We start from the raw sequence: 506,161 nt of genomic DNA, 5'->3' as shown, positions 1-506,161 counted from the left end.
AGATATTGAATCAGAGGGGAAGAGATTACAAATCTCTCATTTGGTCACTGTCAACTCTTTCCTTTGAGGTTAGGAAACAAAAATTAAACCCAACCATTAAGGCCAAAGTTCTTTACCTTCTGTAGCACGGAGAGAAAGTGGGAAACCATTAGTCCCCTTGGTGAGCGGCTTTCCACACACCAAGAGTGCACCTTTGGGTACTAGCTTGTCACACATCCTTCTCTTCTTGCCCATGCATTTACTACATATTCTGATGGAAATTTTTGTTTATTTCAAAATTTCCCACAGGAAAAAAATTGTTTCCAGTTGACACTTCAAAACAAAACGGACTTAGACTGTTGTTTCATTGTTTTTTGAAACCATTAAACCAAAAAACCTGTTAAGTGAAAAGGAAATGAACATTTTCAGTTTGAAATTTCCTCCTGGAAAAGCAAATTTTTTTGCCTGAAAATTTTCAATTCAAGATTTTTCATTCAACATTTCTTGTGGGGAAAATGGTTTTCTTATCAGTTGTATGACAGGGAAAATACATAATGGGGCTTGAAATTGGGGCTTGCACTGATTCTGGAAACCTAAGTAGATGGAAGTCATAAGTGGACTGTCTAGGTTGTACCAAGAAGTCACTGCTCATTGTAATGAATTGGAGTGTTATAGCTCTCCCCTCTCTCTAAAACTCCAGTGTTGGGGATCTTAACACCTGCCATAGAACACCAAAGGGCACTTACTTTTTAACAAAGTATTTTTGATTTAGTCCCTCATCACAATATGGCTTAGGTATAGACATTCTGATTGGCCTGGTCAGCTCTGTTGGATGTTAGAACCAACCTAGCAGTTGGAATTCAAGGAGTGAGAGAGAGAGAAAGTGTACTTGTCCTGCCTGTTTTATGATTCTATTCATCCTTGTTTTAACCTCTCAGCTTTGCCAAGAGTCACTTGAGCAGGCAGAAATTGAGGTTCCAATGAACTAGAATTCCTGACTGTAGCTGATGATCTGGCACCCATTTCTCTGTGCAGCTAGAGGTACTGCTAGGTCTCAGTGAAATTGCTGACCTGACCACATATGTTATGTGTCAGCCATACCACATCTTCAGTGTTGTTTTAAATTATGCAGAACCTATTGACTTTTACTGGCTCTGTTCTCCAGTCATTTATGCCCTTATGCATCTTGACTTTCACAGTCTCTTAAAAGCCAGAGATTGCAATTATGCAAAATGGGTGTTTCTGCCATTACAAAAATTCTGTGCTTTATGGGGGGTTCTTTTAATTTACATTAGGGAAAATCCACACAACAACAATAAAAATCATAACTGTGCTAGAAGGCAGTTATTTGGATTTCCCCTATTCTTGTGGAAACTTTGAGTTTGTCAAAGATCAATGGGTCATATTCTGTTATACTTGAGCAGCCTCTTCTCATCAGTTTTGGAGCTGTCCCTAGATATCACTAATAAGTGTATTCATCCAAGTTTGAACTCATTCCTGAGGTTTGACATAAGTATAAAAGACGACAAAATTGTTCTACAGGATTGGAACTGAAGAACAGGGTATCAATGCTTGAAAAACACAAAACCTGGTCTATTCAATTCCCATCACATATTGCAACAAGAAGCAGGCACTTCTGATTTCTGACTTCATATATTATTAAAGCCAAGAAGGCACAGCACTCTGTAAACAATCCAAATAATCCTTTCAAAGTCAGAAAAAAATTCTTCTCTAAGTTTCAAGGGTGCAAATTACTGCAGGAGTCATGTGTTACTAATCTCCTCAAAACTACACGAAGTCATTAACAAGTTAATACACACGCTTTCTCAAAAAAACATTTGTAGGCCAAAAAAAAATCTCTAAAGTTTTTTTAAATTTGAAATGAAAAGCTTTCTTTACTTTGTTTCAAATTAACATCTCATTGGAGCCATATAGTGACAGCGTAAATAGTGAATTTTTCAGCCTTCTGGCTTCCTTCAGCACCAGAATAGCAATGATGCAAATACTCTTATTCAGATGCTTAGACCCATTAGGTTCAAGCAAAGCCTCTCCCCCATACTGGGTTTGGCAGCGTAATATAAAGGACATTGTCCCACTTACAATATTGCATGAAGAAGCATGTTCTGAGTGTGATAGGGCTCAGTTCTAAAAGCTAGTATAAATGCTCTGAAATTTCCCAAGCTCACAATGGTAAGTCAGTGGCCAGTCAGAAAGAGACAATTACAAACTGGGAAGCCATTGCCCCCTCTTCCCAGTTAGAAGTTTAAACAAAGATCAAGTTTTCAGGAGTGTTTTTTGTGGATTCTCAGTGCCTTGATTCCAGCTGACACTCAGAATTGTATTTCACTGAGATACCCCCTTTACCTAATTACCAACCACATAAAAGAAGAGCTAGGCTTTAACCTGTCCCGAAACAATGGTTAGCACTGAACCATTTCAGAACATTACAAGGCAGGTGCTGTCATCTCTTATGTTTCTGGGAGATGAAAGACAATTTGTGACTCTGGACATCAGTTGCAAACTATGGACCATATTGTAAATTAGTGCCCGCTTTGATCACATGTCGGTGGCATCTTAGACTTGCAGCAAATCACTTCCAAAGCTACTCCCTGGCTCACTTATCTGGCCTTGGTTATTTGGATGTTGCTAATCACTTCTCTTGCCTTGCAAAAGAAGACCGTCTTCACCAACTCCCCTAAATGTGCTTCAGGCCTCCCCTGCAGAACTCTGGAAGCTCCAACTCAAAATTCTCCCAGCAAGTAAGCATTGGGGTAGAGGAGGCGGCACCTGTTGCCTTCCCTCTCAAGACATCCAAGGTTTAGAAGGCCAATATGCCTCCCCTCCAAGATGTCAGTGCTGTGTACATAGAGATGGAGGAATGGGATTTTTGTGGGAGCTGTTGAAGAGAGAGGGGAGAATGAAGCAGGGGCCATAAGGCTACTGAGGTCCTTCATGTAGGTTCAACATGACATCACTAGGTTTTGTCTGTGTATTTACAATCGTGATTTTGCAATACCGGGGGTGAGATTTGAGGGATTTTGTGTATGGTTTGTTTTGCTACAATGATGCTGGTTTGCTGCATACCCTTATATAATTTTGCTCCTTAAGATGGGGTTTGTATTTCTTAAATTGTATTCCCCTTGTTCTAGAAGCAAAAATTATTTTAAAGGAGAGAATAACAATTCTGGTTTTGAGTCACAAATAAACAGTTGAAAAATGGGAAGTGTAAAATGCTCCATGCTCCTGTAGGCTGTGAATCCAAACCCCCCATCAAAACCAGCGGTGGTTTTAATTCTGCACTTGAGAAAACAAAACCCAACAACAGCGCTTCTGCGAAGGCAAAGGGAAAACTACCTCTGGCTCATCCTGGCTCTCGTTCATTGTGATGCTACTATGGTAACTTCAGGAAAAAAAGAAAATAGCCTTCATAACCTTGAAATGAGAGCATTGTTGTGTTGTGGCAGCTGAGTAGCTTTCTTTATTAACCCAAGCAACAGTGTACATCTGGCTATTTTCACTTAATACTAGTCCTTTTAATCTTTCCAGCCATGATGACTAATTTGTTTCTTACTGAAACATTTCAAACCCTTCCTTCCTAATGAGAATGTTCTCCATCTGTTTTGTCAAGATACTTGTTCACTTGCTCTATAAACATTTCTTAGAGATTAATTATTTCCCTTGATATGGGCAGTCAGAATGGAGCAGCTAATTCAAAAGACAATTATAATATAAGTAGAGCTGGTTGGAAAATTTTTCTTGCTAAATGTCTGTTAAAAATTTTCAGGTAAAATATTTGTTTCCCACCAGAGATTTCCAAACAAATATTTTCATTTTGTTCTGAAATGTCATAAAATAAAATGAAAATTTTTGGTTTTGACCTACAATATAATTTTAATTGTTTTTTGAGACTGAAAAATATTCGTGATTTTTTTATTTTTGGACTTCTCTGGATTTTTTCCCTCCACTTTCTTTCTTGCTCTTTCTCAACTTTTTTATGTTTGGAAAACAGAAAAAAAAAGTGTGAAAAGTGGATCCAGTGGGAGCAAGGAGGAGGGGAGAGAGGTGGAAGTCAAAAAGGGAAATGAAAGGGGGAGGAGACAAATCTGAAAATGAAAAAAATGAAAGGTTCAGTTTCAAAAAATTAAACTTAAATAACTTCTTCATTTCATAATTTCCAATCATAAGAAACTATTTTTAATTTTCTCATTAAAAAGTAAAAAAAAAAGTATAAATTAACCTTTTCCTGTTCCTTTTCCTATTTTGATGAAACCACATTTTCTGATGGGGAGAAGATTTTGGTTGAAAAAATGTGACCCACTCTAATTATAACAGCACTGGAAGAAGCATGTCCTCTTAGGGTAGGTCTACACAGTCAGGGGCAAGGAGCTCCAGTTGACAGACTAGGGCTGGGGGCTCATGTAGCTAGCACTCTGAAAATAGCTGTGTAGACAGCACTTTGAAGTTGCACCTCGGGCTGTTGCTGAAGCTCTGAAGCCTAGAAAGGGAGGTCTCTGAGCCTCCCAGCTGGAGCCACAACTTCAAAGCGCTGTCTGTATGGCTATTTTTAGAGCACTAGTGCGAGCCCCACTAGCTGAAGTCTGTTGAGCCAGGCTGAGAGACTTGCTGACGCGAGCTGTATAGATATACCCTTAATTTTCATTCATCACCTCTTCTCTGGTCTTTCAGAAACCAGAGCGTTTCTAAACTCTGGAGAACTCTTATGGTGCTAAGAGCAGAGCAGGAGTGCAATTGAAACTTGGGTACAGACTAGCCCATCTGTGGTCCTGGGCCTGAACTATATTCCCTATCCTCCAGTTACAGGAAGGAGCTGGCCCTGTAAGATTATGTCTACACTAAACCTTGGAGCTATGATTCCCAGTACAGACAGACGTGTTGTAGCACACTAAAAATAGCAATCTGGATGCTGCAGCACAGCCAGCAGCAGGGCCGGCTCCAGGCACCAGCTTTCCAAGCAGGTGCTTGGGGCGCCATTTAAAATGCGGCGGCAGTCCATGCCTCACGGCGGCAATTCAGCCACAGCCCTGCCGCTCTTCCCTCTTTGGCGGCTTTTGGGTGGCAGCTCCGCTGCTCTTCCAGGTGCAGCAGCAATTCGGCGGCAATGCTTGGGGTGGCAAAATTAGTAGAGCTGCCCTTGGCCAGCGGTTCAAGCCAGCTACCTGAACTTGCACCCAGGAGGTTGGACGGGCTTGGACTCGGGCAGCTTGCCTGAGCTATAGCTATGCCACAGTGTCCACAAAGCTATTTTTAGTGTGCTACAACTGCTACTACTGCGAGTCTATCTAAACTGGGAATCTCACCTCTCAGTTGCAGTGTAGACATAACCTAAGAGGTTCAGCGCTCTCCTGTGACATGGTCTCTGCCAAACACAAAGAGACTCTGAGCCTTGTAGTCCAGCAACTCTGCGAACTGTAGGCAGCTAACAAAGTATGCTGGATATAAAAAATAGCTTGATTTCCACAGTCTAGGAAAGATCAGAAAGAAGGGTAGAATCTGCTATGGGGCTCTCTCTACCAAGAGGGACATCAGGCAAGATCTGCACTTTGGAAGGGAAAGGTGTTAAGGAAGAAACCTGGCAAAGAAGCTTGAAAGGAAGTCTTGAAAGGCCGTATGCAAAGAACCATTTGGGCACTGTCAAAGAAAGGAAATTAACCCCTGGAGAAAGGGCAGAAGGTCTCCTGATGACCCGCTTGTAGCCCCAAGAATCTATGGGTTGGGGGGTTTTTTTTGTTTGTTTTTCTTTCTCTGTTTTGTTTTCTGTTTAATCTGGAAGAGGAGTTTATGATTTATCTGGAGCACTAAAACTCACCCAGCCAATGGGATACAGAATCAGCCGAATCTGATGCTGGGAAGTTCAGTGGCATCCTCCCAACATAGAAATGCTACCATGTATGTTATACCCACACAGTTACAGACATGGGCATTTTGCTCTTCCAGTAATGGAACCAAGATGGCGTCCAATTGTTCCTGTGCTGAGAAGAGGTTGGTTGGAATAGTAGCCTTGGCCTAGAATGAGCAATGAGGTTCTTGAATTACCTGGGATCTTTCTCTTTAAAACCTGTTTTATAACGTTGGTAAAATGGGAGAATTTTACCACTTTATGTGTTGTTACTAAATTCTTTTCAAGCATGTTTTGTCAGATTTAGTAATAAAAACACATACAAAATAAATGCAACTATCTGTCGAACATGCTTGCTTTTGTGTTGATAATATTGGAGAGATCATTACACAACACCTGGAAAGTTCCCTTTGTTACACTGATACAGAGTAAAAACCTATATCAAATCAACATTAGACCCTATTATGTAATTGTAGCTCTTCTTGACTTCCTATATCTGCTGAGCTACAGTAGTCTAGAAACTCTGATGTCGATGTGTCTGGTACTGTTCTGAAAGATAGATCCCTACTTTGTCAAAGGAGTTAATGATGTGAACGAGTCTTGCTGGTGAGGGGAAAGAAACTCAAGGATAAAAGGAGTTTTTCCTCCACCCGTACCAAGGAATTGACTGAGACATTGTGGGACATTTGCCAGGGATAATAAGAGCTTTAATTGCAGCAAGTGCTAACGTTAAGGTAACATAAAATTGGAGCTTCATTATAACCCTCTCTTTTGACATGTACATCAATATCTTAAAAAGGATTCTTCTCAACTTAAATGTTCCATCCCAGCTCTTGGCTTAGAACTGAACATTTTAAAATTTGAGCAAAGTCTTGTCTGCCCTTCTCAAATTGTGTAAAAGTGGAAAAGCATATACATTTCCAAAGGCTGGGATGGTCTCATTCAGACAAATCAAGATGGGTGAACTTTACAATATGACATTTTCAGGTTGGCTCGTCCTCACTGAACACAAGGGTGAGAGTCTATGATAATCCCTAGACGGCACAGCCAGGGGAAAGGGGGGACTATGGTGATTTAAAGCCATTTTTGTGCTCTCCACATCCTGGGCTGGAAGAGGGCCCCTGGCATAATCTAGACCTGCACTGAGGGCTGTTGATTACAGCAACCTCCTCAGGCTGCCCTATGTAGCAGTGGTTTGCAGAATCTCCACAATCCTGCATGCTGCAGCCCTGCCTTCCAGGGCAAGTTTTAAGGGGTGCGCAAGCAGGGCAGTTGCCCCGGGTGTCAATTTCCAGGGGGTGCCACATCACAGTGCCACTCTGTGTTTTGTTTTTTGCTCCACTGATCTGATTGGCTAGACAAGGAGGGTGGGGGGCACTGAAAATGCCTGGAGCTGACCCTCCTGCCCTAGCCCTACCACTAAATTGTCCTCTGCTCCAAGACTTGTCAAGGAGTCCTGAGAAGGCAACCTTATGACTGTCTCCCACAGTTCCTGTGCTGGAGGAATTCTCCCCTGGCCAGAACCAGGGCTTCTTTACATGTCTATTTCTGTGGTGCTTTTTAAATGTATATTATTAAAATAACATTCATGAGCCTGGTCCTGCAAAGCCTTGCCCCTGTGAGTAATCCTCTCCTGTGTGTGTAGGATGACTGAGCTTAATAGATAGCAAGGAACTTAATTACTAAAAATAATACTAGGGGAAATTATTTTAAAGAAAACTTGACATATTTTTAATATTTCTTGTTTTCAAGTTTTAATTAAGCATTTGCTGTATACTAAAATAGTATATTTATTCTTAATGTCATGGTTTGTGTTAAATTTGTGAGTATTACATACATCCCATTCAACTGTAATACATATGTATTGTAAGTTGTATTTTTAAAAATATGTATTTTTACAACAGCAGAATACAATTAATTCACAGGAACAACAGCTAAAAGAACTCATGTTGACAGAAAAAGGAAAATAGGGTAAACATAACCTTTGTCTAGGGAACAATCATAAGATTCATGGAGTGACCTTGAAACACAGTTCATACTGGTTAAGAGTTTGTACCAGCTGTTCACTATGCGGGTGGGGAGGTGTTTCTGCAAGGAATGAAATCTACATTCACTACTAAAATACAAACAGTTACATTCAGGGTCTGATTCAGGTCCATTGAAGTTCATGTGAGTCAATGGGAGCCTTTCTATGCAATTCCCATTCAGTAGGCTCTGGATCAGGCTCAAACAAAAAAGCAAGGTTATGAATGTGAATGAGTTGCCTAAATACTTTTGAGGATCTGGGTCTTTGCCACTAACATGTACTGATTCTATTATAAATAGAATCTAAGTAAAATTTAGATTTAACCACCATCACCATAGTATCTGAGTGCCTCACAGTCTATAACGTATTTATCTTTCCCTGGTGAGAAAATGAAATGCTATTATCTCCATTTTACAGATGAGTAATTGAGGCACAAGGTCACACAGGAAGTCTGGTCAAGCGGAGAAACTGAACCTTGGTGTCTTAGGGTATATCTACCCTGAAATAAAACATCCATGGCTGGCTCATGTCAGCTGACTCATGCTTGTGGGGCTCGGGCTGCGGGGCCATAAAATTGCAGTGTAGACATTTGGGCTTGGCCTGGAGTCCAGGATCTGGGATGCGGGAGGGCAAGGAGTGTCCCAGAGCCTGGGCTCTGCCCAAGCTCAAATGTCTACACTGCAATTTTTCAGCCCCACAGCCTGAGCCCCACAAGCATGAGTCCCCTGACATGGTCCAGCAGCAAGTGTTTAATTGCAGTGGAGAAAGACCCTTAAGTCCAAGACTAGTACCAGAACCACTGAGCCATTTTTCTCTTTATTTATTAGTAGTAGATGAACCTTAAATCATCTGATTCTCTTTTATAGTTTTGTATGAGGATCTGTACAAAGATTTGTCTGCTTTAAAAAATAAATAAATAAAAATAAAACCATGTGCTGTGAAACACTAGCTCCACTGAAGTCAATGGCAAAACTCCCATTAACTCCACTGGAGTCAGGATTTCACCGTACAGTCTAAATTCAAAGACATCTTAAGGGTATCCAACAAACAAGCAAATACTATTCAAAAGGAAATGTGAAATACAAGGACACTAATTTCAGTGTACTAAGCATAATGGGGAACGGTGATTGCCGGTGTCTGTCAGACATAGGCACCTCCTGCAAGTAGTTGAGCACCCTCAGCTCTCATTGAAATGAAGAGATGCTAAATGTCCTCCATTTTGGAGAAGATGTGGTTCATTTTTGTGTAACTGTACACAGCCTGTGGTTTTGGGTCTTCCTTGAAAAACATTTTCTATCTCTTTTGTATTTTAGTTTTCTGCTATATTTTCTTATGCCCATTCATACCCCATGGATTTCATTGAGCAGACATGCTCCTAAAGTTCTTATGTAGTTTTTGAGTATAGGTTTTGTTTTGTTTGATTTCAGTTTTACAGAGTTTTGGATAAAATGTAAATATCTGAAGCTTTGGTTATATCAGTAGTGTCAAGCTCTTTGGGCATGGCATATCTCTGCTATAAGCTTGTACAATAGAGTTGATCAAAAATATTTCATCAAAACTTTTCCCCCTCCTGATGGAAAATGGTATTTTGAATAAATGGAAGTGTTCATAAGAATTTCTATGTTCATCAAAAATGTTCAGGGTTTTTAAAAATATTTTAAATTATTTTTTTGAAGAAAATAAAATGTGTTACCTATTTTCCCCTAGCACGGTTATGTACAGCCCTTGGTGAAAGTGGCCAGGTGCTTCCTGGTGCTATTATAATATAAATAATAAATAACTGTTTCCCCTTTTATTATTTATTATGTCAATCAATGAAAATGGGGTCAAATCCTGATCCCATTAAATTCAATTTTGACACTGACTTCAGTGGGTCCAGAAATTGGCATAAAGTATGGCCTATTAATTGACATTTTAAAAAACATACATGTTAATCTATCACAAAAGCTCCCCATAAAGCAGGTCTACTGTTCATTTAGAAACTGATGCCTGCCCACCCAAACCTTAGTGGCAGGAAAAAACCTACAATGTTTACTTTTGATCATTGACACTTCTTGGGTTATCCAGCAGTGCTTTATGGTTTCACTTGTACATTTTATAAGCTAAGTATTTTTTGCAGTGTAGCAAATCAAAAGATTCACATCTGTAAACTACTATGCAATTTTTGCTATACATGCTGAGAGACACCCCTCCTACCACTGAATCTCAAGAATTAACCTTGGCTAATGTATATGTGAACTTAGCCATTATGAACACTCCCAGAACTGAAAGAAATTGGCAGGCACCCATTGTAAATATTTGTATGAAACTATTCAATTTTAAAATCAAGACCTTAAAAACTAAAATAGTTACTGACCTTTTAGCTCATGTATAATTAAAACAGGTTCTAATGTTGTGCATATAAATAATAGATAGCTATTTTCTCAGATCAATGCCTTCTCCTGTTTTATAAGAAACATTTTTAAGTAAAATTATTCTGCCTTTAAGTTTAATAGGAAAATTTGATGTGCTAGCAACTACTGGTTGATCTTTGTACATTTTTCAATTGTAAATTGCACTTTAAAAATGCAAACAATTATTAATATTGATTTGGACTAAAACAATATTGAATTTCAATATATTTCTGGCTCTTTTATGAATTACCCTGCACAGCCAGAGTGATTATGATGAAAGAGTATTTGCACGCTCAATTTCTTTTCTGCAAGAAACCTTGAAGAGTGCTAGTTGTGTTCATGGTGATAATGATAAACCCATACATTCAAGAAAATAAGACTATTTTAAAAGTTCTCAGCTGAAGCATAATAAATTAACATTTCATTCAATATATATAGCCCCATATCATATGAGCTGAACTTTTGCTGCTGGTTTTCTAATAAATGTTTGATCATTTAGTTACATTATAAACCTCTGCGACAGAACCTCTTAGATTCTGGGACTTGCTCCCTCAGTTCAGAGAACTTTCAGTAGTATATTTGGTAATTTTCTGGCCACACTATGTTTGATATGGTCTCTGCAGCAGGGCTCAAGTCGTGCCATAACACTGTTCTGGCACTTTTGGGGGTAGCATTCTGGCACTTCTTTGAAGTGGGTTGGGGCACTTCTTTTAGGACTGGAGCACTGTTCTGGAGAAGGCTGAGGGCGTGTTTCCTAAATGATGAAGGACCAAGCTCCTGTGATTTTAGTGCTGCTGAGGTTTAATTTAGTTGTATTTATTATATTATTAATTATGTTGGGGCACAACGAGCCTTGAATAGATGTCTTTATTTATTTAGATTAAAATTTATAATGGTGAAAGTAATTTACATTGAAACAATTTGCAAAGGGTTTTGGTGGATTCTCCATCACTGACAATTTTTAAAATTGAATGTTTTTCTGAAAGATATGCTCTGGCAATTATTTTAGGGGAGTTCTATGCCCTACGTTATACAGGAGGTCTGACTAGATGATCACAGTGGTCCCTTGTGGGTTTGGAATCTATGAAAATAAAAGGCAGAAGGAAATTATGACATTTAATAAATAAAATAATTATTTTAAAAAAGGTTGTGGATTTTAAAGTCAATCTCATGATGTTGCTGGTATCTGACTCATGATTTTTGAATGCTTGAGGGTGTATACATTTTACATAGTTGGTAAACTAACAGAATGAAATGAAACACGATTTTCCTATTAAATGTTTGTGACATTGGTATTCACATAGCTTCATCCTTCTGTGGGTTCCGTAGTAACTGCATAGAGGATTCTGGGTTTGCTAGTGGATAGAACACTGTACTGGGACTCAGGAGACTTAGATTCTATTCTTGGCTCTGCCACTGGCCAGGTAGGTAAACCTGGTCCAGTCACTTCACTGCACAGTGCCTCAGTTTCCCCATATATAAAATGTGTATAATGATATTACTCCCCTTTTTAAAGCGCTTTGAGATCTACTGATGAAAAGCATGGTATAAGAGCTAGATGTTATTCTATACCCATGTCTTCCTTCAGTTGGTTGGGAATTTTGTTTCTCAGTAATGTGCTCAAGTTCTCATAAAACCAGTCCCATTTCTCTCAATTCTTTATCTTGATTTTTGAGTAAAGCTGATCAAACAATTTTGTCGACTTGTTGATGAAAAATGGCTTTTTACAAAATGGGTTTTTTTACAAAACATATTTTGTTTTGGTCAAATTTTCACAGTAGAAAACTCATTTTCTGACTAGGCTTAATTTTATATGTTTAACTGAGAGCAACAATAATAAATGTCATACTCAATAACCATGTGGGGTAATGGATACAGTATATTCATAGGGTCCAAATCCTCAGCTAGTGTAAATCAGCACAGATCCACTGAGTTCCATGGAGATATTCCAGTTTTCACCAGCTAATGACCCGGCACAATACTTTTTACTGAATAAGAAATGAAAGTCCAGTTCTTGTTTAAGGAGAAAGTGGATTGTTCTTGCACATTTTTCTTCAGATTGATCCAGATCATGTGAAGGATACATAGTAACTTGCTTGTTAAATAAATGCTCTTAACAAGATTAATCCTGAATAAGCAACTGCAACTTTGTTTGTATCTGACAGTCCATCCTGTCAGAATGCAAAATTTTGGCTGTGATTTTTTTAAAGGATGATATGCTGAGAATATGGGCATTGGGTGCGAGTGCAGTGACTGTTTTTCTCCTTTTTCTCTCTGAGGGCTCACTCTTGGGTTCTGTCAAGATTCCTTCCCCACTCTGAACTCTAGGGTACAAATGTGGGGACCTGCATGAAAACCCCCTAAGCTTATTTTTACCAGCTTAGGTTAAAACTTCCCCAAGGTACAAACAATTTTACCTTTTGCCCTTGGACTTTATTGCTGCCAAAACTTCCCCAAGGTACAAATAATTTTACCTTTTGCCCTGGGACTTTATTGCTGCCACCACCAAGTGTCTAACAAATATATAACTGGGAAAGAGTCTGCTTGGAAACGTCTTTCCCCCCAAAATCCTCCCAAACTCTACACCCCCTTTCCTGCAGAAGACTTGATAAAAATCCTCACCAATTTGCGTCGGTGAACACAGACCCAAACCCTTGGATCTTAAGAACAATGAAAAAGCAATCAGGTTTTTAAAAGAAAAATTTTAATTGAAGAAAAAAAGTAAAAGAATCACCTCTGTAAAATCAGGATGGTAAATACCTTACAGGGTAATCAGGTTCAAAACATAGAGAATCCCTCTAGGCAAAACCTTAAGTTACAAAAAGACACAAAAACAGGAATACACATTCCATTCAGCACAGCTTATTTTATCAGCCATTTAAACAAAACGGAATCTAACGCATATCTAGCTAGAATACTTACTAAGTTCTAAGACTCCATTCCTTTTCTGTTCCCGGCAAAAGCATCACACAGACAGAGAGACTCTTTGTTTTTCCCCCACCCTCTGCTTTGAAAGTATCTTGTTTCCTCATTGGTCATTGTGGTCAGATGCCAGCGAGGTTATCCTAGCTTCTTAACACTTTACAGGTGAAAGGGTTTTTCCTCTGGCCAGGAGGTATTTTAAAGGTGCTCACCCTTCCCTTTATATTTATGACAGGTTCCTACACCAAACAGCATCCATCATAATAAAGAAATCAGAACAGTTATCAGGTCAGTGGCTTTATTTCACTACCTTACCAGGGATCCACAGAGCTAGATACTGCCATGTGTCACACCCTTTTTGATTGCTTTCTATTTCTCAGTGAAGTCCCATTACTCTCCTAGTCCTAGTGGCCAGGGCCGGCTCTACCATTTTTGCCGCCCCAAGCAGGATGTCTGAAGACAGAAGCTGCCGCCGAATTGCCGCTGCCGCGGAAAGACGAGACACCACCCTGACGGCACACGGACTGCCGCCCCTTTCACAGTGCCGCCCCAAGCACCTGCTTGGAATGCTGGTGCCTGGAGTTGGCCCTGCTAGTGGTGATAGGCTTGGAACAAACCTCAGGCTCACTCGCTAAGGAAATAGCCAACCAGCAAGAATAACAACTCTGATCTTAAAGGCCATACTTTTGCTGACATTACCTGTATTGCTGATGTTGCGCTATTCAATTCCACTGGAGTAGTGTGAAACAAATCCTCATAAAGAACAAGTTTATGAGTCCCAGTATGTTCCAAATCCATTCTTTGCTTAGTGCCAGTCCCAAGACTCTTGCTGCTACCGCCAAAATGCTCATTTGAACTTCATTGAGAGCAGTTTCTCTTCAGACTGTATGCATCTCTTATTTGAGCATGAGTGAACTCTCTATAGGCACTAAATCTGGCCCTCACTGATGGCTTTGTATGCATGCAGTCTTGCTCCAGATGACAGATTGTGGCCTGGTTTTCAGTATGAATCCAATAGATCAAAAGAAGAGCTAACATTTTAGAATAATATTTTTTAAAAGCCAAATCATTCTGCAGATGATTTCTGACCCACATGCTGTGAGTAATATGTGGGTTGCCCATTAGTAATATGCAATGGAGGGACTGGAACTTAGCTGTACTGTGCTGGGTGTCACATGTTGCTGTAAAAGTTTAATGTACCAAACTGTGGAAGCCATTAAGGCAACCCCTGTGGTTCTAAATAGTAATGTTTCATCTCTGCAGCCTTTGTGACAGGGAGTAACAATGACTGGAGTTCACACACATTAACCACCATGAAAAGTACTGCTTTGTCTTTAAGCTAACCTGTTGGCAGGACCACTGTGGGGAGACCCCAAACTAGCGAGTTATAACACTGGAATTAAGTGCATCATTTCAGACTTCGCTCTGAACTTCCCAGCTTTGAACCGGACTGTCCCATTATCTGACTATTTAGGTGGATGAATTTTTAATGGTTTTTGCAGTAATAGTTTCAATGTGTTAGTAAATGTCATATTAACATGCAGTGGAATCTGAGGCCCCTACAAACTGTAATGTGTAGTTTAGATGCATTCACAGCTCACAGTATGTGAGAAGAGGATTGAAGAGATCCATTACTGTGACTGCTGTCACATCTGTACCACATAACTAATGCATATGCAAATCATGCACCTGATGGTTAACAATAAGATGCATTTGTATATTGGGGTCTACTGGCTGGTACCCATGAAAAATTATTGTTAGGGCTGTGACATCAGGGGTAACTCCCCTGCCTCTCCCATCTACCTTCCTCTTCTTCCCTTTGCCTCCTCTTCTTCCCCCACCCCCTCCACTGCTGTGTGACGAGTAGTTCATTGTTGTGGTATTTTAATGTCGTAAGTAGGTGGTAGCATGGGAGGCTGGGGAAGATGCAGAGGTACTGGTGATGCTGTTACAGAGAGAGAATGATGACTGTGTAGGGAAAGCCTTTCTGAAGTGCTGATACTGCACATTAGCAATGTCATCAAAACATCCATGTCTCAACTGTTCTTAACTGAGCTGCAGCACAGGAGACAGCTCTCCCTTTTGGTGATGTCAGGTGAACAAGTTCCTCAGCGCCCAAGTGCTGGCCTGCCCCATTTGCTTGGTAAGCTCTTCACCATCTGACTGAAGGAACAAGATTTATCTTGAAAAACACCTCCCACGAAACACCAGACCTATTAAAATCCTCATCATCGCAATGCAGGAGAAATTCACAGCTTTGCAAATGAGCTACTGAAACATAAGGTGACACTGAGTATGAGTTACTAAAGAATGTTCTTCATCCAAACTGGATTGTTGTATGTGAGATGTGCCTTAGGGTAACCGGTAAAAGCTCCTCATGGAATGAGAGAGGAAAAGAATTAGCAACTGCTTTTATACTATTCTGGGCAGCTGACTGTGGAGTTGCTGCCCTTCAGAATGATCTGACTGCGATGTAATGGCTTCCTTCTCTCCAGACATTCAACTTTTCAATAGCTTGAGACCAAAAAAAAAAAAGCCTCATGAATCTGTCTCTGGATCTGGGTCTCTAGGCATGTAACCTTTACAGTATATGCTATGCTAGCATTAGTTGTCTAGTCCGCATAGCATTTATCAGTCCTCATTTGCTGTGTGTATTTCAGTATCGTAACTTGAAAACATAAACACAAAACTAAATGGGAACAGAATATCTTTGGGAAAAAGCTTAAGAAGGCTTGGTGATACTTTGTACTGCATTTATTTTCTTTGCCCTTTTTCTATCATTAGTGTATTTTTCAAGAGACCTCTGGGGATCAGAAACTAATTTCCCACCATCATTAGTGAGAATCTTACCTTTGTGCTTCCTTTCATTAAAACCTAACACAGGAATTAGAAGAAATGCTGTATATTCACTCTCTTTTTAACTTGCTGTAACCATATGCAAATAATTAAACAAGCCATGGAAGCAATAGTTAAAAATTCTGCAAAACTTCCTCATTAAACTAAGCAATTATCTCCAAGAAGAGAGATCTGAGTTCTCTCTCTCCACATATACGATAACTCCCCCCCACACACACACTTCTTGCAGATGTTTAATTGTTGCCCATGAGGAAAAAAGCACATTTAATTACCATGGAGGCCTAAGAAAGCAAAGTGGAGAACATAGTAAGTGATATTCAGTTTGTACCAGTCACAGAGGAGAGTGTGACTTTGCAGGTGGCTTGTTTGGATGCTGTATGCAGAGTCACATATGTAGGCAAAAGGTGCATGAATATTAACTTACAGACTTTCAGCTGTGTCATGTGATATTGTTCAGGAGACTGACTCATGAAACTCTACCCTGAGAGCCAAAAACAGTAAAATTCAGTTCGATATCTAACATATTTTCAAAAGAACTAAATTTTTAAAGAACTCTTTGTTTTCTAATCACGTGATATGCATTATCTGTCTATCTTAGGTACTGATGTGACCACTATCACCTTAGGATCTGAGCTTCTCACAGTCTTTAATAATTGGTGTAGGGAAGTGCTATTAGCCTCATTTTACAGATGGGGAACTGAGGTACAGAGACTAAAGGTACATCTATATTGGAACTGGAAGTGTAATTTCCAGCTCAAGCAGACATACCCTCATTAGCTCTGATCAAGTCAGCACACTGAAAATAGCAGTGCAGTGGTATGAGTAACGGGATAAGCTACTTGCCCTGAATTCATCCTCTCTGAGATGCTAGGCACATTCTCAGGATAGCTAGCTGCTCCCACCACTCATGCTGCCACAGCTATGTTTATATTTTTAATGTGTTAGCTCCATCAAGATCACACAGGAAGTCTATGGCAGAGAAGAAATTGAAATTAGGTCTTCCTCAGCACAGGATTGTTCTCTAACCACTGGACTATCCTTCCTCTCCCAATCTTAGTTATGTGTCAGAGTCCATCTAATACAAGAGTGTAACAAAATGTTTATTAACAAAATTGGATGCACAGGTCAGAAATAGGGAGCAGAATTTTTTAAAAAACATACAAACAGCAGACCTGTAAATCTGCCATTGAGAACCTTATCTACGCAACTGTTTCTCACTAGATAAATGTACATTAGTGACTTTCAGCATATAAATGGATAATTAACAGAACCTCTTCTCTTTTTGCTGACAAAGTAAAACCACAGGAAAGGAGAGAAAGGAATCATATGGGACTTGTACAACATCCTTCAGGACTGCTGGTGTAATATACATAGATCTAAATTGCGTGAGGTACTTCAGTGCTAATGAAAAGGTGCTGGATTGACAGCCCTGAAGTCTTATATTTATCCATTGAAAAGGGATAGCATGGGAAGTGACAGTTTACAAGTTTTTTCTCCCAGGCCTCTCATCCCTATAGGAAACAACCAGTTTTGGGGTGAGGGGCAAGTTCACTCTCCATGCTTATTCAGTCTTTCTCTCTGCTAAGATTGCCTATAACAGTGTCAGTTCTGATGGTGGGTTTGGTGATACAGACTAATGAGGAACTGAACAGAAACTGCCAGTTTTCACAGAGGCCACTGACTAGCCATTTGTGTGCCGATGAGGGGGGCAGTCACAGAAGTGCACTAAGTCATGTCTGTGCAGTATGTTGCATTATTACTGTATATGAGGGGGTGGTGGTGTGATTTTCACACACAAGCACATATGCAGCATCTAGCTTGAAAAATCTATACTTTAAAGATTCAGTGAGAACTGTACATGAGGGGTGTAACCAGAGGTGAAAGTAAGCCAGTACGCCCTGGTACGGTGTACCGGTAAGAGCCAGTGCACCATACCAGGACCTGCTTTCCCAGAGGGCAATTTAAAGTCTGGGGTAGCGGTGGTGAGGCTGCGGTGGGGATTTAAAGGGACCCGGAGCTCCAGCCACTGCTACCCCCTGGGGCCTTTTAAATCCTGGCCTGAGCCCTGCTGCCCGAACCCTGAGGTAGGGGCGGCGGGGCTCTGGCGTGGATTTAAAGGGCCCTGGAGCTCCAGCCACTGCTACTGCCCTGGGGCCCTTTAAATCTCTGCCTGAGCCCTGCTGCCCGAGCCCTGGGGTAGCGGTGGTGGAGCTCCGGCAGGCATTTAAAGGGCCGGGGTGGTAGCGGCGGATGGAGCCCTGGGGCCCTTTAAATCCTATCCTAGGGCTCGGGCAGCAGGGCTCAGGCGGGGATTTAAAGGGCTTGGGGCACTGGCAGCTGCTACCACAGCGGAGCCCCAGGCCCTTTAAAGCTCTGCCAGAGCCCTGGGGTAGCGGTGGTAGCCGGGAGCCCCCAGGGCTCCTCAGTGATTTAAAGGGCCCCTGAGCCCCGAGGCTCCCAGCCGCCTCTGCAGCTGGTAGCTCAGGGGTGATTTAAAGGGCCCCGGGCTCTCAGCCGCCACTACCGCAGCTGGAGCCCTGGCCCTTTAAATCAAGATTTAAAGGGCCCGGGGATTTAAGGCCCTACCTCTTACAGTTGAGGCCACGCCCCCTGCTCAGGTCTCTGGCGTACCAGTAAATCCTCTAACTTACTTTCACCCCGGGTGTAACACAGGGAGTAAAGAGGAGATTGCCCTGCAAGTTCCTCCTCTTTCCCTCTTCAGCAACAGCTGCAAATAAAAATCACTAGGTTTATGTGTTCATTTCCTTTAATGGCCTGATCCCATTGCAATCAATGTGATATGAAGGCAAATGACACCTTCCATGAGGTGCTCAACACCTCCCAGGATCAGGACCTTGCTGGTTATTTTGTGAGGAGCAATGTCATATCTTCAGGATTCAGGCAATTTTAAAGTATTTGGTATGTGTTTGGATGTGGGGTGTAAAGTGTGTGAAAAAAGATTTGCTGAAGTTTCCGTTGCTGAAGCTTTTATTGCCAAATAAGTTATCCGTAAACTCTGCCATCATTAACATTTTCAACAACGACACCTTCTCTAGAACATTTTATTGAAGCTTGCAAATGAAATTATCTGCTGTGACTACTCTTTGAGCAGTGTAAATTTTCAATAACAGTCCAAAATAAACCTATGATGTACTGTGCCCGGAACACCTATTTTTATAAATCTCTCTGGAGAAAAATGCTAGAGGTAAGAAGAATAAATTACAAATGCAAAAATGTGATTTTAAAATGTACTTTAACCCTGGCCTTTCTCCCATTCTCTTTTTGCACGGTACATTAACTTAGTTTCACACCACTGTTGGAGTTGGAAAGGCAATGGCCATAGCTTTATTTACAAAGCACAAAACTTTTATAAATGGAAAGCATTAAACAAGTAAACCTTTGCAAAAGAGTTGCATTAACAAGAAATAATAATGCTGACCTCACAGGCACAAAGATCTCACCACTGGGAATAATATGCCAGTCTAACTGAGACGTACAAATAATACCACCTGAACGTGGTAGAAAGACTGGTCCTCCCATTGGGGAAATAACATCCTATTGCAACTGAGGGACACCAAATTTCTCTCACTCAGTTATATTTGTGTCTTAATTAGACTATGACTCTGAGTCTCAAAAAGGCTAGTGCACTAATCTGGTCCACTTCTCCACGTTTGGCTCTTCTTCCCTAGCTAATGCTTTCATCTGCATGCCCCATCTAGCTGCCGCTTTTGTACTATGGAATGGACTAGATTGTCTCAAATACCATTACCGCCTCTAACGGCTCTGATTCTGAGAGTGGGCAGTGTGTTTGAGCAGACAGTTCAGTTGGCATGTGAGAACCTAGCATTTCTGTCCTCTTTCTCTCCAACCCAGATCATCATCATCTCCCTCTACTTATCTTTTCATTACTTTTTGGATAATAGTGAAGATGGAAGCAGCTACAAAACCTGTCTATATGCAGTTTTTAAATTCTAGGACTCTATTAGAAAATTGATAAGTATAATGGTCTTATTCACAAGAAACAGTTGCATATAAACTGTCCATAAGAGATATGTAGCAATAAACCAAGCATGTTGATAAATGAGCAACATATACTGATCTTATCAGTAAAACATATAATGATGCATGCTATTCTACAGAAACCAGAAATAATGGAGACCAGGTATGATATACTCAACTATGTGGTGGTATGCTTGCATAATTTTCTGTTTGTCTGGAAGACTACCTTTATCGCCACTGCAAAATAACATCTATGATTGCTACACTAGCTATTGTCGGGGAAATACACAGCTTTTTAGCTACTGAGCATGGTGAAGGATTATTGGGAAGAAATATAGAATTCATTTGCAGGATCACCTTCTACTCCCACCAAATGAGAAGTACATATGGATGTTTTCATTTTTCATACTATACTGGTGTCCCATGTGGATCAGGTTTTGTAACTAGTGTCAGGTTTCAGAGTAGCAGCCGTATTAGTCTGTATTCTCAAAAAGAAAAGGAGTACTTGTGGCACCTTAGAGACTAACAAATTTATGTGAGCATAAGCTTTCGTGAGCTACAGCTCATGCATCCGATGAAGTGAGCTGTAGCTCACGAAAGCTTATGCTCAAATAAATTTGTTAGTCTCTAAGGTGCCACAAGTACTCCTTTTCTTAACTAGTGTCATTTCAACAATCAGTTGGTATTCATTACACCAGAAACAGAACAAGAAATTTCTAAAGACCTGTAGGAAAGCATTTTTCATTTTTCATGCTTGAGAGAAACTTTGGAAGAATCCCAAGTGTGGAAGGAAAATGGGATACGAAACTTTGTTTTTCAATGAGGCATATCTGCACATACACATTTCCTGTTACCTTATTTTAAAAAGACTTCTGAAACTGGTTAGACATAACAACCTCCACCCCCCCCAAAAAAATTTCTCAGAGAGAGATTGTAGCTGTAATTCTCTCTATATTGCCATTACCTCACATTATATATTATGTTTTGTTATGCAAGTTGCATGCCACACAATAGGGTTCACTTAAACGATCTACCCCAGAAGCAATATTCCAGCCTGGTCCTATGGTGATTATGGTGTTGAAGATGCCATCTTTGGTGTTCTATGGAAAACAGAAATCCTGACCTCTGATGGTCATTAAAGATCCCATGAAGACTTCTGTAAGAGTTGGGGGTATTAATTAATCTTGGCATGCTGCAGGCCCTTCACTGCAGGATGCAGTTGGGTGCACCCTCTTTCCACTCACTCTTCACAGCCCTTGGTCCCCCAGGCTTGGCTCAGTCCCCATCAGTGAACATTCAAAATCCTTGCATATCTGTAAGGGCCATTGCTCTTTCACTGTGACATGCTGCAGCAGGCTCCTCTCTCTCATTTTCCTTCTGCTGGTGTCTGCCTGACTTGATATTGGAAGTACCTAGGCTGGAGACAGAGTAGAATGGAGCAGTGAAAGAGACCCCATCTAGCTGGGTGAGGAGCACCACAGAAGGGCCCTCTCCAAATTAGGGTGTTTGGGAGGCAGGACGGAGGTGGCTGTAGGTACATAGGTGAAAGACAGGAGTCCTGGATCCAGTTTCCTACTAGGGGGAGGGGAGGCATCAGCTGGGAAAGTCTGCTGGAGACCAAAGGTGCAGTAATGATGGGACATGGAATGAAAAGGTTGAGATTGCAAAGAGAAGATGAGGAGAGACATCCCAATGTGAGGTGGAAAGGGGAGATTCATGGGGAAAGAAACCCTAAGTGGGGGCATGGAGGTGAGAGCATAGAGACCCTGGAGGAAAGAAACCAGGACAAAAGAGACAAGCAAGGGTTAACTACTCACCCCAGAATGGAAAAAAGAGATTTCAGGGGTAGACAGAGAGAGTGGGAGAGACTGCAGCAGGAGGTGTAAGGGAGTGAAAGCTATAGGTTTGGTATGTTGGCCAGGTTCCAGCTGGTAAAGCACATTCCATGTTCTAATTCTACCCCACATTCCCCTTACATTGACTGGATATTATATTTTTTACATCCTGTCCTAGACAGTTCTGTAGTGTTGTATGCTGTCAGACAGTTGCCATATTTCTCCTCAAATGTGACTGCATTCCAGTGATGGATGAAATGCTTTCTAATAGTTTGTATACCAGTCTCTTCAGTTTGGAAAGCACTTTGGGATCCTTTGGGATGTAAGGTGCTACCCAAATGGCTGATATATTATTATCTGTTAAAAGGATAGTCCTCTGAAAGAATCAATACTATGTGCCAAGCTCTTTAGGGTAGAGGAAAGTATTAGCAATGGACCCACTGTATCAATCCTTACTCATGTAAAATCCATAGGATCATGCTCCATGTTTGTAAAGCATGTGTAAATTAATGAGTGTATTCATTATTAATAATTATACAGAAATAAGGTAAAGCCTTTAAATAAATACCTGATAAACCTTATAGCAGAATAAGCTCCAACTGTAGCAAATGGCAAAATGCAGAAGTAAAACTGTGGCTTATAGAAACACGTTTTAAACACATATTTTCAGTGCACTGAACTAAAATATAATTCATACTCTGACAGATTTCCAACAGCACAGCCCCTAAAATACCTGTACAAGCAAACATGTTTTGGTTCAGATAGGCTTCTTCTATGTATTAAAATCAATATGCATAAGTACACGGATCATTTTACTTATCAAGCTTTTCAAAGGAATATCCCAAGTATTTCTAATCACACCCATCAGATTTCCATTATTTTCACCTCCTTCTACCTTGGCTAGATCAATGATTCCTAATATCATAATTTATCAACCTACAGTGAGAAGGTTATTGATTTTACTTGTGCATGCTTGCTGGAAAAACATTATATGGTGAATTCAACTTATAGCCTTTCCAAATTTAAATTAAGCTGCATTCTGTACTTGTCTGAGGGATAGCTGCACTATATGTAAAGCAAATAATTGTAGCTGAAATGACTGAAATGGACATTTTATTTGTCCCATCTATCCAGGTATTTTTAAAATGCTGTCTCTATAGTATCTATTCTTCATACTCTAATTGCTTTGTGAAATCTCTCCCTCTATGTCTGCCTATTCCCATCTCCCATTCTGGTGCATGCAGAGTACAGCAATGCAATTTGACACTTTTCATTTTGCCTCTTGGGGAGGCTGAACTTGAGGCCAACTGGAGATTTTATTAAGTTGAGAGATGTACTGTATACATGGAAAGCTTTCAAATAAATCCTGTATGTTCAGAGAGTGATCAAAAGCTTTAATGTTTGATATGTCATGGGGTGGGATAAAATTTGGACTTTACATTTTTTAGGTGTGGGGATTAGGGAAAGTAATATATAGAGAGGCTATGAAAAAAAGTAGAACTTTCGTATTTTCTATTTTGCTGTTAGCACAGTGCCCAAGAACTGTCAACCCCAATCCCTTTGCAATAATCAGACACATGGAAATTGGGCTAACTTTATTCTTCAACAGCTCCATAGTAATAATATCTTGGGGGGGAGAAAATCAAAACACTAGAAAAATGCTGAGTCATGAAGATGAATGAAACACAGAATCATTCTTTCCTCCAGCAGCTATAATCAAAAACCTACCATCAAATTACGTATCTAATGTATATGTTGTAATAGCCCATTGTAGTTTCTTTTTTCATACTCTATTGTTTTAGGATGAGATGAAGGGACTTAAAAAATTGCAAATGTTTCTCCCCCTAGATGCAAGAGCATAAATCACTGGTAATACTGAGCTCTCTGCCGCATATTGATTCTTTCGTGAACTAAGCCAGATGGGTTCAGATATGAGCATGATCTAATATTCCCCTTAGCTTGATTTATAGATTTCTTTGTGCATTACCTGACCATAAATGAGTCTTGCATTACTTCTTGTGTGCCTGTCAAATTAAAGAAAAATATTCTTGTTGACCTTTAAACTTGGGAGAAAAAAAATGAGCTGGAGACATTTGACTGCATGAATTACAGTGATCAGCACTCTTACATGCCAATTAAGAGTGTGTGATTATGAAAGAGGTCTAGTAATTTGTGTTGTGTGTAATGATTTCATTTTCCTGTAAAGCACGCAATAGATATAGGGAGAGCAGCATAAACCGCACTGCAAATAATCCTGAAAGAGAGAACAATTTGGCACAATTTATTCCTTAATTTACAAAAATGAGCACTGATTGCAAGAACTGAATGTTTTTCTAGAAGGAAATAATGTTCTTTAAAATGCAGGCACAGCAAGGAAAAAAATATAGAAATGACTGCAGTTTTTGACGGTGTTAATAATGTTAACTAAAGTATTGTGAAGCACATGCTGACCCCAGAGACCTCTTCTGTGAATAAAACAAGTTTAGTGTGTATGAAAAAAAAATAAGGAATGTGTTATGAAACTGATCATTAAGGCCCAATCCTGCACTCATGACTCATGGCCAAACTCCAGCTGAAGACTGCATTTTGCCTGAGCATAAAGCACAGGATCAGACCACAGAGACTGATTTAAAAACAGAGACCCAGTTTATCTTATTTCAGTTTTAATCTATAGACTACAGAGTCTATTCTCCCCTCTCTCTTTGTGTGTATGTAATTAACAGTTATGGGTCTAGTGTGCCTGCTTCAGAAGAGAGAATACCTCCATTATATACATTCCACAGGTCTCTGACTAGGCTAAATATATTGAATACACTCCCAAATACCTCAACAAACCCAGCATCCATCATGGTATCTGTTCTGTTAGAAGATTACGTTTTCAGCAAGATGATGTTGATGTCTGTCTACTACAGAGTACACACACACACGGACATGCGTGCGCACAGAAGCACTGCATGTATATACTCAAAGACACTCCTATAGAGTATGTATATGTATTTATGAAAGAGGTACATAAATGATGTTGTTCTAATAATGATCATTGATAATACTTTGTGCTTTTTATTATTATGTATTTACATTACAATCATAGGCGCTGTCTTCATGAGTTGTCATGGCGTGCTCGACCCCCGCTCTGCCCCAGGCCCCACTCCCCTCCACCCCTTCCCCCAAGCCCTTACCTCTGCCCTGCCTCTTCCTGTCCCTGCTCTGACCCTGCCCTGCCCCATTCCACCCCTCCACAACCACACCCCACCCTCACTCCTCTCCATTCCCACCAGCGCCTCCTGCATGCCGCTGAACAGCTGATCCGCAGTGGGCAGTAGGCTCTTGGAGGGAGGGAGACGAGCTGATTGGGGGGACTGCCAGTGCATGCTGAGCACCTGCTATTTTTTTGCTGTGAGTGCTCCAGCCCACGGAGTCGGCACCTATGATTACAATAATGTTTTCAGTCCCTAATTGAGAATGAGACTCCATTGTGCTTAGTACATATTCCTTATAAGAGAAAGTCCCTGCCCTGAAGAGTTTACAATCTTTCACTTATTTTCTTTCCTAAGATCTGTAATTCTCCTTAGGGTTCCAGCATTCCTCAAGTTTACAGTGACCATAAATAATGTAGTTCTATAGATTTCCTCAAAACATCTCTCCTCACTCTATCCTTTAGTGCTGGCAATGGTTGCACTCACACAATTGTAGGCAGAAAGAACTCAATGTCAGGATTAATTATCTCCGCCGAAGGTTGCAGATAAATAAAAAGCCTGGAATGCTTCCTCAGAACTCCAAACACAGTCCTCCTTTACAGTTCATGTAGAGATTTGAAACCCTACCCTTCGGCTATACAATACCAGGACCTTGCACTCTAGGATGATGTTCTTCAAGGGCAATACTTTATGCTCTACAGGTCATCTGTACACAGGCCATAAAGAAAGCCCTTTTACCAGACATAACATACTGTCCATCGTAATGCACTGAAGTATAAGTCTGTGTAACTTAGATGTTTCTGGGGCAGTCATCACTTCAGTAATAAGCATTAGATCCTTCTTCTTGTTATAAGGTTTTTTCTTAATAGAAACATAGATACTAGTGATGGAAAAAATCACATGGGTCATTGGGCTTAACCTTCTCCTTTAGAATGGTTATTCTTTGCATTTGGTGACTTTACAGACAATATCTTATCCAAAATTACTAGTCCTGTTCCACGGTTTGACTGCGGGACCTTGTGTTATTAAGATACACCCTGATCAGCTTGTTTACTTGCCAGTTGTGTTAAAGAATGAAGACTGGAAGAGGGGACAGCCTGAAGATGACAATGAGAGAGGCAATGCTATGTACCTCTCTCCTTCTGCCCTAGCAGAATACTACTGCAGGTGAGAAGAAGGATTTGTGTTGGGGGAAGACAAAGCCTGTTGAGGGGGCGGCTGCCTAAAGGGGTGCTATTTGGGAGAAGTGCTGAGATGTTGTAATACTTGCTACTCTGATCATTACAATATGCACCCCTCACCACTCTAAGATGAAGGGAGTGCCAGTGGGTCTCTAAGTGGAATTGGGGAGTCTTCTTCTCTTCCCTATTCCCAAAGGAGTCAGTGGAAGAGAATTAGGAGTCCTTTTCTTCTCCTTCCCCTTCTCTATGCGGCCCAACAGAGAAGATGCACTGGGTCTTGGTGGATTTGTCTCTCTCCCACCTTTCCTCAGCTGTAAGGAAGGGTGGAGGGAGAGAGAAAGAGGCAGGAATATGATCTTCACCCCCAAACAAAGGAGGGACACAATAAACCCTTGTGAGACCAAGTGAGAGAGGAGCACCCACTTGCATCATCCTTCAAAGATTTCATTTTACAGTGTTGATGCTGGTTTTGCACATGATTTCATATGTGAATTTGCAACGTGGGCTTTGTGTACATTTCACTGTGCATTTATTTTTATAATAATGAGGCTGGTGTTAGATCAAAACCTGGGGCAATTAACACAGGCAAGTCCTCTCCATGCTTCCACCATGCAGGGGCCAGGCAGTGGTTGATAGGTAAAATACTCTGCCCTCTCCACCCTATGATTAGGGCCCTACCAAATTCAAAGTCCATTATGATCAATTTCATGGTCATTGGATTTTAAAATTGTAAATTTCATGATTTCAGCTATTTAGATCTGAAATTTCACAGTGTTGTAATTGTCGGGATCCTGACCGAAACAGGGGTTGTGAGGGTGTCACAAGGTTATTATGGGGGGGTTGCAGTACTGCTACCCTTACTTCTGTGCTGCTGCTGGTGGCGGAGCTGCCTTCAGAGCTGGGAAGCTGGAAGGCAGAGCCACCGCCAGCAGCAGAGCAGAAGTAAGGATGGCATGGTACAGTATTGCCACCCTTACTTCTGTGCTGCTGCCTGCAGCGCTGGGCCCTCAGTCAGCAGCCCCCGCTCTCTGACCTCCCCGCTCTGAAGGCAGCAGAGAAGTAAGAGTGGCAATAGTGCGACCCTGCTGCAACTCCCTTTTGGGTCAGGACCCCCAGTTTGAGAAACTCTGGTCTTCCCTTATGAAATCTGGTCTTTTGTGTGCTTTTACCCTACACTATACAGATGGTCCGTGACATGTTTTTCATGGCTTTGAATTTGGTAGGGCCCTACCTATGATAGTGTAGAGAGCTCTGCAGCACCACTTTGTTAGGGAGACTGTAGCCAAGCTACAGCATGGCCTGTGGAAATTTTGGATTCTCTGGACAAAAATCCTGCATGGGTCAGAGGGAACAGCAGGTTGCAACAGCCACTGCCATTATGCGCTCTACTAGCAACTTCAGATGAGCTGCACAGACGTCTCAGCTGGTTAGGGCTTAGGATTCTGTAACAAAGCTGCATGATGCTTTTATACTGAGCAAAGTCCTGTTACTTTGACTTTCCGTTGGTTTACCGGGATTTGGCACAACATGTGATTATACACAGTCTTGCATTGCTGATGTTAGTTTTGCATGGGTTTCTAAATTTTTATTCCCCAGTTTGGACACGAGAGGCCTCCATTCAGATAGGTTTTCTTATTTGCAAATCCCCCAAATTCTTCCCAGTTCTCCCAGCCTGTTTTTCTGTCTGTCTCCTATTCTGTTTCTTGGATTACATTTCATCCTGTAGTTCTTGTGTACATTTGTCCTTTGCATACACTTTCTGTGTTCAATTCCTTCCTTTCTTTCCCTAGATTCTTCTCTAAGAAGCATTTCACTGATGGGCATCTTTTTCTTCTCTACTTTTGCACTTCCTAATGACACAGACATACAGTGCTCCTGGTATCACCCAGCATGGTTCCTTTCACTACACTGTTCAACTCTTCCTCTGAAATTTGCACTTCCCCCTCTCTTGTCTCACTCAGGCCTCTCTTCCCCTTTGCCTAATATGGTGGATCTGTTACCTTATCCAATCCTCTTTTTTCAGTATAGCACTAATGTCTCCTCTTTTTCCTCAAAGTAGTTGTGGATTGTGACATCCTCTTCTGAGTGTCTGTTTTGTGATTTTTTTAAAGTGAGTTTAGTGCTGGTGAAAGATATTGAATTGAAAACCTTGGGATCTGATGGCTTCTATTTAATCACCAGTAAAGCACAACAACTTGGTAAAGCATCTTTCCCTGCTCCACATTCTTGCTATGCATTACCCCTTTTCTGGAGAGACCACCTGTGGAACAGCTCATCCCCCCATTCCTTCTGTCCTTCACTGATTTTGCCAAAGAGGGTGCCAATGTTTGTTTATATTCATGCTTGTCTGGTAGAAGCCCAATCTAAAACTATCAATCATTCCACACAGGCTGACAAATAGCCTTTTAGATTCAAACCAATGAGAGGGTCATTAACCCAAATGAGCTACTTGAACATGAGCTACAAACCAATAATTAATTATTCACTGAAAATCTTTGGCAAATAATTTTAAATAACAATTATAATGAGGAAATAATGATCAATTCAAGGACAGAAAAATAAGTGAAAATAAAGTGTTAATTAGGGATTATTTTCCCAGCTTTCTTTACATCTCTCCCTTTCTCATCTAGGCTTCTATTTTGCCTATACACTTCCCCCTCTCTCTTTTCTGTATGTTATCCATACTGTATATTGTGACAAAAGTTGCTGTTGTTTGAAATATCTTTGTATTTAGAAACAGAAGAAAAATAGAATTCAGGTAATACACAGAATGTAGTAAACATTATGGGAAAAAAAACACAGAGAGAGGGGAATACTTTTTGCCCTATTAAACCCTGGGCAGAGGTCCCTCAAGCAATGCGAGCGATGACCTGCTATTTAGAAACTGACAAATTTGTAAGTATCCTTGATGATTAAAAAGAAAATGTCATTAATGAGGGTAGTGCAGTTCAATATGCATCCAGTAGCTGTTGGTGTCTCTGCTGAGGAAATTAAAGGAAAGTCATTTTTGAAGCATATATTAAATATTTTGAGTTTAATTATTAACTAAATACAGAGGCATTAGTAATCTATTTCCATGGTAAGGTTTAGGCATTAAAAACCATCAATTGTTTGAGAGACAGGGCATTATAAAAATTTGGAATTGTTCAGCTTGCAGTGATGTGCATGGGAAATGTTTGTATTCTGTTTCACATTGTCTTGCTACGCCTGCCATGTATGTGTTTGAAGCGTAGTGAGGTGAAGCAGTGGTAAGGTAGACCATGTTGCTAAGTATGAATATTTTGTTTCATATTGACTAGGTATGACACTGATTGTTGTTGTTACTGTTGTTATTATTATGGATACTTTTGGTTCAAGAAGATCCAAGGTGGATTGAGAATTATACAAAATGATTCTGGGTGCAGAATTAAAAAGAAATGAAATTATTAATTATTATTATTTGTATTGTGGTAGCACCTAAAAACCCTAGTCATGGACCTGGACCACACTTTGCTAGGTGTTGTACATACACAGAAGAAAAAGACAGTCCTTGACCGAAAGAGTTTACAATCTAACTAGAAGACAAGAGAGAACAAATGGATACAGACAGACAGATGAGGGAGGACAAGGAGACAGTGAGACAGGGATTGGTCACATGATAGGCAGTGGTCTCAACACACCAGTGACCTGACAGTTGTCAGGTTTTTTGCAGGGGTCATGGCAAAAGAGAGTTTTATTGCATTGTGACCCTGGTTAATATCTCAGAAGAGTATTTGGAGTTCTAGGGTTTGTTTTTCTATTTTCCAGAATAAAAAAATAACAGTTTGGTACCTAGGAACAGTTTATCAGAGCTGGTCTAAAGATTTTTAATAAAAAGAATCTTCCTGTCAGAAATGGGATTTTCATGAAAATCAACACTGTCCACAAGGGAAAAAAAACTATTTTTGGTAGAACTGCGAAAATCTAATTGAAGCATTGTTTTTTGGTTAGAAATATTGATCTGACACAAATCAATAGATTTAGTCTCAGAATCTCTCTCCTCTCCTGAGCCACCATGGCACTTCATGGGAGTTGTAGGTCCATGTGTCTCCTGCCCCCATCTTCCCTACAGGCCATGCTCCTTGGATGGATTCCAGCTACTATGATGAACTGTGGTATATCCCGGACTTGGCTATGCTTCCATGATGCCTCATCGGAGTTGTACAGTCTGAAAAATAAATTAAGACGGGACAGGAAGTCTCATGAGGCACTGCAGCAGCTCAGCCACATGGACTCCACAGTACAGCAAAGGAGATGGAGTCTGTCTGGGCAGAAGGATGAGAGGAACTATAACTCCCTTGAGGTGCCATGGTGGTTCAGGTAATGGGAGAGAGTCCAAGACAAAATGTGTCCATTTGGGAAAGTGGTAATGTTTTGTTTGTCAACCATGTCAAAGTGGAACATTTCAACATTCCCAAACTGAAATTTTTCAGAATTTTGTGTTCCACAAAAGAAGTTTAAATAATTTAACTTTTCATCTTGAATTGGAATGAAAACAAATATTGGAATTTCCCCTGGGATGGAAATTTTATTTTTCCGTCAGCTCTAGTAATACTAATAGAACTTCACCAATGCATACTAAAAGAGGTGTCAACAGGGGTGTTAGTTACGTATTCCCAAGTGCCAGTGCAAGTGGTGTTATGCAAGTCCCTTGCCTGTATTCCTGGTGCAAGGTAATGCCCAGGAATAGGGTAGTAGGACTGATGATGATTCCTTCTCCGGAAGGGGAAGCTGAGAAATGAAAGGAGTCTCAGACAAGTGGCTGAAAACAGAACCCAAGAGTCTTTGCATCCAGTTCCATGGGCTAGCCTCACTTCCTTCTATTTGTACATGGGAAGCAAAGTGGAGCGTATCCTAATATATTTTCATTTGCAATGTTTAGTTGAGAGAAGAGAGAGGTGTCACAAAGTAACCAGTCACAAACAAAAATAGTGTCTTATGATAAGAAAATGCAGATAAGAGGGGGAACTGCATATACATCTAGGGAAGTAACTCTGCCATACACAGTCCTGGTGCAAACATACTTGGAAATACTGTAGGTACAAAGAGGCTGAGGAAACTAAATTCATAGAGTTTGGCAAAAGAGAAGAGGTAACATGGTCACAGTCTATAAATATCTTCAAGGTAACAACAGAAATGAAGGAAGGGAATTATTCACATTCTCAGAAAATTGTAAGACAGGGAGCAATGGCCTAAAGCTAAGAAAGAAAAAGTTTTGCTAGATATTAGAACAAAGTTCTGAACAAAAAAAGAGCAACTGAGTAGTTTAATAGGCTGTCAGAGGAATTGGTCAATGCACCGTACATGCCACTCTTATACAACCAGCTAGATACAATATTCCTGAGAAAGACACATTGAGTAGTATAGTAAAATACAAAAGGCTCAGGTTGGATTAATCAAGCAACCTTTTTGGGCCCTACAGTCTATGATTCAAAAGGTGTCACACAGATGTTATTAACTGGGATCAGGAAGCAGATCCACTTTTCAAAACTAGACCAGCTCCTTTCTTGTATTCCTCTCTTTTATGTTTTTTATCCATCAGTTACACCCTCAGTCTCCAAATGTGGATAAATACTAAATTGTCCCTCTTCACGCTGATTTGCTTTCCTATTCACTTGAAAGAGATGTCAGGAGAATCAGAGGAGCTAGTATGAGAATGGTTGTTACTTCACAATTAGTTGAGCCAAGAGAATAGCTGATGCAGAGGATTGTAGGAATCAATCTCAAAATCACAACAAGTGAGTAAATGGGCATTTACATGAGTATATAAAGAAAATGTTTAAATACTGAAGAAGTTAAAGGAACCTACTTTTCTTATAACACTTTAGAAGCCAACTCCTCCTATATACCCTAATTCAAGGGACAGGGACCATTCTAAAACAGAAATTTCGTTTGGAGAAGCTTCCTACTTAGAGAAAGTGAACAGCATGTTTCAAACTCAAATCCAGAGTCTTCATTTTACAAACAGTCCTTAGAAATGAGGTGGAATCTGTTCAGCCAGATCTATTGCACAGCTAGATTGACTCTCAGATAGGTGGGCTAGCAAACGTGTAAAACATTGCCTAGTACACTGTGAGTTATGCAGATAATTCATATTCCACAAGGTACCCAACAGGCAGTATTCAGTTGCTTAAGCTACTGAGGGAGGCAAGCGTTGTTACAAGTGGGAGTATCCAACTCCCTATGCACAATATACTCAGATAACCAATCAAAGATGCCTCTCTCGTTGGCATCTAGCCAAATTCTTGTGTAAACAGCAGTCAATAATCAGATGGTTTACAGCACAATTACAGAGCAAATGCCAAAGCAAATGCCTAATGTACAGCACACAGACATACCCTTCACCACTACGCAGGAACAGCAGTCAGTAGAATGGCTGCACATCTGACCCAAGGGTGATGTGCACTCCAGCTATCTGACTGATAGCACATCTTGTAGAACAGTGCTTTTTTTCCTATTTCACGTTGGGGGAGAAGAGACCTGTGACTGGTTTCTCATTGACACTCCTTTACTGGCTTGTCCCTGAAAAAGGTTTCTACAAAGAGATGAGGATTTCATTATTCCTGCCCTAAAACTAGAGTGACTTGTTAGCTCGTTGAACAACTCTTGAGATCTGAAACCTAGCTCACTGGCCTAGAAGGCAGAACATGCCCACTTTTCCCTTCTAGCCCATACACTCTTGTGCCTGCATGCACTAGTGTGCTTTCAGATATGTTGGAGCTGCATGAGAGGAGCATAGCCGTGTAATAACAGTTAGTCCCCTCAGGAAACATGCATGGAAGTATTATGCTTCCAACTGCCTCTAGGGATGTGCAGAAACTTTGCTTGCACATCTCAGTAGTGAACTGAGGTCTAGATGGCCTACTAGGTCTTCCCATTGCTACATCATATCATTTTATGAATTCCACCAGTTTTTTTCTTTACCATATGTTTTAAAATGGGAAATATATGAGATTTTAAATGTGATCCCACTGTATCTTTAAAATTATTAAGGAAAATTCTTTGAAGTACCATTCTTGTGTGTCTAAACCCGGGGTCTCAAACACATGGCCCACGGGATTATTTCCTACAGCCTGCCAAGCTCCCTGTGCCCCTGGAGTTATTTCCTGTGGCCTGCCAGGCTCCCCTCCCCCTACTCCTCCTCCCTGCAGCGCGCAGCGTCCCTGCTCCTCTGCCTACCGGCAGGTGTTTCCCACCACCAAACAGCTGTTTGGTGGCGCTTAGCCCTTTCCAGGAGAGAGGGAGGAGGAGCAGGGAGCTGCGCACTCAGGGGAGGAGGCGGAGAAAAGGTGGGGCAAGGGCGGGGATTTGGGGAAGGGGTTGGAATGGGGGGGGGAAGGAGTGGGGCAGGGGCGTGGCCTCATGGAAGGGATGAAGTGGGGGCAGGGCCAGGGGCAGTGCAGGGGGAGGGGGTTAGTGATGTGGTCCTTGGGCCAATGTACTAGTCCTCATGTGGCCCTAGTGGTGATTTGAGTTTGAGATCCCTGGTCTAAACCATGATATTCATTTTTATTGCCCTTAGACAAGTTAGGTTGATAATCAAATTAAAAAGTTAGTAATAACATGAAAAGAGCCCAGTGGAGCGATGCTGATTTGCACCAGCTGAGGATTGGGCCTATTGTGTCTCATCTTGAGAGGTGCTGAGCACCCTTTGAGCAGTACTTAAATTAATACTTGCACAATCAGATTTTAAGCATCTAATTTCTTGATAAAGATTGTGTTAACCTAGCAAAGCTCTAATATCCTCAGTACACAATGCAGGTGGGATTTTCAAAAGCGCTTCAATTGAATCATGGAAAAACTCCTATAGAGTTTAGTGGACAAAGGGCTAGATAATGCTGAGTATTTTGAAAAACCTACTCTATTTTTTTAAAGGCTGAAGAAATGGCAAGTGTTGACTTCTTGTGGTCTTAAAACTTATCTTTGTAATGTCTGGTGCTGAAAATCATTGAAGATCATTGATCTTGGCCAAGAAACAAAGCATGAAAGTTGGTTTTTAAAAAATGCATCACTCTTTTCTGCCTAGTTCGTTTAAAAATATTCTCAGTCCGGAGGAATCAAGATAAATACTTCCAGAATTTATATTCCTGAAAATCTGGAATGAATTAAAAGAACAGAAAAGCACCATGGATCTACTCCACCTTTGTAGAAGTTGTTACTTGCATTCAGGAACTTTGTTAAAACAATCTACAGTTATATGCAACAGCTTAAATCATCGTATTTCAGAACAGCTGATATAACTGATGTAATCATAGTTATTTTAAATACGTATCTATTAGCACTTATAATGAATGTAATCTTCAAGGGGAAATAACTTCTCAGATACATGATTTTTCTGTTCAGAAATGTCATATGTTGCTGTCTTGGTTGTAAGTTCCTCTGGAATGGACTCACTCATTTCTTTGTAAAGCATCTTGTACACGCTATAAAATAATAACTATAATAACAATTTTACAATATAATTTAACCATTTTTTTAAAATTACATTATCTTTCTTTCAAGTGATTTCTCAGTATAGTACATCAGTAAGAGCAGCTGATTGGAGATCTGCAATGATAGCTGTTTTATAGATATCTCGGCAGAAAATGCCTTTGACTAGTAAATTTTAAATCCCTTTATAAATGCATTCCATCTTTTGAAATTAGCTAATCATTTTTGGTCATTTAACAGCAATGTTATTTACTGGCTAACAGTTGCTTTAGTGAAAAAGTCAGAGAAAATGAATCATCTTCTAGCAACCTGCTATCCACCTGTCCGTATGGTGGTAGCTGTATTAATCTGATTTGGTTTGTTTATTGGGAAATGTCCTTTTATTATTATTTGCAAGCCAGAGAATCAGGAGAGGATTCCGTGATGGCAGTTTTACAAAGAATAAGCCCAGTGCATGAACTTAAGAAATCTACCCAGAGTTAAGGTTCCAAGGTCACATCCAGAATCAGGAAGGAGAACTATAAATTACAAAGCATTGGACTGCAGCCAAGCCCATGGGAAGCTACATTTAGCATATCATTCTCTAAGCAGCAGGATGAAACCTTAACCCCCTTTCAGACAGAATTTGAATGGAATTTGTTTCAAGAACATTTTGATTGAAATATCATCAATTGACTTTCGAAGACAACTCTGAAACGGATTGCAATCACACGTAGGGGGAGAGGACAGCCTTGTCAACAAGCCTAAAATGATGATGAGGATGATGATACAGCCCCATAAAATATTTATGAAAACCAGACGAATCTCTGTGCTAGCAACATGCTGATATTATAACAGAGACTTCAAATAAACTCTTGGCATTAGCCTAAGCTCAGATTTCTCCCAACATAAACCAAAGGTTGAACAACATTGTGACATCTATTTCTAAGTAAAATCGCTGCACAGGTTATTATTACTAAGATAATTAAAACAGTGTGAATAATGTGATTATTATGTTTTATTTGTATGACAATAGTGCATAGAGGCCACAGTCAGGATTGTTCTAGGTGCTGTACTTCCATACAATAGGATGTAATTGGAATGTAAGCTCTTTGAGACAAGGGCTGTAATTTTGTGTTGGTGTTCAGAGCCTACTATAATGGGACTCTGATCCTTGATTGGGGCCCATAAGAGCAACCACAATGTAAATAATAACAATAAAGACAAAATATAAAATAAAACTTGTGAAATTTTAATCCGTTTTTATGGGAGAAATAATGGTTACTTTAATGGATAGGAAAATTATATTATACTTAAGGATGCCTGCCCTTTTCTTAATTCTTTCTTAACCAAATAAATAACTAAAACAATCCACACCAATCCATGTTTCTTTTTTTGTAAAAGCTCTGCCTGCAGGCAGGACCTGACAAACTCTTCCATTAATTCACAGACCCATATTTAAAGACATGAGAAAATATTGTCAGTCTCTGTGGGAAAAGAAAGTCCTTACCCCCTGCCTGCAAAAGAACAGTATTGGCATCAAGTGCTGAGACAGCTGCCATTTTGGCAAGAAAAAAAAAGGTGAGGGAAAGCAACTGATAAATGCAAGTGAATTTGGGGAGGGTAGAAAGTAGACAGAAGAGATGAATAGTTTATTGGACAATAGTTAAATCATATTGCGCTTACATCTGTAACTAATAAGTAAGGTGTGGTGTGGACCACTTTTCTAGTAAATAAGGTGTGGACCACTTTTCTAGTAAATTATAACTGATCGTTTAAAATATTGTCCACATGCATTTTGTGAATATGGAAATTAATATTATCAGACAATCTTAATTCTGTGGTGGTGTATATCAGAATCACTGTTGTTAACAAAGACAATTAAATGGTTGGGGTTGGAGATCAGCTGCTGTTGTAGGAGATTTTTTCCTATAAGTGTGATTTAAGTATTGCTTTTTGACAAATCTGGAAAAGAACATTCCCATGGCACAGGAATGAATTTGTGCCTAGTTCTGTTGGATGTTGAAACCTGTGTTGGATGGGATGAGCACCTGCAGTCTGGAGTGACAGACATAAGTGCTTTATGTGGAGTAATCTAAATATACTTGTGGTCACTTGATAACCTGCTGAAGTAAGTAAGTTTCAATAACTGCAGACTGGAATGGAATCGTCAAGCAATCTAATTTGAAAAATCGTAAATACATTTTCATTACCTAACAATTTAAAGTTCTGTTATATGGTCTTTTTTTGGGGGTGAGGGGGACTAAATGAAAGAAATAATTACACTCTAAATTGCAACACAAAGATCGGATTCATGGTGTCCTAACCTTTATGTACCTAGAGTCTCATATGTTTTATTAGCCCAGACTCTACCTTGCAATTTCATCCATTGTTTATGGATTATTATTGTTTCCTAAATGAATTTTGTGACTCCTGAGAAATAAGTTACCCAAAGTTTCAGAGACCAAAGCTCTTTATTTTCTTGCCAAATGAAATAAATGCAAGTGTCACTTTGACTTCATGGACAGCTCCATTTTATGCACTGGTTTAATTTTCTTTTACTGGTATATTTTGGGTTTCTAAAATTATTATTTTGCTAATGCAGTTCACATATTGCAGATAGGTCTAAGGCTGGCTGTGTGAAAAATTATAATTAAATAATATAGTAAAAGATGGTGATTTGCATTTGTATACATCTTCCATCAGAAGATCTAAACAGTAAAAAAAATTACTGAATTTAGTTTAACCAAGTTTAGTGAATAATATTATCACCATTTTAAAGATACCAAAACTAAGACACATTAGCTCAAATTTTCAAATTTGGATGCCTAACATTAGGCCCCTAACTATGACCCTGATCCTGCAAACTCATATGTGGGTAACTGTATGTGCGTGAACAGTCACACTGAACAAAATGAAACTACTAGCATACATAAAGATCTTCACGTGTAAGTATCAACAGGATCAAAAGTAGTCTGATTTTGATGGATCTGGCCCATCCACACCTCACACTGAAGTTAATGAATGCTGAAAAACAGGCATTTTTATTTAGGTACTTAAATGCAGATTTAGGTGTCTAACCATAGGCAGCCAAGTTTGAAAATTGTGCTCAGAAAGCTTAAGTACCTGATCCTGCAACCCCTACTCATATGAATCATTACTACTATCTCAAGTAGTCTCATTTACTTAGTCTTAATTTACTTCCATGAGGTTGGTTGTTGTGTGAACAAGAATTAAAAGATTGAGCCCTAACAGACTTTACCAAGATCATGGAGGTCTTTTGCCATCATTGGAAACTGAAAGCATGTCTCCTGGCTAACAGTCTTGTGTCTTAATCCCAAGAGTATCCTCTATCCCTTTCTCTCAGAACCAAGGATTTGGACCTTATAGTAAGCACGGTTCTTGTGATTAAGAGTGATAGGCCATTTTCTGGAGGTTTTGAAATACATTTTAAATGAAGTATTTTAAGGGATGGGTGTAATTGTCGAGTTTGCATATTAATAGACATTTGCTATAAACATTCTAAGAAAAGTGCCTAGTTAATATCAGTTTGACAGTACATTGGCACAATGCTGAGCTCCTATGCATCAAATTAGCATTGGATCTGCAAAATGTTTCTGAAGGTTTCTTAAGTCTGCCAACTTTTTCAAATCAATTTTGGAGAAAGGGTTTGGGCTGGTTTTGAAGTTTGATAAACATTTCAAATTGTCTATCATGAGACTGCAGACCTTTCCAATCTTTGTTTTTGAAATGCTAATTCTTTTCAATGTTGTTGTTTTTCCCCATCCTCATTCAATAATAATCAATTCTGTTTTAATTTATTCTTCTCTGTATGTACAGTTCTAAAGCTCTCTCTCTCTGAGTTCACAGAGCCCGACATTACAAGTGAGCAAGTCCCTGCATAGATAGGTACTCATTCAGCGAGGCGTTGTGTAGAGAGCACATACTGAACATGCTGGAATGCTGGTGCTTGGTAGTCTACTCTGGGTGCATAATAGCTTCCAGGTGGAATGTAAGGAACTGGCTTTGAGCCATAACATTGTAAATGGTTTTGATTCTGGCTGCCTAAGAGATTGCGCCTCTTTCTGTGTGATATTAATACAGCTCTGATTAACAGAGGCAATAAAGCTCAAACTCCCTCAATTAATACAAGAAGGCTGGCAGCAGAGAATGCTCTGTGAAGGGTTCATGGCTATGGAATTTAATTTTGTTCCGGGTGGTCTGCCAGAGACTGGCTTTGTTAACCCCCGCCCGGCATACTGTAAAGTCAACATTTCTCTGTGGGCTTTCTATTCAGGGGTCGGTTCACCAAATTACTGACCTTTTGCCTAAAATGAGCTATAACAGCTACCCAAGTGCCTGCCAGTGGCATTCTGTACGAGCACAGAATACAGAGGTTCAGAACTAGAGGCCCTCTCCCCTCGAGCAGTGGAAATTGCATGTGTTTGGGGAGAAACTTATCTGAATGGGCTGTTTAATGGTTGCTAGAAATTATGGGGTGGATTGATTGGAGCAGCTTTGTGAGCTCCTCCACCAATACAAAATGGCTCTACAAACCAATATAGCTAGCCCCAGAAGTCTCACCCCAGGGTAAGGGGATCTCCTGGTGAATAGTGTCAGTGGGTCACCTCCGATACCATCCCCTCCAAGCTGTCTTATTCTCCCTTGTGCTTTGGTGGATTTATGCTGGGGACCAGACTGATGTACAATCAGCCCATGATAGAGGAAGTGGAAATGTGGCTTTGATGACACTTTGCGCCACTTTCCTTGTTGTGCTACATGCTGCTCAGCTGAAGCTGTGGATCTGGGTTACAATAGTACTAATACATATATTGCAGTTGCACTGAGGCCCAGGCCTCCTCAGTTTATTCCTGCAAAATGAGTTTTGGTTGAAAATCAGACTGCCTGTTTTTCTACCTTCTCTCAAAACTTCCAGTGATGTCTGTGTGGATGCTGCATGTTCAAGGAATGCACTTGTGACCAACCTCACCAAAGGCCCTGTGAGAATTAAGGAAAAAAGTAGGGAGAGACAATGTTGTTTCTTTGGCTCATTTGAATTGAGAGAGAAATATCAGCTCCTGTCTGATGATGTAGGTTCACATGTTTATGATTTCTATCAGTTAGAACTCTGTTAATCACTTTGTGCTCTTTCATCCTTTAACATGAATTCACTTGGAGCTGTGAAATTCACCATTTTTGCCATGACTAATTTGTGAAATCTGTCACCTTCCTTTGTGGTTTGAATTGTGCCCTAGTTAAACATCATTATGTTAATTAGAAAAATCTGTGGTTTGTTTCCTACAGTTAAACTTTATTTCTCTTCTGTCCTTAATGTTCACTTGAATGGTGTGATTCCATAGTCACTTATCTTTTGTGACTAATGAAAAATGACTTGCAAGCCAGTTTTGGCTGGATTTGCATACACTGTGCTTTAGCTTTTGCTCTTTTACTTTAGCTCAGTGTGCACATTGGGCTCACTCCTGCTCCAGTGGAAGCTTTGACGTGAGCTTCAGTTAAAGCACATTTGGTCACTATTTAGGCTGGATAAAATATAATTTTTATAATTGACAGATGATATCAATGTTTATTTTTAAGGATTTCCCCACCAATTTTTATCAATTTAAAGGTTCACAGTTGTGGGAAATCATGGAGGGGTCAGACAATAATTATTTAATGATAGTAGATGTTGAGAATCAAAAAGTTAAAGCATTAAACCATTAGAACACAAGTTGTCACTGTCACATGTCAAAATATACCATGTTCTTAAATCAAACTCTAATAAATAACCAGCAACATTTTTCTTACTTTGCCTATCTATAAATTTTGACTATTTGTAATGGAATTAGTTTTCATCTTTGTGTGTGTATGGTGAAATCAATGTTTACCAACATTTACTGATAAATATCTAATGCTTCCAAAACTAATTACTTTGCATTTACCATCTGAATATATTTCTTCCAGCACTTGCCACAATGGTGTGAAAAATAGAAAAGCATATTTCGCAATGTATGTACCCTCTACTGATTATATTTTAAACTGGTGGTAAAACTAAATACAAAATAATCATGATAATAAATATTGTATACTCTATATATACACTAAATATTCTGGCAGTATTGATCTCATCTATAAACAGTAGTATTAATCTTTTGTTTTTCACATATTATAAACAATATCCTTTGTGCACTCCACAAGAGGAACTCCTGCTTAGGATTGGGCCCTAAATTCCAATAGGTTCAGTGGTTTGGTTAAAGTGCCACAGATGTTTACAGCTTCTTAATATGTTAATTGCTCATTGAAGAGATGTCTTGTTCATCCATACTGTTATCCATATTGTTCATCCACCCTGTGTAATTCAACAAATCTAGTAGACCATTATTTCATTATTTCTGTCACCAAACAACAATGATAAATGGTCTTATTTTTAAGATCAGTAAGAATAGTGTAATGGAGTATAGTAGAGTTTATTGGCTGCACATGCCAAAGTGGAATTAGGCTATTAATATTACTGGGATTAGAATTTGGCCTTAACACTCTTGACCCTTAGCACAGTACCTTTACAGGGTAAATCCAATGATTTTAATGATGTAATTTTAATTTCATGATATTAGGAGGGGAGTTAAATTTAACATAGTTTGAGCATCTCTCTCTCTACCCATTTTTACTTTAACTTTCCTTCTCACTCTCTCCTCCTATGGTGTTCTGTTTTCTTGCTAATTTTAGATTTTTCCTCATTTAGGTTCATCATGTCCTGTTTGAAGTACAATCAACTAAATAGATAAGATCAGAAGCATTTCTACTGACAGGAGGGTGAGCAACTCTGAGTTTCATGCTGTAATTTAACTGGGGTGAAAGTAAATTAAAGGATTTACCAGTATGCCAGAGTCCTGAGCAGGGGGTGTGGCATCAACCACAAGAGGCGGGCCTTTAAATCACCCCCCGGAGCTACCAGCTGCAGAGGCGGCTGGGAGCTCAGGGGCGATTTAAAAGGCCCAGGGCTCTGGCCACTGCTACCCAGGGCTCCAGTGGCGCTTTAAAGGGCCCAGGGCTCTGGCCACTGCAGGGATCCCAGGCCCTTTAAATTGCTAGTCTGGGGAAGCCAGTCCGGTCTGGCACGATGTACTGTCTCTTGCCGGTACGCCATACCGGACCGTACTGGCATACTTTCACCTCTGAATTTAACCCATCATCATAAACCAGAAAGAAAATATTCAGGATTATCTAAGGTGGATCTTCAGTACTACTTTCCTTCCAGTCATCTAACCCATTCCTGCTCCCATTGAAGGAACTGGTAAAATTCCTTTGGATGTCTGTGGGAGTAGGATTGGGTCCTTATACTGTTGTAAGGCAACCCATGCCCCTTACTATATACAGTGCATCAAACTCTGAAGTATTGAAGCCATCTTATTATAAACTATTTACTTACCACTACTTTATACTAATCACCAGATAGCAATAAAAGCTTTTACACTCCCATTTTGTCTGTGATCAGCAGAAACATAAAAAGCATATTAGCCAATTGATTTTTGGCATTAATTGTGAGCCAGGAGCAGTGCATTGAGTACGTAGAAATTTTTCAAGCAGGAAAATTCAATTTTAGTTTTTTAAAAGTGATTTTGGAAGATACTCAAACATGTCTAATAGACATACTTTTCAAACAGCATAAAGCAAAAGGTAGTTCTTAGCTTACATAAACATAAAGATTTGAATAAATGTTAAAAAGCCAAATTCTCCTGATATTCCATAATCTGTAAATGTTCATCAAAAATGCAGCAAATATGCATGAAATTTCCCAACAGACATTTTGGTTACAAGATTTAAAAGGCATATCAAAATCTTCAACCATATGTAACCCCTATAAAACTTTCACAGATTCCAAAGATCAGTCAATTGCAACTTCCACCTTTCATATCCCTTTTCAGTAAGTAGCAAAAGAAAATCAGAATTCACTGTTTTATTTTACAGCTCTGGTGATATATAAATAAATCATCAACACATGCTCATTGATGTCTCCATACAAATAATTAAGTCTTGACCTTCTGTTATGACACTTTCTAAATTTTTTTGGTGCTTGAAACTAGTGCTCAGAAAATATACTTCACACCATATAAACAAGGATGTTTCAAGAGTGGGTGGGAGGGATCCAGTTCACTTTCCCACTTATTTTTTTCTACATTTGATTCTGCCAGGTATATTGAGTTATTATTGATTATCAATCTTTGTAGCAGTCTACAATATGGGTTGAATTGTTACATGTAATTGCTGTTGTAATTGCTTCATTAGAAGCAAACTTGGATTAGGTCTCCAGAAGCTACATTTTCACAGTGCTCCTCCATATGGTGGTGTAATCTAGCCTGGGTACTTAATATTTTTTTATATTATTTACTTTGCTCAGAACTCCAGTAACCCTGGTCACTGCTGTGTTCAACTGGGCTAGGTAGCAGGTGTCGGCAAAAGTTTAATTTGGAAGCTCATGAATTCTAAAGAGGAGCTTAACTCTTATCCCCAACACTGGGAGCTTCTGTGGGCTACTCCTGGAAAAAAGCAAATCCCGTGAACATGAAAGGAATTTATGAGATGCCAGTCATCTGACAAAATGAAATCTTTTCAGGATAAACAAGGGATGGCTTTTTTATCTGGAGATAATAAATAAATCAGACTACATTTCTAATTTGTGAGAATTCCTTATATAAGACCATTAATGTTTACTATTCAACTTTCTAACTGGCAATGTCTGTAACCAGAATTCTTCAAAGCTGTAAAAACAGCGAGGTGTACTTGTGGCACGTTAGAGACTAACAAATTCATTTGGGCATAAGCTTTCATGGGCTAAAACCCACTTCATCAGACGCTTTGTGGGTTTTGGCCCACGAAAGCTTATGCCCAAATACATTTGTTAGTCTCTAACATGCCACAAGTACTCCTCGTTTGTTTTTTTGCTGGTACAGACTAACACTGCTACCACTCTGAAGCCTTTAAAGCTGTAACGTTTAAATCTTGAAACAAAATACATCATGGTACTCTTCTGACACAAATAATGTGCATCTCTGTTTTTTATAAACAGATTAAAGTTAAACTGTACACATTTCCATCTGAAGACAGACTAGTTATAGGAAGAAAGCTACATTAAACTGACTTCATGGGCTTCCTAAACCCCCCAGAAGCCTAAAAATTGGACCTGAGGCTACAACCTTGCTTTTTTACGCCTAGTTATTTCACTACTGATATCAAAGGATCCTAGACATTAGAGATGGAAAATGGCTGATAGACATTTAGCTCCTTCATCTGCCAATGCAACATTGCCCACTATACTGTATTTTCCACTGCTTTGTTTAATCAAGTTTTAAATGGCTCAAGTGGCATGGTACAGTACTGTACAGTCTGAGTGGTCCAATCTGAATTAGAGAAAAATCAAGATTAATATAGATTATGCTCTAGAAGAAAATAATTTTGCTGATTAAATGAATGTAATTCTATTTATAAAATGAGAACATTAGAGAGTAAATTAGCTCCCCTTAGTATGTTTATAGTTTGAGCCCTGAATACAAAGGGTGAGTTAAAAGAAGGAATAGAATTGCAACCTATTGTGATTTTTTTTTACCAAGGTATAATCAAAGGATTTTGTATCGAAATATTTTTAAAGAAGAAAAATATATTTTGTGAAAGACTCAGTTCATTTATTTGAAACGTAGTTTAAAACATGTATTAACCCCTTGCATTTCTGGTGTATAGTATAAGGATTTATGAGCATCTTTTGAAATGTGCATTATCCTGCAAAGACAGAGGGAAGGCACTAGTGGAATTGTGTATTATCCCATCAGTATGTATTCGGGAATTGTCCCAGGCTACTCTTTTGCCCGGCTAGACCGGTTAAAGCAGCTCATTCGGAGTTGTTATGGTCTGTCATGTCAATGAGGATTTAGGGATTCCCAAGCCCCCAAATCTCCCAGCTGCAGAGCAATGTGAACTAGATTTGCCTGCTAAAAATCCTTACACTGTTCTCCCGGGGAAAAAAAATTGATGCACCTATGCAAGAAGCTGCCTTACTAAAATACAACTGCAGTGAGAACAGAAATCAAACAGCGCCAAACCACTGGGTCACCCGATGGACTAATCAAGGAACCATTTCCACTGGAGTTGGGGGTCGGGGGAAATTTGGGGCCAAAGTCTTGCAGTTACTCAGTCAAAACTCTCAGTAACTTCAGGCTCAGGTCCTGAGCACACGGGGCAGGAGCAGACAACAGGGTTGGTGGTTTGTTTTTTTTCCAATAGTCTGGTAGTTTGAGGAGCAGGTGTCAGCCCGAGTCTCCTGCTTTTCCAAGCCGCTCTCCCCGTGGGGGGGTGGGGGTGCTGTTAAAACTCCTGCCCAGAGCGGCTCCCAAGTTGGTTGGTTTGTTTCCAAATTGCCCCCGTCCCGCCGCGAGACCCTGGGGCCCAGGCCAGCGCCAGGCGCCGCCCCGAAGTCCTGGGAAAGTTTCTCCGCGCCGCTCGCGAGCGCGACTTTCCCAAAGTCCGGGCGTGGCCCGCCCCCGGGGGCTGCTCCGCGCGCGCGCCCCGCGCCCAGCGGTGACCCCGCCCCGGGCCGCACCGGCGCCCACTGACCTGGCCACGCGGGAGCAGCGCCCCCTCCTCTGCGGGCGGCTCAGCGCATCCTCCGGCCGGGGGGCTCCGCGCCGCCCGCTGGGCTCCCGCGGCTCCCCGCCGGCAGGACGCAGGGAGCTGGGCTGGGGGGGGGGGGGAGAAAAGCGGGACAATCAGCCCGGAGCTCGCAGGCGGCTGCCTCTCCCCGCCGCCGCGCCGGGCGCCCAGCACTGGCCGGGCGGCTCCCAGGGAAGCGAGGCTCCTGCCTCCCGGCACGGCTGGGCTCTGAAGGGCCGCGCTGAGAGCCGGCTCCCTTTCCCCTCGCCTCGCCTCGCCGCCGCCTCCGCCATGGCAACAGGGGAGGCAGCCTGCCAGCCCCTTGCCCGGCTCGGAGCCGGCGTCCCCGGCCCCGGGAGCTGGGGAACAGACCCCTCCTTTGTCACTTGCCTCTTGGCCGGCGGCGGGGGGGAGGCTGTCACGGCGCCTCCGCTGGGCTCAGCGCTGTGCGATTTGTCTGAGCAAGGGGGCTTGCTCGCGCTTATTAATGCAAATCTAATGAAGTAAAGTCAGAGCTCCCTGGGGTAAGGGGAAGCAGGTGCTGGTTTGTTTCAGGCTGGGAAATGAATGTGGAGGCAGGGTTATTTATTTTTTTCTAAGTACCTAATCACTCTCAATTTCCGAAGGATGAAAGTACATGCGGAGACATTTCAGTGCCTTCACATTTCCACGGTGGTATTTCCCTTTAAAGTTTTACATGCATCCCCCCCCCCCTCCCCCGCCACACACACCACAACGCTGCTGAATTATGCATTGTCTGCAGGGGAAATTAATTTTGATCAAAACAGGGGAGTTTGTTTTAAAAACATATATACACCTATTGTTTGCCACTGAGCTGCGTAATAACCCTGATCGTTCTGAATATTTGACTAAGACATTTCAAATCCTAAAGGGAAAGTTGCAGAAAAAGGAAATCCAAACCAGCTACAAGATTCCTTAGATGACCAGGAGAGAGAAATTCCTTTTTGGGGGGCAGGAGAGAATCTTTTATATATATATATATTTGTACTGTAGTCCAGAAATAAATGTATATGTTTGTACTTTATTCCAGAAATTCAATCTTGCGCTGTTAAGAAGAGGCATGGCCCAAGTTTGCCCTCCAAAAGGTTCTGATTGTGAGTAATAATCCAAAGGGGGTAAGTGCTAGAAGAAACTGGAAGAAAACTGAAGTGATGTAGATCTTGAACAGTACTACAGAACTAGATGTCTTATGACCTGTGCATGTGAACCAAGGAGCTTTGTCTGGAAACTAGAATGTTAGGTATATAATGCATAGAAGATAGCTCTTGCACTCTCTACTGGCAGTGCTACTTTTCTGAGCCTTTCTTGCACAACTGCTCTGCAGAATAAACAATCAGAAATTCTGTGCGGAAATACTACACAGGAATGCTCTCTGTGGCATACATTCCAGTTGTTTGGCCTAATAAAGTATGGCCTCCTGGATAAAATCATAATCAGGAACAGTCAGACGAAACAATACCTCTGGATCAGCTAGATGGCATTCTGCTCTCCTGGCCCTCTCCTCTCAGCATGTAGAAAACCCAGGGCAAACCTTTATATTAGGTTGGCCTTGCAGTAGAGTGGCTCTACAGATATGTGCTCCAGAGCTGTGGAGAGAGTGGCAATATCCAAGGGGACATGATTGTGACCACTGGAACTTTTGCAAATAGGACCTTCAGGCATGATAAATGAGCAAAGGAAAAGAAGGTTAGTTAAAGAAACCTCTGGAAAATAAGGACTGTAGAGAGTTTCATTAATGCCACTTATATAAATATATTGTATCTTTCTTAATTTACACTTTAATCCTGGAGAAAACAAAAATGCCAACTAACCACTCTTGTCTAGTATCAGATGCTCATAGGAATACATTATAGTGAGATATTGTCGGTGTTGTTTCCTGAATTGCTTTAAGAAATAAGCATAGTACAAAATAAACATTTTCTTAAAGCTACATTGAACTGTCTGTCTCATGTAGCATCTTTATTAAAGTGCTACACAATGAAAAATGTATACCAAGACCAATTCACACCTGTTGGCTAGGAATAAACTTCTCATTAGTTTCAGGTATGTCTAATAAAAGAACTAGGTATGCTATTTATCCATTGTTTAGAATTACTGAAATACATTGCACCAGATCTGTTTCCTGGCAATCAATTATTTGCATTAGACAGGTGTGATTTATTAAAATATTGAGTAAGAATCCAATCCTGCCATCTTTTTCAGGCAATATTCTCAACGAAAAATGGGAGATTTGGCTGAGTAAGGACTGTAGGATCATACTTCATTAGATAAATAAAGCACATATATTCAAGTTTTCTAGTGTGGGGGGTTGGTGGGCAGAGTTTATATGGTGTTAAGAAAACCAACAACAAGTATATGTCTCCCGAGAGATGAGAAATCTATCAATTCAGTGTTTTACCTCGGCTATTCCATCCCATTTCTTGTGCAGCAGGAGACACAGATTTTAACAGCAAGAATAAATAAGTCTAACTGGAGAAAGCGTATGGATTATATACAACATATAAAATATTCTTTGATGTCTGTTACTATTGTGGATGACCTTGGAGAGTATGATACTCTGGAGGATTCAATCCTGTTTACTTCATTTATGAAAGCTATCCCATTGAAACCAAGGAGTATCCATGTGAGTAAGATGAGCAGGTTTTGGCCTTGTGTCATTTACTTATATTTAGTCTAAAAATCCTTTTAACAGAAGATTTCAGTGAAAGGCTAAAAAACAATCCTACTGCTAGCTACTGATTGACATCAGCTGAGTGCCCTATTGTTGGTTACATTTACAAGGGCTGTCAACTACTTTTTCTTAGTGAGGAATTCAGTTTAATCTCCATTGTTTTCAGTATGTTCTTAGAAGCTTGAAAATAAAATATCTTTCACCACTGGTTTTGTGGGGCTTATTTTCCAGTTGGAAAAATTGATTTCCTCCCCCTCCCATGTCTTTAATTAAACACAAGGCAACATGTACCCCCTTAGTTTTCTTCCCTGTTTCTTCACCTGAATGCTTAATGTTGTTAGCAGACGTGTGCCTGGCTCTGGGACCAATGTTTTTGGTTAATTGCTACTGCAAAGCTAGTGGAAGCAACGCAAGAACACAAAACATTTTTCTGAGATGACAGAACAAAAGAAATAGCAAAAATAATCAAAACTGGTTAGACTGTTTTACTTAGCAAGGGAAAAAATGGTTGATAGATAGGCAGCTATAAGAACAACAACAAAAAGTTTTATCCAGCTCTTTCTATAAAATGAGCACAGTCTTTGTTAGTATGAGGAGGAAACATTTTGAAACGATTGCAATGTTTATTTAATGTTTACTTTTTCAGTGATCTTTTGTATGCTTCAGAATTTGATTATATATTATAATGTGTGCTCTTGCTCACTCTGTATCTATAAATACAGTAGTATATAATAATATTAGTATACATACTGTAATGTGTGAAAATGGGTTGAGGATTCTTGGCTGTTTCATATCAAAATTGTCACCTAGAATCCTATTTTAATCCTGTTTTCATTGAAACTAGTCAAAATTATTAACTGGTTCATTTATAAGGCAAATAAAATGTATATATTTTTAAACTTTAAATTTTTTGTTGTGGAGAAATAAAAGTTCCTTCTAGTTATTAAAAATATATATATATATATATTCAGGAAATTAATTGTGAAGGTCCTTTGAAATCCTTAAAACATTTCAATTGGAAACATGTAGAAGTTATTTTTTCTAAGGCTTTGGAGGCTAACCTTTTCCATAATAATAATATCTATTGTGCTGAGTGCATCTGTAAATTATGGGTTCCCCTCTTGTGGTTTACATGAATCCAAAGTCTGTTTTTCTGTGAATGACGTGGAGGTTCATTTTATAGTGTATCTTTATTCATTTCTCAGAAAACAGCACAGAGAAAAATGAACAGAACATATGGTGCCTTCTATCAGTCATCATTACTATTTCTTCAGCTATGTCAACACCCCACAAATAGCAAATGAGTGTGAATTTCTTCCTGCTGAAAGAGTAAAGAAGAAATGGTTAGTGTATCAGAGTAAAAATCAATAAATATTAAAATAACCATCAAGTGGAAATGCAATAAATTATTAAAGCATTCACGAGAATGCAGAGAAAAGGCCTTAACTGTCAAACAATAATATCAAACCAGAAAACATAGGGCTGGAGCAAGAACTCATGAATTTCTCTTGATTTGATAACTAAGCCTGAAATATTGATGGGACACAGTCTCTTTTGCCTATTCTTTATGAATGATTCTGTACTATTTGAGGTGCTCATACAGACAATACTCAAATAAGAATTATGAGGAATGGATTGTAATAGTTTGTCTCAGTGGCAATCATAAAATCCTGAATTTCCTTTTAAGCAGACATCTAGAAAAAAGATAATTTTATTTAATTCGCTGTTGCTCCTATTACATTGCTAGTGGAAAGGTTGCAATCCAAACCTTATCTGCAAAGCTTCTGCCATTCTTAAAGTCTCTTGCTAAGAAATATGTGAGAAAGCAGCCTTGGAGATAGCTACCACAGGAACTTAATAAAACCCAATACTGGTAATGTGTATCCCAGCTTTGGAAGGGGATATTTCAAAACTAACCTACTACAGAAGCAGCAGAGGCAGTTGAGGTTTATGAAAGAAATTAATACGTGAAACTTGCTCGGTTTCCTGAGATCAAGAGTTCTCTGAAGGTAAATCCTTAGGCATCTGAAAAAGCTGAAATCCAGTTTTTTCTCTCTTAAATCCATTAATGGCACAAAGGTAGAACCTGTGAAATTGTACTGCTTGTGGTATACCCACAATAAAACAAAATATTAAAGACCTGTATGCAGAAGTCAAAAGCAAACCAAGGCCAGTTATCTCCCAGGTCTTTAATGGTCTGACAAAGTCTTATTCTTTGCTCAAAATCAAGACAAAACAAAACAGGATGCTTATGTATTTGGAATTGTGCCCTGTGAATACTCTTGGAAGCAATAGCCTATTCATTGCAAGGCCACTTTATTTAGCTATCCGTCTGAAATAGACGCATGAAAGGTGATTAATAAAACTGTATTTGAATGCTATCGTTTGAACAACCATCTGGAATCATAGTGATGCTTGAATTGGAGTCAAATATCTTCTTCTACCAGTCTCAATATCCCAAGTAACCTTCCTGATTTTTTGATTTTTTTTTTTTTTGGTACCCACAGCTGACTAAACAAACAGTCCTACAAAGAATATTCTCTCAAAAATAAATGTACAGTAAACTGCAAACGAAGGAGAACATGGCAGATTAGCTGGATAGACGAATGGGTAAAATCCATGAAAGAAGGAATAATACCTGGATTTTGAAATATGAAATATTAGGAACATGAGTACCAGGAGTATTATCACTCAGTGAAAGAGAAAATCCTTGGGGAGCTAGGCAAAAGTGAGAAATGCTGAGCATCTCTATGGATTCTGGCTCTGGAAAAATGCTTTTCTAAGTGTAGTGTCTGGATTAATCATAGAAATCTTAGATGAGAGAATTGGAAAAGGACTATAAGATCATCAGGTTCATCCTTCTGAAGAGGCAGAATATAGTCCCGTAGAGAGAAGACACTAGTTATTGAACAGATCATAGCCAAAAGGCAAACAAGAAACTTTGTCTTATAGATGGAAGGCTGCAGAAGCTTTTAATTCAGTGTCACAGGGTTGTCTAGGCCCAGAGGTCCCTGGCTGGAAGCCTCAGTGTCCTGCCACACCGTGCACAGGAAAAGCGCAGTAGAGGAGTCCTCCAATGAGGCCTAGCATGGCTGCAGGGGAAGAAGCTAACGAGAGAGGCTGCAGGGAGCAGCCAATCAGGGCTCAGGAGGACCATATAAAAAGAGCTACAAGACGGACACTTCCTTGCTGGAGCAAGAGGAGTACAGCGGAGCTCCTGCCTGGCTAAAGGGAATTGCAGCACTATGGACAGCTCAATGGTGGCAGGGATCAGAGAGCGAGAAAGAGCTCCTGGCTGGCTGCTGAGCCTGAAGTTAGATGAGCCTTGAGGTAAGGGTAAAGCTTTGGCAAAGGCTAGGGCCATGGAGAAGTGGCCGAGGGAACTGAAAGCAGTGTAGTTAAAGGGACATGGTGGCACCTGGCTGCTATTCTTAGGCTCCCTAGGCTGGGATCCGGAGTAGTAGGTGGGCCTGGGGTTCCTTCCCCACCCCCCTTAGGTCACTGTGGAGCTGACCTACAGTCAGACAGTGATAAACCCCCAGAAGGGGAACTGAACTACTTAGTGGCCCAGCTAGAGAGTTGGGACAAGACTAGACCTAGAGGGCAGAACCATTGCCTCCAGGGAGGAAGCCCTGGAGATGTGGCCCGGTACCAGGGCTGGAATTATTTAAAGACTGCAGACACACCCAGCCAGAGAGGGTGCTTGCGAGAGGTCGGTACCACGCTATTACATTAAAACTAAATAGAAAGGAAGCTAGATCTGCCACACCTGGTAATGGACCCTGCTGCTTTAGTCGTATGGGGTTTTATTAAACAAACAATAATTAAACAAATTATGTAAGTATAATTACAAATTAAAGTATATAGAGCAATACCATTACACCCCTGAGATGACTCAAAATATATTTGTTTGTTAGTTGTTTTAAAGGACAATATTAAACAAAATATGGGGCCTTAGGGGACACCATAATTAAAAATAAGCAAAATTAATCACTATTGTTAACTATGCCTATTTTATTGTTAACAAAAATAATCAGAACACAAACAATAAAGAACGGTTATTTCATATACAATCTCTTCTGTAAGTCACTCTATGGAGAGCTTTCACCAGAGATTGTATCTTTGAGGCTTGTATCTTCTTCCCCAAATTAGTAGTGATTTCTGTCTTAGTGTATCTGTCACAGAGTAGCTGTTCCCAGTGCCCCTGGATCAGATCGGGGGAGTCCAATCCAGCCAAGTAAAGGGGCCTGGACTACACCTTGTCCGAGAAAGGTCTACTGGTGGGCAGGAAGATGGTGTTTGATTGGGACAGACTGTGCCTGGGGAGGGAAAGCCACAGTGGAGTGGAGATAACTCTGGTGTTAGGTCCCCTGGAGCAAGGGGCCAAGGCTCTGGGAGACAGCCCTGAGACTGCTGTCCCAGAGCACGGGTAGCACTGACAAGAACTGGAAAGCTGCCAGAGGTTTTTGAGGGTACATCTGCAGAGGGATAAAAGATCTGTGGCATGGCCATGGCTGGTCCAGATCAGCTGACTCAGGCTCAGACTGCAGGTCTAAAAATTGCTATGTAGACGGTTAGGCTCAGGCTGGTGCCCGAGCTTGGGTACCCTCCACCGTCTCAGGGTCCCAGAGCTCAGGCTCCAGCCGGAGCCCGAATGTCTAGACAGCAGTGCTTCAGCCAGAACCTGAGCCCCACGAGCCCAAGTCAGCTGTTTGTTTACTTGCTTCTATTCAGAAAATAAACCTGCTTTAAAAAAATTGGGTGTGGCAGTGCATATCTTGGAGCTGGGGAGAAACTCTGCTCAAGTGACAATTTGGAGGAATTTATAATTGCCTCTTCCATATCATGGAAGGAAGAAACACACTTCTTCAGGCTTGGCTGGATTCAAAATTAGCTGTTGTCATCCTTTCGTTGGCTTAGCACCTTTGTGGGTTTGTCTTGTGAGTAGTTTCAGGTCATGAATAGATTATCGGCTTCTACACATACAGTAGGGTTTTAAATTTTGTTCAATTTGATGATTATACTGCCTGCAGCTTTGTATGGGGAAATTCTCAGAACACCTTTAAAAATTAGAGTTTTAACTTTTCCTTTTATTCAGTTAATTTTCTGAAATATCCCTCTAATTTCATCAGGTGTTATAAGAGTTGAAATTCTGTTTCAAATGACTCCAAACACATTTACATTTTACAGAAAAAGATTTTCAGTTCTCAAAATAGACTTTTTAAACTTATTTCTTAAAGCGTGTCTAAATTTAAGTAATAATTAGAGAAGGTAATGTCTCTTCTTCTTAATCTTTGGAGAGGTGGCTCTTGTTTTTCTGAGTTGGATAAGGAATTTCTTGAGCGTTGCCAGATAACTAATTAATCCCCCAATTAACAGTAATATTTGTATACTCAGATGGCTTCTTATATTAGTAACTAGTCTAACAAGGTCATTGGATTCCATGTTGCTACACGAAGCATTTTATCATTTGCATAGCAATGATAATAGGAAGTTCTTACATTAGCAGCTTTGCATTTTGATAATATAGTTCCAAATATACATCTCATGAGAAGCTGATATCGTCTTCAAGCATTTAAGGAATAAAGAGGAAACATGAGTTAGATAGAAGTAATCAACATCATCTATAAAACATTTTCCAGCCCTCCATGTTTTTCTTGAAGTGTGAAGCTTTAGAGTACTTGTAGAGGATAATACTTTAAATAAGAAATTTGTAGGAGTATAAATGAGGTTTTTCTCTATGAAAAGGAGGCGATGGGGAGGAGAAAAGCCTACGTTTAGTACTTAGTTTTATAACTCTGATAACACATCCCTAAATTCTTCTTTGCTCCTAAACAGTATGTCCTTTTAACATCAGGACTCTTTCTAGAGTATAAATATCTGACAAAGTCCCCCACCCACGAGGTAAGATCATATCAATACCAGCTGGGTATCTTATATAAAATGTGTGTCCTGTTCCTTGATAAAACCTCCTTGTGATTTGTTTGCTATTTGACCAAAATGGTCCTTGGATTTATGATCTGCCATTTGCAGTACATTTACAACTTGCAACTAAAGACTTCTATTAAATATTTTATGAGACATGATAATCAATGCTTATATACATTTTCAAAACATAGCATAAAAGAAAATAGTATAAAAAGTTCAATCAAGATAGAAGTTATAAAAGCTTAAATTTAGAGTCTGTATAAACACACTTGGGTGTTTTCTCCTTTGACATGAGACTTGTCCCTGACTGACAGAAAGCAGAAACATGGAATTTCTGTAATTAGCTTGCATATCTCAGTTAATAAAATAAACAACCAAAACATAAGCATATGCTATATTCTCCAGGCATTGTGGGTATAAAATAGAGTATCTCTTAAATTCAGTAAAGGTGGAGGCAAGCTTGTAATGACCTAACATTATAAGACTAAATTACAATACTCTTATTAATAAAACAATTTTTGCATAAATATTGATGTTTCCTCCCTACAGCTGTATTGTCCATAGTAAAAGAATGCCAATCCAGATCTGGTTATTTCAAAAATTCTTTCTGATAAAAGACTCTTTGAAAGTTGAATCTAGTTTTATGATAGAATGCCTCTTTAAAAGATTATCTTGTTGCAAGTGTCACCAAATCTATTCTCCAGACCTCAACTGGATATTTGCAAACTATTATTATTTGTATTAGCCTAGTCCAGTGGTTCCCAAACTTGTTCTGTCGCTTGTGCAGGGAAAGCCCCTGGCGGGCTGGGCTGGTTTGTTTACCTGCCGCATCCGCAGGTTCGGCTGAAGGCAGCTTCCAGTGGTTGCGGTTTGCTGCTCCAGGCCAATGGGAGCTTCTGGAAGTGACAGCCAGTACGTCCCTCAGCCCGCGCCGCTTCCAGCAGCTCCCATTGGCCTGGAGCAGTGAACCGCGGCCACTGGGAGCCGCGATCGGCCGAACCTGCGGACGCGACAGGTAAACAAACTGGCCTGGCCCGCCAGGGATTTTCCAGGCACAAGTGGCGGAACAAGTTTGGATACCACTGGTCTAGTCCCTAGCAGCCTCAGTTATAGACAAGGCCCCATTTCCTGGCCACTAGAGATAGTCATATGATTCCTAAATAGGTCTATCCTGAGTTATCCTACTTTGTCTTTTTGGAAAGTCTAGTCATGCTAAAGCTTTCAGAAAACCACTTGTATGAGCCTTGCTGTCTTTGTGTGTTTGGACAGGGAAGTGAATCCAGATGCTCTGCGCTGAAGTATACAGAGCAATACCATTACACCCCTGAGATGACTCAAAATATATTTGTTTGTTAGTTGTTTTAAAGGACTTGTGGCATACTACCTTATCACAAGGAGAAATAAATTGGATAAAAATATTCATAATGTTAGTCAAAAAATGTGATCTGCTATGGAAGGATCACTATCATTAAAGAAATGGGTCACAACTATGCTGCCATTCAGATACAAATTCTCTGAGGTACGAGGGAACATGGATAGATAGCTTGACATTTGGAATCCTTTCCTTGATTTTATGAATATTTGAAACTCATTGTAAGCTGGCAGGATGACTGAGCAGAAAGCAAATACAAGTTAGGCAGTAAAGCTGCTCATCAAACAAGGCAACACGAGCAAAGAGTCACAATAAAACTTCCTCTGCCTTGGCTGGATCAGGCACAATCTCACCCTTCCCCTGGTATACTCCTAACTTCAGCCCTTTTCCCTCTTTGTGCAGATGTTCAGGGGAAGAGAAAGGGAAGCTGGAATTAACACCTTACATACTGGGGACCCGGCCGTGCCCCTACATACTATCTCATACAACTGTTTGTTTTGTGGAATGCATGCTCCATTGAGCAGTATCGTATCAGCAAACCTCCGCTCCATCACCTCTCCCCATTTTTAATTGACCCCTTCTTTCTTTTCCCTCTTATGTGAGCATTACTAGTCCAACTTTTATTTTGCATAGAATGTGAATAATGTAGATGACTTACAGAGGGAGGGACTGAATCTGTAAAAGGGGCAAATATTCCTTGTTTTATTCTATCTGTGTTTCCCATGTTTTCAATAAACAAAATAAATACAAGTATTGTGGCTAATTGGGTTTTTACTTACTCCATATACTTGAATATCTATTGTAAGGAATGGGAATGACCTACTGTATCACTACATGTGGTACAAAAGTTGGGTGACTTTTGGTTTCTTATTTTGCACCAATACCCTTCCCTTACGTAAAATACTGTGATGAGAAGAATCAAGATTTACTTCTTGTCTTGTGAAGTCTTGTTCATTGGGTTTTGGTTTTGCAAATACAAAGATTTAGGACCCATTTATCTGAATCCCCCTATAGAGGTAGGGTATGTGTGTGCTTGTGCAACAAAGAGAGAAATGGTTCAGATGATGATCCATCTCTATTTCAAATAGTAATGGGAAAAATTTTGTGCATTTGCTATTGCAAAAATTTGTTGATTTAATTTTTGTTTTGCAAAACCAGGTGTAGTTTCAGTCTGGGTGCCATGTATCCAAGCACCCAGAAGTTGAGCGGAGTTCAGATGTACAATTTCAATTTGGCCTGCCTCTACAAGAAAGGCAATCAAGTCAATGAATTTTAAAGAGGAAAATTATACATGGCCTTTAGTATTTTTTCCCTAACCTTTCCTAGATGTGGATGCGTTTCCATGCCCAAACTGGAATGCATTACTAGTAGATGCAATCCCTGACCCTGAAACCTGATTGTATGTACCTACTTTGGAAGAGGTTTGCTCTCCCATAAAGAAACTGGGAGTGCTGCTGGAGCCAACGGCATAATGCCAAAACTGCTCATAGCATTACACCAACTTTTTGTCCAGACTTGGACTACTTGGAATGTACCAACAGAGTTGACGTAAGGGATCATCATCCCATTATAAGAGGAAAGGCCAACACACTAAGTGCCACATCTACAGGCCAATAACTCTTTCTGTTCCAGGAAAAGCTTTTACATGTACCCTACTCACCCAGCTTCAGTCTCTGCTTATGAAACACTGTCATCTAGAGCATTTGGGCTTCACTGCTGGGTGATCTACAATAGAAGCTACACTGGATCTTTGCCTTTTATCTACAATCCATTGCAAATTCAGTTCTCCTTTGACAGCAGCTTACATAGATCTAAAGGCAGCTTTAGCAACCAAATTAAAAGGTGCCCTGTGGGAGGTGCTACAAGGAACTGCAGTTCCTGTCATCCTCTTGAGGTTAATTCAAAGTCAACATAATGACTCAGGGATACAGGTGCAATGGGGGATCCATAGGTCCTATAGGTTTTACACTAGATCTGGGGTGATGCAAGGATGTGTCTTGGCCCCAGCCCTGTTATGCCACGCTATGGATTGGCTCCTCAAACATAACTTTGTAAATACTGGTATAACTGTGGTTTTGACTTCTTTTACCAACCTGCATTACGTGGATGATGTCATTTTCTTCAGATAGGATTCAAATGGCTTAAAAGACATATTAGAGAGCTTCCAGCACATGGCACCTGCCCCGGGGCTAAAGGTTTCTTGGGTAAAAACAAAAATCCAAAAAACAAAAGTTGCGCTACAAGACATTTGTGCTGTTGGACAAGCCTTGGAAGTAGTGGATGATTTCATCTATTTAGGCAGTGAAGTGTCATCAGATGGGTACAGACAGCCTAAAGAGAATCGGTTTAGCAGCCTCAGCCATGAAGGACCTGCCTAGGGTATGGAGCCCAAAAGAAGGTGAAATTACATAAAAAATATAGATTTATCAAACACATGTATTTCCGATCCTCTCATATGGATCTGAAACATAATATCATAGAACTGGAAGGGACCTCAAGAGGTCATTTAATCCAGCCCCCTGTGCTCAAGGCAGGACTAAGTATTATCTAGACCATCCCTGACAGTTGTTTTTCCAACCAGTTCTTAAAAATCCCCAGTGATGGAGATTCCACAATCTCCCTAGGCAGTTTATTTCTGTACTTAACCACTCTGACAGGAAGTTTTTCCTAATGTCCAACCTAAACCGCCCTTGATTCAATTTAAGCCCATTACTTGTCCTATCCTCAAAGGTTAAGAAGAACAATTTTTCTCCCTTCTCCTTGTAACAACCTTTTAAACTGTTATGTCCCCTCTCAGTCTTCTCTTCTCCAGACTAAACAAACTCAATTTTTTCAATCTTTCCTCATAGGTCATATTTTCTAGACCTTAAATCATTTTTGTTGCTCTTCTCTGGACTTTCTCCAATTTGTCCACATCTTTCCTGAAATGTGGCACGATACTCCAGTTGCGGCCTAATCAATGCGGAGTAGAGTGGAAGAATTACTTCTCGTGTCTTGCTTACAATACTCCTGCTAATACATCTCAGAATGACGTTTGATTTTTTTGCAACAGCGTTACACTGTTGACTCATATTTAGCTTGTGATCCACTATGACCACCAGCATCCCTTGGATGCTACTTAAACAAGACATCAGGAGGCTGGAGGTATTCCATATGCATTGCCTGTGGTGACTAGTGGGCATAAGAGAGTTTTATTTTTATCAATAATGGGGAGAACTGGCCTTGAGAGGATTGCAGTCTTCATTGGTCACTGCCAATTAGCACTTCTTGGTCCTATAGCCTGCCTCGGAGATAAAGTCCTCACCCTTCAATCACTGAAGATCAGACTTAAGGTTAGGAGGGGACATTGCCTGGTGATAGCCGCACAGCATCCACGATTAACCTGGATGAACCAGATCAGTAATAATCCTGTAGAGCTCTTAGGTGTCTGGAATAAAGCCATACAGTGTGGCCATGGACATTCAGCTGTATGGCTCCTAAGCTTACAGACCCTCACAGTCTAAATGTGGTGTTTGTGTCCTCACAGTTTTCAATTCTAATCAGTCATCACCATCTAGCAGCATTGTATATAATAAAATATGAAGAACAGAAAGGCAAAAATAATAGCTATAGACATATGCAGTGCAAACTAGCTCTTTTTGGGGGGTTATATTAGGAATTGAGGAAATCTGTAGCAGGTGTTTTGTCAACTGGGAAAGAATGTGCTCTTGTCCTTTTAAAAACCAAATGCTGCCTAAGTGCATTGTTTTCCTTAGTGCTAAAGCAGTGATGCTTTCAGAATCATACTTATGTTCTGTCCTCAACTCCAAGGTCACTTCCTGGAATACCTTTTGGATTTTCATCACTTTTGACCATCTGGACTAGATGAGCAAGGTGATATCAGTAAAGTCCTTTGTGAACAACTATCCATATGACAAAGGAATGAATGCCTTTAACAATGTTGAAAAGGAAAAGCAAAAGCTCAGTACTGAAGCCTGATTTTAGCTTGATTTTTGAACAAAGTAGGGCAACCTTTCAGATTGAGACTGACCTTGTTCTGTGATAGTCCCTAGTTTGTTTTATTATTTTGGGTGGTTTTTTTTTTTACTTGTGTGGGGTAAAATAGATTCTTAGATCTCTTAGGGACCAACCTTTCCAAGCCTTACTCATGTGAGTAATACATGAATAAGGGCTATTTTTGGGAACAAAGATTTATTAGATCATTCCTTAGAAAGCAGAGAGAGATTATATCTATGTATTTTAATCCTAACAGTTTATTCATTCTGAAAATGAGAGAGAGAGAGAAAACACACAGGTTAATTAGTGTGATTACTCTAAAATAGCAACTTGTGTTTGCATTTTGACTTTCCACTGTGGGTATTTCTATCCTGCAGCTGGGAGTGTGGTTCCTGGGACAAGTAGACAGACATGCACTAGCTCTGCTCAAGCCAGCATGCTCAAAGTAGCAGTGTACCCAGAGATAGCACAGGCGGTGGCTCAGGTTAGCTGCCTGCATATATGCACAGGGGTCTGGGTGGGTTTGTCTCAGGCCGCAAGTTGCCATCAGTGCTACCTCAGCTACACTGCTATTTTTAGTGGACTAGCTTGAGCTGAGCTTACGCATGTCTGTCTACCTGTGCTGGGACGCATGGTCCCAGCTTCTGTGTAGACATACCCTATGTGGATGCTGGCTGTGCAGGCATAACATAGTATCAAAACACAGTGAGAATCTGATTTATTGTGAGCCCAGAACCTGTGTCCTAGGGATTCAAAAAGTAAACACAAGCTTCTCTACTAGTGTGGTTGCCAGCTTTGGGGCATCAGCCTGTGGCATGGGGAGTTTATCTTGCTCTGACAATTTCAGAAGAGGAGTATGTTCAGGAATAAGAAAGGCAAATAACTTCTTTTTCTGATGTTTCAATATATTTCTCCTTCATAAAGTTAAAATGATCAGTGGCCCTTTCAATGTTAAAGTGCACTAATACACTGCATGGAAACTCATCATACAGAGCCTGATTTGCCCCCTTTGCTCACGTTGGGTAGTATCTCCCCATGCAATCAGACCTGTTAACCCCAGAGTAAGCCTAGTAAGGTACTACTCAATTTGAGTTAGGGAGGCAGAATTGAGCCCTTTACAAACTCATAATGGGTTTCTACCATGTAATCTCACACTTCTCTCTAGTTAATTTACCCTGATCCCTGGTAACTCTGCTTCAGTGTTGAGCTGAGGGGTGAAGACACTACTTTTAATTAGTCATTTCCACTATGGATTCTACTGCACAACTTCATCACCTAGTGTCAATCAGGAAAACAGTAGTTCATTGGGCATGTTAACAACAAGACTTCTCTTTACAACACTATGTATCTTACTGATGGACCTAAAGTGGTGCAGTGGATCAAAACCACAGTGGATTCTGAGGAGTTCAGATTAGGAGCTGAATGTAGATCAGAACTTCAAAACTCAGGCCCTCTTTAATAAGTAGTATACTGAATTATCTGACCTTTTACACAGAAGAAAGCATAGAGTGTCGATACCTGTATAATAATAATAATAATAATTTTTTTTTTGATAAAGAATGGATAACTTGTCACACTGCCTCTTCTGGTGCTGACAGAATAGATTAAATTTCTTGTTTAATCCCCTGGGATCCTTGAACTTTATTTCATTACAGAATATAAAATATATTATAATGGAAAACAGGTAATGGTATACTAATAGCAAGGAAGCAGATATTTATTATGAAAAGAAAATTCAATTTTAATTAATCTTTCCAAAGTAATTCAATTGAGTCTTCACAGGGATATATTTCTGCTTTTCCCCACAGTTTTCTACACTGTTTCTGCATATTTAAAATCTATAATTCAGTAGTCAGAGAGTACATGTAAACACAAAGCAAGATATGCAAATTAGACCACATCTTGGGAGATTTGCTTCTGTGTTAGGGCAGTATTTTTTTCCCCCATGCACTGAATTGCTGTTGTTTGAGGGCATTAAGGGAGTCCTGGTGTTTTTTCCCCAATGTATGTAAATATTGATTTGATTTGCCATTTAGTTATTTTGGGGTGGGAGTAGAGCTTTCCTCCTCTGATTTTAGTTTAAATGCAACATGAGAGTCACATCTTACTTTGTTATCTCTTCTGCCTCCGTTTAGCAGTGCAAAAAAGAATTGTGTCAGCTTTGTGTGTGTCTATGGCATATGTGTGTGTAGTCCCTGTCTATTTCTACAACCTATCGAGCTTGATGTAGTAATTCATGGATGGGTGACAGCCAGTTTAGAAATGATCCACTATAAAACAGAAAATATACAGAATATATAAAACTGTAGTACTATCTCCTTTTAGCTAGCTTTTTTGGTCATTACTATTTTCAACATTTATATTTTTGATCAACCTTATGGTTGCAAAAATGTATCTCTGTGCATTGGTCTGATTTTCCAAACATGTTGCTTTTAATTAAAATGTTTCATTTACAGCTGACTTTCTGTTGATTTATGATAGAGGAAAGTGCTGCACTGACATACACCCCGTGGAACCATCTGGACTTCACTGAAGATACTTGGTGAAAGTTAGGGCAGAATTGAGCTCACTGTAGGTGTGAAATGCATGAAAAATCATAAAATCAGAGAAGCTCATGCTTATTGACACCACTTTATGTTTAAGTAACTATTGGATTATTACCAAATTGAGGGTTGAGCAGCTAAGTGTATGAAGAAAGGCGGAGTCCGTTCCACAGAGTAAAGTGTGGAACTCAACAGGAAGCAGAGAACATTGCTCTTTAACTCTAGTGTGGCTTACAATACACAATTAATTAATATTTGTTTTAATCTCCAACAAGATCAATGCATATTGCCTAGCTTGCATTACAGGTGGTCCATATTACCTCTGAAAGAATGGGGAAATGCAGATGCAATATAGAGACCCCTTTGCGGAATAAAGGTCTGATGCTAAAAGGCTGTAAATGGAGGATTTTAATAAAAGCAACATAGCTGAAAAAATCAGACTGATACAAAAAAACAACTTTCCACAGCCCTGAGGAGGGTCAAAATCTAAATATTGAAATGAGAGGAAGCTGTGTGTGCCTGTGGAATCAGGTATTAAGTGCATGGATTTCTTTTCAGTTTAATTCTCTTTTGTTTTATTTTTAATGTGTTTTGATTACGCAAGACTTCTTGGATTCTGGGAAAATAAAGGACTGTTGGGCAGAGGGAGGAGAGAGAACCAAGATTTTGTATTTCTTATATGTATATAGTGCTTCTGGTAGGGAGTACAGCTTGTATTCAGATGTGGGCTTACCCTCACTGCAGTGAGTAGTACATAAAGATGATGAGCTTCCATGGGACAGGGACAGGCGATAGAAGAGAAGAGTTGGAGGAGGGGGGGGGAAGGCATAGAGAGAAAATAGACGAGAGCAGAAAAGAAGTGAAACTGACAAAGGGGAGAAAATAAAGGGAAGGATGGAGTAACTCAGAAGAGTGGGATGAAGACTTAAAGAAACCCCATTCTTCCAAGAAACTCGTATCAGTTACAGCAAGGGCGGGCACCGCCTCACAAAGGGTTGGCTCAGTCATCAATAAATAGGAGTAATAGGGAAGCCTGAATAATAAAAGGAGAAGGAAAAATCCTTTGTAAGGAAGTAGTGTTGGTAACGCACAAGGTGGTGCCACTATATTCAGGTGTTGAAACAAAAAGGAGAGTTAATTAGCTGAGGGCTGTGACAGATAGAAATGTAATGCTGTACCACTAGAACTCCCACTTCAAGGAACACGTGAAAAAAACGTGACCATCTAGTATGTATAGGCTATTCTTCTGACGTGCTATAAAACTTACTCTTCATTAAGTGAAGGAAGAAAGTGAATCTGAAATTAAAAATTCTTCTCCACAGCATCTGTAATGAAGAAGTCATGCTAAAGCAGAGAAAGCAGAAGAGCGCATGTATCAGAAACAATAGTTGCCATTGTATCAGTGGGTAATTCTAGGCCTTGATGGCATAGCAGATGGGCAACACCACAAAAATAAATGACTTCAGTCTGATAAAAACATAACTATCGTGACTTCTGTTAGACACTATATTTTCAAGAAATAAGAGGGCTTTTAAGCCCTTATCCCACATATTTTTCTAATGCTACTGACTAGTTCAGAGTTGGGTTCGGATGAGTATCTAGAGTTTCAAGATTTATGTGAATTATTTGAACTGCTAGAGCAGACATTATCTGAGCTTTTCTGAACTTCAGAAGAAGACTGGTTAGAGCTTCAAACGATACATAAACTCTGGCAGCCATTCTAGAGTCCTCAATCAGAGATCAAGGCCCATTATGCAAGGTACTATACAGACATGGAGGACGGATGCTCCCAGATTTTAGTCATGCTTATGAGAAGATGTACCAGATGGATGAAACAAACAGATGGTTGTGGGTGGGGGAAGGATGAGGGAACAGCAATTATAGAGTATGGTCAGAAATTGGCTTGCTTAGCCTATTTTTTTATTTCAGGTAACTTTTTATTCACTCTCACTATCAGGCAGCACGAGGCACTGTAGTACAAAGAGACATCTCCAGACACTCACCCTTCACCAGTAGCAGGAATAAAAGGAGCAACAGCTGAGGATGAGCAGTTGAAAAGAAAGGCGAGCAGCACCTGAAGAAATGCAGCATCGTTCTGTAATAAAAATAGACATCAATTATTGACACTGAAAATATGCTGAATACTAGTGAGGACATAGACAGTAGCAGAGTATTAAAGAATAATGCTTTAAAGTACAAAACCCTGTACAACCATTAATTTTCCCATGGTGAAGTGGGGAAGGCTTGTCTCCCATTTTATTATGGGGAAACGGAGGAATAGGGGAACTGTGACTTCACCACAGTCACAGAGAGTCAGCGGCAATTTCAAATTCAGGAGCTCCTCTCATCCAGCCCCTTGTGTTCAATCATCTAGACAGGCTGCCTCTCATAGGGTCCCATCCAGTAAGGTGCTGCATTCCTCCTGCAAGATGATGAGGCCTTCAATTCCCACTGGCAGTCAGTAGGACTGACAGTGCTCAGCATCTCATAGGATCAGGCCCCTAATCTCTCTAAATATTGGCTTGTAGTTCTTTAAATGCCAGGGGATTTGGAAAGACTTTCTTTATCTGAAAAAGCATTGAGTAAAGTATTAACTTTACTGCTCCAGGGGAGACACCCAATTCACTCAGCTGTAACCTGGTTTATTAAAAGAGGTGAATAAATGTGTTCCTAGGAATGAACATGCTCCGTCATATCTGTGAAGTGCTGGACTTCTCTTAGAATGGGCAATGTAAAAGCCAGATTGATTTGCCTCTGCTGTTCCCTAGGATACCTGCAGGATGTATCTATTTGTCCTGATGACACTCCTACACGCTAACTAATACCTGACTCCGCTGCATGCAAACAACGTTCTGTTCATGCATTCTGGACTCACACAGTGTCAGCACTAGGATATCTAAATTAGCAGCTGTCCTTGGAATTGTTCTGAATTCAGAATGCTAGCGAAGGGCCTCGTATAGATTTTAGCCACTCCTCCTCTGCTGCACAGAATGTGACCAAGTCATATTAGCCATTCTGTTTCCCAGGCAGTGCTTCCTACCTGTGGTTTGTAGACCTCAGCTCACACGTGCATAGAAAGGGGAGCAAAGCAAAGTTGCCCATATAGAGCTTGTCTACATTAGCGAAAAAGTGAATTACTATGTAAAAACAAACACACTGAAAAACCCCAGTGTACTATTAATAATACCTCTTATATAGCGCTTATCTGTTGATCTCAAAGTGCTTTAGTTCAACTTTGACTTAACTGAGAGTTTGTTTCCTCTCCGAGGGTTCACCTTAACCAGCTAATTCAAGAAAATACTTCAGTTTGCCCTGTCTGTCTACTCTAGTATTTGATGGCATGTTAGTTATCGCATAAATAGCACTGCTTTTTTCCTGATGTACGGGTACCCATCCATTACTGTATCCATAGGGTAAGTTATGGTGCTGTGGAAAGAGACAATGTTGCTATAGGTAGAGTACTGCAAAAGTTATGGTGCAACCAGTGTCAGCACAGTGCAAATATCTTCAGCATTTTCTGGATGAAGAGTCCCATTTCTAGCAAAACAAATTAGTTCAGTTGTGGATGGTGCATTCAGTTGCCTTAATTCATTTGGGAATGCTGGAATCTATAAAAACCGAGGATTAAATAAACCCAGGGGAAAGATTTTAAATCTCACAAAACATACTTAAGCCTGTACATGAATAATAAAGAAATCAAAGGAAAATCCAACAAAACTGATGAAAATTAAGACCGTCTCTAGCATTAGGTATTAACAGCAATACCTTAAAGGAACCCATCCTTGTTTCTTGAAGGGGAAGTGTTAGCAGTAATTTTTTTAGACTTTATACCATGATAAAAGAAAGAGAAATGAAAACATCTGAGCATTTCTGTTGTAGCCCTGACCTTCTGCTTGTTAAGAAACATTGTCCAGCTATAACATGTCTTAAATAGTTCAACTATTTTCTCGGATGCGATTTGAATTCAGTTAGAGAATAGAAGGAGTGAAACAAACTGCATAAGGCACAAATGGCCTTTGTATCAAAATGTGGGCCCAAAATTTCCTTTATAATTAACTGTGCATGGAAACCTCACATTGGTACATTACCTTGAGATCCCTAGTTATGAAAATGTGGCCATGAAAGTGAAGGGTCTCAAATTATCCCACTGAAGTGAATGCAGCAAATTCATTCCAGGGGAGCTCAGTGGCAATGGATTTGCACCAGGGATGAATTTGACTCAGTGGGTGTGGGCCAAAATCTAGTGCCACTGAAGTCACTGGAGTTTTGCAATTCATTTTGATAGGAGCAGACTTGGATCCAGAGATATCTACTTCACTGCACATTAGCTTTGTAAAGTGGGTCTGAAATGGTGAAATAGTGTCTGGTCTTTCATTGCTGCATAATAGTGAGTTGGTTATTTGTTCCATCTGGCAAATACTTGGCTTAAAATTGAACGTGACTTATTTGCTGTTGTGAGTGCTGGTCAGCAGCTGAAGCTTTTGCTGGAAAGGATTTTTGCTTTAGAATCACTCTGTGAGCCTGTGCAGCCTGCTTTGGGGCTGAGATAGCAGTTTGCTGGCTGCTTCGGGAGCTCCTCTCTCCCTTCCAAAGACTTTGCCTGGGTTGTGATAACTATTTTGTTTCCCTGTGTTTCTTGGAGGAGTATGAACCACCAGGCTTGTGCCTTGTCAGCCCAGGTTGTGAACTGTGACAATTAAACCAAATTCCCTATTTGTGTAACTGCCTCAGTCCCTCCATCTACTTGGGGTTCACTGACATGTGAACATCCCATGCAGACTCTGAGAGGATGAGCAATCTCGTAATGCACTTCCCATTAACAGTCCTACTTCAAGAATGTGCTGGGTGGATAGATGAGAGGTGTCTAAATGTCACAGGTAGAGTAAGCACATCAGGTGCAATCATCCACACTGCCATGAGCAGATGCAATGATGGGATCAAAGGTCTCAATCTCAAGTAAATGGAAAAGAACAACAGATAGTGACTAAAATAAAATGTCTTAGCCCCAAGCTAGTGTCTTTGTTCCTCTTTTTACTTTCCCCTGTTTTGGTTTGGGTTTTCACTTCTTCCATTTCCTTCTTTCACTCTCTCCTGGCTCAAAGGATATTTAATATTCTTATTTAATCTTAGGGGTTTTAAAAATAAGCCATTTAAATTCAAAGCTTTGTGTTGAATAAAGCCTGACCAATTTCCCTGCTGAAGTCATTGCCTTCTCCTCTGCATTGACACAGGTTGCAGATATGGTGTTCTTTGCTGGGAACTCAAAGCTTTGCAGTCTGGGAGCTCAAAGCTTTGAATTAACTCTGTTGAAAATTTTATTCTGCCCTCTTTTGAATCCTTTAGGATTGCAGTCTCTCCCAAAAAAACTGTTAGCAGGCCCAGGGATGTCATTACACCATGGCATGGTTTCAAGATTTAAACTCTATAGGGCATAGACTCTGTAGTCCTATACTTTCGTAAAGTATCTAGCTTGAGTATATCTGAAAGCTATTCCCATGCCAACTGGTTCTACCCTTCAGCCATTTTGCTGTAAATCTGTTTCAAAAATGAGAGCAAGGAATGGGGAAAGTATCATTTTCTACTCTCTTCACAGCAGAATGATTTTTTTTCTCAAAATGTCAAAAAATAAACATTAAAAAATTGTCATCTTGAGGCGGAAACTACGCCTTGAACATTTCAGAAGTATGGGGACCATTTCAGCTGAAATGCAGCTGAAAAGATTCAGAATGGAGGCAGTTGATTGTAACACTGGTTCCTGCTCCAGCTATATTGTTTGTGACTCTGCTGAAGCTGGTACCTGAACGGAACAAAAATAGTTGGGATAAGTGGACATCATTGGGCAGCAGGAAAGGAGAAACTGCCTGAAGTTGTGTATCACAGCTGTCCAGAGTAGAACCAAGCCTGTGGAGTCTACAGGCTTCATGCAGAATGGAGTCTTCCAGTGCTGGTTGTACTGAATGCTCTTCAGAGAACAGGTTTCTCTCTCTCAAATGTGAGAGAAATGCAAATGTGGCAAAAGTACAATTGGTGTTTCTACACAAGGGTAGAACTGCCGAGGCTGCTGCAATTGCAGGAGCCAAACCTTTTTGATGAAACAACAATTGCTTGCACAATCCCAGGGAAGGTGGTGATCTGGAAACAAACCTGCATAATACTGCATTTCAAAATGACAAAAGGCTTTTGAAGCTGTCAAGAATAAGGTTTTGTCCATCTCTCATCTTTCAACAGTGCAGGCAGGCAAAATGAGTGATGGCCAATGAGACAGGCACTTCAAATGGAGAGAGTGGAAAAGACATTGCAAATATTTTGTAATTGTTGTATTTAGTGCACCAATGTGCTGCATTTAGTTTACAGAACTCATTTTTTAAAAAAAACTATTTATTTAGGAGCTATTAAGAGATTTACAATTCCTTGCCATGTAAACATCAGAAACAAAACAGTCATTACAACACTGAGCTTTTGTTTAAGGAGACATTATACAGTAAAATAGTCATCTGATCTCCCTATTTATCATACTATAAAGTGAGCTCCATTACAACACCCATGATACGGTGTGTCTAGTGATTTTATTAGAATGAGTGAATTCTCCGATTATACATAGACAAACCTGGTCTGTTAACTATCAAAAAAAATTAATATTCAAAAATATTGGACAGGTGTGCTTGGTTTTTTGCAGTTGAATGTACTTTGAGTATTGAGTAAAAGGTAACCAAGTAATCTAAGTAGCTATTTGTCCCCTGTCCATTTGCAGGGTATGTATTTCATCTCTTAATTTTTTCAGATGAACTCTCATATACTTTGAAACATTCATCAATCGTTGGACTATTTTTTTTTCCCCCAATAGGAGACTGTCAGACACCAAGTAGCTACTAGCAGATGAGGGATTAATTCTTCATTTTCTTTTGTATGACCATTTCATCTAAGAAGTCCTAGGAGGATGGCCAAACAATTGTTTGGTAATAAATATCAAGCAGGCTGTGGTATTTCATTATGGGTTAATGACATCGCAATACTTTCTAATGACTGGACATGTCCACCATATATGCATAAAATCTCTTGCACAACAGTTTCTCCATTTATCCCCATTCAGTCTCTCTCTATTTTTTAACCTGACTGGTGTGAGGTATCAATGAAACAGTAACTAAAAGAAATTTGCTTCTTCGTGCTAAAAGATTGAGGTGCCAATCACCTTTCTAGAATCAAAACCCATTCCCTGGGGTAATTGGGTGTACTCGAGGTCTTTGTCCCCATCATGTCATATATGGACACTTGTTATGAAAGTTGTCTGTAATGTTTGATATAAATGAGTTTATATATATAGTGTGTGTGTGTGTATATATGTATCCTAATTGACCAGATGCCAGTGCTTCTATTAAAGTTAGCTTTCTAGTAAGTTGAGATACAGAATACCTAACTTGAAACTACTGGGAGAGTGGGCCAGGTAAAGTTAGTTTTGATCCCGAAACAAGTTAGACAAGTTTCTTACTGAATAGATGGCAAACCATATGTATTCCATGGCTCTCCCAAATTTTAAAAAGAAAAGGAGTACTTGTGGCACCTTAGAGACTAACAAATTTATTAGAGCATAAGCTTTCGTGAGCTACAGCTCACTTCATCGGATGCATCTCTCTGGTTCATAATTTGGGTTGCGGTCTGGATTATTTGCAATGGGTGTCACTGCTAAGGGAAACTTTTATAAAAAGAACTTTGAAAATTGAATACAAACATAAATCAGTGCAACTTCAAGTAATCTCCCTATTTTACAGATGGAGAAACTGAGGCACAGAAAACACAAGTGACTTGGAGTGTCATTGTCAGAGCTGGGAAGAAATTCCAGGAGCAGAGGTTCACAGTCCCCTGCAGTATCCACTGGACATCTCCCTTGTGCAAGTCTGCATGTCCGATACCTTTTGGAATCAAGTGGTGTTTTCAGTGTTGCATGTCAAGGAATTGTGTTGAGTATATCTGGAATGCTAAACATTTACTTTGAGTTGTAAGTAAAATTACAGCCTTTTGACCCATTGCCAATAATTACATGTTATTGGGATGCAGGTTTAGAGAGAAAATTAATGATAATTGTTAACAATTGAGATTTGTCTGAATTTTAAAGCTGTCATTAAATTGTTTTGCCTTTTCTTTACTGGTATCTAATTTTTGCTCACTATATTTCCAATACATTTTACTTATAGTACATTTGGATGTCAAAAACAACAATTTCCCTTGCGTTCCATGTCTGCTTAGAAACACTGACTTAAAATACAACTGCTCAAGTTTTGGCATGTTTAAATCTACCTTCTTCAATGAAGAAAAACTGCACTGCCAATGAAAAAAGGTAAATGCAATTGAGAAATAATCCCTGCAGCAGATCATATCGTTTGGTAACCTTTTGCAAAAGTCTCGTGATATTATATTACATTAACAAGGCGTACAAGCAAATATACAGTATTAATATTTATTACTGTATTCAAGAAAGTTATGGCTATAGTTACTGAGGTTGGTTGTGTTTACCCTGAATGACAGTTATCAAAATTCCCCAGTAAGAAACATTTCAGCCTAAACTAATTGCAAGTCATTCAGATAATGATTTCTCTCGCTTGCTCGCTCTCAACTTTTGTGTACCTCCTATCTTAGCAAAAGTGAAATGGTTCCTTGGGAAGTAGAATTCCAGCCCCCACCCACTCTTAAAGTACATAGTGGAGAGTAGCAGCTCTATGGAATAACAGATAAGTTGTGAGCCTGATCAGAATGGATCAATATACCAGAAGGGTCAGCAATACCAAAGACTTCCCATGAAACTGAATGACTCTTAAATAAAAGTTACACCAGTGTTAGTCAGGAATGACTTCACTGAAGTCAATCGAGTCATGCCAGGTTTGCGTCAGTGTAACTTAGAGCAGAATTTGGCCCCTAGGTTTTCTTACATGTTTGAACTGAAGGTGTATGTCTGTAATAGCTGATTGATTTAAGTCTGATCCTTTTCAGGAGATCAAGGCTGGGGAAGAGGGTGGGCAGGTGACTCTTCATCTTTGTTTAGTTTTTAATAACTCTGGATTTTAGAACCTACACTTATTATTGAAGCAGGTGACAAAGGGCCTACTGCAAAATCCCACTTTTATTGAAGCTGAAAAGGTCAGTTTTGTTGGGCATTTCCATGGTGAAAATAATAAATTGAACATATTCAGACTTCTCATATTATTCAGATCTGCCAGTTGGGCTGACCAATGGAAAGATTTTTCTGGTAGTTATTTTAGTAGTATCTTGTTGTAGAGCTTTCTCCTGGATTTTTTGTTATCAAAGTCCAATTGTCCTGTTCATTAAGCAGGGTTATTTAGTCCTGTTATTGCCACTGTATTGCCCAATGATGAGATGTTATCACTAGCACTGAGGAGCATTTCAGCTGGGTTGTGGAGAGGCAAAATCCAAATAGATATATTCCTATCCTAAAATCCAAATAGATATATATATGCCAAGGGCCTGCTCCCAGTGAACTCAGTGGAAAGACTCCTAGTCAGGTTCACTACACAGATGAGCAAAGGATTCACAGTTTGCCCCTACATTATTATTACCTGGGTTTGTTTAAGACCTGAGCCATCTCCCACTGAAGTCAATGGGAGCTTTACATTAAGTTCAATGGGAGTTGGATGAGGCACTTAGTGGGATAAATTTCAGTGGGATTCTTCAGGCGAGTAATTGCTTACCCATGTGTATAAGAGCTTTATAATCTGCCCCGTAGTCTTTTACCATTTGAGTACTATTTGTGAATACCAGTAAGTAAACAGGCAGAGATCTTAGCATTTTATTATCTGTGTACTACACCTTTAAATGTGAGGAGTCTCTCTCCTTGCCTGCTGGCAGAAAATTACTGCCTGTGTCCCAACAAGGAGAGAGCAGGGAGAAATGGTGACTTGGAGGGCTGCCTTCAGGAACCACTTGTAAGAATGTTTCAGGACCACCAATCCAGCCCACAGATTACTTTATGAACCTAGCAAAGCAGACAACCATTACTTGCTGTAGCAGACAAACCACTGCTAACCCTGAGTTCAAATCCAGGGAAGAGGTTTATACCCAGTGATCACCTGGCATGGAACAGGCCCAGGGCTGTATGTACACACACCAAAAGCTGTATGTAAACAAAGGCAAAGTTTAAGTTTCAGTACAATCTTTTTATACCCAAGATAACACCCTACTTTTATCAAACACCCTCCTCTCATTCCTTGTATAATAATTAACAACCTGTATGGCCAAATACAATATTTTGCATTACACACTAGATTAATTTATATTGCATGTTTATTTATGTATTCACAACAACAATTGACAGGGACTTTGGGGACTCCTTGTTTATCCTGATTATATCTGGCAGATTACAGTAACCTCGTCCTTGAGCTGTACCCAGATCAGGGTACTGAATAACAGAATATCTAGTAAGCCAAAAAGGCTATATTTACACTCTTTCCAAGAAAGGAAATTTAAAAATCTTATTAACCACGTTAAGCACTAGGCCAAAGATTATATTGCTTATGCATTTGCTTATATATTACTCACTAATATGCAATATATATAAATCCGTTAAATATATGAAGACCCTTACCATTCTAAATGAGGCAAGTTCACCTAATCACAGTTTCTTTTCCTTACACCAGTTCTTGGGTGGAGCAGCTTACCAACCATGCCTTGTCCAGGACTGTCACATCTAAAGGCACAATCTACCTCTATTGTGTTTTTAAAAAAGAGGTTTTATATTTCACATATTTTCTCTATTTCTTTTCCTCTCATTACTACATGCCAGAGACATGAAAATAGGGTCTTCCTTTCTTAAGAGTCTGTCTGCTTCTGCCACTCATTTCATTTTTAATTGCTCTTCCTTTGCATATTCTTGATATCCTCCTACAGCTCTCTCTTGATTACAATGTACTGTGGTGTCTAATACAGGGTTTCTTGGTGTCCTTAATATAAAGCACTATGATTGCAAAAATCTTTACAAGCTCATCAAGGGTGCCTGTTATAAACTTCCCTTTGCTAACTTGTACACTTAGAAGGGCTGTGTCTATATTTAAATTATTCAATATATACAGAAAAAATCTCATTGCCCGTAATGGGGAGAAAGCTCTGTTTCACAGTCAGAATATAATCTGGCACTATATTTGATGGCAGTGAGGCCAAAGTGATGATATCAGTGAAATATTATCAAAACCCGAACAGCTTTTACAGAATTTTAACTAATAGGATTGAAGTATGCAAATTAATCACATGGTTAGCTATTATATCATCTCACAATCCCACCTCACATCTCAGCTCCATAAATTATGTTTAATACATATCAACAGTGTTTTTCCCTACATTTCACTACCAGGATCTTGCAAACAGGAGACACACAAGAGAGTGTTAGTGAAGTCAATGGGAGTTTCCCTGAATAGTGAGGGAAGATCAGATTCTAAATTATTTGATTTTAAAACAGGTGTGTGTGTTCACATTTTGGAATAATCTTTGAATATATAAACTAATGCATAGAAAATAGTCTAAGCCCGTTTGCCCACACACTGCAGGATTTTGGTGACATAATGAACACTTCATTCTTCTGGCTAATATGCTGTCATCAAAGCTGCTGTCCATACTGTGCCTGTAGACTACACAACAAGCAATTGTGAATTATAGACCTATGCTGTAATTCCATCAAGAGGTGGTAACACCATAAGCAGGAGGCTCAACCTTTCAGCATTTTGTATAGTCATCAGGACCCTGAGGCTGAAATTCTGTCATATTAATTCAAAATCTGCCTGTTTTTAAATTTATATTCTTGGATCTGTGCCCTTTATGGCATGCTACCCTCTCTGTTCTCACTATTGCTGCCTCCTCTCCAGCACTCATTGCTGCTCACCCCTGAGTGACCTTCCCTACCTCTCTAGAGGCTTTTCTGTAACCATTACAAGAGCACAAGTGGTGGATGCAGGGAATTGCTGAATCTCACATTTCACCTGCAAGATGCAACCACATGTGAACTAAGGGTATTGGGGTTTTTTTTATGCACAGTAGGTTGTACTGCGTTTAACATTGTAATCCTTATGGCTTTTATATCTTCCAGTTCTCCTATATCCTTATACCTGACAATTTCCCTGTGTGTGAAGGATGTGGCAGAGTATAGTTAAAAAGCAATAATATAATACTCCTCCCCCGTCTACCTCCCCTCCACAACCCAATCTTGCAGTTCATTCCGAGTCCTTCCTCAGTCAAGTTTTGCTGGCATTTTATGTGCATCTTTAAAAAAATCAAATCAAATAGCTTTTAGCTGCTATTGCTGACTTCAGAGGTGTTTTTTCAGTCTACATAGCTGAAAGTGGTTTCATTTTGCATCCAATGAAATGTGAATTGACAACTGAAGAACTACGACAACTAGATTTCAAATTACTCACCACAAGTTTGAGTTTATACAAATATGAAAACACACACACACCTCAAGCACAGCTGTGTATTACTCTGTGCGGAATAGTTTTGTTAAAAGCAAAGATTTTCATTTTTTTTAAATAGAAAAGAATCCACAAGTTGGAAAACGCATTATTTTGCCATTTTCCAATGACATAAGAACCAAGCCAATGTAAATGCAACCAGTTTAAACGGACAGGTAAACTAATTTGAAAAGATCAAATGCAGTTCTAGATCAAGTTAAGATAAAGTCCCAGTAAGTAGAGGGTTTAGACATGATTCCTAAAGATTATGGAGACCTGTACACAACATAAATTATATAAAATTAGATTCCCGCTCCCTTCTCCTGCAACATAAGCCCAAACTAAACTGCCAGAATATTACTGTGCTGTACGTTACCATGTGAACAGGAAAGGACATGATCTATAGGGAGCAACTATATAGAGAGAAAAATCTAAATGTATTGATTATTTACATTATGGTGGCACCTGGAAGTCCTGTTGTGCTAAGTACTACACAATCACATAGGAAGAGATAGTTTCTGCCCTGATGAGCTTACAATCAAAATAGACAACACAGAGAAAGGGTAGGAGAAAGTATTACCAGCCCCATTCAGTGGATCTGGAATTGCAAAAGAGAGATTAAGTGACTTGTTCAAGGTTGTACAGGAAGTCTTTGGCAGAGCTGGGAATTGACTGCATTTTCTCTGAATCCTAGTGCAGTGCCTTACCTGGAAATTCATCCTTCCTCTTACTAATATAATATTTCAAATGAGATAGTGTGTGTGTTTGGATTATTTAACAGCATCATCTGCATGAAGGACCCAATCCTGCCAGCTACTGAGCACCTCCAGTAATGACAATGAGAGCTGATGATGCTCAGTTCCTACCAGGATTAGGTCCTTGGTGCAGCTGATGCTATTGATAGATTACCATTTATAGCTTTGTATTTCTTTCTGTGGGTTTTTTGTAACCTCTTCCCCCTCCTGACCCAGTGCTCCTCTCTGAGCAAACATAATGTACAGCTCCATGTAAATATCAAACATTAAGTAATTACTGGGTTATTTCAGCTGCAGTGCTAATAAATGCATCATATCTGAGAACCACAGCTTCAAATGTCAGTATGCTGTATTAGCCATTCTGACTGAAAATGGAACTCGCCCCATTACAGCTATATCACTGAATTTGCTCACTCACCCCAGGAAACAGAGGGGTGTCCCTGAGGTTAACATGGTTAGTAAAGCAATTTGAGGAAGCTGGACTTATATCTGTTTACAGTGCACCGATGATATTTGAACAGTGGATTTCAATCTCCTGGTCTATTCTGTAGACTCTTACATCCCTGTCTTTCTTCTCTAATCATCGCAAATGTTCTTTTGAAAAAAGAAATGGTAGTTCTGAGAATTTGGTACATACCAAATTCCTAAGGCAAACCATGTAGGAGGACAGATGTCAGTGTGGTGCTTTTGAGCAGGGAAGATGTGTGCAGATCCATAGATGGACGACATTACTGCCATTGTTTGGAGTGGTAAAAAACTGTTATAATTATTACAGAGTGAGTCAGTAAAATTAAGACCCCTGAATTTGTTTGGTTCCCCCTCTCCCCTTGCAGAAGGCTAAAGGCCTGATGAGGCTAGTGTGCATAGCCCTGAGGAAGGGGCGGGGAACCACCCATCATTCTTGGGAGTGGGGAAGATCTAGGAGGAATTGTGCCTTTCAGGTCCCTGGCATAAGGTGGGTGCACAAACTGCCCCCCTCCTTTGTCAGTGTGGGATGGTCCCACAGGTCAACTCCATGGACCAGAAAGGAAGGAGAGGGAGGCCGTTGTCCCGTCACTTCTATATCCCCTTCGGGGTGCTTGGTGCCTTGGGGAAATAGGAGGGGACAAGCACAGGCACTGTTTTTGTTCCTGGCCCTAGCCCAGGGGCTGTCACGAGGAGGACAAGAGCTGGAAAACCCTTATGCTTTCCTCCCTAGCTTGCTACAAGACCACACACAACCTGGCTTTATGGCTAGCAATGACCTGCAGTGAAAACCTTGGATCCGAATGCCCCGAGTTGCCCCACTCCTGAACGTCAGCTTTACAGTTCAGGCCCTTAGTAACATAGCAACAATAGCCAGTAATAATAGCCATAATAATCAGGCAGCCCTACAATATCTCATGAACACTTGTCATTGACTGAGATGAAAACGGTGGGGTTTTTTTGGGGCACATAATCTATCCATATGCATGTGATTAACACTGACATAAAATGTGTTTGTCACCAGCTGAGACGTTAGTACATTGGCCTGGTTCCACTCATGATGCGTACAGTATATTTGAAGGTGTTAAATTTTTTAATAAGTGCCATAGGCAGATTGGCAGGCGAGAGTGGGGGAAGACTGTGTTGCCTGTGTTATACCTGTTCAGTGGATAACCAGAAAGTCTTTCTCCAGAACTGTCAATCCTGCTCCTTCAACCAGTATTAAAGTCACTGAAAAAATCATCAAAAGACACAAACTAAAGGTACAAATAGGTTTTCCCTTGTCAGAATAGGGAATTCAAGATGGCATCATGTACTGGGAAAGACCATTTCTACAATTTATACGCTGTTCCACATACCCACGAAGAAATAATCTTCTTCATTTCTGCAGCTTATTTGGTAAAATATTAAAATCAACAAGATGTGGTTACTATTTAGGTAGTTTCACAGTGTCTCCTAGGCAATATGTCAGTCTTTGGTCTTTGCAAAATTACTATGCTCTATACTAATTTTTTCTTCTTTAATAGAGTTAGTTTTGAATAGAAACATCATTTTCAATCAGAAATGGCTCCTTTATAATTCTTACAGGCATGCTCAGCATTGTGGAGCCAGTGCTCTAAACTGTTGAAAAAAGTTAAGACTGGCATAATGGATACAGGTTTGGATGTCAGCTCTAGAATTTTTTTTTCTTGCAGTGATAAATGAGTCTATACTGATGGATTTTTTTGCTGGCCTTTTTCTGGCATTTGGCTCACAGCTGAGCTAGTTGTCATAGCAGTAATGGGACTGCATGCGATCCTGATAAGGGGTCAGTTTACTGACAGATATCGTGCCCTTTCCTTTTTTCCCATTGAATGTGAAAATGTGCTACTTATCTTTCAGAGAGAGACTCAATCCTCAAAATTCAGATTCAGATTTCAGTCCCGTCAACATTTGGGTGTTTAGATGTGGGGTTTACATATCGCTCATGATAGAAAGAGCGGTGTATCATTAAATGGATCTGGGTTTAAACTGAGCCTCTTTTAAAATTTGGCATTTTGGTTCAAGCTCATATTTCATTTCTATAGATCCAAGAGTAAAACCCTCTAGTAATTCATCTTAAGGTCTGTGGGTTTAAAAAAAACGCAATGAAGACGACTCTCATTTTCAGGTTTGTTAAACAGCATTAGAAACTAAGATCACTGACTTCTCTCTCCCAATATGCTCCCATTTCAGAAACAATATTTGTATTTAATATACATATATTACTAAACCGGACTGAATTTAGATGTAATTTAGAGGGCTTTTTCTTTTGAGTTTTGTCCAGAGTGGAATGGAAGGCCCAGAGGATTGGGAGATCAGTAGTGGGATATGGCTGCTTATCTCTGTTACTAGGATGAATTTATCCCAGGTTGCTAGTGACCAAGCGTCATTCCCATTTGACTTATGTGAATTAATTTGGTGGACATAGTCTGGTTCTTTGTGGACAAGTCAAGATTAACACTACTTAGCAGCCTATAGAGAGGCCCACAGAGTGTAAGCTACTTTCTTCCCCTAGGGGTACATCTACATTTGAGCTGGGAAGTGTGATTCCCAGTTCTTTTAGACGTATCCACGCTACCTTTGCCTGAGGTAGTGCACTATAATTAATAGTGTAACCACGGTAGCACAGGGAGCAGCTCTATATGTACCTGCCCAGACTCCTAGATACCTATGCAGGCGCTAGCCCGAACTGTTGCTTGGGCTACTCTGGTTACACTGCTTTTTTTACCATGCTAGCGTGAGCAGAGATAGCACAGACACATCTATGCAAGCTGGAAACACCTCCCAGGTCAAATGTAGACATACCTTAAGGTTGGGTAAGGCACATTGGCAGTGTGAGGCATAGAAGGGATTGGGGCAGCCACTGCCTGTGAGCTGCTTGTTTTGCAAATACACAGAAGATTCCAGAACCTGACAGTCATCAAGCCTATGCTTTTGAGCTTTACAATTCAATACATTTTAAAAAGCAGTGATCAGGATTTTCTCACACTACTCTCTCTCTCTCTCACTGATAGATATAAAAAATATCCTGAGCATGCTTAGTAGAGTAGTAGCATGCTTACAGTTGAAAGTCTCCATTCTTGAGGAGCTCATAAGTAACTAGTATATTGGCTTGGAAAATGCAAGTTTTCCCCACTGAAAATTTTGACTCTTCATCGAAAGATCAAGAACTCCACACCTGAAAATATTGAGATGACAACTGCTGAAAACCAAAACGTTTTCTGGTGAAAAATCAAAACTTTTCAAGGCAAGCAGATACTTTCACACACTTTTCATTTGTCAAAAACACAATTAACCAACAGCAAAGATTAGATGGAAAATTCTGGAGCCGTCCTCATAAATACTAGTAGAATGTTCACCAGCACTCACGTTCCCACTCACGTTCCAGTAGAATAAAACCCCATTCCTCCAGGAGAGGGTGACCCAGCCATGGCTCTTTTAATTAATTGTAACCAGGAGCATCAATTTGTGATCCATTGGCTAAACTCTATATCAAATTAGATATCAGTAGTACTGTGAAGGAGACCTCAAACAAATAGACCCATCCTTGTCTTTTGTAGAAAGAATTAAATCCTTATTTATTAGATTACCCTAAAATATCCTGTCAGGGCCCAATCCTATCATCTTTATTTAGACTTTACTGGGAGTTTTAACTAAAGACCTTAAGAATATAAGAACGGCCATATTGGGTCAGACCAAAGGTCTGTTTAGCCCAGTATCCTGTATTCCGACAGTGGCCAATGCCAATGGCCCCAGAGGGAATGAACAGAAAAGGTAATAATCAAGTAATCAATCCCCTATCACCCATTCCCAGCTTCTGGCAAACAAAGGCTAGGGACAAAATCCCAGCCCATCCCAGCTAATAGCCTTGGAACTGAGCAATTCATTGGTGCAACAATAGTAGGCTGTGAACATTAAAGTGTATTATGGTGCTATAGCTGGTTTGTATGTTGCAGGTTTATAAACCCTATGGAGATCAGATGGTGTATTTTTACTACTGAGAGCAATTTCATAAAAATCTATTTAGTATTCTGGCACTTTGCTAGATAAAAACCCAAAAATGCTTAGGGGCAAATTTTCAGCTTGGTGCATAGGGACTTATAACACATAATAACTAGAGTTGGGTGTGTGTAACTCACTGCATTGGAAATTTACTCCTTAATATCTTGAGATAATGAAAAGATAATTTTCTACATAAGCTTCTGGTTCTCTGCTTCTTTAGATCTCACCTTTAGAAATAAGAGAGTGATAACAAAGTTTGTAATGCAGAAGGAAGGGAAACAAATACATTATTGAATTAATCAAGGGCTGTTGAAATAGTATGCTCAAGTAAGACTTTTCCTGGCTGCCAGTATGACCATATTTAGGAAATAAAATGATAATTGAATCTAATGTTTGTGCTGAAAGCTGAATGCATTTCAGATGAGTGAGTTAAAACTATGTAATGTAGCGCATTGGTAGCTGCTCCATAATTAAGGTCGACTTTAGCTTCCTATTATAACTCTAGCTTTCAACACACCCACGACCATCTCCCTCGCCCCCCACCACGAAAAAAAAAATCCAGATCACCTGTAATGTCACAGGCAGCATCTCATCACAAAGTATAATTTTTCTGGGAAATCTGAAATTGAATCCAGAAAGGAGGTTTAAAATGACAGGACCAGATTTTCCAGTCTGACTAAGCTGTGCTCAGCAGACCAATGATATGGGGAGCAAAAGGTGACTTTTGACCACCTTTGTGGTCAATTTGTTCTCACCTGTTTCAGCACTGGGCCGGTCTCTTGGCATAGACTAAAACAATCTGAAGACTGCTATAAACTGCACCAATTAATAGTGGTCCACAGCTTAGCTAGCACAAAGAAGCAGTGGGACACCAGTGAATTGGGCCCCAGAGTCTGATGGATAAAAATAAAGATACAGAAAAGGTGTGACAAAGCAATGGTGAGAGAAAGACAATTCTGCGATATCAAGGTTGAGAGAAATTCAATTCTGGATCTGTGTCCAAAATTGTGTTAATTAGAGCTGACTGGAAATTCAAATATACTTTATGGATTTGGACATTGACTGAGACATGGATAATTTAAGATGATAGTTGTCCCTGTGTAGTAGCTTTCTTTGTTAATTTTTACTTTCTAACTGCTCCTTGTAGTGCAGATAAAGGTGTTGGTGAGCTGCAGTTATTTACTATACATTGAAATAACTCATGGAAATCTGAGACTCATATTTTTTTTAACTTTTTCTCCTGGTCCTTAAACATTACTAATTATGTTTATAGCTGTAATTATACAGAAGCTTCCTAAACACTTAAGATATTTCTGGAGCTATCCTAACCTGCCCAAATACCTACATAAATATACAAAATATTCACCACCATCACACTAAAATATAAAGAAAACAGAAGCAAAAACTACCTTTATTTGATCACCATAAAGGCAACAGAGGAAGAATGAGGAGCACATTCAAAAAGATCTAGTTTTAAAACTAAACTCCATGTAAGAGTGCTTGGATAATATAGTGCCAACATCAGAATCCTTACCATGCATATGATGGAATGGAAGGTTTAGAAAGAATGGGACAACCCTAGGTCTAGAAGATTCAGGGGGGTAGAGCAAGATGTTACAAGTAGAACAGTGTAAAGTGCATGTTTCACTTCACAGGGGCCAGTGCTAACATTTTCTATGGTGGGCTTACACATCACTGGGCTAAGAGTTTCAGGTTTGAACAAACATAAAAACTAAAAAGGAAACGGTCATTTGATTTTGAGACAGAACTGAATTCCATGTGACTTTAACACACCATTATAGATTGGGTCAGGTTCACTTAGGGTGACCAGATGTCCCAATTTTATTGGGACAGTCCTGATATTTGGGGCTTTGTCTTATATAGGTGCCTATTGCCCCAACCCCGTCACGATTTTTCACACTTGCTGCCTGGTCACCCTAGGTTCACTCAACTGGTTCATGGTAGAGAATCAGTTGAAAACATTTGTCTGAGTTTAGAGTTTGTAACAAAACCTGCAACCAGGCAAGTTTCATGTGGTTGTGTGTTCATTGGGAACCTTCCTCAAAGTGAGACAATTTCTCTTGATACAAATTCCTCACTTTACAGGAATCAAATCACTGTTGGGAATGAGAAGAGCATGGGAGTTTTTAAAGGGTTAATATTGGCAGCATGGCTGTAACCAACAATGAGCCAGAGTGGTGCTGCAGCTGGCTTCCCTGTACTTACACTCAGGGATGAAGCTGGCTTATTATGTTTGCAATATGTTTAGTACATATCAGTAATTTTGATTGTTTAGAAGAATGAGGGGATCTGTGATGTTATTAAAGGTCTCTTGCTTCTTAAGACCCTGATCCAAAGCTGATTTAAATTAAGACTCCTATTGACTTCAGTGGACTATGGAATATAGACCTTGTGTGCTTAATGCAAAAGTTTAAAGTGGGCTGGGCTTCCCAGGACTGCAAACCCAAACAAGCAAAGCCAGACAGTTGAGGGGAGTTTGAACTAGATAGGTCACTGGCATGAGGGAATTTTAAGTGCATTTAAACAAGCTGTCTGATCCTAAAATTTGATTAGGAATTAATAAAATTCTACTGCTGGGCAATGAAAAACTTATCTGAGACCACTTTAAGCCCTGCCTAAGGCACTCAGTGAATATTCAATGTGATGCTCTCTCTAATAATATTGCAATCACTTAAATTTACCAGGCATGTAATGTTCATTTTCTTCAGTCTGCAGACAGGACATAGTCTTGTTTGTTTGTTTGTTTGATTGTCACCCCTTGAAGTTGACTACTCAGTTGTTAACACTTACTGATCATTGCATGCTGATCTCCATCTTGCTGTTCTCATCATTGGATTGATGATTTCTAGTCTTGGATAGCCATAAGCACCTGATCACTGCTTTTAGATTATATCTCAGAATTGCTTCTTTGCCCCCGTTCATGTTGTCTAAATTAACTGACCCTGATTTGTCTCAATCTGTAAAGCAAGGAATGGTGGAATTCCTGAAGAGAGAGATGTTTCAGTGTCCCCAAAAGGATGTTAGGGTAGGGGGAATATCTATCTCCTCAGCAGTCCAGCAGATGTAGGGTTTTCATGAATACATTCCAACCTGTGACAAGCAGATCTGAAAGCTGTCTGTTGTGGATTGGTTGCTGTGGCATGATTGGGTTGGGGCATAAAGGAAGGATGATCTTGTGGCTAGAACACTGGGCTAGATCATTTGTGATGTTACATGTTCTGAGGCAGAATTCCCTTCACTTTAACACACAGTTTTAGATTGGCTCAGGTTCATTCAACCAGTTCATGGTAGATGATCACTTGAGAACGTTTGTCTGACTTTAGAGTTTGTAGAAAAATCTACAACCAGGCAAGTTTCATGTGGCTTTGTTTTTCATTGGGAACACTCTTCAAAGCAGCACACAGATATTGCATCTGAATTCCATTCTCAGCATTGCCATGGATGCCCTTTGAGACCCCTGGCAAATCACCAAGGGCTTGAATTTTCAGAGATTCTGGACCCCCAGAATTCTATCTGATGTCATTAAGAGCTGCAAGCACTCAGTGCTTCTGAAAAATCAGGCCTTTAACTTCTGTGCCTCCTCTGTAAAATGGGGATACTAATCCTTCCTGCCTCACATAAATGTTGTGAGGCTCAATTCATGGAAGTTTGTTCCTTTAGTCACACATGTTAGACAAGGGTAAATCACTTTGATAGAAGGGGCAAGGGGAAGGTGCACACGCTCTCCCCTACTAGCAGCGGATCTTCCTGCCTTCCCTAATGTGCATCTCTGGGCAGGCTACAGAGTTGGTAGTTAATTTGTTTCATTGTAGACACCTTGGCATACCCTGTGTTTGACAGAGTAACAAGGAGAGGGAATTTCTATACCATGGTAAACAGGTCAGTCCACTGGGGCCCTTTTCCTTCTTCTCCATTGTCAGCTGGGGGTTGCTAAGTGACATGCAGTATGTTTACCACAAGGGCTGTGTATTTTTGCTGGTTTTATGGGAGTGGCTTGTTGGCAACAACATTTTTGACGCTGGTGTATTTTTGTCAAGATGCAGTTGGTGATGTCCCTGAGGGTGTTGGTAAAGCTGGTCACAAAGTTGCAGCCAGTGGCCTTAAACCAGAGACAGGTGGAATGTGTGGGGCAGATCATGCATGCTGATCCGGAAGAGCAAAGAAATCATAAAAGTCACAGATCTGGCACCCTGAGGATTCTCCCTTTCGTGACATAATCCTTGAGTGGCACAGAGCAGCCATACAGCTCCTCTGCCTGCCACCCACCCTGCCTGCCTGCCCAGAACATAGCAGAAATCCACTAAATGGTAGCTTGGAACAGCTCCAGGATCAGGGTGAGAACAAAATTGACTGGAAGCCTCTTTTCCCCCATCCCAATCCTGTGCTGCGCCGCACCCAGCTTGGATTTAGTAGATGATCAAGATGTTTACTTCAACCATATAGGAGGAGGCACATGGCAACTGGTAAATATCAAATGATCTATCCCCGATACATACTCATTCTATTGAATTTGATCTTATGCTGATGCACAAAGGAGTCTAGGGACAGCAGCTGAGAGGAAATTGCAGACAATGAAAGACCTCTGGCCTAACCATTCATTTTGATATATGGAAGAATCATGTTAATTTATATAAAGTGGCTTTGGCTAAGGCTGCTTCTACTTAAATTTGATTTTGAAAAGGAGAAATTATTCTGCCTCCTTACTCCAAACTTAATAATGCTCTTTTGTATCCTTCTGTTGGGTCACTCACTGTGTCTGAAGCATCCTGTGCTGTTATATTGCAGATAAAATGGAAGATATTACTGCCTGGTATTTCTCCAGATTGGCTTCTTATTCAGCACTGACTCCTCCTCTTACACCTGTCAACCCATGTCACTCTGGTAATTCAGTTTCCATGGGTTCAGGCAGCTTGCAGTGTGCTTTCTCATGAGGATTTAAATGAGACAATCTCGAAGGTTTTGTCATCCACTCCTAATTTCGATCCTTGGCCTTCCACAATTGTGGCAGGCCATTTCCTTTAGTATCCACGTCATTCTGATTAATCTTTCTGTCAGCAAATCTGCGAGGCTCACCTCCCACCATCCTGTTATTGAAATTAAGTTCACCAGAGGGCATCTTTGCTAATTACTGCCCTATCTCCAGCCTCCTGCAGTTACCTAAATGGTTAAGAAAGTACTGTAGGGAGAGTCCAATCAAAGGTATGTTTGAAACATCATCAGATTTATAATAAAGTTCTATCAGGATTCCTTTTATACCACCAAGACTGCAATGATCACTTGGTCCTTAATGAGTCTGCCTGGCGGGGGGTGGGGGGGACATTCTCATTTACTCTAATTTTTGAGATCTTAGCTTGGTCTGCGCTCTGGTTCTCTGGAATTGCTTTGACTTGGTTTGTTTCCTATTTTAGGCAGCATACTCAATTTGCATTCATCATAGAGCTCCAATGATATTCATTATACAGCAATGCCTTTCTTTATGGGATAACCCAGGGCTCAATACTAGGCCAGATTCTGGTTTTGATTTATATGTTGCCATGAGCAGGCAGTAGGTAGACAGGATTTGCCCCACACAATGTGTTCTTCTCCAGGAGAAGGTTTGCCTAAAGCAGCCACATACTTCTTAGTAGGACCCAAAGGCTTTCTTGCAGCCTGATGGAGTTCTCCATGGAATCCACTATAAACTCCCTGCCTTAGGAACTGTATTCCCTTCCTCTGCAAACCCTTTGGAACAGCAAAGATCCAACTCCTAAACCTTGTACATGAGAAGAAGAGGCAGTCCCTAAATTCTGTAACACATTAGTGGGTGGGTGGGTCCTTAATTATGCATGTTTGTGTCAGTATTACAAAGTGTTGCAAGGGAGGGGATGAGTCCTGAAAAATCACCAAACTGTATGTTACATAATTCATGGACAGCCCCAGAGGAGAATCCACTGAGCAAGAGAACACTGATGGTTCTCAGGCACAGGTAAAGGATCAAGAAGGAAATCCTTTCTACAGTTAATAGTCTCTAAAAGCAGATTTATGTAGCACATGTTAGTGCTTGAATTGGGAGGATGCTATATTCCCCTCCCTTTGGGTAAAAGATGGGGAGGACTTGAGGATCAGGGAGAAATTGCATATGGGCACTGTGTTGTCCTCCAAGTTGAACACTAGTGACTGTTATCATAAAGGATCCATCCTAAAGCCTTTGACAAATTGCAATATACACTTTATGTAAGCACACAACACCACTATGTACTGTCTTCCACAAAGTAAATCAAGACACAAACACACAGAGTCAGGTCTAACATGTCTGTTCTAATGGCAGATCTCCACAAGCCTTCACTTTCTTAATAGCTTGTGCACTACTATTTGATTCTACCATGGTACTGGGGTCCCCAGGTTACTGGTGTATGGTATGTGGCAAATAGCCACCCTCTACTCCAGGTCCCAGCCCAGGGGCCCTAGGGATAGCAGTAAACCTCTTGAACTAGTGCTTCCTTCTCCTGGCTACTTCCCTCTCCTGCTCTTCAGCTTGTGGGGATTCTTGCCTGCCTGCCTGCCTGCCCCCCCTGCACAAGCCAGGTGTCTCTTTACCTAAGGTCTTGGTCTTGGTCTTGGTCTTGGTCTTGGTCTTCCAGCCACAGCACTTCTCCAAACTCTCCTCTACTCCTACTCCTTCCCCTGGTTGATTGAAGCAAGGGGTTTTTATCAGGTGACTAACTTCAGGTGCTCTAATTGGCTTCAGGTGTTTTTAATTAATCTATAGAAATATTTCTTCCCTCTACAGGGAATAAGGCTTCTCCTCATCCTGGGACTTACCTATCTCTCCTATATCACTCTCCTGCTGCCTTCTGGCCATGCTGTATCACAGGTAGCATGAAAAAAACACTATTATACTACACGAGATACACACTGTAATACACTACTAGGGTGTGATTCTCACTTACACTAAGGCCCCTTTATATTGTCTGGTGATAAAAAGGGGCCTTAAAGAGAGAATAAATGTAATTTACGTCTTCTTTAAGGTAGCTTAGAAAGGAGACTTAAGAGAGACTGATGAATAGGATAGAAAAGGTAAATTGAATGTGCTCCTACTTACCCTGTTTCATCAAACAAGAACATGGGAATGTTAAATGAAATTGAAAAGCAACAATTTTCAGCCTATAAAAGGAAATAGTTATTTACACAATGTATAATTAGCTTGTGGAACTCACAGTCTCAAGATATCATGTCCAAAAGTTGAGTGGGATTAGAAAGAAAAAGAACAATATTTATTTATGTGGATAATGAGAATATCTGCCATTAAATTCATAGAATTATATATTATAAATATCTTATATATAAGAGAGAGAAAATCCCTGGCTTCAGGTAACCAATCGCTGATGGTGGAGGACAAGGAAGAAACTTCCCCTATGGGTAAGTTATTTTATATCTGTCCACCACATGGTTTCTTGCATCTTCCTCTGAGGCACCTGGTACCAGGTACTGGAGACAGAAAACTAGGCTAGATGGACCACTGGTCTGATTTGGTATGGCAGATCCTGACACAAGAGTTTTAGAGAGAGAGAGAGAGTTGAAACTGCAAAGGGCATTTAACCAGTCTGATTATATTTATCTGTGTTCACTTTTACCCAGCACAGTAGGACTAACATGTCTGCATTTCAAAAACGCTATGTGATCTGTTAACGAGAACAAGTGGTCAGATGGATGTTGATTTTATAAAGCTTCTTTTTATAATAAAATGTAACATAGGCCTGAGCAGTGCATTTCAGCTTCTCTTCACCCTGTGCACCATTGAATTATTCTGCTTCACATATTTAAAGCCTGAAAGAACATCCACTCTGAAGGTTTTTCTCCCAAAAATATTTGGGAGACACATTTTTTTCCTAGGGGGCTTTTTGTTTTAATTTTTTAATCCAACATTAGTCAACAATATTTTTCGCACCATTCTGCAGTTGATTACCGCTCTAGAATTGACATTAACAAGCAAAAGAGCTCCACAAGCTACAATGCAAAGCTTGTAATTGACTAGTATAGAGTGATATGACATATATATATATATAGGAAAATAATCAGAACATAGAAACTGGCAACAGTGATAATAGTAAGCACTTATCTTCAAAGTGCTTCATAGGCATGAATGAAACAACTGCCTTGTGAGGCAGCAAAGTACAAATATCCCCATTTTACAGATGGGGAAAGCAAAGGGGAGAGATCACAGACACAGAGGAAGTCAATGTCAAAGCAACAAGTGGAACTTACGAGTTCTAGTCTGTAAGGGACTGCAGAAGACTTTGTTAAGGCCTAGCCAGGGAACTTCCACTTTCTTGAGCCGAGAGGCTACTGTGGGACATAGATAGCTGCTTCGTTACTGTGGGATAGAGATAGTTTTTGAAGGACCCAGCTGCTTTGTTATTGTAGGAGATAGTTCTTGAAGGACACAGCTGCTTTGCATGGCCCTTCGCCAGGTAGTAGAAAGCCCCCCTTTAAGAAGCACCTAACTTTATATTCATGAGCTGTTTTTGTGTAATGCTTATTAATGCTTACTGTCTGCCCCTCCGTCGGACTCCATTCCAGGCAAAGCTCCGGTGTGCTGGGTTCCCCGCCTCCGTGACTGCAACGCTTGGAGTCCCCGTTGCAGGTGGGTCACTAACCTTCAATAAACCCAATAACTCACAGCTGTGTGTAAGCCTCGTTTTTCTCAGAGTTCTCCTGCCGGACCTGTGGTGCTTCGAGCACCGTGGCCCAGAACATTGTCGCTCAGGTCGCCGTTTCCCATCACTAGGCCAATCTCTGTCTCACTATCATTATATGGCTCTGTCTCAGGCAATGCGAGACAGACGCAAACAGGGTGTTAGTGACATTCTTACTGTTGGATTTTAACTGGAAATTCTGGCTTACAGCAATAAAATATAAGGATGACATGATCCATATGCAACTTTTAGAGGAAATTGGGGAACCAAAGTGAACTGGTGGCACTTGTGGAAAAGAGGAAGGATTATGTTATTTATTTATTGTTTGTGTTACCATAGCACCCAGGAGCCCCAGTGCTAGACCAGGACTCCATTGAAGAAGGTGCTATAAAAACACAGAACAAAAAGATGGTCTCAGTCTCAAAGAAATTACTATCTAAGGATAAGACAAGAGACAACAGATAGACATTCAGATTGATGGGAAGTACAATGAAACAATATTGGTCCTATGATAGGTTGTAGTATCGGCACACCAGTTGCTCAGCCATTGTTGAGTTTTTTTAGACATCATGGTGTTAAAGGGTCAGTGTGTAATAAAGTAATGTATTTTGTTATATACGGATATAGCTAGCATGACACAGTACATGTCAGGAATATGAGAGAGATATTGTAACCATTTGATAAATAGCTACAGTAAATAAGAGATAAGAGATTGTGATACAGAGGCAGATAGGTGAGGTATGTTAGGAAGAAAGCAAGTTAGATAGCTTATAAATCACTCAAGGAGTTATTCAATACAATGCTTAACACTAAACTAGACAGGCTAATGAAGAGAGATGGCAACACCAAAAGTCAGGATAAGCAGGGCGATATGATAGGGAGGATAAGAGTTAAGTATGGAAAGGTACTGTAGAATGATAAAGTAAGAAGGCCTTACTATAAATACATCATTTTGATCTAACAGGTTTAGCCAGATCTGGAGTCCAGCTATTCTCTCCAGCTTTTCCATCTTTAAGAAAAGGAGCTAGTTGGAAAACAAGAAGAAAAATAGCAAAAATGGTCAGTAAGGACCTACCCAAAGCTAATTACAGTCAATGCAAAAAGAAAAGGAGTACTTGTGGCACCTTAGAGACTAACAAATTTGTTAGTCTCTAAGGTGCCACAAGTACTCCTTTTCTTTTTGCGAATACAGACTAACACGGCTGCTACTCTGAAACCAGTCAATGCAAAGGCTCCATTGACTTCAGTGGCTTTGGAGAAAGTCCCTCATTCTGATTACCATTTTTTCTTGAAAATGTTTGTGTCTGGACAGCTTTTTATCAGCTTCATCTGGAATCATCCTCCCTGTTCTCCTGAATTGGGGAAGTTCCAATGTGTGATTTCATCAATTGCAAGGCACAACAGAGCTTTTTGTAGTGGGGGCAGCAAAATAGAAACTAGAATAGAATCCTCTTTGGGGGAGATAAAAAAAATCATCCATTTTTGGGTGTTGTCAGGGTGTCTGACACTCTTAGATCCATGTGTTTCTGTCTACTTTATAGTCATCTTGAACTAAATGACACATTGATAAACTGTCTAGGATGAATTGTGTTTTCCAGACATTAGTAGACAGGGAGGAGTTTTTTCAAAGATTCTTTGTCACCATTTAAAACCAAAAAAGTTTGTTACCAGTGAAATGGGAGGAAAAAAGGCTTTCTTGATATTGCAGAGAGTATTTAAATATCCCATTGTTTAGTTAACATGTTTTGACCAATGTAGTTTCAAGATGCATAAAAGTCATAGATAGATAGATAGATAGATAGATAGATATAAACCTGATCAGCTGAGGATTGGAATTTAGATTTACTTCTTACTGAACAGAGCTATTGTGTTGTACCATGAAGCTAGTGAAAATGCATAGCCATAACACTGTTTGGATTTAAAACACTATATACCAGGTGGACTTGCCTGCAGTGATCAGAATACTAAATGTCACTGGTGGTTTACAAAGAGACTGAGAGATTATTTGTTTTAGGAAGAAAGATGGGTAGGCATAGTGTAAGAGTGTAAAGAATCTATGATTGGATGACACATGATGTACAGATCTAACATTTCATTATGATTAAGTGACATCAAGCACTGAAAGTTAGTTTGCTTATTACAGTTATGCTATTTCTCCCTTTGTGTCTTTTAGAGTTAATTTGTGCTTCCAGCTCAGGAGTATTTGGGTGAGGAATTTTGGCATTTGGAATATGCTTTATTGTTTATTCCCCTTCTCTGATTTCTTTATTTTAAATTACCTATCTGTGACAGAACTCAGTCAATCCGTTACATCGATTTAGGGTCAAATCCTGAGAAGTGGCTCAAATGGAAGTAAAAAAAGACCTTTGCTCTGAGAACAACACTGTGCTGGAGCTAAGGAGAGGAATCTGCATTCCCAACATGAATCCAGGCATGCACAACTGCCATCCTCTGGACTCATGCCTGTAGGCAGCAACTGCAGGATATAGACTAAGTAGCAGCTGCAGCCTGTAACTCCCACTCTAGTGCCAGCTCTCCTTTCTCTGTCATGCAGTGCAGAAAGCTGCCTCAAAAGCCTTCTCTATGAAATATGTGGATTCTTCCCTATCTGAACTTCCCGTGCAGCACCAAGTTTGGGCCTGAGTTTTCATTGTCTTGCACAATGTGCAGACATTTACCTTAGGCAAAGGTGTAAAATGCCACCATTCTGATATGGTAGCCTATTGCCCTTACTTTGCAGCAATGTAAATGCCTACACAAGTGCCATGCAGCATAGAATCAGGCCAATTGTATTCGCAACAGGCCAGGTGATACAAATATTTAGGGTCAAACACTGAAGTTCTTTCTCAATCCTCAGTCAGGTAAAGCTACCATTGGCTTCAATGAATGGTGGATTTGTCCCCATCGTTTCATGGGCATGGAACATGGCAATTCCTTGACCACGTGATGGGATAGCCAGTGTGACTGATGTGATTCTGCAGCTGGGGCAAGAAGCAAGATGCAGGGAACCTCTGCAGGGTGTGCTCACCTCTGGCACACAGTGCAGTGGGTCCCTATAGCTCAGTTCATGGAGGAAAGGATATTGAGGGTATCTGGGTGAGAGGCTGTGGCAGAGTTTGTTCCACAATGCAGTACAGTTATGGACATCTGAGTTGTTTCCAGGTACCTTTTTTTTTTTTGCCTCTTGTTTCTCGTTGGGTTGGGACCTCTATCAGGAGGGCATTTCACAAAAAATGAATATCCTTTGTTATATCAACTGGGGGTAGAGGACTTTCTTCTGCTGTAATTTCTTCAGATCAGACTCATTTTTGCAAGGACATACAGTTTTAGCAGGCTTTGATAGGTTAGCTACTACCGTCTGATTTGTACTGTCCTGAAAGATTGTGTTAAGTCTTTCTAAGTAATTCCTTTGGGACCTTTCTCATCACTAACATTCCAGCTTCTGCTCTGACTCTTAACTTTGTTGCCTGCTGAGGAAAGAGTACTGTGCATGTTGCCTGACTTGGAGTCTATCATTTCCAGTTTGTCACAAACGGTATGAGATGAACTTCCCAGCATGCAAAGAAAAGAGGTAATGATGCTGATGCTTAGTCACAGGATGACATGGGCTGCCCGTAATGTAGGCAAGAGATTTCTTGAGAAAACAAGCTTACTAGCACAGCTCCTACTGCTTGGCCAGGAGGGGCTTCGTGCTGGCACATCTGGAAGAACTGATACCCTTGAACTACAAGGGTCCTGACTGTGGGTTCGAGCTGCAGCCGCAAGCAGGCGGTACACTCTGTTAGCAGACTACAGCCCTAGTACAAGCAGGTCTGACTACTGACTTTGATGGAATTGCACTTGCTTACATCCGGGCCCTGTAAGTCCAGCTAATGGATTTTGGCCTCTGCTAATCATTTGTGTCTGCACTATTTTCAGGCCACCAGCAGGCAGAGACAATATTGCAGCCATTTGGGGCCTACAGAAATCTTGTTGTTCTCTTTCTTCAGCTACCTATGAACAGCTAGTGTCATGACCTGAATGGACTGAATGGACACCAAAAGAACTGAGCAAAACAAAGACAGGAAAGAACAGAGCAGCAATGCTGGAGCTCAGAAAACAGGCAACCTCTGACCCTGAAAAATGCATTTTAAAAATAACCCTACTTGTTTTGATTTAAAACAAAGCAACAATAAAATAAAGAAACAGTTTTAGCTACTTATAGGCTTCAAAGCCTGGCACTTAGTAGATTATGCATCTGTACATATCAATAATGTATTGATCTGGCTGGGGTATATGTGGGGGGGAAGGGCAGATGTTGGCAATGTCCAGCAATGGATGGAAGCAGAACTGCTCAATTCTGTCATAGACAGTTTCTGCTAATGGACATTCTTCATCAGTTCAAGGGGCAGGGTCCTGTATTTTTTGGAATAGGTGGATCTGAGTCTACCTCCTAGTTCTGTGAAATGGCAGTGGAGTAGTGTGGTGTGAAGCAGAGCTGGGAGAATAACCAAAAAAAAATGTTAAATGTGGTGTTTGACCGATTTCTCAAAAGTATTTCTAATAAAATATTCAATGAATATATTCAGTAATTATTTACGCAGTTCTATAAAATAATATAAAATAATGATTTGGAGGGGAGGAGAAGGGGAATCATTAAATGCCTTATTCACAGTTAATCACAATATTCATCAGATCAATTATTCGACAAATCTGATTCAACCAGAAGCCACAGATTTATTAGTGTTAAATTCTTGATCATGGACATGTGTTATTTGAGCTTTGTAAATGCATGAAGCAAGTTATTAAATTGCTTAGATTCTTTAGGTATTTGTTTGCATTAAATGCTATACTTGGCTTTGTTTTGCCAGACAACAAAACAGACATATGTCATTGTTGTTTTTATTCCTGAAGTGTTTGATTTACTTTATGCCCTTGGCAGATCCTTCATAACAGAAGTTGACTAAAGAATAATTTCTATGAAAACCTTCCCATTTGCTTCCATTTACTGTAGCTGATCCTTGAACAGTGTCTGTTCCTTCATTTCCTTATTTAGTCAATTCAGTTTAGTTATTAGCCTGTGAAATTTCCTGAGAACTTAAAAATCTTTTCGTGGTGGAGTGATGGCTCATTATTAATAGAAATAGCTTTTCAGAACTCATTTGTATGTTTTGTTGGTACATTCAGCCTATTCTGTAGAATTCATGTCCTCTCTAATTTGAGAGAAGACTTTGATTCTTAATTTTTTATCCAAATGCTGCAATCCAAACTGACAGCATCTCCTTACTTTCCTTTCCATTTCAATATACACAGCATTTAGAGCCAAATCAGGCAAAATCACTCATTGACTCATTAACTATTAACTTCAATGGGAGTTCTGCTTGACTAAGGACTGAAGGAATTAGCTAATTATATGTTTGATGCAGCAGGAATTCCTTAAATAGATTATTCTATTTTAGACCTGTGAATAAGGAAAACACGTACATCACCCACAAACACTAGTGTAAATGACAATGCTTTGAAATATCATTAGAGACTAACAAATTTATTTGAGCATAAGCTTTCGTGAGCCACAGCTCATGAAAGCTTATGCACAAATAAATTTGTTAGTCTCTAAGGTGCCACAAGTACTCCTTTTCTTTTTGCGGATACAGACTAACACAGCTGCTACTCTGAAACCTGAAATATCATTGACATCTAACAAATAAACCTATGCTAAAAGAACACTAAGGTTGCAAAGATGTTGAATGTCAAGGATGGGGGGTGGATAGGAGCAGACGGGGGTGGGGGACAGGAGCCAGGGGGTAGCAGTGGTGGGGAAGGTTACAGAAGTGAGTTGTGGGAGGCTATGGAAACGAGCAGAGGAGGCTGGGGGTACACAGGTGTAGAGAGGGAGATAGGCAGTTTCTGGGGTGGGTCATTTGGATAGGAGCAGAGGGAAGGAGGCAGTATGGTGGGGGACAGGAGCTAGGCTGGGACAAATAGGAGCTGAAGGGGATAGAGACAGGCTAGTGGCACAGAGGAAGAAGGATCTATAATCACTAGACACACTCTCCTCTAAAACATGGACTTGAACCCAGGAGTTCTCAGTCTCTACATTATTTGTTAAACAGCAAATAACTGTGAGACCCACTGGCAAAGTGTTTGTGTGTGTCTCATTCCCCGCTAGTGACTAGTCCACATAGAGATAACAGCCTACTACTGCTACTAGTTACTCCGTTAAGTCGAGTGGTAGAGGTCTATGCTATGGCTCTAACGATGCAAACCCTGCTGAGAGAACCCAAATTGGGGGTCAGCTTGGACCTGAGAGCATGTTTCCACATGATGGCATTTCTGTTTTCTCTGTTTGTTTTTTAAGATCTTGGTTGTTTTGTTTAACCAACTAAAAGTTGAAGTAATCTTGCACTGGTGATAAAAAAGCAGAGAGAATGTGCTAAATTCAACTATTATCATTCTCGCTGTTACAGCAGCATACACTGTGGAAATGTCAAACAAGTTTTGCTGAATTCAGCTGCAGGTTGCATAGTACTGACCATGCCTTAACTCAGTGTAATCATCTCCATAATTGTGTACAGAAGAACAAAATTATTGCACAATATCACCTTCAGGAAAAGCTTCTTTTTTCATGTGACTTTCAAATAATTTAGAGCCACATATATGCAATATTTGATGATTTAGGCAGAAAAAAAGAACTAATCTTGCATTACATATTGAATCCATTATGGATTTTTCTGCTTTAATGAGCAGCCTGGGTGAATGACTGAAAAAAGAAGAAATAGAAATTATATCATAAAAAGGACTGAGTCTGCTGCCTGAAAATGACTGATCCTGAATACATTGCTGTAAATACTGTATCAGTTGAATAAACAGTGATAATCAATGGGACTACTCACAGAGTAAGATACTACTCAATGTGAGAAAGGGTGGCATAATCTGAGCCTATGTTTCCTGGCCCCTATGTGTGTGTTTCCAGAGTAGAGGGCAATATTGCCATAGAATTTAAAAATGCTTCCAGTTTCCATAAACTAAAGTGGTGTTTGTAACACAGGAGAAATGTATGACTTTAAACCTGATTTTCCTTTAAGGGAGAACACTAAGAACAATAACGTTCAGAGGCATATCCTGAAAATGAACTTAGATCGAGGATTTACAGCCAATAAGTAAGAGGTCATTTTTGAGGGAGCTGAAACATGAGAAGGCGTCTTTCATGAGTGGATTATAAAGCTATTGCATTGTACTGTGGTATGTTTCAGGGTATCATAACCTCAGGATGGACCATCTGAGTGACACCTCACAAGGTTCTTGTGTAAGTGATGTTCTAGGTATAGGAAAGGAAGAGAGTAATCTATTAATCTTGTACCAATGCATGTCCATTGTACCAAGTTGTTATTCTTTTCAGATAACAACCCTGTGCTGTGCAGCTCTGCACTGTCCACAACAGAAGAGGTGGCTGTCAATGAAGGACTGAATTAATTGTGTCTGGATAACGGTTACTTTGCAGGTTTGCATTGGCAGTCATGCTCCGATTTTATTTACTCTTAATAATGCCTGCATGTCATATTGGTGAATGGATGGAACTTGGATAGTGGAAGATGTGGCCTTGGAGGACTGTACCACATGTATCATGTCTTCATTTTTTTGTTTCCTTTCCTAAAATCTATTGGATCATAAAAATGTTGTCTTGTTGTCCATTACCACCACCAATTTTTTTTTTCTGCTCACTACGAAAATTGGTCCTTTTTCCTTAACAGCAAGAATAGTGTGAACTAAGTGAGACTACAGTTTGTTTATAGGGTAAGTGGACAGGTACTTTAGCGGAGGAGATTGAGTATATAGAGTGCAATGGCCAGGTTTTTCTTTATATCACAAAGACAGACTTAGGTGGTTCATTATCATCTTGCATTTGGAAGGTTTCATTTTCATTGTAAATGTTCTACACTATTTACCTCCTTAAAAATATATTCCATCCAACCCTGTACGTAGCATGTTGTCCTGGGTATCTATGCTTATTCATGAACTCCATAAAAACAGAGCTTAAACAAATCAGATATACATGGACAAAACTCTCTTTGCCAGCACAAGGGCTTCGTTTGTGCTCAGCATCCCCTCTGCACTGTATGCAGCTGCTTATTTAACTAAATGCAGTAAAATGAAGCCATAGCCCCCTCCTTTGCAAAAACCCACAGGAGGGGGAAAACTACATCAATACAGCTGCAGCTTTCAAGCTCTGGATAAGCTGGGCCATTCTCTCCTCAGAGGACAAGAAGTTTGTGGCCCCTTGAATTCCATGGGGAATCCTGGCCCCAGTCCTGCAGATCTTGGGACATCTGCTCATTCAGTGCTAACTCATCTGAACAGCCCCTCCACTACCCATACGTGCATACTCATGGCATCATGACTGACTTTTTGCCATTGGCTACTGGGTATCCGCCTCTTAACTACTCCCCACACCACATCCCCTCAGGGAAATAGAAGCAGCAGATTGGAAGTAAACGTGCCAAGGTGCAGAATTAACATCGTATGGATTCCTGCTGGGCAAGCCACTAGGGATATAGACTGTCTAGAGCAGCTGCCCCAACTCCATACACTCTCTGATCACACAACCCAACCCATAATCTGCACAACCCCGTGTTGAGGAGATACTGAGGAAGGGCTCTGGACCCTCAAATTGGGGTGGGGTGGACTCACAGGAGTGCACTAATAGTGGCTCTGCTCTGTGTCTTCTTCAGCTTTTAGGACATTTTTTCATGACTTAGCATGTGTTTGCTCCCCTGAATGGCATGGAATGCAGCATAGTGTTATTAGCTTTATCTTTTTAATAGAAATAACAAATTGTGTTGCACCCTTGGGGAGTGACAAAGAGCTTGTCTTTGAGTTTTTGAATTCCATCTATACACACATGTATAGAGAGAGTGAGAATGAGAAAGGGAATGGAGAAAAAAGAAGCTTGTGTGGAATATAATAACACAAAGAATAATGGATCCTGACTACACACCATAAATAGACTTGGCAGAATTAGATGTTAATTTTTTTATAATTTTGATAATAGCAATGTTTATAATTAAGCATTTTTTCAATTTTTAGCAATTTAAGTTTTCACAGTTGTGGGAAATTGAGGGTCAGAAAATAATTATTTTATTCAAAAAGTTAAAGCTTTATAACCATTACAGCACAAATTGTCAACATCACATGTCAAAATAGCCTTAATTCAAATTCTACTAAGTTCTCAAGCAACATTTTCCTTACTTTGCCTGTCTGTAAATTTCAGTTGTTATCAATGAAAATATTTTTTCATCAGTTTCTATCTGTAAGGTGAAATCAACCTATACCAGTAACAATCTAATCCTTCCAAGCCTAACAATAAAACTCTAATTGCTTTGAGAGAGTATCTAGTGAGATCATAAACAAGAGAGCCCAGCACAAACTCTTTGTTCTTGCCATTGGAACCTAAGGTGGAATTATCATCTGAATTTATATGCATTTTGAGGAACATTATTTAATATATTTGGGGTATATCAACTCCACACTGAGCCAGTCAGGGCTAACAAGCTGCTGTGAGCCCACTCACCCCTGTCCCACTACACTGGGCTTCTCGCTGTCAGGTAATAAAGGGGCAGCTAAAAAAGACAGTTCAGTAGCTGTGTGATGAGGGAAGAAAACAGAGCTTCTATGCTTTGCTTCCTGAGGAAAGAACCAGGCGAGAACCTCTGAACAGACTGCTGGCTGCCGGAGCCCTTCCATGGGAGGGTAGGTCTGGCAAAGGACTAGAGTTTGTTTTCTTAATGGGATTATTTCTTTGCTTTACTCCAAAAAGACTATTAGGCTGTGTGTTGCCTGGGACGGGCCTAGGGGTCGGCAAGACTGTTGCAGGGAACCCCTGTCTGTGGGGCGGGGAGTGGGGAACTGCCTCGATAAACTCTGGACTTTTGCACCCTCCTCAAGTTTGACTCTGAGGAGCAGTCACAATAATACATGGTTGTAAAGCACCTTCTCCCCTAATTTGCCTTACTTCTCCTCCTTCTGTATCTCAGCCTTCACCTTCTTCCTCATCTTTCTTGTCCTCCTCCATACTCACATTGTGCCTGACATCATCTCCCCATCCTGACAGTTTAAACTGCAGTTACTATTTACATTCTATGACATAAGTGAGAATTTGATTGTCTACTTTTCTGGCTGTGCTGCCTTATGGGGTTTTTTTCTGTCACTTTCTTATTATATCAATGTCTGAACAATAATAAGGTTGTAAAAACCATTGTATAACCCTAATACAAGCTCCCAAGTTTTATGGAAACATTAACATTATTTCATTACTGTAATAAAAACTCCACAAATTTGGTATGTATAGTGGAATGCAGGTTAGAAACTTACAATGTACAGTTCATATTTTTACTAAGTTCAATGAGTAAGTAAGCACATAAAACACCATACAGTATGTATACTGTGTGTTATGTCACGTCTGTAATTTATAAACTCTGGTCCAATGTTCTACCAACCTCTCTAATTACACCCCCAAAAGCTGAAGTGGTATTTGAATAACTACAAGCTCAAATTAGCATCTGCACATATATTTACCTATCTGTCATGGGTGTGTTGTTATGCTATTAAATAGCATAGGCACAGTTAAGGGACCTCCTATTAAAATTTAGCCCCCCAAAGTTTGGGGGCCATTTTGAATGACAAAACATTGCATTACAGCTAGAGATATACGGTCAGTTCAGGAATAACTCCACTGAAATCTCTAGGTCATATCATCATATCAGTTATTATGTGGCTCTCCCCACAATGGAATTGCTTTCACAGTTTGATGTTGAAGTAGAATTGGTCACTAAGCCTTTTAATCATCTTTGTCACCCTGCACTGTACCTTTCCTATTTTTTCAGTCTCTCTGCATCAGTATAGCATCTAACTAAGGGTTATATTTCAAGTAAGACTTGCTAAAATTTTTGTACATTTCCAAAAAATCCTCAGCTGATTTATCCTCAGTTCCCCTATTTACAAACTTTTCTTTATTAAAACTATTTGTTAAGGCTCATGCACAAAGCTAATGCATACAACACATTATTATTACAGTCAAATAATAAGACATATACATAAAGATACAAATACAGATTTTTACCTATACATAAGGTGCTAACATATCAGTTGAACAGAACTGATATGTAATACATAAAAACATTAAATTCAAGTAATAAAGTAAAATAAGTGTTAGGAGTTTCTTCACTGCTGCTGATTGTTGCCAATTCTGTTCTAACTGAAGTCCATGGCAAAATTTCCATTGACTTTACTGGGAGTAAGAGCAGGTCCATTGTGTTAAATGTTTCATTTTTCTGTTAGGCTATGTCTACACTTGAGAGTGTGTTCTACTAGCTGTATGTGCTGGGCACAGGTACACACTGGGTACACATGTATACCTGTGTCCACATTGCCCTTTTGGTGGCATGTTGGTTGGTGACATGAAAGCTTCCATTTCAGGGGTGGTATCCCGGAGTTCTCTGCATCACAGGAGACACTCTCAGAACCACCTTGCTGCATGTTGCTGAAACTGTCCTCTGCCTTCATACATTTGGCAATAGCAGTTCCCACTTACCTCTCCCTTCTGCTAGAAGATGTGGACCAAGTCCTGGATGATGTGGTTCCATTCCTGCTTACTTGTCACAGGAAAAATATTCCAGAGATGCAGTGTTTGATTCATTAGATACTTGATGGAATCAGGCCACAACTTTTTGATACACTAAAGATGGTTGACTGAGAGGCTGAGTGACAATCCACCGTGGTCCCATGCAATAAATATTGTGACCGTCAGTATTGCCATGGTGGACATTTGCTTCTGGTCTAGGAGAACCAGCGTGGTGTGGTGGAATCACCTTGTTTTGATGACCCATGGTTTCAGAACTTCTGAATGAGGAAGTAGACCTTCATGGAGCTGTGGAAGGTGTTTACACCAACACTCCAGTGCCAGACTACTGATTGTTTGGCACCCATACTGGCACAGAAGCAGTTGGCTATTGCCATTTGGAAGATGGCAACATCTGATAGCTGCTGGTCAGTTGCAAACCATTTCAGGATTGGGAAGTCCACTGTTGGGGTGGTGGCTGTACAAGTTTGCCAGACAGTTAGTACTGTCATCTACTCACAGGTGGGTGCCATAATCCAAGTATCTGAAATTATAGCTGGATTTCAGTGGATGGGGTTTCTGAACTGTGCAGGGGCCATCAATGACACCCTCATCCCCATACTTTGCCCACCTAAACTTTGAACTGAAAAGTTACTATTCACTTGTTCTCCAAGGCTTGATGGACCGCAAGGGTCTGTTCATGAATACCAGCATTGGACACAAAGGAAAGGTTCATGACACCAGGGAGCTCAGGAGATCAGAATTGTACTTGAGTGGGGAAGAAGATATTAACTAAACTGGATCTCCAGGGAGCTTACAGTCTTGTCCATATCAGAGAGCGGGACAAATGGAAGACTTCCTTTTAGACCTGCTATGTCCACTTTAATTATTCCATTTAGACTGACTAATGTCCCAGTGATGTTCCAGCACTTCATTAGTGATGTGGCACAAGACCTAATGAACCAGTTCATGGTGGTGTATTTAGATGATATATTGATCATCTCAGATAATCTGAACCAAAACACCACTCACATCCACACAGTCCTGGACAGACTATGACAACATGGTTTCTACACTAAACTTGAGAAGTGTGCATTTGATCAGACCTCAACTGAGTTCCTGGCTTTCATTTTATCCCAGGAAGGAATCAAGATGAATCCATGCAAGATCCAGGCTGTTTGCAACTAGGCAGACCTCCACAATGTGCATGACCTACAATGTTTTTAGGCTTCACAAACTTCTACCAGAGATTCATTTTGAATTTTTAGAACCATGCTGAGCCCCTCACTCCCCTACTTGTTAAAAATATCCAGCTCCATTGGTCATCTGGGGTCCAGTGCTCATTCAAGCAATTGAAGCTTGCCTTCACCACCACTCCAGTACTGGCCTGCCCAGACATGACACAAGTTTTCATTGTGTAAGACTGTCTTTAAGAAGGTGATCAGGGAAATGCTCTCCCAAATGCACGGACCCAAGCAAATATTGCGCACCATTGCCTGCTACTCAGAAAAGCACACCCCTGCTGAGTGAAACTAAAAGACCTTGGACAAGGAACTCCTGGTAATTGAGACCACTTTTGAAGAATGATGACAGTAGTTGGAAGGGGCCCACCGTTTGGTGTAAGTGTTTGCTGACCATAGGAACCTGGAGTACCTGCACAGAGCGAAAATCCTATTCATCTCCTGGTTCAACTTTAATTTGACTTACCCTGGAACCAGAATTGACAAGGCCAACACCTTTTCATGAATCTATGTCTCTGACCCATGAGGTCACAGTCTAGAACCAGCCCACATTTTCAAATCCCATAATTTACTTCATCCGCTCTGCTTCTGTCTCTTGAATTCTGTCCAACAAGATAGCCACTCTCCACCAAGAACTGCGTGACACCTGGGAGGGGACCAAGTTCGTAAGGGACTATGTCTATGTTCCCCCGGGACCAGTGAAAGTGGCAATTCTTGAATTGTGCCATGACTCCAAAGAATCCAGACGCTTAGGGCAATATAAAACCTGACAATTAATGTCCCATTTCTTTTGATGGTTCCAAATGTGCCCCATGATGGAGAGCTTTGTAGCATCCTGCAAGGTGTTTGCTCACACCAAGATCTCATGCCAGAGATCCTGCAGTCTTCTCCAACCTGTACACTCCAATTCAGCACTGGAAGGCCATTTCCTTGGACTTTGTGGTTGAACTACCAGACTCCAGTGGTTTCATAACCATCCTGATGGTAGTAGATCACTTTTCTAAGATGGCTTACTTCATTCCCTACATGAGTTTATCCTCTGCACAGGACACTGCCCAGCTGTGGATAAACAATGTAGTCCATCTTCATGGCCTCCCAGATCATCTCTCTTTTGACTAGGGACCACATTTTACTGCCCACTTCTGTCGCAAAGCCCTACATTTATTAGGAGTCTATGCACACCTGTCCTTTGCCTACCATCCTCAGCTGAATGACCAAACAGACTAGAATCAACCAGATCCTTGAACAAGTCTTACGATGCTACATCAAGCATCCCCAGGATGACTGGCCTTCACTGTTACCATATGCAGAATTCTCGTATAATTAATGCTGACCATGCATTCACATGTCACAGCCCCTTCTTTATCAATGATGGGCACTGCCCCCGATTTCATCCACAGCTACCCACATCCTCCCCAACCTATCTGCCTCAGAACTAGTACAACTCATTCATCACATCCAAGAGGAGATGAAGGGACACTTTGAAAGGCAAAGGAGAACTACAAAAGGCATGTGGACTAATGTAGACAACAGGATCCTGCCTACTCCCTGAAAAAAAAGGTTTGGCTTTCAACCGCACATCTCCCCATGGACAGACCCTCATGGAAACTAGAGTATCAGTTCCTTGGAACATACCAGATTTGGCGGTGGACTGGACAGTTGCTCCAGGAACATGATTCATGTTCACCTGCGCTGACCAGAGTGTAGCAGACAACTGTTCTGAAGTGGTCAGCATATTTTGCTACTACTGCTGATAATGGGAGGCCAGATCTTTATACATTGGGTGCGGGTTAGGCAGGAAAGGATTCATTGCATTGTGGGAATGGACCTGGAGGACTACTGAAACTCAGGCCCTTGCCCCCATTCTTACTGCACTGTAGAACGGATTCGGCACCATGCTTCAGTGGAGGCATGCACATACCAACACTTTTCATGCGTGCTAGCTTTCTCGCTGTGCAATCTCCTTCACTCATGTGCTTTAGGGTTTTCAGATGTGGACAATAGGGGGATTACACAACAATGTCCATAGATGCACATACAGTTTCTAGTGTAAATGTACCTTTAGTTACTAAATAGTGGCCTCCAAAATTGTCTCTTAAATCTGTTTTTGTGGCATATAACCACACTGAAGGTATAATCCCTATGTCAAATCTTCAGTCCCTTACATTTTTCCATTTTGAACTGAATTAGCCACTTGCCTTCCCATGTCACTAGTCTGTTCTGATCCTTTGCTTCCGATTGCTATCTTCAGTACTGTCTGTCAAATCATCTGCTAAATTTGATATCACTCTGCTACGTATGATATGATCTGTCTAGAATGTACTTACCTTATTACCAACAATTCTGTAAATCTAAGGCTCTTACAATTATTTTCTATATGAGAGAGCACATGTTATTACAGCTCCTCTTATTGTCACAGTTTCTGTATATACACCCAAGGTGGTGATGGGATAACTGTAATCTAAACCATATGAACTAAGATGCTTTGTGGAGTCTTCCTGGCAAACTCAAAGAAGTCCTTGATGTGACAATTGCATTTTCTGAATCTGTTCATCTTCAGGGTATGATAAGACCCATTGTTTTTCTCATTTTTTTGCCTGTCTGAGGTAGGAAGTTTATTCTGAAACACAGAGCCTTTGTGTGGACAGTTGTTTGAACAATTAAGTGTGTTTTAATATTTTGTATCTGACCTAGATGCATCTTATTATTCAGTTTGTAAATATCCTCAGGTTTTACATTCTTGGATTGACCCAGCGCATTGATATAATAAATATATTTTTAAATGGAAGGAATTCTTGGGAGCCATATTATTATAGCTTCCTAATGAGAAGATTGATGTACAACCTGCCTTACACTGAGCAATAAATGCATATATAATTAAATGCCTTTCTATTGTTTCAGACAGGGATTTCTTTCAAAATGGCAAGGTTTGGAGGAAGCAGCACTTATTGTAATTTTTCAGTAAGATTAATTTTTTATCCAGAAATGTATCTAATACTATGCTTTTGCAAACAATTGAAAAGAAAGCTTTTATTTGGTGTGTTTGTTTGGTTTAGATAATTTAAAGTATTTAACATGTATCTGGGTTAAAATAATGATTTCCTTTGTATCTGTCTGCATTTAAAATTCTTTCAATACTTTGGAAGTGGCCACAAGGAAGTGGCCAAAAAGAGTGATTTTTTTTAACTACAGACCATATCTAAATGGGATAAAGATGAGATATAATTGCATGTATTGTGCTGCATGTGTGAGCTAAGGTCAGAATAATAGCTTTAATATAAGAATGCATTTTCAACAACTCATGCTGTATTTTTGATAGCTCTGACCGGAAGCCCAGGTATTGAGAACAAATCCTTTTTCCTATCCAAGAAGACTATTAAAATGAAAATTTTAATTTAAAAGCAAAGACCATGATTTGAAATAATTTGTACAAGTTGTAACAGAAGAATGTGTTCTAAATAAAACATTGATTTTGCATTCTTTGTCAATGTTAACATGGTTTTCATTGGCAAAGCAAAAGCCATCTCCAGGTCGAGCAATAAAACTGGATGAGGAGGTTCACAATCTTCCAGAGTTTCACTAGGTTTGGGAAAAAGAAAAGGAGGACTTGTGGCATCTTAGAGACTAACAAATTTATTTGAGCATAAGCTTTACTGAGCTACAGCTCACTTCATCAGATGCATGCAGTGGAAAAGACAGTGGAGAGATTTTATATACACAGAGGTTTTGGGGTACACACACGATCTGGCCTAAATGTAAAGGGAAACTAAGCAGGGAGATAGCATTGAGATGTGATTTTTATTATGAATCAGTTATTGATTTAGAATTTTGATGATTATGTTATGAGACTTGATGGAGAATCTGTTTGAGCCAAGAACTCCCATATTCAATATGAGCAATCTTGTATCTTTTTCATGCTCAGTTAGTTCCACATCCAAAGTATTTTCATTCCCTTCAGAGAGCTGGAGACAGGTTTAAATTAACTAGGAAGTCCTTTGATTGCTATTTTTATACTTCTGAACTATAACGCATGACACAATAATCATCAAAGATAGGATTAATCTTGGGCAGATCATGAGTTATGGAAGAGTTTGTGATGTTAATTGTGTGTATCAGATGGCTAACAACTTTCTGGCTAGAATGTCTCTTCCTCTTGGTTGCTGCACACAGCCATAGCTATGCTAGCATGCTGAATAAACACACACACACATACACACACTCGCTCTCTCACTCTCCCTCCCTCCCTCTGCACACACTCAATTAAGTGGAAGGTTTTCCTGACTAAAGTCTGCAGAATGAATCCTTAATACAGAATATATTTATATTATCTCGCTATTTGGCTAATGCCCTGAAAACTGTATATAAATACTGTAACTAAAAACAGCACTGGCACTAAATATTTTTTTGCATGATCAGAGTTGCTTCAGGATTTGCATTAGTGATGGGCCCATGCTGCAAAATTCAGATCTGGATTTCAAACTTAGACATGTTCAATTAATATCTGTGAAGTACTTTGAGAGCTTCAGATGAAAAGTGCCATATAAGTGCAAAGTGTTAGAAGATGAAAGGTTCCTGTCCATATGAAGAAGATTTATTTTCTGTGGGATTTAGGATTATATATTGGGTCAAATTATGAAGTCTTTACACATTTTTTGATCAGGCAAACTCCCAACAAAATCAAGTGTTAAACAGTTCTGCCACCCTTACCCATTGTTAGCAATACCCCTCTGTGTGAATAGTGCCATTGCAATCAACATGAGTAAAGGGGCATAATTGGTAAATAAGGGCCTCATGATTTGGCCCCATAAGGTTACTGTTCACATAAGACAATTTGGGCTGTATCTTATCTCTTCTATAACATCCACGTCCATGACTATGACTCCTAGGTACTATGGTAATACAAATAAATCCCGCCCCCATTAATAAGGGCATCTGCTCTCAGTTCACGTGCTCTGCAGTTGTGAGGTCTTCTGACTCCCCAGCGCTATTAGATGCCCAAATAATCACAGCAGCAAAAATACTTCTATCAGTGACTGGTCAGAGGATTGCATTCTATTCTATAAGACACGACTGACAGTGATCCATGCATATTTGTCCTCTGGGCTGGATTGCAGACAATCATGTCTAGGTATGAAACCACACGTACTGGAAAAGCACCAGCTGGTAAAAAATGCAGAGCTGGTGCTCCCATAGGTTACTATGAACCAACATATGACCCTGTACTCTGCTCTCTGCACTGGATCCCTATTGATTGGAGTCTATTTCTAGATCTCTGTCCAGATATCAAAAGCCCTCCATGGGCATGGCCCTAGCTACCAGACTATCATTGGGAGTTTGCCTGGCGTCATCTCTCTCTCTCAACTATTATGTCCTTTTACAACAGCTGCAGTGGAACCCGGAAACTGACCAATATGGCAAGGTTCAAGACGGCAGGAGACAAAACTTTCACAGGGGCTGGATTGGGGAACTCACTACTGCAAAAGGTAAGAATGACTACAGATCTTGCCCTAAACTAAATGCAAAACTCATCTCTACAGCTTAGCTTTTCCTCAGTAAGTTCTTTACACATGCACATACACCAGATTTTGAACTAATCAAGCGATTTCTTCTACAATCTTAGAAATGACAGAGCGTGCTATTGTTTTTTCCATATATAAATGCTTGGGAGGCAGTCACATAATACTGTGACAGGGAGCTAGGTAGATGTATCATGCCTCCAATTTTTGAAAAGAATTCCATTTCAGCTGGGACTTCTGTTTAACAGTTGTGACAAAGTTCCTCCTCTACCTTGGTGGGTCTTGCGCTTATTGGTGGATTTACTCGCCTTGGAGCTTCACAGCAGCCCTCAGTTTGGCCATTTTCATGAACCCACAGTCCAGGACAACTCCTCCTGTGACTGACCAGGAGTTGGGAGGTTTGGGGGGAACCTGGGCCCGCCCTCTACTCCGGGTTTCAGCCCAGGGCCTTATGGTATGCAGCTGTCTAGAGTGCTTCCTGGAACACCTGCATGACAGCTACAACTCCCTGGGCTACTTCCCCATGGCCTCCTCCCAACACCTTCTTTATCCTCACCATAGAACCTTCCTCCTGGTGTCTGATGATGCTTGTACTCCTCAGTCCTCCAACAGTCAAAGACATGATATAGTCCCTTGTTTGCATATGTTGAAGAATAGATAGAGTTCTAGAAAGTGCACACATTTCTGTGGAAAATGGATCACAATGAAACACCTTTTTAATAATTTCAGTGAGTAAACAAAATGGCAATATCCTGTAGGTAAGAAAATGTAGACATTAACTGATGTTTCCTTATCAGTTGTGAAAGTTAGTTTAACATTACCTTTCATTAAGCATTCAAATAGTAATTCTGGCATAGTTACACTGAATTATATTATGACCAGTACCCAGTTGTTATGTGATGATGCAGTGTGACATTGTTGAGACATTCTTTGATAACTTCTGTTCTCCAAAATGTAGAGGCCAATACTGGTTATACATTAGGAATTTAAAAATAAGCATTTTAGTCTAAGAAACAGAAATGAGTAAATATACAGACAGAGTCACAAACATCTAACCAGGGACTCATATGGTAAAATTACCAGACCTGTTATCTCTGCAGTGTTCCTTTAGCAATTTGATCTCACATTTTTAATTTTATATGTATGTTGGCTGAAAACCTTAACAATATTGCATTCTAAGTCTTATCTATCTTACTGAAGTAGAATGCTACAGTGCCTTTCCTTATAATAACTGTTTCTTCTTTAGGTTCTTTTGCTCCAACTTAAGTCTTCATTTATCTGCTATTTTCATCTATTAGTCCAAAAGCATAATCAGTCTAACACATTTACTTTATAATAAATGGATTTGATGTCTTCTGCAATTTAATCTCATCTGCAAACTTTGAAATATAGCTCCATGTCATATATAGAAAATACAGCAACAGAAAGATAGAGTTCAAAGGTTCATACACGTAGCCTACTGGTAACCTCTCTTTGAGTTACCAACAATTTCTGTTTTCTACTCTAACTCCCTTTTTAAGTACCAGTTTTATGTTCGCTCCATTCCCATGTTCAGGAATTCTATTTTGTTGGATTGTCAGCTTGTGAAAATGTTTTCTAAAAATATAATCAGCTTTTTTCCCTTTTTTTTTCAGCATTCTGATATTTATAGTCTGAAACTAGCTCTTGTCAAATTAAACAGTCCTAAATTTTTTTTGTATATTTAATTTCTGGAGTCACAATATCTGCTTCCTCCCCAGGTCCTTACAAGCACCCAGAACTCACAAAAGGTATGCTGTATACATAAATAAATAGCACAAAACTTCCATTCCCAGAAGTCTAATCTCTGGTTAGGAATATATCACCCTCTCAAATCCTGCCCTGCCTGCATGGCATATCTGCCAACTTTAAAGATCATTACTAAGCATGGTTTACATTTGATTGTGTCCAAATGGAGCTTTAACATGATTTGGCCAGCCATTGCAGAAAAGGCCAAACCATCTGAGACTAAAAAATGTTCAAAAACTGTGCTCTCAAATGGATCGCTAACTATGGCATGCTATAGCATGATTATTCTAATATAGCTTGATGGGCTACATCGTGTGGAACTCTGTTTATCCACAATCACGTGTAAAGCACCCTTAAGCACATTTGTTGAACCAGTGGAAATGGGCCTCTAAATAAAAGATGTTTTATTTAGTTGTTTTCAAAGTCTGAGATATCCAGCAATATTTGTAGATACCTAGCAATATTTGTAGTTTAGAGATAAATTAAATATCTGTTTATCAAACATATTTTTCATAGACATCCTGCTTAGAAGTGAGCCTCCTAAACAAGGCCCTGATCCAAAGCCAATTTCAGTCTTGAGAGTCTTTCCATAAACTTCAATGGGCTTTAGATCAGGCCTGAAAGAGGAGAAGTGAAAGTAGTTAAACAGGGTGTGATGCATCCTGGGGGTACCCAGATTTGTGAGGCATCTGCCTCAGAAAGAGGAAGTCTTGTCTGTACCTGCTATGGATCAGCTCCCCAACTCCTCTAGCCATGGGGAACATAAGCACTTTCCTGTAGGCCTCGCAGGCCATGCTGTCATTCTACAGGTTAGCAATTGGCACACCCCAACTCTTGAGCCCTCTTTCTCTCTGGAGTGTCTGTTATGCTATACAAAATACACGGGATCTTTTCTAAGAGAGAAGGCAAATACACCATATTTATTGAAAATACGACAGTTAGCATATGCTTTTCAGTCACACACACATACACATCATGCACACAGTCCTGCCAGTTGATGTTTTTATAGTTACCAGTCTGGAGCAATCTAGTGGCCAGCCAGATTGGTTGCAGAGGGGAGCTGGGCTTTGTCGGTCGCGATCCGATGCTCCTGGAGTAGTGGCAAGACGAACAAAATCCTATGGCAAAGCACGCTATTCTTATAGTTCCTTTTCTCTGTTGAAGTCTATGGATTTTGGATTTTGTCAGTTTCTGACAGGTCACTCCTTAATTGGTGTTATCTTCTGATGTAAACATTCCAAAACACCTCTGAGAGGGTTATCCTGTCCTGGTTCCGATTTAATCAATTGTCCTGTCTTTAGGGGTCCCAGCCTTCACCTCAGGGTCATCAATTTGCCCTTCCTTCATTATGGATGCGCGTTGATGACTTTCTGGTGTTAAGTCTCTTTACTCTACTTTACTTGACCATCTGGCTATAACAATGGCCTTCACACCTTATCTTTTCCTGATGCATACATTCCTCATTCACACAAACAGTCTTTTTACAGGTTTCAGAGTAGCAGCCCTGTTAGTCTGTATTCGCAAAAAGAAAAGGAGTACTTGTGCCACCTTAGAGACTAACAAATGTATTTGAGCATAAGTTTTCGTGAGCTACAGCTCACTTCATCAGATGCATTTTTTTTACAGAGACTTTTGAGAATACAAACAGTGTCAGTTTATTTTGAATCTCCTTAACACAGACACAATACAAGACCCTGTCTTTTACTTACTCAAGGCATGGCCTACACTCAAAACTTCAAAGCGCTTCAGAGCTCTCCCAGCACTCCTGGTACTCCACCTCCATGAGGGGATTAGCTTAGAGTGCTGGGAGCACAGCCCTTGGGGCACTGTTTACACTGGCGCTTTACAGTGCTGTAACTTGCTGCACTCAGGGGTTTTTTTTTTCACACACCTGAACGAGAAAGTTACAGCGCTGTAAAGCGCCAGTGTAGCCATAGCCTAAACCTTAAAACAAAAAAATGTATATTTAACTAGAGTGTCTAATTTGTAATACCTATAGGAAACCATAGTAGACATTATAACTTATCCTAAAACAAAAGGGTGACAATAATCAGTCATAAGGATTGTTCTGGTCTGTCCCTGCCTTAACATCAGTACAGACACTGGCAGTCTGTCAGATGCATTCCTACCAATGTCCCAGAGGGTCATTCCTTTCTGCTATTCAAAAAGGGTGGCAGGTAAAATGAAATCAAGACATACATTAGTACCTCTGTTCTTATAGTACAATTATAAAATCCTGCTCCTACATGTCCATCCCCTTATCTGTTGGACACTTGCAGTATTCACAGATTCACTGCTTCTGCAGAAACAGTGCTCCCCACCCTACCAGTTCCACCTCACTTTACCACTCTGCTTAACACACAGTACTTAGTGTGACATAAATGTTTATAGTGCCATAAATAAGTTTCTTTAACAAAGCATAGAGATTCAAGTAGAAGTATTGGAAACAAAGGGTTACATATAAAATAAAATCATAACATGCGTTCTAGAGCCAAGGCCTAATTAACAAGACACTCTCATGTCTTGTAGAATATTGTGCACCCAAAATCTGTGCAGTGCTTTACAAATAGGCTGTGAGACTTGTTGCTATGTGCTGACACTTGCTGAGTAGATGTACCCTAACAGTCTTCTAGCAGCTGTTCCACAATGCCTCTGTTCCTCTGACAGTGGTCTGGTCACAACTTTGAAGTCCAGTGCCTGGAGTCACAGACGCCAGAAGTTGCTTCAGTCTTTAAAATTCCCCCTGTGTTTTTGAAATACCTTTTCTTGATTGCCCATCTTGGTGAGCACACCCACTAGCCCATGTTTGTTGTGTGCATCTGACCACACCAGCTCCTCACACACACAGGGTTTGTCTACACTGCAAATAAAACCCTGCAATAGCAAGTCTCAGAGCCCAAGCTGTATAGCAGGGGTGGGCAAAGGGTGCAGCGGGGGCTCAGGGCAGGGGGTTGGGGTGCAGAGTGCAGCAGGGGGGCTCAGGGTTGGGGTGTGGGGTGTAGCAGGGGGTTTGGGTACAGGATGCAGCAGGGGATTAGGGTGCAGGAGGAGTGCAGGTGCGGGCTCTAGCCCTCTAGCTCTAGCACTGCTCCTGGAAGCGACCGGCACCACATCCCTGCGACCTGGGGGGGACAGAGGGCTCTGCGTCAATCCTGTGGGCCGGATCCAAAGCCCTGAATGGCTGGATCTGGGCCGTAATTTGTCCACCTCTGCTCTATAGACTTGGGCTCATGCTATGACACAAAAAAGAGCTGTGCGTAGATATCCCTGCTTGGTTTGGGTTCTGAGACACCCCTGCCACACCAGATTTCAGAGTTCAAACTGCAAGAATGTCTATAGCTTTAGTGCCATAGTGTGAACCCGAGTTTGTATATCGGGGCTCTGAAAGACTCACTCTCATGGGTGGGGTTTTTTCCGTGCATAGATATAATCCCCAGAGAGCTATTAGATGTACTCCTTGCTGGAGTAGGAATGAAGTCATAGATCTCAGCATGTGGGGAAAAGAGGCTGTGTAAGCCCAGCTAAGGAGTCTCTGAAGAAATACAGACATCTACGTGCAGATTGCACAAGGGATGCTAAATCTGCGGCTCAACAGGGATGAGCTGAAATGCTGCGTGAAAGCAAAGGAACTTTGGAAGATGAACAAGGGCAACAACAAATCTGGTTTTGCCCCACAGACCTGCTGGTTCTACAACATATTGCATGCCATACTTGGTGGGGATCCCATGTGTATCCTAAAAGTGACTGGACATTTTGTGAGAGCCTTGCACAGAGAACCCTGCTGTGCATGAGACGGTGGGGGAGGGGCATGGAAGGAGAAACAAACCATGTGGTGAACCAGGAGCTGTTTGAAACTCAGCCGGAGTCGAACTGGTCTCATGAGTTGAGCACAGAGAAACCTGGTAATAAAGGGGAGGGGAGTTTGGGTAAATGTATACATGCATTATTCCTCACAAGCATTTTTTTTGTTTTTGTTCCCTATAACGTACCTTTCCTCCCGCATCCTTCATCTCTATTTAAAAATGACTCCCCTCCCATCCACTTCATAAAGAACAAAGGCATTGACTTTTGATTGCACATGGAGCTTCTAAAACTATAGAAAATAAAGGTTAAAGAATGAGTTTGACTGTTCAGATAAACCAGTCCACAAAAGCCAGTGTCCTCTACTTGGCTAGAGGTAGAAGGAACAGCCAAGGCAGCATACACTTTTCCTTTCTTTGGCTTGTTGGGCTAGGCAGAGTAAACAGGCTAGCAACATGTGGGGCTGGGCAGCCCTGGGATACCCAGTAGCAGCTGTGTTCTCTGGGCCTTTGTCAGCCTCAGAAGTGAGAGATGAGCCAAAATCACCATTCCGTGTGAAAAAATTGGCACTATTTACTGCTCTTTCCCTATCCTCAGAGCCAGGGTCACCCAGCATTTAAAGCTTCCATGCCACAGTCCTCAGCCCCGGCTAGTCCATACTCAGAATGGCTTGAGCTGCAAAGCGGTGCTGTAATAAGGTGCTCCAAAACAAAAGTGATCATTAGCATTTCTTGTTAAAGGTAGTTATGGCAATAATGTAAAGAAGTTTTGAGACTTATCTTTCCCTCTCCATTGTGACTATAAAGCTAATGCTGTATCTGTCTGTTTGAATGATCAACCTGGTGAGGTGGCCTCAAGAGGTGCCCCCTCCATGCCCGCTGAAAATCTCACCTGGATCAGGAGGAAAAAGAAGTGGATCAAGGAGGATATGCTAAGCAAGATCCTCCAGCTCTCTAGAGCTGCTGATGTGAACACAGGAATTGAAAGGGCCGAATGTCCAACACCAAGGTGAAGGGCTAAGAATAGAGAGCAGTTGCTGCAGGAGAGGCAAATGACAGGGAGGTGCAGCAGCAAGTGCATGAAGACATTATGGCTTTGCTCAGGCAAACACAATTGTTGCACTATTGAGGTACATGCCCAAAGCCTCTGGTCATAGTGGCCTTTCCAGTCCATGAAAAACTCCATGTTTCTCTCTATATTCCCCAGTATGACACATGACAGCATGGCATGAATACTTACCCCATCACTCCAAACTATGGAAAAACCAGGAGAACCATGACTACACCCACGCTAACCCCGTGATGAACCTCCAGATAAGCCGCCAAGCACAGTGTATTACATTCAAATATGTTTTTCTCCTGGGGGGAATTCCGCATGTGCATGTGCATAATTAATGAGCTGTGAATATTTTAAATTTTTTGCACAGAAAAAAGCTGCTGCTGAAAATTTGCTGCAGTTTTGCCTTTTGCCCGCCAGAGGGTGCTGAGGTGCTAGGACACAGCAGCCACTCCCAGCCAGGTAGGGAAGAGAAAGACCTTGCAGAGCCTTCTTCATAGTACCTGTCTGGCCATGTCAGGGTACAGGAGCTATGGGGAGATACACAGTGTGGGGTTGCTGGGGGCTCAGAGAGGGGCTCATAAGGGCTAATGTGGGAGGACAGACTGGGGCAGGGGCTGAATGGGCATGGAGGCACAGGGCCACAGGGGGAAGGGAGGCGCAGGACCACATGGGTATGGGGAGGAGTCCAGGGCCATATAGGGATGGGGGGTGGCTGAGTGGGGGCACAGAGACACATTGCAACAGGTGGAGGGGGTGCAGGGCAAGATGGGGATGGGGGGAGTGGGTGTCTGAGTGAAGGTTGAGGGACATATGTGGACAGGGGTTGCAAGGACACATGGGGATGGGAGAGTGGGTATCTGAGTGGGGGTGGAGGGATACATCTGACTGACTGACTGAATGGGAGAGGCTAGGTGTCAGCCAGGGTCTGAGTGGGAAAGCTCCCGAAGAGCCCCTGTCCACCCCAAAAAATACCTGTTCCATATTTTTCCCTCCCATACCCAACAACCCAGCAAGTTTATACCACGGCTCCTTCCCAGCAATTATTTCCCTCTCCCTCTGCTCTTCCATTGCCCCTGACTCCTCCCAGCCTTTGTACTACTTATGGAGGGTGCCAGAAATATGATTCTGTATTGTAGTTCAAATGAATTATTACTCAGAGTTCTGTATTAATATGCCTGGTAAGGAATCTGTCAAAAAACATTTTTTGAATCTTTTTCGTTGTCTGTATTGTTACAGACATACTTGCTGGCAGGTATTTTGAAATAAATGACCAAAAATAATTGTAAAAAGAAAATGAGTATCTGTGGCACCTTAGAGACTAACAAATTTATTAGTTAATAAATTAACTAATAAATTTGTTAGTCTCTAAGATGCCACAAGTACTCCTTTTCTTTTTGTGAATACAGACTATCATGGCTGCTACTCTGAAAAATAATTGTGTTATTTTGACAAATAAAATATGCAGAATTTTGCAGAATTTGAAAATGTGTGCAGAATTTTAATTGTTTTTGTTGCAGAATTCCCCTAGGAGTAATGTTTTTAATATGTAAACTTTACTCAATACACTTTTATAGTACAATAATAGAGTATGAAATCAGTTAGTTCAACTGTTCATTTTCAGGGTTTAAACCTTCCGTTCTCCCTTTGGGGTGTCTGGACCCTGATTGGCAAACTACTTACTGAAAAAAGGACAGGACATATGTCAAAGGTGATTATATATTAATAATGTTAGCAAGCTGGTATTTTTCCATTTCTTAGCAAAGCTTCAAAGCGTTATGTTAGTTTTGCTCATAGATGAGCTATAACGCTTTACAAGGATATGGCCTATAGGTCAACACCCACCAGAATGACTGAAAGGTTCTGATTCTGCACTTGATTGCATATGGATGGAATGCTGGGTCTCCACAGAGCCCCAAAGATTTTGTGAAGTCAGTGGAACTATTCATGGGCATGCCAGTCTGCTCATGCACTATCACTGGTAAGATTGGGGCTAATTCATTACAGTTGAAGTTGTTTTTAAAATTCTTAATTTTAATTGTCTGATACATGGTTCAAAAAGACCATTTTAAATTTTTATATAACTAACTCACTCAGTCAAGACTCACTGTCAGACAAGAGAAGGAAACATATCAATTGTTATAGTTAATAAATGCCTGTATTTTGTCTTCCTATGATGTGTTGTCATTCATCATCTAACCTTTGGGAAATCACAGGTACTCCGATGATATAAGAGGCCAATAAAAAAGAAAATTATTTCAGTAAAATTGTAACTAGAGATATGCAAAACAGAAATGCCCAAGGGTGATAAAAATTACCCAAGCATAATGGTTGTGAATGTATTGAGAAGACTATATACAGCATGCCATATCAATTACTATACTGTATATCTTCTCAGAAGGCTATGGTTTAAAATGACTGTGGAAGAGGAAATAGTCACACTAGGAGGTCAAGCCCAAAGGCAAAGGGCTGAAACAGAGTTATTGCTAACTGTTGATACACTTTTTGCAAGCTGGCCCTAATGCTTTTGCCTTTCTCACTACTGCTGTCTTTTGTAGAACTCAGGCACAATATACCTATTCCATGGCCCAATCCTGCTCCCATTGAAATCAATAGCAAATCCTTTCCAATCTTCAGCCTCTTCTCTTTTTCATTAGACTCTAGCACACTTCCAGTGTATAGGTACTCTCTCTCTCTCTCTCTTCAGTTTTCCATAGTATCTGTACAGCTCTCCTTTGGAAACATTTTTTGTTACCTATTGAGTTGGTTCCTAAAGCTTTATGCAACTTCCTAATGTATAGATATTCAGTCTCTGCAGTTTGTTCTATTTTTAAAGCATATTTTTTTTTCTTCTTCCTTGTCTTCTTAATGAACCATGATTCTAAATATTCTGAATAGTAAGACAGGGTCCCTTAGAAAAAACCACACACCTGATAGAACGCTGTCTTTATTTGTGGTGAGGCTGGTTACAGTTTATTGCTCATTTTCATTTTATTTGTTTGTATTTTACTTGTATTTTTAGCTTGTTGGCTATCAAGCTAAGGATAAGGCTGACTCTAGGGTTATTGCTGCCCTAAGCAAATGGTAAAAGGTCCACCCTCATAGCCAGCAGTTACTCACATAATAAACATTTCACTGTCTTGGACAATTGCCTGTTCGAACTAAGACCAATCCTGGTAAGTGAGAGAGACATGCAAAAACCGTATGAACATAAGATTAGCCATCTAGCCCAGTATCCTGTCTTCTGACAGTGGATGGTGCCAGATGCTTCAGAAGGAATGAAGAGAACAGGGCAATTATCGAGTGATCCATCTCATCCAGTTCCTGTTTCTTGCAGTGAGAGGCTTAGGGATATTCAGACTATCGGGTTGCATCCCTGACCATCCTGGCTAATAGCCATTAATGGACCGATCCTCCATAAACTTATCTAGTTCTTTTTTGAACCCAGTTATTCTTTTGGGCATCACAACATCCCATGACAATGAGTTCCACAAGTTGACTGAGCATGTCGTGAGAAGTATTTCCTTATGTGTGTATTAAACCTGCTGCCTATTAACTTCCTTGGGTGGCACCTAAGCTCAACAGTCCCAGTCTTTTTAATCTCTCATATGGAAGCTGTTCCGTATCCCTAATCAGTTTCATTGCCCCTTTCTGAACCTGTTTCAATTCTAATATATCTTTTTTTGAGATGGAATGACCAGAACTGCATGCAGTATTCAAGATGTGGGCATACCATGCATTTATATAATGGCATTATGATATTTTCTGTCATATTATCTATCCCTTTTCTAATATTCCGTAGCATTCTGTTAGCTTTTTTTGACTGCTGCTGCACATTGAGCAGATGTTTTCAGCGAACTATCCACAATGACTCCAAGATCTCTTTCTTGAGTGGTAATAGCTAATTTGGACACAATCGTTTTATATGTACAGTTGGGATTGTTTTCCAGCATCTTTACTTTGCACTTCTCAGCATTTCATCTGCCATTTTCTTGTGCCATCACCCAGTTTAGTAAGATCCCTTTGTGACTCTTTGCAGTCTGCTTTGAACCTAAATATTTTGAGTAATTTTTTATTGTCTGCAGACTTTGCCACCTCACTGTTCATCCCCCTTTCCAGATGTTTATGAATATATTGAACAGCACAGATCCTTTGGGGACCCCACTATTTACCTCTCTCCATTGTGAAAACTGACCATTGATTCCTACCTTTTGTTTCTTATCTTTTAACCAGTTACTGATCCATGGACTTTCCCTCTTATCCACTGACTGCTTACTCCAAGTCTCTCCAATAAGGAATTATTACAAATGAGGGACTTTCTGCCAACCAGCTGTTCTGTTGCAAATGGAACTGGGTCCCTGTCACCAGGACCATTGCTTCTGTCTGGCTCCAAAACATGTGCTGCCATGCCCAGTCTCAGTCAAGGAGGTTTATTTTCATAACAAAGATTAACAAATAGAACACAGTCTGAACTCAATCCTTCAGGCACCCCTCCCAAGGGTCTCTGGCACTCCAGGGGGCTGCTTCCCTGAGCCCCTGGCTCCAGAGACCCACCACAGGAGTTAGCTCCATTCTAGTGCTCCTTGGGGTTCATCTCATCTCATTTTTCCTCTCCCCAGCTGCCTACTAGCTGCCCCTTATTGGCCCAGGTGTAGCCCAGCCCTCTCTAATTAGTTGGATTGGGCTCACCAGTTCCAGTCCAGTGAAGCTGATCTTAGTCTGTCCATAGAGACTAGTTCCCCTGTAACAGTCCCTGATCTTTGACACCAAAGTTAGTTTTTCCAGAGGGCCTTTTTAGGCCAGAACTCCTCTAGCAGATACAATTTTGATCCCCAGAAGAACCAGTGACTCTTTAGAGGAGCTTTCCTCTTTTCTGTATGACATTTTCTATTTGAGGTAAGTAAAAAAGAAATTCACAGTAAAGGCCTGATCACTCCCACTAAAGACACCAGAATTACTGACCCTCTTGTCCACCACACCAAATTTAAGCTTCTTGTCTTCAGCTATGTAGCTCCCGCTCTGGGCAACTGAGTCTTCCCTGGGATACTGCTACAGAATCAAGTCCCTCAAATGCATCTATTATGATTTTAAAAGGTTTAGATAATCCTGTTGGTGCAAATAGTCAAACAGAGTCTCAATTAGTTACAAAATACTTTCTTTTTCTGGCTGATTTTATTCCAGCTGCAGCAGCTGTTTATATATAAAAATTAATAAAAAAACCCCCACCTACTAGGTTGTTAATTCTGTATTGGTTATTGTAAAATCTGCCTTAAATCAGCCTATCCTCAGTCCTGCTTCATGGTTGTAACTCAGAGACATACACTTGTATGGTCATTGTAGAAAAGAGAAACTTTTCAAAGAACTTTTACAAGTGTGGAAGTGCTTGGAGCCAACTGTGGGATTTAGCCACAGCCTCAACTGGCTGTATTACCTTAAGCATTCTAAGAAGGAGTTTTCTAAGTATATTAGGGGAAAAAAGAATCCTAACAGTGGTATTGGTCCAGTCCTAGGTGGAAATGATAGAATTATGAATAATAATGCAGAAAGGGCAGAAGTGTTCAATAAATATTTCTGTTCTGTACTTGGGGGAAAAAACAGATGATGTATCTGTATCATCTGATAACATTCTTTCCCATTCAGTGGTTCTCAAACTTCATTGCACCACGACCCCCTTCTGATAACAATAATTACTACATGACCCCAGGAGTGGGGACCGAAGCCTGAGCCTGCCTGAGCCCCGCCTCCCCAGGCTGGGGGCCAAAACTGAAGCCCAAGGGCTTCAACCCCAGGCAGGGGGCCTGTAACCTGAACCCTACCATGCTGAAACCTGAGCCCTGCCACCCAGGGCTGAAGCCCTCAGGCTTTGGCTTCAGTCCTAGGTGGTGGGGCTCAGGCTTTGGTTTCAGCCCCAGGGCCCAGCAAGTCTAATGCCACCCCTGGCCACCCCCATTAAAACAAGGTGGAATCCCACTCTGGGGTCCTGACCAACAGTTTGAGAACCGCTGTATATCTCAGAAGGATGTTAAAAGGCAGCTACTAATGTTAGACATTTTAAAGTCAGCAGGTCTGGATAACTTGCACCCAAGAGTTTTAAAAGGGCTGGCTGAAGAGCTCACTGGATCATTGTTTATTTTCAGTTAGTCTTTCAGAAGACTGAAAGGAAGCTATTTAAAAAGGGTAAAGAGGATGACACAAGTAATTATAGCCCTGTCTGTCTGACATCTATCCAAGCAAAATAATGAAGTGACTGATACAGGACTCAATTAATAATAAATTCAAGGAGGGTGCAGCAGGTTGTACCAACTCCACACAGGGCCAACAGGGACAGACCAATCACTGTGGGCCCACGAGGCCACACCCCCTTCACCCCTACTGTGCATGCTCCAGATGAAAGGGACAGATAAAAGGAGGCAGCCCAGCTCAGTCTGGGCTGGCTGAGGAGGAGGAATGACATGTGTCACAAGGTCCTGTAGAGATGCTGGAGACTCCCCGAGCGGTGGGAACCGTAGACCTGGAACATGCTGCGAATGACCAGATGAATGCAGAGATAGACAGGGATGCTGAAGTGCTGCCAGCTGAGGAGATTCATTAGATGCAGCTTGCGGTCGGAAGTGACTCAGGGAATGTAGTAGAACCTGATGCTTAATCCCAGAATGGGGAATTTCCTGGCTTTAGAGGGCCCTGGGTCAGAACCTGCTGGAGCAGGGTGGGCCCAGGTTCCCCTACCCCCTGACTTGCCAGTAGGGGCGCTTACTATTTGTTTGCTCTGCCCTGCCTGGGGGGCTATGAACTGACTGTTTGTTCTGCCTTACCCAAAGGGTTAGAATCCCAGATGCTCTTCGCCTGCCCTGGCCAGGGGACCTGTGACCATATTCTGGCAAATATTTGATCCCTCAAGGAGTCCAGGTGATTGTGTGATGGGCCAATGGGGCGGCCCTGCTTGACAAACAGGACCCCCTCATCACAGAGGGTAATATAATTAATGTCAATCAACATGGGTTTATGGAAAATAGATCATGTCAAACTAACTTGACATCTTTTTGTGATGAGATTACAAGTTGGGTTGATAAAGGTAATAGTGTTGACATAATATATGTAGACTTCTGTAAGGAGTTTAATTTGGTACTGCATGAATTTTGAATAAAAAACTAGAATGATATAAAATTAACATGGCACACATTAAATGGATTAAAAACTGCCTAGCTGATCATTCTAAAGCTGTAATTGTAAATGGGAAATCATAATTGAATGGGTATTTTTCTAGGGGGGTCCTCCAGGACTCAATTCTTGGACCAACATGATTTAACATGACCTGGAAAAAAATATGATTTTATTAATGCCCTGGAAGAAAACAAATCACTGACAAAGTTTGCAGATGACACACAAATTGCAGGCGTGGTAAATAATGAAGAGGACAAGTGACTTGGTAAGCTGGGCGTAAGCAAACAATATGCGTTTTAATAGGGCTAGGTATAAATGTATACCTCTGGAAACAACAGATGTAGGCCATACTTAGACAATGGGAGACTCTATTCTGGGAAGCAGTGACTCTGAAAAAGTTTTGAGGGTTGTAGTGGATAATCAGCTGAACATGAGCTCCCAGTATGATGCTGTGACCAAAAGGGTTAATGCAAACCTTGCATGCATAAATGGAAATATCAAGTAGGAGAAGAGAAGTTATTTTACCTTTGCATTTGGCATTGATGTGTCCACAGTTCAAAAGGATATTGATAAATTGGAGAGGGTTCAGAGAAGAGCCACAAGAATGATTAAAATATTAGAAAATATGCCTTACAGTGATAGACTCAAGGAGCTCAATCTACTAGAGAAAAATACAACATGATCCAATGTCTAGAAGTTGAAGCAAGATAAATTCAGACAGGAAATAAAGTGTACATCTTTAACAGTGAGAGTAATTAACCATTAGAACAACTTACCAAGGGTCATGGTGGATTCAAGATGGGATGTTTTCCTAAAATATATGCTCTAGATATTTTGGGGAAGTTCTGTGGCCTGATTATACAAGAGGCCAGACTAGATGATCACAGTGATCCCTTTTGGCCTTGGAATCTATGGAAATATGGGAGCTTCAGGAAGGACTGTGCCTCAAAGAGGCCCCCTATTGCTCTCTGTGCCCTTTGAAATTATTCTTGTCCCTAAACATGGAAGAAGCACCCTACCCCCTGTAGTCCCTTGAAAGCAGCAGCTGCAATTGTTCCTGCCCTTTTTGTTCCTGCAATTGTTCAAGGCGGGAAATGGCTGTACAGTGATGGGGGACTGCACGTTCAAGACATAATGATAAAGAATAATTATTATTAACATCTCAGAAAACGCACAGGGTCAGATCCTAAATTGGCACAGGTCCATTGACTTTATGCCAGCTGAACATCTGATCCACAAGGTAAAGCAACCAAACTACAACTTCATTTAAAAAGAAAAAAAGTGTGTGCGTGCAAAGAGATTGGAGGTCTTGCACAGGGATTGAGAATAAATCTGCTACCTGCTATATGCATGTAGGCTACATATAACAGGGGGACACAGCCCTTTGCTCCCATTTAACATGTTCCCAATTTTGGAATTGTCACAGAAAATCTACATTTTTTTCCTGAAGCTGAATTCTTTATCTCTGTCTGTCATATGACACCACCTCTGAGTAGAAGAATTGTGGCTGTCTGCAATAATAGCAACAAAAAAGTTACATCTTCTGCAACAAACAAAATCACCTCTCCTAGCAGGATAAAAAGCAAGGACAGCAGGCAACAGTTCAAACAGCCTACAAACAAAGAAAGCTGTCTGTCAGGGCTGATGCGGGAGCCGGGAGAAAGAGAATGGCACAGCTGTAGCATCACATTAGTGAAATTGCATGTACTTTTTTATTTTTAAAGATGGAAACAGATGCCACCTGAAATAGATGATGCTCAGAAATACCACACCTGCAAAACATGAAAAGCCACAAATATTCTCCAACTTTCTCTTCCAAACCTCCTCAGCTCTAATTAAATTAATGCTGATGCCAATGGAAATCCCTTAACTGCCAAGTGAAGCTGTTCTCACAATACTTTAAGCTGGTATAGATCAGGAGGGTAACCTAAGAAAAATGAAGAGTGGGGTCAGACTGTTAAATAACTGTCTCTTAGAAATTCCTTCCAGATTTTTAACCAGGATTTAGGAATAACTGAAGAAAAGACCAAAGACTTTCCCATGTTTCCAGTGTATCTCAGCTCAGACTGGAAGCTTTGGCAGCAGTGGATACTGATTTTAGATATCAGATTTTGGGTGCCCAACTATACAGTCCCATTCAGCCTAATTTTCAAGCATGCTCGCAAGATGGATTTGTATGGAGATGTGTTCAGAACTCATTGGCTTGTGCATGTGCGTAGAATTTTGCATGTTGTCACAGATCCAAAGGATCCCTTGGAGGAACCTCTTCAGTGTGCCAGACCCACAAGGGGTCCCACTCTTCCTTAAAGGTAGGCCTCTTAGCCACAATGCTTCAGAGACTGAGTGTCTGGGCTCACAGTGAGCTCTGCCCAGCAAGTTGAACCGGCACAAACTCCTGTTCAGAGATTTTTGCTCTCTTCAGGGATCAGTGCGCCTCCACAAGTATCTGCAGTGACACCATGCCGCCTTTTCAAAACAACGTAGGATTTATTAGTTAAGTGGAGCACAGCATCAGAGAATCCTTCCCTTGGCATAGAGAAGCGGAAGCTAAGACATAGACCATACTGTCCGACTCAGGGCTCCCTTAAGCCATGCTGCTGAGTGTAGCCTATCTGATGGATTTGTGTATTGATTATTGATTAATTTCTTAACCACTGTGGTTGATAGGGGGTTGTTTTCCTATGTGGCTACAGCGTCAGGAAGATTATTACAGTATTATTAGAATGGGGGACTTGAGAAGCGCATGGGAAACAACTGCAATTTATCACTAGTATAGAGGGTCAGTCATTATCTTCCTCATCATCATCTTCACTCTTGGCATTATCAACTGTTGTTATTGTCCTGGCATCTCCCAAGGCATGCGGGCCAGGATACAGCTTTTATAATGTGAAATGCTGACACACCCTGTATCTTATGCATGCTTCTGATAGTTTCCGCTCCTTTTCCTTATTTGAACCTACTTCAAGTTGGGGTTCTTAATCTCTGTAGCAAGGTGGCCAAACTTACAGATCCTCTGAGCCGCATGTGACAATCTTCAGAAGTTAACATAAGAATAGTCCTACTGGGTCAGACCAAAGGTCCATCTAGCCCAGTATCCTTTCTTCTGACAGTGGCCAATGCCAGATGCCCCAGAGGGAACAAACAGGTAATCATCAAGTGATCCATCCCCTGTCTCTCATTCCCGGCTTCTGGCAAAGAGAGGCTAGCGACATCATTCCTGCCCATCCTGGCTAATAGCCATTGATGGACCTATCCTCCATGAATTTATTTAGTTCTTTTTTGAACCCTGTTAGGGTTCAAAAAAGTTTGAGAACCAGGGTGCTCCTGCTGGGACTTGAGCCTTGTGGGGTGCACCTGCCGGGGCTCAGGACTTCAGCCCTCCAAGAGGTGCCTGCTGCGGGTTTGGGGCTTCAGCCCTGGGGGGGAAGCACTTGGGGCTTCAAACCCTCTCCTGTTGAAGCCCTGAGCCCTGGCAGGAAAGCCCTGTGGGGCTGAAGCCCGCAGTCCCCTTCCCCAGTGGGCAGAAGCTAGAGGTGATGCATGGCATAACATGCCTTCCCCTCTTCCCGATCTTTTGCCTGGGTTTGCTGGCCCTGCTCTGTCACATGATGCTGCAGGGCCCCCACACTGCATGGGAGCTGCAGCCATGGGGAGAGGCTGAGGCAAACACCTGGGAGCTGCAGGGAGAATCATTGCTTTTTCTGCTGCTTCTCCCCACTGAGCTAACTTCTGGGAGCTGCTAGGAGGGGCTGTTGAGAGTAAGAAGGGGTCCATGCCTGGGGAGGGCATGACTCAAGCTGTTGGGGTGGGGGGAGGCTGAACCTTTAAATTGTGTCCTCCCCCACTCTCAGCAGGCACTGGTCGTCTCTGGCAGAAGCCCCTAGCCCAGACCTATCCAACCCCCTGTTTCCCGTCCCCTGACCACCCCACCCCCCATAACCTCTGTCTCTAACTGCACCCCGGGACCCCACCCCATCCAACTCCCCCTGCTCATGGTCCCCTGACTGCCTCCCCCCCAGAACCTCCACCCCATCCAACCTCTCTCTGCTCCCTGTCCCGACTGCCTCTTGGGACCCCCTGTCCCCTTACCATGCCGGAGCCTGCCACGCTGCCCGACAGGAGCGGTGGGCCAGAGCACTGCCCGTGCGGTGTGGCTGCGAGGGAGGGGGGATAGCCGGGGAGGGGCCGGGTAGCTTCCCCGGCTGGGAGCTTAAGGGCTGGGCAAGATGGTCCCATGGGCTGGATGTGGCCTGCGGGCCATAGTTTGCCCACCTCTGTCCTAGCCCCACACTCTGCCATAAGGATGAAGTCCCAAGCTCCCCACCCCAATCTGTTAGATGGAGAAGGGGATGGGGGGCACAAGGGGCTCTGCAAGCCACACTTAACTGTAAACATGTTGCATGCAGCTCAAGAGCTATGGTTTGGCCACCCCTGCTCTATAGGTGACTTTAACCACATACATCATACTCATTAGCATTTATGACAGTTGATTGCTATAGCATTACTGTGGTCACATCTTTAAACTTTCAGTTACACATATTCCTTAAAATATCAGTAACTCATGTTTGTGGCTTCTCACTTCACAACTATCAGCACTTAGCACATCTTATTGTGCAAGCGTCTTGTGACTTAAGGTCATTTATTGGTTACTTACGTGTGTCAACATAAATGTTTAGGCCTCAATCAGTTTGGCTAACTATCTTACAGTCTTGGTCTCTCTACCTGTGTTACAAGCTTCAATCAATACTGATACTTACCTATAAATGTATACAGCTGGCTAGAGGTGGAACCATCTTGGTTGCCTCTTTGTCCCTTTGTCTTGCGATCCCAGATGAACTCCTGTGTCTCTCCAAAGGCCACCTATTATCCTAGCATCCTTTGCCTTCCTCCTGCAGACCCATACTGAGTTCATATGTCTGCCTGCTGGAGTTTCCCATGCATAAGTGCCAATTTTTCAATAACTGGGGTTCCCATTGTCTTTCTGGATCCTTCATTGATAGAGGTCCGTTTCTTTAAGGATCCATTCATACCATTCCAGACAGCTACTTGACATAAACATCTCATGTCTCCTGCTCTGCCCCAGGAGCAGCTTGTTAACCCTTTTGCCCCCATGGGTAGCAATCCCTAGTCAAGTAAGTCACTGCCAGGCATATCATTATAAAAGTATTACAGAAAATTCCTGCTTTGTCACATGTGTGCAAGACAGGTGAATACAGAATTGCATATGCACAGACATTTCTGAAAATTTGGGCAGAATGTCATTGTAAATAACCAAAAAATGCTGTTTGCACATTCTCTCTATAACTGGGTCTTGCCAAATAGGAAGTCTTTGGACAAATATGTTTGTATGTCTAATCTTTTGTACAAACAGGAGCTTTTCTAAAAGACCAGAAAATCTGGAGCATTTTATCCCTTTGTTTGGGATGGAAGCCTGCTTTGTACACTTTGCCACAATTTATATTGTCTAGATGAAATATTTTGCGTTTGTTAAGGGTACTAGGGTAAAACAGACATTTTTTACAGGGCAAAAAATAATTGAATCTCTTGAGCCATAAGGATTTCTTTTAGCATCACTACTATATAGCAGATTTTTACACTAACTCCTTCACTGCCTTTTGGGCTACCACGTTACAGCTTTTTCAAGGGAATGATCTTTGGATACCTGGTAGCATAATTGCTTCGGACCAAGATGGAATGGTTTCTCTAGTCACAAAATATAAAATATGATGAGATGGTATTATGAACCAATTGCTTGTCACTTTGTTTTTAAACTGAAGCCAGGAGACAGCTGAGTTAAATTTTCAGTCAGATGAAGACGGGATTAGATGTGTGATTTACATTAATAGGAAGTTATATATCTAATCTGCTGCCGTAAGCACTAAAAACTAACTCTTGTTTTCACTTTGGGGCTGGAATACTCATGACTTTTGGCCAGGAACTGATACACTAAGGGGTTTACATGATATAGCAACCATATGAATCCATGGCAACCACAGTGTCATTCTGGAGTCTTAGACCTACTGTAGCCACACGCTGGAATAATGCAAGAAAACAAAAGCAGAAGAATTGTTTGTATCAATCATCAGAGGGCAGTATTTTAAAAAGTAGATTTTTTTGCCATGAAGGAGATTATTTGTATTTCATATATAAACAGTGGAAATGGTAACTTCACAAAGATTGCCTAAATGTTTTAAATTAAAATTGTGTATCTGTATAAATTAACTAAGAATTAAATTTAAAGATTAGCAGTTTGTAAAAAGCATGCTGCAGCAAATGAAATATTCAGTATATTTTCAAATTATCAAATTTTCTTCTAAAATACCATAATATGTATATGCACAATTTTTTCCTCATCAACAAATAAGAGAGCTTTATAAACTAGTGGCTTAAAATTTTAATGTAAGTGCTGGAAGTGGAAAATACTTTCCATATAAACAGTAAATAATTAAAGAGGATTTTCTCACCAGAAAAGTGGAAAATCTGACTTTAAATCAGTGTGAAAATATGAATCATGATCTGCATGAACCTGCGAGCATTACTCTTTTGAGAAAATATTTACATTAGCATATTTATGAGCCTGTTTTGGGATTTGTTATGCATTAGCTTGAGAGTATACTATACAGCAAGTAGTATAAGAAAATTAATACATGTAAACATGTTTTGCACTATAAACTATTCTATATATTGGTGAGATTGAGGTGAGGTTGCAGTTGCTTGGGGGAACTGGCATGGGGAAATACCATATACCCACTATACGAATATGACCACATATTCATAAATGCAGGTTACACAAACTCATCTGTAACATAGCACGGTAATTTCAATAGCCTATCTTCACATTTCCACTGCACATCCAACCACCATTTGCATTATGCAATCTTCTCTATTCAAAATGTAGTCAATCTGTCTTTTCTCTTTTTTGGCCATACATTTTAAAATGGAAAATGCCAAGAAAATATGTTGTGTAACATAAAATAATTTTGTTTCAAAATAACCTACAATACCTAAAGACATAGGGGAATAATCTACTTGCTAAAATCGTTTTTTAAAAGACCCCGTAAAATTTCAGTACAGAAATTCATGTAATACATTATCTTAATTTACTTTTGATTTAGAATAAATAAAAAGTACTTATATGCCCTACCAGCTTTTTAAAATTACAACCCCCCCCCAAAACCCCAATACAATCAGTTCACCCCTTTTACCAAGCAGCAGGCCAGAATCAAATAATAGCCACATTATAATCAGCATTTTTTTTAGATGTGTAAGGTTACAAAACAGGTAACACACAAACACTGCATGACTTGGAAGTCCTAATACCGTGCACTGTATGAAGGACACACAGCCAGATGTAAACTATGCTCTCACTTCTATTGTTCACAAAAGAAGCCACTGTAACTTATGTGAACAAACACATTGAAAGGTCTCCTTTCACTACAGTAACATAGTATGTTGCAATACCCAGTGCACTGATTTCCTGCAAGTTACCCAAAGGTATTAGGGAAATGTAACAATGATCTCCATCACAGACAAAACTCCTTAAAAAATAAAAGTAGTCTGAGTAGCTTTGATAGCACTATTATGAAACACCCTTCATATGAGATAATACTACTTCTTTCCAAGCAGTAACTTATAAATATGGAGGGAAGAATCCTCAGCTGGCATAAACTGACACACCTCCATTGACTCAAATGGCGCTATGATCATTTACACCATCTGAAGATTTGCCCCAAAGAGTCTCAATAAGAACAAAAATAACCATAGAAAACAAACAAGAATCTACTTCAGGCTCTCAAATCCTTGATGGGCACATTTTGATTATACTAGAATTTCTGAATCTGAAACAAAAGTCAACAAGGAGAATAATAAGACATTCAGAGTAAAGCTTTCCTTGTTCTTCATAATAATTTAGTTCAAACAGGCTTTGGGAAAAAAAATCACATTTTTTATTTCAAGATCCAAAAGATCAATACAGCAATATAAATTTAGGACTGGAGGGATGAAAATGCCAAAGGCAGATACTTTTGCTCAATCAGTTTCTTTGAAGGGGAATTCTAATCTTAATTCTGAGTTAAAGACTTTACTTGAAGCATGTGTGTCAACCAGAAATAGATCATGTATGCCTCTTTCAATGATCAAATGCTACAGCTGTGTAGAAGTAATATTCGGGGGAAACCCACCTTGATGAAAGAAGTTGTACAAATGTTCAAGTTTTAGACTTTGTTTCTTGATTAACAAATGTGTTCTTTTTTTCCAGTGAAGACTGACATAAACACTTGAATCCCTCTGCCAGGAAACTAGCAGCACAAAAAGTTTCTGGAAATGTCAGTGGAAAAGCCCCTCAGGAACAATGGATCCTACTGAATTTTGATAAGAATTCCTGCACTGATAAATCAGCATTTTCTGTTATCTCTGTTTTTCTGCATTTACAAGCAGCAGATGATGATAAAAAATTTTGAGATTCAGGAAATGGATTAAAACTGTTCATGAACCTATAAACCACTGGATGTCACCACACAGTTACCCTCAATTAGGGTGACCAGATGTCCCGATTTTAAAGGGACTCTACTGGTTTTTGGGACTTTTTCTTATATAGGCTCCTATTACCCCCTACCCGTGTTCCGATTTTTCACAGTTGCTGTCTGGTCACTCTACCTTCAATAAGCCTACTGAATACCATCATCATCTTTCTCTAAAACATGGAAAATAAAATCTAGCCCTGTATTCTCAAAGGCTGAGTAGTTTTCAAATTGTGACAGGTAGTGTCACAAACATAACATTTTTTTGTTGCAGTTGCTTTTGAATAGGATAACAGGAGCTGTATATATACTTACTATGGATTCTTAGATAAAAAGGTGAATACTAAGATATAATGTAGATAGCAGTATAAAACCCTAAGATAGTATAGAGACACATGTAGGAAGAGGAGAGGAAAAACAAACACACCAATGGCCATTTATCGGGGCAGGATTCTTATCTAAGTGCAGGTATGACTCATTGTTGGGAGATCTCCTGTTAACATTCCCAGAGCCTTTTCTGTCAAAAGAGTGTCCTTGACAGAAGAATTTAATTTATTTTACAGATATGTAATGAGAAAAAGACAGGTTTCAGAGTAGCAGCCATGTTAGTCTGTATTCGCAAAAAGAAAAGGAGTACTTGTGGCACTTAGAGACTAACAAATTTATTTGAGCATAAGCTTTCGTGAGCTACAGCTCACTTCATCAGATATATCGGATGAAAAAAAAAAAGCACTAGCGAAGTAAATAAAATTTCATACAGACAATTGCTTGTTTATACTGTTCTATATACTATAATCAGTGGTTCTCAAACTGTGGGTCACAACCCCAAAATGGGTCGTGAATTCATTTTAAGGGGGTTTCCAGGGATGGTGTTAGACCCACCAGGGTCCGGGGCAGAAAACTGAAGCCCAAGTCCCACCATGCAGGGCTGAAGCTGAAGCCCGAGCAACTTAGCTTCATGGGGTCCCCTGTGGTGCAGGGGCCTAGGCAATTGCGGCTTGCCACTATCTAACACCAGCCCTGAGTATAGAAAGAGTACACTGACCTTGGGAACCATGTTTTGAATGGTCTGTTACCTTTTGGGTCAACATATCTTTGTGAAGTCTCATTTTCTGCTATGATTGCCATCAAGACAAAGAGTAGCAATAAACTCAAGGTGGAGAAACTTAATTGTTGCTTAATTGTTTACTACCTCTCAGAATGACAAGATTCACAAGTGAAAAACAGGCTCACATATCACACTGAAATGCAATTACAATATTTTTATTCCAATAGATTTACTTTATAATTATATGGTAAAAATGAGAAACTAAGCAATTTTTCAGTAATAGTGTGATGTGACATTTTTGTATTTTTATATCTGAGTTTCTAAGCAAGTAATTTTTAAGTGAGGTGAAACTTGGAGTATGCAAGACAAATCAGATTCCTGAAAGAGGTACAGTAGTCTGGAAAGGTTCAGAACTACTGAACTAGATTGTAGAATGAGGAGAGAATGGGCCTCCTGAAATGAAGAGACCACCAAACAATCCTTAATAGAGATGTCTGAAGTGCCATTTCAGAAACATGGCTGCACTGGCCTGTAATCAGAATTGTAGTGGTTGATTTTCCTTCTTGGGTTTGAATATTTAAAAACTTTTCTTAAAGCTAATGTTTAAAATCAAATTTACACAAGTTAAGAAAGAATGTACTGTACATCTGGGGTCAGGCTTAAGTTATGAGAGATTACAAGTATCAGTTACAAGGTTCACAAGATACTATTACATTCCTTGTGTATCCAAACTGCTACTGCAGTCAGTGGGAATTCTTCTGAGTATGCAAAAAATGCAAAAGAAGGCCTTTAACATGAAAGTTTTTTTTTAAAAAAAGGAGGTAATAGAACTGGTGTGACAAAAACCTGCCAGTTGCATCCAGTTTTAGAAATGATGTAATGTGGTCTGTCAGATATTAGATCTGCCTTTGAATTTACTTCAGTTGCAGATTCAAATGCAATGCAAAGAAAGAATTAAAATAATCCATCTGTGCAATAAAACTGTTCTTGCTTCTAGTCTGGCTGCTGGTATCATTCATGAGGCTGACGTTTCATTCTCCTGCCAGTTCAGCCACCCCACAAATGAGTTTCATTTGTACACAGTGTAAAGATTTCATTTGCTTAGCTCCCAAGGCTAGAAAATCAGGAAGTTTAAGGTAACTGACAAACCAACCAGCCATCCAACCACCAAACCATACAAGTAGTAGGTCTGAAATTAATAGGAATTTTGCATGAGTAAGGTCTTGAGGAACAGGCCTACATTTTCTAGAGATTTAAAAGTTCATACAAACTGTATCCCATAACATTCTATGGAGTTAATTTATCTGACCCTCTGTTATTTGTTATTCATGAAAGATAGGCAAAGGAAAAAAAATGAGAGAATTGAACCCAGCAAGAGATTCGAGGCAAAGAAATACAGGAAGGCTGGTTCAGAGGGAAGATGCTGCAGAAGAGAACGTTCTTGCTTTAAGAATGGTGAGACTGTGTGGATGGGCAGAGAGTAGATGGATTGGATGGAGACGAAGAAATTATTAATACTAGCATTTGACAAAACTGCCAGATTAATAACCCTGAAAACTGTAGTCCTTTCTTTACCCACAGAAGAAGTACAGCACAGACAGAAGCTGTGTGAGCTTCCTCCTCTCATCCCATTAATGAGCAACAAGCCTAATCCAAAAGGATTGCAACTAGGGGATGAGAAGGAGTAAAATATTTTACTACTGGTTAATTTTAAGATTTCTCAGTTTCTTTGCAAACTGGAAAAAATTCCTTTGAAATTCAATGACTTATCAGTAAGAATGTATAAAACTGTGTTTTATCCAATTTATATCTAGCCTTATTTTGGAGAAAGAAATGCATTAGTTCCTTGTCAGATGGATGATTCACAAAATAAACGTTAGACTCCTAATTTGTTTACATTTCCTACTAAGGGTCTGAGACACTTGAACATAAAAGCATATGACTACTTGACTTTTCTAGTTTTCCTGATTTACACACTCCTGCCCAGACTTTCAAAAAATCAATATTTCCGGGTGATTGCCTCACAGCTCTCACATAGTATTTCAGTGCTGGAACTGCATCAGTAACTGTAACTTATCACAGCATCTACTGGACAACTTCTCCAGCAACACCTCCAACACAAGATTTTAATTATGCATATTTCCTAGCAACAGTGGACTATTTTGTTGTAACAAACTGATTTAAAGCTTTCTATCAATTATTTGGAAAATGTTCTCTGTAAAAAGCTGCCATGTTATTTCCTTCCTGAGTAGTGAAATATAAACAATGTCTGGTAAATGACCAGATGGAGACACATGTGGCACTCTTGAATCCCTTTATGTAACTTGATTCATTTACTTGATTTATATTGGCCATTAGGCCAATTATTTTCATATATCTATTTTAATATTAATGAATAAGTAGAGTTTCCAGTTTCTTTATTTTTTACATGTTTGTCAGAAGAGGTGGGAAGAAATTAAATTGGGGCAGTGAATTTACCTCCTTCTAAAAGGAGCATTAAATCCAGTTTTGTGCAGATTTTTTTTTTAATTTAAAGCTGAGCAGAGTCAAGCCACTGTAGCTTTAAGGTGAATAGAGAGAAATTTAACTTTCCCCTGAAATACTAGGCTATAACAAATCCACTTACAGTAAGTCATTGTGAATGATACTTTGTTGCAAACCATGACCACTCAAATTTTCTGGGGACACTGATGATAGAACTCCTTGTTTTAAAAGCACAGGTAGTTACCACCCCATTTAGCAGTGTATCAGTATAAAGCCTATGACTCACAATTGAGCAGTTCTGTTTCCATCCAGTAGAGGACAGTGGTATACATAAACAACTGCCTGCTCCTGACAGTATATGTCACTATATCACAGAGGCATCTAATCTAAAGAATTTATTCAAGTCATTCAAGAGGTCTGTGTTGCTTTAAACTGTAGTTCATGCCTCTGGGTCTTTTCTATTGCTGCTGTATTACAGATAGTTATCTGACCTCTAGCACAATAATACATAGTTTCTACAGGTAGCTTACTATTTGTGCGCAAGGAAAAGTCAATTCAAGTTCTGAAGTAGTCTGAGGGGTGTCTATCTCATCAAAAGGACCAGATTTAGGGCTTGGATCCATTTCCCACTGAAGTCAGTGGAAGCATTGACATTGATGGACATTGGTTCAAGCCCTTAAAGATTATAGGTAAACAAGTTCTCAGTTTCACAAGATACAGAGTAAAAGGATCTCTTAATGTTAAAGGGATTATACCTCTATAGTGCACTCTAATGGAATTTTTGAATAGCCATTTATTTCAGTGACCTCTATGCTATAAATGAAAGCAATTCATGTAAAAGGTAGATTTCTAGTCTGTTGCTCTTGGCACGGAGAAAACTAATTGTTTCAACTGGCCTATTTCTTATACAATGAAACCTACACAAGAGGCCACACTTACTAGGCAGGTTTCAGAGTAGCAGCCGTGTTAGTCCATATTCGCAAAAAGAAAAGGAGTACTTGTGGCACCTTAGAGACTAACAAATTTATCTGAGCATAAGCTTTTGTGAGCTACAGCTCACTTCATCGGATGCATTCAGTAGAAGCATCCGATGAAGTGAGCTGTAGCTCACAAAAGCTTATGCTCAAATAAATTTGTTAGTCTCTAAGGTGCCACAAGTACTCCTTTTCTTATTAGGCAATCTCTTGACCAGGGAAGTATTCACAAATGTATACTCATTTGCACAAATGAATTCTGTTCCTCCTATCTTAGAGTGAGCGGGGCCTTTAAGAGGTTTAAGTCCCATCATTTTACTTGGGATTTTTTCTGAAATCATGCGAGCCAGGCCTCTGGGATTTGTAAGAGCCAAGCAGGGTGGTCTCAGGTGGGCTGTACGGGGTAGCAGGCTCGGGCTGGGGAAGGGCTAGTCAGTGGCTGGGCCCCAGAGCCAGGCGCTGTAGGAAGCAGCCCCAGGAACCAGAGGAGTCAGACAATCCGGGGCTTAGGGCAAAGGGTTGCCCCGTGATTTCTGGAACGACGGCTCCGCGTTGCTCTTAGGGCGAGGTGCAGTGCACAGCCACCGACCGCAGGGCTCACGGCATGGCTTGCAAAGGAGCATCCATCTCCCACCCCCTTAATCATAGAGTACTTAATCATAGAATATCAGGGTTGGAAGGGACCTCAGGAGATCATCTAGTCCAACCCCCTGCTCAAAGCAGGCACAATCCCCAATTTTTGCCCCAGATCCCTAAATGGCCCCCTCAAGGATTGAACTCACAACCCTAGGTTTTGCAGGCCAATGCTCAAACCACTGAGCTATCCCCCTGCTTTTGTGGGTCCCCGCTCGCGCGCAGCAGGCAGGGTTCCGCGGGGACGCTGCCCTTTTCCAGCGGCGGCGGCCCGGCGCTCGCGCCCCACCAGCTCCCAGTCACGCGAGCAGGGCAGCGCGGCGGCAACGGTCCCGCCGGAGTGACCCCGCCGGCGGCTCCTCCCTCGCGAGCTCAGCCCCCAGCAATCCGCTCGCCGCCGCCCCATCAGCTGACGAGGCAGCGGATCACATGACGGGCGAAGACCAGCGAGGCAACATGGCTGTGGCTGAGGGGTAAGCGGCGCTTCTCCGGCGGCTGGTGCACGGCCCCTGGCCGCTGCCCGGTCGGGACCCCCTGAGCCAGCTTTGGCCCCGGCGGGGAGGCGCGGCTCCCTCTCCGTGGGGATGCGGGTCTGCCCCTCCCGGGAAGACAAGGCGAGGTCCCCTGCTAGTCCCTTTGCAGACTGACCCACCCATCTGAGTTACCGCCTCCCGCTAGTCCGAGCCGGGGTTTCAGGAGAGCCCCTGTGATACTGGCCGTGGACAGACACGACAAGTGCCTGTGGCATAGCTTGTAAGAGCAGGGGTTGGCTCCTGGGTCGCGGGTCAAAACTCCCCTCTCTCCCCTGTTGTATGGGGGGTGGTCTTCTGCCCTGGTGGCGTCACTCCAGTGGAGCTGTGGGCAGCTAGTGTATATAGCATCGCTTTTTCTGAGAGATTGAAAGCTGCTCAGCTGTGTGTCATAGGCCCTGTACTGCTGTCAGATAAAGGAGTTTCTCCTGTAACTCAATTGTTAGAGTCTTGTGCTTGGAGCAGCGTGGATCTGAGCTCTTCTATTGCCGTCACAATGAAATTCTGGTATGTGGCATAGTAATAGCATTGGATTTTCTAAGTGACCCCTAGGTTTATGCATCTATAGTTATACTTAAGGCCCTACCAAATTCATGGCCATAAAAAACGTGTCATAGACTGGTGAAATCTGGTCTTTTTTGTGCTTTTACCCTGTACTATATAGACTTCACATGGAAGACCAGTGTTTCTCAAATTAGGGGTCCTTACCCAAAAGGGAGTTGCAGAGGGGTTGCAAGTTACTATGGGGGGGGGTTCACTATTGCTACCCTTGTTTCTTCTCTGCTTCAGAGCTGGGCAGCCAGAGAGCGGCGGCTATTGGCTGAGTGCCCAGCTCTGAAGGCAGTGCCCCACCAGCAACTGTGCAGAAGTAAGGGTGGCAATACCAACCATGCCACCCTTAATTCTGTGCTACTGCCTTCAGATCTTGGTGGCCAGGGAGTGGTGGCTGCTGAGGGCTTAGCTCTGAAGGCAGCAGCACAGATGGATGGCAATACCATACCATACCGTACCATCCTTATCTCTGCACTGCTGCTAGTGACGGCTCTGCCTTCAGAGCTGGGCTCCCAGCCAGCAGCCGCTGCTCTCTGAGCCCCCAGCTCTGAAGGCAAGCGCCACTGACAGCGGCAGCACAGAAGTAAGGGAAGTAGTACTGCAGCCCCCCCCATAATAATCTTGAGACTCCCCCACAACTCATTTTTGGGTCAGGACCCCTACAATTACAACACCTTGAAATTTTAGATTTAAATATCTGAAATCATGAAATTTACAATTTTTAAAATCCTATGACTGTGAAATTGACCAAAATAGACTGTGAATTTGGTAGGACCCTAATTATATGTAAATTGAACTATAGCAGAGCTCTTGCTGTGCCGTAATAAATGTGCGTAGATTTGAAATCCTGAAAGCTCAAAGGGTCTCTCTAAATTACTTATACACAGAAGTCTATGTGAGATGGACATTAAGGCCATTTTGAACATGCTTGCCTTGACATCAAGCAGTTTTAAATATCTTTGTAGTGCCCATCTCAGTTATGCTGAGGATCAGATGAAATACAGGGGCAAAGTCTCAAATTGGAAAACGAGAGAATTAAAGTTAATTAGATATTAAATGTCTCATTGAAATACTGAAGCAAAAAAATTCATTACAAGAGGGGGAAACTGTAAAATGGGTTAATCATTTCTTCAGACATCATGTGATTTCTTTCGGCTTGAGTGGATTAGTACCAATTATATTTAACATTAACTTGCCTATGGAAATGAGAGCTCCATTAGGCTGCAGAAAGTGTGGTGAACTGTGTTTAGAAATAGATTTGTGCTGAGTAGGCAATTTGATTATAGTTCAATTTTTATAACAAAATTAAACCATTTTGCAGTTCTTCTTTTAAAAAAGCCATTAAATATATCAAAATGATGGAGCCTCCTTTGAATAACAAGAAAAGGTAGCTCTGGAAATGCATTAATAAATCTTGTATGTTTACATGAAAATCAGCATCTTGTGAAGTTTTTCTCTCCCCACGCTCTCACAGTTAAGATAAATAGTTCCTTTTTTAAAGACTTTCACATGCTCCTATTGAAGTCAGTGGCAGACTCCCAACTTGCACGAAAGAGAGTACGTTGCAGGCAGGAATATAAAAAGGACATCAATTGAAAATTGATGAAGTTTTTGATTACTATAATTACAAGCAACATTTAGGATTACAGAAATTAAAAGATTAGTGGTGAGGAAAATATTCTTTCAATTGTTTGGTTTACTCTGTGTTCATTCATACACATTGTGCATGAATGAAGTTGCTTTTATGGTTTCCTCTGGATAGTCACAAAATATAGTACACAGAGAATTAACCATTAAAAATATTTACTAGAATACAAGAAAATAGTGTTCCTTTAAATATAGCTTTTTAAAAAGGTGCTCTTTATTAGTGAATGTCATAAATACAAAGGGAAGGGTAAACACCTTTAAAATCCCTCCTGGCCAGAGGAAAAACCCTTGCACCTGTAAAAGGTTAAGAAGCTAGGATAATCTCGCTGGCACCTGACCACAATGACCAATGAGGAGACAAGATACTTTCAAAGCTGGAGGGAGGGAGAAACAAAGGGTCTGTCTGTCTGTGTAATGCTTTTGCCAGGGACAGAACAGGAATGGAGTCTTAGAACTTAGTAAGTAATCTAGCTAGATATGCGTTAGATTATGATTTCTTTAAATGGCTGAGCAAAATTAAGCTGTGCTGAATAGAATGGATATTCCTGTCTTTGTGTCTTTCTTGTAACTTAAGGTTTTGCCTAGAGGGATACTCTGTTTTGAATCTAATTACCCTGTAAGGTATTTACCATCCTGATTTTACAGAGGTGATTCTTTTTACCTTTTCTTATATTACAATTCTTCTTGTAAGAAATTGAATGCTTTTTCATTGTTCTTAAGATCCAAGGGTTTGGGTCTGTGGTCACCTATGCAAATTGGTGAGAATTTTTATCAAGCCTTCCCCAGGCAGTGAAAGAAAAGGGTAATCCTTTCAAAGCTTTCAACATAGTTGCAGCTTGCTGGCAAGGTTAATGAAGCCTCAGTCTACACTACCACAGGGGATATTACAGATGGGCAAACTGAGGCACAGGGAAGTTAATGGTCTCAGTGGGAGATAGTAGAACAGCCAGAAATATACAGGAGTCCAGGCTCTGAATGTGTGTTAATCACTATAATATAGTTCCCTACAAAGTCCCTCTGCCCCCCCCCAACCCTCTGATGTAACTCATGGTACCGTACAGTAATAAAATAATACCTGTCTGAAATACATAAACTTCTCACATAAGCTTTGAATGCCTGAGATGAAAGAAAGTGACATTTTAAAAGATGATGTGGTTTACTGTTTCTAGCTATGTTTCACTTTGTTTAATAGAAATACAGAGTAAAGTAAACAGCTATTGTTCTAATCCCCTTTTGATGTTTGCGTGTCATGAACTGGGTGGAACAGTAATCTCTCTTGCAGGGTTAAATTAATTTTAGCAGATCTCTCTAGAAAGATATTATTACTGTGTATGTTTTCTAGTAGTATTGTTAGGTAGCAAATATGGCCGTAGTTCTACACACACCCACATGTCCCTTTGACTTCAGTGAAATACTGACAAGGGTAAATTTGCAGGATTGGGGCCTAATTTTATCCATATAACTATCCTTCCACATTCTGCATCTTATATTTGCTTAAATTACAAGTATAAGAAACACACAAAAAATAATTATAACATACCTGACATTTTGTAGTCACAATAACAGCTTTTAAACAAAACATCTTTAGTTTCTGAGCCGCTCTGTAGATATGCAAAGTCAGTAGTTTGGCATCTTGTCATGCACCTTTTAGTTGGCAATGCAGCTGGTAGTCGTTGAACTTTCATATTCTGCGTTTGAACAAGGGGTTGGTTAGTGTTGCATTCCTAAATACTATACAAGTCACATTTCCAGTGTCACAACGTGCAAAAAGAAACTGACGAAAGGATAATGCATGCTACCTTCTTAATAGTGTTGTAACAACTGAATTTCTGTGCAGTTACTAGCCTAAGAAAGAAATGATTAAAATGAAGGATGGAAAGAAGTTAATAGGAGATGTGCATGCACAGAGGCTGATCCTCTTTCTGTTGGGAAAACTCTCATGGATTTTGCTCCCTTTGTAGTCAGTCAGTCTAGCTTCTATAAGATTGCCATCCTTGTAGTAAGAAAAGCTCAGAAAAGGAAAAACGGGATTTGGGAGAGAAGAGTAAGTAAACAAAGATAGCAGAGAAGGTAAGATGGTTTTTGTTTTATTTTAAATAATGCACTCAAACCCCTAACTTTGTCTCCATATAATTTTCAGTCTGGACATTTGATATCTTCCCTAGCAAGGTTGTATGAATTCATGCTGTGGGCTCTATAAAGTGTTCAGCAAAGAATCTGGGGAGCTAAATAGAACTTCGCAAAAACATTGAACCAAACCCTGCTGTGTCCTACAAACCTTGCTGTAGGGGTCCAGCACTCTCCGCTAATCTCATTCTATTTAGAAGCCACAAAGTAAAGTCCAACATGTTGATAATTTTTTTTTGAAACCACAGTTTTGTATTGGTGCCAAATTATGCTGCCAGTTATATCCATGCAGTCACATTGACTTCAATGGAGTGTAATTATGGCATCTCTTAGATGCAACTGAGGATAGAACTTTGCCTGTATGTCTGTAAAAATGCTCTCAGGGGAATTCATTTTCATCCCGTATTTTAATGAACGTTTCAGTCAATATGTTCAATTGCTAGTAAAAGATCCTTTGTAAAATGGCTCGGAATGAAGTCAGCAATTGTAGTTGTATGTAGATTGATAGTTTAATCCTGAGGGCATTCTGTGCCAAAAAATTAAAAATTATGCACTAAAAATATAAAATTCCACACACAATATTTTAAAATTCTGTAAATTTTATCTGTCAAATAAATGTGGAGTCTTCAGCATGGCATTGGGGAGCAGAGGCTACTGGCTGCACAGAGGTGGAAAATCACTATGCAGCTCCCCCTCCCCTGGGACACAGACTTAGCGGTGAGGCTGTACCCAACCCTGACACAGCTCAAGGACTGGGCCCAGATGTGAAAGTAAGCTGGTACGCACCCGTATGGCGTACCGGCGTGGATCAGTTTCCCCAGGCGCAATTTAAAGGACCTGCAGCTCCCAGCAGTGGCTGAAGCCCCCATCCCTTTAAACTGCTGCCAGAGCCTGGGATAGCAGTGGCGGGGCTGGGGCGGCGATTTAAAGGGCCCAGGGCAGTAACGGTGGCTGAGCACTGGGCCCTTTGAATTGTCCCCGGAGCCCCACCATGGCTCAGTGCTCTGGCAGGCTCCGGGGACGATTTAAAGGGCCCAGGATGATAGTGGCAGCCGGAGCCCCGTCCCTGGAGCCCTGGGGAAGTGGAGGCGGGGCTCCGGGGATGATTTAAAGGGCCCAGAGCTCCGGCTGCCGCTACTGCCCAGGGCCCTTTAAACCGCTGCCAGAGCCTCTGGCTGCTGCTGTTACCCTGGGGAGGGAGAAGGAGGCACTTGCCGGTACAGAATGGGCTGGGGCTGGCTCTGACCCCTCCAGCCCTGCCCCTTCCGCCCGAGGCCCCGCCCCTTCCGGGGGCCAGAGCCGGCCCCAGCCCAGCCTTGTACCGGTAAGTCCCTAGACTTACTTTCATCCCTGACTGGGCCTGCCCCTCCATGCCAGGTGCACCAGGTGTGGGCAGGCAGGCTCAGCAAGGTAGGATCTAAGTGTGGGGGTATCCAGGTGTGGGTTGAAAGGGTTCTGTGTGGGGCAATCTGGCTGTGGGAAGCTCGGGGGGATCTGGGTGTGTTGGGGGGAGGGATCTGGATGCTCAGGGGCTTGTTGAAGGGTTCTGGGTGCAACAGTAATGGGACTCTGCAGGGGGGTGAAGGTGGTTGGACCTCAGCGGGGGGGTCTGAGTGTGTGGGGGAGATAGAGCTCAGAAGGGGGGTCTGAGTGCGGGGCGTTCAGTTTGGGGGTCCAGATGCTGGGAGAATGGGGCTCAGTGGGGTGGGGATCCAGGTGCAGCTGGCTGGGGCTCGATGGAGTGCGGGGTGGTGATGGTGAGGCTTGGTGGAAGGGTCTGGGTATGAGGTGGTCTGGATGCATGGGGGTTGGGTGGATGGGGGAGCAACTCCCTGTACAGTGATACCTTCCCCTGCAGCTGAGGAGTGATGGGTGCAGGAAGTGCAGGGGGTGGGGTTGTGAGTTTGCAGAGCTTCCTACAGCCAGGGAAGAAATCTGGGGGTGGGTCTGAAATGGCCCCGGATGCCATGCAGGGGAAGAGGAAGTCCTGTCCTCCCGACCCCAGCTGGGACTAGCAGCTGAGCCCGGCTCAGGGTAAGAGCCACCAGCCAGATCTTCCCCAGTCCCATCCCCTGCCCCACAGTGATTTTACCTCTCTGCCAGCTTCCCTGGATACCTGAAACATATTGCTGGGGAGAGTCGCATGACCGCTCTTGTGGCTTTCCTTTGTATCCCCATAAGAAAGTCATTTTTCTGCGGGGAAGCAAAGAGATCTGCAGGGGACATAAATTCTATGCATGTGAAGTGGCACAGAATTCCGCCAGGAGTAATAGTTATCACTCCTTGAGTTTGTTCTAGTATTCACAGGTTTTGTATGCAATAAAAGAGAGTTTATAATAAACTTAATGGAGATTAAAATCTGATCATAGCAGCCTCATATCGGGAATACTCCAGGTTGTGTAGATGAGGGAGATCAGTTTGTTGTTTTTTTTAAAATCGGATGCACCGTACAACCTTATAACTTTTCTCAATTTACAGTGAAGATGGCTGTTCTTCACTTGTAAGTGTAGGCTGAGTTGTGCCAAAACATCTGCCTTTCTTCTTGCTCTGTGTTGTAGAGGCTGTCCTCACATCAGTCCATAATAGCCAGGAGAATCTGAAAATAGTGTGACATCTGACTGTCCCCTTTGTGCTCATCGCACCACCTTATTCATATAGTGCTGGCAATAGGGAGAGCATGTGACTTAAGAGACCGTGCATTGGCTTTATGTCTCCCAGGATCACTACTGTAGGGCTAGTTTACACTAGAAGAAGTACATCAACACAGCTGCACTGATGCAGCTGCACCACTGCAGCACGTCTGGTGAAGATGCGCTATGCCTCCGAGAAGAGAGCTCTCCCATTGGCATAATAAATCCACCTCCGTGAGAGGCTATAGCTATGTTGGCGGGAGAAGCTCTCCTACCGACATAATGCTGTTCACACCGGTGCTTGGGTCGGTGTAACTTTATGCTGCTCAGGGTGGCTTATTCACACCCCTGAGTGACATAAGTTATGCCTAAATAAGTGGTAGTGTAGACCTGGCCTCAGTCTTTTGCTCAATGATCCTACCTGGGCTGTGTAAACGGGTTTTATAGCCCCCTTATAAAACAACACAGTGCAATGCACGCAGCCACACCACACCTGAGAAACCGGCCTTAGTTTCTAATTAAGTTTTACTGCATTATTTGAAGATTTAGAATATTTATTGCTAGGGTTGAATGAATTTGCTTTATTATTCCTACAGCTGGAGTTAGCCTCCAATGAAAGCTTATTCTGTGCTTCTGTGCTAATGTGCTGCACAGCTAGTGACTCACTGGTCCTTGTAATTATCACGTAGCATGTTGCTGGGATTGTGGGAGAAGGTAATAAAAATAATCAGATTTGAGCTTTATGCATCATCAGCTAAATTCCTATACCTGTATTCTATCTTTCACCTTTTTAAAATGTACACTGTTATATCAGTGTAATAAAATATAAAACATTTTATTAGCTTCTTTATGCTGTATCTGCAGTTAGAAATTGTTAGTTAGATTTCTGATTATAAAGTTTGCTCTACACAGCTATAAATCAAAGGTTACCTTTCGGACGTGTAATTTTCCAAGAAAGCCATATAATAATTAATACATGAAGGTTAATGTGGTTAATAATTTTTTTCATTTTAGCAACAGTGTAGCATAGTAACAATGTGGCTGAATTCAGCACTATCATCTCTCTCAGAAATATTGTAAATGTAGAAAATGATCCTCCAGCTGCTGAGAAGAGTATGTGCAATGAGGTGTCTGGAAAGAGGTTGAACTATATAGAACTAGTTGAACTTTAATCCTGGGTTTTTATTAATACTGCAGTTTTGAAGCTCCAGATCATTTTTTCCCTGTTGTAAATATAAAATAGAGGAATTCTGTTTTAGACTTTTTCCTTTCAGCTAGTTATGAATCAGCAACATATATATTTATGGAATTTTAAACACCTGAGTTATTTAACTAGTGTCCCTCAATTCTCCTTTCACTCAGCCATAGACAATAGCAGCTCCTTTAAGATTCAGGGCAAAATAGTGAATGATAATATAAAAACAAACTCATTAGTCTTTACATGGGCCAAAGGTGTAGCTAAAAGAACTTAACTTATCTAAACATGGATAAATCCATTTTATGTAAAGCTACCCTTTGGCTAGGATATTTTTTGTTGTTGTTTTTAAAGAAGTTAAATTTTACTCAAACAAATTGAACCATTGAAGAAAGTTTCTAAAAGACTGTCCAGGCTTTGCTTTTGCGCAGCAATTTGCTATATGATCTGACCCAGTTATGAAGAAACACACAGTCATGTGTAACAGTAGGCTACTGATATTTAGGTTATGTTCCTCTTGGCCATCTATACAAAAACTATAGCCTTTCTTTGAAATCCCATATATACATACAAATAGTAAGGGAGTATCAAAAATGTTGTTCTGTGTGCCATTTCAACTGCCATCTTTTCTAGGCGGTCTTTCATTCAGCTTCTGTAAGTTTTCACAGATGCTGTGTAATATTTGTTAAAGAAACTGTCCCATTCTACATATAATCTTCAGTTCTATTCTCAACAACTCATATTTTTCTCTCTCCCATGTTTGCTCTTATTTCAAATATCTCGGCAGACTAACACTGTTGTAATTTATTGCATGTCTCCCCTCACTCCAAATAAAATCACTTCTGTATTCTTTAAAGGAGGCTAACTTCTGAGTCACGTTACGGACTATAACTGTAGTCAACAATATTCATTTTTAGTACCTATTTATCATTTACTACTTGTACGACTGAAGTTTTGATATTTCATTTTCCCTCTCAGCAATACCATGTACTGTAACTACGTGATTTTCTCTCTCTCTACAGTCCTAAAACCTAGTCCACTTTTGTGATTGACAAATGACTTTTTTCAGATTTGACTTCCTTCTCTGTTAGTCTTCAAATAAACCCTGTGCCTCTCAATGATATTAACCAGTATATTATTTTACAATACAGTTATCTTTTTTTAAAATCCTTTCTAGACCATCTTTTTGGTTGGGGAATGAGACGCTGAAAGTGCCAGCAGCACTCTTTGCTTTGAATAGAAAACGGCTGTGTGATCGACTAAGGGGGAACAAAGATGTCCAGAAGAATGCAATTGTTTTGATGCAGGGTGGTGAGGAAGCCCAAAGATACTGCACTGATACTGGCATTGTCTTTCGCCAGGTAAGATTTAGGTTCATAACCCAGAAACAAACTCTTGAATTACTTCTTTTCTAAGCTTGTCTCTCTCTTGCACTCTTTTTTTTTTTTTTAGTTTTTCCCTCCCTTTATTTTAGACTAGGGGGGTTTAAATGTATTTGTGTTGCTGCCCTCAGGATTGCAATGCCTAACTGATTTAGGAGCCTAAATCTCATTTTCAAAAGGAACGTAGGCACCTAGGAGCCAAAATCTCATTGACAGTTGATGGGATTAGACTAAGTGCCTAAATCACTTTTGAAAATGAGATTTCATGGAATCTCATAAATGTGGGGCTGGAAGGGACCTTGAGAAGCCCTCAAGTCCAGACCCTTGTTCTGAGGCAGACCTAGTGAACCTAGACCTCCCTGACAGGTGTTGTCCAACGTTCCTAAAAACCTCCAATGATGGGGATTCCACAGCCTCTGTAGGAAGCCTATTCCAGTGCTTAATTGTAGTAGTAGTAGTGTCGTACTTTTGTATTTTTGCACTTATTTTATAACCATGTTATCCTGTAGGTGCATACACATTGATTTAGGCTAAGCACAGAAATGCCGAAATACCTTTATTAAAAATCAGGGCCTAGTACATTCCACCCTGTTTAAAAAGCATTGCTTTTACTGTTACTGACTACTTCAAACCCTAGATTAACCATTGTAATAACAATACATCTTTCTGATGTATTGCTTCTTTGGCTTGGGGTTGCTCTTCTTTTTAATTACTTATTTATGGTATGTTTTCACGTTGCCTAGGTCAATGGGGCTCCAACCTGGTTGAGACCTCAAGGCACCAGTGCATTATAAATATTTGTTGATAACAGTACATGTAGAAAGTGAGCCTTTATCCTTAGACTTGCTTAGTTTTTGTCTGGCTTGGATCACAGAAGCCGTAATCTTCTACTTCACTGTGTAGTACAGCATTTTGCTAAATATGAGTGGTCTAACACAGGTTAAAAATCTTTCACTAATTTATTGATTTTCCCCATTTCCCCCAAAAATATGAACCTGGGTTTAAATGCCAGTTCTGAACCCAACCAAGCTGTGCAAGAGCATGGATATGTATTTTAACTTGCATGTTGGACCTAAACTTAATAAATTATAACTTGACTAATACATAAGTACCTGTGTGTTTCTTTGTTGGCCCAAGAAGGATTGTGTTTCTTGTTAATTTCACGTTGAACACATCATTGATTTGTCATTAGATGATTGATTATTAGCTAGAGTCAAGCTTAGTTGGGTCTTTTTGTTATAGCAGACTGTTTTCTGCTTTGCCAGTTATAAAATGAAATCTAGAGTACTGCTTCAGTTCTGTGAACTGAACTTTCACATTTTGAAGAAAGGGGCGGGAAAGTAGATTTTTATCTTCTATGACAGCAGGCTGCTTAATACATTCTGTCTGGCATCTAGGGGAGAAATGTATACAATCTATGGTCACTTTTTGAAGAGGGTAAAAGGAGGCTTATTCCCCAATCTCTCTTGCCTCTGCCTCACCAACCCACCCTTGTCAAATTTTGATGTTCTATGTCTGCCTCATCTTTGAGTTTTGTCCATTCCTTTCTGTTCCCAATGCAAAATATCCCTTGATTTTAGGTCTTGATAATCTTGTGCCATTTTTTTATTGCAGCTTCTTCCTCACTCTTCTCCCCTTTAATTTGTCCAAAATTCTGCTGCAATTTAGGGTTGTGACTCAGAGGCACACTGTGCCCATAGGCTCTGCTCTTGTCTTACCCTCTTCTTTCTTTGACTGGCTGTTTCTTCTTGCTATCCTTTTATCTTGCTTGACATAGATCCTTCCTTAAGGCTTACAATCTTATACAATAACATGCTATATAAGAAATATTTGTTAGGTCCAAAGTAAGATTTGTATCACCGTGAAATGAAATCAGGTCTAAATTATCACACAATCTACAAAAATTGTGATGCACAAAACAAAAATGTTCTTATTCAAGTCCACATAAATAGGTATTAATATTAATGAACTGTTAGTATGTTGGTGTATTGTATTAGTATTTTGGGGGCAGGGTGATTTGAAGAATAAAGTAATGACACTTGATTTATTTATCTAGGAATCTTATTTTCATTGGATTTTTGGAGTAACTGAACCAGACTGCTATGGAGCGATTGATGTTGATACTGGAAAATCCATTCTCTTTGTCCCCAAACTCCCTGAAAGCTATGCAGTTTGGATGGGAAAGTAAGACATCTTTTTCAGTGTAGCCACTTATTTTACAATTCTGATGTATCTGGCTGTTAACTATGTGCATAATGTAATCAGTTGATATTTCAGTTCTTAAAGTGGCTTTAATGGTAGTGAAAGGTGCTGGATTAACCACATTGGAGATTTGAAATCTTTTGTTTAACCACAGAACAAGGAAAACTGTACAGCTTAGGCTGCCCTGCCAATTTACCTCAACCCAGACTTGGGAGGGCCACTTCTCATGGTGAAAAGAAAGTTCAGTCTTCGTTACCCCACTCAGTTCTTGGATTCCCTGCTGAGACTGCTAGCAACTGACATTTTTGTTATGGGATAGTCTATGAAGCATTTACTAGATTTGACAATAATTGAACAAAGCTAAATTCAGCTCATTTCATGTATGTTCTAAACATATATTTAATCAAAAGATCACTTAGGATTTTATATTGATTGTACATCAGTTTAAACTCTTATTGTCCCAATCTTTGGCAATCCTGGTTGAGCCACTGACATGCCATGTGACCTTTGGTAAATCACTTAACCTGCTTGTGCTTCAATCAATTAATGAAAGAACAAAATAAAACCAAATGAAAATATCATGATGCTGCTTGTATAAATAAAGTACCCAAGAAAGTGATCCAAAGTGAAGCACTGAGTACTTTCTGCCTGTTACAGCATTGAGGCTTGGACCCTCAAGTATTATTAGGGCAGATTAAATTTGTGTCTTATTAAAGGCCTCATCTTGAATTTATTGAATATCCATATCTCCCATTAAACTTAAGAAATTCAGGATTGTGTTTTAAATTGATAGTTGGTGGTGGTGTAGTTTTCAAGTTGGATTTAAAATGATTCTTCCAAAACTCTGTTAGGTAACAAGTTCTTTAGTTATAAGGGTTATGGTGCAGCTCTCCTCTTCCCTTCCCCCATGCCCTGACATTTAAGAGACTATAACAAAATATATCAACAGCAAGGCATTTTACCAAAATATAGAACTAACTAGATGGTTTGTGTGTGTACACATGCTGCTTAATGTATGCATATATGCACTTTCTGATGGGTGAATTCTGGTAACAATTCCCATCTGTTGTGAAGCAGGAGATTGATGAATGAATCTGCATCCTTGCAATGGTTTTTTTTTCTATTCTCCTGAGGGTATCTCAATGTTCTCATTGGGAACAAAGGATTTGTCAGACCCAAGGTCTATCTAATCCAGTATTCTGTCTCTGACAATGGCTGGTACCAGATGCCTCAAAGGAAAATGTAAGAACCCCTCACTGGGCAGTTGTGGGTTAATCTACTCCTCAAATTAAGTCTTATCCCAATATCTAATAATTAGAGCTTGGTTTAAGACCTGAAACATCAGGGTTGATATCCCTTCCAAAATTGTTGTGATCAGTTATGACAATTCTGGATATCTGTATAAATGTCCAGTTACTTTTTGAATCTTGCTAAGTCAGGAGGCAGGAGAGGTTTTTTTTTTTAAGAGCCTCCTTTCCCCTCTTTTAAGCCTGATTCTCAACTTAAGCCCTCAAGACCTTCCATTAGCTCTGCATTATTGAATAAATCACATCAAGCCAGAAAGCTTGTGCTCTGGCATATTACTATGCAGTACTTTTTTTTGGTAAACCTTTTGCAAACTTTACTAAAGTGACTTGGGTGTAATAAAACCCCTAGGCTTATGAACAGAGCACTGGAAGAGTGTGGGTGCTGAAATTGCTAATGCCCAGATTTGCAAACAAGCCCTTCTCCTTGGATCAAATCCTAAACTGATGCTTCATCAGCTCGCAAATTCATCTAGGCACTTTTGATTCTTAATGAGGACTTTTGCATATTAAAGAATCAAGAGCTCTTGTCTATTGTTTACTTCTTAATCAGTTTTCCCTCTTCAGATCCTGTTTGTCTTCTGAATCTTTGTTTCCCAAAATGTGCTTGTTATGGTTCAGGGATGACTTGTGATCTCTCTCTCTCCCTCCCCTTTAACCCCCCACCATGGGCACTTCTTCCAAGTGACAGGCCTACACCTGCACTATTGAGTGCAACCCCCAGTTCACCTGACTTTAGACTGTATCCTAAGGCGCCAACACCCCCATTTACCATGGTATCTACCTCAACTTGGCCAGCTGGGTTTGGGTCACAAGCTCCCAGGGTAAACTTTTTGCAGTGCTTCAGGACAGCTTCTTCAAAAACAAATATGATTGATTGGTTCACAGAAACTTAAACAGAGTTATAGCAATTAAACTCTATATGTGTATTTCTTACCTAAACCCAGCATTTCCTTGCCAGTTTAGCTAGGTTCTCTTTAACCCAGGCTTCCCCAAGCTTTGAGGTTGGGTGAGACAGGATGCCCTCTGCAACTCCTGCCACCTTGATAGTCTGACTTCCCCAGTTCAGTGAGTGTCTCTCCTCAGCTCACAAGCTGACTTTTATCTATTCCAAAGACCTGACCTGGGACCATATGCCTGGCCAAAACAGTCTATATATTTCTTCAGAAGGGGTAGGCTGTGGTATCCCAAGAGTAGGTTCAAAGTATTGTCCATTTGGGCACTAATCAAATAAGGTTATCTGCAGTCATTCATTTGGTTTCTGCAACCCAAAAGCTTTGATTTTAAACCATTAACTAGCAACCTAATCCATCAAACCCACAGATATATAGAAATCTGTATATAGCATGCATAATAGTTAATACAGCTACTTCCCACATTTTTCACAATGCTTAGTTGCAAGTAGGTGTTCATCTGTAGTATAGAGCTCATAGGTGTATATAGTGCTTTATTTAAAAAGCAAAAAGCAGACAAACAAAAAAAAACCTTCAGTTTTTAATGCTTTGAGATTCTGGCCTGGAAACTATCACCATACATCTGATTAGCTCAAACATTAATGATATTATCCTCACAACATCCTTGTGAGGTAGGGAAATATTTAAACTCATTTTACAGATGGGTAACTAAGGCACAGAAATGACAGGTTTCAGAGTAGCAGCCGTGTTAGTCTGTATTCGCAAAAAGAAAAGGAGTACTTGTGGCACCTTAGAGACTAACAAATTTATTAGAGCATAAGCTTTCGTGAACATCGGATACATCCAATGAAGTGAGCTGTAGCTCCTTTTCTTAAGGCACAGAAAGAGAACATGCTTAATTTTACTTGCGTGTTTGATCCTGTGCTAGTCCATGGAGTTACAGATGTCCATGACTTTAAGCCTATGAGTAAGTTTTTTGCAAGGTCAAAGTCAGAAAAGGAGGTCTCTAGCAGAGCTGAACCTCAGTCTTCTATGTCCCAGACCAATGTCTTAACTACCAAACCGTTAGATGATTAAGTTTAAGTTTGTAGCTCTTTCTTGTATGAAGGATATAAGCAATTCTCTTTCCAGATCCTGTTTCAGTTAACTTTTATCATAAAAATTGCTTAATACCATAGCCCTTGAGAAATTGGCCCTTTTTTATATGCATTTACTTTTTCAGAATCTTAATTATATTTATCCTGTGTCTAATAAGTTATAAAATTTTTGGCCCCTACAACATTTCAGAACTTGACTTTCTAATTTTGTTGTGATCTCAAATTGGATTGTTTCTAACTGAAGCTATTATCTTTATTTTAATGAGGAATACGGTTGGAGCCAATCCCATGTGCTGAACTGTGTTAGATAGACCATATGGCAGGGCATGTCTGCTGTCTTCTGAGAGAGATTGTGACTATTATTGTCTTAAAGCTACCTTGGAACTGAAATTGTTTATGATCACTTTAGAGTGGAATATTGCTATCTGAAATGTTCTAGTAGAAAAGGTGCACCTGTCTGACAAAGTGTAGATGCTACTTAACTCCCACATGTATACCATAAACTCTATTCCCAGTATAGGCTATTTGCCTGTTTGTAGATAAAACTTTACTACCACCTCCTTGGTTCTTTTATGCTAGTTGAGATATGCTGTTTGCTGCCCACACTGATATGAATGTCTGATCTGAAAGAAAAGCCTTCTAAATATATCCAATATCCACCTTGTCATGTTGTATTTCCCCACCAAGTGTTATTCCTTTGTAATGTACATATTCTAGCCTTCTCAGTCTAATGTTGTGAAGCACTCATGATCAATTTGTTTAGTAAATTATAGGTTTCTTACAGCAACAATTTTGGTAAAACTGAGTTTTGTTGTAATTCTTTTCTTGCAATGTATATTAGAATAATTTTATCATCACTGGTATCTTTGTGTTCTCCAGACTCCTTTCCCTATCCTTACTGAATCCCTTTGTTTGATTCTTGTTTTGTTTTGTCAGCCACTGTCATGTACCTTTACTACTTGTCAGAAAGATGGATGAATAACTCCTTTGTGAGTCAGAAGTCCTTCTTCATAAGCTAGTTGGCTCATAAGCTAGGAGGTACTGCACTGTGCTGAGGTTTAGTTCCTACCCTGAAGAACCAATTTTAAGTCAAAATTAGTACTGCAAGAAAAACAGCAAATTAGTTTGCCTTCCATCCCATTTTTATTTATCTAACATGGTTAGCCTTGGAAGTTCTCTTGTATGCAGATGCAAAAGGTACTATCAACCCACAGAGGAAACTGTTATTTAACATCAGAGCAAAACAAATTGCTTTTATCCTTGTTGTACAGTATTCTGCAGTCTGAGATGCATCTGTAGCATCTAGTCTCACAGTTCATAGTGCAAAAGGCTTTTAATTTATTTGTTGCATTGTTTTTTATTTTTATATAAGATAGATGTGGGAAGCTTTCTCTATCCATTTTTGTCTTGATACAAACAGGTGAGTTTTAAGAGTTCTCTTTATAAATGTTAGAGTTGTTATTAATTGTTTGTAAGATCCTCTTTAACTGTGGATTTTGTGTAGCTCTATCTCATATCTCATTTTTGAGGCAATTTAAATTTCTTTTTTGCTGCACATCTAAGGAAACACACACAATTACATGTATAGAGAGCTGCTAAGTAAATTCTGCAGATTGGCCAGTGGAGAAGTTAACCTTTTTCTTGTGCGTCTTTCAAAAATGGGTCTACTGAACTTCTTTATTTTATGATCTTGTTTTGGCCAAAGACAATTGAGTGCCACAGAGAGAATTTGCTTACAGATGGACGCAGTGTTGGATTGCAAATATGCTCATGACTATTGCAATCTTGATCTCGCCAGCTGCAGGTTTTTTTTCATTGACTGTTTTGGTTAACTGTTGAAGTGATGATAGAAAGCTCTAATGGATGCTGAACCCCCTATGAGGCAGAGTTAAAATACAGCAAATAGTATCTAATAAAGGCAGGAGGCAATGATTGGCAGAGTTCAGTTTAATGATCTTGAAGACTTGAGAAGACCAAACACAATGCTCAAGTATCAACTGAATGGTGGAGATAAAGTTCTCCAGTGAGAGTAGTCAAGCTTAACGTGAAAGGGAATTAGAAGAGATTCTATAAATAAATTAGGACCCAGGTTCTTAAACTTCATTGCACCGCAACTGCGTTCTGACAAAAAAAAATTACTATATGACCCGAGGAGTGGGGACCGAAACCTGAGCCTGCCTGAATTCTGCCACTCTAGAGGGGTGTGTGTGTGTGTGTGTGTGTGTGTGTGTGTGTGTATGTATGTGTCGGGGACAAAGCCAAAGCCCAAGGGCTTGAACCCCAGGAAGGGGGCCTGTAATCTGAGCCCCGCTACCACTTCAGCCTCTGGTGGTGGGGCTCAGGCTTCAGCTTTGGCCTCAGGCCCCAGCAAGTCTATAACATCAGCCCTGGTGACCCCATTGAAACAGGGTCCTGACCAACTTTGGGGTCCTGACCCACAATTTGAGAACCGCCGCATTAGGAGTAAAGATGAAGGAAAGCGTATATTCTCTATTTAGCGGGAAAGGAGAGCTAATAAGGGATGACATCAAGAAGGCTTATCTTGCTTCAGTCTTCATTAAAAAGGTTGATTGTAACCAGATACTTAACACAATTAATATTAACGGTGAGGAGGAAGGAACGTAGCCAAATAGAGGAAGAATTGGTTAAAGAATATTTAGATAAGTTAGATGTATTTAAATCTGCAGGGCCTGATGAAATTCCTTAGGGTACTTAAGGAACAAGCTGAAACCATCTCAGAACCATTCGCTATTATCTTTGAGAATTTATGGAGGATGGATGAGGTCCCGGAGGACTGCAGAAGAGCAAACATAGTACCTGTCTTTAAAAGTGGGGAGAAGAAAGAGAACCTGGGGAATTATAGACCAATCAGCCTAGTTTGAATACCTGGAAGGATACTAGAACAAATTATTAGCCAATCATTTTGTACGCACTTGGAGGATATTAGGATTATAAGGATTAGCCATCATGTATTTGCCAAGAACAAATCATGCCAAACCAATTTGAATTTCCTTCTTTGACAGGTTACTGGCTAGGCAGATGTGGGGGAGGGAGATTTAGATATAATATATTTTGATTTTATTAAGGCTTTTGACACACTCCAACATGACATTCTCATAAGCAAACTAGGAAAATGCGGTCTAGATTAAAATAATACAAGGTAAGTGCACAACTGGTTGAAAGACTATACCCAAAGAGTCATTATCAATGGTTTGCTGCCAAATTGGGAGGGTGTAAATACTGGGGTCCCACAGGGATCAGTCCTGGGTCTGATACTATTTGATATTTTCATTAATTACTTGCATAATGGTGAGGAGTGTATATGGGAGGTATTGCAAGCACTTTGGAGGGGAAGATTAGAATTCAGAATGACCTTGACAAATTGGAGAATTGGTCTGAATTCAACAAGATGAAATTCAATAAAGATAAGTGCTGAGTACTTCACTTAGGAAGGAAAAAATCAAATGCACAGTTACAAAATGGGAAATAACTGTCTAGGTGGTTGTACTGCTGAAAAGGAGCTGAGGGTTGTAATAAAAGGTTTAAAAAACACAACCTATGAGGAAAGGTTTTAGAGAAACAAAACCCTGAGCACGTTTAGTCGTGAGAAAAGATGAGAGAGAGAGAGGATCTGATAACAATCTTCAAATATGTTAAGGGCTGTTATAAAGAGGACAGTGATCAATTTATTTTGCATGTCTGCTGAAGGTAGGACAAGAACTAAGACAAAAGTAAGAGACTTAATCTGCAGCAAGGGAGATTTAGGTTACATATTAGGAAAAGCTTTCTAACTATAAGTGTAGTTAAGCTCTGGCTTCCAAAGGAAGTTGTGGAATTGCCATTACTGCAGGTTGGTGGATTTTTTTGTTTTGTTTTTGTTTGTTTTTTTAAAAAAGAATGGGTTGGATAAACACCTGTCAGGGACTGTCTAAGTTTACTTGATCCTGCTTCAGCATAGGGGGCTGGACTTGATGATTTCCCCAGGTCCCTTCCAGCCCTATATTTATATGATTCTGTGATTACATGAACTGAAGAAATACTTTGATTTTTGATATGTTCAAATATCTCATGACTGCAAAAGTGAGCCGGGAACATTTTTCATAAGGAATAATTCCCAGATGATAGCCATAGGATAATCTTGTGTTTTGAGGGTGCCTATAGGAATTATGGGTCCACTGCAAATCTTAACGTGATAGTACTATGTATATGGCAAAAAGAAAAGGAGTACTTGTGGCACCTTAGAGACTAACAAATTTATTAGAGCATAAGCTTTCGTGAGCTACAGCTCACTTCCTCGGATGCATTTGGTGGAAAAAACAGAGGAGAGATTTATACACACACACACACACACACACACACACACACACACACACACACAGAGAACATGAAACAATGAGTTTATCATACACACTGTAAGGAGAGTGATCACTTAAGATAAGCCATCACCAGCAGCAGGGAGGGAAAGGAGGAAAACCTTTCATGGTGACAAGCAAGGTAGGCTAATTCCAGCAGTTAACAAGAATATCAGAGGAACAGTGGGGGGTGGGGTGGGAGGGAGAAATACCATGGGGAAATAGTTTTACTTTGTGTAATGACTCATCCATTCCCAGTCTCTATTCAAGCCTAAGTTAATTGTATCCAGTTTGCAAATTAATTCCAATTCAGCAGTCTCTCGTTGGAGTCTGTTTTTGAAGTTTTTTTGTTGAAGAATAGCCACTCTTAGGTCTGTGATCAAGTGACCAGAGAGATTGAGGTGTTCTCCAACTGGTTTTTGAATGTTATAATTCTTGACGTCTGATTTGTGTCCATTCATTCTTTTACGTAGAGACTGTGCAGTTTGGCCAATGTACATGGCAGAGGGGCATTGCTGGCACATGATGGCATATATCACATTGGTAGATGCGCAGGTGAAGGAGCCTCTGATAGTGTGGCTGATGTGATTAGGCCTATGATGGTATCCCCTGAATAGATATGTGGACAGAGTTGGCAATGGGCTTTGTTGCAAGGATAGGTTCCTGGGTTAGTGGTTCTGTTGTGTGGTTGCTGGTGAGTATTTGCTTCAGATTGGGGGGCTGTCTGTAAGCAAGGACTGGTCTGTCTCCCAAGATCTGTGAGAGTGATGGGTCATCCTTCAGGATAGGTTGTAGATCCTTGATGATGCGTTGGAGAGGTTTTAGTTGGGGGCTGAAGGTGATGGCTAGTGGCGTTCTGTTGTTTTCTTTGTTGGGCCTGTCCTGTAGTAGGTGACTTCTGGGTACTCTTCTGGCTCTGTCAATCTGTTTCTTCACTTCAGCAGGTGGGTATTGTAGTTGTAGGAATGCATGATAGAGATCTTGTAGGTGTTTGTCTCTGTCTGAGGGGTTGGAGCAAATGCTGTTATATCGTAGCGCTTGGCTGTAGACAGTGGATCGAGTGGTATGATCTGGATGAAAGCTAGAGGCATGTAGGTAGGAATAGCGGTCAGTAGGTTTCCGATATAGGGTGGTGTTTATGTGACCATCGCTTATTAGCACCGTAGTGTCCAGGAAGTGGATCTCTTGTGTGGACTGGTCCAGGCTGAGGTTGATGGTGGGATGGAAATTGTTGAAATCATGGTGGAATTCCTCAAGAGCTTCTTTTCCATGGGTCCAGATGATGAAGATGTCATCAATGTAGCAAAAGTAGAGTAGGGGCATTAGGGGACGAGAGCTGAGGAAGCGTTGTTCTAAGTCAGCCATAAAAATGTTGGCATACTGTGGGGCCATGCGGGTACCCATTGCAGTGACGCTGATTTGAAGGTATACATGGTCCCCAAATGTGAAATAGTTATGGGTGAGGACAAAGTCACAAAGTTCAGCCACCAGGTTAGCCGTGACAGTATCGGGGATACTGTTCCTGACGGCTTGTAGTCCATCTTTGTGTGGAATGTTGGTGTAGAGGGCTTCTACATCCATAGTGGCTAGGATGGTGTTTTTAGGAAGATCACCAATGGACTGTAGTTTCCTCAGGAAGTCAGTGGTGTCTCGAAGATAGCTGGGAGTGCTGGTAACGAAGGGCCTGAGGAGGGAGTCTACATAGCCAGACAATCCTGCTGTCAGGGTGCCAATGCCTGAGATGATGGGGCGTCCAGGATTTCCAGGTTTATGGATCTTGGGTAGCAGATAGAATACCCCAGGTCGGGGCTCCAGGGGTGTGTCTGTGCGGATTTGTTCTTGTGCTTTTTCAGGGAGTTTCTCGAGCAAATGCTGTAGTTTCTTTTGGTAACTCTCAGTGGGATCAGAGGGTAATGGCTTGTAGAAAGTGGTGTTGGAGAGCTGCCTAGTAGCCTCTTGTTCATACTCCGACCTATTCATGATGACGACGGCACCTCCTTTGTCAGCCTTTTTGATTATGATGTCAGAGTTGTTTCTGAGGCTGTGGATGGCACTGTGTTCTGCATGGCTGAGGTTATGGGGTAAGCGATGCTGCTTTTCCACAATTTCAGCTCGTGCACGTCGGCGGAAGCAGTCTATGTAGAAATCCAGGCTGCTGTTTCGACCTTCAGGAGGAGTCCAGCCAGAATCCTTCTTTTTGTAGTGTTGGCAGGAAGGTCTCTGTGGGTTAATATGTTGGTCAGAGGTGTGTTGGAAATATTCCTTGAGTCTGAGACGTCGAAAATAGGATTCTAGGTCACCACAGAACTGTATCATGTTCGTGGGGGTGGAGGGGCAAAAGGAGAGGCCCCGAGATAGGACAGATTCTTCTGCTGGGCTAAGAGTATAGTTGGATAGATTAACAATATTGCTGTGTGGGTTACGGGAACCATTGTTGTGGCCCCTTGTGGCATATAGTAGTTTAGATAGCTTAGTGTCCTTTTTCTTTTGTAGAGAAGCAAAGTGTGTTTTGTAAATGGCTTGTCTAGTTTTTGTAAAGTCCAGCCACGAGGAAGTTTGTGTGGAAGGTTGGACAGGCCCAACAAAGAAAACAACAGAACGCCACTAGCCATCACCTTCAGCCCCCAACTAAAACCTCTCCAACGCATCATCAAGGATCTACAACCTATCCTGAAGGACGACCCATCACTCTCACAGATCTTGGGAGACAGGCCAGTCCTTGCTTACAGACAGCCCCCCAATCTGAAGCAAATACTCACCAGCAACCACACAACAGAACCACTAACCCAGGAACCTATCCTTGCAACAAAGCCCGTTGCCAACTCTGTCCACAATCTATTCAGGGGATACCATCATAGGCCTAATCACATCAGCCACACTATCAGAGGCTCGTTCACCTGCGCATCTACCAATGTGATATATGCCATCATGTGCCAGCAATGCCCCTCTGCCATGTACATTGGCCAAACTGCACAGTCTCTACGTAAAAGAATGAATGGACACAAATCAGACGTCAAGAATTATAACATTCAAAAACCAGTTGGAGAACACTTCAATCTCTCTGGTCACTCGATCACAGACCTAAGAGTGGCTATACTTCAACAAAAAAGCTTCAAAAACAGACTCCAACGAGAGACTGCTGAATTGGAATTAACTTGCAAACTGGATACAATTAACTTAGGCTTGAATAGAGACTGGGAATGGATGAGTCATTACACAAAGTAAAACTATTTTCCCATGGTATTTCTCCCTCCCATCCCACCCCCCACTGTTCCTCTGATATTCTTGTTAACTGCTGGAATTAGCCTACCTTGCTTGTCACCATGAAAGGTTTTCCTCCTTTCCCTCCCTGCTGCTGGTGATGGCTTATCTTAAGTGATCACTCTCCTTACAGTGTGTATGATAAACCCATTGTTTCATGTTCTCTGTGTGTGTGTATATAAATCTCTCCTCTGTTTTTTCCACCAAATGCATCCGATGAAGTGAGCTGTAGCTCACGAAAGCTTATGCTCTAATAAATTTGTTAGTCTCTAAGGTGCCACAAGTACTCCTTTTCTTTTTGCGAATACAGACTAACACGGCTGCTACTCTGAAACCTATGTATATGGCAGTTAGGCTTTTAATAATATCGGAACTGAGTTTTCCTAGTGTTTAGATGGGCTCTTCCTCAGCTGAAGGATCTATTCTGGGCATCAACTGAGGAGAACCATTTTATATAATACTTTTGAATCAACCTCCTTCTTGGTGTTTGGATAGCAGAGACAAATTCTCCTAGGTTGTTTTAGAGAAATGTCTTGCCTTTGAAAAGTATCTGTTCATCCTCTTCTCATTTTCTGAGCAAGATATTTCATAAAGTCAAGAAAAATATATGGGTGTATAAGTTACAAAAATGGAAATACATTATTAAAAAATGCTAGCGTATTTCCAAGACTTTGTGATGCAAAGCCATTAGTATGTTTTGTTTTTACACTTAGAAAGGATTAAGTTAGTATGACTGTATATCTTGCAGAGACTTCAATTTTACTAATTAATGCTGCACCTGCCATTTTCCTTGCCTTAATTATAAATGACAGAACTAGTCACTGCGCTGATTAAAGATATTTTGTAAAGTGAAACATACTGTACAACAGCTGCTTTATGTGCAGCACATGCCAAAATAACTTAATTGCCTTGCCATATAAAGAACAATTTTTAGTAAAAAATAAAAATACTTTAACTCTTTAATGCTTTATTTTAATTGAAGAAATGTATATTAAATGGGGACTGAGAAAATATTTATACACGGTTTCATATGTTTTTAGAAACTGAAATATCATTGGGTTGCTTAGTCATGGAGATGATGATCTAACTTTGCATTCCATTTTAAGTAAAATTTTAAGCTACCCTTGACTGGTAGCTACCTTCATTCACAAATAATATTTGTGCTGTAACACTTGTATAAAAGTTTTATCTTCATAGCATGGTACAAATGTTAATCCAACACCCTAATGAGCACATCACTTTCACCAAACTAAGCTGTCTCCCCCAGCTCTTTCAACAGATAGGTGTTCAGTGGCTTTAAAGATGACCATTGTTCCTCTTCTTTGTGTGGGTTTTTCAAATTGAATACACTTTTTTTCAGGTATGGTCATACCAATCCTTTATGCAAACTGTGGCCTCCTCTGTAATATAATACTCTCTCCGTGTGGCCCAAAATTGCACTTTCTGTGTATTTTGGTATTGCATTCCAAACTAATTTGCTGTCTCACCCCGAATCTCTTTCAGCATTAGTGCTTTCTGAGTTTCTCCCTAAAATAGAATGTGTTTGGGACTATCCAAAAAAGCAATCCCATTTGTCTGGCAAGATTTGTTCTGTGTAAATCCTCATGCTGCTTATTCTTCTCCCTAAGTGTAGTAATTTCCACACCTGTCTTCCATACCTTTGTTCCAGTAGTTCACTTGACTTACATTATGATAATTGTCAGGATTGCTCTTGCCACATTTGATGATAATTGCCTTTCTCTAATCTGCAAGTACCTTCCTAGTTCTCTGACTTTTTAAAAATTGTCAGTGATACAGGAACTTCATTGGCTGACTCTCTTAATGTGCCAGCTATGTACAAGTCTGCCAGTCCACATTACATGCTCACATTTTCTAAGTATCTCTTTACCAGTTTTTTTTTTAATCAATTGTGATCTGTACAGGACTTTCCTTCTCTACTAATTGTTTAAACTTCTTTGCTATATATTTCTAATTGAAAAAGGTTGGTAACTGCAACTTTTGTTATTATTTTTCCATCACTGACTTTGGTGAAACTACTTGCATGAGCAAGACTTGCCAGATATTCGCTGAATTTACAAGTTCTAAGAGCATGCAGTAATACCTGAATATGCGATTTAGCAATTTTAGTAAATGTTAAAGCTCTCTTCTTCAGATTCCGATGTGGAGGAGAATGAATTTAACTCTAAAATAACTAAATCTATTGAATGGTGTTTGCACTGAAGGTTTTTAATATCTTGCTATGATTTAATCCACCACAACAGAAAGTTGAAATACTTGCATATGTATTATTCAGGCCTCTGGTGCTAAGAGAATGTTCTTAAACCCAGCAAGCGTTTATTTTATATATTAACTTTAAAAACACTACAAGAAATATATAGTACAGTGCAATAAGCTCCTAATCACATCTTGGCAGTATCACCAAGTCCTAATTTTTCTTTTGAGCAGGCATGCCATCTGTTTTTGTCCAAAGATTCAAAAGCTGTTATCTGGAAGGTCAGTTGCAGTCAAAGAAATGCCCATAGGGGATTTTACATGACTGCTCCAGAAAGATTCTGCACCACCTCCAGAGACCAAAAGATCCAAAAAAAGCCTTTTGGATAAAAGCCTGGGTTTTAAACTGACACGGGGCCTTCTTCCTGATCCAGCAAACAGACAGACAGCATCCTTGGTCCATGGAGTCAGCCTACTGAGGCCTCATAAGACTGTGCGCTTGTTGTGAGCGGAAGCTCTGATGAATTTGTAACCCACAAAGAAACCCCTAGAGTGGGGTGATATCTGGTAAGCTTATTAGTATGCATGTAGGCTATTTTATTGTTGTTGTTTTTTTAATGTGGTTTCTTAATAGTGATTTTTTACATTAAGAATAAAGTAGGCTTGAGTAGAAAGTCTGTGTAGCAACTTATATCTGTAGCAATCACTCTATTATCAGTCTCTGAAGAGAAAGCAAGCAGACCTATTTCAGTGGATTGTTTTTGCTGGGAAATACACAGTGAAGGGAGGGAGCTGTGCATCCTGGATGTACCCTGGTGAGAATCGAATGACTCGTGTCCACCCAAGGGAGGCAATAGCTGGGGAGCTGTATTCTTTGCTAGGCCACTGAAGGGAAATGCAGGTACAGTTGCCTCAAGCTGTGACAACCGTAACTTTTACAAAGTGAACATTGCAAGGTGAGAGAAGACATTACAAGTTGAATGAAGACATTACAAGGTGAATGAACAGGGAAAAATCTGCCTGGTTGGTAGGTTGTGGAGGCATAGAACAGAGGCAAACCTAGAATGGAAAAGAAGATGAGATTCAATGTGTGTAATAGTGCAGTAGAATTCTTTTAGGACACTACATTCCATGGTGTCCCCACTTTTGCTCTTGTAATTTTAGAGTTTTGAACATCTGAACTCCCCTTCCCCCCGATCCTGGTGCTTGTATATCAGAAGTTCTCAAATCTCTTCTGTTTGTCAGAGGGAGAGCGTGGGCCAGTAGATAAGGCATTGGGTTGGGAGATCTAAATTCTGTTCTTATTCTCTACTCAGTGACTCACTGTGTGGCCTTGGGCAAGTTATTTTAACTTCTTTGTGCCTTAGTTTTCTTATTGTATGAATGGGGAAAATGAGACACATTCCTTTTAAAGGTCTTTGAAAACCTCTGAAAATCACTATAAAAGTACAGAATGTGATTTCTTTGTATACTAGGACAACTGAAGATAACAGATGTGTGTTCTGACTATACTTGAGACTGCTGCAATGCACTCTGGAGACGACACATCCAAACAGTGGTTTTGGTTTTGTGATTGATTTTTTTTTCTAAATAAAATTCAGAAAATATCTTCAATGTATAGCTATTTTTTAAAGTACATCAAGTACAGGGCTCAAGCAAGTCAACAGTCTCTTAATACATGCTTGTAGCACATGTAGTCAACAGTCTCTTAATACATGCTTGTTCAGTAGACGCACATATTCATTTTACTAGAATCCAGTGGGTTAAATTTGTTGCTGTGAACTTGAAAGTTAATTTGGAATGGAGGAAATGATATTGTTGTATTTATGCTTTAAGGAAAAAATATTTATATACTCTTGACTGTATAGCCTGCTGGCTTTAGCTCTGCTCCCTCAAAGCTTTCAAAATTCCCTTGTTCTCATTAAAGGGAAAAGAGCTTCAATAACTTCTCATGGAATCGAAAACGTAATAGGTGCAGGATCTTTTAAGGAACTGTTCTTGGATTTCTTTAAGCCAAGAAGCATCTTGCATAGCCCAATCCCTTTAGATTTTGTTTTACTATGTAGCCTCTTTCATATTCATCTACTTTGGAGGTTTTTTCCAGCTATGTTAAATCTTATTTATATTGTATATGTTATCTAGATATGTTATTACAAGGGGCTTGGAGCCCAAGGCTAACACGCAGTAAGTAAATGGGCAAGGCATATGGGTCTGCATTTTAATCATATTAAACACTCTTTAGTATGGCATGTCTTGTCTCCTTTCAGAACTTATTGTCTTTCTCCCTGACATGCTAATAGAATTCAAAATGGTTGCTGACTTTCATTTAGAAGATATTACTGATCCTTTTAAAAGTAAATTGAATTAATCACAATGGTATTTTTAACTGAAGGCAGACTTCAGCTATTGGAAACTGCAGGTGAGACTTATTCGACCCTTTGATATATGAATTAATAGCATAGCCTGGAATACTTCATTGTAGTCTATGCTGCATTATATTAATGTAGTGTCTTCCTTTCACAGGAGACCTATTATCTAATATTTTGAGTTTGCTTTAATACATAGTGTTTATAATTCTTGCTTTCTTTTGAGATGTAGCAGTGAGGTAAGGCCTTTCCACGTAATTGCAATGTACAAACAAGCCATGGTGTAAAAGACACCATAGGTTTCTGCGTAACCATCAAACAGTTTAATGATTGGTTATAGTACATGTTAGTCATATATAATTTAGATGTAAATTTACTTTCTCATATCAAGTCTCTTTGATCTTTAAATTATACTTTCCAAAAATGTTGGATTGATTCTTCCTATACTGGAAAAATAAACATAAAAACTAAAGTGTTTGTTAGGATTCAGATGTTTCTCATCCATCTGCATAATTAAACAAGCTGAATAAAAGAGAACATAACTAGGAGGAAGTGTTGAATGCAGCTGAATGGCTTTGGGGGTTAGCTTAAATCAAAAGATAGCATACCATGAAGGTGAAAGTAAACTGTCAGTGTTATCATTCCATAGAAATCCTATTGCAAGTCTAATTATGTGAAAATAACATAGGACAAACTGACAAAAGCAAGAAAGTCCACATTGAGTCTGTTGCACCACTTTGTAACTGAATGGCATTTTACTTAGACATTGCAGAATCTATGGGCTTCAGCAGACTAATACAATATTGTGTAATGATGCAAACGGTAGATGGCTGTTACATTTTAATAAGAGTGCAGAAGGTTAACATTATGTTTAACCCCTCTTTAGGAAAATATATTCTCTCTCTTAATATGCAATAACAAAATAAAATAAATGCTTTTTGCAGAGTTAGCTTTTCAGTATTAATTCATCTCCTTGTTCTCTGTGTGAACTGTCTGTCTAGGTTCAAAGGTGGCCTTGGTTCTTATGCCATACTCTATTGGCTGTATTTGCTGGAGCATTTCCTACAGTTGTCAGTGGGAGTTGTGCATGTTTTACAGCCAACAATGACTACAGAGCCACCATTGGAATAAATATTCCAACTATATGAGGAAAACTTGTGGATAATCACACTAACTCTTTTTGTTTGCCAGATATACTATATTATAGCTGCCATCCTGTCCAGGATATGCTGTTGTACCCAGTTCCCTCAGTTGCTGCTGTTTATGTGGAATGAGGAAAAATAATGGCCATGATTCTGTATTGAAGATGCATGTACAGATGAATCTTGATTTGAGTTACAAAAGAGAGTCCCAATATTACTAAAATAATATTTAGACAATAACAAGTGAGTGTTCATGCATTGCTAAATGATGTCCATGATGATGTTAGTCTTAACATATTAAGAAAAGAAAATGTGGGTAATTACAAATTCTCTTCTCTGTCTGTAATATCAGATTTAAGATTTCTTTAATTTGGCCTGCTGCTGAGCTACTATTATAGCTGACTTTTATTGTAGGGTTCCTGGGCATACTTTGCTGACAAGGTGACATTTAAATGGCTTTTCAGTAATTAGCATTAAAAAACCTTGAAAAATTAACTACTATCCCAACTTTTTTTTATCTCTGCCCTTTTTTTAAAAATAAAATTTTAAATGTCACAAAAAGAATTTGACTTTCCATTTTTTTAAATTAAGCCTTTGTTTAGGCAGAAAGGATTTGAAATTGACTCCAGATTGTTTCTTCAACTTTCGATAACTGAAAGATATCTTAATAGATGTAAACAATTTTTTCAACCAGAAAAGTGATTGTTTTTCATATTTTTGAACATGCATTTCATTCAGCAATAGTTGTCATCTCATAACTTCTGCTCACAACTTTAATTTAGCATTCATCACTTGTAATTTGGATGCATTTTATTATATCTAGCTCTCTTGACTGGAGTTCTGAAAACTAAAACACTATTTCATCATGTTTGCCATAAAGTACTTTAAAGTAAAATGAAAAGTTTAATGGAGTTCTTATGGTAATATCAAATCTTTATAGAATCATAGGACTGGAACAGATCTCCCGAGGTCTTCTTGTCCAGTCCCCTTCACTCATGGCAGGACTAAGTATTATCTAGACCATCCCTGACAGGTGTTTGGCTAACCTGCTCTTAAAAATCTCCAATGATGGAGATTCCACAACCTTCCTAGGCAATTTATTTCTGTGCTTAACTACCCTGACAGGATGTTTTTCCTAATATCCAACCTAAACCTCCCTTGCTGCTATTTAAGCCCATTGCTTCTTGTCCTATCTTCAAATGTTAAGGAGAATAGTTTTTCTCCCTATTCCTTGTAACAACCTTTTATATACTTGAAAACTGTTATCATGTTCCCCCTCTCCCATCCCCCCAAAGCCTTCTCTTCTCCAGATTAAACAAACTCATTTTTTCCAATATTTCCTCATAGGTCAAGTTTTCTAGACCTTTAATCATTTTTGTTGCTCTCCTCTGGAATTTCTCCAATTTGTTCACATCTTTCCCAAAATGTGGCTCCCTGAACTGGACACAGTACTTGGGCTGAGACCTTATCAGGATGGAACAGAGCAGAAGAATTCCTTCTTGTCTTGCTTTACAACACTCCTGCTAATACATCCCAGAATATTTGCTTTTTTTGCAACAATGTTATACTCTTGACTCATATTAGCTTGTGATTCACTATGACTAGGGCCCTACCAAATTTACCATCCATTTTGGTCAATTTCAAGGTCATAGGATTTTAAAAAATCTTAAATTTAATTATGTCAGCTATTTAAATCTGAAATTTCACGGTGTTGTACTTTTAGGGGTCCTGACTCATAAAGGAATTCGTTTGCGGTGGGGAGTGTGCGTCGCGGTACTGCTAACCATACTTCTGCACTGCTGCTGGCAATGGCGCTGCCTTCAGAGCTGGGCAGCTGGAGAGCAGTGACTGCAGGCCAGGAGCCCAGTCCTGAAGGCAGCGCTGCTGCCAGCAGCAGCACAGAATGGATGGCATGGTATGGTATTGCTACCCTTATTGCTGCGCTGCGCTGCTGCTGGCAGGGTTTGTCTTCAGAGCTGGGTGCCTGGCTCTCCAGCCACCCAGATCTGAAAGCAATGTAGAAGTAAGAGTGACAATACCACAACCCCCCTAAAATAACCTTGGTTTCCCCCCACCCCACAACTCCCTTTTGGGTCAGGAACCCTAGTTTGAGAAAGGCTGGTCTCCTCTGTGAAATCTGTATAGTATACATAAAAGCACACAAAAGATCAGATTTCATGGGGGAGAGCAGATTTCACAGTCCGTGATGGGTTTTTCTTGGCCATAAGTTTGGTCGGGCCCTAACTATGACCCCCAGATCCCTTTCTGCAGTACACCTTCCTGGCCATTCATTTGCATTTTTCTATGTGTGAAACTGATTGTTTCTTCCTAAGTGAAGTACTTTGCATTTGTCCTTATTGAATTTCATCCTGTTTACTTCAAATCATTTCTCCAGTTTGTCTAGATCATTTTGAATTTTAATCCTATCCTCCAAAGCACTTGCTTATATCGGAGGCGCCTCCCAGCTTGGTATCATCCTCAAACTTAAGTGTACTCTCTATGCCATTATTTAAATAATTGATGACGATAATAAACAGAACTGGACCCCCCTTGATATGCCCTTCCAGCTTGACTGTGAACTACTGATAACTACTCTTTGGGAACTGTTTTCCAGCCAGTTATGCACCCACCTTATAGGAACTCCATCTGGGTTGTATTTCCCTACTTTGTTTATGAGAAGGTCATGCAAGATAGTATCAAAATCTTAAATCTCTTAAAATTTGAAATTGTTTTGAATTATTGTGTAATGTAGTCAAGTGTAGCTTTAAAATAGTTTTAATCAATGAAATCAAGGTTTTATTGGGTTTCAAGATAGAAAACACAGCATGGTTAGTAAAGCTGCGAAGATAAATTTGTGATATTTGGATATGGCCAACATACAACTATTTAAAATAACTGAAACAATAAACAAAATCTAGTGATATATTTGTAGATATACTGTTAGATCTATTCAACTGATGGAAAAATGGAGAGAGGTTATGTCTACTTCAAGGGATCACGGGATGGACTCTCTCACCCCATTGAAGGCAGTGCCAAAAGTCCCATTGACTTCAGTGAGGCCAGGCTTTAGCTCTGGGTTACTGATTCCTATTCCACTGATTTAAATGCTACACCACATACAATTATGAATTTAGTTGGGTTGAATGAGAAGTATAGAAGCGAGTAAAACTTGAAATTTAATGAATGTCTGGTCATTCCGTATACTATCTGCTAGAATTCTAGCAAGTTTCTAATGCTGGCTCTCTATGCTCACTCTTCTGATGGTAGCTCTTGTGAATGAGCTGGGAGTGTGAGTCTGGGATGGAAATTGGGTGAGACTTTTTTTTTTTAAAGTACTTTCTTGTAATTTAGGATCTGATATGACTTGTATCCAGTTCCCTTACCATAAAAACCCTGCTTCTCATCACCTTTCTTCCCGTTAGGCCATGTCTACCCTGCAAAGTTATGTCAACTTCAAGTAAGTTGACATCGAACCTCCAATTTAAGCAAGTCAATTTTGTGTGTCCACGCTACGTTCATTGTGTTGGCAGAGTGCATACTCACTAGCTGGGCTTGCATTGACGCACAGAGCACTGCACTATGGGTAGTGGTCTCACAGTGCACATAGCTGAGTGAAAATTTGGGTTGGGCTTGCAATGCCTTATGGGACCAAAACGTTGGCATGGGTAATTATGGGACCATGGCATTTGCCTCTCATGATGCACTTGCCTCCCTCTCTCCGTCCCTGAAGTCAACGGCAAACAAACCAAGCCTTTTTCATGCCTTTTTTCGTAAGCCTGGGTTACCTGCACGGACCCATAGCACGATAAGCATGCACCCCGCTCAGCTGTATACTGTTGCTATGAGCATTACAAACACCTTGTGCCTTATCCTGCAGTATTTACACAGCCGATACACAAGCCTCCGCATGGAACAATGTGGTTTTTTTTTTTGTTTGTTTGTTTTTTGGGTGAAACTCGTGATATTTGTTGTGTTTTAAAATCCCAGCTGCTGAAATAAAGAGATTGAATGAGAATCTGAGCTTTCATTAAAAAATATAAGTTCTTCTTTGAGTGCTTGCTCATGTCCATTTCATGTTAGGTGTGTGTGCACTGCGTGCACCATTGCTGGAGATTTTTCCCTTAGTAGTATCTGTTGGGCTGACTTTAGCATCCTCTGGTGCCATGTGCTTATGCGCCGGTATGGTGGCACCCTGTCAATTTCTTCGTCCTGCCCATGATGGCTGCTGGAACAGCTCCTCTTGCTTTAGCAAAGCTTCTTTTCAGAGATTTTTGTATTCTGTTTCATAGTTTGCTAGTTTCAAATATAGTTTAGTGTGTGTATATATTGTAAATAGAATGCCTTCTCATCCCAGGGCTCTCTTTGCTCTTTGGGCGGGACATGCCCTGATCCCCAAGGTTCAAACCCTGCATTGTGTGTGGCAAATCTATGCCTGTGAGTGACCCACGCTCCAGTTGTCTGAAATGTTCAGGAGAAACTTACATGAGAGACTGGTGTCAGATTTGTTGGGATTTTAAAGCCTGCACAAAAAAGAATAGAGAGATAAGAGTGAAAGCTATCATAATTGAAGCTGCTCTCGGACTAGCCTCAGAGCCAAACTGATCTGATTCTGCACCAAGCACTTTGGGCTTGGTATGAGGCGCTCCTCCAACACTGCACACTTCTCAGCACCATTGCCTATCTTCAGTGCCAAGGAAGAAGCACAAAAAGCAGTGTGCCGACAGAGGGCTCTCACCCATGCAGGAGGAGGACAGACCTGGTGAAGGCAGTCTTCCACCCATCGACTCCACCCAGAGCATTGAGTCTGGCGTGGGACCCTCCGCCGAAGCCCTGAAGCCACTGCAGCACCATCAGATTGAGGGTACAGTTAACTTCAGAGGCCTTTACAGTGGCAGGGACTTACTGACACTCCTGGTTCCACCAACTCCGATGGGACAGCTGCTGGCACCAACAGTTGTGAGTAGGAGGGAGCATGGGGCTCTGAGGTCCTTCCTGGCACCAGATCCTCCAGGACCAAGCTGTCCCTGATATTCTCTTCATGACCATCTCCGGCTACTGGTCTCTGGACCCCCGGCACTGAATGGAGACAGAGAGGAGTACCACTCCACCGTGGTCACCTTGTGGGTAGTCTTCATTTGAGTCCAAGGTGGAACCCTACATCCAGCATAAGGGCCACCACCAGTACCCATCCTATGCACCGCCAGACCTTGGTATGGGTCCTCCCACCCTTGCCTGACCAAGTGGACAATGGCCTATGGAGTGGTCATACTGGAACCCATGGTGGTTTCCCCGTTGTAGTCCCCCCCTTTCCACTGATCGTACTTGGCGACTTCCAAGAGGCAGGCTACCACTCCTCCACGCTTGATACCAGACCCTAACTTCAGTACTGACCCGGTACTGGTGTTCAGGATGTGGCTTCCATGGATGTTATTGAGGCTGAGGAAGAAGCCCTTCCTCCCCCCAAAATGAGGCCGTCTCTGGGCTGAGTAAATCACTTCTGCAGGATGACATCAGGGCCCATCAGGATCTTCTGAAGCGGATAGCAGCTAATCTGGGGCTAGAGCTAGAGGAGCTTAAGGAATCATCCCACAGCCTTATCAACATCTTGGCTTCAGCTGCTCCTTCCAAAGTGGCCTTACTCATTAATGAGGCAGTGATGGGTCTGGTCAAGGCCCTGTGGCAAACTCCTTCTCTGTCCCCCCCCATCTCAAAGAGGGTTGAAAAGAAATATTATGTGCCAACCTGTGGGTATAAGTACCTATACTCCCACCCCCTTCCAGGGTCCCTTGTTGTGTTGTCAGCCAATGACCAGGGCCAGACAAGTGTTTCCCCTCCAGCCCCCTAAACAAAAAGATCCAAAAAATGGATCCCTTGAGAGGAAAGTTTATTCAACAAGTAGTCTACAGACTCGTATCTCAAACTAGCAAGACTACAATTTGTTAGATTCCTTGTCTAAGTTCAAAGACTGTCTGTCTCAGGACTCAAGGCTGGAATTCTCTGCCTTCTTAGAGGAGGGTAAGAATGTTGCCAGGCCCTCACTCAAGGTGGCACTAGATGCTGCCAATGCATCTATACAAAATAGCATATATAAACAAAATAACAAAGACCAAGACAAAATTGTGTGATACCAACTGAAGAAACGAAACAGATCTAGACTGACAGTTTCCCAAAGCTCCTCTGTCACAATGAGGTGATGCTCTTGGTTTCAGTCATCAGGTCTCTCTCATGAGGTCCAGCAATCAATCCAGAACCTCCCTTTCGAAGACTCTTTCCTATTTTCAGACAGACGGACACGAGACTGCACAGCCTGAAGCACTCAAGGTCCACCTTCAGATTTCTGGGCCTCTGTGCTCAGTCTACTTAGAAAAACCATTTCAGGTCCCAACAGCCACCACTCTTCTCGGCTCCACCTCTGAGAAAAGGGAGAGGTTACAAGTGATGTCAACCGCTTCCATCCAGCTCAGCACCCCCGCTGGAGTCGCATAGGTACTCTGGTGGACCCAAGCAGGCCTGTGGAAGGTGTCAGTTCCCTCCTCAGATCCTCCCACCCCTTTATTTTTGGACTGACTGTCCCACTTCAGCCTGGCATGGTTGTACATAACATTGGACCACTGGGTGCTAAATAAAGTGGTGGTCAGCTATATTCTCCAGTTTTCATGCACCCCTCCCTATCACCCCCAGCACTGTCCTGCCTCAGGGATGCTTCCCACGAGCAACTCCTCACCCAAGAGCTGCAAACCCTCCTACAGATAGGGACCGTGGGGGAGATTCCTCAAGACTCAGGGGAAAGGATTTTACTCCCAATATTTCCCAATCCGAAAAGCCATCCTGAACCTTTGTCATTACCTCCTTGGATTCAGGGGACTGGTATGCTGCCCTCTACTTGAAGGATGCTTACTTTCACATTTCTATCTTCTGTGGCCACAGGAGATTTCTCAGGTTTATTGTAAACCAAACTCACTACCAACAAGCTCTTCTTTTCAGCCTGTCCACAGCCCCCACCGGTGTTCATGAAGGGCATGGTGGTGGTAGCTGCCTTCCTCAGATGGTGAGGCATTCAGGTCTGCCTGTACCTAGTTGACTGGCTAGTTGACCAGGCGTGCCCTCGTCCTCTAGATCGAGAGGACTAAATTCTTTCACAAATCCACGCAATTCTTTGTAACGAAGCTGAAAGGACTTCCAGTGTCAGCCCAGAGGATCTTATCCTGGAAACTTCCTGCATTTGGGCATGTTATGAGCAGGCAAATGTCCTACCTCTGGCCATCGTAACTGTTCACTCCACAAGAACAGGAGAATTCCTCACATGTAATCTGTTTGGAGCCTTGATTTTGGGACGAGGGGAGGATATTTCACTCTTCAGTGTGGGAGTTTAGAATAGCTAGAAGGGAGGAGTAAGGCAGAGAAAGGAGAAGTAAGTAAGGTAGACCCTTAAACATTCCAGAGAAGAGCCAAGTCCTCACACCAAACAGAGTCTAAATGCAGTGAAGTAGGAGACAGTGCAGCTGTGGCATATAATTCTGAAAATTCTGAAATAATTAAATCCAACCAGTGAGTGTGGCGGCATTTTAAATATGACCCATTTCAGTGAGTTCATTTTACTACAATAAATCGAACAGAAAAAAGTGAACTAAGTATTGATGAATATTGATGATTTTAAAAAAGATTAGAGAGAGGAAAGAGAAGCTCACTCTTCAAAAGAAAGTTTGTCAGTAAATGAGCAAATACCTTGGGATTGAATTATCAGCAATTTTCCATAGATCACCAATAGTGAAGGACAATTGACTGATCAAAGGACAAAAAAAAGTTAGCAAAAATAGAAGAGCTAGTATACTAGACTGAGGATCTGCACATCATCAGGAACAATTCTCAGCTTTGCTTTGAACAATGCACCAGGACATGAATGATGATTTGGAGGCACTGCAGTGGAGCATTAAACAACAGTGACCATAAGTTAACTGGGTTCAGAGTTAGGGTTTAACTGTTAAATAGAGCCAAAATTATGAGAGTTAAATTTATTCCCAACTTTGTTGGAATACTTAAATATTTGAGAAATTAGAGGAAAAGAAACCTTGCTAATGAATGGAGAATATGCAAAGACCTCAGAGGTAAAAGAACTATAAAATGTTAGGTATAGAAAGGGACTAGAAATCGAGTTATGTTTAAATAAAATGTGTAAAAATAGAGAATTTCTGCAAAAGAAGGCAAGATAACTAATATATTTTTCTATACCTCACAAACATTAATGAGAAGAGATCATAGGGGAGGATCACTTAAAGGAGTATCATGATTTAAAAAGTTTTTCTTCTGTTATCAGTAATTCCTCTATTTATTAGACTGGCAAAAAACCCTCCCACAAATTTTACAAATGATTTGTGGTGATTACTTTCTGCATGAGAATAGTCTAGTTTTTCCTTTTGCAGGTGAGGGTGGGAAGGGACGTGATTTAGAACTTGTTGATTCATCACCAGGACTCATCAGTTAGTAGAAAAACTCACTTGCACCAAGTTGTTTCCACACCTTTTGAAAATTTAGACACAAATGAGTGTGGCAAAATTCACAACTTTAACAAGGAGGATTACTCTGGGAATACAGGACATTTTAGGACTGGAGGAGACGATGAAGTGAGCAGTAGCTCACGAAAGCTTATGCTCAAATAAATTTGTTAGTCTCTAAGGTGCCACCAGTATTCCTTTTCTTTTTGCGAATACAGACTAACACGGCTGCTACTCTGAAACCTAAGAAGTCTAAGTTTCAGACATGGACTAGGTCGAAACCTTAAAGTAATGTAACCGTAGTAAATTTTGTTGTAGCTATTGTATTGAGACGTTAATGTTTATTAACATTATTATTCTTGATTTCTTTATCTATGATGGTAGTCTTATGCGAATAGCCTGGGCACTGTGTCATCTTTTTCATAACCTAAACTAGTTAATTTTATAACATGGCTAACACCAAGTATTGTATTTTCCTTGTATTCTAAAGGATTCATCCTCCTGAATATTTCAGGAAGAAATATGCTGTGGATGAAGTACACTATAAAAATGAGGTGAGTGTCTGCTTTTCCTAATATTTTCCCTATGAATAAAAAATTAATGATTGTTCTGAAAGTATGGCAGTAATTTCCTACAAAAAATCTTGTTCCATTAAATGTTGTTGTCATTTCCTAATTAATTAGTCCTACCTCCAGTTCCTGAATAATGACATTTGTTTTATAAACTTTTCTAAAACTCTTAAAAATATTATGCTGTCATTTTGTTGGATTGTACATTGAGACCAATTCAGAGACGCTTTTTAATATGCTCTGTATTTAATAAAAAGATTCATTGGGCATGATTCTGAAGGGTTCTGGGGACTTGTGAGGAAAAGACAGACAAATTGCCTGACAATGGGTTAGCAATGCCAATGCTTAACCAGGAAACATAAACTTTCCTCTCTATCCCTATTTCATAAAATATATTAAATTTTCATGAGCTGCTTTAATGTAAAATATTTTAATTTTTCATTTAATTATTTATTCAAATATTACTTTGTCTCTTGTATTCATGTATTTTTAAATATGGGTATTAATTGCACACAAGTTTCTCTTTGTATAGTTGTTTTTGAGTAGATGTTATGTTTTTGTTCAGCTGGCTAGTTTATTTTTTTTTTCAGTAGGAAAGCTCAGCAGGATTATGGCAGCATGTTTGCCATACTCTGTGGTGAGTTTTACGGAGAGCAGCTTAAAAAGGAAGATCTTGCTATTTCTGTCCCCTGCAGGATGCTAATCTGTTTTGCCAGACCCAAAATCTTATTTTTACCAGCTGTGGAGATCGTTTCATTTCATCTTCATATTGAAATTATCTCTAAACTGTGGTTGTGTTAGTGTATCTCCTTAACTGTGGGTTGAGGAAGCTGTGAAGAGATTGCTGCTTGACACATTTGAATTGGAATCCTAGTTTCTTATCAGATTTGATGTGTAGAATACAGAAGTACAGAATACAGAAGCCAAGGCAAGCAAGTGCAAGTAGGAACACATGCTTCTTTATAAAGAATCACATTTATTGACATTTTGTGTGCAGTCTCCTATCAACAAATGCCATTATCATGCATCTTTATATTCTGTCTCAGTGCTTAAAATTTTATCCAGGAAGGAATGTGGATCTCTTTAATTTGGGACAATTTGTAAGCCCATATATCGACATTTTTCTCTTTGGAGTATCCCAGCTTAAGTCATACAATACTGAAAAAATTCATTGGTTTATTTCTCTGCAATATGAACCTGTCTGTATTTGACAAAAGCATATTGCCGGGTAATAAGGTAGCAAAGTCAGAATGACCTGTAGGAACTCCGTGACAATACATTGTATATACATTAAATAAACACCATTCAAGAACACTTTAGCTTTTTAACTTCTATGCTTAGAAAGGAAAAGGGGCTTGTATGAAAATTGTCCAGTGCTTTCAAAGGTGAGCTCTCCCATTATTCATTTATTTAGTCAGTCAGTATGTAGACATTTTGAGACATTCCTGGATTATGCAAACAGTCTTTCATTTTTCAAAGGCTTTGGATACAATGCTTGCCCATTCTATTAGAAACATACACTTTCCCAATGTCAAGGCACTAGGGGCCTGATTTGCAAAGGTATTTAGGCATCAAAAGATGCAGATAAGCACCTAATAACCTGCTTAGGCATTTCTGTAAATCCCACTAGATGCCTTACTCTCATTGAGTGCCTCTCTAAATTCCAATAGACCTGTAAATACCTTTGTAAAATGACTCTAGACAGTGGCATTGGAATAATTTTTACAGTGGGGACGCTGAAAGCCAATGAACAAAACTGTAAACTCTGTATATATGATGGAAACCACCTCAAGCCAGGGGTTGCTGCTCCACACCCAGCACCCTTAGTTTCAGTACCCCTGACCCTAGAAGTCTAAAACCTTGGTTATCCATTGTACTAGCATCTTTGACTTGAATTCATCGGGCAAGCATGTGTACCAGATTCTTCAATGATGGATACTGCTGGAAAGTGTGTAATAGTCACAGTATCTCATGAAGGTTAGAAAATACAAAAGATCTATAAAAGACCTTGCAGTATTGATATGTAATGTACTTGTGACTATGTATTTAGCTCTTTACTTCATGTGGTGTGTGTTATTGGCGCAAACTGGTAACAAGTTGATGCTAATTTGGTGAAATATCTTTGTTCTAGTTATGTGGTTCATTTATTGGATCAATAAATCCATATCTCAGCACCCACATCTGTGCAGCCATATTAAAAGTATACCTGTCTGTGACCCCAGTGTTTTCTTCTCAAAGAGATGGTAGGGTGAGAATTTGACTTTAATATAAAATATCTACTCCTCTCCATTTATTTATTTGTAATATAGTTACAACCAAAAGACAAAGCATTTTAAATACCAATAGTAGTATGAGAGTGGGAAACCCAGAATCTTTCAGATCTATCCCTTGTAACTTAAGTTGAATTCATACTGATTTTAAACAGAAGTACAAATAGTGACTAAAAATGTCTCTAGTGTGGTTTAATGGGACTGCTAGACTAATTCAAATCTGTGGTGATACCATTGTAGTGAGATGACATAGTTATACTTTTTCTTCTCCCAAAAGACCAGGCAGACTAGTGAGACGGCTGATAAATTTTGTGTTTTTCATTCCCTCTTAAACAGTCAGGAAACCAGGCTTACTGAGAAATGTTATCCACAGTGTGAAACAAACCAAGGGCATTTAACTGTGATTGTTCTTATAAAACCAGTAGAACCCCAGTGATGTCTAGTCTTGGGAAATGTGGCTGTTGAGCTGACGTAAGCTATTCTGCAATAGAAGGCAATCCTATGGAAATAACAATACTGTGTTTTACTTCATTTTTCTTGTGCATACAAATGGAACAAGTTGAAGAGTGTAAGCTTTTAATCACACCCAGTTGAAATAAAAGACCTACTGTAGCCTCAATTTATAAATGTGTCAAAGATGCTGAAGGAAGTTGGGATATTGTAGAGAAGTTTTTAATCAAGAAAAGATGACCCAGTGAGAATAACTGTAAATATTCAGCACACGATAGTGTAATAACATTAATGCATACTGTGGTTTTTATATGTAGTAGCACAAATCTTCTCCTGCTATAATTCCTGATTTCCATGTCCTATTATGTGGATCTTCATGGAAAAAAACCTTCTCAGCTCTCGCACATTTCCTCTCCAAATAATGGTTGTAGATTTAATCTTGCAATGCACTTGTTGCATGTGTCTTAAAAGGACACCAACTTAAAAACCACCCTTCTGTCTGAACATTTTTTTTTAATGACTCTTGTAACAAGTGACATAAGATTACTGAATCTGAAAGAGATCAAAGAAACGTTTTTCTCTTTTCCGTTTGTTTACTTTGTGCACTTGACAGCACTTCGTATATAGTGAGTATCACTGTTTCCTCCGCTACTTAGTCCATTTTCCCTGCCTGCAAGGGTCTTTCACACAGCAACATGGATGGCGGATGGAAGAAAAACTTCTTTTAAATCACAAAAAGTGACACATCCACTAAATTTGTCAGCCTTCGGGGAGGTGTAGGGCCTGAAACTACTTTATCATTTTTGTTGACTAGATTTTTAATTCATGTTTGTTTATTTGTTTTTTAATTTATATAAAATCAATTTTGGATGTGACATAAGTCAGATGAGATTAATCATGCTACTTTGGCTGTGTTCTGGTGTTTAACCTTTTTATTGTATTTCTTTTACAGCAAAAGGTTTTATTGATTTATACTTTTCTCCAGTTGTATTGCTGCCTTTGCCTAACAAGCAGAACGTATGAAGTGACTTCTTTTAGCATGCTTGAAATGTTAATACGTTTCTAAGATTGCCACATATAACATTGACAAGAAGCAAATTGTCCATAATAAAATAGTGATATATGACTTGGATAGGAAAAAAAATGTACTATAACTGCAATCCTGTTCTTTTAGATATCCAGTGTCTTGGCTCAAAAGAAACCCTCAGTACTTCTTACCTTGGTAAGTCATATTCGTTGTTCCTGGAGAATACTTATCCTGTTACTCTTCAGTAAACAGATGAATTAATCAGAGATGTCTGCTCATTATGCATCCTCTTTGTCCCTTCTCCAACCCAGAGAATAATGTCACCATCCTCCAGTTTGAGGTCAGCCGTCTTCGTACAGTTGACTAGCCTTTCTCCTCTCTCCTCACATTCAGTCAGTGAGTTGCTAAATCCTGTCCCTTCTTTCCTGTGTCCTACTACCAAAACTCTTATCCGTGTTCTGGTAGTTTCACATTTAATTTACAGGAAGCTCACTTGACACCCACATCGTTTCCCTCCAGTCCATTCAAAATGCTGCGAAATCACATCCTGCTTTCCCATTGTTCTGACCATGTCACCTGCATATTTGAGTCCTCCCACTGGCACTTAGAGGAATTAGAGTACTGCCCTTCTGTATGATGAGGTAGGGGCTCAGGGCAGTTTTTCTTCAATAGTATGAGAGTGGGATCAAGTTACTATCTAGATTGCACTTTAGATTACAACATAACATTCACATGACTCCGGGGTGGGAGGGTAAAGTTACAATGCTCTTCACCCCTCAGCCACTTCTTCCCAGGGTGAAGTGTGATGGTGATTAGAGTTGTCCTTTCCCCTTCTTCAAATTTCCATTATCCTGTGCATGTGTCTGGTGCATGTGTCTGTTATTATTTGTCTATTTTTATGGAGATTGAGCAACTCCCTGTCTACTGGGTCTGTTTCACTCAAAACTTCCTACTTCTCTGAGCTGCTTTCCCTCCCTGAGCTCTGGAGGAATGCTGATCCAAAGAACATTCTTTGCTTAGTTCAGCAGAATTCCTGCACTTTTGCCTCTCCTCCATTGGTTTTGTTCCAAGCACAGAAAGGCAGTGCTGCTCCACATGATTCGTCACAAACCGAGAGACGTCAGCAGTGCTATGTAGCAGCCAGAATGGTGTCTTTCATGCTTCTTGTGTGAATGGCAAGCTGTAAGAGAGAGGCACTCCAAGTTATGGAACAAGAGTTGCCAAGGCAGTATGGAATTACTTCTTTTCAAGGAAGTGTGTTTTAAAAATTCCTAATACAGTTCTTATTCTACTCCCACCCATTACAGTCTTGTTTATGGGACACACCTTTTTTGCCCTCTGCTCCCCAGCAAGAAAATTGTCACCAAGCTATTTTAGAAAAGAGAAGGTTAGGCCTGCTAAGATCCTAGGCAGCACGTGTCAACTTGAGTTCCATCTGTCTCTTCAGTAATGAATAACTGTGTGTCTAAATGTGACTATGTAACCTTGTTTTTACCTCTTACTGATTTTATGCAATCGTTCAAATTATATTTACAAGTAAGCTTTCTAAAAGACCTTATGTAATGGGTTCCGTCAATGAATTTATTTTAAAATTCTTGTCTTTAGCGCACAATGATAGTTTTTTTTCATCTTCCCCTCCAGCGTGGTGTTAATACTGATAGTGGAAACATTTCAAGGGAAGCTTCATTTGAAGGAATCAGCCAGTAAGTGACTATTGAAGTGGTTTTTATACATTAATTAAATTATTGGATAATTATTAATAATGTTATGCTGGTTTTATATTTCAAATTAGATCACCATGTTTTTTGCTCGTGACAAATTATAAAATGTTAATACATAAACAAGAGATTCTATCAGCTACCCTTCATTGAAATCCAGAGATTTGATTTACATTTCTAATGACTTAAGGGTATGTCAACCCAGGAATTAGCCATCCATGGCTGCCCTTTGCCAGCTGACTCAGGCCCTTGGGCTATGGGGCTGTTTCATTGCTAGGTTGATTTCCGGGCTCAGGCTGGAGCCTGAGCTTTGGATCCGTGGGCTCCAGCCCAAGCCCAGAAGTCTACCCAGCAATGAAACAGCCCCGCAGCCCAAGCCTTGTGAGCCTGAGTTCGCTGGCACAGGTGAGCCATGGGTGTCTAGTTCCTGTGTAGACAAATATTTAGTTTTTCATTTATTTGGTTGTTTGGAAATCTCTTTCAATCTGTGTTAGCAACAGCAGAGATATGTACATATGTTTCTTTTTATATTACTTGTACATTAAAGAAAAAACACTTAAATTCCTTGGCAGTGAATATTTGAATTTTACAATATGTGAAAAACAAACTTAAAATAACTTCTACTGTATGGCTACCATACGTTATCCTCTTATGTACAATACTTTGTCTGCTAAGGATTCTGGAATGTCCACTCTTCTAAAAAGACACTGTGTAATATTTCTGCATAGAAGTGACCTTTTGAGGGCAATCCATACACTTTCAGATTTAATTCCTTTGAAAAAAGTTTGCTGCCAATGAAAAAGTGCTCCTGGATACAATTGTGTGAAATGGTAGTAAGCAAGGATAACAATTGCTTATTTCCTAGAGCAATCCAACATGATATATCATAGACTTATGCTATAATATGAAGATGGTCAGAATTTTTAATCAAATGCAATAGTCTGCTATAAATTGTGATATCCTAAAATTTGATCATCATCCATTAGGCTGAAAAATGGGGAGGGGTGACACTGCCTGGAAGCCTATTAAAATTAATGCTGTCTCAGAGATAATGAGTGGGTGGCCTTTTTATGATCCCTAACTCTAAGTCAGCCTGTTGTATTTTCCTCCATTCACCTTTCTGTTCACAGCAGATAACACTGTTACAGGGATGATAATACTGCATAGAATTTGTGGCTGTTGCCTGTAATTCTAGACACTCATTTTGCCAGGTCACATGGGATAGCCTCTCCTCTGTGTCAAATAATGAGATTTGGAATCTGATTGCTTTATTACTTTTGTTCTCTTCTATAACCTGACTGGAAACTTAACCAGTCTGTCACAATTAAGGACACTGGAAAAATGGGCACCAAAAATTAAAGATTCTGTAGCTTTCAGGATCTTTCTGTGGAAAATAAATGTAGAATATGACACTATTTTTGAGACTTTCTGCTCTTTCAGTTGTTACACCAGTGTTCTATTCTGATGTGTCTGTCTCCTATTGCTTTCTTAGGCATCTTTGCCCCCAAATTATCACAGTACAACTGAAAAAAAAGGTGCTGCTCTTCTTCTGTCCATTTCCTTGAAATTTTAATCTGAAAACCTATGTGGAGATCATGTTTATTTTAAATAACTTCTAGGTCTTTTGTGTGGAAAACTTTAAAAAACTATAAAATGTAATATAATACAAATATTTCTTTTATGTGACCTGTATTTCTCTATAGATTAATTCAAATAAATGTTATAGTAGCTGTGACTTAACATGGTGGTCCAAATTGGGTTGTGACAGCTAAAGTTGGGAGAGTGATTTTTTTTTTTTCCTCCTTCCAAAACTCTTGAAGCTTACACTAAAATAGACAGGAGGTGTAGAATGACATCTCTACTAAATGTTCCATACATCATTTACATTGGAAGCATTCAGCATGTAAAGATGCATCTATCTCCCTTTTTTTTTTTTTTTAAGAAATATGTCACGTTTAAGATACTGGACGGGAAAAAAAAAATACCAACAGTACTTGTGTCTTAAACTGTGAAACAGCCAGGTAAAAGAGCCATGTCTCTTCTCTTACATGCCTATAAATCTATAAAGTAGCTGCACAATTTCTTAACCTCTAGGAGTATGGCTCTTTTATTGTTGAAGTACTCTAGACCTGAACTTCAGTATGTTACTTTTTATAACTGTTTCTTCAGTCTGCTCACAAATTTCTGAAGAAAGCCATTACAGTAGTAATTTTGGCCTTCTCTCTTGTTTTAATCCTATACAAGTTCCTTCCTGTTAGAACTGTTGGAAATTTTCTGATAGAATGCTTTTCCATCAGAAAAGGCCAGTTAGTTGAAAGTGAACAATTCATGGAAATTTTCGCTTTTGTTGAATCTTCAGATGAAAGCCACCCACACCTGCCTGGTTTCCTGCCAGTTCACTTGCCTGGCTCCTAGGCAGCCTGCCATGGTTCTGGGGCAGCTCCACCATGCAGACTGCCCCAGAACTTTGAACCCCAGAGCTTGCAGATTCCTGAACCAGCTGGCACCTTGGGCTGCCTGATTTCCTGCAGCCTGCGGAACCAGCTAGTCTGGGAGCCTGGCAGATTTGGGGGTTCTCAGTTTCTAGTTACCCAGCTCCTCAGAAGGAAGCCCGGAAATCCTGGGGACAATCATTGTTTCTAGGCTCCCTGCTGCAGACCTGGAAGTCCTAGGACAGGCAACTAGGGTCTGTAGCTGCAGGGCAGTCCATGTGGACTGCTAGAGGGTCAAGGGATCCCAGGGTTTCCAGATTTCTGGGGCAGCTGGTGCTCCAAACTGCCTGATTCCTGCAGCCTACCAAGCCACCTCCCCTGAGACTCAGGAAGCCCAGAGAATCCACTGCCCTGGGAGCCTGGCAGCTCTGTGTCTAGTCTCCCAGTTCCACAGCAGGGATCCTGGAAGGCCAGAGAGCACCAATTCAGAGGGGTTCCAGGAGTGCAGGGCAGCTGGCCCTGGAATTTGGAAGTCTTGGGTTTTCTGGGCCCAGGGGATTTTCATGAGAGGGCTGCCCTAGAGCTGTAGACCCACGCATCTGCTGACTGAAATTGATATGATTCTTATCAATATTACAGAGGCCTACCACAGAATAGCGACTGTGAGTGAAACTGACAAGAATCATACCCATTTCAGCCTGCAGCTGCTGGAGTCCTAGGGACTCAATTTCATTTTGGAAAATACTGTATGTAGATGTTTTAGAAACACCCATTTTATAGATTTCCATTTTGTTGGAAAATTTGAAATACAATATATTTTAATTGCAAATTGGAACAGAACCAAACATTAAAATGCTGAAATTTCCCACAATAAGGAAATTCTGAGTTTTGACCAACTCTACTTCCTGGGCATTAGGCCTGTAATAGTATAAGCTGAGTGCTATAAATTATCATAACTCTCTTCCAAATTCGGTGATTTAGCAGAATATGTTCTTTAGCTTACCACTGCAGTTCTGTGTTAAATAGCTTTACAGGTATCTTCTGTAAACTTAGTAAATCTGCATGATGGTAGACCCAAATTAAGTGTTTTCAGCTCATTTGTTAACTACATAAAAGGTAAAACAGCATGGAGGGTTCCTTTAAGAAAACGTGCAGATATGACCTCCCCTAATAAAATAAAGTGAGGGTTTGCTCATGCAGATAGTATACACGCAATCTTGTGAGCACAAAATTAAGCTCTTTCCAATTTTTCCCCCTCAAAACAGAATACATACTTGGGGTACTGCCTTCTAGAATTAATAGTATTATGAAGAAGTGTTACCAGATTTGCCCGTTACTTTGGGGTATGCTCATTTATTAGGGTTACTCTTCTGTGGAGGGGGTTTCTGTAATTCTATCAATGTACTGCTTGTGTCACTTGTGTTTTCATATGGAGCTCTCCCTCTCCCTTCTGCAAGTTGGAGCTATCCTGCAGGACCTAGGTGCTACCGGGTTGGGATCCTCCAGCCCCAGAATCAGATGAACATACAACACATATTAACAGAGCACGTCTGAGCGGACCGGGTCAATCAGCACTCCCAAGCTGATCCCTTATATGTCCCTGGACTCAGCAGGCTGGGTCAAGCTGCCACCCTCATATGCCATGGGCACCGCATCAGAATAGAGTACACCTGAGCAGGCTGGGTTGAGCAGTACTTCAAGCTGCCACCCTCCTATGCCACAGGTTCAGCACATCCCTAGCCCCACTTTCATGGTACAATTGTTCTGGTAGTAACACACTTGATGAACAAACCCCACAGGATTTTTGAGTGCTACTGGGATCTTTAGCTTAGGTAAGAGGAGCATTGCTCCAGAGCAAACGGGGAAACCAAAACATAAAAGAGAGAGAGAGAGAGAGAGAGAAGCAACCAGCTTAACCACAAAAGTTATTTATTGCCAGGTAATAACCATACAAGGAGAGCCAAACAAACAAAACAGTTACAATATTAAATCTAGCTTAAATTTGATTACAAGTCAGGTTTAGAAAACTACACCTGATCACACAAGTCAGGGTTGGAAAGCTATACCTAGAGTGAAAGAAAAACAGAGAGAGAGAGTTGGGTTCTCACCACACTGTGAAGCTTGAACCGGTTGGGGTTTCCAGGTGGTGGTGGTAGCTGAGGGTCTGGAGTGCTGTAGACAGCAGGGCCCCCAGCACGATCAGTCAGGAGAAGTAGTAGTCCCAGTGGAACTGATACAGATTTTGGAACCAGGCATCAGAACACTTACTTGAGCGTGGGTCGGGTTTTTTTGTAGAGAAACAACAGTGGTTCAAGGGAGAACACTAGATTTGTTTATGGGTAAACTGATGGCTCAAGGGAGTATACCAGATTTGTTTTGTTCAGGCTAGACAATAGGAACTGATCATTCCTGGCTATGGGCAGTGTTCCTTCGTGGGAGCTCACAATGCAATTTTGGATACCAATAAAGGATTTATGATGAGAATTGGTCTGATAACTACTGAGCTGGGTGTGTGCAGGCATGGGTTCATTAATATCTGGAGCAGAGATCCCCCATCATGCAATGCTTCCCTGCTTTTCTGGTCCCAGAGTTCAGTGCAGTTCTTGCCTTGGAATCTCTGTTCTCCATTCTGTATGCTAATAGCGATGACTCCCTGTCCCATCTCGGATGCAAATGAGGCTAGGGGAGTTGCCTTAATCCTGTCATCCTTGTCCGGAGGGGTTTAGGTGCGTCTCCCACAGCCTTTTCATTGCTTTTTGTAAGTCTTTCTTCTGATTGGTTTTGGTCCAAGCAGAGGCTGGGGAGGGTCTTTGTGAGTCAGACAGGCTTGATACTGTACCCTGGTTCCCCGAGAACACTGGGCTGACAGGTCACAGAAGGTCTCTTATGAATACTTTGTTTCTGTGTATAATGAAAATCTTGTTGCTATGCTAAGTTACTTTAGGTCTGCTCTAATCCAGAGGCCAAAATAAGCAAATTTTCTACTAGAGCTGATCTTGTATTGTATATTCTCCAAGAGTATGTGGAACTAGAGACCTCTCTCTATATGTATAATTAATTTAAAAAGTCTTAAACCTCAAGGCAATTCTTCCCAGGAATAGCATACACAGGCTGTTTTGAAGCAATAGGATTCCTTATCTGTCTGAGGTAATGAAAGGTTGCTTTTTGTTGCAGTGTGTATAACTGTGTGGAGTTGCTACTACTGAGTAGTGCTCCAGACACATTCCATTACTAGTCTATACTGAAGTAGGAATCTACCCCATTTGGCATATGGCTTGTATCCTTTTACTCTTTGCATAGTGTGTGTCTTGGGGCCTAAATAATTGTTTATCACTGCCTTCCCTGCTTATGGTAATTACATCCCCTGTTTACTTCAATAGGACAACATCTGTACATTTTCAGGAGAGACTTCTAGCTATTTAGTAGGCAGGTCTCTCTGTTTTGAGAGCTCGATTAAGCTCCTTCTTCTACAACCATAGGCACAAAGATACTTTTTTTTATTGCTTCTGACAGATGTGAGTACTGCTTTTCAGACTCTCCCTCATTCCTCCCATATAAAAGATTATTCACTGATTTTTGTTGAATATGCTGGAGATTTACTGCATCTCGCCTCTTTTGACAGATTTCATGCCCTCAGCTCTTAAACCACTTGGCATTGTACTTTTTTTCCTTTAATCTCCTTAATCTGTAGTTGTATCTTCTCAAGAGACTGTCAGTTCTGTCAATATAAGTTGCTTAATTTCTTTGACCACAATAGACAGTCTTGCTATTAAGTGCTGATAACTAATTAAACTGTGGGGAAAATGAGCTTCCAAATGAAATCTGCTCTATTTGTAATTTCTTGTAACTGTAATTACTTTGCATTACTTTGTGCATTACTTTGATTTCTTTTGTAATAAACCTGAAACACCTTTAATTTTTTACCCGAGTTCTTATTTCTCCATCTCTTTGCTTTATTAAAATGCTTGCCTATATGTTTACATGAATTGTGATGTCTTTTAAATATGACTCGAGCTGGACTGTTTGACAGAACCTATACTCTCCCTCACATAAATAGCATGCAGTGTTTTTAGCCCTTGCTATTCATAGGTTATCTAGACTTTCTGGACTATTTATGAAGATGTATGTTGTTCCCATATTCTTGATTGTCTCAATATTTTAGAGACCTGGTAAAGATGAATTTGCTTTTCAGGACCCTTGTTTTACTTAGTTCCATTTGTCTGTTGTCTTCTATGTTTGCTGTGCTCCAGTGTTTTTTTGCTATGGATAATAGTAGAAATAATATCACTTCGTAAAGGAATTAAATCTTGCTCTCTATTTTCAGGATATTCATCTGCTCCTGACAGAAGCTGCCTCTTTCTTGTCCTAATAATGTTGCTTCCTTGCCTCACTTTTTCAACCTTTTGGAATGTCTCCTTGAACATTAATTATCTTAGCTGTTTTATTAATTTCCCACTTCAGAGCAATTACCTTGTCTCCATTATGATCCCTGGGTTATTTCTATCTTGGCCGAAAGGCCAACCTTAGATTGCCTTTGTCCTACCAGTGATGAGCAAGTTCACTTTTATGTATCTGCAGAAATGAATCTCTAATAATGATTCACATTACCATTTCCTATAGTATAGCCATCACTTGTTCTCCTGTTTAACTTCTTACTGTACATTTTGAAGAACTAAAAAGCAGCTAGTATGTTATCTGCAACTTGTAAAAGTACAGAATTGTTTGTCTTTGTAAATGTTTCTGTTCGCTAATGAATACTCATGTGCAGTATCATAGTCCTCCATAGGGAAAAAAGTGTTTTTTAAATTGTTTACAGTAGGAAACCTGGTTCCTGTTCATGCTTCGAAACTTTCTTGATTTTTTTATCTTGGACAGGTAACATAGCCTCTACCTGTTTTCCCATCTGTAAAATAGGCACAGTGATTTACCTGCCTCACATGACGTAATGAAACATAATGCTTGTAAAATGCTTTCTTGAGTAAAAGCACTATAAAATAATATAGCTCAAACATCAGATTATGTTTATACAAACTACAGTACTGTGGTTTAATTTAAAAAGACATTGAATTAATCTTTTTTACTTACAAGGCGTATTGAAGTGTGATTTTTTTTTTTCAAAATTGTTTGATATAAGAGATTCAGACATCTTAAAAATAGTTGGAATGTTTGGTGCTTTCAGAATGTCGCCTGTTGGTCTGAGAGAGCAAGACTGACCTTTAGATTACTCTGCAAGGTTCCTCTCTCTGATGCAGGCCTAGTATATTTTCAGGAAGGGTTTGACATTTCATAATAGAGGGAGGGAGATTTGGTCTTGTGTCTTTAATTGACACACTGACAAGTGTAAGATTTCTATAGTTTTTTTTTTATCATACATGCATGAAGAGTTTCTGATCAGCGTATTTTGTAAGCAGGAAAAGCATTTACAGTGGCTGCTTATTCAGGATATGTAGACTGACTTTTTGGAAATACATGAAATTGCCATGTTTATTAAAGAACAATTGGGCACAAAATTAATTCTGTTTGGGCATGCAGTTAAATATAATATATCTTAGCTGTGTTGATTGATTGGGGATATTAACACATGTTACAGATTGTATAGCCATAGCAAAATGTCAGTTTTCCTTCTTCCTCCAGTCCATGTGTCAGATTTTCTAAGTGTTGTCAATTTGCAAATTGCATGAGATTTAAAATTGGATTGGTTTATATGATCCTCTTAGCAGAAGGACAGCCGGGGGTTCATTTTTTTTAGAGTATAATTGTTTGCTATCAAGCATAATCTAAACTTTTTAGAAGAATAAACTGAATATTTATATAATACTTTATATAAAATTTTGCTTCTCTGCTATTTGTGCATCCATATTAATGACTACATGTTCTTCCCCTTAGAGAAGTACCTTTACAGTGTAGTTTGTTCAGTTTCCTTATTTCTAATTAAAGTGAAGCATAATTTGAGTAATTAGTACAGGCACCCTTGCAGTCATAAGTAGGGATAGCCTGCAGCCATATTGCTTGTGTTGTGAGCTTGTCAGCATTAACAAAGGATTGAGCCAGGTCAGTTCTTAGCTGATAGATTTCCAAGGATGAACTGGTGCTGTTCCCTATGATTGAGCCAATTCCCCACCATTGTGTTCTAAGTTGCTATCCTGTACCTATCATTGTGCTATCTGCAGCGCTATCTTTCAGGTCATGTCTACACTTAAAATGCTGCATCAATCTTGTAGCACTTTAATGAAGAGGCTCTATGCCAATGGGAGAGAGCTCTCTCATTGGCATAGTTAATCTGCCTCCTCAAGAGGCGATAGCTATGTTGGTGGGATAAGCTCTCTTGCCACCATAGCACTGTCTACACGGGGATGGGAGAAACAAGGGGGGACGGTTTGGTTGTTATAACTACGATTGCTCAGGAGTGTTGATTTTTCACACCCCTGAGTGACATAGTTATACCAATATAGGTCTGTAGTGTAGACCAGACCTCAGATGAGAGATAAAACTGAAGTCCTGACTGTGATCTCTGGTCCCTTATTCATGCCATTCCTCTGTTTTCTGGCTTTTCCCACATGCCTGCTGACCGCAGCTGGTATTTAGGTGCCATATCTTAGACGGTTGCCTCAACGTAGTGCTCTGGAATAGGTACTCTTCTCTACAAAGGTAGTGACTTCTACAAATCTATTCAGTGACTCATCTGCCTCTGGCTTTTTTTTTTTTTTTCAGTTTAAAGTAGATCTTCTGAAAGAGGCTTATAGTTCTTTTTGTTTCATTCAGTCCTTTGCACTTGGCTGCCTTTTTTGAGTTTGATCTCTTGTTTGGTTGGTTTGAGTAATTTTACATCATTGTATCTTTTGTTATGGTTATAAATTTAATAAGACAATCTCCAATTCACAGGAGAGCCAGTATGTTGACTGACTAGATGTGTATTTTCATCTTTCCTAGGTACTTGCCTTCCCTGTCCTTTATGGTCTCTTAACCTTTTCCCTCAGAAATTGGGGGGGGTTCTACTCATGTCATTGGCTGTTTTGTACTTGTCTATTAGAGAGACAAAGGTGGGTGAGGTAATATCTTTTATTGGACCAACTTCTGTTGGTGAGAGAGACAAGCTGGGGCCAAACGTGAAGAAGATCTCTGTGTAGCTCAAAAGTTTGTCTCTTTCATGAACAGAAATTGATCCAAAAAAAATATTACTTCACCCACCTTGTCTCTCTAATATCCTAGGACCAACATGGCTACAACGCTGTATTTGTCTATGAAAGTTTAAATAGAGCTGCTAGTGCAACTCTGCCTTGTTACAATATCTCCTTGTGCTATTTTTCTTCATCAATCTGCTCTGAGTTTGCATTTCATTTGTTGTATTGATGTCACTTATGTCATATGCAGCTTATATCCTTTCCTATCTTGTTTCCTTTAATCTCTCTTTAGGGGCATGGTGGAATACTCTTCAGCCAGAGATGGAATTCAATCTTTTGTTCATTGAACCTCTATAAATTAACTTTATTATCTTGTTCATCGTTTTTTCTCTATGTACATTTGTGTTTAACTGGCTCTTGCATCCCATGATTACTTCTGTATAGAACTACTTTAACAGCAGTTACTGGGATAATGTTCAGATGTTAATCTCGAAGAAAATAAAACTAGACTCTCATGTTTCCAAGTGACCAGTTGTTTTCCATAATGATGCAGAACGCTGAATTGTGGTTTTCATGTTGTGGGGGTGATCCACTGGTGTCTAAATGAAGACCCTTAATATTGAATATGGTGCAACATGTACTTGTATTTGTTGAAGTCTGAGATAAGTTGGCATTTTCTGTCTCGTGCTCTTGAAGTAGGAATACAAAGTCCCTAACTCTCACATTTTTAGATTGTATAGGTTCATGAGCACATGTAGAAATACTTTTGTTTGTTGTATTCTTAGATTGATAGGTTACTGCACTGCCATCTGAACCCCCAGACATTTAAATGAACTAATCCCTTAAAAATTGGGTGTGTGCTTTTTTGGTGCCTTATGATGTATATAAAGAAGGCCTGAAAGGCGCGCATGCACTTTTTTTTTTTTTAACTACTTTGGAAATGGTGAGAGGAACTCCAGTCTGTTTTCCCTAGCTTCCCTGAAAGATCTATTGGGGTGGGACATCCAGGGGCATTTTCATTGTGAGCTCTCAAACTCTAATTGAAGAGCTCATGGCACAAGATTGTCCTTTTATTCAAAATGTTTAGTAGTCATTGAAATGAAGTGTTAACAACAAAAACAAAATCCCTTCTCCCTGCTTAATGTCTCAACCTTCACTCTACTGGCTCTTGTAATATGAAATGACAACAACTGCTCCAGTTATCAGTCTTTGACAAGATGTAAATGTTTAATGTAGGAAACAAAGAGAGCCCCTCCTTCCACAGTGTCTTGAGAGGTGGTTGTGGGGAGTTGGAACCTTCACATTCCCTTTATACATCCCAGAGAAGCACAAACAAGACGCATCCTTTTTTATTTTTTCTCTGTGCAGTTCACCTTTGACAAGTTTGTTTAAATATTATTTGATTTCCCCAAGATTTGGAACTGCTAAAGAACTTTAGGGATGAACATGAAACGTTCACCATTTTAATTTTATTCAAGTGTATTTGAGGGATAAAAATGGAAAATTATATTTTACCTAAAAAACCTCACTCCTAGATAGGGACAACTAGCATGTATGCCCTCTGAGCCTGATCTTGAAAATGCTTTAACATGGGTTTAAATGTATACATATAATTAATCCCATTGACTTCAATGGGGCTACAGATAGGGGTAAAGATAAGCACATGCTTTTGCAGGATTGGGAGCCTAAATATGTTTTTAAAAATTATGATGCGGTACGTTATTTGATAACTAAAACTGTACTAGTTATCATGTGCTCAGATGACACTATATAAAATGCATTTTGGTATTGTGTTTAAAAAATTCTGGCATCCACAATTCATACTATTGCTAGTTTTTAATTCTGGTTTGTTGTTGGGATTTTTTTGTTAGATTTAATGTGAACAATAAAATTCTTCATCCTGAAATTGCGGAATGGTAAGTAGTTTATAACCTTTCTTTTCCTAAGCCTTTTTTTGTAACTTGTTTATTTTATTACTTCTCCCAGCAGAATCTGGTAAATTCCTTATTGCATGTTTTACAGTAGACATTCCAACAGAAGCCTCTCCCTTTACTGTTTGACATTTTTTTATTCTTATGTTTCATGCTGGGAATGAAAATAGCATGGAAAGATTTAGTTTTTACTTTCTTTTAAAAATCAACATTCTGTAACACCATAAGAGAAGTTAAGTAACATTTAAAAGGTCTAGGCATTACTACAATGAATAACAAAGGAACTATTAATTTAAAACTTGATATAAGGGGTGCCATTTTATAAACATTGTTTTTACTTCCTGTAGGGTTTATTTTAATAGCATTAATTCTGATGAATTATTTTATTGTTCATATATATGTCCTATGTAATTCTAGAGGAACTCATAGCAATCTATTTATATGTTAACACCAACCTAAGATAAACCAAATTATAAGGTGCCACAGAACATTAATGTTAATATTTCTTAATTTGTTACAATATTAGTTACAACACTTCGTAATATACGTAAGTTATAGTAATATACTATTTTTTCTTAGAAAGCTTTTGCATTTTGGTAGCCACGATTCCTCCATTTTAACAGTATCATTAGTGTTGTCTTAACAACCGTTTTATAACTAAGGCTTTCTATTTTTTCATTTAGCAAATTAACTGAAGAGACAGCAGAGTGGATTTTTGCTAATTAAATTGGTTTTTAACTAAGCATTTTAAATGTATTAGTCTGGAGCTGAGAAAACAAAACCTTACTTATGACAGATAAGCTACTTGTTTTTCAGAACCTTTAAAAAATAAACAGGAAAAATACATACTGCATTCTACTATTGCAGCTTAATATATTACAGGCTACTATACATTACTCTTATTAGTAACTTGTGTTAATAATAAACATTACTCTAGTATGAATAATCTTCTGTACAGTAGTCCATGTACTGAAAAGAAGTGTGAAGTTGAAATTTGTCTTGAAGGCACCCGATCATTAACATATCAGAGTAATGGAAGCTTAATAAGCCAGATTCTTTGTTCTGTTGCATATCCGTTTCACTACTTTTGGTAGTGTAATAATGTTTTAAAAGAAAAAAAAGGAACACTTTTTAAATAAAATAAAGCTATATTAGAGTCATCGGTATGAGATGGAGATGTGTAATAGCTGAGTTCCTCTTCTGCAGTTCCCGCACAATTTAGGAGAGGGGAGGTCTCTTAGTGCAGAAACCTATGCAGCTGGCACAGGTTTCTGCACTAAGAACAAGGAAGTTCCCACGCAGAAGCTTGAATAATTTAGAGTCAAGGTTTCTGAATTAGGTGCTTGATCTTGCAAGGTGCTAAACTCTCTATGAAGTGATTAGAACACATTGGTAGTCGCACTGAAATCAATAGAGCTACTCAAATACTCAAAATTAAGCACAAACTTAAGCGCCTTGTCATGATATAGACCAGTTCAGTGTGTATATCGCTAATAGTTATGGCCCAAGATATATGGATTAATGAAGTTTAGGTTGAAATAATTTGTTATACATTTCAAGAAACTTTTTATAAGTTGTTGCTTTTAATTTTCCCACTCATTTTTCTGGTATTAAAAAAAGCTACAATCCATCCCCTGTTCCCTTTATCAAAGTAATATCTTGTTTAAAAAAAAATTAAAAAGTTAAGTGTTGCCCGAGAGTGGGGCTGAACCCATGAGTTCTATATGAACTAGCATTGTCCTAACCCTGGTTTCACACTGGTATATTGATCTGGGGTTGAACTTGGAGATTCAGGTAGTCACTGTTATACCTAGATTAGAGCAAACTAACTGGCTCCCATGATGCTCGTGTGACAGATATTGCAATCCCTTGTAATATTGTTGGGGACCATATTTTATTAAGTTTATGTATCATGGTGGTCCAAGGATTATATGCAGTGGGGGGGGGATTACCACAACTCTTCCAGGAACCCAAAATAGTAGGGGGTGATTAAGGTGAATCACTTATGTTGCGAACATCTCCATAGAGATACCACCCCCTGAAGAGGCTTGCATATACTGGTTCAGACTCAGTTTTCCAGAGACCAACAGACCAAAAGAGGGCTTTTAATATAAAAAGGCTGAGTTTAAATTTTCTCCTCCAGCAAATGGACAGGACCTTCAGTCAAAGGGGGGGCCCCAACTCTTGTGGAAGGGTTGGAAAGACTTTTTCCCACTAGGACCCCATAAGACAGATGTGTGACTCCTGGTATATTTTAAAGATTATGTGTTTAAATCTGTTCATTGTTTTTATTATGTTTCATCTATAATTTTTTTCCTTAAGAATAAATGTGCTTGTTTGTATGGTAATTTGTAACTACTGGCAATACGCTGTTCATAGCCCTCTCAGAGAAAGCCTTTAGCTAGACTGACTTAATGGGCGTATCACAATATAAACTGTGCAGACTTAAAACCCCCAGTCAGAAGGACTATGAGCAGGTGATTTCAGGAGACATAAGACCTGACTGGGCATTCCTGGAGTGGGCAACAGAGGAGGGGATACAGGTGCAGTTACTCTGAAACTATGACAGCTAGCACTTCAGAACAAATGTTACAGACTGTTTGCATGTGAGGCAGTCAGGGTTGGTATCATAGTACTGCAGTATTTCTTATATGAAGCAAGATTACTTCAAGCATTTTGAATGGGTACTTAGATAAGTCTGCTATTAAACTCCTTCTCCATTTTCTTATCCATACAAATCTTGAGATTCAAAGAGAATTTATGGGGTGAGAGAATTTATTTAGAAGTTCAGATAACCTTGACAGGTACTCTGTTAGCATGGCTGGAAGTTTAGAATAGAGTTGCTGAATATGTTTAGATAATTGTTTTTTTTTATATGTGGTCACTTTCTATTGCATAAATTTTCTGATCCAGATGTCCTTTTTAATATTGCTCCACCAGTGATTTGTTCATCTTAATGCATGCAAAATTATGGAGGTGCTCTTGTAGCTCCTTAGTTAAAGTTGCATTGTGATTTCCACTTCAAGCAGAGGCTAAATCCTTCAAAAATATATATTAGTCTCTCAGAAGCATTCAAAGTATCCCTGTTGCAACAAGATCAAGATCCTTGGATTTGGGGCATTGCTCATGGGAGAGGAGGGAATCACTTAAAGGAGCCTTCTAAAAATGGCCACCTTTAGAAATTTACAGGAAGGAGTCTCATGATTCTGTGAGTCACTAAAGAATGTCAACAGGTGGCTGTCTGAAAATTGGTACCCCCCTTCTGAGACCCCAACTCAACAGCATCAGATTGAGGGTATAGTATGTGCAGGAGGGAGAGTAAAGGTAGATGAGGTGGAAGTGTAGGGGAGGAAATCAGAAGAAAAGTCTGAATTGAACTTGAAGAGATTGGTGGAGCTAGCAGTAGAGCAGAAAGAATCTCCTTTGTACTATATTGTACTTGAATGCTAGAGAAGAACTTTGGACCTCATTCTTTCCCAATATAAAAAATAGCACTTGGTATGCTTTCTCAGGGCACATAGCTCTTCAGAAAATTCTACTGTAGCTGTCAGAGTTCAGGTGTAATTGAAAAGGTGGTGTGTTCTTCATAACTTGGAAGCAGGTGTTTTTTGGGGAGTAAGGAGTCTAGATGTTTGGGTGATATGGCATATGCACCAAGACTGCCTTAATTAATAGTTTCCTTGGCTTTTTCAGTTTGTACCTAAGCAACATTAGCTGGAAAGTAATAAATTTTTGGAATGAAGAATATATATTTTTTTTTTAGAATATTGAATAATTCAGATCATTTGTATACTACATTTCATGACAGGGATGCACAAAAAGTCTTCTCCTTAAAGTTGAATTGATTAATTTTGAGTTGTATTTTTCCATTGACACATTTATCCTTTCACATTTTAGCAAAAGCTGTAGCATTTTGTTTTCCATTATATTTGTTGGGGAAATCCCATTTTGTCAAAATTGACAACTAAAGGTCAAATGGCTGAGCCTTCTGAACCAACAATAAATGTGAACTAGAATCTCCCACTGTCCTCTAACACCCTACTGGGACAAGGGTTCAGTGCTGACGAGAGAGTATGATAAATTATGGATCGGATGTCCCCGATACTCTTTAAGCCTTTGTTTTCAGAGTTTTCTAATTAAACTGATTTATCACGCAATTTAAAAGATGAAACACGTAAAAAGAACTTGACCTGAAAACTGAATGTATTTTAAATTTTTTTTGCAGTTATTGCAGAAGTTTTGTTTTAGATTATTTACATATCCAATACAATTTAAAACGTACATTTAAGTGCTTTATTTAAAACGCCAGTTTAAAAATATAAAACATATATGCTGGATATGTAGTATACTCCAAATATTGAATCCCCTTTTCTCCCCCTGAAAAACACATCCCAGACACTAAACCCGTTTGACCTCGTATGTCAGTCAGAATGAAGTTTTCCTACAATTGCACAATGGGCTATTGTCAGTCTATAGTCCCAGTGTCTGTCTACCTTTATGCTGATCTCCACATCAATCATTTTATTGAAATAGAAATAAAGTAATTGCAATGAAACATTGTCACTGGATAAATGTGTCCCAGTTGGAACATGACTAAAAGCCATCCCTTTGCCTTGGCATTTATCTGACAGAAGCAGCTCATCACTCATAGTCACTGTTCTATTTCATTGCTTTTGCTTCTTTAATTGAATAGAATCAAGCACTAAAAATACCAATTGTTATATAATGTTTGCAATAATTTTGATATTTTAATAACTTGTAGTATATCCTAGAGGGGTTATCTGAACAGTGGGGGAGAAGCATTTAGCAATATATGAACATTTTGTTTATATATGCTGTATTTCACTAGCCACTTTAGGAATGATGAACTTGAGTGTTTATGTACGGTCAGTTTCACGTCTTCTGTGCTTTTTGCATATTTTGAGGGACAGCTGCAACTTTTTTTCTTTTGTTTGAGTGGATCCTCCTACAAATGAGAAAATTGCTATGTAGCTAACTTTTCCACATGTTTTAAAACTGGGCATGAGTTTTGTGAGTGCATTTATATGTATATTTCATATTTTCATGTTTCTGTAGAAAACTTGTAATACTTTGATCAGTCAGTGCTTGGTCTTTAGAGATATGTTTAAGATCTCAAGGATAATTTTGTGTTCATTATACAGCTTTCTCTTTCAAGCAGGTATAGCTTGCCCATTTAAAATCTTTGGGAAACTAACAATTCTATTGTTGGATAATTTACCAATAAAGTAAATGAGCATAGGAAATCCTGTAATTTTAGCACTTTTACACTTTAGGCACATAGTTTAAGGGTAGCTTCAGGATGTGCAGAAGTGAATTAGCAATCAGGGAATGAATATGAATCGTAGGATTTTGGAACTACAGGATGTAGGCAGTACAGAGCCTGTGTTGAAGGAAAGAAAGTGACTACGAAAATGCAGAAGAATGTTTAATAATAATCAGTTACTGTTTTTGTGAAAATAGTAAAAGAATTACTTTATTTGATGGTTTAAAACAGATAGTAGATCAGATTCTTCTTCTTAGGGTGCTTTCTCATGTTGATTCCATTCAAGGTGTGTGTGCGCCTATGTGCACAGTCATCAGAGATTTTTGCCTGATGGTATCCACAGGGTCGGCTGTGGCACCCCCTTGAGTGCCGTGCTCATGCTCTGGTATATTAAGCACCACCAGCCCTACGTCCTCTCAGTTTCTTCTTACCGCCCATGACAGTTGGTCGGAGCACCTTGTCTTGCTTTGCAAAAGTGTTCGTGGTTCTTTAAAACCCATTGTCTATCTTCTTTGTATATCATTCATAGGTATTTAGCCATTGAATAAAGTGTTAGGTTTGTCTGGTAGTTAGAGTCCCGGCTGGGACTTCACCCTGGAGCAGGGCATGCCCTGTTCCCCCAGCTTCAAACCATGCTTGTCATGCAACAGGCCGATGCCTATTAGTGATCCCCACGACAGCTGTTTGAAGTGCTTTAAAGGACAAGTGCAGAATCTGTTAAGAACTTTTGAGCGGGGTATCCACTTGAGGGCCCTCCTCATGGAGGCTGTGCTTCATCCTGCATCCCTCCCACTCGGACCCCACTCCTAGCATCTTGGCATTGGTGCAGAGTGCACTGCCGGCACCAGGCCCCACCGGGCACTGTTCCCCCTTCCTGGTGCCCAAGAAGTGGCAAAAGAAGAAGAGCCCCTCGGCACTGGAAGGGAGAGGGACTTCGGGCAAAGGACCTATGTCAGGCCACATGCCCTCTCTGGAGCTTCACGAGGCTACTGTTGCAGTCAGACCTCCAAGCCCAGCCATGGATCTGTTTCCAACTCCCAGGAGTGGCAGGGGACCCTGGCTTCTCCTAGGGCCTTCATTGCCCTAAGCGGCCCTGGCGGTTAAAGAACAAGTAGGCCGGCCACAGATGCCATGCCAGGTGCCAGACTCAGCTAAGACCTCAACATCCAAGGGCAAGCTGGTCATGGGGCCACCCCATTAAGGCAGGGAAGCATCCTCGGCCCCCGATTGCAGGCGTGGCTCCCCATCGCCACAGTCTAGGAAACTGCCTTCTCATCCTCAGAAGGCCCGCATCCCTGACGCTGTGCTTTCCCCCTACGAGGCATGGGACACTGGACTCAAAGCACCAGTCCCCATACCCTCGGTACAAATGAACTTCCCACTAGATGTCACCATGGTGCAGGTCACCATCACCTAGATGGTCTCCCAGACATCGGTCCCCACCGGCGTAGGATTGCTCCCAGTCACAGCACCGGTCTCCATGTCCCTGGTACTGCTCGTTGGGCAAGCACTGATCCTCGCCCTCTTCTCACCAGTTGCTGATGAGGGTCAGTCAGCAGCCTAAGGACTCCATGGCTCCACCCAGGTCACCTGAGGGGCAACAGTCCGAGTTGGACTAGGAGTTCGCTCCCTCTCCAAGAAAGGGTGAATCACCGCCAACCCGCGAGACCAGTATGGCATCCACAGTGGTGGCATGGCAGCAGGGACAGTGGTCTGACCAATGGCCATACTGGAATCTGTGGGGTGTGCCTGTAATGCCAGTCCCGTATTCCCACCTTTGCTCCCTGGCCGCCTCGGACAAACTGCCACTGGCACCGAAGTCAGAACACAGTGCCGAATCCAATTCAGGGACAGCACAGCAGGCTCCAACGCCTAAGGAGCCATCCCTAGAGAAGGAAGGGGAACCCGCCACTTCCTCTGCAGTGTCTCCGGACGAAGCGGTAATGGTCCCCTCCCAAACTGGCAGTCCCCCTGACGATTTCAAGGAGCACAAGGCCCTCCTTAAAAGGGTGGCTACCAATTTAAACTTGGAGATTGAGGAGTCAGTAAAGGAGTCCGATGACCTATTTAATGATATATATCATCCTCCACCCCGGCCCGGGTTGCACTGCCCGTCCACCCAGGGGTCTTTAAGATTGCGAAATTGCTGTGGCAGACCCCTCTTCCATTCTGCCTACTTCTAAAAAGGTGGAAAATAAGTACTACGTCCCTGCAAAGGGATCTGAATATCTGTACACGCACCCTCCAGCAGGGTCATTGGTCATGTCCACTGTTAATGAAAGGGACAGGCAGGGACAGGTGAGTGACATGCCAAAAAGCAAAGATGCCAAGAGATTGGATTTATTTGGCAGGGGGATTTATTCAATGGCAAGCCTTCTATTTTGGGTGTCTAACCACCAGCCCTGGTAGGCAGGTACAGTTTTAATCTGTGGGACTCCCTTAGCAAATTCAAGGAGGCCCTCCCACAGGACTGAGCCCAGGTATTTGCCACTTTAGTAGAGGAAGGTGAAGTGGTAGGAAAAGGTGCCCTCCAGATGGCCTGGGATGCTACGGACTCAGCGGCCAGGGTTTTCGCCTCTGCAGTGGTAATGAGGTGCAGCTCTTGGGTACAGTCCTCCGGGTTATCCCAGGAGATGCAGACCACCATTCAGGATCTCCTGTTTGAGGGAGCAGGGCTCTTCTCCGTGCTCACAGACGCAAGGCTCCATAGCCTTAAAGACTCCCTTGTCACCCTCCACTCCTTGGGCCTTCATACCCCTGAGCTATTCTGTCCTCTGCCTCCCCAGTCTAGGTCCTGAGTACCTACAGGAAAAAGGACAGAGACAAGGGGTTTAAGCGGTGACACCGGTCTTCTTCCCATTCATCTCCTCAGCCTGGCACTTCCAGTAACCAAGGAAGCCAGAAACAGGCATTTTGACGTTGCGCCCAGTCACATCCCAGGATCCACCCTCCTACTTTTTCCTCAACCACCTGCTCCCCTTCCAGTCGGCCTGGTCACGGCTGACCTTGGACCATGGCGTGCTTGACATAATATCTTCAGGTTACACCCTGCGGTTCATGGCTGACCATCCCTCCCATCTTCCTTCCACGTCACTCTTGAAGGACCCTTCTTACAAGCAACTCGTCCTTCAAGAGGTCAAGAATCTTCTGCACCTGGGGGCAGTGGAGGAGGTCCCTCAAGACATGAAAAGGAAAGCTTTCTACTCCCAAAAGCAAAAGGGGGCCTCAGACCCATTCTGGACTTGTCACCTCAACAAGTCTCTCAAGAAGTTGAAGTTTCACATGGTCTCCCTGGCCTCTATCATCCCCTCCCTGGACCTGGGAGACTGGTATGCCACCCTTGACTTAAAGGACGCATATTTCCGTTTTCTTAGGACACAGGTGCTTCCTCCATTTCGTGTTGGGCCAGTGCCATTTCCAATTTACTGTGCTGCCCTTCTGTCCCTTCAGCCTGAGAGTGTTCACAAAGTGCATAGAACCAGTGGCTGCTTACCTGAGGCGTTGAGGTGTTCAAATTTATCCATATCTTGACGACTGGCTAATAAACAACCGGTCCTGGGATTCGGTGCAGCTGCATCTCTATCTCCATCCCCATCAGTGACCCACATCTTTGATGCCTTGGACCTGGGGTGGAGAGCCTACCTTGTCGATCTCAGTACGCAAGGTCATTGGTCTAGTCACGATCGCTCCCTACACATCAACATCAGGGAGCTCAGAGCCATTAACTTGGCCTGCCAAGCCTTCCTACCTCACATAAAAAGCAGGGTGGTTCAGGTCCTGACGGACCATACAGAGGCTATGTTCTATATTTACAAGCAAGGTGGAGCCAGATCATCTTCCCTTTTGCCAAGAAGCCCTCAGGCTTTGGGACTTCTGTGTACAACACAACATACATCTCGTAGCCACACACCTCAGGGGCCAATTGCCTCAGCAGGACCTTCTCATCTCACCATGAGTTGTCCCTCCATCCACAAGTTGTCAGCCTTGTCTTCCAGAGGTGGGGAACGCCCCGGGAGGACCTGTTCACATTCAGACAAAACAGGAAGTGCCATGTTTTCTGCTTGATTCAGGGGATTGACAGAGACTCGCTGTCGGATGCTTTTCTGCTCCCAAAACAATGGTAGTTTTCTGCATCTGAACCTGACGGCGCTACACCTGGCGGCTTGGCTGCTGCATGGTTAAATGTGGAGGAGCAGGAGTGCTCGGCCGGTGTCCAACAGGTCCTGTTGGGCAGCAGAAAGCCCTCCACCAGAGCAACTTACCTGACCAAATGGAAGCGGTTTGCTTGTTGGTCCTGAGATAAAGGCATTCAGCCCAAACTGGCCTCGCCACAATTAATCCTGGACTACCTTCTGCATCTCAAGCTCCATGGCCTGTCCCTTTCATCTATTAAGGTAATCTATTAAGGTCCTCTGGCTTCCTGTTCTCTCCTTCTCCTTTCCTGGAAGGTCACATTCTTGGTTGCAATAACATCTCTGAGATTAGGGTGCTTACCTCAGAACCACTCTTTACGGTCTTTTACAAAGATAATATCCAGCTGTAACCATACCTGGCTTTCTTGCCCCAGTTTCATTTGGGCCAGGACATTTACTTACCTGTCTTTTTTCCATAGCCACATAATTGAAGAAGGAGAATAGATTGCATTTCCTAGATGTCAGGAGAGCACTAGCCTTCTAGTTTGAAAGAACCAAGCCATTCCACAAGTCGATGCAATTGTTCGTCATGGTGGCCAACAGGATAAAAGGTTGGCCAGTGTCTGCTCCAAGAATTTCTTCTTGGATCACTGCCTGCATTCGCTGCTGCTATGATCAGGCAAAGGTGCCCCCTCCTGCATTCGTAACTGCCCATTCAACCAGAGCGCAAGCCTCTGAGGCAGCTTTCCTACCCCAAGAGCCTATCCAGGACATCTGTAGGGCAGCTACCTGGTTACCCGTCCACACATTCATGTCCCATTAGACACTTACCCAGCAGGCCTTGGATGATGCTGGCTTTGGTAGAGCAGTGCTGCAAGCCGCAAGACCATGAATTCTGAGCCCACCTCTGAGGATACTGCTTGTGAGTCACCTAGAATGGAATAAACATGAGCAAGCACTCGAAGAAGAAAAAATGGTTACCTATCTTTTTGTAACTGTTGTTCTTCGCGATGTGTTCTCATGTCTATTCCATTACCTGCCCTCTTGCTCCTTCTGTCGGAGTTGCTGGCAAGAAGGAACTGAAAGGGTGTGGGATCAGAGGTGCCTAATATACCAGCACGAGTGCGGCACTCAAGGGGGCACCACAGCTGACTCTAGGAATACTGCTAAGGCAAAAATTTCTGATGACTGTGGATGTCAGCGCACACACCAAAATGGAATGGACATGAGCAACACATCTCGAAGAACAACAGTTATGAAAAGGTAGGTAACAATTTTTACTCTTACTCAGCTTTAATTTTTTTCATTGCTTTAATGAAAGTATTTTCATAGCATAATAGTTTGTATTGATTCATTCTTCTAACTGAGTAATTATTATTATAAAATAAATTGTAACCTTAAACTCATAAAACCCAGTGAATTTAGATTTAGGGTTATCCAAGATCTTTAATGCTGCTCCTTAGCATACTACTGGATATGGGAATTTTTATTGCAAGATTACATACTCCCTTATAATTATGGACTAATTTTTGAAGATACAATAAACAGTGTATGAAATATTTATATCAGATAATGCATGAAAATAGCTTTGAAGAGTTAGTTTTAAATTCTTTCTTTGAAGTTCTTAACACTTATTTGAACTGAATCCTAGAGAGAGAACTTAACTGACATAAATATAACTATTGTGGAAAAAGTGGCTTTTGAAAATTAAACGTAGAACATAACAGCAGAACTCTGAAAGGATCAAGGCAACTCAGTTCTGTGTGATTTTGTTGCTTATCTAGAGCCTCCATATATAGACCAGTTGTAAATTGCTAGCACTTGCCTAAAATGCAAGACTTAAGATGAAGTGACCAAAGAGTGAGTTGCGCACACAGTTCAAAAAGATATAGTTCTGCCATGGAAAGCAGCTAAGAGATTGACAAATGGATTTACATTAAATATAAATAGGACTGATATATTGCTTTCATTTTTTTACCCATATAGTTACTTTCCAAGGGACCCAGATCATTCGTACATTTTTGCACATACACAGAAAAGCAAATAAATTAGAAAACAGGATGTTTATATGTCTCTGGAGACCAGAATACAGCATCTAAGGAATTCACAATTAAGTTATACCGTAGCCATGCTAATGACTTGTTTGGATCACTTCATTAATAGAGAGTAGGTTCTTGGTATGTTGGGCATGACAGTTTTGAAATTTAGCCAATTAAAAAGTTAAAATTAGTTTCAGGCACCAGGCATGTTTCTATTTTAAAGTTTTTCTCTCCCCTGTTGCTGTGTGAAAGACCCACAAAGAGGAGAAACTGCCTATGCAGGAAGTGCATATAAAAGCATGAAATATATGTATGAGTGAATAGGGGCGATAGGGAAAAAATCTTTCTCTATTCTAGTTTTAGTAATCATAGGTTACATCTAACAGTAGCTTTTTTAAAAAAAAAATCATACAAGTGTGTGGAATTTTTTTAAATTGACTGCGTTCAGTAATTTAGCTGTTAGTCTGAGGCTCAGTTTACATAGCAACTATGTATATTCTTCAGTTGCATTAGCTTGAGCCAGTAAGTGATTTTTTTCACCATTCAAATATCAATGAAAGTATGCATATTTGGCCACAAGCTGTTTTTAATAGAATGCTTAAGTGCATATTAGTACACAAATACAATATTTTCTTCTCCTTACTAAGGAGAATTATCTTAAAAAGTATAAATATTAATCATTGAGAATAATAGGACTTTCACCATTTGGCTTTTCTTGCAATGTGAAACTCACTGCTCTTTACAGAAAGCCAGAGAAACTGGACTTTGTGCAGGGAAATGACTACGGGATTAGAGGAAGAGAGAGGGATATCCTGAACCCAAAGCCCACAAAGCAGGCTGAAGCCCCTCCATGGTTGCTACCCTAATCTTCTGGTTGGAATATAGTCAGCTGTCCTCCTGCAATCCATACCTGGAGATTTTGAGCCATGTAATCATAAATTCGGTAGCCCAACAACCCCATCTGAGGAAGTCTTTTGCGGTCTTGTATAGATCACCACTACCACCACCACTGTGGCTTGAGGTGCAGAGGCTCTGGGAAGTTGCACTGCCTGTAGCCTCCCCTCTTGGCAATCAAAAGCAGCACTTGTGTAGTGCAGAGGGTCTTGTGATGGCCCTCCAAGTGAGTGGATATTTCCTTAGAGTTGCAGTGTTTAAATACCTAGAAACAAGGGTGGCAAATGCCACAGAAATTACTATAAATAAAACTAATGCTAAATATGATCTCCTTTATGCAAAAGACAACATAAAAGTTATCATATAAAGCAGAACACAAAGTTTTAAATAAATGTCTTGACAATAAAGCTTTGTGATCTATTCAGGTAGAGTGGGCTTTAGTCCATACTGTTTGCATATGCAGTTGAGCAGTTAGTAATTTGTCAGGAGCTGATCTCAGTAGAGATTAGACATTAAACTATGAAATAAACTATTTGTGAGGCACCTACAGATTACAGATGTATACTTATATTGAAAGCAATAAAAAGGCAGATCAAACAGGTCTTAAATTGTCTGACTAGCACCTTTGGTACTCCAAAGAACACTATCAAAAATCTATAAACTGTTACTCCCTCAATCTAACAAGAACATAGTTAAACTGCTATTCCATGTCTCTTCTCCAAAATAGAGCAATTAATCTCCTCATCTGTACTTGGAATGGGAATATCTTATAACATTCTAGAATTATTCTTCTGGTTTTTCATCCATTCTAAAACACTATTTTTGAACGTATCAGAGGGGTAGCCATATTGATCTGGATCTGTAAAAGCTGCAAAGAGTGCTGTGGCACCTTATAGACTAACAGACGTATTGGAGCGTAAGATTATGCTCCAATACATCTGTTAGTCTATAAGGTGCCACAGCACTCTTTGCTGCTATTTTTGAATGGTTTATTCAGATTGTAAAATTCTCATTGTGCTTTAATAATTATTTTGTTATTTCCTAAGCTGTCAAGAAAAATCTAACCTATTCCCCTTTACCGTGTTTCTGTTTATAATAAAATTTCAATCTGTATCAGCAGTTTTATGAAGGTGCCTTGATTGTCACCAATAAATATTATTTGTGAATGAAATACACTATGTCTGACGATCTCAAATAATTCTTGATTTGCAGTCAAATCTATGGAGAACTTCTCTTATCACACACACGTTATTGGATGAATCAACAATTTCTGAGTTTCATTAAAGCAAGCTTTGGGAACACAAATATTTAGGCTTGGCAGAATTCAATATTTTTAAAAATAATTTTGACAGATAAGGCTGATTATTTTTAAACATTTTTTAAGATTTGTATTGACTTAAATTTTCACAGTTTTAGATAATTATTGGGGGGCAGGCAAGTATTTAATGACAGCAGACACAGATTTAAAAATTGAAAGCTTTATAACTCTTAAAACAGATATTTTCAACATATAAAATACACAAATTAAATATTCTTAAATCAATAAATTTTCATTGGTGTGTGTGTGTATATGGTAAAACTGAATTTACCAACATTTATTGATTTAAAAATCTAATCCTTCCAAGCCTACAAATGTAGATACTGTTATTCCAAAATAGCATAAACACAGCAAGGTTAAAATAAAAAGGGTAAATGTGACAATTTCAGTACATTGCTGAATTATGATAATTTACAATCAATGCTCGCTTAAGTTAAATTTGAAAACAAAACTTAAAGATCTCCACAAAACTCAATAGATATAGTTCTAATATGGGCAGTGCTCTCTGCTTTGACAGTATAAAAAATGCACTTTTGGGTTGCCTTTGAGATGAACATATGAATGGTGTGAAAACATAAAATCCTTAATGTGTTTAAAAAAATGCAATTTTAATGGAAGAATATGCAGTTACCTGCACAGTGTAGATCATATCAAAGTTACTTTTTTTTACTTGAAACATGCAATAAAAAGCACCATAGCCTGTAATTAACTTTAATTAACGTTAAAAATTAATTTTTAACTAATCTCAAGAATTTTGAGTCTTGAGACTCATAAGTGTATACACATACAATATTCTATACCAGAGTATTGTTTGGAAACAAGAACTCTGTCAGGAAACAAATACATGAAGAGAATGGGTAGTGTGGCCTTAATTACTTTTTCCTTTTGTTTTTGGGATCTCATTTACTCTTCTATATCAAATGACCATCTTGTTTGTTTGTTCTTCGATGCACTGAAAATAAAAAGGAGTTTGGGTTGTGCTGCATACAAGCACTTGGAGCCATGGGAAATTCCATTTTGTAAAACAGTTTTGTATTGTGTTAAAAATAAATCAGGTGTAGAAATGTTCTGTTTGAAATAGTGTTTGAGACATAACTAAGAGAAAAGCAATTCATTTTTGTAGTTAATGTACACTGTTAGAAAAGTTGATTGGGCAAAATTTATGGTCGATATTATTAAAATAATCCATGTCTGTTAAAATGCATGTGACTTCCTTTGCAAGCTTGCTGTGTTAATGACAAATTAATGCCAACAAAACATTTTCATCTAAAAATGTTCCTTATGTCCTGTTACTTATAATATCGTTTTACTTTAGAAGCATATTTGGTCTAATTCTACCATAGGTTTACATATTCTTTCACTTGATTTTTTTGTTTGTTTGTTTTATTCTGTTAAATTAGTCCGCTGATTTGCATGAAAAATGACTAACCTAATCTCATTCCTTGTATTCTTTTCTTTTCTTTGAAGTCGGGTGATTAAGACAGACATGGAGTTGGAAGTTCTGCGGTATACCAATAAAATATCCAGTGAAGCTCATAAAGAGGTAATAGATCCTTTACTATTACTAATTTTTGCTCTTAGTGTAGCTGTAGTATTCAGAAAATGTTCCCAGAAACCTGAATTGCTTAGTAATGAAATAATGGAAGAGCTGGATAGAAAGAGGAGGATAATAGCCCTCCTATTATAGCCCTATAATACACCTTACATTGTCCTTGAGCTCACTGGCTCACTTCTGATGTGGAGGAAATGAATTTTTTGGGGGCAGGAGGCTGGAGTGTCAGTGGACGGTGACTGTTTGCAATCTATGTAGTTACTATGTTCAGGTATACTCCCATGCACTTGTGGAGGAGGCCAACAGGTTTCTAGCCTGATCCATTGTGAGGTCAGAATTTTGGAGGCTGTACACAGTCTGCATAGTCCAGATTGCTTGTAGCCTGTGACAGTCAGCAGTTGCTCTCTGTGAGAGTTTTTCATTGCCTTTGGTTGAGAATATTGATCAGCTCAGCAGAGGATGAGCCCTTCACTGTTGAGATTGTGAGATTGGGATAGGGCAAATGCCCGCCCATGCTCGGTTGAATGTCAGGAGGAATTTTAGCTCAGACCCACTGTTTCAGTTGAGGTCTTTGGGAGTGAGTCTGTCTCAGTTGCTAACTTCACACAATACTGGGCCAGCAGTAAGACTTTCAGTCAAAGACCATAAGTTGTTGACATTTTTAAACTATTATAGCATGTGAATTTCTTCTCCGAGGAAGAAGTCAATGAGAGACTCCAGTGAAGTCTGCCACTCCATGGTTGCCTGGTCTTAATTCCCCTCTGAGTTCTTAATTTAATTCACTTGCAGCCAGGAGTTTTAGCGTAATGTTCCCCCTCTTGGAGCCTAATTTATTAAGTCCACACAAAATATACAATTCTTTTGGCCCTTACAGTCTGAAACCCTTCTTTTGACCCCATTTCCCTTACTTCTGAATTTCAAACTCCTCCTGTCTGCTGCCCGGTTCCCTCTGATTATCCCTGCTTTGGCCTCATAGCCTCTCTGAAGAGACTTTCTCATAGCTCTTTTCCTAGCCCCACTCCCTGGGCCCAAATGTCTTTTTTGCCCTTGAGACAGGGTCTCCAAAGTGCTCCTTTCTGGAGTGTTCTTGACTCCTGAGAGACTTCCCTAGACCAGGGGTTCTCAACCTTTTTTTTTTTTTTTCCCCTGAGGCATGCCCCCCCGCCCAACCCCCCAACATTCTATAAAAACTCCACAGCCCATGTGTGCCACCAGAACTGGTTTTCTGCATAAAAGCCAGGTTTAGCATTAGGGGGTAGCAAGCAGGGCAATTGCCTGGGGCTCCAGACCACAGGGGACCCTGCAAATCTAAGTTGCTCAGACTTCCACTTCAGCCTCAGGTGGCAGGGTTCAGGGCCCTGGGCTTCAACCCTACACAGCAGGGCTTCAGCTTTCTGCCTTGGGACCCAGTGAGTCTAACACTGTCCCTGCTTGGTGGACCCTCTGAAACCTGCTTGTGGCCCCCTAGGGGGCTCTGAACCCCTTTAAAAACCACTGCCCTAGACCACTAATATCCTGGCTGGCCACAGGAGAGCCTCCTTTCAGCTTTCTCCTTACTCTAGGATCCCTCTTTGAGCTAAGAGCACTTATTTTTAATTCTCAGCAGGTGATTACTTGATTCAAGCACCTGATTATCATCCTTCTTTTAACAATTCTGTCCTTTCTGAGATTTTCATCTCTAGCAGCTGCCTAAAACCTTCATAATAAAGGCAACTGTCAATGAAAGAAAACTGCTAAAATAAAATATCTCAATGAACATCTTTAGTTTCAGATAACAAAATCCAGATGTGGAATCTCTTGCGGGGAGAAGAACCACATGTCAACTTCAGTAACTTTTTTCAGTGACTATAGTATTGTAATTAATTTTTTTTTTAAAGCTGTTCCATATTTTACTTCCCTCTGTGTTTTACAAAAGTGAACCCAAATCCAACAGAGCTTTCAGAATTAAGTTATGACTTGGTAGTATTTTGATTATGCATGTCACTTTATTCAGGTACATTTAAAACTACTGAGCTTATTTTATTGCATGAAATTGAAACTATTCATAACTATTATAATAATAATAGTTTGATTTCTAACTTGATTTTTATATATTTCTAATTATATTTTAATATAGATGAATAGGTAAATGATGTATATAATATATTTTTAAAATACAGGTTCTCTGAAAATCAGTCATAAGTAATATTATCTTAATATACCTACTTACTAAGAATGTCCCATGTTAATATGTATCCCATAGGTAATGAAGGCAGTAAAAGTGGGTATGAAAGAATATGAGATGGAGAGGTAAGAGCTCCTCTTTCTGCATTTTTGGTAAAAACAGAAAAAAGTATTTCTGTTAACAGTAAAAGCAACAGTTGAGGAAAAGCAATAACATTGACTGAAGGGAGATTGAGAGCTCATTGCTGTTTCAAGATTGTGTTTGAAGCATTATTTTTATTATTTACCAGAGGCATTTCATCAGTTTCAGCCATGTCTTTGGTGGTGGTTGATTATCTTTGGATATGATTTAGTGCAGTATAATTCTGTTGTTAGACTTTCTGTAATTTACAGAAACTTTACAAAATAGCCAGTATTATTGCTTGAATGTATCCAATAAAAGTTTTAGGGGTAAACATTGCCATTATGCCTGTTATGCTTACAGGGCTACATATGAGTATTTGAGGTGCTCATAAAATGTTCCGAAGTGCTCAGTTACATTTCAGCTACAATTTGAGGCAGCACTGCTTACCCTATGAGTTTCACTATGCTTGACCTGTGATGGAAGGATGAGGGGCTCACCCTCTTACTCTCACATTAGCTAGTGGGTATTATCATATTTCTTGAGACAAATCATTTGGAGTACTGTGCATGTACCTATGTATTCAGTAATAACATGCACTATGTGGTACATTATTTCTGTCTTTTGACCTTGCCTGAAACCAGAGTGAAACTTGTCATACAGTATACTAGGATTAATGCAACAAATCAAATCTGAAGCTAGAAGGCAACAGTGTTTACCAAACCACTGAAAGAAAAGGTGAATTTGAAATGGGAGCATTTTGGGATGATACCAGATTTAGAGTACTGGACAGCCATTTAAACAAGGGATTGACTTCTGTTAATAGAATAGACTAGGGGCATGTCTAGATATGAAGGTGATAAATTTTCAACTTCATCACAAGTTTCATCCATTAGCTCATCAGCAATGTAATTGTCCTCAAAATTGCTTTATAAAAATGTCCATTGTAGCAATGATATTTACACAGCGCTTTCCATCTTCAAAGTACTTATACATTGTGAGATATTTTTCAGACATCTGTCTTTCTTGACAGTTGTCTGCAGATTCCAGAATGACTTGTATTTTGCTATACTACAGAGGTCAATTGCAGGTCAAAATAAGGAAGATCAAGGGAACCTGATATTTGATATCTTTAAGAATTGGGGCATAAGGCCTCTAATTCTACTGAAGAGTAAACAATATGGGCAAGCATATTATTTAGAAAGTTATTTCTAAATAATACAATATTTTAATAAAATGTAACTGCTTTATCGAATATGCTTTAAACTGTTTTGCTGAGTACAATTACATATCCTGCAAAACCTAATGGGGAACAGCTCATAATGTGTGTGCCTCAGCCTCTCAAATTCTGTTGACCCATTCCCAACTGTAAACACCTACAGTAAAATTCTGCCTCCACTGAAGTCAGTGGCAGATCTATCAATGCCTCAGTAGTGCCAGATTTCACCCCTAGCGCCTTTGAACATTATGATTCTGGTAATCCAGTATTAAAACTGCATGAGGGATTCAAATACACGCTCTATATTGCAGGGCAGAGCTTCTCATTTCTCACTTTTCTCTGTAGCTAGCTTCTCCCATACATTGCCATTTTCAACAGATTACCTGCTGCTGATGATAAAAAGGCACCTGCCTATTAAACCCTTTTAAAATTGCCTTCTGTTCTTCCATTTTGATACATAAGACTTTTTGAAAGAGGTTGAGGTCATTCTATGATGAAAGAGGTCTCAGTGGGCTACCTGTATGATGTCGGCCTTTGTTATCACACTGGATGTTTCTACAACTACAGTTAGAACTTGAGCTTCCACTATTATGCAGAATATCTTGCATGCTTCAGCTTTCATCAGCTGATCACTATTCCAAAAGAAGGTGAATAATTTTAAAAATTTCTGAACCCTTTTGGGTAAGAGGCATGTCAATAAAGTATAAGGAAATACAATTTTAGAAAGAGCCCATGAGATTACTCAGACTGCATGAAATACACCAGTTAATATAGTCTGATATATGAAATGTCAAAAAATTTAAAAAATGTGTATAGAAAGATATCAAGAACATACACAGTGGCCTTTAAGCTGTTAATTCTGTTATTCAGCAACAAGCAGCTTGCACCCTGCAACTTAATCTATCAAAAATATATACCATAGATAGTAGCATAGATTTATTGCTATGTAAATTATCAGAATTATCATCAAAGCAGATCAAACTTTCTTTAAGAGAATAAAGAAGTTTAAGTCTGCTTGAAGAAGTTATTTTTTCACTCTCCCACACCCTCATCCCAGGAATTTAGTTGTCACTCTGATGGCTTTCTGAACTATTTTTGCCAAATTCCACCTTTGTGTACACGTGCACAAATCTGATCAATGGCTGTAGGTTTTGTGCAAAGATGTTTGAAAACACTCTGACCCGTACATATATATGTCTTGGAAAACTGCTTTATAAAACACTTTTTTATATTGCTTTACTGTGTGTGTACCTGTGTGAACACACATGATCTACACCTGCCTTCTGGCAGGAGGAGTGTGGTAGCCGTGCCAGCTCTTTTCCCCTCCTTTCAGGTCCTGAGGGGTTGTCTTTCCCTTGGTATTTTGATCAAATATCCCTCCCACTGAGATGTGGGGGATAGCAGAAAGTTTTATAATAGTCTAGAAAACTTCTTATATAATAAGCAATATAAAGAGAGTATATTTCCATTTCTGTGATTTTTGGATCATTCTCTGAGAATTAATTGGAAGGAAGTATAGTAAATCGTGGTAAACTCTCTAGATAATCATCCTTTTTTATTATTAGGGTGGAAAGCTAACTTCGGAAATATGCTGAAAATATTCTGTATGATAAAGGCTTAGTGAATGATGTTAAGCCAGTAACACGTTAGTACAGAGGTATATCAAAATATCAGCATATTTAACTTCAGGCATAGTCAACCCCCTTTTTTTAACTTGTTGTTCTTTAAGTTTAATAACTGATCAGTTAACTTTAGAGAGACAGTCATGCCAATTATCTACAAATAGTGATTCAAAGCATGCTCAGTTGAACATAAAACTGTTTCTGTAGATCATGCTTTGGATTTGCTCTGGCATTGTTAATTAATAATTGTGATTATCTAGTATTTTAATTGAAATAGCTCTTTATGATCTAGTTGTAGTACAGCCAATACATTATGTTGAACTACAACAAAAGGTATCAGAGGTCTGTTTAGCATGGGAGGAAACGTGAGGAAGTAATAAAAGCCCAGCAGTTCAGTCAAGCTGTTCTACATTAATGTACTGTATCTATAAAACTATTTCAGCTGAAAGTGCTAATTAGGAAGCTATGATTATCTATTTTATCATCTTTTGAAATTATGCCAGTATCTGACCTTTCCTGTGCACCCATCCATGTTCACTAGCCTCCAGGTTACTGCTTTTCATCTGTTGTTTTTGTTTGGTTCATAATTTAACTTTGTAAATATTAAACTTTGTCCCTCTTATAGTTTCTATTTCTTATGGGAAGAGGACAATTTGATATTTCTTTTTACTTTATATTCTGTCAGTTTGATTTGATCATAAAACAGTACAAAAATGCGTTGCTGTAATAGAGGAAGCGTGTAGAGAAGAACCAGCCTACTTTATCATAAGTGCAATCCTATTGGCTGTTTTGTGTATTGATTTTTTTCCCCTTTTCCTTTCCGCATGTTGTCCATTTTGCTTGTAAGCTCCTCAGACCAAGGACTTATCGGGTCTATATCTGTAAAGTCCCTAGCAAACACCCTTCTGTGCAATTAAATTATAGTGTGCTCAGTGTTGCTTCTGATAACAGGAGAGAGTTAAAGACATAAACTGAAGGTAGGACTTGGATAGTTGGATGCCAATTTATGTAGCCACCTCTGAATCCTTTGTAGCTGTGGAGACCAGGAGGATTGCAAAGCTGTTGTGCAGACAGCTTTAGCTAGATTGTACTCTAGGGTCCTAATCCTGTCCTGAAGTTTGTGTGGGCACAGTTGCCAATGAAATACGGGGAGACAAATTGTGAGGAATGAAAGAAATTTGATTGATCCTACCATTTTGATCTACCACTGTTAATTCAATTCTTAGTGGCACAAGAGCTGAGTGCTGTCGTATGCTTTGTATGAGGTCATTCACGTTTTAGCAGGGAACTGCCATCACCATGAGTCTTCTGTGGAAGTTATTGGATGTGGATATATTCAAGGATGAGTAGACCCTGAATTGTATTCCACATTCCCTTCCAGAATCAGCATAATAAAAAAAGGCTGCCAAACCTTTCAAGAGACAGCTTTGTCCAGTGGATAGAGCACTGGACTCATACTCTGGAAACTTCAGTTCTATCAGCCTCTCCCCCTTCTCCCTTAGAAATTTTTCCCATGGTACACACCATCAGTCACTGTGGAGCCATCCCTGTTGTGGTTGCTGTTCCTGGTGTTGCGCCTGCAGATTCTCCACCACACTCATCATCTGCTTGTTCAGGTGCAGTCTCACTCCCTGTCCCTGAGAGAGGACACAGGCTGAAAGTGGGGCAAGGCTGGGCAGAGCCCTGGTGTAGGAGCTGGCCGCAAGACAGCTGATAGGAGGAGCAGCGCTGGTCACCCCACTGCCTGGTGCTTTGGCCTTTTGGCCCCTCTGTCATGACGGGGGGTCGGCAGAGCCAAACCTGATGGGGGGGTCAGAGCTGCTCCTCATCACCTCTATGAATGATGTGTAGCATGCATAACGTGTGATATGGCTGCCGGTGCCAGTGGATTCTACCACCAATTCTGCTACTGATCTGGTGTGTAAACTTGGATGAGTCACTTCATCCATCTGTCTCTCTCTCTTCCTCTATTTTCCCTCCTGCAAATTTTGTCTGCCTTGTCTACTTAGACTTTGAACTCTTTTGAGGTCAGGGCCTGTCTCTAAATCAGTAGTTCTCAAATTTTTTTTTTTCTGCAGATCATTTGAAAATTGCTTAGGGTCTTGGTGGACTACTTAATAATCTTTCCAAACGTTGTTTGTACCCTTAGCTAACCATTGTAAAGCACTTTGGATAAAAGCGCTATATAAAAAAACCTTAATAATAATAAACATTTTTTGGTTCTACAAATAAAAGCACACAACTCATATTTTAATATCAGTAGTCTTAGCTTTCTAATACGATGGATGTGCCCTCTCTCCCCCACCACGGCAGCCCCCTAGCTGGGGCTGGGAAGCAGGGGGGTCTCCCCCTACTGCAGCAGCCACCACGCTGGGCTGGGAATGGGGGGGTTTCTCCCTCTCTCCCCCACTACAGCAGCCACAAAGCTGAGGCTGGGAAGGAGGGCCGTCTCTCCCTGGCAGCTGCAGCCCTGGAGCTGGGGAAGGTCACCTCTTTCTCTGGCCCCTGGAGACCTGCGAGTCCCAAATTCCCCCCCAGCCCCTCTTTTCACCCCACTGCCCCCTCCCACTTACCTCCTATTCCCCCCAAGGCCACCACCTAACCGTACATATGTCTCTTCTCCAGGGTCCAGGCACCTAATTAGTGGAGCCAGGCCTGTGCAGCTCCACTAATTAGGTGGGTGGCCCTTCATTCTCTCGTGTGCGACCTCCCAGGGAACTATCCGCGGACCACCTGAATGGAGTTCATGGACCACTGGTGGTCCACGGACCATAGTTTGAGAACCTCTGCTCTAAATGCTTGTACAGTGCCTAGCACAATGGGGCTCCGGTCTCATTTGGAGCCTCTAAGTGCTACTATAATAAAAATAATAAGAAATAAGCTTAAAAGTAAAGATAATTAAAACCCACTGTCTCATGGCAGTGACATTAAGAATAAAATACTGAGAAGACTACTAGAGAGATTTTTCTTTCCTGACTTGCAGTATTTACAGTATATTTCTACTCCCTACTCCACTTCACAGCTTGACAAACGGATTTGAGTTCTTTATCCTATATTCTTTTCAGTGTTGTCCCTGATTTCTAAGTCAGAGTTTAGACTATGAGATGAGTTGCTGTCATACCTGTCAATATTAAATTTCCCCTATCTGTGAAGATCTGCAAGCACTTTCACAGATTACAGCTCTCATCTTTTATTTATCTCTCTCTTCTGCTTCGCTGGAACAAACCGAAATGCTATTTCTCTAGAAAAGGAGAAATTTTAATTTCCTTTGGGTATTTCCCTTTTGCCAAGCAGGGATTCTGGATTTTCTACTTTCCATCTTTTAGTTGCTTTTCTTCTTTGAATGTTTCGGGGAAATCGTATTGCTCACTACAGCAATTGATTGATAAAATTTTTATATTTAATTTTTCATGCTAAACCCAATTTACAAATTTTGAATTTCATTTCGGGTAGTCTTGTAATTCCTCAACATGTTTTATATACATGCTTAATAAATAAAAATGACCTCATTCCATTCACTTACAACAGATGTAGCACAAAAAAACCCAAAATTTCTAGAAGATTGAGGAACAGGTAAATTCCGCTGACTGTAGCTTCTGATACAGGAATAGATGTTACATTGTTCCATGACTGTCAATGGTACTATGTATCTTACAGTTAGGAGGAGTTAGTACTGTGGAAGTGGCATGGAGGCATTTTGCTCCCTAAAACTGTTGAAAACTGTAGGTGTCCTGTTGTGGGTAATTTTTAAAAATTGTGTGTGTAGCCTCTCACTTCCACCCCCTGTTTTTTCTCTTGTGGGATGTATAAAGAAAGCCTGAAAAATGTGTTTGGAGGGGAGTAAAAGTTGTTCTTTAATTTTTTTTTCTTGTTTTATCTTGTGTCCATAATGATACAGAATTCTGTCATATACCATGTGAGATGGTTTAATACATATCTGCATGCATCTGGGCCAATCTGCAAACTCCATTTTGTTTTGTGAATGCCATTTTAATTATAAAACTAGACTGTCCATACATTTATGCCTTTTACCCTTCAACTTGTGCTGAAACATCAAGTGAGGTATCAGGAAAAATTCTTGCACCTACTGCAAGACTAACAATATAAATCAACCCAGAGTTGTTAACCTGAAGGATTCGCTATTCAAATGTCAGTACCAGATGACACCCAGAAGATCCAGCTCCGCCAGATTGGCTTGTAACCAAGACACAGCATCACCTGATGAGGAGTTTGAAGCAAATGAGGGAACTGCAACTTTAAGAGTGAAGTGTGTGTGTGTGTTTGTTTAGAAATTACTTTGTAGAATCTCTGTGGTGCTTGCTTTCACTGCTTTAGTCCTAAAGAGATAAACAGTAAAGGAGAGGATACACAGCTTCAGTGGAACTCTGGGAGCATGTTTTAACTATTGGAGAGGTTTATAAGAACAAGCACTAGTTTCAGGACCTAGGCAATTGGACTTCAGGCTCTTCACAGCTCAGAGGTGTCAGATACAGGATCTGCATCTAGAGTGTGCCTAGAGGCCTAGAGCAACAGAGAGACAGACAGCTTGTGGGATCCTGCAGTAACTGTCCACCATGGGGAGCTCTTCTAGAGTTTTAACACCATGGATTTAATTTTTCACTGTTAGATTAGATTATAAACTCTTTGGGGCAGGGACCATCTTTTGTTTGTACAGCACCTAGCACAATGGAGTCTTTGTTCATGACTGTGTTCCTATGTATAACTGTAATAGAAAGATTTACTACAAATTGAACTTAATACTGAGTATTGTGCAACTTTTTTTGTAGAAGGTTGTGATATAGACATTCTTGGTTTGATGCTGGGAACCGCAGCCAATGAGAGTGTGGAGGCACCACTCCAGGCAGGGCGAAGGCGGTGTGCAGAGCCGCCTGCCACACCTCTGCCTAAGAGCATCAGGGACAGGTCACTACTTGCGGGGAGCCGCCCGAGGTGAGCAACCCCTGGATCCAGCACCCTGAAACCGCTCCCAGGCCTCAACCCTCCATCAGCCCCACACTAACCGGACTATAGACTGGAATTTAATGAAGATCAGAAATGCCAGTTTATAGAGCTTTTTGGTTGGTGAAGTGCCGGATAAAACAGCTTTTACTGTAATTAAAAAGGTTTTCCTAATATCTAATGTGTTAGATCCAAGTTTAAAGTCATGTCATTGTACTGTCTGACACTCTTCTATTATAACTTTTTGGCACTTACAGTATTTCATTATTATTTTTCTGTTGCTTACCCTTCTAGAGGCCAAAAGGTACAGAGCCTTGATTTTTATCTAGGTTTTCAGTCTGATTGAAAATGGCCATCGATATAAACCTGTAGCTCTTTCTTTGAATACATGTAAACTCAAACTTGTCTACAGTAGTAGAAGAAGCAGCAGCTTTCTTTTCACATTAGAGATGTCCTCAATTTTTATTGAATCTAGCATCAGGATGACGTATTGAGCTAATTAGCATTACTAATGACAAGCTAAGATTGCAGATATATGAAATGGAACTCATTGTAAAAGACAGCAGGCTGAGCTAATTATTGATTTGCTGTGAGTTTTCTTCATGCCTGCTCAGAGAAGTCAAAAATAAAGATGCTACCGTATGTGAGGCTTTATTGGCATTATGAACTTAAGTTTTAAAATGTACTTTAATTGCTGTGCAACTGGAGAGATCAACATTTTGTATTTGTTCCTCTTCTTTCTGTGACCAGAGCTGGTACATAATTGTGCTCTGTCAATGGAAGTCCTGACAACTTCAGAGTGGAGTGTGTAGAATATTAAGATTGTAATTAATAACAATTTGTCACACGCTGACCTTCATAATATCAAACATTCTAGAAAAGTGCAAAGAAAATGAGGTTCTGCTCCCCACTTGCCCCCATGCACACAATAAATTTTGTTACTCTGACATGGAAAAAAAACCACATGAAATGTGATGGTCTATGGAATCAAAGCCATTATGCCACAATAGTATTTCTCAATTAATCACAGTGCTGATGATGTCTGTAAGACATGTACAGGAAATCTTATTTCTTCAGCCCCTCTCCCCAGAATAATTTTGACTATTTTTACTACAGTGAGAGTTAAATTGTTTGTTCACATATTGTGAGCACCTACTCAGTGTAATGGTCTTTATTACCCACAGGGGAATAGTTTCATATCTCCTATATGAAAGAACACTAAGCTCTTTCTTAAGAATAGTTAAAGTATTCAAAAAGAGCATCAAGGGGTAAATTAAACTCTCATTTGGAAGTCTAAACTACTAGTACTAACTCAGAAGTACAGTAAGGGCTTTCTTGTAGTGTATTGTGTACAACACTCAGAACCTCAAATATTCAACTTGAAACTGAAATAAAGATTCTGAACCATAGCTATTTCTCTGTACAGCCAGTGGTGATTATGTTGACATTTTGGGTCACTGAATAGCACTCGTTTCTACTATGTATTGTGGGGGTGACTGTGTATTTGCTAGGAAGTATAACTAAAGATGAAAGTTTAAGTAATTTAATTATTTCTTAGAGGCAAATACGCCCTCCCATGGTTTGAAACTTGCATAGAAAAAATGAAAATACATCTGGAATATCAAAATTGGCTAAATTAAAAACCATTTGTTTTTACCCTATTTATTCTTCTGAATAATGAAATTTCCCTATGGTTCTCTGGAACATCTGTTAGATAATTACACTGCAGAAGTGGTACTTTAGCTCAGCTTCTAGAGCTAGGGCAAACGTGATTCTGCTGCAAGCTTAAGTCCCTGTGTTATAGAAAATCTCATTCGAGGCTCTGTTGCAGTCAAGTGCATAAAACTATGACCCATGGATTGGTCCCTGTGGGAGCAATTATTCTTTACATTGAGTTTTTTTCAGCACTGAATATTATAAATGTCAGGAAAAAGTTTAACCCCGGTAATTCTAAAAGAATGTTTCCATATCTGCTGGTAAGAAGATCAGTGTTTAGTCTTTGCATCTACAAGATATTTCTGATTTTAAGCTTGTTTTTTAAATCTGTCTTTTATCAACAATTCAAAAGTAAAATTTTTAATCTATATTTTATATCTTGCTTTGAAAACAAAATAGAAGGCTGGATCTGACAGCGAATACATCATAAACATCTGGGAAACCCAAGTTGGAAGCGCTCACTCATTTGGTGCATTGTGTATTAAGAAATAAATTTCCTTGTCTTCCAGTGACAGATGGGGAGAAAGTGGAGTGAGCACAGTGTTGCCTAGGAACACACACTAGCATTTGATACCCAGTAGGAATGAGTGAACTGTATTGGATTTAAAAAAAAAAAAAACTACATCTACAACTATCAGTCTAGAAGAAGGGAAGTGGGTTGTGTGGGGATTCCATTGGCCTGATACCCACCTCTAACAAGCCTACATCCTTTTTAGGAAGAGATTGAGGGGGAACTACTTCATTTATCTAGATTTTTAGGATGAATCTATCATAAGAATGCCCATACTGGGTTAGACCAATCTAGCCGAGTATCCTGTCTTCCAACAGTGACTGGTTCCAGATGCTTCAGAGGTAACTAAGAGAACAGTGATCCATCTCCTATCATCCCATCTCAGTTTATGGCAGCCAAAGATTTAGGGACACTCTGAGCATGGGGGTTGCATCCCTGACTATGTTGGTTAATAACCATTGTTGGACCTATCCTCCATCAACTTATTGGATTCTTTTTTAAACCCCATTATGCTTCTGGACTTCACAACATGCCCTTGCAATGAGTTCCATAGGTTGACTGTGTGATGTGTGAAGTACTTCCTTATGTTTGTTTTAAACCTTCTGCTTATTAATTTCATTGGGTGACCCCTGCTTCTTGTATTATGTGAAGGGATAAATAACACTTCTTTATTCACTTTCTCCACACCATTTATGGATTTTATAGGCCTCTGTCATGTTTCCCTCACCCTTAGTTGACTCTTTTCTAAGGTGAACAGTCCCAATCTTTTTAATCTATCCTCATATGGAAGCTGTTCAGTACCCCTAATCAGTTTTGTTGCCCTTCTCTGAGCTTTTTGCAATTCTAATATCTTTTTTGAGATGGGCTGACCGGAACTGCACAGAGTATTGAAGGTGTGGGTGCACCATGGATTTATATAGTGGCTGTCACACTGTCTGGAGTGGCTCTTGACTGTAAGTGCCTTCTTCAGGGCAGATTGTCTGAAAACAGGGCAGACACTCCAAACTGATGGTGTGTTCTATAATTAATTAGATTTCACTAAACCATTGACGAATGTGAACTCCTGGATTGCTATACCAGTCTTGCCATGGAGTCACAGACAGTCCCTTTAGACTCTCCAGACTATCTTGCCACCCAGACAAACTGGACTTTGTGATAAAACGTCACTTAAACCAAAAATCACATCACAGCAGATTGCTCCCAGTTCTAAGGGACCAGTCATTTATCCCAGATCAATTGGTACTCTAGATCAGTGTTTCTCAAACTTTTTGTGCTGTCTATCCCATTTGGACTTTAAAAAAAAAAATTGTGACCCCCTACCTTCCGCCCCACTCAGGGCAGGAGGCTTCAACCCCCTGTCGGTCACAGCACTTCCAGCTGGGGCTTTCTGCCCTGGCAATCCCATCAAAAAGTTGTGCCCTACTTTGGGGGGTCACGACCCACAGTTTGAGAACCGCTGTTCTTGATCTTCACCAAAGACAACTCTGGTAGCTAATAAGCCTGTAGTTACTGGCTGTAACTGTAGAATACTATAGAATTGGCTAAGAAAAGGAAATGAGTTATTGAGAAGTTAAAGCAGGTAAAATATATGAACTGGCGAGTCACAGTTTGTAATTTCAGATGTGACAGTGATGTAATAAACTGCCAGTTTCCCAAAAGTATTTTCAGGGTACCCAGATTGTCTCTGGGAATATTCACTTTGCATCTGGTACACTTCACTGTAAGTGTCCAAACAGTTCAGAGATCCAGAATCTTTCCTTGAAGCCATACTTATAGCTTCTTCTCACAAAAAACAAGCTGACAATGTCACTATCCAGGTGGGCTTTTCCTTTGACAGAGAGTGAGGAATGCATTTTGAGTCTTTTTACTTCCGATCATCACACACAATTTGAAATTGCACTTTTCTGTTAAAGTTCTTCATTTGCATTCTTTCAAATTTGATGGGTTATTTAATTACAGGGATATACATGGTGTAAATTTTTGCTGCTACTCCATTATAACGGGATATAGATAAGTGAAAACAATGCAAGTAACAGCCCATTAGCTTTCATGAAGTTTAAACACCAAATACATTCTTTTATGTTATCAATTTGATCTATACTAATACACCAGTGAATTGGTCTGAGGGCTCTGACACCTGATCTGCTAGCGTCACAGTGGCATGATGATATTTTCTGTTGTATTTTCTATCCCTTTCCTAATAGTTTCCAACATTCTGTTTTCTTTTTTGACTTCCACTGCACATTGAGCAGAAGTTTTCAGAGACTTATCCAAGATCTCTTTCTTGAGCAGTAACAGCTTACTTAGACCCCATCATTTTGTATCTATAGTTGGGATTATGTTTTCCAGTGTGCATTACTTTGCGTTTCTCAGCATTGAATTTCATCTGCCATTTTGTTTTTCACTCACCCAGTTTTGAGATCCCTTTTGTAATTCTTCACAGTCAGCTTTGGACTTAACTTTTCTTCAGTCCTTAGCCAAATGGTTGGCCATAGCGTTCATTCACCATTTGGTTTGTTCCTGTGTGGCCACAAGAGCTTGATGGGCCAAGAGTCTAATATTGGAACAGACTTGATGCACTCATGTATTAGGGTGTCAGCCTCTGGGCCGCCTCCACCCTTTGGTTGGTGGAATTTTTTTCCTGTATGTTGCAAGCCATCCAGAGAACGGAGTTCACTGGAATATGTTGTGGCATTCATGTGATGTGTCTGAAAAGCATCAGATGTCATCTGTGGACAATGGCCCCAGTTGTCTGTAGCCCGGAGCAACCATAAACATCTGCATTACAAATGAAGTCATTCTACTTTATGCCCAATATACAATGTTGGCATTTTGTGTGGAAAGCCTCCAGCTTTGCCCAGTCTGAGTGGCATAATGTGCATGTTTTGCAACTGTACAGCAGTACAGAGAGGATACAGCTGGAATAAATCCTGAACTTTGGTTGTTATGCTGAGATGATGTTGTTTTGTTGTAAACGACTCATGGCAGACGCTGTGATGCCAATCCAGTGGAGAACCTCCATGTGAGAGTTGGACGAACTGGTGAGTATAGAACCCAAATAGCATCTAGAAATTGCTTTGACAGTTTCATTATTCAAAGAGATTGGGGTCACCGGTGGACCTGATCCTAGATTTTGAAGCTTTGCCTTTGACCACAAAACATGGAACCTTAGCCACTGACTACTCCATTTGCTGGATTGCCTTGTGAAACCTGTGTACTAGAAGAACAATGTCTTCCGCATAGTCAAGATCTGAGAGTAAGAGATCACCAATCAATGCCTATGGATCTGACTGAGTGCTGCATTATGAAATCCATTGCCCAACAAAAGAGTGCAGGGGTCAAGACTTAGTTCTGCCAGACATGAGATACTGATTTAAAAGGTGTTGACATCTGATTCCCAAGATGTTTAGGGGCAGTGGTTCCGTTATGCAATTCGGATCTTTCACCTGGTGTGGAGAACAGGAACCTTGCCAACTGCCTGGAAGGACGGTATTGTGATCTCGCTTCATAAGAGCAAGGGACTGCACAGCAAATGTAAGAGCTACAGGCTGATCACCTTGTGTCTGTGTTGGGGAAGGTGTTTGCACATGTTCTGCTGGTGCATTTGGAGCCCCTGCTGCATCAGGCTTTCTGAGGAACAAGTCCACATTTAATGCCATTTTGGACCTCCGCTTGTTATCGGAGATGCATTGCAAGTTCAAGAAGCCCCTGCACATGGCCTATGTTGATCTTAAGGCTGCATTTGATTCAGTTGACCAAGATGCACTATGAAAGGCCTTAAAGGGCATAGGTGTCCCAAACAATCTGGTGGATTTTGAACTTAGCAGTCTGTATCATCTGCCAACTTTGCTACCTCACTTCATCCCCTTTTCCAGATAATTTATGAATATGTTGAATAAGATCCCAGTATAGATCCTTGGGTGACCCTGCTATTTACCTCCGTCCACTGTGAAAACTGACCATTTATTTCTGCCGTTTTTTCCTATCTTTTAACAGTTACTGATCCATGAGAAGACCTTCCCTCTTATCCCATGTTTGCTTATTTTCCTTAAGAGCCTTTGGTGTGGAACCTTGTCAAAGGCTTTCTGAAAGTCCAAGTATACTACTACAACTGGAGCATCCTTGTCCGTATGTTTGTTGACACCCGCAAAGAATTCTAATAGATTGGTGAGGCATGATTTCTCTTTACAAAAGCCATGTTGACTTTTCCCTCAACATATTGTGTTTTATGTGTCTGATAATTCTGTTCTTTACTATAGTTTCAGCCAATTTGCCTGAAGTTAGGCTTATTGGCCTGTAAATGGCAGAATTGCCTCTAGAGCCTTTTTTAAAAATCGGCATTACATTAGCTATCCTCCAGTCATCTGGTACAGAGTCTGATTTAAGTGATAGGTTACCTACCATAGTTCTTTAATTTCATATTTGTTCCTTCAGAACTCTTGGGTGAATACGATTTAGTCCTGTTTCAGAGTAGCAGCCATGTTAGTCTATATACGCAAAAAGAACAGGAGTACTTGTGGCACCTTAGAGACTAACAAATTTATTTGAGCATAAGCTTTCGTGGGCTAAAACCCACTTCATTGGATGCATGCAGTGGAAAATACAGTAGGAAGATATAGATATATATTTACACACACACACACAAACATGAAACAATGTTATCATACACAATGTAACGAGAGTGATCAGTTAAGGTGAGCTATTACCAGCAGGAGAAAAAAACACCTTTTGTAGTGATAATCAAGATGGGCTATTTCCAGCAGTTGAGAAGAACTTGTGAGGAACAGTAAGGGGGAAAAATAAACATGGGGAAATAGTTTTACTTTGTCTAATGACACATCCACTGCCAGTCTTTTGTTCCAAAAAGTCCTCTGACTCTTCAATTTGGGACAGTTCCTCAGCTTTGTCACCTAAAAAGAATGGCTCGGGTGTGGGAATCTCCCTCAAATCCTCCGCTTTGAAGGCTTATGCAAAGGATTCATTTAGCTTCTCTCCAATTGTTCCTTTAGCACCCCAATCATCCAGTGGCCCAACTGATTGTTTGTCAGGCTTCCTGCCTCTGATATACTTAAATAAAATTATGCTGTTAGTTTTCATCTTTTGCTAATTGATCTTCAAATTCTTTTTGGCCTGCCTAATTATATTTTTACACTTGACTTTCCAGAGTTCGTTCCTTTCTATTTTCCTCAGTGGGATTTGATTTCCAATTTTAAAAGGATGCCTTTTTGCCTCTAATCACCTCTTTTACTCTGTTTAGGCATTATGGCATTTTTTAGTCCTCTTACTTTATTGATTTGGGGTATACATTTAGTTTGAGCCTCTACTATGGTGTTTTTAAATAGTTTCCATGCAACTTGTGGGCATTTCACGCTTTTGACTATTCCTTTTAATTTCCATTATAAGTATCTTCCTCATTTTTTGTGTAGTTCCCCTTTTGGAATTTAAATGTTATTGTGGTTGTGTTCTTTGATATTTAATTACATTATGGTCACTGTTACTGAGTGCTTCCACTATATTCACCTCTTGGGTCAGATCCTATGCTCCATTTAGGACTAAATCAGAATTGCCTCACCCTTTGTGGGATCCAGGACTAGCTGCTCCAAGAGGCAATCATTAATGGGGTCTAGAAACTTTATCTCTGCATCCCATCCTGAAATGACATGTTCCCCGTCAATGTGGGGATAGTTGAAATCCCGCATTATTATTGGGTTTGCTGTTTTTATAGCCTCTCTCAACTCCCTGATTTCACAGTCAATGTCACCATCCTGGTCAGGTGGTTGGTGGTATATTCCTATTGGTGTACTATTGTTGCTCAAGTGTGGAATTTCTGTCCATAGAGGTTCTGTGGTACAGTGTGATTCATTTAAGATTTTTTGTTGTATTTGTATGCTTTCTTTCACATTTAGTGCCAGTCCCACACCTGCATGGCTTTCTGTCATTGCTGTCTATTTTGTATCCTGGTATTACTGCATCCCATTGATTCTTATTCACCAAGTTGCTATGATGCCTGTTCAAGCGTCTTAAAAAACTTTTCTAATGTACAATCTTTTTCTCACACACCGAGGGATTTAAATAGTCTATTGCCTTTTCCTAATGTGCTGGAGGAAATCTGGAGAAGGTGTGGGAAAGTGTGTGTGAGAGAGAGAGAGAGCGCGCTCAGTCATTCTACTTTCCTAATATCTGCAGTGATTGGTGTATGGATGACAGATAGCTAGCTGTCTATTGTGAAATTTGATGGCTTCCAGGAAATGACTGGAGGAGAGGGCAGAGACCGTATCTGCCCCTTGACTGGGTGTGGGTGAAAACTGGTATTGCCACTGCCCATGCTGTGCCTGTTGTGTTGCTAGAGAACTATAGTTTCCAGAGATGTCAGTCTGACTCATTCCATGAGTATTTTTTTAATTGATGGAATGGAAAATAATTTAATGCCCAGCTATGTAATAATGATCCCTAACTAAAAATATCTGTTTGTTTGTAAAAGGGAATTGGAAGGAACGAGGAGAAACTGTTGCCCTTGTGACAAAGCTCTGTCCTTGCCTCCATGGGTCCCACGTTTCCTGGCGGATTTCGCTAGCCTCAGAGGCTCACTGTGACCCTCCATGTAACCCTTCTTTCTCTAGAGACAAGGGTCACAGGCTACTGAGCCATTTTCATCATAAGCCAGCGAGGGAGGTGAAGAGAAGTTATCCTTCCTTGCACAGTCTCTGTTGTCTCCCAGACTCAGTGATTAAACAGGGGGCAAAGGTGGGGTGGGGGGAGAGCCCAGGCCCACCCTCTACTCTGGGCTCCAGCCCAGGGACCCTAATAGTATCAGGTATGGTAGCTGACCTTTTAGAAACATGACATGTACAATTCCCTGGTCTACTTCCCCCACAGCAGCCCTCATGTCCTCAAGCTCCACTTCACCCTTACCTCAGGGCCTCCTTCCTTGTGCTTGATATGGTGTGTACTACTCAGCCTCTCCAACAGCGCAACTGCTTCCCACAGCTCCTGCCATGCACCCCCACCTGAGTGACTGGGAGGCTTTTAACTAGTTTCAGCCAGCCCCTGATTGGCTTCAGGTATCCCAATCAACATAGCATTCTCCCTGCCTTCTGGTAAGTGCTTAACTGGCCCCAGGTGCTTAACTGACGTGGATCAGCTTCCATTTCACTTAACTTGGTACCAGGGATTTGTTTAGCCTGGAGCTAATATATCTATCTCCCACTACTTTTCTATAGCCATCTGGCCTTGCCCCGTCACATATCCCCCTTCCCTCTGCTCAACACTATAGAGTTGGGCAACTTGAGATGCCAGGCAGTATGCTCGTGACAGACCATCAGCGATGCCATGGTGGCATGCAGCCCTGTGCCATATACGGAACAAGAATGGTTGGAGGGATAAGAACCACCTGGTGACTCTTGCATTCTTTTCCTTATTCCACTGCATCCACTGGAGGGATGCATGGTCCGTCTCAAGAGTAAATCGCCGGCCTAAGAGGTAATAACGCAGTGTCTCCATAGCCCATTTGACAGTAAGACATTCTCTCTTGACTACTACGTATTTCTGTTCTCTTGCAAGAAGCTTTCTGCTTAGGTAGAGGATGGGGTGTTCCTCTTCTCCCACCATTTGCGACAGAACTGCTCCCAACCCCACCACGGAAGTGTCTGTCTGTAAAATAAATTCCCTGGTCAAGTCTGGGGCTATGAGTACAAGTTCATTACAGAGGGCTGTCCGAAGGTCTGTAAATGCCCCCTCTGCTGCGTCGGTCCGCTTTACCATGTCTGGACCTCGGGCCTTCACCAGGTCTGTTAGGGGACTTGCCCTAGTGGCGAAGTGGGGAATAAACCGTTGGTAGTAGCCTACCACACCTAGGAACGCACAGACCTGCTTATTTCAGGTCGGCCGGGGCCAGTTTTGAATTGCCTCTAGCTTATTCGTTTGGGGCTTCACTATGCCCCTTCTCACAATATATCCCAGGTACCTAGCCTCTGCTAGCCCTATGGCGCATTTAGCGGGATTAGCAGTGAGGCCAGCCCGCCTTAAGGTGCTCAGTACAGCCTCAACTTTCTCCAAGTGGGTTCCTCAGTCTGGCGTATGGATGATGACATCATCTAGGTATGCAGCTGCATAACTAGTATTGGGGTGTAGCAGCTTATCCATGAGGTGCTGGAATGTGGCTGGGGCCCCCTGTAGCCCAAAAGGGAGGATGGTGTACTGGAATAGCCTATCCGGGGTGGAGAATGCTGTCTTGTCTTTAGCTTCTTTGGTCAGAGGAATCTGCCAGTACCCTTTCGTCAGATACAGTGTAGTCAAGAATCGAGCACTACCCAGTCGGTCAACCAGTTCATCGATGAGTGGTATGGGGTATGCATCAAACTGGGATATTTCATTCAATCGGCGAAAGTCATTACAGAATCTCATGGAACCATCAGGTTTAGGCACTAGAACAGTTGGACTGGACCATTGACTGTAAGATTCTTCAATAATCCCTAATTCTAACATTTTCTTTACTTCAGCCTTGATTTCTTCTCTTTTGGCTGCTGGGATTCGGTAGGGTCTCAATGTTACCTTGTCTCCGGGGATCGTGCAGATATGGTGATAGGTCTCAGTCTTCCGCCATGGTTTTGTAGACAACACATCTCTGTTGCGATTAATCATGTCGGCTGCCTCAATCTTTTGGATCGGTGTCAAGTCGGATGATATCCTCACTTGCTCGTGTAAGTTCTCCTCCTGGAGAAGGGTCTTCTGCATGACTAAGCATGCCTCTCGATCGTGCCAAGGTTTTAGAAGATTGATGTGGTAAATTTGCTCCGATTTCCGGCGGCCTGGCTGCCGCACCTTATAGTTCATCTTTCCCATGGCTTTGATTATTTTGTAGGGTCCCTGCTGTGGGCACCAGTACCATCACCCAATCCCCTGGTTGGAACCGTCAAAGCTTGGCTTGGTGGTTATAATGGGTTTGTTGGGTCTCCTGTGCTCTCTCCAAGTGTTCCCATACAATGGGCGTAACTCGGGCTATCCGATCTCTCATCTGCAGTACATGCGCAACTATGTTCCTTCCGGGATTTGGCTCCTCTTCCCAGGCTTCTCTGGCTATATCCAATATGCCCCGAGGGTGGCACCCATATAGTAGCTCAAATGGAGAGAAACCGTGGAGGCTTGCGGAACCTCCCAGATGGCGAACATGAAGTAAGGCAATAGGGTATCCCAATCTTTCCCATCCCGGCTCACCACTTACCTGATCATGGCCTTGAGGGTCCTATTGAACCTTTCCACAAGGCCATCTGTTTGCGGGTGGTATACAGAGGTCCGTAGGGCTTGTACATGGAGCAATGATCTTTCATCAACTTGGACATGAAAGGTGTCCCTTGATCAGTCAATATCTCCTTGGGTAGCCCAACCTGGGCAAAGATCTGTACTAGTTCCTTAGCTATTGTCTTGGAAGCTGTGTTGCGCAGGGGAACAGCTTCCGGGTACCGGGTTGCATAGTCCAGTACAACAAGCACATGTTGGTGGCCCCGAGCTGCCTTCTCTAGGGGCCCTACCAGAATCATGGCTATCCGTTCAAAAGGAACCTCTATTATTGGAAGAGATATCAAAGGAGCCCGCAAGTGCGGGCGAGGGCTACGTAACTGACACTCCGGACAAGAGGTGCAGTATCGCCGGACATCTTCATGTACTCCTGGCCAGAAGAACCTCCGCAGGATCTGTGCCTGGGTTTTCTCTACCACTAGGTGTCCTTCAAACAGGCGACTGTGGGTGAGACTCAATATGGCTTTTTGATGTTTTCGTGGCACCAGAAGTTGTTGTATCTCTTGCTCCTGCATTTGCACCACGCGGTACAGGACATCTTTCTTCACTATAAAGTAAGGGCCGGGACCCCAGACCTTCTCATCCACGGGTATCCCATTGATCTTGGCCACCTCTTTTCCAGTTATCATATCTGGGGTCCTCCGCCTGGTCCTGCCCAAAAGTGTCTCTCCTGGGACTAATCTGCCCAAGCTCCCAGGGTCTGGCTTCTGCTTCTTCCAATGGCTCACCACCATCATGGCTGGGGGCAGCTTCTGGCTCACCTTCTGTGGTGGAAGTTTCTCTGTTGGCTGCTCGCGTCCATCTGCCTACTAGGGAGGTCTTCTGACCCTGGGTCAGGATCCGGGTTCACAAGGCCTTCGTGGCCTTCCTCTCTTTTTTTGTCTTCCGGGTCTTTTGGAGCTGGGGGGCTGAGAACAGATCCTGAGAAATCTCAGCGAACATCAAGGGTTGACATTCCCCCCCCACCCCCGTGACGAGTCGTTGTCCTCAGGGTCCCCACCTCCCTCCAGCGTCTCCAGGGGGGAGTAAATTATCAAACCCCCGATAGTCCCTCCCAATAACTACAGGATATGGGAGTTTAGGAACTACACCCACCGTCACCTCAGTGGAGTTTCCCTGAACCTCTCTCTCCACTGGGATGGTGGGGTAATGGCTCACAGCCCCATGCACGCACGTCACTGCTACGCGTTTGGCTTGTAGCAGCTAACTATTTTTTACCAGCTTACCTGATATGAGAGTGATAGCGCTCCCAGAGTCCACAAGCGCTGTAATCTCTGCTCCATTTATCCTCACTGGCCTGGTGTAATTATGCGGGGCTAATGCGACCCCCGCAAGTTGGATAAGGGAGCATGGGACCTCCCAATCCCCCAAGTTACATTGCATAGGCTCCTTGGTGCTGGGACACTGTGCTGCTATGTGTCCCCACTCCCCACATGCATAACATCTATAATTGCTTTTAATCGGTTCCCTATCCGGGGATGAGGGGTTTAGTCCCGGGGTTCCCCCCACTCAGGCCAATCCCTTCCTTCTGGGGTCCCCACTGGTTTTCGGCCCCTCCTTCTTCCATCTAGGACTTCCTGGGGGTTTGGCTGCCCAACCTTCCAGGGTTGGGTGTTTGCTTCGAAAGGGGCCTTCCTTGGGTAGTCGGGTCAGTTCCCTGGCTGTCATCCGTCTTTCTACCAGTGTGATCATCTCGTCGTACGTGGATGGATCGTTCTGGCCTACCCATTTGCGGAGATCTGGCGGCAGTCCCCGCATGTAATGGTCTATGACCAGGGTCTGCAAAATGTCCTCCAGCCTGCACACCTCGGGCTGTAACCACTTCCGTGCAAGGTGTAAGAGGTTGAATAGCTGGGACCTTGGGGGTTTGTTCTCCAGGTATTTCCACTCATAGAACCTCTGAGCCCTTACCACTGCCGTTACCCTGATCGTGCTAGGATCTCTGCCTTCTGACGGGTATAGTCAGTGGCGTCCGTGGCAGGCAAGTCAAAGTAGGCCTTCTGGGCCTCTCCATACAAAAAAGGGGTGAGGATGCTGGCCCACTGCTCCTGGGGCCACGCCTCACGCTGAGCAGTCCTTTCGAATGAGAGGATATGTGCCTCTACGTCATCTCCTGACTTCATCTTTGGCAGACAACCAGTGGCCCTCAGGGTTCGCATTCCATCGAACCCCCGGGCCTGGGTGGTGAGGATCTTCAGCTGGTCCACCACCTCTCTCAAGATCTTGGGTTGCCTGGCTCATCAATAATTGATTGGTTTCCTGCTGTAGCCGCACAGACTCCTGTTGTGCCATTGCCTGAACCCGGGTGGCCTCCTGCTGGGCTGCCGTGGCTTGTACCAGAGCTCTTACCACCTCCTCCATTGTGATATAGAGCAAACAAACAAAAACCAAAATAAAAAAAAAATCCAAAACCTCAGTGCACTTTTTTTTTTAAACCTCTTTCTTCCGCCAGGCTGTGAACGAAATCCCACTTCTGACATCAGTTGTGACAAAGCTCTGTCCTTGCCTCCGTGGGTCCCGCATTTCCTGGCGGATTTCGCTAGCCTCAGAGGCTCACTGTGACCCTCCACGTAACCCTTCTTTCTCTAGAAATGAGGGTCACAGTCTCAGGGCCTCCTTCCTTGTGCCTGATATGGTGTGTGCGACTCAGCCTCTCCAACAGCGCAACTTCTTCCCACAGCTCCTGACATGCACCCCCACCTGACTAACTGGGAGGCTTTTAACTAGTTTCAGCCAGCCCCTGATTGGCTTCAGGTGTCCCAATCAACCTAGCCTTCTCCTTGCCTTCTGGAAAGTTCTTAATTGGCCCCAGGTATCTTAATTGACCTGGAGCAGCTTCCGTTTCACTTAACCCTGGTACCAGGGATTTGTTTAGCCTGGAGCTAATATATCTATCTCCCATTACTTTTCTATAGCCATCTGGCCTTGCCCTGTCACAGAGGTAAAAAACAAGCCTTCTTTCATATATGTCTATATTTTCTCTTGCTTTGAAGGTCACTTTTAAAGGGAAATGGTAATTTGGTCTCTATTTTCCTAAACAGGTAAAGCCAATTCTTCCTTTATTCTTTAAATCCAACCCAAGCCATCATAAGAGTGCATATTGACGTATAAACAGTAGACAATGCATTGTAGTTTCTTCAGCTCTAGGTCACTCACATCAACATGGGCCAATATTTTGAGTCTATGAACTATTTATCTTGGCAGTTCTTTTTAAGACTGGGAGAAGGTGGAAATTCATCTAGCTGCTGATAAAGGGAACTGAAAAAAAAAGCGTATCAGCTGCCATGATAGGCAGTGCGCTTGGGGACATTGCCGGTGGCTTAGAGATCAAACAGCAGAGAAATAGCTTCACAGTAAGAACCCAGGAAATTCTAACTAGATAATGAGTAGTGGCTTTCTTTTGATTTACAGCATGGCTTCACAATCCATCTATAATGCTTTGAAGAGAAAAGAAATAAACCTCTAAGGGAACGGAAAGGGCTATACAATTAGTTGTTGCTGTCTGCTTACTTGTCTTCTCTGATTCAAGGAATGTGCACTGAAAATGAATGATAGTTTATATTTTATACTCTAACTTTTGATTCCTATCTAGATTCAAGCTGACACATTAGGGTGCATCTCATGCCAGCTCCTGGAGAATATTCAGTTTCATCCTGACTATAGATTACATGTACACTGGCATAGTTGCAAGTATTTATAGCAAAGGTTACATGTGTGATGTAACTTTCATATTTTGAATTCCTGCTCTGATCTTCTTTTCTTTCATCTGTAACATATGTCTTTCATTTCAAATTAGGATGCTGCAGTAGGTATGAAAAATGGCACAATATTTCAGAACTATATATAGTGCTATTTTTTTTTTTTTTTTTGCTGAAGTGAATCAGTATAGCTCAGAAAAGTTACTGGGGAATATTGCACTGGAATCTGGATTTAGAAATGTACTTTGTAATTATCAAGGCAGTTTTTGGTTGAGCATGCTTGGTCATTAATTTGTCGGACATTGACACTTGAGTTGAAAGACTAATAGCTACTTCAATGCATTGCTAAGTTTTAAATCTAATCTGTTCTAGAGTTTGGGTGTACTGTGACTGTGATGTAGTTTGTCATTTTAATAGCTAATGGGGCAATGCTATTGTTTTTGGATTTGGGGGTTTACTATCCTTTCACATGCCCAGTCTTTTTGGTGCCTTAATAGGGGTTGGATTCACTGAGGAGTCTAACGATGTGAACTGAAAGTTTTCAGATCTGTAATACAAAATTGTATTTTCCACTATCTGGAAAAATATTTCTTTTACTTAGCATTAAAAAGGGAGAAATGTTTTATTTCCATGGTTTATACAATGAAAAAAATGATTCAAAAGTCACAAGTTTAATTCTTACTCTCTGTGTACAGTACTTGGTCAAATTGCCTTAATAACGTACACAATCTCAGTTGGTTTTCAGTACAGTGTGGGAGATGGTACTGACAAAAGTGGAGGTGACTTTTTTTCTAAGGGGTTTAAAAAACAGGGGATTCTAGTTTGTGAATAAGACTTTAGCTTCCATAATTAATATTTTCAAATTCAAGTGAGATATATTCATGCAAGCAGTTTTTCTGTCGTATTTGCTTTTTCACATTGTACAATAATTTATTATACTTGAACCATAATAACTTTAAATACTGTTGAAATACTGTGTTCATATTACAAAGAATGTGAAAGATACAGTATATACATGAGCTATACAATATCTCTGTACTAGCAAGCCACTGATCCTTTGGGAGCCTTTTTATGCATTTTATGTCCCTTGGCACTTAATGTTTTTTTATTCCAGCTCCTTTTTATGTAAGCTAGCACTAGTCAACCAACAATCTTTTTATGTTTACGTGCCTGCGCTCCATTCATTATCCCACTATCAGGAATATTTGAAACTTGGAGTGTAAAGCTTGAAATATTTGATGCACTGTTTGTTACATAGCTAATAGACATCTCAGATCCCCAAAGTCTAAATCAAGTTATGTTGCCTATTATACTGTACATGGGAGAAGTACAATTTGAAATATTTTACAACCATGAAAATGTACATGAATCAAACTTTTTTCCTAAGGGAAAATACCCTTGACAAATTTAGACAGTTGTGATATGTTTATAGGAATGGTTAGCACAGATTTTGTGAGAACAATATACGTACAGGCACACTACTAACAAGAGCATACTTTTTAGGTCACTGCAGCTATAGATTCATATTGTTATAGTGAAGAGTCTGTTACCTGTGTGTCTTATATATGCGCATTTTTAAGGGTTTATAATTTTCATATCAATTCAATCCAGGCTGAACCTTGAGGGAAAAGGTCAGGAAAGTTGTTGATCTGTGCTTGGGAACTTTTTAAAAAAACAATTAAAAAAATTAATAATTAGAAATTAAGTAATCACTTCAAGGAAGTGACACTTCTGAAAGGGTCAGTAATTTCCCTCTCATTTAATGCATATGGATCAACAATAGTCATGCGCCAGCCAGCCCCATGCTAAACTGGTGTGGACAAATGGCCTAATCCAGTCTAAAGCAGTATGTTTATTGGAATGACATTTGAATTAGCTCACCTAGCTCTGTTAATACACAAAATCCAGGAATGTGTTACTGTACGGAAAATATTTGGGGCTAAATTGTGCACTTGACATGTACATGCAACTCACATTAAAGTTGATGAGAGAGGGCATACACACAGGATAGGGTATGGCCTTTTATATTTACAATTTATAAACTAAATGCTTGCTTCATTCTTCTTTCTTATTATAATATTAAGTTTTTAAATGCTGTTGTAACTTTCATCTGCTAAAAAGTGTTTAAGAATGTAACTTAAAGATTTGAGCTCCCATCTGGCTACAAAGTTATATACATGCTTAAGTCTAAAAGAATCATGACCTTAATTGTGAATTTTCTTGCTCTTGAAATTTAATTCAAAATAGCATATTGGGCATCAGTCCAGTTTGTAATTTCCTTGTTTTGAGCTGTTATTTCTTTGAAATGCTTTGGTTAGCATTCAAATATTTTAATAAATTTCTATGCACAAACTATTTGAAAGCTACACAAATTAATAACCAATACAAATGGAACAGTTATACCTGTCCCCTTTTTTGTTTCTTTTTAATGCTTTTGCTCTGTATTTACATTTGCAGGTTATACTGTGTCTTTTAAACACATGGTACTTAACTTTTTAGCATTATCGATTAAATAAGCTGCTGACATTTTCTGATAGAGGTGATAGTAAAAACTATTAAAAGTTTAGTTGTATTCTAGTATATCCTTCAGCAGAACATAGTAAACATCACAAGTAGGTGAACAACAAAATATATTGAAGTAAATGGTGGAATTCACATTATTGATTCCGCATTTATAGCAAAATTTCAAAACAGCACAAGGTATGTGTGGTGGAGAGTACTCACAAAACCCTGCATTTGGTTTTAGGCATTTGTGCCTTATTGGTTATCTTTTTTTTCGGGGTGGTGAGGGGGGTCTGCAGTTGCTTGATATCTATGCATAAATGTGGGTTGTTGAAAGTGCACTTGCATATTTGCTGCAGAGTAGATAGGTCTTCTAGTCTAATGTCTGTTGGACCAATAAAGGAAGCAAATTCCAGACCTGAGAGCCCCTTCAGCAAAAATATTCTGGGTAAAATCCTGGACCCATTGAAGTCAAGGGCAAAACTCCCATTGACTTCAGTGAGGTCAAGATTTCACCTCTGGTGTCTCCTTGTATAAATCCTGCATTATGGAAAGTACAAGGGCTACTTTCTTTCATTTTGTTGATTAGCTCAAATAATTCTATTAGGCATGAGAAGAATTTGCAGAAGCTACGCTGGTGTAAAATGACATTTTTGTCTCAGTTTTTACTAAAAAGGTTAGTAGCAATTGGATATCAAACATAGTGTATGTCAGTGAAAATGAGATAGGATCAGTTGAAATAAGGAAAGAATAAGATAAAAATTACTTAAATAAGTTAGATGTCTTCAAGTCACCAGGGCCTGATGAAATACATCTTAGAAAATCAAAGAGCTGACTGAGGAGATATCTGAGCCATTAGCAATTATCTTCAAAAAGTCATGGAAGATGGGAGAGATCCCAGAGGACTGGAAAAGGGCAAATATAGTGGCCATCTATAAAAAGGGAAATAAAGACAACGCGGAGAATTACAGACTAGTCAGCTTAACTTCAGTACCCAGAATGATGATGGAGCAAAGAATTAAGCAGTCAATTTGCAGATGAAGAAAAGATAATGTGGTAAGTAACAGTCAGCATAGATTTGTCAGGAACAAATCATGTCAAACCAACCTAATAGCTTTCTTTGACAGGCTGATAAGCTTTGTGGATGGGGGGAAGCGGTAGATGTGGTATAACTTGTAAAGTAAAGCGTTTGATACTGTCTCACATGGCCTTCTTATAAACAAACTAGGTAAATACAACCTAGGTGGAGTTACTATAAGGTGGGTGCATACCTGGTTGGAAAACAGTCCCCAGAGAGTAGTTATCAGTGGTTCACAGTCAAGCTGGAAGGACATATCAAGTGGGGTTCCACAGGGATCAGTTCTGGGTTAGGTCTGTTCAATATCTTCATCAATGATTTAAATAATGGCTTAGAGTTTGTAAGGTTTGTGGATGATCCCAAGCTGTGAGGGGTTGCAAGTACTTTGGAGGATAGGATTAAAATTCACAACGATCTGGACAAACTGGAGAAATGGTCTGAAGTAAATAGTATGAAATTCAATAAGTACAAATGCAAAGTACTCCACATAGGAATGAACACACTCAGTTGCACACTTACAAATTGGCAAACAACTGCCTAGGAAGGAGTACTTCAGAAAGGGATCTGGGTGTCAGAGTGGATCACAAGCAAATATGAGTTAACAGTGTATCACAGTTGCGCAAAAAAAAAAAGTGAACATCAGTCTGGGATGTTTTAGCAGGGGTGTTGTCAAGCAAGTCACAAGAAGTAATTCTTCTGCTCTACTCTGTGCTGATTGGACCTCAACTGGAGTATTGTGTCCAGTTCTGGGTGTCACATTTCAGGAAAGATGTGGACAAATTGAAGAAAGAGCAACAAAAATTATTATAAGTCTAGAAAACATGATGTTTAAGAGAAGATTTTAAAAAGATTGGGTTTGTTTAATTTGGAGAAGAGAAGACTGAGAGGGGACATAACATTTTTCAAGTTTCAGAGTAGGAGCCATGTTAGTTTGTATCCACAAAAAGAAAAAGAGTACTTGTGGCACCTTTGAGACTAAAATTTATTTGCACATAAGTACATAAAAGTTTGTTACAGGGAGGAGAGAAAAAATTGTTCTCTTAAGCTCTGAGGATAGGAAAGAAGCAATGGGCTTGAATTGTAGCAAGGGAGGTTTAGATTGGACAATAGGAAAATCTTTCTAACTGTTAGGGTGATTAAATACTGGAATAAATTGCCTAGGGAGGTTGTAGAATCTCCATAATTGGAGATTTTTAAGAGCAGGTTAGACAAACACCTGTCAGGGATGGTCTAGATAATACTTAGTCCTGCCATGAGTGCAGGGGACTGGACTAAATGACCTCTTAAGTTCCCTTCCAGTCCTATGATTCTTTGATCTATATCATATTTATTGATGTTTTATAATTCTGGTTTTATTTTTGATTATCGTTACAATGTAGTCTCTAGTACAGTAATCAGGCTCATTGGTCTGTGATACCCAGCATTGCCCCAGGCCCTTTTTAAAAATGATTTAATAGAAGTATTGTGGGTGGGAATATAATAGGGACTAAACAGAGTACTGAGTAAGAGTTACTGTTTGGAAGAGACTGAGGGGTTTTGCAAAAGCAAGGAATGGTTTTGAATCATGTGAGATAAAGAAAGCTGGAAGCGTTAAAGGTGGAGTAGAAATTAAAAATACTAAAAAGAATAAATTGCTAACAAATTTGCTCTAGCCCACTTCCAAAGGAGAAGTGAATAACAGAAAGAATGAATAAAATAGGTTGGTAGGACGGAAAAGCAGTTTAGCAGTAACAAGGAAAATTTAAATCTAGGCAGAAACAAGAGCACATGTGAGAAGGGTACAGAACTGTTTTGTGTTTTTCATGTTACAATGAAAGGAACCAGACCTGACTTGGTTCTTGGCTGCTTAATTAACAGAGAATTTGACTGTTGGTGCAGAAATGGAAAAGTACCATATTAAGCATTAATGGTGAAAATCTGGTCATAAAACTAGATAATGTTGGAAGATGAACATATTAGGTGAAACCAAATTGAAGAAAATAAAAATGCCTGAGAGCCTGACCCTTTTTTATCTACCACTCCAGTCAGGGCTGGATTAATGCTTATCTTGGTTAGCCCCTTTGTGCTGACCTCCAGTCCTGTACCATTCTCCCCATGTCTCTTACGTGACTTGGTTCCTTCATTACATTATTAAAAAATCAAGATGTTACTGTTACAAAAGAATCTCCTGTTGTAACCCTTTTCCTTTCCATGCTTCCCCTGCACTTCTGTCATCCCTTGTGTCACTGGAATGTAAATCCCTGGCTCAGGGACCTGGATGTCTATTTGTCAGTAGCCTGTATAAATGTAATCATATTGTGTTTTAACAATATAAAAACTAAAGGTGGATAACGAGAAGTTCATTGACTGGAGGTTAGGCTGGTAACACATTTTATTCAAGTAACAGTGGAAGAAAGTAGGACTTCTAGGAGCTCAAAAGAGGCAATTGAAATGGCCAACATTTAAATAACTGAAATAATTTATAGTATTCTCAAAAGACCAGAGACATCTGGCATGTTCTAGGGCAGGGGTCTCAAACACGCAGCCTGTGGGCTGCATGCGGCCCACGGAGTTATTTCCTGCGGCCGCCAAGCTCCCCTCACCTACCGCCCCCGGCTGCATCCCTGCTCCTCTGCCTACCTCCAGGCGCTTCCCACCACTGAACAGCTGTTTGGCTGAGTTTAGCACTTTCCAGAGGGAGGGGGGAGGAGCGGGGAGCTGCGTGCTCAGGGGTGGAGGCAGAGAAAAGGCAGGGCAGGGGCGGGGATTTGGGGAAGGGGTTGGAATAGGAGCCAGGAGGGGGTGGAGTTAGGGGGTGGACTTCGGGGAAGGGATTGGAATGGGCAGGAAAGGGTGGGAAGAGGTGGCACAGGCACGGGGCCTCATGGAAGTGGTGGAGTTGGGGCGGGGCTGGGGGCAGCGTCGGTGGGGAGAGGCTTTTGTACCTTTTATATGAAAAGGTAACAGTGTTGCAGTCCTCGGGCCAATGTACTAGTCCTCATGTGGCCCTCGTGGTGGTTTGAGTTTGAGATCCATGGTCTAGGGCAAGAGCTGATTCTGTTGCTCAGTTTTGAATCTTTTTGCGTTTGTCAGGAGAGTTTTCCACAGATCTATATAAAACATCTTTGCTGGACTGGAAAAAAAGACTAAAAGGAGCACCATTATTTTAAAACAGAACTAGAAAACTAAAGACCTCTAAAATTTGACTTTAGCAATGGGGAAGTTATTAGAAGTACTAATCATGGAAGCACCAGAAAGGTCTGATTTTAATGAAATGCTCTGTGGCTCACCAAAGAGAGAATGATATTCAAACAGTCTAATAGAATTATGGGGGACACTAATAATAGAATCATAGAAATGTAGGGCTGGTACGGACTTTGAGTTCATCAACTCCAGCCTCCTGTGCTGGGGCAGGACCAAGTAAACCTACTCCGTCCCTCACAGATTTGTCCAACCTGTTCTTAAAAACCTCCAACGATGGGGAGTCTGCAGCTTCTCTTGAAGCCAATTACAGAGCTTAACTACCCTTATAGTTGGAAGGCTTTTCAAATATCCAACCAAAATCTCCCTTTGCTGCAAATTAAGCCTGTTACTTCTTGTCCTACCTTCTGTGGACATGGAAAACAATAGATGATCATCCTCTTTTTATAACAGGCCTTAACATTTTTAAAGACTTTTATCAGCTCCCCCCTCAGTCTTCTTTTTTCAAGATAAAACGTGGCCAGTCGTTTAACCTGTCATCATAGGTCAGGTTTTCTAAACCTTTTATCATTTTTGTGGCTCTTCTATGGACTCTACAATACATCCAGATCTTTCCTGAAGTGTGTTGCCCAGAACTGGACACAATACTCCAGCTCAGGCCTCACCCGTGTACAGTAAAGTGTGACATTTATCTCTGATGTTTTATAAATGATACTCCTGTTAATACACCCCAGAATATTTTTTTGAAGCTGCATCACATTGGTGCCTCATACTCAATGTGTGATCCACTGTAACCCCAGATGCTTTTCAGCAGTACTGCCTAGCCAGTCATTCCTCATTTTTGTAGCTGTTCTCTCATTTGTCGCGGTCCTTTTGAATTCTAATCCTCACCTCCAAAGTGCTGGCAACCACTCTCTCAGCTTGATGTCGTCTGCAAATTTTATAAGCACACTCTTCACTCCATTATCCAAGTCATTAATGAAAATATTGAATAGAGCTTAGACCCAGGACTGACCTCGTGGCACCCCATGAGATACACACTCCCCTTTTGACAGCGAACTATTGATAATTACTCTTTGAGTACAGTCTTTCAACCAGTTGTGCACTCCTTTATAATAATTGTATCAAAACCATGTTTCCCTTGTTTGTCAAAAACCTTACTTAAAATCAAGTTGTATCATGTCTACCACTCATAATTCAAAGTGCATGTATTTTAAAAAATCATGTTCAGGGGCATTTAGCAGCCCTGGGAATCTTTGCTGAACAGAAATAAAACCTCTTCCTTGCAGCAGGATATGAGAGTGGGAGTACCCACTAAGCAGTACCAGATCTGCCAGAGAGATGCTCTTCAGTCATACTGGAGCATGGGAAGCATCACTAAAGCACCCTACAGCTACTGGGCCCCAATCCTGCAGTAATAGGAGGGTGGAGAGAAGGGGAACATGTGAATGTACCCAGATAACCTTTAGCATGATCTGTTAGAGAGGCAGGCAGGGGAGCCGTGGGCAGTTAACTCCTCCCAAAAAAGCCATAGTTGTCAGGTTGAGAGGGAAGTAGGGAGAATACAGTCCGATGATTGCCTCTAGAAACCAGCTGATGATCCTTCTTCTCCCCTACTGCAAGGAGAGGCACTATTGACTTCTTTATGCCAAATTAGTCTTTTGATTTCAGTTTGCCACAGTGATGACTGGAGCCCCATGCTGCTGTACAGTATTCAGCAGGTGCAATATTAGGGCATTGGTAGATGTCCATAAGGTTGTAGCACTAGCATCCCGTGAGTTCCCAGCAAGCCTGAAGAGGTCTGAGAGACTTGATTGGATTTTAGCGTGTCTTCTCGATATGTTGCTGAAAGAACAGAGAGGTCAAGCTTTATCCCCAAATAAGTACAGTCCTGTTTAATAGTGATTGGCTGGTTGTTCAGAAGGCTGTTGATGAGCCAGCCAGTTAGCGAGATGGAAACAAAATGACACTGTCTTTCGTTTAAGTCACCACTTTCAAGCAGTACTTTGCCAAGGTGTAAAATCGGATGACGAGCAGGACTCCAGCACTTCAAATCTGCTTCTGTCTATGGTCATGAAGATGTAATCAACTTAAGCTAAATTAGCTGCTGATGTGGGCAGGAAGTCAGAGGTGTGTGTGTGTGTGTGTGTGTGTGTGTGTGTATAAAAAATATAAATGAGCAGTGGGCAGCGGAGACTGCGGGAACTGTGGGATAGCTACCCCCAGTGCACTGCTCCGAAAGTCGATGCTAGCCATGGTACTTTGGACGCACTCCGCCAGCTTAATGCGCTTAGTGGCGACACACACAATCGACTGTATAAAATCACTTCCTACAAATTGACTTCTATAAAATCAACCTCATTTCATAGCGTAGACATACCCATAGCTAGGTCAACCTAAGTTTTAGGTGCAGCCCAAATATTAGTCTGTAAGCTTTTCATTGACACACTTAGTGTTCGCTCCTAGTTCACTCAACCCCAATCTCATTTCTGGGACCTTTGAGGGTAGGATCCCCTTTGATCCCAGACTTTAGCCCTTGGAAGAGAATTATTCTAGCCTGAATTGAGCCAAATAAGTAGTTTCTTCCCCATTGATGGCCCAACCACTGTCTTAAGTAGCCTTATCTTTGCCATTGTTTTGTTTCCTGTCAGTTTCTCCCTTAACAGCCTGTGACTGAGTGGGAATTTCATAATACTCATATGACTACAGGTTGTGCCTCAGTTTCCCTTATGTGCTGCATGTTTAACTAGGTGCGGGGGAAAAGGTTGTTTACTCTTTGCAGAGACCCAGAGATTCTGGTGTGACTGTTCCCTACTTGGCTGGGCCATAGGCCCAGGCAATGGCCCAGCCATTTGGTACCTAGCAACTAACAACCAGGTGGGTCCACCCTCTGCAGAAAGCCAGCCAGTTGTGACCAGCTGGAAACTAGTTAGAGTTTTTATTGCCTTTGTATACCTAATGCATATGTGAGAGTCCTTTCCAAATTTCATATTGGCCACAGACAGAATACATGGCATTCAAGTCTGTTCTCTGAGGCCAGATGGAGTATTGGTATTTAGTCTGTGTGTCTGGGTCAAAGCATAGGTAGGCAATCTGACACTGCTAGTAGTGATAGACTAGATAATCTTACAAGGCTTTTCCCTCTCTGATCTCTATGTTAATAGCTGCTTTATGGGAATAGAGAACCTGTTCTTGGATTCCATTGCCACACAACTGTTGTTGCTACCTGAATTAAGGCTATGTAAGCACTCATCGTATCAACACAGTTACTAAAAGTCAAGGAAGTGACCAGTTAAGACATTACCAATCAGACCAACCTCAGGTAAGAGTCAGCATAGTCCAGTGGACAGAGCTAAGAATCAGAAAACCTAGATTCTATTTCTGGCTCTGCAAGTGATCTTAGGCAAGACGTTTCACCTCTCTTTTCCCTCACCCTGTGTTCTGTCTACTTAGACACCTCTCTTTGGGACAGAGACTTTTTTGCTATCTATTTGTACAGCCCAGGACAATGGGTCATTAATCTCAGATGAGGCTTCTAGCACTATGAAAATAGAAATAACTATTCTTCGTATGACCTAATAGCCATAGATTCCTCATTCCCAAAATAAATTCCCTTTCAAATCCAACATACAGCTATCCAAAGTATACACATCCATTTCCTTTAAAATCACACTCAAGCTTACTATGTTAATCAGCTCTTCCTATATAAAATCTTTCATTATTTCTTACTTGGGTAATGTACAGGCAGTTCACAGCAAAGCAAATTACTAATTAAAAGGGGGCATAAATCTTTAAAAGGAAAATGGTTCTCCATCAATATGAACAGTAAAAATGAGAAAAAAATAAATTGTGTTTATCAAGAAATATGGCTCGATAGTTCTAGGCCAAGCACTCTAGTTAGGGTGTAGTTTAGAGTTCACCTCACCATGATAATTGCTAGAAATGGGGAGAACAACTAAAGTAAATAGGTCTAGATTTTTCTTGCCCAAAAAACTTCAGGAAAACAAGGTAAAGTTGGCACTTGATGCGGAAGTTTTATAAGAAAGGGGACAAACCTCATTTAGGAGAAATTATAAAAAACAAAAACAAAATAAAGATATAAATAGTGGAGCAAAGACAATTTGTCAGTTACATTTGCTTATTTGGCTATTGGTAAGTTTTGTGAATTTTGCTCTTATTTTATTGCAGTTTAACAATAATCAAAAAGATAAACATTTATTGTCCTGGAAAAGGAGACTTGTAGCAATGTCAAGAACTGGTTGCATTGATGATTATTTTGGCAGAAAAATAATTACATAAAATAGTTGAGAGAACTCTGCAATTATTTGTATATATTGTGCTTTTAAACAGATATTCTTTCATTGCAATTAGTAGAAGTTTAAAAGGAAAGGTTTTTTCCGTGTTCCTCCTAAATGGTGCAATTATTGGTAAATTTAGATTTTTGCAAAAAATAGTCTTTTACAAAACCCAAGACTATGGGAAATGTTTTCATTAAATTACTTTATATTGGACTTTTTCAAATGTTTTCCCAAATAAACATTCTTCTGCTCTGTTGTCACCCCAAACTTTTCAGTATTGCGCCGATGCGTGAGAAGCTGAAAGTGATATTGACTCATCTATTTTCATAGTCCAAGCTAAGAGAAATGGAAAAAGTAACAGCTTAAGTAGTGAAAAATAAAATTAGATTTTTGGAATTCTTTGTTTTAATAATCTAAGGCACTGTTTGTAACCTAGGTAAGACAGTTTAATTACTAGAGTGTCAGTAAAATTTTCAAATACAACTTCCCATGAAACGCAGGCTTATAAGTGCCTAAGTCACTTTTAAAAATAACTTTTGAGAAGTCACTTGTGAACGTAAGTCATTTAGACAGTTTGAAAATTTTCCTCTGTGCCTTTTAAGATACAGTTCTGATAAAGGGGCTGTGTGAAGCTGCCTCACCCCACCTGCCCCTCCACACACACCTAATGGGGTCTTAGGGAGGCATAGTTCTTCCCTGTTCTTCCCAGAATGCAAAATTGTGCCTCTGTTTCCCTGTCCTCCGCCCACACCACCAACAAAGACTAACAGAGAAAGGGCTTGAATAAGCTACAGTATGCCAATTCTCCAGTGCCGTAGGGCCCATTAAGGACCTACATGTGTGGTACCCTACATTTCTGTGGTTCTATAAAGCTGACCAGCATCAGCTCTAAGTTATGTCTGAGCCAAGGCTGGCTCTCCGAATCAGGAACAACCACTCCTGATGCTGTATTGAGCATAGTTCTGTTGCGGGAGAGTATCTTGCCCACAGAATTTACAACTTACAATTAACTTAATGTTAGTTTATGCTCACAGATCAGCTACTAAGTCAACAAAAGTAATTTCCTGTTGCTTGGCTATTAAAAAAAAAAAAAAAAGTCTCCATTCCACACAGCAGAATCACAGAGGATTTGGTGTATGCAGCACACTCCAATTACAAGGTGATGGAGAAGAACTGGCACCCAGAAGAAGTTGCATTGCTCGAGGTTGCATGTGGGTTCTGGAGTTCATAATAGTTGTTGTTTCCCTATACAGCACTCAGTTCTGCTTCTTTTTATGTCTGTGGCAAAACTCCCATCAACTTCAGTAGGAGCAAGATCAGCCCTCCTCTCCCCCCCCCCCCCCGTAGTTACTGCAATACCAGACTGTTAATTTATAGCTTTGTAAAGGGATGGATACCTTGAACATGAGAACCAAAGTTTGTTGATCTTAAGGGCAAGCTGCAAAACTTATGTATTCACTTGGGCCTTTTCCCAGTAATTGGTGGGCTGAGTTTCTTCTTTGGCTTTGGAATTCTTTTCAGTTGTGTTTTACTGCTTTTCATTTTTTGTGTTTTCAAATTGCTGTCAATGTGCTCAGAGACAGATGATGGGCAGCTATTTTAGAAATAAACTGCCCCATATAAAGTTAAATTCTACTCTGTTGTCTATCTACTGTTAGACAGAATTCTGAAGCACCACATATTTTGTAGCTGAAGAACCACATTTTTGCGTAGTTTTATCCACTTTAGTCTATGAAAGAAACCAATCTGCCTTATCCTGATTTATGGGAAATCCATTGCCAGAGCTCTCGGCCTCCATCCTTTCTTAATCCTCTCAGATGTTTATTGGGCAGGTATTAAAAATCATCTCAAGGCCTATCTCTATGCCTTTCCACTCAATATGGTGGAAAACCCCAAAGAAATGGATTTGATAGGACAGCGAAGAAACAGGAACCACTATAAAAAGTCAGTTCTCTCCCATCCAATACTTCTGCATTTTCCCCTATCTCCCATAATAATTTTCTGATTATCCCCATGTCCGGTAACTCCTTTCTTCCCAAAAGATCTTGCTGCAGATCTTTGCTCAAGTACATGTTGTATTGAGTAATTCTGTCTTATTTATTATGATGAGCTATATGCACTTAACAGTTTAGCAAAATATTTGTCACTTAGCTATAAACTATCTCCTTTGCTATGACCTAACAGGTTCAGACAGCAGATAGAGTTCAACTACAGCATAGAATTTTAAAGTTATTTACAGTGCTTGAAAGGTCTCTTTGCCTGCACTATCCACTTAATCCAGTCTAAATCTAGAGAGCTGTCTTCCAGTCCTGCCACTGTCTCTCTAATGGCTATTAATAATAACTGTTCTAGGCACCATGTCTGCTGACTGAAAATCTATCTGAAGCTTTTGTATCTCATGAGGCAGATCAAAATTGACATTTTTTATTGATGTAACTGGTTTCTGCCAAATACTTGGGGACAAATAAAAGTAGCTGAACTCAAAGATGAAAGAGAGCCATTTGTCCGATGGAATTACCAGCCAATTGATGTCTGTTATTAAACAAGTGATTTCTCTCTGTCTCTCTTCCCCCACCCCTTTTTAAGGCTTTAAAATCTCATTGACAAGTTTAGAAATATAATTGGATTTTTAGTTAACAGTGATTTTGTGTATCAAATGACATTTTCAATTGTCAGAGTTATAAGTGACTGGTTTATTCCTTCTGTAAGTGCCTAAATATTACACCAGACTAAATTAATCAATGATCTTGACTAAATTCATTCAATATTTCACCATTCCACTTTTCAATTTATGGACTAAGTGAAAAATTAGACATCTCTTTCATGGGTAAATTCGTATCACTTGTATTGATTATATTTATTTTTCTCCCAATTTAGCTTTTCTTGGAAATAACTAAAAAATAGGAAGTCTGTCTTTTTAAAAAAAAAAAAAAAAAAAAAAAAAGGTTTTGACTCCAGCAAGCCCCTTGTGCTGATTTACAGTTGGAAAAATTGTTAGGCGAATATAAAAACAATGAGGAGTCTGGTGGCACCTTAAAGACTAATAGTTTTATTTGGGCATAAGCTTTCGTGGGTAAATAACCCTACTTCTTCAGATGCATGGAGTGAAAATTACAGCTACAGGCATAAATATATTGGCACATGAAGAGAAGGGATTTACCTTACGGGATATTAATGTACATTGTGAGGTGCTTAAAGCTTTGAGGTGCTTTCAGGTGTACATTAATATTGTAAGGTAACTCTCCTCTCTTCATGTGCCAGTATATTTATGCCTGTATCTGTAATTTTCACTCCACGCATCTGAAGAAGTGGGGTTATTTACCCATGAAAGCTTATGCCCAAATAAATCCATTAGTCTTTAAGGTGCCACCGGACTCCTTGTTGTTTTTGTGGATAGAATCTAACATGGCTACCCCTCAGATACTAGGTGAATATAGTGCCAGAAGATACCAGATTGCGAACCCGGGAAGGAGGCCTTCTATGAACATATCCAGTATAGCACGTACAGCAGCCATGGTCATGCTGATATGGGATTCAGTTAATGAAGAATTGAAGGCTGGAAATATAATTTAATGCCAGTCAAGATGATTCTATGGAAAATAGGTCTTGTCAAGCAAACTTGATTTCATTTTTTGATTAGATTATAAGTTTGGTTAATAAACGTAATTATGTAGATATTCTTAGATTTTTGTAAGGCATATGACCATCCAGCATTCTGATTTTTAAAAATAGCACCATACACTATTAATAATGCAGACATTAAATGAATGAAGGACTGGATCACTGACATCTCAAAAAGTAGTGTAAAAAAGTAGTTGGCAGTAGGGAATCATCATCAAATGGGGCTGTTCCTAGTGGGATTCCACACTGTACCCAACGCTATTGAATATTTTTATCAATGATCTGGAAATACATATAAAATCATTTCTGATAGAATTCATGTTAAAATTTGGTCACATGGTATATGATGATGAGAGATCACTTGGTGAATGGGCCCATTCAGAAAAATGTGTTTTTAATAGAGTCAAATTCAAGATCATACATCTTGGAACAAAGAATGCAGGCTATACCTACAGAATGGGGGACTGTATCTTGGAAAGCAGTGACTCTGAAAAAGATCTAGACATCATAGTGGACAAACAACTGAACAGGAGCTCCGCGTGCAACGCTGTAGCAAAAAGAGCTAATGAGATCCTTGAATATATAAATAGGGAAGTAATGAGTAGCAGTACAGAGGTGATTTTTACCTCTTTATATGGTATTGGTGAGCTTGATGCTAGAACACTGCATCCAGTTTAAACGTAATATTGAAACATTGGAGAGGATGCAGAAAAGAGGCACAAAAATGATTCAAGGGTTGGAGAAAAAGCCTTACAGTGACAGACTTAAAAAGAGCTCAATCTATTTATAAACCAATTGCTGTATAAGCAACTTCACAAGAAAATTCGAGCTACTAAACGGCAGAGGAAGGCATAACAAGAATAATAGCTGGAAGCTGAAACTAGAGAAATTCAAACTGGAAACAAGGCTTTTTAAAAAAAAAACAAAACAGAGAGGGTGACTAACCATTGGAATAACCTACCAAAGGGAAATGGTAGATTCTCCATTCCATGAAGTCTTCAAATCAAGACTGGATGCCTTTCTGGGAAGGGATGCTTTAGTCAAACACAAGTTACTGGGCTCATTACAGATGTAACTGGTTGGAAGTTTAATCATCTGTGATATACAGGAGGTCTGACTTGATAATCTAATAGGCAAGAAGGGACTAACATCTATGAATTATTTTTTAGTGCATCTGCTGAGGTTACCAAGTGTATCAGTTAATAAAGTATCCTTATAAACTGAACTGGAACCTGTACCAACACCTCTAAATCATTCCACTAAGGACTTATTTACACTAGGATTTTTAATTTTGTTTTAACATGTAAACTAAATAAATTTAAATGTAAATTCTATTTGTTCCCTGCATTTGGGCAGATACCAGTTATATTTTCTCATTTGAGTATCTGAGAGAGCGCAGAGTCGTATCTCTAGGTAAATATTGACTTCTAATGGTCTAACTGAATATCTGAGAAGACTTGCCAAATAAGGAGGTCCAACAAGCTTAAAAATTCTACCTTTGATATTACTTGTAGTTCCAAAAATATTTTAAAAGCCTATTTATTTCAGCCACCTGATGCTCCAATCCACATGCAGAGAGAACATTAAAAAAATAGGTTTCAGAGTAGCAGCCGTGTTAGTCTGTATTCGCAAAAAGAAAAGGAGTACTTGTGGCACTTTAGAGACTAACAAATTTATTTGAGCATAAGCTTTCGTGAGCTACAGCTCACTTCATCGGATGCATTTGGTGGAAAATACAGTGGGGAGATTTATATATACACACACACACACACACACAGAACATGAAACAATGGGTTTTATCATACACACTGTAAGAAGAGTGATCACTTAAGATAAGCCATCACCAGTGGGGGGGGGAGGAGGAAAACCTTTCATGGTGACAAGCAAGGTGGGCCATTTCCAGCAGTTAACAAGAATGTCTGAGGAACAGTGGGGGGTGGGGTGGGGGGAGAAATAACATGGGAATACTTTCGCTTCCTTCCGCTTTCTTTATGAAGGGCAATGCTTCCTAATCTCTCAAAAATAGGAATGCACAGAGACTCGGGGGCGGGGGAGAGGGCGCGGAAGTTACTTACTAGTAATTTATTATTCCTCAAGAGTTGCTTCTGCATTCAAACTGCCCACTGCTTTCCCCTCTGCCTTGGAGTATATCTCAGGACCCTAGGGGTAGAAGGAGCTGAGATGGGTATAGATGATGGGGGGAGGGAACCACCCTTATATAGACAAGGCCAATGACATAACAATATGCCACTGCACCCCACATTGGCCATGGCTTTGTTCTGTAGTTTCACAGCTCAATGTTAGATGCTAAATCACATAAGTGTGAATGCACAGAGACAACTCTTGAAGAACAATAGTTACCAGTAAGTAACCTTTCTTTTTTCATTCTCCACATGGATCCACCTTCCACAAACTATCTAGTTGGACACCAGTCAGACTTATTCTATTTGAAGCTGGTGCTTCAAGTGCATGAAGCCTTGTGATCGTGAAGTGGGGATGGTAGGAAACCTCCTCAAAATTCCAAGCGTAGTATAGTATAGTAGTTTGTGGTGTGGGTAAAACACTGCTCCTATTTAGTCAGTTGATGTCATCTTTAAAACCATAACGATGAGCATTTTTTTTTAAATTAAAGCCTTATACTTGCAGAAACTGCTAGTTTGAACCCACAAGTGAAAGCTTCTTTATTTGCCTTTTATGAGCAGGTTAGTGGATTTGTCAGGCCCAGCACAGATCCTGAGTGCCTGAACTGTTATCCAGATAAGTTTTGTCAGGGTTGCTGAGCTAGTTAGCATGATACCGTACTTGCCCACTTAACCAGGTCTTCTGCTTACTCTGCAATGTGGACTATAAGGAATTATGATTCACATCATGAATCTTTACTTGAGACTATCTAGCTATGGAGGGAAGCAAGAGGTCCAAAAGCATTGAATTCTCTCTACTGAACATACACATCCCCCAAGTCTAATGCTGGCTTTTGAGTTTTGGAAGCCATAAATGTGTGATGGCTCCCAAAAGTTGAATCTAGGTAAGGTGTTTTAAAATTTTTATTATCGTCAACTTTCACGTAACTGATAAGAGAAGAAAAGCATATAAGTGAGACTGTGTATTGTCAGTGAATTGGAAGGTTCTGCTTCCTTTGGCCTACTGAATTAAAACTTTCTTTGGTTCTGTTTTCACCTTAAAATTAATTGAATTTAGTCTTCTAATCTAAAGGGAGAGGACATTATTGGGAGCTCAGTAGATTTGTCTAGACGCTTTAAGCCAAATTATATTAATGTTTTCATACATTTTTTTTACCCTAAATATTTTTCTTAGAGTTGTAAATCCTTGCTAGATTTTTGCAAGATAGTTCATAGCCCCAAGAGTGGATCCCCAGAGCCATTCATCTTGGAACTGGCTCTCAAAAGAGTAATTCCACTGGTTTGAAGTAGCAAATGTTTGAGATTCAGGAGACTATAAAATTGATTTTTCCATAAAGAGGTAATTTGTGGTAAATGGTGTAATCCTCTGGGCTGCTATTCACTCATTTTATATGTCCAGAACCCTTGAAACATGGACAGAAAGACTGGAGAAAGACCTCTCACATCAATTATTTATCTACACAAGACAGGAAAACCTTCCTTCCCCTTTTGGAGGCACAGTAGCCAGCAGCTGACCAAGACAAACACTCAGTCTTACTCTCTCGAGTACATGCAAAAGATAGCAATAGCCACAATTTCTTGAGAGAGAGGTATTTGTTGGCAAGGGAAGGGGAATGTAATATTCTGATGGATCAATCTGATGCATTTGGATAACGTTTCAGAGTTAAATAGATGATTCTGGAGTATTTTGACCAAGTTTTGAGAAAGATATTGGTTACAAATTCCCTAACACTGAAGTGAAGAGAATTTTTAGTGTATGCATACTTTCCAAGCAATATAAGGGGACCCATAGAATATATGGAGGCTAAAATTCTGACATGAGCCTGGGAAGCCCTCCCCTGGAAAAAATGTTTAGTCACTTTTTTGCCTTTCAAACCATTTTGATGCTAGGCTCACTCACCATGAGTGATGGCAGAGAGGCAGTTAGCATTTCTATATTATTTTCCTGCTTCAGTACATCAGTGCTCCTCAAATTGCTGGGAGGGGAATCAAAATATCTTGGAAGCCAAATGAACCACTACCTCAGAACAAAATGGGCTACTCTATAACTAGAATTAATCTCTAATAATACAAGATATACAATGGTAAGTAAGTTTAAAACAAAATGTCAAGCAATTAATTTTAACCATATGGATTCACTTCTTTCTCATATCATTATTTATTTATTACCAGTAATATTGTCATATCTGAGTGAATGTTTAAAGATCAGGGCTCCCTGATACTTGTCCTCATTTTATATTATTGTTAATGTTGTCTTTTAAATTATTTGTATGGGTCTAGATTTTGGCCCTTCCTGCACGCCAGCACACGGGAGCAGAGAGGACGTAAGGCACCTCCTTATTCCCTTGCACCAATGCACCATACTGTCATTCCCTGTTCATAGAGAAGGATGAGTTACAAGCTCCACAGAGCAGCTATATCCCCTCCTTGTGCATGTGGGGAGTGGTGGTGGTAAGAAAAGTCTTAACTCCATTCCTAGCATACCCAATGGCATAGTACACTAGCACATAAGGGAACATACACTGTGACTGGAGTTGGCCTATTGCAGTTTAATACCTCCCCAGAACAATGAGGAGACTGGGAGTCACAGTTTCTTTCCCACACTGTGGTAGGGACAGTTCAATGCACTCTTCCTCACTGACAGCTGGATTACAAAGTGATAGCCTAGCTCATAGTAACTAAAATGTCCTACCATGCGCTTCAGAACAAATAAAGTGATTTCCCATGAGAAACTTAGTTGTGACTCAACAAGTGAGCTCAACAAGCAATATTGGGAAAGAACAGGAGAAAGGGAGTTTGAGGGTTACAGTAATAATGAGCAGTGGTTAGTGTTCATTACATGCAACTCCTGATGAAACCAAAACTTTTTTTTAAAATGGTGCAGCCATTCGCGTAGGAGCAAGGGTGGGGGACAGAGGGAGTTGGGAATGCTTTCTTTGATGTGGCTTAAAAACAGCAATCTTAGATGTTCAGGTCTAGGTAGGGAATCCAACTAATTGCCTAAAGTAATGCACAGTGGATGGCAAAAATGTTACCAGGATGTGATTGATTGAGACAAACATTGATGAGCTGTTCCATCATTTGAAGTTTTTCTGCAAACCCAAATAAGATTGCGTCTCTGTCTCGGTATATGGAGGACATAGGTGCATCTGCTATGTGATATGCAGGTACAATTCAAAGTGAACCATGTTTTCCATGGGAGTGAAAAGCTACTGGGTTCTTCGGTTGCATCTTTAATGAGATGTTTGTTCAGGACGTTCCACCTTGCTTACCATTGATCTTTGGGGTTAATCCTTTGAGCTCACACACTTCAAGCTAGATTTCAGTCAGTATCTTGGTATGTTATTCAGGTCTTCATGTACTGGAAGTTCTTTGTTCCATTGAATACAATGGTATTTTCTAAGGATTGTCATGTTGGGGTGAATTTGGGGTGGTAAGATGCATGCCAGTACGGGAGGTCATGGTTATGCATTGATTTTACTGTACCTGTAATGATCTGCATAATGGTGTTAAGTTGAGAGTCAACAAATGATGAGTGAAAGCTGTGTGTCCAGACAGGTGAGCAGTGTTCTGTGGTATAGTAGACAATGAAGAGGTCCGCAGAGTTTTTGCATCAGCTCCCCAGATCATTCCTGGCAGTTTCTGAATGAGACTTGCATGCATCTTTATTGTGTCATGAATATTTTTAAGTGCTGGTGGTATGTGAGGCTTCAGTCTAATGCCACAACAAGATATTTTGGGGTGGGATTGTATCCTATCAGCTGGTCACAGAAGTCCATATTCAGTTCCACCCTAACCTTTGGATTGTTTAGATGGAATACTAACATGACCGTCTTAGTAGGATTTCCTTGGTTAGGATTTGATAGGCAAATCTCATGCCTGTGTAGTCAGAACAATGTCATCAGCATAGACAAATTTCAGTGAAAATGGTTGCTGGTGTAAATATTAAATAAGATCAGTGCTAGCACTGATCCCTGTTGAAGGCCATCATTGAGAGTGCATGGCCTGCTGACCTGGCCACCAAGGAAAACATGAAACCTATGGTTGGTCAGAACTTCTTGGAAGAATTTTATCATTACATTGCATAGGATAACTTTGCTAGCTTTCCAGAGAAGCCTGTTCGTCCAAATAGTGTCATAGGTGACAGATAAGTCTAAGAAAGCTGCCCCAATCTTGAGTCTTCACTGTTAAGGCCTCAGTCTTAGTTCTTGGTCAGAGCAGCTGTGGCCTAATCAAAAACCTACTTGTTCATTCACATTGTTTCTACAGATGGCATGATCCTTGCCAGTAATATTTTCTCATAAGTTTGTATAATATGCAGAGGAGTGATGTGGTCCTATCTGAGAAGCAATTACTTGTTGGCTTCCTAGGGTTGATAGCAGCACTGACCATAGTCTTGCACCAAATCCTCAGGACGACACCTGAGGAATGGATATAGGAGATTAGTGTGTTGCCAGCCATTTCTGTGCTTTGGCTCCGAGGTTTTTAAATCATTCTGGAACGACACCATCAGGTCCTTTTTGCTTTTTTAGCTTTCATGAATGAGAGGATCTTGTTTATCTCCCAACAGTGAAGGGCAATGACAGAGGGGATGAGCCGGGTAATGAACTGACTATTTGTCAGAATTCTCTGTGTACTTTGCATTTAATTGACTAGTCCCATATGCCTTTGAGTTCATAAGAAGCATTTTTATGATAGCATCAGCTAAGACTTCAAGGTTGCACTGTGTTTGCAACCCCAAGCTAATATAATTATAACCAAGCTTTGCGGCTGGAGTGAGCAAAGTCCAGAGCTTCTAGCCATCTCAATCCATCTTTGACAGCACATGAAATTCAGTAACTCTAGTAGGGATGTTGCAGTGTTCAGGTCACCTGACATTTGGAACTCCTTTAATAGCCTTTCTGTTTCTGGTTTCCAGTTGGGACTCAAACATGAGGGTCAGAAAGGGAGGCAGGAGAGAGGAGGTGAGTAGGAGAATGTGGGTTTGCAGTGCAGACCAAGTTTGAGATATCATCAGGGGCTACAACGAAGAAAAAATGAGGGCTAGGTCCAGAAAAAATGGAAGGGAGATAAGGCAGAGAAAAAGAGCAACAAATATGGTGAGAAGGACAAGTGGTGCTGTGGGGATATCACAGGTAGACGAGAGAGAGAAAAGTGGTGTGAATGTTAACAGGCTGCTAACATTAAGAAGCAGCGGTTGGATGCCATCCACAGTAAGTCTGAAGTTTTTTTGTCTTTGAATTTAAACATTTTTAATATTGTAAAAGTAAAGCATTTTCTTGATTAAATGCTGTGATAAAGCAGTTTGTAACTTCAGCATCTGTTCCCTGTGTTTATTAAGTGTACATTAAATTACAAAGTCTGAAACCTCAAGCTGACCTTTACAAACAAGGCTCCCTACAGGGAGGGAGATAGTCCTGCAGGAATGTCTTGTTTTCATTTTTATTATTTATTCAGAGCATAAATGTGTATATATATATATATATATATATATATATATATATATATATATATATATATATATATATATATATATATATGTGTGTATATATATATATATATATATGTGTATATATATACATAAATAAATTTATTCAGAGCATTGTCCCTGCCCCAAAGAGCTTGCTTGGTAAGTGAAAACAGCCAAAATGGGAGGAGAGAGGACAAGAGATGCATAAGATTATGCAGCTACTTACATTTTACTTGTCCCTTCAAGCATTTGCCAAGTCCTAGAAACTTAAAACACACATGAAGATAAACCAGGAACATTGGCAATTTCATTAATCTGTCCTAATAGAATAGTGTTCATTTCAATTAAGTTTTTTTTAATGTATTGAAGCTAGTAAAGAATAATAAGGTAACATACCAATATCATTTTTGACTCTCTGTTGAGCACAAATTCAGAGATGACTTGTACAGTTTTCTGCAGTAGGTTTACACATTAGTTTCATCTTGTCAAAGCTTAAATCATTGAATGTAGTAAAATCTTGACACTGTGAATCTGCTGTGTGATATAACTATTTGGAGTAAGCACAGTTTAGCAATATATTTAATAACTGTAATTAATCAGGTGTGCTAGGTTGTCGTGGAATGCTTAAAATGCTCATAGTAATAGCATATAATTTTAATGCTGGATTATGTAATTATAATATTATGCAGAATTGATCAGTTACCCTGCATGCTGTGTAGTTCAAAAGTGTATAACTGATCCTATATTTGCATTAAAAACTGTTTCTGGAAGCCGTTGCAAACAATTATTACATATTTGAATCCCCTTTGTGCCTCTAAGTGATGTAAAGCTGAATTGTGCATCCATATAATATGTGTTCTTATAGTTAGGACTGTTTAAAAAATGGATCTTTACTAAATCATCTTTGCTGTGTTATTTGCTATACTTGGAATGGGAAATGTCTCCCATACTGTGCTTAATATAACATCCAGCAATCTATATAGTGCTGATCACTGTAGTGTCTTCGGGCAATTTAAGTAAATGCTCACTTACTGGTGTCTTCTGTATAAAATGTGTCAAATACAAGATTTGGATTAGAGGCATTATTGTATTTGGAGGTCATTCCTATATTTTACAAATAAGCAAATTTCCTTCTAAATATTTTTCTAAATCCAGAGATTAGAATTAAGGTTACTTTGTTAGGCTTGGTCTACACTAGCAATTTATGTCGGTATAACTATGTCACTCAAGGACGTGGAAAATCCACACACGTAAGCAACACATTTATACCAACCTAACTCCTGGTTTAGACAGTACTATGTCAGTGGGAGGGCTTCTCCGGCAGGGATGCTGGAACAATTTTTATAGTGGGGGTGCTGAGAGCCATTTAACCAAACTGTAAACCCAGCATATGATGGAATGCACTTCAAGGCAGGGGGTGCAGTAGCACCCCCAGCACTTCTAGTTCCAGTATATATGTTCTCCCGTTGACATAGCTATGTCCTCTTGGGGAGGAGGAGTACCTACACTGATGGAGGGCTTCTCCCGTCGACATATCTATTGCCTCTTGGGGAGGTGGAGTATTGTAAGGGACTGCGGAAGACTTTGTTACAGCCTAGCCAGGGAACTTTCGCTTTCTCGAGCTGAGAGGTTACTATGGGACATAGATAGCTGCTTCGTTATTGTGGAATAGAGAGAGTTCTTGAAGGACACAGCTGCTTTGTTATTGCAGGATATAGATAGTTCTTGAAGGACACAGCTGCTTTGCATGGCCTTTCGCCAGGTAGCGGAAAGCCCCCCTTTGAGAATTCTATATTCTATAATTCTATATTCATGAGCTGTTTCTGTGTAATGCTTATTAATGCTGACTGTCTGCCCCTCCGTTGGACTCCGTCCCAGGCAAAGCTCTGGTGAGCTGGGTTCCCCACCTCCGTGATTGCAACGCTTGAAGTCCCCGTTGCGAGTGGGTCACTAACCTTCAATAAAGCCAATAACTCACAGCTGTGTGTAAGCCTCGTTTTTCTCAAAGTACTCCTGCCAGGCCTGCTTCGAGCACCTTGGCCCAAAACAAGTATCTACGCTGGCAGGAGGGCTTTGTAGATAGCATGTTTGCTAAAGTGCTACAGTGGCGCAGCTGCATCGGCTACAGCATTTTAAGTGTACAAAAGGCCCAGAGTTATGCCTTTAGCTTTCATAGAATTATATGAATGTAGGGCTGAAAGGGACCTCAAGAGGTCATCTTGTTAAGTCCCTGTTCCCTGAGGACCAAGTATACTTAGACCATCCCTGACAGATGTTTGTCTGTTCCAGTGCTTATTCTTATAGTTCAAAGTTTTTCCTAATAGCTAAACTAAATCTCCTTTACTGCAGATTAAGTCTGTTACTACTTGTCCTACCATCGGTGGACAGGAAGAACTGATCACCGTCCTCTTTATAACAGACCTTAATATCTCAGTCTTCTTTTCTCAAGACTAAACATGCCCAGTTTTATTAACCTTTTCTCATAGATCAGGTTTTCTGTCCGTTTTTTTTATCATTTTTGTTGCATCTTTCTTAGTGCATGGCTCTCAGAACTGGACATAGTACGCTAACTGAGACCTCACCAGTGCCCTATCGAACAAGATGATTGCCTCCCAGATGAAGCTCCTGTTAATACACCCCAAAACATTAGCCTTTTGTATGTAATCTTTTCCTATTATGAACAATGTCTGTCTTTGGCACCAGGATATCCTTTCAGAGGGGGTGAGGGTTTCGCTATATTATGTCTGTATACATGTCAGCGTTTTGTCCACTTTTCAAGCATAATTATCTAATCTCTCTTGCTTTTTATACTGCACTCATCTTTGTAATATCTGAACAACCGTTGCTCTTGCAAAGGAAAATGCCAAAATTACAAATGTCTGAAAATTAAAAGTAAAGCGGAGAAGAGACAGTAGCTTAAAAATTACTGTGACGTTTACAGCAAATTACCATGCAAGTTTTTATAACATGCTCTTTTGTTAAGTAGCTCACAAAGTTAAAATGCCCAGATATCCCTTGTTCATTGCTCTCAGCTATACCCAATACAGTAAGGTAATAGTTGTGTGTCTTGACTTTGAATAGGAGTCAAGTGCTACAGTGAATAAGCATCCTTTCACGTTGAAAATTAAAACAAACCATGTTGTTTACCCTTATAATTAAGTTGGTTCTCCAGCTTTTTTTTTTTTTTACTGTATCGTATTCTTTTATGTTCATTGTGAAAATAATACATGCCACAGAGTCAAAAAAATAAGAGGAAGGTGCTAAGGTTAGACTTAATTATAGACCTAGGGCCAACTTCTCTGCTGATGTAAATAGGCGCATGCAGTTCTACACCCAGAAGGAAAGTGGCCCTTTGTTTCTCATTGGTATGCAAGCACTGGTAGAACTGAAGTGACTCAGCTTAACAGCCTTTCCTGGAAGGTTTTGCGCTGCCCACTTCTCTGCAATGGATCTTGAATAAAAATAGCTTCCATACCAGGCATTTTTTTAGGGAAATACGTTATTTCAGCATATTCCTTCCTTTTACAAAATGTAAGAGTTTTATTTGAAAATGTATTTTTAGTGAAGGGTTTTAGAAAAATGATCAGTGAGGAAATACGGATTTTTGCACTTCCTACAGAACTTTGCAAAATCATTTTAACTGGTATTACTATACTTTTTCAGTGATTAAAAAAGAAAAGCTACTGAAGCTCTGTAGACTGACCAACAGACATTTCTCGAAAAAAGAAAAGGAGTACTTGTGGCACCTTAGAGACTAACAAATTTGTTAGAGCATAAGCTTTCGTGAGCGAAGTGAGCTGTAGCTCACGAAAGCTTATGCTCTAATAAATTTGTTAGTCTCTAAGGTGCCACAAGTACTCCTTTTCTTTTTGCGAATACAGACTAACACGGCTGCTACTGTGAAACCAGACTTTTCTCAGCGTTTCTGTATAGCTGAGTCTCAGGATAAAATATTAAATCAGTTTGCGGTACCCATATACAGTACCCATATACAGAGGTGCAGGGGATAACAGTCACTGACAGGCAAGAAGGTTGGGGAACAAAGTCCTATACGAATTCTGTGTGGGGTTTTTTTTTTTTTGAATATATGTAGTATTGCAGTGCATAGTAGAAATTTGATTTTCTTTTGAGAAATGCCATCCTTCACAGGAGATATTAAAGTGAAGTCCCTTCAGTCATTCAACTGTAAACTTGCCATCACTTGGCAGTTTTTGTAGATTCTTTCATAAAACCAGGGTGCCCTTGCTAACAGTCTTTCCCAAAACTTGGGCCTAAAATTCAAAACTCTACATGGGCTGTTGCTGAGCTCAACAAGTCTCTCCTATATGTACAGGTGGAGGTGCACTCATGTGCATCCTGTCCCTTAAGAGCAGGAACCACCATCTGGCCATTTACTGGAATTCATCCCTTCAAGGTATGGTAAATCAGTTACCCCAGGGAAACTGTCTAGAGATCATGTGACCAAGAGTGACTCTGTAGGTAGGAAGATAAGCTAAGTGTTCTTTGTGAGGTGGCCCTTGGAGGAAGCCCCAGAATATAGCACAGCTAGAGCTGTTGGATTGGAGGAAAAGGACAGTACTAAATAGAGAAGGATTGTAGGGTGGAGTGAGTGATGGCAGAACCAGAATTTAGGAAAAGGCTTAAAGATTTTTGGAACAGACTGATCGGATGAGAAGGAATCCTGAGGGAAAGGTTCAGAATGGGATAATGTTACTGTTGAAAAAGTTTTGGGATGTTGAATCAGATCCCAGGAATTTGGTTATGTTGACACTTTAAGCCAGAATGACCCTATTTTGAAACTTTAGTGCAACTGTGCCTCAGTTTCCATCTCCCACTTCCCACAAAACTACTAAACTCCTGGTTGGGGGTAAGATAACCCTATTACAACGTACGTTTGTTTTTTCATCATGAGGGTCACAGGCATGCTGAAGGGAAGGTGAGGAAGTCTTCCTCCCTACCTTACCTTCCACTCTGACCACACCCAGCAGGAAGAGGTGTTGACAGAAGAGATTTTCCCTTATTCCTGCCTGGCCAGCTCATAATAAAGTTTTATTATTTTTCATATGGGAAATTGATTGTGGCACAGAAAGTGCTTCCGATAGTACTAACATACATTTTGAAGTAAGAGCTCCTGTAGAGAGAGAATAACGATTATTGTTAGTAGACATCTCAGCATATGCTGGCATCAGCTTTCCCCTGTAAACCAAGTGGCAATAGTCAGGTGAGTTTACAAGCAATAAAATAAGTGAAGGATCTTCTATATACAAACCATGGTATCTATACAGGGTATGTCTATACTATTATTATTAATCACAGCTGGCCCATGCCAGCTGATTCGTGGTCGCAGGTCTTGGGCTAAGGGGCTGTTTAACTGTGGTATAGTATAGACATTCGAGCTTGGGCTGCAGCACAAGCTTTAGGATCCTCCCATCTCGCAGGGTCCTAGGGCCTGGGCTCCAGCCCAAGGTCGAACATCTACACCACAATTAAACAAACCCTTAGCCCAAGGCCTGCGAGCCCGAGTCAGCTGGCATTTATAATTGAAGTTTAGACATACCCACAGAGTTGGATTGTTGTTGTTAACTTCCCAATTGCCTTAGATTGTGAAAAGTATCTGCAGTATTCAGGATAATTTTCTAACTAGATGAATTCTGAAGACAGAGAGGTCACCAGTGTTACACCAGTTTAGGAAGCTCTAGGAAAATCCCATTTTAATAGTAGGTATAAATCAGGGGTGGGAAAACTTTTTGGCCCGAGGGCCACATCGGGGTTGCAAAATGGGTAGAGAAGGCTGTGTCCCTGCAAGCAACCTGGCCCCTCCCACCTATCTTCCCCGTCCCACTTCCCGCCCCCCTCAGAACTCCAGACCCATCCAACCCCCCCGTTCCTTGTCTCCTGACTGTCCCAACCACTATCCACACCCCCCAGGACCCCACACCTATCCAACCTCCCTGTTCCCCATCCCCTGACCCCTATCCATACCCCTTTCCCCTGACTGCCCCCTGGCACTCCCTGCCCCTTATCCAACTTCCGGCCCGAGCCCCCTTACCATGCCGCTTAAAGTAGCGTGTCTGGCATCCGCGCCGCCCGGCCAGAGCTAGACATGCTGCCGCTCTGTCCATCAGGAGCATGCAGCTCCACCACCCAGAGTGCTGCCCATGCAATAGCGTGGCTGCGGGGGAGGGGGGCAGCAGGGGAGAGGCCGGGGTCTAGCCTCCCCAGCCAGGAGCTCAAGGGCCGGGCAGGACAGTCCCACGGGCCATAGTTTTCCTATCTCAGGTATAAATGCATTTATCCCTATTTTCTTATATTTATGGCCAGTTATATCTAATTCACTTTTATGGTTTTTAATAGGGATTTATGTGGATTCGTTTGTATATTAGGTTTAGAGATAATTAAGTACTTTGCTTCTGGAAAGAAGAAATGTAGAGAGAATTGGCTCAAACCTAAAACAAGATTCGTGTACTAGTGCATATATTAAACTTCCTTTTATTGGGTTGTCACCCCAATAGGAATGATTAGTGAGTCATAAAGAAAGAAAATGTATTGCACTACATCTATTAAAGCATGTTTTATATGTAACAGTAATTAAAATATAATTGAAATCATGAGTTCTTCTAATTATTGGCTTTACATAATGCATATTTAAAGAGTGCACATCTATAAATGTGTCCTTTATATACATTCAGAAACGGTTTGCTGGCAGCATTTTAATTAAAGATGGATTAGTTAAAATGCTGTTTAATCATTCTGTCATCAAAGGATTTAGACCTCATTAATTAGCTGTTGATAAATAGGTTTAAACTACAAAATTTAATTTAAAATATGCCAGTTGAGAACTAGAATTATTAGAGAAGAAATGGAGCAATGAGTCTTAGAAAATCTTATGCCATCTCTTTATATAATATTAGATTAAGTGTGAAATTATTAGACCATAATAGTACTTGCAATTTTGTATCACTGTTAATGCTTGTAACACAGCGGCTTTTACAGTTGGTTAAGAAATCAAAATGAGATCCTTATTGTTGACCACTCTTTTCATAGTACAAAGGACTACTATGCTATGTATTTAAGTATTTATTTTGTGAAAGACTAAAAACTCCAAGGCTCATATGCCCAAGGAAAATGACCCATTACTGAAAATGGTTTTCAGCAGGGATGGTGTTCCCCGTAACCCCAGATTCCTCTCAATCGGAAATTATTTAGCTGCTAGAGTGGATTAGCCAAAACCATTTTCAAAGTAGTTCCAGAAACTGTGATAGATATGTAGTGTAATTTGGTATTGATCACTCTTCTGTAATGGCAAACACTTTTAATCTCATTTATACTGACAGTTACAATGTTTTCAATAACAATAGAAGGTAGGTTACCAATGAGGATAACTGTTGACAACTGTTGTCTTCACTGGATGACTTCCCACGAACAGGCAGTGCTTCAAAGGGGTCTGTCCTCCCCTCACTGTGCCACAATCTCACTGAGCTGAAACTGAAGTCCAACTGAATTTTTCCAGCTTTCCCGTTAGAAACCTACCCCTCAAACTGAAACCTCCAAGGAGATTTGGAAGGTTTGTTGTTTTTGAAGTGAAACTGTTACAGTTTGCAGTAAGAATCTGACACTTCCTCGTGATTCATTAAGCACAGAACCTCAGGTGGTTGTTTAAAAACAGTTCTATAAACAAAATGCTATCAAATAAGAGGTTTCACTTTCTTCCTGTTTTGCATGCGTCATTTCCAAATCCATGTTATGTTTTTAGAAACACAGGAGCCTCACAGTTTATGTTCTCTTCCAAATTCAGACTCTTACATGATAGCCGTAATAATGGATCTTTGGTACAAGGCTTCACAGCTTCTACATGAATGGAAAAAAACAATGTACTGAGTAGCAATGAGATATTGCGGTGCTGTTTGTTATCTATCTAAATGCAGCAGATAGATAACTGCGTAGGTAGGTCAGCTTCAGATGTGCAGGCAAGACAGTAACTACTGTAGAATCCTTGAGCACTATGGAACCCGCACAGGAAATGAAGAGGATATGTTCTCCCACCCCAGACTTTTTATTATAATAATGTTTCTGAAGAACAAGAAGTACCATGGGAGGTTATACTTTTCACACTCATTGTTTTCATTTCCAGGCTTCAGCTACATCTCTATGAAAATGAACATTTGTCTAATTTTGATAGTCGGGTGAAGGAGGTTTTCACAAAATTCATAGTTCTATGAAACTGAGTACTATGCAGTACTTGGAGGAAAGTTAGAGAACTTCTTAAAAAGTTTTGGCTGTAATTGCATTTTCCCACCCCTCGTACAGCTAAAAACAACAGGTTAAATTTAAACTCAAGAAGAGTTGTTAGGATGACCTCTATCAATATAATATGGTGAAACAAACAAAAAAGTTAACTAGAAAATTTAAGTCTAATCTGTCAAAATGCAATTAGCAAAAAATGGGATGTCTTTATCCCTGTTCTCAACCAAAATGTATTCATTCCTTGTGTGTTCCCAAATACCATTGGGAAATCCAGGAAGATGAGTAGTTTAATCAAAAAAGATCAAAGAAATATCAGCTAATGTCTTCTCATCTATTCAATTGTTCTTAACATAAGACAGACAATTTATAATTCCCAATTATCCAATTAATATGCTAATTACCCATCACCTAAGTTACTCCATTCTTAAACTAAGAATATCATTTACCTTCGATCATCACAAATCATACATGACATTTGTGACAGTGCTGGATTTTGTATTATTTATGGACTTTCTGCTTGTTTCTTATTTCCAGGTGGTATTAATCCCTGGTGAAACAGATGTCATGGTATGGTTAGCTCCCTTGTGATCTTAAAAGCCCACAATCCTATTGTCTTGTATTCTGTTTTGCACCTGTCAGGTATTTGTCATTCATAAATTGCTTTTTTCTTAATCTTTTTGGTAATTTCACTTTTTGTTCCTCTTCTGAACTCTGGATGGGTATCCATTTGTTTTGGGGATAGAGTGCAAGAACAGTGGTACAACTTCTTGGAAAATCAACAGGAGACAATATTTGGAAATAAAGCAGATGCTATAGAGTCGTTTTGTTTCTTACTCTTGAAATTCACATCTTCAGTGCTATTATATTCCTCCTTTGGAATGTATGTTCTGTTTATGGTTCATTTGACTTGCAACCAATTATATTTCATGCCAACTTACTAAGGTTCTAATTCTGGTACCTTTACTCAACTCAAGCATCCCCTTACTCCTCAAACAGCCGCACTGAAATCAAGAATCAGTCCCTGAGTTTGACCAGTCCTTTTGGCTTCAAGTTTTCCAGGATAATAAAACATAGTCTGAGGAACAATCTCTTATCTTTTTTTCTTGACTGGCACTAAAAATCTCAAAAGTGAGAGTGACATTTAGAAATTTGTGCATGCATGCACACACACCACTCAGCTCAGGTCTTAAATTTATAAGAAGCTTTTTCATTAGAGGAAGTTCAACTTACAAGTGATTTGGATTTGAGAAATTAATCTAGCAATGTTAGTAAAGTAAACCTGTTGTGTATAGTCCTCTTGCTGATCGGGTAGTAAATTGCACAGCTTACCACCCAATCAGCAAGAGGACTATACATAACAGAAATTTCTGATATCATGCAGGACATTGAAATAGTATTGCTTCATTCACAAAATTGTTAGGTATATTTGCCACGGAGCTATAGGATAAAGCTTCACTCTTCAGAATAGTTAGTAATTTTTTCATCGGCCTTAAGCTCACTGTTTGTGCCCAGTGGACACAATGGTTTCTTTCTTTTAACTTCACTGACTATTTCTTCCAACTAGTTTATGTATAACATTTTTGTATGAAAAAACTTCTTTGCACATAGTATACAAAACTGAAAATGTACACCAGCGTATTGAGTCAAATGAGACTGAGTTTGTCAACTAAATCTGAGTAGCTAGTTAGCCCCAGATAACCAATAAGAGTCCCATCTTAACCTGGACAATTAAGAAAATTGCCCTTTATTTATGAAGCTTTCTGTTGCTAATTCTTAGTTGTGTATGCTGTTTATGCTCATATCTCAGGATAGAGAATGAAGTACTTTTCAAAAAAAAGTATGTACTCATTGATACTAATTATCTGCCAGACTTTACCTGGCGCTTTCATTTTTGTGTCTGTAATTCTGCATATTTATGTTGGTGAGTGCCTTAAAAACACTTTAGATACAATAGATAAATTGCACCCATTGGTAACTGTGGATGCAAAATTATAGACTATTTAGGCTTCTGTAAGCACCTTATCTGTAGGTACCCAAATATCTAAATGATCAAAATTGTGGCTGCCAATTGCAGCACAAAAAAGGGAGACCAGTTTTGGAATATCTGGCCCTGTTTGTTAGTTTATGCTTGCTACACCATACTGATACATCATCTAAAAATGAATTCCTAAACTACCACTGAGCAAGACGATTTGTTGAAATGACTCCAGAATCTGGAAGCAGTAAACCAGATTATTCTGTGTTCTATTCCATCCTTCCAGGGAGCTCTTGGAAGGGGATGTTGAGTAGCTGTTGATTCACCCCAAGGTCACACTCGTACTCTGATGCCTCTCCTGTCCCGGAGACTCTGTAAAGTTCTTTGGGCCATAGTGTCATCAGAAGGCTGATGACACTCTGTTTCATCTTGTTTTTTAAAGATGTGGATGATGCCATTTCTTTGTTTTCTGAGGGCCTGACTAAGAGAGAGAACTGTGTGTTGAGTGAAGATGTAGGGTGAAATCCTGGCCCCACTAAAATTGATGGGATTTTTGCCACTGACTTTAATGGGAACAGGGGACAGGATTTCACCCTCACACTTGTAGCACTATTCTCCAGATTTGTTTCACCTGATGGTTTCTTCACATTTCTGGCCAGATACCAGGAAGTTGTTTTGATTTCTTTAAATCTTTGCCTTCTACCAGCCTCTAAGGGCTGTATGCTTCTGGCTGTAAGGATGGGAGGAGACAGGAGGAGAAGTAGAAAGGAGAGGGGCAGAAGGCTGGCAGCTAAGACTCTTTTCCCTTCTCTGAGTGACCACCCACTCCAAGGTGTCAGATCTATAGCAGGTACTAAAGGGTGGAAGTCTGAGGGTAGAAAGGGATATTTTGGAGGGTGAAGAGCACAGGGAAGAAGAAATATGGACAAAGAGGCGCCGTTAATACTCACTAAAGGAAGTGACAATTTAATTTTGGCGGGTTAGGGTGTGTATTGGGGGTGGATTGTGTGAGGGTTCCGTTTTGCTTATTTTGTACTTTTCCTTAGAAATAGAGAAAAGAATCTGGAGGGTAGGAAGGATTTGAGGCCAGAAGGAAAATGTCAGGCTTTTCAATTTCACATAGAAAACTAAAAACCAAAGCGAGGTTTAAGTTCATAATTTAAAGTTAAGCACATTTGTAAGCCTTTGCATTATTGCTAAGGGAAAGTTGAGTACTTTTCCCTTTATCCCCCAAGTCCTAAAAATGAGTACATGCTGAGGGCCAATACCCCAATTGCTCATATAAAAATGGGGAGGGGAGTGGAAAATGTTTGGATATTTTGATGTTGCCTGAAAAACCCATGGGAGTTGTCCATTGTACATAGCACAGAAGGTTGCGATAACATACCACTTGGAATCTGAAAGCAGTAGAAATTAATGAGAAATATGTGTGCATTGCAGTACAAGATCTGTGTATTTACTGAAGAATCTCACTTAAGCCAATGCAGCATCATTGGTTTCTTTCATTTTGGATGAAAAATTTTCTCTGTACTTACCCAAGTGTGTTAACTCAATTGCCGCATTAAATAAGCTATCTTGACAACTGCATCAGACTTTGGCTCGGTAGAAGTCAAGCATAAGAAGCACTGTCATGTATCTGTCACAATAATAGAAATTGGAGTTAAATTCTTGATAGAAAAAGTAACAAAGGGCTCTACTTTCTGCACTCTGTCCCTTATATTTTTTTCTCTCTCCCATCCTATTTTACTAGATATAATTATAGATGGTACCGATTGTTAGACTAGACTCAAAAGATTTTATTTGTTTGATGTGATTTAGAAGTAGAAGTATTAGTTTCTTGGTCCAAAAATATCTAGACTCAAAAGTGACTAGTTGAGAGGTATAGCATATTGCTCTCTCCTACATATCCATTGTCTGTTTTAAAAAAAAAAAAAAAACACCCTTGGTAAGAATCATAAATAACATATTCTTTGTTCAGCTCATCCAACGTTCACTTCTTTCTGGGAATAAATACTACACGTTACTGAACGTGTGGGGATAGTTTGTATATTACGAAGAGGAAGATGACAAAAGAAGAGAGAAGTTTAATAAAAAAAAAAAAAAAGTAGTTAATGAATATTGATAATACTCCTGGACTTTGCTCCTTTATTCCATGTATGCAAGCTATTAAGTGAAGCTATGTTAAAATTAAACTCATACCTTATTTGGTTTCCTTTTTCCTGGTCAAGAGATCCCATTAGAATTTCCAATGTGTAAGATACTGCATTAGAAACCCTACCCACCTGAGGATTGCCATAAAAACCCAAACGCAGCAAATATAAAATATGCTAAGACAGATTCTAGTCATTTGTGGACAGAAAAGACAATCCAAAGTAGATTTTACATTAAAATAGTTTGAAAGACCCTTAAAAAATCAGGGTTTTTTTATTTTCCGACAATTTTTGGAGGTTCAGCTTTACTTGTATGCAATAACCACTTAGGATATTGAAAATACTGGTATGTGCTTATAGAGACTGAGGGAGTTGTGTATTATTTTTTATAAACATCAGATGCTCCTCAAGTTATCTGTTTGATATTAACCTATCTGAATGCCAGGAGTTAAATCAAACAAGGCTGTTAAGAAAGAAGCCAACAGGAAATGAAACAATGGCTAAGATAAGAGTCCTGAAGAAAATAATGGAAAAGCTGTTTATTGGAAAACTCTCTCTAAGAAACAGTTCACCCTGTAGCTGTGAGAGTGCTTCTCTATTGTTTCCAGTGGCTCAAAACCTAACATTTTTAGGAGATAAATGTTCTTGTCCCTTAAATTAGCATTGTCAATAAAGTAATCAAGAATAGGCATAGCTATGGAAATAAGATTACCTGATGCTTCAGATTTAAGAAAGAGTGAGCTCAAATTTTAGATTTTCTTCAGCTGTAATAAAATAGGGGCTAATGTTTGCCCTTTTTTAAATCAATGACAAAGAGGTCAGTTTTTAAAATTCTCTTTAAACTCCAGAAGACACACTTTCAGTCAGTTATAATAATTTTAAGAAATGAATTTTGAATGAAAATTACCTGATGGTATGTGCTCTTTTAAAAAATTAATTGTGGTTTCAAAGCAGTAAAAAAGCCATTCAAGTTGAAAAGAACTATGTGGATAAACAGGGTAACATCTGACATAAATAGACCAATGACTGATCTGTATACACCATGAAGATATAGTGCACGTGGTGACAAAAAAATACATATACCCTAAAGGGGAAGTGCTATCTATGAAACATAAAAGAGGAGTTAAAAAAGAAGGGCCAACTGCTTGCACCTGTGATGCATGAATTAGAAATTCTTAGATAGATAGATCCGGATCCAACATATTAAACATACATAGCAGCCGGTCAAAAAAGCGGCCAGCCTAAATGCCAGACACAGTATCTCCAATATAATATATTATATTATATAATATAATATGGATTTCCAGAATTAGGGCTCATCTACACTAAAGGGAAAAGTCAGTCTAAGCTACGCAATTTGAGTTACGTGAATAGCGACTCCCCTTACTCTTCTCGATCAGGTGGAGTACTGGAGTCGACAAGAGAGCGATCGGTGGTCAATTTAGCGGGTCTAGTTAAGACCCGCTAAATTGACCTTCGATGCATCAATCGCATCAATCCTCCGTTAAGTGTAGACAAGCCCTAAGTCATATGTCCAACTTGCAGTATTTCACTCCCTTAACTTTTGCATTGAACTTGGAGAATGCCATGAAGATCCATCAAATGTATTACTCAGAAAAATATATTCTGTTTCGTATAACTATAAGCTGCATTGTTCAATGCAAAATTCTTACAGAAACTACAATACACAGGGTGAAATCTTGGTTCAAACTCCCATTGACTGTAATGGAGCCAGGATTTCACCCAGAGTGATACAGGCCACTTTTAAGATGCTGGACACAGTTGTTAACTTGAAAAAGCCAGCATTTGTCAGCAGTGGTATCTGAAATACTACAGTTATATCTTGTACTTGCAATAAGAGAAACTCTGGAAATTCAGGTGCCACCGTTGGCAAATGTTGACTTTTTTGATGGCAACCATGTTAGCACATAATTTATAATGAATCACCTGACTGAGAAAGTAACTATACAATAATGTAAATAATTTTACTCTGGTCTCTAGTGGGAAAACACATTACCCAGTAAAAAAAAGTATTGCTGGCTCAATGACATTAACAACGCCTTTTTAATTTTTCTTTTTTAAAATAAATCCATAACATGTGAAACAACCAATGTAACCATTTTTTGGAAAAAGGAAATGGAAAGTTCAGACAAAAGGTAGATTATATGCAGCATCTCTTAACTTATTTTACTACCTTTAATTGCTGATCTGGGAATGCAGCAAAAGGTAACTGTTACATTACTGCATGAAGTTTCATATAAGTTCCAGCTTTATGAATATGTGGTCATTTGTCATATGGAAAAATAAACCCTGCTATCTTTATATCACCAAAGATAGAAGGAAGTTTACAGCTTTCATTATTTCATTTTTAAAGCACTTTAGAAGGTTACTGAAAGCTTCTGAGACGAGGAAATATTTCACTCCGTCACTTAAATACGATATAGGGGTTTATAAAAAAAAAAAAACACTGAAAGCTACTTAAATACAGCATTATTATACATACATACAAATATAAGATGCTTGGCAAAATGCTTGGGGGCATGTTCACAATGCCTGTAATAATAGACTTCTATATGCAAATGTGTTATGGAGCCAGAAATCTAGGATTTGCAAATGGAAAGAAACAGAGATCCATAAAGTGAAGTGATAGTGGAAACTGAATGTGTGTGACTGCTCAATGAAAGACTGATAGTATCCAATTGCGAAAGTTAGTGGGGCGCTTGTTATTCCATCTCTTAATTTCAGAGTATCTCCCACAGTCCTGTATTGTTATCTTCTTCTCTGACTTTCTCTTTGCACACTTCTAAATTTCCGGAGTGATCCAAAGCTAGTAAAATCATTGTAATTAGAGATGAGGAAAAATCATATAAAATCCATCTCCCTGAAAAGTCAGGATTTAATCCTTAGAGATATAGTTCTATTTTCATTTCCTTTCATTTCATTTCCTTTGTGTTCATTTCCTTAATTTAGGAGGTTTGGTGTATATCTTTTCAATTAATTATCCCTTTGGGAAGTTTTTTGAAATATATTTTGACTCTATGGTTGTTTAAGTAATAATCTTAATGTCCTTCAAAGAATGAACATTGTGTTCTGTGGACTGCTATTACGAAAGGACAAAATCATAACATCTCTGAAGTTTGAATATCACTCTGTGTTAATGAAATGATTTTGGTATTACAACAAATGAGTTTTCTGAATCCATTCAATATTAAAGGGAATTGGATTGTAATTAGAGCATATTTCACAAAGAATAAAAGGGTCCGTGATATGTGCTTAGCTCTTATAGCACCTAATCCGGTAGTGATTGTGCTGTGGGCACATCTGCTCTCGTGTGCAAAGGACTTTTACAGTGCAATATTTGTGAAGATGAAAATGCTGTTGCGCTTTCAAGGCTAAATAGCTCCCCCAGGAGCTGCAAAGAGAATAAACTTCCAGAATGCATTATTTTATAAATATAAAGCAAGCATTTTTGTAATATTTCCTTATCTGGCTCTTATTTACTACCATCTAGTCTTGGTGTTGAGATCCAGATCTTTATTTTGTTGCTCACATTTGAATGGTAAGATAACTGAGGTATTTAAGCGTATTTAAGGTATAAGTTACGGTAAGATAACTGAGGTATTTAAGTGAAAATAAATAGATTCATGTTTTCAGTGTGTAATAGAACACACTCTTTTTTCCTGTTAAGCTTACTGTGGATTGTGTAACTAGTAAAATTTGCCTGATTGTGGGATGATTAAGTCTTTTTATCTAGAGAACAGGTACAGCATGGGCAGCTGTCATGCAGCTTCCCCCACACACTGCAAGTTTGCATCAACCTGCACTAGCAGGGACTATCTGTAGGTGTCAAAGCCAATTCAGTGGTGAAAATTTTCAATTTTGAAAAGGCTTGGGCTAGCCTTGGATCATCTTTCCCAGTGAGACCCCCTCATTCCACTCCAGAAAAGACTCCTTTACCTTTGTTTAGGTAGACTCCTGTTGGTGGAGAGAGCCAGCCTATCTGGGGAGTTGTTTCCTTTCTGGAAAATATTAAGGTGGAGGTTTGCAACAAAGGTGGATTGTATTTGTAGTTGGTGCTTCAGACATGCAAGAAGGAGGTATTTTATTCAACTCTGTAATCTCAGACCCAGGCAGTTTAACAATTGTTTTCAGCCTTTGATTTTTAACTATTTATTAGCGAGTTGGTTCTAAGGTCAGATAAACCAGTGTATTCCAAAGTTGTTTTACTGTGCTGAGTTACTAAGGAGAGCAATTTACCATTCTTCAGAAATTAAACATGCTTCACTGCAGTTTCAGTATTTTTCTGTTGCAAAGTTTCATACCAGGCTTGATGACAGGTACGTCAGAAAAATACACAGACTGGCTGAGTTGAGAGAATGTAGGTTAATTTGAGTGTTAAATTGAGCAGAAATTCAGGGTGATGTTTGTCAGGTAGTAGGGGGACTTGCATACACAAATCTCACTTCAGTGCAGTCTTGCTTGCTTTCTTGCTTTGTGTTGTTTCTGAATAAATTAATTACTGCTTTTTTTTTATTTGCAGCCTGTTTCAGCATTATTGCTATACTCGCGGTGGCATGCGCCATACTTCTTACACTTGTATCTGTGGCAGGTAAGATCTTTTTGTGTACTTCTGTAATATTATCAATTGGAAGTATTTAAAATTATTTTTACCATATATGTCTGGATACAAGCAAAGTGAGCTTTAAAGTTTTGTTACTGAGAAAACAATGGGGAGATGGCTAGCACTGTGTAAACCAGATAGGTTACAGATTCTGCTGCACTCGGGAGATTATCTGATTGCCAATATTGCCAGTATCACGTTTATGCTCACGTCTCTGGGGCATTAGGTTTTTTTAATGAAACAGCATATGAAGAAAGACTTGATATCTTCTCTTTGTAGCTAAAAAAAGTACTTTTTCTGAAACATTCTTTTAAAAAAAAAAAAAAAAAAGGATTTCATATCATTTTCAAAATTCCTGGTCTCTAAATGTATTATACACTGCACATAAACAAATCTTTTAAGGAAATTTTGCTCCAGCTCTCTTTACTTACTGAACATCTGCTGTTGAAATTATATTTTTGTTAATATTGCTAAAATATCATTTGTAATTCTATAAACATAAATTTTTAATATGCAGAACTAGAAGAGAAAATAGTAAATACTACAGGGATGTAAAACTCATTCTGTGAAGAGGGTTTAGGTGCATTTTTTGTTGTGATCCATGGGCAGATTTTCAAAATTAGAGCCATATGGTACCTTCAGTCCACAACAGATCTCCCACTGATTACAATGAAAGGGTTGCTGTATCAAATAGTATAAAATGGCCTTTATACTGTAAAGTAAACTAAACTTAGGTACATAAAGTTGCTGTTGCATTCAATATCACTGGTGGGCAAAAATGATAAAGGGCACTTTTAGGATCAATGTTTTTTTCTGCCATTTGCAGAAAATGCTCAGTTGCTTTTTGTGTAAATGTATTTACTCTCTTTGAATGTAAAATTTTATAATTACATATGCAATTTTGGTACTGAATTGTGCACCTAATTTGTTTGAAAACTTGCCCTTTATTCTCATTTAACTTGAGAGTTCTTGTTCTTTTCCTGGGAGGTCAACAGCTGATTTTCAATCACTGGTCTGATGACCTTAGTTGCGGTTTCCCACTTAATAGGATGGACCGTGTAAAGGTTATCATCTTCCCGGTGAAAAGAGCAACAAAACAAGCCAATTTTTTCAGGGACAACATACTAGGCAGATCGAACTTGGGGAAAAGATCTGCCTGTTGAAGGCCTCTCACAGTCCTAGTGTGACTCTACCGGGAGAAAATACTGAAAATGACCAACATCGATGGCCTTGTCTTCCAGGAGATCCATGTAACAAATGAAGAAAAAGTCTATAAATACAAAATCAATGGCTATACATTCCTAGCCAGCAATTACCATCCAAAAAATTGGCTGGCAATTTACATAAAGCAGGAGATCAACTAATATGTGGTTCTACTTCCTATAGCACACAAAAGAAATCACTACAATTTCCATGTGCATCGACAAGCTAACCATCGTTCATGTATATAAACCAACTGGTGCACAGTGGCCTTGACCAGCTCTACAGAATGCATAGGATCCTGTTGTATTTGTCCATGTCTTTAATAGTCACCACATACAATGGGGCTATGCAGCAAGCAAATGATATGCAAATGATATGTTCCTCCTTTTTGATGCAAAACAGTGCATCACTTTCCATTCTGCAAGATGGGGCAGAGAATACTGCCCTGATCTTATGTTTATCTCTAAAGATGATTCAGGCACACCAATACCCACAGCACAGATCATCCTTGATAACTTCCCAAACAGCCAGCATAAACCAATACTGACCCATATTGGCATTCAAGTCCCAGTTCTCTACTCAAAATTGGCGCAGCGCTGGAACATCAAAAAAGTAGACTGTGCCATTTTCACTAGGACTGTGGACAACACAATCTCCTGCACTCTCCCCGCACCAAAGATGTTTGACTGTTTTATTGCACTCCTAATCTCCATTGCAAAGAAGATCACGCCCCTGGGATACAGGTCATCATACATTCCATGCTGAACTTCAGAGAACCAAAAGCTCCTCCACAAATATGACAAATGTAGAGACACAGACACTGGAAAAGCCCTCCTGACGTCACTGGATGCAGCAAGGGGGAAATGGTGCCATGAATGTGTAGAACGTCTAACCTTCACACACTCGAGCAGATGCACCTAGCATCTGCTGACACACCTGGGGGCTGCAAATCCCACATATGTCACTAGGCTGCAGGTAAAAGACAGTGCCATCACTGCTAAAATTTAGTGGACATCAAGACGGCCTATGAACAAACAGTATCGAAGACAAGTCCAGCATCAACTTCGGCAGGTGTTGTCCACGTGCACTCCATCGTCCCAGTGGTCTGGACACAAGTAAGAAGATCAATGCCACCATTGCAGCCACAAAATTGGGAAAAGATGGTATCTATCCTGAATTCATATGTCCTAGGTCCACTTGCATGGAAATGGATGGTGCAGCTTTTCACCAAAATTCTGAGAACCAATGAAATTCCGTGTGTGTGGAGAGAAGCCAAGGTCATTGCACTCTTAGAGCCTGGAAAACCTACAGATCACCTTCTAATTATACACCAATATTCGTTTTGTGCATCAACTACAAGGTGATGGAGCTTATGATTCTGAATCAAACTGTGCCCACTGTGGACACAAGGAGCAAGCTGGTTTTTGACTGCACAGAAGTTGCTACAACCAGGTCCTGGCTCTCACTAGAAATATTGAGGCTGAATTCTAATGAAAATTCAAGACAGATACCTGTCATCGATCTGTCATTAGCTTACAACAGTCTGGAAGGATGGTCTGCTACTGAAACTAGCCAAAGTGATCCCCTATGTGTGGATTTTCAGGCTGTTGAACACCATGTTTAGTGAACACCATGTATATGTCAGAGCATAGGTGCTGACTCCGTGGGTGCTCTGGAGCTGGAGCACCCACGGAAAAAAAAAATCGGGTGTTCAGCACCCACTGGCAGGCCCTGTCAATCACCTTCTCCCCCACCTCACCCCCAGCACCTCCTGCCCACCACTGATAAGCTGTTCAGCAGTGGGCAGGAGGCACTGTGGGGAAGGGAGAGGAGTGGGGACAGAAAGAGGCAGAGTGAGGGTGGGGCACACACGGGGAGGGGGATCCTCTTTATGAATTAAATTAACATTAGACTTTTAACAATAGAAGGCGATAATAAGCATGCTTTCTCATATATTAGGAACCCCAAACTTGTTACAAAATAGACATTTAAGATATACAACAAATAAATAGCTTGTGAAGATGACTCTTTGGGATAATTGAATTGTACAAAAAGCAAACTATTGGAGATGTGTATTAAAGCCTGTTATTCTATTAGTGCTGAGTCCAGTAGCTTCAAGTTTTGTAGCTCTAAACACTAAAGAATACTTATATAACTGAATCTGTTCTTTGAGATACAAGCCCTGTTCTAATTTCTATAGAGAAATAGTGTTTTGAAATAAACACAAGTTTGCTGTTCAGTTAAATAAAAATTATGCTGACATGGTCGGTTAATATCTACTAAATTCTGACTGGATTTTCAAAATAGAAATGACTTCACTAATTCATTCATGTTTTTTCCCCTCTCTTTCTCAAATTACCTCTTTCTTTTCTGAAGAAATAGAGGTACCTGAAAGTTCTGAGTGCTAGTAACTAAATGAGTTTTTATTAAACAAATCACAAAAGAAAAAGAAATCAAGAGCAATCAGTGCTGCAATTCAGTACAGAAATATATAACTTTGCATGAATTTTTAGTGTAAGCACTCAAAATTGTTGCCCTTCATCTCAAGATGGTAAATCAACATGTCAAAGACAGTATCAAGATTTCAATATTTTGTAGGTAACTGAATAGGAGTAAATATTTTAGTTTACATACAGATTAGTCACCTTTAAAAATCAATAAACTTTATTATTATGGCTGAACACACACTTGGGTATCGGATTACACCTTGAAGGTCTTTAGGTAATTTCAATCAAGACTATATCACTTCAAAAGTAATGTTAAGTGTAAATGTGCATAAATGCAATTAAATAAGAATACCAGTATCTGGTTATTGTGGCAGGATGGACTAGGTCCAGACGCCCCCTAATGGAGGCCTCCTGGCCCTGCATCAGCCTGCCTGAGTATAGAGCAGAGAGAAGTCCTCCAGGCAGCCTAGAGTGGCTGCAGAAGAGTGGCCAATCGGAGAGGCTGATGGAGCAACCAATCTGGGGCCAGAAGGGCCCTATATAAAACAAGCAGCAGAGCCGAGAACTTCAATTGCTGTGTGGAGCTCCAGGAGTGAAGACTGGGTGACTGGCTGGCTGAAAGAGCAGCAATAACACAGACAGCTCACTCTGGAGAGCTCACTGCAGACAGGACTGAAGCCTAGGGAAGGCTGCTGAAGACTGGGTGCCTGGCTGGCAGGAAGAGCAGCAGGAGGAAGGCCAGTGCGGGCAGGCTGAAGCCCAGGGGGACAGAGCACAGAACCTGGCCTGGTCAGAGAGGTACTGAGGTGGGCCCCACTAGTCTGGTTGAAGACTGAGCCCAGGGAGGCATGCTGAAACACCACCAACTGCGAGTACTGACATAGGCCCTGGCTGGGTGGTTGAAGAAGGTAGTGCCTCTGGGAAGAAGCCTAAGAGCTACGGCCCCATACCAGGGCTATGATCAGAACTCTGGACTATATACCCTGGAAGGAGGGACAGTGTATGCAGCTCGGCCGGAGGGCTGAGTTGCTGAAGAACCACCAAGAGAACTATCAGCCGGAGGGGTGCTTGTGAGAGGTGGGTGCCACCCCGATATAAGAACTAAAACTGAAAGCAGGATCACACCCAACCAACCAAAGGGGGGCTGTCTGTGAGAGGCTGGTGCTGCCCTGAAAAAAGACCATGATTACAGGTAGATCAGCCAGAGAAAAGGGGGGCACGCATGCAAGGTGGTTGCCGATCCCGTTACAGTTATGGATAAGTAAGTCCGTACGTGTGTGTATTCATTCAGATGTGTGTATATTCAGATGAACCTGGCACTTAGCACTTTACCTACTTCAAAGCACTGTGTAAACATCCTTTTCAGTACTCCTAGGAGATAAGTAGCCATTTTTACATCGGAGAAAACTGAGAGGTTAAGTGACTTGCCCAGTGTCACACAGTGAATCAGCCAGAACTGGTACTTAGGAGCTCCTTCCTTCCAGGCCCAGTCCTTTCAGACCACGGTGTTACTCTGTCAAAGATTAAAGCAACCACCTCACAGCCACATATGCTTTTCAAAATTAACACTGCAAATAAAGAAGGGTATCCTTGTAGCTGTGTTGATACCAGGATATTAGAGAGACAAGATGGGTGAAGCAATATATTCTATTAGACCAACTTCTGCTGGTGAATGAGACAAGTTTTCAAGCTACACACACACAACCTGAAGAAGACCTCTATCTCGAAGGCTTATCTCTTTCACCCACAGAAGTTGGTCCAATAAAAGATAGTACCTTGTCTACCTTCCCTTGCTTTATAACAGTTACTCAAAATGATGTCATAAGAAATTTACAAACATACATTTAAATGATATATTGAGCATTTTAGTAAAAGCATCAGATATTGCAAGAATGAAAAGGCAACATTAGAGAATCACAGCTCTGCAGTCTCTCACCTGAACTTGGAAACTTCTATAGGATATCCAAAATATTATATACTTTTATTGTATATCTTCCAATATTACTGGAAAGTACTAACCAATGGTATACACAGGGCAAAGTACCCAGATCCTGAGCTAGGAGTAGAAGAATCATGAGACATCCTGAGACGAGAAAGGGCTGGAGGTCGAACACCTTAGGAATACATTCTGAGAGACCAGAAAGATTGACCAAGCTGCAGCTTACAAGAGCACTAGTCTCTTACTTCACAGGTCTGATCAGCAGCTATTTGGCAGCTGTTACCTCAGACATGGGTGTTTCTCTGGTACTAGTTTCCTCCATTGGTTATCTTAGCTCCCCACATCAAATGATTCTAGTTATATAAGAATAGGTAAGTAAAACGGCTCTTTATATCTGTGGGCCTTTATAAATCCTCTTGAGTCAGATTAGTAGAGTTAATAACTCTCTCTGCTCCTTTCTTTTAATTATAATTAAAAATATATTTCCAGCCTCTCTCAGATATAGAAGTGTAGAGAAGCTGCTTAATGCTTCCTTTTGGATTAAAATTATTCTCTCTAAATCACAGAGGAAGTAGCTTGCTGTTGTAGTTTATGGTATCTTAATTTTAATTCAGGTTTTCCTGATATACCGCTATTGTTCATTTCAAATTGTCTGTTGCTATAGTTTTTCCCTTTTAATTTCTGCTGTTATTACACTCTCTTTTAATTGCTGCTATTACACTCCACTTCTCTTCCTTCTGCTCATTTCTCTTTTCATGGTCCTTTCTGACTGACAATATGTTCTGAACTTTTCTGACTCCTGCAATTTGTGTTCTCTCAGTGGCATGAATTTACCAAGTTATCTGGTCTTTTCCAATTCTTCAGATTAGTAACAATTTGGAAAAATTGTTAAAGGAATTAAAATAGAGGCAAACATCCTCTGGCAAAACTTTTAAATTTGGATGCCTAAGATAGGCATCTAGATCCATATTAAGGTACCTAAATATGTTAACTATATGTCATGATTTTCAGAGCTTTTGAACATCATATGAAGTAAGTAGAGTGACAGGTGCTCTGCACCTCTAAAATTTTAGGATGCTTAAATATAGATTTGTCATGTACCATTTTAACACCTTTGCTCTCTGGAAGCAAAGTACTTGTTTCTAAATTAAGGATTGTGTATACCACCAGTGACTAATACTAGCAAATCATAGACCAGTCTGATTTAAAATCCAGACTTTATTTTTTAAAGTTGCTTTGAAGTCAGCCTAAAAGTATAGCTGCAGCCTTATATTTGAGCTGACTTCTGGCAAAATATTAGAACTTCTCCCTATGGGCTGATGTTACTTTCCTGGAGGTGATGTCTGTAGGTCCCAGATGGACAGGCTTCTATAACTTCACTCATAGAGCACTTTTTCCTCTCTGGTTCATGGAACACTGATGTTGATAACTTCTGAAAAGGCCATGTGTCTTGTCTCTCTTGACAGAAGCAGTAGAAGACAGTGGGTCTTGGGCTGAATGAAAAGGAAATCCCAGAAGACTCGAGTGGGTAGATTAACGCGCCAACTTGGTGCAAACTAATTGTCTGTGTAGACAAGCCCTCAGAAATGTCCTTCCAGTTGAAGGAAAATTATATTTGCTCCTATGCATTTAAATTAAAGAGAGGGTTTAAATTGTAGTAACTAGTGCTCATTAATAAAGGAGTGGTTTTTACTATAAACCTCTACAGTTAAACCATAACCTGAAATCCAGCATCATTGGATTTGGAATACCTGTTGCTGAAAACATTCTGCATAATACACGTTTCCATAGTCTCCATAGTTTTTCAGTACATGTATTTTTGGAGACTGTTTTACATTTTATATATTATAATAAAATTATAAATTTATATTATCATGTAAAATAAATTAGAAGAATCAATTTGCATAGGTGGTATGGTGCACGTTACTCAAAGCAGATCCCATCACATGGTTATGTAAACTAGTTATCTACAGATACATTATGTCAGAATCAAGCCCTAAGGCACCATGTTAAATATATATTTTTAAAACTGCTCATACAATATTTATATCTTGTTTTATCCTCACTTTTTGTAAAAATATTTTTAAATTATATTTTTGAAATAACACAACTAAAATAATGACAGACTGTGTTGTAGGGCTTGTTTTCATGCATATCTGCATGATAACATTACAACCCATGCATACACGAGAAATTAATCAGCTGTAGGGCTCTTTATAGTAGAAGATGATACATTTAATTTTTTTTCTCACTTTTATTTATTCCCATAATTATCCACACTTACCAAGAATGAATTGAATCATAAAATCTTAGGGATTAATCCTACTAATCTTCATCTCTCAAGCTCCCATTTCAATGGGAGTTTTGCCAATGTAACAAGTGCAGGACTAGGCCTCTAAAAATTAGAACTCCCAACACTTGTCTTGGGAAAGGATTCCATAGTCTATTTGATTTGATCATTAGGAACTTTTGCTGTTATTTGACCTAAATGTATGTTTTTAATGTTTTTAATTTTTGGTTACACCATCTTAGAACAACCTACACAATTCTTCTTGGCATTTACAACCTTCATATAAATGTGTACAGCTATTTTCTTCTTCGACCCTCTCCTCATCATTTGGCCAAGTAATTGAAAGTGGGGCTGGTAGCACTGTCTACTGTTAAGGCTGTCTGACTCTTCCCATTATAAGATTGTGTTTTCAGTTGTTTATAACTTTGACAAACTTTGCAGGTTGTCTGTCTCTGGCCAAACTGTTTTTGAAAAAATTCAGACAGAATGGTTCAGTAGTGTCTGAGAATAAGGGTTAGGAAAAATTTGTGTCTCCAAGCTTTGCAGCAGGGACTTGAAATATGGCAGAGGAGTGTGGTCTTTGTGTCAAGGATGTGCCTTTTACTGTTCCCATGAAAATCTGCCCAGACTTGGTCAAGTTGTAAACCTTTGAGGAAAAATCACTGTTTGCACATGCTCATTAGAGACTAGCTAGAGCTTTGCAGCTGAAAACTTAGAAGATTCCATCCACACTGAGTTTGCTGCAGCTTGTAACTGAGTGGGACCTTCTCTGCTATTGCAGCTCCAAGCTGTGCTGGAGTCAGAATGGAAGGCAAGGAGATTCTCTCCTGTGTTCTCAATTACTCCCCTGCTGATACCCAGGCAGTATGAAGAAGGAAGTTGACTGATTCAAATTTAAAGGGGACAAGAGCTGGACCATGGAATGGGGAGAGTAGATTGAGACAGGAGCCAGAGTGGGGGAGACACTCAAAACTAGGATGGGAGGTGGGGGCTAGAAGGGCCTGGAACTGACTGGGCCAGGAGACTGAGATTGATTGGAAAAGGAGACTGGTACTGAGATCAGGATCCAAGGGAGGAGACTGGAACTGGTAGTCGTATGGTAGGGAAAGCAGAGGAATTAATTTGTTACAGTTGGAAGGTATGAAGTGAATGAGGTAGGAGATTGCAGGAAGATAAAGGACGGTCTCCTGGTTATGGCAATTGAATGCTGCCCTGAAGAATTTGATTCTCTGCTTCTGAACAGAGTTCGTATGTAATGCTAGTCAAGTCACTGAAACTGAACTTTTTGCAAGTTGTCCCTTTTTGCATGTGTTCCTCATTTTCTGAATATCTGATTTGCAGAAGTGTTGAGTACTCACAGCTGCAATTGAATTCAGTGGAGCTGTCCTTCAACATATAAAGTGCTGAATAATGCTAAGAACTCTGAAAGATCAGGTACTAGATGTGTCAAATTGGGCACCGAACAGTAGTGGATACTTTTAACCTTAAATTTCTCTATGCCTCGGTTCCCCATCTGTGGAATGGAGATAATATCATCCTTTCATTTCACAGAGGTGTTGTGAAAATAAATTAATAGTTGTAAAGAACTCAAATGCTATCGTGACATTCACCATAGTAAAGCCCATGAAGCAATTATTAATTCTGTATTCAGAGCAGGCTTTGATTAATATGCAGTAAATAAGGCTTATGGCCACACATTTAACAATGAGGATGAAACAAAATATGGAATAGCTGCTTATGAAATGAGTACCAACACTTCTTTTTACTGAATGAGGCAGGGATCCTGTGGAGAAAAAAAATAGGATGATCATGTAAATAAAGACTGTACTATGTATATGCAGAAGGGGGCCAAATTAAGGTTGCGCGGGCAATCTTAATTCTGGCATTTCTTAACTTTTGAGTGCTTGACATTGTAACCTTGTAATATTTTTAATGTTTGACAGTTCCTTTCCTCATAAATCAATCCCACAACACTCAGATTTTGGTACTTATAATATGAAAATCCTTAGCAATGAAAAAAAGTTATTGATCAAAAATTTAAACAGGGCCTAGACCTTTAAACTGCATGCACGCAGAATTTGTACATGCAGTATGCTATGTGCACACCGTTATGTTAACTTCATGGACAAGTGATCAGTTAGACAAGTGGCCATTTCTGTACACAACTACTAAATATGCATTGATTGTAAAAGCTCTCTGCAAATAATGCATACATATTTTCATTTCTCTAACTGCATGTGTACAGCTCTAAAAAAAATCTGGCCTCAAAAATATTTTAGAGGGATACTTTTATCCCTGATGTGACTCCATTGAATTCACTGGAGTTAAGCCTAGGATGAATTACATCCAAGACACTAAGCCACCCTTTGACCAGAATTGAGAGAATCCTATTTGAACCAGCAAGGTTTTGGTTCAAAAGGTTAGTCGCATATTGACAGCTGAAGTTGAGAGGTGACACAGATGCTACCAGTATATCTGTTCTGACACATGTATTTTTGGCTATAAAACAATTATTTTAGCCTCTGTGAAGTAAAAAATGAGAGAGCACCTATCTGAGGAGAATAGCAAAATGAAAATCAGTAGTCATCTACTGACTAGAGATCTCTCCTATCTTTTAACTTGATATTTGATAGACCTAGAGGAATAAGAGTAGACTAGAGAAAAGAAGGCACCGTGACCAAAAATAGGTCACTGAATGGATCATGGAGTTTTCAGAAATGTGGAACAAGTGCCTGTATTTCTCTGGAGACTTCTTCCTTCCCCTGTGATTCAACAGTTTACTTAGTCTGGTTTATAAGAATAAAAAATGTATTTTTTACAGTGAAAAGCTGACTTTCCCTTTTCACTCCACAAAAAAGTAAATACGTCAGTTGTTATGCCTTGTATCATGGCTGACATCTTACACTGTGGCAATATTCCCCTAACAATCTGGGATGTGGGGCTCATACCTAACCATGCTAGAGGTAAGTTGGAACAGCTCACTTGCACAGCTGAATTTTTTCCTGCCCCCAGTAGCTCCTAGGGAGTTATTAAACATCCCAGATCTTAAGTGAAGATTCAGTTTTATACCACTGTAACATTTAACCTTGAACAGGGGAACTTCTTATTTTAAATATTAAGGACGTTCTCGAAGGAAGTAGATGGATATTAGATGAAAATTACTTTTATGTTACATATATACTATTGTAGCATACATGGGGCTGCACCACACAATATGTTCCCTCCCACAAAAGCTTTACATTCTAAAACCTAGATTTTCAGCTATGCCAGTATCTTCTGTGCTCAGTCGAGGGGGATACAAAGCAGGCACTTATGACACTATTTCTGGAACCAGTTCTATGTCAGCCTCAGCAGGTTGCATGATATTGGGCCTTAAAATATCCTGGTGGTATTTTAAGAAAACTATTTTACACTTTACAGTTTTCTTTCTCCTTGTGTTTTTAATTGTTTTGTATGTTAATTCTGTGTATTTTATTTTTCAATGTCAGTGGCAACAACTCCTCTGTTTTGCACTATGGACATGCTGGAGCCCCAAATGACAAGACTATTGAAGATGGAGACTTGTGGTAAGTTAAAGGATTGTTTAGTGTTTCTTAGGCAGCTTTAAAAAGAAACAATCTCAGCATTGTATTTGAGTTCCTTTAGTCTTAATTTGAGCAGTAAGAAGATGGCCACCTAGGATTAGGGTTCACATTTTTAAAAGTGGTGTACAACTTTGGGTGATGTGGCTTTTTGGGTGCCAAACTTGACCCGTTTGTTTTTTTTTCTCTTTGGAGGTTCTGGGCACCTGTGTCTTCAGTGGGGCGTGGGGTGAGAAGGAAGGACCCAGATTTCAAATACTTAGGTTCATGTGTAATTAGGTCCAGGGTTTTGATTGAGTGCATTATAGACATAAAGGCCAATTGCAAAATCTAGATCCAGGTTTGTATTTGTAACTTCAAAGGAGGTGCTTGAATCTGAGTCCTTTAGTTCAGGTCCACATCTATTATTTTTTGTGGTTGCTAGTTAAAAAAGTCAGTTAAATTTGAACATCGACCTGATCTCTACAATGTGGCACATGTCTGCATACTTTAGTGATGACATTGCAAATGAAACTGTGCAAATATAATCATCGTTGGGTTAAACAGGTGGAATATCATGTCTGTGAGCGTATAAAAAGTAGAAGATGTGGTGCATGATTATGATGAAAGGCAGCTTTTGAATTTTTCCTCTCAAGATCTAGGTCAAGGGGTCACATTCACAAAGAGAAGTCCATCTATAATTAACTCTAGGTATATCTGTAGACATTACAGATCGCAAACATCTACTAGATTATCTAGTCCATTTCCAGACTATTACAGGATTGCTCCCTATAGCATATTCAAAAGGCATGCAGGTGTATATTTTCACATTTATTTGCAAAGGTGTAGAAAGTATATTAATAAGCTCAAAAGCTATTAAGGAATAGAATTGAATCATAGACGCACAATATGCCTCTGGCTAATGACACAGGTGCTTCTGCAGATGCAGCAGATTGAACTAGGTAGGTAACATCTTTATTAAGCATTTTTAAATTTTGTATAGTAGTATGTTGTCTGTTGTTCTTGTTTGGTGTGATTAGTCTACTGAAAGCCATCCAATGTTCTACTCTATTCTGGTTTGTCACCATTTATTAATGCTTTATTGTTGTGGTTTCTCACCATTTTGTATTAGAGTATATAGTATACTATAAGAAGTTTATCGTATCATAGTGGCTAATAGAATTAAGTAAGATATATGAACATGATACAATAGTGGCTAATGAGTTATATCAAGATTTTCCAAATGTCAGCTTTAAGGGAATCCATAAAGTGGTTACTGAGGGAACAAGAAGTGTTTCCATAATGTATTATGATATCATGGATTTAAAATTTAACCAAAAGTGTTTTTAAAGAGTGGGGAAAATGTTATTAGGTGACTTCTTAGGCCAATGTTATGAATACAGTCCACTTCTTTATGACCTAAAGCCTTGACCGTCATCTGTGGCTGTGTGCTGGACTGCAAAAAGACCTTCCTAGGGCCTGATCTAAAAGTCCATTGAAATCTGTGGAAAGACTTCCATACACTTCAGTGGACTTTGAATCAGCTTCCTAGTGAACAAAAGTCCAAGGGGAGATTTTCAAAAGTGTCTAAGGGATTTATGAGCTTCAGAGCTACTGACTTTCAGTGAAACTTAGGATCCTAAGTGCCTGTCACTTTTTTTAAAGTGAGATTTAGGCACTTTTGCAAATGTTGCCCCATATCACAGTTGGCATCCTTTATAGCAATCTCAACAAAGAGAACAAGAATTAGCATGGATCTTCAATTATCCTCTTACCAGAGTGATTCTGCTAAGTCTTTGTCTTGACTAGGTAAAGTTGGTTGAATTTAGGCTACTATATGCTAGCTAAGCTTGGTTTCAAATCAACCTTTTTCTTAATGTAGATGTAGGGTAGCGTTTTTAGCTCAATTTTAACTAGTCATGTTGTCACGTAAACAGAAGGCTGGGCTGCAACTTGACTACCTAAATCTAGCTACAAGTAGGAAAAAGGTCAAATTTATATCAGGCTTTCCTAGTATATGTTAACTGTTTTTCATAGTCCAAACAAAGCCCAAAGGAGGATTGAGACTTACTGCTGGCCCAGTGATTGTGGTCTTGCTCACTGCTGCTTATGTTGTACTTGCTATGTGACTAGAGGATTTCAATCCCTAGTGCTGGCACGCTGTACTTTTGTTATCTCTGTACTGTTTAATCTATTTGTAATGCGAAAAAGAACTAACAGAACACTAGCATAGAAATCTGATCTTTCATAGTCATGGTATGAAATTTAACAAAATTGTGTAAAAGTATTTTAAAACTCTCTCTTGAGCAGTTTTGTAGGCAGCACTTTTTAAAATCTTGAGCTACCTTGCTGTAGCAGAGTGCAGCTTATTTAGCAACAGGAAACTTCAGTGTTCTTCTCTGGATATTCTATCAAATTTTTAAGTTTTCATCTTGAAATACTCATTTGTTTAGGTGTTAATGAGCAACCGATTTAGCAACAGTTCTAATTTTTTTATGGGCTGGCACATTGAAAATGCTAGAAATCCGATTGTGAAAATCCTATAGAGAGAGAGAGAGAGAGAGAGAGAGTTACATGTAAATAATGGCTGCTGGGAGCCCTCTGTTGGAAAAGATTGGGAATCCTACAGTACAACACACAAGGTTAAGAAAAATAATTAGATCTCTCTGGTTAGATGAAGGCAGAGATAGTGAAAGATTATTTCTGCTTCTGCTGGCATATTGATACATAACTTGTTAAATTAATCATACAGGATCTGAAGTAAGACTTTGGTAGGAATACAATGATTTCTATGAAATATTCTTCAATTGAATTTTATACTTTTTTTCCTAGTTTTGTCAGTTGATTCAAGTGGAATTCTGCAGATGTTATAAATATTACATATTAAACAGTACATTGCAATAAACATGCAAATCCATAAACCATCTGGATACTGAAAAACCTGAATTTTGAAGAAATCATTAAGTGCCTGCTCTGTTTCTTAAATCTGTTACATCATCAGTATTACCTCTAAGGAAATCACAAGCAAAGTTATTTGTGGTGTAACTTTTTTCCTCAGAAAATTCCTGTTACTCTTCTTGGTACTCTTCCTTTCCAAAACGTTGCCAATTTAGAATCCCCTGATTTACAATACCAAGTTATGAAAATTCGTCTACCTTTAACGTGTTTGTGGGTTCTGTAAGAAATCAATGCAGAATTGATGCAGACCTCCAATAATGCATCAGAATCCATCAGTATGCAGGGTCTGTGCTAGAAGATCTCCATGCAAGACAAGGGCCATGTAGTAGAGGCACCTCCTGAGCACTCCCCAGGTATGGCGCTTCTGTGGTCTGCCTCAGTTTTCCCCCTCAATGAGGTTTCTTAAAGAGCCTGGTCAAGGAGAAGCCAAACACTCTGCTTTACAGCAGTATATCTCCCTTTAATAAAGCCTTCTGAAAGGAACACTTGTATGTTGGTTCAAAGGCTTTTACTTCAGAGCCTAGATAAAACTTGAAAGTCCCCTAAAGTCTCTAGATTCCAGCACCACCTCCTTCTGCTGTCAGGCCTCAAGCTTCTCCGTTGCCTGGAGGGCTCTGCAGGCTTTCCCCTACTTGTTCAGGGTCTCTCCTAGGCCTCTGTGCCTGGAGAGCTTTTGCCTATTTCATGTTCCCTGGGAGTTCCCCTCCTCTGGATTTTCCTTTCTCCTTGGGAGCCCTTGTCTGAGGCCCTTATCTTTTTATCATGCCCAGGTGCCTAAACTGCCTTCCAGTTACTCAGTGAGTTAACTAATCCCAAGTGAACCTGAGTTGCCTCATTACCTCTTGTGAAGCCTGTCAGAGGTAGGCTGGGCCCCTGACCCCTTCAGAAGGCCAGCTACCCTCTGATGGGCTGTAAAAAGGAGTCCTCAATCTCTAATTGTGAGGCCTATGTTTTTAGGTGTATCAAACCTCTCAGGCACAGTAGCAGCCTAGCACAAATCATATGAAGTGTCGTACACAAAAATCAGTGCACTGTATTAGGAGAATCTATGTACTTTATAGACCAATGCTCAATTCATTTATAACCCAATACATTTAATTAACTATAAATATCACTATTAACGTAAACCAGTGTTCCATATACAAGTTAATATGTTTTAAATTAACATCCACATAGTGAACAAGTAAATAAATATGGTCCACAAAAAAGCTGTTTCATAAAGCAAATATATATCATTCATGCAGTCAAAAATGTCATGCAAATGAATCAGCATGCTCACTACACATGTTCATCACAAGCCTACATGCAGTAGTTTGATCTGAAATTACATTTAAACAAAATCTTTATACCTGAATATATTATCAAATCAATGTATTACAAATGCAGCCCGCTCTGATAACATAAGTCAAGTAAAGCCAAAACACTGATTTTCTTCAGTCATCTTAAACCCACAAAAGCATGGATAGAAAATGAGTTTAAGGCTGAAATTTGCTACATTATGCCAACGTATTGCAGCATTTATTTTGTCATAAGATAACAACTGTTCCTGGAGCCATGCTGTAACTATGTTTCAAGTTAAAGAGGGGAGACATTTGGGCTAGAAAGACTGAGAAGCCACTACTCTGTACAAGGGTGACACACTTCCAGTTCTCTGGTGTCTTCTGACCCAGTCCTACCAAGGTTGCCATGTGGGACACAGAGCCACAGGACAGTTATGGGATGAGAGGGAGGCTAGCAATAGAAAGAAGACAAAGGTGTAGTGGGGTGGGGGAGAAGGGATGCTTTGAGGGCAGCAAGGGGACATTTGTAAAGCAATGGAGTGTCATAATGTGGGGAAATGACATTCTTTTAGTTTGGAGCTATCTGTCCCTTGAGCATAGGGCAGTTGAACTAGATGGAGTCTGACTCCTGCTTTGCCTTCTAGGCGCATCAGGCAAGATGTCAGTTTCCCACATTGGGCTCCACTCCCCCTTCATTGTCCTCAAAACATCCCCTCTCCATTCTACCCTAGGAAGTAGATAGGCATCTGGCTCTGCAACTGTGTAGCATGGGAACAGTCCCAGATGGTAACTTGAGCTTGACAAACCCTGCTGATGCTAAATCTATAATGTGTACTTTTTATACTTTGGCTCTGAGATGTATCCAGTAGAATCATTTGAGTTCATTATATTCAGTTTGGTAGGTAGGTGCTTAGTACAACATATTTTTGTTGATTACTGTTACTGCCAGATTGCTGAGGGAATTTTAAAATTCATTGATTTATTGAAATCGATCAGCAGGGTTCCTGCAACCTTTGATAATTAGGAAATGATTCCTATAATCCTAACATAAAGACTTTGTATGTGAAATCCAAATTTAATTTTTTTTAAATGCTTGAAAATACATTTGAACCCAGATGCCACAAAAAAGAGAATATGGCTGCTGTTGCTGGCCACTGTTTTATGTCTGTATTTTAAGGTGCATGTTTCTGTCTTTTTATTGTTGATAAATGTGCCCCAGAGAAAATGTGGCATTTAGTAAATTAGCTATTTTGGCAGCCTTAAGCATTTGATAACATTTTTAGGATTGGTTTATATATTCTTGCTTTTAGAATACTAAAGATAATCACAGAGTCTACTTAATTGCTTTATTTTCTTTAAAAAAACTTTTGGATGTATCCGTGTTGTTCACACTATTAACACAGAAGTGATCTTTATTCTTAGTGGTATGATCTCCTCCTATGTGCATTTGTAATGCTCACTATCTGAGTTCCATGCACGTTGATAAATAGAATCCTGTGAATCTGTTATATACACTTAACTCACAGTGAAGTCAGTTGGTGTTTTCTGTGCATGAAGTCTGCAAGACTGGGCCTGATTGTAGAAAAGACGACTGAAGAGAAATACATAGAGGATTCTAGCCAGCCCTAAAGCAAATCCAAGGATGTAATTCATTAGGAGGACTCAAATGAAGTCATAAATAGTGAGAGCCCAGCATGAACTATTATGAAGTGCAGCAGACCTGTGAGAGAAAATGTTAGCCTTGTATTCACTCTGGAGCTATATATTATTTATACAATAAAATTAACTGTAAAAGTTTAAATGGGAGGATGTTGGAGTTTCAGGTGATATTTTTGCTTTTATTTTACCATTTTTAATATGTTCAGTTATTAGTTCACTGATTCCAATGAAAGTATTAGAAAGTGCTACAATATCTTTTGTGAAGAGGGCTACTGTTCCATTACACCCCTGTGCTGCCATCATTGAGCTAGTACATCCACACAATGATGTCAGTAAAATAATCACAGCTTAAATTCTGAAACCTGAGTGCTATAGACAAGTTTTATTCAAGTAACTATTTTTGTCATAAGAACTGCAACATAAAAACATAGCCTTAATACTGGAATAATTTAAATCTACATCAAGAAATATTTTATTTTATTCAGATTTATTTTTCTTAATGTCACATCTCTAGTTTAAATCATTAGCATAATATTGGCACAGTGAGCACCAAAATTAATTTATAAATTGTCTCTTGGGAAAAAAAAGTCCTCCCACAGAAAGAAATTTATCTCCCTGATGTTATTAGCAATGTATTGTTAATCTCCAGAAAAAAGGTGAAACATCCATGCAAGTGTAAACATCTTTGTATAGTGTGTTAGTATATAACTACATCATCTTCTTGTATTATAATACTGAATTTCAATTTGTTTCTTCCCATTTGGCATAACTAAGAATCTGCAATTTAAAGGGATTCAAGATTCACATTTGTTTGTTTTTCATAGTTTCACTATTAAAAGTGTCTACCCTGTTTTAACCACTGGTCCTCCCACCAACTGCCATTCCAGAAGTTGCTGGTTTTGCTCATCACTCAATCTCTGCACTGAACTGGCAGTATAAAAGAAGAGAACAGACAGATAAAGCAGGATGAATAGAATGAACAGAAAAAATAATACATTTTGAGCAATTAAGTGCATCTACATAAATGCATAGAAAAGATACACGGGAAACTTTTCAGGACACTTGTAGTTGATAATGGTTATTCAAGACCTATGAGGAATATGGCAGAAACTAGGTTACTTCTTGTAAGAGGCTATCAACCCGATATGAGTGTTGCTACATATAGTCTGAGCCCCTCTAAAACAGCACAGATAATCTATAATTGCTTAGTTCTCATATTTCCTTCTTTGATCTAAGAACACAATATTGGTTTTTAATATTAAAAGCAGTGCCATAATGCCTTAAATTCTGGATTTATTGAATTTGAAATACCTCAGAATATTCTCCATAACTAAATTATTTTTATTATAATTTGTTGAAAACCATTGAGCTAGTATGTCACACTATTTCTTGGTGGGAATGAGGGGGAATCTCTCTCTCTCTCTCTCCCCCCTCATTATATTAGGCCTTTTCATGGGCACCAAGCAGCTAACATCTATTTCTTTAATACAAAATACTGAAAGCATTTGTTTAAAGTCTTCATCCATTAATGTATCAGATGAACTTTTAAAACAGATATATTAAACAAAAGGATAGGTACAATTATTTGTCATGTTTTTTTAATTCTGTTTTAGAAAAACTGCTGTTTTTTATTGTTAGTGCTGCAACACTTAACACCAAGCACTGCACACCAAAAATGATTTTATCCAGATGGGGGCAGTGTTGCATTAAAAAGTAAGAACTGAATCCAATCTTTTTTATTAAAAAATACCATTTTCTCCAAGACTGTCTGATATTAAAACAGCTTATTTTATGATAGATATTTTGTTCTTCTATATTATTTTTTAAAACATTAAGGACTGCAAATATCCCCAGACATTAACATATCAAATGTAAAACCTCAGCTGTTTGATATGGCTAAGCTAAGTATTTTCACTTGCCTTGTGCATTTTTATGGATTTTGAGGTTCCGTGCACTAAAGATGTACAAAACTGGTAGACTTTTTAAACTTTTTAATCTGATGCAGTTTGGAAACATTTTGTTAATATCTTTGTTAATGTTGTGTTTCTTAGAAGTAATGTAAGGAATTAAATTGGTAACTACTTTTTTTAATGGTAGAATGCAGAAGCAACAGGCTGTCCATTTCTTTAAAAATTGCCCTTAAATGTTATTCAGTCATCTGCTGTTAGTTTACATTTTTAGTAAAAATTGGTTGTTTTTTTCTTATGGAATATGCATGGTTAATTTTACGCTAAATCACAAAAATCTGAACTTGATTAAAAATAGAAAAATGTATTTAGTAAGCCTTTTATTGAATTGATTTCCTTCTCTAATTGAACACATTTCCTGTTCATACTGGATAATCCACGTTCCAAGTTTAAATTCTGCTTGAAATGTACAAGCATTCTAAACCAAAGCAAAGGTCATGAGCAACAATGTGCTTTTTACTGTAAAAATATTTCATTTTTCATTAAAGTGCTGTATTTTAGTCTTTTAATTTAACTTTCTCCTTAGAATACCATGTTAGTCTATTTCTCTTTTTTTATCACGTTCAGAAAATTAATTTTATTTTCTAGATTTTTATGGACTCTTAGTTTTTGTTTGGTACTCTGTAAGACTGGAAAGTTGCTTTTGCATATCATGTTCCTCATATCATTGGGAGTTTGGTTGAATAAGATCAGCAGGACTAGGCCTCGTATTTTATAAATGACAGTTGAATTTAATATTTTCTATTTTAAAATATATTATTTAGCATAATAGAAAATAACACCCACAAAAATCAAGTGGCTTTTTGTATTATAAACACATATAGGCAAATCATGTTTGAAATACTCTCTAAAAGGTTAGGACTTGTATTGCATTTCAGTAGAAAATCAGCTTCCTAAAACCATCTCTTTTCTTGGTGTCAGAAGTTAACTCACAGTAGCCTTGGAGTGCATAGATACAGAAGAATACAAATGCTGGGGCAAATTCAGCTTGGCCCTTAAACAGGTGCACAGTTCAGAGGAAGGGTACAAGGGAGCCTCCAGCCCATCCCTTAAATGCCCTGCATAAAGACCATGGATAAGCCCAGTCCCAGTCTCTACACTCAGGGAAGTTGAGGGACTGCTCCAACTCTGTTACCCAGGAGCAGTCGTCGCCCAAAATGTGCAGTAGCAGGTATGCAGCCTCTGTGCACCCGGGAGCTCCAGAAGGCCTTCTCCCTCGGGCATGCCTTCCAAGGCAGGATGCCTTCCAGTCCTCCCTCTAAACGGAAACAGTTCTACACTGCTCCTAAATGGCACCACTGAGCCCTTCAAAGGCAAGAATGTTTCCCAATTGCAGTAGCATATTATCCTCTTGAGGTGCTGCCATGAAGAATAGACCTTGTTTCCCAACCGATAAAAATGTGCTTTCCTGTCGCTGGCAAAATACTCGTGGCACATGAACATTCAGGCACTGCTGTTCTAAATTACTGCCTACTGTCTTGATTGCTGCACATTTGGCTTGCACTTTTGGCCCTGTAAGTAGGAAGGCTGGCAACTCTTGGCTTTGTCTTCTTACAGCATGTATAGTATTGTGAAGTGTCTGAATAATGGATTAATTTGGAAGATGACAGAGTTAAGTAACTCTAAGGTTGCCTGCTTCAAAGCCAAGAAAAATCATGAGACGTTTCTGAAATGAAATGAAGTATTGCTTTGTTCACTGTCTGATGCTGACTCAGTTTTATCCATGGCAAAAGTGGGAAGCACTGACCTTTTACATATATGAGAGCTTGAGAGTATTTACAGTAAAATCAACAATCAAAGGTCTGACATTTCACCTATTTCTCTAAGCTCCACTATTTGTTTAGCACACACAATCTTTGGTGCTGAAAGTTAAGCACCTAAATTGAAATTTTAGCACCTAAATAACTGTGGGCTGACTTTAAAGGTACTGAATATGCACAGCTCAGCAGGAGCTGTGGGTGCCCAGTATCTCTGGAAATAGTTGCATTTATTAGGCGTCTGTTATAAAATTAGATGCAAAACTTTGGTTCCTACGTATAACCATATGTGAATCATTTACTTTGTGCTGGCATTTTCTAGCCTTCACCTTATCAGGTGAAAACCAATGGGGTGTTCCCTCCCTGAGCTTGATGGAGAGGCATCCAGCTGCAAACAATTTACAGGGTAGCACTCTTTTTCATCAGCCTTCTGCTGCTGTGACATTCTCATCCTTGTCTCTGCAAAAAGAAAGTTGTTACAATGATGCTTCCGAATCTTCTGTTTCGAGATGAAGATCTCAAGCAGATGACAAGCCAGAGTTGCAACCACGCTTAGGAAAGCACTAAGTGCAAGGCAGGCCTGACTTTCCTTCAGGAGAGAACTGCTTCTGTTAAAGATCTTCATAGCTATAGCCTATTGAGCAGTACCAGAGGCAGAAAACACACTGATTCAGCAAGCTGGTAGACTTGTAAAGGAGGTAACCTCTTTGAGGAACTTTCCCTAAATTTTTTCTGACCTCATGAATATTCTTAATAGCAGAGATGAACACTGACACTCTTCTTCTGCAGCTTCCAGTGCATCCACTGCTGCCTCAGTCCCTCTTGCCCAGCAACCCCAAGCCCTTAGAGACTCTAGCATTAACTACCTGCTCTTCATTTGGACCATTGTACTCCTTGTATTGAGCTGGCCATCTCCCTGCAAAAACTTCGTGAGTCATGGAGAATGAAAAGGCTTTCTCAGAAGCAGAGACTGGCTTCCATAGCAGATGAGAGCTGTGCACAAGCTAACCAAGGTGCCTTTGGCTGCATCTATACTGAGAAAGTTAGGATCTGTGATTTTCCACCAGTACAAAGCTTCCCCAATGGTAGCACATTGGGCTGTAGTGAAGACTTGTTTGATTGTTTTTTTTATTGCTGCTCTTTATTTTCTGATATTTCGCAAAAGGCAAACATTTAAAACGAGGCAAAACCCAAGTACAATCTCTTACCCTTGTGTGAAGGGAATTAGAAAATGTATATAGGCTGTTACCCCTCTACTCTGGTATTTGTTGAAGCAGCTTTTAGCATCCAACTGAATGAGGTTTACAATTCATACCCCATGCGATGAACAGGGCTTAACTTCCAAAATTCATATTTAATGCCAATGAATATGGGAGAAAGAGGGAGGTGCTATGCTGCTGCTGTCTTTGGAGACTGTTTTCTTCGATACCAGGGTGATGGAAGGGCAGACTGCAGTTTAGAAGCTTTGCATTGTGCCCATTTCTACAAATCTCTCCGTACCCAACAAGTGCTGCTGCTGCTCCAGTGAACCCACACCTTCTCCAGTCCTGTGAAAGGGAACCCCACTCCTAAGCAGTTTAGGAGTTGTGTTCCTGGGGAAGCTGTTTGCCAGCCAGAGCTCCATAGCTTTCCTGCACACCTCCCAATGTCCCTGTAAAAAAATACTGAGGCCCCTTCCACAGTTGGCTGACCTTGTACCCTGCCACCTACTTCCTCAGTGGACCATACAGTCCTCTCTCCTGTAAGGTCTTAAGTAGCCAGAAAGTTCTGCATGCCTCACTTTATGCATGCCATGCTTTAACTTTGTACAGACTGTAAAGCTCCGTGGAAGATCTCTCACACCACCACCACCCTACCACCGAGAGTTGTGGCAGGCTGGCAAATTTGACAAAGCTATCTGAGGCTTGGACAGTCTCAAACTACTTCCTTTGAAGGGCAGCAACACGAGAACCAGCGCAGGAAATGGATTGTGGTGAAAACACAAAGCAACCGGATAAGGAGGAAGACAGCAAGTGGAAAAGTACGAGAGTGCACAGTGGCAGCATTTTGTAAATATATGTAGCACAAGCAGATTTATGTGACAAAAGTTAATTATGCAGCCATTTTCTGGATACATGACTGCATTCCCTGTATAAGCCATGGACCTAGTCACTATTGAATTGACCTGCTTTGAACAACCAGTTTAGACTCAACACTGGTAACGGAATATTGAGCCTTTCACTTCTAATTTCCTGCACCCCATGTTCTGACCTTCTTGAATCATGCAAAGGGAACAGAAAGACTGGACACATCTCCGCTGCTGGAGAGCCCTTACTGGGTGTAAAGATAGTAAGTAGGTGGATCCTGCACCCCACCACAGAGATCATCTGACTTTAATTTTGACTGTACACAGAAAGTAGATCTGTAAACTAAGGTGGCAGTTTGCCATAACATTAGAAAGAGATGATTCTTTCATTTAACAAATACCTCATGCAGTGACTTTATGCTTATATATTGAGAAAATAAACCTGGCCATTTACACCTTATATTTTACAAATTTAAACTGATAAGCAAAGTGCTCTGAGGTCCTTCAGTATCGAAGACTCTTAATCAGTGTTATCAAACCACAAAATATTTTCCTAGATTTTAAAGCCAAAAATATAACTCCGAAGTTACCTTTTACCATACAGTGTGCTGTGTGAGTAATACGACCACAACCTGTTCATCTTATTCATCCAGTAGTCCCAGTGTGACTCTGATGGGTCAGGTGAGGAGGATCTGGCCCATAGTAACAGGTATTACTTTCAAAAGCATGTGAGTGACTTAGATGCCTACAATTCCATTGAACGTCAATGGACTTTTTTTTTTTTTAAATTGTTTTTGAAATTATTTCCAAGGTCCCTAAATTATATTAAATATTAGCATGGAACCTAACCTGTGTGGTAAATGGAGAGTGCAGATTAGTGCTTAGCAACTGAACCTAGGACCTTCCAAACTTCCACTGAGTAACTGAAAGGTCTCATATAAGAGAGAGGAATATCTATTAGTTCCTTTCTGCATTTATTTCTAACACAATCACAAGATTATGGAATAAACCACATGCTGTACCACTTTTGGCCTTTGCTCGTTTATGTTCAAAGTAATTTTAAATTGTGAGATCAGGCTTTTTGCCTGGGAAAAAAGAAGTGAAATGTACTTAGTGATTTTTGAAGGTTACTGCTAGAACAGATGTAAAAGGCAGCCTACCTTTTGTTTGACCTTATTGTCTAACATTACACTGCTGATACATAGCAATTCAGTCTGTCAGTAAAGCACCTGAAAGGTTATCTGCTTTTTCTCATACTTTGCATTGTCCAGCTTTAATTAATAATGTTTACAGTATTTTGCAATGTGTGAGGGAAGGAAGATTATAAACTATATGCATGTGGACCTAGAACCAGCATGGGAGCTCTAAAAATCGAACTGTGCAGTTCTATACAGGTAAGTCACTTTATGTCCTTACTCCCCAAAATATTTTATTTGGCATTTTTTACTGTGTATCTTTTATATGAGATTCTAGGTATATTTCCATATTTACTTTTAAAAAGAAAAATTGAAGAACTGGACAAAACCTATTTAAAAGGGGGAAAAATAAGTAGGGGAATATGGAATCAGTGACTATTAACTACTATTGCATACCATATGGATTCACCCTCAAAGAAAGTCAGGCAGGATTTTTGTTACTTGCCCTCCCTCAGGTGTAAACCAAATAAAGTTTGCTTTCTGGTGTGGACTTCAGGACTTGCAAGCGAAGATTTCAGTATGTATGAACTAAATCAATGCCTCACGCTCACTGATCATGCACAGCATGTGATCAGTGACACTTTTCTGGCTGAACTGTCCATTGCAGACACATGGTAGATGTGAGTTTGCAATGACCTTATGCAACCTCAGCCACATTCTCCCTGGGCAGGTGTAAACCATGTATGAACAATCCTGTTTATAAAGTGCTAAAACCACAAGGAAGGGAAAATGGGGAAGTGATGCCAGTAATTTTGTTGGTTGGCTCTTCTTCCATAGTTAGACAATTCTGGGGAAAAAAGTTGGAAAATATATCTTCATGTTGCAGAAAATGTGCAGTGAGTAAGGTACATAGGTAATGGAAATATACGGTGTATATTTTTCTTCAGTGAAGCATCACAATTTTTTAGGGACTTGTAGCAACATATGTAGTGTTCCACATTTTCAGTTTTTACTGATTTTTCACTGGTAAATTACTGGGTTTTTTTTATTAGAGGTTCAGTTTTTACTGACTTACATGTGTTTATCAATCCACTCAGTATTGTTTGAGGTATTTATTTTTTAAACACTAAAGCTTTACGTGATTGTTGTGTCCTGCAGCTCTGAAACTGAAGTGATTCCACAGTGGAAAACACAAAATTCACACACAGTGGAGGTCGGAAAATCAAACAAGTTAATATCGCACTATGATAAGCTCGCAAGGAGACTCTGCCTGCCTATTTCTTTGCATCTGTTTAGTAGTGGGGGTACTGAATTTAAACAATCAATCTTCCACAGATAAAGATATGTAGCGCCCCCTATCCACCTGGTTACCTCCTTTAGGGCCACTGTCCCCACTGGTTTGGATGGGTAGGCCTGGGTTCTTCTAGATCCCCACACAACCAGTTCTGCCCTTTCTGTGGCTGGTTCCAGACTACCCCCAAAATTGCTTCTGTCCTTTCCAGGGCACCCAGGAAAGGGCATCTCAGGCCCTATTAGTCATGCTGTCTTCTTCCCGGGCTTTCCTTTGTCAGTCATTTGACTCTGCCCCTTCCTCTGAGCAGGCATGACTGCAATCCTTCCCCAAACCCACAGGGGCCTCTGTTTTACATAGTCTCTCTCCTCTCTCCCTCTGGGTTGCCTAGCAGACTCTGAGCCTGCCCTTAGCTTCCCCTCCCTACCAGGGACCAGTCTGTAGTCTTGCTGCCTTTCCCGCATTCAATCCACCATACAGCGGAGCATGTCAGTTTGCTCCCCCATGAGCTTGACCATAGCATCCTGCCTGCTCTCATCGCGTGCATCCCTCCTCTCTTCATATTCATGTAACGCTTTACACAACTCCACAATTGTTTGCCTCCATGCATTCAACTGGGCCCTATCAGTGCAGGAGAACTTCATGAGCTCGGCAAACATGTCGTCCCAAGTTTGTTTTTTCTATCTTCTAATCTGGACCAGCCTCTGGGACGGAGTAGATAGGGACCTGTGAGGCTCTGAGAAGGGATGAGCCCTTTAAACTAAACGCGAACAGCCTAGCGAGGCTGGGTTTTCCCCCCATCCCCAGATAGGGATTCTGCGAATCCGGGACTGCGTGGTCTCTTGAGATGGTGGACTCTGCATGGTCGCCTGTGATGGTGTACTGTGCTGATGGTCACCGGTGCTGATGGTGACCAAACAGGAAATTGAAAAGTTCCCAGGGCTTTTACTGCCTATCTGGCTAGTTGCATTGGAGTTCAGAGTGTTGTCCAGAGCGGTCACAAGGGAGCATTCTGGGATAGGGAAACATTTGCATCTGCTGCAGGAGGAGACAAAGGGAAGGTAGTATTTTAAAAGATACATTTTAGAGAACAAAGGAGACACTGTTTCTTAGTGAAGTAGGCAATTCATAGTACACAGCACATGTTCTTTCTGTACAAGGTCTCATTTTGGCTCTTATACTGAAGTGCCTGCCACTTTGGTGTGAGTAAGCCATCACATGCGGCCAGGCAACAGAATTCAGCTTGCAGGCAGCAGCCAGGCAACAGAATTCAGCTTGCAGGCAGCCTGCGGGCTCTCTGGGATGATACAACGCTTCATACAACACCCTCCCCCCACACACACACCACGGGGCTCCGATGAGGCTCTGAGCAGGGATGAGCCCTTTAAACTAAATGCGAACAGCCCAGCATGACTCCAATGAGGCTCTGAGAAGGGATGAGCCCTTTAAACTAAATGCGAACAGCCCAGCGAGGCTGGGTTTCCCCCCCATCCCCCACCATGTGGCTCCAATCAAGCTCTCACTCACCAGAAGTGCTTTCTCCAGGGTCATGGTCTGGGAGCATGCTTTGGGAGTAGGGGGAGGCTATTGGCTCCAGCGTTAAGAATAGTTCCTGGCTAGGGGGGGAAACAGATTCCCCACTTGCTGCCTGTGCACTGTTGTCGTCGTCCTCTTCATCCTCCAAAAACTCATCCTCCTCTCTCCATGCTACTCCCCCCTTGCAGGTGTCCATGGACAGTGGTGGGGTAGTGGTGTCGTCACCCGCATAATTGCATGCAGCTTATGGTAGAACCGGCATGTATGGGGCTGTGTCCCAGAGCGCCCATTCGCATCCCTGGCTTTTTGGTACGCTTGCCTGAGCACCTTGAGTTTTGTACGACACTGTTCTGTGTCCCTGGAGTAGCCTCTTTCCGTCATGGCCCTGGAGACTTTAGAGTACGTATTTGCATTCCTTTTTTTGGAACGTAGTTCTGCCATAACAGATTAGTCTCCCCAACATGCAGTGAGATCCAGTACCTCCCGTTCGGACCATGCTGGAGCTCGTCTGCGGATCCGGGACTGCATGGTCTCTTGAGAAGGTGGACTCTGCATGGTCGCCTGTGCTGGTGAAATGTGCTGATGGTCACCGGTGCTGATGGTGACCAAACAGGAAATTCAAAAGTTCCCGGGGCTTTTACTGCCTATCTGGCTAGTTGCATTGGAGTTCAGAGTGTTGTCCAGAGCGGTCACAAGAGAGCATTCTGGGATAGCTCCCAGAGGCCAATATTGTTGAGTTGCGTCCACAGTACCTGTAACCCAGAACTGTGATGTTGATTTTTAGTGCTACTCCACTTGCCGAGGTGAAGTGCAGAAATCAGAGTAAAGAGCCCTTTAAATCGAAAAAACTGGTTAGGTCATGTGGACGGTACTAGTTTTATTTCGAGGTAACTCAGCTAATTCCGAAATAACCGCGTACTTTAGACCAGGCCTTAGAGAAGAAAGTGAGCTTCAGGATGAACAGTCAGTATCAGGAGCTTTCACCAGGGCTTTAATAAAAGAGAGGACACAAGCACAATTGTGTCAATGAATTTGTGAGTGCTCTTTGTTTCACTGGACAATGGCTGTTAATTGCAGAGGAGCCTATTGGTGACTTCGTGTGGCTATACTGTCCAGCAGCAAAACCCCTTCCTAATGGAGACAACCTCACTCATAAGTTTTGGAAAGAAAATTACGGTGCTGTTAATATCTAAACTGATGGAACAAATTGATGAAAATGTGGTGTCTAGTCTGATTTTTAACTGACATGTTTGAAGTGTACCAACCAATTTGGGGAAATGTGGCCATAACACACATTCTGCTTCCTACATGGCTAAATTTGCATAGGAGATTGAGTTTAATCAGAAACTGAAGCTACTACATACTACTTTCCTGCTCATCTGATTAATGTTGCACTGTCAGCAGCTACTGCTACAGAAGAAATGAAAGATGTGAAATCTTGCATCGTTTGATTCAGGGCTGTTTTCAAGCATGCAAACACAAGTTGAAGGCTTTGTTTTACACAGTGTGAGATGAGTGCAGAGCCAGCTGCTAATTACCTACTCCTGTTGTGCCACATCAGTGGATGAGCTTGTACTTTGCTGCCTGTCATAAATATAATGCATAGACTGTGCTAATGCCTCTCCTAGATCATCCTAAATTTGTTGATTCTAAAGCAGAAACTTTGAAGAGACTGGCAAATAACCAAAATGACCACCAAATTTTGTGCACCAAGGTCATGTTCATTGTTTAAAAACTTGGAATCACTGTGTGACACACAGAAAACACTGGAGTTTTGTCGGACTACTGCCAACACATTTGCCGATACAGATGTTTACTGGATCTTGACAACCAAAATCTCAGCTGAATTGAGCATGAAAGCTGCAGGAGAAACATATGGAAAGAAAACCCAGCTGTTTCCGGAAATCCTTGCTACGCCAGAACTTGAGAGAACCAAAAAAGCATTCAAAATCTTCAACACAGTGCTCAGCGAGAAATGGGAGATGATTATGGCCTGTAGTCTGAACCCCGAAGTGTTTGGTACCGAAGATTCTTTTTGGAATGTCATCCAGGTGTTGTACCCCTTCCTCAAGGTGAATTTTGCAGTAGACTGACCATTATGACAGAGCTTTTCAACCATTTGCCTCTAACGATGAAATTTCAAATCTGAAAGGGGAGTTTCCTACTTACTTGAACTTGCATAACCCTGACAATGCAAAACTGGATGTGCTGGCTTTGTGGAACAGTCCTCAAGACACTTTTCAACTTCAGCAAAGTGGCACAGTGAGCTTTGAGTGTATCCACTAGATCTATTGATGCAGAGTGCATACTTTCAAAGTTGGTCTACCTCCAAGACAGCAGAAGGCTCAACATGAGTGAGGATATTTTGAAGAAAATAATGTGAGCATACACAAACCAAGATTTCTGGGAAAAGCTACTAGCTCTGAGAGAGACAATGCGTTCCTTTGTACATGGAAAAAAAAAAGTTTCAACTATACTGTTGTAAAATGTGTATATTACAAAAACTTTTTAGTTTTCTTTTTTCCCCCCTCGACTTTATTTTTTTATTGTTAACCCGATTTCATTCTGGTTTTAATGTTTGGAAACTAAACACTGAAAAATGTCCCCCCCCCCTTTTTTTCAAATAAATACTGAAAACGCAGAACACTAAATATATGGTGTATTGTTACATTTGTTACAGTGCATTAAAGTACACCTCTACCCTGATATAATGCAGTCTGATATAATGCTAATTCAGATATAACGTGGTAAAGCAGCACTCCGAGGAGCGGGGCTGCTTTACCTCCTTATATCCAAATTCATGTTACCGCAAACGGTTCCTCTGCCCCCCCCCTTACTTGCTGTGGCCGCCCCAGCTCACCTCCACTCTGCCTCCACCTCCTCCCACAAGCGTGCCGCGGCTCCACTTCTCTCCCCTCCTTCCCAGGCTTGCCGCACCAAACAGCTGATTCTCGGCAAGCCATGGAGGGAGAGAGGGTGGGGGGAGAAGCAGAGTGGCAGTGGTGCGCTTAGGGGAGGAGGCAGAGGCAGAGTGGAGGTGAGCTGGGAGGGCGCGTGGGGAGGGCCACAGCAAGTAACCGGGGTTGGGGGAGGGCGCAGAGGCTCCCCCCCAGCTCATCTCCACTCCGCCTCCTCCCCTGAGCATGCTGCCGCCACTCCGCTTCTCCCCCTCCCCTTCCTTCCAGGCTTCCCACACCAAAGAGCTGATTGGCGCAGCAAGCCTGGAAGGCAGGGAGAAGCAGAGCAGCAGTATGCTCAGGGGAGGAGGCGGAAGCGAGCTGGGGCGAGGAGCGGTTCCTCTCCCAACCCCCATATAACGCAATCTCACCTAAAAGACGGTAAGATTTTTTTGGTTTGTGAGGACCGCGTTATATCAGGGTAGAAGGGTATTCTTAAAAATAAATTGTAGCTCAAGAAGTCCTCTAGGCTAAATATGATAGGCATACAATTGTGCATCTAGTGCAGTGGTGGTCAACCTGCAGCTCGCAGGCCACATGCAGCCCATCAGGGTAAGCTGATTGCAGGCCATGAGATATTTTGTTTACATTGACCGTCCGCAGGCACGGTCCACCGCAGCTCCCAGTGGCTGGGGTTCGCTGTTCCTGGGCAGCCTGCAGTCCGCTTACCCTGATGAGCCGCATGAGGCCTGCAGGTTGCCAACCACTGATCTAGTGTGTTTATGCAATTACCACATTTAGTAACAGTAAAAATACTGCATTCATACACACAGTCGCAGTAATTGCACATATTTAATGGGCAGTCATGTGTCTGAAAATATAGCTTTTAAAGTCTCTGGTCAATGTGCTGTATCGCAACTGAATGTGGTGATTCTTTTCCTGGGTAGCAGGAAAAAAGAGGATGATACTCCTTTAAGGTTCCTTCCTGCATTTGGGTTCTAAGGGAGGAGAAACAGGGACAAACCTGAGTGGAGGCCAGGAGGGGGGAAACAGGAAGTGGCCAAACCAGGTGGGGGCATTGAGCCACCATTCATGCATTCCAGGGGAGATCTCTCTCTCTCAGATCAGCAGCACCTACCCTCAACCCAGAACAGGACTGAGTTTTATGACCTGCTGTGGCTTGTATTAGTCTCCTTTTTTCTTTTGGCGGCTGGGAAGAAATGTTTCCCTCACCTCCAGATAGGCCAAGGCAGGGTGGGTTTTTTAGTCTTCCTCACAGCAGGTCATGGACGAGATGTCACAACTTAGTAGGTGGTAGGTGTGGCAGATTTTGGTGCAAGTACTTGTTACTGAGGAAATACAGTTCCCTAGTAAATGGGTTGGAAGTGGATTTATGGGGAGGCATGCTCTAAGGAAGCTGGAAAAAGAAGGGTTGGGGCTTCTAACATCTTGTACAGCAGGCAGACAGCCCCACACCTTTTCCAGCCACCCTTAATCCTCATACAAGGGGAGGCTGTTGGTGTCCCTGCAACAGGCTGGCTGACATCTGATCAGGCCATCAGCCCTTCTAAGTAGGTGTGAGCAATTAAGGAAATTAACTGTGACATACACTGCACGACTTGGCAGTCCAGAACCCAAGAGCCTACTCAAATGGTAGTGCCTGACCTGTAACTTTTATTCCTCTGTAGCATCTACTTGGTGATTTTCCATTACTCAATTCTGCAGTAACCCAAACATCTTAGAAAGCCAGCCTTCCTTATTAATATTGTTTGGTAGTTGTAATTATAATTGGTTTAAGAAAACAAGTACATTTTTATGATGACAGTAATGTTAAAAAAAATACCATTCTTAAGATTTTGGCTATTTTGATTGTGGTGTATTTAAATCCTAATTGCCTTTATTGAAACCTGTTAATCTATGGAAATTATGGAATGCCTCTGGAATTGTAATTATACTGAGGCAGGGCAGCCTTTACTTAGCAACATTACAGCTTTATATACCACAAACAGGAGGATAATTAATCCTAATACATTAAAATTTGAATGCATAAGGATAAGTACTTGAATGCTTTCCTCTTTCAAAGCAAAAATTCTATTCCTTTATGAAAAATTTGTAACTGGTCAAACATCTGTTATCATACAAGATCTAATAGGTGATAAAAATATAAGAATAAATTACCAAAGAGTCTCTAAGGTGCCACAAGTACTCCTTTTCTTTTTAGAAAATCTGTGATTAGAGGGAAATAATTTCTGCTCAGGCTCTAAAATTGTTACAAGGTTGAATGTGTGAGACAATTCAAAGTTCAGATAGTTAGTAGGTAGGTTTTTTTAATAAGAACACAGTATTGACCTAACTGCTCACATTGAAGTTGGTGGTAAAACTTTCATTAACTTAAGTGCAAACAGAATTAGGTCAATGTTGAGCATCTTTGAAAATCCCAAGTACTATGAACATTTGAATTTCACAAAATTAAATTTTTAGTTTCTGTCCTCTGAATTTGGAATTGGTTCACACTCTCAGGGTCCAGTACTATCTAGAATGCATGCTATTGGAGTACAACACTAAAGAACACGGCACCTTTTTACTAAGAACAATATTAATAATCACATCAAACATTTCTCCATCTGCCAACACTTTTATGTATATGCTGTCTAGTTTATTACTGTTTAGAAATGAGCCTGAACCATAAATATAAGATCCAACTTCAGCAATTTTGAGGGGTTTACTGATCTTGGGTTTTGGTTGGGGCTCATATGTAATTACCATTTTGTGAAATAATAGTAAAATTCCTGTCTTTACTCTGTTGTGGAAATGGCTTCTCTTCTACAACTTTAATTCTTTAATTCAAATGTGGAATATATTTTAAATATAAAATGTTTATTGAAGTGTATAATCTAGAAAATATCATGTGTTCATATATGTACACACATGCACAGAATAATTTAATGATTAGCTATGCGAGAATTTCCTAAATAACGTGAGCCTATATCCTCATAGCTGAATCTTCCAAACAGGAGTTTAATTTCTAAAGCTCAGATCCTACAAATGGCTCCACATGGGTGGACCCTTGCATCCAGGTAAAGCAACATTGACTTCAGTGGGGTCCTGCATGGACACACAAGTTTGCCCACACAGAGCATGGATTTAAAGTCTGATTTATGCATTTAGACTGTAAACTCATTGGGGTACGGCAAGTGGAGAATTAGTAGGATTGATTTTTTTTTAAATGAGCAGTTGATTTTTAGTCAGACTATGGAAAATCTTGTGCCTCTTATTTTTTGTTAAAACCCATTTAACCTCGTTTTTGTATATATTTGTACAGTGCCTGGCACAATGGGGTCCTCATCCTGATTGGTCTTTGGACACTACTGTAATATAACATTAAGTAGTAATTATGACTGTTCAGTTTTAACCCATTGTATTAAAGGTAAATTATAATTCATGTATTAATTGGAGATATAAAATATTAATTGGCTTAGCCACAAGGCACTTTAGGACACAAGGTATAGCCATCTAGTTATCTCAAAAGTGAGGGTCTCAAAATAGTCCTATGTGAGCTAGAGAATTATGTTTATGTTCTGATTCAGTATTTTAAGTTGACTTATAAAGTGTGACAGGGTCGAGCCAGATGGCTACAGGAGAGTGATAGAAGGCAGATATATTAACCCCAGGTTGAGTAGGTCCCTTTTCTCTGGGTAAGGCAACAGGGAAGGTTCCAGAACAATCAGGAACTTTCTGGAAACAATTAAGATAGACAGGCTGATTAGAACACCTGCAGCCAATCAAGAAGCTGCTAGAATCAATTAAGGCTGGCTAATAAGGGCATCTGAGTTTAAAAAGGACCTCACTTCAGTTTGTGGCATGCGTGTGAGGAGCTGGGAGCAAGAGGCACTAAGAGCTGAGAGTGAGAACGTGTATGGTTGGAGGACTGAGGTGTACAAGCATTATCAGACACCAGGAGGAAGGTCCTATGGTGAGGATAAAGAAGGTGTTGGGAGGAGGCCATGGGGAAGTAGCTCAGGGAGTTCTAGCTGTCACACAGCTGTTCCAGGAGGCACTCTAGACAGCTGCATTCCACAGGGTCCTGGGATGGAACCCGGAGTAGAAGGTGGACCTGGGTTCCCCCCAAACTTCCCAACTCCTGGTCAGACACTGGAGGAGTTGACTGGGACTGTGGGTTCACGAAAACAGCCAAAGTGAGGGCTGCCGTGAATCTCCGAGGTGAGCAAATCCGCCAATAAGCGCAAGACCCATCAAGGTAGAGGAGGAACTTTGTCACAAAAGAAAAAATAAATGGGATGTTTGCTCATGAGTTTGTTACATAAAGACAATCTCCAAGTAAGTTTGGTTGTATAATTCTGCTTGTTTCTTAAAAACCTCCTAGGCAAGTGGAGAACTTGTAGGATTATGACATTTTAATCTTAAATTTCTTTTTTTAAAAATAAGCAATTGATTTGTAGTCAGATTATTGAAAATCTCATACCTCTCATTTTTCATTAACATCTATTTAATTTAAATGCATCACAAACTGTTGGCAGGAGAGATCTTTGTTAATGATTCAGCACTCCCATTTTTTTTCAATTAACAGCTGAGCTCTTGCTTCATTTCTGTGGCCCTCCATTGGGGACCATTAGCTGAAACAATGAAAGTAAGGTCTGATATTTCTAGGGTTAAAAACAAGCAGAAAACAAACTTAAACCCATACATAATAAAGAATCAAAGGGAACGTGCCATTTTTTTCCTTTGAATATTACCCGTTAATAGTTATTTTCCGCTAAAAATGGCAAAACTTACTTTGTCTTCTGTAGGACCAGAATTGTTGCCTTGTAGAATGCAAACCAAAACACACAATCTGTCATATGTTATGAATTTCAATATAGATGTTAATAGTAGGATTATGATTGGTACTAACTCATACTGTAGTTATTTCACTATAACCTAATCACAAGATTTGAGACCCTGGCAAATATGTACTTGCTTTCCATATTTGATATCAATCTCAGTGGGTATGTAATGTCTTCCCACACAGTAATTGTTTATTCCCTTCTGATATGCAGGTGTGACCTCTTTGGTCATTTGAGTTATTTGAAATAGGTCTTAGCTGGTATTGCTAGTATCCTCTTTTTATAAATTATTTTTATTACAGCTTTTGCTATCGGGGGTGGGGAGAAGGTTTGAAATACTGTTGGACAGGTTTGTCCTAAAGAGATGTTAATGTGTTAACAAAAAGAAAAGGAGTACTTGTGGCACCTTAGAGACTAACAAATTTATTAGAGCATAAGCTTTCGTGAAGTGAGCTGTAGCTCACGAAAGCTTATGCTCTAATAAATTTGTTAGTCTCTAAGGTGCCACAAGTACTCCTTTTCTTTTTGCGAATACAGACTAACACGGCTGCTACTCTGAAACCTGTAATGTGTTAACAGTGATACTCGGCTTTTAACAGGTAAAGAGCCAGAATCACATAGTCACAAAAGAATGGAACAGATTTCAGTCAAATAATGTATTAAGTTATTACAAAGTAAGTTATTTACATTATTAATATTAAAATAAATATTCTTCTTTACAGCAACTTTCATAGAACTAAAATATCAAAGCACAAACTTTAATTTGTCAGTGGCTACTAGTACAAATGTATTTAACTTGATTTATAGTTGTAGAGCCTATGTGTTATAGCTAGCCAGAAGCCCCCTAGTGGAGATGTAGCATAAGTCAGCAGGAGTTCTTTGGCCAAGATATCAGCTACACCATATCTCTGAACAACATTATATAAGCCAACAGCGTACTCGTATATCGGCGTAGTTGCATCAAGTGGTTTTGCCAGCAAAGCATTGTCAACTAGGGGATGTAATTTTTTTCATGCTCCTAGGCAACATAGCTATGCCAGCAAAACTTTGTAGTATAGACTAACCTGAGGTGAGTCTCTCTCAAAAATGTTGCCTGAATATCTTACCCAAAACCCAAGAGAGATCTTTATGCATGCCTTTTAAGAAACACATGTGGCTTGAAAGCTAAGGGATTAATAGAATTTGTTTATAATGTAGTAGTACCTCCGGATGAAATCCTGGCTCCATTGAAATCAATGGAAATGTTGCCATTGACTTTATGGGACCAGGATTTCACCCCAGAGTGTACATTGATGACTCTTAATAAGTACATTTGCCACCTAAAAGATTCATATTTATTTCTGGCAAATTTACTTAGTTGATTCTGATTTTAATTTAATATGTTCAAATGTTTGTTTTTTCTTTCTTTTGGTGGTATCAGGGCTCAATCTATTCCATGATCACAAAATCAAGGATGTTGGCAGGGAAATGACTTCTAAGGCAAATGGCTTGTGCTCCAGAAGCCCTGCTTCCATTTAAAAACACATGTTTAATAGTTATGGTTGCAAAGATAACCTCAAAAATGTGAACTAAGTGTCTATCCTGAGCCTTCATAGCTCCTGAAAGAATGGATGATAGATGGTAACGGCCCCAGTCACCTGTCCCTTGGCCTCCAGTATTGTATCCCTGGAATGTGACATTTTTCCAAGATACAACAAAATTAAGCATTTATTGCAGTAGACAGGCATCCAATATTTTGTTTTATCTCCCTGCCCTGCTGAGACCTGCCTGCAAGTGGCCTCTTGTGTAACTTTCTCCACAAAGGAGAATTTATATTACAGTGCATTCTCTCTTCTCTTGTTCTATAGAACCAGATGGGAAGGGGTCATGGAGCCAGGAATGCAGGCTAGGCAGCTAGGCTGCCTAGAGGATAAAGCAGCAGCCAAGGAATGAGGAGCTGAAAAGACGAATCACTGAGCCTACTGTAATTTCCCCTCTTCCCCATTATATGGCAAACACAGCTCAAAAAACCCAGCATCAAAAATAATCATTGCTGAAAATACTCACTGACAATGATTACATGACTGAGTGTTTTCAACTGAGAGTCATAATCATATATGTTTGGGGTGGAATGGAATTGGAATGAAGGTTATTCTGTTTCATGGAGATACTATCAATTGACAATGCTGCAGATTTTAAAGGTACTTGCTAGAGAGTCTGGTCCCATTGTCCTTGTGGAATATACAGGGCTTTGGCTGTTATAGAAGGAGATGCTATAGACACTTAACAAGTGTCTAAAACTTGAAGCCCAAAGGGTGAATGTTGGTTGAAACTAGAGACGTTCCTCTTTGATTGCATAATAATAAAATGAACTTACATATTGCTCTTTATACCAAGGTTCCTCACAGCGTTGTAAATTAAAGTGATTTTGAGTTTTAAAACAGAAAGGGGGGAAAAAAGCAAAATGGGACAAATGTGTTTTGTTTAATTGACTCCACTATGAACTGCTGGGGAAAAAGAATGCAGTAACTTTACACACAATAGCTAAAAGCTCTAAAATCCATATTGTTTGAGATAGTAATTGTTGCCTGGGAGAAGACCTATATCAGCAGATATCCGACTGTGGCTCATTACATGGGAAATGAGGAGGAGGTAATTCAAGTGCTAAGGGTCAACACCATACAAAGTCTTATATTGATTGTGGTAGAGCACCCATTACATGTATGATGATTGGGGGTGATAAGCCTTGCTGCTGAATTTTGTGTTTGTTGAAACTGAGGCAGTGCCTTATCAGAAAGGCTTGTATCTGCACAGTATTGCAAATGTGTAATCTGGCTGTCACAAGGACACAGAGTACCATTTAGAAATCAGCAAGAATGATGGCAGCTAAGCTGTAGTCCTAAAATGGTAATGGTTGATTCATATGTCGAATAAATGTATTTCTCAAAGGGCAGGGCAAGGCTTATTGCCCCAGTAAAACTTGCTATTATGTGCTTAAAAACGAAAAAAAATCTCCAGTGTTTTCTGTCTTTGATGCAGAAAGATGTATTAAATGATTCACCTCAACATGCAGATAATGTGATTCTTAAAGTCCTATTGGACAACTTTGTCATAAAGGGACATGAATGTTCAGAGCAGTGGCTCTCAACCTGTAACAGAGAAACTGAGTTTAAACAAAAAATAAATTTTGACAATTAGATGCAAATGGCCACAGTTTAATTAACAGTACTCTATTAAGTTTTGGGGCTGGCCTCCCTGGAACGCCGTAGTATTTCAGTGAGATACAAGTAGATGTTTCTTCATCTGAAAAATTGGTCATATGGGTTGTCACAGATCCACAGGATCGATGTTACACTCTAGCTTTTAAACAGTCTCTTGGAGGAGTCCCTTCAGTAATACAGACCGCAAAGGGTCTCATTTTTCCTTCAAGGTAGGCCATGCAGCCTCACCTTGTCCAAGACCAAGACTCTGGGCACAAACACTTCTGCTTCACACTGTGAGCTATGCTCAGCAAGTCCAGATGAGAGAATCATGGTCAGATACATTTACATTCTTCAGGGACCAATGTACCTAATCAATTATTTGCAGAGACACCAGGCAACATTTCTAAAGCAACAGGATTTAGTAGTCAACTGAAACAGAGCATCAGAATTCCTTAGGTTAGCAGAGAAATAAACATTAAGACATAGTCCATTTTGCCAAGCCAGAGCAATCCACCAGCCAAGCTGTAATGGATTCTATTTCAGAATATTCTATTTTCTGTTCTTCTCTGACCCCTTTGTCAGTCCCAGGTGAGAGCAGCTAGCCTCTTCCAGAAGCCCCCTCTTTATACCCTGCTTGTCTCCGCTCAGTCCTTTTGTTCGAGCTGGTCTCTGTTCAGCTACCCTGCTGAAAGGTGAAGGGAAAACCTCCTTCCTCTTGGTCATTGATTGTAGGTTGGCATGATCTGCTCATTGGGGCTTCCCATTGTCTCTTTCAAATTCTGCATTGATATGGGTTGGTTTCAGCAGGTTCCAGACAGTTCCTTAACAACCCATTCATTGCATTCCAGACAGCAAGGCAGCAACATACCCTCCTGTCTTCTGTGATGCCCTGAGAGCCCTTCTCTACCCTCACCCCATTGGATAGCATTGCAAAGTACAGCAGGAAACTGAAGTGCACACAGGATTCATAAAAAAATCTCAAAAAAATCCCGTTTTGTCAGAGGAGCTATAACTTGAGAGGCTGCCGTGGGTGCCTGCTACCCTTAAAGGCAGTTCCTTTAGAAAAAGATTTATCCCCATTCATTCTTTTTACCCTGTGCTGAAATTCCTAGAAAGGGTGCTTGTTCATCATGTTCTCTGTGATGTGGATACCTGCCTACAAGGAAATACTGTGAAATTACCAACTCGTTTCACTTAGGTCACAGAACAGCGCTTTTGGGTCGTGATAATTTTGGCCTAATCTGGTTTAAATAAAGCCAGGAATGTAAAAAAAAAGTATGTTTATTCTACTACTACTCTGGCATTTCATTTTTCACATTTTCCCCCTTTCTTTTCAGCTTGTTTGACATGGGAGGAGAATATTACTGCTATGCTTCTGACATTACCTGCACTTTTCCAGCAAATAGAAAGTTCACTCCTGACCAGAGGGCCATCTATGAAGCGGTGCTTAAGTCATCTCGTGCTGTAATGAAGGCAATCAAACCAGGTAAAAGATTACTATATGTCAACAGAAATTGACAAGCTTAATGGGAGCGTTCAGGCTGTCAAAACAATGATGCTTAGACTCAAAGTGTTGGAAGAAGCAAGAAACTGATCACCAGATCATAGTTTAATAAAAATAAAATTGTATGATGAGAGTCCTATTGCTAGGTTTAAATGGCTGTTAGTGGTGCATAGAAATGATCGTATATATTGCTCATCCAGCCCAGTATTTTCAGGAAATAACATATGCTGAGAAATTTCTGTATTAATTAATATTCATTTTTCTCTGAATACCTTAAAGGTGGCAGTGGTTGCTGTTGTATCAATTTGTAAATTGGCAACATTTTGTGGGGATTTTTAGTGATGATTGCAAGGTTCAAAACTGGGCAATACATAAGTTTATTTCAGGCATTTTAGTTTTTTTAGTTTCCATGTTACTTAAATAGAAAACTTTTGTTGAAAAAGTGAGTGAATAATATTGGGGAATATACTTAATTACCTTGGAGGGCATCAGAAAACAGACTATGGAATACTATGCATTGTGTCCTTAAATTACATGTGAGCCAGTTCATCTAGCGAATTGTACGTTTTCATAGTTGAAGCATCTGCATGGAGTAATTGCAGAAAACACTGCAGTGAAAATCGTGGTTTTTGTCATTCTGTTTTCATTCAGTTTAGCAAATAAATGCTTTTAGAACTAAATGCTTTTAAAGCTAACTGTTGTGGTGAGCTTGAATATTTCAATGGTGAAGGTACTTGAACGTTTCTAAGTATTAGTAATAGACTAGCTTTAGCGGAGAATGTACTTAATGCACAAAGTATATTTCTCCTTTAATATTACCTTACTAGCTTTCAACCACCAGACCTTAGAGTGGGGAAGCTTTTTAGTTTGCCAGTTAGAACATGTTATTTCCCTGTTATACAAGCTGGCTGCACGTATAAGTGCTGCACATCCAGATAGGATTTTATTGTTCCACTTCTTGCTAAGATTATCTAGATATGAAATCTAGATATTTGCCAGTTTAATAATAATGTACAGGCTCCATCATCTATCTAATTTTTCCCCTCAAAGTCCTGGTTCCATCCAGTCTTCGTATTTTTCTCTACATTTTATTGCAAGCTTTAATTGCTTCCTTTAATATGTATTGATAAAGTTGATTTCTAGTATGTTGCTTATTAGTTTTGGGAGTTGAAACCTAAAGCAATGTTATGCTCATAATAATATAGAGATTTTCTAAATTAACTTACCCATTTACTTCAACAAGGTCACAAAATTAAGTTATATTTCTGAAACTACTTGCCAGGTTCTCAGCTAGCTTTGTGAATGTACCAAGCCCCTAAACTGCCTTCCAGATGAATTATTTTAAATTTTAATATTGCTAATCAGATATTTGGCATCAGATCTTTACTGTTCTTCCTGAAAACTCCATGTTGCTTTTAGCTTCTTGTCTAGTTGGGATATTGTTGCAAATATATTTATTGTACGTTTTTGAGGCTGGTAATCACAAAAAGTGGCACATAAAGCAGGTTGAATTCATATGCTGCAGACTGGTTTTGATGTTGCTGCCAATAAGCACCAAAGTATTATGATGCATCCATGTAACTTTGATCATGGGAAGTGTCCATGAAAATACAAAATCTTCCACTGTAGAGACAAAACCCTTTGGGAGTTTGTAGGGCTGTTGCACCCTACCTCCTCAGCAGCCTCTGAACCCTTTTCCCTGAGCAGTAAGCATGAAGGAAGCTCTGAGAGCAGAACCTCTCTCAGTGGGTTTCTTTACCCTTTTTTCCCTTCCTATGAATTCTTCCTTGGCCACATTATGTTCCTAATAATCTTTACTGCTGAAAATGATGTGGGAGCATGTCATAAAGGTGGTTAAGTGAAAAGAATTTGCAGAAGCGCTGATTACCTGTGTTCTGCAAACATGCATGAAAGCTAGAGCTGTTGAAAAATGAAAACCTGTTTTGATTAAAATGTTGAAGTTTCCATTTTGAAGTATACAAAACAGACTGACTTTTTTTTTATTCACAGTTTTTAAATTTTAAAAATATCAAAAACATTATTGAAATTGTTATTGAAAGTTTTCATTTGCCCAACTCTACTTTTAACTTGAGGAGAGAGAGGATGGCATGAGTGGGAGACCTGACTGTTTTTGAGGATTTTTCACCAAAAACTTTTTTTTTTTCAAATAAAAAGCCATTTTTACCAATGAAACTTCCCTTTAAATTATTTTGACCAGTTCTAATAAAAACTCTTTTGTTGACTACAGTTTGATCAAATAATTTCAATAAAATCATAGAGGAGGAATGAAAATGTTAGAAACCAGAGTGAGGGAGAGAGCTATGATCTTTATAATATTTTGAAATAAAAGAAATTATTTCCTCTCTGCCTAAGAAAATAAAGCAGTATAGTTCTGCCTACTAGGAAACAGGAGGCAAAAAACTTGTCAATTCAAGGGTCTTTTAAATATAGCCAGGCTCCAGTATATTTAAATCAGCCTTTTTAGCCTCCTGAAAATCCTTTGTTCATTCCACTTCTACTTTTTTTTCTACCTCCATTTCCAAATGTTACTCACTATGCAAAGAAAACCATATGATTATAGACCCCTAATGTGGCAGGCTCCAGAAAAAGAATTTACACACACAACAAAAATCAGCAGCTACTTTTTTTGTAGGGGAATGCATTTCTCTCCAGTTGTAGAACTGGGTTCTTGATTGATTTTGCTTGCTGGCATATGGTCATGTAGGACTTTGAGTAGCCTTTTCAGAAAGTCAGAGATGCCAGTAAAGAACTATTTTCAGAATATGAAATATATATCTATAGCTAGGGCTTCTAGATACTATGATAATAAAAACAAGAAGTTATTACTATATAAAGATATGAAATAAATGCTCTTTTTGGTTACATCATGTCATCTTCATGGGGAATACTTGCTGCTAAAGAAAGCTAGCAACGTTAATTGAGGTGCACAGGATTTTTACAGGTACAGTTTAGGAATTAACTTTTGAAACTTTGGCTCTCAAATGAGGCTAGTGATATCTCTGAAAGTTGATTTTGCTTCTGTATGTTTCTATTGAATCTAATCTGCTATTAAAGAATAACTTTAGAAGGCTCCCAAAGTTTCAGATTCTATTGTAGCAAAGCATTAATTTGACTCTGTTCTCTGTATGGGTCAAAATACATATAATTCAGAAGTTGGCATATCCTAGCTTCCAATCCAAAAACAAAACAGAAAAAAATCCCTGTGAGTTGCAAATACTATGTTCTGCAAATTGAGAAACCATCACGATGGAATTGTAACTCAAGTGCAACAGCGATTATGCCACAAAACTGATTTGTAGGAAAAAGGCATATTTAATTCTATTGCACAAGCAGCAACTTTGGAACCACTAGACTATAGCTATGTTACAATTTAAAAAAAAATTTTAACTGTGTTGTTGATTAAAAATGAAAGTTTGAAGAATAGTAGTTGTGTGGAAAAGATTCAAAAAGAGATGTTTGCATGTGATTAGAGCAGATATTTGTATCAATTTTCTTGATAAGTTAATGATAAAATATTTCAAAAATCGCAATGGAAAGAAACTGCATTTCTACTTATGTTGTATTCTTAATGTTTCATAACCATCTCAGCTAAATCTATGGAAAAAATCAGAAGGGAAATATGGGGACAGATATATATATAAAGTACTGAAATTTACATAATTTAATGATATCATGATTCATCAGCTATTCGATTCAAATACCTGTGTCTTGAATACAAATCTTAATACGCATACATACATATATATATATATATATATATATATATATATATATATATATATATATATATATATATATACACACATACAATTTTTGCCACAGACCCCTATCTCATTAAGTGAACATTATGGATGGTGCTCACTTAATGAACAGCTATTATATTTATTTTTATCCTCATTGTTAAGTGTATAGCCGCATGACTTATTTGCTGCACCTGCTCTGAAAACAGAATTATTAATTTCCTCCTGGGCTTTTCAGTGGTGCTCATCACTATAATATCTAAGTGCTAAGAAATATTAACTAGTTTATTTTCAGAACATCCTTTTAGGGTGGAGGGGTATTATCATCCCCGGTTTACAGATGGGGAACTGAGGCAGAGAGATTAAGGTCAAAAGTATCCATTAATTTTGGGTTTGAGATGCCTAAGACATGATTTTTCAGAGTACTCTTGTCACCTTTGCATTTGAATCAGACAGCTTCCTCCACACCAAAAGCACAGGAGAAAGTCTTTCCCTGCTTACAGTGCCAATGTCTGGACACAGACCTGGCCTAACCCTCCGCAGACCAGAGCAGCAATTGCAGAAGAAGTTGGAGGGGGCTGGGGAATGCATGTTGCCAGGGCTGGCGTTAGGAGGCAGCAAGCAAGACAATTGCCTGGGGCCCTACGAAGCTAAGTTACAACACATCTACAGAGTCACTGTGGGTAAATGTAATGCAAATATTACAGTAATCTCTAAAAGTGGAAATAAATCACACTAAAGCAGCGGTTTGCAAACTGGGGGGCACGCTCTCCTAGGGGAGCGCAGAGGAACGTTTTTGGGGTGGAGTAGAGACACCAGGTGGCTTGGGCTTCAGCTTTGGCCCTAGGCAGCGGGGCCCATGCCTTAGTTTCTGCCCTGGGCCCCAGCAAGTCTAACAGTGGCCCTGCTCATTGCAAATGGAATCTTCAGGGAATTTAGCTGCATGCTCTTTCAAGTCTCGACTGAGCATGCGCAAGCTGCAATTTTCTCAAAGGCTTATAAATTGGCTAAATTTGGGCAGATTTTCAGAATAGCAAAAGGCCATTCCTAACAAAAAGACCAGCTCCTGCCACATTTCAAGTCCTTGCTCCAATGCTCCACTAGAGCTTCTCAAAGAAAGGTCTCCAGAATTTTTTAACAAGGACAAAACGCATCTTTCTCTAGCCTCATTCTCAGAAATGACTGAGACACTTTGACTGAAATTTCAAAATAAGTAAAATAAAATAAAATAAAGAGCTGGAGGCAGTCACCCAGGATAGAAAATTTTAACCCAAATAATTAAGCTTTGGCAAAGTTATAAGCAACTGAAAGCAAGGTTTTAAAGTGGGAAGTTTCAGGAAAGCATAATCATGGGCAGTGCTAAGAGCCCCAAGGGACACAAAGAACTAGTATCCTAATAAAATATCTTCTCACACACACAAAATATGAGTACTCCCAAATAGGTGGTTTCTGCCTCCAAAACTAATGAAGATATATGCATGTTTAAATAGATATTTATAATTATTATTGTGGATGATACCAAGCTGGGAAGGGTTGCAAGTGCTTTGGAGGATAGGATTAAAATTCAAAATAATCGGGACAAATTGGAGAAATGGTCTGAAGTAAATAGGATTAAATTCAGAAAGGATAAATGCAAAGTACTCCACTTAGGAAGGAACAGTCAATTGCACACATGCAAAATGGGAAATGACTGCCTAGGAAGGAGTACTGAGAAAAGGAATATGGGGTTCATAGTGGACCATAAGCTAAATATGAGTAAACACTATAACACTGTCGCAAAAAAAAGTGAACATCATTCTGGAATGTATTAGCAGGAGTGTGGTAAGCAAGACACAAGAAATAATTCTTCCACTCTGATTAGGCCTCAGCTGGAGTATTGTGTCCCGTTCTGAGCACCACGTTTCAGGAAGGAGGTGGAAAAATTGGAGAGAGTCAAGAGAAGAGCAACAAAAATGACTAAAGGTCTAGAAAACACGGCCTATGAGGCAAGATTGAAAAAACTAAGTTTGTTTAGTCTGGAAAAGAAAAGACCGAGTGGGCACATGATAACAGTTTTCAAGTACGTAAAAGTTTGTTACGAGGAGGAGGAAGAAAAATTGTTTTTCTTAACCTCTGAAGATAGGACAAGAAGCAATGGGCTTAAATTGCAGCAAGGAAGGTTTAGGTTGGACATTAAGAAAACCACCCTGACAGTTAGGAAGTTTAAGCACTGGAATATATTGCCTAGGGAGGTTGTGGAATCTCCAGCATGGGAGATTTTTAAGGGCAGGTTAGACAAACACCTGTCAGGAATGGTCTAGATAATTAGTCCTGCCACAGTGCAGGACCTCTCGAGGTCCTTCCAGTTCTATGATTCGTTGTTTGGTTAGGCCCAGTTTTAGCAAGGTGCTTACACAAACGTGGGACCGCTGAGTTCCATGATTCGTGTGGTTACATGTCAGCACATGCTTATATACCTCGATGAATCAGGGCATTAGTGTGGATCCCATACAAATATCCATAGCTTTTGCAGCCACTTTCTTGGATTTGTAAACTAGTTTTACTGTACATTGGGGGTTTTTTAGGACAGGGGTTAGACTCTCTAAGTTTCAGCAACCAGTAAAACTCTTCATCAAAAATTGGAGGGAGTTATTAAATAGTGAAGTCTGCATTCTATTTGCCCTCACCCATTAACTTAAAATATTCAAAGAATTCTTGTAAATAATTATGATCTCACAACAGGACTGCTCTTCTGACACCATTTTGAAATCCCAGTTTAATGAAGAGATGTGAATATAAGGAAAATATGACCTGCGTATACAAATAAAAATGTTACCCATTAGTAATGAAAACAAGAAAACTGTGTAGATAGCATGGTCTGTTGCTTAGTGCCAAGGGATTACAGTTGTGTTCCTCACTCTAGCACTGATTTGCTATGTAACCTTTTGCAAGCCACTTCACCTCTCTATGCTTCAGTTTTCCTGTGTAAGAGATGGGTTCATACTTACCTAGCTTTGAAAAGCCCTTTACCATCCTCATGTGAATACCATTACATAAGGCTAGTAATGTTCCAGGAATAGCCCACCACACAGTAGCAAGACTGCTGAAAACTGGTATTTGGGCAATTACTGTAAAATAGTCCAGGGGTTCTCAAACTTCATTGCACCACAACTCCCTTCTGACAACAAAAATTACTACATGACCCCAGGAGGGAGGACCAAAGCCTGAGCCTGCCTCAGCCCTGCTGCCCCGGGTGTGAGGGCCAAAGCCCAAAGGCTTCAGCCCCAGGTGGAGGGCCTGTAACCTGAGCCACACCACTTAAGGCTGAAGCCCTCAGGCTTTGGCCCTGGTCTTCAGTCCTAGGCCCCAACAATCTAACGCCAGCTCTGGCAACCTCATTAAAACGGGGTTGTGACCCACTTTGGGTCCTGACCCACAGTTTGAGAACTGCTCGAATGGTCTATTTTATAAGGTTATAACAAATGATAGTGTTGCTATGCCCCCACAATTGTTTCAGGTGACTTATAAAGGTATTTACTGGGTCATTATAATGAGTATTTAGGAGACATTAATAAATATACATCTACAAGCTAAATACTAATTCTTGAGGACATAGTGCTGGTGACTTTACATCTTTTAAATGTATTGTTGCTTTAGATGCCAGGTTGATAGATGGAAACTTTTTATTTCCTTTATTCAAACTTAGGTCCTTGAAACTATTTGGAATTAATGTTCTAGATAATAAGGGATTTACAGTGCACCTTCCATTGTTCTCCCTGTTTAAATTAAATACTCTACGATCCTTAATTTGTAGGCCCTACATTCTTTACAGTGAGATAGTCACATTCCAAGCTTTATTTTTAAATTTATGGACATTTTCAAAAATGACTACTCTGTTTTGTTCAGTGGCTCTCTAGTTCTTGATTTCATTTTCCCATGTATACACCATATTATATGAAGAGAATTAAACACCTCTTTCAGTAACGTCTATTATTCTAAATTCCTCTTTCTCTAGTCAACTGTTCACAAGCAACAGCTAAGGCCAACTTGGCAACCATACAATTCCCTATCTGTACATTTATATGATTTAACAAGCTTGTATCTCAAGTCCCCACTGAAATGAAATTGCAGTCAGACATTAGTTGGGCAGCTGGGCATATTTGTTGATTGATGTTGTTTGTTTCAATAAAATATGCGAAATTGTTCCAGATATGCACAAAAGTTGTTCACCAAGCCAGCTTATATCCAATGTGAAAGCTATTCTCCTTAATGACATCACATTTACAGAGCTACATATAGGAGTCTCATGGCCACAGAACTTTTCAAAGTTGGCATTGGAATTTAGGGGTGTGGGCATATCCCTTGAGCCCTCCATTCTCCTTTCCAAAAGAGTTAACCCCATGTCTCCTCTACCTCTCCAGATGGAGTTGGCAGAATCCCCTCCTGAGAAGGTCAGACTTTCCTATGATGAACAATGTTGGAGAAAGTAGTCAAGGAAAAGTTCTTCTCACACCAAGCACCTCAGATAATGATGGACATGGATGTCGCTGGTATAGTGCGAGGAGCATAATTAGTAAACTTGACTGTTGATAGCCTTTCAGAGTTGAGGCTCCATGTAAATTTACTAGTGCTGAAGACCCCTCGGGCTGGTTCTCAGTCATGGACAATATGGTTGTCCTGTAATACCTCAACCGAGTGGGCACATGGTCACTTGTCATATCAAAAAGCAATTAATCCGTGGGAACAGTGAGTCCAAACAAAGAAACCCTGTCTGGCAGATGATGACCTGAGTTGAGGGGGTAGATTGAGTGGACATTCAAACCCTCAGTGGCATCTTTACTGACTGAGGTCATCCAAATGTGGACTTGCATGTTAGAACTCAGAGCCAGTGTCTGAGGTTTTGCTCAAGAGTTAGTAGGGGCCTGCAACTTGTATCATTGTCATTTCTTATTGGTGCTAGAGAAATACCCAAAGGCTTGAGTTAGGATTGGGGTCTTAATGTGCTAGGTGCTGTACCACACATAGGAAAGCACAGTACCTTCCCTTAAGAGTTTATAGTCTAATTTCAGACATCTTCTTTTATGTTACAGGGGAAAATGCTCCTTGAAATTTCAATTAGGTGCTAAATAGGTCCTTTGATCCTACGTGAACTCGCTCACTATACCACCTCTTATGGAAAGTTTTTTTTTCTTGATGACCATAACCTTGACTATTGGGATCTATAAGTTATTGACTGTTATGGGGTCAGGTCACCCTTTAACACCTTGTTTAGGGAGAAGTTGATATTTAGGCCTCATCCAAAATTTTCACCTAAATCAATGCATATCACTGCCTGTATTTTCCCCAAAGCCCTATAGCTGTCCTGGGAAGGTGAGCTATATGTCCTGGATATCAAGAGAGTAATCAGTCCCTACTTAGAAATAAACCTTTTAGATGGTCCAATACAATGTTTATGATCTTTGGAGAAAATTGGGCCACTTCAGCTCACATCCTACCTTAAAGGATAGGGCTGTACATTGTCTTAAGAGATGGCAGATATTTCAGGGCTGAGGCAAAGGGTGGCAACTTCAGTGGCATGTATCTGTAAAGTGCCCTTATCTGAAAAGTGTAAAGCTCAGTTTGCATGTTCACAATTCACTCAGTATCACATCAAGAACTGATTTTGGTTTCAGGAGAGCGGTTCTGCCTATTGAACAGTGACTGAAGAAGTCAGCCCTCTTCTTGACAGGAGGGTTACAGCTAGCTAGTCTCCTGCATATGCGTTCTTCTAGGCAATGTCATTTATGAGAACAAATTACCAAAACAACTCCTGTACTCTGAACATATTGCCTCTAACAGAACCACACTGATTATAAATGATTCAGAATTCAAGACCTAATGCTTTTGGAGGCTGAAAAGAACTGAGTAATGACTATACAGAGTGTAGTCTTGATTGCCTTGGAAAATAGAATGTAAGGTTTGAGTGATGTGCATCCTTGAAAAGGATTTGTGGCTGAGTGGTAGGCACACAACTCTGTGGAGGGCATATGTTCAGAGAACAAGAGCTACTGTGCGGAGTAACACCTGTTGTATACAAATAAAAAGTAGAGAATGCTTTTTATACAAAAATCAACTTGAAAAATTCAAAGGTGCCATTTTTTTTCTGCTCTGTTTTTGCTACTTACGTATGTTCCAAAAGGAACAAAATGGAGAAGATTGTTGGGTTTAGATAGTATAAGATCTTGGCATGAAAAAATCCAAATAATTTTAAGAACCGGTTAAAGGCACTAATAACTACAGATTTGACATAGGATAATATACTATTGATGACCTGTTCTCCATGTTATTAAATTGAGCGCAGACGCTGTCAGGAGTGTATGCAAATTCAGAAATTGTAAGGTCACAGATTACTTATTAAACACTTATTTTGAAGCATGATAGTTCCATATCTCACAAGAGCTCAGGTTTATTTCTGTATATTACAGTTCCTTATGCTGTTTTATAATGTCATTCATCCGATGTGTTCTTCTAGAAAGGAAAAAAACTTAAACACATGAAAAATATCATAATAAAAAATCCTATTAAAAAGAACTATGATCTGATTCATAAATGCTGTTGACTACAAGATAAACTTACTAAAATATGACGGGTTTCAGAGTAGCAGCCGTGTTAGTCTGTATTCGTAAAAAGAAAAGGAGTACTTGTGGCACCTTAGAGACTAACAAATTTATTTGAGCATGAGCTTTCGTGAGCTACATCCGATGAAGTGAGCTGTAGCTCACAAAAGCTTATGCTCAAATAAATTTGTTAGTCTCTAAGGCGCCACAAGTATTCCTTTTCTTTTTATTAAAATATGTTTCTCTCAATCAGAGATTCAGTATGTGGTTTTTCCATTTAAAATTCATTTATTTTTATTTTGTGTAGTCCACATTTTTATTGAGTTATAAGCGCATATTGGCTGTCAGTTGTGCTTTTTAAGGACAACAGTTTCTTTTGATTTTTTTTTTAAGAATTAATATAGTTTTATCATGCTCTAAATTGAAATTTTTGACAGGAGCATTGCAGAGAGGGACTGGGTAAGACGTGGTTATTTCATGTTTGTTTATTAATTTCTATCTTTCCTACTTTTATTACGGAATTATTTCCAGGTTTTCTTATTTTCATGCAAGTCATTTGTACTCTGCTGAGATATCTAAAACGTGGCAATATTTCTTAGGCATAGAACACTTATAACTTAAGTTGAGGATTTCATATTGATTCCCTTGAAGAATAAGTGTTTTCAGAGTGTTACAACTAGTCCTTGATAGTTAATGAATCCTAACGGATAACATGGCAATATACTTTTCTCTTTCAATTAAGAATGGGCTCTTGTGTTAAAAACAGTTAAAGAATCTAACTCTTTTTCATATATAATGTTGCAGCAATTAATTGTCCATTCTCTATTGAATTATGCCTATAGTATTTTCCTGCTGATAGGATAACATTATTTCTTTGTTCATAAACTAGTTGCACTCTGTTTAAGTATTAGCTATGTGTGCGTGACCCAGAAAAGGTATTGTGGCTTGCCATTGTAACTTAAATCAGAATTCATCAACATAAATTGTTTGCTAAAGGCAGCATGGCTTCCCCAAAGGGGGTTGGAAAGTGGGAGGCACACAAAGTTCTAATATTGAACAACAAGCAACGTTAATTGATAAATTGAAAATTTATAACTTTTTAAAAATTGTTACACATGTGAATCCTATTGTGTTGGGGTGAGAGTCACTATTAACCATACAGACTAACTGCCCAGAGTTAGCATTAGCTAACAGTAGGAAATGAAAGAAAAGGGCATTACTCTCTGTCAAATTCTGCAAATCTTTCAGTCCCTCAAAGCAAGAAACAATCCGTTGTAATCATCCTTTTTTCCCTAGATGCAAGATTTCAGACTGAGAGTCTCTCACTACAAACCCCACTGGGAACTGTTCTTTTCAGTTGTAGGCTAATACACAGCAGTTGACCCATGCAGAGTGACCACTGCAACATTAGAGAGGCAAAAATAACAGAGTATTCCCAAACGTATGAAACAAGGCACTCTGAGAGAAGGCTGCCATTGTGTCCCTGAACTCTCTCCATGTGGCTTAGGTATTGTAGAGATCTCAGACCAGTTGGAATTGCAGCATATGCAAGACCTACAGTAAATGCATTGCAGTAATACAAGAACAAACTTGCAGTGTTAGACCCAAATTCTGCAAAGATTTATTCATGTGCTTAACTTTAAGCATGTGAGTATTCCCATAAACTTCAGTGGCACTATTCGCATGTGTGAAAGGACTAGGGATTGAATTTACATTGTCGCTTATGTTCTCAGCATTTCTCTTTTATTTAATATAGTTTTATGTTTCTATTATTAAATTTGAGAAATAACTTCCCGATTACACCTTACTGGCTATAGCTGTGACACTGCAAATACAAGTTTTGGATACTGTCATTGTGGGGGAATTGACTTTTTGTTCACATGGTGTCTGATCTATAGTACTTTACTTCCAATCCAATATCCAAGGGATTGCTATGTGTTGCACGTAGTAATTTTCATTGATGTGTGAGGTACATGAGTCCTTCAGACTTGATACTACATCAAGGTAGCTGTTAGAGAACCAACCTACCAGAAACAGAAGATTGTCTGGACAAGGTTAAAAATTGCCCTGAGTATTATCTGGGCTAAGTTTTTTCTAACCTTCAAAGTTTGAGTTTCCCCACTAAAACTAAACCCTGAAGTGCTGCTACTCTTACCCCCAAATCTGTGCATCTTTGAAGATCTTGTGTTGAAACTGAGCAGGCATGATACATTCTGCTGTGCTTCACTGCAGCTTGTTTAAAAAATTGCACCTTTTCAGGCTTCCAAATAAAATGTTGTTTAAAAAGAACTCACAGGTGTGCAGTATCCATTCAGCTGACTTAAGCTACTGAGCTTTAAGAAAAATGTCATCCTAGTTTAGAATTATCTTGGTGAATTGACGCACATTAAAAATCATCAAAATATAGGGCTTATAATGGAAGAAGTAACTGACCGTTATGTACATGTAGCAACAAACTATTGATTACCAGTGCAAAATAGGGCCCAAGTTTCAAACTTGGATGACTAAAGATAGTCACCTGAATATGTAGTACATTTAGGTAAGTTGTAAGTAATCATGCACCCACTATGCAAAATTGAGATCAGGATACAGTTTCCCTAGATTTTGGGTTGCTGGCAGCAAAATTTCCCCAAAGTTCAAAGGTTTGTGGATTTGAGCTATGACTTTGGGCCCATTTCTGGTTATCAAGAACCCAAACATAGTTGTAGATTTTAGTTCCCTTACATCTTACTTTGGTTTGTTTTTAGAAGATAGAGATTCTTGTTAGCAGTTACCTGCCATTTTTTGTCACAGCTATGTAATGAAGGCTAAGAAACATGCTTAGCAAACTAGTTTATTCAGCCATTTCAACAACAGGACAATGCTATTTATAGTAAAGTTTATTATTAAAGTACACCTTTTCTGTTGATGTTCAGAGGACATTTGTCAGGCCAGGTTCTTTGGGAACCAAATCGGGAAAACTGAAAACAAATTACTTGCTGTCTGATCTGTTGTGCAAAGAGGAAGTTTTGAAAATTTGAAATGTAGCAATTTTTTCAACAAAACAAAAAGAGAAGAAAGCATCATCTTTCTTATTAAACATTATTTAAAATAAATTTGGTTAGCATTTTAGGAAGCTTTTGTTTTATGTCTGCTATGTTTGTTACGTGTCTAGCCAATCTTAACATGTTCCTGTGGTTCACTGGCTGAGACAGGGATTGCATAGTTCGTCTGCATTTTAGTGGCACTACCAGGGGATGTCGGACCTTTTGCCCTTGTTTGTAGACACTCCGAAATTAAATATAACCTAACCTTAACACAGTTTTGGGAGAAATTTAGTATAACCTTGCACAGTATTTTTTTTATAAGTATTGTGACATCTGGCAAATCACTGCTAAATCACTTGTGGTTTAATCATTGTCACAATTGTAACCACAAAATACCCTAACTAACAGCAAAAAAATTACTGTGTGAGACCTTTTGAGAACAGTTTCCAAACAGAAGTGACTAAGTACCAAGCAGTAATCCCAAGTTATTATTGTATTCTTTTGTTCTATATTCCAGTACAATTTCTAATAAAATTTAAGTAAATAACCTCAGATTACTTGGATGATAAGATAACTGGGATAGCAGTAGTTTCTGAGCAACTATAAAACCTTTACTTAATGTGATATTCTCTTAAATTGCTTATTTAAGATAAATAATGAGGATTATCCTGCCTTTTAAGAATGTCAGTTACAAAGTTACAGTACATCTAATAAAATTAAAAGATTAAAAGTTCAATTTCATTGAACTCATTCTTCTCCTTTCTATATCACCAAAATCATCTTGGCTCCCAATGAACATCCAGAGAGAGAGTGTGAAAGCAGTGGTTTTGTATGATGTTTTAAGTCTTTAAAAGTCAGATTTTAGAAGATATTACAAAGTAGTTTGGCAATTTATGGGTTGGTGGGAAAATAATGTAAAAGGTAAAAACAACAGGTGTCTTTTTTCTGTCATACTATTAGTTAAGTATCTAGGCATAGTATCTGATCATTTCAGATTATTGCTGGAAATTATATAACTATATATCTTTATCTCTATAGATGCGGCTCTGGTTTTTTTAAATATAATTATGCCATATACCATATATAACAGAAGTATAAAATAATAGTACTTTTAGCATAGTAGCTTTCTCTATAGGTTAAGAGCCATTGATGTTATATTTTTTGCTATTTAATCCATGGACTGTCACATTCCATTATCTGAATTGCCCAACAGCCTGGTCATTGTTATATATTTCAGAATGTATATTTAAAGCTCTTTAATATTTACATTGCATGTGTCACTGTAAAAGGTGATTTTTATCCTGGCCTCTTGCCCAAAAACATGCTGAATGGCAACTAACCAGTCAAAACTTAATGAGCCTTGGTAACTGGACTTTAGTGAGAAGCTCAGTCACTGGTTCACTGACCTGTATTACACAGTATCTCATTTGGCAGTGAATTAAGAATAGAGCAGACACATCATCAGCAGATTTTCCTGAGTGCAGACTTCTCTTGGTACTAACTTCCAAAGTCCAAGGACGCTTCAATCTAGCTTTCTAAACCTGATCTGTCAGTGTGGTATAACCAGCTTATAAATTGGCTTAAAGATAATAATTGAACTAACCTTTCTACATTTAAAAAAACCTATAATATTTTGGCAATCATGATAAACTTCTCATAACTGATAAAGAAAGAACCTGAATAATACAAACCTTGAAATGTTTCACAGGGTGATTGGGGATGCAGGACAAATACAAAATGGTATTAAAGCACAATCAACTGTTATGATTACATTTGCAATAATACATGTAAATAATGCTTTGTCAGCAGGAACAAGATTGATGCATGCATCTTTGTTTTTATACTCCCTTTGGTCTCATCCAGATTAAGTGATACTGCTCTAATGTAAAAAGAAGTTACTGACAAGATTCTGCTCTCAGCTGTCCACGGTGAACCTTGGCTACAATATTTCTTTTTCTTTTCCCCTTCCACATTCCCGTTGCCAACATGTGTCAGGAGACCAGAGCATCAAAACTGGAGACTCTGAGAAAAGCCATGAGTTCCAGATGCACTTTCTAATTAATTTAGAATCTTGCTGGGGGTCTGGTCAGCTAAAGCCAGATTTGTATGTGCCATTGTATTATAAAGAAAGATAATTCTATTTCGATGGTTCAGTTATAACTGCAGTCCTTGACAATTTCACTCAACACAATTTTAGGATTAAAACTAAACTTTTAGTGTATGTTTTTATATTTATTGTATACTATATTAAAACACAAAATTTGCATACAAATTTGTCTCTCCTGCTTGTTAGTTTGCAACCTTCTTTCTTGAATAAACTGTGTGCTCAAAAATTTTAAGTATTTGTCAGATTACTCTGAAATACTTGTTTCTCATAGTAAAATTAATGTTTTTGAGGCTTTACTAAGGTTACCAGTTAGGAAAGGTTTGATGAAAAGCTTATAATTGGAAAAGCTCTGTTAATTTGCTGTTCTAAAAAAAAAAAACCCATGTTTGCACCGTATTAACCAAGCTTATCTCCAGCATGACAATCAGTTCATATCTAGCAAGACGATGACTCCAGCATTTTTTACTCCAAGAGCAGCAAGTTCATTCTACTTAGTTCAATATCTCCAGTTGGCTCAGAACTGCTAGTGTTTGTCCTTACCACACCAATAATGCATGATCGTGTTCTACTGTGCAGTAGGTTAACAAAGATCTTAACATTTTCCTGTCTCCCCAGAGAATATACATTTAACCAGATAAAATGATCTTCAGGTGAAATACTTTAGTATTTAGAATTAGAACCATTTGAACTTGAAGCAAACAAGGCAGCTGAGTTGTTCAAAATACAAACACCCTTTTAAGACAACCATATAAAATGAAACGTAAAGACAAACAGTGCAATAGCAAATATAGTGGTCTGTGCACTTCACGTCTTTTGTTTATTTTTTCATTTAAAAACCTTCATTGTATTTTAATACTTACATTACAGGCCTGCTTGCAAAATGATACATGAATCATTTAAAAGGGTCTCTAAGGCAGTACTTAATTTCCCTATAGCCAGTGCTTTGCCAGTGCTATTTACAGCTACAAGAGTGCGATTCAGAGAATTGGAGCTGAAGTGATTCTCTCCTATGACTCAACTAATAAACTTTGTCAGAACACTAAAGAAGATTTCATGTTTGGGTTTTTTTGACTCTCGCCTCTGAATATTGTAATAGGCTCAAGCCTCAGAGTTCCCATCCATCTTTAACTTTTCTGAACTCAAGGATAATTCAGAACTGGAGCTTTGGTTCTGATGCATTTCTATTTGCATGAGGGAAACTCAATAGTAGGAAACCTGGGGGGAGAGGATGCACAGAATGTTCTGGAAAAAAAATTTAAATTCCTTCTCAACTAAAAGAGAGAATCCAAAATTTCTCAGCAGTGGGTGCAAAGGCTCGGCTAGGACTTGCAGCTAAAAATAATCAGTAAAGCACTTTTTAATTAGAGCATTATAATGGTTCACTTTCTCAAACTTTATTGCCTACTAAGGATGTATATTTTTGAAGATTTAATTTACGGTTGGAAAATGTCTCCTAATGCCTGTTGTTAGCTGTAGAGCTTTCTGTGTAATTTTCTAAGTGTTGTTTTGACTCATGTGGATGCTTCTCAACATCACAAAAACGCACCTATCGTTTGGTATAATTGATTCTATATGCTAATTAAAGGCAAAGGGATGTTGTGAGTCAGGACTGAGGTGCATTATATTCTGCAAGGTTATGTAAGGAAGCTTGTACCTTGCCTGTTTACATTCAGCACCATTTTTCTCTAATACTCTACAAATACCAAATGCTATTAGTGCTTGGAGAGGCCTCATTTTAAATTCATTGAAACAAGTTATTCAGAGCTTTCCATTTTATACACTGACCAAATGCTGACCTCAGTTACACCACTGCAACTGCATCAAATATGGTCCCAAATGAAATGTCCAGGATTGTGTATTAGCAATGTAGAGAAAGTAGAATTGATGACATGAAAAATCCATATTCTGTATCTCAAGGCAGATTGTTATTGCTACTCAAGTTCTTCTCCATGCAGATTTTTTCTAATATCAAAGGTTTGATTTTAAATTTGCAGAGTTTAGTCTAAGTTAAAGATCTCCAAAAGAACCAATCAGCAAACTTGTAGTCACGGTTGTGCCAGAATATTTAAGTGAAAGCACAATGTCTTTTCATTCCTAATGTTGACCGAGATTTATTTTATTTTCTATTTATTTAAAAGCTGCTTTTCTACCATTTTTGCATATCTACTAGGTTCTTAGTCTATTTCTGGTAATAATATTGTGCAAATAACACTGAAACTCACCAAATGTCAAGAAACCTAAATGGGTGCTCCATAAAGTGAAGTTCGATGATGCAGAATTACAAGAAGTGAAATTTATCTAGAGCTTGAGGGGGGTGAGGTGCCTATTCTGTCTTTGATACACAAGTATAATTAGATCTAGGTATAATTTGCATACATTATACTAATTAGGTCTATGTTTAAAATCTCATTTTAGTTTTACTTCACAAATATTCATGTGTGGAAACAGAGATTTAAGTGACATTTCACACTCCATACTCTTTGTGTGGCTGGTGCACAGCCTCACCAGGAGCGCTTGTACCAATTCAATTGCCAGTGTGGAGCATTGTGGAACAGCTTCTGAAAGGCTGCAACAATCAATGTGAGCAACACTGTGTCTACATTGACACTCTGTCAGCGTACTAACTACATCGACCTAAGCGCTACGCCTCTTGCAAAGGTGGAATTAAGTCGGTGAAGTGGGCGAGTTACATTGATGAGCTATGTTTTAGTGTAGATACTTAGAGTTATGTTGGCATAAGCTGCCTTACATCGACCTAACTCTGTAGTATAGACCAGGGCTTAGTCCTAACCAAAAAAGCAGACGCAGAAGAGAGATTTTCAAAGGCCTTTAGGCTCCCAGTTCCCACTGAAAGTCCATGGGATTTAACTCTCATTTGTACCTTTGAAAATCTTCCATAGCATGCTTCTCTTGAACCAAACAAAGGAATACAGGAAATACCAAAGACTCAAACATCTTAAGAATTCTGTATGTCCAGAAGTCACCAGAAAGGTTCATCACTAGACCTCTAAGCTCAGACTGGTACAGAGGGAGACAGGAAGTCAGAGATATGTGGGAACAGTGATGTTTACCACATAGAAGTTGAGTACAGGAAGCATATACTCCTAAGTCTACAAAGTAAGAAGAAAAAAGACATGATACAGTAATTTACTATACAGACAAGACTGTATTGATGCAATTTAACATATAATAGATGTGGAATCTGTTATGAAGTAACTGTGGAATAATACCAGACAAACCTAGAGAGTTGAATATTAGTGTAACCAGTGTTCAAATGTATGCAACATTTGAAGAAAGAGTGTAAAAATCTAACAATGTGGGACTAATCCGATAGCTGAAATAAATGAATCTGCATGTCATCTAACTTGACCCTATGGTCAATTGAGCAGTTCCTGTTAGTGGAAACTCTTTGAGATGTGTTGGTTCATGTTTGGATAGTTTGCAGTGCTAAATGGATCTGATGACTTTAGACATACAGTGCTGCTCATCCTGCTCCTGACCTTTATTCCAAAGACACGTGACAAGTATGAATTTTATTTGAGCCCTGCTATGGGAGTGAAGTATTTCTCACTTTGCAACTCTATTACATTTAGCAGAAATTCCTTCTGTAATTATGACATGACATTAATGTTCACAGGAACTCAAAGCTGGATGTTCCACTGGGGTAAAACAAATGGTAGTTGAAGTGGGAAGGCTGAACATAAAAATTGCTGATTTTTCCATAGTCATGCCAAATTTGAACAAGGAAAATACTCGTAGCTGTACTTTAGCCCTAGTTACCTTAGTTCTCCAACTGTAATTGTTGATGATGACTCAAATCCTTGGTGAACTAATTAAAATAGTATACTATGTTACCAACAGTGGAAATGACCCCCTCAGCAGCTTTAGTCAAATTATACTGTATAATATACACAAATAATAGGTACGTAATGTATCTTGATACTCTACTTGTAGGCTACCAGCAGTATGTTGTAATGGTCCTTTAGCATACGTACTGGAGAACTTGACTTTTACACAGCCCATTTGCTGGGGGAAAGAACGAGGGAGTCATTAATTTCTGGAGAATGTTTTTGCCAAAAAGACACAGGCTATAAATCTGATATATTCACAGAAAAGTGACAGACATTTCAAATGTTCTAACCAGTATGCTCACCATGAGAGAATTGATTATAATTTAAATATAATTATGTTAATATTTTATGCTCTGCTTTTCAAATAACTGGCTATGGTTTTACCCATTGATGGTCTTTCTAAAAACTCGTGGATATATTAATGTTTGCACAGATATGAGCAAACACATACAATTTAGCAAAAAGTCTTATTCAAATCCCGGTTGTATTTCATTAGGTTTCTTGTTGACCATCTAACGTTGCACACCCACGTTAGCTGCTTGTTTCGATTTGAAATGTTTTCCTGCTAATATGGATACTCTGCTTACTTCCTTTTTTTTTTTTTAAAGCACCTCTGTTGTTCTCTGAACAATTTTAGAGGGATTGATACGAATATGCAACAGTTCAAACAAAATGTATTTTTTGCCTATGAGTATGCTCAGTATCAATACTCCCAGCCTTGACACATGCTTCAAAAAACATTTCCCTCCTAGGAAATGCCATTTTAAAGTGTACATTTTTTTTTAAAGTGAAGGGGCTAGGTATATTTCTTTTGGGTTTTTTTCTGTTTTATTTAAAGATTCTAGAAATAGTTAACTCAGCTGCTTTTTTCTGCTCTCTAAGGGGTCGCCTGGCCTGATATGCACCGTCTGGCAGACAGAGTCCATCTGGAAGAGCTGATTAAAATTGGCATCCTGAAAGGCAATGTAGATGACATGGTGAAGGTTCATCTGGGTGCAATATTTATGCCACACGGACTTGGACATCTACTTGGAATTGATGTGCATGATGTTGGAGGCTACCCAGAGGTTAGTGCTAGCTGATTTGCAGATTAACCCTTCTGACTTAAGTAGGCATTTCTTTTAGTTTCACAGTCAGTAGCGTCTTTTTTGGGTAGGAATTGATATGCACTGAAGTTTTTCTTTACTGGTGTGGTATTTCATGTGGTTTTCCTGAAATTAAATGATGATTTCATCAACACATGAAATGCTCCTGTGACATGCCTACTCCTGCTGGCCTGCAGGGATTCTTAGCGTTCCTAAAGCTCCTGTGACTAAGGTGCAAGAGTGTGTTTTATTTTCAGTTGGTTCATTTGTTGCATCTATTTATTCAGCAGTAGCCGCGTGATCAGCAGTGTGCTCATGCAGAAGCATGTGTTCCCTGCCTCAAAGAGTTTATGATCTAAAAAGACCACACCGGGAAAAAAAAAATTTAAGGATGGAGGGAAAGGATTGCAACTTTGACGCAAGGTGATCAGGGTAACAGTTGGCACACAGCTTGGTAGAGCCATCATTTTACATATATGTGTATTATATGTTAAAAATTTAGTTTGCAGGAGCGCATTTGTTAGTGGAGAAAAGGAAAAAATTGTTGGAGTAAGGGAAGGGAGTGGGGACAGAGAAACTGCATGGGATGGAGGTGGAGGGAGTAAAAGAAATGGACAGAGTTAGGTTGACAAGGTGGGAGAGGTCATATATTTTATTTGACCAACTTCTGTTAGTGAGAGGATTAGGTTGGGCAGCTGGGGTGCTACCCTTGTAGAAGAGGGGTATGATAAAACTGTGACTAACACCCAATGGCAACGCAGCGGTGAGACCTATTAAGACCTCTGATTTTTCCACTGCAAAATTAAAAATATACTTTGAAGCCATAATCAACCTGGGTCTTGTGAAATCCCATAAAATACAATATCCCTGTTTCCCTTCATTTCCAACAATAATTGCTAGTACCTCTGTTTACCAGCCAGCATCTCTGTTGTTCTCTGAACAATTTTAGAGGGATTGATATGAATATGCAACATTTCAAACAAAACGTTTTTTTTCCTGTGAGTATGCTCAGTATCAATACTCCCAGCCTTGACACTTGCTTCAAAAAACATTCCCCTCCTAGGAAATGCCATTTTAAAGTGTACATTTATTCTGAACCTGCACGTTCTGCTAGTTCCTCCTGCGAGAAGCTGAGTGTCTTCAAGTCTGAATAGTGTTGGAGGTGACAAGAGCTCACCCTCTTGCAGCAAGGCCCTAAATGGGACTGATGACAAACTTTTGCAGGAGTAGGTGCAGATATGCCTGATACATGCACTCACTGTGGAAAAATAAAACACACACCTGCGAGGAGCACACATCTTGCCAATACATAATGTACATCCCTGCAGTTCTTTCATGGGGATTTTTAGAGGAAAGATACTTTGCCAAAAGGAGAAACCTCTCTTGAAGGGAGGAGGGAGATATGGTCCCTCCCAGACACCTGCCCACGGGCTTTTCCCTGGCTGCCCATCTTCCTACATTGAAGTCTAGTTCCAATGAATCATTAGCTTATTCTTCCAACTTGGGTCACCATATATTCATTGGCTGTAGTGTGTCGCTCAGTGTATTGGTCAGCAGTAGGCATAGAAAGAACCGGACTGCTAGGTCTCTCCACAACCCCTTGCAATCTTTTCAAACCTAAGAGCGTGACTGTTGTGTCTGTACTACACAAGCTGCAAAAGGAGAGTCTCCTGAGGCAGGCTAGTTGCTATTAAAATGTTTTTCTCTATCCTTTTAATACTAAGTTTAAACAAAACTGTGTGGCTCCTACATTTTTCGCTCTTTGGTTCAATTTTAAAATGCATATTTTTCTGAAAAAAGCGTTTAAAAATGAATGTGGTTTGATAGTGTGAGGGTCAGCTTGAGTGGATTCTTGCATCAGTTCTTAGTCCCACAACTGCTGCTACTGCATAATAATTGATTTAGGCTACATAGGAGAAGAACTCTGGTGTGAGTGCACATACCTTCCCTATGCAGAAAGAATTACTTTCTCCAGTCACTATTTGAACTTTACATTAACCATATTCTGGCCACTTAGAAAACTTTTCAGTGCACTTTCTCAAGTACCAGCACAATATGCAACTTCTTTTGTTCTTAAAAGACTGATGACAAATGTCTTAAAGCCTGACTAAAACAGTAATGAAGAACAATAACCGAAATAACTATGATGAAATATACAGGGATAATTAAACTACATAATGATATAACATGTATGTCGATGCAAAGTCTGATTAAGGCTTAGTCTATGTAAGGAAATTAGGTCAGTATAACTTCATTGCTCATGGATGTGAAAAATCCACATCCCGGAATGACACAATTAAATCAACCTTAACCCCCTGTGTAGGCAGTGCTAGGCTGACAGGCAAATTCTCCCATTGACCTTGCTACTTCCTCTCGAGGAGGTGGAGTACCTATGCTAATGGGAGAACACCTTCTATTGATGTAGATCAGTGGTTCTCAAACTTTTGTACTGGTGACCCCTTTCACATAGCAAGCCTCTGAGTGCGACCCCCCCCCATCAATTAAAAACACATTTAAATATATTTAACACCATTATAAATGCTGGAGGCAAAGCGGGGTTTAGGGTGGAGGCTGGCAGCTCACAACCCCCCATGTAATAACCTCGCAACCCCCTGAGGGGTCCCAACCCTCAGTTTGAGAACCCTGGTGTAGGTAGTGTCTTTACTGAAGTGCTACAGTAGCGCAGCTTTAGTGATACAGCTACACTGCTGCAGCATTTTAAGTGTCGACAAGCCCTAATATAGAAGAGTGACTGACTAATACACTTTTCAGAGCATTAAAAACATTATTTCCTAGAATTAGAAGAACTATTTTTGTGTATTAAATGCATACTCTGAGTGCTATTTGAATTTGACAGTAGTTATGATTCCCCCAACTGAATATGATGGTTCATGAATAGCACCTGAAAGAAGAGATTCTATAATTCTACTACCCAACAATGAGACGTTCGCAACAGTCTAAAAAAACAAACTGTAAATGCCAAGGGGTTTGGCTGATATAATAATAAATAAAACTAGTTGAAATATTTTCAGAAAGATTTTTCCTTTTTTTGTATTTTTTGAGTATCACAAGATTTTAAGAAAAAAGTGATTTCAATAATGTATCATACAAATGTATGTGTTCTGCTTCACATTTTTTGTAAGATTTCCATCTTTTGCATGGTCTGTGGGTCCCCTCTGGGGATGAATGAGGCTGGAAAAAGGAGGGGGAATTGGCTCCCACCTGCACCAGATGTTAGGAGCCCGGAACCCCCACTTCTCCAGCTTCTTTAAAGGATGCGTTCTTCTAAATCCTCTTCCAATCCATTTCATCTGAGAATCATATCCCCTCTGTGAGAAGTACCCCTCCACTAGACATCTTTCACAAGGAATTCCCCCACCACCTGATCCAGCCACTTCCTGTTTCTCCCTGCTCTGTCCAGGAAGATTCTGCTCACCACCTCCACTTGCAGAAGGGACCCCACATAAGGGCAAACAACCCCTTTTCTTCCAACCACCCCACATTCAGTTGTGGTGAGCTAGTTTCTACAAATGCTCATATAGCATACAGAGTTGTTTTCTTTTCCCTTATGTGTTTCAGGAAAGGAGTTGTTTATATACATAAATCAAAATTAACAAATGTTAGTTCTCTTCTGTATTGTACAATCTATTTTACGGGCTATATATTCAAATTCTGACTAATCTGTGTCGGCAGTTTTGCAGATGCAGTCAGTTGTGGGGGCATAGGAATTTAGGGATAAGATTTCAAATAAATTAAGCTCTCCGTTGCATGTTTGTAAAATGAGTGTAATTGTATGATGAATTTATGAACAAATACTGAAGTTGAATATAGATTGAGTGCATGTATTTCATTCTCAAATTACACTGGCATTTGCATGCCTAACCACTCCAAAAATCTGACCCTAGATATCCAGCTTCCTGATTTCTGTATGCAAAGGTTTGTATCTACAGTTGGTCTGGAAAAAGGATAAATGATGAGGTGGCAAAGTTTGCAGATGATACAAAATTACTTGGGATAGTTAAGTCCAAAGCTGAATGTGAAGACTTACAAAGGAATCTCACAAAACTGGGCTACTGGGCAACAAAATGGCAGATGAAATTCAGTGTTGATAAATGAGAAGTAGTGTAGATTGGAAAACATAATCCCATACATACAAAATGATGGGGGCTACGTTAGCTGTTACTACTCAAGAAAGTGATCTTGGAGTCATTGTGGATAGTTCTATGAAAATATCCGTTCAGTGTGTAGCAGCAATCAAAAAAAGTTAACAGAATGTTATGAACCATTAGGAAAGGGACAGAAAATATCATAATGTCACTATATAAATCATGGTACACCCACACCTTGAATACCGTATACAGATCTGAACAGCCCATCTCAAAAACGATATATTAGAATTGGAAAAAGTACAGAGAAAGGCAACAAAACTGGGATATGGAGGGGTATGGAGCAGCTTCCATATAAGGAGAGATTAAAAAGACTAGAACTGTTCATCTTAGGGCATGTCTACACTTACCGGTAGATTGGCACTGCTGCAATCAATGCAGCGAGTGTCAATTTAGTCGGTCTGGTGAAGACCCACTAAATCAATGGGAGAGCACTCCCCATCGATTTGTGTACTCCGTCTCCCTGAGAAGCGTAAGGGAAGTTGATGGGAGACGCTCTCCTGTCGACACAGCACAGTGTAGCCACCGCGGTAAGTGGATCTAACTACGTCGACTTCAGTTACGTTATTTGCATAACTTAGATCAATTTACTGCGCCCTTAGAAAAAAGGCTGCTAAGGTGGGCAATATGATAGAGACTTATAAAATCATGAATGGTGTGGAGAAAGTGAATAAGGAAGTGCTATTTACTCCTTCACATAACATAAGAGGCAGAGGTCACCCAATGAAATTCAGAGGCAGCAAGTTTAAAACAAAAATAAGGAAGTACTTCTTCATGCTATGTACAGTCAACCTGTGGAACTCTTTGCCAGGGGATGTTGTGAAGACCAAAAATGTAACTGGGTTCCAAAAAGAATTCGATAAATTCCTGGAGGATAGGTCCAGCAAGATGGTCAGGGATGCAATCCCATGCTCTGTGTCCCTATACCTCTGACTGCTAGAAGCTGGGACTAAATGACGGGATGGATCACACGATAATTGCTCTATTCTATTTGTTCGCTCTGAAGAATCTGGCACTGTCCACTGTTGGAAGAAAGGCTATTGGGCTAGATGGTCCAGTGTTCTGACCCACTATGGCTATTCTTATATTATGTTCACATTTCAGATGATTAGATAACTCTATCTACAAATGATTGTGTGTGTAAAATTACAGGTCCACAATTTAGTTTTGTTTTGAAAATATGACTGTAAAGATGGATTGGGAGTTTGGAGAAAGGAAGGAAACTTTTAAAATTTGGTCTCTTAGACACTTAAATATCTGTCTCTGTGAATTCTGTGGAGAGTTTAGGCTATAATACTACCAATGTTGTATCAGGAAATCAATGCAAGTAATTCTGCATGCATCTGAATTAACCATCAACCTTTCTACAGTATTTTTCTTAATTAAATTATAAATATACACAGTTGAACACTGTAGCATGAACACACTGCTTATCCATGTTAATTAAAAGAAGGGTCTTGGCTATGTTTCATTTTCTTATGAGGAGACAATACATTTTAAATATATTTTATAGATTGTGAAGTTCTTTTGGTTTAAAATTTATCAAGTAGAATGCTTTTATGAGGAATTTCACAATGCTGTTTGTGTGTTTATTACACGCTGTGCACAAGCTTGCTGTATCCTGCCCTATTTTCTAATTAGCGAAGAAGCAAGTTACTTGCTTTTGGCTGAGAGAATTTTTGAAAGCATTAAAATTATTTTAAAAAAAAAACTTTCCAAGTGCTTATTATTCAATTATTTTTCAAGTATAAGCAGCTAAGTTTGGAATAACACAGTAAGATTTTCATTTCCTAATTTCTATCCATCACAAAGTATGCTGTGTTCCAAAAAACTGATTCCAGACATTGTTAGCTTAGATTAGTTATTCATTAGCAGCCAGGTTTTTGCAAAATTGGCAGTAATATTTTTTTTTTCCAGTAAGCAGCTTTCACATGCAGCCTTCAGTGAGCACTTCCTTGCCCTTTGACAGCAACACTGCAAAATGTGTGCAAATATCCTATAAAAATAATGTTGTTTTATTCAGAATATATCTATTATCTTTCTTTTGTTGCTTTGTAAAAGCTTTTAGTTTTGGCAAACAATGGTGGTGGTATACAAACTAAATTTATGGCCAGATTTTCAAAAGAATTTAACACCCAACAGCTCCCATTTAGGGACCTAAATAAGTGCCCTGATTTTCAGAAGTTCTCTGCAGTGAGCCACTCTCATGGAAAACATTACCCTAAATAGCATACTACTTGATGGGAGCTGCTGGATCCTGAACACTTTTGAAAATCTGGCTGCTTCATTTAGGTCCCTAAATGGGAGTGGAGCAGGCTTGAAAATCTGGGCCCAGTGGTATACGCTAAGTACTTCAGAAAATCTGACCCTTAGTCAGAAAAAGCTAACTTCAAAGTATGAAATCTCCATTAGATTTGGCGTCAACCATAGCATTTAATCATGGATACAGTTTTCCCACAAACTTTCATTTGTTTTCTGAGTAAATTCTTTATGGGATATAAATGAGGATTTGTGCCTGTTCAATTGAAAAATGTTAAACATTTTAAATTGGAAGAAGGTTGAAATTTTCTTTTAAATCCAAATTCCTTGTCTCTTGATTCTTCAGATGTTTCAATTTCATGTTATATTAATTGACTGCAAGGCTCTGTAAAATATTAAGTATTTTTTAAGGCTTTCTGTAATAACAAATCAGTTAATTTAAATTGGGTTAATAGCTGTCACTTGGACATCTCAAGCTATAAAAAAAAAAAGTTGTAGAGTTTATCTTTATTTTAAACATCTCTGGTTTTAATTGCCTATATTCCTTGTTCCTCAATGTATACATTTACAATTAGCCATATTAAAACACATATTGTGTGCTTGCACCCTGCTTACCAAATGATACAGATTGTTCTGTACCAGGTACCTGTCCTCTTCATTATTTACCGCTCCCACAATTTTTGTGTCATGGGCAAACTTTATATCAGTAATAAAAATGTTAAAATAGCATAGGGCCAAGAAGTGATCCATGTAGAACGCCACTAGCAGCTCACTCATTTGAAGATGATTCCCCTTTGACAATCATTTGTGTAGGGTTAGTTCTGAGTTCATCCTTATCACTGTAATAAATTGTGTATCTGGAGTGAAGATAAGGAGGTACTTGCTTCTCTTTCTTTATCTTTTCATTTTAATTCAGCCCCTTTTCAGCAATATACTGCCATATGGGCCACCTTGGCAATGAGCAGGAAAAGTATTGCCAAGAAGAACATTTGCAAAGGCTTCCCATAAGGAAAAATCTTATAGACTTCAATAAGGATGAAACCAAACAGCTTCTACAGAAATTAGCCTGAAAAAAATCATGATGTTTAGTACAGAATAGGATCCTTTCTATAAGACTTTTAAAGCCACCTTAATAGAGCATTATATCATGGCTTTGTAATTCTACAGGTGTGGAGAAAAATTATCATTCTCTATCAAGTCCCAAAGGCCTTTTCTGTGAAGGTTTAGTCTAAAGTTTTTGGATTTACAGGTTGTAGTAGAAAAATGGTTTTTAATATAAGCAGAACAGGAAAAAAGCTCAGTTCATGATACAATGCAGCCCCTTACCTAACGAGTTATGAAACTTTGACTTCTCAGGGTCTTTATCCCTTCATTTGAATATTAGGAAACTGATTTTATTTTGTGTTAAATTAAATAAAAATTTAATTAATACTCGGTCCAAAAATCTTTACATGTGGGGTTTAGATCTGAATTTTGTTGTGCCAGTCCATCTCTGTTTTTAAACAAGGACTAACATACATATTGGTGGGTGTATTCGGAACAATTTACTGCATGTTCAGATTGTGACTTTTATGTAAAAGATTGTGATGATATAGTTATCTTTTAAACTATATACAGAAAATAAGATGTAAAAAGTATTACTATGGGGTGTGTTCCAGTTTTGTGCCTTTGGGTTTTTGCAAAGGCGATTCCTATCAATATTAATGACAAAAGGCCTCAAAAGAAAAAGCCCAGAATATCCTACATATGTTCTCTGTCTGTAACAAAAAAAAAGTCATTTGAGTATTAAAACACTGAGTATTAATGTTCTCCTATACTTTCCGATTATATTGTAGCTGCCAACATGGTGATTTTACCATTCAATATCTGCCATGTACTCTCGTTCCTGAGTTGTATTAAATCTGTTGAAATAGTAAAAACATTCAGTATCTTTCAGTACTTTCATAATGACAGCAGGGGAACCTGGTGACATCTGAGAATGGGGAAGCAAAAATGACATGGGAAGTTAAGATCAGAACCAAGTTACAGGAGTAGATTAAAATCCCATTGTACCTGACTCCAAACAAGCAGTGCTACTTGTAATAAATGACAGATAATTCTGCTTTCTGATTCTCTTCCAGTCATTGCAGGGAAAGTTTAGAGTGCAGTTTAAACTTGGTGCAAAGCTTGGTGCCTATGAAAAGAAGAAAAACTTTTAAAATAGCCAGATTACATTGTGGTCTCTGTTGCCCCAGTGTTAACTTTTAGTTGTGTCCCAAAAGCTCTGACAAGTACTGTAATTAGATTATCCTACAGAAAAGGAAACTGTGACTCCTAAATACCAGGAGAAGTATATGGTGCTTAAAGCAGGAACTCATCTAACCTGTTGTGAGTTTCAAACTCAGTTGACTAGCAGCTTCTTTTGCTGGCTGGAGTCTGCTAGGGCTGTCGATAAAAACCCAGACAGAATGGTAACTGAAGTTTTCTTAATTCACTGAGCAAGAGAACCAAGAATTTAGGGAGAAGGGACCAAGAGACAAATTATATGAAATTCAAGGTTTTATTTCATTGTTCACCATTCAGGACTCTGTTTTTTCTACCATAAATGAGCTCATTAAACGTAGGTGTGCACAAGGGGTGACTGGTAGAACCTAACTCTTATTTTTAATATAGATATAGTATAATATAGTATGATATTTAAATAATTGATTTTTAATTAGATAACATTGTCATGACTGCTGTGCACTGGATGTGATCTAAAACTGAGATCCCATCAACTTGTGCTAGCTAAAGATCCCATGGCAACTTAGTAAGAAAAAGTACCAATGTATAGTTTGAAACTGTTTAAGAGCCTAGCCCTGTGAATACTGCTCAGAGTTTACAACTACGAGTAGTCATATTGGACCAGATCTTGATCCCTGCTACAGCCACTTTGAGCTGTCCTAATCAGGCTGATATGGATTCTCTGTGAGGGTTGTGGAAGAATGTGACCAGAGCATCTCTACACTCAGGCAATCCCTGGCTGATATCCCTGGGGAGCCATTAGCAGCTGATACAGCTAGCAGAGGCCTGCGGCTCTCTCTTAGGTCCTGTGCCAAGCACAACTCAAGAGGACCCAAGGACTGGGGACACTAACCTCGCTGGGACTACTCTCATTACATAGTAAGCCTTACATCTGGTAATGTTACCAGGACTGGACCTTAAGTTAATAAAACACTTTGGATCCCCCAGTGGAAAAAGTACTTATAGATATAAGATACTGTGTTATTTTTATTCTTCTCAACTCCTGATGATGGCAAGATGTCCATGTACTGAGGCACAGCAGGGACATTGCAGCCCTTTAGTTTTAATTGGATCCTTTTACTAGGAGAGACTCAGGGATAGCTCGGTGGTTTGAGCATTGGCCTGCTAAACCCAGGGTTGTGAGTTCAATCCTTGAGGGGGCCATTTAAAGATCTGGGGCAAAAAAAAATTGAGGATTGTGCCTGCTTTGAGCAGGGGGTTGGACTAGATGATCTCCTGAGGTCCCTTCCAACTCTGATATTCTATGATTTCTATTTTTTCACCTCCTAATTTCCTTTTTATTCCAAAAGAAATCTGCATTTCATATTACTGCCAACTTACCTTAATTTGAACTTTTATTTTGATCACATAGTAGCATACTCAGTTTACATAATGATTCTGTTGTTCCCTTGACAGTGCTTGTTGCCTAGATTTGCTGTTTTTTGTTACCTTACATGAACCATTAATTGGAATCCAATGTTCTTGGCAGGAAAACTGTTGCAAATGACAGTGTCATACATCTGTGCTTACTGTGGGCGTGAACCAATTTTCAAATGCAAATAGAACTTCAAAATAAAATCACAGTGCTAGAATATGGTTTTGAATACTGTTTGTTGCTTCAGTGTACAATAAGATAAACAGTTCTTCAAAAGCAAGGCTTCCCAAAATACCACTGAATGTACCTTTTTAGATGCATGGGTGCTAAGATGTTTACTGTACCGTTGTTCTACGTTTCTTTTTGGGGCAGGGATTGCCTTTTTGGTGTTTGTACAGCGCCTAGCACAATAGGGTCTTGGTCCGTGCCTGGGGCTCCTAGGCATTACTGCAATACAAATAATAAAGTCTAGTGATGCAGAACTCTCATTTTGATCCTCCATTTCAGCTCTCAACAAGCAGCAATGCTATAGGAAGTATTCAATGCTTGATTCAAGGTGTTAGTTATTTGGGTGAGCATGCTGTATGGAAACTTCAGTTATAAAAGGGAGAAAATCTAACAGAGGATTCTGGGGTCAACGGGACATATTTTGCCCACCAGGTTATGCACCCAATACAGTATGATCTTTAGCAGGGTGGCCCTGGAAACAGCAGCGTTCCTATTTTCAGGCCTGTCCCAGGGACCCTGCCAGCTTTACAGAAAACAGTTGCTTTAACCCAATTTTTGTAAATAGCCTGAGCAGACTCTGCCCTTAAAGGATATGTCTACACTGCAATTAAAAACCGGGGTTGGGCTAAGGGTCTGTTTAATTGTGGTGTAGATCTCGGGCTGGAGCTGGGCTATAAGACCCTGTGAGGTGGGAGGGTCCCAGAGCTCAGGCTTCAGTCCATGCCTTAACGTCTACACCGCAATTAAACAGTCCCTCAGCCTGAGCCCCACAAGCATGGGCCAGCTGCAGTTTTTTAATTGCAATGTAGACACAAACAAAGAAGCTACCAGCCACCTGAGCTGGTGAATTTGATAACCAGTGAGATGAGTGCTAGTATGTCTAAAAAACCAGGTACCACATAAGGCACTCAAATATCAGAGTGGTAAGCATGATAAGGGTATGTCTACAATACAATTGCTGGGGATTGCAGTTTAGGTAGGCATATCTGTGCTAAATGTGGCTAAAAATATCAGTGAAGATATGGTGGCCTGGGTTGTACAAGCGCACCTGAAACCCAGGGTACTTACCATGTTGCTAGCTTGTGTGGGCATGTTTACCCAGCTGCAATCACACTTCCAGTTGTAATGTAGACATACCCTGACTGTACCCAGAGAGAGAGAGAGATCTTCCACCCTAGCCTGTCACATATTGACACCCTGCCCTTTTTTCCTTCCCCATGCGCCAGGCCTACTAAATAGCTCTGCCTTACACATGGGAAAAGGAAAGTGCTCTTGAGTTGAGAGAGGAAGAGGGAGGAACTGGCCTTATTTCCTTTTTCTTTCACACATTGCCACACCCTCTATTTCACACTTTGCTGACCCCCACCAAAAGAGTGCCTTTAACTCCCCCACTTCAACCCCAGCAACAGGTTTCCTGATTTGTAACTTTAAAAATCTGATCTTCCCAGTCTTTACTCTCTGCTGGAGATTGTCTCCTGTGACATTTTGGTGCACAAATTTAGCCTTACCCCATAACCACGTCCCCAGCACTTCTAAAATCCAAAGAACCTGGGTTTGGAACTTAGAACAAAAATACTTTGCTGTCAGAAACAGCAGATTGCCACCAGAGCAGTTGCAAATTACTCCATGCATATTGATAGCAAACATTTGTCGTCTCTTGGGAGGAAGTATTAAAAGCAGTATCCGACTGCAAGTAGGACAGATAATGGTCTAAACGCTGAACTTTGAGATCTTAACTGTGAACACCAATACTTTTTTTTTATACGAAAATGTCTCTCATCTCATTTGTGTTAAGTGGATAGTAATAAATACAAAATCAGTGTCAATGATGTCTTCAGAGTGTTTTGGCATCTTGGTTATTTTTATCATGTATCAATTTATCTAGCAAATGGCTTGAAATGATTTACAAAAAAATTTAAAAACAAAATTGGGGAGATAGAGGCTTAAAAGTCAAATATGGTTTGTTGGTTCAGGGGAAGTTTGTATAAAGCATCTTACATATATTTGAAAAAACTCCAAAAGGCCCTGCTACTAATCTAATTCATTACAGCTCATGAAAGAGATTAATCCACAAAACTGGATGCCCTTATTTACTTGGCTTTAAACATTACAGAATGAGACCAAGATGACACAGCTCACGGGACAGCAGTGAAAGAAAGATGCTCCATCTCTGTTCAGTTATAAATAGATCTTAAATAACTAACATATTGATCATTTCAGTATTTAAGACGTATACAATTTCTAAATGCTTTGCTTAATAGTGATTGTTTCCCAGTCATAGCTCAGCAACGTGATCACATCTGAGCTTGCCCTGTTTTAGGTTAAACCTGGTGAATAATAATCATAAAATCCTGATCAAAACCCACCAAAGCAAACAAACGAGACTAGGTTTATCAAGTTTCAGAGTAGCAGCAGTGTTAGTCCCTATCCACAAAAAGAACAGGAGTACTTGTGGCACCTAAGAGACTAACAAATTTATTAGAGCATAAGCTTTGGTGGGCTACAGCCCACTTCATCAGATGCATAGAATGGAACAGATAGATAGATAGATAGGTGTGTGTGTATTTATACAGATAAGTTGGAAGTTACCATACAAACTGTGAGAGGTTAATTAGTTAAGATGAGCTATTATCAGCAGGAGAAAAAAACTTTATAGTGATAATCAAGATGGCCCATTTAGACAGTTGACAAGAAGCTATGAGGATACTTAAGTTAAGGAAATAGATTCAACATGTGTAATGACCCAGCCACTCCCAGTCTCTATTCTATCAAGCATTCTTAAAACTACAATACCCACTTGCTGAAGTGAAAAAACAGATTGACGGAGTCAGAAGAGTACCCAGAAGTCACCTACTACAGGACAGGCCCAACAAAGAAAACAATAGAACGCCACTAGCTGTCACCTTCAGCCCCCAGCTAAAACCTCTCCAGCGCATCATCAAAGATTTATAACCTATTCTGAAAAATGATCCCTCACTCTCACAGATCTTGGGAGACAGACCAGTCTTCGCTTACAGACAGCCCCCCAACCTGAAGCAAATACTCACCAGCAACCACACACCAAAAACACTAACCCAGGAACATATCCTTGCAACAAAGCCCGACGCCAACTCTATCCACATATTTATTCAAGTGACACCATCATGGACCTAATCACATTAGCCATGCCATAGGGCCTCGTTCACCTGCACATCTACCAATGTGAAATATGCCATCATGTGCCAGCAATGCCCCTCTGCCATGTACGTTGGCCAAACTGGACAGTTTCTATGCAAAAGAATAAATGGACACACATCTGATATCAAGAATCATAACATTGAAAAACCTGTAGGAAAACACTTCAACCTCTCTGGCAGTAAAAGATTTAGGGGTGGCAATTTTGCAACAGAAAAGCTTCAAAAACAGACTCCAATGAGAAACTGCTGAGCTTGAATTAATATGCCTACTAGATACTTAACTTGGGTTTGAATAGAAACTGGGAGTGGCTGGGTCATTACACATATTGAATCTATTTCCTTAAGTTAAGTATCCTCACACCTTCTTGTCAACTGTCTAAATGGGCCATCTTGATTATCACTACAAAAGTTTTTTTTCTCCTGCTTATAATAGCTCATCTTGACTAATTAGCCTCTCGCAGTTTGTATGGTAACTTCCAACTTATCTGTGTGTGTGTGTATATGTGTATATATCTATATCGATATATCTATATCGATAGATCTTACTATATGTTCCATTCTATGCATCCGATGAAGTGGGCTGTAGCCCACGAAAGCTTATACTCTAATAAATTTGTTAGTCTCCAGGGTGCCACGAGTCCTCCTTTTCTTTTTTCAAAATCCTTTGTGACTTCAACATAGTCTCAGCAGCAAAATACTTTGATGACCAGTATATGGACCATATTGCCACAACCCTGCTAGCACTTACATATGTAAAGTTAAGCATCTGTAAGTATTTCCACTGAAGCCAAGGGAGTGGGATTTATTTTTATTCAGGTGTTGCAATACCTGGCACATTTTGGAGAAGATTATTAATATCCTCAACCAGTCTCTGCAATGTTTCTAATTTCTTGGCTAACTATATCTTCATATATCATTGTACTTCACCAGCTCTTGGAAAGAAGAGAGTGTTTTACTTGTCAGAACTTGATCGCTTTGGCTATGTTTTCAGTAAAATCAGTCAGCACTATGTTGCCTGAAAGTCTGAATCTGAAAAAATCTAGTTCCAAGTGGACTGCAGTTGTGAGTCACTCAAGATGAGAACTGTTGTAGACTCACTGCTTTTGAATCACAGTCATAAATGCACATTTTAATAACATTCAATAAGGATATTGATTTGCATATCCTTAGAGAATTGTCCCATGCTCCATAATTCAATTCCTTCAGCAATAAAATGGGCCTGTGTTTCAAGATTTGTAACTCATTTTAAAATGTTGTATTGGAAATGCTTTAGAAAGGGTGCAGGGGGAAGAAATAATACAAATAGATTTTGTTTTTCTAAAGGGGTAAACAAGGTGGGAGTTCAATACCAAGTACATAGTGAGCCATCATTTACACAGTGTAAAAAAGCTTCGTTTACACACTTGAATTTAAAGCTGTGAATCTATTTGATTGAAATGCAGATGGATATGAAAGTTAAGATAGAGAGTGTTATTTCAGTCCTCTGCTTCCAACTCCATTTCTAGCCTTTCTGGGCTTTCATATGTCCTTAGAGGACTCAACACAGAAGAGTTATAATAAAAGGCTAACTGTGGATTTATTCTTCTGTCATTTAAAACAAATGCTTCTTTCCTAGGGAGTTGACCGCATCGATCTGCCAGGCCTCAAAAGTTTGAGAACTGCCCGAGTTCTTAAGGAAGGCATGGTGCTGACTGTGGAACCAGGCATTTACTTTATTGACCGCCTGTTGGACCAAGCACTCAATGATCCTTTACAGTCTTGTTTCATCAATAATGAAGTCCTACAGCGTTTTCGAAGATTTGGTGGGGTGAGTAACTTTACTGGGTTAGATAATGGTTCAGGCAGATTTTCTACTTTGTCTTTTCATGCATGTGCAAGAAGAAATTTGTTTTAGAAAATGTAATACATTATGAAGGAAACTATTTCTGTAGAGGGCATTTTGTCAGTTGAGTCCAGCAGACCAACTGCATGCTTTCTAAATTAATTCTTCAACTCGTTCACCTCAGATTAACTGGAGGCCCATTTTCTTCACTGATAGAAGTACTCTCCTCCATCATTAACAGGCTGCATGTTAAATAGGTGGCATGTCTACAGGGTGAGGCAAAGAACTTGTACATTATGAAACAAGATACTAAGGTTCATATAGCTAATTTAGTTTCTGCTCAAGCTAGCAACACAAAGAAGTGCTGTGGAAGGAAAGCCTTATGTTCCTTAATCCAACGTGGCATTAGTAAAGAACTGAAAAAACCCTTTGAGCAGGATTATAGTTGTCATGATATGAAACCTGTGCACCAAGACCGGTGAGGTTCTAGACAGGGAAATTCAGGGTTTTCATGAGCATGTAAGGTTGATCTTGGCTGCTTAGGCTCCACATTGCAAGGCCTACCTGGCAGATTGTGCATGGGGAAAGATGGCTGTCTCAGAATAGAGGCTATGCGATATGAATCTTGCACCCTACTGACCCCAAATTATCATTTACATTCTAGTGTCTGGTATGTATGTGAATAAGCAGAGGGCCTCATTTCAGCCATGCTGTCTGTGATACTTCTCATGTCACTAAATTCATCGTTTAACCAGTTAGATGCCTTCATATGGGTTTCCCTTTAGCAAAATTAGCATTTTTGAAAGGGGTCAGATTGACCTGAAGTCTGTAAGTCCTATGTTCTTCCACAGTCCAGATACAACTCAGGCAGTAGGAATTGAAGCTTCCCCATGTTGCCTTGTCAGTATATCCCTTAACTGGTGGAGAGGCTTTTAGTTCAGCCTGTGCACCCATTCACTCCGTGGCTTATCTACTGAGACTCTCAGCAAGGACAATAGTTTGTAGTGGTGATTTAGGAATTGTCTGTATTGCTATCACCAACTAATTTATCATAATCCACTGAACAATCGTCTGCTAGTAATAGCTTCACCACTGTTGATCTGAGCTGGCTTTGAACCACCAACCTAGAAACAAAAGGTTCTATATTCCATTACTGATCCTCTGAGTCATCCAATCTACTATACAGCTGGCTTTAAAAGTACTATATCCAAAGTATATAATCTTATCACATGATGTGGGACTTTACCCTCTGATGTGTAATGCTCTACGGTAGTTTGGGATGTTATCTTGTTATTTCTTTTATCAATACTTGCCAGCCAGTGATGATCCTGATGAATGAAAGGAGTGTGTCATGTTTAACTGTGCGCTTTCTAACTTTGAACAGGTCATACTGTATTTGACCCTTAAACCTGTTTTAAAGGGACACTGTAGATGCCCTTTCCCAGTTAAACACCACCATAAAAGTAGGTTGGGTTTTTGTTACTTATCCCAAGAACAGACTTTGGGAACCATTTAGTAAGTGGATTTAATCTTGGCTCTCTTATCTTGGAAATATTCAACCAAAACCCCCATTATTCACTCTATTGGTGCAAACACCCCAAAGGAGGAACACATGTTTGCTTGCGTTTTAACTCTGCAAGACAAACCATGTGGGGGGATACATGTACTCCCATTGTCTGTTTGGAGTAGAACAGTCCAATGTGCACACATTTTCTGCTTGTATCCATGAGCCCAGCATTTCTAAGTTGTTGCCCAACTAACTCACTCTTCATGTGCTGAACTGTAAATGTTTCCCTCCAGGGGGTTCTATGAGCACCCAAAATCCAATCCCTTCCCTAATTTTTGCTTTATCTCCCTTAATGATGACTGCTTTTTCCATCTAAGAAGAACTGGATTGGGCCTCTGAATTTGCCAAGGGGATTGGTGCACAGGAAAGGTTTGAGCACCAACCTCAGTTTCCAATCCTCACTACTTATTTAAAATAACAACACAAACACAGTCAGCAGGTGTCATTTAATTCTGTTTTAGAAAAAAAAATTGAAATAAGTTTCTAAAACTGAAATACATCTAAATTTTACAGCAAAGCTTAAAAGTAATACAATAAAAATAAACTTGATCATCCTTCTAATTCTAGCTCTTAACATGATTCCTGGTAGATGAAAGATACTCTCCAATGAATGTTACTTAGTTCTTAGTAGCTGCATTCTAGTTTATTTCCATTTATACAGGCTGAGTTAATACCTCTTCCAAATACATTTCTGGAGAATTATCCTCTACAAACTAAAAAGATCTCAGAAAGTTGTCTGCAATACCAATAATGGATGATAATGTATGCGGCTCATCACTATAATGTCTGGCTTTACTTTACAAGGCTTACATTTAATAACAAAAAAACTATCCCAAAAAAGGAAGCAAATTTCCTAATTTAATGCTGCAAAGCATAATTTAGCCAGTAAGAGACAGGAGATTCCAGAATGTGCAGTGAGCAAGTAAATAAGTGGCCAGACTTTCAGAAATATTCAGCACGCAGCACTGTTTTCTGTGGGAGATTTTAGGTAGCGAAACTGTTGAACAGCTCTCACACGTTTCATCATGCTCTAAATGTGGTTAGTTGAAGGTTCAGACATATTTCTGGCAGGAGCAATTTCCATAGGAGAGGACCCACCACAGAGAATTCCTGTCTCCCAGGCAGCATGGTGGAGCACAGAAAAGCAGGAACAACCTCCCTCTCATCCCTGCCCATCCCAGTCAGTAGAGAAACAGCCTTCGTTAGTCTTTTCACTGTTGAGAACAGAAAGAATTGGAGAGGAAGTGTGACGGGTTGGATCACAGAAACCCCCTTGGGGTTGCCAACTGATGTGCCAAGTCTATTTCTGCCCCTACTTTCCCAAGACTCCAGCACCCTGTCTTGTTGAGCCAGAAATACCAGTCTGCTCCAACACAGACCCAGGGTCTGAACCAGGTGCCCCAAAGCTGCAGACTAACTGAAAGCAACTTAAGAAGTGTTCCTGTCTTTAACACTCAGATGCCGAACTCCCAATGGGGTCCAAACCTCAAATAAATCCATTTTACCCTATATAAAGCTTATACAGGGTAAACTCATAAATTGTTTGCCCTGTATAACACAGTTTGCTCCGCCAGGTATTAATACATACTCTGGGTTAATAAGTAAAAAGTGATTTTATTAAATACAGAAAGTAGGATTTAAGTGGTTCCAAGTAATAACAGACAGAACAAAGTGAATTAACAAGCAAAATAAAATAAAACACGCAAGTCTAAGCCTAGTACAGTAATAAAACTGAATACAGATAAAATCTCACTCTCTGAGATGTTTCAATAAGTTTCTTTCACAGACTGGACACCTTCCTAGTCTGGGCACAATCCTTTCCCCTAGTACAGCCCTTGTTCCAGCTCAGATGGTAGCTAGGAGATTTCTCATGATGGGCACCCCATTTGTTCTGTTCCACCCACTTATATATCTTTTGCATAAGGCAGGAATCTTTTGTCCCTCTGGGTTCCCACCTCTCCTTCTCAATAGAAAAGCACCAGGTTAAAGATGGATTCCAGTTTAGGTGACATCACATGTCAGTGTAAGACTTCATGACCCATTTGCTAGCCCACAGGTACGCAGGAAGACTTGCAAGTAAAACAGATTTCAGAGTAGCAGCCATGTTAGTCTGTATTCGCAAAAAGAAAAGGAGCACTTGTGGCACCTTAGAGATTAACAAATTTATTTGAGCATAAGCTTTCGTGAGCTACAGCTCACTTCATCGGATGCATTTGGTGGAATATACAGTGGGGAGATTTATATACACACACAGAGAACATGAAACAATGGGTTTTATCATACACGCTGTATGGAGAGTGATCACTTAAGATGAGCCATCACCAGCAGCGGCGGAGGAGGGAGGGAAGGAGGAAAACCTTTCATGGTGACAAGCAAGGTAGGCTATTTCCAGCAGTTAACAAGAACATCTGAGGAACAGTGGGGGGGAGAAATAACATGGGGAAATAGTTTTACTTTGTGTAATGACTCATCCATTCCCAGTCTCTATTCAAGCCTAAGTTAATTGTATCCAGTTTGCAAATTAATTCCAATTCAGCAGTCTCTTGTTGGAGTCTGTTTTTGAAGTTTTTTTGTTGAAGGATAGCCACCCTCAGGTCCTGTAATCGAGTGACCGGAGAGATTGAAGTGTTCTCCGACTGGTTTTTGGTTCTTGACGTCTGATTTGTGTCCATTTATTCTTTTACGTAGAGACTGTCCAGTTTGACCAATGTACATGGCAGAGGGGCATTGCTGGCACATGATGGCATATATCACATTGGTAGATGCGCAGTGAACGAGCCTCTGATAGTGTGGCTGATGTGATTAGGCCCTATGATGGTGTCCCCTGAATAGATATGTGGACAGAGTTGGCAACGGGCTTTGTTGCAAGGATAGGTTCCTGGGTTAGTGGTTCTGTTGTGTGGTGTGTGGTTGCTGGTGAGTATTTGCTTCAGGTTGGGGGGCTGTCTGTAAGCAAGGATTGGCTTGTCTCCCAAGATCTGTGAGAGTGATGGGTCGTCCTTCAGGATAGGTTGTAGATCCTTGATGATGCATTGGAGAGGTTTTAGTTGGGGGCTGAAGGTATGGCTAGTGGCGTTCACAGAGCAATCTACAGTCAATTGTCCTGGTTAATGGGAGCCAGTAAGATTCCAAACCACCATTAATGGTCCACACTTCATATAACTACAATAGTACCTCAGAGTTATATTTCTAGTTTCAGATACAAGAGTGATACATTTATACAAATAGGATGACTACACTCAGTAGATCATAAGCTTTGTAATGATACCTTACAAGAGACCTTTTGCATGAAGCATATTCCAATTAATTATATTCACACTCATTAGCATATTTTTATAAAATCATATAGAGTGTAACGTCACAGAAGGCTTATGGCCTTCATTCTAACCACTCATGCTTACAGTTGGCCAGAAAGAGGAAGCAGAATCCAAGTAAAGCTCCAGGAGAAAGTAAGAAAGAAGAGACAACACAGAGCTCCAATGTGGGTGCTTAAACTGCACCTGCAAAACTTGTGCAAATATGCAAGTCCTATACATAAGTGTCCAAATGACCCATATGTGTGACAGGTTTGTGCACACTTTATGGGTGCAACTAATGTGCTCAGACTTAAAAATGTGATTTGGGGTCAAAAATGGATTTCTTTGCATCATTATTTTCCTGGAGGTAGTCAAGAAGTTAAAGTATACATTATGAATTGTGCCAGTTTGGAGAGTAAGGATGGTCTTGAGTGTAAAATACTAGACTGGGACTCAGGAAACCTGGGTTCAGTTCCTCATTCTGTCACAGACTTCCAGTGTGATCTTAGGAAAGTCACTTTATCTCTTTGTACCTTAGTTCTCCACCTGTAAAATTAAGATGATTTTTCTTTCTCACATCCTTCGTCTTGTCTATTTAGATTGTAAGCTATGTGGGGGAAGGACTGTGTCTTATCATATATTTGTACACTGTATAATACAACATGGCATCCGTCTCATCTGAGTCCTCTAGGTGCTTCCATAATACAAATGATTGTCCAGTTTAGAAAGTCCCTTGTGGTCTTATTTATTGCACAGGAAAAGTGACTGGTTCCCCCAAGGGAAAGTGGAAAGCTGACTACCCTAGCTCTAAACAGTACCCTCTGAGCTTATCTTTCATATGTATTGGGGTTTGACATTTCCATTCATCATAAGCTGATTACTGATTTAGGCTGATTTTGACCTATTATGTTCAGTCTCTGCTCAGGCTTCATATTGCCCCATAGCATTAGTTGTTCATTGAGGTAGCGACCAAATCAACATGTGTAAACTCTGTGTGTCTGTCTGTAAAAACACTGAATCACAACTGAATTTTAAATGGATTTTTAAATTGATTTCCTGCTTAGATTTACAAATTGTTCTCATTTAAAAGTAAATGGCTTTACCATATTCCATGATCTTGAAAATGTGCTAAGGTTATGGTATTTTTTTTCAAAATGTTGGTGTTTAATTCAGAAATAAACATTAAGTGCAATTAAAAGGCAGAAAAATTTCCTTTTTGCACCTATATTGTGTCATTTAATTGCTTTTTTATTTGGTTCAGAGAGCAATGTAGTACACCTCTACCCCGATATAACGCAGTCCTCGGGAGCCAAAAAAATCTTACCGCGTTATAGGTGAAACCGCGTTATATCAAACTTGCTTTGGCCTCGAGCATTTCCGTTATTAATAGTCACTTCCTGCCCCCGACTGACCCCTCAGAATGCCTGACCCATCCAACCCCCCCAGCTCCTTGTTTCCTGACAAACCCCTCCAGAGACTCCCAAGACTCCATCCCCTATCTAAGCCCCCCTGCTCCTTGTCCCCTGACCACCCTGTCAAGAGACCCCCCCATCCCTAATCACCCCCAGGACCCCACCCCCTACCCAACCCCCTGCTCCCTGTCCCCTGACAGCCCCGCCCCTAGCCACACCCCCATCCCCTGACAGGCTCCCCAGGACTCCCACGCCCTATCCAACGCCCCTGACCACCCCGCTCCCAGAACCATCCAACCCCCCTGTCCCCTGACTGCCCCTCCGAGACCCTCTACCCCTTATCCAACCCCTCAGCCCTGGCCAAGCACCCTTAACATGCCACTCAGAGCAGAGTGTTGAAGCCAGACACACTGACGCGCTGATCTGCCGGAGCGCACAGCCCCGCCCCCCAGAGCGCTGCTTTACCACGTTGTATCCAAATTTGTGTTATATCAGGTCGCATTATATCGGGGTAGAGGTGTAGTTATTATACTTATTTTTAATTTACATAAGGCTGAGCTCACTTCCTGTGTTTGTGGTAGATGGATGTTACAGAATGAAACAGATTACTCGTACCGATTGAAAAGCGATTCATTATAATCACAAATATGCCTGTCTGCTTCTTAATATTGCACGTCATACAAGTTTAATAGTGTCCCAAAAACATGTTTATAAAGGTTTTGCATAGAAAAGTTGTTAGCAATGATGAAATGTACAGTTTTCTCTAAACCATTCTAAACAACCGGTGTCTGTGATGGACTCTAATAATTGACTAACCATTTATTCAAATAGCTACTCATTTATTAACTGTCTATAAACCCTGACTGGACCATTGATAGCAAATGGGGCTGAAATGAGAATGTGCTGTGTGTGTAGGAACGGGGGACTGGTCAGACTGAGATCATGAGGAGGTGTCACTCTGTAGTAATGTGGCAGTTTTAATCTTTGGATTTTCGGCAGGTAGGATTTTATACTAGACTGTAAGAAATAGAGCTATGAGAAATAATAACTATGGCAGACTGTTCAGTGCTCCTTTGCCATTTGGTGTAAACATACACATTTCTTGTGTGATAAACTTGTAACCTTAAAAATAACAAGTATGCTGATGTGTGTCAGTGGAAGGCATCAGAATCCCTCCCTTTACCTCTGTCCATCGACTTCTCCAGAGTGCCACCTCAGACTCCTCAAGGCAGACACTCAATTCCTTTAATCGGACTGCAGTGTTTATGCTAATTTTAATATGCATAGTAGCTTTTATGGGCCATATGTTTCCATGGTTTCGCAGGCGGGACTCCCAGCAGCTGTATCCCGTATGTGATTTTTCTAACCATGTCTGGGGTCTGACATAACGTTAATCTGTACTGTTTAACTGTGTATGTGAGTCACAACTGTGTTTTTAGACCCTCAAAGCTTTAACATATCATAGCCAAAAGAACTAGATGTGTGCGACAGCACCCTTCACTTGGCAGACAACACACAGGACATCCAGCCCAGAGCACCTCACTATATTAATGAGTCTGGAAAACAGTGTATTAGGCTAGTTACATATTTAGCTGATGAAAACTATTTAACTCACATCCTGTCCTTGGATTTACCCATGAGACTGCTGCTGCGGGAAGGATTTGGTCCATTGAGTCAACCCTGTGAAGGTCTGCTGCTGAAGATACACAGTTGTACAATCTTATCTATCTAAATAGGCCATACCTCCACACTTGATAGGAGAGTGGTGTTTGAAGGACAATGCCTACATTACTGGTCACTTTGCCTCTCCAGAAATATTTCTGAAACAAGTCATTTTGGGTATAAAAACCCAAAGATGCCTAGAGGATATGTTGTACAATGTATCCAAAAGCTAGACTTGTAGCTAAAAGCCAGTCACCTGCAATTTACTGTACATGTGACAAGGAAGCTGAATTAAGGTTGCACAAGCAACTAATCTTTGAGTGTTTGATTTTGTAGTCTAAATGTCCTCAACATAGAGTGTGTGTGTATGTGTATAATTTCCTAGGTTTTTAAAAAAGAAAACTAAAAAAACCAAATTCCATTCTGTAGCAGCATATTGAAACCCTGACTGCCCCTCCGAGACCCTCTACCCCTTATCCAACCCCTCAGCCCCCATCAGTAGTGTTACAGCCTTTAGATCTACCACTCAGACCTCTGCCACTTGAGCCAATAAAGTAACTGATTGTAGTTGCAGGTTGTCATCCTCTGTGTGAACCATCACTAGAGTGGGATGAAACACACATTTTGCCAGTAGATTTCACTGATATTTGCAGACAGCAGAGGAATGGTGAGACCCAGGAATCTTGGATTCTATTCCAGATTCTGGAGGGGAGCGTTCTCTAATGTACAGACTCTTCAGTCTGTTTTCTCTCCCTCCCCCTCAAAAAAGGCAAGCTTGACCTGTTCTGTCCTGTCCCTTCAAACCTGTCCTTGTTGTCCCTATCTCATTCTCATTGCCTACCCAGTCCCAGTCTCCTTGCCCAGCCAGTCCTTGTCTCTCCCTTCTGGCTCCTCATGCAATCTCTCTCTCCCCATCCCTTCTTTCTTGCCCTCTCCCACTACTGGCTCCAGACCTAGTCATCCTCCCTGGCACCTCATCCTAGCTCAGTCTCTCCTCCGCTCACCCTAACTCTTTGTCCAAGTCTCTGTGTTCAGTCGGTCCCAGGTCCACCCTTCCCACCCCCAGCAACTGGCTTCAAGTCCCCCCCTCCCATTTCCGTCGCTGGTTCCTAGTCTTACCATCACCCAGTCCTAGTCTCTTTGACCAGCCAGTTCTTCACAGATGACATGGCAATGTTTAGGGTTCTTTTGCTTGCGTTTTTTTATTCTGATCCACTGATCAGTTCAAGAACAATAAAATAAAAATCTCTCTCAGATGCATGCACTTGCTCATGCCATGTCATCCCTTCTGCAGTTTCAGATGCATGCTTTTCAGAAAATACAGAGTAAAAAGGAGATTCACAGCCTTTGACTTTATAGCTGGAAATCAAATGTGTGAACTCAACAGTTTATTTAATTCTGCTTTATAATGCACTTTTTTTTTACATGGTATCAAGTAATGTGGCAAAGACATCATTAAACAATTTAATAAGTCTAGATGACTCATTTTGTTTGAACAAATGGATTATTTTGCAAGCAGAAGTACAAATGTTAACCAGCTTTATTTTTAGTTTAAAATGTCAAGAGGTCAGAAACAATTAAAGCCACTGTAAGGTGGGAGTCACCATGGTTTGTGTTCTCTTGGATTGACACCTTACTAAAATTGCTTTTATTGCAGCTTAGTGACTTACTAGCATTTTTCTGATAAGATAACAGGAATGACTGGGTAGGCATATTTCCTGGTAAAAAGAGATATGGGAAATTAAAGCTGCATAGAAAACGGTACACGCTGTTCATTTTAGCAGAACAAGAGCTGGAAATGCGAAGAAGAAAACCCTGTTACTTTCTTACTCAACCTTAACACTTAAATGATAGTGTTTTTTTAAAAGTAATGGTGGACTAAAAGCCACTGTAAGACTTTGTCAGCTCAAAGTTCAGTGGTTTGTTAGTAACAGTGTCAGGTACGTGTAATTTATTGTAGATAATTCATTGTGGAGCTAATTATACATTTAAAAAAAAAAAGACGACAATGTGATATAAAGTGAAAAAGACAACTAGACCCAGCACAGCAACATGGCTGCTCTGGATACAAATGGGTCAACATTTGAATGGCACCGTACTCAGGGACAAATCTGTCCCCAGCATAGTTAGAGTAAATGGGTTGTGTGCTGGAGAAGTGCCAGAAGATCCAGGGAAAGGATTTGCCTGGTTCCCTTGCTGCCCCCTGTGCCTGAGGGTTTGGGTTTCTTGGATACATAGGTCTCTTCCTCGTCCCTCCCACAGGCCACCCTAGCTGGCTTCTGGCACACCAAGTGCAGATACACTTCCTCTGTCATGGTTGCTTTGCCTGCTGAGTTTAAGTGAACCTGAGAGACTAGCATGGGCACCTGCAAAGGGGCAATTTTCACCCTAATGGACTTGTGTGCCTCTCTCCTAGCAGTGGGAAGTTCTGGTGCTCACAAAGCCTTGTTCATCTACACCAAGCTGGGTTGAATGTGCACTTTACACTCCAACTGCCATTGCTTACTAGTGTCTCTCTCACAACACACTAGAATGTACTGGTAACTGTGTGTTCTCTGTAACAGGTCCGAATTGAGGATGACATTGCAGTGGCGGCCAATGGAATGGAGCTATTAACGTGTGTCCCACGTACTGTGGAAGAAATAGAGGCTTTCATGGCAGAAGCCCAAGGCAGCACCAAGTCATTTGACTCCTTGGCTAGCCAAAAGTAGTAAACTCCACAGTGGTTGCTGCCTTCCGCTAACCAGCCATCATTCTGATTTTACACTACTGCTTATAAAATAAAATGTATCAAATTCTGCGCAGCAAATTGAATCAGGCAAGTCATTAGGCTGGAATGATTACTTGATTAGAAATGAAGTTTGAAGGATTCAGCACTATACATTCAGGTAGCTCTTAAGTCTTTATGCCTGCAATCAACAGTTTATATTACTAAGTGCCAGCTGAAAAATAGTACAGTGTGAACAGCTGAAATTATAAAGCTTTAAAATCTCTGTTCATCTGTATCTTTCCAATCAGATCTGCATTTTGATACCAGTGATTTTTTTAAAAAATAACAGCTGTATTATCTGAATGTATCATAAGAAAATGCTTAGAAGTCCTACTTTGGAAACTTATATCACAACTATTACAAAGTCTTTTTGTTAATTGGAAGTGGCTGAAAAAGTGCCACACCCACATTTTTCTTGATGTTGAAGGAATGGACAGAATTAAATGGTCTAATAAAAATCCTCTATGAAAGTTGTTCATAACTTTGTGTAGGTCACTTTTTTTGTCTCCCATTACGTCCCTCTTCCATTACCGTATCTTTATCTGAGCTTTCTACCCATTGTGTGCTCTGGAAATTCAGGCACTTCATTAACTAGGTTTTATTCCCCACATACTGAGGGCACTGAACTTCCATACAGAGGCCACATCCCCTTTGCTCAGAGAGGCAGGGAGAGATGTCGGTTTCTGTCTCTGTCCTTTAAAGATGTGGGGTACCATTATTTACAGATCTGGAGTCTTAAAAATTCCACCTGAATAGCATGAAGAGAGTGTTTTATGTTACAGGAATTCAGTGTTATGCAATGGAATACACCCTATAGAACAGGTGGGATTTTCAAAGCTATCTGATAATAGTAAAGGATCCATTTAAAATTTGCTATGATGCTCTATAAATTTGTAATAATAATGATTATAAACTGAGTTTTCCTGCATGCAAGATATGCATTTTCCAGAGGAACATTTCCTTACCATACATTCCATGAATATTTATGAGATTGCCTGTAAGGAATAATACATTTCTCACAATGACAGAATGGCATTACTTACAAATAAGTAATATCATATTTCCAGATCATATTTCCTTGTTTTGTGAATACACTAAAACACAGTTTAGACTATCAGCTTATCTGGGTAGTGGTGACCTGGCATGTAGACTATAAAGCACCACCAAAACAATTCTTCTGTTGTATAAACAACACATTAAATATTTATTTTAGCCCAAAAAAAGTCCAAAGGTTAGATCCAAAGTATATTGTAAAATGTTAAAAACAAAATCATTAATCCCAATAACCTTAGTCTGTTCAGAAACTCAATTTGTACAGATGTTAGCTCCAGTAATGGTAAGCACCTATGCTGATACACTTCAGAACTTTCCCAGCATCATCATATAATCAAGTGCTCAGTTTCACTGATACCACTTCCAGACTTCAGGGCCCAGATTATTCCTTGTGTTAGAGCAGGGGTGGGCAAACTTTTTGGCCCGAGGACCCATCTGGGTGGGGAAATTGCATGCAGGGTCATGAATGTAGGCCTGGGGCAGGGGGATGAGGGGTGGAAGAAGGTGCAGTGTGCAGGAAGGGGCTCAGGACAAAGGGTTAGGGTGCAGGAGGGAGTTGGGGTGCAGGAGGAGGTGTGGAGTGCAGGAGGGGGCTCAGGGCAGGGGTTTGGGGTGCAAGAGCGGGTGCAGAGTGCGGGAGGGGGCTCAGGGCAGGGGTTGGGATACAGGGAGTGTGGGAGGGGGCTCAAGGCAGGGGGTTGAGGTGCAGGAGGGGTGTGGGGTGTGGCAGGGGGCTCAGGCCACGGGGTTGGGGGCTCAGGGCAAGGGCTTGGGGTTCAGGAGGGGTTTGTTCCCGGAAGTGGCCGGCACCACGTCCCTGCAGCCCCTGGGGAAGGGGTGGCGCAGAGGGCTCTGCGTGCTGTCCTCGCCTTTGGGTACCTCCCCCAAAGCTCCCATTGGCTGCGGTTCCCCGTTCCTGGCCAATAGGAGTTGCGTGGGGCGGTGGCTGCAAGCAAGGGCAGTGCGCAAAGCCCTCTCCCCCCCCCACCCAGGGGCCACAGGGACATGGTGCCAGCCGCTTCTAGCAGCGGCATGGGGCCAGGGCAGGCAGGGAGCCTGCCTTAGCCCCGCTGCGCCACGGGGCTGGCAATCTTATGGGCCAGATCCAAAGCCCTGACGGGCCTGCAGCCCACAGTTTACCCACCCCTGTGTTACAGCTACCGTGCACCAGACTATTGTCACAAGGGTGATCCCAAAGTGGACAGATCAACAGGTGGCATGGAGCCAGAATGACAGCTCTTGTCATCGTTGCCAAACTCCCTGTGACTGGCATAGGGGACAGGGAGCCCTTTGTGTGGTGCAGCAATCTGCAGGATCACAGAATACAACTTCAGACCACTTTTGGTCCCCTGCCAACTGCGTTGCATTTTGCTCTCCTCATCAGCAGCTGGAACTGGGTCTTGGCTGGAATAATTTCTTCTGAAAATGTTAATTGGGTTCCTCTATGCACCACGAACACACTCATTGTGGTTAGTCAATAGGTGACCTATTAAATTCAAAATTGTGCTAAATAGTGATTAACCAAACACATACATTTAAATAGTCTAGAATACTTGGCTCAGTTAGTTTGATGTAAATTTGTTTTACAAATGTGGGGACTGTTTCATCTTGTAGTGGTAACTCCACTATAATATGACTTGTAAAAGGTAAGTCTCATGAGCTCTAGAATGAGGTCTCTGCTCTTTTCAATCGTCACTGAGAAGTGGGGTGAGGTGTTGGGGCTTCTTGTGACAATTGGCAGGCTTGTCTGTAACTGCATTAATCCTACTTTTTGTGCCTCCTAAAAAGCTTCTGGCTATTGAAACGTACTAATGAAAAGGACTCCAGTTTTTACTGCAATAATTTTGCAGCTACAAGAACAGAAAGAGAGAGAGAGAGTCTAACAACATTCTAGACTCTCCTCCATCCAAAAACCCCAACCGGTTTACCCAGTGCAAGACTGTGCCCATGTCACCACTTCCTGGCCTCGGTCAGGATCTGTATTCCTGAATAAGTCAAAGTACATTTCTGTAATCATACTCTGAACACGCCCATTAGCTCATTCATCTGCTGCTCTTGGCACTTTGAAACCTCCATTTGTTTTGGTTGGATGCTTTGATTATTTGAAAGTAACTTTTTACAGTTTTTTGAAAATACAGTTTTGGATTTGTTTCAACTAGAATATAACCTTTGTCTAGTTAATAGGCTTCCCCCTTCCTCCGTGATTAATCTTGGCAGAGATTGTTCCCTGTTGCTGTAGAACTGGTTGAGCAAATAGTACTGTAGAAGGCAGAGCTGGTTGTGCTTCAACATGTACCAAAGAACAAATGTTCTGAAAGGAGAAAGAACAAAATAAATGTCACACAACTGACATTTATCTCTTTCATTAAACGTGTCCCAGATGTTTCTTTAAATCTAGTTTTGTTTTCTCACTTTTTTCTTTGTAGTCAGTGCCCCATTAATTTTGTCACCATAAAATCTGCCTCTTTCTGCAGAACTCTACTCTAGAATCTCAGCTTTTGTTTATAAACTAAGTTTGAACCCCTTGTGATTGTGGGGGAAAAACCCTTCCAAGGATGACTGAAGTATAACCCATGCAAAGATGTCTGCCCGAGGCCTGGTCTACACACACTCCTGATTTAACAAAGGGCGACTATACACTCAAACTGCCACCAAAAGATCTCACTCCTGCACTAACTCACACCATTTGTTATCTTGGTGCTAGTAAATGTGTGGAGACAAGTTTCCTATTTCCTATTTTCTTATTTACTTCTGTTGGAGTAAGTTTCCTATTTTGATTTAGCCTAAAGTAATTTTTTTCCAACTTAAAAACTATGGAAATAGGGCACATTTGTTCCTAAAAAGTCTTCACACTAGGGGTATGAAAGGTTTGTTAGATGTGAGAGCTAACGTGTTAAATTTGTTAGCAGGTCAAGGGGAATAGGTTATAACTACAGCTTTCTCATTTCTTCTTGGGTTTTCAAGTGTGTTACAAACACATTTCTCCCCCCTAGGATGGACAAGTCCACGCAGACTTGAACTGAAATAATTAAAGGAGTGAATTAATTAGTTACTTTGGTAACTAATGCTAGCTTTCCTGAGATAGTTAAAGTGGTACAAGTCCCTCTAATGTGCATAATTATACCAGTATAGCTTTTCCCATGCAGGAAGGGGAATAAGATACATCAGTGTAAGGCATCTTTATCCTGGTGTAACTGCATCCACATTAGGGGTTGCCAGTATAACTATTATGGTAAAAAGAAAAGGAGTACTTGTGGCACCTTAGAGACTAACAAATTTATTAGAGCATAAGCTTTCGTGAGCTACAGCTCACTTCATCAGATGCATTAGCTCACGAAAGCTTATGCTCTAATAAATTTGTTAGTCTCTAAGGTGCCACAAGTACTCCTTTTCTTTTTGCGAATACAGACTAACACGGCTGCTACTCTGAAACCTGTTATTATGGTAAAGATCTCGCCTCTCACGGGACAGAGTTATACTGCTACAAAGGCTGTGTGCAGATCAGAACTTACATTAGCAGGTCTTAACTTGGTAACAAACCTCAGTCTGCAACCAGGCTGAAAAAAGCACCTAAAGGGAGGAGGAGTGCATTGCCTCTTCCCCCCTCCCCCCCCCCACTGTATTAGTGGGGTGTAAATGTTAAACTCTCTTGTACTGCAGTATTACCTAGACGCCCCACTGGGCTAGGTGCTGTACAAACAGAGGATTTTGCTACAAAATTTACATCAAGCTTGCTGCAGAGCACATGGAACCTTTCTCTATATATGCAGAGGTCTCTATATATGCAGGTGGGAGATGCTTGTCCTGTATAATCAGCATGAATAACTAATGCATAAAATCCAAAATGAACTTGAAAAACTACATTGAAATAGGTACACATTGAAATTTCCAGTTTAGAAGCGTATTTATCTCACCAATTACTGAGGAGGAAGAAGAGAAAATAAGTCCTAGTATGTGTCTGAGTTGTACAGTTAACAATCGAAGTAATCCACTGTGCCCTTTCATTACCCCATGGGACTACAGGTATCCAAGGAAGAGAAGTAAGATTGATGTATTATGTTAAATAGACAGTCTGTGTTGTAACAGCTGGGAGCAAGGTAAGTAAACCCTTGTCTCTGACTATCTTTTTTGGTGGATTTAAGGTCAATGCTCCTATTCCTTTGACAATAGTTGTGTATTATTTAACTAACAATAGATTCAGTACAATCTCTCTTGGAACTGATCCCCCAATTACATGTAATTTAAAATGATGAGCCTTTATAGTTTCCTGCGTCAATGGGTTTGTGTATTTAAAGGGACACGCTGCAGTCTGGGCACTTCTCTAGTCAAGTAAAGCAAGCGCACAAACTGCTGTTAGAAAGGTCTGCAAATAAATCAATAATAATAATAATAATAAAATAAATAAAGATATGCAAACAAATCACTTTTCAACCCTTTAGTAGTGGTTTTAATAATTTTAAACTAGAAAAAATTGGAGTCCACACTGTTAGCGCACAGAGTGCACATCTCATGATATTGTCTTGCCTGAGTCTGGAGTGTGTGGTTGGGGTTTTTTTAAGTCTGAAATACTAACTTTTTTGCACTATAATTTAAATAGCTAGAGGAGTGGCCAGCTCAGTAACCTCGAAGTGCTGTGTCCTAGAGACAGAATCTTCAGCTGCCAGGAAAGAGGGTGAGTATCTCAAAGTACCAATGCCTGTGATGAACAGCACACTGAATTAATGAAACTCTGTCCAGCCTTGTTTACTGGAGGAGAGTTGGCAGGCAATGCACGGGTAAGAGACCACTCAGATGCTTAGGCTCCAGTTTTTGTGATACAGAGAGCAATCGCAAATGGTAGAAAAGGAAAAGGACAAAAATAAAGATTTTTGGGTGTGGGGAGTAATTATAGCTAGACTGCCGGGTCTTGTGCTTAATTCCTTTCTGAGTCATGTTAGATCATCAGTTTGGATGGGAAAAGGCATGATATGATATAAGAACCTCAGGCAAAAAGAATGGAGTATTCCTTTGTCTCTGTATGTAATGCACAGAGACAGCTCTTCTCTTCTGTAATGATGGGAATCACCGAACAAGGATTCTACATAGATTAAATATGTGATCATTCCTGGTCCATGACTGGAGCTCCTAACAATATCATAATACTGCTTTTTAAATGATGGGGTGGGCAGTGGGAAGAGGAGGGAACTTTGTCTTGCAATTGTTTTCAGAATTAGAGTAATGAATTTCATAGTGTGTTGCACAACCAACATGACTATAAAGTGCCTATTTCCCATTTTACATCAGTATAATTCAGTTGACTTCAATAGTGTTAGTACTGATTTACACTGGCTTAGAATCAGACCCAGGGAGTGTAGCGTTAAAAGGAAATTTTTGGAAAGACTCCATAATTTTCCAGTAAACGCAGAGTCCGGAATCTTTGCACAAATCATGGCATTCTGCAGGGAAAACTTCCCTTTCATGATTTGGCTATAGCTTTACTTGTGATATGGAACGTGTTCCCAAAACTTACTGAGGCCAACTACAACTATGAAAATGTGTAGTAAGGGCTGTAGTATACTTGCCTTAGACACCTGGCTATGTGTCTTACCTGTTTGCTGCAATTATACAGGATACACCGTACAATGGTTATTCTATGCCACCCACATCTTGAGAAGAGTTATGTTAACATTACTGTAATGAGCATTAATGTTAAAAAATGATGGAAATTTCATCATTAGTATAAGCAGAGGAAGAGTGGCATACTTAAGACTGTTTTCTGTTTTACGGGCTTTGAAGGCATACACCCACACAATAGTCCTCAAAACACATGGACCTTTGAGACCTTTAAAAAATTCTGTAGTTAAAAAGAAATTCTATGTCAGCTCATTCAATGCAATACAATGGACATTTGGGTGATTGTTGCAAGGTAGCCTTGATTAACAAAGTAAGAGGAGGCATGTCTATAGCAACAGAACCAAGTTTAATTTTGAAAAGTTTTTGGTGCTTGCTACAATCGTCAACTTAAATATAAGACATTCCACTCCCGAAAAACTTAATGCCCAGTGGATTACTTAATAACTTAACACTTGCCTTGGCAAAACTCAACTTTATTTTTTTAACCTGGTTATTCCATACTAAAGAAATGGAAAATACATTACATATTCACTGGAGTAAAAATAGCAAATATAGATTTAAAGAATCATGCTGTATATCTTTCTTAAACTTAGTGTGCAATTGGACTGAATTCCTGGTTGTCCAAAAGTATTGAATGTTCAGTTCTGAAATAAAAGGCTAGATTTCATTGAGAAGAATACAAGAATTTACACGGTTTTATAGATTATCATTTATAGCAGAGTAGTACTCAAAGGTCCCTGGGGATGCATTTTACAAAGAAAATATATCAGGCTTTTAGGTTTCTTTTCCTTGTACTCTAGAGGTACTTGGCATATCCAAGGGTCTGAAAGTGTAAATGTAATGTAAGCCCACTTTAATAACCCCTTACACTGCCAGAGCAACGTAAAGTGGACTTACTATAATTGAGAATCAGGCCTCAGTTAGTTAGAAGCTGGCAAGAAAATGCCAATTCCCTGTAGGGAAATTTGGGCCAATACAGAGCCTAAACAGGTCCAATGCTTTGGACTATTGCATTGATGTTTAATGGGATGTTGCACAGGTCAGCCATATCAATGTGGGCGGGGGGGGGGAGGGAAGCTTTGCTGCCTGAATCATTTCTCAGAAAATATCACTAAAGTGAGTAACTTCAGCATCTGTGGCTTTTCCATTGCACAAATAACCAGGAAATACGCCCAAGGCACCTTTTCCCACTGATTTGTTTTCGTAATAGCATTAATATGCTGGCTGCAGTGCAGTTTCAGGGAATGTGGATGTTGATCTTAAACTCTAGAAGCTTTTCTGAGTGAGACTTCAGACCAAGCTGATTTCTGGACTGCTGTTGGATATGTTGTAACTGACTGAATAAAAGGGTTTTACTAGAAGATAGATGAGGAACGGGGACAGGCTCCCTGTGGCTCTTCATAAAATTACTGCTAATCACCAGTGGAGATCTGCTGCTCTAAATATATACCAGAAATAAGTCCAGCCCCCAAAACAGCAGAGATCTTCAATGGCCTTCTTGCCAAGTTGTAGCAGTTTGAATTGAACAACCCTATTTTATGTAAATAGTTACCATTCTATTCCTAGCTCGGATACTGACTTGCTGCAGGACAACAGACTAATAATCCTAGCATTATCTCCAGAAGAGCTGAGCAAGTACGTGTGGTGGAAGCCAACAGGACTGGAGGTGATCAACACCTACAAAAAAAAACAGGCCCTGAATCTCTCTCCCTCACTTTTCTAATTTATAACCAAGAGATACCTATCCACATTTGTAAAAAAGCTTTGAATTCTCTTAAAAGCTCCATTACAGACTCCTTCCAACTACGGATGTTGTCTTTACATTTAGATGATATGAAAATAAGTTGGCCAGTTTCTTTAATACATTCAGGAAAAGACAAAAGCTAAAAATGTGGCTAAACTTTTCCAACGTCACCATAATGAACTACTAATGTACAAATAAGGTTAGCTGAAAAGGATTCTACTCATACCATTTGTGGCCTAGCCTGTCGCTGAAGGCAATGATCCTCATTAGAATATCGCAGGAAAGGGTCCCAAGGAAGTCATGGGTATAAGGTAGAGGCTCCACCTGGGCCCCAATATGCTGTTGCTTCTTTTAAGTATGAGGGCAAAGAAGAGGCAGCACGATTTAGGCTCTGAGGCAAAACATTTTTATTAGCTTCTGATATTTCAACCCTACCTACTTAAGCTGTGACTAGAACCAGAAAATTTCTCTCTGTAAAAAGACTTCCATGAACTAGGACAAGCTGTAAAAGTCTTCCTTGGTTGATGACCTTTGCAGTAAAAGTTTAAATTCAAAATGGATTTTTTTAAAGTTTTATTTTCTAACTTAGCATCTAACCAAGATCTTACCCAAGTTCTCCTCCAAAATACATATGCAATACACACAATCTTACTACAAAGTCAAGTATGGAAACAAGTAGTGTAGGAGGGAAATAAAAATAAGGTAATAGTTCACTAGCCAGACACACGGGTTATATGTAACACACATACCATAAATGGAACATTTAAAAATGAAAATAAATTAAGGTTACATCAAAGTTCCTGCTTCACTTTTCTAGTTTAACTCCTCAGTATAATACATACTGCTGCGTTATGGGTCACAGTAAGGGACTTATCAAATTTTTAAAAAAAAAACGTTAGATAGAAACTGTTTCAGCAAAATAAAACAATATTTGACATATTCCTTCGCATGGCAATGGTGTCTATAGGAAGTCTGCTGTATCAGTTATTCAAACCAGGGGCATTTATTTTTTAAATTACTTTGGATTTCTGCAGGATATCAGTTGCTAAACTAAACAGCCATATAACTGGCCTTGTATGGTAGTAAGGATCGAGTAGTCTACATTGTGATTGAACAGATGTTCTGCATTAGCCCTTTCATTGCTTTAGTCAATGTGTATATGTTAGTCTCATCCTGATTCCTGCACCTTGACAGCAGCGTGATTCTAATAAGCAATTATTTTACAGAACCAGAACATGATGCTATTAAGGACCCAAAGTCACCATATGAATAATGCTAGCATGTTGAACACAGGCTTAAAGGGGTTATACAAATAAAATGTTGTTCTACTTTACCTCCTATACATGATGCTTCTGGATAGCCATTTACAGGTTGTGAGCCAATTTTCTGGGTATGTCAGTCATAATACATTACAATTTCTCACAAAGAATGTAGTAGTCTTTAGAAAACATTAGTAAGCATCCTGGCTCACCATTACTAGGCACTGTTAGTAGGCACTCCCTGTTAACTATGACTAAGAGATCTACATTATTTTGGATAGGGCTTGTGCTACACATTTGAAGTAGCCCACCAAATTAGAAAACAAACTTCTGCCCTGGCCTTTGAAGTTTTGTAATACACAATGTAGAAAACAGACTGCTTAAGAAATACATTTTAAAGGGTATTGAACAGATATTTCATCTAATTATCAATCATTATTACAGTAAAACTTCCCAGCTGTACTCCTTAAAATATGCAAAATATAAGATGGTGAATGTACATTGCTGTAGAAATTCGATTTCACTAACAGGCTCCTGCTTTTATCCATTTAGATCATTTTTACTTGTTTAATCAAATCTTTCAGAGCAGAAAATATTTAACAGTTTAAAACATACTCAAAACAGTTTATATTTTATTTGTATCAAATCTTCAGTGTTAAACCTAAAAGGAGAAAAAATACCCACAAGATGATCTATAAAAAGGTAGAACAGCATTCCGTCCCTGTACTGAATGAGTAGTGCAGAGAGGGCTGCACCTCTAATGTTTAGTCCATGAGGTTGTGAAGTTTGGAGATTGTGTCTACTGTCCGGTGTTATCTGGGTTTGTGGTGATGTTTTCAGTGCCAATAGGTTGCACATTGTCTGCAAGATTGTGTGCATGCTCAAGAAACAAGTCTTTAAGTACACTAAGCTCCTTTGTCAAGAGCTTAATTTTTGCCTCCAAACGTTCATTTTCTTCTTTAAGCTGGTTGACCCTCTGCAGCGTATCTTGTGCTTTCTGCTTGCTTTTTAACCGGCTCTTTTTCACTGCCATGTTGTTGCGCTCTCTGCGTTGGCGATATTCATCACTGTTTCTATCCACGGAGGAATTCTTTTTGCCCTGTTTGCTTGGAGCCACAGCTTTGCCTCCACCACCAGGACTAACTGGTACCAGCTGAGGAACCTGTTGCAAACCACTTGTGTGTGCTTGTGTGTGAATCACACTTATACCATTTGCTTCTGTAGTGGTGTTCTGCTGTGATGTTTTGCTCATTTGGACAGACTCTTCTTTAACACCACAATACGATTTGTTAGAGACGGTGAAAAACTGTTAATAACTTCTATAATATGTTGCCAGCAAATCTTCACATGGATTACGGGCAAGATGAACCTAACAGAAAAATAAATTCTATGAAACATTTAAAATGCCATGTTCAGCTATGATCTTGCACCTCACTAGCATTAGCATACACTACTGCTGGTACATCTGGCAGTAGCTGTTTATTATGCTGGAAACTGAGAAACTGCCATTATTGAGATATTTCAGAAGTCTCATCGAATCATTTGGGTTGGAAGGGATTGTTAGTGGGTCATCTAGTCAACCTCCCATTATTATGCTTGGATTAATTCAGTTATTCCAAAACCATCCCTAATGTCTAGCCACCCTTGAATAGTTCCAGTTTCATAACCCCAATCTTGGCAACGCATTTTACTGTCTAACTTTTCCGCCAATTATATAGTTTCTCTTAATTTTCAGACTGAATTTTCACTTCTGCAGATTAAACCTATTAATAGTCTGACTCTTGACCCAACAGTAATCGTTGATCCTTGACCTCTTTAGACTATCCCTCCCTGTACGTACATGTAGACAAGTTTTAAATTAATCTCCTTTTCTCTAGGCTGAATAAATCTTACAGTATTTTCCAAACCTTTTATCTGCCCTCTTTTGAATTTGTTTCACTTGGGTCTGTTTTTTGAAGACATGATGCCCCAAACTGAACTCAGTGCTCCAATTAAGGCCTAACAATGCTAAACAGAGTGGAATAACTACTTCATTTAAGGTAAATTTAAAATATTTTCTATGTGTTTAAACTACAAAGTTAATTCGTGTTTGTTCTGTCTGAATGTATGCTTTCCAATATAAAGTGTTCCCATTTCAGTTCACAATACTATGACAAAATGAAGTAGCAGCCAAAATGATTAATGAGAAAGTGTTAGCTTAACATGCTAATTGTTCTTTTTAAGGAGACTAAGTAGCCCTGCAAAGAAATACTTACAATATATACTTGATCAGAAACTGTCATCATGAAGAATATCATTGTATTTATAATAGTAATGGCTGAGAAGGTCCAGAATCCCTATTTTCACACACTTTCAGACACACAACTTTCCAAACAAATTACCCTTTGAGCTAGAATTTCTCTACTTGACCTCAGACCAAAAGTGTGTGTGTGTGTGTGTGTGTGTTTGTGTGTGTGTAAGATGGTCTTTTAGCAATGAATCAAGTGACTCTCTAAATAAAGATGAAAAAACTTTCAAATTTGTCAATAACTTAAGGCCCTGATTCTGCAAAAAGTTAACAAGGTGCTTAAGTGTATACACCATTAACTTCAATCGGAGCAAAGTTAGGCTAAAAGAGCACTTTTTGAAAATCCAACTTTATAACAATGCAGTGTGTGTCTGTAATTGGAGCATCGCACATTGAAATACATAGCTGTATTTATTTGAATGATTATGCATTCAAATAAATGCAAGTAGCATTAAGGTAATAGTCTGTACAGTGAGGCCAGAGCTTGAGGACTGTGATGTCACCAGAAACTTAGACTGTATTAAAGTACTGGTTTCCTAATCGATACTGTCTTCTATTATTACATGGATCCATTAAGAAAATTCTCTCCTACTTCCTGTTCTCTAACTTCCACTTTAGAGAGAGAGAACAACAGATGCCTGAAAAATCTGTAAGTCACCGCATATACAATTTACCAACATCAGAGACACCTCACTCACCTTAAAAGAAAAGGAGTACTTGTGGCACCTTAGAGACTAACAAATTTATTTGAGCATAAGCTTTCGTGAGCTGTGCTTATGCTCAAATAAATTTGTTTGTTTCTAAGGTGCCACAAGCACTCCTTTTCTTTTTGCGAATACAGACTAACACGGCTGCTACTCTGAAACCTCACTCACCTTGTCTCTCTAATATCCTGGGATGGACAAGGTTGTGACTACGCTACATTTTCAAGCATTGTTTTTTAAATGTACTCAGCAGCTCTATATAAATTCTGTTTCCAAATGATTTAATCAAAACTGTATTCACAAAAAGTTGCATAATTTCTCTCCTTCTGTATCCTCTAGACCCTTCATAAAACAACCCAGGAAATGAAAAGTGAAAGCAAGTAAGAGATAAGTATCACAATCAGTTGCGCCCAGCAAAGAGGCGGGATGTATAGCTGGTGTGTGAGAAATGCAGGCAAAACAGATTGTGTCCAAGTGCCAGATCTGTACAAGCTGCTCACATTCCACGTGAGGGCTGAGACAGATGGTCACATTAAGAGAATCGTCTCAACCACAAACAAGCTGAGGCAACTGAGTGTGCAAACACAAGTTGTGTATCTAAAAAACAGGTGGGCCCCACAAGTCCTAATTGACAAGTCAAAAACAGGAGGATTGATTTCTCTGAACCCAACATGAAGAGAAAATACCTTATTTGCATAAAATGACCCTGCACTAACAAGACCTGATTGTTTAGGGCATAGCACAATAGATGGACTATCTGACTCCTGCACACAGATAACAGATCAACACAGATGGTTGTAAACAAGACACTGATCTTATTAATGTCTGCTGTAAGAGCAAAGACAAATGAGTATCTTCAGGGTTATTGTCAGTCTATACTGAGGACTAGTCCCTTATTGTGGGGTCCCTGATTTTTCTTAGCTGGCTTCGTTCAGTCACTAGCAATTCATATATGTCAATTTTCACATAAGGCAATGAAGGTGAGGTGCAACTTCACACCAATATAAAGGAAGGATTCATTTGAGAATTCCTGTCTTTTACTGACTCTGATAATTATGATATTTAGCTCTTGTACAGCACTTTTCATCCATAGATCTCAAAGCACTTTATAAAAGGATGTCAGTAGTATTATCCCTATTTTACAGGTGGGGAAATTGAGGCACAGAAAAGGGAAGTGACTTGCCTAAGGTCACCCAGCATGCAGTTGCAGAGCTAGCAATAGAACCCAGGTCTCCTAAGACCCAGTCCAATGCTTTATTCATTAGGCCATGTTAAATGTACAATTATATTGTAAAAGTTGATAGGGCCAAATGTTAGCCTACTCTATTTATTTGTTTAGCAGATGTTTAATATTTAATGTTACAATCTCAAATAAAATGCTTCCAGCACAGTAACCCTATAATAATAAATCAATGCATACACATGACTGAAGCAGGGAAATATCAATTAAAAAAATCAATTTCAGTTTCAAGTTTTTCAGGGGTCATTCAAGAACTTTTTTAATTATGAAAAATACCCTCATTAAGGGCTATACAAACCATTTCAGTGCATGTCAGCCATTACCTTCTACAAAGCTAACATTTTAATATAAATTTATATTTACACTGTTAAGTTTGGAACATTTTCTAGACAAGCAGCTATATTTTCTTTCACATCTTGAGTGTATAAAAGAGACTATGGGTGCAATTTACAGGCAAGTGAAATTCAGAGAAAAGCTGAATAAATCAGCATTACCTGATCATTTCAGTGTTTCTGCTCAAAACTTCTTCCACAATAAATGTGCCCTTGCACACTGTCAAACCCCTTACACACTGAAAAGCAATTTCCTTAAAATGACTGAGAAGTGCACTAGTATGGCACATTTATCTAATACCAAAAAAATCTTCGTAGTGAAAATAGTATTTCAGGGCAGAAGGAGCCCATGTAGCCTGGATAATGTCTATCCAGCTGTATGTGCCTGTCTAGGCCTTGTCTTTAATAAGTTCCTGACTGCAGCTCTTAAAACAACCTTTGGTAATTCATGCTACACTGAGCTCTTAGGTCCTGATTCCCCTAACTATACAGCTAATTTGCAAATGCACATGGACAGACTCTCAGCAAGCCAGCTCCATGTGCAAGTACTAGATTTGCACGAATTGCACATGTATGTTTATTAAAGTCAGAGTCCTAGTATTTGCTTTTTTCTTAAATTTTTGACTCGCGCTTGTTACCTTCCCAAATAATACTCAATCTCTGACTCCCGCAAAATTGTATACCTCTCAAATAGACCCCATGTGAACCTTCTAATTACACTCAATTTATGTAACTTTTGTCATGTTGCTGGTTTTGGACATATCCTATCCTACCCCCCAGTCTATTACTCCCAGGGCCCTCATTAACTATGTTTGGACAAGTCCAGTTAGATAACATGTTAGTAACAGAACGTCCAGTAATTGCTTTTTGTACTTTTCAGGATTCTGAAGGGGAGGTTGGATCTGGACAGCCCATGCCCAACAAGCACCCTACCCAGACCTTGACAAGTCTCTTTATGTTGTTAAATGTCATGTTTTTGTTTTCCCGCTGTAAGTATTTAATGTGATTTTAGCATTAGCTTGGGGGAAGGAGGAAAAGACCAATTTCTCCTCCCTATTCAAATGTCTTTTTAAAAGCTTTAATGCGACAACTGAAGGATCAAGGGAATGTTCATTGAGTGTGGCACCTTCCACCTCCAACTTCAGATAGTAGTCATAGATTACCACCATCTGATAGCTGTTTAGTGGTTTAAGTGCAACTCTTGCTAGAGAGATGTCCACATCACAAAAAAACTCCACCTTAGTTGGTGGTCCTTTCAGCCCTTTACTTCTCTGCCAAGACTATCAAACCAACTATTTTGTCCCAAAAGATCTGTCCAGGTCAGAGTGCAGGACTGTTGGCAGGCAGTGCTGGGAAGTCTGCACTGCTGCTACTTGTGCTGTACCTATTCTGAAACAGAGGACTTTGATCTCCCAGGCTGTCAGTCTACCATTTTCCACAAGCAGTAATTTCACAGGAAATAACACTTTAATAAGCAATTTGAACAACTGCATAGTAGATATGTAGTAATAGCTCAGTGAGCATTGTTGTAGGTCCACAGGCATCAGCTAGTGAGCACCCAATTTCAGTAGAACCCTGAACATTATCCAGTGGAGGCCAAAATGCAAATGCCTGCAGTTTAAGCAAATCCCATAGCAAAATGTAATCATTTTTCCAGCTACCTGCAGGGTACGTGAATGTGTATATTGCTTTAAGTGTAAGAGATTGTTTGGTGTTTGTGAGGATGCAACTACACTCAGTGATGCTAAGGAGTACACTAAGTACAGATTGTAAACAGTTTAGGCTCTAAATATGAATTACTTAAATCAGATAAAGAATATTTTCCAGATTTTGAATAGAGACTTTACAAATAATAAAACAGGTGCTCACTCTTCGAACTCCCAGTGAACATTCAGCTAGAATACAAAGATCTGACTTCAATGATCCTAGTCATATTAATTTCCTTAGAAGCAGAGGAAAAAGGGTAAATTATAAATTTGTCACACTAAAGAACAAATATTCCTCCTTTTGCCAAAGCTTCTAAGATACTGTTATAAATAGATGAAGTGAGCTGTAGCTCACGAAAGCTTATGCTCTAATAAATTTGTTAGTCTCTAAGGTGCCACAAGTACTCCTTTTCTTTTTGCGAATACAGACTAACACGGCTGCTACTCTGAAACCTGTTATAAATAGTGGAGGGTAAAACATTAACCCTTTCGAAGTCCTTAAGAATGTCTCTTTATAAGTCAATATACTGTTTGGAAGCTTCTGTTATGGGCTGTTTAGATTTTATGAGATAAACAAAATGTTAATTTGGCTTATTTTTTGAGTAACAATTCTTACCACTTCTTCAACACTTCAGACATTCATTTTGCTCCTTGCCTATTTTCTGAGAGGTGAGACAGAGTTGACTATGAACATCTAGGTAGAATGCCTTAAGTGTATAATTTTAAGTCAACTGTCTTGTTTATACTACCCAAATAGAAACTGAACCTGAAAGGTGCTGAGTATTTCTAATTTCCTTCTTACTTCAGTGGGACTTCTCACTTGAGCTAAAACCGCAGGATTGTACTCAGTCCAGATAATGGTATATAAATGACAACAGAATAAAGCTCCAAACCTACATTGGCTGTACACTTCAGTTAAAGGTTCAATCCTGCAAGGTGCTGAGCACTCTGAACTCACAGGACCAATACTGCTCAGAACAGGGCCCTAAATCCACTACCCCCTAACTGCTGTCACAAAGAAGATCAAAAGAAAATATTCCTCTTCATGCTTTCCAAGATATCTCAACTGTTTTTCTATGTGTCATGGGAAAACTGTGTAATAAAAATATAATCACAACATCTAATTATGAAGAAATGTAACTAAGTACTTTAAATGTCTTAAATATAATAAAATAAAAATCATACAGGAGCTGTCATAAGCTTCATGGTGTAGGACAAGATAAAGGAATTAGTCTGATTCTCAGATGTCATGGAAAAGGCACAGAATTTCAAACTTGAAGAGTAATTTCAACTCTGGTTTTAAAATATGTTGATTAATAGTTAACCAATTTTTAAAACAAATACTTTACTTCATCTTTGACCCTTTTTTAAAAATTGCGTCTAATATTTGTTCCAACCAACATGGAATAATTTTGCATTTAAAAATTTTAAGGAACTTTTATAAGGCATTTCCTGACAGTTTTCAGAGCTGAATACCTAAAGCAAAGTCAAATATATTCAATGCAAATAATTTATTTTTTAAAATATTTATATAGGGATATGAAGATTTGTCTGGGAAAACAAAGATTTTATGAAAATACTCAAAACTCCCTTGAAGAGTCCAAAAAGAGAAAAAGTGTATGCCCAGTTTAATTCAAGATCATTAGCTCCCTGAAATCTTGAAAAATCTGAACTGCAGATTTCTTGGGGTTTTTTTTTTTTTTGGCAAAGAGAAGAACATCACAAGTACCATAAACAAAGGACAATGTCAAATGAAGCAAAAAGAAAAGGAGGACTTGTGGCACCTTAGAGACTAACAAATTTATTTGAGCATAAGCTTATGCTCAAATAAATTTGTTAGTCTCTAAGGTGCCACAAGTCCTCCTTTTCTTTTTGCGACTACAGACTAACACGGCTGCTACTCTGAAACCTGTCACATGAAGGTGTGTACATACTTACCAACACCATCATAAGATTATTGAAATAAGCTTTTAAAATTCAGTTTACTTTTCAATATTTATATATTTTCCTCTGGCTTAGTCAATTTCATTTTCATTTATAGTCAGTTTCATTTTCAAGTTCCCAACATGCCAGTTGTAAACAATACAGGGGACTTTTTTATAAAATTAACTCTTTAGTTTCCACTTAAATTTTTTTCAACTTACAAAAACATCTGAAAAGCCTCCAATGATCTAAATTTCTGGCTACATGAATCATGCCCTGTAAAAGAACTACTATTCTAGCACCATATTTTCATCCCACTTATTCATATTACTTGTGATGTCGATGAAGAAAAATCAGAAGTCTGCAGCTCAGGATCTTAAGGAGGTAATTTTGCTGAATATAGTAGTACATACGTTTCCAAACAGCCATATACAGTTTCCCCCTTTGGGAATCCTACAAAAAAGTTGTAATGTTTTGACAAAACCACTGCTCTTCACCTTTAATTCCCAAGTCTCTACTACTATTGTAAACTATGAAAACCTTAAAAACAGAAAGGAATTTTAAAAGTACCCTTTTCCCCCCCACACATAAAAGATACTTTCTGTTTTTAAGGTTATGTTTGACTTCACTGTTGACCTGCATAGTGCTGTTTACAACAGTGGTTCCCACCAGGAAGTTAGACTAGTACAGCACCCAACAGGAAAGGAGGGCTTCATTCTGAACCCTGAGGATTATATTTTTATTCAGAAACTATTTTGATCTCTAAAGTATTAAAGAAAAGCTGAAGGAATCACTTAATACTGTAGAAAGAAAAGGAGTACTTGTGGCACCTAAGAGACTAACAAATTTATTAGAGCTACAGCTCACTTCGAAGCTTATGCTCTAATAAATTTGTTAGTCTCTAAGGTGCCACAAGTCCTCCTTTTCTTTTTGCGAATACAGACTAACACGGCTGCTACTCTGAAACCTGTTAATACTGTAGTAATACATCCAGCTATGCATAAATATGGATAGTAACAGGTTTCAGAGTAGCAGCCGTGTTAGTCTGTATTCGCAAAAAGAAAAGGAGTACTTGTGGCACCTTAGAGACTAACAAATTTATTAGAGCATAAGCTTTCGTGAGCTACAGCTCACTTCATCGGATGCATTTACCGATGAAGTGCATCCGATGAAGGATGAAGTGAGCTGTAGCTCACGAAAGCTTATGCTCTAATAAATTTGTTAGTCTCTAAGGTGCCACAAGTACTCCTTTTCTTTTTATGGATAGTAAATATTTTTATTAACATACTGTGCTCCTAGCCCACTTTGCTAATGTCTTTCAGTGACTGGATCTTCCATTTCCAAAAGGTGCAATAAAAGCCTGTATCCAGCAACTACACATTTTTCAAACAACTATGCTTTCTGGAGAGGTTATTCAGCTTTGTGCCCTAGGCCTCAATCGTCCTCTTACTGTTGATCTCTCTGTCAGTATTTGCACTTCTCCTAGCTTGAGGGGGTGGATCTGTGGTTGTCCCTCGCTCTCCCCCCCCCCCTCCTCTTCTCTTACTGCTGCCCCCCGGGGCGTTGGGAGGGAGATGAGCGCTCTGTGTGTGTCTGCCCCTCCCCCCTCAGGAAGCAGGGTGTGGTTGGGGACTCGGGGGGCAGAGGCCTGTCTCCCTCTCTCCGGGCTCCCCTCTCCGTGCCAAGCATGACTTCATCCCAGCGGGGAGGAGAGTTGCCTGGAGGTTGCATCATACGCTCTCCCCGCGCAACACCACCGCGTAACCGTGAGGAAAGTCCCGGCCCCCGACACCCCTCACTCGCCCTCTCCGCGACCCCCCCCTAGACCGCGCGGACCAGAACTTCCAGCCCCAGCCCGGACTCCTCTACAGACCCCGCCCCACTGAGAGACACCCCCCCCCACAGGCGCCTCCAGCGACCCGCCCCCCCCACATGCCCACCCCAGACCACCCCTACAGACCCCGCCCCCCACACATGCCCACCCCTACAGACCCCGCCCCCCACATATGCCCACCCCACACCACCCCTACAGACCCCGCCCCATTGACCAGACCCCCCCACAGCTCCAACAGACCCCACCCCCACCCGACAACTCTCCCCACACCCCCGTAAGCTCCCACGACTCCCCTATCGGCCCCCCTGCACCCCTCATCCTTCCTCTACAGCAGCCCCCCCCCGCTTCCTCCTCCCGCGCCGCCCCGCTTCGGCCTGTGCCCGGTGTAATCCCCCCCCCCGGGGGTACCGCGCCTGGCCGGCTCCCCCTCACCAGGGACGGGAGGAGGGTCTCTCTGCGCGCGGCGGAGCGGCCCCGCGCCTCACCTGGCCCGGGGATCGAGACCGGTATCGATCGGGGAGGGGGGCGCGGGCTGGGCCCGAGTCTCTTTCTTTAAACTGGTGAGTGAAGGCGAGCGGCGATTGCGAAACCCTTCTCCTTCGGCCCAGCGTCCTAGCCAATCAGAGGCCGGCCTGCCGCAGGGATGATGCAATGGCCGCCCCGATTGGCAGTCCCCAGAGCCAATCAGACACCCCGCTTCTCTCTTAAAGAGAGAGGTGCTGTTTTTGTGGGGTTGGTAGATCCCCCTGGGGCTGGGCACTGCCCTCTCCCTCCACGCGCCCATCCCGCCCATACCCCGGGGAGCGCTTTTCCCTCGGGTGGGGGAGAGCTGTTACCCCAATAGCCCCCCGGGGGGTAAAACCTGTTATCCCAAGAGCCCCTCACCCGCACACTGCCTGACACGGGGCGGGGGGTAAAACCTGTTACCCCAATACCCCCCCACTGCCTGAGATTGGGGGGAACCTGTTATCCCAAGAGCCCCTCACCCGCACACTGCCTGACATGGGGGGGGTAAAACCTGTTACCCCAATACCCCCCACTGCCTGAGATTGGGGGGAACCTGTTATCCCAATAGCCCCTCACCTGCACACTGCCTGACACGGGAGGGGGGGGTAAAACCTGTTACCCCAATACCCCCCACTGCCTGAGATTGGGGGGAACCTGTTATCCCAATAGCCCCTCACCCGCACACTGCCTGACACGGGGGGGGGTAAAACCTGTTACCCCAATACCCCCCCACTGCCTGAGATTGGGGGGAACCTGTTATCCCAATAGCCTCCCCCACTGCCTGAGACTGGGGGGGGGTAAAACCTGTTACCCCCAATAGCCTCCCCCACTGCCTGAGACTGGGTAGGGGGGTAAAACCTGTTACCCCAATAGTCCCCCGCACTGCTTGAGGAGAGAACTTGCTACTGCAATAGCCCTCCCACACACATACAAACACACTGATTGAGATGGGGGGAAAAGGGGTTTCTAGGAAGGTGCTCCAAGCAGAAAACTATCTTTACAAACATGAGCTATGTTTGTACAACAAACTGGCCTAAAGAAGCCTTGTAGCAGGGAAAATGGGCAAGCCAACACCCCCCATTTCTTGAAGATCCTTCTATGGCTGTTTGTAGGTTCTGATCTAATTCACCTTTGTCTTTCTGTATCTTTCTATTCTGGTGAAATCTATGACCGAGAACTCATTACTAATCTTCGAAATCCAGGAATTTGTAGTAATTTTTATCAACCAACAGTATAAGTAGATATTGGATAATCTATCTATCTCCATGATCTGTCAGGGCTACATGTCATTTGCTACTCAGCCGCTGCAGTTAGATAGATGTCTTGTAAGATGTTAATTAAAGGCCTGGAGAACATTAGACTCAACATAAAACAAAAACCATTCCTCCCCCCCCCATTACACACACACACACACAAAGGAAATGAATTGTATGTTTTGGTGTACATGCCATGTCTGCCTACATTCATTACTCCTGGGGGCATTCTGTACCAAAAAAATTAAAAATTCTGCGCACAATATTTTAAAATTCTGCAAATTTTATTTATCAAAATAACACTACATAAGCATGCCAGTTTCAATTATTTTGCTAATTTATTTCAAAATACCTGTCAGCAAGTATGGCTGTAACAATAGGGACACAAAAATTTCTCCAGGATTAGAGAAACCCCTATGACAACCCAGTTCCTGTTTCTCTGCTCCCTTCCCCCGGCCACACCTCCTTAAGCCCAGGTTGGGGGGGGGAGGGGAGACACCCAACCCCCCCCCCCAGAACCCACCTGCACCCCCCCCAGCCAATACATCTGCATCCCCTCCTCCTCAGAGCTCAACCGCAGGGCCCCCCTCATTGCCAAACACCCATTCCCCCTAGAGCTCAGGGATCAGAGGGGAAACAGCTTGATACTCCGTCCCAGGCTTGCACGGAGTCAGTTTCCTGCGCACCGCCCTCTCCTTCCCTCAGGGTGTAATGGGATCTACAGCTGCCAGGAACTCTCTAGCTCAGTAGGTCTCAAACTTTTTTACTGGTGACCCCTTTCACATCACAAGCCTCTGAGTGCGATCCACCTAATAAGTTAAACACACTTTTTAATATATTTAACACCATTATAAATGCTGGAGGCAAGCAGGATTTGGGGATGGAGGTTGACAGCTCGCAACCCCCGCATGTAACAACCTCGTGACCCCCCTGAGGGGTCCCGACCCCAGTTTGAGAACCCCTGCTCTAGCTCCCTCCCTCTAGCACTGCAGCCCATTTCTGTGGAGGAAAGAAAATTCTGCACGCACGTTAATTTCTGCAAAATTCTGCATTGCGCAGTAGTGCAGATTTCCCCCAGGAGTAATTCATGTCTGCCACACTGATTTCCTGAAAGCAAACTAGCCTGGCCTCAGTCAGAAGAAATTTTAGTGACAACAATGAGAGGAAACCAAGCTAACATTATTACTCTTCTGAACTGGGCAACAGGTGAGCTCCCTTTTAGCACTGCATAAGAGGCACTTGGTTACCTCTCAAACGTAGATTCAACTTCTTGAGCTGAAAGTGGAAAAAGGTCACCCAGCGCCTCTCTGGAAATGTCTTCCCGCTAACACAGCCTCTTGTGTCAAAGAAAGAAGGAGTTCTTACCCATGTTCTTATCCATGACAGGTATGTTCCTATCAAAACCCCATGACCAAACTGTCAGAGTTCTGTTTAACCACAACTCCAATCTCAGAGGCGGGGGTCTATCAGGGTAAACACTTTTACCCTCTCCTCCAATTCCAGACAGTGTGGGTGGGTGGAAGGAGACTATTGGCGTAATAGCTTTTAGTCCCCCACATGCACACGTGCACACACACACACACACACACACACTCAGTGCCAGACCGAGTGCACAGGGCTATTGGATTAACAGCTTTTCTCACACATACCTCCAAAGCCTCAGGAAGTGGGGGGGGGGCTATAGGGGCAACAGCTTTTAAACCCACAGATATAGCCCAGATATTCTGAATTCTGCACGCACAGATACATATGTAAAAATATGTCCTTATTTGCATATCTAATTTGCATATGCATTATTGTAATTCTGGCTATTTGTATCAGCAATCGTAGGAAATGCATGCAGCAGTTCTGAAAACTTAGGGCTATATGATAATTTTTTTATGTTGCTTGCATGTGTGAAACATTGAGTTTTGACCAAATTTAGGTGTTCAAGTTAATGTGTAAGCCAAGATTGTAATACAATTTATTGACCCGATATCTGCCTGCACAGTGTTTTGGTGTACACAAAGGAAATGTGCTAGTAATAGCATTTGTATACACAATTGCCATATTCATTGGCACAAATATATAATTTGTTTTTGCCAGATACATAAAAGATTTTGGGCCTCTGGTCTTATGAGTCTTTTTTTAAGCCTTGTAGAAATAAAACATATCTTGAGGAAGAATTCTGAGGATTAGTCTAGACAAATTACTCAATTCACTGCTACCTGAGACTATTTCCTCACCAATCACCAATCATTTGTTTTAACATCTTCAACTTTAATTTTGTTCTTTCTCCAGTTGAAACTGTTTGATGTTTTCTCTGATGGTGTCTGCAGCCAGCAGCTTTTCACTAGTGATTTAATTCATATTATACCAACCGTATAAACAAAAATTTGAGGTAAATATGAAAAATTAGCCAGCCCCTAATAATACCTGAATAATGTGTGCTTTTAATATGCCTTCCTGGGACCTCAAATTGTGCCTTACATTCATTAATCCTCATAAGGGAAATCTGATGTAAGGAAAAATTTAGACTAAACTCATCATTTTAGGACCTGATACTGCAAATATTTAACCACATACGTAACCTTATTCATATGAATAGTGTACAATGCTAAAAACTCAGTGGAACTACTCATGAATAAAGTTACATGCATGCTTAATTGTTTGCAAGATAAACTCCTCATTTCAGTGAGGACCAGACTGAGCCTTCCGGAAAGAGAGAAAACTGAAGAAACCTACCAACTAGTAGAGAAAGAAAATTGATTAATGCTGTCTAGATATGCCACTGATGTACACACCTTAACAAATTATTGCCAGGTAACTGGCCCATGTACAATAGTTCTTGAATTCAAGTGTCACCATAACTACCAAATCCCTGCTAGGATAGACTCTTTTCCAATTTGTTTGGTGCTAGGTGGGCTCCCATAGCAATGTTCCAGTATTAATATTGTGCATATTGTAATAATATATACAGTTATATTAATGTGAAGGTACCATTACCTAAAGAACATACTTTCCCTTAAGCCTTACGAACACTTTTAAGAAGGTTCACCACCTATCCTAGAGTGCATAAACTATTTTGTCCTTATTTTAATATTTTTGAGGTTTTTTGTGTGATCCTAGTTTTATGTTCATTATTGGTACTTTCTTCTGCTACTTTTGTTCATAAAGAAAAACAGTATGGGCCTTCATTTTCCCTTACATTTTCAGATTTAATGAGTCTGCATTTAGCAATTTGACTTTAGTCTTGCATATTTCTGTTGACATTTTACTTTCATGCTGGCTTTTTCATAAATAGAATGCTAATGCCAGGTACAAGATGCTTACTTTTTTCTCTAGTCTCACACACACTTTCTTGAGATCAGACAAGAATGCAGGCAGGACACATGTGATTTTCATATTCTTGTGACATTTATTATATAAGAGTCAATATGTTCAAACCTAGGTGCCTAAACTTAGGTACCTAATATATGGCCTGATTTTTCAGGAGTGTGGAGCAACCATAAATCCCACTGATGTCAACAGAGGATATAGATGCTCAACACCTATGAATATCAGGGATCTTATATTTAAACAGCTGAATATTGATACCCGAGTCTAATTTGGAGTACTCAGCTTTGAAAAGTTTTAATCAAGTTCCTCTGTATCCCCTTCTTCCATATTCTCTAAGGAGAACAACTTGATCTAGAAGAAAGATATTTGTGCATCACATTGCTCATAGGTGCCTAAATTTCTAGGCCATTCTGAGACTGCCTTATCTAAAGGGGAGAAGATTGCCATGTTCTGGCAAGGTAGTAAATTGAATATCAAACTGTGGCTGTCTTTAAACTCTTTCCAGTTTTGCCTTAGATAACTAGGGGCGCAATTCTGCTCCTATTAAAATCATTGGCGGTTTTGCTGTTGACTTCAGTAGGACCCGGGTCAAAGCCCTAGCTAATCTTACCTCAGTATTTATAGCACTATGCTTAAAATAAGGCTTTTTAGTTATCTAAGGCAAATGAAAAGGTGTGGTTTTTTTAAGTCGCCAGGGATAAATAATAGGTTTCTCACTGCCATCTGTTATGCCCCCATTCCTACAATGTGACAGGAGGGGCAAGGCTGAAAAGCTACACAGGGGGAAAAAATGAAGTAAGTGCATGACCTGAAAGAAAAATACCATGTATCACAGGTACGCTTGATTTAAATGGGACTCATTAGACCCAAAACAAGTCTGAACGAGAATAAGTGTCATACACCGAGTAATAAAAGGTGAATTCTCAAGTACCCAGGCTTAGTAACTGCCACACCTGTCCTATATTCCCAAAAGCACAAATGAGGGCTGCAAAGATTGAGATAGCTTAGTATTTGAATGCATAAGGCCATGGCTCTTTTCCAAGGCTTGATCAGCCACTGCACGAAAAGCCCCACCCATAATTACTAAGACATTCATAGTATTTGTCATGGGGAGTATTTTAATGAAGAATTTTGTCTGATTCATATACACCTGATATTAAACAGTGTTAATGGTTTTAGGGATAAATCTTAAGTCAGTTGAAAAACTTCTTGGTGGATCAGAACAACAACTTGAACAAGTTAGTTATAAAAACAGTAATGAAATATGGGAGGCCTAGATCTGTTTATTCTCGTTTAGTCCCTTGCTGTGGGAAGGAGAGGGCAAATACTCCTTAATTCTTGATTACTATTCTCCATAGCATCAATGATTTTATTGTACCCCTGCAATGGTCTTTAAAATAACACACAAACCCAATATGCAGCTGCTTGAAAGAGGGGAAAAAGAAATCACAATCTAGTCACTCCTGGGTGTAGCCTGCCAGATTGTTTAGCCCCCCGGATAGGAAAATTAGTAGAAACTGAGTTATTTATACTTGAATTATTTATACTTGAATGATACAAATTATACAGGAGGGAAATTTGAGAAAGCATATTGTGAATGACAGAAAATCTGTGATCGGGTTCAGTCCTGCTGCTGCTAATGTCAACCGGAGTTTTGTTTTTGATTTCAGTGGGAGCAAGATCAGGACTTTTTTTAACCACATATGGTACTTTTCCTCTCCATCGAAGAAAATGTAAGTAACTCCATATCTTTATGTAAAAATTAGAGAGAGTGCAAGAGTTCAGTCCTGTTCCAACTGAAGTAAATATCAAAACTCATTGATTTAATTAGGAGCCAGGCCCCCATTTTTGAGCTTTTTGAAATGGAAACAAGTTCTAAAATGATTGCAGAATGAAACTACGTGTGGTTCTTTTGATTTTGTGTGCTTTCTGTCATGCCATGGTTTTCCTCAGTAAAACGAGGCTAGTTCACTAGCACATGCAGCCATTTGAATGTCTTTGTCACACAAGTAAGTGTTCCCCATGAGAACTCACGTGCTTTTCCTTATAGATTGGTGCATAAGAAGGCAGATGGTCTCTAGTCTGATTTTGTGGTCTGTAACAGACACCAACTAATATCCCATCTTGTGCTTTATCTGGAGGACGTTGATCCATAAGCATTCAAGATCATTTTCTTCCAAGTTATCAGTGACTCAGAAACAGGTAATGCCCTTTTTGATGTAGTGCCACTCCCCCTTCCCTTTTGCCTACTCAATCCTTCGTAAATAGGTTATGACCATTGATTGTAACATTTTAATCATGCACTAGTTTAATTAATAATACCAAGTAGATTGAATTTATGGTCATAAATGAGCAATTTCAGTTCCTCTTGTTTGTTGGAGGATAGGCAATTCAAGAATTTCTTCTCTTCATGTCCTTTGGTTCCTTGATTAATTGTGTTCTCAGCATCTCAATTTTGTGCTGAGTGCTTCTATCTTCCCTCTTTTTTCTACCCCATTTTCTATTAGTTTAACTCCCTCCTGACTACTCTAGCCAAAGTGTTCCCAAGGAGATCAGTCCCACCCCTTCTACTGAGGCGCAGGCCATCCGACCTATACAGTTCCATCTTCCCATGGAAAGTGGCCAATGTTTCACTAAACCAAAATCCCTTCATCTTAGACCACTTACCTAACCAGTGGGTTCATTTCTAGAATCTTCTGCTTTTTGTCTTACTTCACTTGTGGGATAGGAAAGATCTCAGAGAAGACCGCTTGGACATTCTTCTTCTTCAGCACACTTCCAAGTTCCCTTCCAAGTTATCTCCTATCTGTGATGTAGTGTCATTAGTGACAATATGAACAACTACCAAAGTCCTTATGCATCAGCTTTAAAAGCCTATCCAATCTTAGAGTGGCATCTTGTGTCTTGGTTCCAGAAGACAGCATACCCTTCTATTGTCCTCCTGTCCCTTGAAGAATGTTCTTTTGATTCTTCTGAGTATTGACTGTCCAACAAGGATCATCAGTCTTCCTTAGATGATTGGCAAACTCTTTGCGGGAAAGCTTGATTATCTTACAGGTTGGGCCAAGCTGTCATCCACATGTGTGTCTTGATTTATGTTGCTTAATCATATTAAAGGACAGTTCATCAGAGTCATCAGTACATTCACTATGGCCATCCATTAGCAATGGCTTTATTTCTAGGTATGATATTCTCAATAGTATGGAAATACCCAGAAAGCCTTCAGATAAACCATACTCTAGCAGTATTGGTATCTGAGCTCTGGAAAAAGCTACAGCATTTGTGTTTGTGCTTTTAGATGCACTGAATTCCACACACTAGAAGTTTCAGATGGATACCAGGTCCTCAACATAGAAACTTCAGAAGATACCCCTCAAGATCCATGCAAATAACTGGATATTTCTGGTTTCTGGAAGTTAAGAAATTATCATTTTATGTTGACCTAAAATTAATCTTTTTTTAATTTTTGGTTAACCAAAAATTTAAAATGTTTAATTTCCACCCCGGTTTTTTTTCAATTTTGAGCATTTTTAATATTTTTTAAAAAATAATAAAATTGAACTACATTTTAAAAAAAGTCACTTATGTTTTTATGTGTTCTTTGCAAGCCAGATTTGGGGTAGGCTGCAATAACTTTTGCCATCCAGGTCATTCCTAAGTGTGGGTCAAAATCTGTAATACATTGTTTTCCTTTAGGATAATACTATAATTATCTAGTTATGTTGTAAACCATTTTAATACTTGTCTTAACACCCTGGGCACCCAAAGAACTTTACTGCTTGATTCTTTTCCAGGATGCATGGGCACATGTTGCTTATCTAGTAGAATCATCTGCTGAGCGTGTACAGGCTTGCATGTGTGGCATCCATTGTTATGAAATGCACAATGATGTGCACCTGCTTAACTAAGACCGGAATCTTGGCCTCAGACTACATTATCATAAAAATTCCAAGCTTGGTTAACCAAACATCTGTGTATTTATTTGTATCCATTCATAAATGATTAAATTCATTCCTATGCAGTGGGTCCAGAAAAGGTCTATGCACCATTTAAGTCATAGTTAAGCCCTATCTTAACTATTTAAATGGGACTTAAATGGTTCATAGGCCCTGTTATTATCAACATAAATATAATGCAGTATTTTAAGATACAGCACACAAAACATGTTACATTAATTCTTTTTATAACAGCGCAGCTCAAACACTGTTATTATTATATCTATGTCTGATTAGGAATTTTGCCTGCATAAAGAATACAGGATCAAACCCTACTATTTGTCTATGATTAAAAGTTAACTTTACTAATGTCGGAAATTGTTTACACCTCTCAAATTCCCCATGAATTCAATGGATGTTTTGGGTGAGCAAAGAATGAAGGATTTTATGCTGATATTAATAACTATAAATAGTTTGCATGAATAAATATTTGTGCCTGATTTACTCATTGACTAGATAAAACTATTCAGAGTGAATAATTTAGGCCCTGATCCTCCAAAAACGTATGCATATGCATAACTTAACTGAGTTGAAGTTAAGCATGTGTGTACATTTTTGCAGGATGGGGACCTTATTCTGTGAATGTAGCCTTTTTGACTTATAAACAGACTAATTTTTACAAAGGTTGTTTATTTGTTTAAAATTAAGAACATATTTCAACTCATGAGCTTTCCATAAACTATTTGATTCGGCTTTATATTTGGTTGGTTTTGTATTTGGTTGTTCGCTATTTGGCATGTTAATTGGTCACCTAAGTCACATGTTATTGTTTCTACTTGTTGGTTGGACGATTGAATGTTTTATCAGGGAGATTTCAACATTGCTTGGTGAGCCCTTCCAACATGAGACTTCATATAAACACACTAGTACAACAATTCATTAGATTTTTACTTTCTGAAACATTCTTGCAAGCAAAAAACCCACTTATGAATGCCCCTGAAAAACAACCAAAAAAGGTTATGAATTCCCTCTAAACGAGTTCTCTATTTTTATCTAATGTGTGATGGAAAATACTTTTTTGGAGCATTCACTCAATTCTACTAATGACTACTAATAAAATGTAAAAAGTAATGGAAATTGTCTGTTGGTCTAAGTTACTCCACTTGATATGTTAATTTATATTTTACAACAACATTTTGAAATTTCTTCTTTGTATCTCTGCTTTAGTTTCTGCACTTTTGTGGGACCATGATTCATTCAGGAGAAATTAATGGTCATCTGACTCAGCCTGGTTTGTGATTAACTGTTACTGCACCAAAAATAAGATAAAGATTTTGTGTAGTTAGAGCATAATATCCTAGTTCAAATAAAAAATGTTAATGTAAAGATCTTATGGACTTACTGCTTGGTTTGTAACTTCTCTGTATTTTTATTAGCAAGGGTCAATGCTGAGATTTACTGTGCATATTTAATATTCCTTTGAAGACTTGGAGGAAGGGGAGGAGGTGTTATCTCTGCTGCTTGGGAGTGTCAGGTTGGTTTGTTTTATGTTTTCTGACCTTTGGAATTTAAATTGAAAATGAAGGGGACTTTTCTATGTGACTAGAAAATGTTTCTGTGGGAGGGGATGCTATCTCCTTGGCTTGCTGTCTAATTCCCTGGTCAGTCTTGAGTGCAGTCATGCTGTTGCTACATTAACATACTGTGAATGGAAATTTCAGCACAATGCTTTATGTAAGAAGTGTGTTTCAGCAGTCTCATCAATGTAAGTGTAGTGAATTATTTATAGGAGAGAGTCAAGGAAATTCCTTTCTTAGTATCTGTTGCTTAGCTCCAAATCTTCAATGGCTTTCAAGCCAGAGAATGTACCTCTTCTTTTCTGTTTATGTATTTTTCTGTTGTTTCCCTTACACTTGCTAAATATATTACAACATACTATTACTTTGATCATTAACATTTGGGATGTTTGTATAATTTCATGCATACACACACCTAGGAATTTCAGAAAACACCCTGTTGGCTCCTACTTCCTCTGATTCCTTCAAACTTTTCATTACACTTAGAGGATCAAATCCTGTTTAGTTTATTGTTGTTGGTAATCCCTTTGAAGTCAATGGGATAATTTGCCTAAAGTAAAGTAAGCAGAATTTGGTACAGCATTGAGATTAAGCTTTCAGATGCAAAATGTTGTCTGACTTTAACAATAATTTATTCTATAGTGGTTAGTATCTAGACTGGTTAAAACCTGATTTTTTTTTTAACTTGAGACAAGTGAGGGCCTGATCTTGCTGCCACTAAAGTCAATGGCATACTCTTTATGACTTTAATAGAAGCAGGATTAGACCATAGATGTGTTGTCTTTTTCTTCCTGTGACTAAAAGTCAGATCCCAGAAGCATTCTTACATGCAGAGTTTGCAGGATCAGGACCGAAAAATATCAGCTATGGGAGAGTGCTAACATGCTACAGTAATTCAAGAAAGCATGTAAAATAAATAGAAAACACAATGTAAAAAAATGCAATGCAGTCAGATTCTTGACCTGTCTATATCAGGGGCCTGATCCTACAAGTTAGCAGCCAGACCCACTGCACCTGAGGAATGGGAAAGGCATCCTGATCGGGAACTTTCCAGTCACTTTCCAGTAAACTGGAATCTGACATTTGGTCTCCTGTAACAACCTCCGCTCTGGAAAGGGATTTTAGTGGGTATGGAGAGGAGAGTTTGGGCTACATGTTAGGGAATGTGTTTTGTGAAAAGACATGTGCATAAATAAGTAATTGCACTCAGAGCTATCCCGTCCATAGGATGGATGGGGCAACCACCCCGGGCCCAGCACTTCAGGGGACGCAGGGTCCAGGGCAGCCTGGGGGATTAGCGGGTTAGCTCCTGGTGTTGCTCGTGGGAGGGGGGCAGAAGCCGGAAAGAGGCAGGCCGGAGGCTTGGAGAAGGGGTGGAATGGGGATGGAGCAGGGGTGGGAAGAGGTGGGACCTGGGGGAAGGGGTGGAGTGGGGGTGGGAGGGGCGATTGTCCCAGGCCCTGCACCCCCCTAGGGATGGCCCTGATTGCATGACCTTATTTTTGTAACCCTTGTCTGTCCATCTATCCATTTCCCTATCTGTTGTTATAGCTCTGACTTATTGTGTCATGCCCACTATTGGATTGTAAACAGTGCCAGGTTTACAGGGGCGCCATGGAGCCGGGCCTATACTCAGAAGGGGCCCCAGCCTGCACTGTGTCCTGAGACCCCGCCAGACCACTGGCTCCCCCAATCCCGCTCACCACTTGCTCCTCTCGGCCTGCCCGCTGAGGGCTCCTCTTCACTCCCTGACCCCACCGGCCAGCTTCTCTCTGCCCCCTGATCAGACCCTAGCGCACCTCCAGCTCCAGGCAGTCTCTGCTTCCCACCACGTGTGGAGTCTCGCATGTCTCCCTGGAGCTGAGCCTCTGGGACTGGTGCAGAAGCCTGGCCAGTCTCGGACAGCTGGGGACGACAGTGTCAGGGGCTTGGCTGGGCCCCTCCAGGCAAGTGGGTCCTGAGGGAGCCCGGCTGGGGCAGGCCCTGGCCTGGCTGATTGCACCACCCCCGAGGGGCTGGAGCGATTCCTCACCCCAGAACCAGCCCAGGCAGTGGAGCCTGGCAGACAGTCACCTCCCAACAGGGCCGGTGACTGCAGCTGGGAGGGAGGGGGTGTCTGGATGGGGGGTGGTGCTGGGCTGTGAGGGGACAGGGAAGATCTGTGTGTTGGGGCACTAGGGAGTGGGGGTTCTGTGTGGGGTGCTGGGCAGTTGTGGCGGGGTTGTGGACAGGGGGGCCCTGGGCATGGGGTGGGGTTGTGCAGGGCACTGTGCATTTGTGGCAGGGTCTGGTGGGCGCTGGGCATAGTGGGTCCAGAGGGGCTCTGGCCATAGGGAATCGGGGTGTTCCAGTGTTGGGTGGAGGAGCTGTGTGGAGTGGCATAGGCCCACCCCCGAAGAGAAGTGGCATGCTGGCAGCACAGGGCTGGGCAGGCCCCTGTGCATCTGGCAATTGCCGGTTTGTAAATAGTGCCCTTGCACTGGGCTGGGCAGAGCAGGGCCACTCATGCCAGGCCCCTGGTCAGCCCCTCGGGACACAGACTGTGCCTTCCTATATCTCTATACAGTGCCTAGCACATTTGAGTATATAAATAATAACAATAATAATTTGTTTTTGCAAATGCTGAAAGATCAGGTCCATGGTGGATATTGAGATAATCCAGGGCCCTGTTGTATTGTCTTTTTATTTATTTTTTTTTAAGTCCCCAATGACATCAGTAAGAAGTTCTACCTAAACCAGTAATAGGCTCCTGATTACTTAATGGGCCTTCCCAAAATGTACAACATTAATGCATTTTTTGGTAAATATGCTTTTTAAAAAGTACAGAATTGTTCTGGGTTAGATTTATTCAATCCCAGTGTCCTACTGGTAATATAACATCAATTTTATGGTTAGCCCAGTAGTCTAAATATTGTATTAAGACAGCAAATTCAAATATCTCTGGGCTTACTGCAAGAATATTTTTGTATACCTAAATATACTAAAGCAAATAAAATGAAAAGAGGCCTTTTTCCCCAATTTTTTTAATTTAATGCAATTTAATATTTTTTAATGTAATTTAATTTAATGTTGGAATGTTCACACATTCTGTATTATGAGCTATTTGTAACAAGTGTAGAGCTATTTCCCCTGTTTACATTGCAAATTAGAATTTATGAGGGGAGCTGGTAATCCTAAGATTCTCATGGTATCAAGGTGAATTATATGTATACTTCGGGGGACACTATTCCTTCAATTAACTGGAATTTCTAAAACAGAACTGGGGCAGTGAACAGTTTGTATGGTGGGGGTGCTTTGAGCCATTGATCCAAACTATAAACTCTGCATATGATGGAAACCACTTCAAGACAGGGGTCAAGCCACACTCCCAACACTGCTAGTTCCAGCACCTATGAACTGGGGTAATGTGCAGCAAACTGATAGTCCCATCAGATGGATTTAGAGTCCAGATTGATTTTATCCATGACAATGTCAGTCAAACGTGTAACATTGTCAGTGAGTAACATTCTAGGCTACTTGCTTGCTGGATTTATTTGTAGGCCAAATAAATTTCCAATGGACTAAATTTCAGGTAGCATCGCAAAATACAGCCAATCAGATATAAAGGGTTCTAGCTTTGGACTGTGGGGGACGGAATGCTTTTGAGAGCAGAATAAGACTCAGTGAGGAGTGTACGTTCTCCTGTCTGTTGATGTTCTGTTGTATTATAATTGCTAGCATATTGTGATGCTATTTAGGATCCTAATTCAGCACCTACTAAAGTCAATGAGAGTCTTCCCACTGACTTCAATGGGGGTTGGATTGGGATATAGAAGAACAACATATATTTTCCTATATATTCTGTTAATCCATAAAGTGCCATTAAACAAAAAAGAAAGGAATGCAGTTTTCTGTAATCATTTATTTTAAAGGAAATATCTTTTAAGATACATCAATTTAACTTTTCCTTTGGCTTATTTGCATAGTTCAGGCAAATCTTTGGGGGAAATAAATAGCTGGGGAAAAGCGGGAGAGAAGAGGTTTTAAGAAGTTGCACCAGTGCAATTGTTAGACAGTGCCATGGTTAGCATGCTAGCTAATTCTCTGCTCTGTCACTGACTTCCTATGTGACCTTGGGTAAGTCACTCCGTCTTTCTGTGCTTCAGCTCCCCACCTGTAAAATGGGGGATAATAGCACTTTTGTGCCTCAGAGGGCTGTTGTGAAGATAAATCCATTAATGCATGTAAGGCAGTCAGGTACTATGGTAATGGGAACTACATAAGTAGCCAAGATAGATGGTTGAAAAGTAAGTGCAGACAGGAGATGGGGGAGGTAGTGGGTAAATTGTAGTAAAGGATGAAAAACAATAAATGAATGGGTGGAGATGGGGGAACTAAGGAACAAAATTGATAAGGGATACAGACTGATAATAGAATTTTAAAGAATTATAGGGTGAAGTCTGAGACCCGGGAGAATGTAATAGAGGTAGCTGGGAAAGGAAACAAGGAGGGTAGGGGGTGAGAAAAAACTGTCACATACTTTCTCACACACCTTTGTGTGTTGTTTGTTTACACTGCAATATCTTTGGAGCAGGGACTTGTCTTACTCTATGTCTGTAAAGCCCTTTGCACATCTTGGGCACTATTTAAATGGTAAATCAAATAAGATTTTAATAAAAGAGGTGTTGTGTAAATAAAGGATTGGTAATGATAAAAAGTGGTTCGATTAACTGGTCAACAGCTTATGGTTTTAGGGCCAGATTTTGCAGGACTGCAGATAACATATTGCAGACATGGTGGGTTTTGAGCTACAGTTTTGAAGAGATGAGTAGTAATCAGGGTAGAGGGAATGGGGTAGATGTTTCCTGGTAGCTGATACAGCAGCAGCAAATAAATTATCTCCAACAAAAACAGCAGAGGGAGGTCTGAGAAGAGGCCAGAACTGGCAAAGCATAAGGAGTGAGTGGAACATAGGGAGAGAATTGATTCTGAACTTGGATGGGGAAAGATAGTGGAGGTTTGACGCCTTTCACCTATGTGATGTAAGCACCAAAGAAAATAACCCCCTAATGATAAGTAATTTTTCTCTCATTGGACCAAACTTAGCATGTTATAAGTGATTTTTTTTTACTGTTCGGATAACCGAGTGCTCAGATACTCCCGGTTCGCTGGCTTCCATGGGAATGGGAATGGGAATGGGTCTGTAGAGACCATTCCTCTGAGGAGCTCCACATCCGTGTGTGGGGGTGAGGGGATTCCTGTCTACTATGTTATGGAATGGTGATCCAGATCATCCCACCCCCGAACCCTGCCAGAAGGCAGACTAACATGACTGCTACTCTGAAATCTGGGAAAGAGGGTTTCCACAAGGAAACTTCTCTTTTACTATGGGGTCAGGCTATATGAAGTAGGTAGGCTACATGGCCTGCTGCCAACCTGGTGGATCCCCAGGTCTTCATTAAAATGAAAACCCTGTGCTTCCGGCTGCTCCCCGGCTCACTGGAAGTGTGGCTTCAATTGAGTCACATTAACAGGCACCATCTTTGGCTGGGGCAGCCACTGCAATCACCAGGGAAGGGCTGTCCATCAAGCTGTACTCTTTTCTGCATGTCTCTGTCCCTTAGCCCTGCCCTTGGAAGGCCAATTCCCCTCTTCCCTACCCATCTAGTCTCTTCCCCCTGTATAGGCAGGGGAAAGGGGAAAGGAGAGGTTAGACTGTGGTGCAATACTGGCTGACTCCTATTTTGCTTCTGCAGCAGGGGGTGGAAGATCTGTGCCCTCAGAGCATAGGTCTAAGCCAGTACATTTAAAATACCTTAAGAAAGGAGTGTCAAATTAATAGCCTGAACTATGGGCTCCTTCTGTTGGGTCCTGTTACCACTTTCAAAGTAAAATGTCAGATTATCTAAAACAAATATTACTGATCACAGCTAAAGTTTACCCAGTTAATAAAAAATTAGATGTTACATACTTTAGAGGACATCAAATAGTGATTTGCTTTTTTTTTCTATACAATTTACTCAATTTTTAAAAAAATCTTAGGTCTGATCAGAATAATTAAATATTGGATGTCATAGCTTAAAAATATAATTCTGTATTTACATGTGGGCAGGATTTCTGGTTAGTTCATCTAAAGGTTTCTGTCAAATGTTAAATACAATTATATTAATGAAATGTGGGCACATTCCATTCAAATATGAAACACAGATTGACTAAGTATTTGTAGAAGCATCAAGATATGGGCCAGTATTGCTTATATCTGCTGCCTCATTATTCAGAACTACCCACTCCCCCCAATTCATGCACAAAATTATCATTAATGTCAACAGTAGTTGTGCATGCAAACATAGGACATTCTGGAGCCCTGTTAGTGATGGTGAAATGTCCTTACTTAACAATGTAATAAAATAAATGTATCTAGTACAATGGGATCCTGGTCCATGGTTGGGACTCCTGGGTGCTACCACAATACAAAATATAGAATAAGAATAAGCTTTACACTTTGTGTGCACTTTCATACTAGTGGATCAGAATGAGGAATATTGTACTGGCCATGCAATATGTAAAGCCAAATGGATCCTGCAGCTATATGCACAAGTAAATTGCTTTGAAGTCAATGAGAGTCTGGAGTATGAAATGACTGCAAGGGTAAGTGTGGGAAAAGAAAAGACTTTGGTTTGCTTTGCTATCAAGCTGGCACGTTTAAGGGCCACTAAATTAATTTTAAACCCAAAAAACAATGCATTTGTATTCTTTAATTATTACAATCTGCTCTTTCTTTTCATTTTCTCAGACTCCTCTCCTTACTAGCAACAATCACAACTGATTCTGTCTAGTTAACTGATAATATTGTTTACAATTCTAGGGCCTTTTCCCTAATAGTTCCTTAGCCTTACAGTTATCACAGAGCAGGATCTTACTGTGAGATGGAAGAATAGCACCCTCAAGAGTTGACAGCAGTGCTGTTCCAGAGATGAAGTGAGCTGTAGCTCATGAAAGCTTATGCTCAAATAAATTTGTTAGTCTCTAAGGTGCCACAAGTACTCCTTTTCTTTTAGTGATGCAATAGGCATCCTTCCTCTTTTGAGCTGAATTCATTAACTCCTTAACACATTTAGCTGAGACCAATAGGTCTGGGGACTGAAATCCGCTCTTGCAAATGCGCTGCTATCTGTCCACAAGTTTGGAAGTAAAATAGGAAGGCCCTTAAAAACCTTGAGGTATAAATTAATCATCAACTGGTAATCAGAGAGAGATTTCCTCCCAAGGGGCAAAATCCTGGACTCAGACAAATAGTCTCTTTGTTGTGAATGGGGTTACTTGTATAAAGCAAGCAGGAATTGGACACACAGTATAGTAATGAATAATTAGGTGCAGTATGGAGGTTTTATAATTTCATCTGAGGTATCCAGACCCGGTTTCTGTGAGAGACTAGAGGACTCATTCTGCATTTGCCCTTCAGAATTCCCATTAAAAGCCTATGGACTTTTGGTTGTGCAAGAACTGCTAGATAGCATTCCACATGGATCACTGGCTCATTCCACTCATGGCAGCATTTATATCAATCCTGGTAATCTTTAGGAAGACTTATTTGTGTATCCAGAAAAATCCAAGATGAACTTTACATTATTTTTTAAATTTTTATATTGAAAATGGAGATGTACATTTCTAAATCTGCCCATGAGCCTCTTCCCCTGCTGTAATTACTGAATCCATTCTCCAGTCGGAGACTCTAGTACAACTTAGCCATTAGAACACAGTGTTCTTACTCTTTCTTATCATACAAGATAGAATATTTATTTAGATTCACAATATATAACATATCCCATATAAGAACACTGTAAATCTCACATTCCAACTTTATTTTCCCTTCAAAACATTCATTGTCAGATAGTATTAGTGGCATAAAATTCAGCTCCTTTTTGAGCTCGGTTTCAGAGTAGCAGCTGTGTTAGTCTGTATTCGCAAAAAGAAAAGGAGTACTTGTGGCACCTTAGAGACTAATAAATTTGTTAGTCTCCAAGGTGCCACAAGTACTCCTTTTTTTTGAGCCAGCAACTACCTACTATTTTAGGGCTTTATCCTACATCCCCTCTTACTCATGAGAGGAATCCCAGTGAAGTTAACAGAATTACTAAGGGAGCAAGGCCTATTATAGTGAATAAGAGTTTGCAGAACCAGATTCTTACCGAAGACTTTAAAAAAAAAGTCACATTTTTTCTCCTAGATAGTTTGGCAAGGAGTTTCTGGTTTCTTAGTTGGGACCAGGGAATTACGCAGGGGGAATACAAACTAGTCCTTATAGTACAAGTACTTTACACATATTTTTGGAACAGGGAAACGAACTTTTTCAACCCCCTTCCATTTTCACATCTGTCTCTGCAGCATCCCTTAGCCCTTTTAGACTTAGACCTGTTCCCAACTCCAGTGGCCCTTAGGTTTGTTTCATCCAGGCACATTTCAAAGGCGTCTGCTAGAAGTGCGGGATCTATATAGGATCGATTGCAGAACTACACAGCCCCAGGGGAACCCTATGTATACCACGCTGTCTTGCACCCGAGGGCGCGAGGTGCAGCGCAGCTGGGCTGCGGGTTTCTCGGAGGCAAACGCTGATAGCTGGGTCACGCGCGGTGCGGAGCTAGATTGGTGTGTTTGCATTTCGGAACTCCGTCATTCCAGTTATCTCTGGGGTCCAGATTGTTACAAATAGGGCCCGTGCATTTATCGCCGACTTTCTATTGCGAAAGTAATCAGGGCCGTGCCAGCCCGCCGCCCCCCGGCACGGGGCAGCGATCGCTCGCAGGGTTGGCAAAGTTAAGGAGCAGAGACCTTCCCATTTCGTTTAGCCAGAGGCTGATGGAGCCGGTGGTTACCCTAGCAAGATAGAAAAGGAGGACTTGTGGCACCTTAGAGACTAACAGATTTATTAGAGCATAAGCTTTCCTGAGCTACAGCTCACTTCGTCGGATGCCACAAGTCCTCCTTTTCTTTTTGCGAATACAGACTAACACGGCTGCTACTCTGAAACCTGCCAGCAAGCAAGACAGGAGTGTGTTGGAGAGACCACCCGTAATATCATTGCTGGGGCGAGTCTCGGTGTGAGTGCCGGGCAATGATCCGAACAATTACAAAAAGAAAGGAAACGTAGAGGCGAAGGGAGTCCTGCCTAGTCCCGAACAAACTGCTGCTGGCTTTGGAGCGGGGCCTGTCTGGTTGGTTTGTGGCATTTCTGCTTTTCCACCCAAATTCTACTGGCCTATTATAAATGGGACAACTAATCCGTGTCCCCGTGCACCGAAGCCGGGCGAACGGCAGCTGTCCGGCTCTGGCGATGTTATCAGGCGTGAGACGCAGCAATGTCACACGCAGAACTTCGTGCGATGTAAAGATAACATTGACCGCAGAGGTCCCATTGCAACCCACCTGGAAACCTCAGCCGCTTTAATCCCTCATAAACCTTTGCCTCCAGGTATCCCGAGCGGTCTCCTTGCCCCGAGGTCTAACAGGGGAGCTTTTTATGGGCACGGTATTAAAATAAATCCGTTCCGAGCGGACTCCCCTTTGCCAGCTGCAGGGGGCAGAGAGAAGTGGAATTTCACCCCCATCCCTGAGGGCTCCGCCTCTATCCAGCCCGATGAGAGGCGACTGCGGGGGCTTTACGGCTGGGTCCTAGTGCCCGCGCGGCTGGCTCTGGGCTTAACGTCAGGCGCTCTCGCTTGTGTGAGTCCCGCTAGGCTCTGTGAGACGAGCCTGTGCGCGGGTTGGGTATTGACAGGGCCGGGTTGGAATCCGGAATCCGCAGCTGAACGAATACAAAGGCGGCTTTCTCACCTGGAACCGTACTGCCGAGAACTTCTTCAAACTCGCCGGCTCGCTCCCGGAACGTGGTGTTTAAACCAGCCTTTGATACTTTCGGCAAACACGATCCCGCTCATATTCCCAGCTCGTGTTTGTAAAACGCGGGGATCGGAGAAGCGGAGGCTTTCCTCCGGAGTGCCCCTGGACTTAACCGGTCGAGGTTGTTAGCAAGGACCCACGATTTAGATGGATGATGGAAATGTACTGATTTATTTTAGCCAAATTTCTCCTTTCCCTCCTGTGCCGAGGCACGTGGAAGGCAGGGCTTGAAGCCCCTTGGGCTGCCGCACACGTTTCACAGGGCTTCTGATCGGTGTCCCCGGGTGCGGCACTTTCCCAGCAGGTTTAAATCCAGCGTTCTTCTATCCGGTTCAAGCCTTTGAAGCTATGGGGTGGGGGCGGGAGGGACACTATAATTGTACATTCTGCAAATTGCAAACTCCAAGTTCTCTAGCCTCGCAGTTCCAGGGGAGACAACAACGCCTTGCCCCTGGAAAGGGTATTTAAAGGAGGGATTCTTTACGAATCCTTCCCCAGGGAGGTGCAGATACGCGCTAGCTGCTGGACCCTGAGCTTTGCTTATCTGTTGCTAGGGGCTGGCTTGTAATATGACTGAGGCAGTCTGGGACGTGTAACGCAGGCACTAGGACCCAGCAGCGTTGGCAGCTGCCTTGTGGTCAAAGGTTCCCAGCAGGAGGTTGGACACTAGAGGGCGATCCCCAGCCCTTGTGGGAGTGTATATATACAGCAGGCATAAGACCAACTCAAGCCACTAGTAATTGGAAGTTAAGAGCAAGGAAGAGCCATTCGGACACGCTGGTGGGAGGGGATCGCCGAGAGCAGGGTAAGCAGGGGCACAAGTTGATTAAAGTGAAAGGGGAAGTCGGGGCGGCTGACACTCCAGATCCGCGGGCAGAGGCGCAGGGGGGTGTTCGGTCCCCGGGCTCGGAGAGCTTCCCTCAGCCGCCTGCGTCCCCTTCGCCACCGCGAATCCTGGATTCCAGGAGCCCTTCACCATGCCTGGCAGAGTTTAGATACTCCATGGAGCAAGCCAACTTCTACGAGGTCGATTCCCGGCCGCCGATGAGCAGCAGCCACCTCCAGACTCCGCAGCCCGGCAGCGCCTACAGCTACAGAGAGGCTCCCTCGGCGGCCGCACCTGCTGCGGGAGGCGCGGAGCTGAGCGACATCTGCGAGAACGAGAACTCCATCGACATCAGCGCCTACATCGACCCGGCCGCCTTCAACGACGAGTTCCTGGCCGACCTCTTCCAGCACAGCAAGCAGCAGGAGAAAGCCAAGGCCATCCTGGCCGGGGATTTCGACTTCCACAGCATGCACGGGGCCAGCGCCGCCGCCTTGGGGCCCGGGCATCCGCCGCCGCCGCCGCCGCACCACCCCCAGCAGCTCTTCGGCTGCGTGGCCGGCTACACGGACAGCAAGCTGGACCCCCTGTACGAGCGCATCGCTGCCCCCGGCTTGCGGCCCCTGGTGATTAAACAGGAGCCCAGGGAGGAGGCGGAGGGCAAGCAGGCGGCTCTGGCTGCCCTTTACCCCCAGCAGCAGCAGCACCCGTCCCATCTCCAGTACCAGATCGCCCACTGCGCGCAGACCACCATGCACCTCCAGCCTGGGCACCCCACCCCGCCTCCCACCCCCGTGCCCAGCCCGCACCACCCGCACCACCCGAGCAGCCTGCCCGCCGCCGGCGCCCTCAAGATGATGTCCGCGGATCATCGGGGCAAGACGAAAAAGTCAGTGGACAAGAGCAGCAGCGAGTACCGGGTGCGCCGGGAGCGCAACAACATCGCGGTGCGCAAGAGCCGGGACAAGGCCAAGCAGCGCAACGCGGAGACGCAGCAGAAGGTGATGGAGCTCACCAATGACAATGACCGGCTGCGCAAGCGGGTGGAGCAGCTCACCAGGGAGCTGGAGACACTCAGGGGCATCTTCAGACAGCTGCCTGAGAGCTCCTTGGTCAAGGCCATGGGCAACTGCGCGTGAGACACCCCGGCCCCACCTCCCGCCCCGCTCCAAACAAACTCGGACTTTTGCAAACTCTTGGTGCCATATTCAGATCCCCGCTGGGGTCGAGAGCTGCGGTTCAGCTTGTCTCATGGGGTGGGTTTGGTTTTTAATTATTGACAGATAAAAGAATCCAGGCAGCTGTAGTATTAAACGGTCCGTGCCTTAGGAACGACACGAATAAGCTGAAAAGAGTGTGCTTTGAAAAGAAAAAGAAAAAGAAAACGCCCACGTGTCTACAGGGTAAAGACAACCCACGCTGTGCCTTAAAAGTTGGTTGCAAAAGCTCTGTGGGCTTTCTTATCACATCAGCCTGACAGCTGAGCAAACGGGTAGGGGTCCTGTGCTCTGAGTGGGGTTGGGGCATAATTGGTACTGGCTGGGGAAACGTGTGTGTCTTCCTCCCTAGGGTGGGTCTGAGTGGTGGGGGTCGCAGGAAGCTCTGACAGAAAGAAAAGTGGGTGAGACATGACAAGCAACGTGGGGAGAATGTATCTGCCTGTTGTTTAGCTCGTTGATCTGTAGGTGAGTGAAAGCTGAGTGCAATCCAGACTCTGTCCCTATCAGTAAAAAGAACAGGAGGACTTGTAGCACCTTAGAGCTACCTTTATTAGAGCATAAGCTTTCCTGGACTACAGGCCACTTCATCGGATGCACAGAATGGAACATATAGTAAGAAGATATATATACTCATATAGAGAAGGTGAAAGTTGCCATGCAAACTGTAAGAGGCTAATTAATTAAGATGAGCTATTTTCAGCAGGAGAAAAAAACTTTTGTAGTGATAATCAAGATGACCCATTTAGACGGTTGACAAGAGGGTGTTAGTCTCTAAGGTGCCACAAGTACTCCTGTTCTTTTTGCGGATACAGACTAACAGGGCTGCTACTCTAAAATCTGTCCCTGTCAGTGCTGCTGCCTTTCGGGTGAATCTCTCCCATTCCTTTGTATGTGGAGGGGGTTGATGGACGCTGGGGGCCCTGCAAGTAGATTGTCGTCCCCCGTCCCCCCCCCACACTCGTTAGAGGAGACCTGTTGGACAGGAATCCAGGACTGAAAGGGAAAAGCACCTAGCGAAGGAGTCCTTAATATTCTCCTTTAACCAAAACGAAGGAGCAGCAATGCCTGTACTGTATGTCGTGACACGGCGAAGCACAAAACATTAAATACCTATCGATGCGGGTATTTACTACGAACTTTCCATGTATTTTGCATTGTTCGAGGATATTAAGCCCCTCTCCAAGTCTGTCTCTTCTGTCCAAGCTGTGCCTCATGTAAGGTGATACCCTTCTCTGTATACTAGCCACACTTTATTTTATTATATTGCTTAGATCCTTGCCATCACCACTTTTTTCTCTGGTGGCAGAGAGATCATGCCCTTGAGCTGCAGCATTTTTGGTTATGGCTTCTTTAGGGGGCAGGATGCCTCCTAATAACCCCAAAGTCTCTCCCTCCGGGTTGTCTGGGATTTGATTACCTTGGGAGTGGGGGCTAGGACACATCCAGTGTCTCTGGGATTTCATTCCCTTTGGGGTCGGGGGGAAGACGGTGCTGCTAGTTAACTGCAGCCCCCTGGACTCTGGATCCTCCCAAGGGAGAGGGAAACAACAAACACACCCACTGCTAGCGAGCACTTTTAACCAGCTGGTGCTTTTCCTTATAACATGAGAGAGAGAAAAAACAAGGAGTCCATTTCAAATGTGGGTAATTGGAGAAACGTGCAAGGTGAAGGAGAGTTAATGTTGTCTGCAAGTGTGATATCTGGAAAGCTATGTTGCATGCGTGTATGTATGTGTGTGTGTGTGTGTGTGTGTGTGTGTGTGTATCTATATCGATATCTCTCTATCTAATCATCTATCTATACACACACACACAGTGATGAATGAACCCGAAAAAAAATGCATATAAAGTTTGTCGAAATCCTGGTTACATTCATAAATAAACAGTATATATTCTACCATAGTCATCTCCTTGTGTCTTTTCCGCTTTTTCTCTTGGGTTGCACATGAAGCAAAATGTTTCCCTTCACAGAAACATTAATCTTTCTCTTCCTCCACATCCACATGCACCCTGCTATGAATGGTAATTTGAATGTATACCTTGAGCTTAAAAGAATCATTTAGCCCCAGAGAAATAATTACATTTTTGATCTTTACAGTATTATTACTGTTTATGATTTTAAAATGTGCATTTGTTAATCACTCCCAAATCGGAGCGTTTTAATTGTGTGCAGTGAGTGACAGTTTTTTCTGAGGCTGTCCAAACTGTAATGGCCACGGGGGCCACCCCTTCCCAAATGCTTAACAACTTTAACTTACTGTGCTGAAGAAGAACAAAATGATGAGAAGAAAGTCAATTGTCATTGCTGGAAGAGCAATGCTACCCTTGCTTGTCTCTTCCCTAGCAAAGGAAGATGACCAGTCCCTTGGGATGCATTGACAGTGAACTGACTGGCTCTTGGGGGTTAGTAACACTGGAGGATCTAGGGGCCGGTATCTTGTTTAGTTCAAAACAGCCATGTTGACAGCGACCTGTTCTGTGGTGCTTTCCGGGCCTGGAGAAAACTGGTATGTTTGGAGCATGGGAGGGAGAACCCCAGAACTTCTGGGATTGAAAAGCCATTTTAAAAGCACTTCTATCCTGGTTGTGCCACCCCATACTTCAATTCATTGGAGAGATTGGGCTTGCTAGGGGGGCAGGCCTGGGCTCTGGTCATAGCTAGTTGCATCTCTGAGGCTCAAGGGTAATAATATTGCATTTAAGCAATGCAAAAAGATACAGGACTGAGTGCTCTTCCAAAATACACAGAGCGGGTAATTCCTAGCGCCTGTGCCCTTTGACCTCTGTAGGTTAGCTAAAAATAATCTGGAAACCTGTGGGTGAGATACTGACAGTCTGGAGAAACTGCAGAATGAGGACAGCGCTGGCCCGTGATTACAAAACAGAGGCAATCCTTGAGCCCAAAGGGGTGGAGGGAACTGATTAGGTGATCTGGTGTTAACTGGCTATATAATTAATAGTGGCCATTTGGAGATGAATAGTCCGGGGAAAGGGAGAGGGATGGTGCAAATGGATCCGAACATTCCTTGCGGTCTCTCCCTTCATGTGCACATCGAGGGCCCGATCTTGTTGCCAAAGGGAGTTTTGCCTGAGCGGGGCGGGGGGGGGGGGTGTAACCCACAGGACACGTTGCGGGCCAGTGCTCTAGGGGCCGAGCGCTCCAGCCCCAGTGGCATCGGACGGGGTCACCGCAGCGCTGCCCGGCAGCGGGATGTGAGTCGACATTTGCAGCCGTTGCGAGTGGATTAGAAAAGGGCCGTCACAAGCCGGACACCGGCTTCCTGCTGTCCGAGAGCTGAACTCCAGCGCTCCCTGCGGCTCGCTCTTCTCGGGCCACTCCGGGAAGGATCGGGGGCTCCTGGCTTCGCGTCCCCTCGCCCATTTTTATTCTGAAAGCCACGGGAAGCTGCGTTTACACTCTTCCCCCCCCCCACACACACTTTATACCATGCACGGCTCGGCCTCGGAGTCGTTGCTCTTAGCCCAGCCGCGGTCTCCCGGCCCCCTTGTCCTGCAGGAAGTTTGAGTTCCCGGCCCAGGCATTGCTCGGGTTTGAGTTCCCGGCTCCCGGCAGCTGTGTCTGTGTTGGCCCAAGGGGGACTAGCGGGAGCCCAATCGGGCACAGTTTGCATCACAGCCGCGGGGCGGACGGGCTGTCTCGCACCGGTGGGACTGGCTAGTTCGGACTAAACCCCATTTCTCTGGCTGACAGCCCAGCCCCGCGAGGGTCTTCCGAGGGCTTCTGGGCCGGGGCGGTTGGGAGCTGAGCACGGTTTTGGGGGGCGCAGCGGGACCAGCCAGACGTAGGGGTTCCCGCCGCAGCCCCCAGCCCGCTCGGCGCACCCCCCCCCCCGGCCCGGGCGGCCCACGCGAGCTCGTTACGTTGGGGGGCTGCTGATGCAGCAGGGCCGCCTGCCGCCCGCGGAGCGGGACTCGCCCGGAGCAAACCGCCCCGTTCACGGCCTGCTGGATGCTCCGGCGGGTCCCAGCTTGCTGCACTTTATGAAAAACCAACCGCCCCCAGCCAGTCGGTCAGCCCCCGAGGCACGCGCTTTTCTCCCGCTTCGCCGGTGCCCGAGTCCCGCTGTCCCGGCCTCCCTCGCAGGAGGAGGCGCAGGATCGGGCCCGGAGGTGGTGGCCAGCGGCGTTTCGGTGGTAGGGGCGCATGGGCCCCGGGGAGCCGCGCTGCAGCGCTGGGCAGCACGAGGGACGTTTCCCTTGGCGCCCGCTGCTCCGGGAGAGAAGAGGGAGCGCTCAGCCCCGCCGCGCCCCGGACAGGTGCAGGGGCTGGGCCTTGGTCCTCCCCAAGGCGGCTCGCCGAGCCTTCCGGCGGGGGGGGGGGGGGCAGAGCAGGGTCGGCGGGTCTGTGCTGGGTGTCCAGGGCCGGCGACGGGCACAACTCCCCATGCACGAATGCGGCGCTGGGTTTCCCCCGCCGCTGCCTTTGCACCGCTGCCGGCGCTCAAAAAGCAGCCGAGGTGAGGGCGATCTCCCCTCCCGCCTCAGCCGCTTGGCACGAGCCTCCGCCCTGCAAAGCGCCCGGGCGCTTGTCCTGCTGCGGGCACGGGGCGAGGGCAGCAGCACCCGCGCGCGGAGTGGCCCGCAGCGCTGCACGGGGCGCCCCGCTCGCCGCTCCCGCACACCCCCGGCAGCCAGGTCAGCGGAGCGGGGAGCGGGACTCCACAGAAACGCGCGGTTGGCGTTTGTTGGCCGCCTCGGCAGAGGAGCAGGCGAGTCAGGCACGATGGCAAAGGAGACAAGTGAGAAGGGTTGAATGAAAGAAGGACGCGTGTTTGGAGCTCTCCTGCCGTTGGCGGGCATGTAGCCCTGTGCAAAAATCTAACTGGGCATGCAGAAAGTAACCCGCTCCCAGAAAATTACAAAACAAAACAAAAACTACCCGCCTTACTTAGAAAATAAGGTAAAAAGCCAGAGTAAACTACCCCCAAAGCTAAGCGAACCCGCAACGCTCATGGTGGGCAAGGCTATACATTGAAATACCTACAAGTCAAGAAACTTTCGTGATCTCAAAATTCTGGAAATAAGGAGCGTTTCATCTTGTCCTGCACGGGGTTTTCTTTCCGGTGGGAGTGGTTTTTCATTATGACTACGTGCCTCTAGCTGAGGTAGACACTTGTTCATCATCATAATATCCCTGCAGTAATGCGGAGCATTTAAATGACTAGATGGGACACTTGAAATGGCATTAGATCTCAAAACAATCCTTGTCTGGTGGAGTATTTAAAGGACGGTTCTAAATAGTTTGGCTGCCATTATGTTTTCACTTGTGAAGAATGGGTCAGGAAAGGTCTGTAGATTATTGTATCTGTTATCATTTGAGAACTACAGTCAGGGGTACACAATAGAATGGAATTTGGCTTCACAGAGCAGCTTTCAGACTCAAGCTATTCCAAAGTGCTTCACTAAAGGAGGAGCTGTACACTGCACTGAGGGTTCCAGACCCATGTAGGCTTATATGGCAGTCATTCCGCAGTCAGCAATAATTTACACCCAGCTTTTGTCATCCAAATCCATTGCAGAGGATGGGGGAAGCAATATTCACCAAGACACCAGAGTTATTGTTGCTTTTTTCAAAAAGTGCCATGAGACCTGGAACATTCACTTGGACAGCTGAGCAGAAGGGATCTCAGTTTAATATCCCATCTGAAGAAACATGCCAGTGTTGGGGCAACATGTCCCACCCTCCATCTGCCTAGACCCCCAGGCTAGTCGTGTGCTACCTCTGATTACACTTTTAGAGCACTAGCTCCAGCAGAGCTAGCATCTCCCTCTACCCCAGCTGGGAAGTATGCCTCCCATTGCAGAGTCGACTTACCCCTTAGAAAACAGCCCAGTCTTGATTTTTAAAATTCCCTGTCATGGAGAATCTCCCACAACCCTTGATAAATTGTTCCAGTGGTTAATTACCCTCATTGTTACAAATAATTAATTAGCTTTTGAACTTGTGAGGTGCTGAATGCCCTCAACTCTCCTTGGAAATGTTCTGCAGGCTTAGGCCCTCAATATAATAATCAGTTACAAATGTATATTCTTTGATCCTGCTGAAATTTAAAAACCACATCCTAGTGATAATGTCATTGAGCCTCACTTACGTTTTTAAGGCAGTCAGTCTGAGTACACAGTAACTTGGGATGAACGTGGATCAGAACTAAAGAAGCATGTTTTTAAGTAAAATGTAAACCTGGAGATGGGCATGGGGACAATTATTTTTTCCCAGTTGGAATAAATTGAGGGCTCAAGTCCTAATGATGTCAGGCAAAAATCATCACTTTTATTCTAATTCCCTCTCCCACTTTCAAAAATGCTCCTCCTATAGGATATGTTATTAATTATTTAGCAACACTGTCAACCATGCAAAGTAGAGAAATTCTGCCATCATTTTAGTGCAGATTGTTGCAGGGTATATGTGTGAGGGACTGTAAACTAGTGTTTAGAGCAGGGCAATGCAAATCTGAGCACTCAGATTCAGTTCTAAACTGTGATTCACTGTATGGCTTGAGCAAAACAATTAGAGCCCGATTCAAAGCTCGGTTTTTCCATTGACTCCAGTGTCTGAATATCAAGCCCCTGTAGCCTAATCTCCCTCTTATCAGAGTCAATACCATTGACATCACTGCGGACAAGCATGAGTCTTTAAATGTTCCACAACGCAAATCACCAATCCACAAAATGGGTATAATAATACTTACACACATCCTACCAAGAAGTGTTGTAAGGCTTAATTGATTAATAACTGGAAAGTGTTTATGGAGACTTGCCTGAAACACAGAAGAAGTTACAGCAATAGCAGTTCCAAAGTCAGCTGAGTTCGAAACTCCTCTGTCAGGCTCTTAACCCCTCTAGTAGAGAGGATTGTTTAACCACATACATGGCTCAGAAGGGAAAAGAGATACACATATCAGCTCTATCATAATGACTACCCAAGACAGGTGGTCGCCGTGTTCTTGTGCGTCACGTGCTGGAGCTTGGTAAGCGTCTTAAATTATTTCTTTGATAGAAGGGTAAGCAAAGCAAGGCTAAAGGGGAAGACACATAGAACTTCATTAAGCCAGGTTTGATGCCTTTAAAATAAATGTCCTATTCCTATTTTAAAGGTGACCTGGAAAGTAATAAAAGAATCTTTGTCAGAGTTATTTCCTGTAATGGAGGAATGCCTTGGTTGACCTGAGCTTGTTCATTGTAGGACTATACAAGATTATTTCATGAACATTTAGTAGTGGGAGAGAAATAGATACATTGAAAGATTCCTTCCTTCTATCCCCAAATAATTAGCACAAGGTGGAATCCAGCCCATGCCTTCTCAAGAGAAGCAAAACACCCAGAAGTCACTGTGATGTTGTGTATAAGAAAGGCGATCATTTATATCACCGTTGTTACCACTGTTGCACAAGGGCTAATAGGCTAGAATGCAGAACTATGCAGGACAGGACGCTGTGTGACTGAGAGTGAAACTTTCTGAGTCTACACTGCAATTAGAGAGCCCCTTAGCCCAAGCCCTGCGAGCCTGAGCCAGCTGGCCTGGGTCAGCCATGGGTTTTTAGCTGCAGTGTAGACATACCCTCTTGTCATAGCTAAATACAAGATAGAACAGATGGTTTTGCATAAGTAGTTGTTATATTTCTACGGACAATTCAAGGTAAAGTGTAACAAAGTCATTCAGCAGACAGCATGGGGGTGGGGGGAGAATGTGCAGGTTTCTCATTGATTTTCTTCTCTCCAACAGACAAATTAAAGTCAAGGAGCTGGCCCTGTCCATCCACTTTAGCCAGTTTATTTGTTCCCATGCGCACCTTGAGTTCCACAATGCAAAGAGGGCATGTGATCTTTGACAGGCTGTTTGGAGTCAGGAGAAACATATGCATATTAGGCTATTGCTCACACTGGATCTGATCCAGCACCTCTTTAAATCAATAGCAAAACTACCATTGAGTTCAATAGTTCAGTATCAGGACCACTTTCCTGTTTCTTAGCATGGAGAATATTATTAAACTTAATAGGATGTGTAACTTAGCATCTCTGATTCTGGGCCGCCATTTCTTATCACAGTCATGAAATCTCTGTATATATCACGCATAAGCAATTAACTTTAAATTAGATGCACGTGGTTTGAATGTGACTTGCAATATCTGATGTATTCTATTATGAATCAAATCCAGTATTATATAACATTAATCATATAACAAAAGATTAACTCTGTGCAAACAATGGTTTGCAGTCTACAGCGTATGGGCCCAAATTATTATTATTATTTTTATTATTATGTTATTATATTTATTTTATGATATATTATTATTTATTTGTATTGTGGTAGGGACTAGAAGCTCCAATCTTGGACCAGGATCTCATTGTGCTAGGTGCTGTGCAAACACTGTAAAATCAGACTGTAAAATCAGATAATCCTCACCCCAAAGAGTTTACAGTCTCACTGAAAGTTCATCATGTGCCTCTTTATTTGAGCACTTGTACATGATCTGTACATTCGGTATGGCATAGTTCTGTGTGAGTAACTAAAGAAAACATTAGCCAGCTGTAAGTGTAAAATGTTGTTAATTCCATTAGTTTTTCTGCTTGGAATCTCGTCAAGCTAGCCTGGTGGTGCAGTGGTAACACGACACTGCCAGATGGCAGGATGGAGAGCCAGGTGGTGCTCAGGAGCAATCCCTCTAGCCAATATGCAGGAGCTGCACTCAAGGTCCTATAGGGAGTTGTGTGCATCTCCTCAGCTGGAAGGGAATCCTCACACTGTAATGCTCTGAAAGCTGGAGGGAGGGACTCAAGTAGAGGAAATTGGGATCCCATATGACAGATCTAATTAATTCAACCTAAAAATTTCAGTGGAATTTACCTAGTCGGATCAAGCAGTTTCATGGAGTTATTTCATCTAGCTTCTCAAATGTAATAACCACTGAGAAGGACAGGTAAGGCAGATGGAAATCTGACACTGTATCATCCCAGGAGTCATGTACATGCTGAGAAGCAAACAAGTATCGAGCAATGGCTTTGTGCCCAAAACCTGTCAACAATTAGATGTGTATCTTCCTTTGCATTTCAGAGTAGCAGCCATGTTAGTCTGTATTCGCAAAAACAAAAGGAGTACTTGTGGCACCTTAGAGACTAACAAATCTATTTGAGCATAAGCTTTCGTAAGCTACCGATCAGAACCTTTCGTGAGGTTCCAATGAAGTGAACTGTAGCTCACGAAAGCTTATGCTCAGATAAATTTGTTAGTCTCTAAGGTGCCACAAGTACTCCTTTTCTTTTTCATTGCATTGATTGAGTAGCTAGAAAGCGTGGAATTGTTCCCATGGAAATGGATTGGAGTCTTGCCACTGACATCAATGGGAGCAGAACTGGTCTCACGGTGTCAAAAAGCTGGCCCTTGATGCCTGCACTGTCTGTATTTTCTGGGTGGCGGAGGTTATTTTTCATTTTACCAATCTACAGAGACCGACACCACATGGCTTTCCCTAGTTTTAGCTTTATCCACTACTTCTAGTCACTTGATTAGTTTTATTGGATTAATTTATTGTTCAAATAGTTAGGATCTTGGGTGCAGACAGCACGGCAAAGGAACCTTTTCTGACAGCAATTTACAACGAGTGACTAAAACACAGATTAGTCCTTCTCATTCTCTGCTCAGGGACTCTGCATTTTCTAATCATTCATGTGACATAGTTAAGATGGAGTTGGAAGCTAAACCTGCACTCCTACTTAGTCAAAACTCCCACACAAGACCATGGGCATTTTGCTAAATAATGACCACAGAAAAGTTTCAGAATATTTTTATAGCTTCTCCCACCCAAGTTCTCCTACCATACTTCTTAGTGCATGTGGCTGTGTAAGAAAACAGTTAAAGCTTGGGCTACCATTATGTATTGGGACTTTTTCATGATTTACAGCAAGGTATATGACGTCCCCCAGGAAGAGGAAATGGCACTGATAAATGTTGGACTAACCAATAGCTGTTATACTGGGGTTTAGAACAGGAACAGAATCCAGCTGTTTGTAGATAGGAAATGTGATCTAGTGGCTTTTTTTAGTTGTTTTCACACTTACGTTGATTCACCAGGCCAGTTAAACCGTTAGCAACAGATTCCTATCTGAAACTAATATTTTTATAGGTCACAAATTCAGAGCTGGAAATCAGCCTCTGTTCATTCCATGAAGTGGTATTAACAGAATTCTGTGGGCAAATCTTTCATGCTTTATTGTCCTAAGTAATTCCTCGGACTTCATTGGAACTCATATCTGCGTAAGGAGAACAGGACTGGTTTTTATACCAACAGTTCCTTGACTTATTTTACTACTGGATACTGAATGGGCCTGATCCCATGCCTATTGATGGGATTGTGCCACTGACTACAATAGGACCATGACATGACCCCCATATACAGTGATTCTCAAATCTCCATTGTATTATGAGGCATGTGAAGAATGTTTACAACATTTCTCTTAGAATATATGAAAGACTGAAATAAATCCAGTGGCAACATCTATTATAAAAATTCACTATGTGATTACCACATAAAAACACACAGCTCTGACTTTAAATTAACATGTAGGTAATGTAAATTTAAAAAAAAAAAGCTTTACGTATATTTTATGTTTGCATTGTGGGCAATGCTACTTGCAAATATGAAAGTAAAAATTCTCTGCATTAGTAAACCCAGGATTTAAAAAAAAAAAAAAAAAAAAAAAGATAAAGCCATTGTTAAGGCAAATCTTTTGTGTCTTTCATGTGTCCTGGACTATGGTATGTATGGTACTGTATATGTTACCTTTTTAATCTACTTTATGTAATTTATTCTGATAGCATTTGAAAAAAGTTGATTGATAATTTTTTTCTCTTATTGATCAGATTAATTTATTCTTTTTCAGATTAATTATTTGTCTTTAGCTGTTTTCCTTAGTGTTTTAAATGGTGACAAATATTTTCTGTAATAGCTGATACCTACATTTTTGATCAATATCTCACCATATTCTCCAATGTACATCATTGATTTATACACACATACATTGTTTACTGTATCCATCCACTGGATTAAATTTATTTTAAACATTTCAATATTCAATGGAAAAAGGATTAAAATAATGAAAATATTATAGATCTTACCTGGATTCATATTGGAAGTTTTATTTATTTGTTAATAACTGGATAACAGCTTTTTAAAATTACATATTTAATGCCCTAAGGGCCTGTCCTAAAATTATTGGGGTTAATGAGAATCCTTCACTGGGCTTTGAATTAGAATGTTGGTAACTCCAAGATAGTGGCCTAGAACACGGGTGGCCTGAGGGCCACATCGGGGTTCTGAAACTGTACGGAGGGCCGGGTAGGGAAGGCCTCTCCAAACAGCCTGGCCCCCGCCCCCTATCCGCCCCCATCCACTTCCTGTCCTCTCACTGCCCCCCTCAGAACCTCTGACCCATCCAATCCCCCCTGCTCCTTGTCCCCCGACGGCCCCCTCCCGGGGCCCCCCACCCTCCATCAAATCCCCCCTCCTCCCTGTCCCCTGACTGCCCCGCCTCCTATCCACACCGTCGCCCCCTGACTGGCCCCCAGGACTCTCACGCCTATCCAACCCCCCCGCTCCCTGCCCTCTTACCATGCCACTCAGAGCACCAGGACTGGCAGCCACGCTGCCTGGCCAGAGCCAGCCACGCCGCCACGCAGTCTAGAGCACCGGTGCAGGCTGGCGGCTCTCACAGCCCCGCCGCCCAGAACGCTGGTGGCACGGCGAGCTGAGGCTGTGAGGGAGGCGGGACAGCAAGGGAGGGGCTGGGGGCTAGCCTACCCATCTGGGACTCAAGGGCTGGGCAGGACGGTCCCGTGGGCCGGATGTGGCTTGGGGGCCATAGTTTGCCCACCTCTGCCCTAGAAGGACATTAACTTGTATTTCATCTTTCCCCCTCAGCTGTGTTGCTTTCATATAGAAAGTGAAAGAATGGATGCTGTCTTTCAGCAAGTCTACTTTCCCTTTGATACATCATACATTTTCCAGTGATGTAATCTAAATCAGTGTCTCCAATCTGTCATGATTTAGCAGAATTTCTTGCTTGATCCCAGGCAGGCTAAAAGCACAGTACATAGAAATAGTTAAAACAACAGAACTGAAATGCTGAGCAAATGAGCACACCAAGAATCCCATCTTATTCCAGAATTGGCATGTCCAGTGCCGCCACATCATGTGTGCCAATTTAGACATATGGTGAAACCCAAATTGGTAGCATCCTAAATAAGAATGTGAGAGAATATTTGTGTTTGGAGGACAGTGAGACAGAGAGTGAGAGAGAGCAAGGGAAAAGAGAAGGTGAATGGGGACAGAGGGAGGACTCTGGGGCAAAGAGAGACAAATGAGGCATTTAGGGCTTGATCCTGCTCCCATTGAAGCCAGTGGTAAAACTTCCATTGACTTTACTGGGATCAGGACCAACTCTTTAGAGAAAGAGCACACTAGGAAGAGAGAGAATGGGGCATGATCAGCGGGAGAGAGAGAGATGCCAAAGACCACTGCTGGAGGGTGCAACATTAGGAGAGCTGTCCAGCCAAATCCGGGAAATGAGCTTTATTTTTTCTATTTTATGCTATATGATATCATGAATTTATTTGGAAAAGCACATTTTTGCTGTAGTCTGAGTCATTTCCCATGAAAAGCAAAGTGCTCTAGTTGGAGAATTGCTGGGGTTTGTGAAATAGGAGAACAATCTGAAAAGTTTCAGAATATTTTTGAGCACAGGAGACCTTTTCCTCCACATTTCTCCCATCCCAAGGGGCTCTAATTCCCAATGCATATGGTAAGGAATTGTGAAAGGAAACAATTCAAGCTTGGGCTGCTGATACATATTGGGCACTGTCACATGATTTATAATAATACATATAAAGTCCCATAGGATGAGGAAATAGCATTATTAAATGTTGGACCAGTCAGTAGCTGTTGCTAGGACTTAATGCAAAACTGGGAAATAAATTCTGACAAAAATCCTGTTAGTTACAACCTGATTGCCATGAAGAACCCATGGGGTTGAAGTTTCAAAAACAACCTCGAATTTAGCAATCTCACAACTGCAGATTTGCACCTGTAAACATTTGTGAGGTCATATGCTAGAATTCTTGTAGCTGAATTTGTGTGGCTGATTAGGACATATCATTTCATATGAAAATGGTTTTTGCAGGCAAAAAACCCAGGTCTTTGCATATTCAGTTGCATTTATTGTGCATACAAATTAAGCACTTAGTTGCACCTTCAGTTTTGAATGGAAATTTGCACGTGCACAGGTCTTAACTGTTCCCTATGATTTGTACATACAAACAATGTTTTCTCACTAAATCATGCATTATAATTTGTAGCTCATATGGCAAGCTTGCATATTATATTCACTGGCCTGCTTTCATTATATTCAGCCACAACGCAAGAAACCTGCAGGCCTGTATCCGGTATTAGCTGAAGCATAAATTAACGTAAGTGTGGTTAAGTAGGCCATGACCCTTGGCATAAATTAACAGTTGCCTTTAGATTTTGAGAACTAAGAAGAGTTTGCTCAGTGATTGGAGTTAGACTATCCCAGTAAGTGCTACCACAAGGAACATGGAAGTAATAACCGCTAATATGCTTAAGCAAAGGGTGACGGGTATGATCATGAGCTGAAATGGTAGTTACACATATTAATATACTCACCTGTAGAAGAAGGGCACCTCAATATTAGTAAGATGAGGAAATAAAAATAAGATAAAGGGGAAAAACCCCTATATTAGGTGGCCTGGGACCAAGAACCTGTCTACCCTCCAAGTGATAACTGGGAATTCTTAATAAAATTAATACATAATCTATTGATCAGACTACAAATTTGATTCTAGGGCCAAATTTTCAGAAAAGTCTCAAACCAAAACTCTGATTTTTATACCCACAATTCTGGAGACCAAATAGAAAGGCTGAACCAAAGATCCATTAAAAATTTAATCTACAGATTTTGTATGTCACTATCTGAACTCTTTCTCAAACTCTGTTAGTGCATAACCAGCTGGCAGTTATATTTCCCAAACTTCTTTTATGTATATAGACTGTAATAAATGGCTGGAAAGACTAAGTGTCACATTTCCAAATCTGTCAGCTTTTTAGAAGAACCTTGTACTTTATGTTAAATGTGCACTTCAGTTTTCTTTAAGAAGTTACTTCAGTATATTTGAGGACGTGGGTCAGTCCAGGGATTGGAAATGGAATGTAGAACCTTTCCCTTCTAGGACATGGATTCAAATCTAGCCCAGGTCACTAGTAACTGAAAGATGTCACTGTCTGGTGGTTGCTGAATGACCTGTCTAATTATTGTAGCTGTTATTAGTGTTATAATACCAGTCAGCACAGTACGTAGGTGTTGGCTTATGTGAAATGGTATTCTCAGTCCACTTCTCAGTAGGAAAGTATCCGCATAACCAAAACCACTATCATACTTGGCACTAATTGGCACCATTATTAAAACAATCTCAGGGGAGAGACGGAAACACTGTTGAGAGAGGTACATGAAGCCATATTGCCAAATGTTGAGACAGGATCCCCCCACCCCACCCCCAAAATCAGATTGGATTAAAGATCTAGAGATTTTTTTAAAAACCACACAATAAATGTTAGGTTCTTTTTCTTTGCCTTCTTGTATTTGAGCCTTATGGTGCTGTGATGGGGTGTTTACCCCACACAGTTGCTGAAAGGGTTAATGTGATACCTGGTGTCACCTGAAGGGTGGCCAGGCCAAATTAAAGATGAAGCCCAACTGGGGAGGAGCTGGATGGCTTTTGTAAAGAGAGGAAACCCAGAGCAGAAGAGGGAGGGAAAGAACTCTGCAGTCCTTCTCTAAGGGTATGGCTACATTTACACCACAGCTGCAGCGCTTCAGTGAAGACACCACCTACGCTGACGGGAGGGGTTCTCTCATCAAGAAGCAGTAACTAGGTCTACAGAAGTATTCTTCTATTGACCTAGCACGGTCTACACTAGGGCTTAGGTCAGTATAGCTACTTCTCTTAGGGGTGTGGACATTTCGCACCCCTGAGAGACACAGCTATGCCATGTAAGTTCCCAGTGTAGACCAACCCTGAGTAGTAGGATTAGGTGTTGGAACTAGCAGTGTTGGGTCCCCCTGCCTTGAAGTGGTTTCCATATTATGCTGGGTTTATAGATTGGTTCAACGGCTCAGCACCTGTGCTGTAAAAATTGTTCCAGCATCCCTGGCAGTAGGTAGTGGAACATGGAGAAATACAGAGAAGCCTCTGGGGTGAAGCATGCCCTGGTGCTGTGCCTGGACAAAAGAGCAGGATCTGGCCCTCTAGGGAAGAAATCCAGGAAGGCATTCAATCAAAAAGGGACAACAGAAGGGAGTTTATACCTGGGGAAGGGCCCTGAGGGGAGAGGGCAGTAGCAGTGAATGTGACTCCTGGGGTAGGCTTGAGAGAGGGCCAGCCAACAGGTGGCTGTAGGGGTAAATGGGGTAGAGGATCCAGAGTAGAGACAAGACTCCAGGGAGGTAATTTGTGAGAGTCAGAGTTCTGTAAGAGAACAGAGACTTGGGGGAGGACCCAGGACAGATTAAAAGTTAAACCCATGGGAGCTTTCATTGTGGATTGTATTCTGCTTTTGAGTTTGGTTGAAAGACTCCAGGGAGAAGCCCTGACTAGCCTGACAGAAGAGTGGAATGGCAGAGGACCCCAGGAGGGTAAGAAGATGTGTCAATGACCAGTGTCAAATGGGACACTATCCATGTGGGATGTTTATATCCTGGGAAGGAAAAGACTTTACAGTGACCTGGCCAGAGGGCTGAGTCACAAGAAGAGAGACCACTGCAGAGCCGGCATGTCTGTCAGCAGGGGTGAGGAAAGAGCTGCTATGCCATGACCAGCCAGGAAGGGGTATGCCACCAGTGAGTCCACACTTCCACAGGTGTACTTGAGTAACATTGTCAAGCTTTTCTCTAGCACCATGAGGGCTACAAACTTCCTTTTTTAAAAGAAGTTGAAATTCTCACATAAGTATTAATTTTCAGGAGCTGGGGTTTTAAATATCAGATATTGCAAGAATCTTGATCAAATCACATCTGTGTTTGTACAGCATCGAGCACAATGGGGCCTTGTGCCATGACTGGGGCTCTTAGGAGCTACCACAGAACAAATAGTAAATCATAACAGTAAGAGTTGGTGACACTGCTGAAGGCTCAACTGTTATCTCATTCCTATAGGCTGCCCCTCCAGGTCAGGGCTGATGTATATGATCTGGGTAGCACAAATCCACTTGCCCTCCTGATGCCCATGTTGTGGATAACTAAAGGCCTTCAGTCTCCAGTAGGATCAATCTGGTGCCATTCATCAGACCTGAATTCACCCCAATACAATATACAATAAATCTGCGTTAGGAAAGTCATCATTGGGCTTCTAATTCTTTTCTTGTTTAGCATTTTATTTTATTTCATGGCAGCAAGTGACAGTGTATATGTGCCAGACATGATCCACTGTACCACTAGCCAGTAATAAGCCTGGGCTACCTTAACTCCTAAAGAATGACTCTGCTGTTTCTGCATAGATTTCAGTTTCAGCAGAATATGTTTTTCCGCTATGCTGACAGCTTTTCCCACCCACGTATTGTAAACGTGGCCGTATGCCACAATGAGATATTTCAAGAGTTTCGATTTTAATGGGTGGGGTAAATGTGGTTTGCAAAAAGTTGCATGTGGGGCCCCCACAAGTCTGATCTGCGCTTGTCAGGAGGATTTGAAAATCCCATTTTGAGGATGGGGCGCAGGGTTATTCTAAGCTATCGTCACATTTTTTTTTCATTACAGTGAAGGCCACTCAACACTGCATGGTGTCCACCTGTCTACTGCAAGGATATACTGTAATCACACTGAAATCCCCCCAAAGCAGTTGACATTGTTTTTATTGTGGAACTATTTTATTCATTCACATATGTAGCATGTAGTGCTCCTTTCTTACAGCTCTCAGTGTAAGGTATTACAAAACAATGCTGATGTGGAAATGGGTGCAGAAAGACTCACAGAGAATGTAATCTAATAAAATGTAGTGGTTTCCTCACCTGTGGGACACAATGCAATATTCAGTGAGTTATTGTATCCAATTGAAGATGAAATTGTCTGGTGTGTGCTTGCAATATTTCAGTGCACAGAGCTACTGCTACTGCATGCTAACACATACAACCTGCTTTGTGCAAATGTACAGTTAATTTGTCAGTCCTTTATGCAAGATTATAATCCATATTGTAGTCTCTGACTATTCCAGATCAGAGCAAAAAATTCATTTTGCTCTGAATCAGCAATGGAAATCCAAAGAAGGATTAGGCTTTTAAGGCAATGAACGAGCCAGAGTTGTGTTTTGTGTTTCATTTACACAGACAAACATGACACTGAAGTTCAGTGTTTTGCTCTGTTGTGAGAACTGTGCTATGCCACAAATGCTGAAGCAGCAAAATCCTTTGCTGGAGTATCAGGCGCCTCACCACACCATTTGACCGGAGAAGAGCCTAAATCTGAATAAGTCATGCTGGTAAGTTTAGCAACCAATAACCACTCTGTAACAGATTGCTATTGTAGAGCAGGCAAGGGCATTGCTTCTCTTGACTCAATGTCAACTAAGGAAGCAGTAATTTATTTCTGATGGTGACAGCCGCTACACGGCTTTCTTTGTTATTTGGATGTGGGGGGGGGGTTGTTTTTTTGGCTTTTATGAAGTTATTGCCAAAGCAAGATATAATACAAAATAAGAGCACAGATCAGGCATGAAAGCAGCGCTGCCCTCTGGGTGCTCTCTGCGAGGAAAGAAACTAAGCCACTGAAATTCAACCACCTCCATCTGAGCCAGGGCCCACAAATCTCCACGGCCTGTGCTGGGACTAGAAGCTGACAGATCTAAGAGAATCAACCCTCAGCCAGTGGAGCAAGCTCAGTCTTCATGGTGCACTCAGGCTGAAAGCTAGCTTGCAAGAAGTCCAGGAAGTCAGTGCCTTCAGCGGCCTTGCACCCACAACAGCAGCTCTGAATTTGGTCCTGCGTGTTGATCATATTTTTTGCTTCTGTTAAAACTGGACAACATATTTTCTTATGGTTTTATTAGTTGGGGTTGAAAAGAGGGGAAAAGCAACCATTTTCTACTGTTCTGAGCCCAAACTAGGCAAAGCTCAGCAGTTTGGGCTACTTTTGGGGATTTGTGAGTCCAAAAGTGAAATTCAGTGACTGAGAAACCCATGGGAACCAAAAGAATCAGGAGGTTTGCATGGATCCCCCCTGTAGGCTGGAGCTGCTGAGTTTAACACAGCAATAGCAAAAAACAAAGACCCAGATAAAGGTATTTAGGTGCCTAACTCCCATTGAAATAATTGATCCAATGGGAGTTAAGTGGCTAAATACTTTTCATGATCTGGGCCAAAGTGTCGTTGAAAAAAATTCTGTTCAGAGGCAACCATGGGCATTTCCATCCACTATCTAATTCTCTAGCTACAAGGAGTTCCAGACAGCAGATGCTTGTCCTGGGTACTTCAGAACATTAGGTTTGTTTTCCATTTAATCCATTTTGAAACTTCAAACTTCAATCCTTACTTCAAACTGCTGAGTCTTTAAACTCCCCAAATGTCATTTTAGTCAAATCACCCTATCTCATTGACCAGAACGTTCAACTCTGAGTGCCAAAAGTTACGTTCCTAAATCCATTTTCAGACTCCAAATGTCAGTGGCTGAACACCCACAAATCTCACTGAAGCCAATGGGAGCTAATGTACTCGGCACCTCTGACAATTAAGCTACTTTTGTTTAGAGGCCTAAATATGGATTTAGGTGCTTAACTTTAGGCACCGAGGTTTGCAGGTTTTGCAAACCTTTTATTTATAGGTTGCTCCAAGCCACAAAGCCAGATTGAGAACCATGTTTTTTCAAATGAGGGAGGTTCAGAGCAGAGGTGGGATTCCAGTCCAGACCCATTTGTATCTGGTGTGAGATGATACTTTATAATGTTGTAATGAGGTCAAAATGAGCTGATCTGTTATTTAGTCTATGGGGCAGCGTGCTACTGCATTTACAATAGCACCAATGGCATTGTGGTGCCGGGCCCACACTCAGAAGGAGCCCTGGGGCCTGGATCTTAGCCCCGTCCCCGCTCAGCCTCTTCCCCCTGAGGCCCCGCCCGCCACTTGCTCCTCTCCGCCCCCTACCCCCTGTGCAAGTGATGGGCGGGGCCTCAGGGGGAAGAGACCAAGCGAGGGCAGGGCCTCAGGGCAGAGTTTGGAGCAGGGCCACAGTCCTGGCATTGTAGCAGCTTTATAAAGCTGGTCTTACAGGTTAGTGCTGGCTTTTCTAATGTGACTGTCCTCATGTAGAGAATGGCCCCAAATGTATGAGAACCAGGTGATCGGGCCAGATTCTGCTGCCACTGTACCAAAGTGGAAGTTTTGACTTGGCAAGGGAGCACAAGGAATCCCATAACAAAGAGCAGAAAACAATAGCATGTCTATCCTTTTCACCAACTTCCTGCCTATGCTACTTCTCTACAAACGATTAACACAAGGCATATTTTTACACGGCTACCATCTTCTGCTATTTCTATTTGTAGCAAGTTGCTAGACTGTCATGTCCAGACCAATCCAAAAACTTTCCAAAACTCCCATCCCCTCTACCTCAGCATGTCTTTCTATTTTGACCAGGTTGATGTGGCTCTAAAGAACTTTGCCAAGTATTTCCTGCACCAGTCCCACGAGGAGGGTGAGCATGCTGAAAAACTCATGAAGCTGCAGAACCAGAGGAGCGGTCGCATCTTTTTTGAGACCCACAAAAACTGAGAATGGAAATGTCAGCTGCCAACAGGAGGAGCTTGCAGCAATTTTATTGCACTGCGTGCTTCTCTGAGACAAGTATTCACTGAAAATATACTACGTGGCTCTACCGGCCATTCGTCTGAAACTTGCACTTTTATTGCTTTGTTGATAGTTTATTTTCCTGTTATTATTGTTGTAAGGCAGCATCTAAGGCCATAAAGAGCAATGCATCTTCAAAATGAAGGAACAGAATTTATTCAATGCTCTTAACAGATGTTTTACTACAGAGTGAAAAATGTCATGTCATTTATTCTCCCCTAAATTGCAGGGAGGAAAAAAGCAACTTTTAAAAATGCCCACTCCAATCAGAAGATAAAAAGAAGTGACGATAGCTTCCCCTGGAGCTTGCTCACTCACTAGCCAAAAAGATCTATAAATCTTCAGCCAAGCAACAGCCTCTTACACAAAAGAGTGTCAGTGAAATGAAAGACTCTTGTACTACTAGTGAAAATTACAACATAGTATCGGATGTGGCACTACTAAGTGATGTCTTTAGTTAGCTGAAGGTCCAAACCTGCTTGGCTCTGTGTGTTGTTGCATGCCTGTACGTGGTGGAAGATGAGCCAGAATCTCCACAGTAGCTCTGATACACATTTTCAGGTTTGATAAAAAGCCCTGTGTGATGTACTGCGGGGAAGACAGGCCCTTCACAGGTATCGTGTGAGAGCTCATGAGCATTGCTATCCAATTTGGCAAGTTTTTTCCCTCTATTGATTAAAATTAAGTTATTGCAATTTACAAGATTCTAGGATTACTCCTTTGAGAACCCTGGGCTTGATGCTAAGAGATGCCAAGCAACTTCAACTGACCTAACTACAGTGGTAGTTGCAAGTGCTCAGAACGTCTCAGGGGTTCCATACCAATCTCCAATATTAGCACTGCCAATTTAGGGTCAGCTTCTGCTAGCCTCACTCAGGTTGAATGTACTTTGTTCCATAAGCAGGTCCACTGATTTCAGTGAATTCACAGGGTAAGATACAGCTTGGTGTGCAGGTGGCAGAATCTGATCCATATGTGTAACATATAGCAGCAGTGACCAGACCTTTATTGTGTAACCTTTATAGAGCAATTTTTATAGGGCTCAATACTGTGAGGTGCTGAGTGCCCTCAACTTCCATGAAAATAGGCTCCGACCTGGCATATAGTGCTGTCGGGGTACAAGGGCGCTGCCAGTGTAGCATTTCGGCTGCTGTCAGTGTAACTACTGATGACAAAGCCAGACTGCTAGTTTTGTTGCTGTCAGTATCTTTACTGTTCTATTCAACTGGGCTAGTGACAGCAAACAGATTATAGTCCTCTGCCATTCTTCCTAGGCAGACTCCCAAGTTCCTGCTCTGGTCAGACATCTCAATGCCATTAGCATTCCCATGCTTGTTGGGACTGCTGACCATAAATGGGAATGTGGATGGGCAGCAACAGAGCTTTAGAATGAAACCAAACAGAATAAAATGTGGAAATGCATTTGTGCTTTAATCCTTATCTTGCTTTTATTGTCAGTTGCAGAAAACAGGAACTGATGATGACAAGGTGGGAGAGGAGGGAGGAAATGAAGCATCAAAGCACCAACCTTTGGTGGAGGCAGCAGGAGTTATCTGACAGGAGACGTGCACAGGAGACAATTGTATCCTGTCTGGGACTAGCCTGTGTGGTAGTCAACAATTTACCCTCTGTTTCCTTTATGGGTATGCAGGACAGTATAGGGGCCTGATGCAAAGTCCACAGAAGCCGCACTGAATGGGAAAGACTCCCCTTGACTGCAGTGGGTTTGGATCAGGGCCCTGGAGATTTGTTGAAAGACCAGAGGAGAATGAGGCCACATTTCAGAAAACTTCCCGTCTGAAGTTCATTTAGGGACAACCCCTCCCCTGGGTGCGACATCGGAGTCAGCTCACTCATTTGTCGCTCTGTTTTCCCTCATAGAGTTAACTCAATGGCTTCACCAGATACCCCGCGCTATTTGCTTTTACCCAAATCCCCTGAAGTCAGAGGGAATGGAGACAGCAGCGACCCAAGCTGAGCAGCCAAGAAAAGTAAATTATCCTTGGGTCACGTGGAGTGGCCACAGACAGTAAAGATGCTGATGAATCAGCTGTTCCACAGACCTCTGCCCATTCAGAGAAAAATGTCTGTAAACAAACATGAAGCTGAACAGAGCCAGGCTGCTCCCTTAGCAATGCTGAGAGGTCCCTCCTAGGCGCCATTGTGTACACAATGCTCATGGGAGTCCTCCCACTGGGCTCAAACTGAGAACTGCTTGGGCCAGACTGTAGCTTTTAGCTCCTGACCTGCAGTGAGTGCAGCATGGAGTAAAACTGCTCCTTTGCTGTGACCCTCCCCATTCCTTCTACCCCCGAGCTGCAGGGACGCAGGCAGCAGTGCTTGAACTTCCCTGAGAGCAGGGACTGCGACTGTCCTTGTGCTTTGCGTGGGGCCCTCAGAGCTCCTTGGGCCCTCCTCCCTGGCTTCACACAGCTGCGTGAGGGGTAGAGATAATGTAGTTCTTAAAAAGGCAACTCTCCTTCCCATCTTGATCAAACTAATTGTGTGGTAGGGCTGCATGCTCCCATGTAGCTCACAATATGGCGAGCCCCACAACCACCAGACACGAGTCAGAACCATAGAAAGGGCGTACTCTCCACGTGATGTCACAGGATAGAGCACAATGAATCTGCCAGCTCACAAAGGGGTTTGGGTAATAAAATAGAGTGCAAATGGCAAAAGCAGAGACTGTTGGTCTATTGCTTTCCTTCGGTTTCTGTCATTGGCTTGTTCCAAAAAAGTTGGTAGAGTCAGGGCAGGAGCCATTTCTGTCCAATGACACCATCATCTCACGGCACAAAATAGTCCCAAACCAGGGTGCATTCAGGCTTCCCGAGGCAGCAGTAACCTGGCCTCAGGCGGCAGCGTGCATTGTTGGAAGTTTAGTGGAGCCAATGGACAGGCAACCATTATTATTTTAAATGATTTTTATTGTTATTGATGTCGTGGCACCAGTGTGTTATTTGTCTAGACGCAGCAGTAGGTGCAGTGGGTGCTGGACAGGAAAGAAGGCAGCGGTCCTGTGCTACGAGGTGGTCTGCCCCTTTAAGGCCTGGGGCTGGCCAGCCCTGTTCAGTTAGCTCCACCCTGCCACACCTGGCCAGCGTGTGGGACTTAAAGGGAAGAAAGCCCAGCAGTTGGGGGTGTCAGGGAAAGCGTGTGCAGTGACTGGTTCCCCTGGGGCAAGCCTGGCTGAGGGCAGGAAGTTAGTGTGACTGATCAGAGCTCTCTGAAGAGAGCTAGCTGAGGAGGAGACCCCGGGGGGGCAGGGCGGGGCAGGGGAGGGTGTCTCTCCATTGCAGACCTGTGTGGCTGCCAGTTCTCTTTTAGCAAACGCCTGGGGAAGGAGCCTGTGCAAGCCTATGGCCAGTGGGCTGGAGAAGACCAGGATTTGCCTGGCAATATTGTAGTCCCCTGGAGCTAATGGGCAGTGAAGAGGCCTGCTCCTGCACTCTAGTGAGAGGGCTGCTGTGGCCAAAGGGGAGAAGGACTGTCGTGTGCCTGGATACAGGGGTGGAAGAACCCTGAGTGCAAAGCTTGTGGGTATTGGCGCTCTGGAAGAGACAGGACCAAATGTGACTTTGCTGGAGGGCTTAGTCACTGAAGCAGCCCAGAAGGTTTTGGAGGCTGGATGAAGTCATAGAGGATGGAGGGGAAACTGAGGCAAAGCTGCTGCAATGTTCCCCTATGTTGTGGGCGTGTGCTCTGGGACAGTGAGTACAGTACAGCCTGTCTCACAGGGTTACAGCAAGAAGGCAGTGCTCTTGTCCACAGGACCTACAACCAAGCATACCATGTATAGCCAAAGGAGAGGAGATGGGATGCCAGAGAAGCATGATGATGGAGTTCTACTGTGTGGTCTGTGCCTTGTTAGTTATATTCATGGGCAGCCAGTGCTGGAACAAGGCAGTTTGGAGCTTCAGACATGCCGTGGTGTGAGGGTTCCCTGTGAATCTGGAGCAGAGGGTGACAGCAGGGGCAAGGCGGGGTGGCAGTCAAAGGAGTCCCCATACCTAGCTCAGCAGCTGGGGTGTTTCTGCTTGGATCCAGGCCTACTACACTGTTCTTCTGCCACACACACAGGGCCCTCTATTGGGGTGGTGTTCACAGCTTCCCCCCCCACACTTTAGTTGCAATTAGTGCTGCATGGCGGTGCATTGGGTCATTCATCCCTCGCAGAACTGTTACTTCAGGCTCAGGGAGGCCCGAGGGCATCAAGGGCCCTCTGTTCACATTTTTGAATGTCTCTTTACTAGAACCTTACTCTGAAAAACATAGAACTGCTCTTGCAGTGAAATCTCCCGCCTCTGGGAGAGCCTCGGCCTCAGTCCCGCTCTGTGCGAGGGTCTCTCTACATACAGCGTTGACTTCCGCCACACTGCTGCATAGCCCTGTAGGCATGACTGGTTGGTCTGGCTGATTATCACCCACCAGCCTGCCTGTCTCCACAGAGACCTGAGCACTGTCCCATCAGCAGCCAGACTGGATGTGCTGCTGTATACGCACTGGCTCCCACGGCTAGACTACTTGCTTAAGGGATGAATGAGCCTTTTCACAACCTTGGCCGTGGGCAGCTGTGACAGAGTGGTTTTGAGTGCTTCCGAGGGGATAAATAAACACTGCTGCTGGTCTGCCATCATGTGAAACTGACGTTATTTGCAGCTTAGTCATTGTCTCTTATGCACTGGCATCATGTAACTCATGACCTATGCGCACAACCACATGGCTTTTCCCTAGGACACTGTTGATGTGAATGGCCAGTAGCTTCAACAGTGATTTACACCAGCTGAGAATCTGGCCTCATTGTCTACAGAGCCCCAGGATTCCACGTTATACACCCATCAGGATCTCACAAGCAAAGTAGGATCTCTCCTACTGCTGCTTGGGTTTAGACCCCTGAAGATACCTCTGCTGTAGAACATGTAAGTGAAAGGAAATAAGGAGCTGAACCCCAGAATGTGTACACAGTGTTTAGGATGTTTTCATAAGTGATATATTTATGGGGTGAGACACTAGGCTGGATTTTTCAGATGGGTGCATGGGCCTTAGCAGCAGGGAACCATTAAGAGTTAATGGGAGTCGCACCACTAAAAACTTTGTGACACTGAGACATTTCTTCACAGAAATAGCTGGAGCTTGGGATTTAGAGCCAACCACTCCTTGGAGGTTAAAGAAAGCTGGATCCTGCCATCCCTCTGAAAGCAACACCTGACTACCAACCCTGGGGCTGGCCTCTTGTCGAGAAGGGGCTCAGGGTACAGGACACCACAGAGAATCGGAAACTGCAGGAGAGAAGTTGGGATTTATTGTTGACAATCAAGATAATTTTATGTCCGCCAGTGTTTGAGAACCTATTTCATAGGACACCATAAATTACCATTTAAATAAAGTTGGCGATTTGGGTTACGCACTGGATTCCCAGCCACACTCAGCAGAAGGGGTGGAGGACTCTCAACCAAGCAGCAGTTTCTGAACATCATCGCATGCTGCTCAGAAATTTCACTAACACAGCTACTTAGTTAAGCCGAGTCTTTTAAAAACTACAAATATCTTCACTAATCCACTTTGATGAAAGTGGCTATATTCAACTGCAAGGTATTACAATGAGAACTTTTTGGGGTGGGGAAGTTTGAGGGGTCAGTGAGGGGAGAAAGTGTTTCTACTTTGGTTTCAAAGTTCTCACCATATTGATTGATGAACCCCCCCTCCCCCCGCCCCATCACACTAGTATGGGAGAGCCTCACAATCTTTAATGTATTTATCCTCACATCTTTGTGTATAGGGTACTATTATCCTGATGTTATAGAGGGGGAATTGAGGCACAGAGAGGCTATGGGACTTGCCCAAGGTGACTGGGTATGTGGACAGTGCACACTAAGCCCAGGCTCTATCTCAGGTTTGAGCCCAAAGCTCCTTCCATCCACACACACATTCATCTGACGTGGGTCTGTAAGTACGCAGCTCCTAGGATTCTGTAAGGGGCGAGGGGCAGTCCCTGCTGTGACTCTGGTCCAAACCGTGTCATTTTGCAGTGTGGGTACAAGTCAAACAATAGACCCGAGTCCAAAGGTCTTTGTAGTGCAGTGTGGACGCATTAGCACGTTGTGAGACTTGGGTCCAGCAATTGTAAACCCAGGTTTACATTGCATTGTGGACACTCAAACATGGGCTTGGAAACATCAAGGCCACAAACCCAGGCCCCACACACCCAGGCTTAGTGCGAGGTGTTGACATTCCTACAGAAGAGTGTGGTAACTTGAGGAGTTCAACTCAAGTCTTCCAATTCCCAGAGTAGTTTTCTAACCACTGGACATCCTTCCTCTAAATACAACATCAGGTTTGGTTTGGGGAAGAAGTGTGTGTCTACAAGGGGAAAGATTTTTGAATAAATCAAAGAAACAAGAAAAACAAGTCATTCACCCATTATAGGACATCCAACCCAGAATATACACTGAATATACCCGCAAGGAATCTGTAATTAATGCAAATAATTACCCTTCACCATGAAGAATCTCAGATGATATTGATTGGTTAATAATCTATGTGAAACTTTCACCTTGTTTACTGAGTGGCTGATGCGTCAGAATGATAATTAGGGAATAGTTAACTGCAGGATAAACCAACCTTCAGCTAAGATGTATGCTACAACCACCCTGACAGATTCAGCCACCACAAAGAGCTGACAGCTGCAAAGCTTTAAAGTGAGGAGAATGAAGGCAGAGACAATAAAGGAGCAGGTAGGAAATGTACCTTAGTGCAGTCAGCTGCAAAGAGGTTCCTTATTTTGTGTTTGCAGTAGTCTGCCTCCCCCATGCAGTGTGATTTACCATAAAACCTGACTGAGGGGTTGGTGTTCATAGGACCACAATCAAGGTGTACACAGCTTCTTGACAGACTGTCAATTCTTCGGCTGTACTGAGAATCAGTAATAGTGGGGTTTTCAAAAGTGACGAAGGGCCTCCTGTCCACCGATTTCAATGGGAGCTAGGTGCCTAGGCACGTTTGAAAATCCCATTATAAATCTAATTCAAAACTCACTGAAATCAATGGAAAACTCCCTTTGCTTTGGCTTTGGCTAGGCTCCTAAAACTCTGTGGTGCAGTTCCCATTTCTCCCATTGACCTCTTGTGCAATTTTTTCCTCAGGCCACAGTTTTCTAATATGGCCAGGCTGGGTGCCCAGACTTTGGGCCTGTTTTTGGTTTTTTTCGAGGTGCTAAGCACCCATCACTCCCATTGACTTCTGCTGGAGCTGTATGAGCTCAGCAACTCTGCAAATCAGACCCCAAACCAGCACCCAACAACTAAGGCACACAAAACCCAAGGGCCACTTCTGCAAATGACCTTAACCTTTCTGTTGTCCACAAGGGGTGTCATTTACTATAGTTGGGGGGCAAGCTGACTCCCTCCAGACCTGCCCCCGCAACTTTTAGGAAGCAGCCTTGGGTGGCACATTTGGCCTGGCCACCCCGCCTTTGTGGTAGGAGGCAGCCAGGCCAAATTTGAGGGAATAGCATTGCCACTCCATGTGCCAGATTGCAACACCACTTGCTCTTGATGGAAGGGCAGCCGGATCAAATCTGCCATTCTAGGTCTATGAGGAGGAGGGGTGGCAGATTGTATTGAGCGGCCTCTGGCACCCCTGTCCCCACCTGCCAACCAGCCAGGACACAGCAGCAATGAGAGCCTGGGCCAGAGATGAGCCCAGAGTGAGCGAGGCCCCAATCCCTGTTAAGGCCAGCCACTAGTTCAATGCCTTCCCCCAGGCCCACTGTCCTCACTACTCCCTGGGATAGGATTGGTTTGCCACCTCCCTGCCCCCCTCTAGGCTGGGACTGGCAAGCTAACCCCTCATGAGCAGTCATGGTCTCAGCAGAGAGGCAGAAGTGGGGAAGCTGGCACAACTTTGTCCGCCCCCTTCCACACTCCTGGAATTTTTCTGAACACCTCTCTTCTGCTCTAAAATGGGGATAACAGTCACTACCTACTTCATGGGGTACTGTGAGGTTTCTTTAATTAATGCTTGCAAAGCACTTGAAGGCCCTCAAATCTCTAGTGCCATAGGAGTGGTGGTGTTATTGCTACTACTAATAATAATAATCTTAAATAATGGCTTTACTGAGTCAGGGAAACATAACATGCCTAAAACCCTTGACAGAGATGAACAGAAAACTAACCTGGATGGTGTGAAGAGTACGTGACTCAGTTACCAGAACCTGCTGTTTACAAGTGGCAGGGAAGAGTATATTTGCTCAAATGAAAAAAGGTCAAGGCAGAGCCCCATTGCTGTTGGTTAATCAGTAATCTAAAGTACAACACAGCTTTACTGTAACAAACCAAGCCAGTCACCTTCCACACCGCCGCCATCATTTCAAACTGGGGATTCCAGACTAAAGTAACAATTTTTAAAAAAATCCGTATTCTCAGTTATTGGTATTTTCACCCTCTCCAAAGCCCAATTAAAGGGCTGGAGAGGGTGAAACGCAGCTGGAAGTTGGGGGGGGGGGGGCGCCAGGGGGAAGAACCTTTATTTTTCTCTGTCATTGTTTAACTTAGCTGACCAAAGAATAAAACATAACATAGGACAGTGTTTCTTTCATGGGAAATTCTCTTTTGAAATCAAATTCAGACACAGTGAGAGCAGATTCCGCTCCACAACCACATTGTCTGAAGGCACAACAGTTCTGAATCTGGCCAATGTACAGCCTCTCCCACTAACTTATTGATGTGTAACTTACAAAGCCATCTACACCACCTCTGAACCTGGTCCAGAGGTCGGGACCCTGGTTGGCAGTTAAAATTCAAATATGGACATTAGCGAGCACCCTTCTTTCACATTATTAGATGTGGGGGGAACTCCCCTCCTGGAAATGTGCTTCTTAATTGTCTTCTGCCAATGATTGTCTTCGGTCCCCAAGCAGTACTTCAGAAAGGAGCTGGAATGCTCGTATCGTGGCCTCTGTGCAAGCTGCTGTTAGTATTCACTGGGAAAGGTTTTCCAGTTAATGATACACCCAAACCTGTTAACAAAAAAAAAAATGCTTGCGCCAGAGGTCCAGCTAGTCACTGCCTATCATTTGCAACGCTAATGGTCATGTCCTTCAACTACGTTAGAGAGACAAGGTGGGTGAGGTAATATCTTTTATTGGACCAACTTCTGCTGGTGAGAAAGACAAGCTTTTGTCTAGCTCTAAAGCTTGTCTCTCTCACCAACAGAAGCTGATCCAAAAAAAGATAGTACCTCACCCACCTTGTTGCTCTAATATCCTGGGACCAACCCAGCTACAACGACACTACACACTTCAATTACACGGGCATCTAAAGTATTGCAGCCCACACAACTAGTCCTCAGAGTTTACACTGAAAGCAAATGAGGGATGTGAAGTATCAGACAACAGTGTACAGAGAGCCGAAAAGCAGATATATTACTAGGGTCCATCTCCTCCATTATGTACCTCTGGCTGATTGTGAGTAGTGGCCTGTTTCTCTCACTGGCATAAGGCATAGAAGGCGGAAGTTACATACACAAATGTTTGCAAATACATCAGTACACAGCGCAGATCCATTCATGTAGTCACTTTTGAATCAGATGCCATAGAGGTTACCAAACTACAGGTTTTACCTTTCTCAGGAAAACAATCACCAGAGCCAGTGGTGGAGCACGCAGAAGAAAGCAGTGATGGGGAAGGAAGGAGGGTAACAATTCATGATCAGCATCGGTGAGCTTAGGGTCAGTCCCAATAAGTGCCCTACATTTTGGATATAGACCTGAAACTGGTCAGAATAACTTAAATATTTGAGGTTCCCTTCCCCCCCTGACCCCAAGCTCTGCAACTCTCCCTCATAAGCCTCCAGTCCCATCGCCCTTCCCAAGCTTCTTCCTAGCCTCAAGGTAGGTTAAGGGCTTGCTGGTGAATGGAGGCAAGGATTTCACTATATGGCAGCTCACTTTGGGGTCTGAGCTCCAGAGTGCCCTTTAAATTTCAAAGAGGCCAAGCACAAGGACTCACTGGGCCCTGCTGTACCGGAGTGTACATGTGGGCCTTCCAGTTGTCCACAGATGGATGTGGACAGAGCCAGTGTTGGCCTTCCAGTTGTCCCTGATGAGGCCACCCCAAAGCTGAAGGTGGGGAGATAGAAGGCTTCTGGCATCCCTTTAAAAACAATACACCATGAAGAAAGTGTGTAAGGGCCATTGAGGGCTCATCGCAATAGGCCAGGCTAAGAAGGGAAGCAAGCCCATGTAGCTGGACTTTCACAAACCTCAGAAAGTGGCTTCTCTCCCAATTTCTCCTGGACTCCAGAAGAGGAGGGATTCGGAATCCATCACTAACTTACTGGCGACATGCTGGTGTCATTGACATGAGGGTAGGACCATGGTCAGGGGAAAGCAAAGGCGGCTGGTGCGTTTCTGTCACCTCCAGCTGCACTATTGGCCCCTTAGGACCACTGGCAGCCACTGCAAATTAAAATGGCCCCCAGGCTGGAGAATTTGTGCTGCAGAATTGGCCCAGCACTGCTTATGCAGAGCTAAGGGATTGCCAAGGAGGCTGATGCCCACCTTTGCACAGTCCTCTCCTTGCACCAAAGTGTGCTGTGCTGAGGAGCTGGGCCAGCACATGCTGGTTTAAACGTCACTGAGAGGAGAGGTGAAATGCATCCCCACATCTCTGGTGCCTGAGCTTGGGGGTGCAGTGGGACATGTCAGGGTTACCTGGATAATAAGCTGAGCAGTGAGTGTGCCTCGCTGGCAGCCTTTGCTGAACATAACGCCACATGTGAATCCACCTGCTCATTATTGACCATCACAGATGTTCAGCCCCCAGCCCCACCTCTGTGCCATAGTGAACACCCAAGGCCTGGTGGAAGAAAGGCTATGCCTGAACTCTCCCACAACCGCCTGTCAATTTTCCTCTAAAGTCATCATTGGTTTTCACCGGATGGCACAACCGATGTGTCATGCACACATCACCATGGATCAGAACACTGCCGTCACATTGCTGAAACCTGCAACCTACTACAGCACATGAGTTAGCAATGTCAGAGCGCCTAAAGCTGAAACTTTGCCCCTGGCACATATGTTGATGTATGAGGGACAACTCAGACAATGACAGAGAATTCTGTGCATGTGTTTTCCCATAATTATTGTGCTTTGCTGCATCTTAGCGTTTACTAGTGTATGAATTTGGAATTGGCTATTGCTTGAGTTTTAATGAAATCCTCCACAGTTGACTTCCTCATCCATCAGCTTTGTAGCCTCAATGGAGGCTGTAAGTATGGCAAGCATCTACAGGACCACATTTCAATAGACATGGGCCTGAACTGCAACATTCAGATCCACCACAGCCCCAAGATTTAGAGGCCTTCGGATCCCTGGCTGTGTTTCAGGCTTATCTCAAGTTCAGTGTTTATGGGGACCTCCCTATTTGGAGGCCAAAACTGTAAGTGTTGATCAGCTGTAATTCCCCATGCCTTCAGGCCTTGGCTACAAAATAGACAGGCATTACAACTCTGAAACAGCCGGTATGTCATTTGATAAACAGGCTTATGCTTGTTTTGACCACAGATATTATGCATGCACCCCAGCAGGATGCAATGATTAATGTCTCAGGATAAGAGGAACTGGGTATATAATATTCTGGTGAGAGTGAGTTACAGACCCCCATTGTGCCAAGCCGCAGCAAAGTATATGGCTCTGTTGCAGCACCAGCAAACGCACTTGAGCTCAAGCTGCAGTAGTTCCTGCCTTCAGCTCTGGAAGCCCCATGTGTATTGTTCAAGATGGCAGCTATCACAAGAGCCCAAGTGTGACCTTGTTGCAGAGTAGAAGATAAGAAATATGGACTCAGGTTTGTCTAAGTGCCAAATTCTGAGGGATTTGCTCATTTTTCACCTTGTTCTTTCTCATTCTCTTTTCATTTTTGAGCCAGTGAAGGGAAAGAGGGAAGAAAAAGGCATCAACTCCTCTCCACAGGGTGATGAGTGTGTAAATGTATGTTCTTCCCTCTACTCTCTGCATCTGAGGGTGAGAAGAGAAGGGACCCTTGAGACATTTATGGTGAGTGTCTTTGCCTGTGATTTCTGCCTGATAGTGTTTGCTATATGTATGTGTGACTGAGAGTGCCATGTGGGTTCTGAAGGAATGCATATGGTGTGCATATTGCTGTAGTAGAAGTTGAAATGTAACTTGGAAAGGTTACTGAAGACACTAGCAGCTGAATGAAAGTTAGGAACAAATTTTGTACACAAATGCTGAAAAGCAAAATAAGGTATTTTGTGCATTTGATTCAGAGCAGAATTATCTATTTCTGTGATAGGAAAAATAACTTTGTGCAGCAAAAATGGCAAATGGTCAGCCTCTGGGACAAACTTTGTGAACTTTTATGACTTTGCACCTGTTGGAAGTTTGACATTTCCTCAGAGAAATGGCCCAATTTGTGCACTTTTTATGGCAAAATAAGAGTTTTCTTTTTCTGAAACTGTCTTTCATTTTCCTGAGAAAATACAAATTAAGAACGTGAAACATTTTGGTTTTCTGCGATTCGCCAGGATGATTTTTCACCACTTTTAAAAAGACCAAGATTTTTCTTTGGGTAGTTTCAGAGGGTATATATGTCCTGATGAGTGTTAGAGAGGGGACTCAGGGGAAATTAATGTGGTTTTAGGCGTTCTCTGTTTTCTACAGAAAAATTAACAATATACATTTTTCACAGTTGCTTCTTAAATGACCCCTTCCCTAGTTTAGAACATATATTAAGTGGTGTATTAAAAACTCCACATTTTTATGCTCAAAGAGATGTGTGCACAAGTTGGGTAACAATGAATAGGTGTAGAGCCCTACAAATCTGGAGTTATCTGCTTTATATCTGCAGATATCCGTGGACCATGTTTGCAGATTGTGAATCTGAGGCAGATACAAATTTTGTATCTGCCCAGGGCTCTAAAAATGTGATTACTTGTGGGTGAAATAACAAATTTTGTGCCTGCAAATGCCTCTTTGAGAGCAAACTTGGCTACCATTTGGTACTTCTTTGAAAAATTGACACTAACCTAAATAATCCTCCTCAAAGACACCTAAAATGGATACTGAGGGCCTTGGTGGACGCTACAGCGGTGTGATTTCCTAAAGAACACAAACATGTTGCACATTAATTGGTTGTTATAGACTCTGCTGGTGTGCACGAGGGAACTGTTAGTATGCACCAGCAGTGTCTACACAGATCAATTAATATGTGGTATGTTAGTGCACGTTAGAAATCACACCCCCATTGAACACATCACCTCGCTGTGTAGACATACCCTAACGTCGCTCCAAAAGTTTTAAATTACCCTGTCCAGGCAATGTATTTATAAGGATGTTTTTCTAGACAGCCTCAGTATGAGTGTGGTGTGCTCTACAATGCTGGCTGAGTTAACGTCTTGTTATTCTTACCAAGCATGACAACTACTGTCAAAAAATCAAGTGCAACCTGTTCTAACGTAAACTAATTTCAGATTGCCCCTGGCAATCCCAGCAACCTCACCAAGCCTCTTTTTGCCAATTTCCCTGCCGCCCTTTTTTTTTTTAAATGAGATGTGTTCTCTGTTTTAAGTCAGGGCATTTCCTCTTCTCCATCTGACAGTACCACCCATTACCTATCCCGAGACATGCTGTGCACCTCCTCCCACGCATTATAATTAGTAGATTGAAGCTTCAGGGAGGTTTTTCCAAGGGAATCAGCTAGTGAAGGATTTAGCCAAAAGCCTATTCAGAAGGGCATCCCCACATAATCACTAAGCAACAGAGCCCTGTACTCTGCAATGGGTCCCAATTTGTATCTAGGGGCAATTCCGGATATAGGTAATTACATACAAAGCACTGTATTGCCTTGACCCAGGTAGCTCTAAGGTTGTCCTTTCTCCTATGGTTTAATGTAGTCGTTTTGGTGAACTAGGCGCTTATTACTATCTGTTCCTAGGTCTGAGCAAATGGAGACAAATAGAGACGCATTCTCTAGTGAGGGGCCTGGAACTCTGAACTTTACCCCAGAGCCCAAGTAGGAAGCAGCTATGCTGGTAATTTGGAGGTGCTTAATAGGATAGCTTTGGGTGGGGAGTGTTGGAGGAGCAGTAGGCTGGTTAGTTGAACATAGCTCCTAGATGGGTGTGTTTGCTGGGTGTGCTATAAATTACTAGATGCACAATTGCATTAAAAGGAGGTTTTTCTTGTAGCACCTGCACAAGCTGCTAGTGCTCTGCTAAGGCTACAGAGGCGTCTGTATGCAAAATAAGATGCTGGGCTAAAACTGAACAGACGTGAGTTCACCCAGACGTTAATTTTGGACTGCTGGGGTGTTTTAAAATTTAAAACATACAATCACTTTTGCTGTTAAGGGCCAACTTTTTGGCTCCATTAACACAAACACAACTCTTGCAGATGTAAGGCCTGATGCCGGCCTCATTCTGCCTGCTTTGTGCTGTTCTGGCAAGCAAAAAGCCAGTTTGGCAGGCCACTTGGGCTCCAACTCGAACCAGGACTTGAATTGGCTCCTGCTCTCCCAAGCGTTGGAGGGCAGTAAAGGTGGTGTGAAGGCTCCTTACCCCTTAGCTCATCACGGGTGAGTATTGAGCCATAGTATCCCTTTGTGCACAGTGAAAACTGCCTGTGCAATGCACATGGGTATATGAGCACACAAGCTAACTCCCTGAGATACGTATACAAATGCAGCTTTGTGCTAGAGATGGGCCATAGTCTCCTGTTTGGCCCTGGATGTAAAGTAGCAGACCAGAGGTCAGAGTGTGAAGTAAAGACTGAATTAGGGTTTGGGTTTAGATGCCAACCATTCCAAAGCTCATGAGCTATTTTCACAAGGTTTTAGGCCAAAGTGGTAGATTCATTAGAGAGCATTTAAATGCACTAGATTTCTACCTTTTAGTCTGAAATTTCACAAGTAAGACTGGTCTTGTGAGACTTTGAGCATAGCCAAACTGGAACCATAAAACTGGACCTTTCCAATAGTGGATCTGGCCCAAAGGGGAGGGTTTGGGTCCGAGGAGTCATATCAGAAATGCCCAGTCCTTTCTAGGAGCATTTTTCTGTGCACAAAAATGGTGGCCCATTTTGTAGGTATATGAAAGGAGGTCAGCTGCAAATCTGACCCTGAAAAATAAAACCTTGAAGAGGAAAAAAAAAAAACCCCACCCTCTTTACTAGCCTGCACTTGTATTGCACCAAATTCTCTCACGTTGAAAAAAAAGTAGGAAGTCATTGGCTGGCTATAGCATCTGGATAATTGCTTTCATTATTTTCCAATAAAAATTAAATCCAGCCAGGTATCCCACTTTGATCAATAGCTGCCATGTGGACAGCTGCTTTACAAAATAGCTATTTCCACATTAGGCTGTGTTGCCTCTCTGTTAATGCTCTGGCTAAGCCATCTCAGCAGGGGACAGACCACTTGTGAGAGGTTTATGTGAGGCTCTTAGCAATGGATCCTGTGCTGGGGTAGGTGATTTCTGGCAGACAGTAGGCTAAGCAGGTCAGAAACAGTATAACCAGAACACGTCTGTGACCTCCCAGGTTGGAGGTTCCTGCTTCTCAAGCCTAGCCTTCTAGCCTCCCATTGTTGCCAGTTCATGACCCTGGCCTCAAGCCAGCAACCAGCAGGGGTCAGTGGGCCAGTAGGGAGTTGGGGGCCAGTGGCCAAGAGTAGAGGGCAGTAGAGTGCAATGTTGCCAGCCGACTAAGAAGGGACAAACTCTGGCACTGGGAGTGGGGCTAAAGGCTAGGGACGTGGATTGTATTTCATTAGTTTGAGAGGAGGGGGGGTGGAGAAGGAGCTGGGGCTCCTGCTAGCTGCTGAGGAAAGACAGAAAGGGCCCGCTCCTCAGTAAAGAGCACTTGTCTGTAGAGTGGGTGGATGGTTAAGTCAATATAAGTGCTTAAACATTTGCCAAAATACACGTTTACACAATGGACTATAATAGTCAATTGAGTTTCCCTAGGGATAAATTTGGCCCAGAGAGTCTAAGTATAACATCAAGAGGCTCTAGACACTACAGTCATAGTATGGTTTGAGAGCCAGCCGCTATGTGTCAGGGTCCAGAGTAAGGGCAAAGGAGTCTGCTTTTCACCCATTGCTCCAGACTGGTACACTCCCCTGCCCACCTGAACTCTGCTCCAATTGCAGGGGCCTTGCTTCATCCACTGGGCCCATTCCCAGCCAAGAAAGTTCCTGCAAGCCCTATTAATCACTCCCTTTCCATGGAAGGCAGGACTCTGGAAATGCTTGTTCAGCGCAATGATGGACAGACTCCGTGGAGGGATTTATAGAATTTATAGGGGCTTGTTGAGCTGGGATAAGGCTTGGCAGATGAGGTATGTCCCCTCTAACTGTAGATGGACCTTGTAATTGCAAATAAGGGGGAAGGCGAGATGGTTCGAAGGAGCGCGTTAACAATTGTACTTGGTACTTGAATACTTGTGCAGACAGTATTTGGCAAGTCCTACTAATTAGAGGAAGCCTACATTATCTAGTCATCTTTCAATGTAACTATGTTCATGTGATATAGCAGACATGGTTTTGTTATGGATTTATAGTTCTAATAAGCAAAGTATCAAAAAGGCATTTATTGGTGATACAATGAAATGGAAAGGGACGAAAGATGGGTTAATTTATTACCAACACTCCTCATTTCATTTACGTTTTCCAACAAGGCATTTTCACGTGCTCTTTATGTAAAGACCAAAATGATCTCGTACACATAGGACCACCTTTAAGACTTTTCAGCCACCTTGTTGAGATAGAGAGCAGTCCAGCTACACAGATTCCTTTTATAGCATTCACACACAGGCCAGTAAAAGGAGACCAAGAAATTGCTTCTAAATTGTCTCATGAACCCCCTGACTCACAAAACCTAGTAAGTGTCCCATTTTTGATCTTCTGGATTTTTGATGTCCCAGTCTAGCAAAATGAAATGATCCCTTTCTCATATTCTACCATATCTTGAAAACCATACATTTTCTATGGAGGAAAGTTCTGTGCTTGTAGCAATTTTAGCTTCTGAAAGTGTTAAAACATAAGATTATCTTGTATGTATCTGACACTACCAGGGCAGAACGCTATCTTCTAGCAGTGCCAGAAGTTAATTTTGTAGGCTTTTGGTTGGAAGCTAAGCAAAGCATTTTAATGGGACTACTCATGGGCTTAATTTTAAGCACATGCTTAAGTGCTTATCAAATCAGGGTCTACTGTGCCACTGATTGTTGTTTAATTTGTCCTGAGGCAACATTTGGGCTCATAGGGAGAGCCATCTAATCATGGCAAATTTGCCATATACCCAGCCAACCACATGTATCTGCATATTTAACATTAGCTGGAGCTTCACTAGTTAGTTCATACTTGTAGGGTCCATAGTGCTAGTACGTGCATAGCTCTACACCTGGTCACTGATGCATTACTAAAGTATGACATACTGAGTCATTTTGTTATTTGCTTATTATGCACCTACTGTCAAGAGGCTTAGTGCCCAGTTTGGAATCTGTCAGAAAGTAAAACACTCACCCGTTCATCTTCATTGTATCTATTAGGGTCTCTCATTGTTGTCATGTCTGAAAGCTGCTGAATCACCTCCATTCATTGGTAATTATGTGCTGTTATGCATTGGAGGTTCCAGTGTTTGCCATTATAGCACTAAATATGCAACTTATTTTTGAGAATAATTGCAAGGTAAATGCACCATTTCTTGATGCCTCTCTCTGAGGCTCACTATAGTGCTATTTACTTAACTCATTTCATGATTAGTCTGTTGATCTTTTTGTTATAATTAGTTTTTAACTATCGTGCCTCACAGATTGTCTTTATAGCTCTTCGCTGCTATCTCTCAGCTCCTATTCCTTGCATTCACTCTAGCTAAAAGGTAGAACAATGACATTTGGCAGCTCTGATGTTAAGGTGATTCACAACCAGTAACCAGTGTTTATTTCTGTCTTTACCTCTCTTCCTGGGTTAGTCAGTTTGTTGAATACACAACCTTCCCTGTTGTGATATATAAGGTCTTTTTAAGAGGATTTCCAAAACCGCTTGTGGGCTGATCACAACGGATCATTTTTAGCCTCTCTTAACTTCAAGGTACAATTGTTTTCTTTTACAATAAAGATCTCACTATGGCAAGAAATCTTAGCAGTTCTGAACTCTCCCCTATCCTTCGTAAGTACATTTTTTTCATATTGGAAAGAGAATAAAATGGATAAAAGAGGTTGATTGAGAGCATTCAAAATAAAGTTTCCACCAGAGCATCTTTTACATTTGGTCTGAGTGCTCAGCTGTCCTTCTAATAGTGTGAGCATCCCCATCTCCCTTTCCCTCTAGAAAAAAACCTAGAAATGAGCCTGGAATCAACCCCCCAGCTTCAAATCCTCCCCAAACCATGGGCAAGTTCAGCTCAGTGAGGGCTGTAAGGGAGTTTTGTGGCTTGGCCTCCTTCTCTGAAAAAGCAAATGACATTAAAGAAATCACGCTGAAGTTAGCTAAGCCTGAAGTCCTTATTTAGCCAAAGCTACCACTGAGATCAATGGGCTTTTACTTATGGATTAAATAATGTATCAAACTATTGTTATAAAATCAGTTGCGCAGTCAATCCCATTATCTATCTAAGAGTGTAAATTCCATTTTCATATACTCATCAGTGGGTCTTCTGCCTATGTTAGGATCAGGCCTGAAAAGAAAGCAGTGAAGGAGCAATTATATATAAAAAAAGTGAATTCATCTTGCTGTAGCTGTGGCTGACATACAGTAACCTTTAAAAAAGTAAAGTTGACATGGAGTGTAAATAAGTGAACAAACTGTGTTATACTTCCTGGATTAACAGAGCGAATAGAGCAGATACAGCATTGTAGAAAGGGAAAATCAATACAGAAATATTCAATCAGTGTTACTCTTTAACATAGTAACTTCATTGCCTTTAACATCAATGGTATTGGTTTGGGAGAAGCAAAATACCAACTAATGGTGATGATGTTGCCTAAAAGGTATTCTGACAAGGTTAGTGACAGTCATGTCAGACAATGCCATGTTTGTGAAAGGAGCAAGAGATAATAACAACAAAGCACTTGTTTAAAGTATATTGTCATCTCCCTGATCTTTGAGGATCTCCATGTACTGACTCAGTTACTGGAACTGCCCCTCTTTTACATCTATACTGGTGTTCTAGGGCCTAGTTTCCCTTTTTGAAGGCATTAATCTTGAATATCACATAGTGTGCACCTGGTGAAAGGGAAACAGGAAAATTATTGCAATTTGCCTCCCATGGTTGCTGGATGAAGATTTCTCCCTGTATAGTGTAAATCATTTACATGTTAACAAGCATTTAGCATCTATAATTGATTCAAAATATTAGACTGTGATTTCAAAGGCATCTAAGGAAGTGAAGTGTTTAGTTCGCATTGAAATTCAATATGATTTAGCCTTCCTTCGCCATATTTACTACCTGCATTTTTAAAGTGTCCATCATCAGAATTTCTGAGTGCTTACACAAAATAATACATATTTTACAAATAATTTAGGGGGATTATTTACAGGAAGAGAGATTAATATAACACACAGATCCTCCTCACAACAAGTTGCTAGAAAAGGGGGCTGTAAACCACGACTCGTGTATTCTGTTCTTGACTCTCACATTGTCTGAATTAGTGATCACTATATTTCTCGCCCCCTTCTTCTCTGGGGGTGAAATTTCCCCTGTTCTGATGGCCAGAGCAAGAGCTATATAGCACTTGGGATCTGCTTAAACCCTAGTTTAAGGATTTAAGGGCTGCATGAGCCTTGTGTTGGCCCTCTGCATAGGGGTGAATTTCCCCGTGGACAGTCCCATTGGAGTCACTGGGAGTACTTGTATGAGAAAGGTACATTTTGGCCTCCAGACCTCAATGGTATTTAGGTACCTAACTCGCACTGATTTCAATTAAGTCAGTGGGAGTTTGGAACCTAAGTACCTTTGAGGATCTGAGCCAGAAAGCTTTTTCCTATAAATCTATGCATCAAATGGGCATCATATACAGATCCCATAGAGCTATAACAAGTTCATATTTGGAACCACCATGAGCTCTTTGGATCAAAGGCACCATGTAAGTAAATAGAAAGCAATAAGGTTCTGGAGTTCCAGGCTTTAAAACAAATGATTGAGAGGGTAGTAGGAAAGGATTCGTGTATCTGCAGGTCTTGTGTCAAATTTCCCTACACAAATGTGGGCGTCATAGTGATGTATGTGATAAACAAAAATGAATGCGGGCATATCCTGTACAGAGTACAATGTGTATATGTCCACACATTCTGCTTCTGCTTTGGCAGTCCAGCTGGAACTGTTCATGTGAGTACCTCCTGTGTCATTCATTGCCAGCTATATCCCCTTTAGCTTTACTACGGTGTTCTGAAAAGGCTTTTATTCTTATATACCAGTGCATTGCACAATTAAGCCACATTATTTCAGCACACTCTTTCTCCTGCAGTATTGGTCATAGTTTGAACAAAAATGCACATGAACTCTACTAGTGTGCTAGCGTATTGGTTAATGACACATACAAGGGGCCGACCCCGCATTGGCTTGGGCAGAGCAAAAGCAGGCTAGGGGAAGTGTCTCACACTGCAGCTGAGCAAGGGACAGGGAAGACTGTTTCTGGGCCAGATGGAGCTACACCAATTTACACTTACAGTGGTTTAGCCCCCTTAGAGTCCTGTCACAAAACCCTTTGGGCCTAATTCTGCCCCTCTTGAAATCAGTGACAAAAGCCACGTGGACTGCAATGGGAGCAGAATTGGGACCCCTCATAATTAGAGGTTTATGGCTAAATAGCCTACTGTGTATCGCTGGTGCACTCAGTGCTCTGTGCCCAGGGGAAGCTTTGGCTGCTGCTTTTGTGCTCAGTAGAAGATGGATTAAAATGAGTTGTTTGAATTTCAGTTGGTTGTGTATGTGGCAATCTAAGGACATATATAGTGTGACATGATCCATTTGGTAGCAAAATATGCAGGTAATAATATACAATTGCTGAGATGTTATCACTTTATGATGAAGCATTGTCCTGCTATTGTGTATGTGTATTTGGATTATTGGGGGAAAAAATCCCAGAAACCACGTTTAAAGAATTTGGATCGTATAAAAACATTTAGAAATATTTATATAAAATGATCTTGTCAACAGCTTTTTTTAAAGCTTGATAATTATATTTTCAATCAATTTCTACTTTTGTAATCAATTGTATTTTCTATTAGCACCATCCAATTCACACTGGCATCAAGGGAAGTTTGACTGTTGACTTCAGTTAGGAGCTGGGATGAGACCCTATCTTACCAAATGCCTTTCCAGTATGAAACCATTATATATTTTTAAAAGATGTTGCTAAATAACATTTCTAAATAAATCTTCATGTGTACAACACCCTCATGCTTAGAATATATGTTGTAATAAGATCTGATCCAGCAAAACACTTAAGCAGATTAATAGTCCTATTGAACTGGACTACTCAGAAGCTTAATTTTTAAGAATGTGCAATGCACTTAGGTGCAGAAAGTTAAGTACATAATGGCTTGATTCTTCACTCAGAGGCATTTTATACCTAATTGGAGTTGGACTTTGTGAGAATTATTCCTGATTTATAGTGGAGTAAGCGAGAAGAGACTCTGGACTTGTGAGTCTTACTGTCTATTAAAATGAGTGATGAAGCTCATTGGAACAACTGAAAAGAAGACTGGTGCATGATGTCTCTCCTCTATTACCAGTCCCTGCTTCGTTCCTCAGCCACTTTGCAGAGGCTTCCATTTCAGTGGGAGTTAGGATCCTAAATACCTTTTGTGGATCTAAGCCTCAGAGAGTCCATGTGTCCACGGAAAAACAATCCTGTGGTTTGCCATTTATTATATGCAGGTATTTGATTAGGAAGAGTAAAATTTTCCCTAATGTGGCTCCAGGATGCAAGAACCTTCTAGTCACTTAAGCTACACCATAGGGCAGAACAGCTGAGTGGGATGTCTGGGAGGGTGTAATGATGCTCGTTCTGGTGGGACCCAACGGAGCGTGCCAATTCAGGACAAACTGCTTAAAGTAGGGCAGTTACAGCCCAAGGCTGGGGTTTCTGTGTACTCCAAGGCAAACCAAACCAGCCAGACCGAGAGGTCTTTGGTTTTACCCACTGGCTAACCACAAGTCACAAAAGCAATTCCCTTGAACACTCCAGTTTCCCAGTATCACCACCAGTGCCATTCGTTATGGGGATGAATGGTTATGAAAACCAATACCCCAGTAAAAGAAAAAAAGGTTCTCCCGATCCCAAAGGACTAAGCCTCAGACCCAGGTCAATATACAAATCAGATCTTACCCAAAAATCACGGTGTTGTCAATCCTTTAGAACCTAAAATCTAAAGGTTTATTCATAAAAGGAAAAAGATATAGATGAGAGCTAGAATTGGTTAAATGGAATCAATTACATATAGTAATGACAAAGTTCTTGGTTCAGGCTTGCAGCAGTGACAGAATAAACTGCAGGTTCAAATCAAGTCTCTGGAGTACAGCCACAAGCTGGGATGGGTCTTTCAGTCCTTGGTTCAAAGCTTCAGTGTAGCAAAGTCCCTCCAGAGGTATGAAGCAGGACTGAAGACCAGATGGAGGAGCTGCAGCAGCTTTTTACATTCTCTCGCCATGTGGTCTTTCTTTCTTTGTTCCAAAGACAAGCTGTCCATCACATGGCATGGAAAAACCTCAGAGTTCTGTCCATAGGCATGTTCCTGCATACCTTGCTGAGTCACAAGGCATGTCTGCCTTCTCTCAATGGGTCAATTGTATATCTGATAGTCCTTAATGGCCCATCAAGCAGGCTAGGCAGAGCTGATCCCAACTTGTTTGGGGTGTCACCCAGAAGCAAAGCATAAATTTGAAATACAGACAGTATAGAGCCAATATTCATAAATTCAACTACAAAAATGATACACACATATAGACAGCATAATCATAAGCAGCAAACCATAACCTTGTCTTAGACACCTTATTTGACTCCCTTTATACAAGATTTGGTGCCACTACAGGACCTTAGTTGCAACAATGATCAATACGGTCCCAGATTATGTCAATAACGTCACAGAGGGGTGTCTATATTTGTCTTTAAGGGTGGTCATGGGACTGGGCCATAAACAGGATCCTTGATTATGCAAGTAGCTTCGAAAGGCTGAACTCACTGTTAGAACTGTAGACCCTGAGTAGGAGGGTGGATTTGGCTTCTACATCCTCCCCATGTTTTACTTGCACAGTGCCTGATCATCAGGTTTTATACAGTGAAGTGAATTTCACCCTGAATTATAGACTCCAGCCTTTTGTTTCACTCCTGCAGAACTGCAAAAATGATTTGCATTAAACACCATTGAGAAATCTCCAGCACAAAACTGGAGCAACAGCAAGAAGCTGTTGTTATTTTACTTTCTAGCAACATGTAATATGGTGAAAGAAATGTTTCAGAGTAGCAGCCATGTTAGTCTGTATCCGCAAAAAGAAAAGGAGGACTTGTGGCACCTTAGAGACTAACAAATTTATTTGAGCATAAGCTTTCGTGAGCTACAGTTCACTTCATCGGCTGCATTCAGTGGAGCTGTAGCTCACGAAAGCTTATGCTCAAATAAATTTGTTAATCTCTAAGGGTATGTCTACACTACGAAATTAGGTCGAATTTATAGAAGTTGTTTTTTTTAGAAATCGTTTTTATATAGTCAATTGTGTGTGTCCCCACACAAAATGCTCTAAGTGCATTAAGTGCATTAACTCGGCAGAGTGCTTCCACATTACCGAGGCTAACATCGACTTCCAGAGTGTTGCAGTGTGGGTAGCTATCCCATAGTTCCCGCAGTCTCTGCTGCCCATTGGAATTCTGGGTTGAGATCCCAATGCCTGATGGGGCAAAAAACATTGTCGTGGGTGGTTCTGGGTACATGTCATCAGGCCCTCCCTCCCTCCCTCTGTGAAAGCAACAGCAGACAATCGTTTCACACCTTTTTTCCTGAGTTACCTGTGCAGATGCCATACCATGGCAAGCATGGAGCCCACTCAGATCACTTTGGCAATTAGGAGCACATTAAACACCACATGCATTATCCAGCAGTATATGCAGCACCAGAACCTGGCAAAGCGAAACCGGGCGAGTAGGTGATGGCAGCGTGGTGACGAGACTGATGAGGACATGGACACAGACTTCTCTCAAATCACGGGCCCTGGCAATGTGGGCATCATGGTGCTAATTGGGCAGGTTCATGCCATGGAACGCCGATTCTGGGCCTGGGAAACAAGCACAGACTGGTGGGACCGCATAGTGTTGCAGGTCTGGGACAATTCCCAGTGGCTGCAAACTTTCGCATGTGTAAGTGCACTTTCATGGAACTTTGTGACTTGCTTTCCCGTTCCCTGAAGCGCATGAATACCAAGATGAGAGCAGCCCTCACAGTTGAGAAGCGAGTGGCAATAGCCCTGTGGAAGCTTGCAACCCCAGACAGCTACCGGTCAGTTGGGAATCAATTTGGAGTAGGCAAATCTACTGTGGGGGCTGCTGTGATGCAAGTAGCCAGCGCAATCAAAGATCTGCTGATATCAAGGGTAGTGACCCTGGGAAATGTGCAGGTCATAGTGGATGGCTTTGGCGCAATGGAATTCCCTAACTGTGGTGGGGGCGATAGACGGAACCCATATCCCTATCTTGGCACCGGAGTGCCAAGCCGGTGAGTACATAAACCACAAGGGGTACTTTTCAATAGTGCTGCAAGCACTGGTGGATCACAAGGGACGTTTCACCAACATCAACGTGGGATGGCTGGGAAAGGTACATGATGCTCGCATCTTCAGGAACTCTGTTCTGTTTCAAAAGCTGCAGGAAGGGACTTTCCTCCCAGACCAGAAAATAACCGTTGGGGATGTTGAAATGCCTATAGTTATCCTTGGGGACCCAGCCTACCCCTTAATGCTATGGCTCATGAAGCCGTACACAGGCAGCCTGGACAGTAGTCAGGAGCTGTTCAACTACAGGCTGAGCAAGTGCAGAATGGTGGTAGAATGTGCATTTGGACGTTTAAAAGCGTGCTGGTGCAGTTTACTGATCCAGTTAGACCTCAGCAAAACCAATATTCCCACTGTTATTACTGCTTGCTGTGCATGCCACAATATCTGTGAGAGTAAGGGGGAGATGTTTATGGCAGGGTGGGAGGTTGAGGCAAATCACCTGGCTGCTGGTTACGCGCAGCCAGACACCAGGGCGGTTAGAAGAGCACAGGAGGGCTCAGTATGCATCAGAGAAGCTTTGAAAACCAGTTTCATGACTGGCCAGGCTACGGTGTGAAAGTTCTGTTTGTTTCTCCTTGATGAAACCCCTCGCCCCTTGGTTCACTCTACTTCCCTGTAAGCTAACCACCCTCTCCTCCTCCCTTCGATCACCATTTGCAGAGGCAATAAAGTCATTGTTGCTTCACATTCATGCATTCTTTATTAATTCATCACACAAATAGGGGGATAACTGCAAAGGTAGCCCGGGAGGGGTGGTGGAGGAGAGAAGCACTGGGAGGGGTGGTGGAGGAGGGAAGGACCAGGCCACACAGCACTTTAAAAGTTTAAAACTTTAAAACTTATTGAATGCCAGCCTTCTGTTGCTTGGCCAATCCTCTGGGGTGGAGTGGTTGGGTGGCCGGAGGCCCCCCGATCGCGTTCTTGGGCGTCTGGGTTAGGAGGCTATGGAACTTGGGGAGGAGGGCGGTTGGTTACACAGGGGCTGTAGCAGCAGTCTGTGCTCCAGCTGCCTTTCCTGCAGCTCAACAAGACGCTGGAGCGTATTAGTTTGATCCTCAAGCAGCCTCAGCATTGAATCCTGCCTCCTCTCATCATGCTGCCACCACCTTTCAGCTTCAGCCCTCTCTTCAGCCTGCCACTTACTCTCCTCAGCCCGCCACCTCTCCTCCCGGTCATTTTGTGCTTTCCTGCACTCTGACATTGTCTACCTCCATGCATTCACCTGTGCTCTGTCAGTGTGGGAAGATAGCATGAGCTCAGAGAACATTTCATCACGAGTGCGTTTTTTTCGCCTTCTAATCTTCACTAGCCTTTGCGAAGGAGAAGATCCTGTGATCCTTGAAACACATGCAGCTGGTGGAGAAAAAAAAAGGTACAGTGGTATTTAAAAAGAGACATTTTATAGAACAAGGGGTACACTGTTTCACGGTAAACCTTGCTATTAACATTACATACATAGCACATGTGCTTTTGTTCCAAGGTCACATTTTGCCTCCCCCCACCATGTGGGCTAGCCCGTCACCCCTTACCCCTCCCCATGGCTAACAGCGGGGAACATTTCTGTTCAGCCACAGGCAAACAGCCCAGCAGGAACAGGCATCTCTGACTTTCCCCTTAAGAAAAGCAGCCTATTTCAACCAGGTGACCATGAATGATATCACTCTCCTGAGGATAACAAAAAGAAAAGGAGTACTTGTGGCACCTTAGAGACTAACAAATTTATTAGAGCATAAGCTTTCGTGAGCTACAGCTCACTTCATTGGATGCATTTGGTGGAAAAAGTTTTTTCCACTAAATGCATCTGATGAAGTGAGCTGTAGCTCACGAAAGCTTATGCTCTAATAAATTTGTTAGTCTCTAAGGTGCCACAAGTACTCCTTTTCTTTTTGCGAATACAGACTAACACGGCTGCTACTATGAAACCTGAGGATAACACAGAGAGATAAAGAACCGATGTTGTTTGAATGCCAGCAAACATGCAATGCTTTGTTCTACAATGATTCCCAAGTACGTGCTATTGGTCTAGTGTGGTAAAGGGTCCTACCATGGTGGATGGAATAAGGCTGCCCTCTCCAGAAACCTTTTGCAAAGGCTTTGGGAGTACATCCAGGAGAGCTGCAAATGCCAGGGCAAATTAATCATTAAACATGCTTGATTTTAAACCATGTATACTTTTTTAAAAGGTACACTCACCAGAGGTCCCTTCTCCGCCTGGTGGGTCTGGGAGGTAGCCTTGGGTGGGTTCGGGGGGTACTGGCTCCAGGTCCAGGGTGAGAAACAATTCCTGGCTGTCGGGAAAACTGGTTTCTCCGCTTGCTTGCTGTGAGCTATCTACAACTTCATCATCATCATCTTCCTCGTCCCCAAAACCTGATTCCGTGTTGCCTCCATCTCCATTGAAGGAGTCAAATAACACAGCAGGGGTAGTGGTGGCTGAACCCCCTAAAATGGCATGCAGCTCATCATAGAAGTGGCATGTTTTGGGCTCTGACCCGGAGCGGCCGTTCGCCTCTCTGATTTTCTGGTAGGCTTTCCTCAGCTCCTTAAATTTCATGCAGCACTGCTTTGGGTCCCTGTTATGGCCTCTGTCCTTCATGCCCTGGGAGCTTTTGACAAATGTTTTGACATTTCGAAAACTGGAATGGAGTTCTGATAGCATGGATTCCTCTCCCCATACAGCGATCAGATCCCGTACTTCCCGTTCGGTCCATGCTGGAGCTCTTTTGTGATTCTGGGACTCCATCATGGTAACCTCTGCTGATGAGCTCTGCAGGGTCACCTCTGCTGATGAGCTCTGCACTCACCTGCAGCTTGCCACGCTGGCCAAACAGGAAACTGAAATTCAAAAGTTCGCGGGCATTTTCCTGTCTACCTGGCCAGTGCATCTGAGTTGAGAGTGCTGTCCAGAGCGGTCACAATGGAGCACTCTGGGATAGCTCTTGGAGGCCAATACCATCTAATTGCATCCACAGTACCCCAAATTCGACCCAGCAAGGCCGATTTCAGCGCTAATCCCCTTGTCGGGGGTGGAGTAAGGAAATCAATTTTAAGAGTCCTTTAAGTTGAAAAAAGGGCTTCGTCGTGTGGACGGGTGCAGGGTTAAATCGATTTAATGCTGCTAAATTCGACCTCAACTCCTAGTGTAGACCAGGGCTAAGGTGTCACAAGTCCTCCTTTTTTTTTTTGGTGAAAGAAATGTGGCTTATGAAAAAAGGAAGCGTGGCTTGTCTCTGTATGCGGTTTGTCTTTCTATATGGCTGCAGTGAGCGGCTGGAACATTTTATGCTTTGGGTCCAATTCAGATATGATGTAAGTGGTTGTAGTTCCAGCACCTCCTCTGTGCTGAGTTTGGCCCTTTGTTTATACTGCAGCCCATTTTTATGTACATGCTTCATCATTAGAATTATTTGTTGAAAATAATTCACTTGCTGCATTTAGCTGCTTTTTCCACCTGTGAATTATCCACAAATAGTTCATGGTTTCTCTGAACGTTTCCATTATTCCCAATTTTTTTGAATATTTTCATACATAAATTAGAACCAATGGCTTTTTTATGAATTGATAGTATTTTAAGGACCCAAGTGCTGCATAGACCTTGTGCTAACATTCTGCACTGAGTGACTTTCACTCACAGTGCATGCTTCCTTTACAGCTACTTCAATTCCTGTCTCATTTGTGCCTTCCCTTGAATAGAGTGAAGAGTTAATCAACACCCCTGTGATGATGATGAATGAATTTTGCACAAAACATTATGGAGACTTTTACATTTCTGGACATTTCTGAGTAGTAAAACTGCAAATTAGACTCATTCTTGTTGCTTCTACATTTTGTAAGTACCGTAGGGAAAAGCTACATACATTAAAGTAAATGTTCTGCAAGACAGAACTTTTAATTTCTATACACATTTTGCAAAATCAGAAAGAAAAGTCCTGATTCACCACCTTTGTGCTGTTCCTGCTTGGCTGATGATTTCAATGGAGCTATATCAATGTCCATCTGGAGTAGCATAGCAGCGAATCAGACTCATTGACTATAATTCATTACCTAAAACAGGTATAATACTGTGTCAAATGCTGTTGTTTTGCAAATATTTCATGCACTATGATCTGTTCTGGCTTCTCAGATCTTGAGCACAAAAGAACAGAATGGCTCCAGAATTCAAATAGGCTGACTGCCATTTTAGTCAGTGGGACTACTTGTGTCAGTAAAGTGAGCTGGGCTTTGGTCTCATAGAGCAGACAAATTGCTGTTGATAACAGTTACGACATACAAAATCAGGACAAACGGTTACACTTTTTATTGCTCATATTTTTGTTACCTCTTGCTGCAGCACAGATATAGTGGGTTCTCTTTCCTCTGTTGTCACTAGCCAAGTGCAAAGCATGCCCTGGGCAAATGGGACACAATCCAAATTATCTTTGCATTTATAATCAGAGGAGGGTGGGAGGCAAAACACAGCAATTTTTGTATTGCATGGAGAAACTGTAGATGTGTTTTAGGAGTGCACCTACTTTAACTACATATGCTGTCATCTGTATTCTCTGAAAGCCAGGGCCGGCCCACAACATTTTGGCACCTGAGGCGGGGAGCTCAAATGACCCCCCCATGCCCCTTCGCTTGGGCCAAAACTTTGAAAGGTCTCAGTTCTGCTTCCTTCCTGTTCTACTCCTCTCATGGTACTGCTCTGCTACTTAGCCCAATAAAGGAGCACTAACAACTAAAAATGCCTTGTTCAAAAATTTTAAGTAACACTTAACTTTCAAATGCCTGAACAGCAAATGTAACTTTTCTTGTCTGCATAGTAAACACTGGCAATTTTATCTGTTTGAATAATCAAAGTGGTGCTTTCAGTGCTTTCTTGGTTGCAAAGATTTGAATTGCTTCCTTAAGGTCCACGGTCTGGGCCAGCTCATGCTCTATTGAGATGGTTGCAAGGCCGACCAGCCTCTCCTGTGTCATTGTGGAGCGCACATGTGTTTTTATTAACTTCAGCTTGGAGAAGCTGCATTCTCCACTGGCAACTATTACAGGAAGTGTTTGAAGTATGCACAGAGCAACAAAAGCATTTGGAAAGAGGGTGGTCATCTTATTTGTGCATATATTCCAGAACAGCCTTTGTAGTTGATCCTGCTGAAATATATCTTGAAAGGGCTTTCAGTTCATCACCTAAATCACTCGCATCAATATCACGCATATCATCATGTGTCAACACTGTCTCTAGTGGCCTGAATTGCTGGTGTAGGTCTTCTTCAGGTATAGTGAGGAGTTTTGGAATATCATACAACATCCCAAATATACTGCCATGTTCCTTGAGCTGCATGAAACATTCTTCAACTGACTGTATTGTACAATCTAGCACCTAGTTAAAGAATTCAACTTTGAATTGTTGTTTGGGGTCTCTTATGGGATTATCCCATGCCTCGTAATCAAAATGTCGTCTTCTTCAGTGACTCTTGTATTCTTGTGGGAAAATAGCTTCACTGTGAAGTTCCTCTGCACTTCTGTGCACTCTTCAGAACATTTTTAAATCCCTCATCTGACTAGTAAAATTATAGGTATGACTTTGCTTTGTGCAGTTGTTCCATTGCTCCAGATATATCAAGGTCAACACCTTGGAGTCTCTTGCTTACAACATTTATTTCAAACAGTATGTCATGCCTCAACACTAAGCCACACAGAAATTTGAAGTTATGTATGTTTCTGGTGATTCCATTTCCCTCTGCCACTGTTCTCCCACAAACAGTTCCTGTCAGAGCATTATCCTCCATAATGGGCAACTATGGCATCATCTATCTTCCCAATTTGGTGTTTGGTAGGCTTTATTGCCTCCACTAGACTTTCCCATTGTGTGGCACTCAGTGGTTTCAGTGTCAGAGAGGATGTTCCCAGATGTTGCTTCAAAATTTGCCATCGATGAGTTGATGCAGAGAAAAAAACATAGATGCTTTGAATTACATTAAAACATTCAGCAGTCTCACTAGAAGCAGATGCTGCACCACTGACCACCAAGTTCAACGAATGAGAACTGCAGGGGACAAAAAAAACTCGAGGGTTTAACTCTCAGATCCGTGTCTGCACTCCTGTGTTCTTTCCTCTCATATTGGCGCCATTATCGTAGCCCTGACCTCTCATGTCAGCTATCACAATTCCCGTATCTTCCAGCTTTTTAAAAAGCACATTTGTCATACCAGCTCCTATAGTATCATCAGTGTCAATAAATTCTAAAAAATGCTCTCTGACAGTCACCATTGCAGGACATTTTCACTAGGTTCTGTTGTTGTTACAAAAGGCACCATTAAAGTAATTTGTTCCATACGGCTGATGTCAGGTGTGCAGTCCAGACTAACAGAGTAATATCTTGCTGACTTCAGATCTGCCATAATCTTCTGTTTGATTTTTGTTGCCAGTAACTGTATGATCTCATTTTGAATTGTTTTTCCGAGGTAGTGGTGTGTGTACATTTCTTGGGTGGTGACTCTTCTTAGATGCTCCTGGAGTACAGCATCTGAGTACAAACTCAGCCATCAGCTCCACAATTTTAAGGAAGTTTCCATTGTTTGGCACATACAGGTGATCTGAAGTGCCACGCAGTGCTAGGTTTTGGGTAGCAAGCAATGAGCCTTTTCAGAACATTTTGCCAGTAAAGAGACTCTGATGTAATCTTCTCTTGATGCTGATCATATATGGTGGCCTTTAACCTTAGTCTCATCTCAAGCTCTTTCCACCTATGGAATGCTCTCTGGTGATTTGCTGCCTTCTCATGGCATGCCAGATTTCTAGCCAGATTTTTCCAGTCCTTTGTTCCTGTAGAACCCAATGTGGCTGGAACATTAGAAACCCAGAATGCTGCATATTGTTTTTGTTGCAAACTCTTCCAGTCTGAGTACATAAGCCATGGCCTCTCCACTTTGTCACCATTGGGGATTTCATGCCAGTAATGTGTTGGATGGAAATTTCTATTTTCATTGTCTTTGGGGAACACAAAGTTTTTCACTTGCTGTGGCCCATGCAGTACAAGGAAGTCCCTCAGGCTCCTGCTCAAGTGGGTCCACTGTCCTGGATCATCTAGACTTAAGAAACTAAACTCAGCAGCAGCTGTTTCTTGTGCCTCCACCCCACTCTTCTCTGATCTGCACTTTTCTTCAGGAATGTGCATGGTTACACCCATTTGAGATGGAGATATGGATGCTGCAGTAGCTGCCAGGTCACCTGCACTCTGACTAACTGGAAGATCAGGCATCTCCTCACCACTCACATCCTCACTGGGACTGGAAGGCTCACAGTGAACATTTGTGTCTATGTATCTCAGGAGAGCTCCTTCCTGCTTAGATAGAAAAGCTTCCTTTGATTTCTTTCTTTTTCTGAATGCTGCCCCAGAGGGGCGTTTTCTTCTTTCACTCATGACTGCTGTTCTGTGCCAGATATAGTGGCTCTCAACACTCAAATGAAGAGGACAAATAAGCAGGCTGGTAGCAGGGCCTGAGTGAGGGAAGATATCAGCGTCTTAAGGGCCTAACTGGCTCCTACTACTTCAGATGACTGCCTGTTCTCCTCAAGTGGGTTCAGGGAAGCAGCAGGAAACAGGAAGCTCCCTGAGAAGCTGGTGTCAATCAGTCCAGGATCCTGGGGGTGCTAGAGAGGTACATAAGAGGCTCCTTCTCCTCTCTCTCCCTGCAGCTCCTGCTGCTTTCTGTTATTCCCTCTCACCTTTCCTCCTGCCTGCATGTTATGTCTCTTGTGTCCTCCTTCCTCCAGCACAGCACTCCACCACCTCTGAGCATCTAGAGCAGAGAGAATACATACGCACCAGCAGCATACACAATTTTCTACACTCTGGGTCCTAGTGACACCCCCCTCCCCCACAGTCTGACACCTGAGGTGGCCATCTCAGTTTGCCTTATGGTAAGGACAGCCCTGCTGAAAGCTCCTAAAGCCACCAAAGGGACTGCTATTTTTTTTGCTGTTATGGAGGCATAATTCTGATTGTTAGGGCAAGTGACCCAGGTTAGCAGTTGGCCCTTAACTCAGTCTTCACAATACTGTGGTAGAACTTTTGACAGCAAAGCACTGTGTTACAGCTAGTTACTGGAATCAATCATATGATTTCTCTCAGGCTGATCATTTAAAGGGGATTATGAAATTATCTCTGAACAAGCAGCCAAGTAACAGGTTGCAAAAAATGACACTAAAGGAGAGCCTTTCAGCAGGTTTAAATCCCTTGGAACGCCATTCATTTACACCAGCTGAAGATCTGGCCCAACATGTATATTTTTACATCCCACTCACATAGTAAATAAGGTGTCTTATTAAAATATAAATCCTAGTTGTACTGCAGTGGACCATGGCACATTCAGGAAACATTTCCAGTTTTGGGGGTTTTGCTGAAAAAACTATAAAGGACATAAACAAAAGACTGTTTGCACACGTTTGAAAAAGGTGACTGTGGGCCTTCTCCAGCATGCACTGCAATAAATGGGATTATAGAATGAGGCCCTGTAAAGGTGGCATGTTTCAGCAATCCAGAAAACAATGTTGATTTGTTTAAAACCATCAAGAAAGGAACCATCCAGAGAGGAAGGATGCCCAGGACTTGAGAATTCCCTGCTCTGCCACAGACTTTCTGTGTGACCTTTGGCAAATCACTTAGTCTCCCTGTGCCTCAATTCCCCATCTGTAAAATGGGGATAATAGCACTGCCTGACCTCCCAGGAGTGTTGTGAAGATAAATATATTTAAAAATTGTGAGGTGTTCACATACTACAATAACAGGGGCCTGTTGGGTTTCACTGTGATAGCCCAATCTATTTTTTCTCCATCAGAAGATTTCAGCTCTGCCCTACCAGCTGAAGTCCATATCAAAATCTGTTCAACAATGATAATAATGAATTGGAAACTGACTTACATTGTACGTAAAATCAAGTACATTTACTTACTTGGGTCATGTCTGACAGCTGCCTTTAGTGTTTTCAGTTATCATTCAGAGTCTTATGCTTGGGAGAAATTCCTTTTTTTCAATCTTTCTCCTTTTCAAGCTGAGAGACAGTCGCATTTTACAGTACAGAGAATAACATTCCAACTCGTCTGTGTGGAAAGAAGCCTATGCTCTGTGGCATCTGCATCTGCATTAATCCATTAGTTACCTGGCAATCAGGAATCAGACAATAAAAATAAAAGTTGAAAAACTCTTTCCAAACTTCTTACCAAAGGGGACTGAATGGTTTGGGAAATGGTCAGTGCCATCGGTGAAATACAGCCCCATTGAAGGCGATGGAAATTTTGCCATTGACTTCATTAGGCCAGGATTGCACTCCATATCTCTGGAAACTTTTACCTCTGGATCACCTTCATCAGTCTGACTCCAGCCCAGGTTGGTAGTATCCGAACATTGTTAATTTCTGGGAGCTATTTGGTGGACTAAACACTATGCGGAAAGCTTTGACCAGAGAGATAATCACATCACAAAATTACACATTACTACTTGGTATCATTGTTGGCAGACAGGCCATGGACTGAAAGGGCAGAGGGTGAACTGTTCTTAGCCCAGCTAAGGCCAGGTATACACTACAGAGTTAGTAGACCTAACTCTGTAAGTGTCTACACTAAAACGTAACTCCTACCTATGTAACTCACCCATGACACCGACTTAATAACTCCACCTCCACGGGAGGTGTAGCGCTTAAGTCAATGTAGTTAGGTTGATGCAGTGTCAGTGTAGACACTACATAGCTTACATCACACATTGCTGCCTTTCAGAAACCCTCCCACAATGCCCCATACTGGCAGTTAAATCGGTGCAAAAGCTCCTGATGAGGATACGCACTGCTGACACAAGGAGCGTAGTCCGAATGTGTAAAACCGTTTGAATTACTGCAGTGGCTGTACAGCGACATAACTTAGGTCAACTTACTTTTGTAGCGTAGACTTGCCCTAAAGGCGATGCCTCCATGTCGGCCTTCAGGCTAATTAGTGTGTAGCAGGAATATGTGAAGTTTTTGTGCTTGTGCTGCACATATTATGTGAGTAGATAGAGAGCTTCATTCTCCAGTGATGTCAATCCTTTCACCAGCACTAAGCAACTGCATTTTAATAGATACTCTGTATGAAACAACACAAAATTAAACATGACGATAAAAATATAGGCTCAGTCAAAAAGACAGTAACACTAATGTAAAACCAGTCTATTAAGAAATGTCAAACCTATTTTTTAATCTCATGCTTCAGTGAGGTTGTACCAGGTACAATCATTAGTCAGTAAATTAATTATACATAATTATCTGCTTTGCATTCAATTCACTTGGCTTCCAGTTTCCCACTCTTAGCTTAGTGAATCTTGCTATCTCGCTCGCTCGCTCTCACACACACACACACACACAAATCCATGGGTATGCAGGTTCTGGAGTACTGCCATCAGTTTGATTCATGAATCAGTCTCCATGATTGGAATGATATTTATCTAAGATGGCAAACAAAGAAGATAAATATTGTTGTTATGTTTATAGAGCAACGAGGTTGGGAGCTAGGACCCTGGAGGAAAGGAGAACCAGGAAGAAGGAGTAGGGAAGCTTCAGGGATTGTTGAGCTGGATGTATGTATCAAGGGGTCACTGGGTTTCTCTGGTAATGCTTACAAAACCACAATCAATAATGGAGTTCAGAGGGTCGTGGGTCGGTGAATATTAGTGGCCACACAGGTACATTCAAGCCTAGCTACCTGAGAGGACTACTGTGTTGTGACAAAAAAGCCTTCACCACAATACCTGACTGGACTTTGGAAAAGACTTGCCAGATGGAGTTAGCACCGGCACAAAGGACTATGGGCAATGAACTAGTCTAAGCTGGTAGCATGCCCTAGGCAGTACCTTTAGTGCCATACAACAGGCATAGAAGGCACCATTAAGACAGTATTGTTCCAATTCTGGCAACATTATCATCCAGGCTTGTAGGGAAACATAACAATTGTGTCCATTTTATGTTTTTCCATACACAAAGGGAAACTATATACAGTACTTTCATTCTCAATGACCTGGTTCTAGCTTAACAAAAAACACCACCACAAGGAACTAAAGTACAACTTCCATAGGAGAGCATATCATGTGTGCCTCTCCCTTAGCATACTCTACCAATTCAGTCTCCAGAATAGGAGTTCCCACCGCTAAAGGGCAGATGCTTTAGAAATGAAAAGGTTCCTGTGGGAGTGAACTCATTTTGACTTGTTCTGTTCCATGCATTTTAGTCTGAGTTCAGGACACAGGAGCATTGCATTGGGACGGGGTGAGGGTGGCACGCTATTCAGCCTTTCCCAGCAGATTGGGCAAATCTTCAAAGTGCTTCTTTTTTAACAGTGCAAGTGGCATGCATTCCTTTAAACCATGATTTATTCATGCTTGCTGCTGCCAGTGTTATGGTTTGGGTATTTATAGTGAGCAGTGATAGGAATGGATCTGGTTGTTCTTTGGGATTATTTGTAGTAGGATTCAAGATTGGAAAAAGTAGTAATTTGATCCCAATAATTCTAAAATGTATCTGCTGTCATGAAGCCACATCTTGCCAGGATCTGAGTGCCCTCAACTCCCATTGAGTCCCATGGATGTTGAGGTCAGCCACATGTTAGCTATGCAAGGAATGCAGAATTGGACTCATAATGTGCTGCTGTCACCAGCGCACTTATTTGTATGAAATTGATGAATGCTTTCTTGACATGTCCATGTTATCCAATTGTCCATGCTCATATCTGACATGCTGTGGGTCTATGTAGCAGGACAGCATATGTGCATTACCGTTTGGCTGCTCTTCCACAGCTTTCTGCCATAGACCATATGCACAAGCCACTAATGCAACAGCCTAATCCTAAAAGCTAAGGCAAGAATTCCAAACTCTGCTTTTTTTGGGTCATGGTTTACAATCCCTGACAAGCAGCAACCCATGGTGAAGCCCAAATGTCATCCCCGTTGATAGATATATGAAAAACTGTAATTTTACTGCAATTAACACAATTTTAGGATTACTAAAGTTTGTGATTCATTTAAAGGGTAGAATATAGTCATCTTTGGGCTAATAATTCTCATACCTTGGGATATAGCAGGAGTACAATATTACACCAAATTGTTAAATTGCTTAACTGCAAGGAACCACCATGTTGGATCTTGCAATTTTGTGGTTAAACTATCATGTTCCATCTTAACCAAGACCAAATTTGCAAACATCTACAGTACAGTATAAATATTGTTTTTAATACCAGCTAAATATAGCTATAGTCTCACTTTCAATCAACACATTTTAGAATGAAGTTTTATTCTTTTAGATTTCTTAATCGCACACTAACTAACCAAAACCACTTCAATATCCAAGGATAAAAGCTGGCCAGGTTTAGAACTAGGTGGAAGGGGAAGGGGCTATACAGATATGTTTTGATGTTTGGGGTTGCAAAATATTCATTTGGAAGGATGCACTTTGCAAATAATGGCTCTTCCAAATGGTATTAAAATTTTCTTATTTATTTACTCTTTTTCACAGTATTTTGAGTTTTAGGAAAAGTATAATGGAAAAAGTCAACACATCACAATAACAAATCAGAAAAGGGATTCTATCTGAAACAGAAGGTGTGGCCCAGATGACTACAGAGAGGATACTGGCTATATAAGGAGAAAATGCGGTCTTGCGGGTTGATCAACGCACTGTGAGCAGGGAGTCCTGGATTAAGAATATCTTTCCAACTGTGCCACTATGGTGGTGAATGATATTGGGGAAAGTTACTTAACCTCTCTGGGTTTTGGTATGCCCACCTGTAACAATAAATATTGTACCATCTGCCTTACAACCATACTGTGAGAATGAATGAACGTTTACAAAGTACTTTGAGATCCTTGAATTAAAGACACTATATCAATATAAAGTGCACTGAATCATTATTATAGAGAACAGGTGGAATATTATGAGACCAAATGGGATGCCATGAATGCTCCTCTCTGAACTAGTGGCACAAAATGCTGTCAAGGCAACAAGGCCATAAAGCCCTGTTGATTTTAAATCACCTGTATTTGACACACCTGTTTAACCACACCTAGGGCTAGTTGTTGGACATAATGTGCCTTTAATTTTCTGAGATTGCAACATGTCTGAAAACTGACTTTGCACACGTGAGTATGGTCCTATTGTCGCATGCACCAAAATGCCACAGAACATTCATACTCTGCATTGTCAAACCCAAAGAGGTTTGTACAGCTGCCCTCTTCAGTGCACTCACCAGCTAATACTATGTGATCTGGCAGAAATCATTGCCCATTTGGATTGTCTAAAGTTTACCTTAACTTCAGGGATCTGGAAATCTTATGGTTTTATCCAGGGATTTCTTGTGCTTTCTATTTCCAGCTAAGTTATAAGCTGTAAAAGGTAAGGTGATGACGCCTTTCTTGTGGTGGTGGTCTGATGCTTCTGCTTCTTGTAACCAGGAAGCACTTAGACATTCTTTTAAAACATAACAGTCTGATCACTATTTTCACACAACGGAAACATTCGAGGATCAGGCTGAATTTTGAGTGAATATTTGGACTTCTTTGAATGTTCTCCAAACCTGTTCACCATCATTAGCCACAAAACTATCAGTCAGTAAGAGTACCATTGCACAGAGCCTAACCTCCTCCAAGATCCTCTCATTGGAGTTAGAGGCAGAATCACCTCTTAACATCTGTTCCCTAAATTCTGTTCAGACAATGTACAATTATCCTGTAATCCTGCTAACTTGTCTATGTGCATTTTTCTGAAACATGTAACTTTTGCTTTTGTGAAGTCATACCAATAGTCTGTCCAACTTTTTCCTATGTTTGCAATTCCTGTCTGGGTATGAGCATCTCCCAAGTGAGTATTTTACCAAGCATGTATGCTGAATCAGTGGTTAAAGTAGATCAATATAGGAAGAGAATCCGCCCCCTCACCTCTCCCCCCCCACACTTTTGATGGTTTCAAGGTCATGTGGTGATGTGCTGCTGGATCACCCTGTGGCGAAGGGATGCTTCACGGTGGAGAGAAAAAGGACTTTCTCTTTCTAAGCATAAGCAGGTACCTAGCAAGTCAAGCAAAATATGTGCATATGCAATGCATGAAGGTGAAAGTAGCTTCAGCACTGATGTTACTTGCACCTATTCCTACAGATGCCATTAATTAGGTCTGAACAGGATGGAGAACCTCTACAGACATAGAAATGAAACAAATAAAAATGCTGGGGTGAGGGAAGATTTCGTCTGGAAATGTTTTCAAGCCCCAGTGCAATTTTCTGCATTTTGGAAGCTATTAGGTTAGAAAAAAGATTTTAGAAAGGATGAAAGGGAAAGCCAGCCAGCTAGCCTTGGCTGGAAAGGTTAAACAAGAGAATACCAAGTTAAATGAGAGAATTCTGTTTTGCCGCATAGGATGAGAAAATTAGGCTTCCATATGTCATTGAGTCCAGGTAGAAATGGACCGTTCTTGATTAAGAACACAATAACATTTTGTGCTATGTCAATACAAAGTACAGTGTTACAAATATAGCTAGAGGAGTTTTTAATAGTTTACAAAGTGCTGTAGGTAAAAAAGTAAAAACTGCAGCAAGTGACAGAAAAATCTAAGGCATAACACTGATCTTAGTTCCAGCAGCATAAATTTAAAATATGTCCCGTAAAGTCAATGGAGTGATTCTGTCCCATTATTTAAAAAAATGGAGACTTAAACAATATCCAGTTCCTGTGGGGACTTTTTGCAAAAATCAGAAATAATTAAAAAAAGGAATCTTCTTGCCAGCCCTGCAAAGATCACATCTTTGGAGCTGAAATGGAAGCACAGATCTTACAAACAAATCACTCCTGTGTACCTGAAAGATCATAAATTTGTCCATTTGCAAAGCACTGGCATGTAGCCTGTGAGCTTCCATTAGCAGAAGCAGCTGTACTACAGTATACTCCTTAATGTCAAAGGTGGCATCTTTTGCATACAAAGAATACTTTCTGGAGTCTGTCTTTGTTAAACACAGAAATGTTAAATTATCAGACAGAACTCCTCTGAGCTTTTCCTGTTTGTTTGGTATAGTTCATCTCCCCAGCTTTTGCATTATTCTTTCTGTTCAAATGCACATGGCTATTGCCTCAGCATGTTTCACTTACTTTAGGAAATATTTATGACTACTTATATCTGTCAAACCTGAAGTGCTCAATCAGACTCGGATGATAGCTATATTCCTGCGGCAGTTCATTGATAAAAACATCCCATTGATGTCAATGGGAGTTTGGCATTTAAAAACTGATCACAGGGTATGCCATCTCTTTACAGGTCATGGACAGGATATGACATCCTGCATGGGAAGACAGACTAACAATCCTAGATTATACTGTCTTGTATGAAGGGGAAGAGAGAGTCCTAAATAACATGCAGTTTCCAGGCCTTTGTGGTGAAACATTGCTTGTGTGGTATCTTTCTAAAACATGGCTAAAGAGTGTCACCAAAGCAATGAACAGCAAAGACAGCAAAATGATAATTTAGTTAGAAAGGAAAATAGCGCCAGCCTTGGGAAACAAAGAAAGCAGAATAGGTCACTTCAATTGCTCAGAGTTTACACTGTTTAACTGTCATCAGACTCTAAGATTTCTCTATAGGGCCCAGCTGGCAAAACCCAGCCTGGGCAAAGGAACCGGGGCCCAGATTTTTAAAGGTATTTAGGCATTGCTATGCTCAGCACTGCAAGATCTAAGGCCTAGATCCATGACAGTACTTAGGTGCCTAAGTCCCAGTTTTAGTCTCCACTGGTATCCACAAAACTGCCTAACTCTGTAGGCACCTAAATTCACTTGGTGCCTGAATTCTCAGTGGAAAGTTCCCCCAGTGCCTAAATTTCTGCCTCTGGGCATGCGCACTGCTGCCTCACTCTAGTTATCTGGATGCTTATCTCCTGCCTAAGCCCCAGTGTGATTCACAAACCAGAGGCAGACAGGCATCAGTCAGCCTATCTCACAGGCAGGGCCTGATCTGGTACATATGCTTAGAGCTGCATCTGATGAAGTGAGCTGTAGCTCATGAAAGCTTATGCTCAAATAAATTTGTTAGTCTCTAAGATGCCACAAGTCCTCCTTTTCTTTCTACTGGATTGGGTCTCATTCAAAATCTGGTGGTGGGGCCACTACTGCTACCTTATAACTTTTAGCTCAGTGTTCAGGGCACTCACCTGGGATGTGGGAAGCCTAAGTTCAAGTTCCCACTCTGCCTGAGAGGAGAAAGGATTTGAGGAGGGGTCTCAGGAGACCCTAACCATGGAGCTATGGGATATTCTGTTGTAAGGCTCCCTCAGTCTCTCCTGTTGAAGCTGTTCCACTGGGTATGAATACTTAGTCATTGGGCCAGAGCGCAAGAAGACTCTGTAGCCCAGTGATTAGGACACTCACGTGGGAGGTGAGAGACCTCCCAGATCTGGTCCCCCTGCTTCAGTGACTAATTATTTATACCCAGTGGAACAGCTTTAGCAGGAGAGACTGTGAGGGAGTCCCCACTCAGAAGATCCCATCATTCTGTGGCACCTATCTCTGCTGAGGATTCTCAGCCACAAACCCTCTCGTGTTGTTAGGTGCCCTAGCCAGGCCAATCTATTTTAAAAAACCAGAGAGAGACTCTATAGCCCAGTCACCTACAACACTCATCTGGGATACAGGAGAATCAGGCTCAAGACTCTCCTCTAAATCAGGCCGAGTAGTGATTTGAATCTGGGTCTCTGATATCTCTGGTGATACCCTAAACATTGTGCTGTTGAATGTTCTGGGAGGACAAACCCCACCCCAAAATTCCTCATCTGCCTTTTGTGCAGGGCCTGATATTGTGGACATACTCAAAAAATGCCCACAAGATCAGGCCCCGCAGGCAAGATAGGCAGGGGAATGCCTAGTTGAGAATGTCGCTTTGGGGCTGCTGGGGCTAATGCTCTGTACAGCCTGTTAGCTGTGGGATAGCACCAGCACTTACATGGCTTTGCTAATGCCTACTGGTGGAAACTAGGGGACCTAGGGCCTGTGGAATTAGGCTGCAGCTGAGCAGTGGTTTTGAAAATATCAGTGGCACCTAAATGTTGCATTTAGGCAGCTAAAGAAGCAGCTAACCATTCAGTTAACCATTTTGGCTCTAGCCCCTTTCGACATGAACACACCTGGTAAAGAGAAGTAGTCAGGAGTAAGTTTAACTCAAAAGGGTTCAATTCTGTCATTTCAGTGCATTAAAATCCCCACCATTTTTGGTGAGAAATTTTGGATATGCAAGATTGGGCTCAAAGTGAACAGAGGGGGGAAAAAGAGAGGCGAGGAAGAAGAGTGTGTGCATCTGAAAGGAAAGTAGGGGGTCAATGGGAAGGAAGAAAAGAAACAGAACCTTTACTCTTTAGCGTTCTCTGCATCATGCCATTTCAGGCTTCCCCCTCGCATTGAACGAGCTCACAACATTCCTGCATGCCCCCTGCATGCGTGCTTGTAGGTGGGTATCTTTCTCTTTGAAACCCTGTGTTGAAGCAGCACCCATTTTATGTGTATTAATCAGTGCCCTAGCATGGTGTTCTACAGCATAACCCTCAACAGCTCAGCAGGCTTTGGACTAGGATGACTAAATAGCATTCTTTGCAAAATGAGATGCTGATGTGCTAAAGAAAGTGGAGAATTAGTTTTATGTCAGCAACGGAGAATTGTTTTGGCATGAATGTTTTCTGTAATGAAATAATGACAATAGTATTAATACTTCTCACTTCTACATTTCTCCATGTGTTCAAAACATTTTACAAACATTTACTCTTTAACCCTCCCAACACGGCTGCAAGGCAGGTAGGGAAGACAATAGCATCATCCCAGATGGGGAAAAACCATATAGAGAGGTTTAGGCGAAAATTATTAGAGATGCCCTCTGAATTTGAGTGCCCAGCTTGAGGAGTTCCTACCTTCACCCTCGAAAAGACAGACATCCAAAATTAGTTGCCTTTTTTGGAAAACTGGCTGCCTGTAACTTGCCCAGAGCCATATAATAAGTCGGTGGAAGAGCTGGAATGAAAATGCAGGTCTCCCAGTCCCATGCTCCATCCACACCGGCTTTCAAAAGAGCTTCCAATAAACAAAAGTCTCTCCACTGAGCTACAATCTGGTTTTACTTTCTGTAAGCATTTTGGCTATGGTCACAGTATCAATTTGAACACCCACTATGCCTTCTTTTGGGGGACTTTTTTGAGGGGCATGGACTGAAGGACCTCGTACCATAGCTCTCTTCCATCTCTTACGTTCTGTGATTCTATAAACCTATCGCAGTGAGAGAGAAGGTGTGGGAAGGTCTTATCCTGATCTCACAGAACTCAATGAGTGTTCTGGCTTTGGATTTCAACAGAAGGATGGGCACCAAACCAAGCCTAATGTTCCTGTCCTCTCAGATATTCTGTAATGTTTAAAGTCACACTGTATTGCGGTCAGACTATACAAAAAAAAATCACTAGTAATGTGTGGAGTGCTGCTGTAGCTGCAGATAATGCCCTTTTGAAGGGATATATTATGAACTTGAAAATTTACAGGATTAATCAGGGTATACTTTTTCTCTCCAAAGATAGAGTGACTCATGAGAAACTTTAAGGTGGAGTACTCAAAACAAGGAGTGTATAAATGATTATCAAGGGAAGGTCAGTACTAGTTCTTCAAGTCTGAGCATGTCCCATTGTTAATGGTACACAAATAATGCTACATAGATTCCTGTGGTGTAGAAGAATTGCTATCACACTTTCCCGAGTCTCTTACCGGTCTCTGACTCACTCCTTTCGGCATCAATGAGGCTGATCTCAGTTTTCCCATTTTAAAGTGTGGTTAAGTGTGCACTGGTAAAATTACATGCACTCATTCAACAGTTTTGTCCCTTTAGTTTCAAAAGCAAGGGGATTATTTTAGTTTCAAAAGCAAGGGGATTATTTTAATTTTATTGTGTAGGAATTCAGTGTCACTTTGGAAGAATGATCTGGATTTTACTTGCCCTCATGTATTACTGCAATTAATTACATTTCCAAATAAGATCTAATTGTAGAATCTTTATTACAGCATGATGATATAAGTGCCTGAAAGAGTACCACCTGATTTTCAGAACCAGGTTGAATTTACAGCACTTGCAGTTAGAAAAATCATCTTTTGATTTAAGTGACCCGGATTGATTTGGGAAAGCATTCAGAGAGAACAAATACGGAACCCAGGATGTCCTTTGCACAGTCACTTTTAAGATTGTAACTTCTTCTACATCATCAGTGTTACAAAATATCTCTCTAAATAACACACACACACACACACACCCCTAATAATGATATCCTTAGCTTCACTTATTTTGGTGACATTATAATGTTGTACTTTGCTCTAACCTCAGAATAAATCCTACTAAAAGTATCTGGTTTATGGTATTTCAAGCTATGAGAATCTTATATTACAATGGGGAACAAAGTCATCTTGTGCCTTTTAGTATCTGACCATGAATGCTGGCCCTGAAGCCACATCTTTTGTAGAACTAGCTAATATATTTCTGACCTACACTTTCTGACTTACACTTAAAACTAAATTTTCAGTTCATTGAGTAGCAGAGATTCATGGTTGAATGCTCAGCTGTATAATACATATGGACTAAATCATGAGAGATACTGAGCAACTGCAATGCCCAGATAAATCAAAGGAAATTGAAGCTACACTATAATGTAATAATTTAGCCTTAGCTGAAGTGAAACAGAAATAAATTACTGTGCTGAGATCTGTATCAAAGAGGAAAGGTCACACAGACTTCAAATGATGACAAAGGCATTCTGTTGCCTGCACTGTCACTGTGGAATCCCAGAGCAGCTACAGCTCTGTGACCCAGAGACTACAAGTCATACAAGCCAAGGTAGGATGTATGCTTCAGATAGACACAGTAATAGGTCTGGCCTGTCCTCCAGATCCTTCGCCATCTTCGTCTTATCCAGGCTCAGTCTAAGGCATTTTACTCCCATCCTCATCTCTACCTCTGTCAAATATTGGGGAAGCTAGGAGCCTTCTGTCTCATGATTAGACACAAAGGAGAGGTAGATCTGAGTGTTGTCACATTGCAGAGATTAAATCTGAGTGTCACAATACAGACAACAGGCCAGGCCAAAAAAATTCACTACCTCCCTTAGTATTGGTGCATTGACATTGACCAAAACAGGTGATGAGATGGAACTCTGTAGTATTCCCAAGGAAAGCACCTTTTAGGAAGATGACCAAGTACTGAGCACCACCCTTTCGCACATCTCAGAAAGGAAGGCATGGATACACTGAAGGACTGTCCTGTCTGTAAACAAGGCAACAATATTTGTGATTAATGGCATCAAATGGCTGCTGCTAGATCTAAACAAAACCAATGTGGACACTATTGGGATCCACCCTCAAACAGCCATCCCCAAAAACTTGACAATTAGAAGCAAAGGTCACCTGCAAGATGGAGATGCCACTGGAGCTGCTCCAACACCATCTTCCCAATAAGCCTTCCCCCATAAATAGATAGTTAATAGTTAAAGACCAGTGATAATTGAGTAGGTTGTTAATGGTGGCTTGTGAACAGGGTCCTCCCATAGCATGGGAGCCCATGAAAGGGCTTTGAAGTTCAATGGTGTCAGCCTCAGCTGGAATGAATGGGTGCTAAATGGGTGAAGACACTATGGTGGCTGGAATGTTTCCCGCACATTGTCTCTCCCTCTCTCCTCAGGCAGCATAAGTTGACTCTCCCATCCCCTGAGTCCTCAGGAGGGAGGTAAGGAGAGGTTGGTCCAGTGTCAGCCCTTCTCAGGTGAGGAGGTTATCCCAGCACCTCTAGGTACAAACTTGTTTTCTGTTCTCACTGCTTGTGACATCATTAGCTACATCTCCATCAGGCCCTCTTGCATCTTGTGTTATTCCCTGATGCCCTGGCAATACTGACAAATTGCTCCCTGCTGTTAAATTACTCACCTGTAAAAATCAGCGTGCCATTTTGAATCCTAACATTGATACTTACCTTGTGTAGAACAGTACTGAGAAACAATGGAATACTTCTGTGCTGTACTTATATATGTGCTGTGTAATGGTGGATGTGGGGGTGTTCTAATATATACACTGGTGGGTGTGTTTATTCCTTTTATTTGAGGATCTGAAAACACTTTACAAATGTTTAATTAATTAAGCCTCACAACCCTGTGAAGTAGGAAAGTTTTATGTGAACCATTTTACAGCTGGGTATAACTGAGACACAAAGCATTAAGGTAACTTTCCAAAATTTTCCAAAAGTCACATAGAAGCAGGCAAGGAACCCAGGAGTCCTAGGGGTCTTGCTCTAATAACAAGACATCAGTCCTTCTCTAAAATGAACATACGGTCATACAAGGTTTACTGAGGACCATTACAGAATATGCTTTTTTAACTGTAAGAACAGCAAAGAAAAGTTTGTTAAAAATAAACAAACAAAACGTTGTACAAACAGTACACAGTGGGTAAAGTCTGGAGGTAGTCTTTATTTGCATATGTTAGGAGTTACAGAAGGAAGCAATGCCACAGATGGCTTGTGAGATCATCTTTGAGTTATAAGATCAGATCCTTTTTAAACTCATGCAAATAAACCCTACACCCAAACTTTGTCTATTATACATCTTCTCTGAATGCCTGTTGTACATGTACAGTAATGCATTTAGTAGAATGAGCCAAAGCCTGATTGCCTTAGTTAGATGATTGAACTTCTTAAATGCACAAAAATTTATCTGGTTTGTAAGTGATATACATGGAATTTTGGCCCTGTATGTGTATGTGTGTGTTGTGCTTGTACACAAATGCATTCCATATCAAATCTTCTTCAAGTACATTGAGTGCTGTGATTGCTGACAGGGGTGTATAGTTTACTTACTCATAGGTAGGGAAATTCAAGCTCTCTTCCATTTCCCCCTTGGGAAGATGCCATCAGGGTGCTGCTCGTTTTCAAAACAATCATTAGCGAAGTAGCATCTGCCTCCTTTTGTGTAAGACAATGATTTTATTGGTACATGGCAATAAAGATCATGAGATATAGAGGCAAGTTACAATCTGCTCTGAGGCTTCGGACATCAGAGAAACTTCTGTTTCAATGTGAAGTTGCAGCCTTAGTTACTTTTCAATATTTTAAATAGCTGAAGCAACAAGGAAATGAAGTAGTTAAGGAATACTGTGTTTCTGCGTTACTTTAATCATTATGTTTCTGTGGCATATATGATCACCTTTCTGCACAGAGTACCAAAGCTGCTTGTGAGAAAAGGGATCAGAATGTTAAGGACTGAATTACTTTGCTAAGAACTGGGCTGAAGAAGAATGCTTAAAACTGGTGGCAGCTGGCAACTTAGAATTCTTTTTCCTCCATCACATGAGCACACTGTTAGTGTAGGGTTGATCATGAGTAAGGCAGCGAGTTTGTCACAGAGGTCACTGACTTCTGCAGTGGCCGGTGCACCTGGCCTGGGGCCTGCTAGAGTAGCTCAGGCAGCCCCTGTGTCAGCCACACTGACTGTTGCTGGGGCAGTCTCGGGCCACCGCCCCCAGCAGCAGCAGGAGTTTGGGTGGGGGCTTGGGGCTGCAGGAGGGGGTGAGGGCTCTGGGTGGCACTTACCTTGGGAGCTCCCCGGAAGCAGTGACATTCTTCTGCTCTTAGGCAGAGGTGCAGCACGGCCAGGGTTCTCTTCATGCTTCTCCTGCCTGCAGGCACCACCCCAGACAATGAGAGCTGCGGAGCCGGCACTTGGGGCGGAGGCAGTGTGCAAAGCTGCCTGGCTATGCCTCCACCTAGGAGCAGAGGGAGGGGGATGTTGCTGCTTCCAGGGAGGCGTGGAGACAGATAAGGAATGTGCCAACCCTGGTACACACACCCCAGCACCAGAAGGAGTCTCGGTCCCCCTCAGCACCCGTGGCACCCCGGTGCTGGCCCCTCCTCTAAGAATTAGTCAGGGGTATATAGTACAAGTCATGGACAGGTCACAGGTTGTGAATTTTTGTTTACTGCCCGTGACCCGTGCATGACTTTTATTAAAAATACCCATGGCTAAAACGTAGCCTTAAAAATGAGTACAAGGCTATCTTTATGAAAAGTCCTGAATTGAAGCATTTGTTGTATTAAAACAAGACATATATAACACATCTGAAAACTGACCATCTTATTTTCTTCTGATTTCAGAGAAGCAGCCGTGTTAGTCTGTATTCGCAAAAAAAAAAAAGGAGGACTTGTAGCACCTTAGAGACTAACAAATTTATTTGAGCAAAAGCTTTTGTGAGCTACAGCTCACTTCATCGGATGCATTCAGTGGAAAATGCAAGTGGGGAGATTTATATACACAGAGAACATGAAACAATGGATATTACCATACACACTGTAACCAGAGTGATCACTTAAGGTGAGCTATTACCAGCAGGAGAGCGGGGGTGGGCGGGGAAACCTTTTGTAGTGATAATCAAGTGGGCCATTTCCAGCAGTTGACAAGAACGTCTGAGGAACAGTGTGTGCGGGGGGGGGGGGGGGAATGGGAGGGGTGAATAGTTTTACTTTGTGTAATGACCCATCCACTCCCAGTCTCTATTCAAGCCTAAGTTAATTGTATCCAGTTTGCAAATTAATTCCAATTCAGCAGTCTCTCGTTGGAGTCTGTTTTTGAAGTTTTTTTGTTGAAGTATTGCCACTTTTAGGTCTGTAATCAAGTGACCAGAGAGACTGAAGTGTTTTCCAACTGGTTTTTGAATGTTATAATTCTTGACATCTGATTTGTGTCCATTTATTCTTTTACGTAGAGACCGTCCAGTTTGACCAATGTACATGGCAGAGGGGCATTGCTGGCACATGATGGCATATATCACATTGGTAGACTCACAGGTGAACAAGCCTCTGATAGTGTGGCTGATGTGATTAGGCCCTATGATGGTGTCCCCTGAATAGGTATGTGGACACAGTTGGCAACGGGCTTTGTTGCAAGGATAGGTTCCTGGGTTAGTGGTTCTGTTGTGTGGTGTGTGGTTGCTGATTAGTATTTGCTTCAGGTTGGGGGGTGGTCTGTAAGCAAGGACTGGCCTGTCTCCCAAGATCTGTGAGAGTGATGGGTTGTCTTTCAGGATAGGTTGTTGAGTAGCAGCCGTGTTAGTCTGTATTCGCAAAAAGAAAAGGAGTACTTGTGGCACCTTAGAGACTAACAAATTTAAATATTATAAAAAAAAAGAAACCTTGAGAGTGTGTGGCACAAGCTGTCAGCATAGTCTGTGTGGTATGTAGATTGTAATGGATTTTTTACCTTCAGTCCTTTTAATTTGTTAGTCTCTAAGGTGCCACAAGTACTCCTTTTCTTTTTGAGGATAGGTTGTAGATCCTTGATGATGCGTTGGAGAGGTTTTAGTTGGGGGCTGAAGGTGATGGCTAGTGGCTAGTGGGGGCTGAAGGTGATGGCTAGCGGTGATGGCTAGGTGAGGGCTTGTTGGGCCTGTCATGTAGTAGGTGACGTCTGGGTACTCTTCTGGCTCTGTCAATCTGTTTCTTCACTTCAGCAGCTGGGTATTGTAGTTGTAAGAATGCTTGATAGAGATCTTGAAGGTGTTTGTCTCTGTTTGAGGGGTTGGAGCAAATGCAGTTGTATTGTAGAGCTTGGCTATAGACAATGGATAGTGTGGTATGATCTGGATGAAAGCTGGAGGCATGTAGGTAGGAATAGTGGTCAATAGGTTTCCGGTATAGGGTGGTGTTTATGTGACCATCGCTTATTAGCACCGTAGTGTGCAGGAAGTGGATCTCTTGTGTGGACTGGTCCAGGCTGAGGTTGATGGTGGGATGGAAATTGTTGAAATCATGGTGGAATTCCTCAAGGGCTTCTTATCCATGGGTCCAGATGATGAAGATGTCATCAATGTAGTGCAAGTAGAATAGGAGCATTAGGGGACAAGAGCTGAGGAAGCGTTGTTCTAAGTCAGCCATAAAAAACTGTGGGGCCCATAGCACTGCCGCTGATTAGAGACTGGGAGTGGATCGGTCATTACACAAAGTAAAATCATTTCCCCATGTTTCTCCCCCCCCCCATACGCACACACGGTTCCTCAGACGTTCTTGTCAACTGCTGGAAATGGCCAACCTTGATTATCACTACAGAAGGTTTTTTCCGCCACCCGCTCTCCTGCTGGTAATAGCTCACATTAAGTGATCACTCTGGTTACAGTGTGTATGGTAATACCCCATGTTCTCTGTGTATATAAATCTCCCCACTGTATTTTCCACTGAATGCATCTGATGAAGTGAGCTGTAGCTCACAAAAGCTTATGCTCAAATAAATTTGTTAGTCTCTAAGGTGCCACAAGTCCTCCTTTTTTTTTTTATTTTCTTCTGTGTCTTTTGCAATGTTTGGGGTCTCTAGGCCTGATTCAAAACAAACAAAAGTCTGGTCTATATCTAAAAATTAGATTGACCTAGTTACCTTGCTCAGGGCTGTGAAAAATTTCATACCCTGTGTGGCGTAGTGAGGTCAACCTAACCCCCACGGTAGACACAGCTAGGTTTACAGAAGAATTCTACTGTTGACCTAGCTGCCACGTCTGTTGATGCTGTCGCTGTGCCACTGTATTGTAGACATGGCTTACATCAGTGAGGTTTGGCCTGGGCCCTCTTGTTATTGGACTTTTGCAATGGTGTTAACTTGCCATCTGTTCTCCCAGGCTTTTGAGAAGAGATGGCTCTAAGAGGGTTACCAAGTCCTGCATGATAGGGGATTTGTAATTGGTTTAAATGTTAATACTTTTCAATATAAGTTCACCCAGGGTAAATGGGATAGGCACTCCAAATAAATAAGGAGTTACAGCTTGGGACCATAACTTCTTATGTACACCACCTAACGTAACAGATCCTGATCCCAATTGGAGCCTCAGGCCCTACTGCAACATCAGTGCTAAAATACTACTACCAAATCTCCAGGTTCACACAGCATTGTGATTCTGTTTGATATTCACCATGTGGTTTGTCCTCTCTCATATTTCTACTTTTTTTTCTTGTCTGCTGATAGAAACCCAGCTCTAAGATGACACTTTACCTTAGCCTGGATCTCCAGTGCTTGGCACAATTGTCTCTGTAAACGTATCATTCATCAACTTTCCATTCTCCTGAACGCTGCATAGAATGTCACACTTCGTTGCAAGATCACCATCAGTCTTGCTATCAAGATCTTGACAAGCTCCAATGATATACTCAGAGTACTGAACCAGTATGCATCACTGGATCAAGCACTGCTTTGCAAACCACTGAAGTCTCTTCTATTTTTGTCTCTAATCTTTCAGACTCACAGCCCCTCCTAATCTGTACAGAAAATCTGAGAATGAAGAAAAAATAAATGAAACTGTGTAAATACATCTATTCCATCAGTAAAATTCCATTTATTAAACAGAAGAGCTCACAGAAATGTGTATGAACTCAAAATGCAATTCTTTTTAAACACTGTGGAGCTCTTTAAGTTTTATGTAGCAACAAAATCAAAGCAGGAACTAGAAAGAAACAAAGAATAGTCTACAGTTTAACACCCACAATTAACAGCTCTTGACCATGCAATAGTGCATGGATGTTCACAAGAATAGGAACTTTGCAGTGCCCCCAGTGGCTGACCAGAGAGCAGTGCTGATGAGTTTGATGGGAATGTCCTATCCAGTCTTCTTCCTCAGCCAAGGACAGCAGGAGCCGTGTGTGGCCTTGAGTAGAAAAATAGGGGGTGTCTTTTGTTCAGAGCCAGAGCTGAAAAGTCTTCGGTTGAGGATATAGTAAAAAAAACCCTAAACCTGCCCCCAGTCACATACCAGCAGCATGGAACTGATGAAGCTCAATTCTGAGTTTGCAGTCCCCTGGAAATGTTTTACCAGAGCTTGCAATCCTGAAAACCATCATGAAATGCAAATGCCAGAATAGGATATCAAGCAACTTTCTACTTTTCAGGAAGAAAAAGTATCTCTTTTGCAAGCACATGTCCACCCCAAGTCTTCATTTCTATTAATATATTTTACTTGTGGTGCTTGCAGAGAAAGGGAAGGTATCAATCAAAGCACAGTATAAAATGCTGTATCATTTTGGGAGAGAAATTTTATTACTCTTTTTAAATGGGAGATAAAAATGCTGTTCATTCATCTTTATCATGCTTTTGCAATTTAGACTAAACACAGACTGTAAGTGACATGGCAATTTTGGACTCTTTATAGAAGACACATTAAACAGCTTGAGCAACTTCATATGCACTCCCTCTGCTCATCAATGAGCATTTGCTGGCAGGACAGACAGAGTGACCAATATTAAGGTCCTTGAGAGGTAAACACAACCAGCATTTAGAAAATGCAATTGAGAGCATAACTTAGGTAAACGGACATGTCATCGGAATGGAAGACCATCATCACTCAAAACAGACCTTGTATGGAGCTGAGTCAGGGCAAAAGAAAGAAGAGTCGTCCATATAAGCACTTCAAAGATAACTTCAAGAATCATCTCCAGTGGGCTGGAATCAATCTTAAAGAGCTTGAGCAAATAGCTCAGAACAGGACTCACTGGTGGTCTCTGACAAGATCAGTATGTAAGAGGTTTGAGCGGGATCGACGAAATTGTCTCCAGGCTGTACGTGAATTGTCTCCAGACTGCACGTCACAGAGTTGCATCGTCAAACATCGTAGATATGGACTTCCCATGCCCTCAGTGTGGCCAACTGTGCATCAGGGTTTGGAGTCATATGCATAGCCACAGATGAGAATCATGACACCATCAGCAGCAGCAGCGATGGACTACCAATGCAACACACAATTTTTGATTTGAAAAATGAGGGTTTGGTAACCTCTTAATAGAGTTAAAAAGAAAAGAATCACTGTGAGCATTTGATAGTTGGGGTATTATTTAGTTTAGAAGCCCTAAGAATGGGAGCTATCAATCCATAATAATAATTAAAAGAATAATCATGATGATGATAATTTTGTACTTGTATAGAACCTTTATGCATGCTGCATTTTTGGGAGGGAGATAAATATTTTGTTAACTTTTCAGATGGATAAACTGAGGCTCCGAGAGGTTAATGTGACTTTTACAAGGTCATGGAGCAAATTAATGGCGGTGGGTGAAATCCTGGCTCCACTAAAGTCAATGGCAAATTTCCATTGACTTCAATGGACCAGGATTTCTCCTGATACAGGAATTAGAATGGAGGAATTCTAGCAGCTCAGATCTCTAGGTACATAAACAGCAAAGATTTTCATTGGCGGTGAATGGAGAATGAATTTTTAATTTAAAGAGCAATAAGCCTGTAATATAGTAACACAAAAAAATCTAACTACTGACCAAATAAACTATTGATTACCTCAGTAATTTGTATTATTTCTAGCAGCACCAATCTCTGGTTTTGGTTTATGTGGTTGTTTTTTAGATTAAGGCCCAGATTTTTAAAGGTATTTAGGCATTTCTTTGCTCAGTGTTGAAATACCTAAGTGATTTGGGAGCCTACTTATCATTTTCAAAAGTGACTTAGGCACTTGGGAACTAAAATCCTTAGGTTACTAAATGCCTAAATCACTTTTGAAAATGAGATTTAGGATCCTAAATCAGTAAGCATGCCAACACTGAGCAAAGCAATGCCTGAATACCTTTAAAAATTGGGCCTAAGTGTTTTAAATGAGATTTTATTGTTTTTCTCCAACTTCAACAGAATTTTACTTAAAACATTCACATTTCAATACTAGTATGATGGGAAACAACACATTTACTGCAATTTATATTGCTTGTGTTCTTCTTCACTTCAACAATGAGTCATTATTCAGAGTATGTTTATGTAATATCATAAATACCAATCTCTGGTATTTATGTAGCATACTATTTACTTGGGCAAGTTGCCACATGCACGAAAGTAGTAAACAAAGAGCCTTTCTTTGGGGGGGTTAAAAAAGAGTCTTAAAATGAATCCAATTTTCCTTCATAAGGCACTCCTTGTTATGTTACCTAAAGTGGCTCTTTAAGATATACAATATGATAAAACACACAATTCCTGGGAGACTTAATTATGGTTCCTAAGAGACTGGTGAATAAACAATCAGGGACAGAGTGTTTATTTTTCCCTAGATTTTTCTTAACTATTAATGGGAAGTATGAAAATAAAAGGTCAATTTTATAAAACCTCTGCTGAAGGAATGTGTCAGGCTGGTAAAAAACAAGGAATGTTGAACTACACACCCTCCCAAACACGACATTTCTGTCTAAAAGCAGAACTATTTTATTGGACTCCCAATAATCCTAGTTTGTAAACTGACTTGTGATGGGTGTAAATACTACAGTGAGCCCTTTGTTTGTTGTATTTACTGTACTGTATCTTATGCATCGATGGTACTAACTTCAGTGCCCGTGCCAAAGTAAAGAGTTTGCCTTGTCTCACCTTGCTCCTGCATTCACACAAACAACTTCCTTCACAACAAGGTGTCAAACTCTTCCAAAGGCATATAAAATGTTCTGCCCTAGATGTAGTCCTAGAGGACCCAAGCCTGAAAAGGACTAAGCAACCTCAAATGCAATTGTTGTCAATGGGGGGCAAAAGTGCTCAGCACTATACAAGATCAGGCCCAGAGAATCTAAAGGGCTTCCATTGATTTCCAAAGCTTTGGATCAGGGCCAAAGTAAATATCAACAACTGAAGCAAAATCGCTTTGTATCCCTTCATGGAAAATCGATCTGGACACATTATAGCGAGAACAGTGGGTTGGGAGATTCTGTATAATAGTGATAATTGCACTGGTCCGTTTAAGGCCTCTCCTTTTGGCCACCCAAAAATGGCAGCACTCAAAAACACTAGTCACTTGTGAAAATCTGGGCCCAGACCTTCTTGGTTCTATTTCTAGCTCTGCCACTGACAGCTGCCTGGGTTAGTCACTAATCTTGTAGCATCGGTTGTCCCAGCTGTAAAATGGGGATGACAATATTTAGCTACTTCCTTAGGGTGTTGTGAGACTATAATTAAATGTTTGTAAAGCCGTTTGTGGTCCTTGAAAAGTGCTTAGGAGGATGAAATGGCACACATAATACACAAGCAAAAGCAAAGCCCTAGACTCTCTAGGGTTTTGGCCCTGCATCACAGAAGTCAGTTGGAGCTTTGCCATTGACTTCACTAGGCACAGGATCAGGCCCTAATAACTTAGCAAAGACTAGGTTGACTTAGCTTTCTTCTTCTGGTTAGTGCATTAGATTGCTCAGATCTGTGGCTTACATTTATTTAATAGACACTATGTTCCCTTTTTTAAGCTTAGTCAAAGTCATGGTAGAATCTGTTATGTACCAGAAGCACTGAACTACATGTTGATGAGATCAGGCATTCAGGGAAACATGATTGCTCATGAGTTATAGATCATTGCCTAACTGATGGGACATGCTTTCTCTCTCTCTCTCTCTCTCTCTCTGTATTCTTCACGTCCAGATCTGCAAATAATGTAACAAGGGAGATACATTCACGGGATGAAGCTGGTCAAGCTATTACTTGTTCCTGCCTTAAGGATTTATTAGAGAAGTGAATAAACATGATTGTTGTGGTAATTAACCCCATGTAAATCACAAATCCTGTCTTTATAGGCTTTTGTTTGTGATGCTGTCGTTAAGGGCTAGTCATTGTTTCCATGAGGTAAACCACAATTTTAAAGCAGGGTTGAGCCCTGAGGCAAAGCCACAGCAAATGAAAGGGAAGATCACACAAAGAAGAGAAATAGAGGGGACCCAAGGAGAGAGGACCCCGCAGAAGAAACTCAATTTTTGTTCATTTTTTGAGATTCTGCAAGTTTATTTTTTAAAAAGGAATCTTTGGGTGACTTCTGTTTTGTAACAGGTTTATCTAAAAAAAGGAAGGCTTAAATTTTCAGCCACTTGGAGCCCATTCTTTCCTCAATCCATGCAAGTAAGTCCAATTGCCACTGGAAAGAAGAATAGATCCCAAAGTTCTTATGATCATTAACAGCCCTTTAGACCCAGCAGAATGCCCACAAATATTAGTGGCTGTTGCATGCCCAGGTGGAGGACAGTATAACAGCTTCTAATGTGAATGGGTTCCTTTGGCTCTATTTATATTACATTAAAAACTATGTAGAGACTCAGTGTTTGTATTGTGCTGGATTAACAGTTCTGGCGTTTGGAGTGTGGTGAGAGTTTTTGTGCCTCTGCCAATTAAGGCCACCTCTAGAGGTAGTTTTGTGACATGGACGTTTGCTGTGAATAAATGGATTCTGTGCTATTATAAATAAACACAACAGTTACGTTATTTAACTTTCACTAGTAGCAATCTGACACCTTGTGCTAGAAATATAATCAACACCTCAACAGTGGGAGACCTGGTGACTCTGTAATTCACTGGATCAGGCCATAGGTGAATTGTGCAGATCCATCAGTTAATGTCTGTAAAGTACATTGAGATTTACAGCATCTCTGTAGACAGACTTCCAACTACTGGATGAGAAATGGCTGAGCATATGAAGATGGCTTCCAGTTTCCACAGGACTCCTCTTACCATGGCTAGGACTCTTATCATTAACAGCTAACAAAATTCAGAGTGACTGATGACTCTAGTCACTCAGCTGGTTTTAAGTCCCATACCAAGGAATCAAAAATACAAGCCCTTTGGAAATGCTTCCAGGCACTGAGCTAGATGAAACTGCTTCTGAATCTCACACTCCTCCGCTCATTGCATGAACCCATCCCCAGATTTCTTTCTCTTTGGCTAGACTGAAGAGGAATGATCACCCGACAAAGGCAAAACTACACTGTACAAATGAAAACACACTTAGTAGTTCACATAACTAACATGCTATCTAAGGCTGGTGGAAATGCTTATAACGTGCCAGCCATCTCGAATCCAGGATCAATCTCGAATCAAACCCTCCCCATAATCCCTCAGGACAGAGACTTTTCTGATTGTGCTCCAGCTTCTCCATAAAAGCTCCATTGTTACTGCAGCACAGCCTTTACCAGGAGCCATGGCACAGGGCCACAGCCTCCAGGGACACTCTGAAGCTGCACAAAACAAGTTTTTCCAAACAGTTAAAGTGTTCCCCAGCCCAGACTCTTACATTCTAGTTGTTTGTGCAGGAACCCACCAAGCCCTGCCTATAATACTGGGTGTTTAAACTCCACAGAGTCATTTTTTCTAACATACCAGTTCTCTAACCTACTGGCCCTTTAGAACTAGGATTAATAGGCAGATTCTATAAACATAGTAGCAAGGATTCAGCCCTGCTTTTTTAAAAAAAACATATAAGGGAATAAGCTAGTAAATGTGTAAAGGCTGTTTCTTTTGGATTATTCTGTTAGTCAGTATTTTCTCTTAGCCTAACTGTAATTTGCAGTAGTTCATAGTTCATGTGCAGGGTTCATTAAACAACTTCTATTTGTGATACCATTTTATGACGAAGATAGTCACTTTCAATATGCTGTGTGAAAGCACGCACTGAATTAGAAGGCAGAGCAATTGTAGCAACACTCCCCTGGTTTCAGTGCTCCAGATCAAATTGCCCTCTTAAAGCCCTTGCAAATCACAGAAGCAGGAAAAGTCCCTCTGAAGACAAGAGATGAAGGTAGAACTCCTGCTCAGAAATTCCAACCCCTTTACTAACTGGAAAGCAGTACAAGGCCATCTGAAAATCTCTGCAGTCGTTAAACTCCTTCCTTAGGGTAGAAGCCTGGGGCTTGTGTCAAGTTCCAGCAAAGGTATGCTGCAGGGAGCTCTGTGACAGACGTCACTGGACCCACTTTGCAGCTGCTACTAGTCACTGATGTGGCGCCCCTGCCCCCACATTCCCTCTTCCTGTGCTAGTAGGTCCAGAGGCTCTCTGTGGTGAGTGGCTCCACCACCCATGCCCCTACCCTCCAGAGTATGAAGTAGCTCACCCATATGGGTTTTGAATACCCCTTCTTGGGCTCTCTACAGTCTGGCTCTTGTGAACCTCTGCCACCCATACTCACAGTGGGGAAGGGCCAGCATTTACTCCTTGGGAATGTTAAAAATAAACAGGCTCCCCTTGTCCTATTTCACTCTCATTTCTTGCAACAGAACATGCCTGACTGCCTGACTTTTGTGTGCAGTTACCCATCTCTGCATGCTAATCGGGGGTCTACATGGATTTGAGCGTGCAAGTTGAGAAGCCCATTTGAAAACGCAGCCTTGAACCTCAATTTCACGCAACACATTCCTTGCTAGCAAACGTCTGAAGCCACTTTGAACTCTCTTTCTTGCACATTCCAGACGAGTATTATAGAAAGAGCTAATGAACTGAAAGGGTTAACTATAATTTACCGCCTGTGTTGATAATGGTCCTCCTTTTCACCACTTAGCCCTTCACAATGGGGCACTAGTCTCTCATATCTACTTAGATAAGGCTAACCTGACTGAAAGTCACAAGCAGAGGTCACAGCCAAACTGACTATTTAACGGAACTTTTTTAAAGTGGGAAAATAAGATGGCGTGACCGTCACCACTTCACACCCTGGAGTGTTTGGTGTTTAGAATACGAAGCCCTTCTGAGGGCTGCTTTGTAATGGGTTGCTCCGCAATGATGATAAAGTAAACAACATCAAACCTAAAGAGGCTGTTCTTGAGTGTTCAGTGGCAGCCCTAGCCTTGACAGAGAGTCTGGGCAGGTTCTTAATGATCTGCTTCAAACAGGAAAGTGTCAAGCAAGCAAAACCTTTTACAGGTGTCTAAATACAAGTTGTTGTTTGAGGAAGTAAAAGGCTTCAAAATAAGCTTCTGTAGCCATGTGCAGTGCTTTCATTGAGACCTGGTTTGTGAATTCTGTTTGTGCTTAAGAACCTGGACCAAAGCCCATTGGAATCAATTGAAAGACTCCCAGATATGACTACACTGCAATAAAACCGGTGACCGGCCTGTTTCAGTTGACTCAGGCTTGTGGGGCCGGCTGTGGGGCTGTAAAATAGCCATGTAGATGTTTGGACTTGAGCAGGAGCCTGGGCTCTGGGATCCCACCAGCGGGGAGGCTCAGTTTGGTCTCATTTGTTACAGATTCTATGATTTTTACAGGGTTTATGTTTAGACATATCTCAGGAATTCCTTGTGTATATAATAGGAGAGGAGAATTCATTATGAATCCATTAGGGAAACAATGTTCTAAAGGGTTCAGCTCCAGGTGCAGCAGCCTTCCACTGGCTGGGTACCTCATGGATGGGAACAGCTAGGAAAGGGTCATGAAATCTGAGGCCCAATTAGAGAAGGTGCACATCAAATCTGGACTTTTGGCAAGGTCTTGCTTCTCACCTGGCTCTCACTTTTTTACACATGCCTGGCTTCTCTCGCTAGGAGAGAGCTAAATAAAGTAAGCTCCCTTGTGCGGTTTGTTTGATGCAACTGCTGCTTGGCACTAGGTGACACTGACCACTGATGTGAGGCAATCCTTATCACCGGCATCAAAAGGCTGAGGTTACTGCACTCAGCCCCCCCTCAACTCCACCCCCCCCCGCAGGGCTGCCAACACCTGCAAAACATTTTTATGAGTTCTCCTGAAATGTTACTGTGCCAGGACACAAGTTTACTGATTCCAAGGGCCTGATTCTGTTCCCCTGGTCAAAACTTCCGCTAACTTGAATGGGAGCAGGATCTGGCTTCAAAACCAACTAATATAGGGTCCAATTCTGCAAACGCTACTGAGCTTAGTGCTTCTGTACTTAGAGCATAGAGAAGTCAATGGGATTACTCATGGTAGTAAGCACTATGCTCAGTAGTAAGAGTTTGCATGATCACCCTTTAAGCCTATTAAACAATAAGTTAGTCTTAGCCTTAACTCCCTGCTATACTACTACTGTCCCACTAGGATAACAATGTGTAACAAGCTATGTTGTAACTGATTTTCCTCCACTTTTGTCACCTGTGGGGAGAAAAATAGCTAAAGTTTAGTTAAAACTTTAGTGTGTCTTCTCCCATGGCTTTCCAAGGTGGAGAGCATTGCTAGGACCAGCTCATGGAACCCAAGTCTGGAGTCTCCCTAATGACAGCATGTAGTGCTTGCTATGTAATAAGCTATATCATACAGCCACTGTAGCCCAGATCTAGTTTTGTACAGTTTTTTAGATGCACTATATAATATTGACTGCATCGAACCCGCATTGCAGTGTGGACAGTTTCTATACATCTGTACATGGAAAGGGTTTCACTGTGAACATCCATAATGAGCCAATTAGTTCTACACAAATGCAGAATTGTTGCTGAGTTATGTTTATTCATGTTTTACAGTGTAACATTCCTTGCTTTCTTGCTTCATTTGTTTCAGGCTTAGATAAGATTGAAATAATAGTGGATTTAAATGATAAATAAGGCTGTTTGATTGTACTACGTTTTGTGGCAAAAGACAAGAAAAAAAAGGGAAACCCCCCACAGCACCAGATTACAAAACAACCTGAGTTGTAAAATGGGGCTGTCATATTTTTGGGCTTGTAAACATGTTTACGTATTATACAGACACAGAGATGCCAACATCATTCTGCCAAATCTGTTTTTGAAACTGATTCCTAAGCTGAGCTTTCTATTCCCTATATGATATTTGCAGTAGTAGTTGTATAGAATTGGCACATCTCAGGGGACTACCAGGGATTCAGTTCTGCCACATGCTGAGCACTCAACACCCACTGATTAGCCATGAACTCCAAGGATGCTCTTGGTTTTAGAATGATCATTGTAAGGTATGCTTGATGCACAGCTGTGAATTCCTGGCCTTAAGTGGAGATACCGAGCGAGGGTCAGGCACTAAATGGTGGCAATTGCTCTGCACTAAGCAACAAGCCTCATGTTTCAGGTAGTTGAGAGAAGAGAGATGGGAATGTTGCTAGAGAGATTGTTTCCTCTTTTAGGATGATGTTAGGGAATTTTTGACAATTGTTTGGGACATTGATTTTATAAATGTCCCAAGAGAGAGATTTAACTTTCCAGAGGAATTAAAACATTTTAACCTCATATATTTATTTGCCTGCACTGAGTAAGACCAAATTATACAGAGTTCTGGGGTATGAACTCAGACCCTTCAACAAGGACATTGAGATGGCTGTCAAGTGCATAGTCTTATCAGGGTTCATCTTCCCTCATCTCATGAGAGACACAAAAGGCCAACTACAACTCTGGTGTAGGCAGGAGCAGCTCCACTAAAGTCCAGAGAATTGCTCTAGCTTTTATTAAAGCTAAATTTGGCCCAAAGGCTATAATTTTGTCTCACCTTCTTATTAATCCTTTAATCCTTTCCACAGATCTCCAACTGGTCTGCAGAGTGCATTCATTCCCTTTCACAACTAGTGGCTAGGAGTCCCAGTCATGGATCAGGATCCCATTTTACTAGCACTGTACAAACACAAAACAAAAAGAAAACCCCTTCCCCAAAAAGTTTACAATCTCAGTACACAGATAGTCATTTATTTTCAGGCATTTTTGATGCCTATCGCATTGTACAGACATCCTGGACAACGAGGACGGGGTGGTTCTCAGATGTCATTTTTGGATTGAGAGTAAAATGAACAGAGTCCATGAAATATCCCAAGTATCTCCTAAGAATACAAAAATATTCCGGAATGATACCCCAAACCTATGTGTCCTGGTTTTAGACAGCATACTTTCTGCTGGCTTTGGGTGCACAGAATAGAGACACAAACACCTTTCCTCATGGAGTGCTCATCACCCAGTATAAAGAATCCTATCAGACCTGTGTAACCAGGTCTGTCGTCTAATAAACCTGCCCAACTGCTGTCATTAAGTGTCAGTAATACAGGCCAAATACATTTCTCTTAACAGAAGAAAAAAGGCAAAAGTACCTGTACAATTTTTCATCATTAAAAATACAACTACACATATAAAAATATGTTCACAGTTGTCAGATTTCTTACCAAAAGTTTTGCCCCATGGTCAAACATAATAAAAGGTCATGATGGCAGTATCCTCACTGAGAGTGATGATAATAAAAACAGGTGGAGATTTTACTGTGTCAATCTGTATGCCTCACCAGAGCCATTCATAAGACAGCATGACAGAAAAAAGAGTTTGGTACCAGAGCCATCTTTCCTGCAAGAGTAAGTAGTATGTGATATTATGAAAATGAAGCCTGGGAGAGCAGCAGGAGTAGATAACATGCCTGCAGAACTGTTAAAAGCGATTGGCAAACATGGTACTAATTTTATGTGGAAAATTTGAAATTATGTATGGACAACTAGAAACTGGCCAGAGGACTGGATGAAGAGAATTATTCTGCCCTTCCCAAAGAAGGGAGACATATCAGAGAGTATCAGAGTAGCAGCCGTGTTAGTCTGTATTCGCAAAAAGAAAAGGAGTACCCGTGGCACCTTAGAGACTAACAAATTTATTAGAGCATAAGCTTTCGTGAGCTACAGCTCACTTCATCCGATGAAGTGAGCTGTAGCTCACGAAAGCTTATGCTCTAATAAATTTGTTAGTCTCTAAGGTGCCACGGGTACTCCTTTTCTTTATATCAGAGAGTAGTAACTATTGTACCATCTCCCTGATATTGCACAGAAGCAAAGTTCAGCTCCTCATAATCCAAGATGGCATGAAATGAAGGATTAAAGCAGAACTACCACCACAACAAGTTGGTTTCAGAGGGTCAAGGCACACACAACCAAATCTCAAAACCTGTCACGTAATTGAAAAATGCAGCATACAATCACCCATTGAGCAGGTGTTTCTTTCTCTACTCAGAAGGGTCTGATACCAACCAGTATCTTTGGAGGATACTGTTAGACATGGGGATTCCAAAGCATCGAACTCATCACAAGTCTCTACCACCAACAGCAGACCATGATGCAAATAATTATAGGCAACAGTGAAGCCTCTTTTCCAGAAAATTTCAAAATTTGGGGGTGGAGTTCCAAATTGCAATGAAAGCAAATTTCAAAATCCTCTATGAAATGGAATTCCCACTCTCTGACATCCTCTATTTGCTCACAGGAGCAGCATCAGTGAAAGCTTCCTCGAACCTTTACGCTGATGGCCTCAACTCTTTTCTAGAAGACCTACTTCTTAGAACATAGCACTAAATGTATTGTCAATAGTGGTCTTGGCTTTTTGATGCAGATTTTAGGAGCTGAACTAAAGTCACTAATTAATTTCACATAGGGCACTGAATGTACATCAGTTACTTTTTGTTCTCTTCTGACTCAGGCTGTGCTTGAATGAATGAGACAATTACAGGCTTTATAGTGTTACCAGTCTCTGGAGCCATCCACTATCCCAAAGGTCTTCATCTAGATTGTACAACTGATGGGATACAACATGGAAATTACATTACATTTTCGAGCTGATGGTGAGTTTACAGATTAAGAAAACAGAATTTGTTTTCTAGAACTATTGACTGGATTACAAATCTTAAAACACTAGATAAACCTTGCTACCTAGAAAAACAATTATGTATAATGCAGACACATACACAAACGTGCAAACACACTGTGTAGCAGACTCTGATCATTAGTAACAATGGTGAAAAAAATGTAGGATAACTCTCCATGTCAAAGGAATTACTCTAGATTTACACAGATGTAACTGAGATCAGAATCCATCCCAGGAACAACAATTTTATAAATGATAACTCTATAAAGTATTCAATATATACATGAATTTACATGAATTTAATTTCAACTAAACTAGCTGGCGGTGTATTGTACTTATTAATTTCTTAATTGCAGAAGAATTACTGTGTGCTGTGGTTGATGTAATCTGGGGAGTATCTCTGTACTCCAGAAAGAAAAGGGTTTGTGTCAAGGCGAAACTAAACATACATCTGCAATCAAAGTTTGTTTATAACTTCTGACACTGTTCAGTCAGTTATGCAGCCGTTTCACTAAACAAACAAGTAGAAAGCAGGTCAATGTCCAAACACTGGAGTGAAGCTTATTTAAGTTTCATGAAAACTGTTAAAGGAATACAGCCTTAAGCAAAACAAATTGCTTCTGTAGCAAATGAAAACACATGTAACTCTCTGGACCTCATTCTAGTCTGGTGTTACTCAATTGGCTGCCATTGCCTTCCACGAGGGTGATTTTGGCTCAGGGCCGGAATATAATACAGTAAATTACAATTTTGCTTTTTTGCATTGGCATGTTTGTTGCAGAATCAACAGCATGAATCTTTATAAATTCATTGTTTTGTGTTCATACATCGTAAGGTGCATGTCATAACCATCTTCCTTCAACATGGCAGAAGATGGAGACAGGAAACAAACTGAAATCTTATGATTAACCCATTAAGTGTCAACATAAAGGGGACAGCTGGCTGAGCCACTGCAATTTCTGTTCCTTTCTGACCTTAGTTCAGCAAAGCATTTTAACCTAATATTCTCTAAGCATTTTACCCTTGGGAGTTAGTTATCTATTTTAGGTACTTATATAGCCCCTCGATACTGTACGATCTGAGCACTCACCTCACAGAAAATTGAACCTATGTCTCCCAAGTCCCAAGCTAGCACATGAACAACTGGATCACCCTTCATCTCTAGATGAGCGCTACCCTTTAAAAGGCTCCCAAACAGACATACCACGCCTGCGAAAAAACACAGAAATTGGGCTTGTTTTTGACTTAATTGGCTTGTGAGTTGCTTATTGGCTAGTTTTTGGCTTGTAGCTTGTTTGGCTTGTTGTAGCTTGTTGCTTCTTTTTTTTGATCAGCTCGTGACAAGCAGGGGCAAGGGGCAGGGCAAGCAGGGGCAAGGGGGGGAGAGTCAGGAGTGCACAGCGGGCCCACCACAGTCCCAGACTGCACGCCGGGGGGGATCTAGTCACATAGAGTGTTGGGGTTCATAGATTCATAGACACTAAGGTCAGAAGGGACCATTATGATCATCTAGTCTGACCTCCCGCACAACGCAGGCCACAGAATCTCACCCATCCATTCCTGCGAAAAACCTCACCTATATCTGAGCTATTGAAGTCCTCAAATCGTGGTTTAAAGACTTCAAGGAGCAGAGAATCCTCCAGGAAGTGACCCGTGCCCATGCTATAGAGGAAGGTGAAAAACCTCCAGGGCCTCTTCCAATCTGCCCTGGAGGAAAATTTCTTCCCGATCCCAAATATGGCAATCAGCTGAACCCTGAGCATATGGGCAAGATTCACCAGCCAGATACTACAGAAAATTCTTTCCTGGGTAACTCTGATCCCACCCATCTAATATCCCATCACAGGCCATTAGGCCTATTTACCATGAATATTTAAATATCAATTAATTGCCAAAATCATATTATCCCATCATACCATCTCCTCCATAAATTTATCGAGTTTAATCTTAAAGCCAGATAGATCTTTTGCCCCCACTGCTTCCCTTGGAAGGCTATTCCAAAACTTCATTCCTCTGATGGTTAGAAACCTTCATCTAATTTCAAGTCTAAACTTCCTGGTGGCCAGTTTATATCCATTTGTTCTTGTGTCCACATTGATACTGAGCTTAAATAATTCCTCTCCCTCTCCGGTATTTATCCCTCTGATATATTTATAAAGAGCAATCATATCTCCCCTCAACCTTCTTTTAGTTAGGCTAAACAAGCCAAGCTCCTTGAGTCCCCTTTCATAAGACAAGTTTTCCATTCCTCGGATCATCCAAGTAGCCTTTCTCTGTACCTGTTCCAGTTTGAATTCATCCTTCTTAAACATGGGAGACCAGCACTGCACACAGTATTCCAGGTGAGGTCTCACCAGTGCCTTGTATAATGGTACTAAAACCTCCTTATCCCTACTGGAAATACCTCTCCTGATGCATCCCAAGACCACATTAGCTTTTCACAGCCATATCACTTTGGCAGCTCATAGTCATCCTATGATCAACCAATACTCCAAGGTCCTTCTCCTCCTCGGTTACTTCTAATTGATGCGTCCCCATCTTATAACTAAAATCTTAGGGATTGGCTTGTTTTGGCCTTGTTTTGAAATGGGATTAGCTTCATTTTTGGTTTATTGTGAAAGTCGGGATGGTTATTTAACACATGAAAGTTGGCAACTGTGCTCCTGAAGGGTCAAAAGAACCACTGGAATTGGAGCAAACCCTTTCTCATCCATTGCTCTTGCAAACTCCTGCATTTTTACACAGGTAATTGCACATATAAGCAGATAAGCAATCAGTCACCTGATGTGCACATGCAAATATCCATTTGTTCATACATTTTGCATGGACAACCTGCTGCAACACTCTTTGAAAACATGATCCTTTTGATTTAAGAGTTCTTCCTGCCAAACTAGAAAGCGTAGTACAAAAACCCTCCATCTGATCATATTAAACACTTTCTACTTTAAAAAAATGCTATATACTGCCTTCTTACCTTTTTTTTCAGGTCAACAAGAACTGGCCTACTATTGAAAATGGATGGAAAAAAATATTATTATTATTATAGAAGCTGCAGAAGTAAGAGTCTATTAATCCACTAAAAGAAAAGGAGTACTTGTGGCACCTTAGAGACTAACACATTTATTTGAGCATAAGCTTTTGTGAGCTACAGCTCACTTCATCAGTGAGGAGAATCTCAGTGGGGAGATTTATATACGCACACAGAGAACAGAAACATCTCCCCACTGTATTTTCCATTGAATGCATCCGATGAAGTGAGCTGTAGCTCACAAAAGCTTATGCTCAAATAAATTTGTTAGTCTCTAAGGTGCCACAAGTACTCCTTTTCTTTTTGCGAATACAGACTAGCACGGCTGCTACTCAGAAAGCTATTAATCCACTCTCTGCCAAAGCAGGATTGTTCCCTAAAGTATATTCTCGAGTACTTTGTCCACTATAGATTCAAATGACTCAAGTGATTCACTAGTTTTATTACCAACAACTATATTGACCCAGATGTTTGTAACTTTATTGGTGACCATAACATTTAAGCTCAGCTATTTTTGAATAAATTTTGATTTCCTCTCATTTGTTAATGGCTCCGCTTTCTCTCCAGTATTTATTTGCCTCCACTTATATTTGTAAACACTCACTTTAGCCCCTTTGACTGAATTAATCTCAATTAATCAATGGGAGCAAAGTTAAGTTAATGTCGAGTGTTTTTGAAAATCGCACCCTTAAAATATAGATCATTATCTCACAAAACTAAAGCAACTTGCTCATGTGGCTGCATTCCAATGGGAGTGGACAAGGTAGAACTACACATTTGACTGCCTTTGGTTCCAGGAAGACAACATTCATCTGAGCAAGTTGGTGGTCAACGTTTGTAACAAGCAAATCGCTTTCTCATCAGCCATTACAATAGACTGGTTTGGGCAAAAAAATAAACAAAAAGAAACAAAAACAGAACTACCCCACCCTTCACAAATCATATAAGACACCCACGGAAAACTTATGAAAGGATTTTGCTGGTAATTCAATCTGAAAAGGTATAGTAGTATACAACTGCACACCTCAGTATAGAACCACTCTGTCTTTACAGCTGTTTTCTTATGACTTCACTTTCAATAGCGTGTTCCATGCTGGGCAGCTCAGTGCAGAAAGATGCAAAGAAATGGGAGGGAATGCTGGCAAAGCAACAAGCATGACTGCAGAGTGGGAGGGAAAGGACAAAACGGGTAAGTGTGTATTGCTTAGCTTAACAAGGAGGGTGACATAACTGTCCCTCTTGGACAAGTGAGGAATTGTTCAGGGGGTTACAAGAGCATCTAACCAGGAACCACAGAACAAAATTAAGAAAAACAAACTATAGGGCAAATATCAAGAAAAGCTTTCAATCAGTGAGATCTAGCAGACTGGAGAATGCTGTTCCAAGGGACCTGGTGGGGCATAAAACTAGACTGGAGAGACCACAAATCAGTTAGGTGAATAGGACTATCTATGTACTTAAGTGCTTTGGTGCAACTTCATCTTTTAAGGCCCAAACCTGAGATGCTTATTCAGTTTTTATGCAGGAAAATGCCCACTGACTTTAATGGGAATTTGCCGGAGAAAGAGTCTTAGGATCAAGTCCTTAGGCTGTAGGTGGGAACTGTCTTTAGTTTTGGATACTGTACAGTGCTAAGCTTTCTGCCAGCATTAAACAAATGATAACAATAGCTAGTAAATCTAGCCGATCTAGCCATCCTGCACTGACAGAGGGATGAAATAGCTGAAATAACAAGCCTTGCCCACCTCTAATTTCTCTGCTTCTGTGATTTAAACACTAAAAATGATTTTCTAATAATTAAAATAACTCAAGAATTTGGTTTAAAATATTCTTTGCTTTCCTTGCAGAAATAGCGCATCAAACAAAAAGACCACTTTTCAGCCAACATACACATGCAATTGAAGAAAGTCTAAGAGGAAGCATTTAAACATTTTCCTTTCTGTTAGGCCATTTCAGTTTCCTACCCAACATCTAGACAGTGGGAAACAAATGGAGAAATTAAATGGGTCAGTATAAAAAAAAATGAAGAAAGAAACAAAAAGAATGCAAAGAATACAACTGAGAAGAAGATTGCTTTTCAGTGTGCTTATCCATTTCTGGGCTCGAAATAATTGGTTCACAAGGGAGAAGCTCCCATTTTAACCTTTTCAAGTTTCCTTAAATATTTTTAAGCATATTATTACAGTTGCAAATTTGAGCACTTATTTTTAATTATTTGTGTTATAGTAGCACCAAGAGACACCAACTGAGATCATTGCCCATTGTGCTAGCACCATCCAAACACATAAAAGATTCTGAGATTCTGTGAATAATGGGACTACTCACAATTTATAAAGTTAAGCATGAGAATGATCAGGGCCTAAGAGACAAAGGATAGAAGAAAGGGAGTTTTATTATCCCGGACTGCTCACTTCCTCTTCCCACTTTTCTAATGCAACATCATTTAATTTTATCTGTAGTATAGTATAGAACTATAGTAAAGAACAATATTATCAGACACATAGATAAATACTCATTGTTGTGGAAGAGTCAACATGGCTTTTGTAAAGGAAGTCATGCCTCACTGGTCTATTAGAATTCTTTTGAGATAGTCAACAAGCATGTGGATCAGAATGATCGAATCAACATTGTGTACTTGGATTGTCATAAAGCCTTTGACAAGGTCTCTCGCCAAAGGCTCTTAAGGAAATTAAGTAACCGTGGAATAAGAGGGATGGATCTATCATGGATCAGTGACTGGTTGAAACAGGAAACAAATGGTAGGAATCAAAGGTCAGTTTTCATAACAGAGAGAGATGAACAGCAGTGTCCCCCAAGGATCTGTACTGGGACCTGTATAGTTCAACATATTCATTAATGATCTGGAAAAGGGGGTAAACAGTGAAGTGGCAAACCTGGCAGATGACACAAAATTATTCAAAATAGTAAACCCAAAGCAGACTAGGAGGAGCTACAAAGGGATCTCACAAAACTGGGTGACTGAACAACAAAATGGCAGATGAAATTCAACATTGAAAAAAATGATCCCAACTATACATATACAATGATGGGTTCTAAATTAACTGTTAACCGCTCCCAGCCCCACTCCAAGAATGAGATCTTGGAGTCACCATGATAGCTCTCTGAAAACTTCCACTCAATGTACAGCAGTGATCAAAAAGACAAACAGTATATTAGGAATTACTAAGAAAGGGATAGAAATAACAGAAAATGTCATAATACCTCTATATAAATCCATGGTATGCCCACACCTTGAATATTGTGCCTGGATCAGATCATTCCCATCTCAAATAGGATATAGTGAAATTGGAAAATGTTTTGCAAAGGAAAACACTAGTGATCAGAGGTATGGAATGGCTTCCATACCAAGAGAGACTTTGGAAAAAAAAAAAGGCTGTTCAGCTTAGAAAAGAGACAACTAAGAGGAAATATGATAGAGGTCCACACAATCATGAATGGTGTGGAGAAAGTGAATATGAGAAGTGCTAATTACCCTTTCACACAATACAAAAACCAGGAGCCACCCAATGAAATTAATAGGCAGCAGGTTTAATAGAAACAAGAAGTACTTTTTTCACACAATGCACAACTATCCTGTGTAACTGATTGCCATGGGATGTTGTGATGGCCAAAAGCCCCTGGATAAGTTCATGGAGGATAGGTCCATCAAAGGCTATTAGCCAAAATGGTCAGGGACACAATCCTATGCTCAGGGCAACCCTAAACCTTTGACTACCAGAAGTTGGTAGTGGAACATAGGGGTGGATCCCTCCATAACTGCCCTGTTTTGAACACTCCCTGTAAAGTTTTGGTATGGGCCACTCTCAGAGACGAGATACTGGGCAAGATGAACCATGGTCTACCAAGTATGGTAGCTCAGATGTTCTTATGTTAAAGCACAGAGGTGAGCATTACTTTTGTAAGCATTTCAAGCTAATATTAGGAACCATAATCTACGGGGTACACTATATTTCTGGGAGCTAGGTCTTCCTGAGCATTCAAAAATCATGAGTCAGGTGCCAGAAATTTTGAGATTGGCTTAAAAATCATGAGGGTTTTTTTTAAAATAGTAAAATTGGAATTCTTTTTATTTGTCTTCTGGTTTCTGGGCCTCACAGTGCACTTGGGTTAATGTCAGGCTTTTCTCCACAAGCAAGAGAACTAGAAGCATATGTTTTTAAAATGAAATCTGAGATTCTTTGATGATCATATGCCTCCAGGAGCTGGGACTTTAAGAAAAACACCAAATAGCATGAGACTTGCACTAAAATCCTAAAGGCTGGCAACACCATTTTTGGGGAGATCACTCACATGTGGAAAATGGGGGCAGTAATATCTGCTTCAAAGGGGTGTCATAAGGATTGGCCGGTTAATATTTGTAAAGCCCTTTGAAGATGAAATTTGCTAATTATTACTATTATTAAGGAGGAAGCCAAGGTATCAAATTGTTTTACAAATAAATCTGCCCTTTAGAGAAACAGCATTGGAAGGAAAAAATTGAGCTCTGGATTATTGAATGGTAAAGGAGAGGATTTTAAACACAGCCATAAATAGGGTGACCAGATAGCAAGTGTGAAAAATCAGGACAGGGGGTTGGGGGTAATAGGTACCTATATAAGAAAAAAGCCCCAAATATCGGGACTGTCCCAATAAAATCAGGACATCTGGTCACCTTAGCCACAAATCATTCAGAATGAAAATGATTCTGCTGCCAGCATTGCCTGCTGCAAGCTGAGATCAAGAACTCTGAAAGTGATCACGTGTGGACCTCATGCTCTCCTGTCATGCCTTCTTCTGTCAGTCTCTCCTCCCTTCCTTTTCTGTGTGGAACTGTATGTAATCACCCTATAAACAGAGTTTGCCCTAATGTTTGTCTACATCATGGCTCCAGACCTGGCCATAGAGCCTGGACATTATCCTGCCTTAATTTCAGGACAGGGCATATGGCAACAGTGTTTAATGTTTGCAATAAGCACAGAATCTCCCAAGTGAGGAACAGATTTGGTCTAAACATGCAGAAAAAATATTTTAGGCCCTCTGGGCAAGTCCTAAGCCGGTGAAAATTGTCACAGCTCCATTGACTTTAATGGAGCTACAACAGTTTACATAAATTGAGGATCTGGCCCCTTGCCTTTAGTGGGTGTAGGATCAGACTCATCTTACACACAATATAACTAACTGGAATTCTTTGGTTCATTTCTCTTTCAGATTCAAAATGATGGGAACAGTGTGTGTGTAAATGAGAAAACTAGTAAGAAAAGCTACCACTGATTCTCTGGTATATAGTGTCCTCTATATACGAATAGAAACAAGAGGCGACTTGGCTTTGTATTATAGCATAATCTGGCAGTGAATGGGGTTCTTTTGATCTCCCTCTGAGTCTTGGATTGCTTTTGTGAGATTGTGTCACAACTAATCATTACCTATTTCATCAGAAGATTATTTATCTCATTTCTGCACCATTATTTGCTCCTAGCTCCTTATAAATTGGATCCAGCCATTGGCAATACACCTTTTTCAGGCCTGGTCTACATTACACAGTTAGGGAGAGAGAGGGGAATAATGAGTGTAACAACTGGCATAGCACTTGGAGTAAGGTTGCCAGAGAGAAGAGTTTGGAGGAGGCACCAGAAAGCCAGTCTGTGTGCACATGGGTGGAATGCTAGTTGAAGTTGCTACACTTCTGTAACTAGACCTCTAAATAAAGAGCCACTTCACTTTTAGAAACATGGAGTCCTCCTGTGATTGTAATACATGAAAGATAGTGGCAGTGATCAGTCTAGTGAGATTCACAGCAGGGAAGAAAGTGTGATTAAGAGAAAACAAAGCATCGCCTAGAAACAGAGCAAACAGGCAGGGACTCACATCACTGGGAATGCTGGATTTCCAGACAAAAAACTTGGGCTAACTGGAAAGAGGAATTAAGTCTGTGCACAGAGCTGACCGTGGGGACAAAGATGAGAAAATGAAAGAAAAGCTTTTTTACTGTCCTACTAGGAAACAAGAAAGAGAAGTGAGTGTGACACTTCAAGCCTCAAAGAGCATCTAGTCTAAAGACTGCAAAGACTTATGCATGTGCTTAACTTTACAAACTGCAAATAATAGGACTATTCATAACATGTAAAGTTAAGTATGTGCAGGATCAGGGCTGAAATAGACAAGACAGACTAAGGGTGGGAGAAAGGGAGTAAGATTTGACTCTTGGGGCCAGATTCACTTGTGCGCCAGGCCTCCAGTGGTAAGAAGTCCATTTACAGGAGAGCTGCCCGGGGCTCTCAATCCAGTGTGGGGCCAGATGTGACCAACTCAGCACAGAAGGTGGATAAAGCCGGGCACCCAAGAGCCTCATTAATTCAATTCACCCCAGACAGCCTCAGTCAGTGGCGATCCAATGGAGTCTTGTCAAAAGATTAGAGCTCTTTCCATTTGGTAGAAGCCCCAGGGGACGGGGTGGTCATGTTGTGGCCTGTATTTCTCCAGTGGCAATCCCCTGTCTGGACCAGCAGGCCCTGTGCCCAGACCAGTGACTCAAGTCATTGGTCTCTCTCACCTTTTTAACTGTCATAGAAATGGAAAATCTGAGTTTATTGTTGACATAACTGAGGAACTAACACCCTGGAGCTGTTTTATCAAAGTGCTATCCACAGCGAGGTGGCTTTTCCATCCTCCCTGTATGAAAAATTAACTCATCTGGTGAGGCAGATTGCTCTGAAGCCTCTTGTTCCACTTGTTTCATACTCTGGGAAGAAGGGGAGGAGGTCAGGGAAGATTACTGGATTTCTCTTACTTTCTCTGCTCAAGTACTACCCAACTGACCAGAGTCTGAGCCATATGGATTCTGGTCACAGCTTCCTTCCCCTACATCCAGCCCCTCCAATCCCATCCCATCCCATCCCCATTTGATGTCAGATTAATTCAGTGCCTGACTGGTAAACCTGGAGATTAAAGTCCTCTGTCCACAGAACAGGTGCAACATAGGCAGCTTTACTGCAATCTTGGTGTCATTTGTGCTGATGTTTCTGGTGAAGTGAACACTTGTAGGCTCCCCTTGCAGAAGATAATTGAAGAGACAATGAAGAGGAATGAACAGTGAGAGCCACTGCTTTGTTCCTCGGTAGGTGCACAAGTGAGAGAGAGGAACTTCCCCCTCACACCGCACTTTTCCTCCCACCCCCACCCATCACAGGGTACAATGCTAGTCCTTGCACTTCCAGAATTAAAGGCTGCTGCACAGCTAGACAGTGCTCACCTCTGCAAGAGGCATTTGGCTGTATTCTAACTCTGCAGCAGAGCTTGGCTTGAAACCTCCTCTCCCCCCTCCAGCTCCAGCAGAGATTATCCAAGACAGTGAAACATTCCAAAGCTTTAATTATCTCCTCTCTTTCAAGATGTGTACAAGAACATGGAAGGGATGAATTACTGGCACAATGCAAGGTCTTATTTTGGCTTTGCCTGGAGTTACCCACATTGGCTGGTGTGAACTCATAGTCTGAAAATAGCAGTATTGTGAGTTTCAAAAGAATACGTCTTTGGGACTACCAAAGCAGAAGTAGATGCTGTCATAGCCCATTGCAGTCAGGAAAAAGGAAAATCACTGTCAGAGCGGAATGCTGGGTCTCTGTGTCTGTCTCCTGTATTTTAAAGCATTCGTATTAAACATAATTGTCTAAAATACAAATGGCCTGATCCTGCTGCAAGAGTTTATTCTGAGTAAGGAGTGGGCCTAATATGTGTAATTATATCATTGAGTGCTAGCTAATGGGGTATGCATCAAACAATGGCTATAATTTAATGAACCATATTTGTTAGCATCCAATCCAGGGTAAAGATTTTAATATTCCACCATCCCTTGGTCACTTACAGTGTACCACATTCCCCTGGGGGGGGGGGAGGGATAGCTCAGTGGTTTGAGCATTGGCCTGCTAAACCCAGGGTTGTGAGTTCAATCCTTCAGGGGGCCATTTAGGGATCTGGGGCAAAAATTGAGGATTGGCCATGCTTTGAACAGGGGGTTGGAATAGATGACCTCCTGAGGTCCCTTCCAACCCTGATATTCTATTATTCAGGTTCTTGAAAAACCTCCTTCATTGTCTTTGTATACACAGTATTCATAGTCTACTTAATAGTCAATTTATTTAGATTGTAAGCTCTTTGGGGCAGGGACAGTCTTTTTGTTCTGCATTTGTACAGCACCTAACACAATGAGGTCCTGGACAATGGGGTATCTACAGCAATACAAACACTCTATGATAATGATATGACTCTGCACGCACCCTATGATCTTTGCTAAGACTATATTTTCCACCATGCTCCCCTCCCCATGATTGTTCTTCCCAACTCCAAAAGCCCTTACCAACCTTCAAGCAGACAATGTCTGACAAATGGAAGATGGCAGCAAAATGGCCATTTTTGCAGCAGAAATGGAGATTTGTGCATCTCCTGGAAAAGCAGTAAATTATCGAACCACTTACACATCTGCATAGTCACAGGCCATGTGGGGCCCTTACATTCTGTACATCCTATTGTATTGGCATATGTATATTTGTCATTTAAAGTACAGCATTTATCACTACAGCATCTATGGTAATCATCACGTACAGTAGGAGACACTGCAGTGACTACAGTGCAATAAAAAAACTGAGGGAAAATTGTTCTGTGCCATATAGCTAGGAGTTGTTAATGCTGCACTCTGTAGGTGTTTTGGTATTAAGGAGTTATGGTCAAGACACTGCAAAAGGATAATCTAGAATTAGGAAAAGGAAAAACGGATCTAGAGAACTACAGAACTGCAGCTTGACTGCTTTTTCAGCATAGACATTGATAAGGAGCTAGCTTAGAAAACATTCAAATAGGGTCTCATTTCCACTCTCACAGGATGTGTAAAGTGGATTCTAATGTGGCTTGTATGTGCATATGGAAGGAAAGTAACAGAGAGGTATAATTTAGTAAGCAGCCAGAGTTCGTCACATAAAGGCAGATAAAATCTAGAAAGCAAAGGGACCCATGTGTACCAATAAGCTGTTTGAGATGGCGTCACATTTTGGGGTTCAACCCAGACCAGTGAGAGATTGTATGACTGCTTATCCTGGAACCGTGAGTGTCTTAAAATGTTCTGCTGCTGTAGTTCCCTATCTGGACTCTCCCAGCCAGCATACAAGCATGCACTGAGTGTCTGTGTGTTGACCAGTTCTGGTTCAGCACCTCTGACTCCAGCAGCCTGCTTTTACATCACAGCCACACTATGGTCTACACCAGTCTTGGTTACTACTTGCCCCCAGTCCCAAGTTTCCCCCAAACCACCTACCCTGAAATGTCCAGCCCTCTGCTGGCACATCCAGTGGAGTAACAAGGTTCCATTGCTCCATTAAAGAGACAAAAACACAGCAGCTGGGTGCTTTAACTGCAGTTAATAACCACTTCATGTCAAACACAGCACTGGGTTGGTTTAGAATGAAAGTAAAACAAGTTTATTTAAGCAAAAAGAGAGAAGTTTTAAGTGAGTTCAAGTATATGGGATGAAGTCAGAAATGATTACAAACAAATATAAGTGTAAAACCCTTCCCAGTGACTAAGATTTAACAGTCTTGGTTCAATATAAACATCTGACCACACCTTCTTCCAGCAAGACAGCTGACCACCCCCTTTGTCAGGATCTCCCACGAAGTCCAAACTGCTTGGTTCCTTTGTCTTTTTAGGTGAAAGATCACTTGGGCTCTTTGCCCCTCTCTTTTGTAGTCCAGTGAACTTTTGACATGTACCTTTAAAGTCCAGTGCCCCTGCTGTGAGGAAAGGAACCATAGATTCTGATGGACAGGGTTGCAGGCTGGTTTCTTCCCTGCTGGTACTTTCTATAATGCAAATTGATCTGTTCCAGCAGTCTCCAATATGCCAATAAATGGCCACTTAACTGTGCGTGCACCTGGATGGAAGTGCCAGCTTTTCCTTTTTCTGGAAAAAACCTGTTTACGCACTCCCCAGACTTGTCTGGTTCAAATATATTTTAGTCCCATATTTTCTTCACATTTCTGTGGGTGTTTACTGTACATACACCATGTAAGAATATTAATGATGAGTGTGTTGGTGGTTTTCCAATGATACCTTACATGACACCTGTTAGATAAAGATTATGATGTAAGTGAATTGGGGTAGGTTGAACTGGTCACACTAGCTGAAACTCACTACCTGATACCAGTGAGCCCCTTGCCCTCTGGCACTGAGATGCGCTTAAGGTCACAGATAGTAACTCATTTGAAAGCATGTTAGAATTTAGGCAGAATTTCTGCATAAAGAAATATAAACAAACCAAAGTCAGCATTAGAAGTAAGCCCCGAGCCTTGCTTTAGGAGGAGAGCTGGACATATTTTTGGAAAATATGTAATGGTTTTGCAAGTGTCAAGCTATGTTCACTTTGATACACACTGGGTTAAATCCAGATTAGATTTGTTAATGTCAGTGGAGAAAGGTTGGATTTACACAAGAATAGTGGACAGCAGCATTTAGCCCATAATAACATAGTAAAAATATTACTTTCTAGGCTGAGCAAAGTCAGCAGATTTGGGCCCATGAGAATAGATCCCTCATATTAGAGAAAGGAAAATTCTTTAAGAGTTGTTATTATTCTGATGCAACACATTTAGTAGTGTTCAATGTCAACCAAAGTATATGTGGTCTGAGTTTCAGTCTGAGCATCCACAGTTCCCATTGACTCAGCATCTTTGAAAATCAAGACAACATTGTTTGTGATGGTGGCAGATCAGGTGCCAGCTCATGCCTAGCCTCTAGATCTCAGGTGAACACTGACAAATACATCGCTGGAACCAGTCTGACTCACCTGTGTCTTAGTACTGTTAAAATAGGTATTAGAGTTATAAAACTGTAAGGTGCCACAAGTACTCCTTTTCTTTTTGCGAATACAGACTAACACGGCTGCTCCTCTGAAAAGAGTTATAAAAGTAAGCTTAGTTTAGACTTTATGGAACGCTTGTACAACAACATAAGAATATAAGAATGGCCATACTGGGTCAGACCAATGGTCCATCTAGCCCAGTATCCTGTCTTCCAACCATGGCCAATGCCAGGTGCTTCAGAGGGAATGAACAGAACAGGCAATCAAGTGATCCATCCCATGTTGTCCTCTCCCAGCTTCTGGCAAACAGAAGCTAGGGACACCCTGATCATGGAGTTGCATCCCTGGCTATCTTAGCTCATAGCCATTGATGGACCTATCCCTCATGAGCTTTTTAAATTCTTTTTGGAAGCCCATTATAGTTTTGGCCTTCACAACATCCCCAATGAGTTCCATAGACTGACTGTACATTGTGTGAAGAGATACTTCCTTTTGACTGTTTTAAACCTCCTGTCTATAAATTTCCTTGGTGATTGTGTTATGTGAAGGAGTTAATAACACTTCCTTATTCACTTTCTCCACACCATTCACGATTTTTATAGATCTTTATCGTATCCCCCTTAATTGTCTCTTTTCCAAGCTGAAAAGTCCCAGTCTTTTTAATCTCTCTTTATATGGAAGCTGTTCCATACCCTTAATAATTTTTGTTGCCCTTCTCTGTACCATTTCCAATTCTAAAATATCTTTTTTGAGCTGGGGCAACCAGAACTTCATGTAGTATTCAAGGTGTGGGCATTCATTGGATTTATATAGTGGCATTATGATATTTTCTGTATTATTACCTATCCCTTTCCTAATGGTTCCTAACATTCTGTTAGCTTTTTTTGACTGCTGCTGGACATTGAGCAGATGTTTTCAGAGAACTATCCACAATGACTCCAAGATCTCTTTCTTGAGTGGTAACAGATATTTTAGATCCCATCATTTTATATGTATAGTTGGGATTATGTTTTCCAATGTTCGTTATTTTGCATTTATCAACATTGAATTTCATCTGACATTTTGTTGATATTCAGGGGTGCCATTTCAGATTTTGGTGGGTGGGACAACTTGAACCATAATTCGAGGGGCTACATAGACACCTGAAAACTTACTCTTTTTTGCAGATAATAATTTAGAAATTATCTAACAGGAGCACTGTATCTTATTCCTATATAAAGAAAGAAAAAATATATACAAACACCAATTAAAGCCATATTTTAAGTTTATATTTAAGTTTAGAACAATCAGGAGATAATACAGCAAGCTCTTACCTGGTGGGTGCATAACTGGTTGGAAAACCATTCCCAGAGAGTAGTTATCAGTGGTTCAGTCAAGTTAGAAAGGCATATCAAGTGAGGTTCAACAGGGGTTAGTTCTGGGTCCGGATCTGTTCAATATCTTCATCAATGATTTAGATAATAACAGAGAGAGTACACTTATAAAGTTTGCTGACGATACCAAGCTGGGAGGGTTTGCAAGTGCTTTGGAAGATAGGATTAAAATTCAAAATGATCTGGACAAACTGGAGAATGGCCTAAAGTAAACAGGATGAAATTCAATAATGACAAATGCAAAGTACTCCGTTAGGAAGGAACAATCAGTTGTACAAGTACAAAATGGGAAATTACTGCCTAGGAAGGAGTACTGCAGTAAAGGATCTGGGGGGCATAGTGGATCACAAGCTAAATATGAGTCAACAGTGTAACACTGTTGCAAAAAAAAAGCAAATCATTCTGGAATGTATTAACCAGAGTGTTGTAACAAGACACTAGAAATAATTCTTCCTCTCTACCCTGTGCTGATAAGGCCTCAGTTGAAGTACTGTATCCAGTTCTGGGCACCACATTTCAGGAAAGATGTGGAAAAATTGGAGAAAGTCCAGAAAAGAGCAACAAAAATTATTAAAGATCTAGAAAACATGACCTATGAAGGAAGATTGAAAAAATTGGGTTTGTTTAGTCTGGAGAAGAAAAGACTGAGGGGGAACATGATAATTTTCAAGTACATGAAAAGTTGTTACAAGGAAGAGGCGGGAGAAAAATTGTTCTCCTTAATCGCTGAGGATAGGACAAGAAGCAATGGGCTTAAATTGCAGCAAGGGCAGTTTAGATTGGATATTAGGAAAAACTTCCTAATTATCAGGGTGGTGAAGAACTGGAATAAATTGCTTAGGGAGGCTGTGGAATCTCCATCACTGAAGATTTTTAAAAGCAGGTTAGACAAACACCTGTCACGGATGGTCTACACAATACTTAGTCCTGCCATGTGTGTAGGGGACTGGACTAGATGACCTCTTGAGATCCTTTCCAATCCTACAATTCTGCCCAAGCCTTGAGGTAGAGTCAGAACTGTTCAGCTACCATTTAACCACTAAGACCCTTGTCCAGCTCAGTTGGTGGGGGGGCAAGGAGCCTGTGCTTTGCGAATGGGAGGAGTCCATTTCAATCCCCATGGCCAGGATAAAGTCCCATATGAGGAGGGGTGCTGTAGTCACTGAGAAGCCTGTTGCTCTCAGGGTAAATTCTGCACTTGGGAATGACAGGTCTGAAGATCCCATCTCAGACAAGCCCGAGCAAAGACTGTGGAAGTTAGGGGTGGAAGCACTTGGTGCACAGCGATTTCTTATGCTAGTATCAGAAGTAAGATCTGAACAGCTGGTTCTGAGGGCAAGTTTTGTCTATCTAGGCAAGTGTGTAATGAGCAGGCTGGTGTGTATATGCACCATGTACCTCTCGAGGTTCCCCTGGCTGTCATGGGCCCTGCACTGCTAAAAGAGAGCAGAGATTCTCTGTTAGCTCAGGCATCAGGGCCCTGTGCTATGGTGCAGGCGACAGAGAGGTTCTGCCCCACCTGCAGCTGTGAAGCTCTAAAAGGCTTTTTGTGTGCAGCACAGAGGCACATGCCGGTTCCTCCCTGAGTTACTCCTTCACCATCCTAGTGAGCTGTTCAGGGCAGTGAAAAGATTGGTACAGACCAGAACTGGATCAAACAGAAGCTGGCTATTGTCATTTGAAACCCAAATGTCAGTGACAGGAGCCATCATTTCCTCAGTAACTGTGAAAAACTTGAGTCTCCAGACCCCTCAGCTGGAATTGCAAGGGGACTGCCAGTTCCCTGGAGCTGAGCGCACATGAGTGCCAGGGGGGCTCGCTGCTGCACGGGCAGGGAGGGGGCGCTCTAGGAGATCTTTCCTCCTGCCATCGCCATGCAGTTGTGTCAGGTGAAAGGTTTGTCAACAGCCAAGGGGCACAGGTCAGGCCCATGTACAACAAAGGCCCCAGGACGGCACCAACCCTGAGTGGTCTGAGCAGTGCCCCAGGGGAGTGTCAGTGCCACATTCAGCCAGGCCTCCCAAGAGGCACGGCCGTGCAGCTCAACATGCTGGCTTCCTGGCCAGGGAGGAGTCTGTCTACATTCCAAACACCCTCTAGTGGGTATATCTGGTGATTAGCAACTTTAACAAGAGTCTTAACCCCAGGTGCCCTCTCTCCCCTAGCACTGGGAAGGGCAGGCCCCATGCTGGTGACATGGCTCAGCCAGGGCTGTTTGGGAGCATGAGCAGAGCATGGGTCTGGGGAGGACAATAACTCTATCCACCCACACAGTCCCTTATGGCACAGATCCACACAGCATCTGGCACATTCCATACACGCTTTATCACGTGGCCCCACTTGTGCACCCCTTACCCTCCTAGCACCTATGCTGACGCTCATGTATACCCTTCACCCTAACCTTGCCATCCCCTCCTGTGCCCCCTTTGCCCCAACCCCTGCCCTCCCCTCCTGCACCCCTTCTCCCCTACCCCTGCCATCCCCCGTGCCCCCTTAGCCCCAACCCCTGCCCTCCTCTTCTGCGCCCCCTTCTCCCTTAACCCCTGCCCTCCCCTCCTGCGCCCCCTTCTCCCTTAACCCCTGCCCTCCCCTCCTGCGCCCCCTTCTCCCTTAACTCCTGCCCTCCCCTCCTGTGCCCTCTTTGCCCCCAACCCCTGCACTCCCTTCCTGAGCTCCCTGCACTCCCCTCCTGTGCCCCCTTCTGCCTTAGCCCCTGCACTCCCCTCTTGTGCCCCCTTGACCCCTAACCCCTCCTGCACCCCTTTCTCCCCTAATCCCTGCACGCTCTTGTGGCCCTAGTCCTCCTGTGCCCCCTCCCCACACACCTAGTCCCAAGGCACTTGGTGCAGCAGGTCTCCTACCTCCAACTGCTGCACATAATTCGCCAGGAACCAGCTTGAAAGCCCATCCTCCTTCTGCCGTTCCCAACAGCTGCTGTCTGGCACCTGCCGCACGTGATCAGCTCCCCCACTGTGAAATGCAGCCCCTATCGGAGCTGCTCCCCAGAGACAGGGCACAAGGTCTGGCAGTGTAAGCCCGACATGCTGCACCATGGAGCTGGCCTGCAGGAATGCTATTTAGGGAGGGCGGAGGGGGTACCCCTTCCAAAATCTGAAATGGCGCCCCTGCTCCACTGTGGTACAAAACTCGGGGGATGGGCGTAGTGTATTTTGTTGCCTTTGAAAATTTGATTATTGTATCCACAGGTCACAGAGATCTTATGGGAATAGGGGCAGTGTCTTAACAAACCCAATAAAAAGATGTGGCACCTTAGAGACTAACAAATTTTTTGCAGATACAGACAAACACGGCTGCTAATCTGAAACCAATAAAAAGATGAGGATCTTAAAATGTCTTTCCCTACATCACTACATTGTTGTTTTGTTGGTGTCCCTTCACGCCCACCTCTTTGAAGGGTCACTAGCCCTTTAAAAAAGAAAAACAAGTGTTTTAAAAGTTGACTTGTTGATGTGATTTCTTGTTTATCTGGTTCTGTATGGCCAGGAGGTGAAATTACTGTTTAACATACAGAGTATTTACTTCAGACTGGATGCCATTTGCTACAGGATGGAATAGTTGATAATCACATCATCTGTGCTAACAATCCCTTATGCTTATTTCGCTGCCACTGTTTGGGACAGTAGCTCTGTGATGATACTAAACAGCTGGCAGACCAAACAAACCAACTCTGTGAGAGGTGCAAAGACTAGAGAGAAGAGGTCAGTCACCATGAGAAAATGGTCACTTATCATTCTATTAAGCATGTGTGACATGGAGTATGGCATCACATACGCTGATTGGCTTCAGCAGTGACATGACCTTGAGTAAGTGGTGTGTGCTCATCATACCCACCTGGAGGAAATCTTTCTCCAGGTACTGAACTGCAAGCTGGGCTGCGCTGGGCATTAAACTGAAATGCTCTGTGTTTGGACAGAGCAGATGATTTGTCAGAAAGCAGTGTCACAGAGAAGCAATTATCTACACAAAAAGCAGCATATAAGGTGAAATTCCCCCCTTGCCCTCCCCCCCCCCAGCCCAAATAATGAAGCTATGTGCTGGATGCTAATGGGATGAAATTTCATACCCTCACTCTGGAAGCAGGCTATGGTGTTGCAATACAGACACTGTAGTGCATAAGCTAAAATGGCAGCCACTACCACTACACCACCCCTACGTGGCAAGGGGCCTGGATTTGGCCATTGTGACCCTCTCCCAGCTTTCCCTGAGCTCTCCTTGAAGGTTTGGACTGAATCCCATTGGGTTTTGGATCAGGCCCAAAGTGCAATAAGCATGTTTGTGGAGGTTTGTAGAGCTCCCCTCCTCTTAGCCCCTGCTGGACCCTATCTCTGTGCTGATCCAGTGAATGTCTTCCAGGTGTTACCAGTTCATCTCTTCATTTCTTTTGTGGCATTTCTAGCCAGCCATGTAGCATGTCCCATGCTCTCCACTCATTTCCTGGTAAGAGCTGCTGTCTCTTCTGTTCAGGACATGGCAAAGCAATTGCTAACTGGAGTAATGACGAGGATTTCCAGCTGGGTTTAGTCTTCCCCATTTTGTGTCCCATCTTTCCTGGTGATGTCAACCAGAGTTCAGAAGAGAACAGAAGTTCTGTTTTGCAAAGGATTTTGAAATTTGTCTTTGTTCCAAATCTGACCAAAAACTGAAAAATTTGAAATTCTCCCCAAAGAAAAAATTTTTTTTTCCATTTCAGGTTGATTGAAATGTGTAATTTGAACAAAACTGAAAAATTTCCTTGATTTTGGCCTTTTTTATTTTGTATTTCAAAATGGAAAATTAGAATGTTTCATGGAGAAAAGGGGGAACTGGGATGTTTCAACATTGTCAGAACAAATTCCTCTCCCCCTACCCCTGTTTTCTTCTGAAATGAAATTCTGTCAAAAATCAACCCAATTTTATGAATACTTTAGATTTTGGCAGAACCACACATTCAGATAGAATATGGTTCAATCTGAATTGCGCATACTTTTTTATTACAATACAAAAAACAGTGTTATGGTGGGCATTCACCCCTAGAGTGCCCCTGATGGCCTGGTGCAGAAATGCCATTGTGTCCCTGCTTCAGTTTCCCCAATGGACTTTCAGTTAGTGCAATGACACTTTTATGCAGTGAACAGTGCCCTTTCATGCACTGTAATTTCTTTAACCAAAGGCAAAATCATGGTACACAAGCAATTCTCCAATCCAGCTTCCTATCTGGAAGGTGTTGGGAGAGGAAAGACAGCAAGTTCATCTTAGTCTATGTGCCACAGTTGAGTCCAGTCTCCTCCATCCAGGCTCCTTTCCAGTAAGGCCTTCTCAACCCAGGACTCCCTCTGGAGTCTCTTGCCATCACATGGGAAGCATTCCATCTCTGGACTCAGGACCCCTGGAGAAGTCAAACCACTGAGCTCTTCTGCAGAGCAGCATGTAGTTCCTCTGTGAACTGGACCACCTGCTGCTGTCTAATAAGGTCCTTTCACTGGGACCAGCTCTCTCTCCTTTTGGAACCTCTTTCCTCTAGGAGCACCTTTCCTAGTTTCCCTTTCCTGGTGAGTCCCTCTCCACAGGAGCTTCCTCTCTGACTAAGCCATCATAACCCATTATTAGGTCCAGGTGTTCCTCAACTAATTAACTACTGCCCAGCCACTGAGGTAATTAACTACTCACCGGTGGATCTGGGTTGCTCATTCTTTGCAGTCTGTCATAGTTAGCTAGGTGCCTGACCGCCTCTAAATGCCAGTTTTGCCATGCAGCTCTGTGACACATAGCTATGCCCATTTTACAGATGAGGAAACAGAAGAACAGAGATAACAACCTTCCTGTTTTCCTGATGCAGGATCAAGAGCTTGATTCTGTGACGTACTGAACACTACAAATTCCCATTGGCTTTAGCTCAGGGTGCTCAGCACACTGCAGGACTGAGCCCTAAGTTCAGCAGAAGAGGTCTGTGGTACAGCTGAGAATAGAATCCAGGTCTCCTGGTTTAAACTGCTATGCCTCAACTACAAGACCATCTTTCCTACCAATGAGTCATCAAGCTATGAAGTGGACATATAATAATGACAGCAATATACACTGCAGAGTAATGTTAACATAACGTGGAATCTTTAAACATGAGCCAATAGACTGAGGAGCCAATGATACAGGACAGAGTTACCAACAGAGATTCATGGAGAAATAGCGTCTCCTGAATAGCAAATGAAAGCATGAAGACAGAAGAGAGGAAAGGGGGAGCTTGTGGTCCCTGGAAAGAGCAAGCCAACAGCTAATGGTTCAAAAATGTCTAATGTTCCATATGTTTTATTAGACCACGCTACAGAAGCAAATCTGTAGTCATATTTTACCAAAATAAAAACCCATACAGAGACTTAAAAAATGGTGCCAAGCAATGTAAAATTATGAGTTGGGAAAAGCACAATTGTAACATATAAAGTTAGCCTGATTTACATTTACAACCAGAACGGTAAAAAGAAAAGGAGTACTTGTGGCACCTTAGAGACTAACAAATTTATTAGAGCATAAGCTTTTGTGAGCTACAGCTCACTTCTGTAGCTCACGAAAGCTTATGCTCTAATAAATTTGTTAGTCTCTAAGGTGCCACAAGTACTCCTTTTCTTTTTGCGAATACAGACTAACACTGCTGCTACTCTGAAACCAACCAGAACTGTGATAATTAGTAGTAATAATAAATATTATAAATATAATAATAACAATTAATAATTAAGACAATCACAGATGATAACTATCCCACCTGGCACTGGTGAGGCCTCAGATGGAGTAGCTGTGTTCCCGCACCACGCTTTAGGAAATATCTAGACATATTGGAGAGAGTCAAGAGGAGAGCAACAAAAATGATAAAAGATTCAGGAAACTTGATCTCTGAGGAAAGGTTAAATATACTGGCCATGTTTAATCCTGAGAAAAGAAAACTGAGGGGAGACTCTATAACACTCTACAAAATGTGCTAAGGGCTGTTCTAAAGAGGACTGTGATCAATTGTTTTCCATATCCACTGAAGGTAGGACAAGAAATAATGGGCTTCATCTGCAGCAAGGGAGATTTCAGTTAGATATTAGGAAAATCTTTCTAACTATAAGGGTGGTTAAGCTCTGGAATAGACTTGCAAGGGAGGTTGTAGAATCCCATCACTGGAGGCTTTTAAGACCTGGTTGGACAAACAGGGATTGTCTGGGTTTACTTGGTCCTGCCTTAGCGCAGGGGGCAGAACTTGATGACTTCTAAAGGTCTCTTCCAGCCCTACATTTCTGTATTTCTGTGATCATTATCTTTTAACCAGTCCATTTGTTCTTAAAAAGCTCATTCTCTTTCTCATTGGCCTCAGACTGGACTCTGCAGCTTCATAGGGAAAGAAAAGGTGCAAAGAACTCCTCCATCCACCCCTGTGCTGCACTATGGCACAACTGCATTCTCTGGAGTGCAGGGCCTGCTTTATTTATTCACCCTCTGGGACTAAGAATGAGGTGGAACGATGGCCTGCCCTCCTTACATACTAGCCAGCAGTCTAATTGGTGCTTTGAGATGGGGGCAGTATGCTGCATCCCTCATTCCCTGCATAAATTAGGAATTCAGGAATGCATTTTGCCCTCCAAAGACAGAATTCCTCCCTCAGCTCTCCCTGGAGCAGTATGACTCCCCTCTGCCCTTAATGCGGGGCCGCCTTAAGACACAACTGAGCCCATAGCTGGCAGAGCAGGTTTGAAACTTAATTGCATCTGTAATTGAGGAGGCTGAAGATAGATCTTCCACAAAAAAACTTTTCCCTGCTTAAACCATAGTTTAGTGACAGGCAGGAGAAACACCATACTTCTTTCCCCATAAAGTTCATGACCTGCTCCCCTCCTGTGTGTGGTTCAGATTTGGGTAGAATAAAATAATTTTTCACTCAAAATCCTGGCTCCTCTACCAGGAGATCCGGGCTGCCTGAAAAATTTACTGCAGGACTCAACAGTCAGGAATGGAGATTTTGGGGAAACCACCTGCCTTTTTTCCCTGTTAGGTTCCCATTGAATCCTGTTGGAGTTCTGTAGTAATCAGTTCTACAATTCCTGGAAGAATATATGATCAACTTAAAGGTGGAGTTTCTCCTATCTGTGGTGCTGATGATTTGGTCATGCAAATTTGGATACCTTTTATATTCTAAAGCCTTAAATCTCTTCTCAGGCAAACCCATGGATGTTTATAAACAGCCTGTTTTAGCTCATAATGACAGGTTTCAGAGTAGCAGCCGTGTTAGTCTGTATTCGCAAAAAGAAAAGGAGTACTTGTGGCACCTTAGAGACTAACAAATTTATTAGAGCATAAGCTTTCGTGAGCTACAGCTCACTTCATCGGATGCATTTGGTGGAAAAAACAGAGGAGAGATTTATATACACACACACAGAGAACATGAAACAATGGGTTTATCATACACACTGTAAGGAGAGTGATCACTTAAGATAAGCCATCACCCACAGCAGGGGGGGGAAAGGAGGAAAACCTTCCATGGTGACAAGCAAGGTAGGCTAATTCCAGCAGTTAACAAGAATATCAGAGGTTTCAGAGTAGCAGCCGTGTTAGTCTGTATTCTCAAAAAGAAAAGGAGTACTTGTGGCACCTTAGAGACTAACAAATTTATTAGAGCATAAGCTTTCGTGAGCTACAGCTCACTTCATCGGATGCATTTGGTGGAAAAAAAAAGTTTTTTTTCCACCAAATGCATCCGATGAAGTGAGCTGTAGCTCACGAAAACTTATGCTCTAATAAATTTGTTAGTCTCTAAGGTGCCACAAGTACTCCTTTTCTTTTTAAGAATATCAGAGGAACAGTGGGGGGTGGGGTGGGGGGGAGAAATACCATGGGGAAATAGTTTTACTTTGTGTAATGACTCATCCATTCCCAGTCTCTATTCAAGCCTAAGTTAATTGTATCCAGTTTGCAAATTAATTCCAATTCAGCAGTCTCTCGTTGGAGTCTGTTTTTGAAGCTTTTTTGTTGAAGTATAGCCACTCTTAGGTCTGTGATCGAGTGACCAGAGAGATTGAAGTGTTCTCCAACTGGTTTTTGAATGTTATAATTCTTGACGTCTGATTTGTGTCCATTCATTCTTTTACGTAGAGAGTGTCCAGTTTGGCCAATGTACATGGCAGAGGGGCATTGCTGGCACATGATGGCATATATCACATTGGTAGATGCGCAGGTGAACGAGCCTCTGATAGTGTGGCTGATGTGATTAGGCCCTATGATGGTATCCCCTGAATAGATATGTGGACAGAGTTGGCAACGGGCTTTGTTGCAAGGATAGGTTCCTGGGTTAGTGGTTCTGTTGTGTGGTGTGTGGTTGCTGGTGAGTATTTGCTTCAGATTGGGGGGCTGTCTGTAAGCAAGGACTGGTCTATCTCCCAAGATCTGAGAGAGCGATGGCTCGTCCTTCAGGATAGGTTGTAGATCCTTGATGATGCGTTGGAGAGATTTTAGTTGGGGGCTGAAGGTGATGGCTAGTGGCGTTCTGTTGTTTTCTTTGTTGGGCCTGTCCTGTAGTAGGTGACTTCTGGGTACTCTTCTGGCTCTGTCAATCTGTTTCTTCACTTCAGCAGGTGGGTATTGTAGTTGTAGGAATGCATGATAGAGATCTTGTAGGTGTTTGTCTCTGTCTGAGGGGTTGGAGCAAATGCGGTTATATCGTAGCGCTTGGCTGTAGACAATGGATCGAGTGGTATGATCTGGATGAAAGCTAGAGGCATGTAGGTAGGAATAGCGGTCAGTAGGTTTTCGATATAGGGTGGTGTTTATGTGACCATCGCTTATTAGCACCGTAGTGTCCAGGAAGTGGATCTCTTGTGTGGACTGGTCCAGGCTGAGGTTGATGGTGGGATGGAAATTGTTGAAATCATGGTGGAATTCCTCAAGAGCTTCTTTTCCATGGGTCCAGATGATGAAGATGTCATCAATGTAGCGCAAGTAGAGTAGGGGCATTAGGGGACGAGAGCTGAGGAAGCGTTGTTCTAAGTCAGCCATAAAAATGTTGGCATACTGTGGGGCCATGCGGGTACCCATCGCAGTGCCGCTGATTTGAAGATATACATTGTCACCAAATGTGAAATAGTTATGGGTCAGGACAAAGTCACAAAGTTCTGCCACCAGGTTAGCCGTGACAGTATCGGGGATACTGTTCCTGACGGCTTGTAGTCCATCTTTGTGTGGAATGTTGGTGTAGAGGGCTTCTACATCCATAGTGGCTAGGATGGTGTTTTTAGGAAGATCACCAATGGACTGTAGTTTCCTCAGGAAATCGGTGGTGTCTCGAAGATAGCTGGGAGTGCTGGTAATGAAGGGCCTGAGGAGGGAGTCTACATAGCCAGACAATCTGCAGACGTCAAGAATTATAACATTCAAAAACCAGTTGGAGAACACTTCAATCTCTCTGGTCACTCAATCACAGACCTAAGAGTGGCTATACTTCAACAAAAAAGCTTCAAAAACAGACTCCAAGGAGAGACTGCTGAATTGGAATTAATTTGCAAACTGGATACAATTAACTTAGGCTTGAATAGAGACTGGGAATGGATGAGTCATTACACAAAGTAAAACTATTTCCCCATGGTATTTCTCCCCCCCACCCCACCCCCCACTGTTCCTCTGATATTCTTGTTAACTGCTGGAATTAGCCTACCTTGCTTGTCACCATGGAAGGTTTTCCTCCTTTCCCCCCCCTGCTGTGGGTGATGGCTTATCTTAAGTGATCACTCTCCTTGCAGTGTGTATGATAAACCCATTGTTTCATGTTCTCTGTGTGTGTGTATATAAATCTCTCCTCTGTTTTTTCCACCAAATGCATCCGATGAAGTGAGCTGTAGCTCACGAAAGCTTATGCTCTAATAAATTTGTTAGTCTCTAAGGTGCCACAAGTACTCCTTTTCTTTTAGCTCATAATCACTGTACTGACTTCTGATTGATTCCTCTAATCTTAAAGATCTTGACATGAAGCTGATGTTTCATCTATTCAAAATGTTG

At 40.9% G+C, this 506,161-nt stretch overlaps 3 protein-coding genes and 3 long non-coding RNA genes across 15 annotated transcripts; 4 read left to right on the top strand and 2 right to left on the bottom strand.

The window, feature by feature from the left end:
• Positions 1–63,809: 63,809 nt before the first annotated feature.
• On the bottom strand, positions 63,810–86,190 carry LOC122456239. The gene is made up of 4 exons (XR_006275008.1): positions 86,125–86,190; positions 80,283–80,420; positions 80,095–80,146; positions 63,810–63,936 (listed from the first exon to the last, which is right to left on the bottom strand). It is a non-coding gene; the product is annotated as an uncharacterized LOC122456239 (long non-coding RNA).
• Positions 86,191–134,222: 48,032 nt separating this feature from the next.
• PEPD (peptidase D) lies at positions 134,223–355,137 on the top strand. 2 transcript variants are annotated; one of them, XM_038368850.2, is made up of 15 exons: positions 134,223–134,489; positions 143,875–144,058; positions 146,136–146,263; positions 171,911–171,974; positions 175,884–175,931; positions 177,378–177,439; positions 188,879–188,923; positions 204,074–204,149; positions 206,401–206,447; positions 268,661–268,729; positions 280,109–280,186; positions 308,090–308,238; positions 328,459–328,643; positions 343,743–343,934; positions 354,451–355,137. In XM_038368850.2, exons 1-15 carry the CDS (start codon positions 134,446–134,448, stop codon positions 354,595–354,597), a joined length of 1,518 nt encoding a protein of 505 aa, XP_038224778.1. In that variant the 5' UTR covers positions 134,223–134,445; the 3' UTR covers positions 354,598–355,137. The 2 variants fall into 2 exon arrangements, with proteins under 2 accessions (XP_038224778.1, XP_043350688.1); XM_043494753.1 differs by lacking the exon at positions 188,879–188,923 and having other exon boundaries at positions 134,261–134,489.
• A 3,933-nt stretch (positions 355,138–359,070) lies between these two features.
• On the top strand, positions 359,071–371,184 carry LOC122456238. Of its 5 annotated transcripts, XR_006275004.1 has the most exons (5): positions 359,071–359,806; positions 360,307–360,381; positions 366,284–366,364; positions 367,190–367,261; positions 367,656–371,184. It is a non-coding gene; the product is annotated as an uncharacterized LOC122456238 (long non-coding RNA). The 5 variants fall into 5 exon arrangements; XR_006275001.1 differs by lacking the exon at positions 367,190–367,261; XR_006275002.1 differs by lacking the exon at positions 359,071–359,806 and having other exon boundaries at positions 359,814–360,381; positions 366,284–367,261.
• On the bottom strand, positions 363,457–374,986 carry CEBPG (CCAAT enhancer binding protein gamma). 4 transcript variants are annotated; one of them, XM_038368855.2, is made up of 2 exons: positions 374,837–374,986; positions 363,457–365,694 (listed from the first exon to the last, which is right to left on the bottom strand). In XM_038368855.2, the coding sequence occupies exon 2, from the start codon at positions 365,575–365,577 to the stop codon at positions 365,125–365,127; it is 453 nt and encodes a 150-aa protein (XP_038224783.1). In that variant the 5' UTR covers positions 365,578–365,694; positions 374,837–374,986; the 3' UTR covers positions 363,457–365,124. The 4 variants fall into 4 exon arrangements, with proteins under 4 accessions (XP_038224783.1, XP_038224784.1, XP_043350691.1 ...); XM_038368856.2 differs by having other exon boundaries at positions 374,784–374,936; XM_043494756.1 differs by lacking the exon at positions 374,837–374,986 and adding an exon at positions 374,663–374,683.
• LOC119841426 lies at positions 374,641–384,753 on the top strand. 2 transcript variants are annotated; one of them, XR_006275007.1, is made up of 3 exons: positions 374,641–374,911; positions 381,100–381,162; positions 381,480–384,753. It is a non-coding gene; the product is annotated as an uncharacterized LOC119841426 (long non-coding RNA). The 2 variants fall into 2 exon arrangements; XR_006275006.1 differs by having other exon boundaries at positions 381,100–384,753.
• A 9,868-nt stretch (positions 384,754–394,621) lies between these two features.
• Positions 394,622–396,997, top strand: CEBPA (CCAAT enhancer binding protein alpha). The gene has a single exon (XM_038368854.2). It carries the CDS (start codon positions 395,820–395,822, stop codon positions 396,780–396,782), a length of 963 nt encoding a protein of 320 aa, XP_038224782.1. The 5' UTR covers positions 394,622–395,819; the 3' UTR covers positions 396,783–396,997.
• The last annotated feature ends 109,164 nt before the right edge of the window (positions 396,998–506,161 follow it).

Source organism: Dermochelys coriacea, chromosome 12 (assembly GCF_009764565.3).
Source record: "Dermochelys coriacea isolate rDerCor1 chromosome 12, rDerCor1.pri.v4, whole genome shotgun sequence".
In the NCBI taxonomy this organism is placed as follows: Eukaryota; Metazoa; Chordata; order Testudines; family Dermochelyidae; genus Dermochelys; species Dermochelys coriacea.
Note: the sequence above shows the minus strand (reverse complement) of the source record. Positions and strands in the feature narration are given on the sequence as shown.

Excerpts from the sequence above, each read along its gene's own strand:
- CEBPG (XM_038368855.2), bottom strand. The coding sequence starts at position 365,577 with ATGAGCAAAACATCACAGCAGAACACCACTACAGAAGCAAATGGTATA.
- PEPD (XM_038368850.2), top strand. The coding sequence starts at position 134,446 with ATGACGGGCGAAGACCAGCGAGGCAACATGGCTGTGGCTGAGGG. Across the intron at positions 144,059-146,135 it reads CTGGCATTGTCTTTCGCCAG|GAATCTTATTTTCATTGGAT; the intron begins GTAAGATTTAGG and ends TTATTTATCTAG. Across the intron at positions 308,239-328,458 it reads AATGAAGGCAATCAAACCAG|GGGTCGCCTGGCCTGATATG; the intron begins GTAAAAGATTAC and ends CTGCTCTCTAAG.
- CEBPA (XM_038368854.2), top strand. The coding sequence starts at position 395,820 with ATGGAGCAAGCCAACTTCTACGAGGTCGATTCCCGGCCGCCGATGAGC.